At 37.6% G+C, this 469217-nt stretch overlaps 8 protein-coding genes, 1 long non-coding RNA gene and 1 other non-coding gene across 16 annotated transcripts; 5 read left to right on the top strand and 5 right to left on the bottom strand.

The window, feature by feature from the left end:
* Window positions 1–7478: 7478 nt before the first annotated feature.
* LOC134804345 (nonsense-mediated mRNA decay factor SMG7-like) lies at window positions 7479–49166 on the bottom strand. 3 transcript variants are annotated; one of them, XM_063777352.1, is made up of 20 exons: window positions 49005–49166; window positions 47223–47322; window positions 46527–46652; window positions 45458–45576; window positions 43975–44148; window positions 43156–43332; window positions 42358–42492; window positions 38769–38862; window positions 38392–38578; window positions 36872–37003; window positions 35889–36048; window positions 25878–26006; window positions 24377–24510; window positions 16797–16885; window positions 15852–15968; window positions 14316–15548; window positions 11948–12043; window positions 10203–10266; window positions 9492–9608; window positions 7479–7624 (listed from the first exon to the last, which is right to left on the bottom strand). In XM_063777352.1, exons 1-19 carry the CDS (start codon window positions 49034–49036, stop codon window positions 9502–9504), a joined length of 3405 nt encoding a protein of 1134 aa, XP_063633422.1. In that variant the 5' UTR covers window positions 49037–49166; the 3' UTR covers window positions 7479–7624; window positions 9492–9501. The 3 variants fall into 3 exon arrangements, with proteins under 3 accessions (XP_063633422.1, XP_063633423.1, XP_063633424.1); XM_063777353.1 differs by having other exon boundaries at window positions 7481–7624; window positions 9500–9608; XM_063777354.1 differs by lacking the exons at window positions 7479–7624; window positions 9492–9608; window positions 10203–10266 and adding an exon at window positions 11479–11590.
* Window positions 26875–31930, top strand: LOC134804396 (uncharacterized). The gene is made up of 3 exons (XR_010146120.1): window positions 26875–26947; window positions 27032–27197; window positions 31488–31930. It is a non-coding gene; the product is annotated as an uncharacterized LOC134804396 (long non-coding RNA).
* Window positions 49167–88950: 39784 nt separating the features above from the next.
* LOC134804354 (ecdysone-induced protein 74EF) lies at window positions 88951–398417 on the top strand. 4 transcript variants are annotated; one of them, XM_063777369.1, is made up of 7 exons: window positions 88951–89056; window positions 184567–184628; window positions 225480–225725; window positions 226649–226970; window positions 361783–361902; window positions 370429–370620; window positions 395360–398416. In XM_063777369.1, the coding sequence occupies exons 3-7, from the start codon at window positions 225528–225530 to the stop codon at window positions 395890–395892; spliced, it is 1365 nt and encodes a 454-aa protein (XP_063633439.1). In that variant the 5' UTR covers window positions 88951–89056; window positions 184567–184628; window positions 225480–225527; the 3' UTR covers window positions 395893–398416. The 4 variants fall into 4 exon arrangements, with proteins under 4 accessions (XP_063633439.1, XP_063633436.1, XP_063633438.1 ...); XM_063777366.1 differs by lacking the exons at window positions 88951–89056; window positions 184567–184628 and adding exons at window positions 222701–222733; window positions 224938–225185; XM_063777367.1 differs by lacking the exons at window positions 88951–89056; window positions 184567–184628 and adding exons at window positions 222704–222733; window positions 224938–225185 and having other exon boundaries at window positions 226649–226889; window positions 395360–398415.
* On the bottom strand, window positions 147909–220535 carry LOC134804373 (U7 snRNA-associated Sm-like protein LSm11). Its single transcript, XM_063777408.1, has 4 exons — window positions 220094–220535; window positions 195994–196106; window positions 149199–149346; window positions 147909–148966 (listed from the first exon to the last, which is right to left on the bottom strand). Exons 1-4 carry the CDS (start codon window positions 220473–220475, stop codon window positions 148797–148799), a joined length of 813 nt encoding a protein of 270 aa, XP_063633478.1. The 5' UTR covers window positions 220476–220535; the 3' UTR covers window positions 147909–148796.
* Window positions 398418–400596: 2179 nt separating the features above from the next.
* Window positions 400597–410619, top strand: LOC134804375 (vesicle-trafficking protein SEC22b-B). Its single transcript, XM_063777410.1, has 6 exons — window positions 400597–400885; window positions 400991–401100; window positions 402188–402308; window positions 403165–403242; window positions 403859–403979; window positions 409217–410619. Exons 1-6 carry the CDS (start codon window positions 400811–400813, stop codon window positions 409363–409365), a joined length of 654 nt encoding a protein of 217 aa, XP_063633480.1. The 5' UTR covers window positions 400597–400810; the 3' UTR covers window positions 409366–410619.
* An 8390-nt stretch (window positions 410620–419009) lies between these two features.
* On the bottom strand, window positions 419010–430082 carry LOC134804378 (uncharacterized). Its single transcript, XM_063777415.1, has 5 exons — window positions 429942–430082; window positions 429544–429672; window positions 422964–423110; window positions 422518–422610; window positions 419010–419167 (listed from the first exon to the last, which is right to left on the bottom strand). The coding sequence occupies exons 1-5, from the start codon at window positions 429999–430001 to the stop codon at window positions 419159–419161; spliced, it is 438 nt and encodes a 145-aa protein (XP_063633485.1). The 5' UTR covers window positions 430002–430082; the 3' UTR covers window positions 419010–419158.
* A 5618-nt stretch (window positions 430083–435700) lies between these two features.
* On the top strand, window positions 435701–439531 carry LOC134804350 (nudC domain-containing protein 1). Its single transcript, XM_063777362.1, has 3 exons — window positions 435701–436824; window positions 437150–437326; window positions 439020–439531. The coding sequence occupies exons 1-3, from the start codon at window positions 435756–435758 to the stop codon at window positions 439493–439495; spliced, it is 1722 nt and encodes a 573-aa protein (XP_063633432.1). The 5' UTR covers window positions 435701–435755; the 3' UTR covers window positions 439496–439531.
* A 995-nt stretch (window positions 439532–440526) lies between these two features.
* Window positions 440527–456679, bottom strand: LOC134804364 (box C/D snoRNA protein 1). 2 transcript variants are annotated; one of them, XM_063777395.1, is made up of 5 exons: window positions 456520–456679; window positions 456172–456448; window positions 455209–455527; window positions 442085–442237; window positions 440527–440769 (listed from the first exon to the last, which is right to left on the bottom strand). In XM_063777395.1, exons 1-5 carry the CDS (start codon window positions 456567–456569, stop codon window positions 440540–440542), a joined length of 1029 nt encoding a protein of 342 aa, XP_063633465.1. In that variant the 5' UTR covers window positions 456570–456679; the 3' UTR covers window positions 440527–440539. The 2 variants fall into 2 exon arrangements, with proteins under 2 accessions (XP_063633465.1, XP_063633466.1); XM_063777396.1 differs by having other exon boundaries at window positions 440527–440766.
* A 5792-nt stretch (window positions 456680–462471) lies between these two features.
* Window positions 462472–462575, bottom strand: LOC134805385 (U6 spliceosomal RNA). The gene has a single exon (XR_010146280.1). It is a non-coding gene; the product is annotated as a U6 spliceosomal RNA (small nuclear RNA).
* Window positions 462576–464666: 2091 nt separating this feature from the next.
* LOC134804528 (uncharacterized) lies at window positions 464667–466765 on the top strand. Its single transcript, XM_063777617.1, has 3 exons — window positions 464667–465638; window positions 466229–466313; window positions 466751–466765. The coding sequence occupies exons 1-3, from the start codon at window positions 464692–464694 to the stop codon at window positions 466763–466765; spliced, it is 1047 nt and encodes a 348-aa protein (XP_063633687.1). The 5' UTR covers window positions 464667–464691.
* The last annotated feature ends 2452 nt before the right edge of the window (window positions 466766–469217 follow it).

Genomic DNA, 469217 nt, shown 5'->3' with positions numbered 1-469217 from the left:
AGCAGAGAAAGCGGTATTATTGCTTGTCCTTGTCACAGTCTCACTTTTTGTTTGTTCCCCACCAAAAATTTAGTATGGTTTATGGTGGGCAACAAATAACCCGACCGAATTACGTAGATTGTTTTTGGTATGTTGTCAGGAATGTTAAAACGTGTTTTTAATTTTGTCGCTTTGCGCATGTTTTGTCCCTCACGGAGGCACGCGTATAGCTCATCTATGTAATACTAGGTCTATGGTTAGACTGGACAACTGTGGCGCAGCAAGCATAACAGCCGTATTCGAAGCGATAGAAAAACGAATTCAATTCTTCACATTGAACTATTATTACTTCGTATAGAACCGGCACAGAGAACCAGTATTTTGCCCCTCGAGCAACACCGGCTTCCAACACATCGGAAGGGAGGGGCCCAAGCGATATCTCACCGTACAAATCTTTCTGCCATTTTTCGCGGGGGAAGGTGCACACAGTCGCACTTCTCACACACTTACATACAAAATCCAATCTGTAATGACGACACAAATACATAGAAAATGACACACGTCAAAGGCAAATCTTGCAAACCTCGATCTCTTTTTGTGTACGGACGAGTGACAAGTGTCACAACACGCACACTAACACATTTTCGTTGAAGTATTCTGAGAGATGAGAAGTCGGATTTGTCGCTCGACCGATCCGCAATTTGTACTGAGCGAGCAAAATCGATAAATCCAACAATTACATGAGACTAAAATATAATAATTGTGTTTGAATGTAATTAAACGTATGATATGTAAAAAAAATATTACATGTGAAATGTAACACTTTCTTTTTGTAAATTTGATGTCCCCGACCTCTTTTTTATAACAAAAAACCGAGCAAACAGGCATTTTTGTGCAGCAGTGTTCACGCGCGCGTCTGGACTCGGTCTAGTGAAAAATCCAAGTGCAACTAGTTTTATTACCCGCGCTAGATTAGATTGACGCGCTAATCTTGTACCTCGGCAGAGGGGAAATAGTGCGAATGCCGCCTCCCTTCCGTGTTGCTCGAAGATTTTGCCCCATGAGTTGATGTTGTTTTGACCATAGAAGCGGAGCGTGAGTCTCGCTCTCGCGGCCTAAACGCGTAAGCGCCATGAGTGTTACGCGCGCGGCGCTTACGACGTTTTGGTCGCGGGGTACACGCTGCGATTGCGACAATTTCATTCGGCTCGATTCGGGAAATGAATTAGATATGCACTAGATATGAAATAGTAAATATATGTGACGTTCCACGGCAAAAGGTACCTTATGGCGGCTGGCGCCGCGATTCGGGAAATGAATTAGAGATTCCCTAGATATGATGCGAAATAGTAAAGTTATGTGACGTTCCACGACAAAAGGTGCGTTATGGTGGCTGGCGCTTACGTCGCATAGCGCCGCAATAATATTGGAGCGACGTTAATAATAGCGTAAGCGCCAACCGCCATAAGGTACCTTTACCCGTGGGACGTCACATATCTTTACTATATCGTATCTAGTTAATCTCTAATTCATTTCGCGAATCGCGCCGATTGTTTGGTATGGCTTCTCAATAGTAATAATAACTCAATGATTCTTTAGAGCGGTTTCGCACTACGTCCGATCCGAACCCGTGAAAATATTGTCCGTAGTAGCCGTAGAACTATTTCTATGGTAAGTTACGCACCGCACGTTGAATGACGGAAAGAAATCGGATGACGGAGATCGGATCTAGTGCGTAACTTACCATAGAAATAGTTCTACGGCTACTACGGACCATAATAGTGGGAAACCGCTCTTACTGTAAGTACCTACCTCGTGCTACCAAATTGAAACGATCCCAATAGAGTTCAAAAAAATTCTACAAAAAATACAAAATTCTTTATTTCCTTAAAAACCATTACATATTTTTACCAATGGCTGGTGTCTCCCTGTAAGTTATTTACAAAATAACCTGTGCTGGGAGGCACCGCACTTCCATATCTAATTTACAATTTATTTAGTATTATACTATCATATGTGACGTCCCACGGTCAAAGGTACCTTATGGCGGGTATGGAGTTATGCATACCCCAGTAATCTACAATAAATAAGCTATCGATAACACAAAAGATCAACCTTCTAGGTTGCGTAGTTACAGAGATATGATTTTTTGAAAATAATGTTGTGAAATGAGCAACTTTACGATAGAGAAGTTTTAAGTTTAGCCGCCTAGAAAACTATGTTCCTGAAGTAAGTTACATAGTTGACTACAAATAATAATGCCTTATATATCTGAGATTAAAAAAATATTGCGACTTGTTCTGTAATGCAAATAGAAACTTTTGATATCGACTGATTTATGTGTATACTAACCAATCTCTTGAAAATAAAGTTTTATTTCATTTTCATGATTGATTGCAATGAGCTCTCAAGATTTTAATTTTATCTATTAGAAAACGACACTGACAGACAGTTTAAGCAAAAAACAATACCGATTTAGAGGTGAAAATGTATTTTCTGACTTTTTCATATAAAATCACAAAATTGAATATTTTTACTTTTAATGAGACACACAATCAATTTTTCTGAGCACATATGAAAGAAATTCTGTCATTCAAATGAAATAAATCCTAAAACCCCAACTAAATACTATATTTAACCCCTTATGCCACTTTAAACTTACATAACAATAACAGTATTTGCTCCATACATTTACGAAAAGGTACCTTATGGAAATAAATCTAATAATACATCACTACAAAATATCAATCATATTATAGTTTATCTTTTATGAATAGAAAATATTAATTTACATTAAACTGCCCCCAATTTAATTAGTTCTTCGTCATAATAATCTTAAAAAAGACCAATAATTTGTATGTAATGAAAAGGTACCTTGTGGTCAAGTTACATGATGAGGCATGATGATGATGGAACAGTTAGGATAAACTAATAATATTTTGGGGTTAAGATGGTATAAATCGTCTATTTCTTATCAATAATATATTTCGGTTGCTATTGAAGATAAGCGGCATTGAGGTTCAATGACCTCAGATATTCCATAAGGTAATGCGTCGGGTATTGGCATTTTTCAGCAAACCAATGGCTGATTTACTGCATGCGACCAAACCAAATGAAGATTATTCTAGTTAAGAAAGACTTGACGAGAGTAACTTTGGTATAATAGCAGTCTACTTGGATTTGTGATGTCGGTCTATGTACGGTTATAATATTTGCGAGGCGCCCCAACCAGAACTGAAATTATCAAATTAGTTTTGCAGAATGCTAATACAGTTCTCTACCATACTTCTTTTCCCGTATTGACTAGTTTTTTTGGGAATTTTCAATCTTTTTTCCATAAGGTACCTTTTCTACTAAACTCTGAGACGACATTACTAGGCTTATAACTAACTTATAACAAAAATAAAAACAGGTAAACAAACCTTACGCATTAAGGTTTCAGATCACATAATAAAAAAAAAATGAGCATTTTTTCACCTCTTTACAAAACATTTAATATCTCCGAAACTAGAAACCCTCATAAGGTACCTTTTCCCGTGGAACGTCACATATACTTAATTATTATGTGTGTGTGTGTGTGTGTGTGTGTGTATGTGTGTGTGTATGTGTGTGTGTGTATGTGTGTGTGTGTGTGTATGTGTGTGAGTGTGTGTACTTGTGCGGCTTGGCTAGGCTACATAACCTAGCAAGTCTTCCACCTGATCGTAATTTTTATCTACTAACCAATTTACTACCTTATTTTTTACATCGTATTGTAGCTTTGGGTATATATCTAGTGCTTTGTTGAATATATTGTATAGGTGCGAAGAACGTTTATTATATTGCCTATTAGCAAAAGTGGTGTTGGTTTTAGGTAGGTGCATGGCAATATCTTTCCTCCGTCTTGTCAAGAGATTGCGATCAAAAGTTGTGGTTTTATGCTTTGGGGTCATCCATTAATTACATCACACGTTTAGGGGGAGGGAGGGGGTCAAGGAAATGTGACATGTTGTGACAAGGGGGAGGGGGGAGTCACAAACTTGTGACGTCACTTTAACTTCATCAGGAACCGAAAATTTATTAAAATTATTTTATTCGCTGTACAGTTAAATAACAAGTTTTTGGAACGATCATCGTTTTTATTAGTTTAATTTTCTTTCATAATCAGCTTTAGGTTATAAACTTATTAAAATTTAAATAATATTTTGGTTAAAAATAAATAATACTTAATTCGATTTGCCGATTTCGTAGAAAAAATGTGACGTCACACCAGGGGGAGGGGTTTGCCAAATGTGACCAAGTGTGACAAGGAGGGGGGAGGGGTCAAAAAACCTTGAAATACGTGTGACGTAATTAATGGATGACCCCTTTCTTAGAACAGAGGTTAGTATATATAGTTTTCTAACAGTAAGCAACTTACACATTTGATATAGTTTATCAGTTGAGAACCACATCCTCTTAAAGTACATAATTTTGAGAAGACTACGCTGGGCTCTCTCTACGTCTATAAAGCGAGTCTTAGCAGCGCCACCCCAAACAGGCAAACAATAGGTTAACACAGACTGAACCAACGATGTGTAGATTTCTTTTAAAAGGTCTCTACTGTGGCCATTTAGACCCGGAACGCTTCTTGGCACCACATGTCTTAAATTTTTAGAGTTCGACTAAGCTAATTTTGCACCAATTTGAACAGAACAAAGTGAGGGTTATCCGCAGATGGTCTAGAACGCAAAATGACTAGTGTGTTGTTTTGCCTAAATCGCAATTAGTCTACATCGCAAACGGTCTAGAACGCAAAATGCCCACTTTTTATATCACCACATTTTACACAGGTAGGTTAGGTTCGTTAGGTATTTTCAAATGGCCGAAGGCCAAACAGCAAAGAATAGGAGCCCCGCGGAAGCGGGGCTCTGTCGACATCGCTATAAAGTTAAGATAAAACGGAAAAAATAATTCGGGCATTTTGCGTTCTAGACCGTTTGCGATGTAGACTAATTGCGATTTAGGCAAAACAACACACTAGTCTTCTTGCGTTCTAGACCATCTGCGGATAACCCCAAAGTGAGTGTCATTATAAACGTCACTTTTACAAAGAAATCTGACATTAATGATGACATGGCCACACTTTGTCATTGCCAATTCCATGCAGGGTTAGCTTGGTCCGACTAGAACTGATATATTTAGGATTTAACAGTTGTAACTAATTTTTTTTCCTTCATCGGTCGTTAATTTTTGAGATATACAAAAAAAACAAGAGTTAACGAAAATGATTTTATTTACTTTGAAACATTCACCATAAAAATACATCGAACATTTGCTTACATTGAAAATAAAAAATAATACTTTCATTTTGTACATACCTATATGTATCATACTCATAGATAGCGAACATTATGTTTATCGTTAACTTCGATTTTAGGGGAGAGTAGGGCAAGATGGATAATTAATATTTAATCCACTAATTTGTTTGGCACTATAAATACTGACTTAACTTGACGTCGTACGTCAAAGTCTAAGTATACCATTCTTATTTACAAAAATGCATATTTGCTAATTTAACATGCGGCTTGTCATGTTGTCAATTTTGTGTCATTTTACATAATGTAGGTATTTAGTATTTAACCGAACATGGAATATAAAGTACCTGCGCTCAGGGCCGTTCTAAACTATGCTGGGGCCTTTAGGCACATAAGAATTTGGGGCCCTATTGAAAAGCAGAGAAAGTGAATTAAACTAACATTTTTCTACTATGATCTTCAATTTATTATGGGTAATCAAATATACTGTTACTGTCTGTCCTTCGGGGCCCCCCGAAGATGGGGGTCCTGGTAAAGACGGTACTGCTTGCGCTAAAGAAGGCCCGGCTTTTAAGCTTTCATACATTTTCAAATTTTCATACATTTATTAGTATGATGGGTTCAAATTTTGCGTCCATGTTCCGTAGTACCATAGACAAAACTGCAAGTTCATATTAAACATAAGAAAAATAATAAAAATAACGATGGGCCTTCTTTGGTGCAGGTACCTTACAGTTGTTTATGTAAAATACAATATAATAAATATATTGGTATAAGGTAATCATAATTAATCGGTTGAATTAGTTTGTATACCTTACTCCAGCGGTCGGCAACCTTTTAGCAGCCAAGGGCCACATAGTAGTTAACGAAATTGACGCGGGCCGCACTTTGTTAATATTTATGACTTTATCAGATGGCAGGCTCGCGGGCCGCAAGTGAGAGGTTCCCGCGGGCCGCCTGTTGCCGACCGCTGCCTTACTCTATTGACAGCTATTACAAATACAAAATGATTTATTTCACAAAACAAGTTGTACAATATCAGTTTCACTACACGTCAGTGACCAAAATAGGCTGAGCCTGAGGGGCTACCGCGAAAACCGAAATTCGCAAATTGCGGGGATATTCTCTTTTACTCCGATGAAGGCGTAATAAGAGTGACAGAGAAAAACACCCGCAATTTGCGAACTTCGATTTTCGCGGATATAGCCCTGTATCTTGCAAGTACGGTGCACGACTCATTCGCTAGAAGTACCCAGAACAGAACAGAGTATAACAGAAGTGGAATAACAAGACAGGGTAACAAATTAGAGTTAGAATAAAATAATATAGTTAGCATTGTTATACAAGCAAATATTTATGTTTAATCAATATTATTGTATATTTTTGTTATATTATGTAAAGTTCAAACGGATAGAGATCCGACTTTGTCAATTTAGCCCTTTAATGCTTGTCATATAAAATTATTTGTTTCATAAAATCATATTAGTTTAATAGGGACAGTTTATTTTGCCTAGTCTAAAACATTGTAAAAAATAAAAGTACCATTTTCCCCTGCTGTTCCTCTTACTCCATCTTGCTTATTTTGACTAAGATATATATTTTTGAATAGACTTAAGAACAGATATAGTATTATATATTATATTAAAACATTAAATCCTTTTCCAGGCGGCTTAGCACGGTCGCGTTTTTATCCCTTGTCACCATGCCTGTCACGTTCTAACAAGTATGTAAGTGCGAAAGGGACGCGCATAGTGATAGTCGATAAAAATGGAACCGTGCTGAGCCCGCAGGCGTAGTACGATTTATCGACTACATACGCACCAATAAAATTTCAACCTTAGTAATCCGATTTAAGGTTCGAATTAGATTCTAGTTTCGGGAAATGTGAAATGGATTCAAACGAATCATCAAAGCTGGATTAAAACTACACTTTATAAAACAAAGTTTCCCGCCGCGTCTGTCTGTTTGTGTGTATGTATGTTCGCGATTAATCCCAAAACTACTGAACGGATTTTCATGCGGTTTTCACCTATCAATGGAGTGATTATTGAAGAAGGTTTAGGTGTTAAATTTGTTAAGATTTTGCTGTTGTCGTCGCTGGTTGGAATATATTTAGATTTTTTGGGAAAACCTTGTAGATTGGTACGGCCCGGAAAAGGGTTAATAATGTCAATTATAATACCAAGTGTTCCAACACATCGATACAACCAGGTTTTATCACACACAAAGATTCACAATAATTTTGATTTCAGTTGGATTTTCCTTAATAAGGAATTAAAAGACATATACAATGGATAGACAGTCAAAGACAGGACGTAGTGTTGTCGAGATGCATTCGGAGCAGCGGCTTGCAATCCATACTCGGTTACCTGAATGGACGAAATATATATAAATTCAATTAAAAACATTCGAAAAATCCGGCTGTTCGAACCTCGTAAACCCATTACCCTACTGCATTACAATGTACACTCCGTTTCAAACTCATTAATAGACGTCATATTTTCATAGAAATTTGACAATAACAACACTTTGTCATTGCAAATGCCATGAAATATAAATAAATGCCATAAGTTTTCCCCGCAGTCGAAATTGCCCTGCACCTTACAGAGTTAAGCCCCAATTAAACGGATTCAGAAATTGCATGCGATTTTCGTAACATTGCGAGACCTCTTGGTCGATCGACTGAATTCATTGTACTCTGTAGTTAGCAAATTTATCGAATATTGCATGCAAGTTCTTGATCCGTCTAAATGGGGATTAGCTTAATCCGACTTATCCCGTATCAGTCGACAACAATTAGCTTTGTCTAGCTTTTTACACTGAATTTCGCTTCTAATTATGCATTTCGTAATTGGCATGATGGCGGGCTCCGCATTAGATCTCCCGCACGCCGCTGCGGTGTGCGTGCTCATCGCTATAGTTCGTTATTGACATGTCTTTTAATTGAAAAACGCTTTTAAAAATCAGTAACTATTACTTATAAAAGCAGAAGAATATAAATGATCGTATTAGATTCATTATTGTTACATATTGGCCGTGACTTATTTTTAAAGCGTGTTTTTCAATAAAAAGATACATCAAGATTGTTTAACTTATTTCTAATGCTAAAAAAACGAACTATATATATGTGGCAACACTAAGCTGTCATGTTGACACTTGACACACAGAGAAAAGCCGGGAAACTACACGTGTATAGGATAAGAGAATTATATGTAACTAGTAAACATTATACCTATGCAACACAACACGATCGTTATTTAATGTTCCTGCCATCACCTCACAGCACTCCCACATTGGTGACCCCGACGTGATATGAACACGCAACCTTCTGATCTGGAGAGATTGAGGACCTGGTATTAGATCCTCCTAAAGAAGACCCCCCTTTTCATAATTCATAAAACTTTACGGGCCTGATTTAGTTATATTATGTTTTATCCTTTCTTACAAATACTAAGTCAAAATGACACATAAGGACAAACGAAAGGACAATACGGACGGGCGAAAGCACGTGTGTAGTAGGTAATACATCGTGTTTTTTTTATTTCCGTTAATTTCAAGGGTGCATTCCGTAGCTTAAATCAAGTAACTTTCCCAAAGACACGGTACCGATATTCTAATTAACTCCATTACGGAGATAATCAATAATTTATTTTTTTCCTATAAGGCCTCTACAAGCGTGTACACTTGCCTTCGGGCCGGTTTACATATTGATTAGTGTTTAGAATGAGTTCATACATTTGCTACTAAACTTAAGTACAATCTCGGTCGATCGATGTTCGAAATGCCATTGATATGTCACAGATTTCAATTGTTTGGTTGAGTTAAATGTAATGCCCGTGTTACAACAACGCTATATGCTACATTTAATTACTTTTTAAACTTAATTATTGTTTTTAAAAAAAGCAAATACTTTTTTTTTTGAAAATTAACTATGCCATTTAGTTCTCTTAAACGTACTTAACCATACCCCGAAGTTAACGGAATTCAATAAAAAACACGGTGTATACTGTCCCCCTTATTCATAAACGCGCTACAAACCTAAATTAGCTAATAATCGTTTGTCTTTATCTATCATTTTGACTTATGTATTTGGAAGAAGGGGATAAAACAAAATTTAACTAAATCATGCCCGTAAAGTTTTATGAATAAGGGGTCTATATTTTATCAATAAATAAATGACTGCTTGATTGATCCGAGTCATGGTGTCACAATAGGTATGATGGTTGTGTACTGTACCTACTCACGTTCAGAATGGTCGAAAATAAGGGTGCGGAGGCTTCACTGCAGTTATGGAGACTATTCCTGCCCGGGCGCTCCGTGTGGAGGGCGGCGAGGATGGGGTGTCCACGGGCACTGGACAGAAATGGGACTAGCTTTAGATAATACGTAGGTAAGCTTAATAAGTAGTGCTCACTCTATACACGGCCCTTTTAACTAAGTTACAAACGGGAGCTCAAAAATATCTGAACCAGTACTTTAACGTCATGATAATAGAGGCGTGTCCACATATTTGTGAGCACCTTGGCCGCTCCGATATATCTGATAAAAGTTATAAAAATTATCGGTCCGACAGCTGATAGGCTACGACATGGCTGAAATTATCGGAAGTGGCAATCCGATATCGGATGTCGGATGGCCCCCACGAAAAAAGATATTGAAGAGTGCTCTGTAGCAAGTTAAGTCCGCCTTTTTGTTTTAACGTTGTTTTTAACAATAGATATTTCTTAAATGAATAAATAAACACAGAGAAGCACATATGGTATACCTACAGTTTACTACTAGAGTTAGACCAAGAAAGTCTGCAACGATTTTGATTGTCTATGAAATTATGACGTATAAAATAACACTTGCACTACGTATGCTATCAAAATCGTTGCAGACTTTTCTTGGTCTAACACTATCCGATATCGGATCGGACAACGTGAAAACACTCCGAGGTTCACTTACAAGGGAGGTGGAGGGAGAACGGCTGCCAGGGCTCATAGGGCGGGGTCATCCAGTCGGGGGAGCCCTGCGCCAGAAATATGTACACATCAACTCGAAGGCTCACTGGAAGAGATCCCTTAACCCTTCAATTGTCAGAAGGAAGGTGAGTTCAACCCTCCTCGGCACTCATTACTAACAACACTGTTGAAACAACAACCACAGGCCCAATTATCTTGCTTATGTATTAAAATGTCAGATCGCTTGGACAAATTGGAACGATTGAACTGTCTCTTTACTATCTGGGATATAAATTTAAACCTTCATTGCCACTAAGTGCTACAGGTTACGCTCGTAGCGCGTAGCCATGTCTTTGCCGTATGGAGCGCGTAGTCGCTACGAACAGTGTACCCGACAGTCGGGTTCTTGGCCCTGAATGGGTTAAATTTTAGTTTTACTAAACAACTGAGCCTCAGAATCCTATTAGGTAGTATATTGTTCCTATCTTTCCAAACGAAGTACCTAGTCCTATTAAAAGGACACCGGGTTTTAGGAGGTTTAAATAATGAAACTACTTACCAAAGTACTACTTACCTACCGCTACCTGCCACAGGAACTATTTGTCTACTTAGTTTGGCAGGCTAGTTCCGTCAGTAGGAAAGGGACGCCAAATTTGAATAATGTAGGCGCGAAGGGTCTTCCATACATAATTTGAATTTCGCGCCTTTTCTACTGACAAAATGTTTTTGCCAGAGTACAGTTGAGTGATGAGTTAGTCTACTTATTGAAGTGAAATGTGCGTCACTTGCTGAGTGTACACAACCTCTTGCTTCGCCACTTTCATCAGCCTCCTGAATTTTGTGCGCGAAGTGTACATATTGTTTTTTTTTCATTACTGTTGCAGCATTTGAAATGTAATTTATTCTAAATGTCTTTAAGCATTTAGTTTTGAATATCTTTTATAATTTATGGTTATATAAAAAATATACGCTGTTATATGAAATATAAGTGCGTAAAAAATGCTGCTAACTACATAAAGAAAAACTATAAACTAAAAAATACCAATACATCTAATTCTACATTCTATTCTTCTATGTCGGAATGTGTTGGTTCCTATGACAGTTATTTTAGGTCTCTTTTGGTAGGGCTTAATTTAAAAAAAAAACAATTATATGTTTTTACCGTAAATTTATTACTTATATCACTTATATGTGACAGCTACTCCATATAAAAATGAACTGTCATAGGGACTATCATACGACGCGAGAGGTATAAGGTGGGGAGAAAAAAAAACTAGTATAAAAATAAAAACATGAATTGTAATATAAAACCAATGAACAATGAATGTATGTTTGTTTTATTTATTATAACACTAAACCTCGAACGTTCTAAACGTTCGGACTACCGCTGCCCTGCAATACAAAAACAAAATACAAATATGTATAAAGTAATTTTATAATTATAATGGGGATGATGAAATAAATGTTTAATAACATACTCTAGTTACATGAAAAATAAAAACCATTACAAAATTACAAATTTAATAGATATATATAGAGCGAGCCGAAGTTTTATATATAACATTTTTTTTGTTTGACTATTTTAAGCAACGAAATCTAGTACCAGACATAGACTGAAAAATTCTAGTTAAAACTAGTTTTCACCAAGGCACTTTGCAATAAATAGTTTTGACTAGTGAAAACGCGTTTAAACTGGGAAACCGGGTTTTCACTTAACATGGGTATGTATAAGTATTAGGGCTCACTTACCGGCTGGTTCTGCGTGACGTTGCCCCAAGACACCGCCCCGGGTGCTCCGCTGAACAGCGAGTAGGTGCCGGGATCCTCCGCGGGGGAATCGCGGCCCTGTCCAACATAACACGTTACTTGGTTTGTGGGCTAATGAAATAAAACTATTGAAACGGATTATATAAAATAGTTTCAATAGTTATTATATTCGGCAACTCTGAAAGTTCTTAGAAAAGGCTACTTAGAGATCATATAACAAAACAAAAAGAGGCATATTATTTATAAAAATATACCTCTTTATACATTTTTTGGGGTATATGCAATTTGGTCATTATCTGTGTTTCAGGATTGATGGCAATTTGGAAATTGTACGTCGAGCGTTATTCCAATTTCGACCTAAGAATTTTTTCGTATTACTATTTATAACGATTTTCATTGTGGGCTCAGCCAACAACAGAGTTACAGTAGGCTTCAGTTATAGTTTAGTTCTTGTACGTTTGTTTATTTTTTAAATTACACATTTAATCGCTTTTGTAGTTATTCAACGGATGATCATAGAGAAGCATGTCATTCAAGAGGGACGTCAAAAGTTTACATCGCACAGTTGTGCGGTTAATAAAAAATACTGGCAAAAAATTGTATATCAGTAGTTTTTGATATCCCTCAGTATTCATATGACACTGTTAAAAAAATCTTGCTTAAATTATTTTGTGTCGAAAAAGCTTGAATCCCGATGGGTACCTCATGAATTTCATACACAACCTCCGAGGACCTAAAATTGCCATACAAAAAAGGCATTGGAAGAATGAGCTGTGTGCGCTTCAGGGTAATCCTATCCTAATGAAAATTTGTACGCGTGGTCAGAAAGAGATAAAGCACGCATTAAAATAAAGAGTAACGTCCTAATTACTTCAGCTTTTTCTATTCTAAACACTTTCAGTTTGCCCTAATATGGGCCTGTTGTTGTGGTTTATTTCGTGAGTAACTATCGCGGTAACCGAAGACAATATTTTGTGGGCTAAGTTAAACAAAAGTTATAAGGAAGGGTTCTGACATGCTCAAAAACACATTTATTACTGATATTATAACCACTAAATATCGGTAAGTTATAATCACAAAATATGTGTACAAAACGCGAGAGTTACATTACATTGTGTTACATTCACTGCCGACTGTAAATAACCCAAAAGAATTGGATTCATAACAAACCGTCTAAATGACAAAGGTTACACAGAAAATTCTTTTTTTTTTTTACTTAAAACGTGAACCAAAGGACAATCAACTCTATTTTCCAAATAAATTGGTTTAAATTTCAATGGCTTAAACTGAGTATGGTGGGCAGGACGGGGGTAGAGACGTGAGACCTTTTCAGAGAACTCTAAATTTTTTTACTAAAAATATTTTCAAAACGCATTCAGATAATAATTAAATACATTACTGCAGAGGCCGGAAAAGAAGGGCTTGCCGGCCGAATAGGTATAGACCGGATAGGGATATTAGGCTGGCATGCCCTTTTCACGCCGAAGCATGTACAGTGCTTTACTCAAACATGCAATGAAATATTGTTATGTTCCTTTTAATAGTTTCGAAGTAACCCGTTTGGGACGCAACCTATTTTTGGAGAAGCCTTCGTACCCTTTCCTCTCAACACGAACAGTTACTTGACCCATTCAGCGCTAATCACGACACGTTTTTCCTAAACGAAGCATTTCCGCTACATACCGGGAAACCCATGTTACCGGCTACGACCGTAGCTCAGCGGTAAATGTGTTAATATTTAAATCACGTCGCCCAACCGATTATGCTTGTAAGAGTTGTAAGTCTTGTACGTACTAGTGACTATGATTATTAACAAGGTAGAATAATGCACAAAGTAAAGATAATAGCATTATTCGGTCGTGCCATTAAAAAATTACTAAATGCCCCGTGAAATTCTGTTTGTGTTCGGTAAATTTTGCAGTTTTGATACTGGAGCAAAATTTTATTCTGAGGTTCTTGCGATACCCCGGTTCTTAAGCTTGCTCACTTTCAAAACTTCATAAGGGTTTGAATATTGCAGACAAATTTACAAGTTAATATTAAAACATAAGAAAAATTCAAATGATGATGTCCCTTTATTTGGTGCAGGTACCTTATTAAAAGCGTAAGAAATATTCCGGCTTTTTATTACCGAATATGATTAAGTTTCCTTAAGTTACCTGTCGCTAAATTTTGCCCTCTAAAATCCCGAATCAACGAATCATTGTACAGTCGCTATCAGATATATCGCGGAGAGGCCAAGGTGACGCCTCTATTGTCAAGGCGTGCACAGATATTTTTGAGCACCTCGTCCGCTCCGATGTATCTGATCTGATGGCGACTGTAATAAAGTTGAGAAAGCTTAACTTACCACTGCGACAGGTTCCTCCGTTGGCATGGCCAAGTCCAGAGAGCTCGGCGTCTCCTGGACCTCCTGCAACCTGTCCTCCATGCGTCTCTCGTACCCAGGTAGGGGGCCACTCAGATCCAGCGGCCCATGCCTCCCCATATCCAATGGCTGATAAGTTTTTTCTTCTAAGAAACTTCTGTTACTTTGCAACGACCCTTCATCTAGGTAGTTCCTTGCTTGCTGGATTGGATTGTACTGGTCAAAGAAACCTAGACCGGGCATGCTGTAGCCTGGAGGCGAAATGTGTCTAGGCATTTGACCTATAGCAGTAGGTCTGATGAAGTTCTGATCTGGCTTACGTGTCTGAGGTATTTGAGTGAGCTGCCCGAATGTGCTCGGGTAGAATTGCGTTAGATTCGCATTAGAAGTCTGTGGATAATCAGACTTCCAAAAATTAGGAATTAGATTAGACATAGGTGGTGGATACTGCATTTGATTCGGGTGGGACATCTGTCCCATCTGTCCCGGTCTTTGACTGGGCATCTGCCCCATTTGGGACATAAGAGGAGGTTGAATGGAAGCTAGTTGGGATGGGAGCAAAGGCGGCGGCATACCGAGCCAATTTGGAGGCTGATTGAAAAGGCTCGCGTCTAATGGGACATTTTGGACTCTGAAATCGTCATCCCTAAACTTATTTTCTTCTTCTTGAGCCCAGCGTTGGTTGGCGAAGCGAGGAGGTAGATCGTTAAGGAACTGCCTTTTATCGTTGCTCATGTATCCTTTGTCTCTTGAGTCAGCGCGCGCGTTTTGTTTCTGCAGCGCCGCGGATCGAACATCTATCTCTTTCGGGTTAACTACAGGCAGTCTAATATTAGCTTGCGGACTATATTGAGGGTTGTAGCTGATGCCGGCGCTTTGCAATCCGTAATTTCTCTGTCCAGCTCGCTGTTCAAACTGGTTCCACTTGCCTTGATTCTTCTGGGTAGGGGGTTGGATGACTTTCGGATCTTTTTCAAGTTGTTTCTCTTTGGGCTTGGGCTCAGGGGGTATATCAACTAGATGGGGGTAACCAGACTTGTCTTTCAGGGCGAGAATACCGCCAGTTTTTCTGCCTACGGGAATTTGGGCTAGAGACTTTTGGGGCTTGGGTTGCATGGTTTTGGGGCGCTCTAAGAGAGAGGTGTCGACGGCGGCGTCTTTATTGGCGTCTGGGTCTGTCTCCTCCGCGACGGGAGGGGGAGTCTTAAACTTCACCTGTGTGGACAGAAGTAACGGAAATAAGTTTTTTTGACAATAAAACATTTTTGATACAAGCTTTTACCGCTGCCTGTACTTTTATCTCAACACGCAACTAATACACATCAAGACAAACCCAAACCAAATCCAGACAAAATTATGTTGGGTTGTTTTATCACAGAGTTCCTATGGCCACCTCCTGTGCCCATCGTCAGATCAGCTCGATGGTAGGTACCATCATATTGCATTGTCACCCACTTGTCACGACTTGCAGGAAATGTCATCATTCAACGCGTGAAGATTAATAGAAAAAGCACCCACTTGCTTGCAAGACTCCTCCTGCTTGCGAAGGATCGCCGCCATAGCGATGTTGACGCGCGCCCGTCGGCCGTCCCGCTTATCATCGGCGCATTCTTTGGCGGCGGCGTCTTCTAATTCCTAACACAAAAAAAAACACAAATGGCAGTTTGTGAGTACCTAGACGATATTTTTAAGCAAAGTTTAAACTATTTTTGATAAGCAAATACGTCTGATAGCGATACTATAAATATTTCTTCTTCTTCGCGTTATCCCGGCATTTTTGCCACGGCTCATGGGAGCCTGGGGTCCACTTGACAACTAATCCCATGATTTGACGTAGGCACTAGTTTTTACGAAAGCGACTGCCATCTGACCTTCCAACCCAAAGGGGAAACTAGGCATTATTGGGATTAGTCCGGTTTCCTCACGATGTTTTCCTTCACCGAAAAGCGACTGACAAATATCAAATGATATGTCGCACATAAGTTCCGAAAAACTCATTGGTACGAGCCGGGGTTTGAACCCGCGACCTCCGGATTGAAAGTCGCACGCTCTTACCGCTAGGCCACCAGCGCTTTTTTACTATAAATATTTAAATTACAGAAAGGATTTGACAGCCTCCTGGGTTAGTCGGTAGTGACGTGACACTTCCTAAGAAGCAGAAGGCCCCATATTTCGGACACTTATTCCTTTTTAACCTATCGAACGATCACCATAGAACAACAAATTTATACAAAGCAATTTGACCCATATTGATCTGTAGTAACACACGTCTGATAGGTACTGTATCGCTACGACCCAAATTGAGTTAGTATATAGTGAATATCACACGTGTGATATTAGGGCGATCCACGGGTTAAATCGATCGTCCTCTTGATTCTAAGTACAAATAACCTGAAACTTGATAGTTTCCCGAATTAACTTTGTGAAAATGGCGTTAAACGGTATACCGTTAATAATAGGTACCTGGTCACCGACGGTCGCCATGGCGCGCTCTTCCCGCGCCCGCTCCAGCGACCCTTGCGGCTTCAGGATGCCCACACGCTGATCCCGCACTGAAACAAATACGCCTTTATTACTGACCCATAAGGACCCATATCTATACATCTTATAAAACTAAGTCCCCCTAGTAACTAAGTTCTTGAGGAAGGTTTAGGTGTATAATTTGTTAAGGGTGACCCGTGCGAAGCCGGGGCGGGTCGCTAGTTAGTAATATTAAAATAGGCATCTCTTTCAAATATATTTATAGAATTTCGTATAGCTTCGATAGCCAACAGGTATTTTTATTTCATTAATATGAATCATCTACGCCATCAAATACATCGAAGCGTCCAAGGTGCTCCGAAACATCTGAACACGCCTCTATTGTCAAGGCGCTAGAGTGCGTGCTCAGATATTTATGAGCACCTCGGTAGCCCCGATATATCTGATGGCGACTGTAATGATATATGAATTTAATCAGCTTTAAACATATGATAAGATGAGATATCTATTACTTCTAATTCATAAAATCATATTAATATTCCCTACCATGGAACAGACTATGTTTTTTTGTACAGGTGGCATCATTAGTAGCGGATAGAACGACGACGCTCCAATGTAAACCCGCCAACTAATACCCTTATTCATTAAAGGGGGTATTAGTTTAATAATATAGTAATTCTCGTTAGATACATCAGATACAGTAACGATGAAAAGTATTCAGACAAATAAAATAATAATTTTAAAACAGAAACGGGACTTAATCGCGTTCATTACGTTTATTATTTAGGTTGAAATTTCGATGTTTTCGTATTTTAATTACCTCGACAACAACAGCAACACCCTTAACTGTCCATCGGTGGACCTTATGCCTTATGTAATAAGGTTTACGACCTTCCAGTTAACATTAACAGTGTGGGCGATGGTACCTTCTCTTTGCTGTTGTAAAGACGTTACGTTGTTATAGGACCAGACGGTTCATATGACCTCTAGCGTCCCACGGAGCGTCCCACTAATACTTAATTAGTTCAAAAAATTTGTAAGTCGCTTTTATTTTATCTCGTTACATTTTAAAACAAAATAAATTAGGTAATTCTATAATCTAATACCTTTGATTCAAGGACTATATAAAGCCTTTAGAAAGCAAGCAGTTCTCGGGCAATTTCCGTTGTTATATCATGTGTTAACATATCGTCGTACCACCGTCCACACTGTTAACTGTACATCGGTGGACCTTATGCCTTTTGTAATAAGGTCCACCGATGTACAGTTAGGAGTGTTGCTGTTTGTACTCCAAAGCCGTAGGAGAAAATGTATTCCTTTATGGGGAAATACTGTTGTACCGGCGAGAAGCGTACTTACATGGGATATCGCCGGCTGACCATAAAAATAATATATTTTAAAATCACTTTAGCGTCGTCTAATGAGAGGCTTTGTTCATTTAGTCGAGCTCTTAGATATATGTAGTTGTATGTATGCTACGAGGGGTGCCTTTTAAGTTGTGTCGTTTGTAAAATCTAAAGACAATTTAAACCTCAAGTACTATTTATTGTTTTTTTAAGAACTTGCTGTGATATTTAATACACTTTTTCATTTGGTTGATTCAGTTTTGAAACCACTTATTCCACTCCGAAGTTGGGGCTTCAAAATGGCCGTTTTGTATACGTCAACCGCCTCTTCTTGCTTTCGGTACCATTAACCACGAAGACATTGCTTAATTTTAGGGAAATTAAGAAATCATTAGGGCTCAAGTCAGGGCTGTACGGCGGGTGGTCGAGAATTTCGACGTTTTGATCTAGTAAAAACGCAATTGTTTGCCGGGGGGAGTGTGAGCTTGCATTGTCATGGCTCACAAGGAAGGGTACCCAACTGTCCGACTCCGATTTGATTTATTTTGATATATGTTATTGAGTAGTCTAAAATAACGGCCACGTATTTTTTTTTAGCTGCCCATTTTTTATATAAAAAAAAAAATATATAATATATATACCACAATATATTTATTTATTATATATTATATAATAAATAAATATATTTTTATATAAAAAATTAATTTGTGGTGAAATGACAAAACACGTCCCCATTCTTTATTCATGTTCTCCAACATATAACGAAACCAGTAATTAATTATCAATTTTTTTGAACATGTCTCTTCTCAGAAATTAGGTTTGGTCAATTTTCAGTATTTTAAGGCCATTTTCTCCTAACAGGTTGAGTTTGGGCAGCTAAAAAAAATACGTGTCCGTTATTTTAGACTACTCTATAACATATATTGTTTTCGGTTGATTTTTTAGAATTCACTTATAGCTTCTAGTAAGCAAACTGTAATATACTAGTCAGGGTTAACTGTTTTGTGATCTTCTAACACGATGGTGGCAACGTGTCCACTTTTGGCGACAAACGAGGCGACTATTTTTTTAAGTACTACTTGAGCGTATGACTTGTTTGGTCGGTTTCGGCTCGTTTAATAACACTCAGACGGTGGATTACTGTTTGGAATCTGGATCATAAGCATAAATCCAAGATTCATCACCACTCACAATGTCATAAACGAGTTTTGTATCTCCTCGATCGAATTGCTGTAGAGTTTTGCGGCACCATCTAGTGCGAGCCGTTTTTCGGTCGGCAGTAAGCAAATGTGGTGTCCGGCGAGAGTTTTGTTTTTTACACCTAGCTCTTCTTGTAAGATTTTTTAAATGGTTGTCCCTGAAATGCGTATAGAAGCTTCTATCTTTCGGTATCTATATCACATAGCGATCTTCGACGATGAGCTGCCGTACAGCCTCAATGTTTTCCTGGTTTTTCGCGGTGTTCGGACGCCCTTCACCCAGTCTATCACTGAGAATAGAGCAATCGCGTTAAAATTCCAATTACCAGCGTTATACACTATTGGCTCCGTGCAAAGCGGGTGGTGGGGGAAGCCGAAACGATCGCAGCGCTTGTAGTGAGCATTTTTGGCAATTATGGTAACAGTGTTTCTGTCAATTCCCATAATTCTCAGTTATTTTGTTCTTTAAATCATACTTACGATAAAAATGGGTCACGATAGCTGTTGTGGGGTAAACTGCAATAATACTGGACGAAACAGTAATACCTATTGATTTTATATATTTTCAACACCGAGCTAGATATTAGCCATTTATATCATATAGTATTATTCCAGACTTAACAACGTAACGGGTAAACATTTTATCTAGTCAATGTCAACACAGTTTTGCTTGGATGTTAATAAAATAGTATGGCTATTACAGTGTACTAACATTAGGTGATTGTAATATTAGTTATTGAAAGCCCGTCAAAAGCATACTTTTGACACGTAGGGTTGTCTGTCGTCTGTCACAACAGACATTATTATAAGCGAAAGAACATAATGTTTAACTTAAAATGTGTTATGAAAAACCTGTGAAGAAGGGCAAAATTTTTATACTTGCAAGCATCATACGTATCCCCAGGAAGAGGATCACAAAGTGGGCCATCAAAATATAACGAATAAAATATTTTTTCATTGAATTTGCAACGAAACAACAACGAAGAAAATTGACCCAATAATATAAAATACACAGATAATTCTTTCTTTTTTCAGTAAAGCAAAAACCAAGTGTATTTAACATTAAAAACGAAAAGATTCCGCATATTGTTAAGTGCATTTTAAAGCACTGAAGTCGCGTTAAACCACATTTAAAGTTATAGAAAATTATCGCACGGAAATTTTCCTATGAAATCTCCATTTTCACAATTGACTTGTCAACTTTAACTCGACGCTATACTAAAACGGTTCGGTCAATCATGATTCGTTTAATTGTTTTTAAATACTTAATTCACATTGTATTTAATACGATGGTAGTTTTTTTTCTATAATTGTGAGAGATATGTGAACGACAAGACTTAAAAGGCGGCCTTCGTGTTAACCATATTACTTAGCTATGCTCTATAAAAAAATTAAAACGTCGGATCAGATACATTTTAAACCAATTCCGTATTATAAAAAAAAAACTTTTTCACTTATCCAGAATAAAAGGTACAACAACCTTATATCTTATATCCAGAGGTGAAAATGTGAACTATAATTGAATGCAGAAGCGGTTGCCCATTATCCTCTCAAACATTTTTTTTATTAACGAATCACGCCCACTTAGCGTGGCGCTGGGTTTCTTAAACACGCCCGCTTGTAAACCACAAGCTAAAATAAACTCTAACTACTAAGTTTAGAGTCGCTTTTAATTCCCATTATTTTGGGCGTCACTCGGTCACTCGGTTAGCAGTACTACGCCTATTGAGAGCGATAAGCAAATATCAACCTTATTTTAGTTATAGTTTGGTTGAAATTCGAATGGCAATGGTTTTATCGATTGCTCCATACGAGTTCCTGGAACCAATATATCGGGAACCGTTTTGAGCATCGAAAAGTTAAGTGAACAAATATTGGTTAGTTTGAAGAGTAGAGCCTACAGTTTAATTTTTTGCTCGTGTATATCACCTTTGTGTTTTTTTTGTATGAGCATGTACCTATAGAGTAAACAATATAGGTTAGTTTGTAGATTGCATATTTTACTAGTCATTTTATACAAATAATATCTGGGAGACCGAGCTCTGCTCGGAAAACATATAAAAACTCAAATATGCACTTTTTCCCAGAGATTTTATTATATTTAACGTAGGGGTATTCTATATATTTGTTATATTGTTACTTCTAATTTTTACCTTATATTATTTATTTTTGCCCTCTTTTATAATTTTATTGACTTTCCTCTAGTCTATTGTACTGAGTGCTATATTTGTCTACCGTTCTTCATCAATTCTCATCTCCTCAAAGGTCAACTGGAAGAAATCCCTTAAAGGGATAAGTTCGCCTTTGTACTGCCTATCCTGTGTCATAAATTTGTGTTTTGTGTTTTGTACAATAAAGCGTTTATACATACATACATAAGACCTAGCTAGATCGATTTTTCGCCCCCTAAAATCTCCATATAGCAAATTTCATCGAAATCGTTAGAGCCGTTTCCGAGATCCCCGAAATATATATATAAATAAATATACAAGAATTGCTCGTTTAAAGTTATAAGATATAATGAACACTGCAATGAAATACTGTTAATTACAATAGGAGACTCAGCATATTACCTACTAAAAAAGCTTTATTAAAAAAATGTAGAGACTATGAAATTATAAAAAAAACCTCTATGAAAAAACCATTACATGAGACTAATTTTTTCATCGCCCGCACAAAGGACTACTACTATACTAGACTTCCTAAAGTAGTAACGTGAAAATCACAAATATAAACCACCAACCACCACCAAACCAACAAACGTCTCTTTTTGGCCCAGTGGTTGTCTGGTAGAGAATGCCCTAAGGCATTAAGTCCACCATTTGTACTAATTATTTTATGTGCAACAAAGTATAAATAAATAAAACGTCTACCGTAAAAACATGGAGGTGATATATTATTTGCCGGTACTGTATAAGTTTCCTAATAGGGATGATGACACATGTTGAATTTTATAACAAAATCTTGTAAAATAGATAGCAAATGAACAATTTATCACAATAATATGGATATTAAAATAATATATGGAAATAATACTAAAATATAGGACCTAAATGTTTCAAAAAAATTTTTTTTTTAACATCCAAAAAGGAAATAAGTAAGGATACCATTCGATTCCTTACATTTGAGTGATGAACAACTGTGGGACTTTGACTATCAGTTCTGACTTTTGTATTGCTTTAATGCAATGGGTCCCATATAGACATTTGATACTAAAAACAGACCTGGTCGATTGATACAAATAAATAAAAAATTGTCATCTAACCTATTATCACTTTGTCGAACAGCTAACAGTCGTACCCGTAACGTAACACTGTAGGTAGGTATACTATACAAGCATTAGCAACATCACTCGACCTGCCACTACCTCACTAAGCAATACCACTTATTAATACCGCTTGCAAGGGTCTTAAGAGGAAACACTACGACCGTTCCAATTGGCCTCTCCGATACAGAACTTGTTGAACGCTAAGCTTGTTTTTCCTCAAATCAATCTGGAAATCAAACTATTCTGTAATTCCTATAGAGGAAGCTTTATAGCTCGCCCCGATACCTGATTCTATAATATCAGTTTGCAGACTAGTAATTCAAATCAGGCGGCTTAGCACGGACGCGTTTTTATCCCTTGTCACCATGCCTGTCACGTTCTAACAAGTATGTAAGTGCGAAAGGGACGCGCATAGTGATGTGCATGAAAAGAGTTGAAGTGCACGTAGTGGCGCAATCGAAGCTGGAACACCCTCAGCGTGTAGCCGGTCTTCTGGCGGTGTAATGCAAGCGCGATACGTACAGCGACTTACTCGGTGTAGCAATCCGCAAGCCAGAATTAGCCGGTTCGGCGGTACCACACTGAGTCTTACGAGGCGCCGTGCGCGCCTTCTTCTTTCTTGATACCAGTGTGAAATCCTCCTCATCCACACTGGCCACAGGCAGCTTCTCCTTGGGAGCCGCTCGCTCTTCAGTACCCTTTACAGGTACACTAACCCGGTTCGATGCGACTTTCGGACCGGCGACGACATCCGCGTAAACACGATGACGTGATTTGGAGGAGGCGGGGGGAGGGCGCGCGCGCGGGAGGTCGCGGGCGGCAACACAGCTGATGCGACACATTTTACAGTGTCAGCAACTCGCAAACTGACCGACTCGGCGCTCGTGGCTTGCCGGTCATCGCACTTGAAATTCGACGCCGCCGACCGAGTAAGGGCACTGTTTCGCAAACTGATGACTTCGTTGCGTAACTCGGTTATAGTGACCTGGGCCGCATCAAACTTCGAAATGACATCTGCTAGACTTGTTTTTAGGGCCACGATTTCCTTCAACAAGCAGCTGACGTCGACATGATCCGGAATATAGGACGGCAGGCTGGAGGCACCCGTCGTCGCAAACTCCGGAATCCGGTCTTCATTCTCCCTTAGAATGTTTATGATGTTCTCGAGGGTCTTTTTCCCGGTTTCATCTCCTCTCCGGTGAGGTACATAAGTGCCGGCGATCCCGAGGGACTCGTGCAGCACCTTCTTTGCTGCACAGATATCTTCGACGGAAAAACTCGACGAACAGATCTGGACAGCAGACACCGTGTCCATCACTCCTTCCAGCAGCAGCTTCTGTTGCAGAAAGCCGAGGAGCTCGTTCACAATGGGTGCACTCTGTCCGGAGGCACTCAGCGCGTCACTTCGCTAGCTGCGGCCGAGCCGCGCTAATTTCGCAATTAATTAAATTAATTGATCATCAATGCGTCTATGTCGCTGCGCGCATTGGACACGACTTGACAGAAAAGTGTAAACATATCTTTGACCTTGACTGTACAATGAATTCATGAAATAAATTTAGTACAGTTAAGTCGAGAATCTTTAGAGAAAGCTTTAAGCGACATGACTGACCCTTCTCCCAAAAATCAGTCTCTGAGATATGACGAATAATCATTATAGTTCACTCAAGTGTTGCATAAAGAATCCATTAAAGGTCACTAAAGTGTTGTATAATGAATTACCATAACGCATTCAACTACAGGACTTACCTTTCTCCCTAAAATCAGCCTCTGAGATGACGACAGGCGGCGGCGCGTCCAATGACGCGCGTCGCGACGCGTCAACGCGCGTCAGCTCGCCGCCGCGACACAACGCCGTGAACGTCGCTGTGTTGTCTTCGACGCTGGTAGAAAAAAAATAGTTTTCATTTATTTTAGTGTTTGTACAGTCGCCATCAGATATATCGAAGCGGCCAAGGTGCTCAAAAATATCTGGACATGCACTCCAACGCCAAGGCGTTAGACAAATTAGACAATAGAGGCGTGTACAGATATTTGTGAGCGCCTCGGTCGCTCTGATATATCTGATGGCGACTGTACAGTTTGCTCTTACTCGTTGGACTTTAAGTATGAAGCGCATGCGACAAACACTAGTCGTCTCTTTTTTATTTAGATATTCATTCAATTATGCCCTCTCTTTTACACCTTTTGCGTATAGGTGTGAAAACATATTGCTGCCGTGGCGTTGGAATATTTTTGTTTCGGTTGTTATGTTAGGGTAGAGTCTGGCTAGCCAAAAATTGTTGACAGACATTTCGTTGTTGTATCACCAATTGTCTATGATTTAAAAAAAAGCTAAAAGTCAGTTGTCAATTTATGTCATTCATTCAAATTGTTGGCGGTTTATAAGGGGTTTATTTTAAATAATATTTATAATGTCTATACTGAGTGAGGTTCGCAAACTATTATATTTTAAGCTCGTAAATAAAAATTACAATATGCGAAGTCGACGTGTAGCGTTGTATAACGAAAAACTGCAATGTTTACAACTCTTAAACAAATGTAAACAAATTAGGAGGTTGGTGCTCTATAAATATTTTGATACTTAGCATTTAGCATATTTGGCATAGTACTTATGTATTTTTTTGGTGATGGATTAATATTACGGTATTATCGAGCTAGGTTTTATTTACACTACATTTCATTTTTCGCCTTGTTACAACGGTATATGGTGAGAAAGTGTTAACATATGTGTTTATCGTCGACTGTACTTTACATATTGGTAGAAATTACGTGAACTGACTTTGAGTGCACGTCAACATATATTTAACTTATATCCTTAGGTACCTTACGTGTGCACAGAAAATCAAAAATATTTTCTAGTATCAAAACTATAATTCCTACTACACAAAGTGTGACCAGCCCAAGATTTTTTGAATTTCCCGCCAAACATTTGTGTAATATTTCAGTAGCCAGACTTTTCTATGTCATATCCATAGTTATAATATCGTTGGAAATAGTTATTTACGATACAAGTGCGGAAAAGAGGAAATTAGAAACGAGTGGCGATAAATTAAAACACGACCGAAGGGAGTGTTTTAAGTCGACACAAGTTGCCAATTACCTTTTCGCACGTGTATCGTACAACGTTTTACAGTACATATGGCCCTTTAAACTTTTGACATACGCACGAAAAGTGCTATTTTACGCACTAGTGCGGGAAAATAGGACCATATGTACTGTAAAATAAGTTATAATTTATAATACTTACGAGACAGAGAAGTGTTCGGGAGCAATGGCGGCGAGCCGCGACCCGAGTGCGACGAGACGGTTGGCCCTCACACGGGCCTCCAGCTCGGGATCGTTGCTTAGGCAGTCTGGGGATACCACGGACGGGTGGCTGCAAGGGAAAGGCGACTGTAAGTGTAAGACGATAAGGTTCCGTTTTGTTTTTTCTAAAAAATGGAAGTCTTGGAGTTGGTAACCTTTTCTTATATTTTAGTACTATGATTACGAGACCCAGCGACTGTACCAGGGGTTGGAAACTTTTTCTCAACTAAGGCCCGGGGATAATAAGCTAACGGCTCACTGCCGTTTCAGGGGTTGAAAACCTTTTCTCAACAAATGCAGGCGTAATAAACTTACGGCTCTCAGCGATTGTTCATGGGATCCGAAACCTTTTCTCAATTACGGCACCTAGCCTAGCGACTTGTCCAGGGGTTGACAACCTTTTCTCTATTGTACCATTGCAGAGGTAGTGAGCTGACGGCTGACATGGACCGCTCCAGGGATTGACAACCTGTTTTCAGTCAAGTACAGGGGTAACAAACTTACGGCTCCCACCAATCGTTCCAGCGGGCTTAGCAAGGTTATATCATATTGCGCGTGGAATCTACTGTCGTCTTTTAACGATAGTCGTATTTTTATCGTTTTGCTGAACATGGTTACGGGCTACGATAAGAATACCACGTCGATATCGTATATAGTTATCCACTATCATTCGTAAGTGACCACGATTGTCGATGCCTAGAGTTTATGAAAAATCCATTTAATGCCTGGCTTTATTAAAATGTCGGACGTGTGTCGGACGATGTTTGAAAACGAATAGTTAGTTTTATTACTACACTTCCAAATTGAAAAATGTTTAAATGAGTGACAGCTTTATACAAATTTACTTACATTATAACATGCACGGATAATCGTGTTTTCTCAACTGACAATTCACTTGACATTGACAAGCATCGCGTACGCGCATGATTCAGTGAATTTAGTGAAAATACAAACCAACTCGAAGAAAAATACTGATTTGCTGTGTAAACTAAAGGAAATGCCACCCAAAATGTAAGTTTCTCTAATTTATTTATAGAAAAAGTTATAGTTCGTTTGATCATTAACTGGTTTTGTCATGAATATGTTTAATTTCAGTCGATGCTTCGGCGCACAAGAAAATGCTAGCCAAATATATAACTCAGCATCCCCTGTTCGCCTACACCTACAGGGAGATCCATGAGCCTCTCGGAACCCAGAGATACAAAATGCAATGCTGCACAGTGCACACAAGTTCTAAGATCTAGAAGAAAGGATTGAAGATGTAAGTACACCTTTCTTAAACTAAAATCATGAAAAGTTTCTGGTGCCTTTTAATATTATTGACACTTAATATCTATTTCTTCTCATTCTATCTATTATGTTCTACTAAGTGACAAAAGTTTGTTAAAAACCTGTTCTATCACTACTATAATTGCAGGAAGTACAATGATGTGTAAAAGTTACACTACAACACTACCTATGCATACATTTATTCACATTGCATACTTAAGGGTTCTAACAAATATTAAAATCTTTGAAACCCGTAGACCTCACTTTAAAAACTTATATATTTTTTTACTCTGTTTGTATATTCTAGAAGCTGGTTTTGTAGCAAGAATAAAAGTTTATTGAAAAAGAAAAAGACACATTTTATGCCATAAATATAAGACATAAAGATAAAATATTATTTAGTTTTTATGCCCATTCCGGATGTGAACTCCCGCTCAATTAAATTTTAAGTCCTTCCTCTTCATAACCGTTTTATGTCTGATTGTTTTGCCGTTCAGGCAACCTATCTATGGAATGCACTCCCTCTACCTGTAAGACAAGCCCCAAGAAAATTTGTTTTTTGAGTAGTACATTTATTTTTATAACATATATGTATGTTTATGTTAGTATGTATATCTAAGATATACCTACTGCATTTGATTTTTGATTGGTTTTTGCACCAACCTTTAGTGTTTATATGTGACGTCCCACGGGTAAAGGCACCTTATGGCGGTTGGCGCTTACGCTATTATTAACGCCGCTCCAATATTATTGCGGCGCTATGCGACGTAAGCGCCAGCCACCATAAGGTACCTTTTGCCGTGGAACGTCACATACCGTAAAACGGGGTCAACAGAAATCGCAGAGTGAATAGAGAAATTTTGAACTTTTTCTTTCAAGTTGTTATATTTAAAAACGTACATCTCTAAAATTAGATTTTTGGAATGCGTATATAGTAGACTATTTATTATCTACATTGGTACCAAAAGAACTTAATCAAACTGCCTAATAGTTAGATTTTTTTGACTCTAAAGTAAGGTCTCGGAGAGGTAAGAAATCAAACCTGTCTGAACTTTGTTCTAGCAGTAAATGTTTTGACATTAACTAAGTAAAAGTTAGCTAACCTGGTAATATGTGACGTCCCACGGTCAAAGGTACCTTATGGCGGGTATGGAGTTATGCATACCCCAGTAATCTACAATAAATAAGCTATCGATAACACAAAAGATCAACCTTCTAGGTTGCGTAGTTACAGAGATATGATTTTTTGAAAATAATGTTGTGAAATGAGCAACTTTACGATAGAGAAGTTTTAAGTTTAGCCGCCTAAAAAACTATGTTCCTGAAGTAAGTTACATAGTTGACTACAAATAATAATGCCTTATATATCTGAGATTAAAAAAATATTGCGACTTGTTCTGTAATGCAAATAGAAACTTTTGATATCGACTGATTTATGTGTATACTAACCAATCTCTTGAAAATAAAGTTTTATTTCATTTTCACGATTGATTGCAATGAGCTCTCAAGATTTAAATTTTATCTATTAGAAAACGACACTGACAGACAGTTTAAGCAAAAAACAATACCGATTTAGAGGTGAAAATGTATTTTCTGACTTTTTCATATAAAATCACAAAATTGAATATTTTTACTTTTAATGTGACACACAATCAATTTTTCTGAGCACATATGAAAGAAATTCTGTCATTCAAATGAAATAAATCCTAAAACCCCAACTAAATACTATATTTAACACCTTATGCCACTTTAAACTTACATAACAATAACAGTATTTGCTCCATACATTTACGAAAAGGTACCTTATGGAAATAAATCTAATAATACATCACTACAAAATATCAATCATATTATAGTTTATCTTTTATGAATAGAAAATATTAATTTACATTAAACTGCCCCCAATTTAATTAGTTCTTCGTCATAATAATCTTAAAAAAGACCAATAATTTGTATGTAATGAAAAGGTACCTTGTGGTCAAGTTACATGATGAGGCATGATGATGATGGAACAGTTAGGATAAACTAATAATATTTTGGGGTTAAGATGGTATAAATCGTCTATTTCTTATCAATAATATATTTCGGTTGCTATTGAATATAAGCGGCATTGAGGTTCAATGACCTCAGATATTCCATAAGGTAATGCGTCGGGTATTGGCATTTTTCAGCAAACCAATGGCTGATTTACTGCATGCGACCAAACCAAATGAAGATTATTCTAGTTAAGAAAGACTTGACGAGAGTAACTTTGGTATAATAGCAGTCTACTTGGATTTGTGATGTCGGTCTATGTACGGTTATAATATTTGCGAGGCGCCCCAACCAGAACTGAAATTATCAAATTAGTTTTGCAGAATGCTAATACAGTTCTCTACCAAACTTCTTTTCCCGTATTGACTAGTTTTTTTGGGAATTTTCAATCTTTTTTCCATAAGGTACCTTTTCTACTAAACTCTGAGACGACATTACTAGGCTTATAACTAACTTATAACAAAAATAAAAACAGGTAAACAAACGTTAGGCATTAAGGTTTCAGATCACACAATAAAAAAAAATTGAGCATTTTTTCACCTCTTTACAAAACATTTAATATCTCCGAAACTAGAAACCCTCATAAGGTACCTTTTCCCGTGGAACGTCACATATAGTATCTGTAGTACCTAAATAATATATAATATCACTAATTTTCTGTATAATAAAGCATTTTTTTGCAAAAAAACAATAACAAGCAAATTTACGTGATAAAGGGGTCAGTGGACACGCATATGGGGTGAACAGTTATGTCATAGGGGGTGATTAGATACAACAAAGGGGTGTAAAGACACGCCTTGGGGGTTAAAAGACACAAAAAATTTTTTTGTGTCAAATAGCTGTTTAACAGATACCATTACCATTATACCATTTGCCAACAGAGTATCCACATAATAATGACCAAATTCGATGCCTATGACAACTAAAACTTAATATTTCTATTCACCCCTGTCTTGTGTCTATCGACCCCGTTTTAAGGATATGGAGAAAACAGGTAGTTTTCTTTGATTTTCTCTGAATTGGGTAGATAAAAAATTATTTCACAAATGCAAAATTGAAGAACTAACCAAGACTCAAAAAATGATATCAAAATTATTACTTTATCATTTGGATTATTGGCGAAAATCCTCCTTGAAGTTGAAAATCGTGTCTTTTCACCCCGTTTTACGGTATTTGTTTCAATGGTTGACTGGTAGATAATGCCTTTTGGCATTTAGTTTGCCATTTTTACGTAATTCTATATGTTTGTGCAATAAAGTTTATAAAATAAATAAAGTAGCCATACCCACAAGTAACTTACAAATTCTCTGCAAGAGTTATTCAATACAAATAAATTGTATTAGTACCTATTCTACTAAGATTATAAAATAATATAATACCTACTCGTACAATATTCTTACTTATAACATGTAACTTGTAATATAGGAATACTAGGAACAGTTATGTTAGCACTAAAGCTGGCCATATACATTTGACAGCTAAGTTTGACCCACTTCCCGATTTCCGATTGTGCTGAAATTTTGCATACATAACAATATGTAAATCGGATGACAATTGCAATATTATGATGACATGGAGCTGATCTGATGATGGAGACATGAGGTGGCCATGGGAACACTGTGATAAAACAACGCAAACTAATTGTGCTTGGTGTTGTTAGAATGGACTCATGGAGTATTAGTTGCCTGTTGAAAGAAAAGTACAATCAGCGATAAAAGCTTGTACCAAAAATGATATTTTTGGTACAAGCTTGTACCAAAAATAATATTTTTGCCAAAAACTTATATTGTTAGGGCTTGGGAGTAGAAGCTGGTTTCTTTACTGCTGGGAGCTGGAATATTTTTTTTTGTGTTTGGTAAAGTGGTTTATTGTACCTATACCTGATTATGGGAATGATTTTAGCAGCCTATGTATGTGTGTGGGTATGTTTGTGTCGTATATTACCCTACCATAGAATATCTGAGACAAATTTTGATAAATAAGGTGTTCGTTGGTTTGTTTTTATGACGCAGGTGGTACAGAACTACACTTAATACATAATACTACTTTAATAACGTATAAATAATTACTAGAACAAAATTCAATTTATTTTCAATCGATAATTTGGACAACTGTAACAAAAAAATCCCCCTGGCTTAAAAACGAGAGCTTTCTAAAAGTGACATTAATTTCACATAATTTGCCAATGAACCGCTGTAAGTACTAGCCTGCGCCTGACCTCATCTAATCTAATTTGTTTCTGTTTCAGTCATAACATATTGGAGGCTTGAGAGACCATGCGATGCATCTCAGGCACTATCCGATCTACAACCGCCACTGGCTGCCGGCATTGAGTCACATTGCCCCTCCTCACATCCGACGACTCAAGGCGTTGAAGAGGGAGGCTGAGAATATCACGAATAACCCCACAATGCCTGTCCACGAGGAATTCTGCCGCTCGACTGCCCGCCGACCCTGTGCTACAGCTGGGAGCCTGAGCAGCTTTAATATTTCGGATAGGTGGATAGCGGAATGGTCTGCTTCGGCAGCTCGGAGTAGCTGTATATCTGACCCAAAGCCAAAAGGGTTTGACCTTCCTCGGAAAATCTGGTGCCGCCTGAGAACCGGACATGGCCGCTGAATGCCCTCATCAGTTTATGATATGAAATGAAATGAAATCACTTTATGGGAGCATTCCACGAGCTGTCCCATACAAACGCATTTTATTTCCTGTCGTGCGACTTTTTTTTTCGTCATTTAAAGCAAGCGATTAATTTTCCGTGCATATGTTTGACCATTTGTCGTAGAAAAGGAAACTCTTATACCTGCAAATCTCCAGAAAATCCGCATTTCTACGGGACAAACTGTAGACAATTTCATGGAATGCTCCATTGCCAAAACATGATAGGTTGATGGTAGAAAAAATATTAGGAATACAAACCATATACATATAAATTCTATGTTAAGTGTGTACTAACTTATTCTTGGTTAAGTACTAACTTATTGTCTACTCTATACATAGGTAATTACATTTAGCAAGACATGTTGGCCGTGGGTACCAAGCTCAACATGTGCTAGACTGGCGTCCAGCGCTGGTTTTCAGTTTGGCCCCTTTTTGTTGGAGGTCTGAGAGGAATGTTGATCTTTTCTGCGCCGTTAAGCAATCTATTTATATTTGAAACGAAACTTATAGATGAGCAGTTATGAAATTGCAATAATTTAATAATATGGATATCAATTAAAAGCTAGTGAGAAGACCATTCCATATATATAGGTGTCATACCTATCCACAAATAAAACAACAAACAACCTTTTCAGTTCATTAGTATTATCATTAAGCGCTTTACACGTAAGGTAGGCCGTCGAATCAGACAGAATGGTAAGGGCCCCCGCTCCGAGACGTTCCGGTACAAAAGCTGTTCATAGTAATCCAGCAATAAAGCTGCTGGCATGATGGGCACTTTCACAGCGGGTACGGCAGCGAATGATTTATTTGTACACCTACATTTAATGTGTAAATAAACTTTGTTTAATTTTTTGGCAATAGTTGTTTTATTTACCCATTTATAATATTCTATCTAGCACAGAGCCGACATTGTTAACTTATCTATAGAGTTTAGTAAACAAAAAAGACTTGACAACACCACGAGTGACGAGAATTGTCAAATGTTGTATCTACCAAATAGAATTTAACATAGTTTTTAACATTCAACGTTAGTTATCGGCGTATTAAGTCTGACCGCAGTTATAGTCACTAGAGTAGACTTATTAGCATAATAGAGCATTTAGGAATATTCTTATTTGACCTTTTGACCGCCAGACTCACTAGACGCGCCTTTTCATACAAACGTAGTACACATTTTTCTCTCTGGATAATAACATTAAATATTTTGATACAATTTGTTGTATATCAACATCAACTACACCCATGCCCCTACGTTTGTTCTTTTTTTTTTAAATTTTTTAATTATTATAAGAGTTAGGAGCATTTAAAAATTTGTATGAAATCTGTCTTCCGCTCCTAATTTTTACAATAATCAAAAAATCGAACATAGGGGCATAGCTATATGGTTAATATACATTAAATTATGTAAAAATATTTTCCATAATGTCAATATCCAGAGAGGAAAATGAGGACTACGTTTGTATGGAGCAGCGGAAGCGGCCATCTCCCTTTCCTCTTAAATAAGAACGTGCCTAAAATATTTTTATTACCTATGCTTTCACTGTACTATACTGCATATGAGTCGGATTTTACATTTAGAAGCTATAAGAGTCACAAATTTTGTACGCATAAGGCTAAAATGAAAAATAAGAATAAGTGACACCTACATTGAAGCATGCCCGGGAATGCTGTTCTATATAGAAATATAGGTAAATTAGGTAGGTATTTGTGTGATAGTAAAACATAGTAATATGTGAAATATGTATTTATTAAGAGCCGGTTTTGTGCATGCTTGCATGCTTAGGAAGTCTTTTAGGAGCGCCTTCTCTAATTTTTCCCTTGATCCACGAGAAGTTTTCTGGAAGAAAAAGAAGGAAATAAGTAAAAGTAGGTTCATGTGGCAGCGATGGAGTAAATATTTTCACATGAGTGCAGTCTAGTGCACCCAAAATATACACTAAACAATCGCCAGGAATAATATCCATTAAACAAGGCAGCACATTAGAACTAGGTGCCTTAGTTAAACCTAATAAGTATTGCATTCCCAGATTATATATCCCAGAGATAACTACTTATCAAACAATAGGTAGGTACATATCTCAATGCACAATACAGCCGCACTCATACTTATTCAAAAAAGTATAAAGAAAAGTCACAGTTTTTTATGTCTAATACTTAATTCAGTGCTCAAAAGAACTTACCTTCTGTTTACAGCATCTACAAACTGCTCGAGATAGGTTCAGGCTTACAGTAGTGTGGCCAATCCAGTCAGTAGTGCTCCAATGGACAAACCATGATCTTGACTAGTCCCGCGTTGGTAGTTGCCATCAGCTAGCAGGTGTAACTGTTACACACCAGCAGCTGCTGCTGCTGCTGGTGGTGTAGGTGTGCTGCTGGTGTTGTGTATACTGTTAGAACCTAAAACAAATAAGTACCTAATTACAGTACCGGCCAATAATATATCACCTCCATGCTTTTACGGTATAACTTTCTTTTTTTATATTTCTGAGTGACTTCTACAGCTTTAGGTAGTTTAGTACTATTCCTTGTCCAGCGATGAGAAAAATTGGTCTCATGTAATGATTTTTTCATAGAGGTTTTTTGTTTTAATGTATGGTCAACTACATTATTTTTAAAGAGCTTTTTTAGTAACTAGTATGCTGAGTCTCTTATTGTAGTTCACAGTATTTCAGTATTCATAATATCTTATACCTTTAAACGAGCAATTCTTGTATATTTATTTATTTATATGTATATATAGGTATTTCGGGGATATCGGAAACGGCTCTAACGATTTCCATGAAATTTGCTATATGGGGGTTTTCGGGGGCGAAAAATCAATCTAGCTAGGTCTCATCTCTGGAAAAACACGCATTTTTGAGTTTTTATATGTTTCCCGAGCAAAGCTCGGTCTCTCAGATATTATTTATATAAAATGACTAGTAAAATATGAAATCTACAAACTAACCTACTACAAGTTCATACAAAAACACACAAAGGTGATATGTTATTGACAGGTACTGTAAATCTAATTTTGTCAAGTAGATTTTCCCCTTTAGGTTCGGAGGTTAGGATATGAATGTTGAAGTAAATAGTAGCTTAAGTAACCTCTGTTAGTAGGTTAGTAGCATAAGTAAGAGATTGTACAACAGATATCTTAGCATACTAACTTTTACATATAATAATGAGGCCGGTACCTAGTATTGAAGAGTTTAGTAGCATTGTCATTAAGACGTCTGTTTTACATAGAATCAATGATTTCAAATATAATAGGGTCTATGCATAGAATACATATTAACTTTATAAGAAACACTGCAATTTTATAGCTTTACCTTTGAGGTGTTTTGGTAGGTAACCCATCACCGTTTTGAGGCTCGGCGTTAAGTTCGGCACATAAGTAAATGCACTGCACACTCCGCACGCAACGCTACGCACTCTGTAAATATGCCGAAACTCTTCGTCCGGCATATCAAATAGGCTGCAAGCGTTTCTTAAAGCTGTTTACGAGATTTTTCTTCAACAGCAGCCGCGAGTAGGAATAATAAAATTTGACTTCCCTGCGAAGAAAATATTGACAATAATTATATACAGCGGAACATTGTAACTAATAACTCTCAATATAAACATAGAAAAACTGATATTTACCTGTAATTTATACCTTAAAATATGATTATTCACTACTTTTGCTTTCACGACAAGGCTTATCGTCATCTAAGAAGCACGTAGTTAAAATTAACTAAGTTGAACTGTCAAAATGGGACAATCTGTCAAATTATCCACATCTTATCCAACTACCATGTTATGCAAATTGTCTTCTATCATCTACCGCTGTCAAATGTGGATAACTCCATATATCGTCTGCAACCATAGTATGGATGATAAAATCGACGATAACGGCCGTTTTATCATCCCATATTGCGTGATAACTACCTTGTCGTACAACCTTGCTAAGCCCGCAGGACTTGGAAACCTTTTGTCAACCCATTTCAGGGGTAGTAAACTCACGGCACATCCTGGTCCAGCGGTTTCTCTTCTTCCACATCAGGGACGCTGCGCCCGTACGTGTCCCAAGCGGCGTGGTGGCAGAACTCAAGGTGCTCCATCGACCGCTCCAGGGGCTGAAAGCCGTGGAGCTCTTCATCCTCGGGCAGGGGTACGGCGTCATCTATAAAATTGGTATAAATTAGTATTTTTAGGTGCAGTGACTTCGGGTCCGTTCGCACAGTGGCCAATAGGCCGCCGGACAGCAATATAATTACGCGCGTGCGATAGAGATAGGAACAGCCGGGTCAATGTAAGAAATTCTTCATGCTTGGCGTCCTCAGTTTAGTCATTTTTGTAGTTACCGGGACACCATGCCACAGTGTGTAACTCACTTTACCAGTTCCACTTTGGCAACCAAAAATTGATTAAAGTAACTCGTGTACTTATATAGGCCCCGTGCATGAACTACAGGGGGCAGCATAGGAGCCGTCAGATTTTTGGCTCGAGCCTTAAATGTGACGTTTATGCTTCCGATGTAGCCCACAACGTGGCAGAACCTACTATGCACAAGGAAACGTACCGACGGGAACGGTAGATGGTAGCACTTGTTTTGGCAATGGACATTTGCACATATGTTTCCGATTCAGGCCACAAGATGGCAGACCCTCCAACGCGCACGGTCCCTTCGGGTAATGCTGTTGACTATACATAATGTAACACGTACCTTCTGTAACACGTACTGTAATTTATAATGTATGGTTGTTTATCCCCACAAAAAAAACTAGTGGTTGTGTGAAATATAGACCTCGCACCAACATGACTCCGCCATTTTGAAAAAAAAAAAAAAAAAAAGAAGAATGGACAGAAATATCTATAATTATCGAACATGCTTACGAAATTTCACGAGTATAGCTTGAAAAATGCGACTTGAACACGAGAAAATCCGGACATTTTTGTCGAAACTGAAACGGAGACCTTCGTTGCCTTTCGTTGAATAAACTCACATTTGTCGCAGTCCTCGCTGGGCAGCTTGTTGAGGGTGTGCGCGAGCGCGTGCCAGAGCTGCGGCCGCGCGGCGAACGGCGCCGACTGCACCAGCTGCGGGTACTGCACCACCCACTCTAGGCACACTTTCACTGGGGACAATTAATACAATCATATTTAATAATATAACACACTCAACACTGAAAACTCGGTTGATGTATCCAGATATAGTTATTTCAACTGCCTGCCTGCTTCACTAATAATAATAATAATAACCCCGCGGGGCAGCTTGTGGCGAGCTGACGGTGAGTGGCGACACCGCGGACCCCTATTCCAGAGGGCCCTGTCATCTGGCCCTCGCCTCTGTGCTTGCCTTGATTGGCCGGCCAGAGTGGAGTCGCAAGAGCGGGACCTATGCTCCAGGTTGGAAGTGTAAAATGTCATAACGCCGGCGGCCTGCTGAACGGATTACCGGGATCTGGCTACCGCAGACTCACCTCTCGACAACCTCGCAGCCACTCCAAAGTGTTGCCCTGTTGTCGCACTGTGCGTGCGGCCATTGCGGGGCCCACTCAATGAGTTGGCGAGTCACCACCTGTCTTATACAATTTTGAGACTGATTGTCACGGCAGGTGTCCGCTAGTCTCCTCCCATAGCCCTATATCCAGTCCATCCAACATTCAAATCAAATAGCATATGACCTTAGTTTCCATCGCAGCACAAAAGTGCTGCACTGTGTGTGTCTTTGCACCTGGTGGGGACCATCTCCGGATGTATCACATTGTGCGTTCGGGGATGGTATCCGCCACGTGTATCCCTTGCTTTTAGATTAAAGTGTCTTAAAGGGCCTCTGCGCTGTTGGCTTCGGCCCCACGTACGCCTCCCAATGGTCCGGGACCCCATGGTCCCGAGATATGGAACAGACATACAAATAATAATAATAATTTACAGTACATATGGTGCTACTTTACCGCCCTAGGCATAGAGAAAAAAATACATAAAGTGCTCAGTCCATACATCAGCGTTGATACGTACCAAAATGACTATTATTTTCGCAGTCGACATCTAGCATCGAGTAGCGGAATTATCATTACACTGCTACTTGACAATAGATGTTCCGACGACCGTAGTAGTCTAAAGCTCAACAATTTTCAGGTAATATAACAACCGGATTAACCGGAACTAAACTTAAACTCCTTCTGCTTTTAAAATTAGTTGTAAATTGTTGTTTTATACAATTTTCGTGAGTCGTGACACTAGAGAATTCTAGTATCCATGTAGTACTGATAATTCCGCTACTCGATGCTAGATGTCGACTGCGAAAATAATAGTCGTTTTGGTACCAAAACTGATGTATGAAGTGAGCACTCTATTCTTACTATGCCCTATGCTCTATGCCCTATGCGGGATTAAGGACAATACGTGCGTATGTCGAAAATTTAAAGGGCCATATGTACTGTAAAACGTTATACGATACACGTGCGAATAGGTAATTCGCAACTCGTGTCATACCATTTGGAAATTTAAAAACATGACTTACGTGCAGGCAGCGCTCGGCTCAAAGGGCTCTCAGCCGTATGCGACGGCAGTAAGAGCGCCAGCAGCGTGCCCACAGCCAGCGTATGGCTCAGCGTTGCGGCTGTGGATTCGCTCTCGCTCAACGCTTGTTCCGTGGCCGTCAGCTCGTCCGTTGTGGTATGGACTAGCCATATTATGACGCATACCATCTGGAAATTTAATAACATAAGTTTCGTGACACTTGGGGCCACTTGTGTATATCCTTACGTATATTATAATGATAATATTATAATATACGTAAAAGGCTAATAATTACTAATGATTAGCCTATGAACATCACAGCTATTGGTCTCATTTTCAGAACAAAGGAAAAAGTTTCATCACTTAAATCAGTCTTACCTTTATTAAAGTCATGGATTCAAAACTGTCGGTGGCCACTAGAGACGTGAGAGACGTGTTTAGGGTCTCTACTAGTTGATCGGCCGCTTCCAATCTGCAAATAAATAAGTTATTGCATCTCACTATACTATATCACCGATCACTTCAAGCAACACCGGCTTCCGACACATCGGAAGGGAGGGGCCCAAGCGATATCTTACCGTACAAATCTTTCTGCCATTTTTTGCGGGGGGAAAGGTGCACACAGTCGCACTTCTCACACACTTACATAAAGATAAGATAAAGATAAAAAATAGTTTATTCAATTAGGCATATTACAATGCGCTTATGAACGTCAAATAAAGCTATACCGGCTCCAACCGTACGCCTCTGCCTCGAGAAGATTTAAATCCCCCCTCAATTGGAGGAGGGTATCCCAATACGGGACCGGCAACAAACTCGGCGGGACACATCTTTTCAAAACATTATTACATCTTATAATTAACATGCATTACGAGTAAATAAGAAAAATACAATTTAAATTACTATAGAATTCATGCAATTATACTCAGTAAGTATATAACTTTATAGAAATATGATTAAAAAAAAAACCGGCCAAGTGCGAGTCGGACTCGCGTTCCAAGGGTTCCGTATATTGCACAATTTTTAACAATCAGTGTCGGATTAAGATATTTTGATGCCCTAAGCATTTCTAGGTGCCCCCTCTCCCTAGGGTCATCAAGATTACATTGATTTTTTGGTAAATTGAGAGAAGTTCATTGCCGCATTACAGCTGAGAATGGAAATCAGTCACATCATTTTATCACGAAAATTGACAGTGCCGCAGCAGTAATGTTGCAACAGAGTACTTAATGCTGTTGCAGTCGCCACCCGAATGTCACCTTTATCATAGCTTAGAAAGTAATAGAAACGCGAGCGAAGCGAGCGCGGAAATTTTTCGATATAAAAACGCAATATGATAGACAGTTGTACATTTTTACTTTTAGTATGGAAATCAGTCACATCATTTTATCACGGAAGTTGACAATACTGCAGCAGTAACGTTGCAACAGAGTAATGCTGCTGCAGTCGCCACCCGAATGTCACCTTTATCATACCTTATAAAGTTATTGAAAACGCGAGCGAAGCGAGCGCGAAAATTTTTCGATATAAAAACGCAATTTTAGTTTTAGTTCCAACCAGGCGCGAATCCAGGATTTCATACAGAGAAGGGATGGGACAGTTTTCTATCAGCCTAGCTTCGCATAGGGCTCGATATTTAAGGGTCTCAGCGAGGTTGTTTTCATGCATAAAATATGCAAGAAAGCAGAGCTTGGAATTGAATTGGCGAAGTGTGAGAAAGGCAGTAGGCCCAGCAGCGAAAGAGGAAAGCTTGGATTTGGATCCACGCCCAAATGTAATTAAGGCAGAAGATCAACTTTGCCGTAAGGCAGAAGGCCTCGCATAAAACCTAACGCCGAACCGCAAAAGAGTGGGTTGAAATCGAATCTATGCATGTAATCACGACTCTTCTACTGCTACCGATTGTTTCCCAAAGAATTACGCGCCATTATTTTTGCAAATTAGCTTTTGGACAGCTAAAAAAATCGTGTGGTAAAAACGATGTGTCTGTCCCTAATTTTAAAATTTGTTCACCTTTTTCAACCTGGCATTTTGGTGCCCCCCCTGAACGTGGTGCCGTAAGCACGTGCTTGTTTTGCTTATTGGTTACAAAGTCTTTATTAATTCAACCATTAAAGTCGACGAGTACAAAAAACTTTGAGCTAGCTCTCAATTTAACATTTTTTTTAAATATTATTTTTAATTTGACCTTACAATTACTCGTAAGTAGGTAAGACCGTTAAATATTTAAAATGATTATCTTATCAGAAAATTATCACCAATTACTCTAAGAAAACTACTACTCTAAGTAATCCGGCACTGTTAACAATGTATTTTTTATGTGAAACGTGAGTGAAATCTCTTTAAAAAATCCGTAGGGGTCGGATCAAAAACTGTAATTAAGTCCGATTCACGCTTGACTGTACATTTCTAATAGGTTTTCCTGTCATCTATAGGTATAGACCTATTTTATGTATTTTTTTTTAAATTTAAGACTTAGTAGTTTCGGAGATAAGGGGGGGGGAATGGTAATTTTTTGCCTATTTTCTTGAATAACTTCTAAACTGTTTATTCGAAAATTATAAAAAAAAAATATTTGAGATCCTTACAATAAGCTCTTTCATTTGATATGTAACATGATATAGTTTAAAAAATTAATTTTTTTCATTTTTTCATTTACCCCCCAAAAGTGGCCCCCATGTTTAAAATTCATTTGTTTACGTTACATGTCCGTATTTGGGTCACAAACTTACATATGTGTACCAAATTTCAACTTGATTGGTCCAGTAGTTCCGGAGAAAATCGGCTGTGACAGACGGACAGACAGACAGACAGACAGACAGACAGACAGACAGACGCACGAGTGATCCTATAAGGGTTCCGTTTTTTCCTTTTGAGGTACGGAACCCTAAAAACATATATGTACATGAGATCATACAAATACGTAGCTCATACAAATTCCAATCTGTAATGACGACACACATACATAGAAAATGACACACGTCAAAGACAAATCTTGCAAACCTCGATCTCTTTTTGTGTACGGACGAGTGACAAGTGTCACAACACGCACACTAACACATTTTCGTCGAAGAATTTTATTGTATTCTGAGAGATGAGAAGTCGGATTTGCCGCTCGACCGATCCGCAATTTGTACTGGGCGAGCAAAATCGATAAATCCAACAATTACATGAGACTAAAATATAATAATTGTTTAAATGTAATTAAACGTATGATATGTAAAAAACATATTACATGTGAAATGTAACACCTTCGTTTTGTAAATTTGATGTCCCCGACTTCTTTATACAACAAAAAACCGGGCAATTGGGCATTTTTTCTGCTGCTGTGTTCACGCGCGCGTCTGAACTCGGTCTAGTTAAAAATCCGAGCGCAACTAGTTTTATTACCCGCGCTAGATCAGTTGATCTTGTACCTAGGCAGAGGGGAAACAGTGCGAATGCCGCCTCCCTTCCGTGTTGCTCGAAGCTTATACCATAAAAGGGTGAGAATTTAGGGCTACCCCACAGTAGCGTCTTTTGAGCGTTGGTGTCTAGACAGCGCTATGAAATATGGCGTCGCTGCGTAGTTGCGTCAACGTTGTATCGAGCAGCAGCCATAGAGTTGACTTTAGACGCCGACGCTCGGGAGACGCTAGTGTGGGGTGGCTCCCAAGATCCATCATACAAGAAAAATATATCAGAGTACAGATGTAGTGCATAATTGTTTTCCATCGTATTTTCTCGGAAACGTTCGTATTTGTCATGCTACTCCAGTCAACGTCAGTACTTTTTGTACCGAGACTGACTGAAATAGCAAGACACGTTCGTACGTTTCCGTGAAAATACGATGGAAAATAATTATGCACTACATCTGTAGTGCTACTGTACTGTACAAACAGCAACACTCCTAACTGTACATCGGTGGACCTTATTACAAAAGGCAAAAGGTCCACCAATGTACAGTTAACAGTGTGGGCGATGGTACCTCTCCCCTGTGTGTATGTCGCGCACGGCGCGTATTAGTAGCGTGACGTAGGCGTGCGCGTCGCGCGGCGGGGCGAATGCGGGGGCGGACGTGGCGCGGCCGGGGAGGAGCGCCGGCGCTGGCGGTGCTACTTGCCTGGAAACAAATACTACATTATAAATAGAGCATAATACAATGTATACTAAGATTTTTATAACTTTTCACCCGAACATCAGACCCAGAAGAAATTTTATTTTGAATTTGAAACTCTTAGTTCAGAGTAGATTGTATGTTCAAAACTTTGTACGCCGGGTCTCCGGGAAGTAGTTAAGTAAAGTGTTTTTTTAAGTGTTAATTTGCTATCTATTTATTATTTAAAATCCAACATGTGTCATTAAGTCATCAGAATGGGTCGCCTAAGGTACGATCAAAGAGAATTTAGAATATATATATATAGGGGTATTGTCAAAGTAAATGTTGTAGTCACAGTAAATTTACTGGCATCTTTTAACACAGAATTAAAACTTTAGAACGCCATTTGACTTTGATCCTTATTCTTTCACTGATATGTGTTAAAATTGTTAATTATAAAACGGTGTCGTTATCTACACGAGTACAGGCAAAAAAGTATGGCGCCATCTTTTCGAGCATCATTTTTCTTGATTTTCTGAGGCACGATTTTTTCTTAGACTTTATTTATCTTATATGCAGTTCAGGCCTTTGCCCAGCAGTGGGACACCAAAGTAGGCTAGGGAAAAAAAAATACGCAGTTATTATATATTTGGTACTAGTGAGGTATAGTGTGGGAGTGGCACTCACCCAGCCGCGTCCTGCAGCGTCCTGGCGAGGTTGATGGGCGCCGGCGGGAACGGCGCCCGCACCAGGATGGCGCGCACGTGCCAGTAGATGGCGCCCAGGCGGCGCCCGCGGCGGCGCGCCAGCAGCGCTAGCTGGTTGTACGGCTGCCCGGAGTGGGGGGAGACCACTAGCGCGTGCCTGGGATAATGTTATTAATTGTTGTAACTATTATACACACACATACACACACTGCTTGTCAGCCCAAATAATAAACTAAGTGTGCGCGATTAAGTCTCGTTTCAGTACTAAAATAAATGATGAGTGAAAATCGTGTTAGTTTAAATCAATGTAAAAATATATTTATGAAAAGCATGGGTTATTTATGTAGAGATGTTACGAATATTCGGCAACTATTCGGTATTCGGCCTATTCGGTCACTTTGCCGAATATTCGGTACCTATTCGCCCGAATTTTGCCTACTATTCAGCCTAATACCGAATATCTGTTGCATCTACCTAAAAAGAAAAATTCCACAATAAAAGTAACCAAACACTAGGTAGGTACCTATATAAATTATACCTCTCACGACGACTGATGATGCTTATAACAGTTCTTTCAAGTCTCCTTAGGTTGGGCTTAATTAAAAAAAAAAATATTAAAGAAATATGTTCACATCGTATCTTTATTGCGTAAATGTTACATTTCTAAATAAATTAATAAAGTACTAAAAAATACTACAAATATATTTACGTGACATCTAGTCCATATAAAAATGAACTGTCATAAGGGCCATCATTCGACGCGAGAGGTGTAATACCCTAATATTCAAAGTATACTGACCTATAGAAAGTATAAGCCACCCTAGGCTGCTGTCTATACCGTGCCAGGTCACCTAGATGCACTAGGCAGTGCTGGCATATATAGCGCGCCGCAGCGGGGGGAGGGAGCTTGGGGCCCGCGGGGGCGGGGGCGGGGCTCCAGCCCTCCACCCAGCCGAGGAGGGAGGCGCGGCGTCTGGGTACAGAGAAATAGGACTAGTTTAATATAGATTAGATTGGATTTATTTATTTCACAACATATGATTACAGTACAAATTACATTAATGTAAATTTATAAGAATCTATATTGTGATCGTCAGAGATAAATTAAAATAATAGCAAGTTAATCCAAATAAATTCATTTCATTAATTGTAGATACAGTGAAACCTGGTTAATTGGCACCTGGATAAATGGAAAACCTCAATAATTGCAACCAAAAGTCCGGTCCCGGTCCCTTGAGACCAAAAGGCCTCTATAATTGAAATTATGGAACCTCTATAATTGCAATTTAGATTTTTAGGGCTTTTCGTAATTTTGCCTCTGTAATTGACCACATCGCAACTAAGACCTCTATAATTGACACTGTGCTAAAAAAATCCGTTATTTCTGCTCTTCTTTTTACCTCTATTATTGAAACTAGTCTTACTTATTACCTCTGTAATTGAAATAAATTAAATAATAGACAGCAGAAACAATATTTTAATAGCAATGATCATTTTATTTATATCTTCATCCAGAATTCAATTTATTTATTGGGTATTTATCGCAGCCTGTAGTAGGTAGTTTTGATTAAATCAAAAAGAAAGTATGCTTTTTACATTCTAGTAAAACTGTCTTCTACAATTCAAGGAAATTTTTCAAACCCAAATGATTAATAAGAAAATAAAGTAGTAATTAATGTAGTGTATATAATAGACCAGAAACCCAGAACGTAAGCGTGTAAATCTACTTTCAATGGTTATTTGCACCTCCATAAAAGAAATTTGTCAGAACGCAACCTCTATTAATGAAAACCTCTATAATTGACACAACGATTTTTTGAACCTCGTTAATTGACACGACCTGCTTAAATGAAAAACCTGGTTAATTGACAAAAAATGGCCGGTCCCTTGAGATTGCAATTATCCAGGTTCCACTGTAATATGAAAAATAAGCTCCTAACCTCTTTATAAGCTTATAACATAACCTCCTAAGGGCCACTTGCACCATACCAGTAACCCAGGGTTAACCGGTTAAACCATTAACCCAGTGTTAAATTGGACTAGTAGCCATGAAAACGCCAGGTTTAACCGGTTAACCCCGGATTAGTAGGATGGTGCAAGTGGCGCTAAGAGTTACTTGTGTAAGTTTGCGTACTATATACATATAGGCTGAAGCATAATTTTCAACAGATCTACATATCACCTTAGTTTGCTACCTTTATTAGATTGGTCTTGGTGACCGGTTACCAACCCGTTCCAAATTATACTTTATTGTGTGTGTAGTATGGTTGTAAATACCATACCTGAAGGGCAGGTCCAGTTTAAAAGCAGTACATATCTGGTGCAACAGACACAGGTAGAAGCCGGCGGCCGCTTGCAGCACCCACGACAGCATGGCGGCGCCCTCGCTCCGGAGCGGGTTCTGCGAACAACCAGACATTTAGCTGTTTTTTTCACATTTAGAAGTTATTGTAGAAACTTTATAGACTAGTATTTATATAACATTTTATTATGTTTGATATGAATAACATTTGTCATACCTACTTACAATTTATATCGTCTAAGGCCTACTTGCACCATCCCACTAACCCGGGGTTAAGCGCTTAAACCGTTAACACAGTGTCAAATTGTACTGCTGACCATGGTAACTCCAGGTTTAACCGGTTAACCCCGGGTTAGTGGAATGGTGCAGGTGGGCCTAAGAATCATCATAATGGGGTTGGCCGGTCGAAGTATTTAGCAGATGGAGCCAGCATAGCTTGCCCTGTCTTTCCCTAGAACTGTCAATTTTATTTTATGGAATTTTGTGCTCTGTATGCCAGCCCTTTAAGCCAAGTCTCATAGAAAAAGGAGCAAGCTATGATGGTGTCATCACTCATCTTTGCAAATGTTTGACAGTCGCCAACCCCATTGCATGAATAAATTAAACGGGTCAAAATTATTTCGGTTGTCTTGTTTTTTGTCCCCAAAAAATATTACGGAGTGGAACTTTTTATATAAAATGAAATTTAATATTTAATTTTTGTTATGTAAAGTGTAATTTACAGCTAAAAAGACATACAATAGCACTAGACTTTTTTGTTTATTGATAGTAGACACAAATAAAAGCGTGACAAAATGACCAGAAATAAGACAACTTCAAGAATTTAGAACCCAAACTTCTGATACCTCTGGTATCTGTCCTTACCTTACTGACCCATTTTAAAATACAACCTGTTTAATATTCACTGCCCTGTATCCTTACCACGAGTTTGACACTGACATATTCGCCAGCGACTGTGTAAACTAGCTCACATATCATGTGCAAGCGAGATGCACTGCGCAAAGGCTGTTTAAGGCTGCATAAAACTCATGGTGAGGGTACTGGTTTACCTTTCTATCTTTAGAAATCGCCTGCAGGGCTTCAATCTGCTGCTTGAAGCCGATGTTCCAAAGATCCTGCTCCACCTTCTTATCCAGAGCATAGTCTAGATCCAGGACCAGAACTTTTTGGTAAATCTGTAACACAAATCACACTACATATAGGGCTGCTAAGAGGAAAGTGAATGAACCAATCGCCTTTCCATACAAACGTAGTACTCATTTACCTCTCTAGATATTAACATTATTGAAAATATTTTGACAGAATATAATGTATACTCATATCAACCACAGTTATGCCCCTTCGTATGATGTTTTTCCGAATATTTAATGATTATAAGAGTTAGCAGGATTCAAAAATTTGTATGTACTATTAGAAGTATTAGAACAAATTACATTATTTTCAGAAAATATTTGAATTTGTTTTTATTTCAAGTAGAAATGCTACAATAAAAATTATAAACTGAAATAAATGTCATATACTAAGAAAAAGTGACCAAGGCCTCCTCCAGTGCCCCTGGCTGGAATCGAACCGGCATCCTCTGCTAATCGCAGCAGGTGCCTAATTACTCGTAATATTAGGTGGTAATTTGTATGTAATTTGATTTCGCTCATAATTCTCATAATAAAATATTCATCGATGGACCTTATGCCTTTTGTAATAAGGTTTATGAACTGTCAGTTAACAAACAGTGTGGGCGATGGTACCTTTTGAAGCTGTTGCTGCAGCGACCAAAGGTTGCGTTCCTGCAGCATGGACGTCTCACTTTTGAATTTCAAAATGTTTTGCTTTAGCTCCTCCGCCTCCCTGGGAACAGACAAGTGGATAGATCAACTATTTGTTATTGTTATTCTGCCCCATTGGCTTGAGCAGAATTCCAGTAAATGTCGTGACAGTGTAGTAGAGATAGTTCATGTAGTTCCACACCCACCACCGTGCGCCTATGGCAGCACAAGACCACCCCCATACCAGAGCAACAGCACGTCGCACGCGGCTATTGTGACTGCTGCTCATTAATATGAACCTTATCATTATGACTGAAAACATGATCAGCAATCATCCTTTGTGCTGTCCCTGTTCCTATGCAGTAATGAGGCCACTTTCTTGAGTATAATTGCTGCATAGTCATCGGTTTGTGCTTCTGCAAACATGGTGAAAGCGCTGCAGAACTTAGGAAGCCCCACCAGCACTTTGAAGATGTTATTGTACACTACTGCAGGGCATTATTAGATTTTTTGGGTTATGATTGACTATGGTTAGGCTGCATATATTGTAGTACCAAACCAAAATTAATTTATAATAAGGGCAAATCAAAGAGGGATGAAAGATATTATGAATGAATGTGGAGGAATCTAAGAGGAAAGGAAAACCAAGGAACAGGTTTATGGACTGTGAGAGATATGATATAAAAACAAGTGAATGATGAGATGACAAATGACAGAGGTATGGAACAAAAAGAAATGCTGGAACCAAATGATAAGTGGCTAAAGTTATCCTCGGTATAAATGGGTAGGTAAAGGGGGACAGGAGGGTGGGTATAGGCATGGCATAAGTTGTATGGGAGGTAATGAAACTTATTAGTTACTATAGTTCGTTTTTTTAGCATTAAAAATAAGGTAGACAATCTTATTGTGTCTTTTAATTAAAAAACACATTTTATAAATAAGTCACGGCGAATATGTAACAATTATGAATCTAGTATGATAATTTATATACTTCAGCTTTCATAAATAATAATTACTGATTTTTAAAAGCGTTTTTCAATTAAAATACATGTCATGATTGCTTACCTTCTTTCTAATCCTAAAAAACCACTATAAGTTTAGAATATGAACTTGTTTAAAACTTAATACTTATTAAGCTTAAAACTTATAATAAATAAGTTTTCGCAAAGCTTGTTTAAAACTTCTTATAAATAGGTTTTTATCTTTGTATGGAGTGAGCACTCTATGATTACTTAATTCTCTCTCTCTATGGTATAGGTGAATGGGTAGGTGGCCTCTGGTCCAAACTAGTACAAATAATGATCATGGTGCCATTCGCACTGCAGCTAGCACAATACTCCAAAGATGTATTCGCTTACAAAATCACTATTAGTCACTATTGCATGACCTTATTACAAAGTGCTACAATTGTTGCATGTTTCTCTAAAAATAGGTTAATTTCGCAGGCTTTTCTTGCACTCTATTTATTGGAATGACTGTTGTACATACTGGAGTATCTAAAATGTATTTTTTAATTGCATCCTTGAAGACTAAACTGATATTCAACTTGAACTGTACGCGTTTCCTATATGACCAATAAATACCTAAAATAAAAGTAACCGAGTGTTCTAGCAATGTTCAAATAATTTTTATGACAATAACATTAAATTCGCGTTGCAGATAAGTACTTAAAGTGCTAAATTTAAGCGTTTTGTGCGAATTATAAGCTAGCAATCATCAAGAAACTTGGTTACAAAGTGAACGTAATAATATTTCGGCAACTACCTCAACATCTGTACAGCGGCGTTGAGAACCATAATTGTGGAGGCTAGAAGCCTCAAAATGTATCACTGCATCAAAAAATAAAACGAATATATAACGCGGAACGGTTAAGGTAAAAAAATGTTATCTAAAAACAATCGACTTCCATGCATTTGCGTCAAAAGTGCCTGTCGTCTGTCAAATGTTTTGTTTTTTTAATTTTAGCAATTATGGCATGGATTCGTATCTTTTAAGCCATCTATCAGATGGAGCATGAGCATGATTGATTTTTCAATGTGTGATTCGATAGAATATTTATATATATTTTTTTAGAAAAAGTATAATGAAGTTGATAACCTGCAAAGTAAGCCACATAATTAATAAATAAATTATCTACGGGTCCTACGAAGTTTTTATAACGCCTTCTAATAACTTCATACCAAAGAATATAATACTCACTAGGCTTCATACCATTATTGACATCTTACATACAATCATGACTTGATTTATTTTATTTGAAATAGAATATTTCAGTAAATATATTTGTAAAAAAATTAAGTAATTAGAACCCAAACTAGCATACATATATTAATTTTATTGATTGATATAAATTATTAGTTTTGCTACTCGACAACAGATGGCGCTAGTCAACAACCGTATAAGAAATTTCCATTTGCGTTGAGTAGAAAGTAAAACTAATTGTCGACTTTATAAATTACCTGTTGCAAACGCTAGTCATGTTGTAACATTACGCTTTGCAGTACAAATGTTACATATCTCAGCATCAAGATCAAGTAAAAATAGTTCTGGCAGCATAAGCAAAGGCCAAACTACATATATTATGTGGAATTGAATAATATTTGTTCCTCGTTTTAACCTCTACAATAGCTATTTCTCTAAAATAGTCAACATTGCCATCTCAGTCTACCAATTGCATCTGTTTCAGTTTGTTAGGCGCAATTTGATGCAATCTCTTTGTAGGCTAGGTAAGTAGGTAACCTCATTTGTCGTTGACTTTGAAATTTTACATGTCATGTGATGTCATGTTTCACGAACCACTGTGTTAAATCAAGTTTCAATACAAAACTAGATATTTTAATATTATATTATTATTTATTATACTATATCATGTACACGGAATTTTTTTATATTATTGTCACTTTTGATAGTTTTGTGAAGTTAGTTTGTACTACTGACTCGAAAGCTCCAGATGATATTGTTCCATAAAATCAGAAATTAATTTACTTTGTGTAGAATATTTTCAATCCCCTTTTGTGAGGAGCCTTTTCCCAGCGCGTGTTGGAACATCTTCAAAACGTAGAGGTAAATAAAACCCATTTTTCTAGTCCCATAAGTTACCGATTGAAGCCTGATGCATTTTTAACCCCCAGCATAAAAACCGGCCAAGTGCGAGTCGGACTCGCGTTCCAAGGGTTCCGTACATTACCCAATTTCTAACAATGTATTTTTTATATGTCAAACGCGAGTGAATTGCCTTTAAAGAACCCGTAGGGGTCGGATCAGAAACTATGTAATTCTTGTCATATATATTAGGTAAAGAACTATTTTGTATATTTTTTTCAAAATTTTAGACCCAGTAGTTTCGGCACAGAAGAAATAATAGTACCTACTACCGTAAAGAAAGGACACTTCCTACAAACCCGAAGTTTGACAGCGGTTCAGGGTCGAATCATGCTATCCCTTTCTAATATATGGCACTATCCCTTTCGGCTATGTAGGGTCGTCAAAATTCAAGTGATTATCTTATCTGTGGTCGTGCACGCAAAAGGAAGTGAAGTGGTGCCAACCCTAATAATTGCTCGGAGCAATGCTGAGCCGAAGTCAGGAGTGTTTTCGGAGATAAAGGGGGGGGGGGTCATTTTGTGGCTATTTTCTTAAATCCTTCTTAACTATTTATTATAAAATTAAAAAGAAAAAATATTTGAGGTTCTCAAGTGAGCTCTTTCATTTGATATGTAACACGATATAAGTAGTTTAAAACAACATTATTTTTTAATTTTCTCATTTACACCCCAATAGTGGCCTCCATGTTTAAAATTCATTTGTTTACGTAAAATGTCCGGCTTTGGGTCATGAATTTACATATGTGTACCAAATTTCAACTAAATTGGTCCAGTACTTTTGGAGAAAATGGGCTGTGACAGATAGACAGACGCACAAGTGATCCTATAAGGGTTCCGTTTTTTCCTTTTGAGGTATGGAACCCTAAAAATTGAAATAGAATCCATTTATTTCAGGCCCTTTCATTTTTTCGACTTTTATATAAGTATTATAAGACTTAGGAGTTTTTAATTAAGTTTTTGGCAAACATTTTATTTTTGGTACAAGCTTTTATCGCCGACTGTACTTTTCTTACGACAGGCAACTAATACTCATCGAGACAATTCTAAAAACCCCTAACACAAGTAGGTTGCGTTGTTTCATCACAGAGTTCCTATGGCCGCCTCCTGTCTCCATCATCAGATCAGCTCGATGGTACCATAATATTGCATTGTCATCCGATTTATACATGCATGCAAAATTTCAGCTCAATTGGAAACCGGGAAGTGGATCAAACTTAACTTGCAAGATTTGATTACAGACAGACAGACAGACAACGGTCAGGTGAAAGTAAATAAAAGCTTGTAAAAATTGTATTCATTGACACATTCATACCTATGTAAATAAATATTTTTCGGGAAACGTTTGATCCATATTTTTATTCATTTTAATTGCATGGAGATTTTGTTCGAGTAGGCACTTCTTAATTATGAAAAATAATTTATCTTACAATAGAATTATGAAAATTCATTAGGTGAGTAATTCTTAGGTAGAACGAGTTTGAATTAACCAATTAAATTATACCTATTATGTTACTATATTTTCAAAAACTCATTATGTCACGTGTCGTTGATGTTATACTTGTGACAAAACGTGTTCGTTTAAAATTCATGGTCACTTTTAAGACGGCTCCTAACCACTTACATAATTATAAATAGGTAAGTACATACATATTAAAATACATATTAGATAATGTCTTTCAGCACCGAAACTAAAAATTCCATAAAGACTATTGTTAAGTATAGGGACAGATTATACGTCTAACTGTTGGCATGTGTATTATTTTGTATTACCTACTATGTTCTAAGAGTTTGATCTGATGGTATTTTTAAGCTATATCTGATTTAAGAAGGTTTGACATTTACTTTATTTTAGGGACTTTATGATGCTTTTAATACCGTACTTATAGCAAATACAGTCCGGACAAGCCTATCGAGCTGAATTTGAGACTATTTCACCGACTCTTTGGTACGATTTAAAGTAACAACAGGTTAATAGGCTGCCAAAACATGTTATCTAAGTGAGTCCTCTTCATGACTGTTCAATTGAACAGCTGCGGAATAAATGTGGTGAATTTTTATTTTCACATATAACGATTTTTCACCCCACGTTTTGGAATCTCTTCAATTTCTGATGCAAGCGTAATGACGGAGACAGCTAGAAGAATAAGTTTAAAACCAAAGCCTAACGGACATTCATGGCGTTGATCCATCGCTATAGTCTGTTCGAGATCCTGAAAACGGTGAAAAATAGGGATACTACTCCTAAAAATGCCTAGAAAAATGTATTCCAAGCATGTATTAGTACACAAAAAATATCAAAAGTTATAAACAAAAAAAAAGGGAGAAAAAGGTAGATATTTTTTATTTCCCCAATATCTCAAAAAGTATTAATATTTAAGAAACCAAAATTAATATTATAAAAAAGTAGGATATTTCCAATAAAAAAATGCAGACTTGCAGAACTGCATCTCCTGGTATTTATACTTTTTATTCAACGTAGAACACAGCCCTCCGCGCCTCATTTTCTAGTGATAGCGGTACAGCCTGAAATTCGGGAATCAGCTGCAAATGGTGTTAAAGTTATGAAAATCGGCACGATTAGTCTTTAGGCCATTTGAATCAATTTGACCCGTAGCACCAAAAAAAAAATCAAACGGAAAGGAATTATGACGTCGTCTTTTTTTGTATGAAAAATTTAAAAAAAACCGGGCAAGTGCGAGTCGGACTCGCGCACGAAGGGTTCCGTACCATAATGCAAAAAACGGCAAAAAAAAACGGTCATCCATCCAAGTACTGACCCCGCCCGACGTTGCTTAACTTCGGTCAAAAATCACGTTTGTTGTATGGGAGCCCGACTTAAATCTTTATTTTATTCTGTTTTTAGTATTTGTTGTTATAGCGGCAACAGAAATACATCATCTGTGAAAATTTCAACTGTCTAGCTATCACGGTTCGTGAGACACAGCCTGGTGACAGACAGACGGACGGACGGACGGACGGACGGACGGACGGACGGACAGCGGAGTCTTAGTAATAGGGTCCCGTTTTACCCTTTGGGTACGGAACCCTAAAAATTGTACAGAAACCTATCGTGTGTGGTATTAAATGAAAGGGCATTTTGAGCCGGTTCTAAAAAGATATCACATTATTATATTTCCGTCACTTGCATTCAATTAAAATAAAAATAATGTTCAAAACATACCAAGTTTGGGCTCCTCCAGATACGAAACCGTTGAATTAGTTTTTGCAAAATATACATCAAGTAATACCCAATATGCTCATATCTAACCCCTAGAAATTAATTTCGAAAATATTTTGTTTTATTATAAAAAAAAAATATTATTACAAATTGTGATCTATCAATCTATCAATGAAACGGCCTCCTAGCCTAGTCAATAGTGACCCTGCCTATGAAGTAGGAGGTCCCGGGTTCGAATCCTGGTAAGGGCATTTATTTGTGTGTTCATCATCATCATCACACATTTATTTGTGGCCGTTTCATTGATAGATTGATAGATCACAATTTGTAATAATAAAAAAAATTAAAAAATACTAAAACTAAATATTTTCGAAATTAATTTCTAGGGGTTAGATATGAGGATATTGGGTATTACTTGAGTATATTTTGCTAAAAATAATTCAACGGTTTCGTATCTGGGGGAGCCCAAACTTGGTAGGTTTTGAATATTATTTTAATTTTAATTGAATGCAAGTGACGGAAATACAATAATGTGATATATTTTTAGAACCGGCTCAATATGCCCTTTCATTTAATACCACACACAATAGGTTTCTGTACATTTTTTTTTATTTTTCCGTACAAAAAAAAGATGAAGTCATAATTCCTTTCCGTTTGTTTTTTTTGGTGCTACGGGTCAAATTGATTCAAATGGCCTAAAGATTAATCGTGCCGATTTTCATACCTTTAACACCATTTGCAGCTGATTTTGGTCAACCGCTACTACTATTCGGGAAACACGCGTGGCGTGAAAAAGCGATTACGTATCATTAAATATAATTTTAAAGGTATTCAATATTCATTGAAATTTTAAAAAAAACTTTGGTATATTTAAAACATATCAACAAATGTACTACTTGTAGAAATTTATCTTAAAGTTATTTTTCAACAAGTTAGGTTAGGTTAGGTTAATTAACAAAATTTTCTCAAACTTCCTTCTTCATTGAAAAGGAAAAAAAAATTATAAATAACTATTGTAAAATTTTGTCACTTTCTAGAGCTGTTTTTATATACATGCTTAATAAGATCACATTATAAAAGTTTTAATAAAGTTAATAGTTTGGTTATAATGTTGTTTTAAGTTTTACAATTTTACCTTGATTTTTCGTTTTTCGTAAATTTTCTATGTTATTCTAAAACTTATTTTAAGCAAAGTATTAAAACTTTTATAATGTGCTCTTATTAAGCATGTATATGAGAAGGGCTCTAGAAAGCGAGAAAATTGTACAATAGTTATTTATACATTTTTGTCCGATTTCAATAAAGAAGGAATTTCGAGAACATTTTGTTCATTAACAATTGCCTAACTTGTTGAAAAAATAACTTTAAGATAAATTTCTACTTGAAGTACCTACATTTGTTGACATGTTTTAAATACACCATATTAAAAAAATTCAATGAATATTTGATACCTTTAAAATTATATTTAATGTTACGTAATCGTTTTTTCACGCCGCGCGCGTTTCTCGAAAATGAGGCGCGGAGGGCTGTGTTCAGCGTTGAATAAAAAGTATAAATAATGGAGATACAGTTCTGCAAAGTATAGAATGTTTGATTGGAAACACCCTCCTCTTTTATAATTAGGGCGAGCGAAGCGAGCCCTATGACTATTCGACAAACTATGCATTCTTGTGGTACATTTTACGGAAAAACTATCGCACTTATAGGTTTGAAATTTAACATAGTAATTTAAATTCATGTCTAGATGTGTTATCAAACATAAAAATATCATTTTATAAACCTAAAAAAATAAAATAAAGGAATAAAACTTTGTATTACTACTAGCGCCATCTGTTAGAAAAAATATGAATTAAAATTCGTGCTAATGTACTATGTGCTAACAAAGATTAATACAAAAAACTGGTCAAGTGCGAGTCGGACTCGCGTTTTAAGGGTTCCGTACATCACACAATTTTTAACATTTTTTTTTGTACGTGAAATGACGTGACTCGTCTTGAAAAACCCGAATTGGTCAGATCAAAAACCAGATGTAACATGAAGTGTTACGGAGCGGTGGCTTATATCACTGCAACTATGCAAAGTAGCTTGGATAGGAAGATTACATCCCGAACAATAGCACCTACAACTGTCCAAATGCGAAGACTGAAGGCCGAGCTCCGCGTAGAGCTGAAAGCTCGGAGCGTCCGACGGTTTCGCGCTTCCCACAACTTCCGCAAGTGTTTTAAAAGCGAAGGACGAAGGGAGGTAATACCCATAGTGCTTTTTTTAAACACGTAACAATAGTAACCTAATCAATCAGTACTACAAGTACCATTACGACTGTGTGCTAGATACAGCCTAGTCGCATTTTTTGTCTTCAGTCCGACTCATGCTTGATCATAAAGGCACGCCTCATCGGGACGCTTCGGGGCTTCGTTCTTATGCGGCTATCGGCCTAGTGCCTTCGCAATAGCTGTCTACACCACGTTTCACGTGGGCCATTGCGGCTGTGTCCCTAAAAAAGCCTAATCGCATTTTTGTTCTTAAATCCGACTCACGCTTGACTCTAGATTTTTAATCGGCTTTCCTGTCATCTTTAGGTAAAGAACTATTTTGTGTATTCTTTTCAAAATGTTAGACCCTGTAGTTTCGGAGATAGAGGCCCCGGGAATGATCATTTTTTATCTATTTTCTTGAATAACTTCTAAACGTTTTATCCTAAATTTATAATATATTTGAGATTCTCACAATGAGCCCTTTCGTTTGATATGTAACACGATATAGTTTGCAAAAATTAGTTTTTTAATTTTCTCATTTACCCCCCAAAAGTAGTCCCTATGATGTATTCATTTGTTGACGTTACATGTCCGTCTTTGGGTCACAACTTACATATGTGTACCATATTTCAAATTAATTGGTCCAGTAGTTTCGGAGCAAATAGGCTGTGACAGACGGACAGACGGACGGACAGACAGACGCACATGTGATCCTATAAGGTTTCCGTTTTTTCCTTTTGAGGTACGGAACCCTAAAAAGGGTTAACATTTTTGATTCTGATCCATCTCGCTTCGGTCGGTTTGATTCCCAATTTAGCAATTAAGTTTCTGTGTATACTGGAACATTCAATCTTGCTGTATATTCACTGCGGAGGTCAATTTACTCGTATGTTCTGTTCTGTGACGCCGATAAACTGATCAGTCATGTTGTGTTAGCAAACTTAAATCGGGTATTTTCAGTTCGAAAAACAGTTTTAGTGTTACTATTGCTTGAAACTGCCAAAATTATAAATGAAGATAAGCATATTAGGCCGTCCGTATCAGCCCTAAATCACTGAAGTTTGTTAATACAACCCGACTGCAACTTGTATGGAAGCTGCGCGCCAATTGCAACGTCGGCGTGCAGTTCAACAAAATTACCCAGAACCCTGGCAGTACCTAGCGGAACTCAGATTTGGTGCAACTTAGGGAAACGCTGTTTTGGTCATCCGACTCGTTTTTAAGAGCACTTTAGAGATACCCAAAATAGAGCTGTAGCTGAACTCTGGGAGTATTTAGTGGATCTCAGGTTTGTTGCAATATAGGCACACGATGTTATGGTCATCTCACTCGTCTTGATGAGCACTTAGGAGAGTACTACCCAAAATAGAGCTGATGCTGAACCCTGGCAGTACCTAGTGGAGCTCGGGTTTGGTGCAACATAGACACACGCTGTTTTGGACATCCGACTCATGATGATCACTTGGTAGAGTAGTACCCAAGGTAGCTGATGCTGAACTCTGGCAGTACCTAGTGGAGCTCGGGTTTTAAACAATATAGGCACACGCTGTTTTGGTCATCCGACTTGTTTTTTTGAGCACTTAGGAGATACTCACGATGTCACGATAGAGCTGTAGCTGAACCCTGGCAGTATTTAGTGGAACTCACGGTACGTTTGTTGCAACATAGGGACACGCTGTTTTGGTCATCTCACTCGTCTTGATGAGCACTGAGAGCAAATTATACGTAAGTTTATGTGCGGAGCAGCTTGATTACCGCCAGTAGGTGTCCAGACGGGATAGTTTTACGCTCAATTGTGTGGTGTGGACGCATAAATAAATTCAAGGACATTGACTCGCTGACCCAACATTATGTAGGAAAGCCAGTTGGCTTCCTTACAAAAAGTACTGGGCAACCGTGTAGGATGTAATAAGCGCTTATGAAATTGTATATTACGTGTGGATGATATCAATTGGCAAATTGATTTTGTCGTCTGGACACGTTTTTAATGGACAAAGTAAGAGCTGTAACAGACAGGCGTACCGGACAGCGACCGGGGTTCAATTAGTAGGTATATTTCTTTCTTGCTCTCACTTATAGCTGCGTCCTTAACGGACTTATTACGTACCCATTCGATCGAACATGGAACAAGCCTCGGACTGGATCAAAGTCGCGGTCCGGTACGTTTAGGTAGAAAAACTCCGCGAGGTCTTACAAAGCTCTGATTTTTGCTAGTATTAATTTTGGTTTCTTAATACTTTTTGAGATATTGGGGAAATAAAAAATATCTACTTTTTTCTCCCTGTTTTTGTTTATAACTTTTGATATTTTTTGTGTGCTAATACACGCTTCGAATACATTTCTCTAGGCATCATGACGAATCTAATGAGGTATCACACGTATTTTTAGGAGTAGTATCTCTATTATTCACCGTTTTCAGTTTCTCGAACAGACTACTAGAGCGGGTCGATAGAAACGCTCCATGATAGTTACATATTAGATGTCAAAGTCATAGTTGTCGTAAGTAGCATGCCATAAGGCCACCATGCACAGATCCTAAACTTTTTTTAATATGAAGAAATGCTTATAGACTATGTCCAGATGTTTTGCTATACGAATCATGTGTAATTGCTGTTGGTACGATTTTTTTGGATGATATTGTCTTGTTCGCAAACCGCAAATTTTCTTGTAGTATTACTCGAGAGAATTAGGTAAATTTTGTCCAAACCATATGCTTTACGTCGAGGTCCCAGGACGAAAAGTGTTCCTTATTAAAGCACTAATTAAACACATGCGTAATTTTGAAATAAAAATATAATACCAAAAAAAAAGGCTAAGTAAAGTTGAGCCTATAATTGACAATACGGTCTTTAACTCGTGAATCATTGCTATTTCATACGGGTATACATACATATTTTATTAATCACTAGCGACCCACCCCGGCTTGGCATGGGTTACGCAAAACCTTAACAAATTAACCTTCCTCAAGAATCACTCTATCGATAGGTGAAAACCGCATGAAAATCCGTTCAGTAGTTTTTGAGTTTATCGCGAACGTACATACACACAAAGAGACAGACGCGGCGGGGGACTTGGTTTTATAAAGTTAGTGATTATAGGTATGTATGCCGCAGACTGAGGTGAGTCGCGGGGTAACATTAATACTCGATTTTTGAGGAATTGGGTGTTGATTTTTGAACGCGAGCCTAAACAGAATGTTATGAGTTGGTAACCTTAAAAATGCGGACTACGTTTGTATGGGAAGCGGTCGTCCTCCTTCCTTGTAAGGCCATTTATGCAATGGATTGTGGATTTATCTATGTATGAAGTGAGCACTGTAAAGGGGCCCACAGATTACCAGTTCTCCGGATGATATCAGCCTGTCAGTTATTCGCCACCGTTACCTTATGCGATTACTTGACAGGCTGATATCGTCCAGCGAACTGGTAATCTGTGGGCCTCTTACCCTGGCCGCACACGTTCGGAATTTTCATTCGGATTCCGTACGGAATTACAGGTGGGGACCGGACGTCGCTCTACAAATGCATAGCGCTGTCTCGCTTGCACATGTCATTCCGTACGGAAAATTCCGAACGTGTGCGGCCAGGGTTAATTTACCAATTTCTCTATGCCAGTGGGGAGCAAAGGCACATTTTACGGCACCGAAACGGTGGACGCGTGTGACGTCCAGCACAAAGGCAACATGCATGTGTGTCATTCATAAAGGACACGCATCGTGGGTGTTTCACATTCACCTGCCGGCGGCCTTAAACTGTTACGTAACGCCCTTGCGCTAGTGCTGTGCCCGGTCGGCAAGCGGGGCTGAGAGTTGTCGATAAAAAAAATACTTACACCTACTCACTTTGGTAAGCGAATCGTGTCATAAGGATTTTATTTTTATTTATTTATGTGGCACCTATTTTTTCTATCCAATAACCCGTATCTGTATTAAGATGGCACTTAGCATGTAAATTCGTCAATATAAAAAAAATACATGATTAAGCTGCTGGTTAAAAAAACACGAGTAAATAATGTAGAAATAAAAAATATAAAAATACGCTTATTATAAAGATACACTTAATGTTAATCGCTAAAGAACATAGTTTTAATATACTCTTACTAGCATTTCCTGTGTTTTAAGCCAAATAGATTGAAATAACCTATACTTTATAACCACGTCTTTATTTTTAATCATTCTCCTAGTAACAATAAATCAATTTAATAAAAAATATAAAATACTAAGCTCAAATATAACACATTAATCAAATCATGTACCTATACTTAAGTATTTACCAAAAAATAATGGTCCTCGATATGTTCAGGAACCGGCGCTCGCGCATCACTATCAGTTGGACCGCGAATTTTGGCGCAAGTAGGCCGCACCCTTGACCCACTGGCACACTGACTGAATCTAACGCCTTACCTTTTGGTATTTAAAACTTTGCTTTTATAGCTCTACTTAAACTCGAAACATAATTAGGTTATAAACAAAATGCATATATAGATAGTCAAATTAGTCAAGCAAATCTTGTCAGTAGAAAAAGGCGCGAAGTTCAAATTTTCTATGAGACATATTCCTTCGCGCCTACATTTTTCAAATTTGCCGCCTTTTTCTACTGACAAGATCTGCTTGACCAAGTTTAGTTAGTATTTTAGAAAAAAAAAACTTTTGGAAGCTCTATTTCGAAAGCACTTGGTTTGATTGCGGGAAAACGCCTCTTATTTTTTTTTAATTGTTGAAACCGGTTTTTGGCCATCACTAGCGGTGCACCGCGAATTTGGGCGCAATGTAGGCCACACCCTTGACCTACTGCCTCACTGCCACAGTGCGATCGATAAATAAATATACGCGGAGCTTGCGAAACGATGAGCACTACATTTCGGTTTTGACCAGTGCCTTACGTCACTTACTGTCAAGGTCAAGAATATCCTGCCAATAAGGGGCTATTTTATTTTTTTAATTTGGATTTTTTTATGTTATATGAAAGTCTTAGAGGATATAACCAACGGAGACGCCATGTCTAAATTTTTCGGTACAAAATAGTCTGCCGTTTTTTGCGGGGGAGGGGCACATCAAATGTATAGGTACGTCATGTCAGATAAACGTCAGTCCATACATATGGTTGACATGTGGTTGACCATTGGCCGCCTATTTTCGACAGAGGGGAACGCGCGCCTGTTAATGGCGGATCCATTGTTAATTAATCCGAGATGTAAGTACTCAGAATCACGAACTATTTCTATCCTGATATAATTATGTATACATAGTTGGAGAAAAATGTGTCCCATGATTTTTATTTTAAATACCGTTACCATTTATCAAATTCTTTGTACTGACATTGACGGTTACGGAATGGCAGGAACGAAAAATTTATGGAAATTTTGGGACAGCCTTTTTCTCCTATTAGGATCGAGAAAGCTCGTGATTCTGAGTGAAAGTATAAGTACCTAACATAAAAATTTCCAAATTTTAAAATACAGTGTAGTGTACAACGTTAAACAAAATGGCCCTAATATGCTACAAAAACCAATAAGTACTGCATGAGTATTACTGACAGACTAACTTAAAATTATTATAGTCTATAGTGGCTCTGTGAGCTGTATAGTCCTCCCAGGGGGTCCATCATTTTGAATAATTACCAAAAACAGAATTGACATAAAAAAATCTTATTATATAATGATCAAACTTTCACGAGAATTGGTTTGAGAAATACGACCTATAGATGAGAACTACCGGACAGACACACGAAAACATTTTTGCCCAAGCCAAAATGGAGACCTTCGCTTCGTTCGGTCAATAAGTGTTAAGTATCCGTTGTATAAGTCGTATAAGTTCACGTGGCCGCCAACCGGAGGTCGGAGATCTATGATAATGCAATTATTATATTAAAATAATACAATACTTAATCATTCGCGATATCAAAAACGGAGGTCGAGGCTTAAGGTCCAGTGAGTTCGTGTTCTTCTGTCACTCTCACTGAGCGTAAGCGAGATGAAAGTGCGTGTCCGGGAGCGCGGGTATCATGTTATTTAATTTAAAAAAAATTGTACCTACGTTTGAATAAATAAAAAGTAACATTTGAATAAAATTCGGCTATTCGGCTTTTTTGTTACATTTTGATAAAATTCGGCTAAATTGAAGAGGCAGACGGAGAAGGGGATGGCGCGGCTAAGGACGCATTCTACCCAAATTGGTGAGAACCTTAGAGCATTTAATAACTTACCCATCGCCATGGCCTTTATGAGCTTACCCCTCTGCCGAAAAACAATTGTGCAAACTTTTGTATGGACTGACATGGCTATTTGTACGTGATGTAGAAATCATGTAGAAATAGCAATAGGTACATTTGAAGTCCCCTCCCCCGCAAAAATCGGCAGACTGTTTCGTACAGAAAATGACAGCCATGACGTCTCCAGTTACTAAATGCTCTAAGGTGAGAACCGAAATATTACCTACTAGATGAAAACCCGGCTTCGCTCGGGTAAAATAAATAATAGAAATAGGTAATACTCATTTTGAATTAAGTAATTATTTACTTTTAGACTTCATACCTTCATCAAGGCGGTTACAAACCTATCTCATCTCAGAAAACTTTAAATCCGTAACATACAATCATAACTCGAAAAATTTACTATTCCGATATATCTAAAAACAAATATATACTTAATTAAAAAAACCTAATCCGCTTTTCTGGTAGCAGTTCGGTTCTGTAAGGGTCGCAGTTCTAACCTAACTTACTTCTGGTTGCAGTTTGGTTCTATAAGGATCACATTTCTAACCTGACCCACTTTTCTGGTCGCAGATCGGTTCTGTGAAGGCCGCATTTATAACCTAGCCCACTTTCCAATCTCAAAAGAGGGAACCCTTTTGTACCTACCCTTCATGGCACTAAAGTGAAAGGTTGGAAATTATCACTACTATTTCATTCTTTAATATTAATGCCTATCCGTTAATATTAAATTCGTTTACAAAAAAAAACTGAATAAGTGCGAGTCGGACTCACCCATCAAGAACGGAACACTTTTTAATATTTGTTGTTATAGCGGCAACAGAAATACATCATGTGTGAAAATTTCAACTGTCTAGCTATCATGGTTCATGAGATACAGCCTGGTGACAGAGGGACAGTGGAGTAAACTGAAATAAAGGTTCCGTCACACCGGCGCGATTTCAGAGCCGGGCCTGAGCGTTTTATATGAAAAAGCGGCGCGCCCCGCTCACGCGCCGCACGCGAAACGCGCCTGTGTGACGGAGCCTGAAATGTCAAACCGGGCAAGTGCTCGCGCACGAAGGGTACCATACTTTTTAGTATTTGTTGTTATAGCGGTAACAGAAATACATCATCTGTGAAAATTTCAACTGCCTAGGCCTATCACGGTTCATGAGATACAGCCTGGTGACAGACAGACAGACAGACAGACAGACAGACAGACAGACAGACAGACAATGAAGTAAAACTGAAATAAATGTCATATACCTACTAAGAAAAACCGGCCAAGTGCGAGTCGGAATCGCTAATAGGTTCCCGTTTTTTTAGTTACCCTTCAGGTACGGAGCCCTAGTATGAGTGTAATAGATTTGTAACCGGTCAGCAATGTGAGTCCCTTGGAGAAGCAGAGGTCTAGTCTAAACCCCCACTTACCATCGGCATTAACAGCCTTGTATTCTTGTTTGCCACCAACATGTCATATTAAAACATATTAATAAAAATTTACTCGGTCAACAATGTGAGTCCCTTGGAGAAGCAGAGGTCTAATCTAAACTCCCACTTACCATCGGCATTAACAGCCTTGTATTCTTGTTTGCCACCAACATGTCATATTAAAACATATTAATAAAAATTTACTCGGTCAACAATGTGAGTCCCTTGGAGAATCAGAGGTCTAGTCTAAACTCCCACTTACCATCGGCATTAACAGCCTTGTATGAGTTGTATGCTTGTTTGCCACCAACATGCCATGTTAAAACATATTATTAAAAATTTACTCGGTCAGCAATGTGAGTCCCTTGGAGAAGCAGAGGTCTAGTCTAAACTCCCACTTACAATCGGCATTAACAGCCTTGTATGCTTGTTTGCCACCAACATGTCATATTAAAACATATTAATAAAAATTTACTCGTTCAGCAATGTGAGTCCCTTGGAGAAGCAGAGGTCTAGTCTAAACTCCCACTTACCATTGGCATTAACAGCCTTGTATGCTTGTTTGCCACCAACATGTCATATTAAAACATATTAATAAAAATTTACTCGGTCAGCAATGTGAGTCCCTTGGAGAAGCAGAGGTCTAGTCTAAACTCCCACTTACCATCGGCATTAACAGCCTTGTATGCTTGTTTGCCACCAACATGTCATATTAAAACATATTAATAAAAATTTACTCATTTCATCAGTCATATCCAGCCTAGCATTGCATTGGCCCCGCTTAAATATTTCTTTAATTTGTTTTTAGTATTTGTTGTTATAGCGGCAACAGAAATACATCATTTGTGAAAATTGAAACTGTCTAGTTAATCTAGTTATCACGGTTCATGAGATCTTGAGATACAGCCTGGTGACAGACAGACGGACAGCAGAGTCTTAATATTTAATAGGGTCCCGTTTTTACCCTATGGGTACGCAACCCTGTAAAGTGACCAAGGCCTCCAGTGTCCTAGGCTGGAATCAAAGCAGCGTCCTCTGCTATTGCAGCAGGTGCCTGTGCCATTCTGCCACCGGGCTACCCACGGCGGCATAGGTCGAATTTTTCCAAGTATACTTATGCACTACTTACTGAAGGCTTATGGAGCCTCGCCATCCCTAAGCCTAAATTAAATATTTTCTGAAAATAATTTGTTTTGTTCTAATAACATATTGGAGTCCTCGTAATAGGGGTCCCGTTTTTACCCTTTGGCTACAGAACCCTAAAAATCAACCTTGTTTTGGTACTATGTACTACGCTTCACTATGACTCTGAAATTTTAGCAGGAATTAATATTTTTTTTGTTGTCACCTGTCAAATTAGAATAGAATAGAATAGAATAGAATAGCCTTTATTGACCAAAAAATTAAATTTCAGCACATATTACATTTAAATAAATTCACATTTCATTTATATCAATTAGTTTCAATATGTTTTCCTTAGTAACTTTATTAAATAATTTTTATGTCATTGCTTTTTAATAATTATTATCCAATTAGGTCCCGCATGCTTCTTTATGTCATCCGACCACCTCATTATTGGTCTCCCTTCTCTCCTTTTTCCATCTCTAGGATACCATTCCGCTTCCTCTCTATCCCACTTATCTTTACCTTCCCTTGCCATATGTCCAGCCCAACCTGTTGCAGTCAAAAGTGTGAACTGGCCAAAGAACTTTTACCCGACAAAAACAGGCAAAACTGCTTTTGACTGAGCATGTTGGTCAAAAGTAGTTTTACCTGAAAATCATACCTATTTCTGGCAGCAGTTTCGTTTTTAGGGCGTAGCAAAAAAAAAATAACCCTAACCTACCTATCTCTGGGAACAGTTTCGTTTTTTGGGCGTAGCAAAAAAATAACCCTAACCTACCTATCTCTGCGAGTACTTTTGACTGATAGTAACAGTCACAACACAATTACTATTAACCAATGATTTTCAGGTAAAACTACTTTTGACCAACATGCTCAGTCAAAAGCAGTTTTGCCTGTTTTTGTCGGTTAAAAGTTCTTTTGACCAGTTCACACTTTTGACTGCGACATATATACTATCTATATATCTTATTATATTTAATCTTATATTCAACTTACATTGACTCCGGAGATAACTTATTAGCTTTATGCAGTTGACTTTCCAATTCACCGATACACCTCAAATTTGATTCATAGTCTAAAGCACAGTTATTAAATATGTCCACAATACACTGTAGCTTTTTGCACTGTTTCACACTGGCAATGTACTTAATTAGAGTGAGTTACAGTCAGCTGGCACTTAACTCAAAGTTTCTTTGAACAACGTCATTTAAATCTCGCTCACTTATTAGTTTATCACAGCTGCTTCAAGGTTGCTTTCACTTGCATTTCCAGGTAGCTAGTAGTGCCTTGACATGTAAGAATATTTGGAATCATTCTGAAATATTAAAATACAACTGAGAGACCGATGTTTATACTAAACACAATACACCCATGGAACGCTTTGAAGTTCAAATCTCGTTACGTTACGATGGCGTTTGCACTTTGCACTATGTTCGGTGACTATTTTTTATTGTTAACAGACACAATACACTATTTAACAGGTTTTTATCACGTCTGGAGTACCGGATAAAGTATTTTCGAATAACAGCCGTCGTTGACGTCTAGGCAGTGTTGCTATCGTCTTAAAAGCCATAACAGACTATCGCACGTTCTGGCTTAAAAACAAATTTATGTAATAATTATACCGGTATACATATCCATATGAAACGAAACTTAATGCAAATAATAACCATTATACATACCGGAAAGTCATCAAATAAACAGTAATATTCGTCTTGCTTATTATTAAAAAAAAAACGACCAACCTAACTTGTAAGCATATTTGCAGTTTCTAAACGCAACGCATAGCTGTCAAATGTCAACCAACAAATTGAGCCTTTAGTATTGTTTGTCGAAATTTTTTCACTTTTAAATGCAAAATACGCGACAATACGAATTTTGCGGATATATGTTCTCGATTCAAAAGTGATATTTTTTCAAGCTCTTTCGATTGAGCATAATTTCTTTTGGTTTTTCCGTCAAAGCGGCTCGCGTTTATTAATATAGATATGTAATTTTTTCGTTGGGTAGGACATTCGGTGAAATTGCGCATATATTGTACAGAATAATGAACTCTTAATAGGTATAGTTTGGCAACGGCAAGCCATTCCCGTGAGTAGAAAAAGGCGGATTTTTTTTTAATGTAGGCGCGAAGGGTTAATTATTCTCCCATAGAATTTTTTCTACTTTTCTACGTTTATCTACTGACAAAACGGGTTTGCCAGAGTACCTATATCCATCAAATATCGAAACTGATTAAAAAAAACTCTACAGCAAATTGAAAATTGGACCATTTAATCACACAAAATCTAAGCTCCCAATGGTCCAAGGTCACCGTGACCTTGGTATAGGCGCAATGTAATTTGGTGGCAAACAGTCTAGACGGTTGGGAACCAGCAAGGTCACCTTGGCCGGAAGCTTTGTCGCCAGCCGTGTAGAACGGACTTGGACGGGCGGACAATCTCTTGATGAACGTATTGTTACGTGCGTGGCCTCTTCTTATAATTCGACAAAACCATAACAAATTACACACCTTAACCTTTCTCAAGAATCACTCTATCGATAGGTGAAAACCGCGTGAAAATCTGTTTAGTAGTTTTTGAGTTTATCGCGAACATACATAGATACAGACAGACGCGGCGGGGGCCTTTGTTTTTTAAGTCGCTGGCCCAATATTATTACAGGGTTCTATGTTTCACTTTTATTAAACTGAAATTTGAACATTGTCATAGTGACATTAAGTTGAATTTGAACTAGATAGGTATCTTGAAAATGTAACATATGTAGAACCCTGTAATATTGAGCCAGCGAAGTGTCTGTAAATCTTTTACCTACAGATGTTAGCTTTTTTAGGACTAAAGCCGACCACTGACTAACAGGCCGCCGGACGATATCGGCTTGTCAGTTAGAACAAAAAATTTACAGTTCCGAACAACTGACCGGCCGATATCGTCCGGCGGACTGTTAGTCAGTGCAAAGTCGGCTTAAGGGTCGGTTGCACCCTCGGAGTAATTAACAATGGAGCCGCCATTAACAGGCGTTCCCCTCTGTCGAGAAAAGGCGGCCAATGGTCAACCACATGTCAACCATATGTATGGACTGACGTTTATCTGACATGACGTACCTATACATTTGATGTGCCCCTCCCCCGCAAAAAACGGCAGACTATTTTGTACCGAAAATTTTAGACATGGCGGCTCCATTGTTAATTACTCCGAGGTTGCACCAAACCTTCTGTCACAGTCTTAGCGTTCGCTAAATTTTATTGTATGGAAAGTTTCATAGTTCTCTGCTGCTTGACGTTGATCAGCCTGTTATAGTTAATTGTGGTTGGTGCAACTAGCCCTAAGTCAGCTTTGAGCTTACTAAGCGGTAACAGCCAACCCCTACAACCATTGTCAATCATGTCTCACTGTCTGTCTATTGAGCGGACTGAAGGCGTCAAGGCGCCCGGTAGCGCAACTCTAAAACATTTTTTGGAAAACCCAGGTCAATTCACATCAAAATCTGCACACCCAGAAAAAGTCGCCTTGGCTCGAACAAAGCGCTTTAGCATTGGAGTTCAAAGAAGGAAAAAAGTAGACAAAAGGTTTTTTTGCGCACGATTCAGGTCAGGCTAATCTTAGATTAGGCGGCCTTTTCACTTTGACTACAGAATCATTTTCACCACACCAGCTGGTAAAGGCTCTCTTGATTGTTCAAAAACTGATAAAAAAGTTGCATTTTATCCACACGCGAGGCAAAGTAATCAAATGCAAATGTTGAGTTGTTTTCTTATGTTTGCTGGTAGAATTGACTTTTAAATGATGATTTTGAATGATAAATATTTAATAACATTGATATTTAATTGAATGCTTTGATTTTGTTTCATATTTCACAGTTTGTATTTTCGCTAGTAGTACCCTCGCAACGCTCAAGATTCCTTTATTCGAACCACTCGCTACGCTTGTGGTTCTATATTAGAATCTTTCGCTTGCTCGGGTATCAATATTAGCACGAGGGGTTAAACTTTGCCCCCTAGTAAAACAAATAACTATTATGTTCGTAAGGCCCACCATACAAAACCTTCCCTATTTTTCATTTGTAAGTAGGTACCTTGTTCTATAACTTGGAATGAATTTCGTTTGTTCAGAAAGCAATGAAACAAAAGAAATGCTAATTTATTTGGTTTTTGAAAGTTGCTAATAGTCGAGTGTGCTCAGGCCATAAAAAGGTCAAATACGGCGTTCACTGAATAAAAGATTTCCTTTGGCAGAATTAATGTTTGTGTTCCTAAAATATGGCTTTGTGGCTCCACTTCTTAAATCCATCATTGGGTCCTAAGGACCACACCTGCCAAAGGACATATTATGTTCACACAACAACGTATTTTAGGACCTACACTCTCGACTATAATTAGGTTAGAAGTGTATACTACTTTATAAATGAATTTCATGTCCAGGATATATCTCGCCAGTCCCATGCTCGGATACCCTCCTCCAATTGAGGAGGGATTTAAATGTTCTCGGGTCAGAGGTGTAGGGTTAGAGCCGGTGTAGCTTTATTTGACATTCATACCTACGTCTACTTGAAAAATAAACTAATTTTATATTTACCATCTTTTTATCTCGGAAAAAATAATACCCATAACCTAAATAAATAAAATAAATTTCATTCCATAGCGTGACCTGTGTTAGCGTTTGCGTTAACTATTTTTGTATGGGATTTTGAACAGCGCGCCAACCGGGAGGTTTTGGAAACACGAAATCCCATACAAAATGACACTTAACGCAAATGCGTACGTCACGTCACGCCATCGAATGAAATTTACACTAGGGGTACAAATCGGTATGATGGAAGTCGGACACCATAAAACTAATTCCGTGTGCAGTTAATTCTAATTTCGTCGTTGTGCGCTCTAGACTAGAGACTTTGTGATAGTTTCAGAACTTGCCTATGACTACTGAAGGGCCATCAGATATATCGGAACGGCCAGTGTGCTCAAAAATATATGAGCGTACTTCCGTCCAAAGGCCGGCAACGCACTTACAACCCCTCTGGTGTTGTAAGACTTGTAAGGTGTTTTGAAGTAGGTAATCTATAGTAAAGTTCAGCGTCAAATTCGTACCAACCCTTAAAGTACTTATTCTATTTAGTCTAGGACTTACATAATAGCTTGTCCGTCCCTTACGGCGGTATGGCAGCGTCCCTTTCGTCGCGAAAGCGCCGCGTGCGCTGGGTGAACGACCTCGGTGGGGGCAACGAACGTCTTTGCCAGTTTGCAACCACCCCGCACGCATGGAGTGCATAGAGTGGGTGGATACCCCTGTGGAAATTATTAGATTTTCTGTCTTTAGTCTGGCAAATCAATTTTGGTCAAAAAGAACCTAAATTTAATCAATGTAGGTGCGAAGAAACGTTTTCATATAGGTAGGTACAAAATTAGATTTTCGCGTCTATTTTCTCTTGACAAATTGGTTTCCCTGCGTATTATAGATAGAAAATCTATTAGAAATATAATTATTGTCCTAACAAAAATCTATGAGATTATTAGATTATCTAACATCTCGAACCTAGTCGCCGCCGTACAATCGAATTTACGCTCTTACTCTGAAATAACATGAACATTCAAGTGACATACTCATTTATCTGTCTACTGTCTGGTACAGTCAAGTGTAAAAATATGGGTGTAGACAACTTACTCAAAAATATGTCCCATAGCTCTTAATTCGCTGACATAAGAGCTATGGGACATGCTTTTGAGTATGATGCGTGCACCCATATTTTTACACTTGACTGTAGGTGGGTACCTACTTGTTTTAAATGCTTGTTTCGCGGTAGGCCACCTGTAAACATACCGCCTTGGTGCATAGTGGTGTCATAGTGAAAACTTGTTAAAAAACTGTTTAAGGCCTAGTATGTATAAGTTACTCTATGGTTTACTAAACAAATTAGTGCTGCACTCTGGCGGCAGAACATTGCAGTAATACCTACTCCCTATTAAAATATCTAAACTAATCGAGAATCTCCGCTTCAAAGTCAGTTAAGCGTTGCATCAACTCTGCACGAGTCTAAGTGCAAGTAAAATGCATTAGACGCACACACGCGCGGGAGTGCATTGCGGGCACACCGACGCATTTTCCTAATAGACGTGGACGCGGGGCGATTCGAACACTGGTGTTGATTAGATCTCAGGTTGATATTCGCCCGAATATGTGTGTGCAATGGACATTTTATTTAAAGTCCTATGTAAGACCAAAAAATATTTTAATTATAAAAATATTATAGTATATTTTATTTGAAAATAAATAATATTTATTATAAAAAAATGATTTAATTACGTTGTTTTTCTACTCAAAATCATTGGAGTTATTTCGTCCGAAAATAAAGTGTCCCAATATTATTTTCATTTTCAATTTTTTGTATGATGGCAAAGAAATGGAAGGATGAAGATTCCAAAACGTTCCGTTTGGCGCGCTGTTCAAAATCCTATTCAAAATGAGACTTAACGCAAACGCGTACGTCCGTCACGCTATCCAATGAAATTTACACTAGGGGTTCCGGTTCAAATATTATTAGGCACTTAATTTTTACTTGATTTTGTATCTGAACACATTTATAAAGTCAATATAATTAAAACGCTTGTATTTGTACTTATATCATTGCGCTTATATCAGTGCAAGCGAGATGAATAGGTAATATTAGGGGGCGCTACTAGCACAAACACGGCCTACCGTGAAACACGAAATTCGAAATTTCGTTATCTGCCTCTCTATCACTCTTTGCATATCCGAGCGATAGAGTGGCAGATAACGAAATTTAGATTTTCGGGTTTCACGGCAGGCCCTCTGTAAACAAACCGCCTTGATCCATCAATGTCATATTTATTCGGGACAAATTATCTGTCAAAACTTGTCAAAAAACTGAGGCACAGTATGTATAAGTTACTCTACGGTTTAGGATAAGTGCTAGTGCCGCACTCTGGCGGCAGAACATTGCAGTAATACCCCGTTTGTGAGTAAAACTTGTTAGTAAGGAATCAATAACATGTCCTCAGTTCGAATACCGCCATAGGCCGCGTACACATGGTGGGTGATCTAGGATATCTAGTTTTCATCACAAGGCGTAATGGCTACTTTTCTTAACATGCGTACTTACTCCCAAGGGAGTATTGTTTTTTTTATGTATCACTTTGAGAACGATATAATTGTTTTTAGAAGTAAATTATACGTTTATAATGTTAGATAATACTTATTAACATTTACAGGCCAATTCGAACGTGCACCTGACATCGAAAAGATATTTAAATATTATTGGAATCATGTCAGTTAGCTGTAATTTGCGCGTTTGTTTCGCTCGCGAAACGCGCGATAACTACCATAAAAAACTTCTGCCCAATTTCGAACGTACCTACATTACAGCATAAGGTCGCATCGCCTAGCAATTGTGATGAAAAAATAGGTTACAGCTCAAAGTCGAAATTTAGGATTTTCGGACCGCAGCACGTACACCTTTTACGAGCAAGTGTGATGAAAAAGAGATTTTTGTACAAAACTTTGTGTGCTTAAAATCAACTTACGTTTTCATTAGTACAGTGTGCACTCGCCTTAGGAATAGTTCGCCGAGTGAAAGTGAGCGTGTGGTGGTGTGGCGCACGCACACATGCGCGCACGCTTTCCAAGCGCACAGGCTACAGGGTGATGCCGAATGTTGTCAGCTGAAAGTCCTGGGGACTTGAGAAATTAGTCTATAGGTACCTCTCGGAACTAATGATGGTTCCTGTGACCTTTAGGTTTGGTTTAATTAAAAAAATAATCCATAAAATATCTTTCTTAATATTACTTACCTAAATATTACATTCAGTCAGGCAGTCGTGTATAAAATATCTTTCTACCGTATTCTTAATATTACTTAAATGTTACATTCCTAAATAAATTAAAATTGAGCTAAACTTAAAAAACAATACACTTCTGTTTTTGGGCGGTCGTGGTAAAAAATGACTACTTACAAACAAACATTTTACGTGACAGGTACTCCATATAAAAATGAACTATCATAGGGACAATCATTCGACGCGAGAGGTCGGACCCCAACGTTTTTCCGGTTTATTGAGGAAAGCGACTACGAACAAAGAGCCCGTCGAGCGGGTTCCCGGCACTCAATGTGTTCATAATGGGTCTACATTAATCAACAAAGGGCCCCAGTTTCCGTACCATCCTGTACGTCGCGGAAGCGCGCGCGCAAGTTTCATCGTGAAAATTGTAGCCGCAGAATGTCATACTCACGACCTACGGGTGGCCAGACGGTGGCGAACGAGCACAATGGCTGTAAGCGGCCATTGTAGCACATGGACGACTTTAGAATGTCAATGTTTTGTCAAAGATTTATTTGCACAAAAAATATTAATTAGAAACCGATTAAGTGCGAGTTCGTACTTACTACCAGTAACTCGCGCACCGAGGGTTCCGTACCTACAACGTTTCAACTATATCAAAGAAGCCCATAGAAAAACGCAGCCTATGACAAATTGCAACTCAAGCGCGTTGCTAAAATGTTATTTTCGTTAATTTCTGCTTGAGTTGGATCGCATTTCCTCTCTCTCGCACCAATATATCAGTGCAAACCAGATGGACTGCGATCGAGATTACACAGACGCTAACGTAAACGTCAAGTGTCAACTCGTGTTATGGCTACTAGCCCCACTGTAAGCTCAATTAAGCTTGTATTATAGTTGATACAATTCGCAGCTCGTTGTAATTAGAGATGTCACAAATATTTGGCAACTATTTGGTATTCGGCCTATTCGGCCCCTTGCCGAATACCTACCTCTTACACCTATATACTAAGAAAAATTGCTGAGGAAAGTGCGTCGCAAATAGCAACAGTTCCTGTATCTATTTTTATTTTATTGCAATAACATTTTATTTCAATTTAATATCTTTTACGGATGATGAAGCATTGGAGAGGACAGGTTTGTGATATACGAATAAAAATATGATCAAGCATAGCATAGTAATTTGTATTGTTCAACAGTAAAACTGCTAAGGATGGTATTCCACCTGCCAAATTTCTTTGTCTAATGGCAGTGCGTCTCACTCTCTCATGAAAGCAAAATGTGAGACACAATACACATTGGACAAAGAAATTGGATAGCACCCTAAGGAGCTTCTGGGGCTCAAAAGACACAAAACCTGCGCGGTGGCTAGAATATTGACTGGACACTGTAAGTTGAACAAACACATGTTTTAATTACGAAAGAAACAAGATGCGACATGCAGGTTCTGCCAGGAGTCAGAGGACACTGATGCACATTCTCTGTTCCTGTGGACCACTAATGTCAAAAAGAAGTACCTGCTTAATTTTAGGGCGGCACCTATGAGGTACAAAACTTTCGGCCCAAAGAATCTGGGATTTCCTGGATTGAACGATTAGTAACGAATAATGAACTTTAAAGGACCGTCACAACAGATCACTGTTTGGTCGACGTGGCACTCAAAGGCCCACAACAACAGCCCAATAATAATAAATAGTAATAAAATAGATGTACTCGTAAGTATCACATATTATTTACTTTTAAAATCTCATATAATATCTATGGTAAAAAGTTGTAAGTTCTCAAAGATCGGCTTTTTGAAATATGAGTTCCTTTGAAAATGTGTAATAATAAATATTGCATTTTTAATATCCAACCCACGACGACTTAAAGGAATATCTAGACTACGATATTACCTGGGAACGAAGTTATACAAATGCTTTATCAATTATCTTCCTCGCGTTGTCCCGGCTTTTTCCACGGCTCATGGAAGCCTGTTGTCCGCTTGGCAACCAATCTCAAGAATTGGCGTAAGCACTAGTTTTTATGATAGCGCCTACGAGTACGGTCTAACCTTTCAACCTAGAGGAGAGACTAGGCCTTATTGGCATTAGTTTAGGATACGATGTTTTCATTTACCGAAAAGCAAGTGGTAAAATATCAAATGATATCTCGCACATAAGTTCCGAAAAACTCATTGGTACGAGCCGGTGTTTGAACCCGCGGCCTCCGGATTGAAAGTCGCACGCTCTTACCGCTAAGCCACTAGAGCTCTCGCTTCTAAGGCTTACATAATGTATGGAAATATTCACGTGACATTTCGTAGCATCAGTCATCCGAATACATTTTTTCTTTTCGTTTGTTGTTTGTCGTTGTGCGATAGTCTTGGTCTTGGCTAGGGCTCCATCGCCCGCGCAAGGCTCGCGTCGCGAATGCGCCGGAGTGGATTACGCAACGAGTACCGAGTGCATTAACCGCGAGTGAAATGCACCGATGCGCTCACAATGCGCTCGCCTTTTTACTCGCCGTTTGGACAACGCGATCGGTGAGATTAGAAAAAATCGCTGAGATTATGATAAACTGGCTACTGCCCGCGACTTGCTGCCGGATTCGAACTTAAAGATACGTCAATTGATAGATCTAGAAACGATATGGATTAGATGTGTCAGTGTCAAAAGTGACGTTTTTGTTTGAAGAAATGTCACATTTGACACTGACATATCTAATCCATATCGTCTCTAGATCTATTAATTGTCGTATATTAAAGTTAGAATCGGGCCGTTGGTCTGCGTAGAATGATGATTGATAAAACTATCCTGTATCCTAACCCGGGCCTCAAACTAACTTCATACCAAAATTCATCAAAATCTGTTTAAGCGTGAATAGGTGACAAATAGTTAGCTAGTTACTTTCGCACTTATAATATCGGGTGGAACACTTTTACGCAAACTGGGAATTGTTCAGGCTACGTACTTTATTTTTCACTTATTAATCACGTTAATATTTCTAACCGTTTTTGAGATACAGTTTGTTAAAAAATCTGTTTGTTTCAACCCTAGCAAGTAGCAAGTAGATCCTATTGAATGACATGACATGTGTCAAATTAAATTTTAAATATCTTTTTCTACTCGTCGACTATAATTCTTGAATTAAGATTTCTTATACCAAACTGCAATTGGGTATTTTTAATGTATGGGCTCCCAACTCAATTATAATATTCATTTCGATACAGTTTAGTCAACTATAATGAAATTGACCAATCACAGCTCGCTGCGATCAAGAGGGCGAAACAAAACCATAGCTCAAATTAATTATTCATTTTAGGTTGTATAGTAGAAACAATTGGTTCATAAGTCAGAAACGTGCATGTGACACCCTTAATATAGCAACATCCATAGACTACGAAAACCACTTAGTGTTGCTTGTTAGTCTCCATAGGCTACGATGGTCAAAATCGAGAAAACAACTGTCTAAAAATTAAATTTAGCGCGGAGCAAGTACCAGGGCCTCATGAGTTATGAGGTGTCGTTGGCCAACCCGCCGTGGAGCACGGGCGCGGGTGCCGGGGCGCGTACCAGTATGAAGGTATCGCGGCTGCTCGCGTATCTTAGCAGTATACTATTGGTTTTTCACACCACCTATTCGGAAAAGAGCTTTTTCTTCCCTGCTAGGAGGGATCAAAGTGGCACTTTTCTTCCCTGCTAGGAGGGATTAAAGTAACACTTTTCTGTTCTAGCACACTATTTTTACATTTTTTTGCACATTATTTTTTTAGCTTAAATAATCTGTTTAAGCATCAGATTGTGTCAACACTAAGATTTTTTATTTTCCTCATAGTTGATGTGAAAAGCAGTATGTGTCACACGGTATCAAAATTATTTCGTCTTGGGCGTTAACACTTGAATCCCTCATTACGCTCAGGATTCTACTTTAGAATCCCTCACTACGTCCGGGATTCTATTGTAGAATCCATCGCGTCATTCAGGATTCAATGTACGCCCTTGACGAAAATATATCATTTTGATCCCTTGTAACACAAACTACTATGGTTTGTTTGTATGATTCTACTAGTTTAACACATTCAATACCACTAAGTGCTACGGGTTACGCTCGTAGCGCGTAGCCACGGTTTCGTCGTATGTAGCGCGTAGTCGCTACGAACAGTGTACCCGACAGTCGGGTTCTTGGTGTTGAATGTGTTAAAGTATTATTTTCGTCAACTCGTAGAAAAAGTATTGTATACAATAGTGATATAATCAAGTTTTTCAATCTCGTACCTTACTTAGGCAACTCAGCAAGCTTCGTTGCCTAAACACGGTACTCGACTGAAAAACTCTCTATTATATCACGATTGTATAAAATACTATTGTAGGGTTGTTACCGATATAAAAATATTTCATTTTAATGATTTCGTTTACTTTTAAATCCAGCTTTACGATTATAATAACTCGATTGTAAATTACTTAGATAACACTATCCTTTCAGCGCAGTCTGTAGAAATGTTCCACCCTATTTAGTAGGGATTAGAATGAGCTTTTGCGATGTTTTCAACCAGCAGTGAGGGAAAAATGTTAAAATTTTAGAAGTATTTTTATTTACTAGACTCTTGTATGGTTTAAAGTTATCTTCTAATCCGTCGGTTATGCCAACTGCGGTATTAATGTACCTACTTATGTAACCGCGTTGCACCATTGTGGCCGTATGAGATGACGCGAAGTGGCCATTGACATAATATCTGATTCTTGAATAACCCTACATCCCCCATATTTATTTAATTAAACTTTATTGCACAATTTAACAAAACAAGAGTACAAATGGCACATTTTAATGCTTTAAGGCACTCTCTACCAGTCAACCGTTGGGCTAAATAGAAACGGATTGGCGCAGGATTGTAGAGTAGAGAGTGGTCAGTAGTCAGTCAGAGTGGATACTACTTTCATAAATAAACATTTTAAATATACCTATATATAATAATAATATTTTAGCATAGGGGGTAGGCTTTTTAGAAAAACGGAATCCTTATAGGATCACTCGTGCGTCTGTTTATCTGACCACCCCCCCCCCCCCCTTTATCTCCGAAACTATACTGGCTCTAAAATTTTGAAAAAAAAAAACACAAAATAGTTCTTTACCTATAAATGATAGGAAAACCTATTAGAAATGTGCATTCAAGCGTGAGTCGGACTTAATTATGTACTTAGGTTTTGATCCGACCCCTACGGGATTTTTAAAGGCAATTCATTCACGTTCCACAAACAAAAATACATTGTTAAAAATTGGGTAGGTAATGTACGGAACCCGTGGAACGCGAGTCCGACTCGCACTAGACCGGTTTTTCTTGAATGGTTCAATTTTAGTTCGGTAGGTTTAATTTAAACTATAATTGATTAATATTATAAATGCTATGTACTTACTTAAAACTGAACAATCATAGGGACCATCATTAGATTCGAGAGGTATAATAATAGGTACTGTAGTCAGTAAATTTATACATTTAGCGTTTGCGTCAAATCCAGTAGTTCTGATTTTTGCAGACTTGTTATGAATTATGATGTTGGCCTAGGGTTTGCAATATCCGCCCTGTTTTCGTATCCGGATATTTCGGATATTAATTATTTTACTATCCCGATATCCGGATAAAACGGATAATTCGAATACTTACTTTTTATTTAAGAAATCTCTCGTGAACTCAATAAAAAGTGTAATATAATACAATTTTACGTATACAAGGCTATGTAACAGCAAGTATTTAAGCTATTTTTGGCGTTCTACCTTTTCGCCGATGCTTTTAAGTTGATGTGCAAGAGCAAACATACAACTGATGTAACCGTGAGGTTAGGTTAGGTTAGTTAAGTTGGTACGAGCTATTGTGTTGAGTTGCCACGTGACGTGATAATGGCAAAATGCCAGTAGGCAAAAAAATATACTCACCAAGAACTAAAATAATTTTCGGCAAAGATTTCTTACACAAGCTTTGATTGCTTGATTAGATATGGTCGAACGGGTGACACAAACTATATTTGCAATAATTTACTATGTTATGGCGATACTTTAACCGTCCATTTAATATTGACAGTCTGCGCTGCGAAATTCATTTTTTGGTAGAGTTTTTGATAATATTTAGAGAATCTAACTGTTAGAACAGTCTCTTATTGTTGAGATTTTACACTGAATTTAAAGTCAATCAAGGTTTCCATTACAGATTTATTCAAATCATCAAATTTAAGAGCTGGGCTCTTGTCGGTGCAGCGTGATGAAGTTGTCTCCACCTTGGTCGATCCGAAGCCAGCCCCTGTCCTGGTACGACACGGCCCCTCATGCTCCTTTACTTGGCTCATATAACACTTTCTTGGTCTTCCCCTCCCCCTCCTTCCATTTATTTTCCCTTCTATGATGTTTCTAATGAAGTGGTCGTGTCGTAACAGGTGGCCGATCATTTTTCCTCTTCTATTTATTCAAATACATAATGCTAAAACCTTCTTCATCATTCTGCGAAACCCTACTGCATTTCAATCGGCAGTTTAATATCAACCGAAGTCTTCCTCCGTTGGACTCATTTTAGTTCTGTTCGCACTTTGTTAATAATGTATTCGGACGCTAACAATAATGACAGCGCAGCGCATCACGTCACGTAATGTTTGACAGGAACACGGTACTCGTACACTCAAATTTATTTTTACGGAGCTAGGTCGATCTGCATACGATAAGAGGGAGTAGACGGCAATCAAGGAGTAATGAATAAACAGTTTTATAACATAAAAATGTATCCAAATAAATAAACTCAACCGACAACGTGGTTTACATTATAATATAACTCTCAACGTTTTTAAAATAGTTTTCTTAAAAATTGTATTATTCGAATTATTCGTTTTATCCGGATATCAACTTAATCTAAATCTGGATACTAAATTGTACGGATATCCGGATAAAACGGATATCCGGATTGCAAGCCCTATGTTGGCCCAATGAATAATCCAAGTTTGTGACCTCGAGCACTGAACGCAATTGTGTCAAAAATCGAAAAAAACCGCGAAAATTTAGGATCTCTTAGATTTCGGCGTTTATATTATAACCCTAAAGGACTAGTTTTTCATAGAATATCTGTGGTATTAGTATCCGAAACAAATGTATCAGTATAGAACGTTTCTGAACGTATCTTTAAAAAAATGATATGTAATGTCAAATGGGTGACCACACCTTGTTTGCCGGAAGCTTCCCTAACGATTTATACTACATACTTGCTGTAAAATAACTTAATATTAAAATAAAATAGTGAATAGAATCAGGCGTTACTTTGCGGAAATCCATATTAATTAAAACGAAAATATTACTTTGCTAATCCGCGAAAAGATAACGTGCTAGTCAATCAGTGCTAACCCGTTATACTTACTTGCGTATTTTTACATGCAATTAATATTCCCACCCTCCCACCGCAAAAATAAATACGCAAATAAATATAACAAACCACCACCAAAAGAATAATCCTCGACACGTGTTTCGCCTCTCTACGAGGCATCCTCAGGAGTTGTTGACGGTCTGACGCCCGACGACTGAACTCCAAATACTACATGGCGCAGTCGTACAAGAGCCAAGCTCCAGTTAAAATAAAATAATAAGAATAAAATAAAGACACAGAAGAAATCAAGTCAAGATGTCGGGCGTCGAGTACCGCATGCCGGCACCATTAAATCTTGAAGTAATTGAAGACCTTTATCCACAATGGCTTAGATTTAAGCAGGCGTTTAGAATATTCGTCTCAGCGGCTGGTTTGAAAAATATCACGGAGGCCAGAAAAGCATCAGTTCTACTTAACTGTACCTATCGGTCAACCGGCGCAGGAACTGTATTTTAATACGTTAAAGAAAGAAAATACAGAAGATACCGCTAAATTAGAAGAGATAATAACACTGTTTGAAGAATATTTTAAACCGAAATCAAGTGAGGTAATTAACACATGGCAGTTCAACAAAAGAATACAAGAAGAAGGTGAAAACTGTGATTCCTATCCCACCAAAAACATAAATGTAAAAAAGGAGAGCCAAGTTCAATACAAAAATTACGCTTGGCTGTGGGGTTCGCCGCAAAAAAATGGAGATCTAAATGAGTGCCAAGTTCTATGCAAAATCCAAATATGTATTTATAGGAACAAAATAGCATTATAAACAAGTATTAAACTCTATTTCTTTGCTTTATTGGATACCTATAACAATTCCTGTTTTTTTAAAAAAAATGTGAGATCTTAAAGTAGGTTAGATTTGACTTGCCCAGTTTTCATTACATCAGTCATTTTATAAAGTTATTCAACATATATATATTTTTTGTAATTCTGATAAAAACTGGCCAAGCCAAATGTAACCTACTTTTAAGATCTCACATTTTTTTAAATAACAGCAATTGTTATAGGTATCCAATAAAGCAAAGAAATAGAGTTTAATAATTGTTTATAATGTTATTTTGTTCCTATAAATACATATTTGGATTTTGCATAGAACTTGGCACTCAATTAGATCTCCATTCTTTTTGCGGCGAACCCCACAGCCAAGCGTAATTTTTGTATTGAACTTGGCTCTCCTTTTTTACATTTATGTTTTTGGTGGGATATCAATACTTTGTGTAAAGAAAACTAGGCAGGTATTGAGATTTAATGTTTTTTCTTGTGTTCCCGCTGCATGGTTTTTACTTCTGTTCTTTGTATAATTATGTGGTGCCGCGCGCCGCCGACGACACACCGTTGGCCGGTTGTTTAGCGCGTATTACAAGTTTTTTGTATGGGGACACCACTTATTTTTTGACTTAACTTTATTTTTATATATCTTTTATATAGCAAATATAATAATCATATATTGGGATAGTTTCAAATATCTGTTTGTAACGGTTCCAACGCTACAATTAAAAAATATTTTTTTGAATGGGGACCCCCCCTATTTTTTAACTTTTTTTTATTTTTAGGTTCTTTCCTACGCTTACATACAATTACCGAGCTGGATTCAAAATTTCATCCTTCTAGGTCAAAGTAAGTTAGGTTAAGGTACTATATGTCAGTCACAATAATAAAAAAAAAATTGTATGGGGACCCCGCCTATTTTTTAACTTTTTTTTATTTTTGATTTTTTCCTACGCTTACACACAATAACCGAGCTGGATTCCAAATTTCATCCTTCTAGGTCATCTGGAAGTAGGTTAGGTTTAGGTACTATAAGTCAGTCAGTCAGTGCCAAAATTTACGACTTTTTGACCTTCATATCTTTATAACCGTTTGAGCTAGCTTCATGAAATTTGGGCTTCTAAATGTCCTTATGGATATAATTAAACACACGTAGTTTTATGTGTTTACGTTAAAGATGTTTTGAGTTATAGAAGGGTCAAAAGTGGCACCAGTGGTTCGTGTAATATTACACTCGGCGCTGGCTAGCCAGTTCCTTTGCTTGAACTTGGCTTGACACGCTGCCGCGTGTCTAGATTACACAAAGCTTCGAAGAATAGCAAAAAATTGTAACATCGACAACCGACCGGACCGGATTTGACGCCAAGAACCCCGTATTTTCAGGTGACAAAGTTACTGGATTATGATTGCGTTCCATCTAGGGTTTCTGCTTTCTCCACCTTTTTAATTTCTCGAGGCACGGGAATTCTCGACCAGGATTTCTCGAGTTTCTCGAGTATCTCGAGAAATTTTGAAAGTTTCAAATAATACCATGGTATGTATTTTTTTTTGCTTTTTTACAAATCAGACTCATAGGGATCGTATGTGAGATCAATAATCAAAGATTTGGTAATATTTTAGTTACCATAAATTGCACTTAATAATCAAAAATTCAACAAACAAAAAAAACTATAGTGCACCTATAGTTATTTTGCGTGCGCGCCGGTGATGTGATATGCTATAGTGTATTTCTTGTGGTATTTAACAAAATGTCAACAAACCACAATATGGTATTTTACTAGGCAAGGCAAGTCATATTCAAGTCAATAAATTTAACTCGATGTGAAAACTTACAGAAGTTTTACTACGTAATATTAATACTTACTCAACGGAACAATGAAGCTGCTAAAATTGGGCTATTTTGCTAATAGGAATATATCGGGATGGTTAAATTTATCAATAATAATTTAGTTTTATAATATGTGTTATTACATGGTCCTATAATTCGTTAGCTAGCCTATAGTTTTTTAGAATTAGAAAGTAGATAGGTAAGTGACCTTGACGTGTCTATTTATTGACAAACACTTTGGAAAAATAAATCACGGCAAATAGACATGTAACAAATAGGACATAACAAATCACATACGATCATTTACATTATTTTGCTTTCATTAGTAATTGTTAGTAATTTTTTAAAAGAGTTTTTCAATAAAAAGACGCGTCATGAATGTCATGATAGTTCAAAAGTTTCAAAACATGAAAATCGGTTCAAGCCAGAACGATAGTGTACGGATCAAGGCAGTTTTTTTTATTTAGTTGGTTAACTACCTAATAAATGTTTTAAGTACCTGAAAATGTAAAAAAAAACATTGTTTACATTTATTTAACTACCTAAAGAAATACACTATAGACACACCACGTGTTATCTTTTTACTTATCACAAGAGATTTATTTCTCGAGTTCTCGAGGCATTGAGTTATTTTTTCCCGTCTCGACTTAGGACAAATTTCTCGAGATTTCTCGCCTCGAGAATTCTCGAGCAGAAACCCTAGTTCCATCGCTTCCATACTGGCGTGCATGTTTTAACCGCGTGAACCTTGCGAATTGTTCGGACGTGGCCACGGGGGTCATGTATTGGCGACTAAGGAAAGGCCACGGCCCATTGCGGCGTAAGACACCACGTAGGTAGTATAGTACCCATAGGCAAAAAACTTAGCTAAACTTACTTTTGAAGGGACCAACTTTTACAGATGTAGTGCATAATTATTTACCATCGTATTTTCACGGAAACGTACGAACGTGTCTTGCTATTTCAGTCAGTCTCGGTACAAAAATTACAGAGGTTGAGTGAAGTAGCATGACAAATACGAACGTTTCCGAGAAAATACGATGGAAAACAATTATGCACTATATAGTTCGTTTATTTTAGCATTAGACAGAACTTGAAAGAAGGTAAGCGATCTTGACATGTCTTTTAATTGAAAAACACTTTTTAAAAATCAATAACTATTACTTATGAAAGCAGAAGAATATAAATGATCGTATTAGATTCATAATTGTTACTTATTTGCCGTAACTAATTTTTAAAATGAGTTTTTCATTTAAAAGACACATCATGATTGTTTACCTTATTTCTAATGCTAAAAAAACGAACTAGACATCTATACACGATTGACTGACAATTCGACAATGATGATATGAGTTACGTGATTTTAGATATTTGTATGGAATTTGTTTTCCTTTTCTTATATATTAATCAAAAATATGAAAAGGTAACATGGTTAATACATCGAAATGTGTGAAAATATTTTCCATATTTAATTTCAATATCCAGAGAGGAAAATGGGGCTACGTTTGTATGGACAAGCGGTCGTCCCCTTTCTTCGTAAATCTAAACCTACCTACAACGGTAAAACGTCCAAAGTCATAAAAATCACTCCACAAACAACTCCACAGAACTTCAAAGTGACGCATGCGATTTGTGATACATTGCAGATTAAGTAGGTAATAAATTCAATGCCGCAATGTATCGGAAATCGCATACGATTTGTAGCTTGATAACGCTAACCTAAACTTTATTTGTACTACGTAAGGTCTATATTCTACAAGTACCTAGCTTGTAAACTAACTTTACCTTTTAGCACGACTGGAGTAGAGGAGGCCAATACATTGCCGACTAACTACGTGCAATACACTCAATCGATCAATCAAACGCCGCAATGTATCTGAAATCGCATGCGATTTGTAACTAGATAACGTTAAACGAAACCTATACTTTATCTCAAAGACTTATGGTCTATATTCTACAAGTATCTAACATGTATACTGGCTTTACCTTTACCTGACACGAGTCGAGGCCGAGTGGCGCCGAGCGCGCCCGAACGTGGCCGAAGCCGCACGAAGCGTAGCTTCGCGGCCGCGGGCGAGGTCGAACGTACGTCACTCAAGGCAAGTTCTTTTTCCCGCCAAACGTCATGACAGAATTTTGTAAACTTATCCGTACAAGCTGACATGGTCATTGTCATTCATATAGTACCGGCAGGAGAGTTGAGGTGAATGGTTACACACGCAGCTATAAAGAACCCCTAGAGTACATTTCATTCGATAGCGTGACGTGACGTCAAGCGTTTGCGTTCAGTGTCATTTTGTATGGGGTTTTGAGTTTCTAAAACGTCCCGCTTGGCGCGTTGTTCAAAATCCCATAAATCCCATACAAAATGACACTGAACGCAAACGCTTACGTCACGTCACGGTAGCGAATGAAATTTACACTATAGGGGTACAGAGTATAGGGTTACCAGGTTGTCGTATTTCTTGTGACAATTGTCATTAGCTTCGCAAAATAAATACTTATTAACTGGTGATGTAGTGGAGTTTTTTTTTAAATTAACATGTTGGTGGCAAACAACCACACCGCCCGTCTGATGGTAAGCGGTTACCGTAGCCTATGGAGGCCTGTGACGTCAGTAACAGTGATGTCGACAATTGTCGGACCTGTCACGTTGGTGAAATAGGGCCCAGATGACATTAATTTTCCTGACATGTCAGTAATTTTGGCCTTTTGTCAGGAATGGGGACGGAACACGAAAATGTCAGGAATTTTTTGATAGACTTTTTTATAAAGTACCTTTTTATTTATATAATATCCTTGAAGAACGTTTTTGGTCCATCTTGCAGTTGGCGGTTTAACTTGACTCCAAGTCTAATGCCTATACTTATACAACGAGTTAATTTAATACCGCACTGAACGTACAGAGTCGGACCAAGATAACTATGCATGGCATTTGCAATGACAAAGTGTGGCCATGTCAATTTTCTATTAAAATATGACATTTATACAAGTCGGTGCAAAGTTAGCTTAGATGGATTCTAGCGTTCTATTCTATGTCTGAAACACAAATAGTACAAAGATTAAAATCAAAGGCCGTTGCCAGGCTGCTTTATTCTCCAGTGAGGTCTGACCCCCGTCATGAGGTTCCCGTCGACGACTTTAAAATAATATTATGTATTTTATGAAATTCATTACGACGTACAATAAACAAAACAATCTGTCAAAAATCAATAATCTCAACAATTACTCTTGTTACAAAAAATCTCAATAGCAAGAGCGTAGGTAGTGTGAATCAATCCTTAGCTGCTCCCCCAGAGTTTACACATTGCCCGATCTTTTAACATTGACATAACGCTCACGTCTACGTAATTTACTTTCTGTACATCTCGCTTCCACTATTGCTCGCATATGCGAGTACGAGCGAGATGCATAGAAAGTAAGTTACTTAAACGTGAGCGTTATGTCAATGTCAAAACTGGTGGTAGCCCAGATCTAGTGTAAATAAATTTCATACGACAGCGTGACGAGCGTTCGCGTTTGCGTTAAGACTCATTTAGTGTGGGATTTTGAACAGCGCCATGCGGGACGTTTTCAAAACTCAATATCCTGTACAAAATGACACATAGCATAACACAAATCAGTCACGTCATGTCACCCTATCGAATGAAATTTACACTGGGTACGAATTTCGGATGACCTTTGGAGAAAAACAGCTGCTAGAAAAGGACTTAAGTGCTAGTAGCGTCTATGGCTTTTGTACTTATGAAACTAATCGCAAGGTAAAGCTCATAGTGCCATAGTTTAGTCAAAATAAATATTATAAAAAATATATATAATTTCAAGACTCACGGAGTTAATGGACGCCCCCTTATCAATTTAACCATCTGCCGTGCAACCTCTGAACTCAAGTCTCTTTCACGATAAATTGTGTGTGTATTTTCTTCCATGTATTTTTCATGAGATGCTGTCAAAATATGCTTGTTATTTTTATATTTGCTTTATTCGTGACAAACTGAACTTGTTATATTTTTTCATTCATCCGTTACCTATGTTAGAGGAAATCATGTAAGAAAATAAAAGAGATTTCAATTGGGTAAACTTTATTTGTACGGTAGTACGGGGTGACTTTCAAATGCAGGGGCGACTAGAATTTTAATTCTAGTTTTTAAGCCATAATATATATTTATGCGAGATTTTTTACAGTAGGTGAATATGAATATATAGTAATCTAACTAGTTACAGGCTAACCTTAACCAAGAAAACCATGCAAAAAATCAGAACATGCCAAAGAAGCATTGAAAGAAGCTACACGGGACTCAAGTTAAGAGATAAAGTGAGACATTCGAAAATAAGGCAACAAACGAAAGCTAGAGACGTCATTGAACAAATTCTACAACTAAAATGGCGATGGGCAGGGCATCTGCAAAGAAACATAGACGATAGATGGTCAAAAATGGTTACAAACTGGCATCCAATGGGTTGCAAACGTAAACGAGGACCACCTAAGAAACGCTGGAGCGACGATCTGGCAAAGGTTGCTGGAAAAACATGGAGTAGACTAGCTACAGACCGCAGAAGATGGAAAAGCATGGAGGAGGCTTTCACCGCTACAGGCGGTCCTTACATTAACATTTTATAAATATATAATTAGATAGTAAATTAATCAAATAAGAATTAATTAAACATTAATTTCATTGAAAATCTATAATGCATGTAACGTATCTATTATCTAATTCGAATAAGTAAAAAAAAAAAATTAAATTGACATAATAAATTAGAAATTGACATGGATAATATGTAATGTAAGGAATGAAATAAAGCTCTTTTTATTTTATTTATTTATTAACTAGTTACAGGAACATTTTCAGTAAATAATTAATAATGGTAATTCTATGGCCGTTTTAAATCTATCAAAGTAACCCCAAATTTTCCAAAGTCACCCCGGTCTACGGCGTAAAAGTACAAATAAAATAAAATGGCAGGTCACAAATAAATAATTACTTACATAAGGTTTAAATTTCCAATTGTAAAATATGTAATTAAATAGGGGTTATATGTCCATTATTTTAATACCAAGTCGGTAGCAGACACTAGCATACGGCCCGCCTGATTGTAAGCAATCATCATAGCCTATGAACGCCTGCAACTCCTGAGGTGTTACATGCGCGTCGCCGACCCTAACACCCCGCACCCTCGTTTAGCTCTGGCAACCTTACTCAACACCGACCCTTTTAAAAACCTGTACACTCCATATTTTTAATCATAATGATAAAACCTAAAATTTGTCCGGAAGAACTATTTTTTCTTATATTTATAAAATATTTTTCTCAAAAATGGACGGCAAAGTCGACTTTGCCGTTTAAAAAGTAGGTCGCGAAGCGCGTAGTTTATGGTCAGTCAAAAATTAAAAAGTTAAAAACATTGCAGTCTCGATTTTGGGACTGCAATGTTGCATACAAATTCCATTATTTGTCGAGTTCCAAACTTTTTAAAAGTTAAAATGGCCATATCAAATGAAGGCACAGGCCCATTAAACAGCCAAACAGATGATTAGTACCGCGACTATTTAGCTGTCTCAAATAGGTTGGCGTATTTTCGGCAGAAAAATACACTTCTAATTTTTAATTAAAAAAATAAAAAGGCGGCATAGCTAATTTTTTCAATTGTTTCTACTTTTTTCTGTGAAAATATATACGTAAGAACGTTGCTTTTGTAAAATATTTCTATGATATTTATATTTCTTGCACCATTTTTGAGAAAAGCACTATATATGACTCGGCTGGAAGGCTACTTGCTGGCTTCGGATTCAATTAAACGGACTCCCAAGGTCGTCCGTTTAAAACGAATCCTCAGCCTGCAAGTAGCTACTTCCGAGCCTCGACAATAATGTACTATTACCCGAAGCGACCTAACTAGAATTTTAAGGCTTAATTTTTAGCCTTTGGACTATAGTTGATTTTACCAAAAAAACCTGGTACTTACCTACACTCACAAAATCGTAGCGCCATAAAATCAAAAAAAATACAGGAGATGAAAAATTCTACACCCACAAAGGCGCGAAATTCAAAATTTGCATGAGAGATCGATCCTTCCTGCCTACATTTTACTGCCCCATAAACTCATCGTGACATTCCAAACCCTAAAAAGTAAAAGTCACCAAAACCTGACTCCTCAAAAATACGTAGATACATAGCGGTGACCTAATTAGTTACTTAAACCCATAATTATAATAACAATAAAAAAATATTGAATACTACACTACACAATAATCCGAAAAGAAAAATTCATTAAAAAATGTAGGTACCTATGTAACATCGGACCTCTCAAAAAAGCATAAGAAAAAAACAGAGAATGCTGTGATTGAACCCTTTAACAATCCAAATAAAAAAATACATAGTCCTAAAAATTCTGCATTAAAATACGAAAAGATGATGTTATAGTCATTTTTCCCGTATAATAATCTAAGTGTGCCCTATAAAGGGTTATTAAGTTGACCAATGTAAAAAAACAATAGTGTCGAAAAGAATTTACAAAATCACCTTGACTTATCCAAAAAGTAAAAGTGACCAAATTCGTACCTCAAAAAAAGCATTAGAAAAAAGCACAGATAACTGACCCAATTAGTGGAGTCCATAGTTATGATAACAATTGTTCGGTGGTCGCGCGGGGCGCAGTTCACTGACTTCAGTGAGTCGCCGCAGACCGAGCCGCGCGGACGTGTTGCTAGTGTATTGACAGTGACAGAAGTGTGTGTTTTGTTTGTGAATTTGGATTTGCGATTTCCGAGGTGAGTGTTTTTGTTTTTTTTTCTGGACTTCGGATTTTTGGATTTTGAGCCGAACTCGGTGAGTTTTAGTGTTGTGGCGGGAAAATGCGTGGGAAAAGTTGCCGGTTTTATAAATTTTGTATATTATTTTTATTTGCGTATTGCAATATTGTGAAATAAAAATATTTTGCGTATATTTTGGATTGTTAATGGAGAATTTATTTTACAACTATAGGTACTTATGTATTTACACCTGATTGTTGGGCTATATTTTACCGCCTTTCTAAAAAAGCAAATGAAAAATATTTGGTAGAGAATATTATAATTTTAATTTATTAAATTAATAATTAAAATTAATTAATAGGTAGTTTAATTTTATCTATTAAAATACGGGACCTGTTTTAAATCATAAAAATAAATTAGGAATAAAATTACCCTACTCTCGCGCGATTTGTTTTAGTTTATATAATATTAATTATTTACCTATAAATAATATTACAAAAAACTTAGATTGTGTATTTAAATTAAATATTTTGTGATTTTCTTATTTTTCTTTATATATATTTTATAAAAAATATAAAAATGTAGGAAAATTTTATTTATTTATTTACAAATAAAATCACCAAAAAATCTTAAAATTAAAGGCAATATTTGACTAAAGTATACTTTAATAACAATGTATTAATTTTATATACAATAAAAATAGACAAAAGAATTATCGTGAGTCAAATGTGAGTCACAAATGGGGGCCTTGAAAAATGCGCTCCTTTACTCACTGCCTCGGCGATGGCAAGCAATTTTGTCTATATTAAACCTACGGCCTTGTACTGCTGCGTAGCAGATATACACTTAAAAAAAACGTTTTACATAGTGTTACCAGTCATAAATAAAACGTTTATTTTTTATCGTTATATTTTTTTATTATTTGGCTAGCAATTTCCGTTAGTACAAAAAGGCGGCAAATTTGAAAAATACCTATGTGGGTGAAGGGTTGATTCGATTCCATACAAAATTTGAATTTCGCGCTTTTTCTACGGACAAAGTGGGTTAGCTAGAGTATAATAAGCGAGACATTTAATTATTTATTAATCAGAAATAATATACGTAGAAACTGATTACTGAACTCGTATAAGTACTGGTAGGCGGACCAAGAGGACTAAAATACGGAATGAAATAATTAATTATAGAAAAAAATATTTGAAAGACTATTATACTCGTATTCTGTAATAAATGTTACAATATACAAAATATAGATGGTCAAGCAAATCTTGTAAGTAGAAAAAGGCACCAAATTCAAATTTTCTATGAGACGATATCCCTTCGCGCCTACATTTTTCAAATTTGCCGCCTTATTCTACTGACAAGATCTGCTTGACTAACTATAATACCTGAAATAAGTATGAGAGATTAATACACAATAATTTTGTATTTAATAAGTAGTGCTTTCCTATAGCAACATTAACAAAAAAATAAAAACAGCATGGTGAGCCACGAATTTTATTTTGAAATAGGTGAAAGAGTAGAAAACACTGAGTAAATAAACAAATAAATGCTCTAATGAAAGAAATGATCGGACCATGCTAACTCTGCGTGGCATTTTCAATGACTAAGTTTGGCAATGTAAAAATCAATGAAAATATGACGTGTATAATGACACTACCTCACTTTGTTCCATTCAATTAGCTGTACTATCTTAGACGGACTTGAATATGCAATGCATCTAAACACGGAAAGAACTGACATAATAAGTGCTCGTTATCACAACACATTGTGCGCTTTACTTCTTATCTAATAAATAGTATCATTATTACGTACTATTGTACCTTACACGTAATAATTATTGTCAATAAACATATTAAATATGTTTAATTGTTTAGTTCCATATGGAAAGTTTTGCAAGGGTGGTGGAATTGCCTCTTGAGATGTGTTGAGGTTTTTTTTTTACATTTAGCGATAGTCTGCCAGGTACCTATGTTGATTGTCCTGGAAAATAACATTTCATTAAAAAAAATGGTGTTAATTTTAAATACATAGTTAATTTATTTGATTTACGACTCCTTTGATGTTGCTTATGTCCATGCCATGGGTGACAGTGACCGTTTTCCATCAGGCGGCTCGTCTGCTGACTATCACATGAAAAAAGATACTTATTAAACATGTAGAATTTTAGATAAAATAAAACCTCTTTTGGTATAAGGCCTAGAGGCCAATTCGAACATTCCGATGTCAAATTGATGTCATTTTTTTATCATTCGCCCGTGCGTCTCGCTTTTGCCAATACATGTAAGAAACAAACGAGCGAAATGCCTGCGCGAATGATAACAAAATGAGATCATTCTGATATCGGAATGTAAGTCGAATTTGTCTCCTAGAGTCGGACCAAGCGAAATCCACATGGCATGGCATGGTAAAAGTTAGTGAGAAATAAGTACTTCTAGTTTATTGTGACGTCCTTCCTACTCGCCGAAAATTGTCTGGTCTTATCCGGGTATACCTTATAGCAGTGTTTTTCAAACTGTTAGTCGCGACCCCCCAGGGGGTCGAAGCCTCAGGTGATATCACTTAATAGTTAGGGCGCCTGTACACGGTGCTGCCTCCGCACCGACACCGCACCGCCGCCGCGCCAACACCGCACCGCCGCCGCGCCGCCGCTGCACCTTCGCGATATGTATGCGGCAGCGCGCCTGCGGCGCGGCGGCGGGCTTTACGCGTCTCGTGTACATAGCGCGGAGGTGCGGCGGCGGTGCGGTGTCGGTGCGGAGGCGGTACCGTGTACACGAGCCCGTGCGGCGGCAGTGCGGAGTCGGCGCGGAGCCGTCGCGGAGGCGGCACCGTGTACACGCGCCCTTACATGTCATATAAAGTTATTTCAGAATGTCATTTTAAAATGAGAGCGTAATTTCGATTGTATGACTGAATTCTATACTCTGTATTGTATCTTTATGTAGGTATTTAAATAAAAGTAAACAAAATGTACCCTCAAATGGCTCCTTAAGCCAGTTGAGGGTAGATGAAAATGAAAACATTACACGATCAAATAATGTAGGTTAAAGTCAGGTCGTTAAGTGACAGATCCAGGCGGTTTTGTATTTGGTTGGTTAACCAATAAATGTTATAACTACCCGAAAATGTACAAATTGTTTGTTTACTTTTATTTAAATACCTAAAGATACATTTTATAGGTTCAAGTGTCTCTTAATTGTGTCACCAATGCTAGTAGCCGTACCACGAGTTGACACTCGACGTTTACGTTAGTGACTGCAGCCGATCGCACACTGATATATTGGTGCGATCGAGAGGGAATGCGACCGTGTTCACGCAGTCGCTAAGTCTAAATGGCTCCTCTACACGATGGGCCAACGCCGGCCACTCCAAGGGACGCAGCCATGCGGTAGAATGAGATAGCAATATCACTTGCTCCCTCTAACGCATAAATGCGTCCCTTGGAGTGGCCGGCGTTGGCCCATCGTGTAGAGGAGCCATAATGCCAGCTCGTGGTACTGGGTAGCCGACCACAACAAAGCTACAGGTCGTTCGAAAATAGCCTCAGTGGCTTCGGGAGAAGTATTGTACGGGTTTGCCTCTATTTATTTTATTTTATTAACTAGCGACCCGCCCCGGCTTCGCACGGGTTAACAAATTATACACCTAAACCTTCCTCAAGAATCACTTTATTGATAGGTGAAAACCGCATGAAAAGCCGTTCAGTAGTTTTTGAGTTTATCGCGAACAAACACACAAACAGACAGTCGCGGCGGGGGACTTTGTTTTATAAGGTGTAATGATACACAGGCAACAACATAAAATATAAACTAAATACTATTTAGACAAAACGGAGTGGCTCCGTTGAATCGACTGTTCTTGGTGCCTAGCCAAGGTGACAATCGCTTGTGCTATGACAGCAAAACAAACCTATTAGTGCGACAGTGATAATCGCGTTTTGGACGCTAAGGAGCCTAAACGTTTGGCATGTTGGCTACCTACTCACCCCTGTGTCGGACCCAGTTTGCCCCTAAACATTACGGTTTCGCACGGACTTGGCGGGGGCACTGCCGTGCTGGCTAATGTTTCTAATAACAAGATCAGTGTCACCAATAAATGTAGAACAGGGCTTAAAGTCATGGGAGTAGAAAAGGTCCCATGGTGTTGAATGTCATTTCTGTTAAGCAAGAAACCACTAGGCCAGCAAAACGTTTCCTGGCTCGCGGCACGAAACACTGAAATGGCAATTAAACTTGTAACATATTAAATTTCGCTAATTGAACATAAAACGATTATAGATTACAGCTAAAGCTTTTGCTTGTACCTACAGTCGCCATCAGATATATCGGAGCGGCCATGCCCAAAAATATCTGAACAAGCACTATAAAATAAACATGTCTGAGGTCTAATCGCCGCGACCCATAACAACATCAATGAAAAGAGTCGTGGCAACCGCAGACATTCTCAGAGAATGATCCCCAAATAGGTGCAAAGTTATCTTAGGCGGACAACCTATATAAGCTCTCTGATTTTAGCAGTTTTTAACCCCTTTGCCTGTTTACTAGTCTTCCTTATGTTATCTGTGCTATTGTATCCGTGGCCAAAAATGACAGGAGTCACTGAAGAAGGAACACTTGTCCATCGAAAGAAGTTGCTTGACACGTTGCGTGCGCAGTGTTTTCATTAATTCGGTCTATTCACGACACTAAGACAGTGTGCGTGTCTTAGTGTCGTGCCAATACCAACCTTAACTCGTATACTTTAAGGTGTAGTTTGATACAAGCGTGTAACGGCTTTCGTTCTGTTAGTAATGTTTTTAAATGATCCGACTGCATGCTATTAATTTGTTAAACTTTCACTTGTTATTGTTGAGATTGATCGACGGGGTCTAAAATCGGCGTGCCGCCATTTTTGCGGTTATGGCGTTCGAATTTTGAGCTGGAGTTTTTTTTACTCGCGCTACGCGTTTAGTGTTTTCAGCCAGTCTAAAGCTAAAGCGCAGTTTTGCACGCAAGTTTTAAAAATTGAGCCCGTTGAAAGGATGCGTTCCGTTTTAAGAAAATATAATCAAATTGATATTTTGGTAAATATATTGTTAACAAACGAAATGCCCAGCTAAATAGGTTGATTGACAAGTATTGTGATATGCAATATCTTTGATGTTGTATTGACAGTAAAATGCTCGTCAATATGACCAATGTTCAAAATTCAGTACCTACACAAAGGCTGTGTCAGAAGACTTTTAGTGTTAATATCTAAAGAGCAAAAATATATATTTAATTTTTTTAATAACGCATTATGCGTTTAGAGTGATTTTGAAAAATGATCAAATATATTTCTTACACAGGATATAGAAATTATGTTGTAAATAGTAATTTAATAGGTACCTATTATTAATACCTTCCTACCTAAATTACCTGAATATTACCTTCTGTTTTGATTTTTTTCTTTGGATTTTTCGATAGGTACTACGTCATCCATTCGATTATTCTCTATAAAAGTAATTGCGTGATTTAGAACATTTATAGTCAAATAATTTAAGGTCAATACCATTTCGTACCTTGTCACAATGACAATCAATATGAAAGTCCGGCCCTCATACTATTGTCACTGTGACAATGTACGAAATGTAATTGAAATTAAATTCCTTAGCCTTACAAGATAAAACGCCACCTAGGGGCGTTAACATTAAATAATGTTTCTACACATTGCTCTCTTAAGAGTGAAAGTACTACGATACGATCTTATACTTTATTTCTTTTTGAAGTTTCACTTGAACAAAACATAATGTTAACTTAATATAAATAAAATATGTAGGAATTCAAAATCTTGCATAGGTGCAGTACTGTATCACGGAGACGGATTGGCTGAAGAATTATATTCTGTGAGCGCAAAAATGTTCACTTTGTCTCCAAAATGGATTGATCGGTTTGGAAAAGATATGCGATGCCTTAAGGCGACCACTGACTAACAGGCCGCCGGACGATATCGGCCTGTCAGTTAGAACAAAAATTTGACAGCTCCGAACAACTGACCGGCCGATATCGTCCGGCGGACTGTTAGTCAGTGGTCGGCTTTAGAGGTTTTTAGACAGGGCACCTTAACACATTCACTGCAACCGACGCACATGTGCGTCCACCGTCATACAAGTTTGTTCCTGGGCCACGCCTGGCAGTGAATGCGTTAACTTTCGTCACCCGGATTATAAAAAAAAAACAAGCCTATGGACTCCTATATAATAGTCAATAAATTCGGCTCAGTACTTTCGACGCTTCAGTGAAAAATACATATAATTCCTCTTCCTGAGAGTAACACATATGGATATCTTCATAATTATAATCGTTATTGGTCAAAAAGTCTTCAAATTCATGACAATAGATCTCAAGTTCGACTCTGACCACGCTAAAGTTGCACAAACTTTGCGCAAAGAAAGACTTTGCGGTAAGAATTAATGCGCCCATAATATATCTTACTTCATACTTGACGTATCACTTGGCGTGCGTTGCTCGCACTGCGATTTTATAGGTAATATTTTAAATGAAAACTCTTTGAATCTATCCAGAATGTACAAAGAAAACAGATCGGTACAGAGTTTTGATGAGTTTTCATTGATTAATTTATATTATGGCAAACCCACTTTGTTAGTAGAAAAAGGCGCGACTTTTAAAGTTTCTATGGAAGGACAACAGCTAATTTTTTTTAAATTGCCACCCTTGTCTACTGACGGAAATGGCTTGCCAAACTATAGTATTTTGCCCGCCGAGCGAATGTGTTTTTCATGTTATTTTCAGATTGGTCTTCGACTATTCCAAGAAGCATTTTTACAGTATTATTCAGGGTTTTATAAAAAAAAATATGGTTCAGTCCTCAAGGAAGTCATTTGAAGAATTTGAATTCTGTGCCACTTCATACCTTCTCACAAACTTAAAGACGCTAGCGATCTCATATTATTGTCATTGTGACAACTTGACAAGGTACGAAATGGCTCATACTGTTTATAAAAAATATCTGATGTGAGTTGTGTTCAAAAATTAAATCATTACAAACCTTTAAAAATAAATAAATGCACGTATTGCACTCCACAATGAATCTATAAATAACCACAAAATATTTCGCGTTAACTAAACGTTTTAAAAAGTAAAACCCCACCTTACGCAGCTTCAACTCGCTTTCAAGAGTACTCCATTCACAGAATGGAAAGGAAAAGTGGCGGTGATTCGGCAGTTCTGTTCGTGTCCGGACGAAAGTTCACGATTACTTACGGTGAACAGTCTTAATATGAAAATTACATTTATGAATTTAAACATTCGATAGTAAATTCAGTACCAAAAGACAATTTTTGAAACAGCACATTTAAAGTTATGTTATGTGCATCAAAGGTTTTGTAAAGTTTAAGAACAATACATAGGTATCTATTTTGTTATCAAAACGTAAAATAGACCAATTACTTAGGTATCACTTATTAATTTTCATCATTTGAATTACATTGTAAAACTAAAATAAAATTAATGATAATATACAAACTAGGGTTTCAGCAGGCGTTTAAATATAGGTAAAAGACAGTAAAGCTCTCCAAGGGGCCTCTACGTGTTGGATCTATATTCCCACGCAAACCTATCAAAAGACTGGGATTTATAGGCTCGTGAAATGTAGGTATATCTACAAACTAGATCAACTTTTCGTTTCAATGACTTTTAATTTAAAAGTAGAGAAGAAAAGAAAAAGTAATGATTAAAAGGAATCAGCCTGACCGTTCTACATTGTGACGTCATAATTTGTGTTTCTTTCTAATTTAATTTGACCCATTAGGGTGAGGGTACATTTATTTATTCCAAACCTAGCAAACTTTGAATCTCACCATTTGTAGAATGTATGTATGTGACCCCATACATTTCGCGACTCTTTTCTCTTTCCGCACAGACTCTATCGCCAGCTCTGTCAAACAAACCCATCAAAGAGCGTACTCCCATCTTAAAGGCCGGCAACGCGCTTGCAACCCTTCTGGTGTTGCGGGTGTCCATGGGCGGCGGTAATCGCCTACCATCATGTGATCCGTCTGCTCGTTTGCCTCCTATATCATTAATAAAAAAAAAGGCAATAGAGATAGACGATCTATGAATTTCAATGTTCACAATAGCCCTCAAGGTCAATATTAGTTGTCAACTGAACTTGACGACCTCAGTGCGTAACACACTTTACGCTACGCACTGTCCCGCCTAGTTCGTCTACCGTTTTTATAACGATTACGTATATACTCCAACCCTATTCCAGAGCTAAAAATATACAATGAGCACTATAAAACACCCAAAATAAAAAGAATAAACGCGGTCAGGCCTAAATCCGACCTATTGGCGCCAAGGTTCGCGAATTTTTCACCAATCCGCGCGCCCGCCTTGACACACATAAGCGATGCGCGCGCGAAAAAATACCCAGCGCAGATAAGCAAATGTGCTGATATTAAAAACGCAACAGTTTTGGTGCGAGCTCATTAGCTCATTACTTCGAGTTAATTAAGCTTATTCGATTGTCTGGCCAAACGCTTGTGTTATTATAGAAAAATGTTAAATTTAGAGTTCATTGGGTAAACCTTAGAGTGTTTTCACATTGTACGATCCGATATCGGATGTCGGATACGAACACAAACCAAAGAAGTAAAATTTTTAAAAACGCTATAACTATTCATTGTTTAAATATTTACTGTTCAAAAGATAACCTTAAACTAAAACAGAAGATCTTGATGCCATAAGGCACTTTCTAGCAGCTGCTTTTCTCCAAGGATCATACGATATCCGATATCGGATCGGACAATCTGAAATCGCTTTTAGACAGTTACATTTTTTTTCTTGATATAAGTCACTCCTACTCCTAAGGGCTATCCCACACGGATGTTGAAATTAAGAGGTTGAATGTTTTTAAACTTTCTACCCACTGTGACATTCAGGATGCTTATTTAAAGATTCGTGTGGGATGGCCCTAAGAGCCTGAACTCAAATCTGTCTATAGTCATGGAAATCTGTCATAGAATATACAGATTTCCTTTACCTGTAACAGCGGTCGCAAACCTATACTAAATTAGTATGATAGCGCCTAATGGCAGGCTAAGCTGTTTACGATGCACCGTATTTGATAACAGAGTCAGGAAGTGTTATCATAGACGTCAACTTCTATGAAATTAAGACGTTAAAATTAAACTTGCACACTCTGTGCTATCAAGCACGGTGCAGAGCTAAGGGCCAATTAGATCCACACTTGCTATCGGGCCCGACTCCCGAGCAAGAGTGTTTTTCCGTTTTACCAAAATATCAGCATATCGTTAACAATACGAGTATCTGAAATGTAAAAAAATTGTTCATATGCAAAAATATCAAACATTGAATATTTTTAGTAATTAACTAACGAAACTCCTATCTCTCTCTCTCTCTATCGCACTAATATGGAAAAGAGAAAGAGAAACATTAGCGTTTCGTTCGCTACGGCGCAAACGATTGTCATCTCGGCTCGGCCCCCTGGGCAGAACTATTAGATAATATAGACATGAGCATAAGTTCATAGCAACAGCACTAAATGATACCCAATTAAAGTGCACATCATTATTTTGACCCACCAACCCACCAGAGTGGAACCTTAATAGTCATATATTAAAACCAAACCCGTCGCCTGTGGGAAACACGCAGACCATACGTGACGTAATGACGGCAGTCTATAATTTGTATTAGACGCCGTCAATTCTGTACAGAAGTGTATTTAGCTGACGAATACGGCGCCAAGTCACAGAATAAAGGCCTGTGCACACCGGGTGCGTGTGCGTAGACGTGCACGTGCGCGTTGTAATATACAGTCGTATGTGAGACGACACACCGCTTGCGTGACGTGTGCTTGCGCGGCTCATACATTTTAGCGGTATATGCACACAAAACCGAAGTTTGACAGCGATTCAGGGATGAATCATGTTGTCCCTTTCTAATGTATGGCACTATCCCTTTCGGCTATTTGGGGTTGTCAAAATTCATGTCATTATCTTGTCTGTAGTCGTGCACGCAAAGGGACGTCAAGTTGTGTCAACCCTAATACTTGCTCGGAGCAATGCTGAGCCGAACGGATCCAAGAATGTCCGAAAGCAGTGTCGCCCGACTGGCCAAGTGTAGTTTTTGCAAATCAGCATTGCCAGGGGCCCGTTTCTCAAAAGCTTGTAACTTGTAATACCAAAGCTGTCAAAACAGCTTTTGTTAGAAAGGGGCTTCCACTTGTATTCCAAGTTACAAGCTTTTGAGAAACGGGCCCCAGGTGGATGATAAGGTAAACGTACTGGTGCTCGACGCGGTCCCAGTACATGCACGGAGAAAAAAATCTAGTGTTCTTTACCAGAATATTGTAAATTTAACTTGATTTTATTGTATTATATGTGACAACTAGACTTTTTTTACACATTAATAGAAAATTCTAGATCTTTAAAACATCATTTCTAGTTCCTATTACCCACATACCTAGTATCGTAGAAAATAAATTTTGTGTAGTATACAAAACCTATCTGTAGCCATCATAATAGGACAGGGTAGAGTTTATCAGATATTTCATTAGTGTTCACCAGATTTTTTATTAGTTTTAAGTATAATTTTAGCTGACTGAAATAATCAACAATATCTGTTTACTATATGCAGTATTGGAGAATACCAGATTTATGTTTGTGTTAAATATAATTGTTGTGGCAAAACAACGGGTTGCACTCCGGGAGTGCCGACAGAAGTGAAAACTCAATGACTAGTCCAAAATGACTGCAGCACTATGTACCTATAATTGACCCATCCTCCTTTCTATTGAAAAACTTTAGTTCCGAAATTGCTGGCCAGTGAGCTTAAAATTGTAGCGTTAATTGTTTAAAATTCGAATAGAAATTGTAAAGTTACCTTGCAGACCTCGCATCTAAATATATTTGGTCATGATATTTTGAGTTTTATTCACCAGTACTAGAGTTCACTTTTATTGGCGATTTCATCAAGATGTAGCTTTATTGAATTATATTGGAGTGATATAAAGTTATGTAACTGTGAGATCCTCGTATTTCAGCCCGTACAAGATTAGAACATTGAGCTTTATTGCTTAATATAAAAGTCCAGTTTTAAATAATTGACCTGATTATGATACGTTATGACTTAAGTTCTTTTGTGAATGACATTGTCCGTGACACCTGACGTCACCGTTACGTTACGCGTCTGAATCGAGTTTATCATTTTTTCCCCACCTCAAAAAGTGCTCAGCGCCGCTAAAGAAGTTTTCACTTCAAAAATATATTGGACATTTAAGCTTAGTTTCAAGTAATTTAAGAGGTATTGGATTATTTGGTGATATTTTTTATTACATTCACTTGTCCACCCAACCCTGTTATACACCGTGTTTTTATTGAATTCCGTTAACTTCGGGGTATGGTTAAGTACGTTTAAGAAAACTAAATGGCATAGTTAATTAAAAAAAAAAAATATTTTTTGCTTTTTTTTTCAGAAAAAATAATATTAAAAAGTAATTAAATGTAGCATATAGCGTTGTTGTAACACGGGCATTACATTTAACTAAACCAAACAATTGAAATCTGTGACATATCAATGTCAATTCGAACATCGATCGACCGAGATTTTACTTAAGTTTAGTAGCAAATGTATGAACTCATTCTAAACACTAATCAATATGTAAACCGGCCTTAAGGCAAGTGTACAAGCTTGTAGAGGCCTTATAGGAAAAAAATAAAATATTGATTATCTTCGAAATGGAGTTAATTACAATGTCGGTGTCTTTGGGAAAGTTACTTGATTTAAGCTCAGGTATGCACCCTTGAAATTAACGGAAATAAAAAAAAACACGGTGTATATAATAATTCCCAAAATACTGAGTTGGATTTTAGCATGGCTATGTAATTTTGAGGCAGTGTTATGGACGTTATGGTATTTACCGTGATAGATTATATAGTGTCTAGACTGATAGGGACTGTATACAGGCATATATCAACATTTAAGTCGCCAGTTTGCGAACCTTTCAGGACTGTTGCTGAATTACTGGACTATAACGATTTATGAATGATTTATTCAAATAAAAAACGGGTTTAAGCCCCGGAAAGTTTGCTGTCATTCTTTATAGCGTTACGTTGGCCGTACTATACCTCTCGTGTTGAATGATGGTTCGTATGACAGTTAATCTTTATATGGATTAGCTGTTATGTAAAATATTTGAAGACATTTTTTGGGAGTACTCTATCGGATCGGACATTTTGTGAAAACGCTCTAAACGACAAATTCCTATGAAAATATGACGTTTGCAGTGGACCTGCCACAATTTTTCGCTACCAAGTCTTTGCTAGACTCTTACCAAGAAAAGTCTGCAGCGGATTTGATAGCCCACGCAGTGCAAGTGTCATTTATACGTCATAATTTCATAGAAGTTTGACGTTTAAAATAACACGTGCACTGCGTGGGCTATCAAATCCGCTGCAGACTTTTCATGGACTGACTCTAAGTTATCTGAGACGGACTCATACTCGAAAATCGATAATATAACTAAGTACTCCATTTTCGTAAGTCGATGACAAATACTCATGGACAAAACAGGAACACAAAAAAAGGTTTAATTACTGGATTACAGCACCTAAATTGATTTCAAAATTAGTAATCAAACTTTTTTTTGCGTTCCTCTAAAGTCCATGAGTGTATTTGTTAACAATTCTAATTCTCTTTGCTACATATTCTTTTACTATATATTTACTATTGGCAAGGTGCTCAGAAAAATCTAGAGCGCCGTCTTTCGAATTATAATCGTATAAAAATCGGAATTTAAATTGGTTCAGGGTCTCGATGATACAGTTCTGCGGGCTCAGCACGGTTCCATTTTTATCGACTATCATAGTGATAGTCCCTTTCGCACTTACATACTTGTTAGAACGTGACAGGCATGGTGACAAGGGATAAAAACGCGACCGTGCTAAGCCGCCTGGATGGTAGCGAGATAATTATAACGTAATACGACGGCTACGCGCATGTGGTGTTGCGCAGGTCATGTTACTGAGGTCGTTCATGAGTAACATAACTACGAGTAATAACATAAGCTATAGGTGTACGTGGGAGTTTTCAGAAAATTAGAAAATAGTGTAAGTATCCAATGAGCGTGAGTAGTTAATTTTTGAAGCGAAAACTTCTTTAGCGGCGCTGGGCACTTTTTGAGGTGTGGAAAAAATGATAAACTCGAGACAGCGTAACGCGATCACGTGACCGTAACGTTTAGATGGCCACTCATTTAGATGGCATTTAAATCAATAAAGAAAAACTCAATGACATTACATGAAAAAGGTTCTAATCTTGTACGGGTTGAAATACGAGTATCTCACAGTTACATTGTAACTTTATATCACTCTTGATGAAATCGCTAATAAAAGTGAACTCTAGTACTGGTGAATAAAACTCAAAATATCATGACCAAATATATTTAGATGCGAGGTCTGCAAGGTAACTTTATAATTTCTATTCGAATTTTAAACAATTAACGCTACAAATTTGAATTTCGAATTTTAATAAAGCTCACTGACCAGCAATTTCGGAACTAAAGTTTTTCAATATAAAGGAGGATGGGTCAATTATACATAGTGCTGCAGACATTTTGGACTAGTCATTGAGTTTTCACTTCTGTCGGCACTCCCGGAGTGCAACCCGTTGTTTTTTTTGAACCTAGAGGCATTTTTCAAATGTATACAACATAATTGGTAAAAACAGACCTGGGGGCCGATTTTTGAAATTCGACCGCTCGATTTCGTGTATTTCGTTCAATAATATCTCCACTACTAGGCATTTAAATTCTACTAATAGAATTGAAAACGTGTGGTCAATACCACTCGATTCCAAATTTCTATGGCTCTTATTTAAAAAATTAGCATTTCCCCGTTTTCCACCGATTTTCGAGTGACGAAATCGAGCAATCGAATTTCAAAAATCGCTCCCCTGTCAAACATCAATGTTTTAAAAAAGAACCGTTAAAGTTTGACACCATAAAGAACTCTTTTGTTTTTTACTGCGACCCCAAAGGGTTGACAGCGGACTACAAATGTCTATTATATGTTTTATTTTTATGAGTATTTTATGGGCGTTATAAAATGACCATAAATATGGTCTCGAGTGAAACAAAGTGCGAGCGGTTATTGTCTTTGGTTGTCTGTTGTTTAAAAAAGTAGTAATGAATATTTTTTTGGGGCGAAAGTACCTGAAATATGGTCATATTTGGCTTTCTCTTAAAGAATCGAATCGGTTTTTACTTAAACGTTTGTGATACCTAATTCAAAATGTTGTGGAATGAGACAGTGATAACAGTATGTGACTTTTTTTTAGAATAATACAGATTTTTAGTTTCTATAGTATTAATGCTCATCATAATTATCATCTTTATTCAAGTTATAAAATTAAGCTACTGTAAGAAAGCAGTAGGTAGGTAGTAGGTACATTAAACAAAAATCTGAAGCGATACTACACATTAAAAATGATTTTTTTATTTTGCGTAGAATTTTATAAATAAACAGTAATAAGCATTCGTACCGTTGTACTATTTCAATGTTTTATTTATAACAAAAAACGACGAAGTGTGCCTTTCGTGTGGCCTTTCGTAGAATATCATTTAACTATATCCCAGAAATTTTACAACATTATAAAAAAAATATGGGGGAATAATTCAATTATTTTAATTCAAAAATTTTGATTTGTGTTCAAGTAGACGCACTACTAGTAAATTATAAATTGAAATGGAGCCACCGGGGGGCTAAGTCCCTTTAGTATGTGACATACATTTCAGTTTAAATGAAAAAAAAAAGCTAATAAAAAAACTCGGTCACAGTTTCTTTTCGCGTCTGCCCGTGTATTTGCGAATCATTATCTAGGCATTCGGCAACCTTCGGAGATATTCGGTCATCGTCGCCTTGGGCCTCGGCCAGGGTAAAATGGCCTCCGGTGCCCCGAGTTCCACTGAACATTCGTTCCTTACCGGGTTTCGCGGTACTGTGCGAAAGACCAAGATATATTGGTTGTAGGACGATGCAACCTTGGCCCAGTTTTTATAGTGTAATAGAATCCTGGCCTCCCAATATGTATGTACGTTACGTTTCCTATATGAGCATATGTTAATAAACATATGTTAGGTGGTCTTTAGACGAAATGCAAATGGCTATTGTTTACTTCTAGCCTGGGGGCTAACACGCACCGATCTTAAATTAAGAATCTGATTCTGATAGCAGATTTTTGTATAGAGATCATAGACGACAAACGGAAGCCATTTTATTAAAAGTGGAAAAAAGCGCTGTTTCGGGTGTGGGACTTGAGCCACGATAACAGGGGGGCGATTTTTGAAATTCGATCGCTCGATTTCGTCACTCGAAAATCGGTGGAAAACGGCGAAATGCTAATTTTTGAAATACGAGCGATAGAAATTTTAATGCCTAGTAGTGGAGATATTATTGAACGAAATGCACGTAATCGAGCGGTCGAATTTCAAAAATCGGCCCCCTGGATAATAGCATCGTTTGCAGACGTTTGTGCTTGATACAAAATTAATTTAGGACACGTAATATTTATACGGCATGATAACTTTTTCCTAGGATTGAAAAGATAAGAGAAGAAGCTAGGGAGACCTAGAATTACTTATCTCAGGCAAATAAAAAATAATGCATCGTATGAGGAAATTAAAAGACTGGCACAAGAAAGAAATGATTGGCGATTACTCCACCGACAAGAGCAAAGCTCTTAAGTTATGATGATTAATTTATGCCACCCTTGCGACATTTCGTCGTTGCGCTTACCAAATCTGATATGTGCGAGATTTTAATCAAATGAATTGATACCTTATACGTTTAGTTACTAGGTAACTATTTGTCAATCAAAAATCGACCACATATCAGCTTTGGAAAGAGCAACGACGATTTCAAACATACATTCGCCCGCCATATTGAAATTTTTTGGCAGTAGGTAGGCATGGAAGGCACAGACCCATCGACATTCAGCCACAATTGAAAATTGTGTAAAAATATTTTAAACTGCTATCAAATTAATCAAATGAAATATTTTTAAGCATAAACAAAAATATTAAATAATAAACGTCGGTATTTTAAAAGTAAAACTCCTATATACCTTGACTTTAAACAAAGAATTCTACTTACAACCAACATGGTTCGTATGAATTAGTGACATAATTTAAAAAAAAGTTATAATTCCCTAGGGAGTTATAGTTAGTTTTTTCACGATTCATAACTCCCGCTGGAACAATATAGGTCTTTGTCCTTCAGTACACCTGCAAGAAATAAGGTATTTTTCGAGCAAGTGTAATGAAAAAAAGAAACGTTTCTTCTAAGTATGTGAGAAATCTATTGACAGTAATTTTGGCTGAATGTGGTGTTTATAACTCGCCCTAAATATAACAATGACATTGATAAATTAAAATAAATATTTTGTCTCGTTTTTCTAACATGCTCGTATACCGCCGTAGGCTCAGGTTCATAACTCTATTTTTTTATTAATTATAGTTCAGCAAAGTCAATTATCATTAAAAAAATCATATCAAAACATTATTTAATTATATTTTAACCTATTGCAATTTCAACTCTATCACTTCCTCCATAAAGTGCTATTATGTCAGATTATCCCCACAGCACTTTTTGTTTCAAGTGAGCCAGAATTCGAAATACAAACTTACAAAAACCGTCACCGTTGGCGCCACCGTCGCACGTCACAAGTGTAGTTGTACCGTGCGTGTGTAGTACCAATTTTTGCCGTATGTTTTAGAGAGTCGTCTGTCTCGCTCCGCCCTCCTCCGCTCCCCATTTGTCACAGTAGACAGCCTATTCATACATTAATTGAGTCTGTAACGAGTTTCGGCCATCCATGACCTACTTACTGTTTCGATTCGCATGCTATTTGACAAAGTCGGCCCGTCGGCCGTGTTTGACTGATAAGTGAGAATTGCATGATTAAAGGCTATTTGTGTAACAGCATCCTTTTAGGGTTTATTTACATGTGTTTTTTACAATTGTCATAATTAAATTTCTGTGACTAGTTTACTCACACTGGCAATAGTTAAAATCGTTGATTAATTTGGTACATAGACAATACGAGTAGTTAAACACACGTATAAAATACCTCTCGACATAGGCGTAAGGCGTAATCAAAATAATCAACGATGTAAAGTATAGTTTGTCGAAGGACTCTCTCATTTCAATCATAGACAGAGAGAATCATACTATCTTTGTCTTACACTAGTACTAGCACCCAAAAGAAAAGGATGAGTATAGTTTTCCTGGTTCTTACTGACTGACAAATTAGTTTGACCAACTATAGGTATAACACATGCCCCTACGAAGTAGGTTGCTTATGTGTCACGCCACGCATACGAGTAGTAAAACTATATTTAGTCAAGGCTCAATTTAAAAACAGAATAGGATAAAAAATAATGAACACATCGAGAATCCTCGGTAAACGTTTAAAATGTAATTCATAACAAGTTTAAGTAACCACAATAACTATTATTTTATTCGATAAGGGCCTTGATCTCTACCATTGCTGAAAAATGCTGCATTAAAACACCCAACTTGTCTTGCATTACATTAAACGCTCAATCAATTCACTACTTTAAATTCTACCCGATAAGGCTTGAATCGGTTCGATGCATGTACCGGTGGACCTTGGCGGATTGGCCTTGCTTCGTCGACCGCTCTTTCCGCCTTCGAATCAATTTGAAAACAGAATATTTAAATTTGGAATGAAAAACGCTTAGTGACCACTGGCCAGTGACATAATCGTAGTTTATTTTTTAAAAGTTTATATTCTTTGTTATTTTTTGTAAAGGCATTTTTCCGAGATTAACGACCTTGGTGCGTTCGAAAATGAGTTTACACAAATAATGTATGTGGTATCTAATCATTGCGAAAAGTAGTATGTGTATCGTCATAGTGTATACGGCGCGTATGTAATCGCTAAGTAGGTCATGATCGCGAGCAGTAGGTTAAGTTTAAACGAATTGAAGCCGGCGCAGGTACTGAAGGTTGCTTTACTAATTTGACTGCGAAAAGTATTTTATGCGTGTGAGTAGTTTACGTTATCATATATTGGATTGACAGCAATGTTTTATTTTCTAGTTTTGAAGAGAATTTCAATTACGTACGGCTTATTTTTATTATAGGTAGGTCCATGCAGTCGTTATTCAGCCAGTCCAGGCGGCCTAGTAGCCAAGGTGGCAATCGCTTGCGCTTCGCCATCGAATCTCTTTGTGTCTCTCTATCACTCTATCCAGGCCATAATTGTTTAAAAAAAAAACTCTATCACTCTTCCATATTGGTGTGACAGTGACCGTTGCGTTTCGTTCGCTACGTAGCGTTTATTAGCGATTGGCATGTTGTCTACTTGGCCTGAGGGCCTACCGCGAACCACGTTCGACCTGTTGCCTCCCTGTCACACTTATGTACGAATTTACAAGTGCAACAGAGAGGCAACACATCGAACGTGGTTCGCGGTAGGCCCTCTGGTCCAGTTATTATGTTAAATATATTTTTTATTTTATATATATAGGTAGAGTCTGTGCGGAAAGAGAAGAGTCGTAGATTGTATGGGCTCCCTTACATTTCACTAGTTCTCTTTCCGCACAGACTCTATAAGTCTATATTACAAGACAAAAGGGTAACAGAGATGCTTTGTAATGATTGCAAAATTAACATTATTTAATAGGTACATAATCATTTTTATTAAAGGAGCCGTTTCCTGAAATCAATCCTGGAAGTATCTAAAAATTTTCAATTCTGCAGAATATTTCCCAATATATAAACGTGCTTGTATTTATAGTTCTTTCATAAATATACATAATCCTATGTAGCGTCGATGCCTTTCACTTTCGGTAGAGAGAGATGTTCGCCACGGCACTGAGTTGGTATACTCGGGCAATCCAAATTTGCCTGTAGTAAAAAAATGTATGGGAGATCAATTATTTCACATAATATTTTTCTAATTTTCCGAGTATGGTATGTGACTGCTTATCAAATCAGTATCTTTTTTCGAACTGTCAAAACGATATGCACAATGGAATTTATATGAAGCACTAGCAAATGACGTCACGGCCGAGCTACCTAAGTACCTACTCTGTATAGTTCTATACGATTTAAGTAAAATATAAATTGTGTCTAAAAATAACTGCTGTCTATGTTTCTCTATTAATGTTCTGGTATTTTTATTTCGTGCTTGGTGTGAAATAATTTATTTTAATTACAGTCAAATTCCCTATTATTTATCACTACACCTTATAAAACAAAGTCCTCGCCGCGTCTGTCTGTTTGTGTGTTTGTATGTTCGCGATAAACTCAAAAATTACTGAAAGGATTTTCATGCGGTCTTCACCTATCACTAGAGTGATTCTTAAGGAAGGTTTAGGTGTATAATTTGCTAAGGCACGTATTTAACCGGTCAACTAATAATCGAATTTGAGTAGTTTAAAAAAATAGAAATGGGTACTAAAATTAATAGATTGGCAACAAAAACAGAGCCTTAAAATATATCAATGTGAGACAACATTTTAATGCCGTTACAGCTTTTGTTTATTTTTAGGCAGGTACCAACTATTTATTTACCAACTGAATTATTATGTTGGAGACCATTTATGAAGCACATTTTAAAAAGAAAACAGTTCTCTATTAATTAAAAAAATTAAGTTCTTTTAAAATATTTTGTTTGGTCACTACACGTTCAACCTAACACGCTCCTCCTCGCTTCGCTCGTCGTCGCACCTATCTTTTGACTCTTGCTGAACTTTGTGATAACTATTGAAAGTAGTAATTAAAAATTTAAAGAACTAAGGGTATAATGGCCATTAGGTGTATCATGATTAGGAATTTCGACTATACCTAAGTATATAGGTACTGGGGGCCGATTTTTGAATTTCGATCGCTCGATTTCGTCACTCGAAAATCGGTGGAAAACGGAGAAAAACTAATTTTTGAAATGCTAATTTTTGAAATTTGGAATCTATTGGTATTGACCACTCGATTTCAATTCTATTAGTAGAATTTAAATGCCTAGTAGTGGAGATATTATTTAACGAAATACACGAAATAGAGTGGTCAAAATTCAAAAATCGGCCCCCTGACCATTGGTTAATAAATTTGTGGTGGTTTGTAGATTAGGAAATTTGTCAATTTAAAGTACTAGGTATGACTAGGTATGCATATGTTTAAATTATTTAAAAATGGAGTATTTAAAGCTTATGTATATAGGTATCTTAGGTATTCTGTATATGTACATAATAAACAACCAAATTTTATGATCGCTTTACAATATTAGTTGCTAACTTATTATTTTAGACGCCAACCTATCAATTCAAGTTCCCTTAAAATTTTTTGGGTCGATTGATTTTGCTGCCAGTTTTTTAATAATATGATGCTTAAATTTATTTTCGCTAAAATAATTGCACAGCCAAATTATATTATTATATGCCCAGTGAACGTTCCTGTTTAATATTTTAGTTGTCCGGTTAATAATAAGCCATTTGTTAAGCCGTGCGAAGCCGGGGCGGGTCGCTAGTATGTTATATAATTATATGTATGGCATTGATACCTAAACGTAAAGTTTTATGAATAGGATTTTTATAGCAAAGTAGGGCTCCGGGTTTTATCCTAGTGCACCTAGTCAATACTACGAGCTATATTATTCTTATATCTGTTGTAAAATTGGATTACATTCCAGTTATTGAAAAATAACTGTTTCTTGAATAAAACCCAGACAATAAAAATTACAATATGAATAAGATTTAACAAACCTACAAAAGACTTATCTACTTGAGAGATATATATATTTCGGGGAGCTCGGAAACGGCTCTAACGATTTCGATAAAATTTGCTATATGGGGGTTTTCGGGGGCGATAAATTGATTTTGGTCTTATCTCTGGGAAAACGCGCATTTTTGAGTTTTTATATGTTTTCCGAGCAAAGCTAGGTGTCCCAGATATTATTTATTTATTAGATATAAACTTATAGCTTGTATTTCGCTTTCTGTGTATTTTTTTTTAACTGTATGGTGCACAATAAAGAATAACTACATACTTACTTACCATTTTAAAACTGCCTGCACCAATCACAAAGCAGTACCTATAGGTAACATATACTCTGGCAAACCCAATTCGTCGATAGAAAAAAGTGCGAAAATTAAATTTTGTATGGAAGACCGACCCTTCGCGCCTAATTTTTCAAATTTAATTTAATTTCAATTAATAAAAATGAAAGAAAAAAACTTTGTCCTATTTAGCTGTCCAAACCATCAGATAATATATCGGAGCGGCCAAGGTGCTCACAAATATCTGAACACGCTTTTATTGTCAAGGCGCTAGAGTGCGAGTTCAGATATTTTTGAGCAACTCGGCCGCTCCAGTATATCTGATGGCGACTGTCCATGTATTCACAAAACTGGGTCGTATTGCGACACGATTAGTAATTATATTGCTTACTTTAATTATAATCGCGTAAGCAAAACGTATTACGAGCATAGCGATGGACTAAATATATCTGAGAAGTGACGAGTCAGCCAAAGAAAGAGGGTGATTGGAAATTGTAAACAATATGACGTAAGCGCGGTATAGTTTTTTTTATGACATACTTCTAGACTCAGAACACTCTAATTTTGCAAAAACTTGGCATTAAGAACGCATATAGTCTGTCAAAAAACTTTGTCAGTAGAAATTCTATGGGACGATAACCTTTCGCGCCTATATTTTTTAAATTTACTTTTTTTCTACTGACGGAAATGGCTTGACTGACTATACATACCTATAGGTATCCCTGTAAGCTCCATACTTGTTGTAGCACATGGCATGAAAACTTAGCGTGGTCCTACTCTAATGAGTTTGTTAGAGTAGGTATGTCTAAGCTATCTTATTTGCACCGACTTCAGAACGAAGTGAGGGTGTGTCATTATAAACGTCATATTTTCATATAAATTTACCATTAATGATGACATCGCCACACTTTGCAAATGGCATGCCGAGTTAGCTTGGTCCGACTCTATGGATGGATCTGGAAAATTTACGGACCATAGACAATGGGTTCTGGGTTGACATCCTATGTGTTCTGCGATGATCTAAATATTTACCTCAGCAACACTTCATTTAAAGCGTTTTTTAAAAGCATTTCAAGATTGGATGATCCTTTAATACTAGAAGACTATTTCATAATGCACCCAAAAACAATGTCTCAATAAAGTAACATCCATTTACTCGATTAAATTTAAAAACAAACGATACATAAGGAAAGAACTCGATCGCCCGGAATCCGGCAGTGCGGGAGCGGGACGGCGACAGCGCATCGCCGCGCGCGCGAGCGGGACACTAGACAAGGTTACGCTCACGGCCATGCAGTAGTGTTGCGTGCCTTATAATATTATCTATGATTTTTGGTACCTTATAAGGTCGGGTACTAATACAATAGGAATAGTATAACGAAGTATTGCTGCAATACTATTAGCGCCACTTGCACCTGCACAGCGTCTAATTTTACTGGTAACCATGGTAACTCCAGGTTTAACCGGTTAACCCCAGGTTACTGGTGATGGTCTTAGATCATTTAGTAACTGGAAGCGCCTTGGCTGTCATTTTCTGTACAAAACAGTCTGCCGATTAGATTAGAGCATTTAGTATATTTAGTAACTGGAGATGTCATCGCTGTCATTTTCTCTACGAAACAGTCTGTCGATTATTGTGGGGGAGGGGCACGTCAAATGTATGGCTATTTGTACATGATTTGTACCGCAACGTATAAGTATAGCCATGTCAGATAAACGTCACTCCATACAAAAGTTTGCACTATTGGGTAAGGTTTTCGGCAGAGGGGTAAGCTCTTAAAGGCGACTCCGGTTATTAAATGCTCTAAAGGTGATGGTACATGTGGCGCTTGTATTTGATTTTTTTTAGCTTGGAGATAATATATTTTTAATCACGTGTGAGTCAAATCTAAATCGGTTTTTATAGCACTTAAGATTATAATTACTGTCAGATCAAACATTAAAAAAATACAAACAAAAAATATCGTAATCAAACTTAGAGTTTTTGATTTTCGCGCCTTTTCAAATTATTAACCATACTATGTTACTTAAATGAAAGAAGTCGTTACCTATATTTTTGACGTTCGATTCCTGCTTAATATTACTTGTACAGTTTTGTTTAAAGTACTACGAAAGTAATTTACTGTGGTAAAAGTAACATTTTACGCACATTTCTTTGGCAAATTAATATGCTAAGTAGGTACAACTAGTACAAGGCAAGAATAACCGTTTAAGAACCCATAATTTATTATATTTAAAATCATTACGTAAACGTATGTTCTGTCGTTGTGTAGTTTTAATTCTCAGCCTTAATAAATTTATGCAATTTTTTTTTTCTTCCTCGCGTTGTCCCGGCATTTTGCCACGGCTCATGGGAGCCTGGGGTCCGCTTGACGACTAATCCCAAGAATTGACGTAGGCACTAGTTTTTACGAAAGCGACTGCCATCTGACCTTCCAACCCAGAGGGGAAACTAGGCCTTATTGGGATTAGTTGTTTATAATTTAAATTGTTTTAAATTTTGGCTAAAGCTTATACTCATAGTTCCAAAATCGTTCCAGAATGTCCAAAACGCTCACACTTTTCCATTTTATTAAATTATTGTAATTATAATTCTAAGTTATACTCTGGTAATTCCACTTTGTCAGTAGAAAAAGTTGCTCCTTTTTATAATTCAATGTTTCTATGGAAGGACACCTTCTACTGACGGAAATGGTTTGACAAACTATAGAGTTCAGTATTTTAGACCTCCAGTTGTATATTTTTTATTATATCAAAAACTACCAACCTCTATATGGCTTCCGAACCCCGTTCCAAAAAACAAGTGTGTCACCAACTCACGATAGACACGGTAACTCAAAAAGTCGTCGGAAATCGAAAGTACACCATATACAGCACCGCACTAGCCTCTAAGGTCGCGACACAGACCCAGTTACTGTGACATTGGCACTACATTCATGAACTAAGGTCACTTGATCCGAGTTTAAAAATATACGCGCGTTGTCTGTGGAACGTGACGTTTCGTTTTACGTTATCTGTTTGGTTTTCGGCGGGAATATTTAGGAAGCGTTTTTTCTGACCTGTCTTAACATATTTTTATGTGTACTAGTCGTCACTTCAACTTTTTACTATGTAGGTACGGTTAGTGTATTATATAACCGATTTGTTAGGTAGGTAGTTTAAAATATGACCTTCGCATCGTACGTGGGTAACGTGGGTCAGATTTGACGTCTGCCGTCAAAGAATCATGGAGGCTATTTATAAACCATGAACAAATAAATCATTTTAGCTGTTTAGTATTAAGAGTGAATAACAAATAAGCCTTTATCAATATGTAAGGTTCGTTTTCCTAATATCCTTTAGAGGTAAGATTACATCATGACCGTGACACAATTCTTTTCTGAACGCAGCCGTAACGGAAAACACCTCACCAGAGACTAAGGCCGGCCTCACACGTCGGGGATATATATCTCTCTGAATTCAAAAAGCTATGCCTCACACATGTCTTAAACATTCCGATTAGGGTCACTTGCACCAATCACTAACCCGGGATTAACGGGTTAAACCTAGAGTTACCATGGTTACCAGTACAATTTGACACTGGGTTAACGGTTTAACCGGTTAACCCCGGGTTAGTGGGTTGGTGGCGCTTAGTTGTCTCACGAACGTCTGTCTCACACTCTCCGCGAATGTCAATGACAAATTCATAATATGATTCCGGCGTGTGAAAGAGGTGGAAGAGGAAGTGGAGAGATAGACATAATCTTAATTTTCATATTCTGAAATATTCTGAATTCAGAACGCTCGTCACTATCATTCTTAATAGGTACTGACCTATCGATCTGAGTTATTTAGAGATTCTTTTTAAAAGGGGTGGGGGGGGGGTTGGTTAGATACGAAAGGTCCAGGTCGACCGGATGGTAAAAGGTGCAATGGGAAAAATTTGGTGGACAAAACAGCAAACGTGATTCGAATTGAAATTAGATGTTGATGTTTTTCATCGCACTTTGCGAATACAATTTAAGTCATAATAATTACTTATTAAAAACACGGATAATATTATTAAGCCCGCTCCACACTCGCGCGAATCGCGCGTGTGGAGGGGGCTAAATAATACTCCCCGAAACAAGTGCGAAAAATAGGAAATTCGCAACGAGTGGCGATAAATTAAAACACGACCGAAAGAAGCGAAATCGACACAAGTTGCGAATTACCTATTCGCACATGTATAGTACAACCTTTTACAGTAAAAAAAGATGGAGTGTCCTTAGTTCCTTGGAGCTTGGGACGGATGTTGGTGTGGGATGCTACCTGCGTATGCACCGTCCCACCTCCAACGGACTACTGTAAAAGCGGGCGGAGCGGCGGAAAGCGCCGAAATTCTAAAACGTAACAAATATAAGAGCCTCGGTAGAGAGTACCATTTTGTACCATTTGGAGTTGAAACTCTAGGTCCATGGGGTCCCAGCGCGCATAAGTTGTTCGCAGAAATCGCGAAGCGTCTGGTTGACGTAACTGGTGACCGAAGAGCTGGCGGCTACCTCGCACAACGTATCAGCATTGCGATACAGCGAGGAAATGCCGCCAGCATCCTTGGTACAATGCCTCAAGGGCCTATTTTAGATTTAAGCTAGTTATTAATTTCGTTTAGTAGTACCACTGTATATATATTGTATGTAAATAAATGTTTTACAGTTAGGTAGGCCCTACATATGACAATCTAAATTTTCGTAATAGTTACGTAGTGTGCTAATTATCGCAATAGTGCGGTAAAGTACCACCATATAATGTACTCTGACTGTTATCGTGAGCAGTGCATTTAAATGTTACTGACAGGTCTGAGGAAAGGTTCCGAGAATTTTCCATTTTATCTCAAAATGTAATAATGTTTTTTCAGTTCAGGATTCTGTACAGTGCCCGGTCATTAACTCAGGCTCTTGGAAGCTAAAAGCTACGATGTTGTTTTTTTTTTTAAGTTTAATGCACATTCTAGGTTTTTTCAGTCCAGTAAATAGTTAAATAGTATAATTATTATCATTCCATGAAATTGTCTACTTTGTACCATCGCCCACACTGTTAACTGTACATCGGTGGACCTTATGCCTTTTGTAATAAGGTCCACCGATGTACATGCAGTTAGGAGTGTTGCTGTTTGTACAGTACAAATGGGATTTTTCTTAAGATTTGCATATATAGGAGTTTGTTTTTCCTATGGCAAATGGTCAAAAATATGCTTTATAAAAATTTGGGTCCACGAATTGTCAGTGCACTCGAATCAAATGGATACTACTCCACACACACTTACTATGTACTACTACCTCTACCACCCCCTATTTAGGGTGGAGAGGCCGTTAACACTACCCCAAATGGTACATTCACCTGTGGAGGCCAAACGTAGTACACTGACATCAAAATGATAGGTGTTCGAATCATGTCGTTTAGTTACCGTGCGTTCGTGCCAATACATGTATCTATCTACGGATAGTACGAGCGAATAGTGCGAGCGCACGATAACGGAATGACATTATTTAGATGTCAGTGTACGTTCGAATTGGCCTGTTTGACATCAAAGTGATAGTGATGTCATTTAGTTCGTACTTGTCCGTACATATATTTGATGGGTGAGATGCACGGGCGAATGAGAACAAAATGACTTTGCTTAGATATCAATTCGATGTCATATAAATAATATAGATGACATATCCGCACGTGTATCGAACGACGTTTTTTAATACAGTTGCAAAGCACTCTCATTTGCAATTGAAGCCTTCTCATAAATGTCTGGCGTGTTAAATCTCTCATTTTACAGGCAACTTTTTGAAAACTTAAGACTGGAAAACAAAGTCGTTGTAAGTTCGATCTTTCGCGGTGAAAATTTTTGACATTATGAAGAGGTGTTTTTTTTTTGTGTGAATTTTGTTCAATGAAATTTTTTTTCTCAAATGCATGTTCTATAAGACATAAACAATTGTGAATATAAAACATTGTATTTACTCTATTTTTATTCTTAAGTTAGGTTGTTTATAATATGAATATAAAAGTAAAATACAAAAGCACATAAAGAACAATAAAAAATACATATAAACACATTATAAAAAACCTAACCTAGGGTGCCGCCGGCAGCGGGGCAGAGCCCAAGCTGCCGGTGGTTAGGACCGCAGAGTGAGGAATCGACGTACTATACGCGCCGTGTCCAAAATTACCGCCTTCTGCATCTGACCCTTGATCCAACCACCCAGCGAGAGTCTCTCTAGGTGTTGGTCGAGACTCTTCGCTATGAGACCGTTCGCTGACACGACTATAGGAACAATAATCGTGGAGTCAGCGTCCCACATGGCGGTTATCTCGTGAGCTAAGTCTAGGTACTTACTTGATTGACTTGTCCTTCTCGGCCTTCACGAGGTTCTCATCATGGGGGATGGTGACATCGACGAGCACGGTCCGGCGCTGCGATCGATCTATCATCACTGACTCCTGTCTCCTGTGAGATCGATCCCAATAGAGCGTGGCACGACCATTTTCGAGAACTGGTGCAGTATTGTATTATTATTATTTATTACCTAAGTATCGTTATTTACGATTAATTGTGTATCGTATATTTATAAAAACAATATCAAATGTTGCCTTTGGAAACTTTGCAGTAAGGAAAAACGCCTCTTCTTTGACAGGCGTTTGGCGCAAGGCCCCAACGTTTTCTGTTCTCTTTGACGGCGCAGCAACTAGTATTTTCTCTCTCCTCGCTCTTTTAAAAATGCCATTTGTCAAAAAAGGACAACCACACTGTTGACGAGATGAACTTCAAATCCAAGTGTTGCCTTTTTTGGTGCATCCAGGCTGTGTATGTGTGCGTAAAAACGTGTATGTGTGCTCTTTTAGGGATATGAAAAGTCGATTTTAACCATGTTATATATCGATAAACGCTACACAGCGGAACGAAATAGCTATTAATTGAAGGTTCAATATCTTCGTTAAACATAAACATAATTGAAATGCTAATGAATAATAAATATATTAGAATATAATAAAATAATTCAATTATTGCGGAACACATATTTTAGTAGGTATTTTTGTATTTTAATTAAATATCTGAACTTTCCCTTGGTTCCCTGCTGGGGCGTGTCGATAAAATTGTGATCTGATAACCACAATAAAGAATAAAATCGTTTATGTTCGTTTTAGGTATCGTTAAACCTTTGAAGTAAAATTAAAATTGCAAGAAATGTCGATAGTTTATCGATATGACTTTGTCGACATGGCTACGGCAAGGTGGTGTTAAATTGTTAATCGTACACTAAACAAAAGTGGCAACAGTGACTGCTTGCTGAGGCGTCATCTAAGTATATCATATATCTATGGTTTGGCGTTTCGGCAGCTATTCCGTTCCATTCAAACAACTTATTAAGAACGGTTTTTCAATATTCAATATTAAAAAATAAACGTTTTATAATGATGAAGAGGTAAGTAATGAAATATGAAATATGTATATTTTTTGTATTCTTACATTAACACTAGGTTTTTATGTTGATTACGACGTTTAAAGGAAACTAATATTAACACTCATCAATAAGTAGGTAGTCATGAATTCGAACAAGTATAAATATAAAAAAAATTGAAAAGTGAAAAGCACTAGTTCGCGAAAACTAACTTTCCACACGCTAAACAGCTACGTAAAGTAGCACTTTTTGAGCAACTGTATTAAAAAGATTGTTTATTCATTTTAACCATTCGTTTAAAACATTGTACAAAGTTGGTACCTAGGTACCTCTTTTTAACCGACTTCCAAATCTAAAATGAGGAGGCTATCAATTCGGTTGTAGGTTCGGAGCTTGACAAAAATGTGGCTTAGGACAACTCGCCAAACGTGAACTACCCAAGTAGCATTGCAAGCTGTATATAAGCTGTATTAAAGTTTATTTGTATACTATAAGCTGTACAGTTAGGCTGTACAAAGGCTGTATAAGCGCTTATACAGCCCTTATAAGTAAAAAAAGGGCCCAAATTATACAGCCTTTGGCGTTATTAGAGCTGTAGAGTAGCTGTATAAGCAATACATAAGCTGCATAATAGCTGCATTACAGCTATATTTCGGTGTAACAGGAAACCTTAACACTACAGATAATCTCTTATAAGTACGATATAAGAATATAAGTTTTAAATGAGTTATAAGAAAGAATTACAAGAGAATAATAATCATTTAAGAAACTAAAATGTCTTAATCTTGTTCATTCGTAATATAGTAATGGCGACAATAAAGTGTTATAGTGAATGGTAAAAGTAAAAGTAAATATTATACAGGACTTGAATGGAATTTTACATTATTGGTAAGTGCGGATTATTATTTATTGTGAACCTGTGTATCTTTTCTGGCAAAATATTTACGCGCCTGCAAAATAACAAAGAGAAACCATAAGGAAAATATCAAAAATCGGTAAAGTTACTGTTTGTTTTTAAGGTTAGAGTATCAAAAATATTTATAAATATTAATTCTAAGGCTAAACAATTTATTCTAGCTGGTAATCATAACACGGCGTTAGTCTGCTAAATATTTGCAAGTATTTCTTTAATTATATTTCCAAATACGTTTTTTTTTTTTATTGTAAAATGGCGACAATTTTTAAACAGCCTACAGGATAGTTGGAGAGCATTATAATCTTAGTAGCTGTGCTGTGTAATAAATGGAGTGTCTTTTACAGCTTTTGTAATTAAAACAGCTTTATAATAGAATATTCGTATTCGTTTGGCTGTATTTCGGTTCTCCGTACATAAGTTATAATTCTCTTTAGAGATCCGTATAACAAATAAAAACCTGTACTGTAACTGTCATTAATTAAAAACATTCGTAAAAACTAAAAAACTAAAACTAGTGCCTACGTCAAATCATGGGATTAGTTGTCAAGCGGACCCCAGGCTCTCATGAGCCGTGGCGAAATGCCGGGATAACGCGAGGAAGAAGAAGACTGTAACTGTCATATATTCCTTTAGTTTTATAATACACTTATTTTCAGAAATCATTACACTACTATACTTATACGAGTGTAAAATTATGCCAAAAGATTGTTATAAGCGACTCTATCAGTAATACAGAAAAAAGCTGTACTATAGCTGCCATTTATTCATTTGGTTTTATAATACCCTTACAGACAGAAGTTATACAACTACTATTCTTATAGGAGAGTAAGATTACGCCATAAGAAATAGCTTTAAAACGGGGTTGACAGATACATTTGTACAGCTACAAGTGCCAAGTGATACTACAATACAGCCTGTATACAGCTTTTACGATAAAATTAGCTTGTAGTGTTTCACAACACTTAATGTTTTAAAACGGAGTTGACAGATACTTTTGTACAGCTAAAAGTGCCAAGTGTTACTACAATACAGCCTGTATACAGCTTTTACGATAGAATTAGCTTGTAGTCTCTCACAACACTTTTAGTTTTATAGTAGATTTTTTATATTCTGATAAAGCACCCCATGCTTCCGCAGAATCCTTTATAATGATTGTATACAGCTTGAGCTGTATAATGTCTGTAAAGTACCTTTTATACAGCTTAAATCTTTTCTGACACTCTTATACGTCCCTTAAATCACTCTAAGTTCTTAATTGGCTGCTATATTGATGTTGCCGACACTTCCATGCTACTTGGGTATGCGTCGTTGAAGAGTTCCGTTCTGATCATCACCATTGAATGTATAATGCTTGATTTGTTGATAAAAACACAAAAATCACTATATGTAAAGCCTGACCAGTAATATATGATCATTGTCAAGAGGGCGCTGTTATTCTCATGTATGGGGTGACAGTTCAGTATAGTATGAAAAAATTAGTTCCAGTGAAATTCCGCAACATGGCGCGTGATCATATATTCCTGGTCAGGCTTTATGTCTTTAAGATTTGAGGAGTTCCCTCGATTCCTCATGGATCCCATCATCAGAACTGGGTTTTGACAAAAACGTGACCAATCTGTACGCATATACATTCAATCAAAAAAAGAATTTTCAAAATCGGTCCAGTAATGACGGAGGAGATATGGAGTAACAAACATAAAAAAGAATAAAAAAACATACAACCGAATTGATAACCTCCTCCTTTTCAGATTTGGAAGTCGGTTAAAAAAGAGTTTTAGTAATTCGAAATTTCGCAAATCTACACGAGGTGCGAATTACCTATTCGCACGTGTATCGTACAACGTTTTACAGTAGGTACATATGGCCCTTTATTTTTTCGACGTAGTAACGTGATGTGCTTATTACAGCACCATTATCGTAATGTAGCACCAGATATGTACTGTAATATAATTTAGGGTCCCATTGCCAGAAGCGACCTGTATAAATAAACTTATTCCAAGTCTCCTAAACATGAAAGAAATGCAAATATTGATATTAGATAATGAAATAAAACTCACAAGAAAGTTATGAATAAGCAATATGTTCGTATCGTAAATATATTCCTACTTTCCATGTCACTGGTCGATGTTATATCATATATTTATTATATAGATTCTTATAGTTTTTCGAAACTTATGTACGAAATATCATTTGATATTTACCAGTCGCTTTTCGGTGAAGGGAAACATCGTGAGGAAACCGGACTAATCCTAATAAGGCCTGGTTTCCCCTCTGGGTTGGAATGTTAGATGGCAGTCGCTTTCGTAAAAACTAGTGCCTATACGCCAATTCTTAGAAATAGTTTTCAAGCGGACCCCAGGTCATAGGAATGAGCCGTGGCAAAATGCCGGGATAACGCGAGGAACATGATGATGATTTATTAATTTTATGATATAGTTTCTCTGATGTTTTTAAATCGTCTATAGATTTTATCCGGACAAAATAACAGTAGGTAATTTATGATAAAAATTAATTGATATCACTGAGTTAATCTTGTGGTCTTCAAGTATATACCGTAAAATGTGCCTACTTTGCTCCCCACGGGGTACTTGTGCTCCAACAACTTTTATATTGAATTTTGAGAATTTAAGTTATCTTGGATCAAGATAGTACTAGAACTAGCTAAATAGAACTGATATACCTAGAATATATCAGTTCAGAACTGCAGACATATCTGGTTTTTATTTAATATTGTTATGTATAAGTAGTAGTGTCTAAATACGCATGACGACATCTCTGGCCTAGTGGGTAGCGACCCTGCCTATGAAGTCGGGTTCAAATCCTGGTAAGGGCATTTATTCGTGTGAATGAGCACGGATATTTGTTCCTGAGTCGTGGGTGTGTTCCAGCTAAATTGGACATTCCATAGCGTAAGTATTGAACAACCAATTTAGCTAGGACCCTAAATTGCTGAACAATCGCGGAGTGTGATGGTATAATATAAGTAGGTATTTATATATTATATGCTTATTTCGTTGCATAAGTACCCACAACACAAGCCTTAAGGGACCCACTGATTAACAGTCCGCCGGACGGTATCGGCCTGTCAGTTGTTCGGAACTGTCAAAATTTTGTTCTAACTGACAGGCCGATACCGTCCGGCGGACTGTTAATCAGTGGGCCCCTTTATAGTACAGTCCCACAGTAAGCCGTAATGTGGGACTTAATAGTCTACTTGTGTAATAAAAATCCTATAATATTAATTTATTTAAATAACACGCATCACTTACAAATGAAAATCGTCGTGATTCGTGCATGATAACAATAAGAATCTATTCCTGAACAGCTTCTAACAGAAATTCTTCAAAAGTAGGCCCAACGCGTGTACAAATACGGCCCAGTTTGATATTTTTGGCCGGATTGCGTATAACCCGCCTAAGTTGAATAGATATCGATTCGTAGTAGGGTAGGGGGTGGGCATCAATGGACCCACGTGTAAGCTTTGTATATATAGGTACCTAGTTTATATATAGGGCGTTCAGTACAGATCTAACGGAGGTCAATGAGATAATCTTAAAAGGGGCATTTGGTGAGCTGGCACAACCCCAGTATATTTTGTGTATGTACTTATTTAGGTACCTATTTTTCCAATGTTTCAGGTCGATAATTATTTTACTTAGGGAGCACTTTTCACATTCATCGTGACAGAGAAAAAAACTCCTGCAAATCTTCAGAAAATATGCGGTTGTATGGGACAACAAGTGCTTCATATAACGAGAGTCGGGCTTATTAAGCTAACTTCTGCATGGCAAAAAAAAATGGTAATGGTAATGGTGGTGGTACATAATGGTATTTTGAAATGGTACCTATTAACCCTTTACCTATGGGCCATTGAATCACTCCGTCACCGCCCAATACGGGCATGTTTTGGCTAGAGTCAGCGGTTAGGCATAATTTCACTTACTTGTAACTTTTGAAGTATTACAGCTACACACTTGAAACTTCATACACACAATAAGTATAATGTGTTTAATCAATAAATAATCACTTGGAGTAATAATATTCACAATTTTTTCTGCTATCAAGCAATATATCAGTCACTAAGAAATTGAAGATTTTTAAGTTACTACTCGCGGATTTCACAAGTTTAAGTTTAAGAAAATTAGTTTATAGTATACTTAACACAAATAAATACTTAAATAACGATAATTATCAAAATAATGCATAAATATCAATCACTTAAAACGTTGCATAAAAACAATTTACCACTTATGGACACATTTGTCAATATATTGATAATCTAGTAAATGTAAAACTGAAATTTAACAAGTTATGATTTTGGTGATATTATTATTAGGTACAATAGTATACCTAATAAATGATTTCATAACATGTTAAATTCCAATATTTGAACCAAAAACGGTAAAAAAACACTAAAAATAACACTCCAAACACTCCCACGCCATATTCTCATATCGACAACAAGTCGATGAAATTTAAAACAACACTATTGTCCGCCATATTGATTTCAATTATTATCGGGTACCTCTGCAGTACGGGTGTCAACCCCAGTTGCCAGCAAAAAACCGGTAATTTTAAAATTATGTTTATGTCTGAGCCATCTACCGAAATATTATGATATTTTTTTCTTTGTATCTATACTAATCTCAGTGCATAATGTGACCGCTATTACCAAGCCACAAGGTCTCGTTTTGATTTAAAAAATGTTGAACGCGACCATTACTTCGATCAACTATAGTTGACCCCCGTACTGCAGCGGTGTTGCCTTACTGGCAACTCTGGTTGACACCCGTAGGTAAAGGGCTTAAAAAAGTTTATTTCACCGCTCACACCCTTGTTTACAAATTCCGAGGGAATATAAAATATAAATCATACCTACTACAATAAGGTCACGATTACGGGGGTGTATTACGTATTTCTACTATCGATTTAGGGTGGCGCCAGGCACGATGGGCACGGAAACTGAACGATCATCAACCTTGATCTGTACTGAATAAGGTTGCTAATAGGTACCTACTTTTGTATTCATTTGTGAATAGAACCAACGTAAGTGTTTTGTTCGTTAATATACGGTCGCCATGGATCAAAGGGTCACAGTTACATGGTTTTTTGGAGCGAATACGAATGGTTAGTAGCCGGAATAGATCTGGGGTACAAAGGGGAAAACGGGATAGTGGGTAGGTGCGTGTCTTCGGATTTTCCGCGTGGGAGATAACGGAAATGCGTCACACATATATATTTATTTATAACAAAATAAATACCTACAAAACCTTCGTTGATGTACCTATAGGCGGGTTTAATACGTTTTACCTACTGGAAAGTCTCTTCTGTGGAGAATACAATAAAAGTTAACGACCTGGGTAGTATACATCAGGGGTATTCTTATGTGAGTCTCAAGTACTGAAAAAATGTAGCGCATCCTAAAAATTTGCTTTAGATTTTCATGACTTTGCGATGTCCACAGAAAAAACGCAAACGAGTTAAGCATACAGTAATATATATAAGGTAACGGCGGCTATTAACGCGGGTATCAAAATCGACGTCTAACACCGCGGTGTTTACAAATACGCATTTTGCAAGCAAACAGATCTATTCCCTAAGAAATAAAGCATACACAAAACAAGCTCATTCATTGGTCTATCGTGCCCAATAGTGTGAATTTGTGTAAGTGTAACAAAAAACTCGCGATTCGTCAGTTTGTGCGACGGCGGCGCAAGAACTGATTATTCCATACAGACGCGTGACGCCACAGGTAAGTGCACTCCAATCTTACTTAGTGTTTTACGTAATAGTTATGGCAAATAAACTAGTGCAATGCCTTTTAAGAGGTTGTGTATTGTTTTCTACACGATTTTGAATTACTTTTAACTTAGTTTATAACCGGTAAATACGTTTAAAATGGAAAATAAAATACAGCGGTGATAGGCGCCAATTACTTCTGTGGTAAGTAATTCCGTGGTATGCCACGGTAATAGAAAAAGTGGTAGTTTTGTTATTTACTCTTTAGTTTTGGTACAAATTATCAGTTTTATAATTTCTTTTATTTCTTCCAATCTTGATCTATTCACGCTATTAAAGAGCTATTTCCGTGGTATGGAAAGTATTCAACTAACCCTTAATTTTTAAGAAAAACTTCAGCACCGATTTCCTTGTTTCTATGGGAACCCTTAATCTGTCAACTTTTTTTTATTTTGAGATAAAACCTAAAATTTACTTGCCGGTTATGTGATTTTGTCTTTACAAGAAGCTTGTAATATACGTGTTTGATTTGATTTGAAAAACCATCTGTGTTTTATTCTTTTTATGGGTCGGAATTAGGTTTAATCAAACTCCAAATTAAGCCTATTACCGATGGTATGATCAGATTACCCTCGGTGATAGAATGTATAGAAATCTATTACCGACCCAGAGAAATATCGAATGGGTCGGTAATAGGCTCTTAAAGAGTTACTTATCTATTACCGAGTGACTGTTTGGTATTGTATTTTTGGTATTTTTAGACATACTCCTATAGTTTTATTTTTTATTTTTGTATCATTATTAAACTTAATGACACAAAAAGAATATAAAGAACCCACGTCGTTATTATTGTTTTAACCCTCGGTATTAGGTTTCGAATTTTGAGTTTGGTTTCTATTAACGAGTGCAGAAAAATCATGCCAATTGTACCCTCGGTAATGAAAGCTCAATTCGCGATAATAGAATCACAGCCTGTCCCTTGCCACGGTAATAGAAGATTTGGTCATTTTGGCTTCAAAAAATATTTTAATACATATAATAACCGAAAATGAATCCAAAAACGTGTGAAACGGAAAGTTCATTAAATGCTCTGATGAAAAAAAAATATTCCTGGCTGTTAGACAGCATTGATACCCTTAATTTTTGGATCTCTTTTGAAAAGTTCCTTAACTACCACGGTAATAGGTGCCTTTACCTTATAATGTATATGACCCAGAACAACCAATTACGTAAATCCATAATTTCTAATTTAGTCCTGTCTAATTTCTTGGGTCTACGCCCCCTCTCACGTCAAGTATAAAAAAGGTGATGTTGGGTGTCCCCGGTGTACCCCGAGCTTTCGTCACGTTTGTTGTTTGTTCACCCCCAGTTACCCCCCCCCCCCCTCTTCGCTACGCGTTCTACTATACTGAAGCATTCAAAACAAACCTAATATTAAGGAATATCAGGCAATCATGTCAAGAAACACGGGCTCTATTTTGTTTCTTTTTTTAGCTTGCCATTTATAGATATTAATCGTTTTAACCCTTAATCCTTTTTTTTCATTTTTTCAATCTTTTACCAGGCTAAAGGTATTTACGGCATTTCAAACATGTGTTCTATTTTCGATGAGTAAGACTGACATTCGATTGTCATTTTTGAAATGTCAGCCTGGTAAAGGGTTCAGGTGCATACTGCAGACTGCAGTAGGTTCAGAAAACGGAGTTTTTTTTAAAGTCGTAGCGCTTTTTTGTATCACAATACGGCTGCCATAAAAATTTGCAATCTTGAGGCCTTTCTCGAGGTACTGTGACACAGGAATTTTTCAAACCACATTTTCGAGGATAACCCGCGGCACCCCGAGCGTAGCGAGGCGTGTCTGCCGTATAAATATTTCCAATGTAAATAAATATAAATGTATATCGCATGGCGTGCGCCAAGACACTTAATCGCCGGTGAAAGTACAGCGTCACATGTTACTGGCATTATTTCACTGAATTTCTTAGTTTTTTTCTGCTTAGAGGTGAATGCACTTCATGCGTTGCACTGTCAATAATGTAATACATACAGTAGGCACAGATGTAGTGCATAATTGTTTTCCATCGTATTTTCTCGGAAACGTTCTCGTATTTGTCATGCTACTTCAGTCAACGTCAGTACCTTTTGTACCGTTACTGACTGAAGTAGCAAGACACGTTGGTACGTTTCCGTGAAAATACGATAGAAAATGGTTATGCACTACATTTGTAACATGAAAATGCCAATTAGGGGCTGTTCAAAAATTACGTCATATTTTTGACTCCCCCCCCCCCCCCTAAAATCATCCAAAAATCATGCTTTGAATGACCCCGTTTCCTCCTACGTCATGCTACCATCATCCTATGTCCATAAGTTAACCAAACAATTATATATAACTAGACGGACCCGCAGCTCCGCTCGCGTAAATGAAATAAAGAGTTTGTCTTATGTTTAGTTAAATACCGACATTATTATGTATTCAACCCTGCCAGGGTTTATAACAATTATAACTGTGATAGGGATTTCTTATTTGTAGCCGTTATTTGGATAAGATTTCGCAAATTTCTCAAAAATTATGTGATTTGATAAAAGGCAATATTGTATTTTTTCAACTACGTAGGTTGTATAGTATTTAAAACTTGTTTCAACATAAAATTATTATTTATTTTTATAAGCCTAGTTGCAAAAATGTTCAATAGATTAATTTCCGCCTTAAGACGAATATGGACGACCACCGCCCATAAATCGCCTTTTCATACAAACGTAGTGAGTCCCCATTTTCCTTTCTGGATATTAACATTACTTACTACGGCTACGGTGACGCAACGACCCAAAGGGAGTCCTGGCCTCCGACACCAGATCACGCCATGTTTCTCGGTCTTGCGATAGCTCTCGCCAGTCGCCATGGGCGATGTTGAGCAGGTCTAGAGCAACTACGTCGTTTCAGCGGTACCTAGGACGTCCACTCGGGCGTCTCCCATTTTGTTGTCCCAAGTACGCTCTCTTCACGGCACGATCCTCTCCCATTCTCTCTAAAGAAGTGTTCGAGCCACATGAAGCTTAGCCGCTTTGGTCTCTCAGTATTTCGCCACTATATCGGAACAGCTCCTTATTTCTATGGCAACAAAGTTATATTACGATATTTGGCTGACTGCTGACTGTACATTTGCTTATTTTCATCAGGTTGCTCAAAAATATCTGAGCATGATGCACTTTATCTACCTACATTATAACTTACTATCAACTTTGTATTTTTGGCCCATCTCGGCAGCCCGTTCCCCGAACGAATGGCAATGTTTGCCGAAGCCGTGAAAGTCATCTGAATAATGTACCTAACTCAAAAAGAAATTTAAAACAACAAAGTACAAATTATTAATAATATGATAATATGAATTTGATTGATAAGTCATATATGGCATAAGCAGGCATTTTAAGTCACTCGTATGGGCTATAGACTGAGGTCACAGTATAATAAAGAGTATTCTGAGGTTGAGGGTGACAGCACTTTTTATTTTACTTCGTGTAAAAAAACGCCGAAATAACTGTATACCAACATGACAAACATAATTTAGGTTACTTTAACTTACGAATAATTTGGTCTAGTCTGCAACACAACCGAAACGAAATCAACCGAGAGTTGCCGAGAAATGGTCGATCGTCGGAAAATAAAGATTGTTATGAAAATTTCTTTTGCTTATTGTTAATTAAATACGCATCGAAAGCAATAGTTTTTATGCTCTAGTTCTATTCCCATATTTAGATAATAGATTGGAACAGTTTTTTCTTATCATACGTGCGTCGTATTCGAGAAACGTGTCAAAAACTTTTTTAGAAATTTGTAAATCTCGCTTCTCCCCTCGTGTTTTATCCCGTTCTGGTTTTTCAATTTTATATATATGATGATGTAATATTAATTAGTTATTATGTATATAACATTAAGACGTGATAAATATGTAATAGAACATTACTAGAGAAGTGCGACAAATAGGAAATTCGCAAGGAGTGGCGATAAATTGAAACAAACCGAAGGGAGTGTTGTAAATCGACACGAATTACTTTAGTTTTATTTAGCCAAAAGTCCGGAAATTAGATTCTTAAGCGCCTCGAGGGTTTCACGGCACGGGGTTAAACTAACTTTGCTACCGAGTGAAAAACATTTTTTTTACACCAACGCTAGGAAAATATTTACTGTAAAATATTATATTATTATATAGGTATACATATATTGTTTAACTAGCGACCCGTCCCGGCTTCGCAAGGGGTTACACAAAACCTTACCAAATTATACACCTAACTTATACCTCCTCAAGAATCACTCTATTGAAAGATGAACACCGCATGAAAATCCCTTCAGTTTTTGAGGTTATTGCGTACATACATACATACATACAGACAGACGAGGCGGGGGACCTGGTAATCAATTGTTAGTATGAATTCGAAGCTAGAATTCTCTTAAGATAACTATACAATTTTGACATACCCAGTACACTCTAATCGGTCCCATGCTTAACCTGACCGCACAATGTCAACGAGTTTATCATTATCATCCATTATCAATAGCAAAAACGCAAGTGTCTAAAAATCATTAAAAAAGCATTTACGATCATTTCCTTACGCGAAGAAAGTCTGCGGCTACGAAGCGAACACACAAACGTACACCCGTCTCGTTCTGGTGTGTGGCGCGCTCTCATTCACCCGTTCGGGTCATTGCCCGGGACGTCGACGCTCGAAAGTACTTTCACTGCGCCTGCGTTCCTAAGTCCGAAACGGCTGATGACGCGAACTCGCGCGTTTGCGTTTGCGCAGCGAACTTTTAACTAACCATTCTTGAACCTTATGGCGAAGACTTAAGGTCTATCTATGGTTAATGAAAAACGTTGCTGGTGGTATAACTTTAACTGGCAATGTATACTTTATTGCAAAGATGTAAGGTATAAAAATGGAGAGTGAAGTTGCTGGTGTATAGGAGATGGTCGATAACGCGCGGCGTTAGGAGAAATGGCCTTTCTAGACTAGGGTTAGTGCTTGTAATTCATCTAGGAATGCGTTTGAGAATCTGATTGCGAATGGGGTGGGCAGACCTATGTGGTCTAGGTTTAGAATCTGAGAATCCTGGAGCTGGGAATATGATGCCGTTTTTATCTCGCGTCGATGGTTCCTATCTATGACAGTTGCCAAACAGGGGCCAAAATAATTGAAGAAATATGTTTTTATTACTTAACTGTTACAATTGGTATTGTTGGAATTCAAGAATTTTCCTTTTCGGAATGTTTAGTAGGTACCTAACTAACTAGAGTCCGTCTAAAATTACTCTGCGCTGACATAGCCAGGACAAATAATATTTATTAAGGGACAATCTTGTAGGTACCTACCTACAAATCGACCCTGTGGTATTCAAAACAATCCTTGCATGTCTGACAATTTTTGTCATATTTGTGGTAAATTTATGATTGCGAAATCTTTTCTTGTTTACAGTTTTCTGTCCATAAACCGCCGCGCAGGGGTTGGTCTGTGTTTACATCGGTGACATTCGATGACTTTCAACGTCTGTTGTCAGAGGTCAGACTCTCCTTGTCAGAGCTTTTTCTTCGCCGCTAGCAGGGATCTAAATTAAATTAAATGAGGGATCAAGGTGACACTTTTTTTCCCTGTTAGTATTGGTTTAGGGATCAAAGTGGCACTTGTCTAGAACACGATTTTTTTTTTCGTTTTTGCATACAATTTTTTTTGGTTAAATAATATTTTGGAACATAATAATTTCTTAACAGCAGTATGTGTACATAGTAGCAAAATTATTAGTCTGTGCGGAAAGAAAAGAGTTGTTATTTGTATGGGATACAATACGACTCTTCTCTTTCCGCACAGACTCTACCACCTTGGGCGTTAACACTTGAATCCCTCACTACGCTCAGGATCCAATGTACGCCCTCGCCGTAAATATGTCATTATGTTCCCTTGTAACACAATCTACTATATAGTACCACTAAAAATCCGCAACATGGCTATCAGGTCAATTTGAACGCTGACATCAGAATGATATGATCATTTGATCATGTTATTTCGCGAGTAATTGTGTACATGTGTCTGCGCGGGCGAGTCGCACGATAAATAAATAATATGATTCATATAATTCTGATGTTAATTGTCCTTACGTTCGAATTAGCCTGTACGGGCAAGTAAAATCTTGTCATACTCTTACTTGCCTCGTAGAAAGCATCTAGAGCCGTTATTTCCCTAAGTTCGTGCGTTCCAGACAATAGTGTTAGTGTAATATAAGCGAACTGTCTCAAATCGCCCGATTGTATAAGACCGCTGCAGGAAGCGGTGCAGTGAAAGCGTCGTCACGAGCGCGCGCGGCCACACGGGCTGACTGCGCGTTTTTTACTTTTTAACTTTTTATTACTTGTAAATAAATTAGAGTATGCATATCTTGAGAATTGATATTAGGGGCCTAGCCAAGGCAATCGTTGATAAAGTTAGACCAAGAAAAGTCTACTGCGATTTTGATAGCTCACGCAATGCAAGTGTTATTTATACGTCATGATCTTATAGAAGTTTGACGTTTAAAATAACACTTGCACCGCGTAGGCGTAAATTTCTGCAGACTTTTCTTGGTCTAACTCTAGAAAACAATCGGAACTTAAATGATGTACGGAAATAGCCACGTGACTTTTCGTAATGAAGAGACGCTTTCCATATAGAATTATAGATTTTCGTACATTAACCCACCTGTTGCTATCTCTATTGCACGCGCATAATATTGCCAGGGGTGGGAAACGGGGGTGCAAGCTTGGCTCCGTTCGTCTCAGCATTGCTCCGAGCAATTATTAGGGTGGACACAACTTGACGTCCCTTTGCGTGCACGACCACAGACAAGATAATGGCTTGGATTTTGACAACCCTAAATAGCCGAAAGGGATAGTGCCATACATGATTCGACCCTGAACCGCTGTCAAACTTCGGTTTTGTAGGAAGTTTCCTTTCTGTACGGTAGTACTATTTATTCTGTGATATTGCTGTCAAGCTGGCACAGTGTCATTGACAACCGGGATCATGGGCTGGGCAGCAATATTATAATGCGCGTGCAATAGAGATAGCAACACGCGAGTCAATGTAAAAAAAAAGATAAAAATCAATTTATTCAAGTAGGATCTGTTGGATCGCTTTTGCATTTTCACTTTTCGTTTAGAGTTTGTATCGTACGATTGTCATCCTGGCTAGGCCTAAGTATATATATATATTACTCGTATCGGTTCATTGAGAACATCTGGAAGCACTAGAATATCTAGATCTGGGTAATCCTGAGATTTAGACTAATTTCATCATTTTGAAGCATGTTTTGATTGGCCTATTAGCGTAAATATCTGGGAGACCGAGCTTTGCTAGGAAAACATATAAAAAAAACTAAAAAATGCGCGTTTTTCCAGTGATAAGACCTAGCTAGATCAATTTATCACCCCCGGAAACCCCCATATAGCAAATTTCATCGAAATCGTTAGAGCCGTTTCTGAGATCCCCGAAATATATACCTATGTATATAAATAAATAAATAAGAATTGCTCGTTTATGTAAAGGTATTAGATAGATAGATAGATTAGAATAAACATTTTAGAATCCATTTTGTCATATAAAAACTGCTGCTTTAGTTACAGCCTGGCAAAAAGAGTCCCTTTCAAATCAATTTATATAAGAAAACGGGACGACACTACAGTGTTGCCACTTTTTAATTTCTACTCTTTTTTGCCAGGCTGTACAATCTCTAATAAAATTGGGGTTTATATGGTATCGCGTAAAATGCTCCTAAGAATGTAGTTTGTTTGTTTTTTGCTCGGTTATCAATATTAGCACACAGGGGATAAAACAACAACTTCGCCCCTTGTGAAAAAAAAAATGATGTGCACTGTGTACACGGCCTTTAGACCGCAACTTGTTGATTTAATGAAACTTGACATAATTGTCTGTTACTGTGTACTGTGAGCATTACGCTAACCGCGGTGGCTTAATTACTGTGCCGTAATGGTTTATTGTGACCGTATTGTTGTTTCAATTTACTTATATTTGTACGAAAGGACTCTTAGCACGAGGAAATTCGTACATTGACCCACCTGTTCCTATCTTTATCGCACGCGCATAGTTATATTGCTGTCCCGCTCGCACAGTGTCATTGACCCGGCGGGACAGCAATATAATTACGCGCGTGCGATAGAGATAGGAACAGGCGGGTCAATGTACGAAATTCCTCGCGCTTAGCGTCGTTCCTTTCCTTTAGGTACTTATTTACGTCGCTACCGGTTGAATTGAAAACGGAATCAAATTTTATTAGGCTACGGCCAATTGGTAAAGTAACCTACAAATATGGCAAAAAATGTTCTATGACAAATCATGTCAGTTATTTTTTTTTAAGTACGTACGAGGAGCTAGCTGGAGTCTATCTAAAGCCTGACCAGTAATAACTATCCAATAATATATATATTATAATATACATTAATTATTAATACCTTTAAACGAGCAATTCTTGTTTATTTATTTATTTATATGTATATATATATTTCGGGGATCTCGGAAACGACTCTAACGATTTCGATGAAATTTGCTATATGGGGGTTTTCGGGGGCGATAAATCGATCTAGCTAGGTCTTACCTCTGGGAAGATGCGCATTTTTTAGTTTTTATATGTTTTCTGAGCAAAGCTCGGTCTACCAGATGTTGTGAATTTTATGATCATTGTCAAGAGGGCGCTGTTATTTTTATGTATATGATGACAGTTAGTATAGTATGAAAAGATTAGTTCCAGTGAAATTCCTCAACATGGCGCGTGATCATATATTCCTGGTCAGGTTAAAAATGTTATTTATAACATTTTATAACAACCAATGTGGGAGCACCATCATCGATCATCCTGATTTTATACCAATTTTCTACTAAAATTATATCTTGACCGTCATTTTACATAATTTGATTGATTGATTGCCAAATAACGCTTTTGTTCAAACGCATTTACCTCAAAAACATCCAGAAGCGGTATCATGGTCGCATTTTTATCACCTTTCATGCCGTGCGTCACTTTCGCACTTACATATTTGTTAGAACGTCACAGGCATGGTGACAATTAATGATAAAGAACCTTCCATCTTAGCCCTGCAGCTGTATATAAACAATTTTTAGATCTCCGCACAAAACTGTTCGCGCCTCTCTTATGGGATCACTTCGGTCTTGCAAATCGGTTAAATGCGTTTTTCTGAAAGACCGTTTGATTTAGGTATTTTTATTGCATCCAAAAACCGGCACGGCACGTGGCGCGCGACTATTTCGCTAAATTATTGATTTGATTAATTGATTATTTAATTGCAACCAGGCTTTTGTTAAAAGCATTTTCCGTAAAATCCAGCTCTACCCATTTTTTTTATTGGATCCAAAAAAGCGTGTATTCCCATTTGTACCCGTTATGCACGGCGGCGGTCACGTGAGGCGGGGACAATTCATAGACCCAAAAACCCACCTGCTGTAACCATTTTTAGGGTTCCGCACCCAAAGGGTAAAAGAGCAATTCTCAAAAAGCTTGTACATTTTGATCACATCTTAGATTTCTATAAAAATTGGTATGCTGGTAAAGTACATGAAGCTGAACATCTTCCACCACATTTCCCAAAATGTCCCAGAAAGTTTCTAAGAAACATTCCTTTTTTGTTACCAGATTTCCTTACACATTTGGTAAGGAATGTGTAAGGATTTCCTTACAAACTTTTTGAGAATTGCTCAAAAACGGGACCCTATTACTAAGACTCCACTGTCCGTCCGCCTGTCTGTCTGTCTGTCTCCAGGCTATAATCTCATGAACCGTGATATCTAAGACAGTTGAAATTTTCACAGATGATGTATTTCTGTTACCGCTATAACAACAAATACTACTGGAGTACGCATCCAATGTATGGTCTCCTAATTACATTACCTACAAATCAAGAATTGAAAGACTGCAACAGAGGTTCTTACGATACCTGAATTACCGTACTAAACAGCCATCCATAAGTTATAAGATTAGTTGCAAGCGGTATAATATAATGAGCCTAGAGGATAGGAGGGTATTGCTCGATATGGGTTTACTATTTGATATAGTCAAAGGTGATGTGGATTGTCCTAACCTTATAGCTGAGATCAAATACCTAACACCTAAGGTAAATACTAGGCACCAACGTCTTCTTAGTTTACCTAACTATCATACTAATTATGGCAGGAATTCAGTATTATATAGAATTTCAAAAACGTACAACAATCAGTTTAGCGATGTCGATCCATTTGTGCACAATAATAAAAAAACATTTAAAAATGCGATTGCGAAAAAAATTCATAACAATCAAGTGGAGGAATGAATAACAAACACACGCATACGTACACACACACACACACACACACACACACACACACACACACACACACACACACACACACACACACACACACACACACACACACACACACACATACACACACACACACACACACACACACACACACACACACACACACATGCACGCACACGCACACACAAAATTTGTAATACCTACTATACCTAGTACCTAAGCAAATCCGTAATATTTTCTTTTGTATCTGTTAGGGAGACCTGTTATTGGCTTTATGATTGTATCCTAGTTATAAGTTTATATTGTTTGTTAACGCTGTTGGTCTTCTAATAAAATAAATTAAAATAATAAAAATAAAACTTTTTCGTATCTGTAAAAAAGTTTTAGGAAAAAGTCCGACTCGCACTTGTACGGTTTTTTTAATTACTTCCAAAGTTCCAAACAACCCAACAATGCAACGGAAGCTGCGCAAGCGACGCCGCGCGTCTAACTATAGGGGCACGTGGCGCGCGTCTATTTCGGTAAATGGGTCAGCGCGGCTGCAAGAACGAATGCAAAAAGAGTAAACCGAAATGGGCGGGCGAGCGCGGGCTAACCGCCGGTTAACGCGCGGTTAACAGTCACAATCACAACCCTGGCCGCTCCCATACAATAGAACTTACGCTCTCATTTTAAAACGACATGCATTTTAAAACGATATTCATACAGGGATGGAAAGCAAGATCTCGTAAAAACTAACCCCCTTGTTTATAAACGCGCTACAAACCTCGACTTCCAAATTAGCTAATAATCGTTTTTGTCTTTATTTATCAATTTCGCTTATGTATTTGTAAGAAAGGAATAAAACATAATTGAACTAAATCAGGCCCATAAAATTTTATGAATAAGAGGGTACCTATATGTATGCCTGTCACGTAAAATGTTTGTAGTCATTTTTTGGAAGTTTAGCACATTGGACACGGAAGCAGAGCGTATGGGCCGATACAGAAGGACTCCAACCCGACTGCAATTTGTATGGAAACTGCACGTCGACTGCATGCTAACTGCAACGTGCAGTTCCCAAACAAGTTGCAGTCGTACCGTCTGTACCGGCCCTATGTGCCTTGGTACTATTTGGAATTGCTATAAACCGTTAAATGAGTGGTTCCATTTTTACAGAGTACAAGAAGGATCCTCAAGATTAGGACCTTAAACTATAAGTTACATATTTTAATGTTGACCAGCACCAAAGAAGGCCCGTCGTTATTTTTATTTTTCCTCTGTTAAATATGAACTTGCAGTATGTGTGATATGTGTGAATGGGTTCAAAATTAGCGTCCATGTTCGCCAGTACCATAGACAAAAGTATATGGTATTCACACTTATTAAAGTTAAAGTAAGAAATTTGTAGAATAGGCAAGCTTGAGAACAGGGTCCATCTTTGGAGCAGGTACTTTACATATTTATATAGATTATATTTTTACCCTTAAATGCCTTTTCACTTGAGTTGTATTACAACTTTTTGCCACGATATATTGAAGCCTCGATTACATATAAGGTTAACCAGTATACTTCCGTCATATACAGCGGTATGTATAGTTAAATTATGTATATATGTGCGCCCAATGCCAGCGAGTTGTTAATCGTATCAACCTTCGGCTTCTTATAGCTTAATGAAGTACTTTTAACATTTTACTCTTATACGCGTATTGTAGAACAAAAATACATCACAGAATATTATTTTTAATTTAAAATTAACGACCGCTCCGGCTTCGCACGAGTTAACACATCGATAGGTGAAAACCGCATCAAAATCCGTTCAGCAGTTTTTGAGTTTATCCTGAACATATTACGTACACCCTACACATAAATAGACAGACACGGCGGGGCACTTTGTTGTATAAGGTGTAGTGTGTAGTGATGCATAATATTATCTATGGCAAAAATTACCATCCTATAACATCATCTTGTTTTTTTTTCATAAGTGATGAAGATATCTTAGACATGATATGAAACGAACGCAAGTTAATGATGAGATGACGAGCGAAAGAGAGGTATCGAAGAAAAAGACTAAGGGCAAGCGAATGATGATATGATTTTTTTTCTTATGGACTTTGAGGCGATGAGGCTTAAATCGTGTATTTTTTTAATCCGTTTACTGGTTAAAACTGGGTCTATCTGTTAACCGTCAGTTAGCGGCAGATGCACGCGGTGCCGCCGGCCGGTGCAACGGCCTGGTTGCGCAACACACTATTTTTACCACGCGGGGAAAGTTCGCCTGATCTAACGTTGGCTGGAGGATACTGCCGGGCAGCGATTAGGGAAACTGGGTTGCGATTTAGGAAAAAGGAAGGGAAAGCAATGTTGACACTTTCTAGTGCATATTTCTAAATGAGAACAAAAACAAAACAACAACATACGGCTAGGAATCTTATTTTAAACAGCAATGCTTGTAAGTAGGTACCTACATATATTTATTTATATACTTATTTTGGGGATCTCGGAAACGTATCTGACGATTTTGATGAAATTTGCGAGGAAGTTTTCAGGGGCGAAAAATTGATCTAGCGTATTATCTCTGGAAAACGCGCAGTTTTGAACTTTTATTTGTTTTCCGAGCAAAACATGGTCTCACAGATATGATCAGATTACGAGTATAAGAAATAGTTTTTTCACAAAAAGTTCTTCTTTAATGCAAGCGTCAATCGATGTTAGTACTTTTCTTTCAACAGGCAACTAATACTTAATACTCATCGAGACAATTCTAACAAATCCAAACAGAATTTTCTCTCCTGTGGGCAATAGTTAACAGCTTGTGGGCATGTAGAAAGACGCGAACACAGTTTTGTATTTGACCCATTCATGAAAATGAAATTTTTTTCAGTAAAAACAGTATTTTACACTTTTAAGCTAGAAGCTAGAAGAAAATCCAGATAAATGATGGCTGAAAGAAGTTGTTCTATTAAAATATATCATGAGGCTTAAGTTTATAACAATTATAACCTAGAAGAAAACCCAGACCAAACTGGTACCTACTTAACTTGTGGACCTTCGTTGAAATATTTATTCACCTATTTAAGAAGTGACATGGGGAATCTTTGAGTCTGTGCGGAACCCAATACATTCCACGACTCTTCTCTTTCCGCACAGACTCAAGCTACCTTTTAAGCCAGGAAGTCAGTTAAAATTATATTTTCACCACACCAGCTCGGAAAGGCTTACTTTGCACTTCAAAAACTGATAGCAAAGTTGCATTTTATTCACATGTGAGGCAAAGTAATCAAATACAAATTTTGAGTTATTTTCTTGTTTGCTGGTAGAATTGACTTTTAAATGATGATTTTGGATTATAAATATTTAATAAAATTCATTTGAATTTGATTTGGTTTGATTTTGTTTGATATTTTACATTTAATATTTGTTTCGGGTTGGTGTGGTGAAAATTTTTGTGTTTCACACGGGGGCAGATTTTGTTTAACCCTCGCAACGCTCAAGATTCCATTTTTCGAATCTTTCGCTAGCTCGGGTCTCAATATTAGCACGAGCGGTTAAACAACAACTTTGCCCCCTTATAAAACAAATAACTATTTCTTACACTTTGAAGCTAGAATATAATCCAGAAAATAAGGTTGGAAGTTTGAAAACCACGCTGCCTCTAACGCACACGTCCAGATGCGGAACTATTGTCCCGTGTTCCCCAGCCCCGGCCCGGGCGTCGCACCTCGCGCGGGCGCCGACCCCGCGCCGCCCGCGTTTTTCCGCGCTGGCGCGAAATTTCGCTTTTTGCGCGTGAGCACAGTAAAGTATAATTGATTCGGCTAAACGCTGGCGCTGTGAGTGGCGCATGAAATTGTGTGCCCTAATATGTCTCTTACAAACGCTAGTAATGGTAGATTTGATTGTAAAGAGATTTAAAAATTGCTTGGAGATAAAATCATAAATTATCATGAAGAATGTTATACTCGTATACTAAGAATCAATGGCAAATAATTTAATAACTGCCCATTAAAAATACATTAATGCCCATAAAAAAGTCATGTTGGCTAGGCCACCAGGGTGCCTACACAAGGTGACAATCGCTTGCGATACGATTACGAAACTCTTTGTGTCTCTCTATCACTATTTAGCTACGGAGCGTAAACGATTGGCATGCTGGCTACGCACCCAGAAGTTCTCAAGATGGAACGTATCGTAACAAAATCGCCCATTCCCATGCCACCTTCCCGGCATTGTGATATATAAAACAATACAGTGTTTGTGTTATGATACGGGTGTCCAAAACGTTTGACCGATGCTTGCGAATATTTTCAATATTACATTCACTCATGCAACTTTGAAATTGTGTTCCTTTAAATATCCTGTAGGACGTAATACTAGTCATTATTTATTCATTAATAACAGAAAATTAACCAAACATAATAAAACTTAAGTACAAAAACCTAAAGGTAAAAAATTTGGGCCAGATCGATTAACGGGCAAGGTGCCCAAAAGGCTGGCCGTATTTCCTCGCTGAATGCTGAATACTTTCGCTAAGCGAAAAAGTGGCCAGCCCTCTGGTCACCAGAACTCAGGCGCGCCGATAAAGGGGCCCACAAATTACCAGTTCGCTGGACGATATCAGCCTGTCAGTCGTTCGGAGCTGTCCAATTTTGCTTTAAACTGACAGGCCGGTATTGTTCGGCGGACTGATAATAAAAAAATGGCCCCTTAAATCTGGGCTAGCTAGGCTCAAATGGGACTGGGCCGGTCACGTCTGCCGCATGCATCCAGACAAATGGGCTAGTGTAGCTACCGAGTGGATGTCAGAAGAAGGGCGCGGACGCGGCCTGCCCAGACGAAGATGGCGGGACGACCTAGACACCTTTATCAACAACCGGCCAGAGCAGGCGCTATGTCGGGAGTCGTGGTAGACAAGGGGAGAGGCCTTTGCCCAGCAGGGCAGCAGTGGGACACCATAATAGGCTGGCAAAAAAAGTGTCATAGTCGAAATGAAAAGTAGTGCGTTTAAATCGGGTGAATGCACATTTTCTTTAGTTCCTGGGTAAAATGTCCTTGGTGCGACTCTAGAAACTTTGTATCAAATCAAGGCAATATAATTGCTGTTATAGGTAGCTGATCCTTTTGCGATCAACTTCTATTTGTAGTGAGACAATGGCCGATGGCTGGCGCTGGTCCAACCGCCCACCGGCATTACTCGAAAATCGATCAATAATCCAAGAAAACCGCCTGTGACACCAACTTGACAATTGTCGCTTGAAATTAAAATTCAAATTCAAAATATACTTTATTCATGTAGGCCTAGCAACAAGCTCTTATGAATCATAATTAATCTTAATCTAATTATCAGAGCAATTTATTGATGTTAATATTATTCCATAATAACATTGGATTATTATACAGATCAAATTTAACACTAAGAATTTCACAAAAGGATCGTCAAACATTTAAAAAATTGTATAAAAAAATACTAGTCTAGAATTTCTAGAATAAAATCTAAATCTCAAAAAAAAAATAAACATAAAAAAAGAAGTAGATAGTATTACATCGGAATATCCATTTCCTCATCAATAATCAAATATACCTAATTAATAAATAATCATTTCGAATAACAATTAATCCCACGTTGTATTATCATTCATGTAGTCTTGTGTAGTATAATAAGCTTTAGAAATAAGTTTACACTTTACATAATTCTTAAATTTATTAATAGATAATTCGGTAATATGGTTTGGAAGTTTATTATAAAATCTTACACAATTACCCATGAATGATTTTTTAATTTTATGGAGCCGAGTAAAGGGCACTGCGAGCTTATGTTTATTTCTAGTATTAATATTATGAATATCACAATTTTTCCTAAAATTTACAATAATTTTATGTACATACAGAATATTCTCATAAATGTATTGACAGTGCACTGTCATTATGTCAATTTCCTTAAATTTATCTCTAAGTGAGTCTCTATTGTTAATTTTGTATATTGCTCGAATAGCCCTCTTCTGCAGAACAAAAATGGTATTTATCTCTGAAGCACCACCCCACAGTAAAATACCATATGCCATAATGCTGTGGAAGTAACTTGGCCCCCGACAATGACAATTCACTGTACATTGCCGTAAAAACAGTACATATTAACTTTGACTTGACACTAGGTCTAGATTTCTTACCACAAAGAAATTTACAAAAAATTGTCAGTGTCAGATGACAATTGTCAAGTTGGTGATTTTCTTGGAACTTCGTACCTTGTCCTAGTAGGAGAATCATACGATCGCGGCGCGTGGGTAAAAAAGTAAGAAATTTATCCTTGACGTTACCTATATTTCTGGTTTGTTAACAATGTAAATATACAGTGAAACCTGGTTAATTGGCACCTGGATAAATGGAAAACCTCAATAATTGCAACCAAAAGTCCGGTCCCGGTCCCTTGAGACCAAAAGGCCTCTATAATTGAAATTTTGGAACCTCTATAATTGCAATTTAGATTTTAGTGCTTTTCGTAATTTTGCCTCTGTAATTGACCATATCGCAACTAAGTCCTCTATAATTGACACTGTGTTAAAAAAATCCCTTATTTTTGCTCTTTTTTTTACCTCTATTATTGAAACGAGTCTTACTTTATTACCTCTGTAATTGAAATGTAGTTGTAGACAGCAGAAACAATATTTTAATAGCAATGATCATTTTATTTATACAGTGGAACCTGGATAATTGCAATCTCAAGGGACCGGCCATTTTTTGTCAATTAACCAGGTTTTTCATTTAAGCAGGTCGTGTCAATTAACGAGGTTCAAAAAATCGTTGTGTCAATTATAGAGGTTTTCATTAATAGAGGTTGCGTTCTGACAAATTTCTTTTATGGAGGTGCAAATAACCATTGAAAGTAGATTTACAGGCGTACGTTCTGGGTTTCTGGTCTATATACCTATTAGCAGCTTCTGTCTATACTTGCACTTTTACACTACATTAATTACTACTTTATTTTCTTATTAATCATTTGGGTTTAAAAAATTCCCTTGAATTGTAGAAAAAAGTTTTATTAGAATGTACAAAGCATACTTTGTTTTTGATTTAATCAAAATTATTTCACCTACTACAGGCTGTGATAGATACCCAATAAATAAATTGAATTCTGGATGAAGATATAAATAAAATGATCATTGCTATTAAAATATTGTTGCTGCTGTCTACAACTACATTATTTCAATTACAGAGGTAATAAGTAAGACTCCTTTCAATAATAGAGGTAAAAAGAAGAGCAAAAATAACGGATTTTTTTAGCACAGTATCAATTATAGAGGTCTTAGTTGCGATGTGGTCAATTACAGAGGCAAAATTACGAAAAGCCCTGAAATCTAAATTGCAATTATAGAGGTGCCAAACTTTCAATTATAGAGGCCTTTTGGTCTCAAGGGACCGGGACCGGACTTTTGGTTGCAATTATTGAGGTTTTCCATTTATCCAGGTGCCAATTAACCAGGTTTCACTGTATCTTCATCCAGAATTCAATTTATTTATTGGGTATCTATCACAGCCTGTAGTAAGTGAAATAGTTTTGTTGTTAAAAACAAAGTATGCTTTTTACATTCTAATAAAACTTTCTTCTACAATTCAATGGAATTTTTTAAACCCAAATTATTAATAAGAAAATAAAGTAGTAATTAATGTAGTGTAAAAGTGCAAGTATTGACAGAAGCTATATATATATATAGTTTATAGACTAGAAACCCAGAACGTAAGCGTGTAAATCTACTTTCAATGGTTATTTGCACCTCTATAAAAGAAATTTGTCAGAACGCAACCTCTATTAATGAAAACCTCTATAGTTGACACAACGATTTTTTTAACCTCGTTAATTGACACGACCTGCATAAATGAAAAACCTGGTTAATTGACAAAAAATGGCCGGTCCCTTGAGATTGCAATTATCCAGGTTCCACTGTATTTCAATTTCATTCTGATGAAGTTTAAATATCAAATGAGGATATTTTGGGAACTACACATAATACACCATAAACAAAAATCAACAAATTAATGATAAGACCAAATTGTAAAATAGTGAATAGATCTAGATCAGTATTATTTTATTCTAGGTGATTTGCCATCGAACTAAAAATAGTTTTTTTTTATATATTTATTACCAAGAACACACTGTGTGTTCATTTTGTATTGGAAATGGGGCGCTTGGCACTGAAAGTGAGGGAATGAAATTTCCTGGTTTTCTGTTGACCTGTGTATATAACTTGTCGCTTATTGTGCCTATGGGAAGCCCGATCGTCCACCTTCCATTGTTCCCATGTTTTCACTCCCCGGGCATCGCACCCGTCCGCTCCCTTTCATACATACAAAAACTATGCCCAACGCGGAAATCTACTCGGTATTTTAACAGCCTCCTAGCCTAGTCGGTGGTGACCCTGCCTACAAAGCCGGAGGTCCTGGATTCAAATCCTGCTAGGTGCTAGGGCGCATTTATTTGTTTTTATTAGGGATATTTGTTCCTGTGTTATGGATGTTTTCTACGTATTATAGTATCTATATTTTATTATCGTCGTCTCAAGTCTTAGTTAATTGGCTTACTGTGGGTTTAATTCGATTTGTGTAAGATTGTCGCATAATATTTATTTACCTAAGTATTTATATTATACGGTGACTTTTATACACTTGACAGAAAAGTTATTCGATAGTGCCAACCGATTCGATAGAACCAAACTATCATCTAAAGATATCATAACAAAATTACAGTTACCAGAAACGCTTCTGTCGAATAGAATTACATAGGTACTAACATAACTTTTGAAACCAACTAACTAAACAGTAAAAGAAAACACAAGTCGACTAATTACATATGTACTGATGCATTTTATTATGTATGAGTATACAATTGGTCCAAATAACATATGTTATGACACTTATCAAGAATATTTATTTTCACATGTGAATGTGAGATTTTTTATAAGCAAAAGTTACCAATCAAATATGGTATTTTACTAAGCAGATCCACTGTTAACTAAATTAAGAATATAACACAAAATTGCATAACTAAGCTTATTTAGTTAAATAGGAAGAAGTATTTAATAAGTCATGCAAATACTATTAAATTTAATTATAGCAATAACTAAACAAAACCGACTTAAAATGCAAGGATATAGATAACTTTAAGATACCAAGACAACTCTGCGTGGCATGTCGACATGACAAAGTGTGGCAATGTCATCGTTAATGTCAATTTTGCATGAAAATATGACGGTTATAATGATACTCTCTCACTTTGTTTCAAGTCGGTGCAAACTTAGCCTAGACGGACTCTACGACATTTTTAACAATCAGAAAAGTTAAATCTAACTTAAGTATTAGAGATAGACCAAGAAAAGTCTGCAACGATTTTGATAGCACACGCAGTGCAAGTGTTATTTTAAACTTCAAACTTCTATGAAATTATGACGTATAAATAACACTTGCTCTGCGTATGCTATCAAAATCGTTGCAGTCTTTTCTTAGTGTAACTCTAACTATTAACTAACATGTTTTCTTGGCAACCGTAAATAACTACAAAATACAACAGCAAGAGAAACATTCATAATACTTAATAAGTTATTAACTTACACACCTAAAATTAAAGTCTTACTTAAGTAACAATTTCAAAGTTTTTAAAAGAACAGATGCTTTAATGTACTCGGTAGGATGTACCTAATAACTAATTCGTCTTTACATATTATATTATGCTGCATGAGTAATGTGTGTATATGAAACACAAAATATAGCGAGGGCCGCAACATTTAAAAAATGTATACAAAAATTAAGCGATCTTAAAAGGTCTTTAAAAAACACTAGTTGATTTTAAAAAGGCATATCAAAACTACATGTTTTTGCTCTTAAAAGTCTTAATTTATAAACCAGGGCCATTTTATTTAAGACCATAGAGCTCACTACCCTTTTTTTATATCGTGGATTATTTATGTTATTTCTACTCAGAATCACGAGCTCTTTCGATCCTAATAGGAGAAAAAGTGTCATGAGACTTTTATTTCTATTCCTTTCACTCACTTTGTATGACGGTAACGAAAGGAACGAAAAACGTAACGAAATTTTGGGACTGACTCTTTTATGAGCATCGAAAGAGCTTGTGATTCTGATGTAGAAATACCATAAAAAGATCCCAAATAAAAAAGTGTAGTGTACAACTTTACATAATATGGTCCGCTAATGCTTATTTAGAATATAAACAATACTAAAGAAATTACCAGCCTTGTATTCTTTAGTATGCTTATTCAACTTGCAAATAATGCATATTAAACTTTAAATTACATATTTATTTGATAGTCAATTATTGGCAATTCACCCTATCATAAAATCATTAAGTTATTAATTTCATGAAGGATATCTGGCGATTATAATTAATTAAGTGTAAATATTCAAATGAAGTTATTATTGAACTTATAAATCATAAATTCGTTAATTGAAAATCATTTCTTATATATTTTCCGTATATCGTAAAACGATTTACAATTTATTGACGCTAAGCTTTTTATAGATAACTTAGTCTAATTTCTTTAAGGGCGTCTGCTAGCTAGTGCGGTTGCGAGTGAGCGGGTTAACGAAACAACTGTCAATTTTTTTTTGTGACATACACTTTTATTGCTGTACTTTTTATCATTTGCCAATTCTATAGTGAAGCTAAATAAAAGTGTGTAAATAAAATAGTATGAGCGTTGCTAACTGTCGCGAACGCGTGCGATGGATTTTACCTACAATGGCACCCGCGTGCCCACGGTAGCGGACGCCCTCAGGTATATTCGAGCACTTCTGACTGTCGGGTATGTTATGTGTAATACCGAAAATACCCATTGTTTTATCTCATTAGTAAATTTTTGGAATGCCTCGATATTTGGAAGTGGGGCTTCATATAAACAATCATATCATAAATCTACGTTACGACAGGTGTAGTTCTGAAACTGGTCCAAGTTTTCTCAGTGATACCTCATGGCTCTTTAACCCAGCTCTGACCAATAACAAGAATAAGCACTGTTTATTTAACCCGACTTAACCCCTTGAACGCCACGTCGATTGCGCGCGGCGCGTCATAGTGAACCTTGTCTGAATGCACGAAGGTCGATATGAGGCTGTAGCCGCGCGCGTTAGTTGACGTCTTTAGCGGTCAAAGCACGGACATTAAAATCCATAGGCTTCACCAGCAGTACCACTCCACGAAGGGGTGCTTTTCGAGAGAAAACTTTATCTGACGGCTTAAGAGGAAAGGGGACTATCAACTCTGCATACAAACGTAGACTTCATTTTCCTCCCTGGATATTGATATTATGGATAATACTTTTACAAAATTTGATGTACTTATGTATTTTAATCATAGCTGCCCGACCGTTTGATTTTCTTCGATTTTTACTTTATTATAGGAGTTAGAGGGAAGGAGTGTCACCTGTGGGCGCAGCACGGTTCCATTTTTATCGTCTATCACTATGCGCGTCCCTTTCGCACTTACGTACTTGTTAGAACGTGACAGGCATGGTGACAAGGGATAAAAACGCGACCGTGCTAAGCCGCCTGGATTGACAACATAAAAAAATGGACGAACGTGGATAACGCAGCCATGCTGGCAAGAATGGCTAAGAGCAGAAGAGAGATGGCAAAGGTGGTCGCCGACGTCCGTTAGGGCATGGCAAATATAGAAGAAGATAAGAGTTAGGAGCTTTTAAAAAAATATGAAACCTGTTTTTGCTCTTTATGATGCTTTAAAATGCATCAAATTATGTAAATAGTTATTTGTACAACAAGAGATCAAAGTTTGATATTTCTTCGAGTGCTTATTATGAGTCCCGTGCAAGCGAAAGATTCTATCTAATTTAGAATCTTGAGCGTAGTAAGGGACTCAAAAGCGCACGAGATGTAAATAACTTTGATCTCGTGTAGTACACAAAATTTTTCACCTGAGCAGTGAGAACATATTACCTATTAGACAACTTGAAAAATGTAATCCTTCTTCGTCACTTAATAACTGCACTCATGTTGTCTTAAGATATACAAACAATTAAGTTTAATTACCGCAATAGAACACAGAAACAACAAACGTAATTATAAATTTCAGTAAAATAATATGGAAATAACGAACATCAACTGACACTTCAATCGACAACTGTTTTTAATGTAAAAAAAAAAACTTTGTAAGATACGGTCCAAATTGCGGATACGTACTATTTGTCAACTATGGTAGAAATTCTTAAAAGTAAAATAATTAATTTTGCGTGATAATCTGTGTATTTTTTGAGTTCATTATTTTAATTGTACAATAAAATACCTAAAATATAGTATTTTATCAGTTTCTATCAAATCATAAACTTTATTTTTAATAATTAATTATTAAGAATTCATACTCGTACGTGGTTTGGAACGATGCGGTCTGAAGTTTTCGGGGGTCTATTATAAACCCTCAATATACCGTTGAATGTCGTTTTAACTTTTTTTTGTCTGTTTCTTTTTGCTAACAGTGTGAAAGGGACAGAGATAATAGAACCCAAGTATTTCGAACTTGTGTTAGACCCCGCATGTTGAAATGACATTTGACTATAAAGGTCACTTGAATGTCATTTTGTCTCACTCAGTGAGCAAAATCGCATTTTGCTCACTGTTTTTAAGAAGCAAAGTACCCTTGTTCGAGCTGCTGAGGTGAAAAATATTTTCAATAATGTAATATCCGGAGAGGAAAATGGGGAATACGTTGGAATAGAAAATCAGTTTCGAGGCGATTGTCCCATTTCGTCTAAGCCAGATGATAACAATGATCATGATCAGATGATCACAAACTAAAAGAAAAAACGTACCGGGATGACAGATATGCTACGAAAAGTCACATGATTCAAGTATTTCCATGTATGTTTTAAGTTACGATTGGCGTTTTCTATCGTCGATTGTCATCTTGCCTAGGCCTCCGTAGTGTTACTTGAGTTTTCGATATTTGTACTTATTACCATTATTGGCTAGAGTCAGACCGATATAAGTCTGCAACGATTTTGATAGCACACGCAGTGCAAGTGTTATTTTAAACGTCAAACTTCTATAAAATTATGATGTATAAATAACACTTGCACGGCGTGTGCTATGAAAATCGTTGCAGACTTGCCTCGGTCTAACTCTATTTACTTACCTATATCTATTGGACGAAGTAGACATGATTAGGGCTTTTTATTACATAATTATACACATATATGGGTGATATATGTGTATAACTACAGACTTTATATCAGAACCAGATATCCAAATTTCAAAGTATTTGGACACCTGGTGCCTATGTCATCAACTTGACAATTGGCACCTGACAATGTCAATTCGCTGTACATCGCTAGTCCAAGTATATATTGACGCTGACGCTACATACTGTCCTTACTTATCGGCCCGAAAATATACAGAAAATTGTCAGTGTGACAATTAACAACTTGGTGAAACTGAGGCCTGATACATAGATATTGAATTGTTTGGTGAAAGAACCATGAAATGTATAGGGGAAATTATTTAACGCCAAGGCGTCGCGGGATTTGTACCCATAGCGCCAAGAACGCTTATAATATAAGCGTCATGGCGTACGCTGAAAAAATGTGCTGAACAAAGTTAATTAGGAAGCTATGAAGTACTTTTTATTTTTTATCTACACTCCTCATTAGCAACTGAGGGATGTGTCGGGACAGAAGAAGATCCTTTGGGCCTGCGACACATCGCTTATTTAGTTCGATACTGATCCACCACATTTATTAGAACGACATGTTCGCTCACTAGCAACTGAGGGATGTGTCGGGGTACAAGAAGATCCTTTGTCCCTGTGACACATCGCTTATTTAGTTCGATACTGATCCACCACATTTATTAGAACGACATGTTCGCTCACTAGCAACTGAGGGATGTGTCGGGGCACAAGAAGATCCTTTGGGCTTGCGACACATCGCTTATTTAGTTCGATACTGATCCACCACATTTATTAGAACGACATGTTCGCTCACTGTCAACTGAGGGATGTGTCGGGGCACAAGAAGGTCCTTTGGGCCTGCGACACATCGCTTATTTAGTTCGATACTGATCCACCACATTTATTAGAACGACATGTTCGTTCACTAGCAACTGAGGGATGTGTCGGGGCACAAGAAGATCCTTTGGGCCTGCGACACATCGCTTATTTAGTTCGATACTGATCCACCACATTTATTAGAACGACATGTTCGCTCACAAGCATCTGAGAGATGTGTCGGGACACAAAAAGATCCTTTGTCCCTGCGACACATCGCTTATTTAGTTCGATACTGATCTACCACATTTATTAGAACGACATGTTCGCCCCTCACTAGCAGCTGGGGGATGTGTCGGGAACATTCGAAGATCCTATGTCCCTGCGAGGACACCACCTCGCCAGGTAGAGGGGAGATCATGTCCGCTGTCCCTTGGGGTACTGGACGACCTGAAACAGGGGTTCTGGGTTAAAACTGTTTGATGAATAAACTTTTTCTTGTTACTCGTTGCCATCGTTACGATCGCCTCGGTCATTCAAGAGTGAGCGACCCGTGTTTATGGTATTTAGAATAACCTAACATACTTTTTTACAATGGCAGGCATAAGCCCTTTTCATAATGGGTCATCTTAATTTAGGATTTACTCCTTTTACGACCAAGTGCGATGAAAACGGTACTTACCGCCCGCGGGTGGGTATTTGAGTTTCCTGACAGTCTTCCTGCGGTACACCTCGAGCACGTTAGTGAGCACGAGGTTCCAGTGCTTGTCGAAGGCCGTGAGGTCCCCGTGGAGGGCGCCACGGATCCCTGACGGACCTCTAGTCACCACCTGGAACAACTAGGAGCGTGTTATTTCAATAAAAAAAAAACATATTTTTTATAGGCTTGCAAAAAATTAATGCAAATGCTAGAGCTTCCTTATTATGGTTATTATAATATCCTATTAAAATTAATGTGAAAGAATACAATAGAAAATGCAAATATAGGCTGTAAATTTAGTCACTTGCATTACGGAATGAATATATCATACTGAGCAACTTTTACTATGAGGCCAACCCCGAAACCGCGAAAAAACTTGGATGTTTCATACAGTTTGGCTGGTCTGATGTTGATATTTTATATGGGAGTTGGGAGAGTAAATTTTTTTTCGCGACATCTGGTTTGGTATCATAGTAAAAGTTGCTGAGTATGACCTATAATTATATTCACCCCGTAAATTATTGCAGGTGCCGAAAAAAAAACATGAATGACAGATTTTGTTCGCATTTAAATTACCTAATATTTTTACTAACACTGTTTTCACTGAAATATTAATAAAAAAACATGTCTTCAACTAAAGTTTGATATGAATAAATGATTTGATGTATGTAAACTGTCGAAAATATCAAAAGTGTCCTAAAAAAGTGCGAGATTACGAAGTTATTACTTAAAGGTAAATTGGTGTGTTTACATTTTTGCAATTTCTATTGAACACCACTTTACTCGTTATAATCATAATTGTGTCACTGTTTAATGCATGAATTTATTGTTTAACTAGCGACTCGCGCGGTCTTCGCACGGGTTACACAAAACCTTAACGAATTATACACCTAAACCTTCCTCAAGAAACACTCTTTAGTCTATAGTATTTTTCAAACTCTATGTTGACAAGTGTCATTTCAATAAAGTTTTGCGGGATTAACGTTTTTAGGTTATACATAATATGGAGATGACGCCTGTCATCCTACCCATCGAGTTTGAACAATACTACTTATATTGATATGTGAATACCGCATGAGTATCCGTTTAGTACTTTTTGATTTTATCGCTAACATAGAGATCTAGATATACAGACGCGACGGGGGACTTAATAGTTTTATAAGGTGTAGTGATTAGAAATTATTAAATACCTGTTTTTTTATTACAAGAAATAATTGAGCTATGGTAATTAGAGACAGGTTTGTTATAAGTGTTATAAATAACTTATATTAGCAATAATTTACGATACCATGAACAATGGACGCGTGTAAGCTTAAGGTTAGGGTTATTGATCGTGGTCATAGATAAAATAAATATTAAAAAGAAAACGGTCAAGAGCATGTCGAGCCATGCTCAGTGTAGGGTTCCGTAGTTATCATTCTGTCAGCATATGCTAAACAGGGGCTATTACAAGCAAAAGGGAGTATACTTTCGCAGCGCTTTGTACGTCTTTTTATTAAGAAAAGATTTTTTGCAATACCTAACTCAAAAACTGCTCGACCGAAAATTATAAGGAACATGTTCCTTATAGTTTTCATTGAAAGTATTTATTAAGCTTTTGTTTTACGGTAATTTTTGGGACCCATGGTTTAAAAGGTAGAGAGTGGGGGGCACATATTATTATTTTTTCTTTCAGAGCGATAATTTCCGAAAATATTAAAAAAAAAATGTATGTTGAAGACCCGTATTCGTTTTCAAATACCTATCCAACGATACCCACCATTGGGTTATTGCGCAAAAAAAAAAACAAAATAATGTGAGATGTGCTAGGATGCGTTTTTTATAAAGACCAATAGGATCACTTCATTTATTTTCCTCGCTCAGCATGCAGTGATTCCACTCGTATTGGGTCTTAAAAACACATCGGTCGAAGCGCACCTAGTCTCTGTCGCTTAGGAGTTGGGCGCATGTATGGCAGTCAAAAAGCTCATGTATAACATTTGCATAGCATGTAATTTTTATTTTATTTTGCTAAAAGTAAATTCTTCTTGTTTCAGATCTGGGAGTATCGTCGGACGTGTGCATACTTTATGTGTTAAATTAGCTCAATCAGTGCCTCATGATTTACTTATTGGTGAGTAAATAATTACGAGTATATCAGTAACCGTACCATGAGTGGCATGAGTTAACATTTACTCTAGCGAACTGCGTAAACTCGATCGGACCAATACATTTGTGTAAACGTCAAGTGTCAACTCATCGTAATCGTACTTGATCAACACGTTTTAGAAAGAAAGGTCACTTCTGTGGACATTTCTTAATTGAGGCTCAGGCTGAAAAATTTTATCCCGTCTGTAAGGGTGCAGCGTAAAAATTAGCACTAGACTTCCTTAACTTTGCGATGTATGTAACGGTTAAGCGTCGAGAAAATATTATTTGCACCGATGAATGTTATCGTTAATGGCTCTTTAAAAATAATAATCACCGTACTTTTAAAGTTGTTGTAAAAGTTCACAAACACAAAGACAAGTATCGCATCAGCATCAGCCACGGTGAATACAGTGTCATTAAAAAAATTTTTAATGACACTGTATGACTGTATTCACCTGCCACAGTCACAAGATTACATAAGCAGTATTCCAATGAGAGGCTGGCCGATGCCGGTGTCAATTTTTCGTTTTTTTTGGGCATGGAAGTAGAAGTTCAAATTTTAGTTGAGACATGTTTGGTCTCGTAAACGAGCCCAAATGTCAAGCTTACAGATAACACAAATAAAGATATAACGGACGTTGAATAATTATTTAGGTGTCAAACATCATTTTGGAGTTGTCAAATGATGATTTTTTTTTTGTAGGTATTAATTAAATTCTTAATTTCATTGACTTGATCGACCGTTTTCCGACATATTGCCAGACAGGGGTCAGTTGCACCAAACTGTGTACATCATCGTCAAAGGCACACTGAAAGGTTAGGACAGATGTCGTCCCAGCAATCCGTCATTGTTTACGATTTGTGACAAGCGTATGGTTGCGAAATTTTACTAATACTTGCGATTTATCAAGAAAAATGTATTCATTTATGACTGTACGGGAACTGCAAACTGAGCTTCGAAGGAGAATTGCTACAGTTGGTGGAAAAAAGGCTGATTTGATACAAAGATAATCACTTAATATATTTGAGGTTATTTTGTGTATTTTACCGTTTATTCAAATTTTCGAAGGCTCACGTGCAGTTTTTCCTCTTATATTACAAGTATTCGATCGAAAACAAAGCTTTGGTGTATACCTGGATCACCTATTGTACATGAAGGCGTTTCATATACGCCCGCCCTACGACACATCAGATAGGTACACAAAGTCGTGATGCGTATGGATGGAGTACAGCATGTGTGGCTAAGCCATTATGCCCTAAATTATGTACTACTTCAGTAAAACTTAATTTACCTGTGTATTTACTCTTTCCAAAATATTTATCTTCCTTAAAATGCAGCCTATAAAAACGGTCTTTGTCATTTGCCTTAGTTTTTGATACTCAAAGCTTTTTCTCACCGATTTATGCATATCGGGTCCTTAAGAGACTTCATTTCCTTGGGAAAAAAGGAAGATCCTATATTTCCACAATTTGTTGCACAATATTGGAGTATTTTGGAGAAAAAGGAGAATGTTTACAATTTATTTGAAAAAATTTATGTGATTTGGCAGTGACAGCAACTGCATTATGGAGGCGACACCTGGCGTGATAAAATGTCAGTTTGCCACCTCACTAAGGGAAGCGTACGTCAGAAGTATACTTAATCAAGAATGAGAAAATGTCACGTATGGAAGTTCTGTACAAAACTGAACTTTAATATACGTATTGTGGTCCGGGCCAGACTCTATCAAGAGTAATGCTATTAATTTAAATAAATTACATTACAAGTAGTAAGAAATAACATTTAGTGTAGTAAAAGGCATGAAGGAATGACGGCAAGTAATGAAGTTAGTTCGAAATGTTTAAATATCTTGTGGGTGGTTGTTGTGTTGTACTGTTCGGTCCGCGTGTGCTATACGCAGCGCGCACGCAGGCGGCCTTGCGCAGGATCAACTTTCCATGCGGAACTTTTCGCACGTCATTTTCGGGCGCCATGCACGCATTGTCAATGTCATGCCTGTTGATTGACGTGACGTGAGCCCTATTGCCATGGCGTAAGGTCTAGTAATGATCAGTGTTGCTGTACTGTCCTTAAGAGCCAGACTTCATTGAGGTAGGCGGGGCACAGTGCTCTCATAACGAAAAGCAAGACGAAGCAAAATTGTGTTTTAGAACCTTCTTGATACTTCATTCTCCTATATAATGATTTTGGTAAAAAATAAATAAAAAATCCCGGCCAAGTGCGAATCAGACTCGCGCACGAAGGGTTCCGTACCATTACGCCAAAAAATCACGTTTGTTATATTTTATCACGTATTTAATTTTAAATATTTATTTGTTGTTATAGCGGCAACAGAAATACATCTGAGAAAATTTTGAACTGTCTAGCTATCACGGTTCATGAGTTACAGCCTGGTGACTGACAGACGGACAGCGGAGTCTTAAGGGGCCCACCCAAGTAGCACAGATTAGCTGTATAGCAGCCGCATAATGAAGTACGAATACGCTTGAAGCTGGAATATAAAAGCTGCATAAGAGCTGTATAAGCGTCTTTTCAGCTTTTATAACTCTTAAATGGGCACAAATTAGGCAGCCTTAAGTTCACATAGCTACTTAAGAGCGTTGTAGCAGCATTTTAACGGAATTATAAGGGGTAACAGGAATTATAAGAGGTGTATATTGACTGGGTAAGAGACCACCAGTTACCCTTTATTCAGCTAATATGTCACATGTGCGCCCTAATACCGGGAAAGATTGACGTTGGGCTGAATAAAAGATAATTAATAACATACTTTTACACCTCTGCCTTAAAAATCTGCAGAGGTGAACATATTTATATTGAAGCAAAAACGTTAAGCGCAACGACACCATAAGTCATTTTGTTAAAGTGTTTAGTTAAATGTTTGTACATGATCTTTTATATATTAATGCGAGAAAGATGTTTGGGAATGCAAGTTTATTGACATTATATATATACATTATCTAAGAAAATTTCAGTGCGCCACGAAAATAATCAGTATTTATTTAAATTAATGATATAAACAAGCTATGTGTAAAAACTATTTCAGTGGTTTGGACAGAATTATGAGATAAAAAGTTAATAATACGTTATAGGAAGTACTAATCTAATGATTTAGGTAAAGAACTCAGGCACAAAACCTTATTGTTAGTCTTAAAAGTTGGAAAAGCAATTTCAATTTTGTAGGTTATATACAATAAAATGGCGGTCAATGTTAAAAAGCAACGTGAACCGTTAAAATTCTTATATGCAGCATACAACTGTTATATATCTGATAAAGATACTTAAGTGAACCACTATAAAGTCCAAGTCGTTATTTCGATACACTAGTGAACCTCTAAACTGATATAAGGCATCTTGTGAACATTTTAACAGCCGCTATGCAGACAGTCCCAATGGTAGTATAATAGGCTGCTTAGCGGTAAACATGTTCAGCGCTAAGCCGTATTATGCGCCACATGTGTTCGATTATACGTCTATTGGTTTCATAATAGTTCACTCGTTCTCCCTTATAATAAGTCAGCGAAATAAAAGCTGCTTTAGCGGTAAACATGTTCAGCGATAAGCTGTATTATACGCCCCATGTGTTCCATTATACGTCTATTGGCTTCATAATAGTTCATTCGTGCATCCTCAAAAAGTCAGAATAATAAAAGCTGCATAGCGGTAAACATGTTCAGCTATAAGCTGTATTATGCGCCCCATGTGTTCCATTTATACGTCTATTGGCTTCATATTAGTTCACTCGTGCTCCCATAAAAGTCAGCGTAATAAAAGCTGCTTAGCGGTAAACATATTCAGCGATAAGCTGTATTATGTGCCACGTGTGTTCCATTATACGTCTATTGGCTTCATAATAGTTCATTCGTGCTTCCTTAAAACGTCAGCGTAATACTAAAGCTGCTTAGCGGTAAACACGTTCAGCGATAAGCTGTGTTATGCGCCACATGTGTTCCATTATACGTCTATTGGCTTCATATTAGTTCACTCGTGCTCCCTTAAAAGTCAGTGTAATAAAAGCTGCTTAGCGGTAAACATGTTAAGCGACAAGCTGTATTATGTGCCACATGTGTTCCATTATACGTCTATTAGCTTCATAATAGTTCACTTGTGCTCCCTTAATAAGTCAACGTAATAAAAGTCCACAATTCCCTCCTTATACAGCACACGGCGTACTTTTATCCACTAAACAGACCTTATAACGGTTAAAGCATTTGATAACCCTTAAAGCTGTATAGGGTCGTAGCAAATATACCTTTATATCACCCTTTGCGTATTAATGGTAGTTTTCAGAGCCGTAATGCAGCTTTTAATCAGCCCTAAGCTATATAAATATCACTGAGATCTATTATACAGCTGTAGGAGCACGAGTGTGGTCTTATAAGTGTCTTAATACGCACAGAGCGTTAGATAGAACTAAAAGTGAGTAGTTATAGAGCTATCTGTGCTACTTGGGCACTGATTAAAAGTCCGCCGGACGGTATCGGCCAGTCAGTTAGAACAAAATTTTGACAGTTCCGAACAACTGACAGGCTTATACCGTCCGGCGGACTGTTAATCTGTGGGCCCCTTTAGTAATAGCGGGACCCTATTACTAAGACCCCGCTGTCCGTCTGTCTATCTTTTTACCCTTTGGGTACGGTACGGATCCCTAAAAAGAAGGTCAATAGTGTTAAGCCAAAACTGCGTTTTTAAATCCTGTTCGTGCCAGATCGAATCCACCTGTGCTCGAGCCGCATATCTCTTTGTTCTGGCAACATAAAAAACCTAGGACCTTGAATACCTAGATACCTTTAACTCGTGAGTGAGCCATATAAGCAATCACTGGCAAGGCCCGATTGGTACAGTTTTCGATGCTTCATATGCGTATATAAATATGGCACTAAAATTGATTTGATTCGTCATTCGTGACCATTTGATACATGTTATAATTTGATGATCTCTCTCTCTCTGTGGTCGCTCCCTCATGACTGAAGATCGTGGTCATCGGTGGATGTGGATGCTCCACACCTGGTTTTTATGATCTGCCTCCAACGGTGCCTGTTCATCGCGTCTCTGACGACCGAGCAACAGTTGGTTGAGGATGGGACCCCTTTTACTTGATCGCTCCATCTGGTTGGAGACCGCGTCCCTCAATGTCCCGTCCCGTCAATTCGATGATACCAAACTATTAAACAAATCTTTTCTGACCAATGACTAGGTGCCTATTTTACAAATTTGACAATTGACACTATTTCCAGTACATTTGTAGGTACCTACCTAAGTAAGTATTAAGTAACGACTTAGCCTCAATATTTACTTGTTGGATCATACATTGACCCACCTGTTGCTATGTCTATCGCACGCGCATAATTATATAGTTGTCCCACTCGCACACTGTCACTGACCGCGGGCATCTTGGGCGGGACAGCAACATAATTACGCGCGTGCGATAGAGATAGGAACAGGCGGGTCAATGTACGAAATTATTCGTGCTTATCGTCCTTATTTTAGCAAGTTACCGCCGCCGTGCGAAGTCCTAGCACAGGCGTCCTAGCCAGAGCTAGCCCTAACAGACGGCCCCGATTGCAAAATTACCCACGCTTCCTAGTGTTAACAGCGACACCCTTTACTTGACCATCGGTGGACCTTAGTCCTTTACAATAAGGTTTGTTGTCAATTAACGGGTTCTCGGGTTCTCACGTTACCGGTCTGGTAGTCTGTAATGACCCTGCCTATGAAGCCGATGATTATCATCATCATCATCGTTCCACGCAGACAAAGCCGCTGGCAGCAGCTTGTACTTATATATAGCGGAATTTCAAAGACCTAGAGCAGACAAGTGTAAAAATATGGGTGCACGCATCATACTCAAAAATATGTCCCGTAGCTCTGATGTCAGCGATTTAGGAACTATGGGACATATTTTTGAGTAGGTTGTCTACGCAAGTGGTTCCCAAAGTTTAATGGGGTCCGACCCATCTAACAAAAAGTGCCAAATTCGGGACCCATCTCTTGGCCTTCTTAAAAACACAAAATATGGGATACATCAAATCAAATCAAATCAAAAATATACTTTATTCATGTAGGCCTAGCAACAAGCTCTTATGAATCGTAATTAATCTTAATCTAAGTATCAGAGCAATTTATTGATGTTAATATTATTCCATAATAAAATTGGATTATTATACATATCAAATTTAACACTAAGAATTTCACATAAGGATCGTCAAACATTAAAAAGATTGTATAAAAAAATACTAGTCTAGAATTTCTAGAATAAAATCTAAATGCCAAAAAAAAGCATAAGTAACAAAAGAAGTAGATAGTACCTATTACATCGGAATATCCATTTCCTCATCAATAATCAAATATACCTAATAAATAAATAATCATTTCGAATAACAATTAATCCCACGTTGTAATATCATTCATGTAGTCTTGTGTGGTATAATAAGCTTTAGAAATAAGTTTACGCTTTACATAATTCTTAAATTTATCTATATATATAAAACAAAGTCGTGTTTGTTCCAGCATCCATAACTCGAGAACGGCTGGACCGATTTTCATGGTTTTTGATTTGTTGGATTAGTCTCGGCCTAGAATAGCAGAATAACCATTAAAAACATTGAAAAAATTAACGAAAACAAAATAATGAAAGAATGATCATTCCCATACAAAATGTTCCTAGGTATCTTACCTGTCAAACATTTGATCTTCATCCCGTCGATAAGGTAAACTCTCACCTCAAATTAAAGAACGTATTTTAAATAGGGTTTCGAATCGACAAGATATATCCACAATATTAGGATTACCCCGTATTTGAGATTTTGAAATTGTAAAATAGTGACAGTAATGACAAAGGATTGACATATTTTTATTTATGCATGCATTATAGTGATGAGGCTTATCGTTTGTCAAATGGAGCGATTATAAACTCCCTGTTAAACAGTTTCGAACGCACCCATAAACAAAATGACAACCAACAAATACATACATATACATACTAAATAATAGTACTACCTTAAGGCCCCATCAGTACACAATGGGCCATCGCCGGCCACTCCAAGGGACGCAGCCATGCGGTAGAATGAGATAGCAATATCACTTGCTCCCTCTAACGCATAAATGCGTCCCTTGGAGTGGCCGACGATGGCCCATTGTGTACTGGGGCCTTTACTCTTTGGTACTACCGTAGTTACATAATGGACACTTCCTACCCTGCGAGCAGTTATTAGGGTTGCTACCATTTGACGTCCTTTTGCATGCACGACCACAGATAAGATAATGACTTGAATTTTGACAACCCTAAATAGCCGAAAGGGATAGTACCATACATTAAAAAGGGATAGCAAGATTCATCCCTGAATCGCTGTCAAACTTCGGTTTTGTAGGAAGTGTCCATTATGTACTTACGGTAGTACCAAAGAGTAAAGGCCCCAGTACACAATGGGCCATCGCCGGCCACTCCAAGGGACGCATTTATGCGTTAGAGGGAGCAAGTGATATTGATATCTCATTCTACCGCATGGCTGCGTCCCTTGGAGTGGCCGGCGATGGCCCATTGTGTACTGGGGCCTTTACAATCGAATAAAAGGGAATCGGCAAGCAAAATTGAGTTTGCAACCACACCACACCACCTGATTTCATCAAACAATTTAATCAGATTGGAGCAAGACTGTTCCCGTCTGGACTGGCATAAGTTAAGCGGTTTAGTTTTAAGTACCCTGATCAATGACCTTTTATTTATCAATGTACTTACATCTATGACCCTGATCCAATCTATGGTAAATAATAAGCGAATTCATTTAAATTTAATCATTTATTAATATACGTAATCTAGCTACCGAATGTAACACACAACAAGACCTACGTTGCAACACTTTCAATAAGTAGAGATAAGTGTGCACCTACTTTAACTAAACGTATTTTAAGATGTATTGAAAATGACCACCGCTTTTCCGGACACATAAATCTGATTCTTATGAATACTCTTGAGATGATTTAGTCTGCCAAGAATAAATTCATTGGTTTCACAGAATTGAACACCTCAATTATCTTTTGGCGAAGTTCATCGAGGGTATTTAATTCCCGTGCGAAGATCGGGACTTGGAGGCGGCTATGCGACTGGGCCGTTGCGTCCAATCCATCTGCCAGGGAACTCTTGGTCTAAATGATATCGCACACTAATTAGAGTTAACTGTGCTGGCGCACAATCTTGCTGGAAATGGAGGTTCTCCAAATTTTGCTCCTGCACCTTTTGTAACACGTTTCTCAGGTATTGTTTTATTTAAAAATTTATTGTAAAATCAAAATTTGCGGAAAATCTAATTTTCAATTTTCAATTTTTTAATCAAAACACATTTACTTCATAAATACTCTGACAGGTGATTGATAACCAAAAAGGAAAGTGTTCATTTGAAATTATTTAACCTTCTTTGTTAATTATTATGTTAGGATAATGTGAAGCCTAAAAAAATTGGATGAATAAAAAAATAGTAGTTTGTGTTACAAGGGATCAAACGATATATTTCCGTCAAGGGCGTACATTGAATCCTGAATGAAGCGATGGATTCTAAAGTAGAATCCTGAGAGTAACGAGGGATTGAAGTGTTAACGCCTAAGACGAAATAATTTTGATACCGTGTAACACATACTGCTTTTCACATCAACTATGAGGAAAATAAAAAAATCTTAGTATTGACACAATCTGATGCTTAAACAGATTATTTAAGCTAAAAAAATAATGTGCAGAAAAATGTAAAATAGTGTGCTAGAACAGAAAAGTGTTACTTTGATCCCTCCTAGCAGGGAAGAAAAGTGCCACTTTGATCCCTCCTAGCAGGGAAGAAAAAGCTCTTTTCCGAATAGGTGGTGTGAAAAAATACTTTTAATTATTTTAAAAGCATGAGACTTAATTGAGGGGCTTAATGAAGGGAAGATATATGTAAAACATTAATTTTGTATTACCAATTTAAAGTCACCCTATATAGTAGAGGGACTAATCGATAACAATTTTTTTCAGGCCTGGCTGCAGGCGTTCGGAATGTTCATTATGTTTCCGTACGGAATGACAGGTGGGATCGGGACGTCGCTCTACAAATGCATGGTGCTGTCTCGCTTACACATCATGTCAATCAGTACCTACATAAAATTCTGAGCGTGTGCGGCCAGGCTAATCCGTGACGTGCCAAAAGGAGACATAATATAGATAGGTGATACGAAGTTCACCGGGTCAGCTAGTTAATAGATAATTCAGTAATATGGTTTGGAAGTTTATTATATTACCCATGAATGATTTTTTAATTTTATGGAGCCGAGTGAAGGGCACTGCGAGCTTATGTTTATTTCTAGTATTAATATTATGAATTTCACAATTTTTCCAAAAATTTACAATATTTTTATGTACATACAGAATATTCTCATAAATGTATTGACAGTGCACTGTCATTATGTCAATTTCCTTAAATTTATCTCTAAGTGAGTCTCTATGGTTCATTTTGTATATTGCTCGAATAGCCCTCTTCTGCAGAACAAAAATGGTATTTATCTCTGAAGCACCGCCCCACAGTAAAATACCATATGCCATAATGCTATGGAAGTAACTAAAATATACTAATCGAGCTGTTTTCACGTCAGTTAACTGACGGATTTTGCTCACTGCAAAAGCTGCAGAGCTCAGTCTATTCGAAAGAGTAGCAATATGGGGACCACACTGGAGTTTAGAATCTAAAGTTATACCAAGAAAAACTGTACTATCAACTAATTCCAATTCCTCATCCTTCACAATGACACTTGTTTGCACATGCCTTACGTTACTACTAGTGACAAACTTAATACATTTAGTCTTTTTCTCATTTAACAATAAATTATTAACATTGAACCAATTTACTACTTTTGAAATGGCATTGTTTACATCATTGTAAGCTTGTTGCTGTCGTTTGACTTTGAAAATAAGTGAGGTGTCGTCTGCAAACAATACTATATCATGGTGGGTCTTAACAAGGAATGGCAAGTCATTTATGTAGATAAGGAACAGGAAAGGCCCCAATATTGACCCCTGTGGTACACCCATAGAGACCAATGACCCAGGTGATCGCTGTCCATTCACATCGACTCTTTGTATTCTACCATTTAAGTAAGACTTAAGTAAATTCAGTGCCGATCCTCTAACTCCGTAATAATGACGTTTCCTGATTAATGTTTCATGACAAACACAGTCGAAGGCCTTAGATAAATCACAGAAGACACCTAAAGCATCTCGTGACTCCTCCCAGGCATCGAAAATATGCTTAATTAGCTCAACACCGGCATCGGTTGTTGAGCGACCCCGTGTAAAACCAAACATATTCGTAACGTTCAGATCGCCCGACCGGACGGAATGTCCTCAGAGCCCACTCAATATTCGCTCGCGACCCACCAATGGGTCGCGACCCATAGTTTGGGAAATGCTGGTCTACATCCATATGTTTACACTTGACTGTGCCAGAATAAAGGTCGCTATACATCTGTTCAGCTGTTTCATAGTTTCTATGAAGACACATGATCGCGTATAAAATCATGAGACTGTCATGGCCGCCGGTTTTGGCAGCGCCGTACCAAAGCCAAGGGCAGTGATCCATATAGTATACTTATTACGCAATACTTGGTCTATTTTTATTTATCTGCTCGAAGATCTTAGCGGTTTTTACCTGACTATTGCAAAGGCAATAACTATTAAATTAAAAATTATGCCAAAAAATGCTAATATCATCATTTTGGAAAAGAGCTGATACTCTTCAAACTGCTGGATCGATTTTTATCATAGCTAAGAACCGCCGCAAGGAAACTCGCTTTCACGTAAAAAACCGCATCGAAATCGCTCTATCCGTTTGAGAGCTACGATGCCACAGACAGACACACAGACGTACCTATAATAGCGGCAAACGTATAACACCCTCTTTTTGCGTCCTTAAAAAGGAGGAGTAATGGCGATGGCGTTATTCAAAAACGTTATAACAAACTGTTGATAATCGTTCGTTCTTATCCGTCATTTTGACATTTCTGTTTGTATGTGCCAAAATTGAATAGAGCTTTTCGTAAGGGAGTTACTATTTAAGTAGTTCCTGTGTATCAACTATTTCTCATTGTTATTCAATCCAGTCAGCCAGGGGACAATAGTACTCTCATCAGTCAGCTCCTATGTCAGCGAATTAAGAACTATGGGACATATGTATTATTGAGTAAGTTGTATGCACCCATATTTTTACGCTTGACTGTACTAAACCATAAAATATTTGATTAGGTAATTTAAAGCCAGAATAAAGAGAACATAACCATGGCAGCTGAGTGACTAGAAGGAGGTGATTCACCCTATTGCTCCTTTTTTGTGAATTTGTACGTATAATATCAACATGTAAGCAATGTACCTAAATACTACTTAACATCAATTTGGAAGAGACAACGTATTTATCGACACTAAAACAGTTGCAAGTCCCAACCACAACACAATCCAATTTCTACGTCATGTGACGTCACAAGCTAAAAAGCAACCTGATACAGTCACTATAACAAGTACCAAACACCTTCACTCAGTTTCAATCCAAATGAGACTCTAAACTAATATAGTTAAGGCAGATATTTAAACGCGAGCGCGACTTGCTTCCGCGTTAACGTCATGTCACTTTCACTTACAGCCTACCTATCATATTGACTTAACCATTCAAATTTAAACTCAATCCACACGCAAATAAAGTCCGGAACCGCGCGTCGGGTATCCATTCATATTTTTTTCCAGCATCGTCATACGTTGATCTGATTTGGACGTTACGTAACTGTTAATAAGGTTGTGTTTTGATCGGTTTAAGTTAAGCGCGGCCTTACTCAAGGCCGCGCGTACATTTGCTTTCTCTTGGGGTCGACGGTCACAGTTTTTTTAAGTACAGGATTCGTTCAAGGTCGTTTTTAGCCTGCTCTTGTGTTTGTAAACATGCGTTTACAACCTATATTTAAGAGGAAAGGGGACGGCCGGTTCTCCGTACAAACGTAGTCCCCATTTTCCTCTCTGGATATTGATATTATGGAAAATGATTTATAAAATTTAAAGTGAGAATGGTGTTGGAGTCAGATATTGAAACTAAAAGTTACTAATTTACATAGAAAACAAAAATTATATAGTAGTCGTGTGACTGGCTACATATCTAGTAAATACTAGAACCTCCTATAACCTAACCTACAATAAAAGTTCAAAATAAAAATTTGGGTATGTACTTTAGAAGCTCGCTGTACACATAGCCTCACGAGTAAATAGAGGGTGCTATAAATTCTAATTCTAATAATTTATTTCAGAATAAAATTCCTACCTATAAGAGCTACCGATATTTTTCGCTAAGATTAATGGTTTCGGAGAAATCGTGTTTACTTTTTTTATGGCGTTCAAAGGGTTAAGTTGAACGACCGTTTTCCTCATAAATAGTGGTAGCGAATCTAACCCATCGCATGAGCTAAGATTGCAGTGCGTGTAAAGTATCATATCATACTTTCACTTGGTTAAACGCACGCGAATCAATAAACTCGCTTGCAATGCATAGGTAGGTACGTAGTTTATTCTGTAGTTTTTCGGCCGTTGTTTAGGGTCCCGTATTGTATTGTAGCACGGGCCGGTTTCCGTAACTCCACGACTGGTGCCTATTTTGCGTAAAAGAAAACTTCTTTATCTATCGTTCGAATATGCAAGAGCGATAGAGAGGCAGATAATCAGAATTTTTTCCTCGTTTCCTCATGACTGAGGGTCGCAACCACAAGAGGTCGTTATTTTGTGCACCAAGGCTCTCCATTCTGCACGATTATCCCCGCCTCCCTAATAATCCCTGGCAGGCCTTCTTTACAAAGTCCCCCCAGCGGGTCGGTGGATGTCTACCCCGTTCGTGATGTGTACCCCGTCCTCCATCATTGAACTATTAATGCTAACGTATAGAACCGGCACAGGGAACTAGTATTTTACGCCATGAGTTGATGTTGTGTTGACATTAAACCATAGACGCGGAGCGCGAAACTTGCGACCTAAACGCGTAAGCGCCATGAATTTTACGGCGCTTACGATGTTTTGTTTTGGTCGCGTGGTATAGGTTGTGATTGCGACCATTTGATTGTTTGGTATGGCTTCTCTATAGTAACAATAACCTCGTCCTCCATCCACCATGCTAACCATAATGCGCTTTGCAAAGTTGTCCGGCTCCTAGCTGTCGGCGGCGTACGGGCCTATCGTGGTCTGGTTTTCGCGGTAGGCCCACTGAATTCGGCTTTGACTTTGACACCGTTTACGCTCGACCCTGACCCAGTTGTCGTAACTACCGCAAGTGACAATGAACGACAACGACAATTGACACCCCCGCTGGGATCCCCACTTCCTGGACTCGCTTTCCAAGTGACAGATAAAAATAATACAGTTGCTTCCATAGATTGATTAATAATTTGCACGTCAAGATTCACTAGCGCCGCGCGCTACAAATTTTTAAGGTGCGTTAATAAACCTATGTTGGCTATGTTCGTGATTTTTTTCTATCGAGCGAAAGTCACGAAATAAGATTACGATTCAATAAACTTACTAGAGAAAGGCCTCAAGATTGCTAATAAAATTTGTAACAACCGTATTGTGGTTAAAAAAACGCTATGTATTTTCAAAAACTCTTTTGGCTGAACCTACTGCACCTTAGGTTCTTCTAACTTCACACAGCCGATACTAGCAGCGACAGCCAAAAAAGGCTTACTGTTATAAAAACTGCATAAAACCTTCTATGACTCGACCTTGAGATATATACTTCTCAGGTGGGTTACCGTGGGTGTGATGCGTGGTATGTTACAGCATTTATTAGAAGTAGCATAAAGACATGTGTGGTTTAATTTAAAACCGGTTCACTAAATACTGGGCGGTTTTTATTGTATGTAAAGATCATAATATTATCTTATTAGTGATGTATATTAATCTACAATTTTGTCATCGATGTCAGCCGAGCACGAACAATCGAGTGATATACCAGAAGCGTCACTTGCCCGTGACCGATGGAAATCGAGAGTTCGGTATCTGGAGCGCGGCGTGAGCGTCACATTGTTACGTCACTGTTGATACGGTAGCAAGAAGTTGAAGAGCTGATATGACTTGACGAGCCCATCTTCTTTAGAGGAAAGTATCGATAATGTAATTAATCAACACGGGAGCATACCTGTTAAAGTCTGTCAAGCAAAGTATGTCAGTAGCAATGTACAGCAAAGTGAAGTAGGGCAACACTCAAAGAGCAGTATTGCGCTAAGGAAAGCAGCAATGGACATCGAACCAAAACATGTAATTATCATCATAACCTCAAATTTTACGAATATTTACGATCAACGAGCATGATTGTACATTGTAGGCACCTTGACTTTGCTTAAGTTCATGCACAATCTTATTTAATAGCTATATTGGTATTTAACGTTGACAACACAAATTTCTCTTGAAATAGCAATGATTTAGAAATTTTAGAATGTAAACAAACAAGATGGCTGTCATTTTATTCTCCAGTTCTCCACATTCCACAGACAGATAAACACAGATGACACGCGATTTTGGAATTATTCGAACACAGTGTTGCTAACTCGCGATTTTTCAAATTTGCCGCCGTTTTCTACTGACAAGATTTGCTTGACCAAGTATATTAAATTTTTCCCGCTATAATCCGATGTCTGGACAGAATAATGATTGACAACCGAAGTACCTAACCCATACATATGCGTCCAATGATGGTCCCTCCCTATGACAATTCATTTTTATATGGAATAGCTGTCACGTGAGGTAAGAGCCACCCCACACTAGCTTCTCCTGTGCCTCGGCGTCTAGTCAACTCTATGGCTACTGCTTCATATAACGTTGGCGCAACTGCGCAGCGACGTCATTGTCCATAGCGCTGACTAGACGCCGACGCTCAAAAGACGCTTGTGGCCCCTAAGTAATAAAAATACAATAAAATCATATTTGTTCTTTTGTCATAGAGACTGTCATATTTAGATACCATAATTCGACGCGAGAGGTACGGTCAAGAAATTTAATTTCAGTACCATTTCGTACCTTGTCACAGTGACAACAGTATGAGGTCCCTAGCGACGTTCATATTGGTTGTCACTGTGACAAGGTACGAAATGGTACTGAAATTAAATTCTTTGACTGTATAATATAAACACTCATTTATTCGGCTATTTACCGACGCAAGCCACGCATCACACGACCGTACAAATGTTTGATCGGTATGCCCTCAAATTTATTGACTCAGCCTTGTAGTGGCGGTCAATATATGACTCAATGAAGCAGCGGTAAGGCCAAGTCCAAGGAGGAAGGTCAGCATTCGGGGCCCTTATCTAGGACTGTGGTGTAGATTAGACGTGAAATCTAAGACAAGCCTTTTATATATGTAATTATGATATGATAAAATTGATAAATACGAGTATCATCAAAACTAGGCGCTATTATATGGAATCGGAAATATAGTCGGAATATGACTTAATATTATGTGTATACGCCTAAGTATATGTATGTATTGGCTGTCGAAGTCTCTTTCTTAGAACTATACCTATTACTTTATGCTTCGATCAAAGTTGGTAAAGTTTCCGCAAAGTTATGCTAGACATTTTTATATAATTTAAAACTGGAACTTTGTTATATGTTTGTGATTGAACTTTTTCCATGTGGCAATTTCACATATCACTAGTATTACATGCATGATTCAGGTTACATGCGTTTATACTCCAATTTATAATCCAGCCAAGTCCAAGATTCATCCCTGAAGCAATCGGGATTAACGTATACATAGATGAGAGACACTACATGCAGGGACGTGCAGTAGACTCCAAGATACGAGACTGTCTACAATTATGTCAACTCTGAATGCAACGTCTGCGCAACAGTAGCTTGTTGGTCACGGGCCCATGCAAGTCCAAGGCCGCCGTGGGGTCAGTGTCCAATGGATTCGTTGCAGATCCTGAATTAGTAGAGACGAACAGTCGTTCGGTCCAAGATTTGAACATCGATTATGAATACATGAAGGGATACCTAAGGTAACTGACTACAGAATTACGAAACTGTTTATGCTCGTAGTTATGTCAACTCTGAATGCAATTTCCAACCACGTAAGAGTGGAGGCTTGTTGGTGACGATGGAAGAGAGATCCTGGATTATTAGAGATGGGCAGTGAAAGGACTGCAAAAAGAGAGATAGGAACGAGCAGTCGTTGTCTCCACGATACGCGACTGCCTATAGTTATGTCAGCTTTGAATGCAACGGCTATTGCGTAGTGGCTGTTGGTCACGGGTCCAAGTCCAAGGCCGCGGTGAGGTCACTGCGTCCGATGGATTCGTTGCAGTCTCTGGCGGCCCTGACCTACACGCGCTTCCGCTTCTATTGTCAAAGATCGTCTGTCAAATTAAAAATGCCGTTGACAATCGTTTGTCCTTCTTCACCATCTTTCTCGCGTTGTCCCGATTGTACAGTCAGCAGCAGCAGAAGTTCCTAAGCGGGCGAGGTGTTCAAAATGATCTTTACGCGACTATATTGTTAAGAGAATAATAACGTTTTAAGGTAATTTTGAACACCACGCCCGCTTAGCAACTTCTGCTGCTGACTGTAACAGGCACTTTTTACGTGTCTTAATATTTTGGGGTATAGTTTTCACCTATTCACTAATCCAATATTTATAGGTATAGCGTAGTGCGGACAGCGCAATTCGCATACTTTAATGGACCCTGGCAATTGACCTGGTAAATGGCATAAGGCCTACGAATGGCAAATTAATAGTGTTTCTATGTAATTAGTACATACACCACTTTTGAGCTTTATAGCGGCCGCTTGAATGTACCAAAACGTAAGGTCAGAGGACTGGAAAATACGAAAAGCTGTCTTCAGGGGATAAGGTGGTGATATCTTGGAGTATACTCTTACAAACACAAAATAATTTACGCTTTCTTCTTTGTCGGTCCCTCATTACTGAGGATCGTGACCACTTGGTTTTGCAGCTTCTGTTATTTGTCTCCATCGGTCTCGATCTACCGTAGCCCTCACCACTTGATGGAGTTTGTTTGAGGTGGCCTTTTTATCTTGGTCAGACCATCTCTAGTTGGTTTGGCTGAGCTGTTTTGCCTTCATTTACGCAATCATATATTATTATTGAATTCAATACTTCCAATGACACTGTGTATGCATGCCATCATTACCAAGTTGAAATGGAATTGGGCGGGACATGTTGCCAGGCAGAGTGATGGCAGGTGGACCAAAATGTTGACGGATTGGTGGCCGCTTTCGGATGAAAGAAGCGCCTGGCGCCGGTGGCTCGTAGGGTGAATGACATTCGAAAAATCGCGGGACATTTCTGGATGAGATTAACCCAGGACCGGGATAAGAGGCGTACACGAAAAGAGGCCTATGCTCAGTAGTGGGCGACTGGAGGCTAAAATGATGATGATGATTAGTAATATTAGTATACCGATTTTAGTCGCATTTTCGATATTTTACAATCAATCTTGTACATTCAATGTTTGTGAATCAGACGCCCAATACGATGACACCTTATCAATTGATTAAATAACACCGCTATCAGCGGCCTTGCTCGAATCTACGTCTAAGGGCCGAGACCTTGTCATTCGATTTATCGTATCGTCTTGTTTGTTTTTTTATCGCGCGATAAAGGGCTGCCCTTGCTTCGAGCGAGGTCGAAACAGTTCCGGGAGTTTTTCGTCCCGTTTTTTAGGACCGCAGTTCCGTCTTCCTTTATTGAACAATGCAGTTTTTTGGTGCGGTCGCGGGTCAGTGGTTTAATTAAAGATTCATCTTTATTTGTAACTTTAAGGAACTGTTATATGGACCATCATTCGACGCGTGGGTATATAATTTCTGGCAATTCAACCCTGACAGGGTGAAAATGGGGTTGAAAGTTTTTATTGACTTCTATGCGGAAGCAGTCTATGCCAGTTTATTTGCATAGTACTTTTCTATTAACAGTATTAACCATCGTGTAGTTTTCCGCTATAACCTTCACGCTGTTTTAGTATTTAAATGTATTGCAATAAATAGTGTAATCGCTTAGATTTAAAGTCTCAGTGTAAATTGTTACGTAACTTTTATAAAGAATCACGAGCGGTCTTATTAGTAGTGGAGTGGCCATGCCATGCCACGTGGTTTTTATACTGCTAGTAAAGGAAGGATATTGTTTAAAATGCTTAATATTCTTTTCGTTGTCTTGTTTCTGACCACTCTGTCACGCTTCCATTTTTGTCTTTTATCAAATAAATAAATTTTTTTTAGTGCTATTGCATGTCTTCCTAGCTATACTCGTAGATTATAAATCTCTTGAGAAAAATTGAAAATTAAATATTCACCCCACACCAAAAGCTCAATTGTCACATTTGTAAGGGTAAATAAACAAGACAACGAAAAGAAGTTTGACCCATCCCCTTTATATAACTTAGCAATCCTTTTTAAAACTAGAGGCTCTGTGAGCTGTAGACCTTCGGCAACCCCCATGACTTCGCCATTTTGAAAAATTTCCAAAAACAGAACCGACATAAATTCTGGGTGACTTCAAATTGGTAATACAAAATCAATGTTTTACATACATCTTCCCTAAATTAAGTGTCATGTTTTTAAAATAATGAAAAGTATATATTTTTTTAGGCCATTTTTTTAGCTTCACATGGTTATCCTAACATAATGATTAACAAAGAAGGTTAAATAGTTTCAAATGAACACTTTCCTCTTTGGTTAACAATCAATGTCACAGTATTTATGAAGTAAACGTGTTTTGATTAGTAATTGTCACTTGTCAATCGAAAATAAGATTTTCCGCAAGATTCTGATTTTACAATAAATTTTTAAATAAAATAATTCCCGAGAAACGTGTTACCGATTTTGCTACAAAAGGTGCCGGAGCAAAATTTTGAGAATCTCCATTTCCAGCAAGATGGTGCACCAGCGCAGTTAGCTCTAAGTGTGCGATATCATTTGGACCAAGAGTTCCCTGGCAGATGGATTGGACTTGGATTGGACGCAACGGCCCAGTCGCATTGCAGCCTCGAAGTTCCTAGCTTCGTATGGCCGACTCGACTTCCTTTGTGGGGCGAAATTAAAAGGAGAGTGTACGCACGGGAATCAAATACCCTCGATGAACTTCGCCAAAAGATAATTGAGGCGTTCAATTCTGTGAAAGCCAATGAATCTATTCTTGGCAGACTTAAGAATCTCAAGAGTAATCACATGAATCAGACTTATGTGTCCAGAAAAGTGGTGGTCATTTTCAACACATCAATACGTTTAGTTAAAGTAGGTGCACACTTATCTACTTATTGAAACGTAGGTATTTTAAGATTGTGTTACATTCGGTAGATTACGTACATTAATAAATGATTTAATTTAAATTAACCATATGAAAAGGGTCTTGGCCTTCACAATGCCTTCACATGATGTTGGACTTTAAAATTGGCGAAAATAAAATATTAAAATGTAAAAATAGAAAACACGCTACATTGTCGTAGGAAAGAAATTGAAGAAGTGCCGCTATGGCAACTAAATAAATAATAGCTTATTGTTTATCATACATTGTATCAGGGTACTTAAAACTAAACAGCTTAAGGCCAGTCCAGACGGGAACAGTTTTGCGCCAATCTGATTAAATTGTCTGATCAAATCAGGTGGTGTGGTTGCAAACTCCATTTGGCTCGCCGATTCCCCTTTTATTCGATTGTAAGATTATGACCGATAAAATGGATGTGCGGACGCAAGAATACTAATTTGTGACGATAGTATGCGCGTTTAGGGGCATTATTTTTAATTTAGAGCGGTTTTCACCATAATTCCCCCGCCCGTCTGCACTGGCATTTACTGCCTGGCCACGACATCGCGCGACCAACGGCAGCGGCGGCGGCGAGCGAAAAGCGAATGTTACAAAATAAGGCGAAAAGAAGAGAGAGGCCACGACGCGCCGCTGCCAGCGACGACTCGCGCGAATTTACTCGAGCGACCGGCGGCGGCTAGGCGCGGCGCGGCGGGCGGTGGAAACAAAGGAACGCGGCCACGACTCACAGCGGCGCGACCGGTCTTAGCGGCGGTACGCATCGGGTGGTGAATCGTAGGACAATTTTTTTTATAATATTCGCGCGCGATAATGGATACGGAAGTGTTTATCACGGAAATATTGTTGATTAGTCAGAACTCTTTTTGATCGGAGTTTAGGTGTGTGTAAATATTCGTCCAAGTGTTGGAGTATATAATAAAATGTTTCTACACTCATTCTTGTGTACTCGTAAAAAAAAATTGTTTTTTTTTTGCTTTTTTTATTCTTCGTACAACACTCTAAACTCGCCTAACGTATAACGGCGTCTATTAAGTTCGTGCACACCTTCTCTTATATTTAAAATATCTCTCATGAAATATGAGCTGCTGTCGAGGCAAGTGAAGAGTTCTGACAAAGACATTTTTAAACATTTGAGTACGTCCCATTCGCTCGACGCCGCCGCCGCTGCTGCGAAGTCGTGGCATGCTCGCTGCGCCGCTCTACCTTGCCGCGCCGCCCGCCGCACCGCTGGTCGCTTAAGACCAATGTCGTGCCGTTACACGAGTGTCACTCATAGTGATATCGATAATTATTAACTTACATTGATAACATCGAGTGACAGGTATGACAGTTAGGTATTTAATGTGGGGTAACCACACTTCGGGACTTTAATTATTTGTTTTATTAGAAAATTAGCGATAATTAAATACAGCTAATTTTAACAACGGAGTTACTGTAGTATACTATTGGGCATTAACTGAGTCCCAATCAAGTGTTTTGTATTACCAATTTGAAGTCACCCTGTATAATTATCGAACCTGCTCGCCAAATTATACAAGAATCGGTTGAGAAATGTGACCGGTAGAGGAGTACATCCGGATATACGAAAGAGGTTTTGCCCAAGCTTAGACCTTCTCTTTCGCTCGACCAATAACCAAGTTGCAAAAGTTTGGTTAGCACGATTCAGCAAAAATACTTACGGCTCCTCTACACGATGGGCCAGCGCCGGCCACTCCAAGGGACGCAGCCATGCGGTAGAATGAGATAGCAATATCACTTGCTCCCTCTAACGCATAAATGCGTCCCTTGGAGTGGCCGGCGCTGGCCCATCGTGTAGAGGAGCCATTAGAAGATATAACCAACGGAGACGCCATGTCTATAATTTTCGGTACAAAATAGTCTGCCGTTTTTTGCGGGGGAGGGGCACATCAAATGTATACGTAACGTAAACATAGCCATGTCAGATAAACGTCAGTCCATACATGTGGTTGACATATGGTTGACCATTGGCCGCCTATTTTCGACAGAGGGGAACGCCTGTTAATGACCACTCCGTTTGGTTATATTCTAAGAGGGTCGGTCTAACATAACTTTGCACCGACTTATATAGAACAAAGTGAGGGAGTGTTATAAACGTCATTTCTCAATAATGATGACATGGCTGCACTTTGTCATTACAAATGCCATGCAGATTTATCGTGGTCCGCCTCTATAATTGGCATTTGATCTGTACTGAAAGTGTGTATAATAAATCAATTAAATTAATATTAAATTTAATAAACGGTGGTCAAAAGGTTGCCTATACAATTGCGATCAGTTAACTCCATTTCCGAGTTTCCTTGGATAACTCACGATTTTATACAAATGACGTAAATCTGCTCTCATCTACCTATTAAATATTAGAGGTTGTTTTGAGGTTAACAAAACAATACATAATTTGCTTTTAATGACGACCATTTAAAAAAAATTAAGTTACCTTGAGATACAAAGGAGACCTAAACTCCTAAGGACCAACATGCCAAAGGAAATCTTTGGTTCGCGAAACGCCGTATTTCATCTGGTAGGTACAACGGCTATCATATACGAAAGAAAAAGTGACCAAGGCCTCCAGTGCCAGAACCAGCGTCCTCTGCATTCGCGGCAGATGCCTAAAACGGAGACATGCCTAAATTTTATAGATAGTATAGACACAGGTTAATTTTTTTATGGAAAACTACCATACAATACAATGTTTGCCCTTGAAAATGTCTGCCATCACACTTGCAACGAATTTAAGGGGCCGGTATATGACGTTTTCGATTTAGACCTCACTTTGTAACCATAATTTGTTCAATAAATGTTTGATAATTGCATTAAATTACACGTAAATTTATTCACGAAGAAACCGTGTACCGACTCTTTATGCCATTATATTTTTAATTTGCTGTTATTCTCTACAAATCGACACTAAAAGTATCAAAAAATCAAAATATGGAGTTCCGTTTGAGACAGAAGCAAAACAATTTTGTCTTTGACAGTAATTGAATTATTGTATGATTTTGGAAGCTAGATAATTCAGCTACCAATTTATTATCGATTTATATTTTTACTCACAAAGACAACACAGAAATTCAATCTCAAATGTAAACTTTCGTACAATTTCCATACATTGACGACATCACTCAAAATTCTTCTTCAAGTCAGATGCCCGTTGGGGCTACACCGGAGCACACGTGTACTTCTTCAAATGAAAATGACAGCTTGATTTTCTTGCTTTTGACAATTATATTGACATTAAATCATATACGCACACGAGAAAGCATACCAGTAGATAAAATGTATTTCAAAAAATAGGGTACATAAATATCAGCTCGCGTCTCATTTAAATTTCATTTGCTGTTATTTACGGGTCATTATTGTTGAAAACCGCAGTAAACTATCTTAAAATAATACGATTACAGTCGAATTTAAGTATTATCTTCCTTCAAAACTCGCTTAAAATGAAAAAAGTTTAAAGACTCATCTTTACTGATTGGGATCAATTTTTATTATGCTGGTATCATTTTGCGTCATTTTAAAAACGTATTTGACTTCTGTATGTCAATGAATTTTGATGACAACTGTAATCTTGTATTATATTATAGAACTTTTATATTAAAATATTGCCTATTAACAGGAAGAGTTATGTAATTCGTATAAGTAATACCTGAAAGTCTTGTAACTAGATCTGTAATACCATGGATTGCGACGAATAAATTATTATGATTATGCCGTTCGTTCCGTCTATATGTATAATGCGTGTACGTGCTGTTCTCTGAAAATCTTCAAGAAAAAATAAAGGCTAGACCAGCACTAAGTACTAGCAAGTTTTTGCGGCTTTGGAGACCGAGATGAAGCGTACAGGACAATAGCGTTGTAGCCTGGTTATTGTTATGTATACCTATGTATCGAATGTTTTATAAATTTACTATAAAAAGCAATGTTTTATTTCGATTAGGTCTACATTTTGTGCATATTGCATATCTGAAGTATTTTCGTACTAAACTTGAAACTTTCGTTGAAACTAAATAAAATAATTATTCCAAATGTACAGTCACCTGCAATTTATGTTACACAACGAAGGCCGCAAAAATATCTGACACGATCTTATTTGTAGAACCATAAAGAGCATGTCACATATTTTTGTGACCTTCGAAGAGTAGGTACCGTCATTACTCATTATCATCAACTTTGCCCGCTTTTTTTTTTAAACACGAATTTCTCAAAAAATATCACATCATATGACTTTTTTTTGCTCAGCACGTCCATTGTGATCAAACGCATCAGTTTATGTGAAGAAAACATTTTTTTATCGTGTTTTTACCAGGGATGTAACGGATGTGGTTTTATCGGAACCGAAAACGGAAACAGATGTTTTCAATTTAGTTTAACAGAACCGAAAACGGAAACGGAACCGAAAACGGAAACGGAAACGAAAACGGAACCGGAACCAAAATCGGAGCCTAACTTTTTAACGATGTAGTCGTTTTCTCCTTTCTAGAAAAAACCTTCAGACAAAGTTTACACTTAGCCGTGTCCCCACTAACTTCATCAAAATAGTTCCAAATCGAACTTGATTTCGGCTTCATTGTGCGTTTTTTTACACACTAACATTCACCACACACACTACACACAGTCAGTAGTCAGTACACAACAGAACACATACGATTTTAATTTTAATAACACGAATAAAATGTACGCCGCCGCCGCGCGAAGCATTGACATCCGTTATAACTTCCGTTTCAAACATAACGGAACCGGAACAGAAACGGATGTGTAATACCAAACGGAAGTTCCGCCTTAACGGAAACGGAACCGGAGCTCCGTAACATCCCTGGTTTTTACCCATTTTTTTGCGTTTTAGAGGGCGGGCAAATAAAAAAATATCCGGGGTTTTCGCCAACATTGCCCACGTCAATTTGGTATTCAAATACAGCTCGTATATATGATGATGATGTCTAAGGATCACTTAAAGGCTTTGGGCAATCCTACCATTCCCTGTTAATAACTTAGCGATAAGTGTAAAAACTTTTAAATAAATTTGCTGGGCAATGTTGCCTACCCGTTTTTGCCCATTTCCAAATAAGGCTCGCCTAAGCATTTTACAAAGGCTAGGGTTGTCACTTTTGAGAAAATCTGTTACAATAGTTTAATGACCAAAAATATGATTTTTGTTGTGTTTTCATTCGTTAACGGGATAAAACATCTAAATAAAGGATAATAAGACAAATTAAATACAGTATATATTTATAAACTTATTTTAGTGTACAAACATAACCTTCTTTTACTTGCGAAGTTGGGTAAATTAGATGAAAGTGACAACCCTAATCCGTTTTTGGTGGTGGGCAATGTTGGTATGGATGCCAAAATACCGGATTACTTTGCCCACCGCTAAAACTTTTGTGTATTTAGGCCTTATTAGTTTAAATCTCAATAGACATAATCTATGCTTCATGTGTTATAACTGAAACCCGGAAATATTTGTCAAAGGGTTCTCAATTTTTTCTACTTGCATTCATTATTTATCAATTTTTTGCCCGCCGAAATATACCCTATATTAGACAACTCGCTCAAACTCAAAATTCCCAAGTCAAGTTATGCACAAGTTTGGCATATACTTTGTCAGAAATATAACCAATTTTCTACTAAAAACAGCAGGGTGGCCATAACTATTATCAATTTTTCTACATTAACGAATTTGTTTAAAATTGTCGTTTTGGGCAAAGTTTCCCTGGAGGCAAAGTTGGCGCTAATGACGTAACATATTATTGCAGGTGACTGTACATAAATGTTTCGGTGATTTTGAGATTATTTTCCAGGTTAGTTTACTAACAATCAAGTTATGCAGATACCGATTTCGTGAACGTATAAGTAGTAAGGTACCGCTATTGTTTAGCGATACCGATTATTTTTGAAGGTAACTAAAAAAAACTATACCGGTTGAAATATAAAGATATTAAAATTACAGCAGGGACAATCATTTTTTATAGGTGTACCTAAACCATCATTGGCCGAGCGTTAGCAAAGGTCTCCGTTTCAGCTTGGGCAAAAATGCTTTTGTATGTTCTCCTTTGCAGATCACATTTCTCAACTGATTCTCGTGAAAATTTGTAAGCAGGTTCGATAGAACTATTCTGTTTCGCTTTATCCGCCAAAATGGAATTGCCACCCTGCTGAAACTTTATTTATTTAAATTCCTATTGAATGGATTTTGCACCTTATGAAAAACCGTATAGAGTAGTAAATAACATTTTACATCTGACTTAATGACGTCTTGTTTTATTCGCTTTAATTGTACAAAACGCGTATCTCGACAAAGCAATAGTAGGTAGTAAAACAGTCAACAATCAAATGAATTAAATAGGTACGTCACGTGTGACATGAACAGACAAGGAAAGCAAGATTAAATGCATTGTTTCTCTTTCATCTTTAAATGGAATGCTTTTACCCTCAAAGGAGGCTAGTGGTCAATACTAAACTAAAAGTCCAATCTTAAAAAAACATGATGGGTCACTGACCTGTCCCAGTAAAGTGAGGTAGTGTGCGTGAAGTGCGCTTGTGTGTGAAATGGGGTAAATTGACAGAATCTGATATTTTACCCACCGCTACCGTCGCCTTAAGACATTTTTAGCAAACACAAATAACAACTACTTACCTACAAACAAACTATACAATATTGATAATTTTTTTAATAGATATCGAAACAGTTTACCAATAAACAAAACACTTAGTAAAAACGTACATAATTTTTTTGTGGACTTTCAAAAATTAGATGAAAGATGCCCTTAACCGGTATAATCAGAATGAAAGCAGTTGACCATTCGCTTATGTGCCTATTAAAAGCTCTGTCCAAAGATTTCGTTTCAAAGTTCCTCGACCCATAAAAGGGAATCCCTTGTTCCGAACAATTTGTCTTAGTAACACAAGTGACCGCCGGTAGATCTTATCCCGTAGCCGTAAGGTCCACGAACGATCAGCTGCGACGATGGCACTGTGCTCTGAAAATTGCATATCAGGAAACGCACGCGCGGCATTGAGCCGAGGCCGGGACGGCGGCGCGCGACACGGAGCCAGCGGTGCATCGCGATTGTTTTGTATAAATATGTATTACAGGACAATCCTACACAAACCGACCTAGTCCCACAGTAAGCTCAATCATAATTATTGTCCTGGCCGGTTTTGACCACGGCGACTGTTTAGTACTGGTTATTGAGAGCCGCGTTCGTGAGCTCTCAGGTGGATGACATAACCGATTTTAACAGCAAATAGCAAATGTACGGCCACATTCACTGCAGGTCAGCACCCTTTCGAGATCTACTCGCCTTTGCTCTTCGAAGGCTTCCACTTTTGTACTTCGGCCGATCTTGTGCCGAAGTCTCCCAGCGCGATGGTTTAATGTCACATCTCCGCATCATGTGGTACTTCAGCACGAAAGTTGACCGACCTTTCTTTTACTCTCTCTCTCTCTTACTCTGAGCTGGCTTGTGTTATCTTGTACCCAGTATAATACATAGGTACCTACGTGTATTGTTTTTAAACGACTTCGGCGCCATCTACGTACAGCTTTGCGCGTTTATTGAAGACCCGGCCCAGAAAAAAGTTGATTAAGACGGGGCGTAAAGCCAGGAAATTAGAAATGAACAAAAGATAGGGCGCGCCGCGAGAAACTTGCGACGGAAGATTAGGCGACTGCGATTGCGTGGCTACGTACATTACAGCAGTAACTCTGATTGTCAAAAGTTGACTTTTGACAATTTAATGACCACAATACATATGTCTGTGTCTTTCGGCTGTCAAACTAGGAGGCACATTTATGTATTTGGCTTTAAATATCTCTCCATATGAATCAATAACTCTTTGGTTACATCTCACATGAACGGACCCGATACAAACAAGGCAACGCCGGCGACGCGACGTCACGAGGCCGACTGGAGAAGTCCCGCGACATTCACTGAGACCACGTTTTCTTTGAACGCTTGACCATCGTGGCCGATGCTGAACTATCTTGGATCTTATGGCAATGGGATACGGTTGAAAAATGGTCAGTGAAGTTGATGTTTCTCGATGTGACAAATATGTATGACTCTCTCGCGTCCAATGATGGTCCCAATGACAGTTCATTTTTAGAGTCTGTGCGGTAAAGAGAAGAGTCGAGGTTTGTAATTTTGTATTAGTTCCGATACATTCCATGACTTCTCTTTCCGCGCAGACTCTAGATACTATGTAATGAATGTATGTATCTATGTATGTTTGTAAGGGTCAAATCTTACAAGTTAAATACTAACACATCTACACTGAGCCCTTGATTCTGAATAGAAATGACATAAAAATTACTAAATTAGAAAAAATATAAAACAGAAATAAATATAAAATAATAGGTACAACATTACACCTTTTTTTAACCTGTGGGAAATGCATTTACGTATGCCACCCGGCCCGGGGAACCAGGAGTGATGACGGACTAACCAGTAATAGGACTACCGTCTAAAACCAATGCACCAACGAATGCCGACTCCGCCTTGTAGAGGAGCACCGCAGGATCACTATCAGCATTCGACTGCGTACATACAACTTTACACCTTTCAACACCAGAAGGGTTGCAAGTGCGTCGCCTGCGTTAACATGGTACAGATGTAGTGCATATTCGCCCTGTCTAGACGGCCTCGTCTAATGATTGTATTGTTTTATAGCCTGTGGTTTAGCTGTGCGAGGCAGGAAGTTTCTGGAAAACGTCTGCCATTATCTAATAGTGTATATTGACTATGCATTCGCAACTGCAGGATGTAAACGTCTAGTCTAGTTGACAATAGACTAGTTAACATTACTGGGGCTCAGTGAACCTTAAATGTACAGAGACCGCCAACATTGAAAGATCGCTCTATCGCTCGAATATGCAAGACACGAATGACAGAACAAAGTGGCTCGCGGTAGGCCTTCCGGTTTTGAGTGTCCGACCGAAATTTCTGAGAGCCTAATACCGCGAACCACGTTCGACGTGTTGCCTCCCTGCCACACTTACGTACGAATTTACAAGTGCGACAGAGAGGCAACACGGCCAAAAAACTGCCAAACCTTCGGCCGCGCTGAAACTTACAATACAACGTACTTCCGGATAGCGTTCAGCTTGTCCTTAAAGGCTTGTGCACACCGGCTGCCTGTGCGTAACGTGCACGTGCGCGTGCGGCGTTGTAGTAGTATACAGATCCTTATGAGAGACAGCACACCGCTTGCGTGACGTGTGCGTGTGCAGCTCAAACATTTTAGCGCACCCGTACGTGCACGTCACGCACACTCAAGCCGGTGTGCACAGGCCTTAAACCGCCGACGCAAAAAGAAGGGTGTTATATTTATATGTTTGACGTTGACGCCAATGTCTGTATGTGTGTGTCTGTCTGTGGCATCGTAGCTCTTCAACGATGGACCAATTTAAACCTCTATGAAATTATGACATTTATGACGTATAAATAACAATTGCACTGCGTGGGCTACCAAAATCGCTGCAGACTTTTCTTGGTCTAACACTATAGCTATGTTTGATAGAAATCGATCCAGCAGTTTGAAGAGCTCTATTTTTGCCATAAAATGTTTTTTTAGTTATCTTTAATGAATAGAATGAAAAGTGAATTCTAATTAGTCTTTATTAGAATAGACAATAGACGTGGTCCAACAGCTCACTTGGCCCGTTTTTTGTACCACTTGCACGAGTTGTAGACGGTGTTTCATTGTTCATTTGTCTAACAATAAAGGCCACCGGCATTATTTCAACGATTTTAACACATTTACTGACAGTGACCCGCTAGGCGGGTTCTCGGTTCGTAGGCGCTTTTCATCACATACGGTTTATTCCATGTTATCGGCTACACTCGTAGCTCACGCTGGCTCGGAAGGCGGAAGGTGTTAAGGGCTAATTACAAGTTCGCCGGGCGATATCGGCCTGTCAGTTAAACCCAAAATTTGACAGCTCCGAACAACTGACAGGCCAATATCGTCCGGCGAACTGGTAATCTGTGGGCCTGTGGGGTTTAAGTCTGTAAACGTTGCGGTTTCGGCCGAAACTAAGTCAGAACCGAACCCACAGAATAAATAATAGTACTAGGTACAGAAGACTCACTCTCTAACAAAACGCGTCTGTTGTTACGATCAGGACAGATATGGCCGCTAGGTGGCAACAGCGCCACGCGCGGCTTTTGGCTAGCCACCAAAATTGGTGTGGAACGGATTTACTTTTAGCTACCTGTAGCAAAGCGACGAAATCGCGGTGTGAGCCACGCCTGCCGAACCCTCGGTTTCGGCAAAAAATCCGGTCTCAGTCGGGCACTACTATACTCTAAATCATAATTAGATTCCAAAAAAAGTAAGACAGTTTCCACTTTTTACTAGCGCGTCTTGTATTTATGTAAAAATAAGTAAATAAAAGTACTTTTTTAAATCGTAGGCGTAAAATTACCAATAAATAAATTATCTTAGCGTATTTATTTATAAAAAGGAATTTACTATTTTACAAACAAATTATTGCAGTGGCAACATTTTTTGGAATCTAATTATGATTTAGAGTTTAGTTTCTGAACGCTCGCAACCGCGCATGTGGAGCTGTCACATTTGATTTTGTGTTGATGTTTGTATAATATCGTTGGGTGACAAGCAAAAGTCACTAACTAACACCATTGAAATTATTGGACAATAAACCGTGAAAGTGCATTGTTACTTTAATTTTTTGATAGTACTTAGTGACTTTTGCTTGTCACCCGACGATATATTAGCGGACAGTGCACTATAAGCGTTTGGTGGCCTAATGGTGTGAAGGTAGCGAGTTCGAACCCCGACTCATACCGGGTGTCCTTATGAATCCCTAACAACGTATGTCCTAAAGTCACTTGCCCTAACTGGTTTGTCCTAATGGGCACAAGCTCTAACGATCAATTGTCATAACGATTATTTTCCATAATGTAATGGTTAGCCTAAGACTCATTTGTCCTAAGCATTTGTACCATAACTATCAAGATCCCTAATGTTTTTTACCATATTCTTCAAAATCCCCAACAATGTTTGGCATAAAATAACATGCTCTAACTGTTTTGACCTAATGGCTATTGCCCTAATGATCAATTGTCATAACAGTTACTTTTCCTATTGATCAATTATCATATCATTTACTTTCCATAATGAATGGTAAGGAACTGTTGCCACAAAAGTGGGTTAGGTTAGGTTAGAACTGTGACCCTCGCAAAAACGAACTGCTGCCACAAAAGTCGGTTAGGATAGGTTAGAACTGCGACCATTGTAAAAACGAACTGCTGTTAAAACTAGGTTAGGTTAGAACTACGATCCTTGCAAAAACGAACTACTGCCTCAAAAGTGGGTTAGGTTAATTAGGTTAGAACTGTGATCCTTGCAAAAACGAACTGCTGCCATAAAAGTGGGTTAGGTTAGGTTAGAACTGCGACCATTGTAAAAACGAACTGCTGTTAAAACTAGGTTAGGTTAGAACTACGATCCTTGCAAAAACGAACTGCTGCCACAAAAGTGGGTTAGGTTAGGTTAGAACTGCGATCCTTGCAAAAACGAACTGTTGCCACAAAAGTGGGTTAGGTTAGAACTGTGATCCTCGCAAAAACGAACTGCTGCCATAAAAGTAGGTTAGGTTAGAACAAAAAAATCGGTCATTCCATAATACGGAATTCAAAATTAGGGCATACGAGTGTTAGGTCAAGCAACGATAGGCTAAGTAAAATTAAGTAACATGATGGTTAGGATATATAATTTTTAGGCCTAACAATAATTAGGCAAAAAAAGAATTATGCTACATAACATTAGGATAAATACTCAATATGGAAAGTGACATCAGGCAAAAACACATTAGGACAGAAAAAAATCGGCCATTCGATAATAGGGAAACCAAAATTAGGGTATACGAGTGTTAGGACAACTGATCATTATGACAAACAATATTAGGGAATGCAAAGATAGAAGAAAAGACTAGGGATTCAGATATAGATCCACTAATACCAATTATAAAAGTACCATCATAGGAAATATTTACTAATCATAGGAAAATACCATGAGGAAACCGGAATAATTCTAATAAGGCATAGTTTTCCTTTCTGGTTGGAAGGTCAGATGGCATAAAGATGTGCAAGTAACGAAAAGTTTCCGAAAAGTCAGAAATATCCTCGGAAATCTCTTGAAATTTTCACAGAAGTATAAGACATTTTCATTTTACGTTTCAGAAAGTTCTAATCCCCAATTACAAGAAAGTGAGAAATTTCTAAAACTTTCCAATGAGGAAAATTTCGCAAATTTGAAAATTTTCCATTGCCCCACAAGGGCGTAGGCCTGTCCTTTAAAAAAATCTAAGTGAGGAGCCAAAGACGCTTTAGTGCTTGCTTTGCTCATGGGTCATGGGATAGGTCGAATGCTTACGATTCTTACGAAGCGGGAGGTCCCGGGTTTGACTTCTGGTAAGGACAGTTATTTGCGTGTTTATCACAAACATTTGTTCCTAAGTTATGGAATGTTTTCTATGTATTTGAGTATTTATCTATGTATATATCTATCTATTATCTTATCGTCGTCTAGTCGTACCCACAACACATGCCTTACTGAGTTTATAGTGGGGCTAGGTCGGTTTGCGTAATACTCTTACGCCATTTAAGAGCATCTTTAAAAAAGTCTAAGTGGGATTTCATCTCAAAGACGCTTAATTGCTTGCTTGCTTGGTCAGGCCAAATTTGAGGCGCATCCCTTCTATCAAAAACGCGAAACCCTAAATCATGAAAATTCTCACCGTAAACGTCTTATATTCTCGCATTTCCCGCGCACTTGCGCCCTTTTGCAGCGGGCAAGCGTTCGGCCTCGACTAGATCATAGACAAAGAGGCGAGGTCAGGAGCGCAGCCTTGCGGCCGCTTCCGCCAGCGCCCGCGCAGGCGGCGGTGCGCGCGCTTCGCGAGTCGGGGGGACGCACTGACCAGCGTTAGAGAGTTTTCACATTGTCTGATCTGATATCGGCTGTACAGATCGTGTCATTCACGAAGACGCGTGCCTTGACTCGTATTGTCATGTTAAAAGTTAGATTTGACAAATCTACGCGTCATCGTGAATGACACAAAATAAAGGATCCTACATCCACAATATCGGGCCGCGGGGTGTACTTGCAACGCCGGCGCGTCCCTCGCCTACACACACAAACAATAAATTGTTATCGGTCCGACAGCTGGTGGTAGGCTCGACATGGCTAAAATTATCGGAAGTGCCATTGAGGAGGCCCCTATGAGGGCTACGAGGAGGAAGGAGAGTGCTATGTGGCGTGAAGCATGGAGTCCACCTTTTTTGGGTTATCGTTTTTCTAGACATGATGGTTTCTTAAATGAATAAATAAATATATATGCGCAGTACTGGTCATTGTCCTACTGGCCCAGAGTCTGTTAGCAATTGCAATATGACGTCTAGCGAGCAAACATAAAACGGCGTAGGCGACTGAGTTTTCATTAGGAAAATATTACACTTGTTCCGAATTAGATTGCTGAATGATTGCCCTTAAGTACGTAGGTATGACTTAGAACTTGTTATTGTTACCCGTAATTATAAAAATGAGATTATCCTCGCATGTGGTAAATTAAAGCTAAATTACAATTGTTTACCTAACAACAAACATGTGATGGTTCTTGGAATCAAATAATTTTTTACTTCAATTTTGCATAGGGTTTTTAAAACCACTTCGTTTTCCTATTGCACTAATATTAAGACTAGGGCTTTAACTCCGGGATTTCTCGTAATGTCCCGGGATTTTCTTTAAAGCAAAACTATTATTTGTAAACTTATTATTGTAAGTACCTATATTAAGTTATTAAAATGTAAGATTTTTTTTTAATTATTGCTAAAATACCTGTTTTTCTTTCCAGTTATGGCGCTCTTAATACGACCGCTCCATCATTAGAAAAAAAAAACGGACCAGAGACAAAATGTAAGTTTTTAAGAGACCGCCCAGTGAAGGAGCTCGACGACATAAAGTTTGTACCCCCATTCTTACTTTGTCTATGACTTTTCTATTTTTAAATCTTTTAATTAATTTCTGCCTGCCAAGCGACATGCGAATTTTGCGTAAATGCGATTTTTTTAACAAAAGAATTGTGATTTTTTTTCTTATGACCTTGAAAAAATCAATGTCAAAGATATATAAGATAATAATCGACACGATATAAAGATATATACATTATTAAAGGTACAATAATATTCGTTCAAAACATACAATGTTAACGTCAAGTTTGAACATGACATTTTAATAAGTTTAAGGCCACAATTCTTGTGTTATAGAAATGTATGTTGCGTTGCGATTTTTAACTGAATGGTTATAATGACTCCAATGTCGTATTTGTCATCTGTCATCTTGCGGGTTTTCCTGCTTGACTTTGTATTATTGTCTGTACTTTTGTACGTTGCCCGACGGACTGCTTAAAGGTACGTAGATAGATGTAAGTTTTTTAATATGTATACATATATGTATATGTAATTATGTACTTGGATCTGATGATCGGGTTTTAGACACTTTACACAAAACAAAACATTTACACTAAAATGTGTGACTAAAAAATTAAAAAAATTAAAAAGTATTACCTACATATATTAAATTTAGAAAAATATATCCGTACAATATAAAATTACATTTAAAAAATCCACATTAAAACGAATATAAGATGCAGTTTACGCTTAGGTATTATACTTCAAATTAAAAAAAAATATTTACATATATGTTACTCAAATGATTAAGTATACAAAATTAAGAATGTATTTAAAACCTCTCGACATAAACCAAAAATAAAATACTATCCTACAAATTAACAGAAGTACCGATTTAATAATTATTTTTTTATCTTCTAACCCTACTTACTTGTCCAAATATAGGTACATAGTTAGAGTAGACAGCCCATACTTCGTGACCCTGATCCGTTACAATAATCCGCGATTGTTCCGGATCCGCGCAAATTGGCGATTGCATTTTTGACTACATATTTGAAAGTGTAATGTCGTTTGTAATTTGAGTTTTTCAAATCCCTCCCTCAAGCTCCTTTATAACCTTATTAAACTCATTGTTCTGCTGTCTGTACAAGCGGTTAACCCCGAATACTGCCTTACCAAGGTCGCCTACATTCGAACGTAAAAAACTTCCAAACTAACAATGCGGGCCGCTGGGCACAATCGAAAATGCATCTTATTCACATTCTATTACGTCTTAAAATGCAACGATGTGAACAGGAAGGTTTATTTATATGTAATTGAAATTCTGAAACTTGTAAGGTTTCGATCGTGATACGTTTGAAGGATTCGAGACCTTGTCCTTATAGGTATAAGGGTGTAGCGTACTAATGCTAGGATACCTTGGTTCGAATCGGAAACTTTATTTACACAAATACAGAAACACAATATTTATTTATTTATTTTTGCTCTATAAATTGCATTATGGCATATGTTAACAGGACGGCAATGATCAAAGTACATAGATAATTTATTTATTCTAAAGGAAATTCAGAGTGTCTCTTGCATCATACAAACGTAGAGTTCTAGGAAAAACCTGTGTCTAATAATGATATCCCGAATTAGATTTACCTAAGTAATTAAACTGACAACATAAAAAAATCTTAGATTCTGGCATACGTAAAAAAATAGAGAAGTATGGACTCACGTAATAAAATAAACATTAATTTTACTCTTTCTATTTCTGCGTATGAGATTAGTGTGCAATTAATACTAATTGCAATTTCGGGGTACCTCGAGAATCCCGGGAAACCCGGGAACTATCTAAATTTCAGCACATCCCTAATCGATTCTAACCTAAATTTCTGTAAAGCCCTACCGAAGCGGATCTCTAAAATCGAGTATCCACTTGCACTCTTTTAAAAAAAAGTCGCTGACGTAAGCAACACTGTAACAGTTTCAATCATGCCTTAATAAGCTGCAAGCTGTCAAGGTGAACAGACGAAACGAGGAAGTGAACAGTGTACAAGGGTTACGTGCGCGCGGAAAAAGGTCGTATGCGACGGTGGGATTGGAGAGCGGTTTGACGTTTTAGTGTGGGGCTAGAGCCAAGATGGCCGCCTTGAAGGCAAGGTTGTACGGTCGGGAGAAAAATTGATAGTTTTATTAATAGAGAGTTAATTGGGCGAATAAAATGATCACATATAAATAGTCAGGGTTATGTTTGTTAAAAATAATCCAAATTTAAATATGGTCAACGGTGTTTATTAATATTGAGTAATTCTATTTAAATTTGCGACATTTGCGTGTTTCGAATAAGGCTCCTTTCTGATCAGTTTTCATGTGAATGTTTGTGCGTAGATTTGGCGAATTGGATGAACATTTTTACGTGGCTGCTTTATTTCAAATACATAATAATCTTTTTAGGGTTCCGTACCCAAAGGGTAAGAACGGGACCCTATTACTAAGACTACACTGTCCGTCGGTCTGTCTGTCACCAGGCTATATCTCATGAACCGTGATAGCTAGACAGTTGAAATTTTCACAGATGATGTATTTCTGTTGCCGCGCTATAACAACAAACTAGTTGGTTGCTTTGTGCGCGGGGGGAGGGAGGGTGTTTGGTTGTTGTTGTGTAGTTAATGCTGTTATATCAGTTATATGAAGTTTATTTTGGCTAGTAAACTTTTTAGCAAAAAATTGGCATAATTTTATAAATATTGCGATTTCCTATAAAAGTACTTACCTACTAATTATATTGCTCATTAGCGTACTCTGCACATTTAAATCGACGTTCTTCCAGTTCGAATAAAAGCACCAACTCTTCTTAATCCTCGCGTTATCCCGGCATTTTGCCACGGCTCATGGGAGCCTGGGGTCCGCTTGACAACTAATCCCATGATTTGACGTAGGCACTAGTTTTTACGAAAGCGACTGCCATCTGACCTTCCAACCCAGAGGGAAAACTAGGCCTTATTGGGATTAGTCCGGTTTCCTCACGATGTTTTCCTTCACCGAAAAGCGACTGGCAAATATCAAATGACATTTCGTACATAAGTTCCGAAAAACTCATTGGTACGAGCCGGGGTTCGAACCCGCGACCTCCGGATTGAAAGTCGCACGCTCTTACCGCTAGGCCACCAGCGCAATAAAAGCACCAACTAAAAATGTATTTTACAGTAACTTGTTTTGCAAACCGTACACGTGCAAGTACACCACGCAACGACAGTGTTTATGTCTCATTGGCCTTCGATGCCGAATATTTTTAAACCCACTCGATTACTATTGATTTTTGCGTCTTGCTTACATACTTAGCACATGTAGTGTACCTACATATAACTCATCATCATGTATAAGAGTAAAGCTCAGAACGCACTGCGATTAATTTCTTGCGTTTTCAGTCAAATTTCTTGCGGTTTCAGTCTTGCAAGTGCGAGCGCCACAGACAAGACATCCTCCAGCCTCCAGACTGAGCATAGTAGTTCTACCCCCTCTGCCACGCATACGGTAGTTTTACTCCATTTTCGAGTCGAAAGTGTCTGTGTGACGTCCGTGTCTTTGAAAGGACCAATCACGGCACGGGACCTCGCTCACCTCGTCCCCCGCACCCCCGTATTTTTGGTAGCATCGGTTTCATGAAATAATTACTCTAAACTCCGTCTAGAGGATTCCTAGTCTATGGCGAGCGCTTATGAAGCATATACCGTACGTTACACTTTTTGCGGTTCTAAAACCGCAAAAAAATAATCGCAGTGCGTTCTAAGCCTAGGACTTGTCGGTGGAGAAATTTCCATGTTTGGCAGTCCTCTGCCTTCTCTTTGATAGCTTGTAACTATTAATAAAAAAAAACCCCTACGCATTATGCCAAAAAATCCATTTCATACCAATAATTCCTTACGTCATTTTGGAAAAGAGCTACCCTCTAAACTGGTGGATCGATTTTTATTAAACGTAGCTAAGAACCACTGCAAGGAAACATACTTTCACTTAATAAAAACCGCATCGAAATCGAACCGTCCGTTTGAGAACTACGATGCAAAAGAGACACAGACAGACATTGGGATCGAACGTAGAACACCCATCATCTCAAAACGGCTAACAATAAAGCAGCAGGCCCCGATGATATTCCGGTCGAACTATGGAAGAGCCTGGGAGGCGTCGGTGTATGTTTTCTTCAGATGCTTTTCAATAAAATCCCTCATGAAGGCATACCGGACGCATGGAGAAAAAGTGTACTCGTTCCATTTTTCAAAAATAAGGGAGATGTCAGGCTCTGCAGTAACTATCGTGCCATAAAGTTGATTTCGCACACTTTTAAAATCTGGGAACGGGTGATTAATGAAAGACTGCAGAGATTGACCACCATCGGCACCATCACAGAAAACCAGTGTGGATTTGCGCCTGGGAAATCGACGACCGACGCTATTCATACAGTCCGATTACTGATGGATGCTTACAGAGCAAAGAAAAAGGACTTGCATATGGCCTTCATAGACCTGGAGAAGGCATTCGACCGCGTTCCAAGACCTTTGATCTGGCAAGCACTGCGCTCCCAAAATATCCCAGAGTGCTATGTTAATATTGTAAAGGACATGTATGAACGCGTCTCTACAAAGGTACGATGCCCTGCGGGGACCAGCGAAGAGTTCCAAGTTGAGGTCGGAGTTCATCAAGGATCGGCAATCAGCCCCCTACTTTTTAACTTGGTGATGAACTTTTTGACAGCAGAGATACAACAACCTGCGCCTTGGTGCATCTTATACGCGGATGACGTCGTCCTAATCGATGAAGACCCGACTATTCTGGAAGCAAACCTTGAAAGGTGGAGAACGTACCTCGAAAACAGTGGTCTCAAAATCAGCAGAGAGAAAACGGAGCACATGTACTGCAATTTCTCCGGGACGACTACTCAACCCACCATTAGCCTGCAAAACTCCACCCTAAAGACTGTGGATTCCTTCAAGTACCTTGGCAGCATGCTGTCAAGAAACGGCGATATAACACCCGACATAACGCACCGTATAAATGCTGGTTGGCAGAAATGGAGAGACCTGACAGGTGTCCTCTGCGATCCCAGAATGCCTCTAAAAATAAAAGGCAAGGTCTATAAAACCGCAGTAAGACCTGTTGTGGTCTATGGCGCGGAATGCTGGCCGACTACCAAGCTACAGCTGAACAGAGTGCACGTGGCGGAAATGCGGATGCTTAGGTGGGCCGCAGGAGTGACCATGTTCGATAAAGTGCCTAATGTCTACATCCGCGGAAGCTACAAGATCAGGTCAATACAAGACAAAGTCACAGAATCGCGCTTACGCTTGTACGGCCATGTCATGAGAAGACCATCTGGTCTTCTCATGACATGGCCGTATCATCTGATCACATGACAAAAAGTGCGTTAAGCCTCATATCGGGACCATATCCTCGTGGCAGTGGCAGACCCCTTACTACATGGATGTCAGTTATTAAAAAGGATCTCTCCAGTAACAATTTAGATCCAGCAACGACCCAGAAACGATATCTCTGGAGAAGGAGGATTAGGAGAGCCGACCCCAATTAGAAATGGGACAAGGCGGAAGAAGAAGAAGAAGAACACCGAGAACGCTTAAAGGCGTTGTGAGTCGTACCGATGGCGCCAAAAACGCGTACCTACCTACAAAATGTATTTCAACGTTTTTGTGGTATAAATCTTAGATCTCAAAATGAACCGGATCCACATAGTTGGAAGAATTCCAAATTCCCTATTCTTTAATTATAAAGGGCCGTATTAAAAATAAACCGAGAATTTTCCTATCTCCTTGAACTTAGCATTGGTTTAATTTTACACTTTAAATCGTTGTGTGAAGGTTCATATTTACATAACATTGCGATTGACTTATAAGTCCTTGCGTGAGTTACGTAAGTTACATATTTAAACAGGCAAATCCAAAAATATAAAAATAATATCCGCTTTATTACAAGTAGATAAGATGCATAACTATAAACAGACATTAGACATAGACTAATGCATGCTAATATATTTAATATACTGAACATAATCGGAAGTAATAAAAATGCACATAAAGGTTTATTCGTACACTACGCAATTTTATTCCATTGTGTAAATAAAGTTCGCAATAAACATGACTATAGTTCGTTTTTTTTAGCATTAGAAAGAACTTGAAAGAAGGTAAGCGATCTTGACATGTCTTTTAATAGAAAAACGCTTTTTAAAAATCGGTAACTATTACTTATGAAAGCAGAAGAATATAAATGATCGTATTAGATTCATAATTGTTACATATTTGCCGTAACTTATTTTTAAAATGTGTTTTTCGATTATAAGATACATCAAGATTGTTTACCTTATTTCTAATGCTAAAAAAACGAACTATAAGTTTCGTTACACAAAGAAACGGACTAAACTCTAGACGGATTAAGGGCGTCCGCTAGATGGCGCGGTTACACGGAGCGGGTGGGCGGGTTAACGAAAAATAGTATGAGCAACGCCAGGCGTGGCTCACTCCGCGATTTCGTCGCTTTGCTACAGGTAGTTAAAAGTACATCCGTTCCACACCAATTTTGGTGGCTAGCCATAAGCCGCGCGTGGCGCTGTCGCCACCTAGCGGTCATATCTGTCCTGATCGTAACAGACGCGTTTTGTTAGAGAGTGAGTCTTCTGTACCTACTATTATTTATTTTGTGGCAACGCTGACAGGCGCGGACGCGTGTGACGGATTTTACCTACAATGCCACTACAAAACATCCTTGCACCCGCGCCAGCTAGAGGACGCCCTAAGGGCTACCCCACATTAGCGTCTTTTGAGCGTCGGCGTCTAGTTAGCGCTATGGAAAAAGGCGTCGCCGCGCAGTTGCGCCAACGTTGCGTCGAGCAGCAGCCATAGAGGTGACTAGACGCCGACACTCGGAAGACGTTAGTGTGGGGTGGCTCCAAGGCCCATCCCAACTAAACTTGAAAGACGAAGTACAGAAATCAGTTTATTGACAATGTCTAGCCTACTCTTTAATGCACTAGAAAGAGGTCACTAAGTATGAAAATTTATATGTTAACTGCCCGGTTTTATTTGTTAAATGTAGCCTCTGATATAAATTAGAATAATACTCGATTATAGCAATAATAAAATGATAAGCAGGTACTTCGGTTCTAAATACATACATACATACAAGCACATTATGATGTGATGTCAGTGGGCAATAACGTTAACAAATTAGAATTCAAGGTAGCGTACTTAGCAGGGCTGTATCTAATACAACATACATATGTTTTCTGTCCATGTGTGTCTGTTAGTCTGTGTGTGAATAGAAATAAATCATGAAAGATGTTTTACAGTACATATGGTGCTACTTTACCGCCCTAATGGCTCTTCTACACGATGGGCCAGCGCCGGCCACTCCAAGGGACGCAGCCATGCGGTAGAATGAGATAGCAATATCACTTGCTCCCTCTAACGCATAAATGCGTCCCTTGGAGTGGCCGGCGCTGGCCCATCGTGTAGAGGAGCCATAAGGTGGCAATTGGCACAATACGTGCATGTCGAAAATTTAAAGGGCCATATGTACTGTAAAACGTTGTACAATACACGCGCGAAAAGGTAAATTGCAACTCGTGTCGATTTAAAATACTCCCTTCGGTCGTGTTTCAATTTATCGCCACTCTTTGCGAATTTCCTACTTTTCGCACTTGTATCGATATCGTAATATCCTTTTTTTTATTACTTTAATAGGTGCTGTAATCCAGTAATTAAAAGTTTTTTTGCGTTATCCTAAATTTTTCCATGAGTATATAATGTAATTATACAATTTTCCCTCCATAGGTACTCCTATGATCCAACTAGTTTTTACCACAAGTAAACCCGCATCATTTTGCTAGTTCCACACAAATGGAAACGTAAACAAGGAAGCGGCAAGGTCGAAAAACATTTATAATCAACGATCCACACAGCCGTACGCATGCGTGAGGGAAAACGCGACGAAATATAAAGGGTTAATTCACATGAATCACGTGTCTGTTAACTCTTTATAGGGCAACGGTCTCAAAAAAGACTACGCTGGGCTATAACCGCGAAAATCGAAGTTCGCAAATTGCGGGCATCTTTCTAGGTCACTCTAATTACGCCTTCATTGGAGTAAAAGAGAAAGATCCCCGCAATTTGCGATTTCGGTTTTCGCGGTATCCCCTCTGTAACATCATCTTTTTGTATTTTTTTCTTGTCACAGACCAACCTCTTTGTTTTTCTGTGTTTCTTGTACAGAATTTTTAGGACTATGGTTGGCGATGAGGCTTGAATTACGCCCGACGCCCGCTTCTCCTTACAAACGTAGTCCCCATTTTCCTGTATTGCTATGATTTAATGTATAGGTATTAAATCATAGCAATGCAGTTAAAAGAAGAGTCGTTTAACTTTCATCGATATTATGATTATTATCTATAAAAAGGAGCGAAAAAATTCAATATCTATCAAATTGCGTAAAAATATTAATATTTTTTGGAAATTCAGTTTTTAGAAAATATGTTTACTACATTTGTACAATTCCTTTGTATAAACGAAAATTAGTCACGCTTTTATATCAGGGTAAAATTTTAACCACTCTTTCATACTCTACGAAGTGACTTTATAAATATGTAGGTCGTAAGGAGTGGTCCGGAAAAAAAAAATAGTAGTACATTATGTGGATTTTTCATTTTATTTTGTAATAATTTGTAAGCAGTTAATTTCTATAGTGATCTGTAGATACTATTCTTTACAATTAAATACACTCGTATTTAATACAAAAGGGTGAATTAGAGTTTTCGCGTTTTATATTACATCTCTCATGACACTTTTTGAACAGTGTCTTTTGAAGGAAATTATAAGGTATATCTCATACACATCGTTTTTTCTAAAAGTTTGATAAGCGAATTAATACATTATTAAATTAATTTTCGTTCTACATATATAAAACATTTTTTATTTGACTTCACTTTGAGGTAGTTTCATGGAATTTCTACTTTTGTATATTTAACACTTTAAACTCTCGCGTTTTGTACACATATTTAATTACACAAACGGGTCTACCGCGATATAATTTCATTGTTTTTACCTTTATATTTGCCATTTTTACAGAGATTTGTCTTCCATAGAAAAACCTCTGTCATAGGTTAGATTGGAGAGACTTCCTAACTACCCAAGATAAATTCCAGTTTATTGGAATAACTTATTCGTTAGATGATGTCCTTAAAAACATAAAAAAAGTTATGAAACTGGAACTTCATTTGTGGCATGGTATAAAACGGCCAACAAATATTATCAAATTGTACTGTTCAAAAAGTTACAAAGTACATTGCAATAAAAATGAGAAAACTCAAACAATCTCATATTTATCGATATTATTTTATTTTATAGTATATTAACTAAATTACAAAAAAAAAACTTCATAATTAGCAAAAAAAATACCATATGAATATGAATATGAATACCATATAATTCACAGCTACTTTTTTACTGGACCACTCCTTATTGAACAACCTTTAGTATGGGACCAATGTCGAAACTGTGCGACAAAAAAATTTTCTGTTTTTATATATTCCGGCTGATGTATTGCCCCTGATTTCTATGGGACAGACCAATATTTTTTCGCGATTTCGGCATTGGCTCTATAATAAAAGTTGTTCAGTATGACCTATAAAGTCACTACGTCTAGTATGAACGGTGGTACCCCACAAGGTAAAAACGGGACCCTATTACTAAGACTCCGCTGTCCGTCTGTCCATCTGTCTGTCTGTCACCAGGCGGTATCTCATGAACCGTGATAGCTAGGCAGTTGAAATTTTCACAGATGATGTATTTCTGTTGCCGACTGCCTTTATAACAACATAAAAATAAGTACTAAAAACAGAATATACTATTCCCATACGTCAAACGTGATTTTTTGCCGTTTTTGCGTAATAGTACGAAACCGTGCGCGAGTCCGACTCGCACTTGGCCAGTTTTATCTTTTTGATGATTTGACGTAGGTACCTATTTTAAATATTATCTATGTTGCCAGCCCCGCTTAATAGTTTAGATAACAGATATATTATAGCATTTCATATCTCTAGGATTATTCTATTTGTCTACACATGACTCAGTCTAGGAAGGGCCTTGCGCTTGCGACCTATTCACATATTTAATACTTGCGGCCCATATCACCCTAAACTCTATGGAAATAGAGTCGACTTTTGTTCAACTTACACATAAAAATAATTTGACGTGTAAAGGTCTGCGATAAGACTGCCAATGCGGTTAATATAACAGTTATTCGTAATGTAATAAAGTTTATTTCGGCTTGACTGCGTCTTTTATAAATATTGTGTTACAATATGAGCTGCAATTATATTAATACGGTCTATATGGCTTATATTTTTAGAATAATAGAGTCGAATTTTGAGTAATAAGTTTATTTTTATGGATGTTTAGCGTGGCCTATCACGATTAGTAGGGTGAGCTAAAACAACTTATTTTAAAAGGAATTTGCGTCTCAAATTTGTGTAAAAAAAACTATAGACGAATAAAAATCATAAACTACGAACATACATTTTTTAATCCAATCTAGACCTATTTCTTCTCTTCTGTCGAGGAATGTAGTTCAATATGAACCAAAAATATTAAAATACTCACTGAAAGTAAATGTCATGTCATGTACTAGAGAAAAGAAAGTGACCAAATCCACGAAATCAAAATAAAAATAATCTGTTTAATATTGTACTCGATTCCTAACAAATTCCTTAAAATCTGTTTGTTAGACACTTTTTTATTTAAGATGTATGTATTTATAAAATAGTTTAAAAATACATAATAGAAATGTTCTCACGCGTCGCGAAACTTCTATCAGTTTGTAGACCTTTTGTTTGTATGCGCGCGCGCGCATCAGTCACCGCTGCGTTTCCGCGTTGGCGGCACGCCAGGGGTAGACACGTACATTGTAACACCCGAAAGCTTTGAACCGAGTTTAGAACTAAAAGTAATAGGCTACTTTCATGTACAAATAATTTAATTTCAGTATTTTGTACCTTGTCACAGTGACCAGTGGCGGATTTGCAGTCCTTGCCGCCCTAGGCCCCAAGCCTTGTAGTACTTGTAGTACTAGCCGCCCCTTACTCAGCACCCATAATATAGACTGGCGCCCCCAATATCTAGCCGCCCTAGGCCCGGGCCCACTGGGCCTTAAGGGAAATCCGCCACTACATTGACAATCAATATGAAAGTCGTTATGGACGTCACACCTACGTGTCACTGTGACAAGGTACGAAATGGTACCTAATATGGTTGTCTAGCCTGTGGGTACGTTGTTTCTAACCTACATTGCGTTATCAACTTGAACGTTTCTGACGTTGTTCCTACCTTGACCCTCATGTTGTTCTGCATGGCATTCCGGAGGGCGGAGAGGGGGCCCTGGACAGTTTCCTCCCGTGTCAGCACGTTCCGCCCCTGTTTCCTCTCGGGTCGAACGGTCACTGTAAAGAGACACGGTATTAACATTCGTATAGCAATATAACAACAACACCCTTAAAGGCGCCCACAGATTACCAGTTCGCCGGAAGATATCGGCCTGTCAGTTAAACGCAACATTTGACAGCGCCCGAACAACTGACAGACTGCCATCGTCCGGCGAACTGGTAATCTGTGGGCCCCTTAAGAGGATAATAAATATAATTGAAATTGGAGGAAAGTGGATGACCGCTTCTGCTTACAAACGTAGTCCTCATTTTCCTCTCTAAAACAATAGGTACCTACAATACAAGTACTCTTTATTGCACACCTCAATAAAAGAAAACAATGCAAAAGAAAACAGAAATAATAGCAGAGCTAAACAACGGGCAGTCTTATCGCTAAATACTTTTACAAAATTTGATGTAAGTAATAAGTATGTTAATTATAGTTATATTCTTCGTTAGATTTTTTCAATTTATTAATTATTATAAGAGTTAGGAGCAATTGAAAAATTGTATGAAGTTTTTTTTCGCTCCTAAGTCTTATAATAAACGAAAAATCGAAATAAGTCAAACGACCCCTTCGTTTGACTTTAATATACAATAGCTATGGTTAATATACAATAAATTGTGTAAAGATATTTTCCATAACGTCCAAATCTAGGGAGGAAAACGGGGACTACGTTTGTATGGAGCAGCGGTCGTCCACTATCCTCTTAAGATGACATGACTTTAATTTCAGTCACTCGTGCCATTCGCTTTTTATAGTGGCCTATATTTAGTTATATCCCATTATTTTCATTATAACGACCGGCCGTACACCATTGATTCTATTGAATAACGAAAATAAGTCGCGCATTTACATAAAAATTACGACTAATTTTCGTTATCAATGTAATTATTAAATTGTGTGCAATTAAATTAGCACCTTAATCAGGTATAGATATCTTGATTTTCACCGATAATAACATTACAAATCACTAAAAAGCATTAACTACGCTATGGGATAAAGAAGAAAAAACCTTTATAAAAATACAAGTTTCTTGACACAAGTATCTCGATACTTAAAAAGAGACACCAACTAGCACACTGTAAAACTGTTTGGTTTGCTGAATAAAATATATTTTATTTTATTTTTTATTTTATTTAATTAAGTCACTTTAGCCGTATAGAAACCGAGATGGTTTTCGGCACTGACATGACTTCCTAACAAAAATACACAATCGCCATAAATTTTTAATGTAGCAACGGTAGCCATCGTAATTTCTCATGTACATTAAAACATTAATGTTGTAACGTAACTAGAAGGCATTGCACCCGGTCTATTTCTGCCGTGACATAGTATCGCATCTGTACAAACACACGTCACACCTGTAACCATAGTTCATTTAAGGTTATATTGATCGGGTATTGCTACATACATATATATAGAGATATGTCATTGACCGCATTTTTAATTAAGATAAGGGACATAATAAACATAATAATACTTTTCCAAAATATAAAACTTGTCAGGAGAGGCGTTGTGACAGTTGTGACTGATTTAGTCAAAATAAAAATGTCTACATTTTTATTTATAACTTCTTTTGTACATAATTAGTTTCCTTTCCATAAAATGATAAATTCCGTAAAAAACTATGTCTCTCTCTCTCTCTCTCTCTCTCTCTCTGTTTAGCGGTTGAAGCGTGAAGAGATAACAGACATACAGAGTTAATTTCGCATTTATAATAAGGGATTTCCGCAACTCGACGACTGGCGTGGCGTGGCGTCGGGGTGGCAAGTTCCACCAGCCAATCCTATCAAACCTTTAATGTTGAGTAGGACTTCGAGGAGATCGGACATCCAAGATGTATTGCCCTATATGGAGCCTCTGCGCTGCATTCGAGCACCGCATGGGAAGCTAGCTGTATCTTCTGCCTCCATACTCTCCATGCTATCTCGGCATAGGTGATCGTCTGTTTCACCTGAATTAAAAAGATGTTCGTTAAATGGCCCACGACCTGTTGACACTGGTTAGTATCCTCAATCGAACCTTAATACCGAGTTGAAGGAGCGACTTAGTGAGTCGTCTGTTGATGCCGGGCATGGCCTATTTGACCTGTCGGCATCCAGCCTGGTTTAGCCAGTGTCCTGTGTATAGTGTAATACACAGTAGGGAATTAGGGATATATGACTAGTATCCGCTACTGAAGAGTTGTTTGGATGAAATCGCTCTTTTGAGCCTATAGTCTGCCTATGCCTAATTTTAATACATTTTATATTAAAATTATTTGATGGTGAATACTGACGGCGGACTACTTAAAGAACTATAAACCAAATCTACGCAAATAAATAAATGTATGACTATTTTTCGTTAAGCAATACACCAATACACCAAATATGTACACTTGTGTGACTATTTTTCATTATACAATGGCACCAGATATAAAATTCCTTATACAAAAAATGGAAATGCTATGTAAAACGGCAAAATCCCTTATCACTAGTCTAGACTCTGGGTCAAACGCTATTTTTAAAGAACCACTCGTAATCAGGGGCATTATATTAATTTCTTACCGAGCACTCAATGCTCATACAAACCAATATGAATACAATGATTTCAAAAAAAATACATACCTAGTCAAGGACTTTAATTCGTTTACAATTGATTTGCATTATAACGAAACCTTATATGTATGTACTTATAAATGTATCACTTTTTAGTGTGCGAATTAATTTTTAATAAGGCCTATGTGCATAGAAATTAACCTCTTGAAGTATTTTTACGTTCGCTACTAAAATAAATCTTTCAAATACGACCGGTTCGTTGACTTTCTGAAAACAGTCAACACATGCTTGACTACCAGACAAGACAACCCACTTAATTCCATTGTTTTACATTATTAATAGTATGACTAATTTTCGTTAAATAAATGACATAATTTCATAATGTATGTACAGCTAAATTACTTTACACAAACTACCTAATCATCATAATAAAGGTTCAGGTCAGGACTGTCAGGAGGGTTAAGAGAAAGAGTTTATTTCGCTCGGGGCAAAAGAAACGGTATGAGAAAAGTCCTACCTACCTAAGTGTTCATCTTACCCCACCTAACCTTACGTACACTACACTACAGTACATATGTGTCCGTCAGTTCTGCCTAAAAGATGTGTCTGGCTTACAAATCTGTCAAAGCGAGAATTAGATACAGATATGGTCGCAGACAAATCTCGCGTCTCGAACTTTCTGCCAGACACATCTGCACGTTGTCGGTTACTATAAGAAATGGACTCACGCGCACCAATCCGATCAAACGGGCAGGTTCTTTGACTCTCCGAATGCGCTCAAACTCAAAGTCGAGACCCATAGATAACCCACCCTATTTTTATTCTATTCGTCATTGTTTACACGAACGGTATGACTTTATCGTGCTAAACGTAGACGCTATTAGGTAGTGGAGAAAACTTTGCATCGACCTGAATGGAACAATGTGAGGGAGTCTCATGGACCCGGGTTCGAATCCCGATCAGGGCATTTATTTGTGTGTTTATCAGGAATATTTGTTTTGATGTTACGGATATTTTCTATGTACCTAAGTTTGTATTTTACCTATAAGGTAAACGTGCTAGTGCTCGACATGCTAATGCCCAATAGATGACACCATGCTGTCACCTCTATTGACAATGACTTAAGTTTCAAGATGATATGTACTGGGACCGCGTCGAGCACCAGTACGTTTACCTACCTTATAACTTATAAGTATGTATAGCGTCGCCTAGTACAAGTTTTGCTTAGTTTGGGGCTAGGTTGATCTGTGTAAGATTGTCCCCAGATATACATATCCCAACAAAAACATAAATGTGAAATGAGAGCCAAGTTCAATATTAAGAATAATTGTCGTTGTTGACTCGCTGACAAAAGAATTGAGATCTATATGAGTGCCAAGTTCTGTGTTGTGTAGAAAATCCTGAAATTATAAAGGATTTGTCTTGGCTAGTTTTTACGTATAGGCTAATTTTCTAAAATTTGGTTTGTTGGTAAAAACTAGCCAAGTCAAATCCTTTATAATTTCAGGATTTTCTACACAGCACAGAACTTGGCACTCATATAGATCTCAATTCTTTTGTCAGCGAGTCAACAACGACAAATATTCTTAATATTGAACTTGGCTCTCATTTCACATTTATGTTTTTGTTGGGATATCATTACTTTTTGTACAGAAATTACTATAGTAGGTATTTATCATAAAAGCAGTTTGCCTAAGCTGAAAAGGAGACCCTCGCTAACGCGCGGTCAATTGTTAAAAAGTTTCAGTTTTCAGATATTTTTCTTTTTTTATTCGCCTAATAGTCTACCTTCATGCCAAATATCAAGTTTCTAAGCGATCTAGAAGTGGGTTAGGTTTTTGGTCTATAAGTATTACCTAATTATTTTTTTTACATCTAAATATCAATAATTTCCCGTTTTCAGATTTTTCCCTCTATATAAACCTAATAGTCTACCTTGATGCCAAATATCATTCTAAGATAAGATTTCTAAGTCATCTAGTAGTGGATTAGGTTTTTGGTTCTTAAGAATTATTTTTTTTTCCATCGAAATATCAATCATTTCCAGTTTACAGATTTTTCCCTCTATATACACCTAATAGTCTACTTTGACGCCAAATATCAAGTTTCTAAGTGATCTAGAAGAGGGGTTAGGTTTTTGGTATATAAGTATCAATTATTTTTTTCCATCGAAATATCAATAATTTCCAGTTTTCAGATTTTTCCCTCTATATACACCTAATAGTCTACCTTGATGCCAAATATCAAGTTTCTAAGTCATCTAGAAGTGGGTTAGGTTTTTGGTCTATAAGTATTAATTATCTTTTTTCCATCGAAATCTCAATAATTCCCAGTTTTCAGATTTTTCCCTCTATATACACCTAATAGTCTACCTTGATGCCAAATATCAAGTTTCTAAGTGATCTAGAAGTGGGTTAGGTTTTTGGTCTATAAGTATCAATTATTTTTTTTCCCTCGAAATATCAATAATTTCCAGTTTTCAGATTTTTTCCTCTATATACACCTAATAGTCTACCTTGATGCCAAATATCAAGTTTCTAAGTCATCTAGAAGTGGGTTAGGTTTTTGGTCTATAAGTATTATAAAAATAAAAATAAAAAAATAAAAATAAATATTAGGGGACATCTTACACAGATCAAACCTAGCCCCAAACTAAGCAAGGCTTGTACTATGGGTACTAGGCGACGAATTAATTATCTTTTTTCCATCGAAATCTCAATAATTCCCAGTTTTCAGATTTTTCTTTCTATATACACCTAATAGTCTACCTTCATGCCAAATATCAAGTTTCTAAGTGATCTAGAAGTGGGTTAGGTTTTTGGTCTATAAGTATCAATTATTTTTTTTCCCTCGAAATATCAATAATTTCCAGTTTTCAGATTTTTTCCTCTATATACACCTAATAGTCTACCTTAGTGCCAAATATCAAGTTTCTAAGTGATCTAGAAGTGGGTTAGATTTTTGGTCTATAAGTATTAATTATTTTTTGTCCATCGGAATATCAATAATTTCCACTTTTTAGATTTTTTCCTCTATATACACCTAATAGTCTACCTTGATGCCAAATTTCAAGTTTCTAGGTCACCTGGAAGTGGGTTAGGTTTATGATCTATATGTCAGTCAGTCACAAAAATGCCGGTTTTTAAACGTTAATTTATCAGTAACTGTTTGAGCTACGGTTATGAAGTTTTGTATTTTGGACAAGCTAAGGGGCTTGAATACATGTGCCAAATTTCATTTGTGTAGGTTAAGTAGGTTTCAAGTTGTCAAGGGGTCAAAAGTAGCTCGAAATGGTTCGTGTAATATTACACACGGTTGCTGCGTCGCCAGTTCCTTTTTCTTTGAACTTGGCTGGACACGCTACCGCGTGTCTAGATACATATTTAAAACGTCATATTTCCATGGAAATTAGATATTATTGATGACATTGCCACAATTTATCATTGCAAAGTTAGCTTGGTCCAACTCTAGGTAGCACTATGATTTAATAGCCGTTGTAGAAAATACAATTTTATTGAAGGTACTTACCAAGTTTATGTACGAGGCTTTGGCCAATGTACCTACCCGTACACAGACCTATTTAATATTATATAACTTATTAAACCTACCTACCTGATTTCCAGGGACCAAGCATCCTAAATCCTAAGCCAGGTCGAAAACTTGCTATGTGCAAAGTTGTGCGTGAAAACAAACATTTTACATACATAAATCCTCATAGAAGTAGGTACTTTCCAAACTTCGATAAAGTTAGCTTTTCCAATATTAGTTCTTAGGCATAAAATGCACATAATAACTTACCTATCTGAATAACTTGTAAATGCTGGCACTATCCATGATTTTCGTTAATAAAGTACTGCAATAGCTTCTCCAAATTTTAAGTACTACGATGTCTCTTGTGGAAAAGTAGCAAGGGAAGTATTTTCATGAAAACTTAAATATAAACATAGATAGGTACTTCGGATGTCGTGTCGCTTCCGATTCAGGACGTAGGCTTAAGAAAAGCTATTTCAAATACTTAAAAAATATACGCATAATAAAAAAAAAAATACTAAAAAAACATGTATTTTATAAGCCACCCTGACTAAAAAGTACCAGGCCCCCATAACCCGAAAGGGTCACACCTAGCAACAGCCCATTAAAAATAGCGACGCGCATAAATCTATGCAGCTACCAAGGCATGGCCGAGCGAAATACTTTCACTGGTCGGGCGCTGACCGCGGACGGGTCGTCGCCCCCGCCCGTGCCATTCAGAAAACGCTGTTTACGCAGATGCCCGAGTGAGTTGCGTCACTTCCGCGGGTTGCGCGCGACGCGCGGACGCGCTTTTCGCGAAATCGCGGCGGCGTTTGACAAGTTTTTTCTTAATTTAATTTTTGCGATGACAATATTTGATTTTATTTTGGTTATTGTTGATATACTCTAGCAAACGCACTTTGTTAGTAGAAAAAACGCGAAATTCAAATTTTCTATGGGAAGACTATTATAGTTGTGCCGTTTTCGAGAACGTTCTCAATTTAATATGAGTAATATTCACTATACAAAAGGGAGAATATTCTCGAGAACGGCAAAACTCTAGGGAGGACAACCCTTCGCGCTTACTTTTTAAGATTTCCGCCTTTTTTCTATTGACTGAAATAGCATACCAAACTATACTATACTTAAGCGTCTCGTGTTCATCTTGAGGCGTTTTGCTCGCTGGCAAGATTTATATATTTTTTTAAGTATGTATAAACGGTCGAGCAGATATTGTCAGTAGAAAAAGGCGGCAAATTTAAAAAATGTAGGCGCGAAGGGATATCGTCTCATAGAAAATTTGAATTTTGCGCCTTTTTCTACTGACAAGATTTGCTTGACCGTCTATATCTACAAAAATATCGCGCCTCTTTCAAATTTTTCGTTTATATATTTTGACGCAGGCAACATTCATTTGAATTGTTCGAACACTTTTATTTTAGTTGCATAATGTCTAATTTGTAAAATAAAATCGCGTCTCATCTTTCCTATTTCACGCTGCCCTTATTTTTGAGATAGTTTTTGGCGCGCTTTTTGCAATGCGCAATCTTAATGACATAAAAGACAACCGCATAAGCAATTTTTTACGCTTTTTTGTGCTATAAGAAATAAGAATAATCAATTTTATTTTATAACACATAACTAATATAATTATTAATCAAAGCAAGAAAACTAACAAGCTAAACGTCTATCGTGGCTGGGAAAAAGCATAAACTTTGCTTTACGCTAAAACTAACTTTATCGCAACGTCATACGGTCTCTTATCGTCAAACGTCACATGTAAAGGTGTCGTTGCACCGTCGCACGCGCCGATAACACGCACATTAGCTGAAGTTTATACATTTTAGAACTTATCACAAAAGATTAAGGTTGCAATTTGTGTAACTAATTTTGAATATAAAAAGAAATGCAATATTAAAATTGTAAAACTTGTTTGCCACCGGAGTTGTAAAAAAAATAGCTTGAATTATAAAACATAGATCATAGAATTTATAGACAATCTTATATCGTCCTAGACCTAAACTGAGCTAGAGAGTCTAGAGACTAATATTGTTTAATGAATTGCAGATTTAAGCTCCATTTAGACGGTTCAAGAACTTGCATGCAAAATTCAATACATTGCTAACTACAGAGTACAATGAATTCAGTCAATCGACCAAATGACCAGTAATAGGGACCATCATTCGAGGCAACTGTCGTATCGTAACGTTTATAATATATATAAATATCTGGGAGACCGAGCTTTGCTCGGAAAACATATAAAAACTCAAAAAAGGCGCGTTTTCCCAGAAATAAGGCCTAGCTAGATCGATTTTTTGGCCCCGAAAACCCCCATATACCATATTTCATCGAAATCTTTAGAGCCGTTTCTGAGATCCCCGAAATCTAAATACACGGTGTAACACGAGGAAACCGAATAATTTTAACAGCGTATTCCTGATCATATTTAGAGACAAAAATGTCCTATAAACTTTTTTGAAATTCGCCTAGTTTCAGATATAAGTAATATTAATTTAAAAAAAAAAACATTTTTTTTTACATAGTGTAAAAGGCCTTTTTGATGGTGATGTTGCTGCTATGGGAAGTAGTCTAAATATCCTTATTGATAGATGTCAAAAAGTGACAAGTAACACTTTGCAAAAAGTAGGTTTTACGAAAAAAAAAATGTAAAAATCAATTTTAAGCTACAAGTTTACCAATAACATTTATTTTTTATGTACAAATACATTAAAAAAATTGAAAAAGCAATTAAAATTATTCGTTTTCCTCATGTTACACCGTGTATTAAATAAACAAGAATTGCTCGTTTAATGCCGGCTGTACACTCTCGGCGAGACACCCCGAGACAGGCCGAGAGCGAGTGTGTACAGACTGCTCTCGTCTTGTCTCGGTCTTCCTTGTCTCGTCTCGTCGTTCCCCGATAGCGGTCGGTTTTTTGCGGCCGAGTCAAAGGGTCTCGCTGCTCCCGCGAGGGCAGCGAGGTAGGGCATGTACACAACTACACATTCATTGTTAAAACAGAAACAACAAAACAACAAAAACCTATGAACAAATTGGGGGTAGACGTCACAAATGTAAATTACCACCACACGTATGTTAAATAATATTATCAATAATTACCCGGTGTGCTTCTGTAAAATCGCGTTTTGGTGATCAGCCGTTAAAATGTGGTCCAACAAGGCTGAATTGCAGTTTTTTTAATTTTACCAAATGGAACCAGTCCTACCTATGGAACCCAAAAGATGTGAAACATAAAGATAAGCAATGTATCTACGATGCTTGGGTCCGAATAAGTGAGCTAATTGATTTGGATTCTTTTGCGGTGCATTAGTAACCACCCACCACCTCCTTCTTCTCCATAGCTTAGTATTTTTTTTTTATGATATACGCCTAAATTATTATAGTAGCTAGCAGCACAGAGGCAAATCGCAGCAACAGTTTCTATGTCCATCGTGGCGGGCATCCGCGGTTTAAATGATTCAACGAGCGTGTACAGCCGGCATAACTTTTTAGTAGATAAAGTCTGTTTTACAGGGTTCTGTACCTCAAAATGAAAAAAACGGAATCCTTATAGGTACGGAACCCCAAAAATAAACTAGAATAAATCCCTCAACCTAGCTAGATCGATTTTTCGCCCCATAAAACCCCCATATAGCAATTTTCATCGAAATCGTTAGAGCCGTTTCCAAGATCCCCGAAATACATATATAAATAAATACGTATACAAGAATTCGCTGGCCCAATATTACAGGGTTGTTACATATTCAAGATAGTTGAAATTCGACTTAATGTTACTATGACAATGTTCAAATTTCAGTTCGATAAAAGTGAAACATAGAACCCTGTAATATTGGGCCAGCGAATTGCTTAAAGGTATTATAAGATATCTAAAAATAGGTATTAGTTTTAGTTTTGTAGGTAGTTTTAATTTTAGGTTATCTTTTATTGTAATAAGTTTGATATTAATTATGTTTATGGTTTTAAATAAAAATCTAAAAATTCATTTCTTACAGAAACTCATTACAGGGTGACTCGTAACATAAGAACTAGTCCTAACCGAACATAGATACAACATTACTTTATTTTTAACATTTTAACGAATATAGTATAGAAATTTGATTTTTTTTTTTTATAATTTGGTGAAGTCCAAACTACTGTTAGGCCTTACTTGAATACAGAATGATTAGAAATTTTGAGTTTCATCCTCTAGCGTCCCACGGCGTCTAATACTAGTGCAAAATCGTCCAATGATCTTAAATCATGTTTTTTTAATTTTTTTACTAATTACGCGAGGGGTTTTTGAGAATGTTTTGGAATAATTTTACATTTTTTCATGGCTTTATATGTATAGAAGAATTGTGTCAGATTTTGGCATAGGTAGGTATTTAAGTCTAGAAACATGTTTAACTTTAAATTAATCTGATTCTCTAAATTTTTTACACAATTTTTTGCCCAAAATCCCCTCTTACGCAATTAATGGACCTCCTTTGCAAAAGTCGGCCAAAAAGGTATCTGATCACTGAACAGGCACTCTAGCGCCTTGACAATAGCGTGTTCAGATATTTGTGAGCACCTCGGCCGCTCCGGTGTATCTGACGGCGACTGACCAACATAACACACACATATGTTCGTATTCGCGACCTACTGCACAGTTGCATAACCGCCTACGGCTGTTGCCGTCCCTCTCGCACCCTGGACCATCGGTCAATGACCCGGGAATAGGAATAATAGTCTTGGAATTCTTAAATCTTGGTAACGCCAAATATATGTGGCGTTTTAGGTAAAAGCGTTGTCTGCACCCCCAGTGTACATAAATTACATTCGATAGCGTGACGGACGAACGCCATTGCGTAAGTGTCATTTTGTTTGGAATTTTAAACAGCGCGCCAAGCGGGGCGATTTGGAAACTCAAAATCCCGTACAAAATGACACTTAACGCAATCGCGTACATCACGTAACGCTATCGAATGAAATTTACACTAGGGATACTGTTGTCAATAATGTATGGGATTTTTTTAAGAACTGAGGGTCAAAAAAGACTTTTGACCTCTAGTATGCGTGTGCCAAACGGCTAAACTGTACATCGATTTGCGGTTATTTTTGAGTACACATTCCACTACAAATTCTGATCTGAACCCTTAGTGTACATATATTTCATTAGATAGCCTGACAAGCGTTCGCATTTGCGTGCATTATGTTATGTCTACATATTTTTGTATCGGATTTTGAACAGCGCGCTAAGCGGGACGTTTTGTAAACTTAAAATCCCATACAAAACAACACTTAAAGGGGCCCACTAATTAACATTCCGCCGGACGGTATCGGCCTGTCAGTTGTTCGGAACTGTCAAAATTTTGTTCTAACTGACAGGCCGATACCGTCCGGCGGACTGTTAATCAGTGGGCCCCTTAACGCAATCGCGTACGTCACGTCGCGCTATCGAATGAAATTTACACTAGTGGTATAGACCCCAACATTTTATTAGAAGGTTAGTCAGAAAGTCGCGAAAGTCTAGGTCTTGCGGAATTTAGACTTCGAACACTGGATAACACGCGATACTTTCTAACGCTTTGATAACAGGTTTTCAGACTAAAATCGAAATTTTATAAATTGATCATGACATTCATGACTCATGACTGTGTCAGGAGGGGTCGAACCTGGGTTCCATTTCGGGGCAAGATTTAAATGTGATGAATGAAATCACGTTTTTGCCCATGCTGAAATGGAGACGCTTCGCGTTCGTTCGGTCAATAGACTAGTTTCATAATTTAACCTTTTAACCATTAAAGAATGTTTCAGAGCGTGCTCGTGTCGCCGGCGGTACGAAGTTACACGAAGTTTTGTCTTATTTATCAGACCGCGGCGAAATGAGCCCGATTTTGTTTCTTATATATCAGTCTACGGCGGTCAAAAGGTTAAACTGAAACGGAACGTAATAGGGTGTACTTAGGGCGTCAACTAGCTGGCGCGGGCAGGGGTGCGAAACTCCTGACTTCGGCCAAACTCGGCTCTTCTCGGCTCAGCATTGCTCCGAGCAATTATTAGGGTTGGCACTACTTGACTTCCTTTTCCGTGCACGACCACAGATAAGATAATCACTTGATTTTTGACAACCCTAAATTGCCGAAAGGGATAGTGCCATATATTAGAAAGGGATAGTATGATTCGACCCTGAACCGCTGTCAAACTTCGGTTTTGTAGGAAGTTTCCTTTCTGTACGGTGTACTATTATTTATTCTGTGGCGCGGGTGCGGACGCACGCACGCGTGTTCACCAATAAGCCGTTGCTCTTAATATTTTTCGTTAACCCGCTCACCCGCTCCGTGCAGCTAGAAACGTCAGTCCAGATAATAAAAGAGCTAGTTTTATTATCTGGACTGACGTTTCGAACGTGACATTACGTGGTCGCTGGTCGCAGTCCCGTATCAGTTTAAATTATGATTTATGACTTTTATGAGTGAATATCGTGTAAGAATTTGCACTAAAATAAAAAGTTGATCTTCTAAAATAATTAGAGTCCGTCTAAGGCTGCGTTTCCACCAGAGATGTGCGAGGGTGCGTAGCAAGGGTTCGTTATTAAGAACCAATGGAATCACTTCATTTACCCTCGCTCAGCTCCAGCCCTTTCTATTGGTTCTTAACAACACATCCCTCGATACCCATCCTCGCACATATCTGGTTGTAACGCAGCCTTCGCTTTGTCCGACTTTATATCTCGTGAAAGCAAAATCATGTAAGTATAACGAGTAGTCCCATTTTAAAAATGGAACGGCCTAAGACGGAACAATGGTACACAAATAGCGTTAATTGTTCAGGAATAGACAATTATAGAGTTTCACAAGCGCAGCTGCACTTTCCAGCCTTCCTTTATGGTTGGTTATCTAACTTGTGATTGTTTATGGTCGGTACAGTCGGCCTCAAAATATTAATAACCACTGTGCTAGTAAAATGTGCTCACAAGGAACTCGATTTAAGAGTGAATTGCAAAAAATATGGACGTAATTAAGCGCAGTTAAGAAGCTGTGATTTAGTCTTAACTTAACACATTCACTGCCCCCGACGCACATGTGCGTCCACCGTCATACAAGTTGTAATTAAAACTATATACTCAGAAGCACTACCACCAGTTTTAACATTGACATATTCACTCACGTTTAAGTAACTTACTTTCTATGCATCTCGCTCGTACTCGCATATTAGTGCAAGCGAGATGTATAGAAAGTAATTTACGTAGACGCGAGTTAATCTGTCAATGTCAAAACTGGTGGTAGCCGTACAGGTTTAGAGTCCCTTAAAGCTGTGAAAAATCAAGTTTCTAAGTTAACGTAATAAAAGATACCGCCGTTTATGCCGCAAAACAAAACCGTTTATATGCCGACAACATATTACAGGGAAAAATCAGAAAACTGTCAATTTAAAAATAAAAAATAAAACAAATTAGTAAAATTTGTATGGAACCCTCGGTGGGCGAGTCCGACTCGTGACTCTTATGAGATACGGAACCCCAAAAATAAACTAGAATAAATCCCTCAACCTAGCTAGATCGATTTTTCGCCCCATAAAACCCCCATATAGCAATTTTCATCGAAATCGTTAGAGCCGTTTCCAAGATCCCCGAAATATATATATAAATAAATACGTATACAAGAATTCGCTGGCCCAATATTACAGGGTTCTATGTTACATATTCAAGATAGTTGAAATTCGACTTAATGTTACTATGACAATGTTCAAATTTCAGTTCGATAAAAGTGAAACATAGCACCCTGTAATATTGGGCCAGCGAATTGCTTAAAGGTATAAGATATCTAAAAATTCATTTCTTACAGAAACTCATTACAGGGTGACTCATAACATAAGGACTAGTCCTAACCGAACATAGATACAACATTACTTTATTTTTAACATTTTAACGAATATAGTATAGAAATTTGTTTTTTTTTTATAATTTGGTGAAGTCCAAACTACTGTTAGGCCTTACTTGAATACAGAATGATTAGAAATTTTGAGTTTCATCCTCTAGCGTCCCACGGCGTCTAATACTAGTGCAAAATCGTCCAATGATCTTAAATCATGTTTTTTTATTTTTTTTACTAATTACGCGAGGGGTTTTTGAGAATGTTTTGGAATATTTTTACATTTTTTCATGGCTTTATATGTATAGAAGAATTGTGTCAGATATTGGCATAGGTAGGTATTTAAGTCTAGAAACATGTTTAACTTTAAATTAATCTGATTCTCTAAATTTTTTACACAATTTTTTGCCCAAAATCCCCTCTTACGCAATTAATGGACCTCCTTTGCAAAAGTCGGCTAAAAAGGTATCTGATCACTGAACAGGCACTCTAGCGCCTTGACAATAGCGTGTTCAGATATTTGTGAGCACCTCGGCCGCTCCGGTGTATCTGACGGCGACTGACCAACATAACACACACATATGTTCGTATTCGCGACCTACTGCACAGTTGCATAACCGCCTACGGCTGTTGCCGTCCCTCTCGCACCCTGGACCATCGGTCAATGACCCGGGAATAGGAATAATAGTCTTGGAATTCTTAAATCTTGGGAACGCCAAATATATGTGGCGTTTTAGGTAAAAGCGTTGTCTGCACCCCCAGTGTACATAAATTACATTCGATAGCGTGACGGACGAACGCCATTGCGTAAGTGTCATTTTGTTTGGGATTTTAAACAGCGCGCCAGGCGGGGCGTTTTGGAAACTCAAAATCCCGTACAAAATGACACTTAACGCAACCGCGTACATCACGTAACGCTATCGAATGAAATTTACACTAGGGGTACTGTTGTCAATAATGTATGGGATGTTTTTAAGAACTGAGGGTCAAAAAAGACTTTTGACCTCTAGTATGCGTGTGCCAAACGGCTAAACTGTACATCGATTTGCGGTCATTTTTGAGTACACATTCCACTACAAATTCTGATCTGAACCCTTAGTGTACATATATTTCATTAGATAGCCTGACAAGCGTTCGCATTTGCGTGCATTATGTTATGTCTACATATTTTTGTATCGGATTTTGAACAGCGCGCTAAGCGGGACGTTTTGTAAACTTAAAATCCCATACAAAACAACACTTAAAGGGGCCCACTGATTAACAGTCCGCCGGACGGTATCGGCCTGTCAGTTGTTCGGAACTGTCAAAATTTTGTTCTAACTGACAGGCCGATACCGTCCGGCGGACTGTTAATCAGTGGGCCCCTTAACGCAATCGCGTACGTCATGTCGCGCTATCGAATGAAATGTACACTAGTGGTATAGACCCCAACATTTTATTAGAAGGTTAGTCAGAAAGTCGCGAAAGTCTAGGTCTTGCGGAATTTAGACTTCGAACACTGGATAACACGCGATACTTTCTAACGCTTTGATAACTGGTTTTCAGACTAAAATCGAAATTTTATAAATTGATCATGACATTCATGACTCATGACTGTGTCAGGAGGGGTCGAACCTGGGTTCCATTTCGGGGCAAGATTTAAATGTGATGAATGAAATCACATTTTTGCCCATGCTGAAATGGAGACGCTTCGCGTTCGTTCGGTCAATAGACTAGTTTCATAATTTAACCTTTTAACCATTAAAGAATGTTTCAGAGCGTGCTCGTGTCGCCGGCGGTACGAAGTTACACGAAGTTTTGTCTTATTTATCAGACCGCGGCGAAATGAGCCCGATTTTGTTTCTTATATATCAGTCTACGGCGGTTAAAAGGTTAAACTGAAACGGAACGTAATAGGGTGTACTTAGGGCGTCAACTAGCTGGCGCGGGCAGGGGTGCGAAACTCCTGACTTCGGCCAAACTCGGCTCTTCTCGGCTCAGCATTGCTCCGAGCAATTATTAGGGTTGGCACCACTTGACTTCCTTTTCCGTGCACGACCACAGATAAGATAATCACTTGATTTTTGACAACCCTAAATTGCCGAAAGGGATAGTGCCATATATTAGAAAGGGATAGTATGATTCGACCCTGAACCGCTGTCAAACTTCGGTTTTGTAGGAAGTTTCCTTTCTGTACGGTGTACTATTATTTATTCTGTGGCGCGGGTGCGGACGCACGCACGCGGGTGGCATTTTAGGTAAAATCTGTCGCACGCGTGTTCACCAATAAGCCGTTGCTCTTAATATTTTTCGTTAACCCGCTCACCCGCTCCGTGCAGCTAGAAACGTCAGTCCAGATAATAAAAGAGCTAGTTTTATTATCTGGACTGACGTTTCGAACGTGACATTACGTGGTCGCTGGTCGCAGTCCCGTATCAGTTTAAATTATGATTTATGACTTTTATGAGTGAATATCGTGTAAGAATTTGCACTAAAATAAAAAGTTGATCTTCTAAAATAATTAGAGTCCGTCTAAGGCTGCGTTTCCACCAGAGATGTGCGAGGGTGCGTAGCAAGGGTTCGTTATTAAGAACCAATGGAATCACTTCATTTACCCTCGCTCAGCTCCAGCCCTTTCTATTGGTTCTTAACAACACATCCCTCGATACCCATCCTCGCACATATCTGGTTGTAACGCAGCCTTCGCTTTGTCCGACTTTATATCTCGTGAAAGCAAAATCATGTAAGTATAACGAGTAGTCCCATTTTAAAAATGGAACGGCCTAAGACGGAACAATGGTACACAAATAGCGTTAATTGTTCAGGAATAGACAATTATAGAGTTTCACAAGCGCAGCTGCACTTTCCAGCCTTCCTTTATGGTTGGTTATCTAACTTGTGATTGTTTATGGTCGGTACAGTCGGCCTCAAAATATTAATAACCACTGTGCTAGTAAAATGTGCTCACAAGGAACTCGATTTAAGAGTGAATTGCAAAAAATATGGACGTAATTAAGCGCAGTTAAGAAGCTGTGATTTAGTCTTAACTTAACACATTCACTGCCCCCGACGCACATGTGCGTCCACCGTCACACAAGTTTGTTCCTAGGCCACGCCCCCTGGCAGTGAATACGTTGATTGATTCATTTGTGTTACGAAAAGAAACTATGTAAATTTTATTGTATTGTATTTATTGTACTTCATTATGTAATATGTGTACGACATATACCTAAGTCTATAGCATACGCTAACACATCTAACTTAAATAGAATTTCATGCATCTAACTTAAATAGAAATGGCTTAACTGTGGTAACACAATGGATTCCATTAACTTTAGACTAATTACAGGTGCTTAACTATGTACAATTTTTTTGCAAATCAGTCGAAAAAATTTAACCACGCATTTCTGAGGCCATAAGAAGGAAAAATTGTAGTATGAGTTTAGATCAATTACCTACATTTTTTTTTTGTTTTGAATGTATTTTGTACATAAAAAGTAAGTCTTATAGGTCAAACTATCACTTAAAACGAATTGGTACTTTCTTTTGTCGTGAAACCTAGTTTTCGTCACCACACACATTGTGTTACTTGTCACCATTTGATTCCCGACAATAAGGATATTTAGACTAGGCCCCATAGTTGCAACATCGCCATCAAAAATGCGTAACAATAAAAAGATGTTTTTTTAAATTGGTAGTGGTACGCGTGAGCACTGAGCACGATGTATACGTTTTTGAGACGTAGTAAAAAACGTAGTTTAAATATATCATACGAAAATGGCAAATATGACACATTTTTTAGCATTTGACATTTAAATAACCTTAAGTTTATTTTTAAGGCTCAGGAGGTTCGTGTTCTTCTGTCACTCTCACTGAGCGTAAGCGATTGGACTATTCGTAACAAATTTGACATTCCCACACTATGTCATTACAGATGTCATACAGACTTGCTGAGTTAGGTTATTCCAACTCTACACCAATGGTTAATAATCGTTAGATTGAAAAAATTGGGTAACCAGTTATTGAAACCTTATACTAAAATTAATTCTGTTTGTAGGTGAATAGAATTCAGTTTTAGTTTAGGGTGGCCAGTAATTGATTGGTTTACCCTAATGTGTTTTTTTTATTGGATAAAGAAAAATATTGCCCACAATCTCACCTGATCGTAAGCCCCGATGTGGACTAGCACGTAGCATGCTTACCTAAGAGATGTCCATTCACTCTTTCATTATACTGTTTAAGCATGTTCAGTCACCTGCAATAATATCTCACACAACGACCGCCGCAAAAATATCTGACACGATCTCATTTGTAGAGCCATAACAGCGTGTCACATATTTTTGTGGCCTTCGAATAGTAACATATTATTGCAGGTGACTGTACTACTTGTATTATACTAGCGACCCGCCCCGGCTTTGCACGGGTTACACAAAACCTTAACAAATTACACACCTAGACCTTCCTCAAGAATCACTAGATTGATAGGTGAAAACCGCATGAAAATCCGTTCAGTAGTTTTTGAGTTTATCGCGAACATACATACACACAAATACACAGACGCGGCGGACTTTGTTTTATAAGGTGTAGTGATAATGTGATGGTTATAATTTGCTTACGTTGGAACCAGGTCAGAGGTGAAGGCCGCAATATTTTCCTGTATAGTAGTTAGGGCGGTAACACACTGCGCCACCATGGGTACAATCACCTGCGTATCAACAATATCTGACACGATCTTATATCGATTGTAGAGCCAGAGCGTGTCATTATACGGCCTTCGAAAAGTGACATATTATTGCGGGTGACTGTACTAGGCGACGATATACATACTTATATCGATATATAATTATATACATAACTCAGAAAAAAATATACGTGATGACAACACAAATAAATGCCCTTACCGGGATTCGAACCCGGGACCTCCTGGTTCGTAAGCAGGGCACCGACTAAGCTAGGAGGTTAATAATCGAACCACTTAACTATATTTTCGTGATTAATTTTCTAAGTCGATGTCAGCCCTACGCACTACGCACTAATGCCAATAGTATACCGAGAAAGTATGAAATAATGAAACGTAGCATGCCATTATGGGATATCTTAATATAGGGCAAAGAGAATTGAGTATAGATGCGTATTGTCAAAGTAAATTTTCTAGTTAATTAAATTTACTGCCACCTTTCGACACAGGACTAAAACTCTTAGATTGACTTATACGAGTATATGGCTATTTGACCCATGTTCCTTCACTGATATGTGTTAGATATCAAACGGTGTCGTGTCGTCATCTGTACTCAAGTATTGGCCAAAGGTATATCGCCATCTACATATTTTTTTCTTGATTTTCGAGGCACGTTTTTTTTCTTAGACTTTATTTATCTTATACACTCAATAGATCTTTGTATTGGGTGTCTGTTCAATGCACATCCTCAACTACTAAATGGAGCACATAAGACAATCGCAGTCTAAACACATAAATAAGCACTCCCATACAAATGTAGTATGGAAGTGCGACCGCTTAATTTCAGCTGCGCCCACAATTACAACCAGTACTCTTAATTCTAAATTAAAATAATGTATACACATGTAGTGCATATTTTTTCTATCGTACTTTCTCGAAAACGTTCGTATTTTTCATGCTACTTCAGTCAACCTTAGTACTTTATGTACCGAGACTGACTGAAATAGCAAGACACGTTCGCACGTTTCCGTGACAATACGATGGAAAATAATTATGTACTATACCTATAGGTACAACTGTACATGACGGCGTAATATCTAAAATCAATATCGACGAAAAATACGCATTTACAACCCCCCTGGTGGTGCGGGTGTCTGTGTAGTGTACCACTGGGTGATTCTGCTCGTTTGCCTCCTATCATCTCAATAAAAAATATAAAACATAAGACAATCAATAGGAATGGCAAGTGATGCGCGTGCGATGACAGATCGCGTTCATAATCCTAACAATGGCGTCCGTTTAGCATTGCCGTGACCCCGTGACCGTTCATGTGTACCACGTGTCGGCTTTACGTCTTTAGCAATAAGGTTGCAAACGAATCGACGAAGGTGCCGTGGGTTAAGCCAGTCATTTTTTAGATCATAATATGGTTGCCCAAAAATATGACTAGCAGTCTTGAGGTCTTTTTCTAGTAACTTCATCGATTCAAAACCTGATTACAGATGTAGTGCATAATTATTTTCCATCGTATATTTTCACGGAAACGTACGAACGTGTCTCGCTATTTCAGTCAGTCTGTCAAATTTTGTCATGCTACTTCAGTCAACCTCAGTACTACACTACATCTGTGTTCGTATTTAATACAAACGTTTCCGAGAAAATACGATGGAAAACAATTATGCACTTCATCTGTAGTAGCAAATGTATGAATATGAATTCGTACTAAACACATATCAATATGTAATCAGGCCCTAAGGCAAGTTAACACGCTTTTAAGGGCCTTATTAGATAAAAATAGACTCTTGATTAACATCAAAATGGAAATAGTTAGAACACCGCGGTGTCTTTGGGATAACTTAATTTAAACTCGGGAACGGTGTAAAAACAGAGCCTATTTCATGTAGATGGAAAAGTTTGAAACCTGAAAGATAGGGCTATAGTGTAAAGTAATCTAACATCTAACGTTGCCTGGGTGGCCCTGGGGTCGACGGCATTGCGTACAACGGCCTGACAACGCGACCCTACGGCTTTCCACGCGCGAAATAGCCTGTCTTCTATAGGAAACATTGTTTTACAGCTATTTGCGAAAATTCACTGAACAAATGAAAAGTTTAATAACATAAAACCGAACGTCATTGGCGTTATTCACAAACGGGATACTGGCCTGAATTAACTATGAATCGTTTGTCTTTATCTGTCATTTTGACTTAGTATTTGTAAGAAAGGGATTACACATAATTTAACTAAATTAGGCCCATAAAGTTTTATGAATAAGGGGGTTAACTCATAAGATTTTCGGTTGAACTTCAAAATGGCGAACTAGTCTCGAGAATATTTTCTTTTGTTTTTGCTCATTAATGTTGAATAAAAAAAGTGAAATATTCTCTTTTTGGTCCAGAGGTTGAGTGGTAGAGAATGCCTTAGGCATCAAGTCCGCCGTTTGTATGTATTATTTTATGTGCAATATTCTTTAAATTTTAAATAAATAATTATTATGCAATGAACTAACTTGGAAGTGTGCATCTAATGATGAATTAGTCTTTAAATGTGTTAAGTTAAACTATTCTTTAGTCAACACCCGGCAATCCATAGTGACCATTTTTAAAGTCTAGCTATCACTTCAATAAAAACATATTTGTATGCTGGGCTGCTAAGCTAATAGTTTTTTTTTAATACCACATCGGTGGCAAACATGCATACGGCCCGCCTGATGGTAAGCGTACACAAAAAACCCATGTAACTCAGTCATATAGGCAATCAAATTAAAATCAAATATCATAATATAGCGATCATACTTATTGCCAACACAACAATTGCGACCATTCTGACAAGAGTGTGATGGCAAAGAATATTGCCATAATTCGGGAGAGCACATGTGTACCCCTTACATTTCACTAAAGTGTCAAAAGGGCCTTTACGAGTTGGCTCCAGCGCCGCGCGCACCTCCCAAATGTCCGGAACACCATTGTTCTGTGATGGGAACGCTAGCCATATGATAGGTAAAGTAAATAAATAACCTCCAAATGTAGGATGATTCGGAAAATCAACTTGTAAATCAATAGGAGCATTTCAGAGTTTCTAATTTCACCGTACCGCTACTCTCGTAAATTTTAATACACTTTCATGTATGGGTATAAATAAATCATCCACAGTGTCATTGGCCAAAGCTAGCAAATACACCAACATCATTCATACAAGTTTAGATTTTTACGAGACTGCACTTACAAGACGTTTTAGTGACCTCAATTAAATCTTATAACTTAAAACGAGCAATTCTTGTATATTTATTTATATATTTCGGGGATCTCGGAAACGGCTCTAATCATTTCGATGATGTTTGCTGTATATGGGGGTTATTGGGGGCGAAAAATCGATCTAGCTAGGTCTTATCTCTGGGAAAATGCACATTTTTAAGGTTTTATAAGTTTTCCGAGCAAAGCTCGGTTTCCCAGATATTAAGTATTTATATATTAACTACCTATATATGATATTGTTGTCTAGTCCCCACAATACAAGCCTTATTGAGTTTACTGTGGGACTAGGTTAAACTGTGTAAAATTGACCTATATTTAAACTAAGACAGAATCTTCTATTTAATTTTATTTTCATACTTGTAAATAGCAGAGATATAGACTATGAAAATTTTTACAACAGCTCTTTTTGGTTTATAAATTTGACATAATGTTAGCAGTGGTGTACTGGTGTCTTCCCATTTGACCCCACCGGGCACATATAGGAGTGTTTTACATATAAATCATTCCCAGTTGTCCCCGCATCATGTATGCCGGCGGTCACATGGGGTGGGGACAAATGGGAATACAGCATTTATTATTATTATTGTGGTGTTGTGGGCCTTTGAGTGTCGCATCGACCAGCATTGATCTATTGTGACGGCCCTTTAAAGTTCATTACTAATGCCCGTTGCATCCAGAAAGTTCCAGATTCTTTGGGCCGTAATGTTCTGTACCTCATAGGGTTGCACTACGTGTCGCCCTAGGTAGGTACTTCTTTTTGACATTAGTGGTCCACAGTCTCCTCTGACTCCTGACAGAACCTGCATGTCGCATCTTGTTTCTTCCCAATTTGAAACATATGTTTATTCAACTTACAGTGTCCAGTCAGTATTCTGGTCACCGCGCAGGTTTTGTGCCTTTTGAGTCCTAAAAGCTCCTTAGCAGTTCTGCTGTTGAACCCTTTGATAAGAGCTTTCGAGTGTTCTTGTCCTTTAACGAACTTCCACCACTCGGTTGCTCTCGTTTTTTCTAACTTGCTGAGCAGAGAATATGCATCCCGTTTTGTGATTCCACAGAACGGTTCTGGGCCGACCAGGGGTGTGTCTGCGCCCTTTCTAGCAAGTTCGTCCGCTTCTTCGTTTCCGTTAATGTCGGAGTGCCCTGGTACCCATCTAAGTGTGACCTTGTTGGAGTTAGCCAGTGCATTTAGGTTTGTTTTACAGTTCTGGACTAGTTTTGAGTTTGACTCAAGGGATTCTAGTGCCAGCAGAGCAGCCTGGCTGTCTGAGTTGATGTAGATATGCTGGTGTCTTAGGTTTCTATCCAGGTTGATCTCCGCGCAATACAGCATACACCTGCAGTGGCTTATACTCCGTGCATTGTTATTTGCGTTATTTGACATCTGTCACTCACAACAGCAATACAACGTAAAATGTCTTGCACATCGAAATCACAAAGGAAAACAATTGCAATGCAAACATTTACATTCTACCTCTTTTTTTTTTTTAATTTAGGGTTGGCCGACACCACCATTATGAATCGGTAGTTGTCTAAGTAAATCAATATGAATTTTTCATTTTTCTTTTAATAAAAATAAGGAAAGGGTGGATAATTAACTGTAAATATGGATATATTTATCATCACCTAACATACAACAAATTTGACACAGAAATAACATAAATAAACTTTAAAATAGATCCCCAGTTAGTTTCGATTTTGACAATGGGTGCGACCTACTCGGTAGGTGTATTAAATGCATTTAGCTTGCGGGAGAACCATATAATTCTAGCTTTATTTAAATCTCAAATAAAAATTCATTATACGTCACAAGTCGATACCGCAGTCTACGTGCCATCCAATCGTAATCGCTAGCTGTGACAATCGATTTGGGTTAGTTACATCTCTATATACGTCAGTCATAATGTGTCAAATAACGCAAATAACAATGCACGGAGTATAGTAATCGGGTTTCGGTGGGGATCATTCTAGAACAGAACCTTTTATAACTGTTTGAATTAATTTAACTTCATTGCATCAGTTAAAGAAATGTTATGTTAACAAAAAAAAAACGAAACACATTGTAAATCGTGAGTTAAAGTTTGGCAACAACAAAGAGCGAGACGGAAACTTTCAGCCGCCTTTGTTAGAGCAGTGACGTAACATTCGAGCGCGCGGCGCCGTACCAGAACATAACCTCAAACTCACCTTCGTATTTCGCAAAACGCTGCTTGTTTTTTTCTTCAAGGGCCTGCTCGTATGCTTGTTTACGCTCCAACTTCTTTTTCTCCCGCTCCTGGACCTGCTGTCCCATACCGACCGCTAATATTTCTTGATTTTTCAACAGTGCCGCTTCGAATTGCTGTAAATTCTCGTAAACAGGCGCATCGGGCACTGGTAGCATGATTCTGTCCGAGTATAAAGCCTTCATGGGGTTAAATCTCACACTGTACGCATTTATTTCCGAGTCTGAAGTCGAACCGTCGTCCTCCACGTCGGATTTCACTTCGAGTTTACTAAAATTCTGCAAGCCACTCGTGCCCGGCGTGGGCTCGAGATCATTACCCTCCTTATCACTGTTGTCCGACATTGTTTCACTTATTGAAAATACGTTTTTACACTTTTCTACAGATATTTAACCTACACCGGTCTCCACTTTGGTCTTGACTATGAAGTGAAAAATCAATAGGTAGAAACGTCAAATAAAAACAAAACAAAAGTGCTACGTTTCGATTTACGCATTCATTTGTCGGATCGGCCTCGCCAAATTAAGCAATAAATACATGTACTTCGAATGCTTTGAAAGTAAAAACAATTTTCTTAATTATTTGTTATTTTTACTTAAATGATAAACGATATTTTTTTTAATTCCGTGCACATGTAAACATTTCAGTAACTGATATTTTTTTAATGTGAAACGAAACGTCATCTTTGCGTTTCGGTTCACGCATATATTTTCATCACAACAAAAAGTTAACGATGAAATAAATTAATTTATAGATACGAAATTGAATTTTAAAGTCAATTGGTTACCTAAGTGCGTTTTTAATTGATTAAAACAACCATAATGATCTCGTGATAGAATGTTGAAGGCTCTTCCTCGAGCTACATTATTTACAATGCCTTGTAGCTCTGTAGTTAACTTACGTTTAATGATTGGTTTGTTATGTTATGTACCTACCTATCATTATTTTTAATTAACAAACAAATAAATGTCATTCACAATATAAGTAAATGTTATATATTTTATGTTTTTATTGAAATGTGAAAAACTTCGTTATGTATTATACCTAAACACGTTAGATATGCGTTTAAATAAAGCTATCGCGGTAGATTGCCCAGGTATCTGATAATTGCATCTACACGAACTTAAATCAGATCAAATAAATCTAAAAATAAAACAAAATCATTCTCATACAGCAACTATAACGTGTTCGAACAAAAGGCATCATTATCACAAACCAATAAAGTTTATACTCAATCGATAGAAATCGAGTGGTGTAATTTCTAATATTGTATAACTGAGTCGTCATCGCGTGCACAAGGTCTTTGCCGTGCAGTAGGAAGTTAAATCAAGGCTCAACTCATCGGACTAAAGACTATAAATCAACTATAATAGCTTTGCAGTGTAGGGATAAATAGCTTGGGCCTGAGTTGTTTTCTATTGAATAAGAGATGGCGCTTTATTTTGTAATGTCGCCATCTATTGTCGAGTGGAAAGCACTAGTTTTGTTAACTTTCACGTTGATAATATTCGAAAATAACTAACTGCTCCATTAAAATTCATGTATCTTATTAATAACAGTGTGAATTTTTCATGCATTTTAATAGCCGTATCAAAACTCAATGAATAATGCAGCTGCATTATTAATATGCAGTATTACGTGGCAAAGTTATATCACGGCCATTCGTGGTTCATTTTTGCAATATGTACGCAGTTTATGATGGACTTATTTTGTTAATCATTAAATTAACTTTTCAAATAGGTATAACAAAAATGATATATTTTTTTAAATAATTTACATATAATTTTATTATATATTCCTACCCAAACAGAATATATAATCACTACGTTTTCCTATCTTTCATTTTAAAAAATTGTTACAAAAATTAAAAAAAAAATCAGTTAACTAAATAAACCACAGTATTTTTAAGCCCGCCAAAATACCTAAATCACGAAAAAAAGAAAACTTCCATGTTAAAATGTCACTGTGCAACAGTCGCTCATAACTTTTTAAACGCAATGACAGCGAAGAAAGTGCACTACGAATAGGAAGCGTTTAGAAAACAAAAGTCGTTTACTTTTTTTAATGCCAATTATAGTGAAAGAGCGTTCATTGTTCGCATTTTTTTGTCTGTGGCTTCTTCGTAGTGTTGCTAGCCTTCCGTGCATTGTTTTTTTTTTAATTCTCCATGTATTGCGATGATGTTACGATTGTTGCGATGCTGATTAATTTATATAGTTTTTGCGGTGTAGGTACTGAATGGCTTTAGTTCGCTATTTGATAGAGTTCTACTTTGATCTAACCGAAAACTCCGAAAGTAGTCAAAATATTTAGGGGGTATGGTAGCATGAAAATTTTACAAAATAACCTGTAACCTTACAAAATACATAAAATTAAAAATGATGATAGTACAAAAGTAAATTCATGTAACTAATTAAAAAAAAATCCAAAAATCATACTAAAATACACACATTAAAAACAAAATAGTTTTATACTCTTTAATCGTTGTTAAAGCAGATTCCATAGTCTAATTTAAATTACCAAAGTGTTTCTCTCTTGTCCTCAGAACGGTGCAGCCCATGGTGCGCGTGCGCCGCCTTCTCCAACAAGGGATCGTCGCCAGGTGAACTCGGCGCATTGATAACACAGCAGACTGACATTTCACTATTGAACACGTGACCCACTCCGACGCACGTTGAGGTTAAAAACCCACAGATTATAATTCCAAATATTTAAAAAAAGTCTGTAGGTAGTCTGCGGTGTATTTCTTTGGTGGCATATCTAAAGATGTGTTTTTAAAAGATTGCAGCGCCATCTGCGTTATGCTTTGATAAATATCTACTTTTATGTGATCTATATCAACTATATTTATACACAAATATCAACTTGTGTGGGCGTGCTTTTAAATTAAATTAAAATAACGTGCGTCGCAGTGCGGTACATTTTTTGGATCAGTAAAGGTCTTTGTTCTTTTATTATCTTTAATCCCGAATCAAATACCTAAATACATTATTAGTAAGTTCAGGTTATTGATGTTTCACGAAATACCTAAATAGTTTTGCAATAAAGGCAATAACGAAGAGGTTGTAATTTACTTACTTAAAAACTGTATTGTTTCATACATAGATAGAGCAATATTCATTCCAATACTTAAATAGAACATCTTAGAAAGAAATCTTTGCCAGCACAGCACCACTGGAGGGTTTCATCGCTTTTTCTTTGATATATGACATATACTTCAGTTTATAATTAAATAGTAATCAAAAAATACCATTAAAAATGTAGGAGTGTACCTATAATATTACAAGCATCCTGTAACATAAGATTTATCTTAATTTTAGATGAGTACGCTACATTAATGGTTTTAGATACCAATCTCCGCGAAGCTCTGCCCCATCTGGGATTCAACTATATCGCAATTTGTTTGTTTTTCCTCTATTGGATATCGCATTGAGGTATCGGCTATCTATCCACTTGAAACACTCGAGAATCAATTCACCTACAACCATTAGAAATTGTTGCTAAGTATTACGCACAATTAATTTTATGACACTATATATATATTCCATTGCTTATCAACTTAAATAGCTTTGATTTATTCAGGATAAAAGTACTCCACATTGGCAATTAATATTTTGCAATAATTATATAAAAAACTGTAAATATTGTAAAGCATTTTTTTCTAAAATATATTTACTAAAGCAGAGATGACTGCTAACCAAATAACAATTTTATAAGAGGGGATGGACAAAATAAGTCATGCTTATTTTTCCCATTTTTCTCTGATTTAAAATTTTTCTATATTCTGATTTTAAATCTAAGCTTACGCTCATTAATATTATGTTATTTTTAAGTTTATATAGGCCTGTCCAGACGGAATGATGAAATTAACAATTTGATCTACCTTACACAATTTCATTGTAAAATTAGCGAGCCAATATGCTTCGATTTAATTTGTGTCCACATTGGCAATAATCGAATTGGGCGAAAAATTGTCCCGTCTGGACTGGCCTTAAATAAATCTTCTTCTGGCTAGTAACTAACAAAAATGTTGCCACTAAGAAAAAACACTAACACTTCAATTATACACGCCGAGTTATGAAATGAAACAAAGAACTTAAATCGGTGCTCGGTCGTGCTATAATTGCCCATACTAAACAGTAATTAACTTCATCGGCGGTTCATTTCATGTCAGAAAACAACATTGAAATAAACGTTACTATTAACGATTGTATGGAGGAACCTTGCTGTCAAATTAAAATACGTGATAACGGCACCTATAGTGCAATTTTATTATGTCAATTGACGAATAACTTTTTTATAAAGACCCGTGATTAAATAATCGTAATATAGTCCCCGTAAAAAGATTTTTTTTTTGTTAAATTAAGCCATCTCTTTCTATCAAAAAGCTCACTAGGATGGTCTTAAAATATAAAGGGTCTGAGACCTCCCTAAGCGGCGCCATCTATTATTGTAATGAGCAACAAAATATATATTCTATAGGTTAACATTTGTTTTCATTTATTTGTTTGTGACAAAAACTAACTCTGCCTTGCCTGACTATCTATTTAACACTTATATTTCTTAACATGTTCGTCGTCATTCGACGTTACCCTTATCAATTAAAATCCCTGATAGATCATTGTTCAATTACGTTTGCCAATCATTGTTGTGCAAGGTCATGGATATAGAATTAATTACTGCTAACAATCGCACTATACTTAACCAGCCTTCTCAAGCGCTTGGCAGATGCTCAATTCTAACCTAAAATTTTGGGTGTGGATTATTTTAAAGACGTGAAAGCCTATACGCTCTTTATATTCACAGGCAGCCGATGGGAAAACAAGCAGTGAGATAAGTCCCGTCCACAAATGACGGTTACGCGCGCAAGTGCAACAACGTTCAGTGGTTCAGTGACAGTGTTGTGTTGAAGAGCGCCATCTGGCGTGCGATAGCGGCGCAAGGTGGCGGGGACGCATGCTGCGTCGTTGCCTTTGGCGATGCCATTTATAGAAGATGAGTGGTGGTCAGCTGAAAATGAGGGTAGAATGGTTGATCTCTCCAATTGTTTACAAGTGAGTATGCTTCTATATACATTATAATGCCGTGCGAAAGGCTATGCCTGATTTAGCATACATTATTAATCTGATTTCCCTACATTCTTAAGTCTCTACATTAACTAACACTAAAACATTTTTGAGGTTGTCAAATGTTAAAATTTGAGAATGTCGGACGTCTATTTAGGCCAGATATTCGCTGGGTCATATGTATATATTACTGACTATTATGCATCTCTTTCTTAACAATGTCAACTAATAAACTTTGGTTCAATAGTCAGAGTATAAACCTCCTAAACTGTAATTTTTCAGGACGCGGTAGCCGCCGCTAGCGGGCAGGCGGCCGCGCAGCTACAGCAGATGGCGACATCTCTCGGCGAGTTGTCGCAAGCGGAGCTGTCGAACATCGTCGGCGGGCTGACGCTGGAACCTGACGTTACGGAGGCGGCGGACCCTGATGATATTCTCAAGCAGCTTGGGGAGACCGCCTTTGACAACTTCGACACATTCTTTACGGACCTGACTAATGCTACGACGGTGCCGCCTATTGAGATTAAGGTAGGTCAGAACGGAAGAATTTAAACAATCTACTGACGGACTGGAATCATATTTGGTGAAGTGATTTAGAGTTAGATCCATTATTTTAGTTAGACTACTAAATCTCTCCAAGACATATTGTATTCCTATTAATCCGAGTAGGTATACTTATACAACGCATCACTCCAGTCTTAAATGTATTATTTTCTCTTTGACACCCGCACTGTAACTGCATATATAAGGCGGTAATAGCATTAATAATACGTACCTACCGTTAAACACTATAACATTGCCCTTTCAACATAACTTTGCCCACCGCATCACAGTTCAATACAAGCGAAATAACTTGAAAGTATAGATGGTCAAGCAGATCTTGCCAGTAGAAAAAGGCGGCAAATTTGAAAAATGTAGGCGCGAAGGGATATCGTCTCATAGAAAATTTGAATTTCGCGCCTTTTTCTACTGACAAGATTTGCTTGACCATCTATAGTTGCAGATATTACGCTTCCTGAAGAACGTGAAGAAACTGTAACTGTTTATTATATTCGTTGTTTCAATTATTAAGAAAGATATATTTTAAGAAAGTTTTCCATCAATCATCATCTTAACAATATATTGATGCATGACTTCACCTTCGTTACATTTGAATTCCAAAAGGTATAGGTAAGTATTATTATTTATAAGAAAATTATTATTTTAGCACTCCTAGTACATTGAACCTTTGTCCACACTGAAAAATGGGGATTAGAAGTATCACTACATCGTTAACAAAGTCATAAAGTAGCCCGGCCTGAAGTTAATACACAAAAACTAAAACTAATTTAAATTATAGCTTTTTTAAATAGTTAACGAGCTGTTGGTTCCTACGATCCGAGGCCCTACTCATAAACAGAATTAAATCATTGTTTTACATAGTTGTAACACCCTCTTTTTTCCCATTTCAGCAAGAGGAAAACAACAATATCTCGCCCCCGGGCTCGAGTAATCACATCCAGAACTCATACTACCAGCCCAACCAACTATCCATACCCAACAATGGACAGCAGCGGCTACAGCAACTCCTGCGCTCAGGCAGCGGGATCAACAACAGATACAACATAGCCTCAGCCAATCCACTACTCGCGGAGAAGCTTGCGGCGACATCTAGCGGGATAAAGCAGGAGCCACTCAGCTCGGATTACAACGGTACGAGTATGAATTATGGCAACGCTCCGCCCATGCAGAGGTCCGGGAAGCCCCAGGTGAACGATGCAGGCGGCGGTAAAGGTAAGCCTGCAAATATTTCTTAATTTAACCTTTTATTTTAGCGCCCTCTAGCGGCGAGTAGCGGAACTAAGGCGCCGCTACACCGAGCGCTTGAAAGGTTAGAGCGCAGTAGCTTTCATAGTTATACGTATTGTAACTAGATGGCGCTGTGATCAAAATTATATTATTGCAACTTGTAATTTTAACAAGAGTACAACGCAATTGATATGTGGGAAGAAAATAGATTTTCATTAAGTACTAATCATGTTCGCCCACTTCTGTCTGGACATTTAATTCTGACAATTCTTTTTAAATTTCTAACGTTTATAAGGCTTTTATTATGGTTTTAAATAGAATCATGCGTTTCATATGCGCTTATAAATTAGGTCCTAAAAAGGTAAAATACGGTTCATCGCAATTTATTATCCAGTTTCAAAAAACTTATTCATAAATTAGTTGCAAGACATCTCAATAGATGTCGCTACTAACACTGCCACACACAAATGTGGTGTTGTGTGTATGCTACAAAGTTAAACGTGCAGTCGCGTTCGGCGCCACCGCTCACTTATCTAAACAAAACAGTTCTAACTGGGTTAGTTCTCAATCTCGCCACCGGAAAAGTAAACTTGCGCTTCAACTTGCAATCTCTTCGATGCAATTGCAGTTTTCTATTACTTTCGATTTCCTGTAGAGGAAGTAATTTCCTAGCCGGGCCGCTTTTCTCTCGTGAGAAAGTACCGCTTAAGTCTTGGCCGGTGCTATTTGCAGACGGGAATTGGGCCAGTATATTTTGAAATATATGCATAAAATGTAAATGTAAGAGAAAGAGATAGATGTATTAGCGTACGAGTAAGTATTCATTTAGTACGCTGAGATAATATAAAGCGTAAGAGCCACCCCACACTAGCGTCTCCCGAGCGTCGGCGTCTAGTCAACTCTATGGCTGCTGCTCGACGCAACGTTGGCGCAACTGCGCAGCGACGCCATTTGCCATAGCGCTGACTATAGACGCCGACGCTCAAAAGACGCTAGTGACGGGTTGCCCTAATAGGCTGGTGATTAAACTGATTAATTGAATTACTTAAAGAAAAAAGTACTTACTAACTTCGTAAAATCTTGTTTACCGCCCCTAATACACACGCCCTTGTGTATTCTGTTTTTTTTTTACATTTAAGCTATTTTTACTCAGCTCTTTTGATTGTGAATAGATTGGATATACGTACATTTCTTTGGTAAATTATTATTTTAATATTTTCTTTGGGCGAAGTTGGGCACCAATGGTGAAGTTAAGATAGTTTTGCCAACCATTATTTTCAATGAATTGCAACATTGATAACGGGTTTGGTCCCGGTATACTGACTGTACACGGTATTCACAGTAAAATAATCACAAATGGTGGACTTAACGCCACAAGATACTTTCAACCAGTCAACTAATTAGCTGAAGTTCGTGCGTAGGAAACATTAGAGTCTGGAAATATATAATATTATAATTAAAATTAAAGATAAAACTTAATGAATTCATTACGCAGATCACTATACATATAAGACTCGCGGCTATTTCTCTTTCATTTTTTTTTTAAATATGGAGTAATACTGCAATGTTCTGCCACTAGAGGCAGCACTAGCACAAACCGTAAACCATAGAGTAACACTATCGCTAAACGCTCTGCGAGTCCAGTATACTATGCTTTCTGTGTTCCTAAGGCTCCCAAAATATAAAGCCCTCTCGCGCATGAGAGGAGGCCTGTGCCCAGCAGTGGGACGTTTAAAGGCTGAATTATTATTTGTATCTCCGTTTTAAAACTCTCGGGTCTTTCGAGCCCGGTCATGTATAAGGCGTGCGTGGGGAATGGGGATATGGATCCAACATGTAGAGGCTGTTTGGAGAGATTTGATGTCCTGTATAACGCCTGCTGGAACCTGGAACCCATTCACGGGTACATCAATAGATACCCGTGAACCGGTTTTAGCAGGCATTGGAAGCTATTGTAAAGAATATGGACAGAGTACTGGTCTATGGTTTAAGTTTGGGTGGAAAAAAGACTGGGCTATTGCAAAGAAGTGCGGACACCTGCCATAACATTGCTTGCACAAGTTATCGAGGCAGGCGATGACTCCACTCGTTAGATGGGCACCTGATGCGCCATCGTAAAGACGGCCAGGCGCAACACCGGCGTGAGCGGCTCAGTGGTGTCGAGAGGTGGTGCTGCGCTTTCTCCGAAGTTACTCGCGGCGTTATGCCCTTTAACACTTCCACCCCTAGAGCATATAGCTCTAGCGACTCCTCTCTGGACGGCCAATGAAGGCAAGCCAGAGCTGAGAGTCCTGCGGGTCCCCTTGGGGTCCACTCCGACCGACGAAGACACGCCGGAGACGGAGACCCTGACCGACTCTCGGCAGCACTCGGGTCCGTGGGGACAGATGTAGTGCATAATTGTTTTCCATCGTATTTTCTCGGAAACGTTCGTATTTGTCATGCTACTTCAGTCAACCTTAGTACTTTTTGTACCGAGACTGACTGATATAGCAAGACACGTTCGTACGTTTCCGTAAAAATACGATGGAAAATAACTATACATCTACATCTGTACACGCTTAATTTAATGCGGTGTCTAGAATGTTCAGAAGATACCTACAATTAAGTCTGAATACTCTGAATAGACCTATAAATCTGAAATCTTGCATGCTGATAATATTTGATGCGTGATAATCTAGGAAATCATAAATTCCATGAATATTGATTGCATTTTTAAATTCGGTATTCACAAGTAGATTATTAGCCTTAAGGCCCACAGTCCTACATATAGGACTTATTAAGTGCGATGAAATGTTCCATCTTGCGTTCAATTTTTAAACAAAACAAAATGAGAATCAGTTACCTACTTACATTCAAACTTAACTGACAAATTTCGATATTTTCCTACTATTTTTTATGAGGATTAAAAGTTTTTTCATCACACCAGCTCGTAAAGGCTCTCTTTATTATTGAATTGTTATGTACGATATCATTTGATATTTACCAGTAGCGTTTTGGTGAAGGAAAACATCGTCAGGAAACCGGACTAATCTCAATTAGGCCTAGTTCCCTCTGGGTTAGGAGGTTAGATGGCAATCGCTTTCGTAAAAACTAAAGCCTATGCCAAGTCTTGGGATTAGTCGCCATGCGGCCCCAGGGTCCGGGACAACGCAGTTTTGGTCGGTTTCTCTACTCTCTATTTGTCTGTAAAACCCATCACACAAACAGATGAACCAATATTGATAAAACAAGTCACACCCGCTAGTAAACCTACTTTTAAATATAAAGAAACCGCATCCAAATCGGTTCCCCCGTTTAAGAGCTATGTTAGTTTAAGAGCCACTCGACACTAGCGTCTCCCAAGCATCGGCGTCTAGTCAACTCTATGGCTGCTGCTCGACGCAACGTTGGCGCAACTGCGCAGCGACGACATTTTCTATAGCGCTGATTAGACGCCGACGCTCAAAGACGCTATTGTGGGGTGGCACTAAACTTAGATATAACACCTCTCTTTTTACGTCGGGGGTAAAAATAACCAGGGATTCGCAAAAACGAATAAACAAAATTTAAGAACCTGCTAATAAATAGAAAGGTTATTTAAAAGTATGTACCTAGATTTTATTTATATACTGGTCGATAATGGAAAACAGATTTCAAAGAGTATCAAACTAAAAATAAATCGAATCGCACACCTACGCCCTAATACACTTTTAACAAAGGTAGAATTCCGCATTAAATTTTGACAATTCTTGACATTGCAAATCGTGTAACATTTCATATCAATAGGAATGAAACATATTGAATTTTATAACATAGTCTAGTTAAAGTGTATTTTTTTTACTTCATATTTTTTTTTACAACATTATAATAAAAAACACTAAACACTTATAAATAAAAAATGTGACCTATGTCGTAGTCGCTCGGTAGGGTGCCCAGAAGGCTGGCCGCATTGCCCCGCTGGATGGCAATGTTGAGCCGTTGGGCAAAATAGACACAAAAAATGTCTAGTTAAATAGACACATTGAAAAAATATGGAAATGATAAAAAAATACATGACCACAAAGATTCAAAATTTAAGATTTTTGACTTAGTTAATGAAAAAAATGATACCATTCGATTCCGTTCCGTATCTATAGGAACTATATAGGCATAAACGCAATATTTAACGGTCAAAATCGCTAAGTACCTAATTATTATAAAAAAAACAAATAAAATAATAAATAAATAAATAAATATTAGGGGACATCTTACACAGATCAAACCTAGCCCCAAACTAAGCAAAGCTTGTACTATGGGTACTAGGCGACGATATACATACTTGTATAGATAAATACATACTTATATACATAGAAAACAACCATGACTCAGGAACAAATATTAGTGTTCATCACACAAATAAATGCCCTTACTGGGATTCGAACCCAGGACCATCGGCTTAGCAGACAGGGTCACTATCCACTAGACCAGACCGGTCGTCAAAAAGACAAAGACGGTTCTTAGCCGTGGTCAAATTATTTTCAATAATAATGTTAATATCCAGAGAGGAAAATGAGAACTACGTTTGTATCTAAGTAACAGACGGACAGACAGAATTACATTCGGATTTATAATATTAGTAGGAACCAAAGACATATGTGACTTTGTATAAGATGAATAAAGTCTAAGGAAAAAACGTGCCTCGGAAATCAAGAAAAAGTCATTCTCGGATAGATGGCGCACGATGCTCGGCTAGATGGCGTGACGACACCGTTTCATATTTAACAATTTTAACACATAGCTATCATTACATACAAAATGATATAAAAATAATAAAATCATTTATCCATATATATACATTTTTTTGATAATTTTATAAGGTTTCATTTTGAGTTTTATTCGTGTGTCGATAGATGGCAATAATAAATTTACTGTGACTACAAAATTTACTATGACAGGACCCCTCTATACTATCTATTCTCTTTGGTAGGAACAGGAACTACCGTCATATTTCGAACTGTCAACTGAATAGTTAAACTTGGTTTTCGTATAAATGGAATTTACAAGAATAGTGTTTGCTAATGAGCCCGAAGGCTCCTAATGCATAAATGGAATTCTCATGAAAATAGAACACATGAAGAGATGGTGTTTAATCTACATAAGTTCCTATCCGACTATATATAATTTAAGTTCGAAATAGTATCAGGGGGCGTAGCTATATCTCGTTTTTATTTAACATTATTAGAAAAAATAGCGCTTCGCACGGGTTACACAAAACCTTGACCAATTATACACCTTAACCTTCCTCGAGAATATTGATAGGTGAAAACCGCATGAAAATCCGTTCAGTAGTTTTTGAGTTTACGCGAAAAACGCGGCGGGGGACTTTGTTTTATAAGGTGGAGTGATAGTAGGAGGCGGTAGTGATGGCAAACGATGTTGACGTGTATTTTTATTGAAAAACGCTTTTGAATAATAAGTCACAGCTAATATGTAACAATGGTTTAGCATATATGATCAGTTATATTCTTTTACTTTCACAAATAATAGTTACTATTTTTTAAGAAGCGTTTTTCAATAAAACAACACGTCAAGATTGTTTATATTCTAATGCTAAAAAAGTTACTAAATACTCTAAGCTAAAAAACGTGATAAAAGTTAATCTCACGATGCCCAGTGTACAAAATCTTGTACGTACCTATCAATGTTTTGTTTTAGTTTTTAAACAATAGGTTGATTAGTGTAAGTTTGTCCCAGGATAATATTTATTTATTCGATACATATTGTGCCTAAATAGGATAAAAAAAACAATGTCAGTAACGCAAATTACAGGAAAAGCAAATATTTCACGCTAGCTGTTTCCTGGTATGAGTCTTATTTATTTTATATATAATTTAGTATTAGAATACTATGTCAAGGTATCTCATTACGTGGACGACCTAGTTTTATATATGTACCCATATAATTAGGTACACTTGACTGTACTAATTAGAGTTGGACCGAATATAGAGTTTGACAAATACTACAGTCAGGTCAAAAGGGGAAGCGTAGCCTAAACTGAAAATCATAATTAGATTCCAAAAAAAAGTAAGACAATGTTGCCAGTTTTTACTAGCGCGTCTGGTATTTATGTAAAAATAAGTAAATAAAGGTACTTTTTTAAATCGTGGTAGTAAAATTACCAATAAATAAATTATCTTAGCGTGTTTATTTATAAAAAGGAATTTACTATTTTACAAACAAATTATTGCAGTGGCAACATTGTCTTCCTTTTTTTGGAATCTAATTATGATTTTCAGTTTAGTCGGTAGTGACCCTACGAAGCAGGAGGTCTCGGGTTCGAATCCTGGTATTTGTTTGTGTTTATCACAGATAGTTATGGGTGTTTTCTATGTACATATATGTATAAGCATTTATATAACTATATATTATATATATCGTCGTCTAGTACCCACAACAAAAGCCTTATTGAGTTTACTGGAACTAGATTGATTTGTGTATGATTGTCCCCTAATATTTATTTTTATTTCATGATCTTTGTGTTTTTGCACCCTTGACGGAACCCTAAAAACACTCAAAACACGTAAAGATCGATAAGGATCATCCTCAGAAGTCCCGCCGTCCCCGGGGGCTCCGCGTGTGATTTCAATTATTACTTGTAAAAAACCACTCGGCGGCGGCAGGTTAAAGTGGAGTGCTTCCGCTTATGTTTGAGTGGATCGTGGCAGTTTTTGACTAAATACACGATTACACGTGCATGTTGCATATTAAAAAAATACATTTTTGAAGGACTTTTTGAGTAACTGAATTGTCATCTTCCTTGCGTTATCCTGGCTTTTTGCCACGGCTCATGGGAGGACCCCAGGGTCGGCTTGGCAATTAATCCCGAGAGTTGGCGTAGGCACTACTTTTTACAAAAGCGACTGCCCTCTGACCTTCCAACCCAGAGGGTAAACTAGACCTTATTGGGATTAATCCAGTTTCCTTCACCGAAAGGCGACTGGTAAATATCAAATGATATTTCGTACATAAGTTCCAAAAAACTCATTGGTACGAGCCGGGGTTTGAACCCGCAATATTTATTTTGCTCAAGTATTTCTTTTCAAGTACCCCCTTGAAAAAAAATACTTGAGCAAAATAAATATTATGTTAACTACACTTTGTCAAGCCATTTCCGTCAGTAGCAAAAGCGGCAAATTTAAAAAAATGTAGGCGCGAAGGGTTATCACCCCATAGAAAAATTGAATTTTCGCCTTTACCAAGCTAACACTATAACGAACATTAGGCAAATGCAAAAATTACCCAAGTAAGTACAACGGATTAGAAATAATTGACTAGCACGTTAGCGAATCTTGGATGCAAATCAATAATGATTGTGTTAATTAATTTTATTAAGAATATTTCAATAAATTATTCAAAATAAAGACCATCCCAGTTATCCGCTAAAGATCACGTCACACACGCAACATTTCGAATTATGCATCAAATAATGTACAGTCACCTGCAATAATATGTTACTCTTCGCAGGCCCCAAAAATATGTGACACGCTCTTATGGCTCTACAAATAAGATCGTGTGAGATATTCTTGCGACCTTCGTGTGTAACATATTATTGCAGGTGACTGTACCTATACCTACCTCTCGCCTCGAACAAAGACATATGTAACTTCGTATAAGATGAATAAAGTCTATGGAAAAAACGTGCCTCGGAAATCAAGAAAAAGTCATTCTCGGATAGATGGCGCACACACCTTTAGCCTATTCTCGGCTAGATGGCGTGACGACACTGTTTCATAATTAACAATTTTAACACATAGATATCAGTGAATGAACATGGGTCAAAATGATATAAAAATAATATAATCATTTATCCATATACATTTTTTTGATAATTTTATACGTTTTCATTTTGAGTTTTAGTCGTGTGTCGATCGATGGCAGTAAATTTACTGTGACTACAAAATTTACTATGACAGGACCCGTCTATACTATCTATTCTCTTTGCCTCGAACGATAGTCCCTATGACGGTTCCTTCATGTGTCTTTTAGTTGGGCATAATTTAAAAAATAATCGATAAAGTATGTTTTTACCGTGTTTTTGTTACTTTAAGGGTGACTATCACGCTAGACCGGGCCGGGCGCGGGCCCAGGCATCCGACATGCCATTTTCAATGACGGCTGATCGGTGATCACGTGGTGCTTTCCATAGAAAACGAAGCATCGGAACCTCGGGCCCGGCCCCGGCCCGGTCTAGCGTGAGTCATCCTTTAAAGTTAAATGTTACATTTATAAATACAATAAGTCCTAACCTTCCAAAAATTGACTGAAATCATTTTACGTGAGAGCTAACTCCATTGAAATACTCACCTATACAAAAATAATATTAGTTTTTCCGAGCACTTTTCATTAATATTTTATTTAGAGGCCCTTTTTCGTTGCACTCTGCGGTTACAATACCAATATAAAAAGTCTATTCGACTTTCAATCAATAGTAGTACTTTGATCTCTATATAAACATTTATTTTTCGTGGTTTTCAGTACAAGTGCCTTTTTGCCGTTACACAGGATAATAATGGGTTTGAGCGGACGAGGTATTTTACAGATTTCCTGTCAATCCTGTGAATAGTGTCAAATTATTGTTTTGTCTTTTGGAATTGTATGTTTTGGCTGCTAGCCCTTTAAGCCAATACTCATAGTACAAATCTAGGAACTGGTAGAGTTAGACCAAGAAAAGTCTGCAACGATTTGGATGCACTTGCACTGCGTGTTCTATCAAAATCGTTGCACACATTTCTTGGTCAAACTCTAAAACCTTTTTGCTGGCGCCATCTATAAAAACCTTTGACAGTTGCCAACCCAAGGTTAAACAAGGTTGTATGTGCGTACAAGACCCACCATAGAAAGTTTCATTTTTAATTTGAACCTTATTCTATATGTAAATTGGAATGCATTTCGTTTGTTTTAAAAATGCATGCAATGTTTAGATTGCATGAATATGTACATTGTAATGTAGATTTAGCCCCACTTGTCCCATCCCACTAACCCGGGGTTAATAGGTTAAACCGTTAACCCAGTGTCAAATTGTAGTGGTAACCATGGTTACTCCAGGATTAACCGGTTAACCCGGTTAGTGGGATGGTGCAAGTGGCCCTTAGACTCAGGAGGTTAATACCTTTTTGGTATAATTATAAATGGTTGACGTCATTTCTAGTTGTTACTCTTAACTGACAATGGACTTTATATCCTGGTAATAAGGCTTACGAATGATAGATAAGTGTCCGTGGTCATTCTGTATCGAATTCTGAAAACTAAGTACGTAAGTATATTATGTAGGTACCGTAAAATGTACCTTCGCTTCCCATTGGGTAATTGTGCTCCAACAGTTTTTTTTACAATGTTTTATTTAACTTACAATGTTTATCATGAAGTGGAATGAAATGATTTAAGACTTAGGTTATGTACAGTCAGCTGCAGAGAGAGGTGACCCCCCCCTGGATAGAATTTGTTTGCAGGGTGACCCCCCCCCCCCCCCCCCTCTCAGCAGCTGACTGTACATTAAATCTACGAGTATATCACAACCTCATTTAAGTGTTAACATGATAGTAGTGATGGTCTACTTTAAATGCCATATTGATATTATTGCAGACTCTTTGGAGGCTTTGTTCTTCTTTATTATTATAAATTCAAAATTGTCTTAAATAAGTTTTTGGCAAAAATTTCATTTTTGGTACAAGCTTTTATCGCTGACTGTACTTTTCTTACGACAGACAACTAATACTCATCGAGACAATTCTAAAAACCCCAAACACAATTACGTTGCGTTGTTTCATCATAGAGCTCCTATGGCCACCTCCTGTCTCCATCATCAGATCAGCTCGATGGTACCATAATATTGCATTGTCATCCGATTTATACATGCATGCAAAATTTCAGCTCAATCGGAAACCAGGAAGTGGATCAAATTTAACTTGCAAGATTTGATTACAGACAGACAGACAATCACGGTCAGGTGAAACTAAATAAAAGCTTGTAAAAAAGAAACTAACATTATAATCTTCAGATCCCAATGAAAAAGGTGGGATGGGCGATGGACTGTATTAAAATGATTAAGCGGGATTTTACCTTCGATATTGAGCAAGTATATTTAATTATTTAATATTTACAAGGAATTAGAAAAAAACACAGCATTTGACACGAGCAATCAATGAAATCTGAAGATCCATAATGTCTGTTTCTTTTTTAAGACAATTTTGAATTTATAATAAGAAAGAAGAATAAAGCCTCCAAAGAGTTTAAGACAATTTTGAATTTATACATAATAACAAAGAAGAATAAAGCCTGCAAAGAGTCTGCAACATCCTGCCGCTCGTGCAGCTAAGCACCAACTAATCTAAGTACTTAAATTAAGCCTTAAGTGGTAAGTCTAATTAGTTTTTTGAGGGGTCGGCGTAGCGTACCCCCAGCTGTCGCAACGTCCATCCCACCTTTTTCATTGGTCCTTCGAGCCGGATGGACGTTGCCAGCTGGGGGTACGCTACGCCGTCCCCTCAAAAAACTAATTAGACTTACCACTTAAGGCTTTTTTTTTAGATATATATTATATATATATATTTATTTATTTATTTATTTAAACTTTATTGCACAAAGTATATACAAAAATGTACAAATGGCGGACTTAATGCCAAATGGCATTCTCCACCAGTCAACCATAGGGCCAAACAGACATCTACAATTGGTGCAGAGAGAGAAATATACCTATTCAGTGAATATAAAAAAAGCAAACTATACATATAAACTACATAAATAAATAAAATATATATAAACTACTACATATTTATACAATACATACTATAAATATAATAATGATGGATATTATTCGAACTCTTGTTTTAGCAAATGCTTACGCAACAACCGCTTAAAAGAAAACTTACTTGGAGCTTGTCTAATATTTAGAGGGAGTGAATTCCAAAGACGACTAGCCTGGACGGCGAAAGAATTAGTCATAAAACCAGTACGGTGAGAAGGTATGGTCAGTTTGAGAACGCGGGAGGTACGCAGCTCACATCCTGGACGAGGAGTATCGAAGACGAATTTACTTTTGAGATATCCAGGAGCAGAAGGCTCAAACAGGATCGAAAATAGGATACAAAGGATCCGAAAGGACCTACGACGACGGATGGAGAGCCAGTTGAGCTGCCGGCGATAAAAGGAGACATGATCGTATTTACGAAGTCCAAATATAAATCTAATACAGTTATTGAGTAGACGGTCTAGTTTATTGAGTGATTCCTGAGTGGCATTAGTAGTACACACATCCCCGTAATCAATTATTGGTATATATACCTACCTATATTTTTTTTAATATTTAAACTTTCGAATTTTACGTTACGCTACGTTAGCTCACTAGACGGCTCGAGTATATATACATAGTTAGAGTAAGACAGATATAGTATTGCATCTCGCTCTGTACCTACGCTATAGCACATCAGTGTGGTAGCCACTTAGATTCGGACCCAAACCACACCTCGGACACTGGCGAATAAATGTATGAAACAAACTCGTTCCTACGCACACAGTCTAAGCTCGTGTAGGTGAACGCGTACCTTGCTTGTGTGAGTGAGATAAGACGTGCTAGGGTTCCCGCCATTTTGTTGTCAAGTTCGATGACCTCAATGACTCAAAACTCATTGCGCGTATTAGGAAGAAATAAGAATCGTATTATGCTGTAAAGCCCGCTCCACACTCGGGCGCGAATCGCGGCGCGAAGCCGCGAACGTGAGTGTGGAGTCGATTTTCGCAGACAGCGAATTCGACTCCACACTCGCGTTCGCGGCTTCGCCCGCGATTCACGCACATAGTCTGGAGTGGGCTTAAGGTGGGTATCTAAGCTCGATTTATACAATCATTTCCTATTTTGAATCAGTTTAAACGAAGTAACAAAATTTATGTAAGGAAATTCAGGCCACAAAAATATTACGTAAGTTGAAAACATAATTTTTTTGTTCATATAGATATTGTGTTGTTTTCAGTGTGATCTGATAGGTTTTCTAAATATTTGTTTAATAATTATTTGAATATTTTACGTGGCCTCCGCTCTGCGCACCGCATCGTCGCGTCCTTGCCAGCCGGTAACTGTGAGGTAACCGAGAGCGGGTGGTCGGCACTTTCAACAGGAGGCAGGGAGTGTCCATACTGTACGTTAGTACTATTTATTATACTGAGCCCAAACTGACTCAGCATGCCATTGCAATGAGAAACTGGGGCATGCAATGTCATCAATGTCAAATTTCTGTGAAAACATGAAGTTTATAATGACACTCCCTCACTTTGCGATGCGATGTCAAAGTGATAGCGTATTCGCTCGAGCCCTGACCCGCTTGTCGCGTGTGTTATGTCAGAGACGGAGCGAGATGCGCGCACGGACAGTGGCTCTACTTGACAGACATACACATTAAAAACATACATGTAAATCCCTCCTTTTCAGTCGCGTAAAAGCAACAAGAAGTCTGACCAATGGCCTATTTCTCGAACGGTATTAGTCTAATATTATTAGTGTGTTGCCATGGTAACCCATACGATATGACAGTTCGTGAACTAATAATTCCGTTCGAGAAATGTGCCCTACAGCTCAAAAATGACCCCACGTGTATTGTGCCGCGAGCGAGGTATAAGTATATTCCGTTGCTGTGTAAATAGCGTAAATATTCTACCTTTTGCGTCGAATGATAGTATCTATGACAATTCGTTTTTATAATGGGTATGATACGGTGTAGTGGGCAGATACCTATGAAGCAGCTGTCACGTAAAATGTTTGTAGAAATTCTTCGCAAGTTTTGCAGATTAATTTATTAAGAAATGAAACATTTAAGTACCTAACAGAAATGCGGTAAAAATATTTTTTCAATTATTTTTTCAACTAAGCCCAACCAAAAAAGTTGTCCAACTGTCATTGTATCGGTCGGCCCGAGAGATAAGTAAAATGTTCCTGAACTGAAGTGGTGCACCCTTGCATCGCTTGCGTTGCGCAACTCGCCTTGAGTGCGCGTGAGTGGCGAGTGCCCTTACGGAGGTGGTTGACTGTGACAGTTGCAACTTAGATCATTTCTTAAGGAAATCAAGACTTCATCCTGCTGATGTTGTGCAAAATTGTGCCATTTTCAACCAAAAGGGTACTTATTGTCGGTTGTCAATAAGAAGCTATTTCCATATAGCTTCAATTAGAAATCAACCTTATCGACAACCGACAATCAGAGTAAATCCTGCTAGTATTACAAAATTAATGACTAATTGCTTTAAAAACTTCCAATAATCCCTTAACATCAATATAAGATAAGATAACTTAAAAAAGATAAGGTAAGCGTTGGGCCAATCGCATTCAGTGCTCGTGAGCGGCGAGTGCCCTTACTGATGTGGTTGCCTGTTACAGTGGCAAAGGCAACGTTATACATAGGAAATAGATGTTATGTTCATTTCTTATAAGATAACTTAACATTAGGTAAGATAACATAAGATAAGCGTTGCGCAACCTTCCTTGAGCGTGAGATGGTTGACTGTGACAATTGCAACATTAGACCATTTCTAAGTCCGGTCCAAGTCCGGTCCGGTCCGGTTCCAAGTCCGGTTACTACATGTCTATAACTTATTACTGAAGCTAAACACAAGTTTCAAAAACGTTCTCTTTGTTTCTACCAGAACTTTTATTAAAGAAAGTTTGTATAAGTAGGTTTGACATTTATTATTGTCAAAAGCCTTTCAAAAGCTCAAAGCTTTTTATCCGATTTGGACGTAATAGTAGAAAGTAATAAGTACACCCCTATTGAGATCCAAAAGTTAAGTCACGGGCAGTTTTTAATTCTCAGAACAACCTACAACAGGGTTTCTTAAACTTTTTGCAGTCACGGACCATTTTCACAATTGAAACAAGTCCACGGACCCCGGTCAAAAAATATTTTGAAGATTAAAGATTTCTACTGCGGACCCCTGATAAACATACTACGGGGGTCCGTGGACCCCAGTTTAAGAAACCCTGACCTACAAGGACAAATAAGAAGCGACTCGAAATAAAGAATACAAAAGGTACCTACAAAAGTTTGTACCAGCGTTGTGAACTTTTATAAAATTCAGTTTAAATTCTTAAACCCGAATCCACTTATTTTTATACGTACAGACAAAAATATACCTATTTTGTTTTATTGACGTCATTTAAGACATCTGAACCTACTGAAAAATATCTTGGGTGGGTTCAATTTACAAGTGTAGTAAGCGCCTTTTACGCTCTTCTTGTATTTGAAATGTAGTAATGCGCTTGAGATTATCCAAATAAATTATACCGAATCACTTTTTTATTGTTTAGGGCGCCCACAACGACGCACGTGTACACGGAGCGGGCGAGCGGGTTAAGAGAAAAATTGTATGAGCGCCGCTAACTGACGCGGACGCGTGCGCCTGATTTTAACTACATTTTCACCCGCGCGCGCACTGAGAAAAAAATCTCGACGTGATTTGGGCGCACTTCTTTCAGCTTTTTAATTGAAAGAATATCGTAAGAGTGTCGTATGAATAGCCAAATAGTTGAAAGATAGTCATCAGAATCGCTTTCATTCGACTTATTTATCGTAAGATAGCAGCGCGGTTGCAATCACTCGACTTATATATCGTGAGATAGTCACCAGAATCGCTTTCTTTCGACTTATTTATCGTAAGATTAGCAGCTCTTTCGACTCTGTGGTGACGCGCGTGACGTGTTGTCAAATTTAGAGTGACAGAAAATACAAGTACGAGTAAAAGGTGATAGAGTATTTGCTCATGATGTTAAATTTTACGCCAGCCATAATGATATTATTAGGTAATACTTGACGACACTATATAGGTCGTAGGTCTTACTTTCATCTGCGGAATTAAATTTTTCGTCTACATTTCTTAAATGTTAGTTAAAATTTTCATGGGCCGCAACATTTTTCAGTAGAAAATTAGTCAGAAATAATATTAATTTAAAAGTTTATATGAATTCGCCATTTTTTCATCTCACTTGTCACCCTAAGAGCCTTCTTTCAGCTTTTTATTCGAAAGATAGAGTTGTGAAATCCTTTTTTTGACTTAGTAGTGATATTTTGTGTTAATTTAGGGGTCTTTAGTGGTGTATGTAAAACCATTATTATTTTATCTTTTATAGGTTTTATAATAGGTGAAAGTTACGATTTACGGTTTACGACTTACACCTTACGACTTACGATTTACACCTTACGATTTTTCGTTTACCTACTTACTCATTTTCATTTTTGTTTTCGTTTAGCCTTTGATTTAGATTTTCATTTTCATTTCCAACTCCATTTTTATTTTCTAATAAAATTACGTTTACCAAAATACAAATCAATTCGACCATTTAAATAAGAGGTGTGAAAATTTACTTACAAAATATAATTAACCTAGGTAACTTGGTTTTTCAAGAAAATTAACTACTTATATTCGGAATAACATTTTAATTGAATTACCGAATTTCTCTCACGTTTTACGTTAAAAAAATGTACGTAACTCTCATGTACGTAACCCTTATAACGCCAGTCTACTCGCACTTGGCCGGTTTTTATTGTTACGGTTTTATTGTCAAGTCGAAAGAAAGTCTTGCAGACAGCCTTTGTACGACTATTTTGTTGAATGATAACCGTCAAAACAACCTTTTTTCAACCTCAATATTCAACTCGAAAGAAAGTCATGCATACCGCCATTATACGAGTATTTTGTTGAATGAACCGCTTTTACTCGGCAATTGTGCTGTAAGAACTGAATGTCGAAAGATGGCGATGACGTCGAGAGAGTTGCTTATATAAGGCTTTTTGATAACGATGGATCTTTCTTACGACTGTTTTTCGACTAAACAGTCGAAAGAGTGAAGTTTGCTAGTTGGGCGGCTTCGTCGAATGACTGTTGTGTTTAAACTGTACCACCACCATGCAGCCCCACTGTCTCAATATTAATACGAAGAGTTAATAAACAACAACTTTAGCCCCCTATAAAAAAAAACAAAGGGTTGCACTCCGGGAGTGCCGACAGAAGTGAAAACTCAATGACTAGTCCAAAATATCTGCAGCACTATGTATAATTGACCCATCCTCCTTTCTATTGAAAAAATTTAGTTCCGAAATTGCTGGCCAGTCAGCTTAAATTTGTAGCGTTAATTGTTTAAAATTCGAATAGAAATTGTAAAGTTACCTTGCAGACCTCGCATCTAAATAAATTTGGTCATGATATTATGAGTTTTATTCACCAGTACTAGAGTTCACTTTTATTAGCGATTTCATCAAGATGTCGCTTTATTGAATTATATTGGAGTGATATAAAGTTAGAATGTAACTGTGAGATACTCGTATTTCAGCCCGTACAAGATTAGAACATTGAGCTTTATTGCTTAATATAAAAGTCCAGTTTTAAATAATTGACCTGATTAGAGTCTGGCTAGCCAAAAATTGTTGACAGATATTTCGTTGTTGTATCACCAATTGTCTATGATTTTAAAAAAAAGCTAAAAGTCAGTTGTCAATTTATGTCATTCATTCAAATTGTTTGCGGTTTATAAGGGGTTTATTTTAAATAATATTAATAATGTCTATACTGAGTGAGGTTCGCAAAGTATTATTTAAGCTCGTAAATAATTACGACAATGTGCGAAGTCGACGTGTAGCGTTGTATAACGAAAAACTGCAATGTTTACAACTCCTAAAGAAATGTAAACAAATTCGGAGGTTGGTGCTCTATAAATATTTTGATACTTAGCTTTTAGCATATTTGGCATAGTACTTATGTATTTTTTTGGTGATGGATTAATATTACGGTATTATCGAGCTAGATCTTATTTACACTACATTTCATTTTTCGCCTTGTTACAATGGTATATGGTGAGAAAGTGTTAACATATGTGTTTATCGTTGACTGTACTTTACATAGTGGTAGAAATTATGTGAACTGACTTTGAGTGCACGTCAACGTATATTTAACTTATATCCTTAGGTACCGTACATGTGCACAGAAATAAAAAATATTTTCTAGTATCAAAACTATAATTCCTACTACACAAAGTGTGACCAGCCCAAGATTTTTTGAATTTCCCGCCAAACATTTGTGTAATATTTCAGTAGCCAGACTCTATGATACGTTATGACTAAAGTTCTTTGGTGAATAACATTGTCCGTCACACTGCCGTCACACATAACATAAAGTCACGCAAGCGCCCTGCGCCGCCTACATGAAACAGCAGGCTCAGGCATACATTTTCGACGTGCGGTAGAAAGAGAGGAGAGACGCCTTACGCGTTACGCCTTCCGCTGTCTCGAGTTTATCATTTTTTCCCCACCTCAAAAAGTGCTCAGCGCCGCTAAAAAACTTCAGTAACGGAGGATAATAAATATAAGGGGGAAAACCCCTTGCGTTTTCGCGCATACTCGTACTAGTAAAGTAATACCCAGGTGACTTGTTTTGCTATGCAGTCTTCAAAGAATATCAAACGTCATTCTCCGTGACCTATTTTAACAATTACTAGAAAATCTAGGAATCCGTGACGTGACATTTATTATTATAACAAAACATTTTAGTACCTATCAAATACCTATAACCTAACTTCCTGTTATTATGCAAACCCGAACTCTTTAATTAAATGACGTTGCCACTTGCAATATGCTTGAAATAACATAATTTTTGACCGACATTGTCATTCAGATTAAAATAAATTTTCGTTTTTGAAGTGAAAACTTCTTTAGCGGCGCTGTGCACTTTTTGTGATGGGGAAAACATGTTAAACTCGCGACAGGTCACGTGACCGACAGATTCGACAGATTGAAAATTCGTAAGACGTCCCACGTGACCTGATCGAAAAACTGTTACAATGTCATTGAGTTTTCACTCCTGCCGGCACTCTTGGAGTGCAACCCGTTGTTTTTTTTTTGTTTATATCCTATGGAGTGTTCGGTTAGGTAGGGGCAAAGATAATATATATAACCACTAGGTAGGGGTACTTAAGACGAAACGGGAGCTGAGCTAAAAGTCAATTTTGAGATTTCAAGCTGAATATACCCGTCGCTCTGACGGAGCGTGAGAGACTGTATTTGTGTGTGTAATGCACGCACACAGATGCGTACGCTTGCACCCGCGCGCGCCTCATTGCCGACAATTTGCAATGTTATTTTTCGTGCGTTACTGCCACGAGGCGTTCACTTATTACTTACTGTGTTGCGATTGAATTTTTTGACCCGGCTTACGTTTACGGAACTCGATAATCTTTCTACTACTGTGACTTGGCTTTGTTTACTTGACTTTGCTGATCAGCTTATTGTTTTGGACTCCGTGAGTTGTGGTTACCTATTGGACCGCACGCAATTCATCTACCTTTATTCAAGTAATTAAGCGTAATTAGCCGAAACCTTTATAAGAGTGTAATTCATAAGAAGTACATAAGATATAATTTATGTACTGGTTTGCTGTTAGCTTTTAATTGTATCACTTTACATATATGTTACTCAAATAACTAACACGGTTACACTGTTGTAAGAACATTATTTTTCAGGTAGGCCTTATTATACCTACTATAGGCCTTATTACCTCCTAGTACCTTAGTAGTAGTAGTACTACTACGGAAATTGATTCAAAGACTGAAGACTGACTTAAGTGGCAGTAGGGTGTAGGGTTTTTTCTAGGCTTAATGAGTTCGCTGAAGCTTATTTTTTATACTTAGCGCACAGAACCACTAGTTTAACAGTATCAGCTCTAACCACATGTCACCATTTTGTCCTTTACGTAACAAACTCAGGGGCCCAGAATATCCGATGTACCTATCAAATCAAGGTTCTGTACCAAATAAGGCCCGGTTATTATAGTTCGTTATTTTTTAGCATTAGAAAGAAGGTAAACAATCATGACGTGTCTTTTTATTAATAATTATTGAAAAACGCTTTCAAAAATTTGTTTATATTACTTATGAAAGCAAAAGAATATAAAAAAGTATATGATTAATACATACATACATACATACATACAATCACGCCTATTTCCCGGAGGGGTAGGCAGAGACCACGGATTTCCACTTGCTACGATCCTGACATACCACTTTCGCTTCCTTCACATTCATAACATTCCTCATACACGCTCGCCGGTTTAGGGTGCTCTTGCTCATTAATATGATTAATATGATTTATAATTCTAACATATTTGCTATGACTTATTTTTCAATGGTAATTTTTAATAAGACATGTCAAAATCTGTTACCTTAATGCAAAAAAAAACGAACTTTAAGCGTGCTAACTTCCAAAATTTCATTTTTTATAAGATAGTATAAGTAGATGGGCAAAAATTTTGCGTCCATGTCCACCAGTGAGTAAGTGATTGAGATACCTAAACATTTAACTTTATAATGTAAAATGATATAATTTACTAACCTACTCGTTTAATTTCAGGTAGGTTGAATAAGGAACCAAGTAACCATGGGGAGGAGCAGTATTTACTAACATTTTCTTTTTGGGTCTTCAGAGTGTATCGTTTCCTTTTTTTTCCACATATTACACTTAAATATATATTCTCTGTGTAAACCCTTACGTCTTTCAATGACAAAGGCAAGATCAGCAAATGTACAATTTGTATGATCGTGCCTGATATTTGAGATCACAGAAAATAAATATTTTAAATCCACTATTCTGCGACCTTCTAAAATTTTGTTTATCATGATTCATGATCAAAAAGCTCGGATTCAATAGTCATATCAAACGTCGATTATGCAGTTGATGATGAGCTTGCATTTTCTACCATTGGTGCTGCAAATGCATCAACCGGTGGCGATAAACTTTGCCCTCTTGTAAAACAAATTACTATTGTGATTGTGTCCAGCAAAAGGCCAAAATTCGGTTTACTTTCCAGTTTAAAATATTACTAATTTATTCATATTTCAGATTAGGTACATAGGTAACTGTCTGAATGTTACAATGCCAGCTGGCAAATTCTATCACATTTGTTTGTTTGGTAGTCATGGTAACATTCACTTACATTGATATCCTTATTAAGATCTGTATCTTATTATCCAGACCTTAAAATATTGCCACCGTTGCCCTTTAAAAAAATACTGTTTAAATAATTGGCTACTCAAACAATGCTTCTATAGTATAAATAATGACTACACAAAAATGGGTAGTATTGTATATAATGCACGAAATAAGGCCCGATTCTTAAGCGGGTTTAAATTTTGAGGCCATGTCCGCTAATACTATAGACAAAATATCAAGTTTAATAAACACAAAAAAAAAAACATTGATGGGCCTTATTTTATAATTTAGGCCTTACTTTGTAATTTAAAGTAGAGTTAGGCCAAGAAAAATCTATAGCGATTTTGATAGAACACGCAGTGCAAGTATTATTTCAAACGTCGCTTCTATGAAATTATGACATATAAATAACACTTGCACTGCGTGTGCTATCAAAATTGCTGTAGACTTTTCTTGGTCTGACTCTAAAATATTCTTTATTACACCACAAACATAAAAACAAATTTAAAAAAAACCGGCGAAGTGCAAGTCGGACTCGCACACGAAGGGTTCCGTACCATTATTTATAAAAACGGTCACCCATCCAAGTACTGACCCCGCCCGACGTTGCTTAACTTCGGTCAAAAATCACGTTTGTTGTATGGGAGGCCCCACTAAAATTTTTATTTTATCCTGTTTTTAGTATTTGTTGTTATAGCGGCAACAGAAATAAATCATCTGTGAAAATTTCAACTGTCTAGCTATCACGGTTCGTGAGATACAGCCTGGTGACAGACGGACGGACGGACAGCGGAATCTTAGTAATAGGGTCCCGTGTTTTACCCTTTGGGTACGGAACTCTAAAACCGATTTACAATGTAGATAAAGGTAGCAACAGGCGGTCTTATCGCTGTTAGTTCTTATTCTTCGTTTGTTTAGCATTAGAGTGAAGGTGACGTGTCTTTTTTAAGCATGCAATCGTATAATTATTTAGCTTTTTTTGTAATAGTTATGTACTTAGTGGTTAATATTAGTATTTACTATTTTTTTTTTTCAATAATGCTTAAAAACGAAGTATAGACATGACAACCAAATATTAACGCCATTGTAGGGCAGGATATGAACCACCAGCTACCAGAACATGAATCATTTGTACTGTCACGCTGCGTGATTGTTGAGCCATTTAGGGTTCTAGCTAAATTGGACATTCCATAGAGCACGAGTAAGTATGGAACAACCAATTCAGCTAGGACCCTAAATTGCTCGACAATTACGAAGCGTGCCTGTAGGTACCTAAAAATTTTGTTAACCCATTTTAACCATGCAATAAAATATTTTTGATTTTGATTTCTAATTTGAAATATTAGAATCAAAAAGTTCATAATAGATTGTATATCATAACTACAAAAATGTGTTCCCTACTCTCAACCCAAAACCCCTTGTATCTTAGGATCTAGATATTTTCACACAAGACGGTTTATCGATAACTTCTTACATCACTAGATTATCGACATTAAATGTCGACTATTGCCCATCACTTTTCTGGCTGTGTACGTATTTAGAAACTTGACTCCGCCCCTAAAATTAGTGCGATAGGGACAACTGCAGCTGAGGCGAAAAATCCTGCGTAAAAATGACAAAAATCGAGGTTTCGTAGTCCTCTTTTTCCTCCCCCAAAACTTAACCAATCGTAACCAAATTTGGAAATCTAAATGATTATGAAATTATCTGTGTCGGACCGTTTTGCTTTTTTGGCTAATTGATATCAGTTTTGAATACCACGCCTCTCATTGCGGCATAGTCTATTAGGCCATTTTGGCCGTTTTTGAAGGGCTCTAGCGCCTTAAAAAACAAAAATATCAAAAAAAGCAAAACGGTCCGACACAGATATTGACAATATTAATCTGTGTTGAAAAAATCATTACTCTAGCTTCAAAAACCACGGAGGAAAACGAGGACTACGTTTGTATGGAGGAATGACCACTCCTGTTGGCTCTTAATAGGTACAGTCACGGTACAGTCAAGTGTGAAAATATGGGTGGACACATCATCTCAAAAATATGTCCCATAACTCTTATGTCAGCAAATTAATAACTATGGGACATATTTTTGAGTAAGTTATATGCACCCATATTTTTACACTTGACTGTACCTCTCGCGTCAAATGATCCATAAGCCGTAAGACAGTCAATTTTATATGAAGTAGCTGTCACGTATAGTCCGACAAGAAATTGTAGACAATTATTGAGGGCGCCACTTCCTACGTAACCGTCACATTTTTGACGTAAAATGCTTAAACATGGCAACAATTTAGTATGGAATATTTTTAGGTCCATTTTATACACTATAAAACGTTTGTAGACATTTTTTATAAATTTAGCGCATTCATTTATTTAGTTATCACAATACGGTGGAAACATATTTTTTCTATTGATAGGTAAAAACGGCATGAAAATCCGTTCAGTAGTTTTTTTAGGGTTCCGTACCCAAAGGGTAAAACGGGACCCTATTACTAAGACTCCGCTGTCCGTCCGTCCGTCCGTTTGTCTGTCACCAGGCTGTATCTCACGAACCGTGATAGCTAGACAGTTGAAATTTTCACAGTTGATGTATTTCTGTTGCCGCTATAACAACAAATACTAAAAACGGAATAAAATAAAGATTTAAGTGGGGCTCCCATACAACAAACGTGATTTTTGACCGAAGTTAAGCAACGTCGGGCGGGGTCAGTACTTGAATGGGTGACCGTTTTTTTTTTGCCTTTTTTTGCATTATGGTACGGAACCCTTCGTGCGCGAGTCCGACTCGCACTTGCCCGATTTTTTTAAGTTTATCGCGAATAAACACACAAACAGTCAGACGCGGCGGGGGACTTTGTTTTACAAGGTGAAGTGATAGGGATTAGTAGGATGTATTACGAATCAACCTATACTATTACACAATCCATCGGAAAAAAAACATATTCGAGCAAAAGTAAAATTCACCATCATCGTCTCTAGATAAACAGTTTTGAAATAGCTAGAAACTAGGCCACTCATTAATTTTAAAACCATGGTTGTGACATTGGGATTCAGTATCTTATGCATTTGAATTTCACGTAGAGTAACGGGATGAAAGAATCAATGTAATTGATTGTACGGATGGGAAAAAAGTTAGAAGATTTTGACGGGATAATGTCATATACGAAGGAAAATGTGACCAAGGCATCCAGCGCCCAGGGCTGGAATCGAACCAGCGTCCTCTGCATTCGCGGCGGCAGATAGGTACGTCTAGACCGCTCGGCCACCCGGCTACGGTGGCATGGGTTAAATTTTTCCAAAATTTTATGGAGACATTTTCTTGAACAAGTAAATAGTGATTTGTTTTACGAGGGAGCAAAGTTAGTAACCCGGAGTAATGATACCCGAGCAAGTGAAAGATTATGAAGCGTAGCGAGTGTTTCGACAAGTAGAATCTTGAGTGTTGCAATGATTTCAAGGCACGAGGGTTAAATAAAGTTTGCTTCTTGAGTGAAACACACGATTTTTAACCACACCAACGCGAGAAAAATACTAAAATATTACAGATCAAATTCAAAAATGAACGTTGCTAAATATGTGTCATTCAAAATCATTAGCCAACATGAGGACACAACTCAAAATTTGCAGATAACTGACACTCTTGTGGATAAAATGCAACTTTCTCATAAGTTTTAGAAGTTCGTGACATTTTTAACTGTACCCTTGTAAAAAAAGTGTATTTTCATTTTTTTTCTTGCTGCAAGTACAGTTATAGTTCTAATTTCATGGTGATTACATTCGTAGAGGGAAAGTGTGCCATATGAATGTATGTAAGCGTCCTTGTTGAAATTCAAATGGTCAAAGGAAAACTTTGTCAATACTTATCTGTAACAGTACTGATGGGATGTGTACTTTCAGTACAGGTTTTTATGTTGCTATAACTAAACTGTGACCACATTAACTTTGCACAAACTTGGCAGTAAGAACGCATATACATATCCCTATAAACTCTATACTTGACGTTGCACTTGGCATGAAAACTTAGCGTGGACCAACTTTGGTATAACTAGTATAGTAACGGGATTAATCATGAGAAATATAAGAAAATAAAACGATTATTTTGGATATTTCACTGATACCTGTAAAAATTCAATCGCTTTGCGCGTTATAAGTTTAATGTTGTCTTTTATGTTAAACAAATGGCAACTGTTAATTAATAGGTAGAATAAAAAGTTTCATATTAAACAGGATCTATCCAATATTTTTTTAATTAACATCACGTGTTCGCAATATTAAAAAGTTATTTGAAACTAAAATAATTTCAAGCAAGTTTAACTTCACCATTTGCTTCAATATTTGCTTTTAATTATTCTTTTAGGTCAAAATGACACGCCTCTCAGATTTAAAAAAAATAGAACGTAATTTTCGTTTAAATAATAGTCAGTATAAAAACCCTATTTAGTCAGGTGGACATGTACATCTTTAGATTGCCTTTTTGCTACATTTAAAACTCTTATAAAATCCATATGTGTCGAACCGCTAAAAAGGGACCGTAGGACAAATAGCGTTTACGATATTTAAGCTGTATTTTCATAAAAATACAATATTTAACGACTTAAGCGCCATAGCTACAAAAACGCTTTTTTTAGTATCACTCCATGATTGTAATTTCAACCTAAAGCTAATTGTATTGGGTATAATTTAGCATGTGCATAGTCACTTACTACTTTTTAGTTCTGACGATAATCATGGCGCCATCGAATTCCTGTTATGGGTTATTAATAACTGTCCACAACTACTTTCAAGTTTATTCAAATACGCTTTTTAATACGTGTAATTAAAGTTCAGAATTCGTTGAAAATCTTATTTGGAAATAATTTTCTTAAATTTTGCAATAGTCTATCTATCATTTAAATCTGTTAATTTGTTTAAAATGGGGACATGGTACTTATGTTAAGTTAAAAATTTGACATTTTAAAAGATTTATGTATGTTGTGTTTAATGCAATTCATTACACAATATTTGTTTATTAATTTACTATTAATTATTTAGTTAAATAGCTATCGAATTCTGCATTAATTTGACTTTTTAATAATGAAGTTTTATTACGATTTTTAGATAAGGATTTCACTCCAAAATCAGTTAAACTAGTAGTTCGCCCCGAACTGAGAACTCGCGTTTGGCAAAAATTATATAGAGCGATTTTGTTGCACCTACTTAGGGGCTATTCATAAATTACGTCATTTCAAATTAGGGGGGGGGGGTCTGGACATCGGATGACGGTAGCATGAAGTAGGAGGAAATGGGGTCATTTGATGCATGATTTTTGGATGATTTTAGGGGGGGGGGTCCAAAATCGTCAAAAATCGATGACGTAATTTATGGACAGCCCCTTACTCGTATAGTCCGACATAAAATAGTAGAAAATAATGGATCAAAAATCGCGTGGATTTATTGCAAGGTCTGTGGAGCCCTTAACTGATAGATTTAAGTCACCATATAGATTAAAATAAACTGTATCTGTGGTAAGCCGAAATATTTCCTGTCAAATGTCAAATACTCCTATATTATGTTTATTTTTATCTTGCTAATTATTTCAAAATGGTAAATTTAAAAACGATATTATAAAAGTGTAAGCCGAGCACTTTCATTTGATACCAAAGTCGACCATACTTTCTTGCAAATAAAATGACCAGAATAGCAAGCCCCCTCACAAGCAGCTTTTTGGCCTTCTAAGCTCTTCTAGCTCAATAACCTCTTGATCGAGCCTGCTCATAATTTAATGACTAAAATATAATGCCCTCGACTACATGTTTACCCAATTTCATTTAAATTAGAACAAATTTACTTTAGTTATTGAGTATCAAACTTTTAAAAAACGTCTGACAGTTCAGCTTAAAAACATCGAAATGCCGGGACGTGCCGCTAGCCAGCCGCGTGTTCAAAGTTGAATGTAAGAACTTTGTTCGCTTCGCTCGCTCGTTCGAAAAACTAGATAATCTAAAGAAAAATATGATAGTGGACTTGCAATTTGATGCCTTTTAACCTCTTATATTTTCAACATAATTATTATATTTTACAATTCATATGGTGCTACTTTACCGCACTAGTGCGATAATAAAAAAATTACATATATGTACTGTAAAACATTGTACGATACATGTGCGAATAGGTAATTCGCAACTCGTCTCGATTTAAAACACTCCCTTCGGTCGTGTTTTAATTTATCGCCACTCGTTGCGATTTCCTATTTTTCGCACTTGTATCATAATGTAATGTCACTGAATATTAAATAACATTAGAATACAATATCACACGTTGATAGACTCGGACCAAGCATGGCATTTTCAAAGCACGGATTTTACATACTTACATCTTACAATGGCCCGCGTGCGTGCGCCCGCTCCGTGCACCCGCGCCAGCTAGCGGACGCCCTACCCTGCCTAACCACACAACCATAACCCACCTTTTAGGCTTCCGTCGGTAAATCGGCAGCCATTTTTTGCCCAACTCACGCTCTATTGCCTCTGCCCCGCCCCGTGCAAAAGACCATAACCTAATAATTAAAATTTCACGGTATTCCATAAATGTGTTAGGAAGTCGGTTTTTGCGTGTTTTTGACTTGCTTGATTTATTTCTGGCGTTTAGGACGAATTTGATACTGTGCATATGTGGAGAGATTTATAGGTTATATTGTGACAAACTTTTTTATTTAAAATATTTTTTAAACGTAAATAATCTTTGAATACTTAAATAAACTCTAGATAGATATTATTGAATGCCGTAACGTTATTAAACTGATTAAATTCCTAAGATACTTAAGTGCAGATTGTATTAAAAATTTAAGTTAAATTTTGATCAATTAATTATTTAAACTACAATTTAATCTTTTTTTTGTTACAGGTAAGTGAAGCTTAACATCGGATAATATAAAAACGAAACTTTTCGTTTCATGATGGAACCAGTGTCTTAAAGGTAAGGTACAGAGTAGTATATAGTCTGGCAAACCATAATTGGATGCTGTTAAGCAATAATGTGTCAACCCACATTAATTTTTCAATAAGATGTCAACTCAAAAAATTGACGCTTAAAGTTGACATTTTATTGCAAAATGGATGTGGGATGACTCATTTTTGCTAAACACCATCCAATTAATAATAATAGTTCAGCCTATACGTCCCACTGCTGGGCCCCCGCCTCCTCAGGCCTCAGGCCCTCATGCGACGACGACGTGTCGTCATAGGGCCGCTAGCACTGAAGGGCGCGCAGTTAGTTGACTCGCAGTTATTTAATGTCATATATCGTCAGTGTTTATTATTTTTTAACAGAGACAAAAACAAACGATATCCCGAAATATCAGAAAGCGTGATAGAGACAGATTGAACGCTAAAATTATGATGATGATGATGATGATGTCGACAACGTGTCGTCAAAGGGCCGATAGCACTAAAGGGCGCGCAGTTTGTTAACTCATAGTTATTTCATACTATAGCGTTTAATATTAAATTCACTGTCACTACTACTAGCTACTACATTTTTTCAATAGTGACGACAACGTGTCGTCAAAGGGCCGGTAGCACCGAAGGGCGCGCAGTTGGTTGACTCGCAGTTATTTCCGGACGTGCAGCCGTGACACAGTTGCGCCGAGCCAACTGCAGCGTAACGCAACGCAGTGGTTGCAGTGTTATTTGCGTTACCTTTATATTGTAGCAGATATGTAGGTGAATGGGAAGAAGATGAAAATATAGGCACATTATTTCAAAATTTCAAAGATAAGGTACATCTAATAATATTTTCTAAATATGTATTTTGTTGTAGATTGGGTATTTAGATTTTAAAATTATTGTACAGTGTCTAATATTTATGTCAATTTACGCAAAATATTATAACACCTCTTAGATCTCTTAGTAAGAAAATCTGTTAGAAATAGTATAGTCACCTGATCGAATTAACTTTTCTTACAGTTTAAATGCAACCACTGTCACTATATGAGCTGTGACCAATCTCTGCGTACACGCATCAATAAAGTAACGACGCGGGAATAGGCCTGTTGCCGCCATGTTGGATTTTATAAAGTCTATCTCATTACTTCATCTTCATCTTCCTCGCGTTGTCTCGGCATTTTGCCACGGCTCATGGGAGCCTTGGGGTCCGCTTGACAACTAACCCAAGAATTGGCGTAGGCACTAGTTTTTACGAAAGCGACTGCCATCTGACCTTCCAACCCACAGGGTAAACTAGGCCATAAATATTGGGATTAGTTCGGTTTCCTCACGATGTTTTCCTTCACCGAAAAACGACTGGTAAATATCAAATGATATTTCGTACATAAGTTCCGAAAAACTCATTGGTACGAGTCGGGGTTTGAACCCGCGACCTCCAGATTGAAAGTCGCACGCTCTTACCGCTAGACTACCAGCGCTCTTTACTATGAGAAGTATTATCTATCTCAGGGGTCTCCAAACTTTTTTACCTGAGGGCCATATTGCGCCTCAGAAACTTTCGCGCGGGCCACCGTCGGTTTATGGGCCGGGGAAGGGTGTGTGGTTGCTGCTGTTAGGAACAGTTCCACTCTCAATAAATGCTGAACCCCTGGAGCCTGGCTCCCGCGGGCCGTACAGTGAGCACTCGCTTTGGGTGTCGGCGGACCGGGGTTTAGAGACCCCTGATCTATCTCATTGTCCGACAGTAAAGTGTGGATACTTATGTTTTTGAACGAGCGTTAGCGATGGTCCCCGTTTCCTCTATTGGTCATAAGTCTCAACCGATTCTCGTGAAATTTTGTGTGTAGGTTTAATTTTAAAAAACTGTTTTTTTAATTATATAACCTATTACCAACACTACCTACATAAAATTTCAATCCATTTACTTATTTTTAAATTAAATTAGTCAATTGAATAGCGGCGATGTTCGTAGACCTAAAACCTAAACTCGAACTGCTTCGCTTAATCGGATATCAATATTATATTAGCACAAAGTGTTAAACATACACTTTGCCCCCTTGTGATTCAAATAACTATTGTTCCCTAATTGTATCCAAATAACCCTCTGGTGTTCCGGGTGTCCATGAGCGACAGTAAACGCTTACCATCAGGCGCTTCGTCTGCTCGTTTGCCTCCATATAAAAAATATTACACCGTCTACAGGATACATACATTTTTCGAAACGATTCTAACCCATTTAATAAATAAATATTATAGGACATTTTTACACAAATTGACTAAGCCCCACGGTAAGCTCAAGAAGGCTTGTGTTGTGGGTACTCAGACAACGATATATATAATATATAAATACTTAAATACATATAAAACGACCATGACTCGGGAACAAATATCTGTATCATCATACAAATAAATGCCCTTACCAGGATTCGAACCCGGGACCATCGGCTTCATAGGCAAGGTCACTACCCACTAGGCCAGACCGGTCGTCATTTGCGATTTTACGGATGTGTCCCGCCGAATTTATTGCCAGTCCCGTATTGGAATACCCTCCTCCAATTTAGGAGGAAGTTAAATCTTCTCGGGCAGGGTTAGAGTAGGTGTAGCTTTATTTGACGTTCATAAGCGTATTGTAATAACTAAAACCAACCAACCAACCTGGAACCAGCGTACGATTTTGTCCCAGTCGCAGTGGAAACCGCTGGGCCCTGGTGTTCGGAGGCAAGGAAGTTTGTTAGAAAAGGACTTGGGGCGGCGTCTACGTGACAGAGGGTGCGATCCCCGTTCAGGTTCCTACCTAGTCCAACAGATATCGCTTGCCATCCAGCGCGGTAATACCGCTAGTATCTTTGGCACTTTTGGGCTGGGTGGGGGTCGGGATGGGGCTGATAGTGTAAGTAATAGAATGGTATATTAGTAATGTGTTTAGATTTTAAGTTAGGATATATGTAGATTGTTAAGTAGATTTTAAGATTGACTTGGAATGTACCTACCGATAATGTTTGACATGAATAAAGTATAACTAAAGATGCCCCGAATAGTGGTTTTAGCCGAATACCGAGTACTGAATATTCGGCGCCGAATATTCGGCATGACATGCGAACATTTTTAAGTCGCAATAAAATTATTATGAAAACTATTCGCCAACAAAGCACAAACGTTTGCTAAGATATATTTTTTGTTGAACAGCATTAATGAATGTAGTCAGAGTCAATCAAATCAGAACCATAATAAAAAATAAAATATTTTGTAATCAACAAATGCTCAAAAAGGGGTCTTTGTATTTAACAACTTTCCAAGAATACATTTTTAATATTAAATTTATCAAGTTTTTGGTTATCATTATTATGTTGTTTTTCTTTTTAGGTAGGTGCAATAGATATTCTGTATTCAGCCGAACAGTAGGCAAGATCGGCCGAATACCGAATATTCGGCAAAGTGGCCGAATAGGCCGAATACCGAATACTTGTCGAATATTCGTGGCATCTCTCGTAATAACTAATATGGTTACTTGAAAAATTAACTATCTTAACGCGAATTACGTAAACTAGACTACTTAATAAAGCCTATCTTTTACTCACAAATCTGACCAGTTCACCTCCAGAAGTGGGACAGGATATGTGTGTGTGTTATGTAAGCGGCTGAGCGTATCAGTCTATTACTGCCAAGGCGACGGCGACGCGAATGCTGACAAAAACGGAACGTTCATGTGTCAAGATGTAAAGCCGGCCATACACGCTACCTCGCGACGAATGTGGTCCCTATGACAGTTGCTTCGAGTTTTGGTTGGTTTTAATATAAAAAAAAATATTGAAGAAATATGTTTTACTTACCGTATTTTTATTACATTTTAAATAAATTAAAGTGAACATTTCCAAAAAATTACAAGATTTTACTTGAGAGCTACTCCATGTAATAATGAACTGTCACCATCACTCGACGTGACAGGTATAAAAATCTTCTGCTTTTTTTATCTCTCTAACAAACAGAAATGTCAAAATGAGGGACCAACGAATATGAACGGTTTGTTCGATTTGACAAACGTTTATAAATAACGCCATAAGTATTTGCAATATTTTGTTTTCGCTGCACCCACCTTAGCGCTATTATTGTATGTCCTCGTCATAGTCTCAATTTTCATTGATATACAACTGAAAATAAATGAAAATTAGACATGTTTTCGTCATTTTTTTCTACCGAGACAACTTTAACAGTTTATGGTTTTGGTTACAGTCAGCCCTTGTAAAAAATATATTCTAGTTTCCTTGTTATTTTTTTGAAGGCATTTGTCCTTGGTTAATAAAAATTAATAATTAAAACTACAATTTTGCGTTATCCCCCTCTTAAACGGACTATTTGTGGTATCGCTATATCTGCAAATCGTGCATGGCTCGTAGTACCTTTCCGTCCGCCACAACTGACTATCCACTCATAGACTTTATTGGGACGGCTTAAGGTATACAATAGGTCAGGTGTTAGTGACCGCATGCGACACACATCGTAATATGTTGCGCCACGGACCTTGACGGTCGACGTAACAAACAGATCGCTAGGCATTCCACCAGGGTTTGCTTTTGTATTTAATTATTACAGTTAGTTTTGGTATACCTACTAAAATGACAAATTAATGGCATGAATAGGTATACATTTATTTATACCTGCGTTACATATAGAACTAATTGTTAGTGACCCGCTGGTCACTCACGAATGTTTACTTTAATTGGGCGAGTGACCCGATAGGGATATATTTTAATTGAGTGAGGAAATGTATATTTTAATCGGGTCACTCACACTTTTAGTTCGCATTGTGTGAGTGACCCGTTATGATTCTGTTTTTTGGCGAGATAAATTAAGTATCCGCTCGTAGACCTTATTGGGACGACATAAGGTATACAAGGTCAGGTGTTGGTGACCGCATGCGACACTCATCGTAATAATGTTGCGCCACGGATCTTGACGGTCGACCGACGTTATCGTATATCGACTGTTCGACCATGGTTTGCTTAGTATTGCCAGATATACTAAAATGTTGAATAAATAGGTAGAAAAAATGCGCGACACATATACCTATTTGTTAGTGACCGACGGCCACTTGCGGGTTTTCTCTTTGAGTGAGTGACCCGCTATGAATATATTTAAATTCAGTGAAGAAATATATGTTTTAAACGAGTCACTCACACAGTTTATATCACGTTGCGTGATTCTTGTTATGGAGGGAAACATTTCGAGCAATCTTCGACTTAAAATATCTTAACGACCCGTTTTAATTAATACCTATCCCTACTAATATTATAAATACAAAATTAACTTGTCTGTCTGTCGGTCAACACTGAGCTGAGATTATATTTTACATGAGGAAAATTCAAAACTAAATTTCATCGCATACATAAAGTTCCACCCCGTCACATTTTATGGGGACAAAAAACAAGACAAGTAAAAGAATTTTGACCCAACTACGTTTATATGGAGACTATGGAGACTCTTGTTGCTGCGGATTCTTAAAAATACCGTTGCCATGTGAAGACACAGATTGTACGCTGTTATTCTTCTAGGCTGACAGAATGTCGGCAAACTCTTCAATGCTAATTGATTCTTGACTGCATTTCAAGGTGTTGCACATTTACTTACACAACATGGTTACTGGATAGGGGCTAAAAGCTCACTTCAAAATCTAAAGTCATAATATTTTATAGATTAGATTAGATCGATGGTTTTAATAATGATTTATAAGCGAAGTAATGGTCCATATTATGTAAGGTAAGGTGGGATAAGACTAACATAGTTTATTTTGCCCGGGGCAAGACAAACAGTATGAGGATTCCATACAAGTGATATCTTACCCCGGTGATAGTCTAACCCCACTTTACCTTAATAAGAAAAGCGCAAGCATTAACACATTCACCGCTGAGCTACGGCCGTAGCGCTACGTCGTAGCTGATAACATGGGTTTCCCGGTATATAGCGAAAATGATCAGGCTTCGCACGGGTTACACAAAACCTTCCTTAAAAATAATTTTATTGATAGGTGAAAACCGCATGAAAATCCGTTTGGTAGTTGAGTTTATCGCGAACATACATACAGACAGACGCGCCGGCGGGGGACTTTGTTTTATAAGGTGTAGTGATGTTGCCAATGTATGTAATGTACAATAAGTCACGATAACACAATTAGACCCAAAAAAGTTATCTTAACTTATCTCTTTAATCCACACATTACACATTAAATAATCAAAGTTAAAGTCCGTCTAAGCTAACTTTGCACCAACTTGAATAGAACAATATTGAGGGAATGTCATTATAAACGTCATACTTTCATAGAAATTTTATATTAATGATGACACACTTTATCATTACAAATGCCATGCAGAGTTAGCGTGGTCCGACGTTATGAATATTTCATTCAAAGGAATATTTTTGCAACCCAAAACTTAGAACTAAAGTATTTTAATGCCTCTTAATGTAAGACTGTGACGAGATTTTTCTTATTTATTACGAGTTCTTACTACTTCTTACTGTACACTGTACAGTCAAGTGTAAAAACTTGGGTGCACACATCATAAAATATGTCCCATAGATCTCATGTCAGCGAATTAAGAACTATGGGACATATTTTTGAGAAGATATATGCACCCATATTTTTACATTTGACTGTACAAGAGATACTGGTCACACTCTTGTAACGGGGAACTGCAAACAAACTTACGCGTACGAGATTTTCCCTCAGTAGGTACCCCTAGTGTAAATTTCATTCGATAGCGTGACGTGACGTACGTTTGTGTTAACTGTCATTCTGTATGAGATTATGAGTTTACAAAACGTCCCGCTTGGCGCGCTGTTCAAAATCCCATACAAAAATAGACATAACGCAAACGCGAATGCTCGTAATCGAATGAAATTTACCTACACTAGGGGTTCTGATTTCTTTCAGTTTAGCTAATTTCAGACTAATCTAGGTCTCAGGTCGCTAATATATCAAAACTGGTAAGGAAGGAAATAATACAAGCAAGGCTTGACTGAGGACGAAAGATCGACGACCGTGCGAGGCCATAATGTTAATGCAATGTTCAAGGTGGCGCCCCAGTTACGATCCACACAAACAATCTAATCATCCACTATCACCTCTAAACCTCAGTCTTAAAGTTTAGATTCCTATAAACCAACGGTAGTGATAACCTTGCAACTGCGCTTATGAAATGCGGTTGCATTGGCGTCAAACATAAAGTGTTTAGGTTGGTTTTCCCCTGTTTTTACGGTATTGTGACGTGGTGTTGCCGAGAGAAACAGATAGGAGTTGACACGAATGCACTCCTTATTAGCTGAATCCCAGTATTGTTGATAAAAAACGGTTTAGATACCGAGCGCGGATTCTATGGTTTTATGAGGATTGTCATCGTCATATGTCCAACTTTGCAACATTTAGAACATTGTACTTTTCGGGGTATATCAGTATCAATAGGGATGTTGACTGTATTTAAAATTAATTATTTCACACCATGCCTGAAATAATACACCAGAACATTAATAGAGAAACGTAGACAGCAGTTATTTTCTATTTTATAAATCGTATAGAACTATAAAGAGTAGGTGACTTGACTGTGACGTCACTTGTGCATTTTCCACAATGTGCACATCCACAGTGGCTTATCGTTATGATAGTTGAAATAAAAAACAGATTTGACTATAACAGTTTTGAATGATTCACGGTTAGTTTCACTAGCGACCGGGATATGAACATGTTACCCGTGAACATGATGCATGTAACTGCGTCGAAATATCGGGAGCTCGAAAACAATAAAAAACCGGGCAAGTGCGAGTCGGACTCGCGCACGAAGGGTTCCGTACCATAATGCAAAAAAAAAAAACAAAAAAAAAGCAAAAAAAAAACGGTCACCCATCCAAATACTGACCACTCCCGACGTTGCTTAACTTTGGTCAAAAATCACGTTTGTTGTATGGGAGCCCCATTTAAATCTTTATTTTATTCTGTTTTTAGTATTTGTTGTTATAGCGGCAACAGAAATACATCATCTGTGAAAATTTCAACTGTCTAGCTATCACGGTTCGTGAGATACAGCCTGGTCACAGACGGACGGACGGACGGACGGACGGACAGCGAAGTCTTAGTAATAGGGTCCCGTTTTACCCTTTGGGTACGGAACCCTAAAAAGGTAATCACGGTTCATATCCCGGTCGACATAAGTCCAGATCTGACTAGTAAGAAATCACTTTATTGTGTTAATTGGGACATTCTACTTTTCGGAGTACAATTCAGCAATAGTAGCGGACGAAGCAACGATCTAAAAGTACAGTCAACCTAGTCGAAGAATGTAATTTCAGTACCATTTTGTATCTTGTCACAGTAACAATCAGTATGAAAGTCGCTAGAGACCTCATGCTATTGTCACTGTGACAAGGTACGAAATGGTGCTGAAATTCAATTCCTTGACTGTACGGCGAAGTTTGTAAGGTGATCCGGAAACCGCAAAAATAGAGAAAACTGAATTCTGAGATGAAAAAAAGCCTGAGACCTGAAATCTCTCAAATCAGATAGTAACAAGCCGGATCAAAGAGAAATGCTATAGAAATACCCTGCTAATATTATATTATAAGATTTATAAGTAGGTAAATATTTGAGCACAATCTTATATATGGCGGTTGACGTAGTCCCAGACTTAGCTTCAAAGATATTTATACAAAACAAAATAAAATATCATTTATTTTCAAGCAAAAAAGACCCATAGATACATACATACATTACATACGTACAATATGTAATTATTTATACTTAAAAGGAAAGGGGACGGGCGCTAAAGAGGAAAATGTGAACTACGTTTGTATGAAAGGGCGATTTCGCGCGGGTCCTCCACTTTCGTCTTAATACGACTGATACCGTTTATTATAAGAACTTGTCATTTAGAATATTGGGACGAAATAATAGAGGCCTACACTCTATTCCAGATATAGGATTACCTAAACAGAACTAAAATTGGTGATTAGACAGAATGTTTAGGATGTCATTCAATAAGTAACATTTCTCAAAATTTAGCTTCGGGCTAAAAAGGCCAAATACGGCTTTCTCTGAATCAAAGATTTAGCAGTATTAATCTTTGTGTTCCTTTTAAGATGTGTTTAAGAAGTGAAGCCACCCAGATTTTGATGCAGGGGTTTCAGCTTCTTACAACAACGAGTGTAAAAGATAAATTGTATGCGAAAATTAATCAACAAAAACAGATTTACTAAATAATCCGCTTGGAAATCATTAAAAACTTACAACTTATTTTCACCCGCTTAATTAGGTAAAAATAATAAAAGGTACCGAAGGTCTACAATATTTGAAGAAAACTTAAACTTCAAGGACCTTGAACGTTTCGTTTCGTTATCTATATTTAAATTTATTACCCAACGTTGTTTTATATAATAACGGAGAGATATAAACACTATACATTTTCTATTTACCTGCTAGTATTAATAGTAACCATGCCCACATCTCGTGAGCGATTAGATTCGTCCTCGCGCGAGCATCGAACCCGCTATCTGGGTCAAAGCGAGGTCCCGCGGCTTGTTTCCTTGTGGAGAAACTGCTTACGTAACCGCTGAGTGTTTACTGGAAGAGAATACTTTAATGATAATTTAAGGGCAAATATGGTATTTATAATATACTAGCTTCTACCCGCGACTTCTTCTGCTGGGAATGATGATGATTGATAAAAACTATCATATGTGCTTCCCCGGGCCTCAAAATAATTCCATACCTTTCATCTAAATCGGTTCAGCGATTCAAGCGAGAAAATTTAATAGATAGACAGTTATTTTCGCATATAATATTAGTAGGGATGTAATGTAAGTACTAAAGAAAAATATAAAGACGTATTTTTAGCTCATAAGTCATATCTCAAAATGTGCTTACTTTGCTACAGTGTACCTAACGGTGATCACAACCTCATTTAAGTGTTACAACACGAAAGTAGTGATGGTCTATTTCAAATCGGCATATAGTGTACCTACCCATATAAAGGCGGTCAAACAACGTTGTCAGTAGAAAAAGTACGATTACTCTTCGCGCCTACAATGTTTAAATTAGCCGCTTTTTTCTACTGACGGAAATGGCTTGACAAACTATATTTACTTATATTTACATACCTGTGACAGCATAATAATGTGAAAATTTGAATTTAAATTCGAATTTTGGAGCAAAGTAAGCACAATTTACGGTTCTTTATTTATTGCATCCATGGTACACCTACACCCAGGGACACATATAAATTTCATGTACTTCAAGAGCTAAAAAATGCTTTGTAAACGAATGAATACCTAATTTACTTATAACTTGAAGGTCAGACTGTCTACGTTCCACACTAGAAATCTTAGGTCTTATATTTACGTACTAAAGTATTTAGGTCCTACGTCTAGATCCTAGGTCACTCTTGAAGGTTCATCTCATCAAGTGTTTATGCCGTCTGTTGCAGTATCATACAATATTTATGTGATTGTATGATTACTATCATTAACTGTGTTGTGATTGGTCCAATTGATATTCAGTTTTCAAAGAAAATGTCAATTTAAGTACCTATATACTAGTGGCTCTGTGGGTAGATTTCGGAAGTCCGTCTATGTACTTATAATAATATAAAAACTAGCGACCCACCCCGGCTTCCCACGGGTTATACAAAACCTTAACAAATTATACAATTAAACTTTTCTCTAGTATCACTCTATTGATAGGTGAAAACCGCATGAAAATTCGTTCAGTAGTTTTTGAGTTTACCGCGAACATACATACGTACATACAAACAGACAGACGCGGCGGGGGAGTTTGTTTTATAAAGTGTAGTGATATATTTATATATAAATAAATACTTACTTAGTCCAAAGCTGGAACGCTTTCTCAGTTATGTTGTATATATCTATATATTTGAATAAAAGCGCTGGTGGCGTATCGGTAAGAGCGGGCGACTTTCAATCCGGAGGTCGGGGGTTCAAATCTCGGCTCTTAAGTACCAATTAAGGATGACTCACGTTAGACCGGGCCGACCGGGCCGTGGCCGGGCCGGAGCTTCCGGCTCTTACTTTTCTGTGACAGATGACAGGTGATCACGTGATGCTTTCCATAGAAAACGAAGCTCCGGAAGCTCCGGCCCGGACACGGCCCGGTCTAACGTGAGTCATCCTTTAGTTTTTCGGAACTTACTTAAGTACGAAATATCATTTGGTATTCACCAGTCGCTTTTCGGCGAAAGAAAACATCGTGAGGAAACCGGACTAATCCTAATCCTGCTTCCCCTCTGGGTTGGAAAGTCAGATGGCAGTCGCTTTCGTGAAAACTAGTGCTTACGTCAATTCTTGGGAATAGTTGTTAAGAGCGCTATTACATTTCGGCGTTGAGCGAGTTTAGGTATTTTACGCGCTGCGGCAGGCCGTGCGAGCTCAGTATGCCGATCCCTTCTACCACACTCGCACTACAATGATGGATTAAACATTCTTGATCCTTCGCGAAGCATATTGAAATCAACCATAACAACACTAACTGTACTTAACTTTTAAAGTTCTAAAACTGTTATTTGGTAAGTACGAAAATACTAAATGCAGTGCAAATGTACATAGGGGCTGTTCATAAATTACGTCATCTATTTTTGACGATTTTTGACCCCCCCCCCCACCCCTCAAATCATCCAAAAATCAAGCTTCGGATGAATCTGTTTCCTCCTACGTCATGTTACCATCATCCGATGTCCAGACCCCCCCCCCCCCACTCCGCCCATTTGAAACGACGTCATTTATGAATAGCCCCATACTCGTACTTATGAAGGTATATTACTCGAAAGAAATTATAGGTACCTACTCGCTTATTTACATGTTTCGTCATTGCATTTGGTACCTATAGGTTGTAAAGTTTGTATCAACGAGGGTTTAAAAACGAACTGGTACTGAGGATCTGATGATGATTAAGGTGGTCACGGATACCAATCAACCATGTAGTAACATGATTAGGCTCGTTTGATTCGTCTCAACAAGATCTTTGACACTGAAGATACACAGGGTCTGATGATGGAGCTGGAAGGTGGCCACGGGTACCAGTCTATCATGTAACTAAACAACTTCGTGTTTGGGCTCGTTTGATTCGTCTCAACAAGATCTTTCACACAAGACAGTACTCAGGGTCTGATGATGGAGCTGGAAGGTACCATTACCAATCAACCATGCAACTAAACCACATCGTGTTTAGGATCGATTGATTCGTCTCAACAAGATCTTTGACACTAGGTGATACTCAGAGTCTGATGATGGAGCTGGAAGGTGGTCACCGGTACCAATCAACCATGCAACTAAACCACTTCGTGTTTAGGCTCGTTTTATTCGTTTCAACAAGATCTTTGACACAAGATAGTACTCAGGGTCTGATGTTGGAGCCGGAAGGTGGTCACCGGTACCAATCAACCATGCAACTAAACCACTTCGTGTTTAGGCACGTTTTATTCATCTCAACAAGATCTTTGACACAAGGTAGTACTCAGGGTCTGATGATGGAGCGCGAAGGTGGCGACGGGTACCTGTCTATCATCATCAGACCCTGAGTAGTATCTTGTGTCAAACATCTTATTGCGACGAATCAAACGAGCCCAAACACGAAGTGGTTCAGTTACATGGTAGACTGGTACCCGTGGCCACAGTCCAGCTCCATCATCAGACCCTGAGTACTAACTTGTGTCAAAGATCTTGTTGCGACGAATCGAACGAAGCCAAACACGAAGTGGTTTAGTTGCATGGTTGATTGGTACCGGTCACCACCTTCCGGCTCCAACATCAGACCCTGAGTACTATCTTAAGTCAAAGATCTTGTTGAGCCGAATCAAACGAGCCCAAACACGAAGTGGTTTAGTTGCATGGTTGATTGGTACCGGTGACCACCTTCCGGCTCCATCATCAGACCCTGAGTACTATCTTGTGTCAAAGATCTTATTGAGATGAATAAAACGAGCCTAAATACGAAGTGGTTTAGTTGCATGGTTGATTGGTACCGGTGACCACCTTCCGGCTCCAACATCAGACCCTGAGTACTATCTTAAGTCAAAGATCTTGTTGAGCCGAATCAAACGAGCCCAAACACGAAGTGGTTTAGTTGCATGGTTGATTGGTACCGGTGACCACCTTCCGGCTCCATCATCAGACCCTGAGTACTATCTTGTGTCAAAGATCTTGTTGAGATGAATAAAACGAGCCTAAACACGAAGTGGTTTAGTTGCATGGTTGATTGGTACCGGTGACCACCTTCCGGCTCCAACATCAGACCCTGAGTACTATCTTAAGTCAAAGATCTTGTTGAGCCGAATCAAACGAGCCCAAACACGAAGTGGTTTAGTTGCATGGTTGATTGGTACCGGTGATCACCTTCCGGCTCCATCATCAGACCCTGAGTACTATCTTGTGTCAAAGATCTTATAGAAACGAATAAAACGAGCCTAAACACGAAGTGGTTTAGTGGCATGGTTGATTGGTACCGGTGACCACCTGCCGGCTCCATCATCAGACCCTGAGTACTATCTTGTGTCAAAGATCTTGTTGAGACGACTCAAACGAGCCTAAACACGAAGTGGTTTAGTTGCATGGTTGATTGGTACCGGTGACCACCTTCCGGCTCCATCATCAGACCCTGAGTATTATCTTGTGCCAAAGATCTTGTTGAGACGAATCAAACGAGCCCAAACACGAAGTGGTTTAGTTGCATGGTTGATTGGTACCGGTGACCACCTTCCGGCTCCATCATCAGACCCTGAGTACTATCTTAAGTCAAAGATCTTATTGAGACGAATAAAACGAGCCTAAACACGAAGTGGTTTAGTTGCATGGTTGATTGGTACCGGTGACCACCTTCCGGCTCCATCATCAGACCCTGAGTACTATCTTGTGTCAAAGATCTTGTTGAGATGAATAAAACGAGCCTAAACACGAAGTGGTTTAGTTGCATGGTTGATTGGTACCGGTGACCACCTTCCGGCTCCATCATCAGACCCTGAGTACTATCTTGAGTCAAATAAATACATATAGAATGTCAGGTCGTTTCAAATATTTTTAATCCTGTCCGGTAGTTTATTAAACTGTACCATTATAAATTATAATACTATAAAAACAGTGCTAGGATCAAAGTCTCTCGTTGCGGTTTACACGCACACAGTATAGCGTTTTACACGGCGCCCGCCGCACACAATGATAATAAACCTCGTCGTCGCCGTTGAAAATGTGCGGAGCCGACCGACACACGTCCTGCCTCTACAAGCTCTGCCGCGGCACTGAGCTGGCGCAGCGCGCGTCATCGGTAATATAGAGTAGTTTTCAAAAAATTGTCAAAAAATTATAGTGGAATTTCATAAACACTAATGTATACCAACAGTATAAGTAAACGTTGCAGATTGCTTGAGTATGAAAATGACTTCGATATTAAGTAGATTTTCGTAGGAATTGACACTTGTTTCGGAGAGAAAATCGAGTTCGTTTTACTTTGATTTTCTCTTTCTCAAAGGTATGTAGGAAAAATATAGTTTGATATGCCTAAAGTACAGGGTATTAGTAATACAAAATAGCCAGGTTTAGCAGAGTAAAATTCTCAACATTTCCAAATAAGAGCTCGCCATTCAGTGCTTCACGGGGTTTTTCGGAAACGACCATCAGAAAAAAAATCATTACTAATTGAATAAGTCCTTTTTCTAATATTTACAACGATATTTATAAAGATAAGAAGACGCTTTTACTGGAACAAGTACTCATTGTTTCTAATAATGAGCGCAAAGTCCTGAATTTCGTCGACTAGTATCATCAATTTTGCATTATTTCGACTTTTCTTGTAAGAGCGCTCTTAAGCGGACCCCAGGCTCCCATGAGTCGTGGCAAAATGCCGGAATAACGCGAGGAACATGATGATATATTTATTTCGATATCGACAATTCCTTGAAGAGTTTATGACATGGTGAGTTGGTGACTAAATTCTAGACTTTATTACGGAAACGGTTATGCCTCGATACGAGCTCGGAACAGTGCAGTGTAGCTTAAGCCAGTCCTAACTCGCGTGACATAACATTTGAAACGTAAATAAATATGCGATGCGGCCACAGATGTCTAACTGTACTTGAAATAGACGACTTAAATGCATCTATAGTCTGTCTAAGCTACTTGTGAGAAACAAGTGAAGGAAAGTGTCTTTAGAAACGTCATATTTTGATACCAAATTGCCATTACTGATGAAATTTCGACACTTCTTTGTCGTTGCAAATGCCATGGAGAGTGGGCTTTGTCCGAATCTACTTCGTTTCGCCAGCTCTTAAAAAGATCGGTATGTATAGGTATTACTGGCTAAAAAACCGGCCAAGTGCGAGTCGAACTCGCGCACGAAGGGTTCCGTACCATTCATTTCGCAAAAAAATCACGTTTGTTGTATGGGAGCCCTACTTAAATATTTATTATATTCTATTTTTAGTATTTGTTGTTCTAAGGGGCAACAGAAAGACATCATCTGTGGATATTTCAATTGCCTAGCTATCACGGTTCATGAGATACAGCCTGGTGACAGACAGTCGTATGAGGAAATTAAAAGACTGGCACAAGAAAGAAATGATTGGCGATTATTCCACCGACAAGAACAAAGCTCTTAAGTTATGATACTTATGATGATTATGATGACAGACAGACAGATGGACGGAAAGCGTCGTCTTAGTAATAGGGTCCCGTTTTTACCCTCTGGGTACGGAACCCAAAAATGACTGAAAAATGAAAATCTATCTATGGAATAAAAACATTACGTACTTATGTAAGAATTTTTCGAAAAAAGTGTATATCATTTACTTTTTTTACGAAAACCTAACAACATTTAGGTTATTTAGATTCAGAATCACGAGGTCTATTGATTAAAAGAATGAAGATTTCACACAAAATCTATGTGTAAATTCGTTACGTAAATGGACCACGCTAAGTTTTCATGCCAAGTGCTACGTCAAGTATCATACTGCCAAGTTTGTGCAAAATTAGGGTGGTCACAGTCTAATGCGATTAGTGTTTATGGTTATTACTGTTATGTACATAGTTGAAATTCGGAATCTATGGGGATATATGTCTGTGTGTTCCGTGACAAAAGTATTATAATACGAACGAGGGCATTGCTGAATTGTTGACGGACCTGATACTGTATCAGATGACATAGAAAATAGGTTTTACCGCGAGGTGGGTTGCATGCAACGGTGCATTTACCCTTTGGGTTCGCTTATTGTGCGCTGTTTCAACGGTTTAAATATAAAGACTGTCTTCAGTTTAAACATAGACTAGGAAACCTTTACCTAAAAGGTGTAACATAAATAATGGGGATCCGGTTCAAGGATGACTCACGCTAGACCGGGCCGGGGCCGGGCCGGAGCTTGCAGCGCTTCGATTTCTATGGAAAGCACCACGTGATCACCGATCAACCATCATAGAAAATGACATGTCGGACGCCTCGGCCCGGTCTAGCGTGAGTCATCCTTAAGGGCATACTCGGTATCGTGTTCTGATTAGGGAAAAGTAGTTTTTTTTTCTATGGGGCATATTGTCCAAGTCGGTCAACCCTCCTTGCAAAAGCCAAACATTTTCGCGTCAAAAATAATTTTCTGGACATCAATATGATACAAAATGACGTAATTTTGTTATAATTATACACGGTGGCCAAAAAATAAGAGTATTCCGGTGGCCAGGGGGGTTTTGGGATTATACTGAGCAACTTTTACTATGGGACCTACCCCGAAATCGCGAAAAAAATATTTACCCTCCCATAGAAAATGGACCAGTCAAAATGTATGAAACAGCTAAATTTTTTTTCGCGATTTCGGGGTTAGTCCCATACTAAAAGTTGCTCAGTATAATCCCAAAACCTCCCTGGCAACGGGAATGCACTTATTATTTGGCTATCGTGAATAGCTCGTGCGTCGTGCTAGCGCCAATACATGTAGGGGAGGTAGGGGTCAATTGGACAGTCGGGAGGCTCCGGCATCCCCTTGTAAATCAGAACTTATTACAAGGGGGTGCCCGAGCCTCCCGACTACTCAATGGTCCCCTACCTCCCCTACGGACAATTTCGTGCGACATGCACGCGCGAATAATAACTAAAGGACATAATTTAAATATCATTATGATGTCGAAATGTACGGTCGAATTGGCCTCTATTAAATACGAAAACGTCTAGGTAGAGTTGTACAAAACATTGTATCCGTAAATTAGATAGCTGTAATAGATGGCGCTCTACAGCGCTATACACTAACTTATTATTTATACACTAAGTGATTATTTATATTATGTATGTATTAAATACGGTTTGTGATAACTGTAACTATTCTCAATCTAGGACTTTACTCTATAAGGCAATACAGCGCCATCTATTTAAGCTGTCGAACTTGCGGATACAACACTTTACGCCTTAGTACTCTTTCTATTATTGTTTATCGGTTTTAATTTATTAAGATGGTGTAGTTATAATTATGTCCAGAGTTTTAAATTAGTGTTATCTATATCTATCACTACACCTTATAAAACAAAGTCCCCCGCCGCCTCTGTCTGTTATTTGTATGTATGTTCGCGTTAAACTCGAAAACCACTAAACGGATTTTCAATAGAGTGATTAATGAGGAAGTTTTAGGTGTATAATCTGTTATGGTTCTACCCGTGCGAAGCCGGGGCGGGCCCCTAGTGTTATACCGGGTGTGGCCTGTAATATAAGCAAATATTAACTGTAGGCTGTACTCCTCATACTGACCAACATTTGTTCAGCAACTTTTAAAAATAACTTGTGGTTTGATTTTTAATACACTTTAAAGTTTATTTTAAGACGCAATGTATTGCGAATTTTGTGATATTTAAGGCGTGACAAGCAACGTCAATCACAATGATATGGCATGGCGATGGCGTCCATTGAAGATAATATTTATTTTGTATGTAAAATAGGGAGTCTACATACTTCATGATTTTTTAAGTTGTTGAACAAAAGTGTCACCGATTGAGGAGTACAATCTATGTTTTAATTATTTGCTTATGTTACAGGCCACACCCGGTATATATTAGTCATCGAACATATGCATGTACTTGCGCGTTTATTTAATATATATTATACCTACTTCCATCTTTCCATGCAAGTCAAATAGGTAACACAGTACAGATGAAGTGCATAATTATTTTCCATCGTATTTTCACGTAAACGTACGAACGTGTCTTGCTATTTCAGTCAGTCTCGGTGCAAAAAGTACTGAGTATGACTGAAGTAGCATGACAAATACTAAATGTTTCCGAGAAAATACGATGGAAGACAATTATGCACGACATCTGTAATTATTCGAGACACCGGCTGTTCAAATTGGAACCACGCATTAAAACATTTATCTATATTTACATTTGTTTCCATTTTTACAAATATAACTGTGACCGAATAAATGTCACGTGAGTCACGCTTAAAAACGTACAGGTACTAAAAAAATTGCTGAACTCACTGCATAATAAAAAAAGTTTTTTGTCTAAAATGTAATTTTTGATACAAGCTTTTATAGCTGACTGTACTTTTCTTTCTGTGGCATCGTAGCTCTCCAACTGATGGACCGATTTCGATGCGGTTTTTTTACGTTCAATTTTAAGCAAAAAATGCCTTAAACATTTTGGAAAACAGCTGATACTCTTCAAACTGCTGGATCGATTTTTATCAAACATAACTAAGAACCGCCGCAAGGAAACTCGCTTTCACGTAAAAAAAGCCGCATCGATATCGGTCTATCCGTTTGAGAGCTACGATGCCACAGACAGACATTGTCGTCAAACATATAACACCCCTCTGTTTTAACCCGCACCGCATATCCGCACCGCAGGTCCAATGCCAAAGACGAATTAATCGGTGATGAACAGAGCAACATATGCATAAAGTTCAATTTCAGTTTTGACACTTCGGTGACGTGTCGTCCGAGTGACAGCTCTTGTGTTTGACACGGCGTCGAAAAGGTTAAGTTGGGGGTTATTAAACAACCGTTCAGAACGTGAACACATAGCTAAACTGTGAAATTAACTGTCGCCCGCGGTATTTCCGGAACGATGCGACCTTCAAACTTTCAAGAAAAGAGCGTGTCCCCATTTTAAACACCGGCAACGCACTTACATCCTCTCTGGTGTTGCGGGTGTCCATGGGCGACGCTAATCGCTTACCATCAGGCGATTAGTCTGCTAATTTGTCTCCTATAACATGAAAAAAAAAACAATATATTTTTTACCATAATGACATGTAATGATGTAGGTAATACAACACTACTACATTATAAAATTAAATAAAAAATGATTAAGTATATAGATTAAAAAAAAACATGTTACATTTCTGACGAATTTTAGGGGGCAAAATTAAATGACATGTACGTAGTTCTAGTTCCTATATCGATATGTTTCGTCAAGCACTGTTTTTTGCCACGAAATGCTCTACGTCTGGTTATTACTGAATTCGAAAACAATTGATAGCTAATGGGTGGGCTGTATGATGAGATGATGCAAACACGTAGGTATTGTATTTTAATTATTTTATTAAAGAAAATACAGCACAAAGATATAGATATTAGTATCGCGGTGACACTGACAGGCAGACTGACTGACATGGAAAAAGAATCAAAAAGTATATCATTTTACAAATAATATGGAAGGTAAACGTACTGGACCTCGACGCGGTCCCAGTACATATCATCTTGAAACTTAAGTCATTGTCAATAGAGGTGACAGCAAGGTGTCATCTATAGGGCATTAGCATGTCGAGCACTAGTACGTTTACCTTATGCACGAAAGAGGGCGCGCGCCACCCAGTCGCCAACAACAATGAAAACGCAAAAAGAAATGTACAATTTTAGCAATATCTAGTATCCTATGAGGCTACGCGTAGGTACTTACTGGAGCTTTACAAAAAGTGCTATCTCTGAATGTAGAATAATTAAACTGTAAACATATCTCTACTTATACTAGCCTTAACTTGCCTTTATTTATCTAATTTATATATTATATATCTATCTATCTAATAATAATAATAGAATACCTTTAAACGAGCAATTCTTGTATATTTACTTATTTACATATATGTACATATATATATTTAGGGGATCTCGTAAATGGCTCTAACGATTTCGATGAATTTTGCAATATGAGGGTTTCCGGGGGCGAAAAATCGATCTAGCTAGGTCTTATCTCTGGGAAAACGCGCATTGTTGAGTTTTTATATGTTATCCGAGCAAAGCTCGGTCTCCCAGATATTGATAGTATAATATAGTAAATGTATGCATGTATTTACTTATTATATTAGTATGTATGTATTAGATTAAAGTATATAATTGTTTGAGTCTTCAGTTTGTTGAGTTAAATGTATATCGGCACTACCCGTTCAACAATTGTATGTTTTTAGTTTCCTGCTACCCAAAGGTTGTCTGGAAGAGATCGCTTCTTAGCGATAAGACCGCCTGTTGTTACCTAGCTTTTAACTATATTTCATTTTATGTGTATTTTTAACTGTATGGTGCACAATAAAGAATATTTACTTACTTACTTACAAAATATAACAGGATGGCGCCAATTTTTCCCGGATTTTCCATCTTCTATTTACACCTTTCTGTACCCCTAGAATCAAATAAATCCCCAGTTCCTCCCGGTCCTTTGATGACATACTAGTACCCCCTGCAGGGTTCACAAATGTCACATTGAAGGAACTGTTGAACCGAGTCTAGAGGGCGCCCCGACCTTGACTTGTTACGGAATCGCAGACATTACGAGAAACGGTAGGGACGGCTTGCACCATTTTTTTTGCATAATCTTTGCCTTGATTGAATAAAAATTAAATTCATGATTTACAAAATGAAAATAGAGTGGCCCATATATAAATACATTAAAAGGACTCTCACAAACCCTCTACGTTAATCATAAGATTTTAAAACAATTTATGCCAAAAATATCTTACTTCATTTTGGAAAAGAGATGATATTCTTCAAACTGCTTGATCGATTTTTATCAAACAGAACTATTGCACATAAAAAAAGATCTAATTCGGTCCATCTGTTTGACAGCTACGATGCCACAGAGAGACACACAGACAGACCCTCTTTTTGCGTCGGGGGTTAATAATATTGGAGTCGCACCAAGCTAACGATGCATGGCATTTGCAATTACAAAGCGTGTTAATGTCATATTTCTATTAAAAGAAAACGTTTATCTCACTTTGTTCTGTTCAAGTCAGTGCAGAGTTAGCTTAGACGGACTCTATTAGCACTAATCTCTAGAACTTATGTGTGTGTTTAAGTATACCGGAATCGTATGTGCACGCAGATAAGGAAAAGAACTCACAGGGTTGGTCGGTTGCATAAGTTTTTGTTATTTATTGCAAAACTTGTTTACTTTGCCTTAGTACAGTGTTATGGACGCACACAGGAGAGGAGAGGAACGGTAGGCTTAGGAAGGTCGCCCAGCGCACACGGCGACTTTTAGCAGGGATTCAGTAGCTATACTCATACAGTCCCAAATAGGTCGCGATACAGTCGCGATGCGGTCGCTGGTCATATTTTAGGGTTAGGATTCTTGGCATTTAGCACAAGAAATGCATTGAAGCCCCCATTATATAATTTTTATAACTGAACGAATGACTGAATGGTAAAAAAACAATTGACATAATGTTTAGATTTTTTTAATGTTACAGTAAATGTTCTAAATAATGTTTTATTACATATTTGACCGTTTTGGTTGACCAAAAAGTCCCTGCTCCTATCTCATTGACGTTTTTAGTCTGTCAATTCAGACAAGTCTCAGAAATCATAGTTTCATTAATTTGTGGGAAGTAAGTAACACAATTTTCTGTTTGTCTTCGATGTAACTTTGAAGATTTCAATAAATGAATACTCCACTAATTTCAACAATTTTGCGGTGGTTTGAACCATATCAAGAACTTGCATATAGCGAAGAGAGCAATTCTATATATTATTTGGTATATACATAATGTCTCAGGCAGATGATAAAATATAATGTTAATATAACATTATGCTACGTTAACATCGGTGGAAGTAGAGAGATCATTCTCTAAATATTGAGATACCGGATACTATAACTCCAGCTAACATGGAACAGATTGCTATAGTTAGTACGTAAGTACATATATGACTTTCATCATCTTGACAACCATTTTACATCAGATGAAGATAATATGCAAGATTTTAAATTTTGATTCCAATTGGCAGTTGTTCAGCTACATGAAAATTTTAGCAATAAGTATGATATGTTTTTATTTCATTTTTATGTATCATTCATTCATTCAATCTAAAAATATTTACAACAACGACTCCACTGCTTCCTTGTTCACCCCAATGCCACCAAACATCCCAACTCTCATATACCCTCGCGCACGTAAACACGACCCCGCACCGCACAGCTAACCGCTCATTCGCGATTTATTGCAAAAAGTCGCCTGGTGCGACCTTCCTTATCGTATACCCATGCCGAAATCGTGTGGACACACAGTTAGATGAAGAGAGGAACGGTTTACAAGGATAAGTTATTGGTCACAATATTTATTGGTTATTAACTGCATAACTTTTAGACGACCGGTCTGGCCTAGTGGGTAGTGACCCTGCCTATGAAGCCGATGGTCCCGGGTTCGAATCCTGGTAAGGGCATTTATTTGTATGATGATACAGATATTTGTTCCTGAGTCATGGTTGTTTTCTATGTATTTAAGTATTTATATATTATATGTATCGTTGTCTGAATACCCACAACACAAGCCTTCTTGAGCTTACAGTGGGGCTTGGTCAATTTGTGTAAAAAATGTCCTATAATATTTATTTATTTAATAACTTATTTCGCATATCCAAATGTTCGCACATATCATGGTTCAAACACGTCAAACGCACCCACGTACCGAGCAATAGAATTACTAAATAACTTCATAGCTTTAGTCCAAAACGCAGACATATCCGCAGACAAGTGGCCGTCCCTACAACGTACCTAGTATCAGGATTTTTTTAAATCTCTACCTTTGTAACCTAGAATACATATGTATGTTTAATTTAAGATTCTGGATATAGTTCGAAAATTGTATACATGTTTATGATACAGACTATGTAACAGTAGTCTTGGCATAGCTAGCTGTAAACTTATACCTGTGTTTGTTTGAATAAAGAATAACTTATTGTTCTTTACTTTATTATCTTACGTAAACACACCCATGAGGATAATTAATAGGCTTAGGCCCACTTGCACCATTCTACTAACCCGGGGTTAACCGGATAAACCTGGAGTTACCATGGTTACCAGTACAACTTGAGACTGGGTTGACGGTTAAACCGCTAACCCCCGGGTTAGTGGGATGGTGCAAGTGGACCTTAGAGGGATAATTTGTTGCACAATTGGTAAATTTTCAGTGTTTATTATAATTCAATATACAAATAAAATTTTACATAATCCTTCATTTAACCCAGGCTAGCTAGAAAGTTCCCCGCCCACCCTTCCTAGGGTTCATGCACTTATTGTATGGTGAAGGGCGCCCTGCGAGGGCCTTGCCCGCCCAAGGGTCTTCCAATGTTACGAACTTTATATAATGTCGTGGATGACAGTTATTTTTGTCGCTATTATTTGTTACGTTCATTGATGTGTTGAAGTAATTAATTTAGAAAGAAAGAAAGTAAATACATTTATTTAACGCCACAACATATTAGATATAGAAAAGAAGATATACAGACATAAAAAAATATTGGACGCTGAAAATAGGATCCGGGGCGCTGGTTTCAGTGGGGACCTGACTTAAAACTATGAGACGAGACATACGCCAACGACACACAAAAAACAGACATAAAAAGAATGACTCATAAATTTATACATACTGAACAACAACAAAAGGAAACGAAAACATACTAATAACATATAAAATACACACTGAATTATAAAAAAAACTTTGAAATTACAAAGATAAACTTTAACCTAAAAACTACCCACAAAACAAATATTCATTATTTTAATAGTATGAGGGTAGCCAACAAAGTGTAAATGTACAGGTACATTTAGATTAATTAATACAACAAACGGCCCGATTCGAACTTTCAGATACGTCATTTAATAGATCTAGAAACGATATGGATTAGATATTCCACTGCAAATGTGACCTTTCTTCAAAAAAAATGTCTCTTTTGACACTGACACATCTAATCCATGTCGTTTCTAGATCTACTAATTGACGTATCTTAAAGTTCGAATCGGTCAGAAATATAAAACTGTACAATGTATGGCCTCGCCATTTTGAATCTTAACCCTCCTTTTGCGTTGCCGTAGTCGGGTAAAAATAGAATCGAGAATCACGCTCTGTCAATTAATGTAATATTTGCAAGCTGCCTCTTGTAATTTTTACTGGCAATTTTTAACTGCGGGCCATACTCGTATGATATACTTACCCTTCGGAGTGGTCATTAACAGGCGTTCCCCTCTGTCGAAAATAGGCGGCCAATGGTCAACCACATGTCAATCACATGTATGGACTGACTTTATCTGACATGGCTATGTTTACGTTACGTATATGTAGGTACCCCTCCCCCGCAAAAAACGGCAGACTATTTTGTACCGAAAATTATAGACATGGCGTCTCCGTTGGTTATATCCTCTAAGTACTTACCTTTGTATATCTACCAGTTTGAAATATTTATGTAAGATTGTTTTGGATGAAAATTGGATTGACTGGATGAAAAAAAAAACACTTTAAATGAAAAAAATAGGTATTTATAATTATTTAACTAACATAAGATAAATTATATTAGCTTTGTTTGCGTATTTATTTTCGCAGTGGGAGGGTGGAAAAAATAAATCCATCCAATAAATCAATAACGGATTATCACTAATTGACTAGCACGTTATTATATCGCGGATTAGAAAATATTAAAATGTCCATTAAAATCTTGTTATGCGTGATCGCATCAGAATCACCCCCTGTAATACAGTGGCAATGTTTAACCAAGTGAACATGTAATTTCATTTTCGTTTATTTTGCCCTTGTTTAACCTGGGCCATTCTACTCCTGTTAGGACTTTCTGCAAACATAATCATAATCATAATAATCATAATCACATATTTATTTCTAGAATGCGGTACAATAAAGATGTAAATAAAAACAATTTTTGAACAGCACATCCGGCCTGAATAGGCATAGAAATATTGAATATTACTTATAACTATGACTTCATTCTCAGTCATGATCTAAAACACAAACAACAATACAATATACAATATTTAAAAAATCTACAAATTCGCTGAAACTGTAATAAGATCTGTTTCTTTACAAGCGTCATGTTTCTTAGAAATTATAAGTTTTATAAATATTATAGGTCAATTTTACACAGATCGACCTAGTCCCACAGTAAACTCAATAAGGCTTGTGTTGTGGGTACTAGGTGATGATATGTATATTGTATAGTTAAATTTAAATACTCATTTACATAGAAAACATCCATAACTGAGGAACAAATATTTGCCCTTACCTGGATTCGAACCCGGGACCTCCTGCTTCGCTAAGCTAGGAGGCCGCCATTTCTATTTATTGATAAATGTTTCTGGTATATAAGAAATAGTATGCATACAAACTACCTTGGTAAATACCGATAGAGATATAAATACCGAATTTCATAGACATTTGGGATTAATGATTCACAAATGCAGAGTTAGCTTGGTCGGACTCTAAAAATATTCCCCTTTTCAAATTAAATAAATAGGTAGCTACCTATTTATTCTAAATATTTATCTAAAGCTGCTCTAGCGTATTATGTCATGTCACCCGGTTTACAGAAACTAATTATGACAGTCATTTAAATCGCCTGAGTAAGTAGTTTTGAAACTGCCGTAGAACATACGATACGAAATCGCATCCCTTCTTGAAGGGTGAAAGCGGAGAAGACCGGCTTACTTATAAACATTTATTGCTGGGAATGACCGTCATGGGGCAAGAACTCTCGTACGTGTATGTATACGTTCTTCGCTCAGACACCTTCGCACAGTAACCCAGTGTCAAATTGTACTGGTAACCATGGTAACTCCAGGTTTAACCGGTTAACCCGAGATAGTGTAATGGTAAAAGTGGCGCTAAGTGGAGTATGTGTACAAACGCAAGGGTTAAAGCGTCGAAAGAGCTTGTAGGCGGTCTTCCCCGCATTCATGTGCCGACGAAATGATATACAGGATGGCTAAAAATAACTACATTCCCATTGCCAGGGAGGTTTTGGGATTATACTGAGCAACTTTTACTATGGGACCAACCCCGAAACCTCGAAAAATAATTTGACTGTTTCATACATTTTGGCTGGCCCATTTTCTATGGCAAGGTAAATTTTTTTTTCGCAATATCGGGGTTGGTCCTATAATACAAGTTGATCAGTATAATCACAAAACCTCCCTGGCATGCAGTTATTTTTTAGCCACCGTGTATAAGTTACAGATGAAACTAGAATCGCCCTACTTGTTTACGTCTCCTACTCCGTCTTAGCCGCCCCCTATCTCACCCTATTATACCTCCAATTCCTACCAGTTTACGTGTCAAAATCGTTTGAATATTGCTCATAACTGTTTACAGGCACGTAATAACAAAACTTGACTGAAATTAGGCCTTGAGTCTTCGCTATAAGGTTCAAGATAAGTGAAGTGTGGGTGTGGAACAGCTGTTCAAACGTCTAGCTAGTCCTACCTGCGCTTGCAGAGTCGAGCCAAGGGCAGTCACTGAACTGTCTGCCCTGAAGGTTATATCATACAAGGACTGGGTTATGTCATTAATAAATGGAAAATTTTTGACTGAGTTTAGGTAGCTCGCGCGTCGAATGATCCCTACAAGTATGACAGTTCCTACAAGTTTTGGTTGGTCTTCATAAAAAACCGGCCAAATGCGAGTCGGACTCCCGTTTCAAGGGTTCCGTACATTAAGTCCGACTCACGCTTGACTGCACATTTCTAATAGGTTTTCCTGTCATCTAGGAATCATAGGTAAAGAACTATTTTGTGTATTTTTTTATTTATTTTAAACCCAGTAGTTTCGGAGACAAAGGGGGGAATGGTAATTTTTTGGCTATTTCCTTAAATAACTTCTAACTTATTTATTTTAAAATTATAAAAAATAATCTCAAAACGAGCTCTTTCATTTGATATACATATAACACCGATATACATAGTTTGAAAAACCTTATTTTTTAAAAAACCTCATTTACCCCCCCAAAAGTGGCCCCCATGTTTAATATTCATTTGTTTACGTTACATGTCCGTCTTAGGGTCACTAATTATCAAATTTCAACTTAATTGGTCCAGTAGTTTCCGAGAAAATAGGCTGTGACAGACGGACATACAGACAGACGCACGAGTGATCCTATAAGGGTTCCGTTTTTTTCTTTTGAGGTACGGAACCCTAAAAATAATGTAGTAAATATGTTATGCTTTCTTTAGTTACTTAAGTAACATTGTTAAATTAACATGCTACATTTCTAAATAATTTCATTCATTCATTTAACGGCCCGCTAGCCTAGTCGGTAGTGACCCTGCTTACTTACGAAGCAGGAGGTCCCGGGTTCGATTTTTTTTATTCATTTGCTACATAAACTTCCAAAAACTGTCATGAAACATTTTACGTGACAGTTACTCCAATATAAAATGAACTGTCATAGGGACCATCAAACGACGCGAGAGGTAATGACGAATTTCTATAGGCCCACCACTTATCAAATAAAGACAAAGAATTTAATTCCCTACCATTTTGTACCTTGTCACAGTGACAATCAGTATGAAAGTCGCTAGGGACCTCATGCTATTGTCACTGTGACAAGGTGCTGAAATTCAATTCTTTGACCGTACAGAAGGCGCGCGGTAATTTTCTATTACATAATAGGTAGATAAACTATTTACTAAAAGTTGTTTGTACATTACATATCTACCAACTTAAGTAACTAGTATTTTCAGTGCTAATCATCAGATAGCTTATCATATCACCTTATTTTAAAAAAAAAAGCAGCCAAGTGCGATTCGGACTCGCCCACGAAGGGTTCCGTAGCAGCAAGTAACAATAAAATTGCGGTTTACGATTTATGACGTATTAAAAAAAACTACTTACTAGATCTCGTTCAAACCAATTTTCGGTGGAAATTTGCATGGTAATGTACATCATACATTTTTTTTAGTTTTATCATTCTCTTATTTTAGAAGTTACAGGGGGGGGCACACACATTTTACCACTTTGGAAGTGTCTCTCGCGCAAACTATTCAATTTAGAAAAAAAATGATATTAGAAACCTCAATATTATTTTTGAAGACCTATCCATACCCCACACGTATCGGTTTGATGAAAATAAAATTATGAGTTTCATTTCTAAGTATGGGGAACCCCCAAAATTTATTGTTTTTTTTTCTATTTTTGTGTGAAAATCTTAATGCGGTTCACAGAATACATCTACTTACCAAGTTTCAACAGTATAGTTCTTATAGTTTCGGAAAAAAGTGGCTGTGACATACGGACGGACGGACAGACAGACAGACAGATAGACATGACGAATCCGTAAGGGTTCCGTTTTTTGCCATTTGGCTACGGGACCCTAAAAACACAGTTAAACTCAAACGATGACACGTTAATCGAGTGAATTTACAAAAACACAAAAGTCAAAAGATGAGAAAAGACAGGAAAATGATTGAAAACGACAGGAGAGGAAAACTGCCGCATACATTCATCATGACGTTTAAGATTATAGAAGCAAAGAATGAAGGCAAGCGGGGAAGGGGAAGACCAACAAAACAGAATAGATTGTGACCAAGGCTCGGTACCGGTTTTTTCTTCATACAAAATATACCAGTATTATTACGTTCTTTGGTTTATTATTTCATATTTATGGGCCAATTTAATAATACAAAGTCGTTGCCTAAATATACATGATTACTTCCTAGGGAAAGAGCATAAAATTATTAAAAATATTGGGCTATTTTGGGATTAAAAAAAAACCTGTTCCGAGCCCTGATTGTGACAACAAGAGCTTAAAACTACCACCATTTATCTAAACATGGCTGTCCTGTTCTCTAGACATACCTAATATATACATAAAATATTTAAAAGTCCCGTTTTGACTGTTGTCTGTCTATGACAACAGTCAAAAGCGGGACTTTTAAATATTTTCCATCTGCAGTTTACATTTTATCATATTCCTTTATCTTATCAACCCCACAGAAAAAAAGTCATAACAATGGAAAACCATTTTGCAAAGATTGTAGAGCTCTGTTCGGGAAGGATTTTTTGGATATCATCTCATGAGTTATTATTACTTCATATAGAGAAGCCATACCATGGTATAATAATATACTCCGCCTGGTACTCTCTTCCCGTCTTTTCGTGGTCACTGACACAAGCCTACGTCATCATGCGACAGCGCTATATGATAATATGCGATAGCGCTATATAAAGTGGCAATGTTATTGTGACGTAGGCTTGTGTCACTCTGGGAAGAGAAGACCATGTTTTATTAGACTATGAGCCGTACCAAACAATTAAATTGTCGCAATCATAACCTGTACCACGCGACCAAAACGTCGTAAGCGCCGAGAAATTCATGGTTCTTACGGGTTTAGGCGCGAGATTCACGCTCCGCTTCCATCGTTTGTTGCCGGACGACAACAACTCATGGCGCAAAATACTAGTTCTCTGTGCCGGTTCTATACGTAGTAATAATAGTTCAATGTATCCACCCTTGAGGTGGAGAAGGCGTTGCGTTGAGAGTTTTTTCCTAGTAAGTACTTAGCGGACAAATTTGCTACCAGTTATTATAGGTCTAGATCCATAATATGCTGCCGAAAATATCTGTATTCAAAATTTACGTCCCTAGTTATTAAAAAGGCTTATAATTTCTTACCTATTATTTTATAATTTGGGGGCCGATTTTTGAATTTCTATCGTTCGATTTCGTCACTCGAAAATCGGTGGAAAACGGTTAAATGCTAATTTTTGAAATACAAGCGATAGAAATTGGCAATCTAGTGGCATTGACCACTCGTTTTCAATTTTATTAGTAGAATTTAAATGCCTAGTAGTGGAGATATTATAGAACAAAATACACGAAATCGAGTGGTCGAAATTCAAAAATTGGCCCCCTGATCTATAATTGTACCTAATTATGGATCAAATTATAAAATAATTGGTAAGAAGTTCTCTGAAATATCTTCAAAATTAAAGATTGCTGATGACCTAGAAAAGCTGACAAGGGTCTCTATTGTTTCCCATAAAGTTTTAAGTCATAATGTATTGTTTGTCCGCATTAGCATTAGTCATAATTTATTTAGTTCAGGAACGCGTTAGCGTTCAGGATCAATTGCCATAAAACAAACCTAACCTAAACTTATATCGACCGGGATATGAACCGTGATTACCTTTTGTATTGTTTTCGAGCTTCGATATTTCGACGCAGTTACATGCATCTTGTTCACGGGTAACTGATGATAGCGAAATCTAACCTAACCTGTCTATGGGATAACCTTACGAAAATCCTGAAACGTTAACGGTTTCAGTTTTATGACTAATAAAATATGACAACCAATACATTATGACTTAAAACTTTATGTGAAACACAGGGACCCCAGCTGACAATCGTTGATAGAAACTTAAATAGAATAGAATAGAATACCATTTATTTCAGTATAAGTACACAGTTATACAATACATACACAGAAAAAAAGAAAAAAAATGACTTATATCTAACTTGTACACTGTAACTACACTGAAAAAGGTGAACACTCAGCATAATGCCGGGTCCTACTGGAGTAGTAGGTACCTGACGCTGGTCTTTCGTGAACACCTGCAAGGAGCGTAGTTGCGCGCAGCTACCAGCTACAGTAGAGTTACTAAAGCTAGAAACAGTGCTCGACCGACGGTCAGCGCTGACCGTCGGTCGGCGTAGCTATATCTATGCAAGTCTATGAAACGCACACAGAGCTACGCTGACGGTACGCGCGTGATTTGGTCCGCGCGTACGGTCGGTCGAGCCGTCGGTCCGGCTCGTCGGTCGCGCGTACGTCGGTCGACCGACGAGCTATGAGATTCTATGGATGCGTTCAGTGCTTCGCTGACGGAGCGACCGACCGTACGCGTACAGCGATGCACTGTATTTCACCGAGGTATTTCATCGTACATTTTCATTGATATAGCTACGTCCAACCGACGTCAGCGCCGAGCGTCGGTCGAGCACTGTAAACGCTTGATCACGACGGACGATCAGCGCGTGCGATCGGCGCGTATGGTACGCGCTGACCGTCAGTCGAGCACTGTTTCCAGCTTAAGATAAAACTATATGTAACTAATAATTACGACAATAAATAACGAAGCGACAATGAAGCACTTGACATCAAGTGATAATTTGACTAGGCCATGCTAGAAAGTGTCACTTATATTATATACATAATATAAATAACGATATAGTTCTATATAGTTGGTCAAACCAATTTTGTCAGTCAGTAAAAACCAGGAAAACTATACTCATCCTTTTCTTTTGGGTGCTAGTACTAGTGTAAGACAAAGATAGTATGATTATCTCTGTCTATGATTGAAATGAGACAGACCTTTAAATAATGTAGGTATGGTAATATTCACGTGTCTTTCCATAGCATCTGTTATCCCGATACATTATTTTCATATCGTTTGGCGTTTGTCCATGTACGAGTCCTCTCGCCAGGCCCTGATTTCTACGAAGGCTGTATTTACGTCCCGTGTTATAAATTAGGGTGCATAAGGGCCAGACAGGGCGTAGAGGGCGGGCGGCGACCCGGTGCGGGCCCAACGCTGCGCAGCTACAGCGACCGATCTAATCTGGGACAAGTCGGGGTACAAGGTCATAATTGTTACATGAAATGTTTTTACTAGCTTTTATATAACTTGCAATGTTTGTATGTTTGTTCGGGTGAATTGCAAGCCAAGTTAGACTCACTGGGAATACTCTATATATTAAGTTGGATGACATCATTCTCTTGCCCTTGTCCCATTCACTTGGGGTCAGCGCAGCATGTCGTTCTCTTCCGTACCTCTCTCTCGCCCGTCATCTCATCATTCACTTGCGTTCGTTTCATATCATTTCCATTTTCCTCGTGCCTCCGTCCACATTCATTCGTAATACCTTTCTCGTCGCACGACTTTCATCCCTCCGCATCACATGCCGGTACCACGCTATTAAGTTGGATGACAACGAATTATGGTACCATCGAGTTGATCTGATGGCGGATACTTAAATAAAAACTTGTAAAATTTAATATAAATTTCTCGATAAATTGACATTTTGAGATTTGCTGCAGTAATGCAGTCGACTGCAGCAGTATTGCAGCGAAACATTACTGCTAAAGAAGCAAATGTCAAAATCGATGTTTCTCCCCGGAATTTTGACATTCGCGGCAGCAATGCAGTCGGCAGTAATGCCGCGCTGCTACACTGGAGCACCAATACTGGTGCAGTCTGAATCCGAACGTCACCTTAACAGTAAACTACCCTGTTTTTGGCATCTCAATAATATTTAGCAACGTAGCATCCCTTAGCTTTACTACATAAAAAGCTGCGTAGTTTTCAGTAAATTCAGGGTCAATAATTGCGTACCTTGCCTTCCCTCACCCGCAGCGGTTGTCTAGGGGCCGAATACCGTGGTTTACTGCCCTAACGTCCGCACCGTCTCAAGGATACCGGTTCAGAACGCTTCAACAAGGTACTATTATATTGACATTTACCCTTCAAGGCGCTTTTGGTGTAAACGTATGTACAGTACACTTAGAGCCATCCCACACTAGCGTCTTTTGAGCGTGGGTGTCTTTTGAGCGTCAGCGCTACGGAAAATGGCGTCGCTGCGCAGTTGCGCCAACGTTGCGTCGTACAACAGCCATAGAGTTAACTAGTCGCCGACGCTCGGGAGACGCTAGTGTGGGGTGGCCCTTAGGTTACAAACTTTTACATTGGAATATAGAGATACCATAAATCTAACTCCAGAGAACTAATCCACATGATAGCTACGTATTTAGTTTCTTTTTATCAGGTCTTCCGGGGGGCCTCCAGTATATCGTGTAGATGGGTACTATTGGAAAATGTCCGATACTCTGTTCCTCGGCACCACAGTGACAGCCAGGAGACTTCACCCAGCCGCGACGATATTTTTATTCATAGGGAAATTGAGACATATAGGGAGGTTTTGAAATGAATAATATTATGTTCCGGAAATCCGTCTTTCCTGCGTGTACTGTATAATAGTTTAAGATTTTGGTAACATTCTACTTACTGGGTAACAAAATAATAGGGTATAAGACTGACAAATCCAATCATATTTCTTTTTTTCAAACCCCTATTAAGTTTATATGAAACACAGAGATGTAACGTCGCAGTTTAGTTACACATGTAGTTGTATAATTATTTTCCGTCGTATTTTCACTAAAACGTACGAACATGTCTTGCTATTTCAGTCAGTCTCGGTACAAAAAATACTGTGGTTGACTGAAGTAGCATGTCAAATACGAACGTTTCCGACAAAATACGATGGAAAACAATTGTGCATTACATCTGTAGAGTCACCTGCAATAATATGTTACTCTTCGAACGCCGCATAAATATGTGACACGACCTTATGGCTCTACAAATAAGGTCTTGTCCATGTCTTGTCAGATATTTCTGCGGCCTTCGTTGTGTAACATATTATTGCAGGTAACTGTACAAATTTTTCCAACAACTTTCTAGTGCTTTATTTATTGAAGTAATATATTTTAAACAGTCAACAACCCTATTCATCAAGGATGGAAAAACGTTCCCCAGCATCCTTCAGACGCAGCGGACACAAAGGTACTAAACCAGCGTGCCCTCCGTGCCCCGGCGTGCCCCGGCGTGCCCTCGCGGTCAAGGGCAAAGGGCAAGGGCATTTGAGTGCGAATATTAGGGAATCTGAGGGGCGTAATACTCGTTAAGAGGTTAGGGATTGTTTTGGTAATAGTCACGTTGTAGGTTATGTTTTCCATTTTGTCCTGTCTGGCCTAGTGGGCAGTGAACCTGCCTATGGAGCCGATGGTCGCGCCATGAGTTGTTGTTTTGACATCAAACCATAGAAGCGGAGCGTGAGTGTCGCGCATAAACCCGTAAGAGCCATGAATGTTACGGCGCTTACGAGTTACGACGTTTTGGTCGCGTGGTATAGGTTGTGCTTGTGACAATTTCATTCTTTGGTATGGCTTCTCTATAGATAGATAGATTTCTTTATTTCAAGATGAAAATTACACTATACATTTGTTACATTCGTCAAAATTATGTTTATCTTCTCATCATGATCGATCGATCGATGATCTTTCTATCATGATTAGGTACAGTGGTAATAACTCAAGGTTAGAACGTATGAAAATTAAATATGAAAACTACAATATTGCGTCAGCTCTTTTAAGAATATGAAAGGGGGGTGATATTTACATGAACATGGCCTTTTGACCAACGTTCAAACAAAGTTGCAACTTTAACTTAAAACAGGTCGTGAAGCAATCTCTTCCAACCAACCTTTACCAGACACATTAACTTAAGGAACTGTACATATTTTGTACAACGAATATACATAATGTACTTGTATTTGTACCGCGGGACGTAGCGGACGACCTGGCTTCGACCTCGACTATATATTAAAACATATATACATGCATATTACATTGGAAATTAGACTTTATACCATGGTATTAAGATTAAAATTTAAAGCGCGACGTGATGTGAGTTGTTACGTTATGTTAAACTGATACAACGTCCGTGTGTACTTGTGTTTAATATGCATTTATTTAAAAAACCGGACAAGTGCGAGTCGGACGCGCCCACCAAGGGTTGCCTACTTTTTTAGTAGTTGTTGTTGTAGCGGCAAGATAAATACATCATCTGTGAAAATTTCAACTGTCTAGCTATCACGTTTCATGGGATACAGCCTGGTGACAGACGGACGGACAGACGGACAGTGGAGTCTTAGTAATAAGTTCCCGTTTTTACCCTTCGGGTACGGAACCCTAAAAATAAAGGATCCGAATTATCCATAAAGGGCGTTAGGTATTGTTTTGTAACAATATAACAATAGACGATGTCATTTAAATGTCATATTATAAAATAACGTGAAGCATTGCGACTAGATGGAGAGCTGGCTCCGGGAAATGGCATACTTACCACTGGAGCTGGCAGCTGCTCATCGGTGGAGGTCAGAATGATTGTGTCAAAGTCGGCGCTTAGATGTACTCCACCCACACATGTACAGTATAGAGCATAAATATTTTCCTTCGTATTTTCACAAAAACGTAAGAACGTGTCTTGCTATTTCAGTCAGTCTCGGTACATAAAGTACTGACGTTGAATGAAGTAGCATGATAAGTACGAACGTTTCCGAGAAAAAACGAACTATATCTGTAACACGCTTTTTGTTTTTTTTTACACATAAAATAGCACAACTGGCGGAATTAATGCCTCTAGGCATTCTCTACCAGTCAACCATAAATAGGGCGAAATAGATATATTTTTACCCATACAACTGTTATAGTTATAGTATTTTTCATACTCGAAGGGAACCTGGACAGATTACATCTCCATACAATTTAAATATAACTTTAAAACGCCATATCCTTAAATTGTATTGAGATGACACCTGTTACCGTACACTTCGTATTTGAAAAGTATTTAGATACTTATAGGTAATGTAACCGTAATAATGACAACATTACACCGGTAGCTAAAAAAATCTGTCTGTTACCGCTACTTTATAGTACATAGCTAAAAAATCTGTCTGTTACCGCTACTTTATAGTACATAGCTAAAAAATCTGTCTGTTACCGCTACTTTATAGTACATAGCTAAAAAATCTGTCTGTTACCGCTACTTTATAGTACATAGCTAAAAAAATCTGTCTGTTACCGCTACTTTATAGTACATAGCTAAAAAATCTGTCTGTTACCGCTACTTTATAGTACATAGCTAAAAAATCTGTCTGTTACCGCTACTTTATAGTACATAGCTAAAAAATCTGTCTGTTACCGCTACTTTATAGTACATAGCTAAAAAATCTGTCTGTTACCGCTACTTTATAGTACATAGCTAAAAAAAATGCAGCCTGTAACTCCGAAAGCCCATTTTCGTAGCACATGGAAATCCTTCCCCCCAGGGTGGCTCGCCCGGACGAGCGGTCGTAGCCCTCGTAGCGTCCTCTACGCCGCTACGAGGTGAAACCCGGACGGGCTGCGACGTTATGTAGCTGTGTGTTTTTTTTGTGACCTGGAGTGGATGCGGGTGACTTGAGACTTGTATAAGAGTTTTTTTTTTACAATTGTAGTGTGGATACAATGTTTTTAAGCCAGTTGTGTAATTCGATTTGAGCGTTTTTGGTATTAACTATGGTGTTTTATTAAGTTTTAAATGCATCTATGCTCGAATAGATTTTAAAGTATGTGGTGCCATTTCCGGTACCTAGTAGAAAAAGCGCCAAATTTCAAGAATGTAGGTGCGAAAGGTTAGTGTTCCCATTGAAAATTTTAATTTCGCCCATTTTTCTAGTGACAAAGTTGTTTGACAGACTACAAATACGGTATTAAAATATAAATAAATATGTATGGAGTGCCATTGAAAGCACAATTTAAAAGCAGTTTTTTTGTTATACTTATGTATATATATTTTAAATCTTTAGTCTTTGTCAGAGGGCGATATTGAGAAGAAATATGTGAAAATTTGATTATTATTTACCCTTGCTCTGATATGAGAATATATTGAATTCTAAATATCATCAGTATGACGTCTGTACTTTTAATACGTCTTTGACCTTTGGCCTAACTTGATGTGCTTAAGTATTCGTATTGTTATGATAATTATTAATTATTTGAATATTTTACATGATTCCTGTAAGGAATACACGAAATAAGAAGTGATACGTTTGAAATGTTTTAATAAACAATAGTACTTACCTACTTCTACCGTACAGAAAGGAAACTTCCTACAAAACCGAAGTTTGACAGCGATTCAGGGACGAATCATGTTGTCCCTTTCTAATGTATGCAACTATCCCTTTCAGCTATTTAGGGTTGTCAAAATTTATGTAATTATCTTATCTGTGGTTGTGCACGCAAAGGAACGTCAAGTTTTGCCAACTGTTTAGATAGAGCTATACCGGGTGTGGCCTGTAACACGAGCAAATAATTAAAACATAGATTGTACTCCTCAAACGGTGACACTTTTGTTCAACAACTTTTAAAATTTATGAAGTATTTAGACTCCCTATTTTTCATACAAAATAAATATTATCTTCAATGGACGCCATCGCCGCGCCATATCCTTGTGATCGACGTTGCTTGTCACGCCTTAAACATAACAAAATTCGCAATACATTGCGTCTTAGAATAAACTTTAAAGTGTATTAAAAATCAAACTAATAGTTATTTTTAAAAGTCGCTGAACTAATGTTGGTGAGTATGAGGAGTACAGCCTACAGTTAAATTTTTTGCTCATATTACAGGCCACACCCGGTATACATATAAACTAATTACAGGCATTGATATACCTCATGTCATTGTATGTGCAACGTTTCATTACAATCCAACACGTAGTTTTAAAATGAGACTCCGTTTGTATGGAAGGTGAAATTCGGCCGAGCTTGCTGGGGATTACAATATCATAGTGTTTTTAATAGAGTTGAGCAAGGTAGTACCTATTTACGTATCGGTAACAGTTATTCCAAATTTTATATTGAAGGAAAAAATGGAAAAATTTACGCTTCCGGCAGGACTTTTTTTCGGTAACTTTTTTTCTTTTTTTTTTCGGTAACAGTTATATCGGAACCCCTAGTGTACATTTCATTCGTTTGCGTGACGAGCGTTCGCGTTTGCGTTATGTCTATTTTGGTATGGGATTTTGCAGATCAGCGCGCCAAGCGGGACGTTTTGGAAACTCAAAATCCAGTATAAAATGACACTTAACGCAAACGTCACGTCACGTCACGCTGTCGAATGAAATTTACACTAGGGGTCCAGTAATTGATTTTGTCGATCCCTCGTCTCTAATTATAATTATTATTTTGATAGAGTCAGACTATACTAATTCTGCGCAGATTTAGCAATAGACGTAAATATATGAAAATATTTATTTCACCTCCATACTTTGTAACGCCAAAGTTGATGCAGAGTTTATACCATTCGCGTCGAATGATGGTCATGACTAGAGATGGGCCGAATATTCGGTAATTATTCGGTATTCGGGATATTTTTCATTCGGCTGAATAGTTGGGTTCGAACTACCGAATATTCACCGAATAAACATTTTTTTTGTTTAGGGCGTCCGCTAGCTGGCGCGGGTCACGCGGGTCACGCGGGTGCGGTACGGTTCCGTTTCTTATCATAAACATTTGATAACCGAATATTAGTCCGAATATTCGGTTCGGTATGATCTGAACCGAATATTCGTATTCGGCAAAGTCCATATTCGGCCCATCTCTAGTCATGACAGTTCATTTTTATATAGAGTAGCTGCCACGTAGAATGTTTTTAGACATTTTTTTAAAGTTTAACACATTAATTTCTAGAGAAATGTATAATTTTTGTGATAAAAATTCGGTAAAAACTTTTCATTATTTTTTTAATGAAGCCCACGAAAGAGATGTTTGAAAGAACTGTCATAGGGACCATCATTCGACGCGACAGGTATAATCACAATACTAAAAGCCATGTCACAATTATCGAAACAAAATGCGGAATTGGCCTAGTAGCTGATTTGGTGAAATAATAGAAATCTTCGATGTTTTTTCTTTTTTATTCTATCTTATTAACTTATTATCTCATATCTGGTACAATAATTATTTATATGGATATACACATGTATTTTATACCTCATTATTTCTTATACGTTTTGTTATGATATCGCTATTTATTACCTATTTAGGTACAGTGACCTGTAATAATATGTTATACTTACAACAAAAGCCTCAAAAATATCTGACAAGATCTTATCTGTAGAGCCATAAGAGCATATCACATATTTTTGCGGCCTTCGAAGAGTAACATAGGGGCTATTCATAAATTAAGTCATTTCAAATTAGGGGGGGGGGGGTTCTGGACATCGGATGATGGTAGCATGACGTAGGAGGAAACGGGGTCATTCGAAGCATGATTTTTGGATGATTTTAGGTGGGGGGGGGTCAAAACCGTCAAAAATCGATGACGTAATTTATGGATAGCCCCATATTATAATCAGGTATTTAGCGAAATTTTATTTCCAAAAATATACTTAAATTTTATTTTACAACGTCAAAAATGCTCCCTGTATTCGTAGTACCCAAATATTCAGATATTATTGAGCACACCTCCTGTTCCTATATTATCGCAGCTTAGTAATTAAAAATTCGGCAGCCACGCACACAGCGACCTCCGTATACAGCAGGCTACGTTTACGCGCACACACTAAGACGCGCCCGCCGGCACGCACACTAGCGCACGACACCCACACACCGGCACTCGTCTAGACGAATCGTTAAGACGTTTTTCCGGACTACGACTTTCGTCAGTTGGATAGGTCACGGATCGCTCCGTCACTGTCTAACTTGTAGCCACATCCCTATATATGGTTCGTGATATTGTAACAATCTAATACAAGCTTTAATAGAACTATGTAGGGTTGAATTTCTAATGCAATCTAAATCAGGTATAAATTTCGCTTTCAAAGCTTTTAGTTAACGATGCAATAACGTCTCAAACGTTAGCGAATCCAAGCCAATTTGAGCTTTATATCATTGAGTTAAGATTCGATTTAGATTGCAGGTGGTATCAGGACCTTCTAGGGCCCAGAATGTCCTTGGGCGACCAGAACGAATTAGCCTAGGGAATAATAATTTATGTAAATGTGTATGTGTACATACAGTGTTGGTACAGTCTGGAGCGTGTATATAGACGGGTATGCTATGTATTACATAAGTTTATATATGCACATCTCTTCAACATGTTAAATACGTACCTACCCTTATTGTTTTAGTGGTGAGCAAGGTCTTCTTATTTATTCCTAGTTTTTTTATAAAGCGTCGGCAATAATCATGTGACAACCTTTGAATTATTTACTAGTAGGTATATTTCCTCGACATTCCGAAAGATTAGGCCCTGGAGCAATATCATTAATCTAGGATACCTAGCTCAAAGTTTAATTGTCTAGACGTTGTTTCGAGACCCAATTATGATATCTTGTCATTTTATTTACTCAATTAATTAATGTATCAATACTTGTATTTCTTATTTATTATATGAAATATTTTTTCTTGGAAGCGACTTTTTTCGAATATTGGTATACCGGGTACCTATACTCTGTATCTTTAGGTACTTGAATAAAAGTAAACCAATAATTGGTACATTTTAGGGTAGTTACAACATTTATTGATTAACCAACCATATACAAGACCACCTGGATCTGTCACTGACCGACCTGGCTTTAACCTACATTATTCGATCATGTAATTTTTTCATCTAACCTTTACTGGCTTAAGACGCCATTTGAGGGTAGATTTTGTTTACTCTTTTTTAAATACCTGAAGATACAGACTATATATATATATATATATATATATATATATATATATATATACTTAGTCTGCAATGTGAAAAAAATCAATAAATGAGTCTGTAGAAGATGATCTACCTACATCTAAAAGTCGCGCTTGAGATAAATACCATTTTTGTTCTGCAGAAGAGGGCTATTCGAGCAATATACAAAATGAACCATAGAGACTCACTTAGAGATAAATTTAAGGAAATTGACATAATGACAGTGCACTGTCAATACATTTATGAGAATATTCTGTATGTACATAAAAATATTGTAAATTTTAGGAAAAATTGTGAAATTCATAATATTAATACTAGAAATAAACATAAGCTCGCAGTGCCCTTCACTCGGCTCCATAAAATTAAAAAATCATTCATGGGTAATTGTGTAAGATTTTATAATAAACTTCCAAACCATATTACTGAATTATCAATTAATACATTTAAGAATTATGTAAAGTGTAAACTTATTTCTAAAGCTTATTATACCACACAAGACTACATGAATGATATTACAACGTGGGATTAATTGTTATTCGAAATGATTATTTATTTATTAGGTACATTTGATTATTGATGAGGAAATGGATATTCCGATGTAATACTATCTACTTCTTTTGTTACTTATGCTTTTTTTTTGACATTTAGATTTTATTCTAGAAATTCTAGACTAGTATTTTTTTATACAATCTTTTTAATGTTTGACGATCCTTTTGTGAAATTCTTAGTGTTAAATTTGATATGTATAATAATCCAATTTTATTATGGAATAATATTAACATCAATAAATTGCTCTGATAATTAGATTAAGATTAATTACGATTCATAAGAGCTTGTTGCTAGGCCTACATGAATAAAGTATATTTTTGATTTTGATTTTGATTTTGTAAAATTTAACAATACAGAGGTCACGGTTCAAAACCCGTGCGCAGTTATACTCGTATCACTATATCAACCTTATAAAACAAAGTCGCCGCGTCTGTCTGTTTGTGTGTTTGTTCGCGATAAACTCAAAAACTACTGAATGGATTTTCATGCGGTTTTCACCTATCAATAGAATGCTTCTTGAGAAAGGTTTAGGTGTATAATTTGTTAACCCGTGCGAAGCCGCGGCGGGTCGCTAGTGTAAAATATTACTTGACCTAAAGTCACCATTTGAATTTCGATGAAGGAAAAACTGCGAGGAAACCAAGAGGCGTACCTATTTAGATTGTATTAACTGGTTATGAATTTGATCTTGATTTGTTATCAATGTCATTGTCATAAGTGACACTTCTGGCCCCAATTTCACATCGGTGACAGGTGCGACAATTGTAAAACATCACTGTTGCTGACGTCACAGGCATCCATGGGCTACGGTTACCGCTTACCATCGGGCGGGCCGTATTCCTGTTTACCACCATCACTGTATTATTAAAAAAACTTTATTATATCGAAAAAAAACAGATATTTCTCTTGCTAAGGGTATGACAATTGTCACAAGAAACACAACAAGTGTCACGAAATTCCGACATATTATATCTCATTTCCTGACATGAATTACCTACAATTCTTCTAAATCTTGACAATTGTCAGTTGTGTGTGTTTTTTCCGATATAATAAAGTTTTTTTTGAATAATACAACGATGGTGGCAAACAGGATTCCGGCCCGCCCGATGGTAAGTGGTAATCGTAGCCCATGGATGCCTGTGACGTCAGCAACAGTGATGTTTTACAATTGTCGCACCTGTCACCGATGTGAAATTGGGGCCAGAAGTGTCACTTATGACAATGACATTGATAACAAATCAAGACCAAATTCATAACCAGTTAATACAATCTAAATAGGTACTACGCCTCTTGAAGAAATGTGAAGGAAAAAAATCTTTAACCAAATAACGTCACTTACATAAGACACTGACAGATCGGTATCGTATCGCTTTGTACGAATCGGGCCGTAAGACTGACAATAAGGTCGTGTAAATATTTATGTAGTTATTTTATATGAATTTGTTATTATTCAATTTTTGAAAGTACCTAACAGCTGCATTTCCATCAACCTTGTGTATAATTTAATAAATAATAAATAAATAATAATAAATTATTTATTTGGCATGGCAAGAAACCCAAAAAAATCAATACAATACAATATAATAAAAGGTGTAAAAGACTAAAAGTAAATATAAAATACAGTAAAAAATAGTAAAACTTAAAACCTAAAACAATGAAATAAAACATTTACAAACTTTTGCACTAAAGATGGCCGTTCTCAGACCGGTGCAGTTTTCGCCAATGTTTGTTAAATTCGTCACTGTAGTCTTTAGCTGCCAGTGACAGAATTTCATTGTCAGAGGCTAGCAGTCTCGCCCGGAAGGCAGCCGACCTGGCTCTCAGAATGGCGAAGAAGTCAGGGACTCTCGCGTCCGCAAACATGCCCTTCGCACTGCAGAAACTCGGTAATTTCAACAAAATACGAAAGGCGTTGTTGTACTGTACCCTTAGCGCGTTGAAGGAGTGCCTGGTGTACCTATTCCAATAGTACCTAGACCTACATTTCTAGAATGGGTTTCATCGATTGGTTACCTACTAATACTCGTAAAGTATTCTCATAGCAAACACTAGACTTGTACAAAATTAATAGGTCGAGCTAACTAAGACTTACTAAGACCTAATACCTAAGGCTTTGCATAAACACTATTTTATCGACATTGAACTAATATAATTACTACGCATAGAACCGGCACAGAGGATCACTATTTTGCGCCATGAGTTGTTGTTGTTTTGACAACAAACCATAGAAGCGGAGCGTGAATGTCGCGAAACGCGTAAGCGCCATTAATTTTACGGCGCTTATGACTTCGTTACCAATGTTGCAGTTCACTGAAAATAATGGTTGGCAAAAATACGTACCCTAAATTCGCCACTAGTAGGTATAGTCACCTGCAATAATATGTTACACAACGAAGGCCGCAAAAATATCTGACACGATCATATTTGTATACAGACAAAAGAGCGTGTCACATATTTATGAGGCCTTCGAAGAGTAACATACTACTCGTATTGCAGCTGACTGTACATAGTACATAGCTTCGTTTTAACGAGCATGAAATCATAATTCCGCTATAATTTGTATCATGGAATTCATGGACATAATTCACATAATATTATGCAACATGTAGGATTTGGAATATGTTTTAATAGTTTATAAAAATATATAATTCGAAATACGGGACGGGTGGCTAAGCCAGGGTCAAGGGGCTAAGTCAAATGCAGTTTTGTTTCTTTTTAAAAATATAGGAATGTCTCCTTTCAGTAAAATGAGCCAGCTTAAGGATTTAAGGTAGTTTCCCTCCAGGGCCCGACTTATCTTTCCACACTGTATAGTGTCCGACCGAAACATGTTTTTTTGCCGAAACCGAAACCGGTATTGTTGTGGAATCAGCATGGTCTACTCTACTGATTATCAAAATGCATGTTGTCGCTTCTTAAAGTGGTGGAATGAGTTTTTATGGCGTCATAAAGACGGCAGTACTAAGTTTTTAACTTTTTTCTTTTAAGCATACCATGTGGGGTACCAAATGAAAGGGCTTTGTGAGTAGATTACAAATATGTAACATACTATAACATTTTCATTCTTGGTTTAGACTAAAACGTCCTAAAATAACACAATGCAGAGTTGATTTTGAACTGCTCTACATTGAAAACCACTGGATTATTCTAAAATACATACCAAGTGATTGTGAATATCCTCTATATGATGTGCAAAAATAATTAGCCAGAAATATTAAAAAATAAGAGAAATAGTTACATGAATTTGAATAACAGTATAATTTTTTGTTATGAGAAACTTCTAAAATACTATTTCTTTCACTGAAAATAGACCATGTGATGTATTAAATGAAACCGATTTATGAGTAAATTACAAAATATATAACATACTATACCATTTCCACTATTTGGGTGTTTAAATATATTTGTAATCTACTGACAAAGCCCTTTCTTTTCAAACCTCACATGGTATATTTTCAGTAAAAAAAAATAGTATTTACTAGTCTACTGTAGCAGAAATGTATACTGTTAACCAACTTGATGTACTTTTCTTATTTTTGGATATATTTGGTTAATTATTTTTAGACATAGTATAGAAAATATTCAGTCATTTTGTATAAAATTTGGACTAATCCATTCAGCCATTTTCAATTTAGAGCAGTTCAAATTCAACCCTGGATTGTCATTTTTTTTTAAGTTTTCTAATTATTTGTTAGACCAAGTGGTGAACATGTTAGACTATGTTATATATTTGTAATCTACTCACAAAGCCACATGCATTTTGATTATATATATCCATACATCTAACACCACCCCGTATACACTTCCTAGTGGGTAGTCCTAGACATCCGTCTGAAGGTCATCCAGGGAGGTTCATTCACCCCCACCCTCACCCACACCGACGCGCACACTTACACAGCCACGTGCGCACACTTACACTTGTGTGCGTTCGTGTTTTCGGGGGTTGGGGGTGTTGCATTATGAAATAGTATTAGGTGTTTTAATATAATGTATATATGTAGACGAACACAGACGTTAGATAAAATTATACAGGGTGTTTTGTGTTGCGATATCTGCAGGTTTTAGATAATCAGCACTTATAAAACAAAGTCCCCCGCCGCGTCTGTCTGTATGTCTGTCTGTATGTTCGCGATAAACTCAAAAACTGAACGAGTTTTCATGCAGTGTTCACCAATCAATAGAGAATTCTTGTGGAAGGTTCAGGCGTATAATATGTTAAGATTTTATGTAACCCGTGCGAAGCCGTGGGGAGGGGGGTCGCTAGTCGTTTGTAGGTATGTTTATCTACACATTTATATCATAAACGCTTTATGATGCGTTCAAAGACCGTAAGTTACGGATAGCATTACCAACATCTCTGAAAAACAAAAGAAATCGATTAGACCTCTTTTCAAGTATCCGTGGGTGACGTTCGAAATGAAATGTCAATTGCAAACAGCATGATTAAATTATGAGGGAACAGATGAACATACATATATACATACATACCCACATACATACCGGTCAAAATCATAACCCTCCTTTTGCGTTGCCGTAGTCGGGTAAAAATTATGCAATGGCGGTCGTTGTCGTTACATGCGGTTCCTGAACTCCCCTGAACTCATCATTGAGAGCTTATATGTGTGTCAGATAAAGCAGTGTATGTACCTAACAACTAATAGTAGGTACAAAATTAGGCATTAAAACATTCGTGCGATGTTTTGCCGCACTCGTATTTTAATGCTTTTCATTATGTAGCAGTCACATAAACTATGTACTAATATGTGGGAGACCGACCTTTGCTCGGAAAACATGCGCGAAAAAATGCGCGTTTTCCCATATATAAGACCGAGCTAGATCGATTTTTCGCCCACGAAAAACCCCGTATAGCAAATTTCATCGAAATCGTTATATCGTTATACATTAGAATTGCCCGTTTAAAGGTATTAGATAGATAGATTAACCACTCGTTGGTTGATTATGATTATGGGTTCCAATCATAGAGCGTTTTCAGTTTTCACATTGTCCGATTATATTTTATATATTACGAGAATATGCGGAAAAACAAAAACTTAGTTTTGATCCAATTTGAAAAACACTAATTAGAGACGAATATTATATTCAGGTCAAAAGGGGAAGCCTAGCCTAGTCTACATATAGTGACCCTTCGAAGCAGGAGGCCCCGGGTTCGAATCCTGGTAAGGGCATGCTCAGACTTTGCAGAGACACAGTTTATGGATGTTCGGGTCAAATCTTGCATGCTAAATTAGACCCACTACCCATTATTCGATTGGGCAGAAACTAATACATACATATGTACGGGTGTGTATCATCGACCTGATCTGATGATGGACACGGGAGGTGGCCATAGGAACTATGTGGTAAAACAACGCAACCTAATTGTGTTCGGGTTTTTTAGAATTGTCTCGGTGAGTATTAGTTGCCTGTGGAAAGAAAAGTATGTACCTATAGTCGACAATGAAGGCTTGTATCAAAAAGATAGCGCTAAAAAAAACACTACACGTTATAAACAAAGTCTTCCGCCGCGTCTGTCTGTTTGTGTGTATGTATATTCGCGATAAACTCAAAAACTACTGAACGGTTTTTCATGCGTCACTAGAGTGATTATTGGTGATAAACCTTCACTTCGGTAGGTATATATTAAATTTGTTAAGGTTTTGTGTAACCCGTGCGCAGCCGGGGCGGGTCGCTAGTTGATTGATACTAATGATTTTATCTTTTGTTTTACAGGTAAGTGGCAAACAACAGTGTATTGTAAGTACTAATTATAATTATTTAAATATGTGTAAGTAAATTTGATGACGACTCGCGTAACGATAAATGAAATTTCATGAATAAGGGCAAGGTTTAAAGTTACTATTTAGTTTGCTGTTACATACAGTAATACAATGTCAAATGTAAAAAAAAAATACTAGCATACAGCCCTCCTGATAGTAAGCAGTTACCATGGTCTATAGGCGTGCAACTGCAACGGCAGTTAAATGGATTTAAAAACCTCAAATTTACGTGTGAATGTTATTAAATGGTTGTCTATTAATGTCTTATGGGATAGGATCATACGCCGGTTTTACTATACGACATCAATCGAAATCATAAGCATCTTAAACTTCCAATTAAAAAAACGACGTAAGTCCAAAAAAGACGATTTTAGTTACAACTTTGCTTACCATCGATTTTGAACTCTAACTTAAAAGACATAAAGTTCAAATTGTCATGTAACGTAAGGTCTCAATTGGATGTTGGCGCGTTTCGTGTTATGCGGTTCTCGTAGTGCAAGATGCGTTTGTGTGCATTCAGAAAGTGCATAGCTATACGGGTGGGTGAGCAGGGGAAACTGGGCGAGGTGCATTATAGTGCATCGGATGTCTCAGGACCGATCTCGAGATATTGCACACTGACACATATATGTACCCCTAGTGTAAATTTCATTCGTTAGCGTGACGTAACATGATGTTAACACGTTTGCGTCAAGTGTCATTTTGTATGGTATTTGGCATTTTAGCAAAACACCATCCATTCAATATGTATGGCAAAAGCGATGACGTCAGCCCGGAGCTCCGGAGCCAGTCGCGTCCGCAAGGAGCCGATCGGCTTGATGCCATACAAATGGGAATCGTACGTCTCTCTGTCGCACTTATAAGGAGGAGTGATAGAGAGACATTACTATTTCGTTCGCTATGGCGCGGCGCAAACCATTGGCGTATATGTATATTTATCGAACGAGCGAGCGAAGCGAAGTGAAGTTCTTACATTCAACTTGGAACACACGGCTGGCTAGGGGTACATCCCGGCATTTCGATATTTTTAAGCTGAACTATCAGAGGATAGTTTGATACACAATAACTTAAGTAAATTTGTTCTAATTTAAATTAAAGTGGGAGAACGTATAGTTGAGGGCATTATATTTTAGTCATTAAATTTTGAGCAGGCTCGAACAAGAGCTTATTGAGCTAGAAGAGCTTAAAATGCTAAAAAGCTATTTGTGAGAGGTGTTGCTATTCTGGTCATTTTAATTGCAAGAAAGTACGGTCGAGTTTGGTATCAAATGAAAGTGCTCGGTTTACACAATTATAATATTGTTTTTGAATGTAAGGTTTTTAAATAATTAGCAAGATAAAAACGAAATAAATAAACATAATATTAGTATTTGACATTTGACAAGAAAGATTACGGCTTACCACAGATACAGTTTATTTTAATCTCTATGATGACTTAAATTTATCAATTAAGGGCTTCACAGATCTTGCAATAAATTGCACGCGATTTTCGATCCTTTGACGACTAAGTCGTTCGGTTCTCCGTTCGGGGCGAACTACTAGTATATTTATTTCAATCAAATGTTAACATTACAAGTTATCAAAGCTCCACAAAACTAGGCATAATTAGTTTGACTGTGGAGTCAATTATCATTCTCTTTTCATACTTATTATTATACATATTAAGTAAAGTATAACACAAGTTGAAATTACTTCTTTATTTTGAAAGTTACATAAAAATAAAGTTTGAGTAAGTAGGCAGGACCAGAATTCTATATAGGGCATACAATCACTTATATAAGCATCCAAGAGTAGGTATATTGTTAATCGATTTTTAAAACCAGTTTTTTTAGATTCCATTGAAAAACCAGAACGGGATAAAAAACGAGCGAAAAAGAGAGATGGCGCCTTACAAATTTCTAAAAAAGTTTTTGACACGTATCTCGAATACAACGCACGTACGATAAGAAAAAACTGTTTAAATCTATCATTTTATACATAATTATATTATCTACATATGAGAATAAAACTAGAACATAAAAACTATCGCTTTCGATGCGTATTTAATTTACAATAAGAAAAAGAAATTTTCATAACAATTTTCATTTTACGACTTCGACCATTTCTCGGCAACTCTCGGTTGCTTTCGTTTGGCGGTGCTACAGATTAGACCAAATAATCCGTAAGTTAAAGTAACCTAAATTATGTTTGTCATGTTGGTATACAGGTATTTCTGAGTTTTTTTACACGAAGTAAAATAAAAAGTGCTGCCAACCTCAACCTTAGTCCATAGCCCATACGAGTGAATTATGCCATTTATGACATATCAATCAAATTAATATTATCGTATGATTATCGTGTTAATAATTTGTATTTTATTGTTTTAAATTTCTTTATGAGTTATTATTATTCAGATTGATTTTCATGGCTTCGGCAAACATTGTCATTCGTCCAGGGAAAGGGCTGCCGAGATGAGCCAAAAATACAAAGTTATAGAATGGGAGACGAGCGTACTTGGGACAACAAAATGGGAGACGCCCGATGGCGAGAGCTATCGCAAGATCGCAAGAAACATGACGTTATCTGGTATCGGAGGCCAGGTGAGTCCTTTGGATCGTTGGGTCACCTTAGCCGTAGTAATGTTAAGATCCAGAATGGGAAATGGGGACTACCTACGTTTGTATGAAAAGGCGATTTATGGGTGGTGGTCGTCCATATTCGTGGCTTAAAGCGGAAAATAAGTAATCTAATGAACGTTTTTGCAACTAGGCTTACAACAATAAGTAATAATTTTATGTTAAAATAAGTTTTAAATAAATACCTACGTACGTTATAAGAAATTTTCGAATTAAGTTATCCAAATAACGGCTACCTACTTGACAAATAAGAAATCCTTATCACAGTTATAAACCCTGGCAGGGTTGAATACATAATAATCGGTATTTAACTAAACATAAGACAAACTTTTTATTTCATTTACGCGAGCGGAGCTGCGGGCCCGTCTAGTACTATATATCCCCGGGCAAAGTGTTTAATAGATTTGTCCTATCACCGTAGTAATTAGACACTCTAGGTACTATAATATTAGCCCGCGGATAGTGTAGTAGTATTATGATCATGATTGACTAGTTAAAAGATATTCTCGGTTGCCATCTTCTGGCATTTTGACTCGGCCCTCAGGAAGCCATTTGTAACGTTACGAAAGATCAAAACACGGGTGCGTTGGGCCATACTTGTTGGTTTCAGCAAAATAACTTTTTTCTGACGGTTACGCCATAATATTTTTAAATGGCTCCCCTAAGTGTTGAAACTTTTACACAATTACACGTGTCCACCCGTGCCTTTAGTCAGTGGAACAAGTCGGAGATAAAATATTAAATGGAAATGAAAAATTATTTACTTATTTGTTAAATATTTCGTGGTAATGATACAGTTCATACATGCGACAGGAGATTCAGACATTCTCAGGCATAATGAAGCGTACCTATGTAGTCCGTTCTTTCTAGGTAGGTACCTATAATAAATGTTGGCGAGCCGAGGCCAACATTTATTATAGGTACCTACCTAGAAAGAACGTTTGAGGGAGAACAGCGTTTGAGGGAGAGAGGTCATGATACTCATGATTATGACCCTCATTACGGGTCATTCCTGATGCAGGGGCTGACTATAGCGATCAGCGTGGCAACGCGGCGAGCGTGATGCTCACCTTTGCGTCCGGTAGGATGCGGGGCGGGTTGTTTTTGTGACGTTGCTTAATTTAGTTTTAAGCCTTTCGCTACCGCGCCGTGCACATGTAAGCGATTTTAATTTATTTAAGCGATTAAATAGATAATTAATTAAATTTATTTCATTTTTAAATGTTTATAAATTTACAATGCCTCAGGGGCCTATTTTAGATTTAAGCTAGTTAGTAATTTCGTTTATTAGTACCACTGTATACGTATACAGGGTGGAAAGATAAGTCGGGCCCTGGAGAGAAACTACCTTAAATACTTAAGCTGGCTAATTTTACTTAAAGGAGACATTCCTTTATTATTAAAAAGAAACAAAACTGCATTGAAAGTATTATTCTTTTTTTCTTCAAATTGTCTTGTCTAAAAAAATCTTGAGTACTAAATATTAGATTTTATGGATACTTTGTACGACAGACGAGTGTAAGACCTAATGTTTCTTGGAGAAATGTTATCATTAACATTAACTGTATCGACTTATAGAATAAAATTGCGAGTTTTTATTTTTTGGAATTTTTAGTCGGTTTGAGTCCCGGGCGAGGCAAGCGAGTTTTAGAAAACCTTTGAATGCAGTTTTGTTTCTTTTTAAAAATAAAGGAATGTCTCCTTTAAGTAAAATGAGCCAGCTTAAGGATTTAAGGTAGTTTCCCTCCAGGGCCCGACTTATCTTTCCACACTGTATATTGTACATAAATAAATGATTTTGAATATATTTTATATCTCGGGATTTATCATCAGTCGCATCGCCACTTGCATTGTCGTGAACATGAAACGGTTCCCGCGCCCGTTTCCCTTTCGCGCGGGAAAGTCGACAAAAACCGCGGGAAAATGACAGTAACACGTAATTGACGATGACTGTTGACATTGACATTGACACGGTGACCGTTTACGGCCGGAAGCGTTTAGCCAACGCCATCTACAAAGATTGCCTGTCAAATGTCAAAAGTGCGACCAAAATCGGAATGAGTTAAGTGTCATTGGGGGTATTGAATTCAGAAATATATAATACTAACGACCCGCCCCGGCTTCGCACGGGTTAACAAATTATACACTTAAACCTTCCTGAAGAATCACTCTATTGATAGGTGAAAGTCCAGTAGTTTTTGAGTTTATCGCGAACAATCAAACACACAAACAGACAGACGCGGCGGGGGCCTTTGTTTTATAAGGTGTAGTGACTAGCGAGTCTTGCGACCCGCCCGGCTTCGCACGGGTTAACTAATTATACACCTAAACCTGCCTCAAGAATCACTATATTGATAGGTGAAAACCGCATGAAAATCCGTCCAGTAGTTTTTGAGTTTATCGCGAACAAACAATCAAACACACAAACAGACAGACGCGGCGGGGGACTTTGTTTTATAAGGTCTAGTGATGTGACTGCGGTTTTTGGAACTGTACTCGTATATTCCGAGATAATAATATGTGACGTCCCACGGGTAAAGGTACCTTATGGCGGCTGGCACTTACGTCGCATAGCGCCGCAATCATATTGGAGCGGCGTTAATAATAGCGTAAGCGCCAACCGCCATAAGGTACTTTTACCCGTGGGACGTCACATATAACAACCCACCGTATCTCCTGAATACTTACAGCTTTTCGCATTTTCCAGTCAACTAATCGTACGTTTTGGTACCTACTTATGAAGGTACTGCTTCAAGCGGCCGGTGTGAGGCTCAAACGTCACGTTTTTTTTCATGTGTACTTAGCCTGCCTCTTTGGCACTCATGAAAATGTTACCCCACCCCGAAAATAAATTATTACGCAAATAATAACAAGCCCCCAACGAAATTACAAAACTCGCCACGTGTTTGCCTCTGCGAGGCATCATCATCAGGTGGTCGATGTTTTGAAATGAAAACGTAGCGAAATAAGAAACCAATAAAAGTCACTGAAAAAGTTTAATTTTGGGCTTAAATTGTCGCTATTTTTATATATTTTTCGTAAAACGGCATTACGTCTCGATTTCAGAATCGATTCCAAGTTTCAAAGTCGTCGGAGTAAGTTGTGCAATAAAATATTTTAAGTACCTATCTAATAATAAACACTTTATTGTACGAAACCATTGAGTTATTATTACAATACGAGTAAAGAAGCCATACCAAACAATGAAATTGTCGCAATCGCAACCTGTACCACGCGAACAAAATATCGTAAGCGCCATAAAATTTATGGCGCTTACGAGTTTGGGTTGCGAGACTCACGCTTTGCTTCTATGGTTTATTGTCAAAACAAGAACAACTCATGGCGCAAAATACTTCTTCTTCTTCTGTGCTGTAATAATAGTTCAATGTACGAAACAAGGGAATTACTAGGTATCAGCAGAAATATATTTATAAAAGTAGGTACAATCTCTTCCAGCTAAACTCATAAAATTACCAAAATCTATGCCTAAAGTAATCTTACATCATTACATGCCAAGTATGATAAGTTTTTGGCAAAACAAAATCATTTATGTTCCAAGCTTTTATCGCTGACTGTAGGTACTTTTCTTTCCACAGGCAACTAATACTCATCGAGACAATTCTAATAAACCGCAAACACAATTATTGGTTTGCGTTGTTTTATCACAGAGTTCCCATGGCCACCTCCTGTCTCCATCATCAGATCAGCTCCATAACATCATAATTTCACAAATTTCAGCTCAATCGGAAATAGGGAAATGGGTCAAATTGAGCTTCCAAGATTTTACCCGAACTAACTAACTTACTATCCTAATAGGGCAAGTTAAATAAAAGCTTGTAAATAGGTAATAAATAACCGGCCAAGTGCGAGTAGGACTCGCGCATGAAGGGTACCGTACCATTACGCAAATAACTGCAAAAAAATCACGTTTGTTATAGGTATAGGAGCCCCACTTAAATATTTATTTAATTTTGTTTTTAGTATTTGTTGCTATAGCGGCAACAGCAATACATCATCTGTGAAAATTTCACCTGTCTATTAGCTATCACGGTTCATGAGATACAGCCTGGTGACAGACGGACGGACGGACGGACAGACGGACAAACAGACGGACAGCGGAGTCTTAGTAATAGGGTCCCGTTTGTACCCTTTGGGTACGGAACCATAAAAATGAAACATGAATGAATTGTCTTGTTCACAAGTCACAACAAATGAATGGTAACTAACTCCCACCCTAATTCTAGTGCCGTGTCGTGTCGAACCATCGAAGTGCCGCATTATCGATATTCCACTGTACTAAACTTACCTACGCTGTCCACCCGTCCGGTCAGTCCGGTCATTTCTGACCTTCCTACCCTTGTTACCATTTATTTAGGTTAAACTAATTTTACGGAGTAACTAAGTGCCTGTTGGCACTTCGATTTGATTAGTGTTTAGTGCGAGTTGAGTATGATGTAGGGCAATTTGTATGAACTGGAGCTAAACTAGTGTTTAGCTCCCTTCAGTGTAGCGCCATATTTTTGTTAGAATTGGTTAGTACCATTTCTAACAAAAATATGGCGTTTATGGTACATACACATTTTATTGTAGTAATTAACTAGATCGCGTCTTTCCTGTTGACATAGCAAAGTTAAAGGAATCAAAGGCTAATTTGTACGCTGCGCCTTAACAGGCGGGATACATTTGACAATTTGACTTTTATAATATGTACCCGGGTGAACAGTTTCTGAAATGTGTTTGACCCTTATAATGCCACTTCCACACTTTGTTCTGTCAATGTCGACGCAAAATTAGCCTAGCTAGACCATAGAGAAATACAAAATAACACTCAATGCGTTTGGGTTGGCTTTGTTCATAACTATTCCTCGTTTCATAGCAGCTTAAGCAGTTCTCGATATATTTAGCGATGTGACAGACGGACGGACAGACGAACAGAGTCGCACCATAAGGGTTCCTTTGTTACTTTTTGGTACGGAACCCTAATAAGTAAGGTTAGTGTGTTCACTCCATACATAGATAAATACCCAATGGGGTTGGGAATTGTCAAAGGCTTGCATAGATGGCGCCATCATAGCTCGACCCTTTTTCTATGAGATTATGTCAGGGCATAACATTCCTTTAAAAAAACAAAAAATTTACACAATTCTATGGATTGGCAGGGCTATGCTGGCGCCATCTGCTAAATACTTCGACCGGCCAACCCCATTATAATAAGTTTAAGCGAGCTTTGCGAAAACTTATTTAAGTGTAGGTACCTAATAAGTATTAACTTTTAAGCTTGTTTTAAACTTATTCATAATACGTTTTACCACATTAAGTAAGGAAACTAATGTATAGATCGAGTGAGCACTCAAAGCTTACTTAAGTATTTCTCTATGGCCCAACTAGAGTCTAGACGGACTCTAGGTTCCCCGAGGAACACCAGGGGAAAGAGGGAAAGAGACCTTCGGGCGTCTTCGGGCCGAACGCACCCGAAGCGCCTCGGAAGCGCTCGTGTCGCTCGCACAAGTTTCCCTCACACAATGTCGTAATTAGTCCGCGTTTCCACTTTCAATTTCGCTCGAGATGGTGCAAAAACTGTACCGTGCGCAGGCGACTGCAAGACACGCGATGCGCATCCGACGCGGGCCACTGTAGACAAAACCACCCTTGCGATTTGTTTAACATGTTCCTCAGGAGTAGGTATATACCTATGGGATTTTTATAGGAATTATTTTTAAAATTCTGAAACACAAAACGTCACATATTCGAAGTGTGACGCATTACCGGTATGTATTTTTCATGTTATCCCTTTTTTCATGCACAGCACAAGCAATAATAATTAAAACGTACATCATAATCCGTCGTTTTCGCTTTAAAGATTCGTTATGTTTTCTTTGTTGACCTAAAACTGCATATATAATTACATAAAAACGTATGTCCCGTGTCATAAAAATGTAAAATTGACACGTCGTTCGCCAAAATCGGCCCACTATTAATGACGTTACATTGGAATACACGAAAATAACCATACCATAGGTACCCTAAATTATAACATTTATAACCCTCCTCATAGTCGGATACAAATATAGGTAGTGCATAATTGTTTTCCATCGTATTTTCTCGGAAACGGTACGGTACTTTTTGTACCGAGACTGACTGAAATAGCAAGCCACGTTCGTACGTTTCCGTGAAAATACGATGGATAATAATTATGCACTACATCTGTGTAAAAAGAATAAAATCATAACTATACATATAAAAAACTGCTTATTCGAGTTCTAATTAGCTATACATATTAAACGCTTCTGCGGACGCTACCAACGGTAGATCACAGTTGTTTTCATTTCACTCTCCGTATTTTTCTTGCTCGTGAAAATTCCTAGTCGTTTTCCCTGGCGGTATAACAACGCCACGAAAGCTATCGTAAAAAGGTGAATTGACATTTTGAATGAGTGAATGGTATGAGTGAATGAATGATCTTTGTTATTAGTTATGTATGTACGGTGACATGATCATTGAACATTAAGTTACGTATGCCATTCAGGGGGCCTAGCCAAAGGAGCCAAGCGATACGATATGGATTAGATATGTCAGTGTCAAAATTAACGTTTTTGAAGAAACGTCACTTTTGACACTGACATATCTAATCCATATCGTATTTATACCTAATATTTGACGTATCTAAAGTTCGAAACGGGCTGAAGAGGAAAATCGTATGTAGAGAGTATCTACTCTGAAAATATATTTCAGTTAAAATTTTTGCTTATCCGTTCCCTTGGCTATATATACTAAATCACTAGCTATTTTAATATTACACTGCAATGGTATGCATGGTAACGCCAAACAATTGCAAATTAATGAAAATTAGATATGTTTCCGTGATTTTTTCTATCAAGCCAAGTTAAACATTTTAAGGTTTTGCTTGGAGTCTGCCCTCACAAATATAGTCTAATTTCCGTGTGATGTTATTCATGGCATTGGGCCTTGATTAAATCGTGTAAAAAATCAATATAAAAACTACATTTTTGCGTTAGCCCTTTTAAGAGTGGACGATTGTAGTTGTAGGTACAGGTTTATTTAACCTAATATATAATATATGATTATTCGAAATAACATCCTAATTCTAAATACTTACCGAGTAAGGCCAAGGCTGATGTCTAGACTTGGTGATTTTCTGGAATTAGGACTACTATTTAGTAAGGTGGGGGCGCGGAAGATGCCGCGCCAAGACCTAAAGTCACAGACTACACAGACACTGCATTATGAAGCGTTCACAAAGAACACGAGTTCACATATAGGTGCAATTTTACTTGTAAAATGCTACGATTCGAGCAGTACAACTGAGTCGTCTACACCATTTTATACTGTGGCAGCCCAGGTACTCCACTAAACCTTAATTTTTGTTCATGTCTTATGTACACGAGTACTGGTCGTGATTGCTGGCGCAAATGGAGTTCCGATATAATTGGTCATTTTGGTTGTTTTTATTTACAGGGTGGGCCAACAATTTTTGCACTTATATAAAATTCATGATAATAATATTATCAATGTTATTCTCTGTTTAACTTATTCCACCTAACAACAATTTAATGCAATTTATTTTTTAACAAATAACATCATCCAGATGACCTGCATCTCGTTGCTGGCAGTCCTGCAATTGACTGTGTGAAGCCCAGACCTTACCTATACCTTTCGTTAATTTTTCTGTGGGGATATCTGAAGAGTCGAGTGTACCTTTAGTAGTAAACTGATGACAATACCTCAATTAAAACAAAACATTGACGATCAGATAGCCACGATCCCCCGAAGCATGAGGCAGCAAGTTTTTCAAAGTTTTTATAGTCAATTTCAGGAGTGCCAACGACGAGACGGATATGATGTTATTCGATCCATCTGCATTAAATCTGCATCTGCAAAAAAATGCATCAAATTTTTGTTAGAAAGAATAAATGAAATTAAGAATATCTTGTATAGTTTTATTTTTATCAATGTTTTTTTAAAGTGCAAAAATTTATGGCCCACCCCGTATTTGATGCTGACTGTACATGTCATGTTGATGAAATAGCGGTCCTGTGTCCAGCTGCCCTAATTCCTAGGCTATCTACGCCAATAATACCTCAAACCTACATCCAGGTACCTATAAAACATGATCATCTATTATATTCTCTGTCGACACAGCATTTTATCAAGATACTTGTTTTAGCAGATTTTGAAGGATCTGACATATTTAAATTAACAGTAATCGAGTCAAATATAGTCAAGATAGTCTACGTACTAAATATTACAAGATCGCTAGCCCGGTGCTCATCTGTACTACCCAGATCTTACACAATACTGCGAATATTTCCCACATACAGCCTTAGGGTACAAAATTAATTTGTCCATATAAAATCATCAAAAGTACAAAAAGATATTTGACATTGTTTTTTTTCTGTATTGTCATAGAACTAATTTCAAGACTTCTGTACAATAATTTAAAAATATCTATAGTGAACTGTCTGAATAAATCATTGAATTATTTAAACAGTCAGATGAACGGTAGTTTCTCATTTGAAGAACTTGGCTCTAGTTATGTATCTCCTTGACCCGCAATCCGTTTAGATACCAGTTGAATACAATCTAATGAAGGTAAATATTACATAAGCAGTTTGCCCACAACTACACAATTTTATGAATAACGAATGCTCCAGACAACTTAGAATAAAACAAAAAAAAATCTGTTGAAAAGATTTAATCCGGCTACAGTTTTTTTTATTCTGTTCATTCAAAGTCAGTAAAAAATGCTTATAATCCGCGGCATTAAAAAGAATCGGTTTTTCGAAATTAACTTAATTTTTACCATAAATTAATAAACGATTCGCGTTTTCCATACTTAAACGAATAATTTTCCCCCAAATTTTTAAATTGTCGCTTGTAAATCTTAAATTCGCCTTTAGTACGTAACCTCGCCTGAACTAGCAGTAAATCATAATTAATTTAGGTACACTATAGCTTATGACATGGGCGTTTAGTATTGAACGTTTAGGATTTAGTACAAAAGTTTTAGTATAATTCTTAGATTACGATTAAAAAATAACCAACAAACGGACAAATTTACTAAAAAATCTAAAATTGTTTAGAGTCGGTAAAGTATCTAAGTTTCAGAGCTGAAATAAAAAAAAAACTATTACCTAAGTATCAAGTTATCCTTAGAGATGTAGGGTTGTCAAGACTTATTATTTTGGGCTCACAAACCTGCAGTTTTCCCCATATCTGCTATAAACACAGTATGTCCTTTAACGGGTATATTCACTCGACAAATACCACTATCGACACTCGATGCCCACCAAGGTGACTGTTTCCAAATGGCAAACAGACTGGAGTGTTTGCAAAATGGGCGTTTATCGGCCCTTGGTTACTATAAGCATCTGTGGTGCTTCTGTTTTGCACTTCACGGGAAAATACGCATATAAGGGGATAGTGGACGACCGCGTCCATACACATTTAGTCCCCATTTTCCTTCCTGTAAAATATTTTCGGTTGTTCAGTTGTTCGGAACTGTCAACATTTTCTTCTAACTGTCAGGCCGATACCGTCCGGCGGACTGTTAATCAGGGTGCCCCTTTAATAGTACATTACTACAGAGGCCGGGACGAAAGGGGTTGCCGGCCGAAGACATATAGACGGCCGAGCGAAGCGAGGCCGGATAGGTCTGACCGCGGGCAACCCCATTTCCCGCCGAGGTATGTATAGTGCTTTCCTCAAACATGCAATGAAATAAATAAAATAAAAAATCCACGAAACCCAAGTTTTATTTATAGAAAAAACTAAAAGTAAACTACACCCAAAATATAACCAACACGTACCTATATCATTATCACGCGTATGTTTTACACGAGTCGTGTATTTTTACTACCCGTATATTTTCATGTAGCTTTGATTTTTTCGCCTTGTATCCGTCTGACTGTCGTTTTCGTCACATAAGTTTACATAGTCTTTCATGTTAATATCATGTTTCACATACATCGTTGCTTTATGCATGGAGTAAATAAGTATAATTTCCACAGTGTTGACGAATTTGTAGTTACATTCATTTAAAATATGCCACAAAACTGTTTCTAATAAACTGTAAGCCATTTTTCTTAATTTCTCAAATAATAAAACTGCCATAAGCAACCATATACATACTTCGTCTTTGACTTGGTGGCAGAGGCAGCAAGTTATTAAAATCAATTCTGCTTACGCTGCCAATTCCAACACCTACGATTACAATTAATATTAATTTCATTATTTCGTCGGAACTCATATTAAAGTCAAAAAATCAACAACGCACCATAAATCCAATAAAACACAATGAATATTTTTCAACTTTACCTCCATAACAATTTAAAAAATATAACTACGCGTGTTTGAGTAGACCTTTTTACCGCTAACGTTTAGATGAAATATTTTAAATGTTTTTATTTGTGTAGTTAAATTTATAATTTAAAATTATAAAATTATAGAATGTATTATTTATTAAGTTCATGTTGATTTTATACAAATAAAACTGCAAATTATAGCAAACATTGTTTTTTGTTTTTTTTTTTATAGGCGTAGTGGCAGAGTGTCATTACGAACCATAAAGCAAATACTGCCTCTAGTTTTTTTTTAATGGATGAATGCCACGATGCTGTGTCACAAATATCTGTGAAATGAAAATTAAAAAAGAGGAATTTGCCGGCCTAGGCCTGCAAGATGTGTATGAAATTCCATTAACGACCTTTTGTCCTAGCCGCACCTGAAACGTCATACTTCGCAGCCTATTATAAGGAACATAACATCAATATTTCATTGCATGTTTGAGAAAAGTTTATTAAACGCATCTTACACTGTGAAGTGGCTCTTTAAAGTAAAATGCCGCAGTCAAGGCACGAAAGCGTAAACAAACACTTTCTCATATCATATAATATATTAGTAAAGGATTGTCATGACATGAATCGACATACCCACGGTCATGCGACGTGGTCCTGCGCTAATGGAACTCTATTTTACGCTTGAGTTACTTTATTGTTAACTAATTGTGGTTGAGCCACCTTCTGATGGTGATTCCCTTGCGCTATGACATGGGGTTCTTCAAAATGCAGGTATTTAGGGTTCTCAAAGGTTGGCAATGCATAAGAGGCTCCTCTGATGTTGCTTATGTCCATGGGCGGCGATGACTGCTTCTCGTCAGACGGCTCGTCTGCTCGTTTGTTTCCTAAAAAAATACTCTTGCAAGCCTACTTTTTCAGTATAAATGAGATTAAAAAAAAAACTTTTTTTAATACAAACTTTTATTATTGACTGTATTTTTTTTCAACAGGCAACAATACTCATTGAGACAATTCTAACAAACAGACACAATTAAGTTGCGTTGCTATATCACAGTTCCTATGGCCAGTGCCCACCTCCTGTGCCCATCGTCAGATCAGCTCGATGGTACCATAATATTGCATTGTCGCCCAACTTACAATACGAGAAGTTTGTATGAAGCTCAATCGAGTTATGGGAAGTGGGTCAAAATTTATATCAGCTAGCTTGCCAACATAACTAGGTAAGAACATACATTCCGTGAATATAGCCAACTTTGCCACCAGGGGAAACTTTGCCCAAAACGACAATTTTAAGCAAATTCGTTAATGTAGAAAAAATTAAAATACTTATGGCCACCCTGCTATTTTTAGCAGAAAATAGGTTAAATTTGTGACAAAACTATACACCAAATATGTGCACAACTTGACTTGGGAATTTTCAGCGAGTTATCAAATATAGGGTATATTTCGGCGGGCAAAAAATTGTTAAAAAATGAATGCATGTAGAAAAAAATTGAGAACCCTTTGACAAATATTTCTGGGTTTCAGTTATAAAACATGAAGCATAGATTATGTCCATTGAGGTTTAATCTAAAAAGGCCTAAAGACGCAAAAGTTTTGGCGGTGGGCAATGTAATCCGGTAATTTACAGATCTATGGATGCCAACATTGCCCACCACCAAAAACGGCTTAGGGTTGTCACTTTTGACAAATTTACCCAACTTCGCAAGTAAAAGAAGGTTATGTTTGTACACTAAAGTAAGTTTATAAATATATACTGTATTTGATTGGTCTTATTATCCTTTATTTAGATGTTTTATCCCTTTTACGCATGAAAAATACAGCAAAACTCATATTTTAGGCCATTAAACTATTGTAACAGGTTTTCTCTAAAGTGACAACCCTAGCCTTTGTAAAATGCTTAGGTGAGTCTTGTATGGAAAAGGGCAAAAACAGGTAGGCAACATTGCTCACCCGATTTATTTAAAAGTTTACATACTTATCGATAAGTTATTAACAGGGAATGGTAGGATTTCCCAAAAACTTTTTGTGATTCTTAGACATCATCATCATAAGAGCTGTATTTCAGCATCAAATTGACGTGGGCAATGTTGGCCAGAACCCCGGATATCTTTGCCCGCCCTCTAAAACGCCAAAAAAGTGGGTAAAAACAGGATTTAAAAAAATTTTCTTCAAGTAAACTGACGCGGTTGATTACAATGGACGTGCTGAGCAAAAAAAAGTCATACGATGTCATATATATATTTTTTGAAATTCGTGTTTTTTCGAAAAAAGCGGGCAAAGTTAGCTATATTGACGGTTCCAAATTAAATAAAAGCTAGTAAAAAGGCGCCAAGTGAACAATTTGTATTGGAACTCGTTCGCGCCTACTGTTTGCTTATTTTCATACTGACATATTTTTGGAAGTGTAGTTAGTTTATCATTTATCTAAAAATGTAACATTTACATTCATACGTTACAAACTTAATAATAATTCATGTCTTAATTCATGTTTTGCATATTTTATTATGTAATGTTATTATAAAATCAATAAATATAAAAGAATTTCTGACGTCATCATATACGATTTCTCCTGATAGTATCAAAACTACATATATACGAATACACCCTTAACACATATATTTCTGACCAATTTAAAAAACCATTCTAATCAACCTCGCGTAATCTAATAACGAGCATACAAAATGTCGATTTCATAAACGCTACACCGTAATACATCGACAAACAGGCCGTGCAATCATGCCATGCACTGACCATAACCTATGCTAACTCTAAAAATAAAAGGCATAGACAACCAGTCTTCCTGTGCTAATCGTTGTCAATTACAAACGCGCGAATCCAAAATGGCGGGAGGAGGTGAAACTCTATGGTTACTTGAGACGTTTTTCCGCCGCGCTCGCCCGCGGTGGTGTGTGCGTGTGCAGTGGCAACCTTGAATTCGTGCATCGACGCCGCATCTCGGCCGACATCGGGAGCGTTCGGAAACGCTCGGGCATGATCGACCTACTTGTGTTTAATCTTTATTTATCTATGTTCAATGATTGTTTGGGAGTTTGTTGCGAAATCGGTTTTGTCTTTGCGCTCACGGCGGTGCGCGGTGGCTGGCATACGAATAGGAAGGTTTAAAAAATACGAAGCCGCGTACGCAGGTCTATAGGTGCCACGCCAAGTCATAATGCACAGATGCATGCGATTACATCATGGTCTTAAATATACAAACAAATAAACAAGCGCGAAATTGATGTAATTAGCATACGTAGTACTACTTATGTAGCATGCGTGATACGTAGTACTTACAGATTACAAAATCCTTGAGAGTATGGGAACTGTGATAAATCAACACAACCACATCGAGTTTGAGCTCGTTAGAATCGCCTTGGTTAGAAATTCATGGCTACAAAGAAATTAATCATGGAAAAATTTAGAGGACCACAAAAACAGGGTTTGATTACTGGATTGCAGCACCTAAATTAATTTTAAGTAACTAATTTATCTTATTTTTTGCGTTCCTCTAAATTTGTCCATGAGTGTATACCTATCAGTCTGTTAGAGTCAGTGTAAGCTAACATTGCACCTACTGGAATGAAACAAAGTGAGGGTGTGTCATTATAAATGTCATATTTTCATAGACATTTGACATTAATGATGACATATACCACACTTTTTAATTGCAAATGCCGTGCACAGTTAGTTTGGTCCAGCTCTATAAAATATTCTATGAAAAATGATATTTTTGACCGTCAGCACAATTTTGCGAGATTTGGCACGTTTTCACACGAAATGTATTAGATAAGATAAAACTTTGTCATCTTTTTTAATAATAGTGTAAGATAATTTATTCCTAATTTTTCCGTAATGGTATTAGTTTAATTGGCTTCTGAATTTTTTTAAGGTAATAATATCTTTGGTAGGTAGGTAATTACAAAAATCATATGTGGAATTATACTTAAATGTTATTTGCAAAATAACTGTTCAAGTTATATGATGCTAACGTTTAATGTTGTTATTTTATACAAAAAATATCATGAAAGGAATTATTTACAATAAAAAAAACAAATAGTATTTACACATATACACTCTTAAACGATTACTCTAAAGTAAATTAGCAAAAAGTAAAAAAAAACTAATTAGAATATGCAGACATTAAAAACATGCCAATCCCTAACCCGTACAGCATGCATCCGAACGGGATTTTTGTAGCGCTGCGATTGGTCAGCTCCGAGATGTTCCCGTATCCCTCCCCCACAAGCATCTAACATCTTGCATCCCGTTCAAGCGTTCGCGCAGGAAGCGAAGATCTAAACGCTTAGATTTTTTTTGTTGCAACTTCAGTGCAACATTTCCTTGAGAGAATATTGTCCCGTTTCAAGACGGCGGGTCATACACAGAAACGGCACTTGTGCCATTGTGTTAATAGTTACACCACACTTTTTTTCTAATTAGAGATTTTTTATGTTATTTCTACTCAGAATCACGAGCTGTTTCGATCCTAAATAATAGGAAAAAAAAGTGTCCCAAAATTTCCATACATTTTTCGTTCCTTCCATTCCATTATCGTCATACAAAGTATATAAAAAATGGTGATTGAATGGAAATAAACATTTTGGGACAGTTTTTTTTCTCCTATTAGGATCGACTGAGTTAGCTAGGTCCGTGTCTCTTTTCTAATTAGATTCCTATCCTATTGTTTTAGGAGACAGTTTTATTGTGGTGAATTAACAAGGGGGTAGGGGTTGGGGTTGGTATAGCAAAAATGTATTTAAAACTTAAAATGTCACTTGTGTATAAGTATATTTAATGTTACATAAGTTATTGGCAAAAAAATATTTTAGGTAAGTACAAGTTTTTATCGGTGACTGTACTTTTCTTTCCACGGGCAACGGGCAACTATACTCAACAACCCCTAACACAATTACCTACTTTGTGTTTTATCACAGAGTTCCCATGGCCACCTGTCTCCATCATCAGATCAGCTCCATGTTATCATACAAAGCACCAAAGCAGAGAGATTGTGGGTAGGTATTATGTATATAATATCTTGAAAATGTTAATCTTAAAATATTTTTTTTTTAATACTTAATTCCTCCCCTTTATTACTTATAAACGACTATGATTGTACAAATGATAAACTACCTATGCACCTACAATCTACAATCTACAATTCTACATCATTATCGGCCTGGTTCGGGCTTTAAGATAACTTAAAAATTTGCTAAAGATACGACAAGGATCGGATATGTCAGTGTCATTTTCTCTGTTTTCCAGAGAAGCGTGTAAAACGAAGCAAATTTAAGTAATCTAATATTATAAATAAGCGATACGCATTGACACGACGCTTATCGGGGGTCATCTTCAATCGACCATCGTTCGTCGAACTCGTTTTACGTAACAACACACAAACTAAGCAAGATACATGATAATTACATGTAAAAATCTCACCAGTTGAAGCTTGACAAGATTCTGTTTGGCCTTGAGATAGAGTCGCTAGTGTCGCTACAATCAGCTTACTGGCAATAATGTGCGTCATGTATAGAGTTAGACCAAGATAAGTCTGCAACGATTTTGATAGCACACGCAGTGCAAGTGTTATTTCTACGTCATAATTTCATAGCAGTTTGACGTTTAAAATAACAGTTGCACTGCGTGTGCTATCAAAATCGTTGCAGTCTTTTCTTGGTCTAACTATACCATATTAAATTTCAGTACCGGTCGTGTCAACGACTAATTTCATTGATTAAATATGTATAATATACAGTAGAGTCCGGTTAGTACGACTTCGCATATAACGACCAACCGCTTTTAACGACGTAAGTATAGTCACATGTTTGGTTTTAGTACCGGCTACTATGAAAGTACATCCGTTTATTACGACTCCGCTTATAACGACCGACCGCTTTTAACGACGGAATTTCATACACAATCGGACCGTCGAATCCGGTTACAACGACGAGCGACGACGTTTTTACAAATAAATTGATGGTAAGAACCTTACCCCGTCCCGCGCACCTAACCCTCCTCCCTCTTTGCCTACGCGCAATAAGATCATGTCATGTGACATTATGATATTGTTGTTTGACGACCGGTCTGGTCTAGTGGATAGTGACCCTGTCTGCTAAGCCGATGGTCCTGGGTTCGAATCCCAGTAAGGGCATTTATTTGTGTGATGAACACTAATATTTGTTCCTGAGTCATGGTTGTTTTCTATGTATATAAGTATGTATTTATCTATACAAGTATGTATATCGTCGCCTAGTACCCATAGTACAAGCTTTGCTTAGTTTGGGGCTAGGTTTGATCTGTGTAAGATGTCCCCTAATATTTATTTATTTATTTTATTTATTTATTTCGTAGCATTGTTTTTAATATGTTTGTTTCGGTCAAATTTTGCAAACTAAATAAAACCGATTTCCCATTAGGGGCTATTTATAAATCACGTCATTTCAAATTAGGGGGGGGGGGTCTGGACATCGGATGATGGTAGCATGACATAGGAGGAAACGGGGTCATACGAAGCATGATTTTTGGATGATTTTAGGGGGGGGGGGATCAAAATCGATGACTTAATTTATGGACAGCCCCTTATTCAATTGAGTCTCGTTGACTATTGAAACAAAATATACCGTCACCGATAAAGGCTTGTATCAAATGTAATTTTTGATAAAAAAAATATTTCTTTTTTTAATGTCGATTAACGATAGTCATCTTTGTTAGATCGGCAAGCATTGTGACTTTTTATATTACGGTAGTAATTTGCGGGTGATGAGTGAGTACGCGTACAAGAGTAGCTTCTTCCAAACAAACAAGTAGGTAATGTTATAATAAAATAAATAAATATTTTCATCGATATGTTTTTTTATTTGATGGTTATATAAATATTAATAAATACAAGATGATGTAATTATTTTATGTATTAAAAAAATATTAAAATTGGCAGTTTGCTTAGTACGACGTCCGGTTAGTACGACGTAATATCAGCGGTCCCTTGGACGTCGTTATAACCGGACTCTACTGTACTATCAAAGAGAATAGATAGTATAGAGGGGTCATGTCATAGTAAATTTTGTAGTCACAGTAAATTTACTGCCATATATCGACACACGACTAAAACTCAAAATGAAAACGTATAATATTATCAAAAAAATGTATATATGTATATGGATAAATGATTTTATTATTTTTATATCATTTTGACCCATGTTCATTCACTGATATCTATGTGTAAAAATTGTTAAATATGAAACGGTGTCGTCACGCCATCTAGCCGAGCATAGGCCAAAGGTGTGTGCGACATCTATCCGAGAATGACTTTTTCTTGATTTCCGAGGCACGTTTTTACTTAGACTTTATTCATCTTATACGAAGTTACATATGTCTTTGATACTATGTATTGGAATGCAACCTACGCTTTTTTAATGTAGGTAGGTACTTACACTCATGGACAAAAGAGGAACAAAAAAAGTTTAATTACTTATTTTGAAATTACTTAGGGTAGGTGCTGTAATTCAGTAATTAAACCTTTTTTTTGCGTTCCTCAAAATTTGTCCCTGTGTATAAATGATTTATTGTACCTATTAAAAAAAAATTACTTGCATCTTTGACAATTTTTTGGCATTTTTGTAGTAAAATCGTATATACATAATTGCAAAATCTCTTCTTATTTCTTGTATTGTTAAAATAGGTGGCATCCGATGACTTTTAAAGTCTGTTACCAAAGAGTCTCCTTGCCAGTAAAATAAATAAGAATCACTGAAATTTCGCAACATGACGAAAGCGAAACAAAATCTTGTCCGGGTTTAAAGCTGTGAGCAATATAAGAGCAGTCAATGAAGAAATGAAAATGAAGAGAAAATCTTGACTACATAGTTATTGTAACTGGACGATTTTATCGACGCTAATCATACGGATTCTTGTCGACCACATCCGCAGTAACATTTTCAAGTATCTCTTCTTGAATTTCCCATTTTCCCGATTTACCCTTTTACGCTCCGAAATAGCTGGACTTCCGCGAGCTAAAGGAATTCTCGACAAGATATTCAGCATAGGTAAAGTGCACGAATTCGGGAAGATTCCGCAACATAGTCTCAAAATACCTAGGTACTCCATGAATAGCTGAACGGGAACAACCTAGATTTTAAGGTCCCGTTATTGACGGTTTCCTGTTTTATATTTACATAACTTATTTAGGTTACATATTAAATATCGCTTAGTAAAGGATGTTTTTAGGGTTCCGTGCCCAAAGTACGTCTTTTACCAGGTTGTATCTCATGAACTGTGAGAGCTAGACAGTTGAAATTTTCACAGGCGATGTACCTATTTCTGTTGCCGCTATAAAAACAAATAAGTACTAAAAACAAAATAATGTAAATATTTAAGTGGGGCTCCCATACAACAAACGTGATTTTTCCCCCCGTTTTTTGCGTATTTGGTACGGAACCCTTCGTTCGCGAGTCCGACTATCACTTGACCGGTGTTTTAGCATTATTTTATACATTTTTGTTATAGTTTGAGGGAAATAGTACAGGGAGCCTTATTAATAGAAAGTATGGATACATCGCAGTAGGTACCTAATCAAGAAATATGAGCCTATAAACGCCCGTTTTATTATATTTATATGTACGAGTATTTATATTCTTGAGTGATGATTATAAAGTTAGTATGTATATCGTCGCCTAGTACACATAGCACAAGCTTTGCTTAGATTGGGGCTAGATCGATCTGTGAAAGATTATCCCCAAAATATTAAAAAAATTGTGTCATGAATTAGGTAATTTTCAGTTGGTACCGTATTCTGATGAGTTGATGACATACAGTCCACGTCAAGATATTATATATTATTGCAATGTACTCATTATCCTTTTAAATGTTTTGTAATTTATCAGTTCTGTTAATTTTATATCTGAACAGGAAAACTGATAGTTTATTATACTCGTATGATTGTAGGTATAAACTGCATTTGAAGGAAACAAATCCTCTACTGTTCAAAACTTCATTAAATACTTTAAATTAGCAAATACAGTGAAACCTGGTTAAGTGGGACCTGGATAAGTGAGAAACCTCTATAGCTGGGACTCATGGTGCGGTCCCGACACTTTAGCACTGAATTACCTCTGTTAGTGAGATAAAACGAACCTCTATAACTGGGATTAGTTGTTGTGATTTTATAGTCACGTTTACCTCTATAATTGAGACAGAGAGTGTATTTTACCTCTTTTACTGAGACTATATTTATAAATTTACATTTTCCTAATTGTTTTTTAGAATTTATAGGAATTGACCTCTATATCTGAGATAAGGTCAATCTATGACCTCTCTAACTTGGACTTTATTGATCAATTTCCGTATTCTTACTAACTCTTAGTCTATCCATAAATTCCGCATTTGCTTAATTGTGTGTAAACGACTTCAAGTTTGATTTAGTTACTTTATGTAGTTAAGACTATCGAAACGAAAGCTGAAATCTTGATAAGTAACACGAATAAACAAATTTTCATTTAATAAATTTCTAAGACGCAATGAAGTCCGTATCAAATTTTAATTTATTTTAATATATCTATCCTTTGGAGAATCATTCAAAATAAATTCAAAGAAATATTTAAACAGACTTAAAAAATATTTAGGGACAAGGATTATTTTACCTTATTTATTTTTTAAGATAATTACTAAATACCTTATTAACCACCTCTATAACTGAAATATACTCTATTCTCACCTCTATTAATGGAACCCTCTGTAAATGAGACAGAAATTTATTTGTACCTGGCTAACTGAGAGCCTGGGTAAGTGGAATACCTCTTTACGTGAGACAAATCTGCTCGTCCCTTGAAGTCTCACTTATCCAGGTTTCACTGTATATGTTTTTTTATTTATTTCAATATACATACAACTGTAATTTAATAATTTTGGAGCTAAAGCATAATACAACTTTAAATTAAAATACAATTTTAGAATTAAATAAATTAGTATTACTTAGAAATAAAGTATGAAAATTAATTAAGAACCCATCAAAAATGCCTCGTCCAGCAGTTCGGCCGTATAATACTTATATGATTTAAAATTATATTTAATATTGTATCGTTGTGTAATTTTCTTATAGCAACAAAAATATGATTAAAATCCGTAAAAGAATCCTGGTAAGGGCATTTACTTCTGTGTTTATCACGAAAATTTGTTTCTGAGGTTTGGATATTATCTATGTACCTACGTAAGTACGAGTATGTATCTATCTATTTAAGTAACTATGTATATCGTCGCCTAGTACCCATAGTACAAGCTTTGCTTAGTTTGGGGCTAGGTCGCTCTGTGTAAGCCTGCCCCCAAATATTTATTTATTTATCAAATATGTATTTTTTTTCTATTAGCGTGCAGAAAATTAAGCAACGATGACAACTGCTATTACATATTACATATATTATTAACATACAGACTTTTAAAATAGAACTGGTATCAATCCCCGACTATAACCAGCTATCTTAATAGCGAACAAGGAAAAAAACCGCGTCAACAACTATTTCCTAATAAAAATATAATCTGCGTCTAAACGAAGTGACATTGGTCCTACATTCTCCGCGCCCTATCTTTAGCTGCCAGTTTACCGCGGCCCGTGCGGCTCGGTACGGTGCGGACGATCCTACGAACAATTAGCTGATGTTTTCTAAACCTTATTACGACCACATAGGGTCCATTTACGATCAGTTAAGAGCGTTGCTGCTAGTGCGGGTGGTCGTGTAAAAGTTAGCAGAGGGAGGGAGGGGAGGTCGACTTGCGGTGGCCACTGTTTGTATGTCACGTGGTCAGTCGCTGGCGCATGTATTTGTAAACTCGGTCAATGCCCTGAGTTAGATAAAAAAAAACAATGTTGAATTACGCAAAGATCGGCGGTTCCGGTTATTGATAATTTTGTTTTAGTGTGGTTGTTATTTGTTGCGAAATACGCGTTTGGTTTTCGGTTTGAGTTTTTTTTTGTTTGATATGTTATGTGGACTTGTATGTATTTTAATGTAAGTTATATATTTTATATGTAATCATTTATGTTAAGTATGCACCTATTATATCTTTAAGTAAAAATATACATAATATTTATTTTATGCTGATAAATAATGTACCTACATATTAAGTTATCAATTAATTAAAAATAGCTTTTATTATTTTACAAAATTTGCTAGCTTGCATTCTAAAGTTAAGAGCGCTCTTACAAGAAAAGTCGAAATAATGCAAAATTGATGATACTAGTCGACGAAATTCAGGACTTTGCGCTCATTATTAGAAACAATGAGTACTTGTTCCAGTAAAAGCGTCTTCTTATCTTTATAAATATCGTTGTAAATATTAGAAAAAGGACTTATTAAATTAGTAATGATTTTTTTTCTGATGGTCGTTTCCGAAAAACCCCGTGAAGCACTGAATGGCGAGCTCTTATTTGGAAATGTTGAGAATTTTACTCTGCTAAACCTGGCTATTTTGTATTACTAATACCCTGTACTTTAGGCATATCAAACTATATTTTTCCTACATACCTTTGAGAAAGAGAAAATCAAAGTAAAACGAACTCGATTTTCTCTCCGAAACAAGTGTCAATTCCTACGAAAATCTACTTAATATCGAAGTCATTTTCATACTCAAGCAATCTGCAACGTTTGCTTATACTGTTGCTATACATTAGTGTTTATGAAATTCTACTATAATTTTTTGGCAATTTTTTGAAAACTACTCTATATTACCGATGACGCGCGCTGCGCCAGCTCAGTGCCGCGGCAGAGCTTGTAGAGGCAGGACGTGTGTCGGTCGACTCCGCACATTTTCAACGGCGACGACGAGGTTTTTTATCATTGTGTGCGGCGGGCGCCGTGTAAAACGCTATACTGTGTGCGTGTAAACCGCAACGAGAGACTTTGATCCTAGCACTGTTTTTATAGTATTATAATTTATAATGGTACAGTTTAATAAACTACCGGACAGGATTAAAAATATTTGAAACGACCTGACATTCTATATGTATTTATTTGACTCAAGATAGTACTCAGGGTCTGATGATGGAGCCGGAAGGTGGTCACCGGTACCAATCAACCATGCAACTAAACCACTTCCTGTTTAGGCTCGTTTTATTCATCTCAACAAGATCTTTGACACAAGATAGTACTCAGGGTCTGATGATGGAGCCGGAAGGTGGTCACCGGTACCAATCAACCATGCAACTAAACCACTTCGTGTTTGGGCTCGTTTGATTCGGCTCAACAAGATCTTTGACTTAAGATAGTACTCAGGGTCTGATGATGGAGCCGGAAGGTGGTCACCAGTACCAATCAACAATGCAACTAAACCACTTCGTGTTTAGGCTCGTTTTATTCGTCTCAACAAGATCTTTGACTTAAGATAGTACTCAGGGTCTGATGATGGAGCCGGAAGGTGGTCACCGGTACCAATCAACCATGCAACTAAACCACTTCGTGTTTGGGCTCGTTTGATTCGTCTCAACAAGATCTTTGGCACAAGATAATACTCAGGGTCTGATGATGGAGCCGGAAGGTGGTCACCGGTACCAATCAACCATGCAACTAAACCACTTCGTGTTTAAGCTCGTTTTATTCGTCTCAACAAGATCTTTGACACAAAATAGTACTCAGGGTCTGATGTTGGAGCCGGAAGGTGGTCACCGGTACCAATCAACCATGCAACTAAACCACTTCGTGTTTGGGCTCGTTTGATTCGGCTCAACAAGATCTTTGACTTAAGAGCGCTATTACATTTCGGCGTTGAGCGAGTTTAGGTATTTTACGCGCTGCGGCAGGCCGTGCGAGCTCAGTATGCCGATCCCTTCTACCACACTCGCACTACAATGATGGATTAAACATTCTTGATCCTTCGCGAAGCATATTGAAATCAACCATAACAACACTAACTGTACTTAACTTTTAAAGTTCTAAAACTGTTATTTGGTAAGTACGAAAATACTAAATGCAGTGCAAATGTACATAGGGGCTGTTCATAAATTACGTCATCTATTTTTGACGATTTTTGACCTTCCCCACCCCTCAAATCATCCAAAAATCAAGCTTCGGATGAATCTGTTTCCTCCTACGTCATGTTACCATCATCCGATGTCCAGACCCCCCCCCCCCCCCCACTCCTCCCATTTGAAACCATTCCGGGAGTGGGCAGTCAACGTGAAAAAATGTTCAAACGCTGGAAAGTGCAGGGGTCAAAATGTCCATACGGAACCGGCTGTCTATGTAACTAGACGTAACTAGACGGAGCCCCGCTTCGCGGGGCTCCTATTTCTGGGCGGTTTGCCCTTCGGGCATCTGAAGCTACCTAACGAACCTAACCTACCTACTTATTGCCACATAGACAGCCGGTTCCGTATGGACATTTTGACCCCTGCACTTTCCAGCGTTTGAATATTTTTTCACGTTGACTGCCCACTCCCGGAACGTTTGAAACGACGTAATTTATGAATAGCCCCACACTCGTACTTATGAAGGTGTATTACTCGAAAGAAATTATAGGTACCTACTCGCTTATTTACATGTTTCGTCATTGCATTTGGTACCTATAGGTTGTAAAGTTTGTATCAACGAGGGTTTAAAAACGAACTGGTACTGAGGATCTGATGATGATTAAGGTGGTCACGGATACCAGTCTACCATGTAACTGAACTACTTCGTGTTTGGGCTCGTTTGATTCGTCGCAATAAGATGTTTGACACAAGATACTACTCAGGGTCTGATGATGGAGCTGATGATGATAGACAGGTACCCGTCGCCACCTTCGCGCTCCATCATCAGACCCTGAGTACTACCTTGTGTCAAAGATCTTGTTGAGATGAATAAAACGTGCCTAAACACGAAGTGGTTTAGTTGCATGGTTGATTGGTACCGGTGACCACCTTCCGGCTCCAACATCAGACCCTGAGTACTATCTTGTGTCAAAGATCTTATAGAAACGAATAAAACGAGCCTAAACACGAAGTGGTTTAGTGGCATGGTTGATTGGTACCGGTGACCACCTGCCGGCTCCATCATCAGACCCTGAGTACTATCTTGTGTCAAAGATCTTGTTGAGACGAATCAAACGAGCCTAAACACGCAGTGGTTTAGTTGCATGGTTGATTGGTACCGGTGACCACCTTCCGGCTCCATCATCAGACCCTGAGTATTATCTTGTGCCAAAGATCTTGTTGAGACGAATAAAACGAGCCTAAACACGAAGTGGTTTAGTTGCATTGTTGATTGGTACTGGTGACCACCTTCCGGCTCCATCATCAGACCCTGAGTACTATCTTAAGTCAAAGATCTTGTTGAGCCGAATCAAACGAGCCCAAACACGAAGTGGTTTAGTTGCATGGTTGATTGGTACCGGTGACCACCTTCCGGCTCCATCATCAGACCCTGAGTACTATCTTGTGTCAAAGATCTTGTTGAGATGAATAAAACGAGCCTAAACACGAAGTGGTTTAGTTGCATGGTTGATTGGTACCGGTGACCACCTTCCGGCTCCATCATCAGACCCTGAGTACTATCTTGAGTCAAATAAATACATATAGAATGTCAGGTCGTTTCAAATATTTTTAATCCTGTCCGGTAGTTTATTAAACTGTACCATTATAAATTATAATACTATAAAAACAGTGCTAGGATCAAAGTCTCTCGTTGCGGTTTACACGCACACAGTATAGCGTTTTACACGGCGCCCGCCGCACACAATGATAAAAAACCTCGTCGTCGCCGTTGAAAATGTGCGGAGCCGACCGACACACGTCCTGCCTCTACAAGCTCTGCCGCGGCACTGAGCTGGCGCAGCGCGCGTCATCGGTAATATAGAGTAGTTTTCAAAAAATTGCCAAAAAATTATAGTAGAATTTCATAAACACTAATGTATACCAACAGTATAAGCAAACGTTGCAGATTGCTTGAGTATGAAAATGACTTCGATATTAAGTAGATTTTCGTAGGAATTGACACTTGTTTCGGAGAGAAAATCGAGTTCGTTTTACTTTGATTTTCTCTTTCTCAAAGGTATGTAGGAAAAATATAGTTTGATATGCCTAAAGTACAGGGTATTAGTAATACAAAATAGCCAGGTTTAGCAGAGTAAAATTCTCAACATTTCCAAATAAGAGCTCGCCATTCAGTGCTTCACGGGGTTTTTCGGAAACGACCATCAGAAAAAAAATCATTACTAATTTAATAAGTCCTTTTTCTAATATTTACAACGATATTTATAAAGATAAGAAGACGCTTTTACTGGAACCAGTACTCATTGTTTCTAATAATGAGCGCAAAGTCCTGAATTTCGTCGACTAGTATCATCAATTTTGCATTATTTCGACTTTTCTTGTAAGAGCGCTCTTAAGATAGTACTCAGGGTCTGATGATGGAGCCGGAAGGTGGTCACCAGTACCAATCAACAATGCAACTAAACCACTTCGTGTTTAGGCTCGTTTTATTCGTCTCAACAAGATCTTTGACTTAAGATAGTACTCAGGGTCTGATGATGGAGCCGGAAGGTGGTCACCGGTACCAATCAACCATGCAACTAACCCACTTCGTGTTTGGGCTCGTTTTATTCGTCTCAACAAGATCTTTGACACAAAATAGTACTCAGGGTCTGATGTTGGAGCCGGAAGGTGGTCACCGGTACCAATCAACCATGCAACTAAACCACTTCGTGTTTGGGCTCGTTTGATTCGGCTCAACAAGATCTTTGACTTAAGATAGTACTCAGGGTCTGATGATGGAGCCGGAAGGTGGTCACCAGTACCAATCAACAATGCAACTAAACCACTTCGTGTTTAGGCTCGTTTTATTCGTCTCAACAAGATCTTTGACTTAAGATAGTACTCAGGGTCTGATGATGGAGCCGGAAGGTGGTCACCGGTACCAATCAACCATGCAACTAAACCACTTCGTGTTTGGGCTCGTTTGATTCGTCTCAACGAGATCTTTGGCACAAGATAATACTCAGGGTCTGATGATGGAGCCGGAAGGTGGTCACCGGTACCAATCAACCATGCAACTAAACCACTTCGTGTTTAGGCTCGTTTGATTCGTCTCAACAAGATCTTTGACACAAGATAGTACTCAGGGTCTGATGATGGAGCCGGCAGGTGGTCACCGGTACCAATCAACCATGCCACTAAACCACTTCGTGTTTAGGCTCGTTTTATTCGTTTCTATAAGATCTTTGACACAAGATAGTACTCAGGGTCTGATGTTGGAGCCGGAAGGTGGTCACCGGTACCAATCAACCATGCAACTACACCACTTCGTGTTTAGGCTCGTTTGATTCGTCTCAACAAGACCTTAGACACAAGATAGTACTCAGGATCTGATGATGGAGCTGGAAGGTGGCCACGGGTAACAGTCTACCATGTAACTGAACCACTTCTTGTTTGGGCTCGTTTGATTTGTCGCAACAAGATCTTTGACACAAGGTAGTACTGAGGGTCTGATGATGGATCCGGAAGGTGGTGACCGGTACCAATCAACCATGCAACTAAACCACTTCGTGTTTGGCTTCGTTCGATTCGTCGCAACAAAATCTTTGACACAAGTTAGTACTCAGGGTCTGATGATGGAGCTGGACTGTGGCCACGGGTACCAGTCTACCATGTAACTGAACCACTTCGTGTTTGGGCTCGTTTGATTTGTCGCAACAAGATCTTTGACACAAGGTAGTACTGAGGGTCTGATGATGGATCCGGAAGGTGGTCACCGGTACCAATCAACCATGCAACTAAACCACTTCGTGTTTGGCTTCGTTCGATTCGTCGCAACAAGATCTTTGACACAAGTTAGTACTCAGGGTCTGATGATGGAGCTGGACTGTGGCCACGGGTACCAGTCTACCATGTAACTGAACCACTTCGTGTTTGGGCTCGTTTGATTCCTCGCAATAAGATGTTTGAGACAAGATACTACTCAGGGTCTGATGATGGAGCTGATGATGATTGACAGGTACCCGTCGCCACCTTCGCGCTCCATCATCAGACCCAGAGTACTACCTTGTGTCAAAGATCTTGTTGAGATGAATAAAACGTGCCTAAACACGAAATGGTTTAGTTGCATGGTTGATTGGTACCGGTGACCACCTTCCGGCTCCAACATCAGACCCTGAGTACTATCTTGTGTCAAAGATCTTGTTGAAACGAATAAAACGAGCCTAAACACGAAGTGGTTTAGTTGCATGGTTGATTGGTACCGGTGACCACCTTCCAGCTCCATCATCAGACTCTGAGTATCACCTAGTGTCAAAGATCATGTTGAGACGAATCAAACGATCCTAAACACGATGTTGTTTAGTTGCATGGTTGATTGGTAATGGTACCTTCCAGCTCCATCATCAGACCCTGAGTACTGTCTTGTGTCAAAGATCTTGTTGAGACGAATCAAACGAGCCCAAACACGAAGTTGTTTAGTTACATGATAGACTGGTACCCGTGGCCACCTTCCAGCTCCATCATCAGACCCTGTGTATCTTCAGTGTCAAAGATCTTGTTGAGACGAATCAAACGAGCCTAATCATGTTACTACATGGTTGATTGGTATCCGTGACCACCTTAATCATCATCAGATCCTCAGTACCAGTTCGTTTTTAAACCCTCGTTGATACAAACTTTACAACCTATAGGTACCAAATGCAATGACGAAACATGTAAATAAGCGAGTAGGTACCTATAATTTCTTTCGAGTAATATACCTTCATAAGTACGAGTATGGGGCTATTCATAAATTACGTCGTTTCAAATGGGAGGAGTGGGGGGGGGGGGTCTGGACATCGGATGATGGTAACATGACGTAGGAGGAAACAGATTCATCCGAAGCTTGATTTTTGGATGATTTGAGGGGTGGGGGGGGGTCAAAAATAGATGACGTAATTTATGAACAGCCCCTATGTACATTTGCACTGCATTTAGTATTTTCGTACTTACCAAATAACAGTTTTAGAACTTTAAAAGTTAAGTACAGTTAGTGTTGTTATGGTTGATTTCAATATGCTTCGCGAAGGATCAAGAATGTTTAATCCATCATTGTAGTGCGAGTGTGGTAGAAGGGATCGGCGTACTGAGCTCGCACGGCCTGCCGCAGCGCGTAAAATACCTAAACTCGCTCAACGCCGAAATGTAATAGCGCTCTTAATTTTTAGGATTCGATACAAATTATTGTTCCTTGATTTTTATCTATTTTTCTGTACTACGCTTCCTATTTTCAGAATTCTATATTTCTTTTCTTGACCCTCGCTGTAATTATTATTATTATTCCGACTTTTTGCTGTAAGTATTAATGAGTTATTCTTGCTTCTTGTTGTATGTATCCTACCTTGGGCTTATGCTTGTACCTATTGTATACCAATTTTCAGTTACATGTATATTTTATGAACCTCCAGGTCTTTTTAGTATTAAGATTTATGTGCGTATTACGCACCTCTAACATATGTATCTTATATGACTGTATGTGTTCTGAATAAATAAAAAAAAAAAAAAAAAATTGAAGTCTTAGAATTACGTGTTTTTAATAAAGTTTACGATAAAATGATTTTATCGTAAACAAGAAGATTATTAAATTATCAAGAGCGACTTAAAAGGTCAAATTGTTCTGTACAACTGACACTCCCCCGTCCCGTTCGGCGGCGCGCTGACAGGTTGCTGAAAAACTTGAGAAAAGCTCGAAAGTGGAAAATGCACACACGCGCAAAACCACCACACCGGCCCTCGTGTGTGCGCCACGCACACCAACGCGCGCTACGAAAACGAAAGTGTACGAACAGCGCCGAGCGCGCCCGAAGCCGCCTTACGGAGTCAGTAGAACTCATCGCAGTCGCTCGAAAGTAGGACATCAGTCTACAAACCGATGCGAACGCCGGCGGTCGCGTAGAGATTACGCCTCATGACATAATAGTATTGTGATGTGTTAGACAGTGTACATGTTGACCATGATGGCAGTGGAGGCGCGTGCCGACCGCTCCCCGGAGCCGCGAACCCTGGCCGCCCGGAAGGTGTACCCTGAACTCGACGATGCTCCTCTGGACTTGACCACACATTCGCGTAAAGAGATTACTGTTAGAGATTTCGCGCGTCACTCCTTCGCGGACCCCACGGACTATGTTAGGGCTCAAGTGATCCTCCGGCAGTCGCGGGACTATCTGGCCGCCGGCAGGGACTCCGGCACGGACTCCGACGACTCCGCAGGCCGCCTCAGCCCCGGCGAGGATGGCGTTTCCGGAAAAGCCTACAAGAAGTCACTGATGAAGCGATACAGTAAGCGATTTTCTCGAATTTCAGCGGCGAATTGTAAGCAGAGCGAGTTTTCCGATTCTGACCTACCCCAAGCGAGCGAAGATTGGTTAAAAAGTTTTTTTTAACTGGTCTTTTACTTTTAAGTAGTTTAAGATTAGTTTAAGGTAGTTGTAAGTTAGTTTTAATTTTAGTGTATAGATTGCGCTACAGGACATTTTGAGCCGGTAAAGAATGCCTTAAATTGGGATCAAAAGAAAAAAAAATTAGACGCGGTTTTCCTCAAAATGTCTTCTGCTGAGCGAGTGCGCGAGCGAATTTTTTGTTCTACCTGTAAATGTTTTAGGTGATTTAGCTTCCTGCTCAATTTTCCTGACGGCGGACTTCGAGGAAGAAATGCTGGTACACGTTCTTATAGATATATTTCTAATTCTGTTAGTGACAAAAAAGTTTATCCGTAGTTTTTATCACTGCCGGTCTTTTTGGATCTTTTTGGTATTTGGGATTTTCCGGGATAGAATATTCGTTATGCATTTTTCAATAGGCACCGTTTATTTGTTGATATTTTTTCGACTACGAATGCATGTTTTTCCTCCTTTGTTTCGTTACGTTATTTCGTATCTTCTATTTGAATTTTTATTATTTTTATACAATAGGAGCCACGTTTTTGATTTATTCATATTCTATAACAAAATATTTATCATCTGGATGATCGAGAAAATTCGGGGAAAAAATCGGAAGATATTATTCCGTCCCTGTCATCATCTAGGTACCTAGGTATGTATATTGTATTTTTTTTAGTTACAGTTAGATAATTTTATTTTTCAAGACGCAATTACAGATAAATATAAACTTTTTTAAAGTTGTATTTTTAAAAACTTCACTATTTTATTTTTTTACACTTTTATGTCATTGTGTAAAAAAAAAATATATATATTCTTTTAGTTGTTTGTTTTAAGTATATGGGTGATTGCCTAAAAATTTATTTATTTATAAATATTATTCGAATAAGACAAAAACACCTAAGTTGGGGGTTATCTGCAGTCTACGGGATTTCCCAATAAAAACGGCGTTGGCTACACGTAATGAAATTTTAGGACATTCCCAAAAACCTTCTAAGTCTAGATTTCTGGCCAGGTAGGAAGAAAGCTTTCGTAAAGACTGGGTCTTTTTGGGATTAGGTAAACAACTGGAACAAAACCTCTTTTGGACTAGGTACACGAAAGCACTAAAATTTGGATTGTAATCTAGGTTTCATAATCGCGATAGGAATCTAGGCGATAATCATAACAGCAAAAAAAAAATTACACGAGATGTGAATTTTGTATTCTGTGAGTATTGCACAAAACTCTCTTAGAACTGTTTTGTTTTCCCGAAAAACGCAGAAATTTAAAAAAAAAACATAGGACAGCTGAACGGTAGTCTTATTTAATAATAAAAATTCTGTAAAGCTACAACGGAGTAAAGCTTTAAATTTAATTCTATTTTTGAATTCTGTCCGGACGAGCGCACGAGCACAGCAAAAAATAAAAGCTCAAAAAGCTATATTCTCTCAAGGGAGCCCAGAGCAAAGGGATGCTGTAAAAAAAAACGTCTAAGCTAGGTATTTACTTTGAAATAATTTATAAACTCTGTCTAGACAGGAATATGGGTAGAACCGACGGCAAAGCGGTAGTACACGCCATCGTATATATCGGCGCGGCCGAGGTGCTCACAAATATCTGAACAAGCACTCTAACGCCTTGACAATAGAGGCGTGTTCAGATATTTGTAGGCACCTTGATCGCACCGATATATCTGATGGCGACTGTACAGAATAGAACAATACGTAGTATCACACTTTGATATTTACTAACAAATTAAACGAATAGTTTCGCTATAGCTGTTCCGTTGCGATAACAATTCGTTCGACAAGACGTACGTACTATTTATACTCGCGGATAAAAATGAATTTTAATTGCAAGTTACAATCGAACACTTTTTGTGTTGAGCACGGATTGTTCCTGAGTCATTGGGAGCTTTCTAGTGCCCACTTAGAGGCTAATTCAGTGGTGGGCAAAGTACGGCCCGCGGGCCATCTGCGGCCCACGAATGGATTTTATCCGGCCCGCCGCCGGTCCTATGAAATAATTAGTATATGGGCTATATGGCATTGGCTCACGATTATCACAAAAAAAAATTGGCTACAATTCTGGCCCTCCACTTAAATATCCTAAACTTTCTGGCCCCCCATGAAGAAAGTTTGCCCACCACTGCTAATTACTAATTAGTCGATTTGAGTATTCTATATGATTTACCTATTTATCTATCGAAAGCGCTAAGGTACATCAAACTGAAAATCGAGAGTTAGCTTAAGCTCATATGACGATTTATTATGCTCTTAAAATTAAATAAATGCTTTAAGTAAGTATTTTAGCTAAAAGCTAATAAGTACATAACAAAAAATACTTCTGACCAGAATGCAAAACAAGCTTTTGTATACAAATGATTATTTATCAAATTGCAAAATATTTAACTACCTCAGACGGTAGGGAAGGGCGCTTTTTTTGTACGGTGCATTAAGGATAAATTAAAAAAATAATTGTTATAAAGTTAGACCAAGACAAGTCTGCGACGATTTTTATAACACACGCAGCAGTGCAACTGTTATTTTAAACGTCAAACTTCTATTCGTTTAAACTTCGTTGCAGACTTATCTAGGTCTATTATCAAAATTTACCCCTTTTTCGAATAATACATCTTTTTCATAATTACTTATTTTACTATTTTTTTAGGGTTCCGTACCCAAAGGGTAAAAACGGGACCCTATTACTAAGACTCCGCTGTCCGTCTGCCTGTCTGTCACCAGGCTGTATCTCAGGAACCGTGATAGCTAGGCAGTTGAAATTTTCACAGATGATGTATTTCTGTTGCCGCTATAACAACAAATAGGTGCTCAAAAAAAGGATAAATTAAATATTTAAGTATGTTGTATACGATTTTTTTTGCGGAACCCTTCGTGCGCCAGTTCGACTCGCACTTGACCTTATATTGTCGATATTGGAGTTAGGTAACCGCGAGGATCTCAAGCTTCAAAATACTGCTGGGACAGCTAAGATGAAAGTATTAACATTTTCATTTATACGTTTCAAAGAAATTTCTTAGTTATAAATATACGAGTAATAATAAAGATACCGGAAGGTAATACGGAGAATTTGAAGATACCATAAAAATGTGGTAAATTTAAATGGAAGTCTAAATTTATTTGTTTTTAACGAGAAAATATTTTATAAACTTGTAAAGAATTAATTACTGGACTGCTGCTTATGATACTTACCCGTGTAGGTAGTTTCTTAGTTTTCTATTTGGCCCAGTGGTTGACTGGTAGAGAATGCCTTAGGCTTAAGGCATTAAGTCCGCCTTTTGTACTTCTTACTTATTTTTGTGCAATAAAGATAAATAAATAAAAAAATAAAAATACTGTCTGACAGTTACCACAATTTTTAATATTACAGTTTCTCTAACTTGTTTTTACACGAGAATTTACATCTATCCTAGTCTGTTCTGACATGAGTTTGTTGCCCATCGTATGGGGTTCTACCCTGTAATTTCATACGTCTATAGGCTATACTGACCACATGCCATTAGTACTTTTTCCAACGTCGCAGGAAATAAAAATACATCGTGTTTTTTTAACGGGTACAAGAAATTTTTCGGTACTTTTTTTCTTTCAATACGCTTTCCCGCTTGCTTTATCGTATGTAGAATAATGCAATACAATTGCAATGTTTATACATTTCCTTATGTAATAAACACGCGTCAACTAATTAGGTGTTGCCGGTCATTGACCTGATGATTCATGATCTCAACGATATGACATAGTTACGGACGCAATACGATACCTACCTGCCTGACGCTGAATCATTGAAAAAAAAAATCGGTACCGGCGTTTTATTAAAACGCGGTACCATTTTAGATTTCCCTATTCGATTTTGTCGCATTTACCATTTGCGTATTGTTTACCATTTTTCTAAATTCAAATTTTCTATGGGACGATAACCCTTCGTGCCTACATTTTTAAATTTCATTTATCATAATTTGCCGCTCTTTTCTACTGACGGAAATGGCTTGGCAGACCAAGTGTAATTTTATTGTCGAAACTTAAATATAGATACAAACTAAATATGTAAGAAATAACTACCTACTAAAACCCGTCCCGGGCTGCCCCCGACGCAAAGGAGCACATCACGCTCGCTGCGTTGCCGCGTTGGATTGCGATTGACAGACTATATTAGTGCAAATAATACGCGTTAGCATAAAATATAAAAAAACTGTAGCAGTAGTACGTTTTACATGCAGAATGTTAAAATCAAATTAACCCATAGACAATGTTCCGATTAATCAGCAGTCCTTGTTTGTCGGGGCATCGAACCTCGCTACTGAGAACCGTGACCATACAAGAAAATACTACATACATACAAGGTATAACATAGATAGACTATTAACAGTATAGAGTATTGACTATGCGCGCCATTATAGTAACGTTCCATTTTTTTATTTGGTCATAAATTTCATATTATGTAATTCAACACATTATTAACAACAACAACAAAACTTTATTTTTATTTACCTTACTATTATGCGGGCCGTACGCTAGTTTGCCACCGACGTGGTATTAAAGAAACTATAAATATAAAGAATAATGATGACAGAGGTGACAAATTAAAAATAAGACATATAGCAACTAAAATATTGCATAACTCTTAAGGTTATGGAACAGACTTTGTGAAACACCTTTTGGATAGTTTTATATCATATAAAATACCCAAAAAAAGGCTCGAACTAACCCGATCACGTATTGTCTATGGGACTTCCTTCGTCAGGAAATCTTTTTTATCCACCTTTCACTTCCTGAGGCTGCAGGTAAATTTCACCGCGATCAATATTAGCAGCTGCCCTAAATATCCTGCATTGCATATCATGGGAAATAAAAAAAAGCATTTGCTACGATACTGGCCGAATTCAAATCACGCGAATCCGCGAATGCCACTAAGAAAAGTTACAATTAGGCGTTTTTTAAGGAGCAATTCGAGGTCGATGTACCATGGGATATCTCCGTTAATAATATTGAAAGCTAAATTAGCGCTAGACACAACAAGCCGTAGGCATGTTTAAACACCTACAATTGGTACCGATCGGAACACTGGCTAGCTACCTGTTCATTCGAAATTTAAAAACAAAAAAGTATTTTGAATTTATATTAATTCACGGCCTATTCTCATTTGAATCAAAAGTCAGTTTACGACGTTTGATTATAGACTTTAAAGTGTACTTTATTTGGTCGAAAGTTAATTGGATTCGTCGTGTAATATGACATTTAGTGTTGACGTAAACAATAGAATGTCAAGAAAGGGTGAGGAAGGGTTGCTCTTTTTTTGAATAGCTTCCTGCAATATGTTTGTCTTCTTCACACGTACGTTTATTAATAGCGGCGGAATGTGACGGCGATACGTTTTTTTTTAATAAGTTCTGATATTCAAATGACAGCGTATCCGTTTTTAGAATTTCAAAAATAAATAAACGCGTTCGGAGCAGAATTCTTGAAAAGCGGGTTTACAACTTCCGTACTTTGAAATTGTGACAATAAATTATTTTGGGTGTTCGATTGGGTTAAACACTAACAGCTTAAATCATATATAATAAATACTTAAAAATAATCTGTATTTTTATGAAAATAACTTATAATATGCAATATTTTTACGATGGAAATTGTATTTCTTTATTGACGACCTAAATAAATAAAATAATGTAGAGTCCAAGCCGACTTTTTACCAACTTTGACGAGACAAAGTGTGGTAATGCCATAATAAATGTCACATTTTCACAGTAATTTGATTTTTTAGTGTCAGTATAACAGTGTCACTGCAAACTCAGAACAGAGCTATAACTTGGTACGAGTAATAAGCTACAAAAGCTTAATTAATAGATTTGACAGTAACTTGTTAGACTGTTATGACACCCGGGTTCGAATCCTGGTAGGGGTATTTATTTGTTTGTTTATCCCAAATATTTGTTCCCGAGTTATGGATGGATTATTATTATTATATAAATTTATATAAGTATTTATATACATATAATTTTATAGTATACATATATATCGTCGTCTATTACCCACGACACAAGCCTTATTAAGCTTACTGTGGAACTAGATTGATATGTGTAAAATTATTTATTTATTGAAAGGGGATCCAAAGTTGTGATTGTTGTGAAACATCGAAGGCCGCCTGCGCACACGCAGCGAATGGCGACGATGATAAAATATGAGTATAGACTAGCTTTTGCCCGCGGCTTCGTCTGATAAAATCTAGCCTATCCTTCCCCGGGACTCAATCACCGTACCAATTTCATCTAAATCTCATAATGTGTTTCAATAAATAATATTTTTTTACAAGCTTTTAATAGGGTTGGCTTCTTGAAACTAAGAGAAAGGTACCTCTTATTTTAAGATGAATAGCCAAGTCAAAATTGCGTGCTATTCAAATGCAAATCTGTACAAATTCAAATTACAATGATCAAAACTACATTTAAATAAAGAATGTACATTAAATATAATTAGGTGGAATAGGAAGTATAATGTGCTTGGGACACAAATCATTATCTGAAATATGTATTATTATTACCCTTTATTTATTAATAAAACTATAAACATAACAACAATTTGACTACAAAGCAAACTTACGGCTTATAAGCAATTAAGCACTTACTACCAGTCTTTAATCAATCGTAAACCATAATTCAAACACCCTAATAAAAACTAACCTTAAGACCCCTAAAACATGTGAACTGATTATTAAAAAAAAACATTAATAGGGTGGTAGTAAAAACCAGGGGTTTCCGTAACCGTAAACCGCTCACCTTGGTCATATCGTCTGTCAGAAAAAAAATAACCCAATTCCGAACAGTGTACTATAAAAAACCTACCTGCCTCCGGTAGCGCCCCCGCGTAAAAAAACTTAACTGTAGTTTAAAAACCAAAAAACGCCCTTAGAAATGGCAACCGTTTTTTGCGTCGCGGCAATTGCATTCTATTTATGGTTAAAAACCAACGGTACTACTCTCATTGTTGTTGTTGCGAATCCCTCAAAAAAAGATCCTAAAAATGTTTACAACTTTGCCAATTCTTCGACCTTTTAATGTTGCAAACAAACAAAACAGTTGACAAGCCGTTTTCGAATTTCCTGCTTGACAGACCGTTTGAACTTGAACCTTGAGGCTTCTTAATTAGGTCGATATTGGTGTGGTTTAGTTAAACAATGGCAGTTATCAGGTTCGTCTAGCGCGCGCATGCGTCATGGCGTCCAGACAGGAGATATCTGTGATGTCATTAGCTTCCGGCCAAACGTACCCACACAAATAAGGAAACACGATTTGAAAATGCTCTAACTATCTGAACAAGTTCGGTTGTTACGTCATTTTGGGTTGTATAAGTATTTTATATCAATCCCAAAATGGCTAACATTGCACGTCCTTCAGAAATTAGAATCGGTCACTTTGACACGTTGTTTACAACATAAAATTTAAGTTTTTTACATGCACTTTACTTACATTTATCGTAAACCTAACCCACTAACAAGCGCAGTGCGTTGAATATAACTATTGTATTGTAGGTATGACAAATCGATGATTTTTGCCGGTAATGTTTCGTCATTTCATTTCTTTTCATGATAACAGTTCTGTTGATAAGAGTTTAGCTTTGTTTCCGCACTATTATAGTAGTCCATGTTTACGAAACGTGAAATGCTGCTTCGTGTGACAGTATTACGGTTAATGATTTACATATCACGTAATAAAATTAACCAGCTCATCGTTTGAAAATTCAAATAAAGAATGTCACATCCACGTCACAATTTCAGAAAGAAGTTATAACAGACAACGTAAACAGAAACTCTGTCAAGTGTCAACATCCTTGTGTTATTGACACAGAGTATAATATCGTCCGACACGCGAGTATTCGCTACTTTGTTTCTTAAGATTTTTTAAAACAGAACTGTATACTGGCCGGTAAAAAATACGTTTAGTACGGAACAGTTTGAAAGGCGTATTTTGTAATGGCAGTGGGTGTTCAAGGCTCACCGAGCGTCAACGTGCGTGCATTGCGTCACACGTCGGATATTGGGCAAGCTGTTTTGTAAAAAACGCCTCAGGCAAAAACGTACCGGCTCATTAATGCGTCTCCCGGCGCTCTTATTTGTTGCACTGTAAGAGAGAAATTCGAACTGTAAAAGTTTTTAGTAAGTTTGGATGAATGTAGGTTGAGTTGCGAACTCTTTCGATGTCATGTCCTCGTAAGGTTCAAGATATAAGTGGAATCAGGATTCGTTGCGTAAACATTGCCGAGATGTTTCCGCTATTTCAAAAGCTCGGGGGCTGGTTACCCGCCGAGCTTTAAGCTTACGCAAATTTTGAGAAATCCAGTTTATGTTTTCCCCGAATTTATTAAGGAAAGCCTATGAAGAAATGTAACTACAATACGATCGGGGAAAAGAGCCATTTCCAAATTGTGACGACTAAAAATATCATATCAACATATTTTCTGGTTCTTCTACTAAGAATACATTTTCACATTTCTTAAAATAATAAATAATCTTATATTAAGAGATTTAGATACATTTTTAGTCACGTCAATTTAAAAAACAATCTCTCTGTAATGTGGAATTTTACATAAAAAATACTCTATGTAAGTAATACAGTTTCAAGATAAAGCTCTAAAAAATAGGTTATTTGTCCAAAAAAATTAAGCAACCATCTCTACGCCAATTTAGTTTTAGTATTTGCTTTCGTGGTTTCTGTATACATACACTCACGACCGATCCCAGGCGGCGTGAAGCAATCGCTCATACACGAGCAACTTATGTAGTAACGTTTCTTATTAAACGATTTCCTGTTTTTAAAATCTCAGTGTTGCAATGTCCGGCGTCAGATGGCGAAGCTGGCAACATTTTAGACTCAGCAAGGCCGAAAAATATTGTAAAAAGTCTGAAGGGCCGACTGCTACTTAATCATCTTTGTCTCTGACGGTTAAATCGGTTTAAAATTCTGTTTCGGATTTCGAACGCCAAATTGCGAAATCTGGAATGAACGAACGAGATTACTTCAAACGTTCGAATTCATGTTGGTAACCTTCACGCGCGTGTCATTGACCTTTAATTTACTAACCTAAAAGTAAAATGATCCACTAAGACCACTAGGATATAAAAATGACAGGTAAAACATGACTTGTTTTCCAAAGACATTACATATTTAGTGCATACTTGTATTCCATCGTATTTTCACGGAAACATAGGAACGTGTCTTGCTATTTCAGTCAGTCTCAGTACCTACATAAAGCGAACGTTTCCGAGAAAATACGATGGAAAACAATTATGCACTACATCTGTACAGATAAGTATTCAAAAAATATAAAATCCATCCTGTTTTACACCTGGATCGCCTAAAATACTTCCCCGTAACCAAAACTCGGTATTTCGTAATCGCGTTGTTTTTTATCGCACTATTCGAGTTCGAGAAAAGACGGCCGGTTCAGACAATCGCTTACGAAACCGGCAACTGTGTCAATGTCGCCTAACTTCTCGCGCTAATCAGCGCTGGCCGGAAACCATAGATTGTAGAATTCGGACGAAAAAGAAAAAGAACTAATTTCTAAACGTGAACAATTTGTCAGGGGCGCGAAATTAGAATATCGAAGCCTCGAAGGTGATTCTTACGATTTACGAACGTATACCTACGTCGAATGTTCTTTTCTAGAATAAATTTAATATTATTATATTGTGACATTATTATCTACCTACCATATCAGTGCCATTAAATATATCAATTGTAAAAAGTCACATAATTATCTGTAATAGTTGCACTTACACCGTTTCCACCAATGACAGCGCAGCATCCTGGCTGCCATATTGGCTCGGAAGTCGTAAAATACCGGCGCGGGCGCATAAACAAACAAACACAGAGGGATTGTCTTCCACATGTTTTCGTGTTTACCACAAATATGCAACAAATCCTTCTTGTTTGTAAATAGAATTTTTCGGCGCGTTCCTAAAATTTCTTACAAAAAATATATTATAAAGCGCATACACACAGCAAATTTCAAGTCTATATTCACTGGCCGGTGAAAATCGATTTGCATGATGCATGGTTCAAAGAGACAAAGGCGCTTGAAAAAAAGCAAAATGTATGTGTTAACGCAAAAATTCGATGTCAAAATCTCTGACCGGTATTATGAATTTCTGACCGGTATGCGCGGTATGTACGAGTACTAAAGGGGAGTTCTTTCGACACGTACGGCAGCGAACACGAAAAACGTCCAAGCAAGGCTCAGTTACACAACACCGACAACAGGAAAATTTAATACGGTCATTCATGACACGTCATGTCATGAATGGAGAAATGAATCCTGCCGTGATTCACAGTAAAAACCTGCTCATTCTAAAATAGTTGGTAATTAAGTATATAGGTGTTGCTTACTCCTCAGAAAACTGCAAATAAATTGGGATTTTAAATTTAGTTCAAAATCGGATGCCGAAAGAGGGAGTTACAATTTGTTGCAATTTCCCAGGATTGTAAACTAAAATTTTGTAAATTTTCATTAAATCGAGTATTAAGACCAAATGAAATAATTTTTCAACTGACAAAAGCTCTATAACCTTTTCGCTACTGACGCAAAATTAAAACCGGTATTAATGAAATTATGAAACACTGAACAACTTCCAGATATTTATTTACCATAGTTTACTGTCACCATACAAAACATACAAAAGAATACTTTTGTATGTCTGTTTCATGTTTATTAGAAAGAGACAAAATTAAAGAGCTTTGTATGAGGTTGCTAATCCCTATTATTAGGGGGATAAGCTCCAGCAATTGCCAGGTAAGATTGTTAGTACTTCCTTACTTTGCCAAATACACTCGACCGATGACATAATTCGCGATGAAACCGGTGTGTGTGGAAACGGAAACCGTTGGCAAACGCAGCCGGTGGGCGAGAGTGGGTCAGACCTGCCAGGGATTAACCAGCACACTGTCCACTGACGGTTCTTAACCCTTATCACGACGACGTACGGTTCATGATGAGTATGAGTTGACACCCAAAGGGAAAATGGTCCTCGATGGACAAGACGGACGCTTGTGAATCGTGGTATTGTGAAGGTGCTTTAAAAGTTATCAAAATATTTGTAAGTGTTACATTCCTGTAACTTATAGGCTACTGTGACCGCTTACTGAGTAACTTATTTTGTAATTGCTCGATTGACCACTATTATGAAGTGTCTCGGATCTAGAATGCAATAGTTATGTCACAGTTTACTTTAACTTGTTTTCTGTTTCAATGTAAAGTTCAATCGGCCTACGCAACGCTTTATCGGATCCGGTTTAGTAGTTTTGCAGATTTTTAACTAAAATTAAAATGGCGGATTTTGATGGCTGTCTAAATAAACACATAAGGTTACAAGTGCAATCTGAATCTGAATTTAAGAAATGTAAGCGTGTAAATAACAAAATACATTGGCAACAATTTTATAATTGAATTAAGCTAAATAGACACGCAAATTTAAACAAATCACCGTAAATAATTAAAATATTACAGAAAAAAATAACCGAACACAAATGACAGATAAAAACCTAAGCGGCAGCGACGTAAACAAAACTGAAACCATAGACCAAACGCACACAGGCGCGCAACTGGGTCAAGGGAGTGCGGTGCATCGCTAGATCTCACTTTCGCACTGCAATGACGTAGCCTGTGGTTTTCCGGTTCCACAGACTATATAGATGTAGCGGCAAACTATTTAAGCGCGAACTTTTTCTAGAATAAAGTCACAGCATCTTTTCCCGGCACCAGACTTTTTTAATCAATTGTCGCCTGGATGCGAGTCCTTTAAGGCAAAAGTGTTCGCCGCCTGTAAATATCTTAGGCGTTTTTTCAGATGGTTAAACGTCACCGAAAGTTTCAAAATAATTAATCAGGCCAGCATGGGATTTAAGGCATGTTGTAATGATACACGTGTGGAATTTGTCAACAAGGCTATCTGTATCCTTGCCCCTATTTCTATTACGCTCATAATCGAGATAGTAAAATATGTTATCGTAATGGACGATAGCAGCTTTGATTCAACTTGCTTGCGTCAATAAAAATACTTATTAGTGCACAGGAAAACAACACGGCTTTTCGAGCATGTGGAAACTTTAAAACATATTTTAACCATAGCATGACTAATCAGCTTATATAGTAAATTCTATAACAATTCCTAATCTTCTTTGGAAGCATGTAACTTTTTTTTTGTCCACAGGCCATAACAATACCACAGATAATTAAATATTTATAGCCTTAAAGTGTCCACAGATAAAGAATTTTTGAACGTGCCTAAGGCGGTGGGAATAGGTTTGTATAGACGCTCAGTATTGCGTATAAGTCTTGGATTGGCTACATTAAGTGGGTCAGCGGCGAAGGGCGCCCGCCGATGCGCGCGCGCGCACCTCATCCGGATAAAGCTTTCAACTATTCGACGCCGGAGCAGAACTATCCAGAACTCTGATTTTGTAATCATTTTCGAAAGGAAGCATACTTAAGGTGGTTATCCATACAAAATATTCCGATTCAAAGTCTATTAAAAATCAAAACTAACGGCGTACATTTGCAAAAAATCATTCAAAACATTATATCAGTTCTATATTTTTTTGTATATTTAGTAAATTTCATATTAACAGTCAATACGTTATTACTAATGGTATTGTGACATCTGACATTGATGTAAATACATATAAGCTATTAAGCAATATAAACACATATTGACAAAACGCGCTTTAGAAAAACTCTGTTCATCGTTGGCATATCAGCTGAATAAAATACCTTCGTGTCCTGGCAAAAAAAAAACATCAAGAGCCTGGCTGGAAAAATCGCATTCCAAAAGTCCGTTCGAACGTCTGTCGCAATCGATTGTCTATTAGTCATGTTCCTAAAGGCCGTTGGTTGTTTTGGACCGCTTTCAGCGACCTTGCATCAGGTGCAAATTCGTTGCGCTGATAAATATAATTTTATTGTTTACTTCGTAGTATGTCAACTATGTACAGTCACCTGCAATAATATGTTACACAACGAACGCCGCAAAAATATCTGACACGATCTTATTTGTAGAGCCATAAGAGCCTGTCATATATTTTTGCGGCCTCCGGAGAGTAACATATTATTGCAGGTGACTGTACATGACAGTTATCGTTTTTTCCCTCGGCCCATAATTACAACCACAATTTCGAAATTCAGGTGGTTAAAATATTTTTGGTCATTAATTACTAGTATATGACAGGTACAGAAATTGAGACACGTATATGCCATGCCTGGAAGAGATACTGGTCGTTCAGAGAAATAATGAAAGACAAAACAATGAACATCTCAGTTAAAGGAAAACTATTTAGTACCTGCATACTCCCTATTCTAACATACGGATAACAAATGGAATAAATCAGCAACACTATGGTACCCAAGAGAGGGCAAGAGAAAGAGAGGAAAACCTTTCAGAAGATGGGAGGATGATCTGGTAAAAACAGCTGGCAAAACCTGGAACAGACTGGCACAGAAGAGAGAAGATTGGAAAGTGTTGGGGGAAGCCTTTGCCAAAGGGCACACAGAATAATTAGCAATGGAAAATAATTAACCAACGATACGTCACATATTCTGATACAAGGCTATAAAATAAAAATAAAATAAAAATATGTCAGCTTAATATTATTTTTAAATAAATTGACAGCGACATTCCCGATTTAATGTTTCCGGGAAAATGTAATAACAAAATGACATGGCGTTGGCAATACTTACATGTATTACGTATGATCACAACACAAAATATGCAATTTATGAGCGGATGTCCTCGAATACAATTAGGAAATAACTCAATTTCAGTCCGGAAAATCAGCTTATATTTCAACTACGGCCCGTGACAATCAAAAACACTAATTAGAGTCAAAGACTGTATTGGATCCCATGAATCCTCTCTTCCCGCACAGACTCCATCCAACATTTCCCGATCTAATGAACATCAAAGTAAATTAGAAAAAAAGTACTACCTGAGATATTGAAAAAGGAACAATGGATTTTTAAAAAGTATCTTAGTAGCAAATCATAATGTTTTATTCATAACAATTCTTTGATAATATGCTAAATTGAAGATGTCTAGACATGTTGGTAGCCAGATATTTTTTTCGTGAGGCCTCATTTTAAATCTTAAACCATATTTAACAAACCTTCTATAATATGGTAATATAGGTATAGTATATTACCCGATGGGAAAGCGGACGGGAATCGAGTTATATAGATGCCTCGCTATAAATACATATATGTAAGTCTCATTAAAATTTAAAAACATCTCCATAACGAAACAATTACATAAGCATAGTATAAAATGTGAAGCTATAGCAAATCTATCGACCTTCAAAGTCGCAAAGTATAAATTATATTTAGGATTAAAACAAAGAAAGCTGAATCCACGTACTCATACCTATTTTAACCTCTATGAGTATTGAGTAAATACTAAATACATAGGAATGGCGTTATCAACTTTATATTAGTAATGCAGCAAAACCCTTCCTGTGGTTGACTTGACCGCATTCGTGCTTTGGTCACGTACACACTTCCAAGTTTCAGATTAATTTAAGTATAACATTCAGAATAAATCTTTTAGGTACTACTAACAACATACAATATAGAGACGCTAACCTAATTTTAATTCACAATGTAGCGCACCGAATGATTAAAAATAATTTACAACATAGACAATTTTTTATTTGTTTTGGAACGCATCTACATCCCGAAGCATTTTGACATTCAACTACTCTCGTTCCCAAGCATCTCGATTCTAACTTCACAGACCAGTTTGCTAAGATAGCTAACTGGGAGACCTAGTGCGTGCCACTAGAACGTGTTATCAATATAATCGCGCGGTTTCCATTTCGCCAAGCAACTTTCCTCCGTTTCCCAAGAGGGAAAGTGCCCGCGCTTTTCCTGACGCCATCTTGAGCGGTGGCTTTTTAATCTGTTCCATTTTCAAATTTATAAGTCACGTGTCTTTGGAGTTTCGAATGGATCATATCCTTTCTTTCGACTTATTCCGTAGATTTCAGATCTTTTTTCCATATTTTGTTAATAGTTATTTGTTTTACAAGGGGGCAAAGTTGTTGTTTAACCGCTCGTGCTAATATTGATACCCGAGCAAGCGAAAGATTCCAAAATTGAACCACGAGCGTAGCGTGGTTCGAAAAATGGAATCTTGAACGTTGCGAGGGTTTCAAAGCACGAGGGTTAAACAAAATTTTCCCCCGAGTGAAACACAACATTTTTCACCACACCAACCCGAAGCAAATATTAAGTGCCTATGGCCAACAAATTTCGTTTCATAAGAATTGTATGTACTTATAAGAAATAATAAATATTATAATGTCGTTGATTTTGATCCCATTATTATGAATAGTTTATAGGCTGAGTACTGGGTAGACGAAGGCTGCTTACTGGATTTTGGAGGCTGACTACTGGAGAAAAGTGCCACTTTGAGTTTAAACTTAATTGTAGATATTATAAAGAGGATTGTTATTTTTTTTAATATTTTTTTTTGAAACTATAATAAACAATTGATCTAACCATGTGATTCGTTTAATTATCCGACTGATCATGTAGAAATGCCGAACGTTCAAACTTAAAAAAGTAGTTATAAGGCTGACTACTGGTGCCTTTACCCTATATCAGCTTTTGAAGTGCAAAGTAAGCCTTTCCGAGCTGGTGTGGTGAAAAATATTTTCCAATTTCATTTGCTAGCCAGTAATTTGTGGTTTTATTGGTTATCATCGGTGCGGTGTTCCTTTGTTGTATTCCGTTAATCACACTGATTGGATTTATTTAGAAGCCATTTTTGGAAGTCCATATTATGTAGGAATAAAATGCTAGCAAAATATGTATTAAGGCACACTCTGACGTTGCAAATATTTTATGTCAAATATTTTCGACAGACCTTACAATCTACATACAATTACAATTCAGTTTCTAACAATAACATTAGCTTCGTCGTAATACTTTCCTGAGTTTTGATAATACCTACATGTAGAGTTTGCATCATAGACTTGACACAATATTTTTTTATCATATTTTTAACCTTACCGTATTGTCTCGTGTCAGTAGTCTACCAAACGTCTAGACATCAGAAGATCTTACATCTTACATTGTCAACAGGATCCCAAAAGATAAGTCTAATTTAACATTTCAATTCAACGTACCTTAGCAACTAAACCTGTACCTATCTTTGGAAGACACCGACCACTTTACGTGCAACTCTTTCCACATGCATATTCGAAGGAACCGGGGGTCATCAAAACTGGACATATTTCGGTTGCCAGTGAAACAAGATCTCTCAGCCAATAGAAATGTAAGGTGTCCAGAGGGAGCTCGCTAGCTGGGCGTCTTTGTAATAACTTCCCGGATGTAGCTCTGGCGTCAAGAATCTCGATTGAGAGCTTTTCCTTGGAAATTCGACCGTGTTTTCTTTAGAATTAAGACGATTTTCAAGTGTCGTCTAGCATCTTTATTACAGCAGTGGTACAAACACTTTTTTGATTTTGTGGAATATTTATGAAAAGTTAGGTACTCTACGGATGATTTTAAGAGGCATTTAAGAGTTATATTCATATTATGATGGTTTTTCTTTTCCTGTGCCTTATCGAAACCCATACCTAATTTTTACAGCTAAAGCACGAGTTTTCTAAATCCAGAATCATTAAAATTGTGCTTCCAAATTACTTAATATCATATCACTTGAGTTTTTGTCACTCTGCTTTCTTCCAAATTCTCTAATATTAACCTGATATGAAAACAGGAGTCAGTGACTTGTGCCGTACGAATTGCGTCAAAACATTACGCAATCGGTGAAAAATGACACATTACTAGACTTCCGCATTGCAAATTCAAGTAAGACAGAACAATTAGTGCCGCTTGTAAATTTGTCTTCCACATGATCTTGAATAACATTTAAACTACGAATATTATTTTAATTTTAGAAAGGAGAAGCAACTGTCAACATAGGTTTAGCGCCTGAATAGGTTTTACATGTCAGCCCTAAGAAAACTGACAATTTTTTTTAATATTTTATATTACCTGAATGCCCCTCAAGCCAAATCTCAAAGAACAAAGCTATGCTATGCGCTATCATGTAAACCTTCGACACTTGCCAACCCCACCAAGTTATGAAATACCAGCTTATGAAATTTAGAAAAGCGCCATCTGTATTTAGATTCCTGGCATTTCTCATTTCTTGGATGTGGATAAGCCTCTCCAAACGTCACCGATAATCGCATGATATTTGCGATACACTGCGGCAATTGATCGATCCATTGAATTCGTTGCTCCTCCTTAGCTGCCAATTAAATATCTAAAATCGCATGCCATTCGTTGCGCTGTTTGTAGAAGCCTAATACACTATAGGTACTTACTTTTTTTTTAACAAGTAAGTCGGATGCGGGTCTTTAGCGGCTCGGCCACGACATTGAGCGACTTGCGACGGCAGCAGCGATAACCATAAGTTGAAGCGAGACACAGCGATTGGACCATTCGTTCCCACCTATGGTTGTCGCTGCCGCCGTCGCCAGTCCCATAATGTCGTGGCCGAGCCGTAAAGCTAACTATATTAACAGTATGAGACGTTTTTCTTAAACGCTGCTCTGTCAAGTCGTTTTAATATTCAATTATTGAACGAGACATTTTTTACCCGCGAAAATTGTCTTTGTGCACGAAAATAAATCGTCAAATTAAAAATAGAATTTCATACGATTGCAGCCAAGTGTCAGTTTGGATGGATACTTTTGTTTTTCTTTTTTTTTTAACGGTGTATACATTTCCGTATTTTAGTAACATTTCAAATAGTTTTTTTTGTAATGTAAGTATGTAAACTACGAAAACGTTTAAAGTTAGATCAATAAAAGTCTGCATTGCGTTGTGTGTGTTATTTTAAACGTCAAACTTCTATGAAATTATGACGTACCTATAAAATAACCGCGTGTGCGATCAAAATCGTTGCAGACTTGTCTTGGTCTGACTCCAAATGATTAATCTACTTTATTTTCTCCTATTATCTTATATGTATTAGCCCTTCTACCTTTCACAATCATAATGCAATTTGCCATTTTGTTTGCGAGTACAATCATGTGCAGTGCTGGAGACAGAAACAGAGATATCGATTTTGGCGACGGTATGTGTGTAGCTTGAGCTGTACCTACTTGTAAATAGACAGACAACCAACTAGAAATAAGTATCTCATCGGGTTAGGAGCAAAAACGACAATCTATACAAATCTATACAAATTTTTAAAAGCCCCTGTAGCCCTAACTCTTATAAAATAATCGGTTACGGTAACGATAACAGTGTCCCAAGTATAATGGTTTTTTTCCATCTCAAATAATGCCCAACGCGCCTAAAGAAGTTTTCACTTCAAAATGTTCACGGTGCCTAGCCAATCGTTTGCGCCGTAGCGAACGAAGCGCTCTCTTTCTCTCTCTATCGCACTAATATGGAAGAGTGATAGAGACATTAGCGCTTTGTTCACTACTACGGCGCAAACGATCGGCATCTTGGTTAGGTACCAAGCTTATCCCGCCATCGCCGGCGGGGTCTGCCAGTTCCTAACTCGTATCTGAAAGACATATGTAAGGTAAAAGCACCAATGATCGACGCTGCACCAATGTTCGACATGGCACTTATGTCAAAGTAATAATATAGTTTAAGTTTGAACAACGATTTTTTTTCCTTATTCAAAATTAATTCCTGTCACTTTGACCTAAAGTACTTATGTCGAACACTGGCTAAAAGTGTTGATCATTGGTGGTTTTCCCTTACCTAAGTAGGTAAATTGTATCGTTATGCTCATTTCATCGCATAGATTAAATGGGAATTAATTATTACACTCAAAGTAAACGTTCAGATGATTAAACTACAAGGAACACGGACAAAAGCGAAAGCTCCACGCCCTGAACATAGTAGAATGGTTTAGAGTAGTCCATCTTTACAGAAAAACACGCGAAATCCCGATGAGCTGTTCAACCTTGCCCGTTATCGGGAGAAATATGCGAAGCTGAGTGCTAATCTTCACTAGTTGGAGAGGCACTCAAAGAGACTTTACACCACATGTAAACTTATACCCCCTTATTCATAAACGCGCTACAAGCCTCGATTAGCTAATAATCGTTTGTCTTTATCTGTCATTTTGACTTAGGTATTTGTGAGAAAAGGATAAAACATAATTTATCTAAATCAGGCCAGAATCTACGGAGATGGACTTAGACGCTTTAGCAACTGGCCGGAAGTAAGACCAAATTGGAAGTCGTGACCATGGGTAGAGAGAGACGTTAAAGTATCCAACTGTCGCGCGTGAAGAACAAGTGACGATATTGGCTTAACTTACGACTACTATTATACTCAACGACGAACATTCCTTAACTCGCAGGTGTATTACTGCAATCCTTGCACTGCGGCTAGAGTTGGGCACCTCCCACCGCAACATAGTACAGGTAGTACACAAAACGTACGTTGCCCCGCTTCTTATATACTTGTAGGTGTATATACCGTGTACGTATATTGTTCGTAGTGACGTTCTCGAAAGCCGAAAGTCTCCCTTTAAAGTTGGTAGACACCGTCTAAGCTAACTTTGCACCGATTTTAATAGAACAAAGTGAGGGTCGTTGCGACACTGTGTTATTGCTCACGTGTACGCGCTCAACGCAATCTAGGGTCGCCGTCATCGAAAACGATGAGGAGGACTATATGCAAATGCCATGCAGGGTTATTATGGTCCGACTCTATTTTTTTCTTCGACTCAAAATAGCGAAGAGGATGGTAGTGGGAAGAGCTTATCTTGCCTTTAGTGTTACTTTTAGCCCACCTTACCTTTAATCACATTTACGCCGATTAAAAATCATGAATCTTATTAAAATACTTAACAATTGGATACAAAGACAGATGAAATAATTATCCTTTGCTGTAGTCTGGTTAAAATCACGACTCAATGATGCCACTTATACTATGGTCACATTAAATTGGCATGTTGCATTTTTGGAATTCACTGAAAATCAAATATTCAATGATTGTTCTAAACAGTCTCTAAAAAGTCTTAGCCAAATTGTGCTTCACATTTGCCAGCTACTGTAGATGGCTCTATATATTATGTATGACTGTCAAAAGTTGACGTTTGACAATTCAGTTACAAAACATATGGCACTGTATCCGCTTCCGTCTCGGGGGTTTATTCTTTTATGAAACTTTTACACATATATTACAATCGATCAATGTTTAAAACTAAACAGAACAACTAGATTCGGTGAAACAAGAATTCGGCATTCGCGGGTGCAGCGGCCGCCAAAAGGGTGGGGGAGGGGGGTAAACTACCCCTATAAGCTCGTGCATTCACCCTGAGGGGGGAGCTTATGCAAGTTGGTTAATATTTAAATCAGGAGAGAGTGGTTCCAAGAGAACTTATTATGGAGCTTTTATATAGGTACATATTTTGTAATAAGCTCATTCCTTACGATTTCCAATTTGTTTTGACGTTTGATTTGGTGTTGCAGCAATCGTTTTAAATTATTTTAAGATTGTTTTATTGAATTACGTGGCAATGATTTTTCATTGCCTTTTGGCGGTATTTAATATTAAGGTTTTTTTAAAGGACTTAGTGAAGGTTTGAGTTGATATTGGTCATTTAGTGCTAATAGTTAAACAGCAATCATGGAATCATGGTATCATGTATTAACTGTGTGACGTATTCATACACTAACTTTTACAAACAATCTAATGTATTGAATACACTTTTATATGGAAAGTTTTATAAGCATTAAAATATTTTAAAAATGCAGATAACACTCCTAATTCTTTTAAAAACATATTTACACCGTTATAATGGTTCATAGAATATTTTTATAGACATCTATTTTAGTTTTTCAGCGAATCACTTACTCGCTCTCTCAAAATACAAATATAATCATTGTGTTTTCTAACTCTTATACCATTTTATTTTAATAAGTAAGTGTTCTTAAGTACGCGGGATTGTGATTTGATTGAAGTATTACTCAATTCTCAAATCAAACAAAGAAAATATGCGCATTTAGTAATAATACGCATTCCATTTGTACTTGTCTAAAATATGATTTTTTATAATAACACTGACAGCTGTAAAGGGGTAATCAATATGTCAAATTATCAAATGTACAGAATTCGGGACTTGGAATCACATTTTTGCGTCATACCGGGTTATATTGACAATCGTCATTATTCTACATGACAGCTGCAGTTGCCATTTTCAAACACCCTCACTATAACTACATCTGCTCGGTATACTTTATGGGGGCTCGTTTTAAGAGCTACGCCGACCGTAGCCCGCTACGCCGTAGCCACTTTCACTGCTACGAATCTACGAAAGCAAATGTTAATGACAATGCAACGGTTAAAGAGAAATATACCTTATGAACATAGCGTAAGGACTGTTTTTAGTTATCTGACTAGACTAAACTCTAAATATAAAGTTTTTTAATACTTGCTTCATATTCTAGATAATTTTAAGCCAACAATTATACTACTATTGGTATAATAATAATTTAACCTATTAAATATACTTCCCACTGCCAAGCAGACCTCTCTTTCACCTATACATACATATGACAAAAACATTTTGCCTGATGATAAGCGGTTACCATAGCGAATAAACGCTTGCAATCCAGGGGTGTCACACCTATTTCTTAAATGCAATTTTCTATTTTTTTCTTCAGCTATTTTTCCTTAGAGTGAATGTATTGAATGTACAATGCAGCGTAAAATGCAGAAGAGGTGCATTGATCCCGAGAAATGGCGCTGAGACCGTCTGAGCGCTGCATCCGGATAAGGTGGCGAGCACAGTACGGCTCGCTTCCGCTAGGCTCGAGCGGGTATAGTTTCCACAACCACACTGAATTGTTTTGGGGTCCTGAACCCCTATACGTCTACCACCAGTTTTGACATTGACACATTCGCTCACGTCTACGTAACTTACTTTCTATGCATCTCGCTCGTTCTCGCATATTAGTGCTAGCGAGATGTACCGAAAGTAAATTACGTAGACGTGAGCATTATGTCAACGTCAAAACTGGTGGTTAGAGGTACTGGTGTAAATTTCATTCGATAGCGGAACGTGCGTTCGCGTTTGTGTTTTGTCTATTTCTGTATGGGATTTTGAAAAGCGCGCCAAGCGGGACGTTTTGGAAACTCATAATCTCATACAAAATTACACTTAACGCAAACGAGCCAATTCGAACGTAGTAGGTACACTTGACATCAAAACGATATCTGAAAGATGTCGTCGTCAGTAAGCTCGCGCTGATACATGTACGGACAAGTCCGAGCGAAATGAACGCGTGAATGGTACATAACTAACACGTAACAAGTGTACGCTCGAATTGTCCTTTTACTTGTAACAAATTTCATAAGCGGAAGCGATTCACAACCCGCTACCTCTCAAGCAGCTTGCTTTAATCGAACTACTCAGCTCGCTCGATTTACTAAATTAAAACCCTTTGCAAACAACTCTAGTCCATCCCACTACCGGTATAAGGTTCTGTTTCCTTTAAAACACGTGATCACTCAAGTCCTTTCGCTCCTGAATGGAAAACTTCTATTATACTGTTCTTTGTAAAACAGTTTTTCACAATCGTCTACTATGGCTGAACGTCTAGTATGATACCTTTGGGTATGGTGCTTTACGCGCACTAGCGTCCCATACCCTCCTAAGTCCCGGTTGACAGTTTTATTTATTTATTATTTTTTATTTATTTATCCTTTTAAGGATTCCGTACCTTGAGGTACAAATTAATAAATGTTATAATTGAGTAAAATTACTTTCTTTTCTTTAAATATTTTCTTAAATATTATAGTCTTTTTTTTAATATTATAGCCTGAATGCGAGTCCTTTAAGCCACTGCTTCTGACTGTACAAAGAACTATTACATTACATTTTATTTACACGTAACGTAACGGAATATACCAATTTCAAAGTTATCGTACGGAACGAGCGCATTTTGCATTCCTAACATTAAAGAGTTCCCGTCTAGACGTTTCGACCAGCGGAACCTTGCGTCCTTGTCTGTTACACATGCGCAAACGGGGGAGGGGGTGGGACGGGTGATTTTCGGGGAACTCGCGGTGGCAAGGTCAGGAAAAACGTCTGGTATGGAAATCCTTATTCTGATATTCTTGTTGGGCGCGTGGCCGTATTCTGGTGAGACAAAGGTTCTAATTGTTTTAAACCAATATGAAATAAAGTTGAAAAACATGGACTGGCTTATAAAGAGCACTATTCACTTGGTTGTCTTGGTTCCTTACGAGTATGTTCTGATAGAAGAAAAAAGACAAAATTTTCCACACATTGTTTTAAAATATAGGAAAAGTGTTAATGGAAGAAGAATAGTTAGACATAATGAATATAAATAACTGCTTCAGTTTTTATAAAATTGATTAAAATGTCCTTGAAATTGAATATATAAAAAAATCAAATAAACCACAAACCAAAAAAGTATTTTCATCTGAAAATCGTCACAAAACTGACAAAATATGTGACCACTATTTTACATTTAATTTAATCTTAATCTCTACTGCAAAGTCTGTAAATAGCTAAAAAAATATAATAAATAAAACTATGTGAAAAATTCTCATATTATAAAACATTTCTAAAACTTTGAAGATCTAAGATCTATCAAACATAATACAGGTACCTGACGAAGGTTCTATCCGATCATATTTAATATACAAAGCAAATCTCGCGGCCCTAGTAATCAGCCCTGAGGCACACCCATAATTACTTCCATTATCAAGCTTAAAGCTATAAATTTAGAGTTTCATTTTGAATGGCATTTTACTTCAAAGGTATTTCGGGTATGAGCGTATTAGGTACCTATTTCATAACTAAATCTACTAAACTACTTATGTACTTTTGTGTATGAAACTCGTGTTGGGTTTAGATATGTTAGACGTTAAAGAGTTAGGGCTCGATTTAGTGCTCGTATCAAATGTCTAGGTGTGTCTGTCGGTCGGTAGATAAGGTTTCATGAATAATATGAAAATATTAATGTTTTCATACCCTCGTCGTGCCCACCATACTCAGTTTAAGTCATTGAAATTTGAACCAAATTATTTGGAAAGTAGTATTGAGTTTCCTTTGTTTCGCGTTTTAAGTAAAAAAAACAGAGAAAACTCAGTGTAACTTTACCTCAACCTATCCAGGCTTTTTCATTCATAACTTGCTAAAAAGGAATATGTCCTATAGGAATCACATTTGGCAGGATGAGGCTATTTAAATAAATCAGACAAACTCAAAACAAGTTACAATAATTTAAACTGGTTACTTACTGCTGATCTGCTTACTGTGGATCGGTCTAAAAAACTTAAGTTTATTATCCGTTAATTAAGTTTATTATTGCTGAAAACTGAAACGAGTCGTCATCATTTACTTACACAACTTACTCATATTAGAGTAATATTTTACTGATAAGCTGCAATCAAAACAGTCATCCTTTTTATTGGTTAATTTTGGGTAGATCGATGTTTTTTTTATTATACAAAAAACCTGTCAGTGTATGGCGGGAAATAGGCAAAGATGTGCTTGTCATCAATCACAACTGCCAGAGAGATCTGACGGGCGTATCTGAGTCCATCTAAGTTAACTTTGCACCGACTTGAGTGACATTATAAACGTCATATTTTCAAAGAAATTTGACATTAATGACGCCACACTTTGTCATAGCAAATGCCGTGCAGAGTTAGCTTGGTCCGTGTATATCAAGGGCTATTAAGACGAAACGGGAGCTGAGCTAAAAGTCAATTTTGAGATTTCAAGCTGAATATACCCGTCGCTCTGACGGGGCGTGAGAGACTGTATTTGTGTGTGTAATGCACGCACACAGATGCGTACGCTTGCACCCGCGCGCGCCTCATTGCCGACAATTTGCAATGTTATTTTTCGTGCGTTACTGCCACGAGGCGTTCACTTATTACTTACTGTGTTGCGATTGAATTTTTTGACCCGGCTTACGTTTACGGAACTCGATAATCTTTCTACTACTGTGACTTGGCTTTGTTTACTTGACTTTGCTGATCAGCTTATTGTTTTGGACTCCGTGAGTTGTGGTTACCTATTGGACCGCACGCAATTCATCTACCTTTATTCAAGTAATTAAGCGTAATTAGCCGAAACCTTTATAAGAGTGTAATTCATAAGAAGTACATAAGATATAATTTATGTACTGGTTTGCTGTTAGCTTTTAATTGTATCACTTTACATATATGTTACTCAAATAACTAACACGGTTACACTGTTGTAAGAACATTATTTTTCAGGTAGGCCTTATTATACCTACTATAGGCCTTATTACCTCCTAGTACCTTAGTAGTAGTAGTACTACTACGGAAATTGATTCAAAGACTCAAGACTGACTCAAGTGGCAGTAGGGTGTAGGGTTTTTTCTAGGCTTAATGAGTTCGCTGAAGCTTATTTTTTATACTTAGCGCACAGAACCACTAGTTTAACAGTATCAGCTCTAACCACATGTCACCATTTTGTCCTTTACGTAACAAACTCAGGGGCCCAGAATATCCGATGTACCTATCAAATCAAGGTTCTGTGCCAAATAAGGCCCGGTTATTATAGTTCGTTATTTTTTAGCATTAGAAAGAAGGTAAACAATCATGACGTGTCTTTTTATTAATAATTATTGAAAAACGCTTTCAAAAATTAGTTTATATTACTTATGAAAGCAAAAGAATATAAAAAAGTATATGATTAATACATACATACATACATACATACAATCACGCCTATTTCCCGGAGGGGTAGGCAGAGACCACGGATTTCCACTTGCTACGATCCTGACATACCACTTTCGCTTCCTTCACATTCATAACATTCCTCATACACGCTCGCCGGTTTAGGGTGCTCTTGCTCATTAATATGATTAATATGATTTATAATTCTAACATATCTGCTATGACTTATTTTTCAATGGTAATTTTTAATAAGACATGTCAAAATCTGTTACCTTAATGCAAAAAAAACGAACTTTAAGCGTGCTAACTTTCAAAATTTCATTTTTTATAAGATAGTATAAGTAGATGGGCAAAAATTTTGCGTCCATGTCCACCAGTGAGTAAGTGATTGAGATACCTAAACATTTAACTTTATAATGTAAAATGATATAATTTACTAACCTACTCGTTTAATTTCAGGTAGGTTGAATAAGGAACCAAGTAACCATGGGGAGGAGCAGTATTTACTAACATTTTCTTTTTGGGTCTTCAGAGTGTATCGTTTCCTTTTTTTTGCACATATTACACTTAAATATATATTCTCTGTGTAAACCCTTACGTCTTTCAATGACAAAGGCAAGATCAGCAAATGTACAATTTGTATGATCGTGCCTGATATTTGAGATCACAGAAAATAAATATTTTAAATCCACTATTCTGCGACCTTCTAAAATTTTGTTTTATCATGATTCATGATCAAAAAGCTCGGATTCAATAGTCATATCAAACGTCGATTATGCAGTTGATGATGAGCTTGCATTTTCTACCATTGGTGCTGCAAATGCATCAACCGGTGGCGATAAACTTTGCCCTCTTGTAAAACAAATTACTATTGTGATTGTGTCCAGCAAAAGGGGCTGTCCATAAATTACGTCATCGATTTTTGACGATTTTGGACCCCCCCCCCCCTATAATCATCCAAAAATCATGCTTCAAATGACCCCATTTCCTCCTACTTCATGCTACCGTCATCCGATGTCCAGACCCCCCCCCCCCCCTAATTGGAAATGACGTAATTTATGAATAGCCCCAAAGGCCAAAATTCGGTTTACTTTCCTGTTTAAAATATTACTAATTTATTCATATTTCAGATTAGGTACATAGGTAACTGTCTGAATGTTACAATGCCAGCTGGCAAATTCTATCACATTTGTTTGTTTGGTAGTCATGGTAACATTCACTTACATTGATATCCTTATTAAGATCTGTATCTTATTATCCAGACCTTAAAATATTGCCACCGTTGCCCTTTAAAAAAATACTGTTTAAATAATTGGCTACTCAAACAATGCTTCTATAGTATAAATAATGACTACACAAAAATGGGTAGTATTGTATATAATGCACGAAATAAGGCCCGATTCTTAAGCGGGTTTAAATTTTGAGGCCATGTCCGCTAATACTATAGACAAAATATCAAGTTTAATAAACACAAAAAAAAAACATTGATGTGCCTTATTTTATAATTTAGGCCTTACTTTGTAATTTAAAGTAGAGTTAGGCCAAGAAAAATCTATAGCGATTTTGATAGAACACGCAGTGCAAGTATTATTTCAAACGTCGCTTCTATGAAATTATGACATATAAATAACACTTGCACTGCGTGTGCTATCAAAATTGCTGTAGACTTTTCTTGGTCTGACTCTAAAATATTCTTTATTACACCACAAACATAAAAACAAATTTAAAAAAAACCGGCGAAGTGCAAGTCGGACTCGCACACGAAGGGTTCCGTACCATTATTTATAAAAACGGTCACCCATCCAAGTACTGACCCCGCCCGACGTTGCTTAACTTCGGTCAAAAATCACGTTTGTTGTATGGGAGGCCCCACTAAAATTTTTATTTTATCCTGTTTTTAGTATTTGTTGTTATAGGGGCAACAGAAATAAATCATCTGTGAAAATTTCAACTGTCTAGCTATCACGGTTCGTGAGATACAGCCTAGTGACAGACGGACGGACGGACAGCGGAATCTTAGTAATAGGGTCCCGTGTTTTACCCTTTGGGTACGGAACCCTAAAACCGATTTACAATGTAGATAAAGGTAGTAGTTTGTTAGTGCACGACACCTTGCACTTTGTGACTATGCGCTGAAACTTGGCACAGTTGATTCTTAGCGAGTAAGTATGGAACAACCAATTCAGCTAGGACCCTAAATTGCTCGACAATTACGAAGCGTGCCTGTAGGTACCTAAAAATTTTGTTAACCCATTTTAACCATGCAATAAAATATTTTTGATTTTGATTTCTAATTTGAAATATTAGAATCAAAAAGTTCATAATAGATTGTATATCATAACTACAAAAATGTGTTCCCTACTCTCAACCCAAAACCCCTTGTATCTTAGGATCTAGATATTTTCACACAAGACGGTTTATCGATAACTTCTTACATCACTAGATTATCGACATTAAATGTCGACTATTGCCCATCACTTTTCTGGCTGTGTACGTATTTAGAAACTTGACTCCGCCCCTAAAATTAGTGCGATAGGGACAACTGCAGCTGAGGCGAAAAATCCTGCGTAAAAATGACAAAAATCGAGGTTTCGTAGTCCTCTTTTTCCTCCCCCAAAACTTAACCAATCGTAACCAAATTTGGAAATCTAAATGATTATGAAATTATCTGTGTCGGACCGTTTTGCTTTTTTGGCTAATTGATATCAGTTTTGAATACCACGCCTCTCATTGCGGCATAGTCTATTAGGCCATTTTGGCCGTTTTTGAAGGGCTCTAGCGCCTTAAAAAACAAAAATATCAAAAAAAGCAAAACGGTCCGACACAGATATTGACAATATTAATCTGTGTTGAAAAAATCATTGCTCTAGCTTCAAAAACCACGGAGGAAAACGAGGACTACGTTTGTATGGAGGAATGACCACTCCTGTTGGCTCTTAAGGGCCGGACATGTCATATAATATATTATATTTATTTTTCGTTGACTACATATATTTCCTTCCCAGTGGACGGCGAGCCAGCCGGACTGCCGCTCGGGGCCCGCGGCCTGGGACGCGCGCTGCTGCACGGACTCCTAGCGCCGGCGCAGGCGGCGCGACACCCGCTCTACACGGCCCCTAACACTGGTAATGACACTGCGAATTCTAATATACACTATAGTCAATGTCCAATTGCTTAGATGACACCACTGTTGACAATTAACCTCGTAACCCAGCGTACTTGTACAAGTCAAATTAATATCGAGTTTTGAAATTAATTAAAACTGGCCTGGGTCTTTATAAATTTAAAGATGACATCTATTGGGACGTGACGAGCACTTGGACGACGTATCGGCAAACTGATATGGAACAAAACATTTTTAGTATAAATTAAGGTGATGCATTTTTCCTGTGGACATTATATAATAAATTGACTTTTGTTCATGGTGGCATGCTCAAACCTTTGTTTCTTAAAGCTGTACGATTATTTATGAAAGCCTTAATAAAGTACCCAAAGCATTAACTATAGTGTCCAGAGGAAAGACGTGCGTTTTCCTGAAAGATTTCGACCCACTTGTCTGTAGATAATGGCGGAAAATTTGAAAGACAAGGCATGGTAATTTTCTAATATCATAAATCATCATTATCAAGAAATCAGTTCCCAATACTATAATAGTATCTTTATAGGATAAAGGTAGTACTAATTTGTTACATTAATATTCAAAATTGGAAAGAGTAAATGAACACAATGTTTATTTATTTATTCAGGCTATTTATGTAAAAAATATTATTACGAAGGTATGAAGCAACGTAAATTAAGGTAAATTTAAGTAAAATGTTACTTACATAGTTAAGTTGAACCTTATTTTATACACGCCTGCAACTGTGAGTTTACTCTTTTTAATTCTCATACGAGAATACAGTGAGTTTTAATTATTAATTCATTAATAATTTAACTAATTAATATTTTTTCAATTAAGAAACAAATAAATACCATTTCAAAAAATATAATTGATTTAAGTTTAACTACTATTTTTTCTTTTATAGTGGCTGGAATAGGCTGTAGTTAAAAATGTAGGCAAAAAGCACAACATTTTTTGAAATAGTTAATAAGATCTAGTTAAAAACTGATTTGTTTTGGTTTCACGTAAAGAGCTGAAAAATAATCTGTCGCTTCTGTAGGTTGTAAATTCAATACGTCGTAACAGAGGGATTATGAATCGTTTGCTAAATATTTTTTACTAAGACTTAAATATATTTTTTTATCAGCTTTTAAAACGAAAAGAAACTATTACACATAACACAAGGGTTTCATGCATGTGGATTTACGGTACGGAACTCTTTGTATCTTCAGTGACAATTAAAACTTAATAACAACAGCGTTTTGTAGAGTCTTTTTAATATCTCAATCTTTATAAGTACCCGATCGAGTACCGTTGCTTTCTTAGAAACTATTTGCATATTAAAATATTTTGCAAGATGTACTTGTAATACGCGGGGACTTATAAGGGCAAAAGAATTTAGTAGATGAGTAGTCATAATCAGTATTATTAAGCACTGCGACAGTACATATATAATATATACTATAATATATCTTAGCATCCTTAACTATGTAAAGGCGCTACAATCACTAATTTTGTAGTTAGTCATAACATTGAGCAAACATTAATGATAAAGACCAATGAAATGAATAATAGTAAATTTCGATCTAGGTATATTATTTTAACTCCTAGTGCCCAACGGAAAGGGACCCACTGTTTCTGTGTAAGGAGCAATTGTTACCTAAGGGATGATTCCGGTAGGAGCTGGCAATTTCCGGCGACGACCTACAAATACAATATAATAACTAAATACAAAAAATATGGGTATTAACGGGCGATGTAAACGCTCGGGTTTAATATTTGGCATGTCATAGCAGTCAGCTTTGGTACTGTCATTTATATAGAAAGTTTATTGGGAGTATGACGCTGATATTGCAAATAAGTATATTCGGTTAAGTATCCACTATTAAATAGAAAATATTAAGGATTATTTTTACATTTTGCTGTATTTACAGAATTTTTGTGACATCTGTCTATTGCAACGAACATAACGCAGCTATAATTGCGAAATTATTTTATAATCGGTTACCTAAGACACATTCTAGGAAATGAGGATATACTTCGATGAGAAATATTACCTAAGAAGTACCTAAAAACATCCGAACGAGAATACATTTCATAATTGGGATCCCGCCTAGCAACCTTTCTACATACATACATAGCCATAGTACCGTCTCGAATTTTAGATAACCTGAATAAACATACGTCCTGAGTAACATATTACATATATTATAAAAATAATGTAATTCGAACATAACGAGATACGAAATGTTTTATCAGATAATCTTTTGTTCGTAGGAAAGTTTCTCATTAACATCAATACAAAAGCACAATTTACTTAATATTTTCTCCCGTTTCCTTTTTAAACACAATGAAACTTGACTTCGCTAGACATCCACGTGATTCTATTTAATTAGTTACTTTCCTTTCCAGGGAAGACATTTGCCCTGTTGTTAACACATTTTTTCTGTCGTCAAAACAATTATAATATGAAAAATTCATGGCTGTATACGGCTATCGATCGCGGCTATCAGCTGATGTCCAATGTCAGGGGCCACCCCAAAGAGCCACCCCAGAGCACGGCGCCCCACCGCGGTGTGCGTGAGACGTACGCATGATACGCCTTACACAGACATTACGCAATGGGCACACATTAAAGAGTCCAACGGTATCAAAAAGTCACATACGCCTTTTAGTCGTATGTTACGATTTTAGTTAAAGTTAGGGCGTGTAAACTGTTCAATTAGTGTTTTGTAAAGGTTTACTAAAATACGTAGTTTTGCTTAGGTTTGTACTTAGTTGGGTGCGACTGTGGCTCGTGCTATGTAGTATTTTAATTTCATGGTTTCAAGTTTACAAATTTGACACAATTACGGGAAAACGTAGTTAAGTAACGATTTCTAATAACATCTCATCATGCCTGCTAAATAACTGCTTATGCCGGATAATTACACAATAGTATTAAACTGTCTACAAAGTCAAATTTGCTTGAATTTAAATATGACTTTTCAAATTAAGTCTACTACGGATTTAATCAGTAATAAATAATAAATTAAGAATACACGAATACACATTCAAATTAAGTCTTTCGACGACGAATCGACGTTTAATATCTTCCGAAACCGACACATGTACCTAGAAACATAAAGAATACGGAAGTAGGGAAGTGGAGCCCCCACACCTACACACGCACGCACACACCCACGCATTGCGTAACACCACCACAAGTGTGATAACAGAATCGATAAATAGGTAGCCTGGACGGCCTAGAATTTGGGAGTCAGCGTTTTAGGAATCTGTGTCACTGTCTGCTTCCTAAATAGGTAATGAGTTGATAAAACTGACTAAATATGACGACCGGTCTGGCCTAGTGGGTAGTGACCCTGTTTGTGAAGTGGATGGTCCTGGGTTCGAATCCCGGTAAGGGCATTATTTTTGTGTGGTTAACACAAATATTTGTTCCTTAATCGTGGGTGTTTTCTATGTAGGTATATAAGTATGTATTTATCTAGGTATATAATTTTGTATATATTTAGTCGCCTAGGACCCATAGTACAAGCTTTGCTTAGTTTGGGGCTAGGTTGATCTACTTGATCTGTGTCAGATGTCCCCTAATATTTATTTTATAAAACTGGGGTAGCAACGTCCACGGGACACTGATGAAGTGTTTATTGGACATCTTGAAATACGGTCTGTTCCTGGTTGACCGAATTTACGCTTATTGGAACGGACTTTCCTCGCGGATCCTTGTGTACTCGTGGAAGTACAAAATTTGAATAGAATTTTAAACTTATGCGGAAGGCTTCTAAAGTTATAACAATTTAAAACGTTTACCACTTACGTGTACTTATGTTGCAAGCTATATTGATAACGCGGGCAATGTAAGTGTATAAATACTTCGAGAATTTTAGAACTCAATATTGAAATCGGGATAAATATAGCACTCAATATCTAGCGTGGAAGCAATACCTACATTGAAGTACATTTTTGCTGTGGATTTTTAATCCTATCATATAGCACTGTGTGATATAATAAACTCTATTCAAGTTAAAGCCCGGTTTTAGGACGTTTACGATTAATGTATCTTAATAAACTATCTAGACAGTTTTCGAAGAAATATCATAAACCAACCAAATATATCAACACATTTGTTATATTTTAGTTGGTACTAAGTTACACGTATACATTCGTAATATACAATAATCTTCGTACACAGCAACCCCACTTCATTGTCCACAAAACATTTGGGTACAATTACGTCCGCGTTGACAGCCCTGACAATACAAATGGCAACCACGGTAGTCCGCGAAAGCGAAACGGAGGAACTCCGCTATAGTATTGAAAAGGGATGGCGCCTTAGGGTTGTCGTATAGGGTTAAACAGTGTTATGTATCAAAAATATTTTTTAAATAGTATTTATAAAACTATGAATGGTATGAACGAGACGAAATTATTTAGTTTTTGTTCCTAACATAATAAACTATATACTTAATATATTTTTTTTACATTTTGGTGACAATAATATCTTAATTGAACGTAATAGAGTTAGACCAAGAAAAGTCTGCAGCGATTTTCTTGCTCTAACTCTAATCAAATATTACAAAAAAAATAATTAAGACAAATGGCCTTAGGGTACTTTTTTAAGGCATAATAAAATAATTTGGTCTTAAGAAAAGCAAATGAGAAGATCTTAATATGAAATACTATCTGTCACAAAAATATCGGAAACCCTTGCATCAATGGGTCATCCTAAACAAATGCAGCTTGCGCCCGATCAAGTGACGAGTTGAAAAAAAGGGTTGACTTTTTTTGCAAAAAGGCTTACTTTGACTGGCCCGGTTTGTAACGAAGCGATAAGCAACTTTACTGTCTACGACAGAAGGTTCAAATAGGAAAATGGAAATAATGATTTTTTGCAGAATGGTTTAGCATTATACACCTTGCGCAGCAGAAGTTAACAACTTTAATTTTACAACAAACATAGATCTTATTTCAAAGTGTTTAGGATATTTTTTCTGCGAATAGATCGCAGTGTCAACTTGGGTCCAATTGACACCTGGAAGGAATGTTACAATTTTGAGATGCATTTTGACGTAATAGTTTACGTTTACAATGATAGAAAGTTACATAAAAAAATGCAAAGAAATAATTCGGCCGCTGGGTTTTTGACGGCTTATGACATGACCGCCATGACACAAAAATATACATATATCATATGCCGAATTAGATTTAAACACAAAACTGTGTTCGCGTCTTTCCTGTAGACATACCCAAAAGTTAAGGGCTATAAAGGTTAATTTTCTTATTTAACCCTTATCCACATGAAAAGATACTGCTTTTATTTGGATAAGTATGATAATATCATTACCTATATGGCACAAGCCGTTAACTATTTTATCCATATTAACTAAGTACGAAAACTTCTGTGCTCATGAAAACTGTACAATTTTCATATGGATAAGGGGTAAAATAAGAAAATTAACCTTTACAGCCCTTAAGTTTTGGTAATGTCTACAGGAAAGACGTGAACACAGTTTTGTGTTTGACCCGAGTACAATTTGCCCCCTTATACACAAACATAACACATATAGACATGAGACAAACGTCCCCTATATATACTATCGATTTTAGCAACAATGAATTAGCCGGCCGGCCATCTCGCATTCCATAATCGAAACATTCGGGGCATGTGGGAGTTTGCACAATCTGCAACCCTTGCATCTGGCTACACAAAGGACGCGAAAGTTGCCAATCATAATAGCCATTTGTCCTGTTCAAAGGACATCTGGCTTTGCGTAAATTGGAACTGTTTGTCATGAGTGCTTTTGATCTGACCGATGCTGAGTGTGGTAGGGTTATTTGTTTGGCAAATAGGCATAAAGCTTGCCCGATAGTTAGCGGATACCGCAGCATATAAACACTTTCAAAAAATAAGTGCAGATCGCTTCCTGCGCTTATAGGAGCGTATGCAGATTTATAAGTGCGTCCACACTATTAAATTAGGTACTTTTTTTACGTAACATGGCAGTGTGGACGAACCATTAAGGGTCCGAACCAGTTTCTAACCTCTATCTATTAAGGACCCTAATGGTAGTTCGTTTTGTAACTTTCCTTTTGTACCATTTTGATGGTAATGTGTATTAGCATGATCCTTCGGCCGTTGGGCATTGGGAACCGGAAAGAATTCAAAGTCAGACCTCAAGACGATTGCTTATAGGACTAGTTTAAAGACAATTTAGACTCGCTGACTTTCTATGACAACATAAAAAAAATTGACGTGGCATAATATATTAGAATGTAGAATTGGACCAATTTAACTCTGCATGGCATTTGCAAAGACAAAGTGAGGCATTAATGTCATCATTAGTGTCAAATTTCTATGAAAATATGGCGTTTATATAATGACACACCCCGGCACAGTGTACGAGTTTCAACTTTGCTGTTCATAGACAAGTAGATGTAGTCCACTTTTCTTTTTTTTACTTATTTAATTAAAATGCGACAGCGATCAAAAAATATTTTCACATTTTCTGATGACTCTACCGGATTATTTAATGAGAAATCTTTAACAAAATCATCCTTTCCAACCTTAATACCTAAGCGAAAGAGTTCAAAAAGCAACAATCTTTCCCCAAATCTCATTATCAAATAAACCGTCCAAGCATTCAGCGAGTAAATATCCCATTCAAATGCAAAAATCATTGCAAATAAATATCTAACTCCGACAGATTATGGTCTAACACCGGCAGTACAAAAATCTCGGCGGTCACTCCATAAAGATGATTGATAAAACCCCCTTTGTACGACAAATGCTGACCAGTAGACCTGTTTCTTTGCTTTCATTATATTATTATTTTGATACTGTGAAGGGTGCGTATAATTTATTTAGGGGTAGCACTCTGGGGTCGACACAATGGAGAGAATGATCTCGTCATGCGAGCATAAAAACACTTCTGTGCGCCTTTGTGGCGTAATCGGGCAATGTTTTATATAATTGGCAGAATGTGCGTGTGCCTTGGGTCCTAAAATAAAAAAGAGCCTAAAATTACATTGGATTCCTATTTAAAAAAATCATTACAATAAATCCGTTTCGTTTCTGCTAATCTAACAACGTCTAAATAAATGTGTTTTCTGTACTCTGACAAGCCAGCTATTTCAATAGAAAAAGGCGGTTTTGTAAAATGTAGGCAAGAAGGATTGATCCCATACAAATTGTGAAAGTCACGCCTTTTCCTAGGTACTAGCAAAGTTGGCTTGCCAGAGTATATCATTCCTGCTTTAGTGAACAGAATGCCTTGGACTAAAAGCGATGCTCGAAAAAAAATGGTGACGTGTTCCATATTTGAAATACGGTTACGAGTTTATCAAAACACGCGCTCGAAGCCAAACGTAAACAATCGAAAGATAATACTAATCCGTGAGATCACTATCTTACTCTTATCTATTCGCAAACTTTCGATACACACTTCCGTACAATTTCAGATGACAATACTTTTTTATACAATCATGTGCAGAAATGCATTACGTTTTAAGTATTCAATTTTATGTACCTACACCTACAATTTTTTAAACACTATAATAGGTCCTAAATAAACACGTACCGGTCTAAAATGTATGCGTAGGTAAAAGAGCATTAAAATTATCCAACTGGTTCACTCCGACCGTTACGTCTAATCCACAGATAGGTAACGTAAATCACGTTTTGATTATATCCCCCTTCCGATTGTTTCCGAACTGACCATCGTGTGACTTTAATTGCCCCGGTGAAAGGGGTACGGCCGAATAGTCTTCCTTTTCCCATGGATTGTCCCCGGATAATACTACACAATGTACACAAAGCCGTGTCGACAGCTAGACGGTCAAATGGTCAGTCCCATAAGGAAATGAAAGAGTTGATTATATTATTTAAATTTCGAACGACGGTTACCCGTCAGCGGGACATGAGAAAGTGTAAAAAAAAAACATTGCTATAATTTTAAGTCCGAAATTTTTCATGTTGCATAAATGTTTGTTATTTTTGGCGTTCTGAGAATACGAGTATTTTAACTTTTTGTATTGGAGCGCAAAACAATTCATGAACAAGTTTGCGAAATCGGATTCAAAAATACGTTGAACGTATTTCTAAATTCAAACGGTCAACGGGCGTTTCATATTCCCACCAAAAGCTACTAAATCATCAAATAAAAGGTCCGAATCTTTGCAGATTAAAAAAACACCAGTGGTCAAATTATAATATAAACACAATACACCCCTTCTAACGTTGCACGTTGCACCTTTTGCATAATCTGCATAATAATTGCATCTTAGATGCAGTAACAAGTGCTGCGACCTCTGACCGTTGGTCATCGTGAGAAATCTAGAGACGTTAGAAATGCAAATTTGGACTTTGTTAAAGAGTTTTTTATGTACATTTTGGACAATGCTTTATTAACCGTTGCATTACACAGGTGAACATGTACCTTAAGAATTAATGCATTCGTTTTAACAAAAGCGGTTGCAATCTGATCTTCGAATCCCCAAGCTATTTTTTTTTCTAGTTTCAAAAATTGTGAGCCTTTCTTTCCTCTCGCAGGCTCCCTGCCGCCGTCACCAGCAGACTCCGGTGTGTCAGACGTAGAGTCGTCCTCATCAGGGGCCGGATCAGCGGAGGAGCTGAAGGCGCGGCTGCAGCCCCCGCCCGCGCCGTACGCGCCGTTCCTGCCCTTCTACCAGCCCCACCATATCGCTTCGCTGCAGCACCATGCGACGCATCCACGACCACCCGGTGAGTCTCTTGATGTTTTATGCGCGCCTGGTACTTTGAGGAACCCATTTACCTAAATATGCAGAATCGAGCCACGTTAACTCTGCACAGTTTGCAATGTCAAAGTGTGGAAGTTTCTATGAAATTATCCCGATTATTATAGCACTTGTTCCTTTTTTTCGGCGCAGAGTTAGCTTACTCCGACTATACTTCTGCTTTTTTTAAAGTTCGAAATAAATGGATCCTCAATGGAACCCTGCTTTCAAATAGATACATTTTTTCAGTCTATCTTGTTTTGACAATGCCAAGGACCTAGCGTGTTACTAGATCATTTGAAAGACGTGTAATACATCATTTGGCATGTATGGGTATTGATAGTTCAGTGTAAAACCAGACGCGGAGTGGATGAATTCTTGACGTTTGTCATTCAGTCAATCGTGCAGTATTTTAAGTCATCTAAGGTATAAGACTCGCTTTCCGTTTATCTATTATTGCAACAGCTAAGGCTCAGTTGCACCAACCACATTTAGCAGACTGATCAACGTCACGCAGCAGTCAACTATGAAACTTCCCATACAATAAGATTTAGTGAACGCTTTAACGGTGACAGACGGTTTGGTGCAACCGGCACTAGGTATATCTTATTGGAGTATGACTACACAAGTATGTGTCTCTAACGAGTAAATTTATGGTCGCAAAATTTTATTAAACTGTCTTAACTACTAATACAAACGGCGCATCGTTAATTTTATTATTGATCGATCTATCTTATTTTTAATAATATGAACATGAACGCAAAATATAAACTCATTCACACAGAAAGTATGAAATTTTGAAAATAGGCAAGCTTAAGTACCGGGCCATAGTACCTCAGATCTGTCTGCAATTGCCGTGAATGTTTAATACAGTTTAAATAATTAAAATAGGTAACAGTTGAAACGGTAAATGCATTGTGCAATAAACAATATTTATCTCAGTTCGCATTATCTAGTTCCTACATGTCACGTTTTGGGCGCCGTGCTGCTCAGAGGTGACTCGGTCGAAGACCCGACGGGTCACCTACAACTATTGTACTTATCGATGTTTTTATAAATACTTACATATGTATTATAGCAAACAAGTAGACTGACAAGTGCAGTTGAAAGGTGGAATGACAGTCAAAATGGCACCTTATCGTACGGCGTCCGCTAGCTGGCGCGGGTGCACGGAGCGGGCGCACGCACGCGGGTGCCAGTATAGGTAAAATCCTTTCGTACGCGTCCCCGCCAGTTACGCGTGGCACATATAGCTGGTCAAGCAGATCTTGTCAGTAGAAAAAGGCGGCAAATTTGAAAAATGTAGGCGCGAAGGGATATCTTCCCATAGAAAATTTGCTTGACCAGCTATACTAAGTATTTTTCGTAAAGCAGGCTCGTAATACTCATACGATTTATTCTAATTGTTGATTCGTTACAAACTATAGTTTAAACACAAATGAAGATCATTGTAAACATCGTCCCGACCTTACTCATCACCAGGAACAGGGCTATAACCGCGAAAATCGAAGTTCGCAAATTGCGGGCATCTTTCTCTGTCACTCTAATTACGCCTTCATTGGAGTAAAAGAGAAAGATCCCCGCAATTTGCGAATTTCGGTTTTCGCGGTAGCCCCCCAGGTTTATTTATGTCATCGTTGCAAATCCGAATAAATTGTTTTGTTTTTAAACGTTCCTCAGTCGAAACTCGAAAGTGAGCAGATGTTGTGAATTATTCGGGCAATTTGTGCATTTTAGAGTGCAATTCGGGATTTTTACGGACGCCAACTTGGATTTCGGCCAGAATGCGTCGCGCCTCCGGAAGTATCTCTCTGATCTTCTGGCTTATTTAATAAAGTTGGTGTTCAGATGGTTTCTTTGGCTGATACGGCCAATCATAAAATGATTGAATATTATGATGGTTAACCAAAGTCCCTGATCAAAAGAAAGCATCTAGCGCTAGCTGCTAGATGCTTGTTTCCTTTTAAGGTTCCGTACCTCAAAAGGAAAAAGCGGAACCCTTATAGGATCACTCGTGCGTCTGTCTGTCTGTCCGTCTGTCACAGCCCATTTACTCCAAAAGTACCTACTGGACCAATTAAGTTGAAATTTGGTACACATATGTAAATTCGTGACCCAAAGACGGACATCTTACGTAAACAAACGAATTTTAAACATGGAGGCCACTTTTGGGGAGGAATTAAGAAAATTAAATAAATAATGTTTTTAAACTATATCGTGTGTAATTTCATATGTAAAATGAAAGAGCTCATTTTGTAAATCTCAAATATATATATATTTTTTTGTAATTTAAAAAACAAATTGTTTAGAAGTTATTTAAGAAAATAGCCAAAAAATTACCACCTCCCCCCCCCCCCCTAAATCTCGAAACTACTGGGTTAAAATTTTGAACAAAATATACAAAATTGTTCTTTACCTATAGATGACAGGAAAACCTATTAGAAATATGCAGTCAAGCGTGAGTCGGACTAATTAACTAATTACTTAATAGTTTTTGATCCGACCCCTACGGGTTTTTAAAGGCAATTCACTCGCGTTTCACATATAAAAAATACATTGTTAAAAATTGGGTAATGTACGGAACCCTTGGAACGCGAGTCCGACTCGCACTTGACGGTTTTTTTTAGTAATTATGTTCTGTCTTCAGTATTTATTACGTTGAATTAAATTAAAAGCATTTTTTGGTTATTCATATTATGATCACGTTTATGAATAAATACTGTAGTAAATAAAATACTATGTTATATATATATACAATACAATATATATTTATTTCAGACCAAAATTACAGTCCATATTTGTTAGTTATGTATAGTAATATCTACTTATATCTATTATGTTAGTTTATCCTAGTCATATATGTATATATAATTAATAAGTCTGATGTTATAAGAATTGTCTATTTGCAAGCGCTTAACTCTCATTGTCAACCAAGTGGTCAGATATCCCGTTTTCTTAGAAACGGAATAAAATGAATACCTACTTATGCCATTAGCAATACAGCAAAAAAATAAACTTGGAGTAAACTGTACTTCGAACGGTTCTCAACACGCTTTAATAATGATAATTGATACGTATACGAAAACTTTTCGACGACAAATAAGTAAACCACGTATTTCGTACTTAATAATTTTTAGGTGTACTATTAATTTCACGAAAATCAATACGATATATATGGAATAAATTTAAAAATGAAATATGTAAAGTCGGTCCTATGATAACGCCCTGTGGAACCCGGATCTCCGTCCGCCGTTTCGCATCAACAATGCCTTTGACATAAACATAAAGTATAGATAACTTTTTAAAATGCACAATCGAGTCGTGGAACGCGACGAGCATACGCTTCTGGCATTTTTTTTTTTCATTTTTATTAGGAGCACTGCCCTTGCACAATGTCAAATAGCTTGGCGAAGATGGACGGCGGGTGATTCTTTCCAATTCCAATTCTTTTGTACAGAGTGTCTGTAAGGGGATCAAATAGTTAAACTATACCCTGGAAAGCTTTGTCGGTAGAAAAAGGCGCAAATATCAAATGTTTTTTTGGCCCCCCTTCTACATTTTTTTTTAATTTGCCGCCTTTTTCTACTGACTGCCAAACTATCAAATAATAGTGTCGCTAAAATTATTGGTGGATAAATTGGATAGAAGATTGGGGAGTATTTACTTCTTCGATATTTTATTTACAACTAGGATTGGAGCGTATGTACTTATAATTAAAAAATGTTATTTATTGAATGATATCGTAAAAAAACATTTTTCCATCTGTCTAATCCTATCTGAAATGGAATAAAGGCAGGAAAACCTAAGCCTCTAAACACGTAGATACACCCAACGTGTTTTTGCCAACGATTCCGCGTCGTATTATCGTAAGGAAGTACTCGATTTGACCCTCAAACCTGTTTGGAAGTCAAAACCCATCTTTTATTTGGATACAAACTTACCAGTCAGACCGAGCTAACTCTGCAAAGATGCAATGACAGGGGAAGTAAACCTAAAAGTCAAATTAGTATGAAAATATGACGTTTATGACCACTAACACATTTTGTCACGTCAAAGTCGGAGCGGTTAGCTTAGACAGACTCCAGCTACAATATCCAGAACTAGTGTAAAAGTGTGGAACCGTGAAAATAAGTTTTACTGTAGGTAATCTTATTAAATACATGGACGCCCGTAAACGTTAGTTTATTCTAAGTTCTCAATGCCAATACCTAAACTAAAATTTAGCACGCCAGTAACTACCGTGACAATCCAATGTTATACTCATAGTACAATCAAGCTATACTCTGTATCTTTAGGTATTTAAATAAAGGTAAACAAAATCTAACAACTGGTCCTTAAGCCAGTTGAGGGTAGATGAAAACATTACACGATCAAATAATGTAGGTTAAAGTCAGGTCGTTCAGTGACTGATCCAGACGGTTTTGTAATTGGTCGGTTAACCAATAAAATGTTATAACTACCCGAAAATCTACAAATTGCTTGTGTACTTTTATTTAAATACCTAAAGATACAGACTATGAGGCTGATGATGGCTGCCGAAGGTTAAGCAACTCTTTGGTGAAATGTCAAACTTTTCGAATCTGATGGAGTCGGACCAGGCTAACTCTTCATGGCATTTGCATATATATATTATAGATTAATGTGAAATTACTAAAAAACGACGTTTAAGTATTGCCACTCCCTCACTTTGTTCTATTTAATCGGTGCAAAGTTAGGTCTGTATGAGTAATAGATAAGAAAAAGTACAGTGGGCCAAATAGTTGTTAGTAAACTGTAATTTAAAAAACATCATGCCTAAGAGGTCTAAATAAGTAAACTAAATAGTTAAATACTTGCTTGGTTGACGTCATCCCGATAACATTTATGAATGAACAGAAATAACAATTAAATACATAATTTTATGTGCTTATTCATTGTTAGAGCTAAAATACCCAATACTGTTTATATACACATCTTACGATTCAAATATAATGAGTTTCCGACTTATTTACCACAACACATTGTTTATTTATGTCATTGACAGGGAAATACCATGAAGTTATTATTTGTCTTATTCTTGTTACTCAAGTAGGTATAGTTTTTAAAATAAAGGTTTATTAAATGGTTCCTATTCCAATTAGAACTTACATAATTTCAATTTAGATTATCAAAAAAGTTAAAATAAAAAGCTATAATTTAGCAAAATGTCAAAACATCTTAATAAAGAAGCATCGTCTCACGTACGAATATACACGGCGCGATTCGGGAAATGAATTAGTGATTCACTAGATATGAAATAGTAAAGATATGTGACGTTCCACGGCATAAGGTACCATTGCCCCGGCTGAATATTGGAGCGGCGTTAATAATATCGTAAGCGCCAGCCGCCATAAGGTACCTTTTGCCGTGGAACGTCACATATCTTTACTATTTCATATCTAGTGAATCTCTAATTTATTTCCCGAATCGCACCGACAGAGCCTTGCAATGTTTTAACTGTGTACGCGACAATGGCGCTCTCCAGTGGCAATTGGGACTCAATAGTTACTTGATAGTTAACACGTTAAATAGTATGAAATTTAGCATACGAGAGTTCCCATCGTTGTTCACATAAGCGTTTTCCTCATATCTTTCCGAGCATTTCGCTAGGCCAGAGAGACGGTGGAGCGTGAACACGGGCCTAACACACGAAATTGGTGTTGCGCGTTTCGTAACCAGTGCGCAACACGACCTTCCACGGCAGACCAAACCTGTCCGCGTGTGTGGACACCACAATGGTTTCATAAAGCGGATTTTTACCACGCCACGGTGAGGCCTACTCGGTAAGTCTTACGACGTGAAACAGCGTTGTGTTCGACGCACTTTCGTTATAATAAGTTTGTCAGAAAGTTTTGATTTTACACAAAATAGTGATCATTTGGGTTTCTCGCCATTCTTACTGGATTATTTGAAATGGTCAGATCAGTCTTATAACAAATTGTGGCGAGTTTTGTATTTTAAATTATTTAAGTATATCATATTGCTTCTACATTCGTTAGAAGAAGGCTAAATTAAAATAACAGTGAATCATTCAAATTCAAAGCTAAATTTAATAAATTATCTCAAATTGCATACGCATAATTTTGACGCACTGACTGATTTATAAATTCACGCGTATCGAAATTCAGGCCAATAACAACAGTATTTTCATTAGATTCATTTGTAGTTACGTAAACCGACGAATGTCAATCCGAGGAGCGCGAATAGCGTCGCTATTAATACCCGATGCTAGCTGCACTGCCCTTGAATACGTGCGATCACCTCTGCGCGATCCTAAGCTAGAGGCGCGAGCGCACGGCCGCCCCTTGGAGGATTTTACCCATTGCCCTAATCTCTATGCTTGCGATTTTCCGCTTAGTTATATTAAGGTTAGCTGGGTTTCTTGAAGGGGTAAGATCTCTTTTTTACCAATATTTTTTCAAGAGTTATACTACTGCTATGATGCATTGGAGTAAGATCGAAAAGGGTTAATTTTGAAAGTGGCAAGGAAAAGCTCTTTTTTACACAGTGTTTCTAAAGTAAGTAGTGAACAGTGGGATATATAAATGGGAGAAAAACCCAAGTAAAAGGTTAGAATAATACGGGCGGTAGCCTTTATTACTACTACCCACATAAAATCGTCTTTACCAGCGAATAAAGTATATGATTTATTTCATGAATTCAGAATCTTTAATATCGTATACTTGTTCAATTATATAACCCTCTGCTTTTTAAACTACTTCTTCCCGAAGTTAAAAAAATATATGAAACCTGAAGATATTTTTATTGTCAAACAAATATAATTGAAACTAAAATCATTATCGCTTGCGACACCTATTTTATTTAAAAACATGTTCACTCACTCCATCTATATTTCCATAGTTGCGAAATCTCCCGAAACTCAAAGTGACAAATCCCTACACGACCTGTAAACACTCAAAGTTCGACCTTAATTCTACTGCAGTAAAGTGCATCTCGCTTGCACCGCGTTGATGTAACATTTCAATAGCGGCTTGACCATGTACGGTGCCTCCATCTGCCGTGAGTTGCGCGATCGTTGCGACCTAGATGCGCCGCTTGCGCTGCCAAAAGCGCCGCTAGATCCAAAATGGCTGATGCGTCGAGAAAAATGAGGGATGTATAACGTTCTTCTATATTTGTGCTGCGGCCAACTCGGATACGATTCCTTTAAATAATTGTGTTAGGGGTTCGGCCCTTTCTTCAGGTCACGATCAGACTTAATATATGACGTAATATCAGTCAGTCATTTTTTAAATAATTGGCGAAACGGGAAGGTGAAAAACGGAGTGGCTTTTGATGCAATCCCACATAGCGAAAACAGAAGCTTCCCGTTCTTTAGTAAAATCAGACATATTCTCGAAACGACTGACATGGTATAACATAACACAGTAGGAACCCTATTGCTAAATACAGGTGAAAAATAAGGCTAATAAGCCCTCTTAATCTTGGCCAAGCACGGCGTAGTCGGATCTGACACATTTTACTTTCAAGGGACTGTTTAAAGTTTCTCCAATGATTCACGAGATTTTATCCATGAAGACATGCTAGTTGACATACCGGCTGTTCGCTTCACAAAACCCCAGCACGATCCGTAACCTAGCCGACCTTAGAACGGATTGGACAAACAACTACTGTAATGTCGCAACCGTAGCATCCGACTGCGAGTTGAACGGTCGGCCTTGCGACCACGCAATACTGACACGCTATTCTCTAACCATAGACTATTGTGGATTTAATTCATTGTATAGAATACGGTACTTGCTATTGGCCAAGTCTGAAGCTCTGAAGCAACTAATGGCTCTAAAATACTCTAAACTGCTGAAGGTTTCGTGAGCTCTATCTTGGACAATATCTGACATCTGTCACTAGGTAATGTGCCCCATAGCTGTGTAATGTGCCCCGTAACTGTAGAAAACCTAAATACATCAGCATTCCTTCCTTTGAATTCCAGCATTTGAAGACTATGGGCATCTTGTACCATCCAGCATCCAGCATATCTAATGACTGGTTTACTAACTACATAAATAAATATCGTAAAATCCGATTTATGCACATTTTCTATCTCTCTCTGCTATAATTACTTACTCTTAGCAATAAATATCTTACCAAGAAATTCAATTGTATGGTACTTTAGGTATAGGTACAGTCACCTGCAATATATGTTACACAAAGAAGGCCGCAAAAATATCTGCCACGATCATATTTGTAGAGCTATAAGAGCGCGTCACATATTTTTGCGGCCTTCGAATAGTAACATATTATTGCAGGTGACTGTACAGGCGTGGTAACATATATGCGAATGACAATAATATGTACAAACTGTAGGTACTCAGTGATGACTTATTTCTTTGTCATTTTACTTAATTTCACTTTATAGTTTATCTGTTTCAATTCAAAAGGTAATCAGTATTTTTGTTACGCGTGATGATGAAAAAACTTCTCTTTGAAATAAATTTATTTATATAGTCTATCCAGCCAGGGATGTCCCGAAAAAGGCGGCAAATGAAAAAATGCAATGGCAGGTAGATCATCCGTACATTATTTTTAATTTTGCATCTTTTTGAGTACATATTAGCAAAGCAGACCAGACTTTGTTTATTATTATTTTTGACAACTTTCGTAACTTTATACAAAAGCTAACACGTTTTAGAACCGTATCGAGTAAAAAACCAGTGAGATAAAAGCTTAATTTTCGTAATGTTGAAATTGTAAAATTGTCGTCACACCATAGATTATACGAACAAGTGTAAATTAGCGTGCTCAGGAAGGGATGTGTTTGTGGATAGGAAACCACGCCTCAGTCCGTGCAGAATGCATTTATGATGTCTCCGCTTAGCACTTATATTACAGATGTTTGTCCTGTCATTCCTATGACATAACCGCCATCATATCGTTGAAGTTGTAAATAAAAAGATTTAAGTATTTTTTGCCACAAAACCAACGTAACTTATTTATCTCAAATTAAAGTAAAGCCTGACCAGTTACATATATACACATGATCATTGTCAAGAGGGCGCTGTTATTCTCATGTATAGGGTGATAATTCAGTATAGTATAAAAAAATTAGTGACTGTGAAATTCCGCAACATGGCGCGTGATCTCACATTCCTAGTCAAGCTTTATTTTTATTGAGTAATATACTCATTATGAAAAATCTCACATGACATATAGAGAGCCAAATCTCGCAAGATCTCAGGGTGGGGGTCGAAAATGGACGCCCCCACTGTAATAGGTCGATATGTTTCCAAGAGAGGACGATTAACGCTTATAGTCCTCAGTGGCCTGTTTTCTTTGAATTGGAAAATTGAAATATAGTCCGTTGTGGGGCTGAATATAAATAACAAGTGGCGACCTAACACTGACCCCCTTAGGCCCGCGGGGTCTACCAGGATATATTTAGCGGCTTTGACGCTCCAACACACTTAGGGATGGGATGTGTACCGGTTTAAACGGTACATTAAGGACTATAGATGACAGAAAACCATTACTTACCCTTTTTACTAGTGATGTACCGACTATTGATTTGGCCGACTAGCCGACTAGCCGACTAATCGGCGCTCGAATGGCCGATTAGTCGCCCGACTAGTCGGCTAGTCGGCCAGATCATTAGTTTCGTAAAAGTTCAGGTGAAAAAAATAGTTTTGCTCCTTTGGTTGCGCTATTAATCATAATTTAGCTTGGCTAAAAGGTGTTCTCTACAGGTTCAAAGACCTATCATAAGAATCCTCGTTCAATTTCTGTCTTTAGTTCTTTTATTTTGCGATCCTGAGCAGACCGTCAGTACAGCTTGTAGGAGGTATTTCCAAGGCTCTATTTCCCGTACGTAGTCGCCAGTTAAGAACCTAATATCCCCTGTGGTCAGCGTCTTTACGAGCAACGTGCCCTGACTAAGTCTCTAAATTTTGCAATAACATTAAAGGATGACTCACGTTGTCCGGGCCGTGTCCGGCGCGGAGCTTCCGGTGCATCGTTTTCTGTGGTCTATGACATGACAGGCGATCACGTGATGCTCGTGATCGCCTGTCATGTCATAGAAAAGTAAGCTCCGCCAGCTCCGACCCGGGAACGGCCCTGTCTAACGTGATTCATCCTTAATAGTTCCTCATGGCTCCACCATTAAAAAAAACCGGGCAAGTGCGAGTCGGACTCGCACACGAAAGGTTCCGTACCATTATCTATAAAAACGGTCACCCATCCAAGTACTGACCCCGCCCGACGTTGCTTAACTTTGGTCAAAAATCACGTTTGTTGTATGGGAGCCCCACTTAAATCTTTATTTTATTCTAATTTAGTATTTGTTGTTATAGCGGCAACAGGAATACATCATCTGTGAAAATTTCAGCTGTCTAGCTATCAAAGATCACGAGATACAGCCTGGTGACAGACGGACAGACGGACGGACGGACGGACGGACGGAGGGACGGACAGCGGAGTCTTAGTAATAGGGTCCCGTTTTACCCTTTGGGTACGGAACCCTAAAAACAAAACTGAATAATAATTAAAAAAAAACTATAGAACTTGCATATGAAGTTACACGAGAATCAGTTGAGATCGACCTGTAGAGGAAAACACCAGCCCACCAACATAATTATGATAACGATCAAGCGGTCAATTATATGAACAAAAGTTTTCGTATGCTCCCTGAATAGGTATTTTAGTAAAATAAACATAACATATGGTAAATATTGACTGTTAATTTCTTTTTTTTCTGTTTTTCTATCAGTGATAAAGTGCCGACTAATCGGCCATTTTTGCCGACTAATCGCCGACTACAAATGTGGCCGGATAGTCGGCTTTCCCGACTAGTCGGTACATCCCTAATTTTTACTAATTATTGTGAAATTTCATATACTCGTAAAATATACAGTACCCAGTAAAATACACCTGGATTAAACGATTGCGACATTTTTTCTGTCAGACCATTTCACATACACTTAAAACATTGTATAATTAGGTATGGTTATTCACTATACGACCAGACTTTAATTTTATCAAAAATATTTCATAACTTTAATATAGTATAGAGTCAGACCAAGATAAGTCTGCAACGATTTTGATAGCACACGCAGTGCAAGTGTTATTTTAAACGTCAAACTTCTATGAAATTATGGCGTGTAATTAACACTTTTCCTCGAAATTAAACTTTCGCGACACACATTTTAAACTGTTTAGACGACAATGGTTTCACTCACTTGTTTGGGCCCCGACGGATCCGAAACATGTCGCCAATAGCGACTAAAAATTCAAGTGAGTGAAACCGTTGTCGTCTAAACAGTTTAAGACTTTCCCTGTGTGTGCTATTAAAATCATTGAAGACTTACTTCGGTCTAACTCTACATAAACTGAAATCTTATACAAATTTCACTACAAAATAGTTGATACACCGCGGGCAAATACCACAGAAGCAAATATCTCCACCCCAAAAAAACCCTTGCTGTCTCCGCCCCAAAAATCCGGTACACATTCGCAACCCTAGCAGGCATTGTAGCGTGCAGGAGCATGGTCCACAAGCGGAAGGGAGGCTTCCGGACAACTGGTCCGCGCTGGCACGCCTCAGGGTCGAAGGTTATAACTTACGTAACCTGTATAACTTGCCACTTTTTATACTATGTACAACTCAGCCATCCTGATTTCAAGAGGTCCTCGTGTGACATTCAACTTTAGTGTCATAAGGAAAGCTCTAGAGTTCTTCTGTATCTTCACATTCTAGACTATAAGCCCCTAGATATAAGGAGTAAAATCGGCTGTAAATTAAATAAAAAAAACCTGAAAAGTAAACAGTACAAGTATCTTTGAGCTTCTGCTATAGTTGCAGCATTATTGACGTAACCTCCCGAGCCGTGGGAAACTAGAGCATTTAAATATAGTTTACGTTTCGAAATATTTATAATAGAAGTTATTCGAGAGCGCCACCTGGGTTGGATAGTGAAATTAGTGTCCCAGTAATCTCGTATCATCGATATTCAATTCTATACTGAAAAGGAATTGATAATAGTGTAAACTTGCCCTAAATCGTAGACGGGAAATAATTTTTAGCTTGTAAGATTTTTACTACTGTATGTATGTTAGTTTGTAAGGTATGTATCTATGGGCATTAGTTGCCTGATAACAAATTATATTTAATTTTAATTTTTTTAATTTTAATTACAGCCAGCCATTATTATAGTTCAATATTATACAACTCCACTCATGTATTAGGTACTTTTGATGAAAAATAACAAACATGTTTATTATTACATTTTGTAACTATATTTAATTTTTGCGAATTTATGCGGCACAGACAGAAAACAAACAAATAACGATGCGCAGTGGCTAGCAATTCTGTTTTTAAAGTAAACAGTTTACTATACCGTCCGCTAGATGCCGGTTGTAGGGACCTCGTGCTCGATAGTGTTGCCCAATCACCCTTGACTCGGTCAATCAGTCCGTAACGGCGTTTTTCGATCGTTTAACTACATGTTTTTATCGATAGATGTCGCTGGTATCTTCGAATTCGGATACATAATTACATATATCGTTTATATTTATATTATTTATATATTGAACATATTCACATTTATAAAGGACTATATTTTTTGTACTGTTTTTATTATTAATTAGATTGTGTGTGTGTGTGTGTGTATCATAAAGAAATTTTAGTTATGTTTGAGTTATTTTACTTATATTAAACATAATTTTAATCACTTTCGACGCATCAATGCTCGCATGCTCGTCGGTGTACGCATTTGATTACTTCATGTTTTTTTATTCATAACAGCAAGGATCTGAAACTAAACAGAGCGCTTATTTGTTTTTATTAGAATTATGAGAATTAACATTCGAATACTAATAAGTATCTCTAACGCGAAGTTTAAAACTTTCGAGTTTCGAAACTTACCTACTAAAGTTAGGTAGGTATACAGTGCCAAAGCTAGGCCATAGCTAGGCAAAGTAAATAGAGTACCTAGTAGATTTCAGTTTGTCGAATAGTGCAGAATCTTGAAGCTAAGCTTTGCCAAAAGCTTTGTTTGCAAACAGATCTTGAATGACCAGCTAATTCACGAATATTCTCATTATTCACACATTTAAAAAACCTGTACTTTTTAGAGAATGTTGCTTATTTATTTCTACTATAGTTGATTTTCCTGTCTAATACATTCTCGGACCTTAGTCGATATCCCATAAAAAAAGATCAAACGCCGAAACCCGTTTTCCTAGTTGCGTGCTTCGCGCATATTTTTGCTTTCCGTTTATCTCTACTATCGATTTCCTGTAACGTTTCCTTCGGCCTGAATACATGGCAAAGTCCAGCACGAACGTGATTTTAAATAATTCTATAAACAAGGTCGGCCATCTTGAATTTCAGCTTCTAGGTTTTGGCCTTAGGTAAATACGCAGCGTAAAGTTTAACCGCCTAAAAACTCCTCTGCTGCCTAAGTATACAAGGCGGTTTAGTTTAAGAAATTATTTAGTCTAAACTAAATATGACTGATATATGACGACCATCTTTCAAATACTTAAATGGACAATGGCATTAATGTCCAATGATTTTTGTATGTCAGTTTATTACAAATATGAAGTTCCCATTAATTTTGATCAAACAGAATGTTTATTACTGTATCGCATGATTCGCATGTCATTTTTATGCCAATAGCAATGCGTTCAATAATTGCATAGAGCCGTAAAAATGGACACTTTGTAGCTTAATATCGGTAATTAACTAAATTATTAAATATTTGGCCAATATTACCGTGACTCATCAATTTTCGACTGTCGAAAACACGCAGTGATATTTTGTATTTTTATGAAAACGGTTTAACCCGTTTCGAAATGGCCGGGAAAAAGAATTTGCATATTAATTGTTCGTTATTTTCAATAATTATTAACCGAGCGGAATTGACGTAAAGGATTTTAGTCGCGGCGATCGAAAGGACGTATAAGGTTTATATGTGTGTGTATATTTTATGTCATTTTTCTTTCGCATCGAATAATTGCAGTTGTATTTTCCTCGCAATACTAACAATATGGGTAAAGAACCTGCAAAGTCGTGTCCTACATTTGCATTTGAAAAGGTATCTTGAAAAAATGACGTCTTTGCTTGTAATATATTGCGCCCTCTGTGCAAATAAAATGTTATGATACATCGGTTCTAGACGTTCAAGAATGTAGGTGTCCAAAAACTGTTTAAAATTCCCTATCTATAGGTACTGTCAGTAATTTTTAGATTTAATTGATAAAAATTGTAATCAGAATTGAAGTTGACTTTCCTGTAGGTATTGAAACAATAAATGTTAGTTTTCCGCAAACCTACGCGCTTTTAAATCGCAAAAGACGTCTGATTGATCAAACATGGCGTCTTGGGAAGTGCAGGAATTCGCGGCGGCAGAGGGAGGGCGGCGAGGGTGCGCGGGGGGGGGGGGGTGACCTTCGCGCTTGATGCAATGTCGCAGTGTCATTGACCACGGCGAGGCGCAAGCAGCCCCGCGCGCTGTCTATCGCCCCTCCGCCCGCTCCGTATGCAATTACGTACAAATTCGTATATTAGAGTAGAGGTGACGTCTGCCATTCGACTCAAAACCGAAAACAATTGAAAAGATGTACACGTTTTAATTGTGTTAGAGCATTGTATTTTCAAATTCACAAGTCTTGTGTGTTATTTTGAACACTTTTAAATTCAAATTAGGCGGTGCCTAGTTAAACGTCGATTTGGACGTAACGCGATATAGGTTAGGTTAGGTTAGTTCTCGTCCCGATAAGCCCAGCCAATTTTCATGTTGCAACATGTTATCTCGAATATTTACACAAATTTACAAAGTAGGCAGTTAAATATCATTGCGCCAACCGATATGACTTTTTGCCAAAAACACATCAATAGGAATTTTCCTTTCAAATAATAATATGTTATATCGACAATGAAGTCTTAAATTTCCAGTAGAGGTATATCTTTGCCAGAATTACCTATCCATATGAGGCTGTATCAATAAATACTTTTTCAGCCTTTTGCGTAGCTATTTGTCAGTTTTCTTAGTCTTATGCTTCAAAACACCTACATTTTGCGCCAGTAATGTATATATGTACCTATTTATTAAATATTGCACACAGAAACTGTAATCGATAGAGTTATTTTGTAAGTTGCGAGTGTTTACGTAAAACGGGGTATTCGAACTCGGATCACCTTCATCGTCCGAAACGCGGGTCGCGGTTACGATTAAAATGGTCGATATGTGGTGCCTTGACAAACACTGGGAAGTCAATAGTACGGAGATTAACGAAATAACATCATATCTTCTACTCGCAACTCGGTGCGAGCAGTTTAAGAATTGAAAAACGCCTCAGCCACAATAAAATCCTTTTGGCAAAAAGGACTTGTACCCAAACTGTTACTTAGATTTAAAAAACTTGTCATGCTAGACTTGTATACAGGCAAGCAACTTTATGAGTAGAAAAAGGCGCGAAATTCAAATCGCGCCTACATAGGTATTCAAAATTTCGCGTTCCTTTTTCTACTTACAAAGCTGGCTTCTTAGAGTAAAATTAATACTATATAGGTACATAATATCGCTATTGTTAAACACATTGAATACTTATCATATTAATAACATCATAATAAATAAAACAATAATAGCTCATTACTTTTAAGTACTTTAAACATATTTATTTATCCTGTAATATCTGTTCCTAACTTGGCGACATCCATTTTGTCATAACTTTTTATAAACCGGAGTCCAGAGTCAAGACTACGGCAGGTGATCATTCAGCCAAGCTCGTCTGACAAAGTGTAAAATGTTCATGTATTATATGTACTGTAAAATGATCAATTGCCATTTCATGTTCTGTGTACTCATAAAACTAGATATAAAAATATATGTTAGTGATTGTTTAGTGTTACGAATTAACCAGCACTATTTCGTATTTAGAGTATCGTAGAAATATAACGATTATTGCACGTTGTCAACTTGTCATTATCGTGAAACGTGAGAAAGTTAAAAGTAAGGAACTTGACCGCTACTGTACCTTGCGACATTTTTAACTGATAACCCCGGGGCTATCATACATAATATTTTTGTGTGATAGTGCAAATAAACGGCCGGATGCAGTTTATCAGAGTCTCTTTATTTAGGCGGAGTGGTTGTGCGAGGTCAGGATCGTGAGCGAAACTTGGCCCAGAATAATCCAAATACGCCTTGTTTTTAACCTTTACGCCAAGATACACATGGAACACAATAGTCGAGAAAAAAACGTAAATGCACACAGTTATCATCGTTTCGGGAATGACTGATACTGTTCGGTAAACTTCAGAAGTTAGTTCAAATTCTAGAAGTTTTGTGAGGTTTGCTTTATTATTTAAGATCTTTAAATGCATCGAAAATACTTCGAATGTTGACTCAAACTTGACATAATACAGGAACGCGTTATTACACATACACAACCCATTCAGTAATTCGTTTCGACAAATTATATAGTTTGTACAGCCGCAAATTAATTTTGCGATCGCCATTTTATAGAATTGTCACGGACACGGACGCGGAACATGCTGTGCACACAGAAGTGTTCTTTATTTGCGTAAAATTTATATTAGGTGAGTTTACCAGTAAGTTGGCGCAAAAATACTTCCTAGGTTAGTAAAGACACAATTTGAAACAACCACTTAAACGTCATCCTCCTGAAGTCCCTATATAAATAAACTACATTAAAACAACTCTATCAAACTGTTTTATATTGCAAGAAATAAAAAGAGGTAAGTTAAGTACGCCATCTCAAGAAGTAAATGAATATTTTCACACTATACCTAATACCTACCTATATTCAATGACGGGTAAACTTGATTTATTCTTGTATATTATATTCAAGAGTTAGTTATTCGGCACGCGGATATGGACGATTTGACTCGATTCAGGAATTCCTGCCAAGGTTCTCAATACGCCGCAGTAGGGATATTCTGCTGAATAAATCAATAAATAGTGTAGAAACTGCCTGGAAGTGGTTAAAATTAAATCATTTTAATTAATAATTTCCTACGTGTTTGCTTAATTTAATAATCATTAATGTTTGCGTATGTTTTCCGTGAACCTAAAATTATATCAAATATGTGGCAGCAGACAAACCTACGATGTTCATTATACAGAAGTCTCACTATCAGTCGTTGTAGAAGGTTAGACACATATTGCAAAACAACCTTATGTGCTAGCCGTAAGCAAACGCTTTATTTGTGCAACTGTTTTGCCGCCATGACACCGCGGCGCGGCTGCGTTATCGTCCTGATTAAAAAATACAGAATGTCTATGGTACTCATTTATTGTTTTAAATTTGATGCAGACAGCCCGTAAAATTATTTACACGTACTTTATAATAAAATATACCTAACATACAACTAAGATTGTTTTAAAATGTCTGGTGGCTGATTTCACTGCATTTAATTAATATTTAATTTGTTTTTAGTAGTTTATGTTGCTATACCCTCGCTGGGTTCATGTTGAGACTATTTTAACAAAAGATCATCTGTACATATGAAATAAAAAAAATAGCGACAACCGAATACAGAACCTCCTTCTATGAAATTGAAGTCGGTTTAAAATAAAATAAATGACTATTGAGTGTAAGTAATAAATCCAGACTTATAGTTGCCCTCGTCATGTTGGCTTATTCCTCCTACCTAGTTACCACCAAGTGGTAACTACTGGGATTTTTTTTCCCACCTTTACCACTGGTAACTACCTACTGGGAAAACGGGGATTTATTTTCCCAGTAGTTACCACCCAAATTTTGTTAGAGTTAAATACTAATAAAAAGTACAGTATAAGTACAGATTTTTTTTATAGTCACCTGCAATAATTTACGGGGTAAATATGTAAGTCATACTGAACTACTTTTACTATGGAACCAATACCGAAAAAAAATTGACTCTCCCATACAAATATCAACATCTGGGGGCCGATTTTTGAATTTCGATCACTCGATTTCGTCACTCGAAAATCGGTGGAAAACGGCGAAATGCTAATTTTTTAAATACGAGCGATCGAAATTTGGAATCTAGTGGTATTGACCACTCGATTTCAATTCTATTAGTAGAAATTAAATGCCTAGTAGTGGAGATATTAATGAACGAAATACACGAAACCGAGCGGTCGAAATTCAAAAATCGGCCCCCAGGCGAGCCAAAATACTCAGCCAATTATTTTCAAAATAAATTTATGCTTTAATAAATTATTATAAATTGATTAGTGTTTCATTTCAGTAAAATGTCTTGAAAATGATCAAAAATACTAAAGCATAAACTGTTTAATTATCTAATAAAATCACTTGATAAATTATCTACATGGATGGTTAAATGAATCCTCACATTCACCTTTTAGTTTTTGCACTTGTACCGGTTACACTGTTTTAATATTTTTGATCACTTTTAAGGCAGTTTACTGAAACACTAATCAACTTATAATTATTTATTAAAGCACTCTATATTTATACTATACTATTTATTCCGTATTTATTAGTATTGAAATTTAACAAAATGTTGGTTGTAACTACCACCCCACCAAAAAATCCCACCTTATACCAGTGGTAACTACTGGGGAAAAACATCCCACCGTTTACCAGTGGTAACTACGGGGAATAAAAATTCCCAGTAGTTACCACCAAACCGAGGTGGTGGTAACTACTGGGATTTTTTTGTCCCAGTAGTTACCAGTGGTAAATGGTGAGAAAAAAATTCCCAGTAGTTACCACTGGTAAGAACTTGGTGGTAACTAGTGGCAATAACCCGTCATGTTTGCTTATGAAGACAGTGTTTTACTTAATTTTGACAACTTTAGACATAACATATTCTTAGCGACTAAGCGTTTAAGAATCAAGTGCATTAAATAGTGCTTCAAAAACAAAATGCAAATGTGCGTTTAACAATCCAAATGCATTGGAACGGAAACGCTGGATTGTAAAGGTCACAGGCCCACGGCTATGACATCACCGAATGTTGCCTACCTAATACCTATGCAGCGGACAACTGTTTTGAAGACCACCTCGATGGAGAAACACAAGCCAGCACTGCACTAGCATCTTAATAAAACAATTTTAAAAAGTTTATTTACGCGCTCGCATTTAAAATAAAATGTAAAAATGGTCATGGCTCAAAAAACATTAAGTACTTCATAGTTTGGCAAGCCCTTTCCATCAGTAGAAAAAGGCGGTAACTTTAGAAAATTTAGGCACTAAGGGTTGTTGTTCCATAGATCGTCTTTTTCTGCTGACAAAGTGGGTTTGCCGGAGTATAGATACAAACTTTTTAACACTAAATATATTTTGGCACCGAGATATAGTTTGTTAATGTTATCTAAACATCCACCAGTTTAGATAACATGATCTAATTTATCTCACTATTGTCTAAGAAGTATTATGAAAACCATGACAACTTCCTATTTCTTCTACAACTTCAAAATAGCCACTAGCTTTTTATTCGTGCATTTAATGTCTTCGTTATTATAGATGGTCAAGCAAATCTTGTCAGTAGAAAAAGGCACGCAATTCAAATTTTCTATGAGACGATATCCCTTCGCGCCTACATTTATTTTCCACTAACAAGATCTGCTTGACCAACTATATATGCGATCCTGAATTAGAAGCTAACCCTCTTTGTCTATGACCCAGACTCGCAATGGAGCGAATCATTCGATCTTCCATTAACACTTTTAGAATCGATGTCGGAACAACACGTCCCAGTTTCTAGTGCCCGTGACGTCATTACACCTCTAGCAGCTTGTATAACATACAGGAAAGCTAAAATACAAGTGTTGTACCTATGACAACAATGATTTATAATAGATAGATAAGTAAGATTGCGTCAAGCGCGCCTTGACCCCATTGCGGTTGCCTGTCACCAATGCAGGCTGCGCCTAGGCTTGAAAAATCGGAACATGGCATTAGCCTCGTGTAAATAAAAAAAACTGCAGTACGAATTCGGAACTGGCTGAAGAGAAGGCACAGATCTAATACTTTTTAAACGTGCGAATTTCTTAATTGCTCACGACGGAAGTCTGTTTGAGTTGAGGCACAGAAAAAAACTTGTTATTATTAGACTTCTTTGATGACGAATACACTTGTTTGTTACACGTATTCGACGTTAGGGCGTGTACACACGTAAAAATTCCAACTGAAAAAACAATTAGGAATTTAAAGTGAAGATTATGGTCGTGAATTTCAGTGCAAATGTGAATTTTTATGACTAATTTCGGTAAATACAATTATATTGATTTTTAATATTTTATCCTCAAAGTATCAACGTGAGTAAATAAACGAGCAATGCTGATAAATGCGTCAACGCATCCTTTGACGGATATTACGGAAATAACCACAAATAAGTAGGCCGTCGGAGCATTCAACATAATATTGTACCTATACATAGGTCATGCACTCGGCAAGTTAAGATTGAACTTTATATTAACTCATTAAGCGCTATATTCGTTAATTTTACCACTTTTAATCAAACGAACACGCCACAAATTGGAATTACTAATAACTCGGTACATGAGGTGTGTAACATTCCTTCTCTTGAAACTGATGTCATATTAAAACTCGATTTGCTCTCTCTCATTCGTTGCATTAAAAATACTGGCACACATTTTTTTTTTCAAGTACGCTGGCAGTTAAAAAAAATGTAGATTAGCGCTGGTGTGGCCGCCATCTTGCAAATCATCTAATGCGTATTTTCGCACTTTTATCGGAGAGGAGGTCGTTCACCCGGAGGCACGTGTTACCGTAACAAGTATAATAACGTTGCGTAACGCATGTGACAATTATTGTATCTTCAACTTTCCGTTTCGTGTGCTCAATCGTCACAATTTTTTTAAACGCTTTATGAACTTTTTAAAGGAGTGTTCTTTTTAATACGAATAAAACAGTTTTCTTCGCCGTGCGTTTTACATTATAATTATGTAATTCAATTCAATAACATGGGTGTCTTTTTTATTCTTCGTTACAATACAGCATTCAGAAATTTCATAATCATCTGAGAGTCTATAATCGTATAGGCATAGATAAGGAAATGGAAATCCATTTCAATTGAAAATCTAACCTATAGTCTTAGAAAAAGATTAGTATATTGACGGTTATTGTTGTAAAATAAGTTTTAAAATTTACCTTGCAAGTACAATACCGCCATTATGGCGTTATGCAGTCTCGGCAGAGTCAATGAATCCAGTCTGTCAATGTCAATGAAGAGTCGCCAAAAAAACGGAGTTTTGGTCGTAATGCGAATGTATCGCATATCTCATTGTATATTGTAGATGTGGCATCTTCCCTGGACAGCGCTTTCGCGTTCCGCAGTCCCACACAGGGTTTGTGGGGCAACCCATATACAGGCTACGCTCAACCGGTTCCCCCTCCTCCCGCTCGCATACTTGCATCCGGGAATAAAACGACCCGCTTGGAACAGGAATACCCACCCTAACTCCTGGGTAATAAAGCTGCATCGTTTACTAGTTGTTTCTTTTTGCGATAGCTTCGCAAAGTTATATTTGCGCGCGGGCGCTGCGTCGCTGAGGCACTTACGAGTTTTCTTCCATGCCGTTGGGTCTAAGAGTCGCTCTCGCGGCTGTTCTTGTAACTTTGTTGGCTAGTTAGCTCTGGGTTCTAAGACCGTAGGGTGGGTAGCCTTGATCTTGAAGTTATATATAGAACGCACTTTTTTTTTGGTTCTCAGGCTTTCAGACGGGAACGGTTCATGTTAATACTGTTATAATGGTTTTAATATACGTAAGTGATTGCTAATTATAGATCGCACTGACACAAAAACAGTGCTCACTCAGTTTTACTAGAAACCAGCGTGTCTTGTTGGACGCTGGGGTATAATTTAGACTGTTTTTTTCATTTCATGAACACTTGGTTTATAGGATCTTGAGATCTAAAACCTTTTGTTAGACATCTTCAGCCTCCTTAATGTCACATGCTTATCTATACCAATTCCTTTTTCTTCCTAAATGGCGGTAGCGTATATAGGTAGTTGCTAAGAAAACTTGAGAAAACAGCGTTTACAATCTATAATTAGCTCAGAGTTGGGAGGGGAGCAGGGCAAAGTATTCTAGTGTTCATCTGGAGATTCAGTAAGAAATATTCGCATACTTTGCATCCACTGTCAAGGAGGCACAAAATATTTTTCCTACAAGGGCTTGTTACCAGATGGCTCTCCATAAGTAGAACTTGTAGAATATAAGACATTCCTCAGTCGGATTAGTTTTCTAGTGTCTATTCGTTTCCGAACCTGTTTATCTAAATGATAAAACTACTCGTACCTGATTCCACTTGCGTCATTATCTAAACATGACTCCAATGGTGCAATATCTTCCATTATCAGTTTGCCAAAATGTTATCGTCTATTTTCGCAAATGATTAGTTTGTTGATAAAAACTCCACAGCAGTCAGCAACAGTCGGTCGGTGACGATTAAATATACATAGTTTTATCTGTGGCATGGCGGAAACGATAACGTTTTATACGCTTTATCAATTTCCTGGCTCGTGAATGAAAGTAATGTAATTTCAGTGAATAACTGGCATCAATACGAACAATGTATGTGACAAAATTAAAACTTCACTGCTTGCGTGTTCCTGATGTTTAATTTTTATTTAACAGTAGACAAGCTGTAAAAATGAACACGTGACCTGAAATACAGCATTTGTTCATTCCAAAGAGACTATTTTTCATAAAAAAAAGGATTGAAATACCATAAAGGTATTACGTCTTCAGTATTCAAAAGACCTGTAAAAATTCCCTGCGAATTAAAATAATCCACAATTTCCAAGTAAAACTGTCGTACGAAGAAGTGTAAACTTAGGCAATAATCGTGACGGATCCCACATCCTTAGATCCCGTCCTGCGTGACCGGAAAGGTGCGCGAGTGTGCGGCGCAGCCATTGACCAGGAAATGGCGCCGACGGCTGACCTTCGGCGCGCCGTTTCGCTTTCTGTGGCACTTTCGCGCGTTTAGATGCGTTTAGCATGAGGCGTTTTTCGGACGATTAACTTCACTGCTTTATACATGTGGGAGATAGTGTGTAACGCCCTTTAATACAAAACTTTTTTTTATTGATCAGTGATCACAAACTATGTAACTAGAATCAGGATGTTTTTAATTCAATTTACCTATAATCAACAAGCGGTTACACAACTGCAATATTTTCGCAAATACATTGATAACCTTAATACCTAACCAAATAACTTACATAACGTCTCTTATCTCGCGTTATCAACAAAAATGTTTATAAATTAGACCGAGTCACCTTGGCTGAGTGCAATCCGAAACTCGCACTCCGATGATTCGTGAGTCGGTCACTTTAAAAAAACACATAGGTACAGCAACATAGCAAAAAAAAATTGCATCATATTTGAACGCAAAATATTTCACGTGTTATTTGAATTGGATTATGATATACACAAGGAGATATACATAAAAGCTTTAATTTAGTTTCATTTATTGGATAGATTTGAAATATATAAATTACAATATAAATTTTATTTTTTAACCTGCATAGATACTTCGTGAAAAGGTGGGGGTTTTCCATCCGAAAATGTAACAAAAGCCACTTGCTCCGTAGAAATAATTTAATTTCGTTATTCGCTTCCAAATATATTGTTAAATTTTTAATCCCTGATAATATAAATACAAAATAGTAGCGAGCTTCTATAGAGATCTGTTTTTTATTCTTTTTATACTGTTTTTATACTGGGTCAAACAGCTCTTGTCAGTAGAAAAAGGCGGCAAATTTGAAAAATGTAGGCGCGAAAGGATATCATCCCATAGAAAATTTGAATTTCGCGCCTTTTTCTACTGACAAGATTTGCTTGACCATCTATAGTTGAATAGGCCTTTTTCAAGAACGTATACTAAATTTAAATTTAGAACTCGCGCATCGAATCGAATACTGACTGCGCAAGTGGTTCTAGAGGTGCACCGGAAAAATCGCGATTAAAATATAAACCAGCGGAACGGAACGTAACTGTTTAAATTTGGAATTCATCCACGCATCGCGCAACGTGTTAAGTAAGGTCAGCGCAGCGCCCTGTTACGTAACATGATAACAGAGGGCGACACTGTATTGGGGTCACGTGCACCGGACGCTGTCACGCGATTGTGTCCATAGACTACGATTTTTTTATACAGACCCCCATGGACCAACGCTTTTTGTTCGAATCCATTGTCCGTACAGTTGTTTAATAAATGTATCAACAGTATAAAACATGCTTATACATTAAATGCAAGTAAAGAGAACAAATATTCAATATTCAGAAGAATATTCAATAGACTAATTCAAAAAGCCGCAGGAACTTAAGCAAGTCAATAGGTACCAATAACTTCGGTGCACCTTCATTACACGAATATAAACCTTGCGTAGAACTGACTAGGTTCAAAATCATGTAGTTATGTTATATTAGCTTCCTCGTTGGCAATCTGTAAGTTGGGCCAGGCAACTGGGACGGAAGGAGCCATCTTACTTGAAGTTTGCGATCTAACTTGCCGGCCTACTTGGCGGAACAGACACTAACGTAGTTGTAGTACATACGAGAATGTCGGCATAAAACGGAATGTATTTGTAATTTCGTATGTCAAAATGTCTTATAAGATCGAGACATTAATGAAATTGTCCTTCGCTCGAGCGAAAATCGACCATCTCCATCTCCACTTTCTGCGTCTGAATTACGACATCTAGGAAGACAATCATGACTAAATTAGTGTTTTGTTTTCAGCTGGCGCGGTCAGCGAACGCGAGGCATACGGTTACGGGTACGGCGGCGGCGGGAGCTCACACCACTTCGCCGCGCCCGCGCCGCCGCCCCTCCCCGAGCACGACCTGCCCTACTCGGTGTTCGACTTCGGCGACTACCAGCGGCACCACCACCACAACAAACTCAAGCCCAAAAAGAGGCCGCGCGCCGACGCGCCCCCCACTCCCGGCGTCAAGCGCAAGAGCCGGGAGGGCTCCACAACTTACCTCTGGGAGTTCCTGCTCAAGCTCCTGCAGGACCGCGAGTACTGCCCGCGCTACATTAAGTGGACGAACCGCGAGAAGGGAGTCTTCAAGCTGGTCGACTCCAAGGCCGTGTCTCGCCTCTGGGGCCTCCACAAGAACAAGCCAGACATGAACTACGAGACGATGGGGCGCGCCCTGCGCTACTACTACCAGCGCGGCATCCTCGCCAAGGTGGACGGCCAGCGCCTGGTGTACCAGTTCGTCGACGTCCCCAAGGATATCGTGGAGATCGACTGCTCGTTGGCTTAGAGTGTGAATCTCCTAGTGACAGGACACTGCGTTCAAACGTTTCACTTAAACATTGATTCACTTTGGTAAATTCGTCTATTTTCATCAACGCGTTATAATCGCTTAAGAGTGTTTACGTGATTAAATAATCTATGTGGATAAACTAAATTTTTAAATTAAAAGAATGTCGTTGAATTTAATATTTATACAAAAATAGGTATGGAGACGAAAATGATTGCTCAAATGTTTATATATATATTAGGGGATCCACAGAAAAGTACTAAATTTGCTACGCGAAGATGGAGCGATTTTTGTATAATGTTGAAACGAATTTTTTAATGTTTAAAGACGTTTCTGTACATATATAACTATTCCTATAGTCGTCGGCCGGCGCGGGCCGGCCCGAGGCAAGTCGAGAACCGAACTGCCTACCTCAGACTACGCAAACTATACTTCATAACTATATACACTTCATATTGAAACTACAGTAAGAACCTTATTAATAGTCTTTTAAGAGTTTATAATAAAGAAATATTTACGTGAACTTGGATGTTTACTATAGTGACAAAAATATCATATTATATTACCTACCTTCTCAGATGATGTATATCTTGGTGCTTCGCGCATTAACGGTTAACTGTGACTTCATAGGAGCTATCGCTCGCATATTCTCGTTATATAAATAATTATATGTTATGAATGAAGGACATTTTAATAGTTAACTTAATTCGTGAACTGAGTTTAGTTCTTGGCGGCCAGAGGGCGCCTCAACGAACACTACGACAGAACTGATATCTACTGCCAACTTCTGTTTAAACCTGATACTTTAATTAAGGGATGATATTTTGTGCGTTAATTGTGTTAATTATTTTAAATAGTGTTTTAAGTGAACTTGCTTTAGTTTATGTATGTTTATTTAATAATTATATTAAATACGATTTAAGGAGGCGTCGTGCGTCTACACATTTAAGTACATATCAATATTTAAACCCGTTGCCCGCCAACTGCATATCAGAAAACTTCACGCATACAGATGTAAATCCCAAATGACATAAAAGTGAACGCCTCTTACGTCATTTTAGACTTACAAACACGCTGCGCGACGCCCCCATTTTTTGTTACCTGAATTAAATATTAATAATTAATTACGATTTGTGGTCCAATGTTATAGAAAACATGATAATTTTTAACTAGATAGTTTTTAAAAGTGTAGCCTAGATATCTTTATTTTCGTACAACTCTCATACTATCAAGTAAACTAAATGACCGTGAAGTGAGCAGAGTTCTCTGCGCTGTGATTGGTTAATAAACTCGCTCTCTGAATGGCTGGGAGACCGGAGTGACGCTGGTGTGTCCTCGGTTGGTCCCCTGGCCGTCATTAGTTTGCCAATACCGTATTAATATTTTCAAACGGTCCGTATAGAATCGTTAGGAATAGGAAGTGTCCATTATGTTGCACGGAGCTCGCACTGCGCCACTAAGTTTTCGGATGTTATCATGTAATTTTTATATTATATTCAAAATAATTATATCAATTATGTAGTGGTAAGGATGTTATGTGGTGTGGGAGGTGCGCGCTCCGGCCAGGCTCGGGCCTTAAGGCAGTTGAAGGTGCTATGTGGGGACCGCAGGATCTCGGCATTCGAAATTAATATACATATAACAGACCAATCCAGGCTATGCAGGTATATATAATATATATATACACCCAGTGTGCTAAGTATAAATTCTATTAAAGATCTCAGTGTCCAATTCATCGAACAAATCCAGTGTCCCATGTGATTAAATTTTATATATATACCTTGAAATGTGGATTTAATCGTATTTTTGTATAGCTAGGATTCAAAATTTACTTTTCGGCACTTGTAATGCTTTTGTAAATATAATTAATAGATTAACTTATTTATTTCTTGGATAAATGATACGTGTACCTTGCGGTGGTCGGGTTCGCGTTTGCTACTAGCGCCCTCTAGCGTCACGTCACGCGAACCTAACCAACGCTTTCATGTTTTACTTTTTAGGGAATTTCGTTCTTTAGATTAGAAATTTTATTGTAAATGGATAATTGTAATTAAATTATAAATGTAATGATTGGACCACGTGATGGAATGTGAGCTCTCAGGACCGATAGGCTCTGCGTTAGACGGTTCCCGGTTACCGGAATGTTCGAGCAAGCATTTAAAACGATGCTCTGTCGTATGTTTAGTCGAATTGATGTTGTTAAAAAATCAAAGTTTAATAAAATAATGTACTTATCAGTGTAAATTTTACCAGCACCTCGAAAATCGAGCCTAGTCTTAGAGTTTTAAAAAAATATTTGTAATTGGAAGCCATATTGGTGTGAGGTTTTCGAGATTAAAAAAATAACGCACACGGCCGCTGGCTGGCAGAGAATCAGGGGGACGGAAGGTTAGTGACTCGGATTAAGATTGGCGAGTGCTGGCGGACTGATTTACCATACTCCCTACTGAGTGTCGTTGGCTGAGTGACAGTATTTCCTTCGCCCGTTTTAAAAGCGAGAGAAAAAATATATTGACACAGTTACTAGTTTTAAACGCTTCGCGCGTTCGGTGTTTTAAAGGCAGTATGGCTTAGTGCTTTAGCCTATCCAGGTGGACGAAAGAAAAAAACTTCGGTGTTTTTAGTCTTACCTACAAAACGTAATATGTTGAGTTTGAACCCAAAATATGTTAAAGTGTAGTTTTTCGGATGAATTTGGTAGTGTTCGAGAGTATAGGTAAATTGGTCCGTCGAGTACCGTGGCACGCACTGAAGTTTTTGACGTTTTCAATATTCAATATTAAGTACGTACTCAATTGTTAAATTAAATTAAATATAAATTAATGTCGTATTTAAAGAAATTTTAGAGAGTTTGATTCCTTCGGGATTATTAAATGTTTCTGTGTGGCTGGAACTTCTACCCCCACCCCGATCGTTCGTGTCGCTCCGAGAGCAACTGCGCGACTGGCGCAGGCACTAGTTTATAATCAGTTAAAAGTCCGTTACGTTAATATAATTATAAAAGATAATTTAGTTGTTATTCTCTACAAATACTGTATTTTCTGCCCGATAGTTAAGTTATTTTTCTATGTATAGTTAGTTATAAGTGTAAATGATTTAGCACATAAACTTGATGCATGATGATACAGTTAATAAAATATCCACTATAAAAATGCTCTTTTTCATCGACAACCCTTTAACAAACCCAATCAACACACGCAGACACACTCTTGATATTAAACGTGTTTTACCAAGAAGTAAGTATACATACACATACATTACATACTACATACATACATGATGTATTTTACTTAATAAAATAATAAAGTTAAGGTTTCATTTGAAAACTTCTGTCATACGTAACGGTATTCTTTGTGTTTTAAAATATTGAATAGTCTCGCACAAGTAGCAAGCATCTAGCGTTAGCGTTGCTAATATTACCTAAAAGTGGAAAACTCTAACTTTTATTAAAGCGCCATCTTGTAGCAAATACTAGAATTGCACCGAAGTCAACCAGCCTCTCTGGCCCTCTCTGAACAATCTCAGTAACAAGTTTGGCTACTCCCCACTAGGTAGCGCTTTTATTAACATAATCAACATTAGTTTTCATTGTGATTGTATCAACTAGCTAGTGCTTAGAGGATATAACCAACGGAGACGCCATGTCTAAAATTTTCGGTACAAAATAGTCTGCCGTTTTTTGCGGGGGAGGGGCACATCAAATGTATAGGTACGTCATGTCAGATAAACGTCAGTCCATACATATGGTTGACATGTGGTTGACCATTGGCCGCCTATTTTCGACAGAGGGGAACGCCTATTAATGGCGGCTCCATTGTTAATTACTCCGAGAGCTAGTGTATGATTAATATAGTTGGTCAAACTATATTTGTCAGTCAGTAAGAACCAGGAAAACTATACTCATCCTTTTCTTTTGGGTGCTAGTACTAGTGTAAGACAAAGATAGTATGATTCTCTTTGTCTGTGATTGAAATGAGACAGTCCTTTGACAAACTATAAACACAAAATGAAAAAAAAATGTAAACTTCACTGAAATATCAATAGGGGATATTACTGAAATGTTCTGCCGCCAGAGTGCAGCACTACTGACTCTAGTAAATTCATAGACTAACTCACCTGTACTCACTATACCTATATACTTACTTTACTCTTTGGATTCGACTAACATACTGTGACTTAAAGTTTTTTGCTTAGATTTTTTTTCGTCTATCTGGACAGGCTAAAGCTCTAAGCCATACTGCCTTGTCATTTTTGCTTAGAGGATATAACCAAATGGTTTTGGTTATATTCTCTAAGGTTTTTTGACAAGTTTTCGCAGACAATTAAATATGACATTGATGCATCAAGGCGGTTTGTTAACAAGGGCCTACCGGTAAACGCGAAAATAGAAATTTAGTTATCTGCCTCTTTATCGCTCGAATACGCAAGAGTGATAGAGAGGCAGAAACCGAACTTTCGATTGTCGTGTTTCGATCGTGGCCTACCGTGGGCCATGTGATTGACGTAGTGACGCATGATGTCTCAATGATGTTTGTTTACTGTATGTGCTAGTTGTGCCACTTACGCAGAGCTTTGCCTAATACTCCCTATTTAATATTCCTTATTCTACCGATTTCAATCGTTCTTAATTGTTATAAATACCTGAACGCATCTTAACTATTATTATGGCTGACGTGACGGTTGTCAAAACTGTCACCTTTACTGCGGTTGCGGTGACGTGTATAGATAGTCAAAACGCTGCGTATAGCTGTGTGGCCAACTTGCTATTGCCACAGTCGCTCCCAAATAATGTCAAGAAATACACGATTGTTATGTGAATAAATCGAACTAGTGCTGTTTACAAAGCTCAACAGACAGTTATTTAGTGTCGGAACATTCATAGTATTACGAATAAACAGTTATCACCTTAAAAATCAAAATGGTGCTTATGACGATGATTGCGCGAGTTGTCGACGGCCTGCCGCTCGCCGCAACCATGCAGGACGACGAACAGGTATTCCAGATACTAGCCACAACCCTTACAAGCCCGTAAATACTCATAACTTTGTTTTATCACGTTGTTCTAATTAGTTATTTCAATTTATTTTGCGTTCGGCAGAGCGGCTGCAATATCTTGGAGTACCAAAATCAGGCGAAAATGCTGTTCAGGAAGCTAGGACCGCAGTCTCCGCTACGCTGTTCGATTGAATCCGGACCATTCCTGTTCCAGTGAGTCGCTTTTTAGTATTATTTTCGATTTACTATTATTTCTTGCACCGTAATTATTCACGAGTCATTTACGCGGCATCTATTCATTTAACATCCATAAAAGTAGATAATAAAACGAAATAATACCTGTTGGCTGTGTTTTTAGAAAATTAAACATCTAGGTATTGACTGTAACATGGTAATGACGTAAAAGTGACTCAATATCAAAGTATGAAGACTCAATTTTGCGTAACAATAATGCGTACTTAACAGTCACCTACATACTGAGTGCACTTTCAACATAATGAGTAATATTATTACTTGTGATTGCCACCATCAAGTTGAATATAATATGGTACATTTGAAACTTCGGTAATCACACAATGTTTTTGAATGCATGGTGTCTAAATTGTTTACATTCTTGATTCAATTCAATAGGGTGTCTTTATTCAAATTAAATGTCATTCAATAAGCCAGAGGTTCCCAAAGTTGATTGGGCTCCCAATTAACACCAACCATTTTGGGACCCAAAGCATGGCCTTCTTAACATAAAAATACTCTTGGTTATGCTCGTATTTCCTAGTAGTTTCAGGACCCATTCAATTCTTGTTGCGATCCACCAATCGGTAGCGATCCATAGATACAAAATGTTGCAATAGGCCAATCATTTTGTAATTTTGCCTTGCATATAACATATTAACTAAATTCACTAGTTCAATGATGAATTCTGGTTTCAAATTTTAATTTGTTGTAAAAATAATTAAATTAACGTAAGTTCTGATAAATGAAGTCTTAAACACGTTTGTAACTGCCATCACTACACTAAAATTACCTTAATCTAATGTTCTATAATCCAATCCATAAATTAAAAGACATATGATGCCATAAATTCCAAAATCATGGGAATACCTACTTTTTGATGGCACTAAATTTGTCAGTAGCAGTAGTATAAAGAACTATACTCATCCTTTTTTTGGGGTGATATTACTAGTATAAGAAAAAGACAGTATGATTTTCTTTGCCTATGCTGTCTCTTGCCAAGCTATATTACATTTATAACCATATTTAATTAACAAAGTTTGAATTGAAACAACATTTAACATTGCAGCTATCTGATTGAGAACGAGATCTGTTACCTGGTGCTGTGCGAGAGGAACTACAACAAACGGCTAGCGTTCAGCTACCTCGAGGAGATCGCGCAGGAGTTCTACCAGCAATACGGCAAGCGGGTGAGTTACTGCCAACAAATAGATGTGCTACCTGGTGCTGTGGAGACACTACAACAAGCGACTAGCGTTCAGCTACCTCGAGGAGATCGCGCAGGAGTTCTACCAGCAATACGGCAAGCAGGTGAGTTATTGCCAACTAATATTAGTTATTAATTGGTGGATCAACTTCTTTTTGACGTCATACTTGTTATTTATTTATTTTATTTTATTTATTTTATTTTATTTATTTGGAGAACCAACAGCTATGACAATACCATATACATACAGAGGCAATAGTAGAATAGTATGTTGGAAGATATTTTATGCTATGTTCTACTTTATGCCATAAAAATATTTTTGGCAACCGTATTGTGATCTAAAAAAAGCTCTACGTACTTTCAAAAATTCTGCTGGTTGAACGCACGAGACCGAGACCCGACTGCAAACGGCAGCGCCGTATCCAGTTGGTTCCGACTGAGAGTGAAACTGGCACTACTGGGGCCCATTTCTCGAACGGTATTAGTCTAATATTAGTGTGTTGCCAACTTGCCATGCCCATACGATTTGACAGTTCGTGGACTATTATTATTCGTCTAATACCACTCGAGAAATGGGCCCCTGAGCTGCAGTCGAGCGACAGTCGACTACCGCTCGCCGACACGTCGCTAACTTCGTGCCCCTAACTACGAATGGATCGTATAAATACATAGAAACCAGCAACAGCGACACATCGTCTGCTGCTGTCGTCTGCGGTCGGGTTCCAACTTGTACCTTAAGAGTCTCCATACATTTTATTCCTGTGTAAACCCTGTTCTATTAATGTCCACTTTGGCGACCCTGTGGTTGAAGATTTGTTTATTGATTCCGTCTGATTCAGGTGAACACGGTGACTCGGCCTTACACGTTCATTGAGTTCGATACGTGGATGCAGCGAGCAAGGCGCCAGTACAGCGAGGTAAATTATTCAAGTTAATAATCGTTATTCTGCAAGTACAGTCAGCATTCATTTAGGTATCGGCACTAGATTTGAAGTCACGCACACAACTACAAAATCATGTAATGACAGCGAGATTTTTTCGTACCGATAGCAAATTGAACTCCCAACTGCAAGATGGACCAAAAAGTTTCAAGGTTTTTTTTTGCGTGACTTATGTTCCATGTTAGTTTTATATTTTTTTACAATATATTAAGCTGTTTCATACTTAGGGTATATTTTTAATCTTATGGGATTGCCTAATGTAAGTACTATACAATAATAATAATAGAATCATGAGATATTAAAGATTAAAGAAAACAACGACGTGTTCATACTTTAGGCCTGCAGTGTAGGTAGCAAAGATTCGTTGACTTTAACGGCTGCTATGCCATATATTGCGAAAACAAACGAATGACCAAAGAGAATTTACAATAGAGGCGTATTGTCAAAGCAATACTGAGCCGAGTCCAAGTTTGCCTGAAAGGAGGAGTGTCTCCACTAGTATAAATAACACTTGCACTGCGTGTACTATCAAAATGGTTGCAACTTCTCTCGGTGTAACTCTAGCTCCCCCTGAATGTTTGTTTGGTCGCAGGGCGGGACGCGCGCGCGCCGCACGGGCGCCGCGGCCGCTCTCGGCGGGCAGCTCGGCGACGTGCAACGCATCATGATGCAGAACATTGACGACGTGTTGCAGCGAGGCGCAGTGCTGTCCGGTCAGTATTTACCATTACCACGACACGTCAATCATTATTGATGGCTCCGCGGCGGCCCTTTGAACGTCACGACGAGCGTCATCGTGAACGTCTTCGAGCAACACCGGCTTCCGACACGTCGGAAGGGAGGAGCCCAAGCTATATCTTACCGTACAAAACGTACTGTAATTTTTTCGCACTTCTCACTCACTACATACAAAATCCAATCTGTAATGACGACACAAATACAGAGAAAATGATACACGTGAAAGACAAATCGTGCACACCTCGATCTCTTTTTGTGTACGGACGAGTCACAACACGCACCGCGCTAGTTGTGTGCGTGCCCAGTTGGGCACGTACTCCGGCAGAGGGGAAATAGTGCGAATGCCGACTCCCTTCCCAGTGTTGCTCGAAGGTGAACGTTGTCGCAGTGCAAGAAGATTGATTATTGGGCTCCGGTAGCCACGCGCGTCAATTTACGTCTTTGCTGGTCAAAAGGTTGAACTTATATTTCCGTCGGTGCTTATAAATAAGTTCATATTATAAGAATTATTGCAAGCGAATGAAAGATATGCCAGTGATAACTATACTAATAGCTAATTAGCGGTACTAATGTTAGGTGCTTTCCACGTTTTATACCACTGCTACCGACGACTCTGCTATGCGAGTTATTATTATATTACATGTATTATCCTAATTAATATTGCAAAAGCGAATGTAGAATTGATGTTACAATTATAGTTTAACAGATGCAATAGCCCCCTGTGAAACCCTTTAGAAATCGGAATGCACGAAGGTTGATATTACACTGTTACCGAGCGCGTGATTTGCAGTCTTTGGCGGTCAAACGGTTAAACAAACATACTATTTTTCACCCCTAGTACACGTTATACATTGAACAAAATCGACGTTACACTGTTAAAAGCACAGGCATTACATTGTACCAAGAGGATTGGGGCTATAGGACCGTATATTAACCGTTAATGGCGTTAATAAATATCCGAGATCTAGTCTTAGGTAATCTGCAACACCACTTACTACCGGGAACAATTAACCCCGTGACCTTTGCACTTCACATCACTCATGTCCACTAATAAGTTCGCGAGATCTATTGGTGGTGATCTATAACTTTCCGCCCACGCCAGTCGGGCTAGCACATGATTGGCGCGACAGTATCTCGCGGCGAGATAGACTACCCGCCCTCTTTTATTAACAGAGTTAGAAAAAGACGGGTAGTCATCTCGCCGCGAGATACTGTCGCGCCAATCATGTGCTTGGCCTACATGTGCAACAGGTGCCGTGACCTTTGCACTTTACATTCAAATGCACCACGCATGTCCACTTACATGATATAAATATCGCGAGATCTATCGTGTGGTGATCTATAACTTTCCGCCCACGCCAGGTGCAACAGGCGCCGTGACCTTTGCACTTTACATTAATATGATTACTTATTGAATATTTTTAATTCCGTGAAAGAGGCAAGCAACAAACGCGTGTTAGTTATTTTACTTATTTTTCACATTACAGTGCGGCCCAAAAACTTTTTTACTAAATTTCCGGACCAAGTCGGAAGTAACCCTGTCCCTGCCTATGAAGCCGATGGTCCTGGGTTCGAATCCCAGTAAGGGCCTTTATTTGTGTCATGCTCATGACTCACTGAGCATAGATATTTGTTACCTAGTCATGTCGTGGGTGTTTCCTAATATATCGTTGTGTGAGTACCCACAACACAAGCCTTCGATAATGCCTTGATAAATATGGTTTTTTTTCCTATTTCCTATTAGTAAAGGGATGTTTTCTATTGTTATTTCAGTTTATAATATACAGGGTGAAATTTAAATCACTGGCCATATTCATTCCAGGCACTAGGTTACACTTAAGGAATCTATTTAGCGAAAAAAAAGAGTACATTTTTTTTTAATTTTCATTTTTCAATATTTAAATACTTTCCACGAGTCGTGGTCACCCTATTACCACAAATGTAAACAAACCTAATAGTAGGTTTTAACAACAACATCAGCAAAACCCTTATCTGACCTTCACTAAACCTTATAATCGTTGCAATAGGGTCCACCTAGTTAGTGTTGGCGATGGTAGGCAGGTTTATCAATTTCGAGGGTAGTCTAAACCATTCCGCGCTAGCGGTAAACATAACGGTTAGCATAAATGATTAGTCACTCGTCACTCGCCAACCTTAAAATAATAATCGCGCGCGTACTAAGGTTTAAAAAAATGTTTTCGAACCGGGAATATTAGGAAATGGTACGGTGTTATTTATTAAGTGGTGAGTGTTTACGTGGTGCACAAAGATTATACGAAATGGAATCAGTTCCACGCCTTCGCAGACAAGGATTGAATCCAAGAGTACCATCTCGTGGGACTTTCGTTAATTGCGTCGACTTTTAATCAAATGTAAGTACATAAGATGATTCAATTTTTTAAATACGCCTGAATGCAAAGATTCCTGACCTAGTTTTTACTCATTGTTTTTAAGCCACGGACGTTTTGTTAATAATCATTAGTCAGAAATAATATTTTAGATTAAAAATGGGTTGCCTTTGCATTTTGACGGCTCTAAGCCCGTTAAAGTATGAAGGAAAAATTAGCAACTTATGTAGGTAAGCGTCTTATCTCGCTGCAATAGGGTTCATAATTGGTGACGCGATTGCAAACAGCGGGAGGGGCGGGGTGTCAATGACCTTAACTGATAAGAGAGAAGCGGGTGTAGTGGGTAGTTGTCGGTTCACCATAACGTACGAGGTTTTTAGGACAACTTGATGATGAGTTATTTCGAAAAAAATGTACTGAGCGGTATTAAAAGAAAAAACACGTGTTTAATATTTTTTCGAGTTCTTTCGGGTGTTTCAATTTGGCCAGTGAATTAAATTTCACCCTGTATAAGGTATATGTAGTAGGCAATACCATTACTTAAATAAAACACAAAATAATTTGACATGTAGTTTTTTTTAATTAATTTTAGATATATTTGAGTTATTTTTGTATGGTTGTATGTATATACCAATAACCTTTACGTAGTACTGAAATAAATGTTATTTGTGTAAGGATATCCTTATAATATTATATTATTATGTGGTCCGGTCCGGGTCCGTCTAGTAGTCGGGGTCTGTGCCGTCACCTTTGCACCACGCATGCCCGATCGATTGCACTAACTACGTCACGCCTATTTTTAGATTACCTAATGTCCTGAGGCCCGGGATTTCTGTGCTAGTTTGACGTCAATAATATATGATATATAAATAAAAATAAAATATCGTTTATTTCAGGCTTTTAGCCCATACTACACGGATACAAATTACACATAAACGACACAATAGCATACTTTATACAATACATTATATTATATTATATATGACTATATGTTATATTTCATTTATAACTAAAGGCCTGGGGCCTATTGCATAACAAACTACAACTAGTATTACAAGCGGAACTCCTTTTCTAATTTCACTTATTGAATAAGGAGTTCCGCTTGTAATATTAGTTGTAGTTTGTTATGCAATAGGCCCCTGTTCTGCAAAATATTGACTGTAGTTAAAATTAATTATTTTAGAAAATAATTGTCAGCAGCAATAAATTAGAAAGAATTTGACTATTATTATATGCCTATTTTTGCTCTGCGATTTAAATCCAATTCGCCATGACTATTTTAAGTTAAAAAGTTGCGGCCAGTGCGAAAAGATGCAGTTTTATATATATTGTAAAATTTTACAAAAAATCAAATACAGTATATAGTTAGACCTAGAGTTTGCAACGATTTTGATAGCACACGCAATGCAAGTGTTATTTTAAACGTCAAACGTCCATGACATTATGACGTATAAATAACGCTTGCACTGCGCGTGCTATCAAAATCGTTGCAGACTTATCTTGGTCTAACTCTACAAAACTATTTGAGCCTTTTTTATGCTCATATATGCCTATATGACCTTGAATAGCTTCCGACTCAGACACGAAATTTTAAGTGACATTTAACACAACTTTGGGGCATTCCATTAGCACCGCACTGTCTCGTACAATAGTTATTTGTACAACAAGAGATCAAAGTTTGATATTTCTTCGAGTGCTTATTTTGAGTCCCGTGCAAGCGAAAGATTCTATAATACTCGCTACGCTCGTGAATCTAATTTAGAATCTTGAGCGTAGTAAGGGGCTCAAAAGCGCACGAGATGTAAATAACTTTGATCTCGTGTAGTACACAACATTTTTCACCATAGCAGTGAGAACATACCTATTAGACAACTTAAAAAATATAAGCCTTCTTCATCACTTAACTCATGTTTTCTTAAGATATACAAACAATTAAGTTTAATTACCGCAATCGAACACAAAAACAAAACGTAATAATAAATTTCAGTAAAATAATATGGAAATAACGAACATCAACTGACACTTCAATCGACAACTTTTTTTTGTAAAAAAAAAAAAACTTTGTAAGATACGGTCCTAATTGCGGATATGTACTATTTGTCAACTATGGTAGAAATTCTTAAAAGTAAAATAGTTAATTTTGCGTAATAATCTGTGTTTTTTTTTTGAGTTCATTATTTTAATTGTACAATAAAATATCTAAAATATAGTATTTTATCAGTTTTTATCAAATCTTAAACTTTATTTTTATTAATTAATTATTAAGAATTCATATTCATACGTGGTTTGGAACGATGCGGTCTGAAGTTTTCGGGGGTCTATTATAAACCGTCAATATACCGTTGAATGTCGTTTTAACTTTTTTTTGTCTGTTTCTTTTTGCTAACAGTGTGAAAGGGACAGAGATAATAGAACCCAAGTATTTCGAACTTGTATTAGACCCCGCACGTTGAAATGACATTTGACTATAAAGGTAACTTGAATGTCATTTTGTCTCACTCAGTGAGCAAAATCGCATTTTGTTTTTAAGAAGTAAAGTACCCTTGTTCGATCTGCTGAGGTGAAAACGCATTTTGTTTCGTATTTAACTTGAATTATTTCACCGTTTCAAGTCGATGATTGTTCTACTGAGCATTTTTTACATCCATTATGACAAACTATGAATGTAAGATAGATATACATATATACATCTATACAGATTATTATAATGTAATGTAATGTTTACCTACGTATTGCCTGTTGTAGTTACAAATGTTGTATTGATTTGTGAATTGTGAAAGAGCCCTTGAGGCCTACTTACCTACAGATATATATATATATATATATATAAGAAAACCAAATTAAACAAACCCTATCCTTTTCAGAGCTCGACACAAAAACGCAGTCCCTCTCCATGATGTCGCAAAAGTACAAGAAGGACGCCGCGTACCTAAACACCAAGTCCATGCTCATCAAAGTGACAGCTGGCGCCGTCATATTGCTGGTGTTCGTGCTGTACTTCTGGATCCTGTAAACCTAGTACTTCTGTCAAGTTAGAGCGGCCATTTTATTGTTTTGGCGGACATTTTGAATAGGAAACTTTGGAAAAAAACTAAATAACTTTATATGGAACATTTAAAACGGGCGGTATTTACAATATTTACTTAAACACCAAGCTCATGCTCATATTGCTCATCAAAGTAACAGCTGGCGCCGTCATATAGCTGGTTTTCGTGATGTACTTCTGGATCCTGTAAACCTGGTACTTCTGTCAAATTAGGGCGGCCATATTGTTGTTTTGGCGGACATTTTGAATAGTGATCTCTGGAAAAAGGCGCTTTTGTATTACATAACTTTATATGGAACATATAAGACGAAAAGTATTTACACTATTTACTACACACACACCAAGTCCAACCAAGATACCAAGTCCGTGTTCCTCAAGGTATATGTCAAGATGGGCAGCTATCTTGTTGTTTTGGCGGACATTTTTTAATAAACTTTAAAATAGAGGGCGCTGTTGGATTTTGTGGTTGCAACTCGCGGCGTATTATTTTACAAGTAAGAAATATTCGATGTGTTATGAAATAAAAATGATATTACATACATTTACTCAATACGTATGTTTGTAACTAAGAATTTATAAGTATACATGTGGCTTTCCATCAGAGAAGGGTGCACCCTTTTAGATCTTCTTGAATCAGACCTTTTGAATAGAACTTTAATTAATTGTAACCTTTATTTCAATAAAGTCAACGTATTTTGAAATAAAGTGTTTATTACATTTTCTAAATGACTACCAAAATATCAAAATGGCCGTGTAATTAAGTGTCTAATATCAAACCCTCCCTATTGAACTCCAACCCACAAATACAATGCGTAATGTGTGTTTACAATATCGATATACATATGTATATCTATTCGATACCGTACAACCGTAGGAACGAAATTATATATCGTCTAAAATATTATGGGAATGATTATAATAAACAATATTCTTGGCCGGTATTAAATAGTGTCAACTGCAATCTACTTGTTAGTAGCCCCTTTTTTAGCCCTACAAATTCATGTACGTTTCGTACTTCGCTCTGAAATCCATGATATGATTTCTTTATTGTATTCTTCAGATTTTTGTCGTAAAAAACCGATTTTCATACAAATTGGTATCGCACGCCAACATATTTGAGAGAAATGAGACTTGCGTGTATTAGAATTAAGTTCATTTCCATGTTGTTTTTGCGCGAGGCCCGATCGGGGGTATCTGAGTGCAGCGAGGGCCTACAAAGCAGCAATGGGGCTATTCATAAATTACGTCATTTCATTAGGGGGGGGGGGGTCTGGACATCGGATGACGGTAGCATGAAGTAGGAGGAAATGGGGTCATTTGATGCATGATTTTTGGATGATTATAGGGGGGGGGGGGGTCCAAAATCGTCAAAAATCGATGACGTAATTTATGGACAGCCCCAATGTCCTTGAGGCCAATTCAAACTAACATTTTGACATCAAAACTGGCCTCCTAGTTAGAATACGGCTTGGTGATCAAAAAATATTTTCATTTGTGTGCAAAAATGTTATAAAAATAAAGGCACAAACCTTAATTCCAAATGTAGAAGGAAGAAGAAATCAAAAACTATGTATAAGATAATAAATTTGTTATTAAAAACCCCGAGATCTAATTTTATTTGGGTATAAGAAAACCCTGCTTTCATAAGTGGATCATTTCATTTAAAGATGTAAGTTCGCCATCAGATATATCCGAGCGGCCGAGGTGCTCAAAAATATACGAACACGCACTCTAACGCCTTGACAATAGAGGCGTGTTCAGATATTTGCGAGCACCTCGGCCGCTCCGATATATCTGATGGCGACGTACTAGCGAACATGGACCTATAAAAGTATGAAATTTTGTAGCTTAAGAACCGGGCTTTTGGCGCAGGTACCGTAGTTTAAGTCTACCGCTTAGGAGGCGGTTGGGAAGGCACTTACGCGATGTTTTTTTAATAGGTGAGTTATATAACTAAATCTAGTTTATATAATACATTTTTATTTTTAACTTATTAGGTACTTCAACTGCAGCCAATACTTATCAACCGCCTCAGTTAACGGTCGAATTATAGTGGTATTTCTACTCTAATGGCTCCTCTACACCTTTGGCCATGATGGGCCACTGCAGGTGATCCCGATCGTGTGGATGGCTTAATGACCCATGATCAGCGACGATGGGGCGTAATCGCCATTCTCTCGGTTTTCAAGCAAACATCAAATAAGTAGCGGCCATATTGGGTTAACTCCTACTAGTCAAATCAGTTTCTTTTTTAGAACTGTCAAAACGATTCGCTATTATGGATTCATATGAAACACTACACAATGACGTCACGGTCAACTCGCCTATATTTTATATTTCTATCCGATTTATTAAATAGATATTGTGTTTAAAAATAACTACTATCTATGTTAAGTTAATAATTATCTGGTGCTTTAATTCATGCATGGTGTGAAATAATTTATTTTAAATACAGTAAAATACCCTATTGTGCGCCTGCCCACACGATGGAATCGTCGCCTATTCTGTAATGGACCATCATTGCCGATGGTGTAGAGGGGCCATAAAATAAGACATAAATATTTAAGTAATTATACATATATGATTTGTTCCATGTTTTGAAATTGGCTTGTCTGTCCTACCTTTTCTTGGTAGTGGAAATATTCAATGTAATTATCTTTATGGTGTTTTTTATTTATTGCGTATAGGGTTGGACGCCTGAATGGCGATATATTTGTAAATATAAAATACATATTCATATGTTGTTTTATTCATTTTTTAGTTTGTATTCTGACTGTTAACATTTATCCAAAGCAAAGATACGTCGATTAGGTATACAGGTTTAAATATTAACCACCAGCCATACTCTGCAGGGCATACTATACAATTTTTTTTATGCAACCGATACCGAAATCGCGAAAAAAAATTTGGCTGTTTCATACATTCCGGCTGGTGTGATGTCGCCGATTTCTATCGGACATACAATTTTTTTCGCGATTTCGGCATTGGTCCCATTACAAAAATTGTTCAAATGACCTATATAGTCACTACGCAGAGTATGGCTAGTGGTTAAAAATCCACTCTGTATAGGATATGCAAAGTTTAACGAAGGCTGGTCCGAAAGTTGTTAGCTGCTCCGGCACCATTCATGCTATTTGAATTATTTAAGGTACATTGGATTGGGGTAACATTAAAAGCGGGGTAATTTTGAAAATTGCAAATAATAAATAAACAAATTGTTAAAAGAAAGAAACCTGTCAACACAATCATTTATTTAACATTCAGAATTCACAAGTTAACATTTTGAATTTACAATAACATCGATGTAGAATTTTGACATCAATCTAAGTTCACAACATAATTTTCACGTAAATCATTTAAATACACCAATTATGTTAACGATATAATATTAAATTTGTTTTACAAATTAGCAAAGTTGTTAACTCATCGTGCTAGTATATATAGTATTGATACCCGGGCAAGCGAATAATTCCAAAATTGAACCACGAGCGTAGAGTGATTCGAAAAGTGGAATCTTGAGCGTTGCGAGGGTTTCTAGGCACTAGGGTTAAACGAACTTTGGTTTGCTTTTCGAGATTGGTCTCTTATGATTCGTTTTGATGAGTTCAATTCTTTGGGGGCGTTAAGAACAGTCAGATATTTTTTTGGCCGAATCTTATTACATAGTTACATACCTACATAACTATATAATGTACATTTTACCGTGTAAAACACGAATAAACGCTACTAAATCTGGACTTATATTAAGGTGGTTCGCCTAGGTTACTCAAAACTTAACTCTCGCTAGATGGCACCACTTTTGCAAAATTTCAGGTTTTATTTTTTTGTGAAATGGTCATGGTATTTGTATACTTAAAACTATGTTTCGCGCACTCTTTAAATAAATATTGAACTATTAAAATAAACATTGAATACTTCATTGTGCAAAAACCACCTTTTTAATTCGACGGAGTGTTGCTGTCACGCTTTTTCCTACTATTACTCACACATGCAAACAGTGTTTCCGTGATCCTTGTAGTAGACAATTTCACACAACGTAAGTATGTTGCAATAGCGTAACGGTATGTTCGTGGAAATACGTGCAAGAGGATTGGGGTTCAAGACTGGTGCGAGTAGGTAATTTCTTTTTGTTTATTTTAGTCTTTTTGTGTTATCTTACCTTTAAACGAGCAATTATTATATATATATATTTATTTATATATTTGGATGATATCAGAAACGGCTCTAACGATTTCAATGAAATTTTTTAGTTTTTATATGTTTTCTAAGCTTTGGTCGGTCTCCCAGATATTCAATCTCTTCTTCCTCGCGTGGGGTCCGCTTGGCATCTAATCCCAGAATTGGCATGGGCACTAGTTTTTACGAAAGCGACTGCCCTGACCTTCCAACCCAGAGAGTTAACTTATTGGGATTAGTCCAGTTTCCTCACATTGTTTTCTTTCACCGAAAAATAGGTATCGGTATATAAATAGGTTTCGGTAAATAGGTATCAAATGATATTTCGTACCAAATATCATTGGTACGAGCTGGGGTTAGAACCCGCGACCTCCGGATTGCAAGTCGCACGCGCTTTCCGCTAGGCCACCACCGCTCCCCCAGATATTCAGTATTAGTTGGTATTAGGGTATGTGCGGAAAGAGAAGAGTCGTAGAATGTATGGGCTCCCCTACATTTCAAGACTCTTCTCTTTCCGCACAGACTCTATTAATAAATTACTTTATCAACGTTTTCAAAAAAAATATTCAATACCTGATTTTCACAGCTTTTAGGGTTCCGTACCCAAAGGGTAAAACGGGACCCTATTACTAAGACTCCGCTGTCCGTCCGTCCGTCCGTCTGTATGTCACCAGGCTGTATCTCACGAACCGTGATAGCTAGACAGTTGAAATTTTCACAGATGATGTATTTCTGTTGCCGCTATAACAACAAATACTAAAAACAGAATAAAATAAAGATTTTTATTTTGAATTCAAGTACAAGTACATTTTTTTCATATTTGTTATCCGTAGTAGTCCCTGTACCTGAAAGAAATATAATATCATGAATCATGATAGGAAAAAATCTCTGATGTAATAGGAAGAAAGATGATGCAACAATATGGATTCTAATAATGTTATAATCGAGTTATAATTTACTTACCTGGTAGTAACTGTAATTGTGTTCTTCATTCATGGACAAAAATTCCATTATTTTCAACCACAGGAAATATTATACATTTCTTTTTTATTGCAGTGAGGATGTCCTGATTGTAAAAATCAAAGAGATTAGGTAGAGTACAATTTCTAATTATCTTTGTAAAAAATAAACGAATACGCGTAGTCATTCGCTTTTTGAAAATAAGAAAAATTAAATAAACATATAAAAAAAAAACAATACGAAATTTAGGTGTAAAAAAAATACAAAAAGTTATATCCCAGCATACAATGCTGGGGATCGAACCGGGAACTTTCCGATTGAAAGCAAAAAAGCGACTGTTTGCAAAACACGCCATGATAGTTCTTAGCTAAGCTGACGAATTTCGGATACTTATTCTCGCTTCAGTCAATTAAGTACCTGTCAACAAAATTGCACTAAACATGACGGCACTCCAAATTCGCGCCGTGGTCAGCCCGGCAACGTCGGAAATAGTATGGCAACGTCGGAAATAGTATGGCAACGTCGCAAATGTATCTGTACACGACATTTGTGACACACACATACGTAAAATTGATGAAAATTTAACAATGATTATTGCATGATTTCTGTATGAAACATTGTTTTCCTATTAATTTCGCGCAAACGAATATTCGAAAGTAGATAAATGCGGAAATATTTATGTACTAATAGTGTGTAGTGACTTAATGCAATGCGATTGAATTTTGTATGAAAATCGAACCACCTTAACATTTAGGTATTTAAATATTAGAGTTATTAGCAATATTTAATAAAAAATAAGCCAGTTAGGTATACGCAAAGTAGGCGGCGGGTTTGGCCTCACAGACCTTAAGGGGTCATCCATTAATTACATCACACGTTTAGGGGGAGGGAGGGGGTCAAGAAAATGTGACATGTTGTGACAAGGGGGAGGAGGAGTCACAAACTTTGTGACGTCACTTTAACTTCATCAGTAACCGAAAATTTATTTAAATTATTTTATTCGCTATACAGTTAAATAACAAGTTTTTGAAACTATAACCGTTTTTATTCGTTTAATTTTATTTCTTAATCAGTTATGGGTTATAAAATTACTAATATTTCTTTTATCAAAAATATTTCGATAAAATATTAAATAAATATTTGCCGATTTCGTTGAAGAAATGTGACGTCACACCAGGGGGGAGGGGTTGGCAAATGTGACCAAGCGGATTAGCACGGTCGCGTTTTTATCCCTTGTCACCATGCCTGTCACGTTCTAACAAGTATGTAAGTGCCGTGGAACCGTGCTGAGCCCGCAAGTGTGATAAGGAGGGGGGGAGGGGTAAAAAAACCTAGAAATTCGTGTGACGTAATTAATGGATGACCCCTAATGAGAATTTAGATGTTTTTTCATTATTATATAAATACTTGTTTTAAAATTATTTGTATAATAAAGTCAGAACATCTTCTTAGTTAGTAACAATTGAACTACATATATATGTATAATAAGAGTTACCGTATCATACCATGACCGTGCTATGAACGTGTCAGGCAAAAAAATATTATTTGTATTAAAAAGTATGAGACTATGCCCACTAGCCCGTTCCGTCACCGACCATACCCGTCGCGTGCCATACACGGACCGTCAAAAATAGTCGGCGAGGATATTTTGCCGGTGCCGAAACGCTCCGTGCATGGCACGCAACGTGGCCAGGACGGTGCGTGCAGGCGGCGTAACGGTGGGCATACGGGTTATAACCGCGTATGGTGACCGTTCTAAGCTCGTTATAAACGCATTGCTATATTTCTTGCTCGCTCTTACCAGTCGGATAACTATTCGCTCGCTCTTTCTGACGAGTCTTGCTCTCGCGAATAAAACGCGGGTACTAAGGGGATGAAACGCGGATGCTACGGGGAGTATAGGCGGACGCTATGGGGATGATGCGCGGTTACTACGGGCACTAAACCCGTTATGTACGGATATGAAACAATGTGGACACGGTGTAGTGGGCATAGTAGTCCGTATCGCGTTACATTCCGTGCCTGATACGTTCACAGCACGGTCATGGTATGATACGGTGTAGTGGGCAGAGACCTTTAATGTGTTTCACAAAATACATCAAAGCACTTATATTATTATAATAGTTCGTCCTAATGAAATACTTGAAACCTTACAAATAACATAGAAAAATACGAGTAGGTAGAGAACCCTGTGCTCCCAGAGAGTGAAAAGTAGGTCATTGCGCTAGTTTTCGTCCACTTGACGAAATTATAATATAAACCTACACCCTACATTGCAGCACAAATTTGGATTTTTTGCAATCTTTAATGTCTAAACAATATTGTTTATGTCGGCCGGTTGTACACTCTCGGCGAGACACCCCGAGACAGGCCGAGAGCGAGTGTGTACAGACTGCTCTCGTCTTGTCTCGGTCTTCCTTGTCTCGTCTCGCCGTTCCCGGATTGCGGTCGGTTTCTTGCGGCCGAGTCAAAGGGTCTCGCTGCTCTCGCGAGGGCAGCGAGGCAGAGCATGTACACACTCATTGTTAGGCCTTTCGCACATGGAGCTACTCAAAAGTGACGGAACTAATTAGTAATTACAATTACAAACCAGTTAGTAACTGTAGCTCGCACACGACGCTACTCAAATTGCAAGGTTTCAATCAGTTCTGTTCAGAAAAGCACACGGACCAACAGGGAAATATTAGAAAAAAGCTAACATGTCAAGTGGATCAAGCGAGGATGATGACGACATTTTATTATACTATTATCTTAATAGGCGCCGAAGGAATATTCGCAGGTTTTGGATTCACCCGTATATTCGTAATAATGTGTAATTATATAAACATGGATACTTTTCCAGTTCCTGCACAAATTTAATATTTAAAGTTTGTTCGTTCATTTTTAACAACGAAGGTACACAACAAAAACACAGAAACTCGGGTAACCAGCAGCGCGGTGCGAAAGGCCTTAAATTAAAACAACGAGTGTGTACATGGTGTGCTCTCGTCGACAGCTTTTCGCCCGAGACTCTCGGCGAGAAGCTCTCGCCGAGCGTGTACAGCCGGCATTAGATATATATCTATCTACATAAAAATGATATTTCGCTGGTAGCAAATTCAAAATTATATACATTATTTTATTTGCTAATCCGTCAAGTGGACGAAAACTAGAGCATGGACGTAAACTAACACAACGACCCTATAAGGCGTCATATTTAGAGACTACAATATCATAGAATGTCTTCATTTGGCAAAGTTTTACCCCCTTATTCATAAACGCGCTACAAGCCTCTGTTACCTAATCACCGTTTGTCCTTCTCTGTCATTTTGCCTCGTGTATTTGTAAGAAAGGGATAATACATAATTTAACTAAATCAGTCCCGTAAAGTTTTATGAATAAGGGGGTTAGAATTCAACAACTTACATTTTTTTAATCATCCAAAAGGAATTTTAGATTGAGCTTTCACCACTATGTGGTCTAGTCTAGAGATCCTAATTATCCTTATCTAAGACATTAACACATTCAGGGCCAAGAACCCGACAGTCGGGTACACTGTTCGTAGCGACTACGCGCTATATACGGCGAAACCGTGGCACGCGCTACGAGCGTAACGTTTAAAGTGTATGTTAGATTCTATATCTAGTGCCCATAACTAGAGTTGAAGTCACACACAACAACAATTTCATATTGACGGAGTTTTGGAATTAGTGTCACATTTTTTGTACCGATAGCCAAATTGCAAGATGAACTAAACATTTTTTCAAGTTTTTTATTTATTTTAGTCACTTTCATTCAATACTGTTTTTACGATTAGTACTCTGTATAGATTTGTGTGTAATCATTCAGCTCAAGTTGCTAAGCGGGCGAGGTGTTCAAAATGATCTAGACGCGACTTTATTGTTAAGAGAATAGGAGCGTGTCAAGGTAATTTTGAACACCTCGCCCGCTTAGCAACTTCTGCAGAGTGTACTACAATTCAACAAGTCTAAAACTATTGTCCTACTAACTAATTGTTATATGTAATATATTTGCAACGACAAAGTGTGGTAATGTCATCATAAATGTCAAATTTCTATGAAAATGTGACGTTCATAATGACACTTTTAAACTTTGATCCGTCAAAGTCGGTGCCGAGTTAGCTTAAAATATAGGTTTAGACAGACTATCTATCAACTCTGTGCTCAGACTGACCACGCTCACTTTGCACAAACTTGGCATACTTGGCAAGTATACCTACATAACCCTATAAACTCCATACTTGACGTAGCACTTGGCATGAAAACTTAGCGCTATGGTCCGACTCTATAATAACATCAATTTGTCTACCACTCGAACGTTACTCGATCAAACTGTCATAATCGATGTTATTCGGATCGAAATCGATATCAGACAAATTGATATCGATCCAATTATCGATCGAATCGTTCGAGTCATCGAACTGATCGAAATCTATCATCGATGCATCGAAATGTATCGGACTGTCCGTAGGCCTGTCTTCGTTATCGGTGCATGTACATCTAAAATATGGGTAGCCCGTGTATGGAAGGAACATGAGGTTTGTCGGGGTGACTGGAGGCCGCTGGAGGCCTGCGTGGGACTCCGCTTGCTGACGAGTATGATAATACTCGTCCTTATGAATTTGTTATTCGTCCTGAAATACAAATTTTATTATTGCAGCGACCTTAAGGGTGGGTTTTGAGCAGAGATGTGCGTGGAGCGTGGTTGCGTTGCGAAGGGCGCGTTTTCCTTCTATGGGTTCTTAAAAACACATCCCTCAACGCATCCTCGCCCATCTCTGATCGTAACGCACTACTAATACGATACAAGAGCTGTCTCGTAATGCGGGCTGTACACACTCGTCGAGAGACCCCGAGACAGACCGAGAACGAGTGTGTAAATGCTTCCCTTCTCGTCTCGCTGTTCCTTGTCTCGTCTCGCGCTTCTCCGAGTGGATCGGTGCGGTGCCGAGGCTCTCAACGAGTGTGTACAGCGGACATAAGGTTTTCTACTGGTTAGATGGGGTAAGAGAAATATTGAGACTGAGAAACACTTGTAGGGAAAATTCATACTGTTTCTCTTGCCCCGAGCAAAATAAACTTCGTTTCGAGAGTTTATACTGATAAGTATTAATTATATTAACATATATTTACTACGTTGGTCACAGAAAAGGTAAATTCCTACATAGCCTGTAGGAGTTTTAAGAGCCCATCAACGTGCATACTAGCGCCACTGCTAAGTAAACGTGATTATTTAAATTTAACGCTAGGTATTTAAAAAAGGGGGCCTCTACGTACTGTATTTTGTATTTAAGTACCTTTTCGAATACATCAAACTAATTTTTATGTTGCTGGATTGGTCAATCTAGTATGCATCCAAAGTTAAAACGGCCGTTTTGGTTTTGAGTTCATAGATCGACGAATCCAGCAACATAAAAATTAGTTTGATGTATTCGAAAAGGTACTTAAATACAAAATACAGTACGTAGAGGCCCCCTTTTTTAAATACCTAGCGTTAAATTTAAATAATCACGATTATTTCGCAGTGGCGCTAGTGTGCACGTTGATGGGCTCTTAAGTAGTTAAACTCGCGTTTGTGCATACGGTAGACCAAAGAGAATTTAGACTAGAGGAATATTGACAAAGTAAATTATGTAGTCAGTACATTTACTGCCACCTTTCGACACAAATGATTAACACTTCTAGAACGCCATTTGACTTTGATACTCGCTCGAAAAGATGGCAACATACCTTTGGCCTATCGTCGAGTAGTTAGATGGTGATACTTTTTGACATGTCTATGGCGAAACAAATTTAACACATATCAGTGAAAAAATAAGGATCAAAGTCAAATTGCGTTCTAAAAGTGTTAATCATTTGTGTCGAAAGATGGCAGTAAATCCATGGCATGGCATGGCATAGTAGGATTTTATTTTTTTATGTATTGTCTTGTTCGCAAACCGCATATTTTCTTGTAGTATTTGACTACATACCTAATTTACTTTGACAATATTCCTCTATTTCAAATTCTCTTTCTGGTAGACATTTCTGGACATTCAAAGACACAGAAAAGGGTCGATTGCACCAAATGGTTGCCACTGTATGGGAAGTTTCATAGTTCTCTGCTGAGTGACGTTGCTGATGTGTGCTGAGTGATCAGGCCATCAATTGTGGTTGGTGCAACTTGCCCTTAAAAGCATACCATAAAATAGAGACGTACTGTGAAGATTACGCTGTATATGAAAGAATTCTAATTAAACAGGTAAACCAAACATATAAAATCATTAAATCCGTTCACACAGTTAAACGAAATATAAAAATTAACATATGCATATTCCGAATCACCGCAGCACCTATAAAGCGCGGCACATAGACTCCAGGTTTTAATTATATCTAATATACAACTAAGTAACCTGATTTGAAACCAAATTGAGCAAACAATTAAAAAAACACACCGAACAATACTAAAACACTGTAAGCCATAACAACACAACACAACGATTAAGTTTTCACCAATACCCGTACAGATGTTCCCATTACTCCCCTTTGTGTTGCGCCGAACTCCATATTAGTATTGACATAAGTCGTTTGTGACGTGCCATATAAGCTGCGGTAGAGCGCCTGACCATTGGCATAGGCATCTGCGACAGATCGATTTAAAGGTTCATCAGTAGCATACGCCGTTCTAAATCGTTGTCCGATAGGATTGTATCCACTGTAGGCACTGTAAGCATACGTATGACTTTGTCCGGCCATACGCATACACTGCTCACAGTGAGGGTCAAAAGTAGGATCGGCAATACGTTCTTGAATAACATGGCTCGGACGTTCTACTGGACTACTTTCTCCCGTGTGTTGAGACTCCATGGTGCCTGTAGGGTATTTTACAGTTTGAATGAAATTATAGTTGCACCAAAGGCATACCCCTGGAACGGGCATTGGTAGCGCGGTGAGAAACGTCCTCACCGGGTCAGTTGGCCACACATGAACACCCGGCTCGTCAATATGGTCAAACAGTCTATGAGACGTTCGCACAGTTTCCGTTTGAACAGTCCCCTGCTCAATTGCCCCCATCTGATCTATTTGCCCTGTGTCTTGGTCATTTGACTCCATCTCTACCAATATCGGCATGGCCTCCTGTTCAGTTTCGTACATAAGCGCAGAGGCCTCGATCTGCTCGCACGTCGTTTGGTCAATAGCGATTGGCCCGGTCGCCGCCATCTGTATCTGTAGTACAAGTTGGTCATTTGGCTCAATAACTCCTTGGTCGGGTGCCACCGTTTGTACATTTTTCCCCGCACTTGCCCCTGTCACAGTTTCTGCTGGCCGCCTCTGAGGATCAATCGCGAATTTTCGCTGTTACGCAGCACTTTTGTCGAGCAAAGTCAGTTGACGTCGTTGGCGGTCAAAGGGATAAAAAATTGCACCAACATTTATTTTAACGTCCTGGGAACACTTCAATGAAGGCAATTTTTTATTTTACTCCATATTCAAATTTTTCCCCATAGACAAGGAGTAAAAACAGTTTAAAAAACCCCACCGCACTGCCCGTCAGGCCAAGGGCCATGTGACGACTTTGGCTAGGGTCACACGGCGTAAATTTTTCCCGTATACAGTATTTATACGGGATTTTATCGAATACCGTAGTGACAGCAAAATTTGTATGGCAACGCTCAAAATGAACGCCGTGTGAACCGAAGCCTTTGAGATCATTTCTCTATCATTGACTCTGGTCACGCTAACTATGCACAAACATAGCAGTAAGAATGCATAATATGTACCATCGCCCACACTGTTAACTGTACATCAGTAGACCTTATGCATTTGTAATAAGGTCCACCGATGTTCAGTCAGGAGTGTTGCTGTTTGTACATAAGTATCTCTATAAGCTCCATACTTGACGTAGCGCTTGGCATGAAACTTAGCGTGGTGCGACTCTACTCGTTATTTCCGAGCGAGAATGAAGGAGATAGCAACATGTATGATGACGAGCCATTAGATTTACCTTTCTCCTTCTTTCCGGGTTAATTGCCTTATGGTTGTTGACTATCCATTCCATGGTGGTAAAGAGTTTGTGAGCTAGAGGCGGAAAGACGTCCTGAAAAAAAAAAACATTGGGAATAGTTACTAAACTATGAATTCAAAATAAGTAGCAAGCTCCAAATGTGCTTAGAAATGTTAAAATAGTTTTTGTTTTTACCAATTCTTAGGGTTCCCGTACCTCAAAAGGAAAAAACGGAACCCTTATAAGCATATACGATTACTTAGTTGTCCGTCCGTCTGTCTGTCGAGACCCTTTATCTCAGGAATGCGTGGGAGGTATCGAGTTGTAATTAAAACCATATACTCAGGTCTACTACAGCCCCTTGATGCTCTGGAGTATTATTATTAGAACGTGTCTTGTCTCTTACATTAATACCTATGGACATTGTTGACAGAATAATTTCTTACCTTGACAAAGATGGCGTATAAAACGGGCGCTCCGGATGACCAATGGACGAAGCCAAGTATATGCGCAGTGGCAGGTCTCCCCGCGTACGGAACAAGCGCTTTAATGTAGCGCAGGGACACGCGGACCTCTATTGAGCTGTCGTCGATCTACAAAATACAAATCTGTTCAATTCACAAAAAACAGGTTACAAAGAAATGAGGACATCCATTAGAGACAAAACTAAGATGGGCCTATAGGAAGCGTGTCAAGCGTGCATGACCTGTAGGGGGCAGCACAGTGGCCCCCAATTTTTGGGGCGAAGCGACAATGTTAAGTTTATGCATCCGATGTAGCCCACAAAATGGCAGAATCTACTCATAATCCTCGCATTGTTTACTTTTTTTATTCTCGGATGTGTTAATTTTATTTCTATTAATTTATAAAAAAAAATCTGCTAGGGGGGGGGGGGCTTCATAAACCAATTCGTTGTACATAGGATTAGAATATTGCAATACCATTCCGGGCATCATCTATTTTATACTGAATAGACTCATTAGTGCAGTTTCAACCCACGGAATTATCCACAGATGTACACCTACACTACATAGACGTCATTCTAAAAAACTTTCAAACCTCCGTCTATTAGGAACCCTAGGAAACGCTTCTTACCTTTCTCAAACTAACGGATTTCATCCAAATTTTACTAAAAAAGGTTCAAAATTAAAATAGGATAATTTTTTGGGCCTTACGAGGACAATTAAATCAAAAGGAAAATGTAATTAAGTCGGTGCCCTAAAACAAGTATCCGACGTGAGTTGGGGCACTTAATTACTGTACTTATGTATGAGTTGTATAATTTGTATATTGGATTTGGTTGGTAATTATAGTTACAGTGATATGCAAAATCCTGCTGTTTTATGCACACTTTTACAACGAAATTTTATTTCTTAAATCATAAGTTTCATAACAATTTAAAACAACTGTATTACAATTCTTCTTAGTTAATATATAATTTTTACTTTTTTTTACAAATTAACAGTAGGTATATAACATCCCAAAGACAAATTAGACATTACACCGGTCCGACCGGTCTGGCCTACTGGGTTGTGACCCTGCCTATGAAGCATATGGTCCCGAATTCGAATCCCGGTAAGGGCATTTATTTGTGTTATGACACAGACATTTGTGCCTGAGTCATAACAACTATTTTTGAATGAGTAAGTTAATTGTCTTCGTCTTTAAACACCCTTAGGAAATATACTTGTCACGTAGTTTGCGTGGTCTACTGTATCACACACCCTCGCAAAAAACGGTACCGAGAAATCTAGGTACAATATTGGAATTAATTAATCAATACGAATATTGCAGTGTAGATTTTAGCAGTCCACCCACACGCACCCCCACCCCCTTCAGAGGGGGCTATCGCGATATTGTAGTTAGGATATTGAATTGTTTGATGTACCCAAAGAGTAAAAAGCGGGACCCTATTATTAATAAGACTCCGCTGTTAGTCTGCCTGTCACAGGCTGTATCTCATGACCGTAATATCTAGACAGATGACATTTTCACAGATGATGTACAAATATTTCTGTTGCCGCTATAACAACAAATACTAAAAACAAATAAAATAAATATTTAACTGGGGCTCCTATTAGGGCTTCCAATACCGGGATCTCGGGATCCCGAAATACCGGGATCCCGTCTGTTTAAACGCATTTTTCTATACCGGTATTTTTTAATGCAATACCGGGATCCCGGTATTTTCAAAAATAAGGAAAATGTGCCGATTTTAACTTTTAAAATCCATTAAAATGATCAAATTCGGCTGTATCAAGAAGATTACTTGCCCATTTAATTAAAGAAGATCATTTAATTGAAACAAGACCTGTGCATATGCATTAGATAAATAATTGGTGATGAATTCTGATGTTCAGGATATGATATTAATATAATTCGTTCTTAAAATTATATCAAAAAGTAGAAAGAAATGAATTGTGGTGAATTTTTGGTAGCAAATTTGAATATATATTGGCCGGTTTATTAGGTTGAATTAAAAATGTGACTGGTGAAGTCAACAAGGCGGATAAAATGATTGTCAACCTGGAAGGTGAAATGATAATTATTGCAGATGGCGTTTATTGTTTAATATCCTAAGCTAAGGCCATACATATCTGGTGTTTCAGTGAGCCTTTTTTTAATGAAACTCAAATTTTTTAAGCGATTCATAGTCAATACCGGGACCCCGGGATCCCGGTATTGATGAAAACAGTTTCGGTATTAATACAGGTATTGAATAAGTCCGGTATTTGGAAGCCCTAGCTCCTATACAACGTGGTTTTTTTTGCCATTTTTTGCGTTAAATGGTACGGAACCCTTCGTGCGCGAGTCCGACTCGCACCTGGCCGGTTTCTTTTTCATACATTCCATATTGTTTTGCAAGATGAGAATACAAAATTAAATGGATTTTAATATTTTAAGTTTTTTTGGTTGTTACCTAAGGACACCGACACCTCTCGACCGATTTTGAAGTCATACAAAAATTAAATACATACAGAGGGCCTACCGCGAACCACGTTCGAAGCCTCTCTGTCGCTCTTGTAAATTCGTACGTAAGTGTGACAGGGATGCAACACGTCGAACGTGGTTCGCGGGCCCTCAGATTGGTCCCATTATATTCCGCGCGGTATATAAAGGGCTCGCGGTCGTGTCCGGGTTTCGTGTACACGTGTTCGGTACCCGTTTCCGAACTACACGTACACGGTTTTCTGATCCGTTCTACACGTGTAGTCGGGCACACGTGTATTTAAGATCCGTGTATCCGGGTACCCGTGTACACGGCGAAACGGACCTTAAATACACGCGGGCCTAACCCGTCCTTGGCGTGTAGCAGAGATTGAAGTAATGTATAAAGTTTTAAATAAAACATAGATTCAGGTTCAGGAGCTCCGATTGTTTAGCAGTTTTATTTTATCGGATGTTCAATGTGATTGATATGTGTTGTACCAATTTAATTGATTTTTCACCTCAGCAGCTCGAACAAGGGTACTTTGCTACTTAAAAACAGTGAGCAAATTGCGATTTTGCTAAAGGAAAATATAACATATTCCGTTCGTGGTAGTTTCAGTAAGCATAACTATCTACTTTTGTATTAGTTAGATAATCATTTAGGTTTAAGTACTTTAATTATCAAAAAACTACATCAATGAAATACAATGAAAATGAAATACCTATCAATGAAGTTAACAGTTACTAAGATATTGTTAACTTTAAGCTTATGATTATTGAAACAAAGTGTACTTACCTACCTATTATTGACATTACCAATCAATCCAGTAAAACTGCAAAGTAAGTAGGTAATCGAATCTTCCTAACCTCCCACATATTCAATCGTATGTCTTCATAGCACGAATCTCCGCTACACGAGAGTGAAGGGTCGAACCGGCGGGTAAATAAGATCCGTTATTTCGTGTATCCGTGTACCCGTGTAAACGTATCCGAATCCGGGCGGGTTTGTGTAGTTCGGGTTCTTAAGCCCGGCGGGCTTAAGAACACGGGTACCCGTCTCAGCGTGTAACACGTGTATCGGGAGCTCTATATAACTCCCGTCACGTCCCGCGGCAAATTTAAAAAACATAGGCACGAAGGGTTATCGTCATCATAGGAAATTTGAATTTCGCGCCTCTTTCTACTGACAAAGCTTTTTGACAGACAAACAAGAGAGTTTTATCTATTCTAAAAACTTTCAGCGTGTCCCTCTTATAATCCAACTAGCGACCCGCGCCGGTTCGCACGGGTTAAGAAATTATACACCTAAACCTTCCTCAAGTATCACTATTGATATAGTATTGAGTTAAAGTTTGTGAGTTTATTGCGAAAATACAAACAAACACACAAACAGACAGACGCGGCGGGGGACTTTGTTTTATAAGGTGTACTGTAGATGTATTACAGCATTCTCGTTCAGGCTATTCTATGAAGCACTAAGCTCCTAAGCTGTTCAGAGGGTGGGTTCCAGGAATGAGGCTTCAGGCAGGGGTGTGAAACTCCTCCCTTCGGGTAAACTCGGCTCCGTTCGGCTCAGCATTGCTCCGACCAATTATTAGGGTTGACACAACTTGACGTCCCTTAGCGTGCACGACCACAGATAAGATAATGGCTTGAATTTTGACAACCCTAAATAGCAAAAAGGGATAGTGCCATATATTAAAAAATGACAGCATGATTCGACCCTGAATCACTGTCAAACTTTGGTTTTGTAGGAAGTTTACTTTCTGTATGATATTATATTACTATTAATTATTCTGTGGTTCAGGTTCCACCCCATACAACTCCCAGAAAATGGCCATTGGCAGAGGGGGAGGGGGATGTGGGCTGAGGGTGATGGCGAGTCTTTGGGGAAGGGGGTGCTGTAGGCCCTGGCCACCTTGTTTCCCACCTGCTGCTGCTATTTTTAATTCCAGGGCAAAGTGTTACGCCTCTCTGCAATAAAATATTTTTCACAGTAATATTTTCTTTAAACCGTCTAATTACTAAGGTATTATATTGATAGCTTTAATCCTGTATTCATTTACCCCCTTATTCTTAAACGCGCTACAATCCTCAATTAGGCAATAATTGTTTGTCTAATTGAGGATTTCTAATCTGTCATTTTGACTTATGTATTTGTTAGAAAGGGATAAAACATAATTTATCCCGTCCCCATAATGTGCCCATTTCTTCTTCTTCGTGTTCTTCATTACTGAAATCAAATATCAAATATCAAATATCTTTATTTTGCATAAAATATGGTACAAAAGATGGATTAGCAATTAAGAAGCACATGCATACTTCACCAGCAACTGGCATGCAAAACACAAACCCTAGATATGCTACATCTATTAATAATGCTAATAAATCTAATATTATACATATCCCTACTTATAATTACAATGTCAAAACAGATGTCATACTTAATCTAATTACAATGTCAGTATCTAATCATATTTGAAGAAGTCGAAAAATTCATCAATTGAGTAAAAACATTCCTGTATCAACCAACTCTTAAGTTTACGCTTAAAAAGACTAAGTGGTAGTACTTTGAGATCATCTTGGAGACAGTTATAAATTTTTATTGCCATACAATAAGCGCTCTTTCCATATAATACTGTCTTTTTAGCAGGTATGACGAGACGATTAGGGTATCTCGTATTAAACTGACAAATGTCCTTATATCTAGTAAAAAGTTCAGGATGCACTCTAACAAATAAACAGATTTCATATAAATACATACATGGCACAGTCAGAAGTTTCATATTTCTAAATAGAGGTCTGCATGAGGTCAATATGTCTACATTACAAATAGCTCTGATGCACTGTTTCTGTGCTAGCAGTGCTTGGTTTGCGTGACTAGAATTTCCCCAAACAAGAATCCCATATCTGAGTACAGAGCAAACATAGCCGTGATACGCCTGTATTGCAGTCTCTTTACTGCTAATTTTCGTCAATCTCCACAAGGCAAATGCAAACGAGTTTACTTTACTACATACTTTATTAATATGCTCATTCCAAGACAAACTATCATCGACACATATACCTAAAAAGTTAGTCTGATTGGACTCTGTTACAATTTGATCTAAAGAAGTAACTGTGAGAGGTCGTGCCTGTCTTGAAATGCCTTCACCATAGCCTCGACGAGCTGCTTCCATTTCACCCTGTCTTCGGCTTGTCTAAGGGAAGTAGTGACAGTAAGTCCTGTAATGTTCCTTACTTGATCGGATCAATGAGTGGGTAACCGTCCTTTCGGCCTCTTGCCATCTACTTTTACAACAACCAGTTTATCTAAGTTATCTGGCTGCCTTCGAGCAATATGTCCAAAATAGCCCAGGACTCATTGGTAACAGATTGTGGATAGTCTGGATTTGATCCTGAGTTGATTGAGAATGGATTTGTTGGTTCGTTTTGCTGTCCACGGTATGCGCAACATTCTCCTCCAACACCACATCTCAAATGCCTTAATTCTTTTCCTGTCTATTGCCCGTATTAACCATGACTCCGAGCCATAGAGAAAAATTGAAAACACTAATGTGCCCATTTAGTTTTATGAATAAGGGGGGGTTAGAGAATAATTTTAAATACAAGGAGTTTTAAGTGAGTGATATTTATTGATTGTGAATTAAAAATAGCAGTATAGAGTCTGTCTAAGCTAACTTTGCACTGACTTGAATAGAGGAATAGTATTAGTGGACGATGTGAAGGAAGTGTCATTATAAACATCATATTTTCATAGAAATTTGACATTAATGATGACATTGGCACACTTTGTCATTGCAAAAGGCATGCATAGTTAGCTTGGTCAAACTCTAGCACTAGAGTTGGCCAAAAAGAAAAATAATGAAAACAAACATTTAAATATTGATTGGCATGACCAATAATCTAGAGATCCCTGGTTCAATACCTATGCTTAATGTACATGAAATACATGAGGCGGGGATAAATGGGGATTATTTACATGAAAGCACCTATTCTCATCAGTGCCCAGCGGGAACAAACAGGAATAAACCCATGATATTTGGTCAGTGAGATTCTAAAGGTATACACGTGTATGTGAAAAAAAAAACTTACATCACGCAAAGTGTAGCCCTGGCCCTGGCTGGAGAGGATCCCAATGGACCTGCACCGGAAGACGGAGTGCTGCTGCTTGGTAATCTTCACTATCAGCTTCTTCAGTGACAAAAACTCGTGGTAATCCTCCTGAAGATAATAGAACATCGACATAATCTCGCGACGTACCTAAATCCAGCACTTTTACTTTTCAGCTTATTTTGAAAAGTTTTAACGCGCGCTGTTTACCAAGGACTATAGACTAATGAAGGATAATTTAGCCGGCCCGGGCCGCGCAGGTGCAGCGCACGGCCCACGCTCGACCTTGTTTACAAGTGCATAAATACAAACACTGTTGACAACATTGCAACGAACAAATGCAATCAATCACTTAATTTAGCATTATTCAGGGTACTTACGTTGGCTATTTCTGAAGAACTTGGCATGTCGCGATACGATGAGTCCTTTACGAACGGCATAGCGAAATTTTTGAGACGGCTAATACATCCAAATTACAGTTTAATTAATGGAAAATTACTTTTCATTAATTTAAAGGTTATGTTTTGATGTCAAATGAGTTTTTTTTACAAATATGGCCTGGATACGAGTTCTTCAAGCGAATTAATAGGGCGTTTTTAAATTTCAAACCACAAACATGTTGGCTGAAAAGCGCGGGAAACGTAAAACGTCGTGGTCAAGTTTTAGGTTTCTTGTAAGTTTTATTTCAATTTTATATTGTACCTGTACACCTGTAGGTAGCAAGAGTGCCCTTAAAAGAAAAAAAAAATTGGCCAAGAGCATTGGTGGCGCTACTGCGCCAAAATACTTTTCGGCATAACCTCTTTTTTAAATAAAAACTCTATTGCCCGCAATTGACGAACTTCGATATTGGCGGTAGCCCATCTAATACATATTATAATTTATATTATACTACTCCGAGGCTACTAGTAGGAGATCCCACATATAGTCAACCTTCACCAATCTCTCTGACGGATGAAACTATGAAAATATGAAAGAAAATATGTTCCAGAACATAAATAAATAGGGTTGCCTAAAAAAATATGGTCAATGCTATTTTTAATAAATTTTTGAAAAAAAAATATTTTCGGCAAATTTTCACCGATTTGTCTGACGAACGAAATAAGTTTCAATGGAAAGTATACAACTTGTACAACATAAATCAACTAGGTTGCCTATCTTTCTCCGGTCACTATTATGTGGTTGCCGTGTTTAAAGAGGTGATTTTATGTCGATAATTACACTCATCTGTCTGACGCTTGAATTATACATCAAAATGATGGTAATTTTATTGCAAATACAATGGTATAGGGTTACCTGCAAAAATCAGGTCACAAATAAGGGTTGCCAGGCTTTTAATTAAAATAAGAAGGGACGACTTTTAGCGATAACTCATAAACGGCTTAATTGATCAAATTTGTTTTAATTATATTTGATTGAATTTTTTAAGCACTATTTTCTTGATTTTTTTCATATTTTTTGGACAGATGGTTCAAAAGTTAGAAGGAAAAACCTTTTATTTTTCTTTCTAAACGATTATTTCCGAAATGATTAACTTTATCAAGAAATGTTGTTCAAAGACCCCTATTTGTTTTGAAAGACCTATCCAACGACACCCCACACTATAAGGTTGTCACACAAAAAAAATTATCACACACATTTTGTTTCTTTCAAAGCGATTATTTCCGAAAATATTCACTTTATCAAAAAATGTTCTTCTAAAACTCTATTCATTTTGAAAGACCTTTCCAACAACATCCCACACTATAGGGTCGACACGAAAAACTAAATCCTCAGGTACATTTTGTTTCATTCGAGGTGATTATTTCCTAAAATATTCACTTTATCAAAAAATGTTGTTTCAAGACCCCTATTTATTTTGAAAGACCTATCCAACGACACCCCATACTATAAGGTTGAAACGATAAAAAAATTGTCACACACATTTCAATGCGATTATTTCCGTAAATATTCACTTTATAAAAAATGATCTTCTAAAACCCCTATTCATTTTGAAAGACCTTTCCAACAACATCCCACACCATAGACTTGACACGAAAAAAAATCCTCACGTACATTTTGTTTCTTTCGAGTCAATTTTCGACGACCGGTCTGGCCTAGTGGGTAGTGATCCTGCCTGCGAAGCCGATGGTCCTGGGTTCGAATCCCAGTAAGGGCATTTATTTGTGTGATGAACACAGATATTTGTTCCTGAGTCATGGGTGTTTTCTATGTATATAAATATGTATTTATCTATATAAGTATGTATATCGTCGCCTAGCACCCATAGTACAAGCTTTGCTTAGTTTGGGGCTAGGTTGATCTGTGTAAGATGTCCCCAATATTTATATTTATTATTTATTTATTATTATTTATTATTTAATTATTTCCTAAAATATTCACGTTATCAAAAAATGTTTTCCAAAAAACCGTATTAATTTCAAAAGACTTATCCAACGACATGTCACATTATAGGGTAGAAGCGAAAAAAATGGTCACATACATTTCTTTTCTTTTTTTTTCGTTTGATACCTATGTTGTAAGATGCAAATTGATATAAGTTTTAAAATAAATAAGGTTTTTCAAAAAAAAAATTGATAAAGTGAATATTTTAGGAAATAATCGCCTCGAAAGAAACAAAATGTACGTGAGGATTTTGTTTTTCGTGTCAACCCTATGGTGTGGGATGTTGTTTGAAAGGTCTTTCAAAATGAATACGGGTTTTAGAAGATCATTTTTTGACAAAGTGAATATTTTCGGAAATAATCGCTTTGAAAGAAACAAAATATGTGTGACAATTTTTTTTGTGTGACAACCTTATAGTGTGGGATGTCGTTGGATAGGCCTTTCAAAACAAATAGGGGTCTTTTAACAACATTTCTTGATAAAGTTAATCATTTCGGAAATAATCGTTTAGAAAGAAAAATAAAAGGTTTTTCCTTCTAACTTTTGAACCATCTGTCCAAAAAATATGAAAAAAATCAAGAAAATTGTGCTTAAAAACTCAATCAAATATAATTAAAACAAATTTGATCAGTTAAGCCGTTTATGAGTTATCGCTAAAAGTCTTCCCTTCTTATTTTAATTAAAAGCCTGGCAACCAGCGAAATGCTATACATGGAAGTATTCTGTCCGCTCAATTATGACCCAACGCAAACTACCCCGCGATAGGCGGTACTTACAAACTGCTCGATTGGCAATCTCAGTACCACCGAGATGACAGTCAGTGACAAATGGCTAAATTGATTTATAAAAACAACGTTTTTTTGTAATTAAAAATATTTTCATGTGTCGTGAAGTGGTGCAGAAGTTATTTTAGTTCATACCGAGGACAGTGGAATCACTTTTCACTTGTAGTAAACAGATAACTTCAGTAGAATTTGGAAAAAACATGACGATTTGTTTTCAATACTACCGTACTAAGCTAAAACGTAACAACTGCATACGACTTTCATAACAACATACGACTTTTTAAATTGCGAGGATAATAGGGATGGTGTTATGCTAAATGAAGTAGACTATTTTATTAACTTGTGTTTGGTTTAGGTATTTTCTATATAATTATAAATGTAGTAATAAATTCCTTCTTACAGATTTGTATTTTCCTTTTTTATTTCATGAGATGGAGCTATAAAAAAACTACCTAGTTATTTCAAATTAATAATCAAATTTGGTATTGTCATTTTACATTACTTTCCATTCAGATTCCCACAAGATGCTATTCGCAGAGAACTATGGAAAAAAGCTGTCCAATTAGAGAGACATGAAATTGAGTGGATGCCTGGCAAGATATCTAGAATATGTTCTATTCATGAGATATAACCCGTGAGATAATCATACCCGGTCTCCTATATGTACTTAGATACATTTTTCCTATCATGCTTTCACTGAATTAATTTAACAAATACACACATTATCTGAAAATGTTGATCATTTGAATCCACCCTCTACTGTCACATATATGTAGGTTCTCTCTCAAGCCATTTCCGTCAGTAGAAAAGAGCGGCAAACATATTAACTCACATTATAGACGGGTCTAACGCAAATTATATTCAATTACCTTGATTTACCGACGTAAATCAGTTTCGTTTCGTATAATGTGAGTTAATATGTGTTCAAAACGCGAAAGTTTAAAATATTATAAGAGCGGCAAATTTAGAAAATGTAAGCGCGCGAACGGCTGTGGTCCTATACAAAATTTTAATTTTGCACCTTTTTCTACTGACAAACTTGCTTGACCGGCTATATACATATAAAATATTCTGAACTGAAAGTGGGGATTTATTGTGACTCCGCCTGTTCAAATATTTTTGACCCGATTCGTGTACCCATGTAAATTTTGCAGACTGTATAGCCAGTCCGATTTCTAAGATCAAGTTCGCCATACATTTACTATGGCGTACTTGATCTTAGAAAAACGGACAGACTATACCTGAACGTGACTTTGCACTGCCATGCAAATTGATAATAAAATATACAAAATACTTATTATAGCGGAATACATTTATACAACAATGATATATTTACTTATGTTGAGTTAGTCTGTCATGTCATAACAACATTTTAACTAGTTATTTTTTAATCTGCATTAAATTATTATACGTGAATTATTTGACTGGTTCTTCACTGTATGGCATAAACCTATCCCTGTCCAAGTCTTATTCTAATCAAATATGAACCGCGAACTCTCAGCGGCCAGTACGTACAACAAGAAGGTTATTAGCGGATTAATGTCGCTGATTGGTAGTTATTGACATTATATGCATTTCATCTACACTTAGCTATGTACCATTAGTGTAATAAAGATGACTCTTATTTTGTTTACTAGCTTTGATTACAGGCTCTGTAAACGCGTCGTCTTATTTGAATGTAGGCGTAATTGTGTATGTGTGCTAATTTGGCCCGAGAATTTGAACGGTAATGTTCCTAAAGGCGGTATCCATGGTTATATATGATCGCTGCTGGCAACCCTTATTTATGACCGGATTTTCGCAGGCAACCCTATACCATTGTATTTGCAATAAAATTACCATCATTTTGATGTATAATTCAAGCGTCAGACAGATGAGAGCAATTATCGATATTAAATCACCTCTTTAAACACGGCAACCACATAATAGTGACCGGAAAAAGATGGTTGCCTATCTTATTCCGGTCACTATTATGTTAGTTGATTTATGTTGTACAAGTTGTATACTTTCCATTGAAACTTATTTCGTTCGTCAGACAAATCGGTGAAATTTGCCGGAAAAAAAATGTTCAAAAATTTATTAAAAATAGCCTTGACCATATTTCTTTAGGCAACCCTATTTATTTATGTTCTGGAACATATTTTCTTTAATATTTTCAAAGTTTCATCCGTCAGACAGATTGGTGAAGGTTGACTATATGTGGGATCTCCTACTAGTAGCCTCGGAGTAATCAACAATGGAGCCGCCATTAACAGGCGTTCCCCTCTGTCGAAAATAGGCGGCCAATGGTCAACGACATGTCAACCATATGTATGGACTGACGTTTATCTGACATGACGTACCTATACATTTGATGTGCCCCTCCCCCGCAAAAAACGGCAGACTATTTTGTACCGAAAATTTTAGACATGGCGTCTCCGTTGGTTATATCGTCTAAGCTAGTAGCCCCCCTGGATTCGGAACGTCAAGAAGCCGCGAACGCGAGCACAGAATAATTAATAGTACTACCATACAGAAAGGAAACTTCCTACAAAAACGAAGTTTGACAGCGGTTCAGGGTCGAATCATGCTGGCCCTTTCTAATATATGACACTATCCCTTTCGGCTATTTAGGGTTGTCAAAAATCAAGTGATTATCTTATCTGTGGTCGTGCACGCAAAAGGAAGTCAAGTGGTGCCAACCCTAATAATTGCTCGGAGCAATGCTGAGCCGAGCGGAGCCGAGTTTGACCGAAGTCAGGAGTTTCGCACCCCTGACGCGAGTGTGTTGCGGGCTTAAAAAAAACATGTTGGGTTTTTTTTTCATATTCAATGTTGGTTTTGTAAGTTGAAGTCATGTTGAAGTAGAAACGTCAATAATGAATAATGACCATAATGACGCATGGTCCTTGGCTTAAACGACTCGCATCCAGGCCATAATTGTTAAAAAAAAAACGCGTGGTCCTTGGTCCTTATAAGTGACAGACAAGATGTGCAAACATTCGGCATTGCAGCTACATTTATTTTAACGAGAAAACTATCGCAATGCCTTCGAGTTTAGTTGACCTGCGGCCGGACCGTCGTCTGTTGGACCACGAGTTCGAAGGTTACAAGCTTAACCTGCAGGCGTTGCCTCACTACAGCCACGAGCTAACGTCGCCCGTAGACCGTGTATTCCCCGACGACGTCCAGTACTCTTTCATTCACGCGAAGCTCTTCGCACTTCATAACCACCTAGTAGCGGATAAGTGGGATTACACGCACAGCTTCTACTACATAGATGAGAAACAGCAAGTTAGGCACATTAGTTTCGATAACGCTAATCTAACGTTTCAAAACACCGTTGTTTACGATATCCCGGCTCATGTGGAGCGGAAATCTGGTCATTTTAACCTGTGCCTGTCGTTCCCCTCGAATACTTTGGCTTTGGTGAGTGACGGGACAGGGTACTTGCATATAGTTGACACGCGCGCTCGCAGCAGACCAGCCGAACGTAATGCACAATGGCAAACGCAGCAATCAAGTCTCATCTTGGGCGAAGATAAGTATTTCATAATTGTAGACTCCAGAATTGTAGAGAAAAACAATACGGAAATCTTACACTGTCTCTTACAGTCCGTAGAGCAGAATGAGGCTCAGTTTGACTCTGTTTTGACATGGGTCATTTTTAACTTTGACGTAATTAACTCAACCTGGTGTCAAATGAGCTTTCGACAAGTGCAAGGCAAAGGCATTGTACATTATGCCGCATTGGAGAGTTTGTGTTCGGCTATCTACCTAGCTTCAGACCATCCATTCAAATTTACAAAAGACTCGGAAAAGGAAATAGTAGAAAAAAAGGAAGAGATCAAAACAATATTGTACACTTGGCTGCAAACATCAGAAGATATAACTATTACATTGAAATTGGAAGATAACTTTGACAAGAAGCTCTTCCGAGTGGATGTTGGTCCGTTGGAAGTTAAAATAAGCTACGGGGGTAAAGAGTTGGTGAGTGGCCGGCTACGGAACAGAGTGGACAGCGAGTTGACTACCTGGAATGTACAAGATAATGGTCAAGTTAATGTATTGTTGACAAAGTCAGACAGTATGCTGTGGGACAACCTCATTGAGGGTTAGTATGTTAGACTGTTAGCTTTTTAACACTGTGTAATCAAACTGATTTATAACCCACCATAGAAAGTTTTTACAGTAAGTTTAATAATATTTTGTTGATAGTACAATACGAATACTTAGTTATTATATTTTGTAGTAATGCTCAGGAAATTAAATGTATACTGTACATTAATAAATTTGTATTTGTATGTACAATTACATTATAAACTTATTAAATAGTTTGTACATATTATACAACACATACTAATTTGTATCTCATACTGTACTGTTTCTTTGGCATTGGAATGAACTCCACAAAAGCAATAATTTAAAAACATTTACAGGTGGTGATAATAAGGGTGAACAGATTATGGACGAGAGTCTGATCAAGGAGGCACATCGCAGACTGTCACATCTGTGCTCCGAGACAGAGGTGACATCCATTGAACAGTCCGCTCCAGGGCTCTCCACACAAGAGTTGGAGGAGTGTGACGCAGCATCCGAGGAAGACACAGTGCTAGGTGAGTTACTCATAAATCTTTTACACTCATTAAGCTTCATTTTGGCAGTTTAATTGCCAAATCTGTTGTACAATAGGTTGACTTGTATTTAGTAAAAATACAGAGCCAATTTTGATCAAAAGCCGTTGACGTTTTGCTTATCTAGTTCTAATGGCAAACATTATATCATCAGACTAGGACGCGTTCTGGACGTACCAGGTTGATTCACAAGAGCTAGCACGAATGGAATGAATGAGTAAATGTAAATATATGGGAATGTAAATATATACAGGGTGTAATCGTTAAGTGTAGCCAGGCGATAATTCCGTAAATATAACATATATCAGAAAACTTCAAATTGATATCGAAAGTGCGTTACCCAATGAGTAAAATTACATTAATAACTTTTTTTAATAAAAGCAGAAATATCCCAAACATTAACTTCAAACCCTCCCATACATTTAGTATGACGACTCACCCCTCAAAGAATGTCGGTGTCGTAAGAAATAAAACTGCTTGAGATTCAATATTTGCGATAAAAAACTGTAATAAAATAATAAAACTACCGTTTATGAAATAATAAATCTATGGTTTTTTTTAAGGAAGTACATTTTTTGTTTACAGTTAAGTAGTTGCTCGAAGTGACACCCTTCTTGTGCGATACATTGACGAGCCCTCTTAAATGTTACTAAATGAACTTTTCTTAACATTTGCGGTGTAATTCAAAAATAAATGTTAGGATTTATTATTTCATAAACGGTAGTTTTATTAATTTATTAAAGTTTATTATCGCAAATAATGAATCTCAAGCAATTTTATCTTACGACAGCGACGTTCTTTGAGGGGTGAGTCGTCGTACTAAATGTATGGGAGGGTTTGAAGTTACTGTTTGGGATATTTCTGCTTTTACTTAAAAAAAGTTATTAATGTAATTTTACTCATTGGGTAACGCACTTTGGATATCAATTTGAAGTTTTCTGATATCTGTTATATTTACGGAATTATCGTGTATAGTGTGTGTAACATTAACTAATACAACGGTGGCTCTAACTGTATACCGATACAGAGGGCTTACTGGAAAAAGCGAAATTTACAAATTGCGGGGATCTTTATCTTTTACTCCAATGAAGCCGTAATTAGAGTGACAGAGAAAGATGATGAATTTTTGGAACTTCGATTTTCGCGGTTATAGCCCAGGTGTCACTCGTACAATGAAAGTTTCGCTCATTCAATTGTACTAGCTTTAGGGCTCATTTAGACGATACGAGAACTCGCATGCGAGTTTCATTACATTGCGGGTTTTGATCGGTTGGTTGAATTGGACGTAACCAACAGTCCGCAATGTAACTAAAATCGCATGCGAGTTCGTGCGCCGTCTAAAGCCCAGCCTCATACAGCCCTTAGCGAATGAACCTGTACGCGACCGGCGGGACGACCGCAATGAATGGTTCGCCGTTCGCGTAGGTCCAGTCCGCTGCTTAGGGAGCTCCCGCTATAATTTAGTATAGAAGCGCGACCGCTTGTTTCAGTTGCTTCTTGCATCCAATTTTACCACCTGTTATGTTAAATCTCCACAAAAATTGAGTTTGTGAAATGAACGTAATTCAGTAGTGCTTATTCCGGACGTATTGGTACTTGTTGTGCCGCCTCGTCCTTAATGCGTCCGTTTAGTCTGTGCTCAAAGATATATTAGAAAGTAACTTTTTATTTCCAGTTCGCCTAGACACCAACCACGAGACCACCCACCGCGTGCCGCTGAGCGTCAACCGCTACCTCTTCAGCCTCACCATCGACCCCCAACAGTCGCCCGCCATCGTCCTCCGCCACGACGTCGACGCCTGCATCTGGCAACCTTACCCTACCGACAACCGACCCTTTCTCATCCACGAGGGAACTCTAATGGCCTTCGGATACATACAGTCTTCAAAAACGAATAGGAAATTCATCACTTGCCCTCCTAATTTATCTTATGGGGTAGTATGCGAGAGTTCGAGGCATATTTTCGTGTATCAGCATAGGAATAGTGGGCAGTTGAGGAATAGGAGTGGGGGGGTGAATAGGTTGGTGAAAGTGGGGCAGCAGAACGTGTTTAACGTGGAGAGGTTCGGTGAGGTGGTGGGGATTGAGGCGACGAATGATTATTTGTTTGTTTTGACTGAGAGTTCTTTGGTGGCTATAGGTATTCAGTAGGGCACGAAGGTTGATATCGGGGTGTAGCCGAGCGCGTCAGTTGACGTCTTTGTCGGTCAGAGTTAAAAACTTATTAGGCTTTTCTTTTTCCTCCAAAATAATGTTCATTTAATCATTATATGGGATTAATATTAAGTGGTAAGCTACAGTGAGTAATAATGCTATACTATAAAATAAAATATGTTTTATCAACAACAATTTTTATTTCAAACCTATATTGCTGTAAGGTTTTAACGATCTACAGGTCATAAGTTAGCTAATAACTTACTAATATAATAGAGGCATACTCAACCATTTCCTCTTGGATCACACATAGTCATAAATGAAATGTCATAATAATATCTGGCAGACCGACCTTTGCTCGGAAAACAAAAACTCAAAAATTCGCGCTTTCCCAGAGATAAGACCTAGCTAAATCGATTTTCGCCCCTGAAAACCTCCATTTTATCGAAATCGTTAGAGCCATGTCCGAGGATCCCGAAATATATATTGTTTAAAGGTGTAAGATTTGAGGTTTGCAAAACCGCTTCTTATTTCTAGTACATATTAAATACCTATAGGCTTCGTTTCCACCTGAGATGTGTGAGGATGAGTAGCTAGTAAATTGCCGAATAGAGCTGCGCTAAGCGAGCTAGGTAAATGAACTGACTCTATTGATTCTTAACAAACATCGCTCGCTACGCATCCTCGCACCTCTCTGGTGGTAACGCAGCTTTACGAGCTGGTGTGGTGAAAAGAATATAATTATTATATGGCGCTATTGGATGACCACGAGTTTGTATAGACACTATCATTATTGTTTTATTCGTCCAAGATGCAACACCACATTAATCTTTGCCACAAGGGACAGAACAAGCTCGATGAGACTATATACAATTTCAAGCGAAATACCTATTAAGCGGTATCCAGAAGGGATGATCAAATCGACCGATTTGATTTAAGTTAACACAATTAATTTAAGTTTTTCGGCACAGGGGCAAGCTCTTAATGGCCACTCCATTTATTAAATACTCTAAGCTGGGGGCTCTCAAAAATTATAATTTTTCATTTTTTACTTTCATCATCACTAACGTCTAAACTCTCCTCGGAGGAGTACCCCGTCGTGAAAAGCAGATTCTTAGGCTTCTTCTTTTTATCTTCTTTGATCTCCTGCTGTATTTCTTTCTGTTTCTCCAGTGCCACCTTCTCGGTCAGCAGAGGCCTCTTTCTCTTCTGGGCCTCGTTTTGTGAGGGCGTTTCTTTTGCGATCGGTTGTTCTTCTTCAAACTCGTCTTCTGCAAAAATAAAATCATTTCTCGCTTATTATCTTGTTAAACACTAAAACTAATAAAGTATGAAGATGAAATTGAAGATTTCAATGTAATTATTATGATGGGTGCCCCTTAATACGCCTAACATTAATTGACATAATATGAATTCGCATAACAGATTTGGCATAACATAATTGTGCATAACATTGAATAGGCATAATAATGAATCCGCATAATTGAAATATGCATAACATTATTAACTATAACTTTAATTGTCTTAAAATGAATAAGCATATTTTTTTTTATTTAGATACAAAGGATTTTTATTTAGATATAAACCGAGCGAATTAGATGGATCAGAGCAAATGCAACTCGGTTGGGTTAGGTTGAGAAGCTAAGGCGCCTTAGCCTTTCATGTTAGGTATTTCTTCTAACAGCTCCATAATAGATATTTTCACATTTTAATTAATTCCTTAGATCTATTTAAATAAATAGAACAATTTATACAATCAAAATAACCAACATTTTATTATTTACAAACTTACATTTGCAGTACCATCGCCCACACTGTGTAGTGTCCATTGGTAAACCATATTACAAAAGGTATAAGGTCCACCGACGGACAGTTAAGAGTGTTGCTGTTTGTACCTATAACTGGTAATTAGAACCTATAGGCTGGTATACTTTAGTTACTTCCATAGTGTTATGTCGTATGGAATTCTGTTGTAGGGAAAAGCTGTACGTTCTATCTATGAACTAAATTTAAGTTGGTTACAATGGCTTTTTTTAATATACCATTTAATAATTATGCAAAGTAACGTTATGCTTATTACATTTATCCCAAGTCATCGTTATGACAATTAATTATAACAACATTATTCGTACTCAGTTATGCGGAATAATGTTATGCGATTTAAGAGTTATGCGTAATATACGTTATGCCAATTTGAATTAGGAGTTTTACGTTATGCGAATTAATATAGACCCTATTATGATACAATTTTATTATGAGATTAGTTGTAAAAACAAATTATTCTTAAAAATGTTGTGTTAATGCTTACGCCTACCGAAATAGAAGCCTCTGCAAGGTTAATCGTTTTGATATTTGAGAACATGAAATTGTCGTAACCCATAATATAATGAACTAATTTCCTCACCATAGTCGTGAAAAGCATTTTGTATAGACTTGGCCAAAAGTGCACCATCAAGCAAACTAACTCGTCCATCTATTGGTCACTTTCTAGCCGCTTCAACAATAACGTACTATTTCACCGAGCATACTGTAATATTGAAAAAACACCATACCCGAGATGAGTAACTTTCGTGAATTAATATTTACCTGGAGTGATGATGTCGAAATTGTAGGCGTGGTCCTTTAGCACGACGAACACAAGCGGGAACTCAACTATGCACTTTCCCGATAGGTTTTCTGCTAAGGTTTCGCTCGGATCCAGCTCGAAGAACTTGCGAGCACATCCCCTAACTTTCTCGGCTGAAACAGTGTTATTAGGAAACAAATTAAATTAAATATATTAAGAACGGGTCACTCACGTATTTGTCACGTGTTTGTAACTTGTCGAGCGTTTTTCGTCTTAAAATAAGTGACCCGTTCTTAATATATTTAATATGTTTGTCTGTGTCCAGGGCCGTCTTAAATCGCGCGCGCCCCGCTCAATGTGAATCAGTGAGCCGGTGGAAATAGCTAATATGTTTAAAGATAGCTTTAAATTTGAACCACTGCATATCACGTCTCCTACCGTTCGGACAGGTTTGAGGTGCTCGTCGGGCCCACTTATTACCTTTTCGCCTGGTGAGGTCGCCTCTGTCATACGTAATATGTCGAAGGGGAGATCACCAGGTCATGATAGCATAAGTATTGAGCACCTTAAACATGCCGGTGTGCATCTGCCGCGCGTATTGTCCTTGTTTTATACGTTGTGTATACGGCACTCTTACTTACCGGATGAGTGTATGAAAACGGTGGTGGTGCCAATAATCAAAAATAAAACTGGTGACTTTTCGGATAGTTCCAACTATAGGCCCATATCATTAGCTACTACCATTGCTGTCCGGTACTATACTGAGAGAAAAACTCCAGTATACGTGTGTTTCTTGGACTTATCGAAAGCTTTTGATATGGTGTCCTATGAGCTTCTGTGGCATAAGCTAAGATCAGAAACAAACCTGCCAGATGAAGTGATCGGTATTTTTGATTATTGGTACAAGAACCAGGTGAATGTCGTAAGATGGGCAGATGCACTATCGGAGGAGTACAGTTTGAAGTGTGGAGTGAGGCAGGGTGGATTATCATCTCCTCGACTCTTCAATCTGTATATGAACGCCTTGATAGGGGATCTCAGTAGCACCAGGGTTGGCTGTTGTGTGGCGGGTAAAATGGTGAACAATATTAGCTATGCCGACGATATGGTGCTGTTGGGGCCCTCTGCGTGTGCAGTTAGTAGGCTGCTTGGCAAGTGTGAGAGGTACGCGGTGGCTCATGGACTTAAGTACAACACGACGAAGAGTGAGGTACTCGTATTTCAGTCGCGCGGTTTTAAAGTGGATATGGTCCCGAATATTATGTTAAATGGAGTACAACTAAAAAGAACCGCTAAATTTAATTACTTGGGTCACTGGGTCACGGAGTGTCTCTCGGACGACCTGGACATTGAGAGGGAGCGTAGGGCGCTGGCTGTTCGGGGGAATATGTTGGCCCGCAGGTTTGCGCGATGCAGTAAGGAAGTAAAAATGACTTTGTTTAAGGCGTTTTGCCAGTCTTTTTATTCGTGCTGCCTGTGGGTGAACTATACTCAGCGGGCAGTTAGTGCCTTAAGGGTGCAATATAATAACACGCTCAGGATGCTGTTGGGACTGCCCAGGTTCTGCAGCGCATCGGGCATGTTTGCGGAAGCGCGAGTAGACGGCTTCCATGCTATTGTTCGGAAGCGGGTCGCCTCCATCATGCGCCGGGTACGTGAGAGTAGCAACAGCATTCTGGGCGTGATCGCTAGCAGTTTGGACTCCCCCATAGCGAGACACTGGAATAGGCTTCATGTAGTGATTTGACTGAATTTTAGCCTTACTATGTTATATTATAATTAATATCTTAATTTAATTTAATCTGACTAATATTGTTATTTTATTTTTATTTGATTGTTTTTTTTAATGTACCTACCTATTTATTATTATCTTAACTGTGTTTGTGATTTTAATGTAATATGGATCATTTGTTATCTGTAATAAAGATGAATTGATTGATTGATTGATTGATTATTGTAGTGCCAGGACCATCTAAACCAAATGTGGCGGTCGATGAACCCATGGAAGTAAACAAGATCACTAACAAAAAGATTGACAAACAGAATAAACCATGCTAGAGGTGTGGTAGGCAGCATAGAGGGGAGTGCAGATTCCGTTGGAGTAAATGTAATGCATGTGGCAGAACGCCGCACATTGAGGCAGTGTGTCTTACCAAAAATAAACAGGACGGTGGACATAAATCAAATTGTAATGGGTTGTATGCAAATGCGAACAATGTGAGAGAAAATAAAGTTGACCCTTATATGGTAAAGGTGTCAATTGATGATTCTATTATTGACATGGAAGTTGACACGGGATGTGCGTTTACTCTCATTTCTGAAGTGACAGCCAGACTCATTTGGAATGGAAAATTACCTGTGTTACAGAAGGATGATATTGCATTAATTACATGAACAGAAAACCAATTGAAGATATTAGGAAAAACTAAAGTGCGAGCTTCGTTTAAGGGGTTACAAAATGACCTTATGATCTAAATAGCCAGAGGTAATGGACCCAGCCTCTTAGGGCGTAATGCATCTGAAAATAAACAAGTGTGGAAATTAAAGGGCTCCTACAGAAATATAGTGATGTTTTCCAGGAAGGTTTGGGAAAGTATAAAGGCCCATTAGTCAAAATTACACCGAGAGAAAGAGCGGTGCCTAAGTTTTTGAAAAGTAGACCCATTCCATTTGCTTTGAGGGAAAGAGTAATAAAGGAAATAGATAGACTAGTAGAAGAAGGAGTTTTGGAGCCAATTGCACACTCTGAGTGGGCTACCCCTATAGTACCAGTTCTGAAACCGAATGGTAATGTAAGGCTTTGTGGTGACTATAGGTCTACGGTAAATATGGTAACCGACACGGATACATACCCTCTGCCCACTCTAGATGAGGCTTTCACAGCCATACAAGTTGCCACAATTTTCAGTAAAATTGATTTAGAAAGGGCATATACTCAAGTTGGACGAGGCAACAGCACAGCTATTAACAATAAATACACCAAAAGGCCTTTATAAAATGAAACGTTTAGCTTTTGGGGTCAAGGCGTGCCCAGGCATCTTTCAAAGACTAATGTCTTCCTTGCTTACAGGAATAGGAGGGATAGCTGTATTACTGGATGATATCGTTGTAAGTGGCACAGATGTCCCTGAGCATAACTCCAGGTTAGAAATGGTCTTAAAAAAATTACAAGAAGCTGGGCTAAGGGTAAACAAGGAAAAGTGTAATTTTGCAGTAAGAAGTGTGAATTTTTTGGGATTCCTCATTGATGAATGTGGTATACATCCTTGTGAAGATAAAATACATGCAATTGAGAGTACACCGGCCCCAAGTAATGTAAAAGAGCTCCAGGCATTCTTAGGATTGCTTAATTTTTATGATCGGTTTTTACCACACAAAGCTAATATTGCTGAACCGTTGTATAAGTTGTTAAATAAAGATGTGAAATGGCAGTGGAATATGCAGCATCAGAAGGCATTTGAAAAGTTGCGCAAGATGTTGTCGAGTACTGACACTCTAGTCCATTACGATGTGAATATAGAGATAATTATGTCATGTGATGCGTCACAATTTGGCTTGGGCGCTGTTCTGGAACACGTGATGGAAGATGGATAATGATAATGATCACAGACCGGTAATGTTTGCTTCAAGAACCATGAATGTTCATGAGAGGAATTATGGTCAGATAGACAAAGAGGCAGCAGCTATAGCACAGTATAATAAAGAGTACTAACGTACAGTATGGACACTCCCTGCCTCCCGTTGAAAGTGCCTCCCACCCCCTCTCGGTTACCTCACAGTTACCGGCTGGCAAGGACGCGACGACGCGGTGCGCAGAGCGGAGGCCACGTAAAATATTCAAATATTAAACAAATATTTACAAAACCTATCAGATCACACTGAAAACAACACAATATCTATATAAACAAAAAATCATGTTTTCAACTTACGTAATATTTTGGTGGCCTGAATTTCCTTACAAAAATGTTGTTACTTCGTTTATACTGATTCAAAATAGGAAACTATTAATCGAGCTTAGATACTCACCTTACAACATAATACGATTCTTATTTCTTCCTAATTGGCGCAATGAGTTTTGAGTCATTGAGGTCATCGAACTTGACAACAAAATGGCGGAAACCTTAGCACGTCTTATCTCACTCACACAAGCATGGTACGCGTTCACCTACACGAGCTTAGACTGTGTGCGTAGGAACGCGTTTGTTTCATACATTTGATCGCCAGTGTCCGAGGTGTGGCTATAGTATTTGGTCTTAAGAAATTCCACCAGTTTATTAGTGGCCGGAAGATTACGATCAGAAACGATCATAAACCGTTGCTGGGATTGTTTGAACCGAAAAAGTCCATCCCTAATGTTATATCTCCAAGAATGCTCCGCTGGGCTTTACTATTGAGCTCCTATGATTACTCCATACAATATGTGGAAGGTAAAAAGCTAGTAAACGCTGATGCTTTAAGCAGATGGCCGTCCCGTGATCAATCGTCTGAAGAATAATACTTAGGAGTCCTCCTCATAGAAGAGACTCCATCAGACCTGGAACTGTCAGCCAGTAAAGTGGCGAAACTTACAACTAAAGACAAAAGACACTAAGCAAGGTATTATACTGGATTCGAAACGGGTGGCCTAGCATAGCGGATGCGGAATATAAGGTGTACTGGCAGAAACGTAACGAAATTTCAGAATATAAAAATTGCATTCTGTGGGGTAATCGGGTGATTATACCGGACAAAATGACGCCGTATATCCTGCAGGAGTTACACTCAAATTACATTAGCACGAAGTTATTTTTGGTGGCCAGCTATAGACAAAGAAATTGAAAGTTTGGTAAATAAATGCGAAACTTGTGCTGAAAACAGAAATATGCCGGCACAAGTGAGCCATAAGTGGACAAGAGGATAAAGCCGGAGAAGGCGTGGTCAAGATTGCATATTGATTATGCAGGGCCATTCAAGGGAAAACGTTTCTCATCCTGATTGATGCTTATTCAATACTAGACGGGCCCGCAGCTCCGCTCGCGTAAATGAAATAAAGAGTTTGTCTTATGTTTAGTTAAATACCGACATTATTATGTATTCAATCCTGCCAGGGTTTATAACTGTGATAGGGATTTCTTATTTGTAGCCTTTATTTGGATAACTTACTTCCCAAATTTCTCAAAAATGATGTAATTTGATAAAAGGCAAGATTGTATTTTTTCATCTACGTAGGTATTTATTTAAAACTTGTTTCAACATAAAATTATTATTTATTTTTATAAGCCTAGTTGCAAAAACGTTCATTAGATTAATCGCCTTTTCATACAAACGTAGGTAGTCCCCATTTCCCTTTCTGGATATTAACATTACTTACTAAGGCTACGGTGACTAGAGATGGGTCGCGGGTATTTACCCAATTTACCCACCCAGGTAAATACCCGGTAAATACCCATCTACCCGGTATTTACCCGTATCTACCCAAATGGACGGGTAGATTCATTTCTTGTTGCACATGTCGATTTGTGTTAAAGTGGAGATATAAACCGAGTTAATGGTTGTAATTATTGTGTGTTATTTAAAATGAAATGGTTTAGTGAAACTTGCAGTTGTAACTAAGGAATTTTTAGTACAATTTTGATAAATATTAAAAAAAGGCCGTCATAAGAGTATTTTTTTAGATTCGAGTAAATTATCGTACTTATACGTTGATAATACACATTCCAACTGCGGTCGGCGGGGGGTGTGGTTGGGGGGAGGGGGGTAGAAGTGAACTTTTTCATATTTCTTGGAATCTGTCATTAATATCGAAAAGTGTTGTATGTACAAACTAAAGTAGACATAATTTTCTACAAAAAAGGTTATATACATTTTTGTCCTAAAACTAACTGTATTTGACTTATGAGCTTCCCAAGTTGTGATACGGCACAATTTTTTTTTATTATCATTTATAAGTAGTCTTTATTTTCATCTTTTTAATGTATATTAAAAGCGTTTTAAAACATTTCCGGAAGCCAGGGAATGATTTTACACGATTTTCATAATTGTACTGATATGTTAAAATCGAACTTCATCTCATAGCAACCTTTTCATACTTAGTTTGAACATACATTTTATGTAACATTATAAAAAAGTACTTAAATTAATCTTATTTATACTCACATACCATTTAACAATTCAAATTTAGAAGAAAAACGAAAATACCCGCGTATTTACCCGCGGGTAGGTAAATATCGGGTATTTACCGGGTAAATACCCGCTCTCGGGTATTTACCCGGGTAGTTACCCATCTCTAACGGTGACGCAACGACCCAAAGTGAGTCCTGTCCTCCGACACCAGATCACGCCATGTTTCTCGGTCTTGCGATAGCTCTCGCCAGTCGCCATGGCCGAGGTTGAGCAGATCTTGAGCAACTACGTCGTTCCAGCGGTACCTAGGACGTCCATTCGGGCGTCTCCCATTTCGTTGTCCCAAGTACGCTCTCGTCACGGCACGATCCTCTCCCATTCTCTCTAAGTGTCCGACCCACTAAAGCTTAACCGCTTTTGTCTCTCAATATTTCGCCACTATATCGGAACACATCCTTACTTCTATGGCAACAAAGTTATATTACGATATTTGGCTGACTGCTGACTGTACATTTGCTTATTTTCATCACGTCGCTCAAAAATAGCTGATCATGCACTTTATCTACCTACATCCTACATTATAACTTGCTATCAACTTTGTATTTTTGGCCCATCTCGGCAGCCCGTTCTCCGGACGAATGACAATGTTTGCCGAAGCTGTGAAAGTCAATCTGAATAATATAACTCAAAAAGAAATTTAAAACAACAAAATACAAATTATTAATAATATGATAATATTAATTTGATTGATAAGTCATATATGGCATAAAGTCACTCGTATAGACTAAGGTTGAGGTTGACAGCACTTTTTATTTTACTTCGTGTGAAAAAACTCCGAAATAACTGTATACCAACATGACAAACATAATTATAGGTTACTTTAACTTACGAATAATTTGGTCTAGTCTGTGGACTACCGAAACGAAACCAACCGAGAGTTGCCGAGAAATGGCCGATGGTCGTAAAATGAAGATTGTTATGAAAATTTCTTTTGCTTATTGTAAATTAAATACGCATCGAAAGCGATAGTTTTTATGCTCTAGTCCTATTCTCATCTTTATATATAAACGCGAGCGGCTTTGACGGTAGAAACAAATTAAATTATGCTCAAACAAAAGAGCGTAAAAAAATAACACTTTTGAATCGACAACATACATATATCCGCAAAATTCGTATTGTCGCGTATTTTGCATTTAAAAGTGAAAAAATTTCGACAAACAATACTAAAGGCTCAATTTGTTGGTTGACATTTGACAGCTATGCGTTGCGTTTAGAAACTGCAAACATGCTTACAAGTTAGGTTGGTCGTATTTTTTTTAATAAAAAGCAAGACGAATATTACTGTTTATTTGATGACTTTCCGGTATGTATAATGGTTATTATTTGCATTAAGTTTCGTTTCATATGGATATGTATACCGGTATAATTATTACATAAATTTGTTTTTAAGCCAGAACGTGCGATAGTCTGTTACGGCTTTTAAGACGATAGCAACACTGCCTAGACGTCAACGACGGCTGTTATTCGAAAATACTTTATCCGGTACTCCAGACAGGGGCGTATTTTGAAATTTGGCGCCCCGGGCCAATACGTTATGCCGCCCCAGAAGTCAAGGAAGAAAAACAAAATGCAATCCGGCATGCCGCCCCTGGGGGTTGGCATATGCCGCCCCTGGAGGTTGGCGCCCCGGGCCATGGCCCGGATGGCCCTAGGGTAAATACGCCCCTGACTCCAGACGTGATAAAAACCTGTTAAATAGTGTATTGTGTGTGTTAACAATAAAAAATAGTCACCGAACATAGTGCAAACGCCATCGTAACGTAACGAGATTTGAACTTCAAAGCGTTCCATGGGTGTATTGTGTTTAGTATAAACATCGGTCTCTCAGTTGTATTTTAATATTTCAGAATGATTCCAAATATTCTTACATGTCAAGGCACTACTAGCTACCTGGAAATGCAAGTGAAAGCAACCTTGAAGCAGCTGTGATAAACTAATAAGTGAGCGAGATGAAAATGACGTTGTTCAAAGAAACTTTGAGTTAAGTGCCAGCTGACTGTAACACACTCTAATTAAGTACATTGCCAGTGTGAAACAGTGCAAAAAGCTACAGTGTATTGTGGACATATTTAATAACTGTGCTTTAGACTATGAATCAAATTTGAGGTGTATCGGTGAATTGGAAAGTCAACTGCATAAAGCTAATAAGTTATCTCCGGAGTCAATGTAAGTTGAATATAAGATTAAATATAATAAGATATATAGATAGTATATATGTCGCAGTCAAAAGTGTGAACTGGTCAAAAGAACTTTTAACCGACAACAACAGGCAAAACTGCTTTTGACTGAGCATGTTGGTCAAAAGTAGTTATACCTGAAAATCATTGGTTAATAGTAATTGTGTTGTGACTGTTACTATCAGTCAAAAGTACTCGCAGAGATAGGTAGGTTAGGGTTATTTTTTTGCTACGCCCAAAAAACTAAACTGTTCCCAGAGATAGGTAGGTTAGGGTTATTTTTTTTTTGCTACGCCCTAAAAACGAAACTGCTGCCAGAAATAGGTATGATTTTCAGGTAAAACTACTTTTGACCAACATGCTCAGTCAAAGCAGTTTTGCCTGTTTTTGTCGGTTAAAAGTTCTTTGGCCAGTTCACACTTTTGACTGCAACAGGTTGGGCTGGACATATGGCAAGGGAAGGTAAAGATAAGTGGGATAGAGAGGAAGCGGAATGGTATCCTAGAGATGGAAAAAGGAGAGAAGGGAGACCAATAATGAGGTGGTCGGATGACATAAAGAAGCATGCGGGACCTAATTGGATAGGGACGGCAAGGGATAGAGAGCTGTGGAGAGAGCTGGGGGAGGCCTATGCCAAGAAGGCAGACTGAAATAATTATTAAAAAGCAATGACATAAAAATTATTTAATAAAGTTACTAAGGAAAAAATATTGAAACTAATTGATATAAATGAAATGTGAATTTATTTAAATGTAATATGTGCTGAAATTTAATTTTTTGGTCAATAAAGGCTATTCTATTCTATTCTATTCTAATTTGACAGGTGACAACAAAAAAAAATATTAATTCCTGCTAAAATTTCAGAGTCATAGTGAAGCATAGTACATAGTACCAAAACAAGGTTGATTTTTAGGGTTCTGTAGCCAAAGGGTAAAAACGGGACCCCTATTACGAGGACTCCAATATGTTATTAGATCAAAACAAATTATTTTCAGAAAATATTTAATTTAGGCTTAGGGATGGCGAGGCTCCATAAACCTTCAGTAAGTAGTGCATAAGTATCCTTGGAAAAATTCGACCTATGCCGCCGTGGGTGGCCCGGTGGCAGAATGGCACAGGCACCTGCTGCAATAGCAGAGGACGCTGCTTTGATTCCAGCCTAGGGCACTGGAGGCCTTGGTCACTTTTTAGGGTTGCGTACCCATAGGGTAAAAACGGGACCCTATTAAATATTAAGACTCTGCTGTCCGTCTGTCTGTCACCAGGCTGTATCTCAAGATCTCATGAACCGTGATAACTAGATTAACTAGACAGTTTCAATTTTCACAAATGATGTATTTCTGTTGCCGCTATAACAACAAATACTAAAAACAAATTAAAGAAATATTTAAGCGGGGCCAATGCAATGCTAGGCTGGATATGACTGATGAAATGAGTAAATTTTTATTAATATGTTTTAATATGACATGTTGGTGGCAAACAAGCATACAAGGCTGTTAATGCCGATGGTAAGTGGGAGTTTAGACTAGACCTCTGCTTCTCCAAGGGACTCACATTGCTGACCGAGTAAATTTTTATTAATATGTTTTAATATGACATGTTGGTGGCAAACAAGCATACAAGGCTGTTAATGCCAATGGTAAGTGGGAGTTTAGACTAGACCTCTGCTTCTCCAAGGGACTCACATTGCTGACCGAGTAAATTTTTATTAATATGTTTTAATATGACATGTTGGTGGCAAACAAGCATACAAGGCTGTTAATGCCGATGGTAAGTGGGAGTTTAGACTAGACCTCTGCTTCTCCAAGGGACTCACATTGCTGACCGAGTAAATTTTTATTAATATGTTTTAACATGGCATGTTGGTGGCAAACAAGCATACAACTCATACAAGGCTGTTAATGCCGATGGTAAGTGGGAGTTTAGACTAGACCTCTGATTCTCCAAGGGACTCACATTGTTGACCGAGTAAATTTTTATTAATATGTTTTAATATGACATGTTGGTGGCAAACAAGAATACAAGGCTGTTAATGCCGATGGTAAGTGGGAGTTTAGATTAGACCTCTGCTTCTCCAAGGGACTCACATTGTTGACCGAGTAAATTTTTATTAATATGTTTTAATATGACATGTTGGTGGCAAACAAGAATACAAGGCTGTTAATGCCGATGGTAAGTGGGGGTTTAGACTAGACCTCTGCTTCTCCAAGGGACTCACATTGCTGACCGGTTACAAATCTATTACACTCATACTAGGGTTCCGTACCTGAAGGGTAACTAAAAAACGGGAACCTATTAGCGATTCCGACTCGCACTTGGCCGGTTTTTCTTAGTAGGTATATGACATTTATTTCAGTTTTACTTCATTGTCCGTCTGTCTGTCTGTCTGTCACCAGGCTGTATCTCATGAACCGTGATAGGCCTAGGCAGTTGAAATTTTCACAGATGATGTATTTCTGTTACCGCTATAACAACAAATACTAAAAAGTATGGAACCCTTCGTGCGCGAGCACTTGCCCGGTTTGACATTTCAGGCTCCGTCACACAGGCGCGTTTCGCGTGCGGCGCGTGAGCGGGGCGCGCCGCTTTTTCATATAAAACGCTCAGGCCCGGCTCTGAAATCGCGCCGGTGTGACGGAACCTTTATTTCAGTTTACTCCACTGTCCCTCTGTCACCAGGCTGTATCTCATGAACCGTGATAGGCAGACAGTTGAAATTTTCACACATGATGTATTTCTGTTGCCGCTATAACAACAAATATTAAAAAGTGTTCCGTTCTTGATGGGTGAGTCCGACTCGCACTTATTCAGTTTTTTTTTTGTAAACGAATTTAATATTAACGGATAGGCATTAATATTAAAGAATGAAATAGTAGTGATAATTTCCATACTTATACTTTAGTGCCATGAAGGGTAGGTACAAAAGGGTTCCCTCTTTTGAGATTGGAAAGTGGGCTAGGTTATAAATGCGGCCTTCACAGAACCGATCTGCGACCAGAAAAGTGGGTCAGGTTAGAACTGTGATCCTTACAGAACCGAACTGCTACCAGAAAAGCGGATTAGGTTTTTTTAATTACATATTTGTTTTTAGATATAATTATCGGAATAGTAAATTTTTCGAGTTATGATTGTATGTTACGGATTTAAAGTTTTCTGAGATGAGATAGGTTTGTAACCGCCTTGATGAAGGTATGAAGTCTAAAAGTAAATAATTACTTAATTCAAAATGAGTATTACCTATTACTATTATTTATTTTACCCGAGCGAAGCCGGGTTTTCATCTAGTATTTAGATAATAGATTGAAACAGTTTTTTCTTATCATACGTGCGTCGTATTCGAGAAACGTGTCAAAAACTTTTTTAGAAATTTGTAAGGCGCCATCTCGCTTTGTCCCTCGTTTTTCATCCCGTTCTGGTTTTTCAATTTTATATATATGATGATGATGATGGCCTGAAGTAAAGATTGTTCCTGATATGAGCTCAGGAACACTAATAAATGTTTTAAGGGACATATTTGCAGAACAAGGTTTACCAGACACCTTGGTCAGTGATAATGGCAGAAGCTTTATTTCAGATCAGTTTAAAGAATTATTATCAACAAATGGAATAAGACAAGTCTTGACACCACCGTACCACCCGGCGTCGAATGGACAGGCCGAGAGGACGGTTCAAACGGTTAAGAATAAATTAAAGAAACAGTCCACACTTCCATGGAACATAAAATTACCTACAATATTGTATGGGTTGCGTACTACACCCAATAGTACTAATGACAAGTCACCGGCGGAACTTTTAAATTGTAGGCGTTTCAGTACAAAGTTTGACCACCTTAATCCCCTCATATTCAAGAACCAAGAGGAAACGCAAGTATGTGACGAGAATGAAAACACTGAAGTTCGTTCATTTCAAATGGGACAGACGGTGTATTTCCGGAATTACAGTTCAGGACCACGCTGGTTGAAAGGAGTCATAGAGAAGAGACAAGGCATTTGTAGGTATATAATAAGATGGAACGGGAAGCTGATGAAAAGACATATTAATCAGATACAAGGTCATGGGGGAGAGGCGAGAGATATCCGCCAGAATACATCAGAAAATACTCCACCAGCCTCACAATGGGCTGATATTATAGGGATTTCTGGGCCTCAGGATTATACGTTTAATCAGAGCCAAGAACGCATACCGCCAACCAACAAACGAGTAAGATCACCTTCATCACCACAAAACATGGAAGCCAAGAGATTAGCCATAGATTCCTATGAGAGTCTGTCAGAGTCTGATTATGAACAGACTGAAGATTCAAACTAAGACTTGTAGATGATGATACCTAGTTAGTTTTAATATAAATATATATGATAGAGTGTAAGGACCTTGTAACAGACAATTGAATAGTGTTAGTGAACAGTGAAACTTAGTGTTAGTGAACTATCAGTGATTAGTGAAACTTAGTTTTAGTGAACTATCCCGAGCGGAAGGCATGTAGTGTATTGAAATATGAGGGTACTTCAGCAAAACCAGTCTGGATTTGTCAGGTACGCAAGCACATGTGCTCTTCCGAATTTCGGCGATAATATCGCGATATAATAGATGCAGAGGATGCTGGTTTGACTCCAGACCACATCAACACTAGACAATCGAGGTCACCACACATGAGCACTCCCGTACTGTGTAAATTAAAAATATTTACAAAAATTATGCTCTAGGGATGCATCTTGGCTGTTATAGCAAAACGCTGTAAAATACAACAAACAGATCCTAATGACACTGTGACACAGTCTAAAGTTAAACTAATGGATCATACGTACCTCTCAACAGCACTTTGACTCCGTTAAACCCAACAGACTTATAATAGGTCAGAGCCTTCGACCCTTCAAATGGGTCCGCATTGACATCCAAGTACTTATCCAACAGCTCTGAAAGCCTTTTAGTCTCCAAGCACTTCTCATCTACAAATTTCACCATATCTGGTTCAGCATTGGGGAAGATCCACTCCACCCGCCAACTAATTAGGTTTGTTTTGTAATTGTAGCGAGTGGTGTTTATGGAGTGCCTTGAGAAGTTTTGAGCGAGGAACTGGAGGGCTATGCCGCGGTCTCTGGCCGCTATCTTCAATTTGAAGAGATGCTGGAAAAGTAAGCATATTGTGTAGTGATGCACCGCTGTCATTCAAGATAAATTCATTAAAAGTCTAAACAGCAAAGTGCTATTCATATTATAATATTAATATGGTATTAAACATATTTCTTGTTTAATTTTAAAATTAATCCCAACCAGAACATACTCGAAGGAACTGTCATAGTAGGGACCATCATTAGCAGACATAGAAGTTTTTGTGGCATAAACAAGTGTTTGAGAAAATGAAACACTGATAAATCTGTTATCAATAAGTATGTAACAGATTAATAATTAAAAGATGTAACTTCTACTTGCTGTAAATTACCGATAAATTTTAAGAATGCAAATAATAACAAACTGGTACATAATTTCTTTATTACAATATTTAGTGTACTAAAAAATAAAAACGTAAACTGTACTATACAGTGCCAAAAGAAAAGAAAACTAACAAAATATCAAAGAAGATATTGAATGTGTTGTGTAACTTGTGTACAAATATATATAAATAAATATCTATAATAAAGTTAAGGTAACATTGATAACAGATATGTTGATATTTCATTTTGTCAATCACTTTATTTTGCCATCAATAACTTCTATGTCTGATCATTAGACACAAGATTATGTATATAATGATGGTTGCTTGAACTTACTACTGGCAAATCCTTGTCTATCCTAGTGAACCTCTTCTTTTCGTCACGTTTCACACCATGCACGAACCTGGCACACTCTTCCAACAGCCTGTAATCGCTCAACAAGTCTCTATCTGTGAAATCTTTGATGCGAACAAATTTCGTCCTGTCCCTTATACCGTCGCAGTTTAGCTCCATCTTGTGTATCCTAACGCAGTTTAAACAACATGTCTTCACTTCGCATTTTGGGCACGTGTATTGTGCTTCCTTTGAGGCACATACTTCGCAAGGGCCGAGTCTGTAAGAAACATATAAATGAGATTTTGTATTATATATAAACTATCCAAGTATTCCGGGGGTGTTTTTTACCTTGGCGCGGGGCCCCTCGTCTCCGGCTCGCTATCTGATGACGACGACATAGTGTTATAGTATGCAAGTATAGTATTCGTATATTAAAACCTTAAATGTAGCATTTACGCAAGGAAAATGAATACGATAAACACACGTGGTCCGAAACAAAACAAGCGGGCATCACCTCACCTGTCAATTCAATTGACATTTTGACGTTTTTTTTTATGTTTTTTTTACAAGTATTGGCGTATTTTTTTTAACAATTATGGCCTGGATGCGAGCATTGGCGTAATTCTTGAGGCGTTTTTCATACCTGGATGCAGAAAACATATCAACCATGAGCAAACAATGCAACAGAGGGGCTACCATGAAAACCGAAATTCTCAAATTGCGGGGATCTTTCTCTGTTACTCCAATGAAGGCGTAATTAGAGTGACAGAGAAAAATGCCCGCAATTTGCGAACTTCGATTTTCGCGGTTATAGCCCTGGTAGGTCGTATTTGTCGGGCATGAATCTAGTATTAAAACTGGATCTGGCATGAGGGTGGGGAGCAAAGAATATAATACTCACTAGGAGAAGAACGGTAACTCATACAAAAAAATGTCCCCAACAGTTGATACGTTTATACTAGTGGCGCCGTCGTTGTGTACCAATGGAACTAAAGTTGACAACTGGTTTAGCCTGGCTGGCGGGTATTGGTAGGTATAGGTAGTAATTCTTTTGATAAACATATTTGTTATCTTCATATCACGAAATATATGACAGATGCAAATATTACCCCTTGTTTGTGGTATTATCAATTGATTTAAATAAAAGGCATATTTATGTTTATAATATTGTATTATTTTATTTATTAAAAAAATGTTTTACATATAGAAATATACACTGAAAAATTATGATTATTATGATTATGGTGGGCAACAAATGAATTCGAACAATCACAGTGACGCATTTGCGTATGTTTTGTCCCTCACGGAGAGACTTCTATACGATCCTACCTTCTATGTTCAGTTGTCGGGCTTTTCATCCGGCAGCCGGGTGCAACCATTCAGAGTCTTTTGCAGTGTTTTGCAGATATCGCTCGCATATTTTACCCAATCACCGTAGCAAGGCCTGTTCACTTCCTAAAGCCTCCTCCACACTCGTGCGCGAATCGCGGCGCAAAGCCGCGAACGTGAGTGTGGAGTCCTGAACGCAGACCTGCGAAATCGACTCCACACTCGCGTTCACGCGCATAGTCTGGAGGGGGCTTAAGAAAGTTATGTCCCCAAATAATTGCGCATGTATGCGCCTGAAGCTTCTATGTGTGCTTTGGCCTCCTAGAAAAAGTTGCCAGTAATCAAAATAAAAACATTTTTCTACAGCAACATTGCTCCCAACTAAGATTTAATTTTCACGAATTTTTTACATTATTTATCATAAAACGGGACTTAAAACACTTAAAACTTAACTACACACGATTAAGTTTTATAATGACAGCGTTTTACACAAAAATAAAACGCTAATTAAATAACTTACCATATTCGAAACCTAAGAATAATATTGAGAATGGCAACATTGTGTTGTCGGTCGTATTGTCCTTTTCTAGCATATACGTCCCTCTCTCTCTCTCTCACATTCCCACCACAGAGCAGTTGGTTTTGACAGGTGTTTGACAGTTACCGCCAAAACAAATTTCCAAGTCATTGTCTCAAAATTATACATATTTACACCAGGCAGGATTAAAACTTTAGGTTTCGAATATGGTAAGTTATTTAATTAGCGTTTTATTTTTGTGTAAAACGCTGTCATTAAACAACTGTACCGATATTCGAAACCTAAGAATAATATTGAGACGTGTTTGTTATCGCCTGGTGGTGGGAAGACGCCAAGCCAATGTGATTATACATGTACTTATTATGTATATGTAATATTATTATATTACGAGTGTTTAATTAATTATGTAGTACACCCTTTATTTTAACACCTGTGAGGAGAGAGGTATTATGTAAAGCATACAATTTGATATACCATTATATTATGTTACTAACTTTACATTTCATATACGTACTTAATGTACTTATAAATGTTCAAAGAGAAAAAATTAGTCACCACAATGGTGCTATACTTAATTATATGTATATGAAAACTAGGTAAAAGAAGATGAGATAAGTCAGTCTACTATTCAAGGAGCATACAACATCTGTGACAAGGAGTGATGTAATTCAAGTATGAAAAGAATAAAATCATAAAGTACTCGAGTAGTTTTTATTTATAACTCCCAATTATTAACAAATTTGATAATAATTATCTAGTAAAGTAAGCAGTTGCAGGAATATAACAAGGACAAGACCTTTCTTATTTCCAGAATCCCTCGGGATTAAGTAGACGAATATTTTAAATATTCGTTATAATTCACTATCACTACCCACAAAGTTAATATTGGGTACCTACTTACTAAAATGTCATAGGGAATTACTGAATTCCTTTAATGACCGTGAGTCAGTGTGAGCTATATACTTGGTTATAGCTATAAAATGCATTTAATCCTTTGTACGCTTTACTAACGCGAACGCGAGCTAATGTACCTAAACAAACCTTACTTAAAATTGTGAAGGTTACTTTGAGAGCTTAAACACTCATGTGGGCACGCCTAGTTATGACGCTTTTTGGTGCTCTTGGCGTTCAAATGGTTAATATAGAAATGCCACAGAACCTTATCAATTATATTTGTAAAGGTGCAGGCTCATTCTGCTTATATGCATGTTTAGCTATCATCAAGTGACCTTAATTGTACTCATTAATTTCTATATATGCAGTAAGAGTAGTTTACCTTATCTGGTGCCTACTAGTAGGCATAAGCTTGATTGGTTCTGAACGCTAAAGTGGTTTAATTGATGTAAACCATTCATAGCATTGCTTAATTCTGAATATTCAGTTTCCTCTTTCCAGTGTGTAAATTATTAAGAATAAGGTACTTAATTCGAAACCTTAGCTCATCGCATATGTGTTTTTAACCAAAATGTAAATTTGTGTGTTTATTTAGTGATCATACATTATTTGCAATAACTGTGCGGACCATGGGGTCCCCGACCTTTTGCCGGGCACCCGTGGGCCCAAAGCCAACAGCGCAGAGGCCCTTTAAGAGGGACCTATTTCATCCAATGCTAGAGTCAACACTTTGTCGAATCTATTTGATATTTATGTATACTTATCCTCCTTATGAACTAAGGATAATTGTAACTTTTTGATATCAGATATACGCCGAATTGTCAATTATTTTATATTTTGAAATACATATAATATTACTGGATTTGGACCAGTGTGCTTTTGAATACTATATCTCTGGCCTACTATATAGGCTAGTCTATTAGCATCCCGCCTCCTGGAAGGCAGTCTACAGACTTTTTAGATATATATTCACAGTAGCGCTAAGTGTGTGGACCTAGTTTTTCGACACTTGACTGCATGAGATTATACTGAACATTTTTTCAGGTCTCGGGCAAGAAGGGTAAGTACCTAGATAGGTTGAGGTCCTTAACTTGTGGATTTGGTAAGAGCAAGACACAGGCGGGGTGTAAATTAATTAATCCACAATGTTTCAAGAGATTCATGTGCATTGATGCCTTCAGGTTACGCTGTACAGACAGACTAACACTTTGGCAGAGTTTTGCCAACATATAATAAATTACTGCATTTGTTTGGGTGTACATGTTCCACACCAAAGACATATTTATATATTTCAATCCATTTTTGAAAGTTTGGCGTTTCAAAATAGCTTCGCCTTTTCGCAAGGCGTGCTCCTGCTTCTCTATTTTATTGTGCAAGCGAACAGTATCACAATGCTATAATTTTGTATAAATTGAGAACTAGAGGGTCATGCCCTAGGCGTGACCGCCCAGAAGTTGTGCTAGAACCTTTCGTGCAAACCATTCAGTCACTGTTTTAAAAACCTTTTGTAGTGGGTACATTCCACGTTCTTAAATTTGTTAAACGTGTAGTATCAAACTATGACAAGTCATGATAAGTGAATTAAGTGGTAACAGTATCTGGTTCGTGCATAGAAGCACTTGCCCTTGAGGTTAGGGCATGGGTAGTTTATAATAAACTTAATCCGTGTATGGGAGCACTTACGATACAGGTGGTTTAAAACTTCCAGGGTCACAATACAGACATAAGGGTGTAAAATACATAATTCATAAACGCCCGTTAGGCCAGATTTGTATATTTTATTTCAAACATGCTTGTGCAGCACCGCCAGCACATAATAATTTCCCATACCATGGCAGTCAGAGATATAATAATTAAATAGGTAGGTAACCTTGGTCATATCGTGTACATAGGTAGGTACTCGTAAACATGTTAACTGAAAGACTAGTGCTCTCGAGGCAAATATAATTTATGCAACTGTGAGCTGCTCTTACATTGGGATCATATGTATTTATTTCTAGTCTGCCTTAGCAGGCCTAGACTTCAAAGGTTTTTAGATATTCATAGGGCCGTTAAACGGACCTTTTGTACACCTTGAGCAGTCTGTTTGTTTCACACTATGAGTAATATATATTGTAAACATAGCTTAGTTCAGAATGGAATCGTAAGCTCTGTCGTGTCGTGAGCTTACCGAGCCTGATTTAATTAGAGTCCACAGATTATCTGGACCTTGGAGGATTGACCACTCCTTATTCTAATTATCAATATTCTGCCTGGGCTTATAGTCGAAATTCAGCGACTAAATTTCTTAGTATTATCTATGCCGCCCAAGTTATGAGGCTTAGCGTCTCCAGACCACAATTTTATTTATATATTAGGTTGCAAAGATTTTATCATCTTTAAAATAAAAATGAGTCGAGATAGGCCTGGAATCTTAGGTTATTTTTTACCTTTTATGATTTTAGAAATGTTATAGTAAGTAGTTTTCACTTTTACCACAGTTAATTAGCCCAATTTTGGGTTTAGCCAACAGGGTGTTCGGGACCCTTAGAATAGATTGGTAAACAGAAATGAAAACTCTAATAACGAAGCCTTGCCTATTTCGACTGATTTTTACCCAAAAAATTATTTTAAACCCTTTTTACTTTCTCTAAGAGGAGATATTTACAAATTCATCTTTGTAATATTTTTCTGATTGTGGCCTACTCGCTCGCTTAATTGTGTTATAACCATATCATTTATATTTCTGTGAATATGTCTGACATGCCTTGCGCAGGCTTACATAGGTTATAATATCATCATCAATAACTTGACGTCAGTTTGTGAACGAATCAAAGATTCTTTGGCACACCTTACGCAGGTGGAAACATGGCAGCCTTGCGCAGGCTTAGATAGGTACATAATATATTGGTTTTATCACAAATAACATGACGTTAGTTTGTGAACGAATAAAAGATTCTCTTAGGCACACCTCACGCAGGTAGAACCATAACAGACGTAGGTTTAAGAATATCATTCAAATCAAATACCCTGTGGGTAATATTCCCTTAGTTGCGGGTTCCTTGCTCGACAAGGTGAAAGGCTTTAAGCAGGCTTTAACAGGCATTTTTAGAGAGTGTCATTCACGGTGACGCGCAGATTTGCCAAAACTAAACTTTAACTCTACAGTTAACTAATATAATTTGACAATATGAACCAAACCATGCGTCTTCGTCAATGAATCAATCTAAAGATTCCCGTATCGTTAATGCCCTTCTAAATCACAGGCTTCCGATTTTATTTGAAACGTTTATTAGTGTACTATTTATGTAGGTAGGTAGGTAGGCTTAAGAATTGACCATCTTGTATGTAGTTACGTATAGAATTAATAATCAAATTATTCAAATGCAAAATAACACAAGCACATATAGCAACTACATGCAATAGTTCTTTCCTTAACCTTTTTAGGCTGTAAGTACCTGCTAAGTTATTTATTTAAGTAGGTACCTACCTACATTTTAACCATTTTTTTTTTTTTTTTTTTTATCAAAGATCTAGTTGGAGAGATATAAGTTGGTAGATAAAGAGTGAAATACTTCACGATTTCGCATGTCATTCTTGCGCAGAGCCATGCTAATCTCTCTCTATGTCTAGTCAGATTTAAGTTTATGTACTGCCGAAGTACTCACTTTCCACAACAATAAATGCAATGTTTGCGATGTAGGTTTGTTCGTTACCTTGTGTCCCTCAGAGCGGAAATAGAAGCCCCGCGAAGCGGGGCTTCGTCGACTCCTATAGCGGGTACACATTATTTATCAGCAAGTTTATTACCAAAAAATAAATTTTGCAATAAATATTATATTAACCCGGAACGGGATAAAAAGACAAATTGCTGATAGATACTTGGACAGATAAAACCTACACACACGTCTATAAGCTTCTACCTTCATACGTAGGTTCTACGTAACACGTATTAACTATCCGATCCTTTCGTATTCGAAAACACAAATCACTTGAAAACTGAAGGGTATGCCTCCACAGATCACCATTTAAGTATTATAATTTCAACCGTTATTAGTTATTATACACACACACACAAAGATTTAAACTAACAAGACTCTGAAGAGACTTAATGTAGGTATAAAATTAAATTATAATGGTGACACGTGCACGCTTTACCAGCTCGATATGTTTTCTAACATGTGTTTTAGTATTTTCATTGGCATAGCCACGGTGCGTGCAGGCAGCCTTTGAAAACACTTGCACATCACTATTCCGGATCGTTTTTATTTGCTAGATAGTTTAACGGACAACTAAATTTAAATATTTATTTCGAACGGCAAAAGCCGTTAGAAACTGTTTTTCAATATAGTCAGCTAAACTGGGGTACAAATTCAAAAACTCACCAGCAGTTTAGCTTCACGACCTTCCAGATGGAAAAACAGCAAGCCAATGACTTGGAAATTTGTTTTGGCGGTAACTGTCAAACACCTGTCAAAACCAACTGCTCTGTGGTGGGAATGTGAGAGAGAGAGAGGGACGTATATGCTAGAAAAGGACAATACGACCGACAACACAATGTTGCCATTCTCAATATTATTCTTAGGTTTCGAATATCGGTACAGTTGTTTAATGAATATTTGCTTCCAACTGTCTTTATCAATGGTCATAAAATATATGGAGGGTAGGTACGTCTACCCACCATAATAAAGAAATATATTTGTCAATGACTCTGTCCAACTACTGTGGTTAAAGTTCATAACGAAAATTTTATTTATTAAATCTTTAAATAATAAATACAACGTAGCGGTACTACCACTTAAGACTCTGTAAGTCTGTACCTACATGGATTACAGCAATGCACATAGAAAATGTGCTAAATGCGGAGCAACGGCTGTTGAAGATACATATTTGAGTGAAATTCATAGCTTTAGTGGGTTCAGAAGGAACCGCGTCATAACGCATCTGGAAAGCGTATTATTAACCGTGAAGAAATGTATGAATACAAGTTAGAAATCTGTGTAAAATGCCGTGTGTAAAGTGTAGTGTATCTGTGTGTGTAAAGTGTAATAGGTAGGCATGCCTAAAGTTATTTGTATTATACTGAAAACTTTGTGAATGCGCTTTATTAATGTCTATTGTTTTATTAAGTTGTCAGGGTTTAATTTTCAGTGTATATTTCTATATGTAAAACATTTTTTTAAGTTTTGAATATATAAAATAATACAATGTTATGAACATAAATATGCCTTTTATTTAAATCAATTGATAATACCACAAACAAGGGGTAATATTTGCATCTTTCATATATTTCGTGATATGAAGATAACAAATATGTTTACCAACAGAATTACTAAAGTTGGTCAAGCAGATCTTGTCAGTAGAAAAAGGAGGCAAATTTGAAAAATGTAGGCGCGAAGGGACTTCGTCTCATAGAAAATTTGAATCTCGCGCCTTTTTCTATTGATAAGATTTGCTTGACTGTCTATACCTACCAATACCCGCCAGGATAAACCGGTTGTCAACTTTAGTTCCATTGGTACACAACGACGGCGCCACTAGTATAAACGTATAAACGGTTGGGGACATTTTTTTGTATGGAGTTACCGTTCTTCTCCTAGTGAGTATTATATTCTCTGATCACCGTATTCGTGTTTGCGCACGCAGGTTTAAAAGTTGAGAGGCGCCTTTAGGCGGTTTGTTTTGTACACATTACACAATGTAATGTAATTTAGTTCATTTCATTATTTCGCCGACCTTTTGTGGAGTCGGCAGTGTGTGCGGAGTATCTTTACTTAAAGATGTTGCGAGAAGATCTGGAAATAGCACTCAAGCCAGCAGGCTGTGCAATAGCTTTTCCTAAGAGGTATGAAAGACACAACAAAGTGTTGGAGAACGAACACAATTCGGACTTTACCCTCGGTATCGGTGTACTACAGGCCTGCTCTTCGGGTTGGGATGTGGCCCTTAAAGAACTACCTAAGAGTAAGGTAAGCGCTGATCCTCGTCCTACGTTAAAATGCAGAAAACGTAACAAAAGCCCCAATTTGGTACTGGACAATGGTCAGGAGAATCCAAATAATAAGAAAAAGAAGGGCGATAATTCTGTGGTAAGGAGTCGGGAGTCCCGGGTATTCAGAAACAGCCAGATGAAAAAGTTTAAGAAAAAGATACTGGCAAAGGATGATGAGACAGGTGAGTCCCTCATGAGTCCTGATAGAGAAAAAAGAAAATTGAAGCGAAAGGCAGAGAAATGTAGCCCACATGCAGCTGACGAGCTCATGAACATTGTTGATGTTCAGAATGATGATAACAAAGTCAAAAACCCACCTAAGAAGCGTCACTCAAAGAAGACCAGAAGGAATAAGAAATCCCTTGAGGAAAGATCTTTGGAAGATGAGTTGATGACTGAGTTAGAAAACTTTCACATTGGATCAAATTCAAATGTTTCAACTGAGACACTCTCGGCTGCTCCGAAAAATCTAAAGAGAAAGCACAGGAACTCACAACTAAATGCAACACCAACAACTGGTTCAGACGTCTTGGATGTGAATCATAACACTTTCAACTTAAAAAAGCTTGTTAAATGGACAAAGAGGCACTGGAACAAAGATCAGAAGGGTGCAACGCTGGCTAGCAGCCTGAACTCCTCGGTAGAAGTCCACAACCTGCCGGCGGTCATGAGTTTAGTGTTCCAGCAGCTGCTGTTCGAAGTATTTGACAAGTACGGGCAGATCACACATGTTGGGTAAGTTCTTTCAATGACTATGACAAGTATAGTTGAAGTTATTTGCAATATATGTGTATATTATATATATCGTCATCTAGTACCCACAACACAAACCTTATTGAGGTTACTGTGGGACTAGGTCGATCTGTGTACACAGTGTACAATTGTCCTATAATATTTATTTTATATAATATTGAGTGGAAACATGCAATTGTCTGCTTTGTGGGCCTAGCACATGATTGGCGACAGTATCTCGCGGCGAGATAGACTACCTGTCTATTTCTAACTATGTTAATAAAAGGGACAGGGAGGGACAGGTAGTCTATATCACCGCGAGATACTGTCATAGCCCGGCTGTTATTACAATTCACCTATTATGTGATGATATTTAAGTTTATAGTATTTTTTGCAGCTGCACTCTATTTCATCCTTTCCGTTCCTTGGTTATGCAATTTTCTAACTTAAAGAGTTAGAAAAAGATACGTAGATATTGTCACGGTGCAGCCTACTGTGCTTAATTCTGCCGTTAATTATGAACTGTATTGCCCTATAACCAGTAGATTCAAAATGAAATGACATCCAAAATTTGTTTTTACATTTTGTCATAGGCCTGTTGTAATGCACCAGTCTGCGGAGGGCGAATGTACCTTCAGCACCACCATCTACTTTGAGACGGAGACTGCCGCTACTAAGGTGAGATTTTTCATCACAAATCACAATCAGATTGGCCGGTCGAAGTATTTTACAGATGAACACAACATGAACTAGTGTCAAATTGTTGAGTTTTATTATTTTATTTTTATAGCCTGGAGGTCCTATAAGTTAAATCTCGTAGGACAAAACTATAGACAAAACCTCAATCATCTTTAAAAACCGTTTACAGGCGCCATCCCCATTACTTGTTGCACGCGGGCACTACGGAAAACCCTTGTACAGATGTAGTGCATAATTGTTTTCCATCGTATTTTCTCGGAAATGTTCGTATTTGTCATGCTACTTCAGTCAACGTCAGTACTCAGTACTTTTTGTACCGAGACTAACTCAAATAGCAAGACACGTTCGTACGTTTCCGTTCCGTGAAAATACGATAGAAAATAATTAAGCACTACATCTGTACAAATTACTCCCAGAATGATTTCACTTAGCGCCACTTGCACCATCCGACTAAACCGGGGTTAACCGGTTCAAACGTTAAACCGGTGTCAAATTGTACTGGTATCCATGGTAACTCCAGGTTTAACCGGTTAACCCCGGGTTAGTGATTGGTGCAAGTGGCCCTTAGGGAGTAAGAGCGGTTTCGCACTACGTCCGATCCGAATCCGATCCGAATTCGTGAAAATATGGTCCGTAGTAGCCGTAGAACTATTTCTATGGTAAGTTACGCACTAGATCCGATCTCCGTCATCCGATTTCTTTCCGTGTGCGGTGCGTAACATACCATAGAAATAGTTCTACGGCTACTACGGACCATATTTTCACGGGTTCGGATCGGAGTGCGAATAGTGCGAAACCGCTCTAATGGATTTATTTATTCGGGTTTATTTATTCTTAGGGAAGAATGGGAACTGAAATGAACGTTAAAGGGAGAGAACGTCCATTACATCATAAAGAACGGGTGGAACTTTCTAGGCATGCTAATATTATGTACCTATGTATGGTTTTCAAAGTTTTCTTTGAATAATGTATTTTTATCACACTCGCTCAGTAAATGTGGAATTGCACGCAGGTTTAGCGGGAGTTATAGAAAAAGTGTTTTCCCTAGGGAGTTATGAAGTTTCTTGTGGCATAATTAACAGTTATTTGTCATTATGCTTAATTTGAGTATCGCAAGTGTGATGAAAAACATTGTGTGTAACTCGGGGCGTAATAATACTGCAAACCCGAGTCTATAAATCGCTCCGGCAAGCCGTCGCGATTTAACTTACTCTCGTTTGCAATATTTAACTTACGCCCCATGTTGCACAATGTACTATTGTACACACGTGGGTCGACAATCTCGAGTCTATAAACCGCTCCGGCAAGCCGTCGCGATTTAACTTACTCTCGTTTGCAATATTTAACTTACGCCCCATGTTGCACAATGTACTATTGTACACACGTGGGTCGACAATCTCGAGTCTATAAACCGCTCCGGCAAGCCATCGCGATTTAACTTACTCTCGTTTGCAATATTTAACTTACGCCCCATGTTGCACAATGTACTATTGTACACACGTGGGTCGACAATCTCGAGTCTATAAACCGCTCCGGCAAGCCATCGCGATTTAACTTACTCTCGTTTGCAATATTTAACTTACGCCCCATGTTGCACAATGTACTATTGTACACACGTGGGTCGACAATCTCGACATGCTTTTGTTCGTGTTTTTTTAAAAGTAGAATTAGAAAGTGTCATCCTTAACTCTGGACCCATGAGTTCTCATTTTTCGCGTTTAATTGAATTTTTTGGTTTTTTGACGACCGGTCTGGCCTAGTGGGTAGTAACCCTGCCTATGAAGCCGATGGTCCCGGGTTCGAATCCTGGTAAGGGCATTTATTTGTATGATGATACAGATATTTGTTCCTGAGTCATGGTTGTTTTCTATGTATTTAAGTATTTATATATTATATATATCGTTGTCTGATGCACCTGGGGGAGCATACACCTGCCGCGTGTGTGGACGAGGGATCCTCTCCCGCATAGGGCTATACAGCCACGAACGCAAGTGTCGTTACCGGGATGCTGCTTAAAACATCTGACACAGATGAAAAGGCCTATTATTATATCGTTGTCTGAGTACCCACAACACAAGCTTTCTTGAGCTTACCGTGGGGCATAGTCAATTTGTGTAAAAATGTCCTTAATATTTATTTATTTATTTATTTTGGTGGACTTCCGGTTCGAGCGCCATCTTGATAGTCACGCGTCGTGTATAATTTCTTTGTTTTTTGCTCATTAATATTGTTTAAAGTGTAATATCGATAGCTTATTATACAGTAAACTAATGTCGTAGTGTGCAGTGAATGGAGAATTCATCTTGAAATGCGTTTAACCACCAGTTTGGAGTCAACGGCCGGTTGTCCACGTGCTTCTTGTAAAGTCCGCTATCGCTTTACACGATCGAATAATATCACCGTACATTGTCTTTTACTAACCGTACAATTCCAATCGTATTACCTTGCTACTACGACCTTGATACTGGCGAAATTGCCCCACTGGGCTGAAGCCATAATTTTAAAAAGAAGAAGACATTTTTTGGTTTCGTGGTATGTCGCCAAAACTTAATAAGGAAGAATAAAAAGGTTTAAATACTTAGTACCTATGTATGTTCAATTTAAGTACCTACATATTACGACATTAGGTACTTATTAAATTCATGAAGGTGTAGAGTCCGTCTAAGCTAACTGTGCACCGAATTAAACGGAACATAGCGAGGGAGTGTCATTGTAAACGTCATATTTTATACTCATCGACATCGTCATACTCACACTTTGTCATCGCAAATGCCATGCAGACTCTCAGTATCCGCTAGCTGGTGCGGGCCACAGACAAGACATCCTCAAGACTGAGCATAGTAGCTCTACCCCCTCTGCCTCGCATACGGTAGTTAAACTCCA

Source organism: Cydia splendana, chromosome Z (assembly GCF_910591565.1).
Source record: "Cydia splendana chromosome Z, ilCydSple1.2, whole genome shotgun sequence".
NCBI lineage: Eukaryota > Metazoa > Arthropoda > Insecta > Lepidoptera > Tortricidae > Cydia > Cydia splendana.
Note: the sequence above shows the minus strand (reverse complement) of the source record. Positions and strands in the feature narration are given on the sequence as shown.

Bases quoted from the DNA above. Each gene is read 5' to 3' on its own strand.
- LOC134804345 (XM_063777352.1), bottom strand. From the start codon at position 49,036: ATGGTTCTCAACGCCGCTGTACAGATGTTGAG. The intron at 36,049-36,871 runs GTGAGTTTATTC...CCAATTTTATAG, and splicing joins CAGCGAGGACTGCGACAAAT to ATGACGCCGTACCCCTGCCC. The intron at 10,267-11,947 runs GTAAGTGAGCCC...TTTCTGGCGCAG, and splicing joins ACGTCACGCAGAACCAGCCG to GGCTCCCCCGACTGGATGAC.
- LOC134804373 (XM_063777408.1), bottom strand. From the start codon at position 220,475: ATGTCGGACAACAGTGATAAGGAGGGTAATGATCTCGAGCCCACGCCG. The intron at 196,107-220,093 runs GTGAGTTTGAGG...GTCTCTTTACAG, and splicing joins GCGTTTTGCGAAATACGAAG to TGACCGTTCGACCCGAGAGG. The intron at 148,967-149,198 runs GTAAGTACCGTT...CCCCTGTTTCAG, and splicing joins CAAATACCCACCCGCGGGCG to GTCGTCCAGTACCCCAAGGG.
- LOC134804354 (XM_063777366.1), top strand. From the start codon at position 225,111: ATGCCATTTATAGAAGATGAGTGGTGGTCAGCTGAAAATGAGGGTAGA. The intron at 225,726-226,648 runs GTAGGTCAGAAC...TTCCCATTTCAG, and splicing joins TGCCGCCTATTGAGATTAAG to CAAGAGGAAAACAACAATAT. The intron at 370,621-395,359 runs GTGAGTCTCTTG...TTTTGTTTTCAG, and splicing joins GACGCATCCACGACCACCCG to CTGGCGCGGTCAGCGAACGC.
- LOC134804375 (XM_063777410.1), top strand. From the start codon at position 400,811: ATGGTGCTTATGACGATGATTGCGCGAGTTGTCGACGGCCTGCCGCTC. The intron at 402,309-403,164 runs GTGAGTTACTGC...CGTCTGATTCAG, and splicing joins ACCAGCAATACGGCAAGCGG to GTGAACACGGTGACTCGGCC. The intron at 403,243-403,858 runs GTAAATTATTCA...GTTTGGTCGCAG, and splicing joins CAAGGCGCCAGTACAGCGAG to GGCGGGACGCGCGCGCGCCG.
- LOC134804378 (XM_063777415.1), bottom strand. From the start codon at position 430,001: ATGCCGTTCGTAAAGGACTCATCGTATCGCGACATGCCAAGTTCTTCA. The intron at 429,673-429,941 runs GTAAGTACCCTG...TATTATCTTCAG, and splicing joins GTTCTTCAGAAATAGCCAAC to GAGGATTACCACGAGTTTTT. The intron at 423,111-429,543 runs GTAAGTTTTTTT...TGTATTTTGTAG, and splicing joins AGGGCTACACTTTGCGTGAT to ATCGACGACAGCTCAATAGA.
- LOC134804350 (XM_063777362.1), top strand. From the start codon at position 435,756: ATGCCTTCGAGTTTAGTTGACCTGCGGCCGGACCGTCGTCTGTTGGAC. The intron at 436,825-437,149 runs GTTAGTATGTTA...AAACATTTACAG, and splicing joins GTGGGACAACCTCATTGAGG to GTGGTGATAATAAGGGTGAA. The intron at 437,327-439,019 runs GTGAGTTACTCA...TTTTATTTCCAG, and splicing joins CGAGGAAGACACAGTGCTAG to TTCGCCTAGACACCAACCAC.
- LOC134804364 (XM_063777395.1), bottom strand. From the start codon at position 456,569: ATGTCGTCGTCATCAGATAGCGAGCCGGAGACGAGGGGCCCCGCGCCA. The intron at 456,449-456,519 runs GTAAAAAACACC...TGTTTCTTACAG, and splicing joins ACGAGGGGCCCCGCGCCAAG to ACTCGGCCCTTGCGAAGTAT. The intron at 442,238-455,208 runs GTACGTATGATC...ACACTGTTTCAG, and splicing joins AGTCAAAGTGCTGTTGAGAG to CCGAGAAAGTTAGGGGATGT.
- LOC134804528 (XM_063777617.1), top strand. From the start codon at position 464,692: ATGTTGCGAGAAGATCTGGAAATAGCACTCAAGCCAGCAGGCTGTGCA. The intron at 465,639-466,228 runs GTAAGTTCTTTC...ATTTTGTCATAG, and splicing joins GGGCAGATCACACATGTTGG to GCCTGTTGTAATGCACCAGT.